General features: G+C 44.4%; 2 protein-coding genes and 1 non-coding gene across 8 annotated transcripts in view; 2 read left to right on the top strand and 1 right to left on the bottom strand.

Annotated features, from left to right (window-relative positions):
• The window catches only part of C1H10orf90 (chromosome 1 C10orf90 homolog), a 256,198-nt gene extending 34,436 nt beyond the window's left edge, over positions 1 to 221,762 (top strand). For 2 of the 6 annotated variants that reach the window (XM_036196872.1, XM_036196856.1), the window contains exons 2-9: positions 130,611 to 130,702; positions 140,419 to 141,535; positions 186,086 to 186,373; positions 189,340 to 189,524; positions 191,374 to 191,551; positions 212,029 to 212,092; positions 215,933 to 216,032; positions 216,116 to 216,572. In XM_036196872.1, the coding sequence (XP_036052765.1) occupies positions 140,446 to 141,535; positions 186,086 to 186,373; positions 189,340 to 189,524; positions 191,374 to 191,551; positions 212,029 to 212,092; positions 215,933 to 216,032; positions 216,116 to 216,154 (1,944 nt within the window). In that variant the 5' untranslated portion in view covers positions 130,611 to 130,702; positions 140,419 to 140,445 and the 3' untranslated portion in view covers positions 216,155 to 216,572. Of the gene's footprint in view, positions 1 to 11,621; positions 11,686 to 99,584; positions 99,709 to 99,733; positions 99,751 to 100,667; positions 100,700 to 130,610; positions 130,703 to 140,418; positions 141,536 to 186,085; positions 186,374 to 189,339; positions 189,525 to 191,373; positions 191,552 to 212,028; positions 212,093 to 215,932; positions 216,033 to 216,115; positions 216,573 to 221,120 lie in introns of those variants that run through there. The other 4 variants (XM_036196865.1, XM_036196838.1, XM_036196846.1 and 1 more) reach the window with 4 other exon arrangements.
• A 35,468-nt stretch (positions 221,763 to 257,230) lies between these two features.
• On the top strand, positions 257,231 to 573,016 carry Adam12 (ADAM metallopeptidase domain 12). Its single transcript, XM_036197894.1, has 23 exons — positions 257,231 to 257,433; positions 306,410 to 306,507; positions 336,180 to 336,253; positions 454,079 to 454,157; positions 470,839 to 470,915; positions 484,621 to 484,807; positions 491,419 to 491,484; positions 492,562 to 492,633; positions 499,031 to 499,200; positions 501,992 to 502,076; positions 506,161 to 506,309; positions 530,486 to 530,663; positions 536,465 to 536,554; positions 538,124 to 538,319; positions 547,822 to 547,930; positions 548,036 to 548,234; positions 551,293 to 551,370; positions 554,969 to 555,077; positions 557,273 to 557,408; positions 558,030 to 558,138; positions 560,469 to 560,642; positions 570,472 to 570,602; positions 572,871 to 573,016. The coding sequence occupies exons 1-23, from the start codon at positions 257,259 to 257,261 to the stop codon at positions 572,923 to 572,925; spliced, it is 2,796 nt and encodes a 931-aa protein (XP_036053787.1). The 5' UTR covers positions 257,231 to 257,258; the 3' UTR covers positions 572,926 to 573,016.
• Positions 567,345 to 567,411, bottom strand: Trnat-agu. Its single transcript has one exon. It is a non-coding gene; the product is annotated as a tRNA-Thr (tRNA).
• Positions 573,017 to 576,716: the final 3,700 nt, after the last annotated feature.

The following is a 576,716-nucleotide window of genomic DNA, read 5'->3' as shown; positions in this document are numbered from 1 at the left end:
AGAGGATGATGCCTGGACATCTGTGATGCTGGAATGAATGTGGTTAAACAACCCCATGATCCTTTGCTCTTAGGAGCCAGCCTCTATCTGAATTTCCCCCAGATCCTGAGAATTGTTTAGACCCTAATCCTTTGTCTCTCAGTGAACAGAACTCATCCTTGTGAAAGAGACCCAATGTACTTTGCATCCTCCATCAACAGAATTCATCCTTAAGCTATCTAGTCTAGAGCACTGTTTCCCAGTCAATAGAGCTCATTCTTGTAATGAAGGTCTCAGGAACTTTGCTATAGCTGGTGTTTTGCAAGAGAATTTTGATGTGGCCATCCCTGAAGCTTTGTTATGAGAATTGGGGAGACTTTCCCCAAAGTTTGACTGTGTTTAAATGTTAAGGAAATTAAATATGGGATCAGACTGTCTGGAAGTTTTGATCGAGTCTGACTGACCAAGTTCAGCTCTACTGCGTTTCCATTCTCCCCTCTTCAGGGCTTGTCTCCTTGCCAACTGTGATAGCTGCAGGTATCCCACCCCCCATACCTTGTACCAAAATATTTGTCAGAATCTTCTAAAAGGAGGAGGATTTATTTTAGCATGCAGTTTCAAAGTATAAAGGTTAATTTTCATTGTCAACTTGACTAGATTTGGGGTCATGTTGGTGACATACTTCTGGACTGTGGTCAGGAATACTTTCAGAGAGATTTAACTGAAGGGAGAGAACCCAACCTGAATGTGGGCAGCACTATGCCATGGACTGTGGTCAGGACTGAACAAAAAGGGAAAAGGGAGGAAACCAGGGAGTGCTGACCCCCCTTGTTCCCCACCTCCCTGTCAGTGTGTGCACTAAGGTATGTCTGCTGCTGGGGCTCCCCGCCTCAGTGGCCTGCCTCCCTCTGAGCTGTGAGTCAGGATAAACCTCCCTCTTCTAAATTGTTTCTTATGAGGTATTTATCCCCAGCAGTGAGGAGGCTAGCTGGTATAGTGTTGAAGTCTTTGGTGCCATGGATGATGAGCCTGCCCCAGGAACTATCAGAGTGGGAGAACCACGTGGCAGAGGCCTCACTTCATAGTAGACAGGAATCAGGAAGAGCAACAGAATGGGGCCTGAGACAAGATACAGCCTCTAATACACCTCGAATGACCCACTTCCTCCAGCCAAGCCCTACCTCCTAAAGTTTCTAGACTCTCCTAAAATAGTGCCACCAGCTGGGACCAAGTCTTCAATACCTCAACACTTTTGGGGGCAGACTTCATATGTATACCATGCCAGTGAGTAAGCCTCTATGGGGCTGTTTGGCCGTTTGTGTCATTGGAACACTCTTGATACCTGGCTAAGTCTGCAGTGAGTCAGGAGGTATGGCCTCAGAGTAGTGGGCATTGTTCTAGTGAAGGCTCCATCTCAGCCCCTGCCATCCATATCCTCTACCCAAAGAGTTTGGGATGGTTAGATAGAAGCCCTACCTCTCTCTCTCTCTCCTCAGAGCCTAAAGCTGTCCTCCCTGTTCCAGATTCCTCAATCTGTGAGAAAGCCCACCAAAAGCCAGGCCCTCCCTGGAGCTACTCAAGACCATGTGGACAGGTTACTTAAGGCCTGGTAGCCATATTTGCCATATGACTCTTCCCCTGCCTGCCTTTCCAAGCATTACGCAGGATGGCTTTGCTCTGCTCATTAAACCTGGATTTATTAATTCAGCTTGATTGGCTTATTACATTGACAGTGGAGGAATCCAGCAACCAGGGATTTAAAACTTATCAGGCATGTGGACACATGGAAGTCTAGACATGACCTGCTCATCTTGCATTCACTGCGAGTCTATCCAACTCCAGAGTACCACAGGCTTCTGGGACTCTGACCCTGAGGGATTCCTTATGTCAAGATCACCATTCCATTTACCCACAAGCCAGCTCCACATCCCATCAGACTTTGCTCCTGAGTTGAAAATTTAAAAATAAATTTATTGAAATTTTCAATATAGTAATACTAAAAGCAGAGACCTACAAGAGAAAAAAATGAATAAACTAGACTTAATAAAAATTAAAGGTATCTGGGTCAAAGGGTGCTAGCAACCACAGAATGGATGCACCTTGAGGATATTATGCTAAGTCAAGGAAGTTAGTATTGGTGGACTCCAGCTTCACAAGACAGCTGGCAGAGTCAAATTCACACAAACATAAAGAAGAGCAGGGGCTCAGAGGGACTGGTGGAGAATGTGCAGAACTATCTAACAGTTACAGAGCTTCCTTCTGGGGAAGACAACGTTCTGGACTGATGGTGGTTGTATTAGTTACTTTACTGTTTCTGTTACAAAACCCCAACCAAAGGGAGCTTAGAGAAGAGAATTTATTTCAGCTTACAGTCCTGGGAGGAGACCACGGGAAACTATGGCATGGTGGCAGGTACAGGCAGCTAGCTGATGATGTGTCATTGGTACAGGAAGCAGAGGGGGAGGGGAAGTGGTCTGAAGCCATAAACCCTCAATAACCCCTGCTCCTGCATTGGTGACATACTTCCTCCAGCCAGGCTCCACCTCCTAAAGGCGCAGGTCTTCAAATACATGAGCCTCTGGGGGATATTTCCTATTCAACCACAACAGTGATGATGGCTGAATGACATAACAGAGGTGCTTGACGACCTTTGAAAATGGTTGCAAGGGGACTGGGGAACTGATTTAGTTGGTAGAGTGCTTGCTTGACTGTGTAGCTCGGGGACCTGAGTTCAGATCTCCAGTACCCATATAAAACCGTAAACCCTACTAGTTCTTTGAGAGGGCACAAACAGGCATATCCCTGAAGATCACTGGCTAGCCAAGCTTGCCAAATTGATGAGCTCCAAGTTCAGTGAGAGAGCCTGCCTCAAAACATATTATGGAAGATGATTTGGAAGGCACTTAATTTGACCTCTGGCTTCCTTAGGCATATGCGCACATGTACAACCTCCCCCACATGTACACCCACACGTACATTGGCACACACATGAAAAAATACACACATATACCTGTGTGTGTACACATGTTGCAATGGTGAATTTTATACTATGTATCTTTTACTACCATAAGAAGTCATTTGAAATGGCAGCATTAAGCCAAATGTGGGGCTTCCGTGTACAGACACTTGGGTAAACACAGGTCCCACACTCACAAAGCTGGCCTTGCACTTACTTGTGCTTGAGGTCCATGAACTCTAGGCACACATCTTAGTCTTCACTTGTAGGTTTTTCCAGTGGATGGTAAGATACCCAAGGGCGACCTACTGACCTGGTTTATTTCTTGTAAGACATGCTGGTTGAATCAATCTCTAAGCTAAATCAGAGCGTATTCAGGATATGCTTTTATAAAAAGCTCACCCTTATTAAAAATAAAATTTCCATATCTCAATATTCATGTATTTTAAAAAGCACATAGTTCATTTTGTTTGGGCAGATGCAGACAGTGGTGTAACCAGTACCAAATCATGATCTGAGACATTTCCACTGACCTGAAGGTTCCTCCTGCCTTGTGCTCTCAGAGCTTAGCATCCACCCGCACCAGGTACCTGGCAGCCACTTGCTTGCTTTCTAAAAATGACCAACAGCAGAAACCCTGTAGTCTACAGTGTTTTATGCCATGACAAATGTTACTTTTGTGTTTGTGTGTGGTATGCATATGTACATGTTTGTATATGCATATGCACGTAGAAGATATGTGTTTCTTGTAAACAGAGATTGGCACTCTGATGTCCAGTCATTCTTAACCTTACTTTTAGGTGTGTATGTGTGTGTGTATGTGTGTGCATGCCTGCCCACATGTGTCACAGCATACATATGAAGGGTAGAGGGCAGCTTTTAGGAGTCAATTCTCTCCTCCTATCATCTGGAGCTTGAACTCAGGTCAGCTACTTGGTGGCAAGCACCATTAGCTGCTGAACCAGCTTGCCAGCCCTCTACTTTGTTTTTTGAGATACAGTCTTTCACTGAACCTGGAACTCCTTGATTCATCCAGACTCTCTGAACAACCAGCTCCAAGATCCTCCTGTACCCACTACCTCAGCTCTGGGATTATGAGGACATGCTGTTGGGGAATATTATTTTAAGGTGTGTTACTTTTGTTTATGCTGCATTTGTTTAACTTGGTGAAGCTGTGTTACTGTGCCTGTCTAAAACACCTGATGGGCTAATAAAGAACTGAACGGCCAATAGTGAGGCAGGAGAGAGAGATAGGTGGGGCCAGCAGGCAGAGAGAATATATAGAAGGAGAAATCTGGGAGGAAGAAAGGAGTCAGAGAAGGAGGAGGATTCCAAGGGCCAGCCACCCAGCTACACAGCAAGCCATGGAGTTAAGAGTAAGATTTACAAAAGTAAGAGAATGGGAAAAACCCAGACGCATAAGGGTGGTGGGATAATTTAAGATAAGAAATAAGCTAAGCTAAGGGTGGACTTTTATAATTAAGAATAAGACTCTGTGTGCTTTGGGAGCTAGGTGACAGGCCTCCCAAAGAGCAAAAACAACAACAGCATGCTATTGCACACAGCTTTTGATGTGAGTCCTGGGGACCCCAAATAAGGTCCTTATGCTCATGTGGCAGGCACTTTACCCAATGACTCACCTCCCCAGCCCCAAGTATGTTCATTTTATCATCACCATGATCAAATGCTGGGCAAAAACAGTACACGAGAGAAAAGATTTGTTTAACTCAGGGTTCAGAAGTCTCAGTTGATTATGGAGAGGGCATGGCAGAACAGAGACTCACATCAGGACACCCAGAAAGCAGAGTAGGGTGATGATCAGAAGACAAGAGTGGGGTACAGCCCTCAAGGGCATAGCCCCTGTGACTTACTTCCTCCAATCAACTCCCCACCACCTGACAATCTAGTGACAGCTTGAATCCATCAATGAATTAAACTGTTCAGTAGGTCAGAGCCCTCATCATTTAATCATCTCTGGAAATGCTGTCCTAGACACACCCAGAAGTGTGCTTTACAATCTCCCAAGAGTTTCTCCATCAAGTCAAGTCAACAGTCAAGATTAACAGTCACTCCAAGTTTCTAGGGCAACTTCTCATCATCATAATCAAATCAATCATTCTCTCCTGAGACAGCAGAAGGCTGGATGTGTGGGCCCGGATACAGGCAAGTTTGTCTTTTAGCATGGCCAAGTTTAATGCTGAAATTGCCATGGACTGTAGCTCTCTCCATCAGTTGCTTCAAAGAGCTAATCATTACATTGTGGGGGCCCTTTTGACAGTTGCTTCAGATATAAGGTGTTTTTATCATGATGCCTTCAAGGAATGTTGCTGTGGGGCTGCAATATGGTCACATGCAGAAGGGGTTCAAGAGAGAGTTCGGTGAAACTCAAGAATACTTCACTGTTGACCACACTACTGCTGACAATTTTAGAAACAACGATATTAAGAATGCCACTTTCTTGTTGCGAAGATGGGGTTATGGTAGACCCTTTCTTCTAGGGTTGCCATGGAAACCACATAATACCTCAGAAGCATTTAGCACTGCTCAGTTCATGGTAAACCCTCAAGAGCACAGCTGTGATCATTTTCTTGTGATAAAGCCATTAAGGACCGAATTGTGCTCTCCTCCAACAAGTAGAAGGTATAAGTGTCTCTCCCCTTAATTCTTAAAAAGTGTGAAAGTCAGGTATAAAAAGGCTCTCTTTAGATTGCTTTCTGTAGATTTAGTTTTTACATATACAAAACAAAAACCAACAAACATCACTCAAGCAGCTTCTAGCTTAAAATGTCAATCTCTTCCTCTTAGGCTGGAGGAGGAGTTCCATGCAGGCAGGTCAGTGAAGGGCCTGAAATTGCCCTGATCTTGCTCAGTGTTTTTGATTTTGTCTTTGTTGCCTTGAATAAAGAAAAACATAAACTGCTGAGTTATTACCAGTCATAGATTGGAGAAGACTATTGAAATCTCAGAATTTTCTGGGGTGTTCCAAAGTCAGAGTGACTTTGCTGTTCTTGATTCTCAAGTAGTTCACTCTGGGGGGTAGGGGGAGGGCCAGTCGCTGGGGAAAGCAGGAAGTGGCACTAAATGATCACTGGGAAAAAAGTTTCCTCTTGGTACAAGAAACAGATTCAGCTCCTTACAGTCATCACCTCATGGGAAGTAAGGGGAAAAGAAGAAGAATAGCAAACGTAATAGAACGTGCTGGAAGGAATACGTAAGGAATCAGGGGATGACATCTTCTGAAATAGAGAACAGTTTAGTAAAATTTGACCTTGTAGCAGGGTCATCAGCATGCCTGCTCTTTGGAATGATTCTACCCACCATGCCTGGTATTCATATAGGAATTTCCCATGAACGGCTCTGTTCTTGGCTGCTGTCACATCTACCTGCTGAAGGCAGCTGACACTGCCCTGGTGGGAAGATGAAGAACAGGGTATTCTCTGTAGACCACTTCTCATTAGGCAGCTGGGGAAGAGACAGATGTCCTTCACGTACCTCCAAGAGGAGGGGTGGTGGAGATTATACCCTGATTTGATGCATTCTCAAACCAGAGCCCCACTAGCTTCTGCTTTCACAAAGGAGAATGCAGGAAAAAGCAAGGAGAGACTGAACCACACCATCTTCCTTCAGATCCTAACAAGGGAACAATCCTCCATTTGCAATCAGATAAGGGGAATTATCTTCGGTAATAAAAGTCAATTGAGAATCTAAATGAAAAAATCTAATGCTTTTCATGCTGATTTATTTTAGATTAGAAAAAGTTAAACCAGAAGTAAACACAAAGAGACGGAATATAGAGAGGGAGGCATGATAGAGAGAAAGCGCAGACTTGAGCTATTATAGGTACGGGGTTGCATTAACCAGAAAATACACTGTCTGACATTAATTACTGTTGCTGAAAAGAGTTCAGAAGATTGAAAACAAATATGTACCACTGGCAAAGATCAATCATGCATCTGACTGGTGGAGGAAAGTGTGCTCTGTTCTAATAGAGCCCTTGCTAAACAGTGGTCCAAGGCAACCCAGCCACCCCACCCCACGTACTGCCTGCCCCCTAGTGGAACTTTCTGTATTTTCAGGAAAAGGTATTTTTTGTGTTGGAAAGACATGGTTATTTCTTTGGACTCCAACAACGTCTGTCATTATCCTAAAGATAAGATCCAACCCTAAACCTCTTGGTCTTAGGTTCCTTGGGCTACAAGTAGACTTGGGATATTCTTTCCTTTGCTCGGTTGACTAATCACCACTGGCAACTTGACTGGATTTAGAATCATTGTAGACAGCCCATAGATGTGTCTATAAATGGGTGTTTCCAGAAGAGCTTAAGAGAGTAGAGAAGACCCACACTGAATGTGGATAGCACCATCTCTTGGGCTGGGGATCCTGGTGAAGGAATCAAGGAAAGTGGGTGCAAGACCAGTATTATCCCTGTCTGCTTCCTGGCTACAGATGTAATATGATCAGCTGCCTCATGCACCTGCTGCCCTGTTGTCCTCATCATGATGGACTGTATCCCCTTGAACTCTGAGCCAAAATAAGCCCTCCATTCCCTTAAGTTGACTACTGTGAATTTTGTTACAGCAATAAGAAAAATACCTAAGACACTTACATGTGTCTAGAGAGGCAGCATTAAGGAACTGAGCATAGCCAGTTGGGTTGCATCTAGACTGGAAATTCCCAACTGTTTTTCCCTACTCTCTTCTTTGCTGGGGTGTGAGGTTCAATGTCTGGTTTGCTGACTTGATGTTTTCCAAGCTCAGGAATTGTCTCCAAGGGTGTTAGGCAGATGCATGTGCACACATGTCACACGCTTGTGGACATTGCATTCTAGGCACAGGAAGAGAAGCTGGAGTCCTTGAGTGCAGACAGAGGTGCAGTGAGTGTGTGAACTAGGCTGGGGCTGCTTCTGGCTTGGTGCTTAGTAGGTCCACAATCACCCACTCTCTGAAGACCTATTTGGGTGCCATCTCCAGTAGGAAGCACAGCAAATGACAGAGAATCCAAGAAAGCAAAGGCATTATATTAATTTCGTATATTTTTTTAATTGTTTGGAATATTCTCCCCAGTGAGGGCTATTACTTGTATAGCAGTCATAGTGAATATCTGCAGTGCAGTTATGGTGGATCACGAGTGTTTCTGCTCTCACCGCACAGCTGTTCGTTCATCCAGCCATTGTTCTGTTTGTATTTGGAGGATAAACTATGGACCTGGGGCTATTGTGGATTTTGCAGTGTGGCTGTGAACAAAGAACTGATCAATTAGGGGTTACTTTTCATGGGAATGAAATGGAGCACCCACTGATCAATACACTGTGTATCTTACATAGTTAAAACAGCTGAGGAGTGTTGTCTGTAACAAAAGCAGCCATCAGGGGCAGCTCACAGGTGATGACTACCCTGAAGTTCAGATCCTATCTCTATGCAGCACTGAGTTTGTTAAAAACAAAAACAACTGTCCTTTAATAAGATGCATTCAGATTAGCTTAGCATTTGAGATCACTTGTGACATGCTGTAATAGACAGATGAGGTAAAAATGTACCCAGGATCACAGGCAATGTCATAATGGTGGCAGATGTTTGGGTTTCATTGTACACATGTGCTGTGACCTACAAAGCTGTTCTCTGATGCTGGCTAATTCAGATACTTCTGACATTTTGATATTATGAACTACTCTATTCAGAAAAAGCTCATGAAAATGAATGGCCTTTACTACGCTTTTAATCTATTGGAAAAAAAAAACCTGGAAGCTGGGGAGACAGAGCTAGGATTGCTTTATGGAAATGTCACAGGTGATGGAGGAGAGAGGGTAGGACGCTGCATAGGTTTTCATCAAGGCTATGGAAGACATGGTTATGGGATGGTGAGATGCTTAGGAAAGGTAGCCAATAGGAGCAGCTGGTAGGAGCCATCCAGGAGAGTTGGCGGCATGGGCCACTGGAGAGCAGAACAAGAGGAACTCTGGGATGTGGGCCAGAGTCTTAATGAATACTGACAAACTGAAGAGTGAGTGGGGAATCACTGGAGTGGATGGCACCCTCAGGTGGGTTTGTGGAGAGTAGAAAGTCAGGGAGGAGAATGTCTGGGAGGTAGGGGGGCATTGTTCATTTAAGAGTCAGGGGCAGATGGGGATGTTGAGGAAGGTGTGGCCAGACATCCTGATGGGGGAGGTCTCTAAGGAGTCAAGCCAATGGATCCTAGAGTACTGTGCACCATGCTCCTGGGAAAGAAGGCTCTGTTTTGGTTTACTCACACACTCATTCATTCCTTTACCTCCCCCCAACCAGTTCTAATTGAGGGCTCTAATGTGTCCAGCCATATATTTGGAGCTAGGGATTTGTTGGCAAGCAGGGTACAATGTATTTTATTCTCACAGGCACTACAGTTGAGAAACAGACAGCTGGAGCCCCATGCTTTCCACTGTATTTAGAAAGGAAGGCATGTGTTCTGAAGGTGAAGAATGGTAGGTGAGGGTGTACAAAGCATGATTCTGACCTGGTTTTGAAGGTCATGTCAGGAGAAACTCATAAGGGTGGGTCATGTGAGGGAAGTTCCATAGGAAGGCCTGGAAAGCATGTTAAACGAATTCCTAAGTACATGAAAAGACCCTGTGGTGGGTATAAGCGTGTGCAGTCAGGGGGATGGAGAAGCTCACTGAGTGTGACCTGGGGATGGACCGAGACTACCAGGGGCAGACACACAGGGCCCTCTTAACACTTTGTCTTCATCACAGTGAAGGGGCTGTTCTTCTGTATAAAGGGGTGGCTGTGAAAGACCTACAGAGAGTGGAGCCAAAGCTAGAACTTTCCAGAACATTGTGAGTGGGTCAGGCTGACCAAAGGAGTTCCAGAGTCTCCTGTCTCTGGGAATCCTTAGATCCTTAGTGGTGAGAGCTGCTTTGGAGAAGCAGGGCGTTTACAGAGGAGCCTAGACTCTTAGTGACTCATCTCCTGGGATATCTGGGGTCCAACAGACAGAAGTCATCCTCAATCCAAACTGTCACACAGTGTTGGTGAGTTCACAGTGACCCTGAGGTCCTGATGGAACACACATCAGAGTAAATAAGTGAAGGTGACACCTGTGATGTTACATCCCACTACTTGATAGGTACCCTCAAAAGTGTGTACAGCAGTCTCCTTAAAACAGCCGCCGAAGACCACGGCCCAGGAGAGAAGCAGCTCTAAGCTCACACTGGGCAGGTTCCCGATTCCTCTCTCTACCTCTTGGCTGTTTGGGTTGCAGCCGCTGTTGAACTTGGCATTTAAGTTGTTTTCCAACATCACACTTGGGACAACTTTTTCCCCTTCCTGAAAATATTTCACATGTTGTCCTGTCTTTCTTGTGACATGTCCACGTTGTCCTGTGTTTCCTGTGACATGTCCACATTAAGTATGAGACTAGAACAAAGAGGAGAGTAGTGGATATGTGAGCACTGCCTGAGTCTGCTGGCCAAACGCCAACATTTGGTGATCATGGTGACAGCCATGATGGAAGTGAGGAAAGTGGCCTCAAATGATCACGGCAGTAATGGTGATGATGCATGTCTCAGCTCATGCATGAGCCATGTCCCAGCCCCATTATGAGATGTTAGTATGTGTGATTTTTTTTTTTTTTTTTTTTTTTAGCAACTTGGTGTATGGTTCCTGATCATGAACACCTTTTGCCGTGTCAAATAAAGTTGGACATACCTTTTGTAGCCTCGCTCTCATCATACCCAGGTCCAACAGTGTCACTCATAGGAACTGCTTTCACAAAGACTAGCAGAGTTTCAACCATTTGCCTCTGAAGGGGAAAATCCGTGTGATAATGTGCTTACAGACAATAGAACTCTTTCATGGATATTAATCTTATTTTCATTGGACTTTACAAGCTAATTCTTGAAATTTAATTGCTCAGTTAGTCGATTTACCAATTTTTATTGAATGTCCAGGTTTAGCATCCACCCAACACTGGGAGGTTGTTTTTTGATCTACTAACAAAATCCACCTGGAATCAATGTTAGCTGATTTCAACACCTTTCCCCCTCTCTCCCCTTCCTCCCTCCCTCTCTCCTTCTTCTGTCTCTCTCCTCCTTCCCTCTTGGACATTTTGAAATAATCAGAAACCTGTGCTTTACTTCATTGGCAGTACTAATTTGATGGAGATCTGCTCATCACACTCTCTGGTTCTTTCTCAGGAAAACAGACAGATCCCAGGGATGTTTCTAGTTTTAAAAATAATTTATGCTCTCTCTTGGACTCTCTCACCCTGCCCCATGTGTGATGTATACGTGTGTGTGTGTGTGTGTGTGTGTGTGTGTGTGTGTGTGTGTGTGTACAAGCATGCACATGCCACAGTGCATTTGGAGGTCAGAGGACAGCCTTGGGTATCAGTCCTCACTTCCTATCTTGCTTGGGATAGGGTCCTTTTGTCGTTCACTGCTGTGTGTGCTACGCTACCTGGTCCAGGGGTTCTTGGAATTTTCCTGTCCTCCATCTTTCCAGAGAAGTCCTGGGGATGATCAATGCTCTCATCCCGTGCTCAGTTGAACATGTATTGTGGGGATCTGACTCTGGTTGTCAGGCTTACACAGCAGTTGCTTTTCCCACTGAGCAGCCTTCCCAACCCTTGGAATTACACTATTGATCAGAAAACAAAAAACAACAACAACAACAAAAAACAGAGAACTGGAAAAGTTTCTGTTGTTTTCCAGATGAACAGTCAACTTTTCTCATCCCCCAATGATGACTCTGCCTGGGAAACTCTTTCAAAAGCAGGTAAAGACTGAGCCTTTCAGACCCTCCCCCCTCCCCTGCCCTTATCTCCCCTCCTCTCTCTTCCTCTGTCTTATTAATAATGAATTGTTATTTGGAGTCCATTTTTTTCCCTCCAAATATGAGGTGCTTAGCAAAGTGGTTGATTGGAATGTCTAGCCTTCAGATGTTCAGGCCGGCAATCTCTGAGAAACCCACAAAGCAGTGATCACCCCAAGTGGCATCTCGGGAACCTATGGTGACCACAGGGCACCGTAGCTGAGTGTACAGAGCCAGGCCAGTGCAGACTCAGCTTCTACCAGGACTGAGCAACAGGGCAAATGGGCAACAATCTCAGAATGTGCTAGGTGTGGCTTAAATGTAGGAATGATAACTGTATGGCTATAAATCATTTTTATGAGTCTTAAACTCAGAGTCCCTATATTGCAAAAAGAGGAGGTGAGACAGTTACAGTTCATAATGTTTATGAAGTTTGTTAATATAAATTATGTGAGAAGAGCTCATCCCTACTGCCTTCCTGGTAGAAATCATATGGATTTAGGTCAAATGTTTTGATGGTCCTGAATAATGAGACTACTGGGTTAGTAAAATATTCAATTCAGAGACAGAAGAAAAAACAAATTTGAAAAGAATGTTTTAATGTTGCAAATTATATTTCTGAGTCCTCATTTTAATCTTAGTTCATAAGCATGGCACACAAATAGCTTGTGTAGAAGAAATGTATGCATACATATGTATGTGCATTATATATCGTGTCTGTCTGTCTGCCTTTCTCCATACATCTCTTTTCTTTCCATTATCTGCTACTGCCTGACTGTATAAAAGATATCAGGCACCCAAACGTCTTCCCTAACCAGCATAGCCAACCCAAGACAAAAATGTTATTAGAAAGAAACCTTCATACTTAAACCTCACTGGAAGCCCCCAGAGTGTCCTTTGCCGCTTGTTCTTTAATAACGGCAGATATTTAGTTTGGGAAGATATGAAAATGTAGCCAAGAAGCTGCCCGGAGTGAGAGCATGACTCTGTTGATGGATGAATCTGCCTGGACAGCAAATGCCATCCCTGGAAGCAGAGCCGGCCATCGGCAGATCCAGGGAGTTCTGTGACATTGAGAGGAGTGATGCATTGTCGCCAGGACAGCCATGGTGGCTGTGAGCGCAATCACTGGGTGACTGAAGTGTGTGCCTATCTCAGAAATGGGTCATCTCTGGAGGAGCTAATTAGGCTTTCCGTAGAGGATGCTGCTCGAGAGCAACCAAGACTGTGATGGCTCTGAATGAGGTTTGAGCATCCAGACTGCAGAAAATGTGCCCAAGACATTCTGGGTATGTCAGTGGAAGGGGGAAACACAGCCTGAGATACCGGCTGTGCAGCCTGAGGAGTTCACCTTAGAGAGCTCTGCTTAGATAGGGCCAGGATCTTGACTTATATCAGAAAATAATTTTGCACTGAGTCAGTGTGTTAAATGCTTTTTGTCTCTGTGATAAAATACTAGGTGACCAAAAGTGACTTATATAAGAAATAATTTGTTTTGGTTTATGGTTCCGGAGGACTATAGTCTATAATGGTGGAGAAGGCCTAGGCAGCCAGAGTAGGGGACTGAGAAATCGTATCTTTAATCACAGACATGAAGCAGAGAGTGAACGGAAGAGGGATGGGTTATGAACTCTCAAAGCCCTCCCCCAGCAATGTGCTTTCTTCAGTAAGGCTCTACTTCTTAAACGTTCCATAGTGTGCTCAAAATAGCACATCTGCTGGACCAGGTCTTCAAATACATGAGCCTATGCAGGGGTGGGGGGGTGGGGGCATGTCTTATACAAACCACCACAGTCAGTATGAAGCAAAGTTGGATTTAATTAAGAAAATAAGAGTAGCCACCCAGGAGTGAGTGTGTTTTTCTCTAGAAAGAATCACCCTTAGGTGGCTTTGCAGTAGTTATACATCTGATTTTGAAGTCACAAAAATGTTTCAGGATGTAATTTGCAGTCAGGTTCAAAGTTTATAAGTTAAGTAAAGTTTAAGTAAGAATAATGAGCTGGCTTACATATTTCTCATCTGTTAAGAGTGTCCTTTGTGATGGAGGCTGTAAGCAGGAGTTCTGAGGTGAGTTGTTTAGGTGTATGGGCGAGAGATGGGACAAGAGTTGAGAATAAGCTCAAAGGTCACATATGTTGAGTTTGTGGTTTGACTACTTCACGTCAGAAGTCAGTGTGACATCTGCTCTAGATGTCCAGGAAACAGGAGCAGCTTGATGTAGTGTTTAAGGTAGGGTTACAGAATTTTTAGAAAATTTGTCTGTCTATGTATGGAGGGGCATGCTTGTGCTGGTACATGCGAATAGGTCAGGGATAACTTATAAGAGTTGATTCTCATTCTGGGGCTCAAACTCATATTGTCAGGCTTGGTGGCAAGCATACCTACTCAAGGTGCTATCTTGTTGGCTTAGGTAACTTTATTGCACAGGTTGGCTGAGGAAGCACCAGAAAAGCAGCTGAGAAGAATGTAGGAGAAAAACGGGAGCTGGGAAGTATGTAGGGCTGTGAACCATGGAGTCCACATGTGTAGGTAGGAAGAGACCAGCATTCTTGAGTGTGCTTTTCTAGTTGACACATCTCTCATGCCAATGGAAGACTTAGCCATCAATCGGATTTCACCTTATGGAAGGCCCTGACATTTCCTCATTTCTTGGGTTCCTGAGATGGGTGAGCATAAAATTTTTAGTCTCTATGGGGTTTCTCTAAAGCTCATCAATGATGGGGTAGCCCCTGCTATAAGAGCTTGATCAGGGTACTGGGCCATAGGATAGCAGGTCTTGGTGCTCATTCAGGAAGACTCAAGTCATAACAGCTTGGGATCTTCATTTCTGCATTCCCATTAGCACCATGTAACTACTCATTCACTCATGTGAATTTCCATCATGTGAGGGCAGAGAGTTGAAGCCTTATGGTTAAATTGCCTTCTTGGCAAGACCTTGAGAATCTGTTGGCTTGAGTAACATTTCAGTTTCCTATGATTAATAGGATCTGAACACAAAGGGAGAAAGAATGTGGGAAAGATGACTATTTCTACCCAAATTCACATCTGCTTTTAAAATCAGAAGCTGGTGGAAAGTCCCTTCCAAAGTCCAATTCTCCATGTTCTAGAAGAGTCCCTTTGTCCCTCACTCATCACCCTGTGGCCTGGCTGCAGTCAAGGCTGCAGGTGTTAGGAAGAGGTGGTGGTGGGGAGTCAGTAGCCTAGCTGGGGCACACCTGGGAAACAGGTTAGCAGCAATGTCTGTGAAAAGAACTTGCCATGAACTTGCCTGAACTTGCCATAATGGATTCTGGTGGCTTGGGGAGGAAAGCGGGGTGAAGGTGGCATGAATTTTCTGCCTCCTGATCAATTAGGGCTGACCTTTACAACTGGCAGCTTTTAAAGGGTGGGTCTGTGATGAATGAGAAGGATCAAGTCTCTGTAGTTCTCTTAAATGAGGAGAATAATGGTTTCTCCGCCCAGCTCTCCTAAGAACAGAGTCTCACCATATTTCCAGTGATGGTTTTGGCTCCTGGCTACGAGTGGAACAGTAATCCACACTGCACACAAACTTTTGGTTCTGCTTCAGGAATACTGTCCCATTTCTCCATAACTACAATCTCATTGCAGTTCTCACCACCATCTCTCTGTCTGTGCAGGGCCCTCTAACACCACCATCTCTCTGTGTGTGCAGGGGCCCTCTTACACCACCATCTCTCTGTATGTGCAGGGGCCCTCTTACACCACCATCTCTCTGTGTGTGCAGGGCTCCTTCGTACACCCACCATCTCTCTGTCTGTGCAGGGGCTCCTCTAACACCACCATCTCTCTGTGTGTGCAGGGGCTCCTCTTACACCACCATCTCTCTCTTTGTGCGGGGCCCTCTTAGACCACCATCTCTCTGTGTGTGCAGGGGCCCTCTTACACCACCATCTCTCTCTCTGTGCGGGGCCCTCTTAGACCACCATCTCTCTGTGTGTGCAGGGGCCCTCTTACACCACCATCTCTCTGTGTGTGCAGGGGCTCCTCTGCCTCAGCTTCTCCTCTGCCTCAGCCCCTATTCAGCCTCTCCAGGGAGTTTTATTTTTTCTCCACAGTTTTGTGCAGCGTCTCCTGGTTTATCTAGTCCATTGATCATCCTGCCTTCAGTGCTGTGGGAATGGAGGCCAAGGTACCTCCCTTTCTTCCTTGCTACATCTACTGATGTATAGAAGTTATTCAATAGATTAAATGGCAGGATTGATATGAGGCAGCTTCTTGGAGCCATTTCTATGTGAGGGGATCTTATTGAACCCCAAGTCTCATAGATGAGCAGGGAGGGAACCTGATTGTGTGACAGTGGTTCAGAGTCTGGCAGGGAAAACATCTGCTTTTAGGTTTCTCCAAGATTCTTCTACACACTTGTTAAGAGGCACCTGACTGTGTGTTGGCCCACTTTGTCAACAGGGATGGGGGCTGATTTAAGGCTGCTGGGGGCTTCCTCTGTGCAGTGCCCACCTTGTTCTGGTGGGGGGAGGTGTCCCTGCTTTTCTGGCTCCCTTAGAAGAAATATCTGCTGCTGCTACCCACAGACAGCCTGAGGAGACACATGTGAGCTTATTGCACCTACTGAGGTAGGGCATTTACTAGAAAGGACACATCCCTGTCACCCAGAGCTGTGTGACAGCCCTATCTGCTGTGTCATGAAGAATCATAATGGCTGTGTCCCTTCCTGAATTCTACCTACTGGCTGCCTGAGCCTTGGTTTTCTGTTATATCACAGTCCCCTATAAATAGTACAGTTAGCAGTTCTCTCCGCCCTGTGAGAGTATCTCCCTGTAGCTTCATCTTGGCCTTTATCACCTAGTACATAATCTAATTTAAGAATAATTGGTAAAATCCTGTACTATGCAGAACCTGCTTCTGCTTCCCAGCCCCAGCTTCGTGTCAGGCAGAGCTGCAGTCAGAGGTTTTAGTGTTTTCTCTTGAACTCACCAAAGCTTGCTGCTGCTTTGGGGAGATGAAGGGATGTGGCCATGGTACCTTACCAAGAGCTGGCATGAGGCAGCCAGTCCACAAGGGCCATTGCCTTTCATTCTTACAAGGCTGGAACTTTTCTCTGCAATTTCTTTCTTTTCCTTTTGTAAAACACAACACAACACAACAAACAACAAACAAACAGTTTTTTTGTTGTCCTGAGACAAGACCTCATTGTGTAGCCCAGAACACAAGTTCTACCTTGACCCAGGTGTTGGGGAGGTGCCTCCGATCAGTCAGTGTCCTGGGTGACAGACTGCTTTCTGGGCTGTTTCTTCAGGGAAGCATCACTGACAAGCCCGAGGGCACAATATTGTGCCACTCAATATAGAGTCAAGATCTCTTAAAATTGCATGGTGAGCTGCTTCTGGCCTCAGAGTAGTTCCTACCCAGGGAAGATGAACCTGAACCATCAATAAAGCTCACAGAATAAGGGTCTCCAAGCCCCACCCAGAACCTACAGTATCTGAACCTATAGGGGCAGAGCCCACCTTCTTACCACAAAGGTCCCTGCTAAAATCCCTACTCCAAGTCTTCTAGAATATTGCAGTTAGAAGGTGAAGTGTCCCCCACAGGCTTATTGTTGTACACTTGGTTCCCAGCTGGTGGCACTGTTTGGGAAGGTTGTGGAACCTTTAGTTGGGGAAGCCTTGCTGGAAGAAGTGGGTCACTGGGAACAGGTTTGAGATTTGATAGCATAGCCTTTACTTTCTACCTTCTCTCTGCTTCCTAATTTTGGGTGGAATGTGACCAGTTGCCTCACACCCTTGCCATCATTGCCCCTGCCATGATGAACTGCATCATTTCTTAAATCATGAGCCAAATTATATCCTTCCTTCTTTAGGATTCAGTTAGCAATTTTGTCACAGCATCTAGAAAAGTGATTAGTCCATAGGGTCGTCAGCTACCACATTTTTAAGAACAAAGGGGGTAACAGTTGCTAGTCTAGTGACTACCATTGTATTGTGTAGAAGAGTCATGCAGCATAATGTTTAATAAAGGGGTGTCTTACCCATATCCTCTTCAGGTCAGAGGTGAGAGAGAATTCATTCTCTGGCATTATGGGATAGCATGACAAGACACCTGACACTGGTCAGAGAAAAATGACACAAACAATTACTGAAAGTCACATCCCCTTTCCAGAACTGTGTGTTATCGGGGTGAACCTGCACAAGGAGGTATGCCTCCAAATTCACATGGACCCTGATGGACAGACACTGCTTGTATGAGTGAAATGTTGTCAATAAGATGCAGAAAGAATGGACTTGGTTATGAACTAAAGTGGGATTTTTTTTTCTTACCCAGTTGGCCATTTAAGGAGAGAATTTTTCCCCCCATGAATAAATGCAACATTAACTTAAAGCAACACATGGAATTTAATGCATTTGAAACCCATTGTGATGTTTAATCTAACGGTCACAGTAGTATCCAGCTTGCCAGGACAAAAAGAACATTTATTGGGCAGTTGACTGTGACAGAGTCAAAGGGGGTTAAGTCACCAGTCAAGTGAGCATCAGATGAAACCCTCAGTGCTTCTACTTGTATTACATCTGGGGACTGATACCAGCATGCTGCTTTGGAGGAAAGTACCCTTCTGCCTGCAGCCCTTGCTCATGTGAGGTCCAAGTCCCTCTACCTGTGCAGGTGAATGGTGTCAAGTGGCAAATGGTGGGAAAGATGGATTATGCAGGAAGCCCTGAGTCAGGCCAAGAGAGAGCTTGTCAATGGAAGTAGCACAAAAGGCTATACTCCTTTGTAGTTGCCAAAATTCGATGACCCAGTAACATCACGTGTCCAGAGACAGACGGTATCCCCCTGTTTGAGCAAGAGATGGGGACGATCTGGCTTCCCATTAATCCATGCCATGGGTCTTTAAAAAAGCCTTGGTCTTATGTCATATACCTACCTTGGATACATAAGGAAACATTATAAAACCTTCTGGAATGTTCCTCTGACTGGTATTTGACACCCTGCCTCTGACTTCTGTATAGAGAGGAAAGCTTCCAAAAAGTATTTTAAGATTCTGCTGTGATGTTTCTGTTTTCTGAAAACTGCCTTAATCATTTGGGGTGAGCACAGATCACAGAGGGTTGACTTTCCCTAAAGCAGTGTATGTTATTTTTAAATAAAGTCTTTTTGAAAGCATGCCCTAATGTGAAGCCAATGTATGAAACAGATGGGCTTGGGCTAAAGGGGTCAGTGAGCCTTGCTTCAAGTGGGCCTTTGCCCCTAAAGAACATGGCCATCCAATGGCATGCTTTGCAAACTGCCCATTACAGCACTCCAAGGAAAGAATGGGCCATTTGAATAAGAATTGATTAGTTTTTTGAATGTGGAGATGTTCCATAGTTAACCTGGAGCCCCCAAGGACCATATAATTTATCACTGTGGGCAGTCCATTTGACCAGTCATGATCTGCATACCATTTTCTGAAGCACATGCCACTTTATAGTGTATTTTCCTGGGTACCTCAGAGCCTCAAACTAGAGCTCATATTATACAATATTACCCTCTTCATGGGTGGAGGGCTTCCCTAACAGGTGTAGAGGTGGTGGAGATGTGCTCTGGGATTTTAGCTGCAAGATGGACAGAGCCATCACTCATGATAAGACTGTGCTTTTAAAATTCTCTTCCTTTTCCAGTCTCTGAAAGCTTTGCATTAATGATATGCAGCTATGGTTTCTTCTAGAGCCGCCTTATTCATGTTGGCATGCGCCCAGCTCCCCACTCCACTCTGAATGTGGCTTTTCATGATGCTTCTTATATATGCTTAGGTTTGATTTGTTCTTCTTATGAGATTTAGGGGGTAATCTGTGGGGGTTATTAAAGGCCTAGATTTGTTTCCTGGTGTGTGTTTGGGGGTGGGAGTAGGGAAGATAGGCAGTGGGTTTTAGAAGAAGGGTGGAGTGGGTTTTAGGGTGTGTCCTTGCTTTTTAGAGATGTGAGGACCTCAGCCCCTGATGGTCAGAAGGCTTGCTGCAGCTTTGATCCTGAGTCGTCCTAATTACTGGTTTTTAAATTAGCATTTCTTGAGGTCAGTATCCTCACCAGCCAAAACAGCACACATGCTTATGGGGTTACCAGTATTATCTTCTTTTCTGAAGCATTCGGTTTGTGCTGTTTGGAGAAGGTAAGAGGTTAGGAGAGAGGTGGGAAGGAAGGGCATGGAAGGGCAGGACAACTTGCTAGATGAACTATGGGCTGGTGCCAGGTCAGTTGTTTTAACAAATGAGGAATAGGGATAGGGGCAGGTAAATCTGGAGGATTGTAGCAGGTACCAGAGACAGCTCAGGGTCCATGTGGTCTTGGAGATCCTATTGTGTCAGAGGACCCATGAGAGAGACAGGAGCCCATGCTGTGGTTCTTCTTTTTCTCTTCTCCCTCCCTCCATACTCCTCTCCCGACTCCTGGCTCCCACCATCTCTAGCTCCACATTCCCTCTGCTCCGAATCAGAGCTTAGCTCAGGCCGTCACATCAGAGATACTCATCTCTCCTTCCTCCTCTGCTCTCACTCCCAGCCCCTCAGCTCATCCACAGTGACCATATCATGCTGCTCTCATCTCCTTCACCAGCATCTTTGTGACTCAGTACCTGGTAGGGTTTGGGTTGTGTTGGTGCATTGTCTATTGCAGGAACACCGAGTGGCAGGCTGGTAGGTGCATCAGAGGGTGAAGACCTCTTATACCTTCTTGTTAAAGTGGAGCAATAGTAGTCTCTGCAAGCCAGGGACACTATGAGAATAAAATGAGGTCATCCTGGCATAGGGCCTTGTGCATAGTGCACATGTAGGTAGTGGATGGTTTTATTTATTTTTTTCTTTTTTCTTTTTCTGAGACAGGGTTTCTCTAAGTAGCTTTGGAGCCTGCCCTGGAACTTGCTCTGTAGACCAGGCTGACCTCACAGAGATCCACCTGCCTCTGCTTCCCAAGTGCTCTGGCAGTGGATGGTTTTATTATCTGTGTTTTGAAAGGAAAGAAATCTCCAACATGTCAAATGTTCTAATTTAGGATAAATCTCTAAGAAATGTTTGCAAGAAAAAAGAGAAGTTGGGGTCTGGGTAGATGGCTCAGCGATTGTGAAGTGAGGGCTTGAGTTCAGATCCTCAGAACCCACATGATTCCAGAGGTATCGGTGTATGTCTGTGAGCCTGTGTTCTCAGGATGTCTGTATTCCCACAGTGAGATGTGAGGCAGAAACAGGAGAATCCTCAGAAACTCAAAGGCCAGCTAGCCTGGGAGATGGTCTCAAATAAAGAGAAAGGTGAGGTCCAACACCTAGTGTTGTCCTCTGATCTCCACACATGCACACAAACATAGAGGTACACATCAACACACACACACACACACACACACACACACACACACACACACGCGCGCGCGCGGAGAGAGAGAGAGAGAGAGAGAGAGAGAGAGAGAGAGAGAGAGAGAGAGAGGGAGGGAGGGAGGGAGGGAGGGAGGGAGGGAGCAGGATGGAGAAGGGGGGAGAGAGGGAGAGAAAGATTAAAGGATATAAAAGCAAGGCTTGTCTATGAAGTTCATGGATGACTCCTGGGTACTGGAGACCTCTAGCATGTTTAACTTTCCCAGAAACCAGCATTCATCAAGCCCTGCTCTGCCTGGCCCCATCCCTGGACAGTGCTTTATAGTGCTGCTGGATCCTGTCTCTACTGAATACTAAGTGTGGTTATGGACTTCCTAATGGAGAGGGTTGCTGCATCCACACAGAATACAAAGTGTGGACTGCCATAGCGCTCACAAACCTATCTCTTCACAAACCTTATATCGGCATCCTCTCTCCATCAAGTTTAACTCAAAATTTAAGTGTGCAGAATTTAAAATTACTTTAAAAACTCCCCCCCTTTCAAGTCTCTGCATAAAGAATAGATCTCTTTAGATGTCCACATCTGTCAGACAGCTGGAAGGTCCATCCCCTGCTCTTACTTCCACACCTGCCATTTATCTCTTCACAGGCATTCTTGATAATTGAGATGTGTTGTGCATGAGGCCTCACTCAAGGGTGCCAAGGGCACAGTTCCTGGCCAGCTGCTTTCCCTTCATTAGGATGTGTCCATCAGACACTGCTCATGAGAAATCCTTGCCAGGGGGCATCTGCCTATGTCATCCTATTAGCCGGGGTAAGCTGGGCTTCTTGTTCCCTCACCAAAAAGATGAAGTTAGTTCATAAGAAGCTGCTGTCATAAGAGTTTTCACCCTTTACAATTAAAGCAGGAAGAGGTCAATGATGGGAGATTAATGCGGCAGTAGTCAGCCTTCATCATTGATGAGCAGTTAGGGCCCTAAATGCCACATTTGAAGGCTGTTCTGCCTTCCAGTTCTGAGGAGGAGAATGTAATTGTATAGAACACTGGCTGTGTTTGGAATTTTAATTTGTCCATTGGCAGTGTCACAAGGAGTTCATTTAAGACCCCAGATATCCTTGTGATACATGTGTAGTGTGTGTGTGTGTGTGTGTGTGTGTGTGTGTGTGTGTGTGTGTGTGTATACCCATACATGGTTTTGTAGAGACCATGTCCATGTGTACACTTGTTTGCAGAGGCCAGTGGTCAATATTAGGTGTCAACAGCTCGGGAGCTGTCCATCTTGTTTTTTCGAGACACAATCTCTCATTGGCCTAGAGCTTGCTAAGCAGTCTAGGCTGGTTAGTCAGCGAGTCCCAGGAATTCTCTCATCTCTCCCTCACTACTGCTCAGATTACAAGTGTGCACTGCCATCTCTGACATTTTTTTTTTAACCTGGGTTCTGGGTACTGAATTGTATGGCAGCTACTTTACTGTACTTTACTTTACTCTCTCTCTAGCTCAAGATCCCAGATGCTTGCAGAAGGGCCATCCACAAGTGTCTTTGAGGCCAAGGTGGGCCACAGGGCAGAGCAAATGGCTACCTACACAGCCAGGGTAGGGACACAAAGGAGCACAGTGTTTAGAAAAAAACAGAATAGCTCATAGCCCAGCCCCTTGTGATGACACAGGCGACCAGATAACCTCTGCCAACAAGGAAGTCAAGGATGCCTGGCAGGGTAAACAGGTGAACCTGGCCTCTAAGAAGCTGTAGGAACAGGTGGACAGTGTGACTGCAGTGATGACAGCTGCCACCAGAATTGTCCATTAAGCAAAGCAGATTCAAATTACTTATTCAAATTGCTCTGACTGCTAAAAAGCTAAACCAATGGAATGCATCTAATTGCTTGATGCTTACCCCTAGCAAGGTTGTCACTATACCCTGGGCTCTGCTTAGTTTTCCATTCACAACCAAAATACACAGAGAGGCTTCAGCAGGAGTCCTAGAAATCTTCACAAATAAAGAACCCACAAAAAATAATCAATGCAGCATACAGTCTCCTAATTCTACCCACCCACCTATCCATCCATCCATCCATCCACCTACCCGCCTCTCCACTCATCCATCCATCCACACATCCATCCAACATCTAATAGGTACCAACTTTGGGTAGGGTCTTGAAAATACATAAGTAAACAAGACATACACTTTGGCATTTTGCATTTCCTACCATTAATGGGCATCTGGAGGTCTCAGGGATATCAAAGGCAAAGTGATCTTCAAGGAAATTTGCTTGTTAGCTTTGATTGATAAGAAGTCCCTAAGCCACAGAGTAGATGAGTGCTCCTCTAGGAATGAGAACCAGGACTGGAGATGAGGATTCCTCACTGCCAGATGAAGGGATTTCCACCAGTCACATTGAGTGAACTATCTTCATGGTAGGAACAGACTTATACCCTCTAGATTGGATGTCATTCCATGAGTTTTCCCAAAACATACATATTGTTTCTGACAAAGACAATGAGTCAGGGAACACTAGTTCATTACCTTGCTAAAATGAACCAGGTATATTCACTCTGACATGAAATGGGTGGTGCCCAGCAAGAGAAATGAAAGCGCACACCCTTGCCTGTTGACCTCAAATTCTCTACCTTGAACTGCTGAGAGATCAGAATGAACTTGGGAGTGATTTTTTTCCCCTAACAGTTGATCTCTCTGGATCTAAGCATCAACTTTAAAATAATCAATCAATTAAGCAAGCAAGCAAGCAAATAAACAAAATCAAATTACTCTGGAGCAAGTTCTGGGCTAGAGGCATGAATTATGGAGACAAGAAGAAGCTGCTCTCTTTCAGGGCTGCCCTTTGGTCCCCATGCTCGGCAAGTCAATGTCATCGCATTACTGTCCATCAAGGCGGACCATAGAAAAGGTCTTCCAGCCACCAACTGGACATGCCATAGTGGGACCACACCTTAGGATTTTAAACCACTTCTTATGCCCATTATTCTTTTTAGAAAAATCCTCATTCCTATATGGCCCTGCCAGGCTTCTGAGCCTCCGTTAGATGTAGTGGAATGGCCATTATTGTAGCACCCAGGCAGCTGTGGGATGGAACTGCACTTGCAGACATAAGAATTAAGAAGTTTTGACAGCCCCAAGGACAGGTACACTTTCACTTACAAATCAAGGTTATGTGCTCATGGTGAAGCACTTTTAAAGTCAACCCGTTTCTTTAATTGCCAGTATCAGCCTCCCTGGGAAGCCTGCAGCAATTGCACCAATATAGTTCAGGTTATTGATCCCTGCGATGCAGGGCTTCTGCTCCAGGCACACTGCAGCACTTTCAACAGATCAGCACAATAGTTCAGAGATCAATCATTATTTCTCCCTACCGGTCCATTTTAATTGTGAAATCAAAGGTGTGGTAATCGCTTCTTAAGTTGGGAGAATACATGTGAAATCAAGGGAAGATGTATCCTCATGGTAACAAGCCTTTCACATATAAGGCAAGCTGTAAGTTTTCCTGAACTGATGCCAAGTGTACAGCACCCTTGAGCCTAGTGGAGGTTGGGAGCCTACAGTTTTCCATCTAGATGACCAGTTTTCCTCCCTCTGTGTCAGGAAGACAGGGGGTCTAGGAGACATGGTCCCCACAAGAGAATAAGTAGGTACACAAGGTGAAAAGGAACAGTCTGGTTCTAGAATTTGCCTCCTATGAGGTTTGAACAGTGTTGCTGAGGCCGAGGCCACCTTCCATGAGAAGCTAGCCTCAATGGACAGAGGTCTCTGAGCCTCCCCATATCTTGGGAAGAGACTTAATACTCTCTAACAGCTCTCTATTAAGAAACAAAGAGGTTGGATTTTGAATCTCAAGAGAATTCCCATGTTGCCACCCACTCACTCCATTTTGAGGCTTTGATATCTTTTAGAAAATGTCAACTTGAGGTCAGCCAACCAAATTTCTCCTAGGCATTTTGGAATCAATCAGATACAAGAAAGGACTTTATCTTCTTACTCTCTCCTGGAACTAGTTTCTCAAAGGATGTTCAGCTGGATACTAGTTAAGCAGGGTGCTGAATTCTAGTTATATTTTATTAAAACATCATTGGTTCTGAGCTGTTTCCTTTGCTGGGTCCCCAGTGTACTGATGGGCCCATTTACTCAAGTTCTGTAAGCCATTGTGGTGGCCTTTGCATGATGCCTGTTTTGTCATGGGAACTGTGGGGAAGTGCAGCTCTGGCTTCATGGCTGCTGGGACATGTGCGGAACAGTGCTTGTGATGGAAGGAAATGAGCAAACATCTTCTTAGGTAGATCCTCTGAGCATCCATGAGCAAAGCTTGTGGAGAATTCTGTGTTTCTTCCAGGCACTCCTTTCAGGACCCCTCAGATCCTCACCTTGGCTTCCTCTTGTTGAGGTTAAGCAGTAATGAGCAGCCAGCACTTGGAGGGCAAGGTCAAAGATGATCTTTTCCAGTCTCTGGCTGCTCAGAACACATTGCCATTTCTCACAAGTGTGCAAGATTCTTCCTGAGGATTCCTTGACCCACGGCTCACTGCCCTTTTGGGAAAATATCTGGATGCCTGTTTCCTCTTGTGGAAGCTGAAGGAGCCCTTGACCAGATAATTCTGCTAATCTTTCCTTTTCCTGCTGTGCATATGGAATGGGTTCATTAACCACTGGATGTCCTTTCCTGGGCCTTTGACCCTGAAATGATCAGCATAAGGAGGGTCTAAACCACAGAAGGCTGTTTGGCACCATCTTCTTATCCTGCCAGTCTGCTTGGCAGTGAAGTCATAACTAACTGAGCTGTGTGGTTCCCTGGAGCCCACTTAGCTCCTGCCAGGTGCCAAATCTGTTTTCAGTCTTCTTAGAAATTCTATGAGCTCTGTAAATCCCACTGGCATAGGTTAGCCAGAGGCAGATTCTGATGAGGCCTCTTAATAGAAAACAAGACAAAAAAGAGACCAGGTTGTATTATCTTGTAATCATCCTGCAGGGCTGGTACTTGCTAATATGCAGTGGAACGCCTGGTGAAATTTCAGAGTATTCCTGTTGAGCTGATTGGCCAAGTTCCCCATCTCTTTGTAGTATGAGGATAGACCCCTCTCAGGTATGATGATGGGGTGATCATTCAAAAGACATTTAATAAACACCCACCATGTCCTAGATTCCATCCTGGGATTGGAAATATAACTTTAAATTAAAGACTCAGCCACATAAAGCTGTTGTTCTATTTGGGGGTGGGGCAGGTAAGTGTTGATGTAAATTGTCAAGGTGGGGAGGGGAGGCGGACTCTACAGAGTCCATGTGTATGGGTAGAATGAAACAGGGACACACTCCCTCTTTAGGTGGTCAGGGGAGGCCTCTTGGATAGAGGGCTATTATGAGAATTTAGAGACCAAGAAAGTAGAAATTTAGGGAAGGCATATAGGGCCAGATCCATGCAGCCTAAAGATCAAGGCTAGCCTAAAGTTGGTGAGCAAGGGCAGAGTAGGCACAGCAATGTGGAGGTTGGGAGATCAAGACCATCAGGATCCAGGAAAGGGCCAAGCAGAAGGGAGCATGAAGTCTACAGTGACATTTGTTGCAAGCTCTTTTAGCAAATCTTCAGGTGGCTGACAGGCAGGCGTGGTCTGAGCTTTGAGGGAGTGGTGCTTCATCCTGCTTCCACATAGAACACTAGGAAATCAAATTATGTTGTTAATACTGCATGTCAAACCTTCTAATATTGGTACTTAATTTGTGTAATGAGGGGTATGTGTGAAAATATGTGCTTGCACATGTAAATGAAATAATTTCATATCAAGCAGATATCTGAGGGGTTATTGAAGTTTCTTTGCATGGTGAGAGAGAGAGAGAGAGAGAGAGAGAGAGAGAGAGAGAGAGAGAGAGAGTGTGTGTGTGTGTGTGTGTTTTAATATTACAGCATACAGCATGTTGGCGCTGGCAAAAATTGGGGGGTTTTGACTGTAATGGGTGTGGCCAACCCTGATGAAATCTCTCCTTGATATTTATTCAGGTTTCCAGGAAATGGTGAAGGCAGAAGGATGGAAAGAGACAGTGAGGGTTGAAGTCTCTGGGAAGGATGGAAGGGAACAGGGTTTCTTGTCCTCAGCACCGCTGACCTGGGGAACAGAACTTTGTGGTGGTTGGCTGTCCTGGGAGCCATGTGTTAGTTACATGGCTGGCTTCTGTCCCCTGAAGCCAGTAGTGCCTCTGTCCTCCAATTATGAAAGACAAACTTGTCTCTAGACTCCCACAGATGACCCTGGAGAAGGCACATCACTGGCTGAGAACTGCCATGTGGCAGGGAGAGGAACCTAGCCACTGAGTAAGGGGTTTTAGAAGTGGAAACCTGGGGCTGGGTCTCCTTTCTGATAGGATTGCACTAGCTGAGCTGCAGAGATGAGGAGCCTGGAATGTATTTCAGGAATTTTCATCCACTCACATGGCTTGGGTTAATAAAGTCTCAGAGGCTAGAGTTGACTTAGATGAGATTTAAGGTGAAAGGGTGGAAGCCAGTAGAAGAGTATGCCAGGAACACCTCCTTGAGTACAAATGATGGAGGCAAGGTCTAGGTGGAAATGAGGGAGGAACACTTCAGTTTGCCCATGGGAGGACTAGGCTAGCAGGATGTAAGCTAATCTGGAGTTAAAGGTTGTAGGGGTGAGTCAGAAAGAGGTGGGGATGGATTAGAATGGTTGAAAAGGTAGAGAATGCCATACCTTCAGTATTGAAGAAAGGAGAGGTAACTGCCTGCCTTTTATAGCAGAGTGTAATACATCCCACCTGTGTGTGTGTGTCTGTGTGTGTATGTGTGTGTTGTCAACCTGACACATCTGGAAAGAGGGAGCTCAATTGAGGAAATGCTTCTATCAGATTGGCCTTTAGCCATGTCTGTGGAGGCATTTTCTTGCTTGTTATTTGACTTAGGAAGGGTTCAGCCCACTGTGGGGGTGTCATTCCCTAGCAGGTGGACCTGGAGCGTATAAGAGAGGTGACTGAACATGATTCTGGGAGCAAGCCAATAAGCAGTGTTCCTCCACGGTTACTGCTTTAAGCATCTACCTTGATTTCCTTTTTGTGTCCCTTGATAATGATCTACAAAGTGTAAGATGAAGTAAACCCTTTCCTCCCCCAAGTTACTTTTTTGGTCATGGTGTTTATCATAGCAACAGAAAGCAAACTAGAACAGTACTGAGAGTTAAGGTCAATTCAAGAGAATTCTATCTAAAGCTTCCATATTTATATGTAGTAAGCATATGGGGTATTTGTTTTAAAACAGCCCAACTCTTTATCTTAGGCCCACCTGGAACTCGTTATGTAGCTTAGACTGGCCTTGAAATCATGCAGTCTTCCCATTCCAGCCTCGCAAGTGCTGTGATAGTCATGAGCTATCACACCTACTGGGATTTTTATTAATATCAAAAATAAGTGGGATATTATTTTGGAACAATATCTGTAGAAATTTCTAAATATATTTAGAAAAAAATCTGTAAGATTGTTGAATTAAAAATGAACAAATTAGGGAGTCTTATTTATAACAAATGCCACTGAAAATAAATATGCCATATGTCATAATTATCACAACAAGCAATCAGTGTTCATCAGTTGTCCATGAACAGACACAAAAGGAGACAATGTATGGAAAACACTGGGAACAGGCAGGCTGCATTCACTCTATAAATGTTGATTAAGCACATGTTGTGTGCTAGTTGCATGTCACCAGCAGTGACAGGAAGATAATCTGGGTTGTCCTTGACCTGAAGGATGCCAAAATTCTAAATAAAGACAAACAGCTATGAGTTTTGTCCAAGAGGTGCCCTGCAGTCAATAAGAAAAGCAACAAGAAATCATTCTATCAGGCACAAATGAAGAGGAGACACAATCGAAAAACACATCAAAAAATCATTAATCTCATTAAAATGTAAATTAATTCACAATTAATATAGCAAAACAGAGGGGCTGGAAAGATGATTTAGTCAGTAATGCCCTTGATCTGTAAGTATGAAAACCTCAGTTTGAATTCCCAGCACCCATGTAAGCAGCTGTGTATAATGGTGTATGCCTAGAATCCCAGTGCTGGGAAGGTAGAGAGAGGAGGATCCTGGGAGCTTGTGGACTAGCCAGCTAAATCAGCAAACTTCAGCTTCAGGGAGAGATCCTGTCTGAAAAAAAAAGTCAGGTGAAGAGCCTAAAGAATGATATCTGGAAACTTGTGTCTCATGTGCATACACCCACCCACCTCTCTCCTTTTCTCTCAATCTCCCCCTTCCCTTCCCCTCCCCAGCTCATCCCCTCTTTCTCTCTCTTCCTGAACGGAATATTACCACTGGTCATCTAAACTGGTAAACAGTCACCAGGAAGATAAAACACACAGTAGAGGGTAAACAACCATTTTTGTTGCTACATTAAATCTGTTCTACAAAGAGCCTGAAGCAACCTAAAGTATGAGAGTAATGAAAGGATTACATAAACTTTCATAACTTACTCCATCAGTTATTTTATTTCATTTTTAATAGAAATTATGGGGTTGCCAAAAACCATAAAGCTATGAAAAATTAGAAAGCAAAAACTGACTGTGCAGAATAAAAACCAGGGTGAGGCACAGATAGTTTACATTTAGTGAGTTAATTAGGAAGAGAGGCCATAGCTCCCTTCCATCCACTGAAATTTAGAAGAGGGATTGATTTCCTTCCTTCCTTCCTTCCTTCCTTCCTTCCTTCCTTCCTTCCTTCCTTCCTTCCTTCCCTCCTTCTCCTTCTCTCTCTCTCTCCTTTTCTCTCTCTCTCTCTTCTCTTTCTTTCTTGTTTTGGTTTATTTTTGTTTCTATAATTTTTAAAAATAATTTTCTCTCATTTTATTGTTTTTTCCTTTTATTTATCTTTCTCAAATACAATATATCCCAACCACAGCCTCCCCTCTCCCCACTCCTTCCAGTCCCTCCTCCTGGAGTTAGATCAGCACCATTTGTTGAAGATGCTTTCCTTTATCCATAGGTGTGTGGTTTTATGTCTGCGTATTTGATTCAATTCCATTGATTAACATGTGTATTTTTATGTCAGTATCATGTGTTTTTTTATTATGATAGTTCTGTAGTACAGCTTGAAATCAGGGATGACGATGCCTTTGGAAGTTCTTTTATTCCAGGTTGCTTCAGCTATCCTTTTTTTTTTTTTTTTTTTTAAATGAAATTGAGTATTGTCTTTTTCAAGGTCTGTAAAAAATTTGTTTTGGAATTTTTATGGGCATTGCATTGAATATGTAGATTACTTTTGGTAAAATGGCCATTTTTACTATGTTAATTCTACTGACCCATGAGCATGGGAGATCTTTTTGCCTTCTGATATCAATTCAGTTTTTTTCTTCAAAAACTTTAACTTTTTGTCATAGATGTCTTTCACTTGCTTGGTTAGACTTACCTCAAGATAATTTACATTTTTTTGTGGCTAGTGTGAGGGTTATTGTTTCCCTGATTTCTTCCTCAGTCCATTTGTCATTTGTATATGGGAGAGCTACTGATTTTTTTTTTTTTTGAGTTAATCTTGTATCCAGCCACAGCACTGAAATTGTTTATTGGCTGTAGGAGGTCCCTAGTAGAATTTTTTGGGTTGCTTATGTATTGTCTTAGGGTTTCTACTGCTGTGAAGAGACACCATGACCATGGCAACTCTTATAAAGGAAAATATTTAGTTTGGATTGGCTTATAGTTACAGAGGTTTAGTCCATTATTATCATGGTGGGACATGGCAGCATGTGGACAGACATGGTGCTGGAGAAGGAGTTGAGAATTCTACATCTTGATCCACAGGCAGCAGAAGAAGAGAATATGACATTGGGCATGGCCTGAGCATAAATGAGACCTCAAAGCCTTCCTACATAGTGACACACTTCTTCCAACAACACTACACCTTCTTCAACAAGGCCACACTTCCTAAGAGTGCCACTCCCTATGGTCCAAGCATTCAAACCTGTAAGGCCATGGGGGCCATACCTGTTCCAACTACCACATGCACTACCATATCATCTACAAATAATAATACTTTGACTTCTTTCTCTCTAATTTGTATCCTCTTGATACCTTCAGTTGTCTTATTGCTCTATCTAATACTTAAGTAACTATATTGAATAGACCTGGAAAGAGAGGACATCCTTGTCTTATTTCCGATTTTAGTAGAATTACATTGTTTCTCACCAGTTAATTTGATGTTGGCTATAGGCTTGCTGTAAAATTACTTTATTATGTTTAGGTATGTCCTTTGCATCCTTAATCTCTTTAGGACTTTTATCATGAAGGGGAATTGAATTTTGTCAAAGGCTTTTTCACCATCTAGTGAGATGATTATGAGGTTTTTTTTCTTTCGGTTTGTTTATATGGTAAGTTTACATTGACTGACTTTCATATGTTGAACCGTCCCTGCATCTCTGGGATAAAGCCTATGTCAGCATGGTGTATGATCTTTTTGATATGTTCTTGGATTCAGTTTTTCTTGAATATTTTTGCATGTATGTTCATAAGGGAAGTTGGTCTGTAATTCTCTTTCTTTCTTGAATCTTTGTGTGGTTTGGGTATCAGGGTGACTGTGACCTGAAAATTAATTTGCAATTTTCCTTCTATTTCTATTTTGTGGAATAATTTGAGGAGTATTGGCATTAAATCTTTGAAAGTCTGGTAGAATTCTATGCTAAAACAATCGGGTCCTGGGCTTTTTTATTTGAGAAACTTTTAATGACCACTTCGATTTCCTTAGGGGTTTATTTAGGTTGTTTATCTGATCTTGATTTAACTTTGGTAAATGATACCTATCAAGAAAATTATCCATTTCTTTTAGATTTTCCAATTTTGTGGAGTATAGGTTTTTAAAATGTGCCTGATGATTCTTTGAATTTCCTTGGTGTCTGTTATGGCCCTCTTTTCATTTCTGATTTTATTAATTTGGATATTTTCTCTCTGCCTTTTAGTTAGTTTGAATAAGGTTTGTCTAACTTGTTGATTTTCTCAAAGAGCCATCTCTTGGTTCCATTGATTCTTTATAGTGTTCTATTTCTAATTATTGATTTTAACTCTCAGTTTGATTATTTCCTGCTGGCTATTCCTCTTGGGTATGTTTGCTTATTTTTGTTCTACAGCTTTCAGGTGTGCTGTTAACTTGCTGGTATGAGATCTCTTCATTTTTTTTTTTTCAATGTAGGCATTTAGTGCTATGAACTTTCCTCTTAGCACTGCTTTCATTGTGTCCCATAGGTTTGAGTATGTTGTGCCTTCATTTTCATTTAATTCTAGGAGGTCTTTAATTTCTTTCTTTATTTCTGTCTTGACCTAGTAGTCATTCAGGAGAGAGTTGTTCAATTTCCATGAGTGTGTAGGCTTTCTGTTATTTCTGTTGTTGTTGAAATTCAGCTTTATTCCATGGTAGTTTCATAGGATGCAGGGGGTGATTTCAATTTTCTGATATCTATTGAAACTTACTTTGCGACTGAGTATGTCATCAATTTTGGAGTAAGTTCCATGAGGTGCTGAGAAGAAGGTATATTCTTTTGTGTTTGTGTGAAATGTTCTGTAAATATCTGTTCAGTCTTTTTAATTCACAACATGTTAGCTCCAGTATTTCTATGTTTAGTTTTTGTCTAGATTACCTGTCCATTGATGGGAGTGGGATATTAAGTCTCTCACTGTTAATTTGTGAGGGTTGATTAGGGATAGGGTGGGTGGGCACTGAGAGACGGAGGAGGGCAGTCCTTGGGTGGGTGGCCTACCAGGAGTTCTGACAGCCAGCATGGCCTCTGGTTGAGCAGGAGGCTATGATTCTGTAAGTTTTTATATCAAGAAAACTGCAAACAAATGGTTAACTCTCCATCTAATTTTTAAAATTATTAATTAATTTTATTTTTTAGCAGCTCCTTCCTCCCCAACAGTAAAACCGATCTTGAATCTACTAACTTTTCTTTCCTCTTCTCCAACAAGAAGGATCCTTGGTATTGTCATCTCTTCCTTCTCCTCCCCTCCCCCTCCTCCTCTTTCTTTTCCTCTCCCTCCCATCGTTTCCTCCTTCTCCTGGCTTCTGAGAGGGAAAATAGAAGGTCAGACTTCTAAGGGAGAGGGAAAAGATGCTGAAGAAATAACATTCAAGATGTGCAAATAAGTTGTTGAATTAATTTGAAGTTCTTTTTTGTGTATTCTTTTGACTAGGAGAGTGAGGTAGTAACTCTCATGAGAGATATTTAATGCAGAATTACACCATTAACTTAAGGCAATGGAGAGAGTGTGGGGCTGATGCAGTAACAGAAGAGCAAGCCCAGAGTAGGCCACAGTGTGGTCCCCTGAAGTACCACAAGAAAGTACCACAATGGGGAAGATAGTCCTGAGCTCTTGGATATTTACCCAGGATTCTTTTCTTTGTGGTTTGCTTACCCTAGCTGAAGAACTATTGGCAGTTGATGGCTGCTGGGGAAGGAGGCCCATTTTTCTGTGGCAGCGTGGCTACTGGTAGGTTCCCCACACTCAGGTGAATGCCCCCCTCCAGGTGCATGCAGATAGCACTAATGTACTCAGTGAGTGATTAAAAGAGAAGAGGACATGGACATTATGACAGTAGGGAGTATTGTGGGGGGTCAGAGTAGAGTGAGAGGGGGTGGGGAATATAGGTTGGATTTGATCCAGATGTATTGTATACATGAATGAAATAGCCAAAATGAATGAATACTCTAAAAAATAATTAGACTTAGAAGATCACATGGTAAATGAGAGTATTACAATTCTGGAGGAAAAGGTATCTTGACTTATTAGGAAGTCAGATTATATACCTGGAGTCGCGATCGGACAGCTCAGCTCTTGAGGGAAAGGTGTCCTGACTTGTTGGGAGGCCAGGCTATACCTAGAGCTGCAATAGGACAGCTCTGGAGGGAGAGGTATCCTGAATTGTTGTGAAGCCAGGTGATACCTGAAGCTGGGGTGCAGTAGGGAATGGTCTCCTCACAGGATATAGCAATCTTGCTGCTCTCCTGGAGAACTTTGCTGGGCTTTGCCCCTACTCTTAAGGGGGCCTTCCCAGAAGAGCTCCACTTCTCTCTGGCCCAAGATGTTGCTTCTCTTTTTTTCTGCTCAGCATTGCTTAACCCTCGCTAAGGGGATGCCTCAGCAAGGTTTTTCTGCTCGGTCCGTAAGGGGCATCTCAGCAAGGTGGTTCTTCTCTGTGTTGTTGAATCAAGATCTTCACCCAGGACTCTTTTGAGAAAGAGATTTGGGAAGGAGGAGTCCAGGAGAGTGGGTACCTCTGCCAGGGTAGGAATGCACAGCCAACAACTGAACAGGCAGAGGGGCTTATATAGGACTTCTTAGGGGCAGAGTTTCTCCAGAGAGATTTTCTGCTCAGGGATTGGTTAGTTTTCTTGGTCCGGGCAGAGATGGCTCAGATTTCGGGGCCAAACTGTGCTTCTTTCACTGGCCCTTTTTAGCTTTATGGCTTTAGTTTACCAGGACATATTTCTTCCACTGGCTCTGATTCTAGGGACAAAGTGTGTTTCTTTGGCTCTGGTTTCAGGGTCAGAGAGTGTTTCTTAGGTTCTGGGTTCAGTGCTAAAGTATTTCTTTCACTGGCTCTGATTTTAAGGCCAGGGTGGGTTTCTTTGGTTGGCTCCTTTCCCCTACAGTAAATATATATTTTTTTAATAATTGGGGAAAATGTAAAACAACCACAAATGAAAAATTATAGAGTTGAATTATTTTAAGATTAAATTAAAATTGAGAGCTCTTGCTCACCAAAATATACTATGTAAGAAAAAGAAATCAGGCCAGTGAAATGGTGTAGCTTTGGATAAAGGTACTTATCACCAGGCCTGATGACCTGAGTTTGAGCCCCAGAACTCACACAGTGGAAGAGAATCCAGTTGCTATCTGATTTCCATACATGACTTGTGTCATGTGTCCCTTCTTCCATAAAATAAATAAATGCAACAAAGTTTTTAAAAATAGTAAGCATCATGTAATTTATTCAACCAGTTGTTGTGTTTCATTTATATATTTTATTTAATTATATTTCATTTATATAATTTATGATATATATGAGTGGTATATCAAATATAGTTATATATAATTGAATATGTAAAATATATGCACAGACAATACAAGTGAATTATAGCCAATATGCATAATGTATAAGAAATTTCTAAAAATCATCATGAAAAATAATGCAGTTTTCACTTATTTATTATAATATTTTAAAGACTAGTTCTTGCACTATAGCCAAGTCTGGCCCGGAACATACTAAACACCTGAGGCTGGCCTTAAACTCATGTTGAGTCTCCTGTCTAGGTCCTGGGATTCCGGGTGTTAGCTACCACACCCTGCTATTGGGAAGTTTTAAGAAAGGTCAAAGCTTTAAACAGGTTCTTCACTGGGGAGGACAGACAATGAGCAAGAAGCAAATGAAAATGTTCTCACAGCCATTCATTCATCCTGGGGAGAGCACAGCATGGGCAACACATAGACACATCATTGAGTGTTGATGCTTGTGTGGGGGCAGTTCTGCTTGTTCATTGCTTGAGAGGGTTGGAAAAGGCGGGGCTCCTTGGGAAACTATGGAGTGGTCAGTACTGGAACTGAACACATAAGGCCCTGTCATTGGGTGACTGAACCCCTCCTTGTAGTCCAGGCAGCAGCAGTAGTTCTCTCCTGGGGGACAGGTGTGAGAACTCTAAGACAGTGGCACTTAGAACAGGTGTGAATGGAAAAGTCCAAGAGGGAAACCTGCAGGTCTGACCAGGAACTGGGTACCGCTGCACACTCCTGAAGGCTGCAGAATGCCAAGAGACACTGTCCACTTCACTTATGTCTAGCCCAGAGGAGTCAAATGAGGCCAAGGCTGGTTCTGAGTGATGTGGGAGTGGTTAGTTTGGCAGTGAGCCTAAAGCACACCGGCATGAAGGTGGCTCAGTCTCTCTTTTTCAATCAGTGTAGTGACTGCCCAGATGTGTTCCCTTCGTGAAAATTGCCGAGTTACACACTTGAGATCCATTCCCACTTTGGGCTGTATAAGTCTTGTACCAGTAAAAAGGAATAGGGGTTGTTGATGTACCGGAGGAAATGTGATGGGTAGCATTAAGCAAATACAAGATTTTATTTCAAATCGGGAAAGAGAGGCTTGCTTACATTCAAGAACAAGGAGGCTCAGGCAAGTGCAAATTAAAATACTAGACGATGTGGCTGAGTGAGAGGAAGAATTTCTTGGGCTCATAACAATGTTTTCTGGGGAGGTAGGGGGTGCTCTCTGACCTGGACTTGTCAGTAAGAAGAGTCAATGGCCAGTTGCCAATAGTTTGGCATCTTCACACTGATGTCAGGGGCAAAGCCAGAGAAAAATAGTCTATCTCATTGTTATGCATTTTGTCACACTTACACACCTCTGCAATTGAGATGCATCCCATGGTGCATAGCCCTTTACAATTAATGATAGTGTCTTTCTTAGGCCCCCCAAAAATATAATAATGGCGCATCAATCTAAGATTGCAAGATTGAAAGGCACCTTCAAATTGATGAAATATGGTAATGGAATTACATCTAGCTGTAAGATTCTCTTCCAAGCATCACAGTGAAGGGAGGCTTATTCCCCTGGGAAAGCACTCCCTGTCCTTATGGACGGCTGTTCCACAAGAGGGTCAGAGGGCCCTCGTCCATTATGGGCACTCAATAAATATTAAGCATCAACCCATGGCCCACAGCCAGCTGTGAATAAAAATTGGCATATGTTAGCATTTATTGCTCATGGATTCCCTGAGTGATGATCTCAACTCTCTCTCTCTCTCTCTCTCTCTCTCTCTCTCTCTCTCTCTCTCTCTCTCTCTCTCACACACACACACACACACACACACACACACACACACACACACACACACACACACCCTACCTATGCTAAAAAATGGCAAATCCCAAGGAAGATGCTTTTTGGTACAGAGATGAATTGTGTGATGGGGAAGTCAGTCAGTCTGCTACATCTTCTCTGAGGGAGGTGGCCAGACAGAGGCAAGAGCACAGGGTTTTATATCAGAACTCCTTGTCCTAGCCAAGACCTTGGAAGTCATTGCAGCAAATGAGGCAGAGTGTTGGAATGCTTTTCCTACAGACAGCTGAGCGCTCGCGCTCTCTCTCTCTCTCTCTCTCTCTCTCTCTCTCTCTCTCTCTCTCTCTCTCTCTCTCTGGTGTGTGTGTGTGTGTGTGTGTGTGTGTGTGTGTGTGTGTATGTGTATGTCCAAAGACTGAATATTCAGCCATGATACAGACACCTGCTAAGTAAACTGGCTCTGGCTTACAGTGGTCTAACCCCAAGTCAGTAATTCCAAGTGGGGATCCAGAGCATCTCTTCAGGGTGTGTTAAGCCCACAGAGGTATCTTGCCATGAGATACCCATGTTTGCCAATTTGCAAATAGAACCTTCTCACTGGTGCCCTGGGGAAAGGGTTGCAAAGCAATCACTAGTCTTATGTTCTAGGCCTGGATATCAAATTAGAGCATACATTTTCTTAGTTGGTTAGAAACTACTTGGGGGAAACCAAACAAAGTAGGAAGAAAGGTAGCCCAACATCCACACAGAAGTCTGCAGTATTTAATTAGGCACAGTGTTTTTATTTTCTGTTTCTTTGGGTTATAAGAAAGAGGGAGATGTTTCTCAGGGAAGGGATTGAAGAATTTGGTTTCTGAGAGCCGTTTAGTACAAGTGCAAATTGGGAGGTCAGTCTTTTATTAACATTGCTTTCAAGTCGGACTAAATGGGTGTGGATAGAAAGGAGATGTGTGTGGTATAGAAGAGAGGTCACATAGCACTTTCCAGGTCCTGTGTTGCTGGGGCACTGAAGGTCATAGGATCAGGAAGAAGGGCCTGCTATTATTTGTCTGTCTCCCTGAGATTCAGTTAGAAGGAGACAGGCAAAGAGCAGGGATCAAAAGGTTTTGCTCTTGAAGTGGCCTGAGTTGCCCCAAGCTCAGCTTCAATCCTGAGCAGCTATTAATTAAAGAGATGAATTGTTAAGATCAGAAAGATGAGGCACGCATACCCCACAGCCCTGCATCTGACCCCCAGAGTAAAGTTGGACAGAGAGTCACTCTTTCCCCCACTGAGAATATTTCTGAAGCTGCCAGGTGATCCTGTCACATGATCCACTTGGTATCTTTGTCCATGCAGGTGGTCAAATCATCCTGAGACTTAGCTCGTGGGCAGGCACCTCCTACAGGAACAGATGCTCACTAGATGCCAGGCTTTCTAGGAGATGCGGGGGAGTAGGTGAGAGCATGCTTGAGTGACTAATGGGTGTACTTATCCTCTACCTCCTGCCTACATGGTCATGAAACTCTTCAGGAGAATCCCCCAAAATATTTCCCTGGGATGGTGAGAGCCCACTTAGCCACTATTGGATCGGAAAAGTCTACTGCAGAAATGGGCCATGGCTGGCAGTAAATGCTAGATATTTGGCTCAAAAGCCATTGGCTTAACTGTGGGACCAGCAGATTTGGATGCTTGTCTTTGCCGTCAACAGATAAAACACTTGGATGCTGGAAAGACAGCCTGCTCAGATAGGAGCAGCAGACAGTGCAGGCCACCGGCTTTAGCAGGGCAGGCTGCATAGCATATTGCGGGCCAGAAGTTCAGGAGAAATAATACTCATTTGTGCCCCAATATTGATAACCCAATATCCAGGTAATCTCAGGGAACACTCTTCTGGTCAATAGGACCAATCAGTCAGAAGTCCCCTGCCATGGATATGGAGATATTGGACACCAATAATGATGGTGGGCTGATGAGAAGGCCCTGGTACCTGGCCAAATTGGGCCCAAATGGAAATTGCCTGGGGATCCTATGAGTTAAGCAGTGAGGTACCATGGGATGTTGGCAGAGTACAATCTCGAGCAATTTGGGTTTTCCTTTGTCCCTCTACTCCCACAATGCCTTTCCCCCTATTTTATGGCACGTATTGAGACAATCTGGGCACAGATTTTTTTCTCTTTCCCAGTGGGGTAGAGATCACAGCTCTGGATAGACGCTGTTCTCTGCCATGCTTTATACATCCCAGGATCTGAAAAGAGACATTTGCCAAATAGCTGCAAGAAAACTTGAGGGAATAAAATACAGGGATTCGATTAGAACATACAAGGGAATTAAAAGTATGAACTAAATCTTAAATTGTATATTTTTATAACCTTGCTTTTAAAGGCATCATGCTATAAAATCTTATTAATCAGTATAACTCAGCTTGAGGCATCATCTGTAAGTGTTCTGAACACTATCTCATTCAGAGGGGATATGCTTTCCAATTTGTGGTACCCAGGACCTCACATCTGTAGCAACATCTGGAACTGTAGAACTGTCCTCCAATGTGTTGAACCCTTGTGGCTGCACTGTTGAATGTTCCTCCCATGACCCCAGATCAGTTGTGTGGATTGCTTTAGTCAAAGGGACATTAGCAAATGAGCATTAAGGGAGCAGCTGGGAGGTGGGGTTCCTCACTTCTAGTTTCTGGGAAACTTTGTGTCTCCCTGGGACAGAGCTTGAGCCTGTTGCCTGCTGGGTGCAAGGATGTGGAGAGAAATTCACTGCACCAGGTAGGGCCCAGACACTTCAGGAAGGCCATTCTGGATTGTACAGATTCAGCCAAAGCAAGAACTAAAGGGGCACCCTGTGAATACACAAGCCTCGAGGAGTGATGAGGGTGTCACCTCTGGGTGTGGAATTTTGTTATACAGGAGTTTTGTCCACCTCTTGTAAGGTAGACACACAGCTGAGTCTGATAGTCAACATCAAGCAGGGTATTCAGCTGCTGCCCTTCCCAGATAAAGTCAGACACTGTCAAACATGGAGATGTGATACATAGGAGCTGAGAATCGGAGTCAATGCCAGACCTCTTAACAATAGTTCTCACCTGTAGACCATGATGCCTCTGGCAAACCTCTGTCTCCAAGAATGTTTGCATTATGATTAACAACAGTAGCAAAATTACAGTTATGAAAATAATTTTATGGTGGGGGGCATCACCACAACACAAGGAACTGTATTAAAGGCTCACGGCATTAGGAAGGTTGAGAACAGTTGTATTAGAAGGAAAGAGGCCTTTGGGGGTCACCATGCAGTGATTCTCCTAGTCAGTACCACTCCTCAAGTCTGGTGGGTCTTTCTTGTGTTGAAAGTTTGAGCTTAGTGTATAAAACCATAATGGATATTGGCCCTGGCCAGCAGCCTGCACCAAGGATGCAGTGGGGGTTCCTCATCTAGCTTCCCCATGCCCTCCTCAGTCGGTAGAAAGGGCAGAGGTGAGCTCATCCTGCTTGACTCCCAGCTTGAGCAGAAAGAGGTACAAGATGTGTGGGCTTTCTTATGCCTTTCTTTCAAGTTCCTGGGACATGGTCTTGACCTTGAGGCATCCTTTGAAGGTGCTAACTATATTTTAAAAGTGCTTTTGATGGTGTCAGACTGCCTTGATTTCTGTCTTATCCTGGTGACCTTGGGTGACTTGTTCAGTGTTGGTGGCTTTCTCTGTAAGGCAAGGATGAAATTCTAGCCTTGCCTCCTTGGAAGTGGGCAGAGTGAGTGTAGGGGCTTTCTGTTGTGATCTCACCCCACACTCTTCTCCTGGCTCTTCAGTCACTTTTGAATCTGCATTGTAACCAGTGTCACTGATATTTCCTCACATTCTTTTACCTCACTGGGATCCTCCCAACCAATTAGAGGAGGTTAAAAGGCTCATGAAGAAAGGAGTCTGGCCTTAATTTCCTTAGTGTCCTTTGTGATTGAGGTAGTCAGGCTGCCGACATCTCTCAGTTGAGCAGTGAGGATCGGGCTGGGTTCCTAGATGTTCTGTTCAGGTGGGAAACATTGAGACTTTGGCTCCCATGATCCCTGAAGCACTCATCCAATGGGAAGAGTTCCGTCTAGTAAATACTTGGTGCTGTGACTTTGATTTCTCCTGGTGACGAGGGGACTGGCTGCCAATTGAACTCCAGATCTATCAATAACACACTTATGCATTAACTTAAAGGAAGCAGAGTTTGATTTTTCAAGTTTCTTTATGCTTTTTGTTGTTGTTGCTTTGTCTGAGATTTTGTGACACTGGAATTAAATGGTCACTTGCAGCTTTGGTCTTTGGTCGTCCTTGAGTTTGTGACAAATGATGAAACTGAATTCTTGAGACAGGTCTAATGACCACTGATATCTCACACACAGGTACTAAGAGCCCTTGCTTTCATTTCAAGGTGTAAATGAATGAACTCTGAATAATAATCATCAATGGTGTGTAAAATTCTGAATTTGGTATGCTGCATGGCTTCCAGGGCTAGAATCCAAGGCCGCTGACTCCACTTCTGTATGTGACACACATTGCCTCTGCAAGGGCACACTTTCTCTCATAAATGGCTCTGTTAACATTTCCAACATGCTGGAAGTGGAAATGTTAATTGACTGCTAATTATTAATAACACTTTATGCAGCGGATTCTTTTTTTAGAAATGTGCCAATGCTGGAGCCTTGAATTCACAGAAGAACCTTAGGAAAAAGATCGCTGGAAATGTTTAATATTCCTCATTCCAGATACCAAGCCTTGGGTAGTCAGACTTGAGGGATGAGGAGAATACTTAAAAGCTATACTGATTAGAAAATAGCATGGTCTAACTTTTTACATTTCTACATAAAACTCACTGAACTCACTTTTATCTGTCATCTCCAAGAATGCTGAGCTTCACTGGGTGATTGGCAAATTGTGGGCTGAGTAACTTAAGTGAAGGGGTCTAGAGACAGAGCCATTCACACAGGCTAGTGCCGTGTGGTGTAGCTGAAGTTTTCTTGTGTCCTGGCCAGGCCTGTGGTCAGGACAAATCTCTCTCACTCACCAGTCCCACAGCCGCTTGGACCCACGTAAACACACAGAGGCATATATTAATTAAAACTTTTAGGCCATTAGCTCAGGCCTACCACTGACTAGCTCTTACATTTAAACTCAGCCCACTTTTGTTAATCTACATGTCACCAAGTTTTCTGTGGCTTTACCTGTGTGCCATCACATGCTGCTACCTGGACGTATGGCTGGCATCTCCCAACTCACCCTTCCTCTTCCCAGAATTCTCCTTGTCTGCTTATCCCACCTATACTTCCTGCCTGTCTACTGGCCAATCAACATTTTATTTATCAACCAATCAGAGCAACATAGATTCATAGCATATAGAACATCCCACAGTAGTATGGTGCCTGTTGTCTGCCTCCTTTGATTCTGCCTAGTAGAACACTCTAATAGCTGAAGATGTGTTATGCCCTCATGGTCCAATATGGAAAACATCAGTCACACATAACTCTCAGAATGTAAAAGGTTACCATTACAATGGAAGAAAGGCATGTGTAGCAGTATATGGTCCTCCATACTGGACAGAGCAGCCCCAGAACATTTAAGGGTCCTTTGTGTAATTTGTCTGGATTTGAAGGTACTGCTTCATCCTTCGTGACAAGCGTGGACTCTGAATGGTCAGGTGCTGGGGAAGCAACTCCAGAACAAACCCTCCGCATGTGGCTGTATATGTGGGGTGTGGTTGGACAGCTAACTAAAGCCATTTTCAGTGAAAACCCCTTCTCTCTGGAATGTTTAAGAGGAAACATAACTGTGTCATAGAAAATAGAGGCGATAATATGTGTGGGAAGGGCGTGAAGGAATTAGAGTCTTCACTTCCCTCCCTCAGGTGGGGAGGAAAACTGGAAAATAATGTGGAAGTTTCAAAGACTGTGATGGCCACCACATGATCCAGAACTTCTCTTCAAGAGAACTGAAAATGGAAGTCCACATGAAGCTTGGACACGTGTCCAGAGCAGTGGTTTTCATAGTAGCTTGAAAATGGAAACAATTCAAATCTGTGGATGGGGGAAAACGACAGGAAATGGGAGTGATTTCCAATGGATATGTGGTATCTTTTAGAGTTGTGAAAAAATTCAAAATCAAGAGGTAAGCTTGGAATCACTCTGTGGGTAGTCTAAAAAGCATCAGGGTACACAATTACAGTGGGCGAATTATACTGTATATTCATTATGGATGCATCAAGTTGCTAGGTTAAAATAGTATGTGAGCAAGTATAAAACAGCAACAAAGAGTCTGGAAGAAAACAGAGTGCAGGGTCTGCCCTGCACCTCTAGTTGTAAGGATTTGGGGGTAATGATTTCAGGGCCTTAGGGGAGTGCTCCTCATTGCTCCTTTGCTGTATGTCTACATTTCATTTGTTAACTCTGGGTGAGTGGAGATTTGATCACAAGCCATGGATTGAAATAATGACTAGAGGAGGTAATTAATTCCCATTCTAAAGAGTTCTGGAGCCTTTCATTTAGCGTGTGAGAGAATCCCAATGAAATCCATTCTTCATTCATTCATTCATGCAGTATTTAACAAGTGAATACTAGGTGCTGGGAGTTCTCCCTGGCCCTGGGGGACAGCAGAAAGAAGAACAGGGAGCATGCTGTCCTCCCTGAGGGCCTCCATGTCTAAGGGAGTCCTTGGTCAGAATCATGGGGAAAACAAAGAACACGTTCCTGATGGGTTATTATGTATTTCAGAATAGGACGTTTTGTAAGCTATGGGCAGGCAAAAGACAGAGTACAGGACTCCTGTCCATTGCCTCTGATGCTGCTGACAGTTGTAGAGGGTGGAGTGTGGATGGTGGGAGGCTGGGAGGAGTGGAAGAGCCACCTGTGAGACCTCAACTAAGGACAGAGAAGGGCAGCAAGGAAGAATCGAGAAGTAATAATCTCAACTCTCTCTCTCTTGCAACCTATCTGGGATTCCCTTTGGGGGGGGGGCACAACGGAAGCTGGAAGCAAGTGAGCCTAGGAACATGGTCCCTGTGAATCAGCATATCTGGGCTGTGTGAGCAAGAAAGCTGGACAGGGTTTGGAGAGATGGGAGGGAAGGAGAGGCAGGTAGAACTTAAGAAATTTGAGCACCAGGTATAAAGACAGACTTTCATAGACACTTGTCTCCAGGACCCGTGGAGCAGCAATTTGATGGCATATTCTGCCCAGAGGTTCCTGAGAAGGCTCCACATACAGAGCCCCTATGATGGGAGGGGTTTGCAGTCAGAGCTTGGGGGTACACATCCTGCTGTAACCTGGTAGCACTTAGACGCAAATCCCAGTACCCTTTTCTAGCAGCTCCTGTGCCCCTCATCTCTCTAGGCACAGGCCAGTCTCTTTGCTCTGGCCAAGTCATGTGGGCTGCCCAGACTATCATGTGTAGCCTCCTGCTTGATGCCTGCCCCTTCTGTCCAAGCACATGCTGCCTTCTGTAGGCACACTTACTCATACTGCCTTAGTACAACACAGCCTGCTACCCACATAGACCTTCCGCTGTCACACATAGCCACCTTATGTGGTGGAGGTGGCTCTCTCTGGCAAAATGAGAAACTGTGAGTTGGGATGTGTGTTGCTTTATCTGTGGGGGCCTCCCCAGCACATGGGACACTTCCAACAATGAGGTGCCTTATAAATAAGTCCCAGGTAAGTAACAAGAGCTGACATCATTGATCACTTACCATGGTCCAAGTGCCATATCACATGTGATTGACATGTTATCTCCTTATGACTCCATTTTCAACATTAAGAAACTAAAGCAGATGAAGGTTCAATCTCTGGTCTAAGGCCACACTGCCTGTAAGTGGCAGAGGCAGGAAATGTTAAGCCAGTCATTTTCTAGGTTTTGGGTTAGGATTTCTACACTGTGTGTATGTGTCTACTTTGTATGTATACATGTGTATATGTATATGTGGCATATGTCTATTGTATTTGCATGTGCATATATGCATGCCTCTAGGTACATTCATGTGGAGTCCAGAGGGAGACACTGGGTGTCTTGCTCTATCATACTCTGCCTTGTGTCTCTCACTGAACCTGGAGCTATGCTGGCAGCCAGAAAGCCCCAGAAATCCTTCTATCTCTGCCCCCACTAATGCTGGGATTATTACCATGTGCCTTCCTATGTGGGTCCTGGGAATTTGAACATGGGTCATCAATGCTTCTACAGCAAGTGCTCTTTCCCACTGAGCCACCTCCTTTGAGCTTTGGTTCATGTAGTCTATATCTGTCTGCTTTCTGAACCAGAAATTACAACCAAGAGCAATTAAAATACAAATGTCTCAGTTTACTTGAAGTATACACTTCTTACTGCTTCTAATAAGTGAAGACAAATCTATTTGTGATGACACAAAAACATTTTGATTTTTAAAAAACTATTTTTTAAGATGAAGATTGTAAAAACCCTGGTATTGGTTTGTGTTCTCACACTGTCTTTAAATGTCCAGGTTGATAGAAAACAACCAGATTCACATAGCAGCTTCTGTTTGAGTTTCCTTTGCTTATTTTATTTTTTAGGTTTTTATGTGTGCAGTGTATGTGTATGTTCATGGATATGAGTGCATGCATGTGTGCAGATGCATGATGAGGTAAGGTTGATGTTGTGTCTTCCTCCATTGCTTTCCACCTCATCTTTTGAGGCAGAGTCTCTCACTGAGTCTTGACTTTCATTGGTTTGGCTAAGCTGGCTTGCCAGTGAGCTCCAGAGACATACATGTCTCCATCCTGTAGCACTGAGACATTTAAGACTGTAAGAACACAGAACAATGCCGGGCTTCTTATAATCTTTGTCTTAAAAAATATAGTTTTTTTAAATTAATATGGTTTTGTCTCATCATACACAGACATATGTCACCACATCCAGAGATTGAGTTTTTCTATGTGGGGTCTGGGGATCTGAACTCAGGTTCTCTATCATGTGCTACAGGCACATATTGACTGGGGCATTTTCCTTGCCCCTTGTTTGTGCTTCTGCATGCGCTTGCTGCAATCCGATGTCTAGATTGTATAAGATGAAGAAAACCAGATGTCTTTCTAGGTTGTAGCTGTGGGGGCATAGTGTGAGAGTTTTTGTCAGATGGCAGTGGGAGTTCTCCTTTCATACTACATCTCAAATTGGGCAAAAGGTAGTCTCTTTTTGGAAGTGTGTGTGTGTGTGTGTGTGTGTGTGTGTGTGTGTGTGTGTTAAAATAAACTTATCACCTTAAGAAGTATTAAGTGTATAGTAAATGTGGAGACCATGTATGATGTTGGGCAGTTATCACAACCACCCATTTCTGGATGCCTTTTTACCTTGTAAAATAAATATTTTCTCTGTTAAACACCCCACTGTCACCACTGCAGTCCTTGACCACCATTCCACTTCCTGTCTCTGTGCTGCCACTTCCTGTCTCTATGCTGCCTCCAAGTGGAACCCCTAGTCATTGTCATTTTGCAGCTGGCTTATTTGACTTCCCACGATGTGATGAATGGCATTTGATAACTATGGATCCATGATGATGAATCTTTCTCACTTTTTCATTTTAAAATTCACTGGTAGATTGCACACTCTGAATGCATCTTTTATGTATGGGTCTAAGTACGAGTTTATGATGTCCTGCACTGGTGAATCAGAACACATACAGTTACATGGATCTTCAACACAGTGGCACATTTTATTTTACAAAACAAAACTGAGTTCATTAATATCAGTAAATTCACCCCCAAACTTCTAATTATTGAGAATCTGTCAGGCTTGATGCGGCATAAGCAAGCTTTCAAAATTCAAAGTTGACTTGAAAGTTCAAATTTGAGTGTTGACAACTAGGATTTTCAGCTGTTTTCTTGAAAATGACAGGCTCACTTTGTTTTCGGAAAAAAAAAAAAAACATCTGAGAAATCATGGTTTGTCAGCCGTTCTTTCAAGTTAAAATGATGTTTTAACTATGTTTCATGCAAACAGTGGCAAGTCAGGTTTGCGTCCGCAACCACCGACAGCTGTGCAGATGATTTTCATAAAGATATAGATGTGCAGTGGATAGCAAAGCATTCCAGCCTGTCACATGGAATGGTGACGTGATAGGCACTCCAGGGCACCTGTGTCATCAAATTAGGAATTTTCCTTGCTTCATCAGGAATGTTGGTGGGGCAAGTTGGCATTTAGATTTTGTTTTGCCTTGTGAATATATGATTGTGAAGAATACAAAGGCCACCATGGAATTTGATGCCTCGGTCTTACCCATTATTACTATACACCCCTCAATGCAAAAAAAAATCTTGGTAATATTAAGCAATTAACACCATATGGAATTTAAGGATGGTACTCCTTAATTTATGGGTACTATAGCTCCAATGTATCCCACAACACCAATGGGTCAGAAACTCATTGTTCAGTACCACAAGGCTGAGAAATGGGGGGCTTGATTGACTTAGTGTTGCTATGGGGGAGTGGGTTGTTTACTATAGGAATCCATGGGGACAATGAGGTTACCTCCTCTTCTCCTGTGACCTTGTGATTTACAGTCCTCCTTCCCTCCTCCATGGGCAGATGCAGAGTGGGAGCTCTGTGGGCTGGATAAAGCTAAGTGCACTTCCCAGTCTGCATCACTTTGAGAGCTATATTTTGTGAGCATGTGCGTACATGTGTGTATGTATATGCACATGTGGCAGCCACAGGTCAGTGCCATGTATCTTCCTCAGTTTCTTATGATTTAGAGACAGGGTTTCTTAGTACTTGCTGATCCAGCTAGATTGGCTGGCCAGTGAACCCTGGGGACTCAACTGTCAATACTTCCTCACTGCCCAGCTGATAGGAACATGCCAACATGCCATGCTTTTAAAATGTGGGTTCCAGGAATCAAACCCAGGTCTTCATGCTTGTGTGGTAAACATTTTACTGACTGAACCAGCTTCCCAGCCCAAATTTCTTCTTTTCTTTCCTTTTCTTCTATTTTCTCTTCCTTCCTTCCTTTCTTTTTTCCCCTTTTCTTTCTCTAAATTATCCAGTTGGTTGTGTTCTGTAATAACATTTCTGAGCTAGAGGAAGACAGAAATTTGGGACAGAGAAGTGGAGTTGTTCTTATAACCAACACCTGGTAATGTGGATGTGGCTTTGCATCTGGGTTATGGAGAAAGCTGGGAGAATTTGGAGGAGCAGTCTAGAAAAGCCCAGACCACATGAATGGTGACTCCAGGGTGATTCTGATGAGGGCGCCAAAGAAGAGGAGAAAAGTTGGCATGCATACTGCAAATATTGTGGATGTAATTTTGGAAATGTGGACAGAAAGGCAGCTTAGAGGTCTAAAATGGAAGTGAGGGTCAAGGAATTGGAAAGGGAAGAAAGGCCATGTTTTTTGCAGGGTTGCAAAGAACCCTGCAGAACTGGGTCACTTTCTGGGCCTTTGCAGAAGGAAGAATTTAAGAGTGATGAGCTGGGAGACCTGGTAGATGGGGCCCCAGGAAGATGAAGAGTATCATGGAGCTGTGTGCTGTATACAATAAGAGGCCTGCAGGAAAAAAAAACTTCTGGTGGGACATTCAGCAAAAAGTGGAGCAGAACAGAAAGACTTGGCAAAAGTGAAGCCTGATCACAGAGTGTAAAGAGGGGCCAGGATGTGGCTCAGAAGGTAGAGTGCTTGCCTAGCATGCACAAAGTCCTGGGTCCAGTCCCCAGCACTGCATAAATGGGCATGATGGTGTACACCTGTAATCCCAATACTGTGGAGGTAGAGGCAGGAAGACCAGAGTTCAAGGCCATCCTTGGCTAACATAGCAAGTTTGAGGCTATCCTAGGATATATAATCCAGCCTGTCTCAAACAAAACTAAAGGAAAACTGAAAAGAAAAGGAGTTCCAAGCTATGCTCGGAACAAGCAAGGGGAGGAGTTGTGACCACTTGCTAAGGCTTTTAGTAGAGTTAGAAGAGGGTAAGACAGTGGTTTTGAAGATGTTTCAGAGAACTCTTACCACATTTGCAGGAGACAGATCTGGATTACCATGAACAGACTGTCCAGGGTTGCCTCTCATAGGTCTCTGCTGCTCCTTGCATCCCAGTGTAGTCCACTGTCACTGTCCTCTGTCACTGTCCTAACCATGCTTTAGCAGACCCAGGCATCACTCACCACATTGCTCCAGGAAGTACAAACTGTAAGTCTTGGTGGTATCTGTGTTAGGTTTATTCTGAATATTTGTAGGATGCAGGATCTATTGGGGAGCATTGAAAGCAATCAGTCCATCACATGTCACAACCAATGTGTAGCACACCTAGCAGCAGTGGGAACTATGGTAAGGGACTGCAATTGTTATCTCCCACAAGCATTTAAAAGAAGAATCATTTATCCTACTGGTAATAGCCTACAAGGGTGACATTATTCATCTTATTAATATCATTTTGTGTTCTGGATGACATAATCATTTTCTTTCTTCAGAATCTCAATCCAGTCACCTACCAGCACTTTCCTTTCTTGGCCACTTTGTCATGTAATGTGGGTGAATGCTTGAGTCTCTGGAATACAGTGGGACAGTGCTCACATGCTAGTCTCTATTGTGAGTGTAAGATCACTAACTTTACTCTCAATGATGAGCATGCTTTCAGATCATTGGTGTAGTTTTCAAATTTACAGATTATTCTTTAGCTTGAGAAATCTTTTCCCTTCTTTAAACTGCATTTGAATTCATCCACCCACCCACCCATCTATCCATTATCTGTCCATCCATCCACCCTCCATCCAACCAGCCAGCCAGCCAGCCAGCCAGCCTCTGTTCATCCATCCATCCATCCATCATCTATCCAACCTTCCTCCATCTATCATCCATCCATCCATCCATCCATCCATCCTCCATCCATCCTCTATCCTTCCATCCATCCTCTATCCATCCATCTACCTGTCTATCCATTCATCCATCCATCATCTGTCCATCCATCCATCCACCCATCTGTCCATCCATCATCCATTTATCCATCCACCATCTGTCTATCATCATCATCCATCCATCCTCCATCTGTCCATCCATCCATCCATTCATCCATCCATCCATCTATCCATTTATTCTGTTAGTTGGTTGGTTAGTTATTTTGGTTTTGTGGGTTTTTTGTTTGTTTGTTGTTGTTTTTAATCGATATCCTTTTGGAGTACTGGATGCTTCTCTACTTTGGGGCTTATGAACTTCTTAATTTTATGCTCTGGTGTTTTCCTCAAGTCTGGGTGAACATGGGAGGAAGCAATGCCACTCCCTCTCTAAGCACATATGTCCTTAAGGACCTGTAGGAGACCTTGGAAGCCACCTATGGTAGTTTTAATGAGAATGGCACCCATAGACCCCTATGTTTGAATACTTGGTCCCCAGTTGGTGGAACTGTCTGAGAATGATTAGGAAGTATAACCTTGTTAGAGGAGGTGCATCACTGGGGGTGGACTTTAAGGTTTCAAAATCCCACGCCACTCCCAGTTAGCTTTCTATTTGCCTTGTGCTTGTGGACGAGATGTGAAGTTTCAGCTGCTGCTCCAGCTTGCCTGTTTGCCGCCATGCTTCCTGCCATGATGGCACAGACCCTAACCTCCCAAAACTGTGGACTCCCTATAAACTCGTTCTTCTTTAAGTTGTCTTGGTTATGGTTTCTCTTCACAACAATAGAAAGCAACTAAAACACCATCCTTCTCCTGAGTGCAGAAGCTTCAACCATCACTTACCATCTTCTTTGTGTCCTCACTGGACCACTATACAGATTCTTCCTGCCCAGGGCCTGACAGATAACCAAGGGACATCTATTCTCCAGTGTCCTCTGTAGCTGGCCATGGAGGTGACAGCATCTCATTTGTGGCCTACAGGGCTTTGGGCCATCACACAAACCCGGGATTTGTGTCTTTCAAAGGAGAGCCCTGGACTTAGTGCTTGGAAGAAGAGAGTGTCAGACTTTAAGAACCCTGTTCTGGCTTCCCCCAACCTTGGGCTTGTCATGCCAATGTGTATGTCCCTTGTAGAGTGTTAACTTCAATTGTCAACTTGATTGGACTGGGGCATGCTTAGGAGATGAGCATTTCACACCATTGGGTGTTACCAAAGAGAGAAACCGAGAGTTGACATCCTGCCCTGAGTGTGGATGGTGCTATCAACAGTTGGATGGTATAAAATGGGAGAAAGGAGAAACAGTATCGGCACTCTCTCTTTCTGTTTCCTGGCTACCATGATGAGCTGCTCTCCTCCACCCTCTCCTACCACCATGGACAGAAACCTCTGGAGCCATGAGCTAGATGAAATCTTTCTGTTTCTAAGTTTGTACAAGACATTCTGTAACAGCAATATGAAAGGCAGCACAGAGGGTGTGTACAATTATTCACATATATGACTTTTGGTCCAGATTCTGGATGTCTTTAAAGTAGTATGAAGCTATTTCACCATGAAGTACTTTTGCTATCCTTTTGACAGGGTTAAAAGTAGCCACTGGAGAAGCAGCTGAGTTGCTGCACAGGGTACTGGATTTCATCTCAGTACCACATAAAGTAGGTGTGACATCACACACCTGCTATCTTAGAATCTTCCCACACTGGGAAGGTGGGGACAGGAGGATCAGAAGTTCAAAGCCACCTTTAGCTATACCTTTAGCAACTTTGAGACTGGCCTAAGATATAGAAAACTCTTTCAAAAAAACATTAAGTCATAAATTAGCAAAGACATGAAGTCATCTTTAGTGAAAATCAATTTCTAGTAATGTGTGTGAGTACTGTACCTTCCATCAGTAGTGTTGGCTGTTTTCTGAGCTCTCCTGGTGCTCCGGTTCAGGAGGGTGTACTTTAGTGAAATGCCCACCTCTTATGCAGAAATTCTGTGACCAAATCCAAAGATCCATTAATAGAAAACTATGCATGCCACTCATGACCCATTATGGAAATGTGCCTGATCTACCTAAGTAAGCTGTCAGCTTTCATTAATGAAGATCTGCTTGGGTGTGGAGATCCCTGGTTGGTGGAGCTTTTGGGAAAGTGTGGGTAACCTGCTGCCTCTGCAAGATCCCTGAACCCTTGGGATGTTGAGAGGCACTTAAAGGGAGAAGCAAGCCCTGCCCTCATGGTCATTGCCAGCTGTGGAGGGGAAGATCATCTCCCATGCATGCATTCTGGCTGTTATGCAGTATCTCTCATCTGCAGTGACAGACTGAGGAGCAGCCTGAAGGAGGACCCCCTGATGTGGCAATCTGCATTCTTCTTTGAAAAAGCAAACATATATGGATGGGTTCATAAGTTTCTCTCTCATTTAAAGATTAACACTGACAAAGGAAACAAGAATGAAGCCATCCAACAACATGAGTAAATGAATCAGCTAACTCACTGGAAGCCGTTTCCCTTCTGGGTTCTTCACTGTGGGAACATGGCTGAGGAGTGAACAGCTCTTAGCTGAGGTCCAGGGATGTGGGGGCCTGATGCTTTCCATGGTCCAGTTTCAATGAGGGGTTGAAGGTCAGTTGGGTAGAAGGACAGACTTGGATAATCACAGCGGACTGGTGAAGAAGGCCACATGGCTTCTTCCCACCTGTGTTCCTGGATGGAGCCCAGCCTTGACCTGGGACAGGTCCCACCATGGTGCGTGGACATACAGTCCTTGTGAGGGTCCAAGTGTGGAGAGCACTGGGTCTCTTTTTTCCAGCTGACAGCTGACAGCTGACAGAAGGGTTACTCTATGCCAATGACTGCTGGCCAGCCTGGGTATATCTAGTTGACCTTCTGTCATCTCCAACATCAAGCTCCTTCCCTTCAGAACTTGCCTGCTGCTGAACTCAGCCCTAGGGGCACACAGCCAATGTTTCTGTCATTTCCCAAGGTTTGTGTTGACTGAACCACACCCAGCTGATGACCTTGAGGGTATCTCCCCCTTGATAGTGTCTGTGAACCTAGACCTCCTTACATAGATAGCAAGAGGGCTATGTGACCCTCAGAAGGCTTGGTGAAGGGAGGGCCACTGCACACTGGATGTCAGCCCTAGGACAACAGCCGCTCTCTCAGCAGCTGTGTATCAAGATGGATGCTCATGGTTAAGGGAGAAACTTACAGGCAGAGCTCCAAGCACCCTGTTGTTCTCAGAGCCCAGGAGAAGGTGGTATGGACTCCAGCACATGCTTCTCATATGACATGGCTCTTCAGAATAGTTGGTAGTGAGAGGGTACCCTCATCCAGGATTGAGGTCCTGAATCTCTTTGGAAGGCCAGCTGTACTCCCGAGAGTGGAAAGTGGTTTGAGAGAGGATGCTCACAGAACCACACAGATGGCAGTTGAAGTCTCCTGGCTTTGCATCCTGAAAGGCACTTGCTGGTGTTTCATCCCGGGGAGCATGCACAGCGAGACAGCTACAGAAGAGCAAGAGGCCAGGCTATAGAACATGACACGGTCCTCATGGGAGACTGCTCACACCACAGGTCCCCTTCCATCTTAATCCAGATAATTTGCCCACAGTAGCCAGAGTAAAATTCTTGTGGGGGCAAGACAGGCATTTCTGTTTTAGAATTTAAAAAGTCTGACGGATTACATTCTCCCTTTCTCTTCCCAGTGTCTCCCAGGGACCACAAAGGTTGTGTTCAGAAATGACAATAAACACATAGATCCTCCTACATGAAGAAAAAAAAAAGCCAGATACTTCCCTGCCATGTGACATTCCCTCTTTTTCCCTCTAATGAAAGAGTTAGTATGTGTTACATAAGGAGAGGGAAGAGCACTTTAATTAATATTAACAACCGGAAGGGGATTAGTGTCCAAATCCCCCATTACCAGTTAGTCTAATCCACCTAATTGTCTGTGCAGCTACTGGTGAAGCTCTTGGAAGCCAGCTGGCTAAGCTTAGGGACCAGCAGATGGAGGCATGCCACACTCACCTCTCAGGAGTGCCTGCGTCACCCCTGCTTCTTGTTTGTCCCCACAGTGGTCTGCTCCTCCACCCATTCAACAGCTCTGCAAGCATCTCCAGCTCTGCAGAGCACCGATGGGCCTAGCCTGGCTGTCTCCGAGGAGCATGATGAGATCTGCTTCCTGCACAGGTGACCACCCTTCCACCACAGAAAGATCCCAGATTGGGGGAAATTATAGGCAGGATTAAGTTGAAGCTACAGTTGAAGAAAGGTCTTCAAGTTACTGGGCTGGGGAGATGGCTGTACTGGTAAAGTGCATGCTGCACAAGTTCGATCCTCAGAACCAACATGAAAACACCACCTGTGCCAGCCCACACTCAAGAACCAAACATTAGGTAAGTGGAGGCAACTGAGGCCTTGGGGCACCAGGCTAACAACCGGTGTTGTTGCAGATTCAGTAAAAGAAGGCAGACAGCATTCCTGAGGATAATACTGGAGGCTGTCCTCTGACCACACCCATGTTCACACACATGCATGCATACCACACATGCTTGTACCCTTTCCCTGCATATAAGCAAGGATTTTTTAAAAAGATGTGTCTCAAGTTTCTAAGTAATTGTCAACAAAGTACCAATAAGAAGTTAGCCAGCATGGATGTATGACAGTTACCTTGGGAAACAGAGCCAAGATGGCTGAGAAATTCCAAGAACCAGCAGATCAATGAGAAAGGAAGAGGAAATAGAGGGAGGAGTGGAGGGAAAGGGGAAGGAAGGAGGAAAAAAAGGAAGGGAGGAGGGGACAGAAGGAGAGAGAGAGGGCAGGTTTGACTACTCCAGTACCTACTTCCTCTTCCCCAGGCTAATGCCAAGGACAGGGTCACATCCCAGTGACCTCAATAATTTCACCTCATTTTGACATCCTGTTTAAATCCGCTTAGACATGCCACTGCCAAATAAGCACATCTACAACTTGGTTCATGGTTTCCTCAGAAAGTCCAGTTCACACGGCAAGTCCAAGTGAAACAGTGTGCGCACAGTGATGTCATTGTAGGGCTGGGGGGAGACGACACAGAGAATGTGTGAGATACAGGAAGAGAGCGGGCTGAAGGTGTAACACCAGACCAGTGTGATGGATGCTTAAACAACTCCTTTGGTGGAGTGGCTGGAAGACAAGATGGACTTTGTTCTAAATGCCTCTTTTCAGTGGATTTGGTGTTCAAAGATACTAGTTGCCATGTGGCTAGACTGTCGGGTACACACACACACACACACACACACACACACACACACACACACACACACACACACACACGCAGGGAGAGACATCTTGTTGGGGGACATTTGTTCTTTCTGTCCCTCTTCCAAGAAGAGCACAGCAGATGTAATTATGGACCTGTTTACTACACACTGACAGGAGGACCGAAGATTTCCTCAGCAAGTGCTCTCATTTGAGACTAACGCTACTGAGAAAGGGTGGGTGTGATGAGAACTTCGCATCACATGGATAGGAGCATCTGACTGCTTGTGGACCTTGTGGACCAGGACCACAAGGATGTGCTGAGAGATCTTTGGTAGCAGAGAGAGGTAAGGAACATTTACAAGAAGGGGAGGTTGTGTGATGACACTCAACTGCATTAGGTACTACACATGGAGCTGGGACAGAACACATGACAAAGGGCAATTTAAGGAAGGGATGGTTCATTCTGGTCCATTGTGGTGGCGAAATCATGGTGGCTGAAATGTGAGGCAGCTGGCAACGTGACATCCACATCAGGAGGCAGAGAGAGGTAGACGCTGCATTCAGCTTTTTATTCAGTCCAGAGCCCCAGCCCATGAGATGGTGCCCCCCACATTTAGGGTGAGTCTTCCCTCATAGGCATGCCCAGAAGTTTGCATTCTAAGTGATTCTGGATCTGTCAAGTTGACCACCAATACTAACAGCTGTTGCCCTTCATTTTTGTTGAGATGCTTACTAGAACTCTGTGTGTGTGTGTGTGTGTGTGTGTGTGTGTGTGTGTGTGTGTGTGCGCGCGCGCGCAATTCAATGGAAATGGAGCCTCTGGGTGCCCATGAGGCATCTGAATAGGTTCCTCATGATACCTTGGACAGAAGGGTAGGAATACATGGCTGGGTGGGTTCTTGGCTGAGAGAGTTGTAATTGGGTGCTGTTCATGTTGAGTTGATTTTCTGGCATAGACAAAGAATTAAACATGGAGAATGACAGAAAGACCAACCCATAGAGAAAGGGGAAGTAACAGCTTTCTACTTCTTAACTTCCTCTTAAGGCTTCTTTTAACTTCCTCTCCAGCCTCCATGCCCTCGGGTCTATCCTTATTCAGGCATACTGCATGGCCTCTCACCTCCAGGTTCAGGAACACACCATTCTTCTGCCCACAAGATATGGCTATTCATTTTCATTGTAGAGTAGTATTTTATTACATGGATGTACCACTGTGGTGATTGTAAGTTCCATACTTTCTCATATAACTCCTTAAGTGCACAACATTTGGGGATAAAGTGGTAGGTGGATGGGTAGGGGTGGATCCCTAGAAGTAGATGTATTAGGTTGTGTGATAATATATGTTTGACCTTATAACAAACTCCCAAACTGCTTTTTAGAGCAACTCATGTCTCACTTTATACTGCCAACAGCAATGTAAGGAAGTTTGACTGTCTATACCCTCATCTACACTTGATATTGTTGTACACTATTTATTAGTAGATACTATTAGTTTGGCTCCTTTCAGACAGTGACTAATGAAATTTCCCTGTGGGAGCCTTGTGACCCTCTCATAAGTTGCCTGTCACTGCTTAGCACCATCTCATTTCTTATTTCCTAGTTATTTGTCCTCTCATTAAGTTACAAGAAATCTTTATATAATGTGAACACATTTTTTTTTTTTTTTGCCTAATCTGTGTATCTCCTTCTGGTTTGGGGCTTTCTCTTTATTTTCTTACCGATCATTTGAGGTACAGAAGCACATAATTCAGTGTGGTTAGTATTTTTGGCATTCTGGTAAACAACATCTCTGCCTTCCCTGAGGCATAAAGATTTCCCCCTAGATGGCATTTTATAAATTGTGTGGTTGACAGCTTTTACATTCAAGTCTATAATCTATTTCAAGTTAAATTTTGTATATGGTGTGAGGTAAGGGTTAGGTTCATTTACCCCACTCCTGTCCTGAACTGTGTATGAAAAGTAAGAGGCACCACGTTTAGGAATCATGATGACAGCTATATGTTTGGAGGTAGGGTGGGGACTGTGTTAGTCTGAAACCTCCCAGGTGCTCCCCAACCTTCAACTGTGCCCTTTCACTTTTATGTGTAGTTTGAGGGGTCACCTGTATAGTTCCATTTGAACCAGTGGGTCTCACATTTATTAATACAGACAGCTATCCAATCCCTAAGATGAGATCCAGGGCTGCAGGAAAACTGAAGCTTGCTCAATTGCACCCACACCAGACCTGGAGGCAAGGGCCAGGCCTTCTCCACACCAAACTGATCCTGCTTCAGGTACCCTATTTTGCCTCGCATTGGGAGACTCTGGAGGTACCCCCAATCTCTCCACTGTGCAGCACAGCCTTTAGCAGTTTAAATACTGAAACCAGGAAGCTTGTAAGCTAAATAATTTAGACCCTCTTTGCTGCTGCTGTCAATTGCAGGGGAGATAGTGATGGGACTGTCAGGAGGTGGCAGCCATCCAAAGGCTGCACAAGCACATTCTGGATCTCCAGAGAAGAACCCAATCTACCAGGTCCTGTGGAGCAGAGGTCAGCGTCACGGGTATCAATTAAAGATTTTTTTCCCCTACGTTCTGCAATGTGGTGTGACAGTCTAAGGATCTGCTTATGTTTCCAGAGTCTCTGCATTTCTGCTACCTGTGAGGGCTCACAAAGAAGGCCAAATTCCACCATTCCACTGTCAAGAAGAAGGCCAGAGAGTCTGGACACCTTAGTGAGGCTTTCAGGTGGCCATTTCAATGATGGCACCACCTCCTGCATCATTTAAACCTGAAAAGTTTAGCTCCAGGTGAAAGGACGTGTACTCATTAATCTTGCACAGCTATGATTAACAAGCCCAAGAGAACAACGTAAAAGGAAGAAAATTTATTTCAGCCCATGATTGCAAAGGGTTTGGTTCATAGTCCCTTGGCCCCATGTACTAGCAGAACATCATGGTGATGGGAGTCTGTGGTGTGAGGAGCGTCTTTGCTTCTGCATTTGTACCCTCAAGGACCTGCTCTCAGAGACTTGCTTCCCATGTTCTAGAGTTTCCAGAACCTCTCAGCTTGGCATCACCAGCTGGAAAGCAAAACTGGCCTCTGACCCAGCTCTTCTATGAGCTCGACTAGGGGACATTCAGTCTTCCTGGATGCCACTTCCTGTGGGACAGAATTCTAACATCATTTAATATAGAAGCCATTTGCATTTATTATTTTGTGTGTAGGCTATTCAAGTGTACATGCATATATATGTGCAGGTCCATGTGTGTACTTGTGTGTGGAGGCCAAAGGTCAATGTCAAGTGTCCTTCTCAGTTACTTTCCACTTAGTTTTGGACAGTCTATTTATGAGCCTGGAGACCACTGATTTAGCTAGACTGGCTTGCCAGCTGGTCCCAGGGATCCTCCTGTTTTCACTTCCCTAGCTCTGGGATTTAGGTGCCTGGCTTTTTGATATAAGTTCTGGCGATCCAAATTTAGGTCTTCATGCCCATGTGACATGTGACAAGTACTTTCCCTACTGAGCCATCTCTCCAGCCTTCAAACCTGTCTTCCAAGTGGAACTTTATGAGCCTGTGAGGGGAATTTTACATTCAAACCATCGAGGTGCACACACAAGACATGCATCTTCTCTCAATGTGCTCAGAGCATCACCCAAGCATGATAGTTGAAATCTTCCTTCAGAAATCACTTCTAAAAACAACGACTTTACAACATTTCGACTCCTTCCCAGCTCCATCATCCGCACCAGGGTACCAGGCCTCCTTCTCATGGGCCAGAGTCCTGACCTTCAGAATAGTGTTCTCAGGAAGCTGGTCACACCTCTCTGCCTCCATCTTCATCTCTGCAGGCCCTTCCCTGTTTCAGGGAGGAAATGGTCCAGATGCTCATTCTTCCTGTAAGACTCTCACATAGCTTTCGGAACCCTGTTTGCCCTATTCCCTTTGTCAAGGAACCTCTGGCTACCTGGATCTTGAACAGAGAAAAATTTTCTTGGAGCCTTTGCCCTGGTAGATCTGTTGTCTAGGGTGTTCTTGTTCTGAGGCTCCCAGGATTCTATCTTCAGCATCATCCAGGTGCTTGGAAGCACTGGTGAAGTTGAGAAATGTTTGTTGAAGGCTGGGGAGATGGCTCTGTTGGTAACGTATTTGCTGCAAGAGCAGAAGGGCGTGAATTTGGTCCTCCAGAAACTATGTAAAAAAAGCAGGCGCATGTGTCTAATCCCTGCACCAGGGAGGCAGAGACAAGCAGATTCCCGGTGTCTGCTGCCAGCCAGTCCTGCCAAATCAGAAATCTCCAGATCAATGAGAGAATCTGTCTTAACACAACAACAAAACAAAACAAAACAAAACAAAACAAAACAACCCAGTAAATTAAATACCTGATGAGAGACAGCTGATGTTGTCCTTTGGCCTTTGTGTATGCCTGCATATGTGTGCCCCCCTCACAGATGCAGCTAGCTGCATGCATGTGAGCACACAAAAAAATACTTGCCTATAAAGGTAGACAATGTCTCAGCCTCTCAGTCCAAGAGGACATTCAGGTTCAGCTGGCATCTTCCCAAGCCAAACTTCTTTACTATAGCTAATGCTGCTGATGCATTTCTACATTTCCTTCCAGTATTTTTCGTGTGTGTGTGTGTGTGTGTGTGTGTGTGTGTGTGTGTGTGTGTGTGTAAGTAAATGGGAAACATATATGACTTACTCTCTTTCTGCTTCTTTTTGGTTCCTCAGCAAGTGACCTCTCACCACCCTGTCTTAGAGTTGCTACTTTCACTTGGAAATGGACCACTAGCCTCTTGCCCTCAGCACAAGGATGCATGCATACTGTGCTCAGCCTATGCACTTGGCCTGGCCTTCTGTAGGTTGGTGACTGATTGGCCATGGGTGTGTGGGTGCTCTAGACCACAACCAGTGGTGTTGCCCTGGGTTGCCTCTGCTTCCTGGTGCTGACTAGAGTTCTCCTGGGCATGTCTTTACTAGAATACTAGTCCTGGGGTATAGAGAAGAGAACTCTCCTACCACTTGCCAAGTATAGTATTTGAAAATATGTAATACCAACAAAAGACTTTAAGATTGCAAGGTTGCAGAGAACACGCATGTAAGGAAACAAATTTGAAATAGCATACCTCTGTAGCCAGGCCTGGTGGCACAGGTCTGAAGCCCTAGCTGCTTTGGAAGCTGACTTGGGCAGCTCACAGGTACAAAGCCAGCCTGAGCTGTGGAGTGAACACAAGGCTATCGTGGACAGCTGGACAAGATCTCATCTCAAAATAAGGCAGAGAGATGGGGATCTAGCTCAGTGGATGAGTACTTGTTTAGTATGTGCAGGGCCCTGAGCTCAATTCCCAGTAAAAATGAATGAATGAATGAATGAATGAATGAATGAATCATATTTCTGAAAAAAAAAAAAAAAACAACTTAGTCTTGACAGATCTGAACCACCCTTCCCTGAGGTCCTCTGATGGCCTCTGTGAGCTGTGAGTGCATGAGGTTCTGTGGGTACACCATTTCTCATCTTGTCTCCTCTTGCTCCCCTGAAAGCACTCTAGATTTCCTCTCGGCACCTCATTCCATCCATGGCTATACAGAGGCTGCATGGCACTTTGAACTGAAGTTCATGGGGGCTTTTGTATCCTGCGGGTGCAGCACTTTAGCTTTGTGCTTTTCATAGATTTTTATGAAATGACTGAGGCCCACAGAATCATCTCACCAACTCCACAATGTGGAGTAGCAAGCACAAAAATTAATATTACAAATGATTGCTTGTCTGCAGAATACCCTGTTACATTACTGTGACAGTTGGATATGGTCAACTAGATCGAGGAAAGACCCTGGGCTTGATGGTGTACACCTTTGGGTTATTTCGAGATAGAGGAGCTCCAGACAATGGAGCCCATCTGTCTGTCTGTCTCCACACTGGAACAGAGACTATGTGATGGTCCTTTTTAATGTATGCGTCTCAGAACTTGCCTGGCTTGGCCCTTGGTCCCTGGGGTCAGATCCTGAGGTCCACTGAGAAGCAGTCCTTCTGAGATGGGTCGGGTGAGCACATAGTTCGCAGGTGAACAGTGTCCTCATTACAGCCCCGCTTTGTACTCCTTCAGCTGTTGCTCCGCCTCTTTGAGGAAAGAGAAGAATGTAAATGGCCACTCTGAAGGTGCTGGGCAGCAATTATAGATGTGGCCTCTCATCTGTTACTGTGTGAATGGCATGAGACAAAGAGAGGTGTCACCCGCAGCTGCACCAAACCTCCAGGTGCTTCACACAATGGCATCATGCCGCCTCAGAATGAGGCTACATTTCTTTCACATTGCAGACTTGGGGATCCCTAGCCCCAGCCCCACAGACACTGTGTTACTTAATGAAGGCCAGGGTGTCATGGGCTGCAGCTTCAGGGAGCGTCAGCATGTAGCATCCTTATAGCTTAAGCCTTAAGACAGCTTCCACGAATCTCTTTAGGCCCAAACAGGCTTACTGTTGCTGTGTGTGTGTGTGTGTGTGTGTGTGTGTGTGTGTGTGTGTGTGTGTATCTGCCTATCTCTGTCTGTGTGTCTATGTATGTATGTATGTATGTCTGTGTACAGTCACCCATTCCTGTGTGTGTAGGTCAGATGTAGATGCTGGAATGTCTTCCACTATTTTTGAGACAGGGTCTCTCATTGTATTTGGGCTAACCACTAGATTTGCTGGCCAACAAACCTCTCAGGATCTTCCTGTCTCTGCCCCTCACTGTTAGGATTATAGACATAAAGCCTCACCTGGCACTTTGTGGGTGCTGGGGGTTTGGTGGGGGCCCTCATGCTTGCACAGCCAGCACTTTCCCCACTGAGTCATCTTCCCATCCCATCGTCATGGTTTTCATCCTCCCTTGCTCTGTGATGGATGTTTCCATGATGTAAACATCCTGACACAGCCACTCCTAGAATAATGAGGATTGCATATTTAAAAATGTAGCAGAGACCTTTAAAGTTGTGGAATTAGGACACGGCGTGAAACTACTGAAACGGAATGAGCCATTCATATTTTGTGTAGCTGAAAAAAAAATTGCCTGGGTTCTGATGACAATGCGCTTCTCTGCTTTGTGATCACTGGCTCTGTTGGGGGCAGATGTGTCCTGAACTTTAGCAAACATCAGAATCACTGGGTTCTGGATGCACTCAGGGATGTCTGATGTGTAAGTCTGGGCAAGGGAGGAGTCAGTAGAGAACCGACATTTTCTGCCCAGCTCCTGGGTCATGCTGCTGCAGCTGAGACTGGGACCAGGTGGCCCTCAAGGAACAGACAACAGCTTATGGCACAAGTGCCCCAGCTTGGCACTGCAAGCATGCTGTTCTGCCCACGGCTTGCCTCTCCTGTATGGTCTGTATGTCGTCAGTTCCTTGCTTTGTTTAATCCCTCTGTTCCTTGCACTTGACCCATACACGTTGCACCTGACCCAGCATTTCTCCCCCTCTCTTTCTGCCCACGCCCCTTTCCAATTTTGTTCCAAGACCAAATCCTACCTTCAAGGGTCCAAAAATTATTCTGATCTTTGCCCTCCTCAGTCTTGCCCTAGTAGCTGGGATTTCTGTCACTTGTGTTATGAAATATCAGAGAAGAGGGATAAAATGTCCCCGCACCCATAATGGATGTCTGCCCTGGATGGGGACATCTAGACTAGCATTGCTTGGTATTTTCTATGTGCTGTTGGGTGTGTCTATAACTTGCACATGGCTCTGCTTTTCTTCCTGGTCCCCAATCCAGGTGGAGATGCTCACTGGGCAGGTGGGACAGCTTACAAGATCAGTACACTGGCCATTTTTTGTTGTTGTTGTTCAGTTTTTTGTTTTGTTGTTTTTTTTTTTTCCTCTTGGAGTAGAGCCCTGACTTCTATGCAGTTCTGATTATCATTTCAGTGAGACTTTTGGGACGAGAAAATCGGGCAGCTTGGACTGCTTGTCTTGAGAAAATGTCCCTGGTGGCCCTTCAGCACTGGAAGAGCTGGCAAAACTGAACAGAGAAACTGCAGCCAGTCGTGGTGAGCTGGGACGCATAGGTAGCTTTGGAGGGTGGCCCCTCCCATCCCAGGCCCTGTCAGGGCATGCCTCCCTCCAAATGATAAGAGAAACTGCCTACCACGCTGAGCTTCGGTCTGAGCAGAGAATGCCTGGGATGGTTATTTGAACAGAGATGATAACAATTGCCCTCATAAATATGAAACAGAATGCAATTTAAGAATATAAATCCAGAACTTTTAAAGCTGAAATATTACATTGGATAAGGATCTTCTAGACAACTGAGAATCTGTTTCCAATATAAAATCCCAGGTAGAAAGTGATGATGTTTGAGGATGGGAGGCTTTTGAGCCCTGCGTTAGAATTCATAATGATTTTTCTCTTGGAATGTTTTAGAGATAAAAGAAAATTACCTTGAGATTGAGTGGGCCACTTGTGAGTTTTTCTCAAGCTACAGGCTTTGGATACAGGTACACAGACTCATAGACACAAGGGTTCTGAACTTCATCTTAGCAGGCTGGTCTAGCATTCCTATGTCTAAGGAACAGTTATTATCTAGAGGTAGCTTTGCCCCCCCCCCCCCCGGGTGTGTGTGTGTGTGTGTTCTACTGGCATCCAGTGACAGAGACATTACCAAACAAAAGACAAGACAGACTTCACAGCTGAGGCATAGCCAGCTCCAAGGCTGAGACTGTCTTGTAGAGTGATGTTGAACCATTGTGGGGAACAGTCCTTGTTCTGTGACTTTGTGATACCACCCATCTCTTCCTATCCCTGATGAGTGGTGTACACTCTCCTGTTAAGGAGTCCTTTTGTTCCAAGGATTACTGCTGAACCCTTCAGGTGATTGGAATCAGCATGGGAGATGGCTCGCATTTCTAGATTACACCATTTTTATGGTATTTCAAAACCAGGAAAGAAGTCTAATCACAAGGAGAAAATGAAGAAATGCAAATGGGAAGATGGGCTTTTTCTCACTTGTTTCCATAGTTACATCATCACCTAAAAACTCCACTTCTTAACCTCAGTATTTAAAACAGGACTTGGAGGTACCAGTCCCTGCTTGCTGGTCTCCAAGATCATGGCAGATGCTCCCAGCAGATGTAGTTATGCATATCCACATGCCTTGTTTTATATACCTTTGTGCGGGTTTCATGAGGGGCCCTTAAGTTTCATGTGCACTGTGGAGAATCCTAAAGGAAACTGAAAGAGATGGACCAGGGGAGTAGCGCAAAGAAGGTCACTGAACACTTCAAATCAAACATGCAGATATTGTTGAGAGGCCCCGGGGGAGCAGGAGAAACAGTTGTGTTCTCTCTAGGTGCCCTTACCACATGTCACACTGAAGTGTGGCATTGGTCACAGTTCTTAGTTTCAGAACGAAGAGTCTGATGCTGTTGGTCCTTCACTGGAGGCCATTGGAGCAGTCTATAGGCTCATTCTAGGAACTGCTCCTGACTAGAGCACCACTGCAGAATGGCCAGGTAAAGGTGCTGCCTCTGTTACTAGGTACATGCTGTTTCTACCACAGTTAGAAAGCTATTGTCTGTCTCCTCTTGCCACCTCAATGCTGCAAGCAGATGGTGATTACACAGTTGCCAGCTTCAGAATAGCATCACCCTTCTATGACCAGGATGCTGCCACTGTGAAGTTTCGAGGTAGTCTTTATGTTTCCTTCTATAGCTTGCTCTGAGTCAGTCCTCAGGGTATATTTAATTTTTTTTGTTGTTGTTCTCATACCCTACATGTAGGGGACTTCTTCAAAGCATGAAGAAGTGTTTTATTTTTATTATTTTTTAACACATAGCCACTCATGATACCTGTGTACTGTGTCCGTGTTTAATGCTAGCTAATGAGATACTGGTTAGCTTGTGTCTGTGGAGGAGATGACCAGCCTGTGAGAAGGCAAAAGCAGAGCTTAGTCCTAAGGAAGGAGAAGTCTGGCAGCCTGGATCACCTGGTGGTGGAGTCCCACAGAAGGGTTAGGGCCTGAGAACAAACATTCTCAACTTATGGGTCAAGACCCTTTTGCATGTCAGATTTTTACATTATGATTCATAACAGTAGAAAAATTACAGTTATGAAGTAGCAGCACAATAAATTTATGATTGGGGGTCGCCATAACATGAGGAACTCTATTAAAGGGTCACAGCACTAGGAAGGTTGAAAACTACTGTCTTAGGGGCCATTAGGAATCTTCAGTGTGTCCAGGAGTGAGAGCATGGTCAGATGGTATATAAGCCACACTGCTAGGAATCTGCCTAACAGCCATGGCCTGACTTTCCCAATAGAGGATATAACTAAAGATGACCAGAGGGTCCAGCTGCCTAGCCCCCTCTTCCCAACATACATGTGCTGGTCAAGCAAACTCTCCAGCTGGGATTCCTGCTCTCCTTTTGATTCCCTTTCTGGGTCCACTGAGTTCCTCAGAAGAAAGACCCTGTATGAACATTCCTGGTGTCCCTCACTGTGAAGAGAATCACTGTGAAGAGAATCACTGTGAGAACTCTATCTAGCCCAGGCCTTGGCTAGCAAGCAATAGAAGACACAGTGTGTTTCCCCAGTTTTCTAGTCTGCACAGCAGTGGGTCTAAATGGGTTGTGGTTGAGACAAGCTATGCCTACACTCTCTGGTTAGACACCTGGAGTTTTGCCTTGTAAGGTAAATTAGTGCCTCCTGTTACAGATGTAAACGTCAATCATAATGCTGGAAAAGCAGGACCAAGAACAGGGAAGAACACCAACAATGTCACCAGCAGCTAGTCAGGGGGCAGAGGGGCATGTGTAGAGGGCAGAGGGAGGATGGGAATCTGTTCAGGAAAACATAGGCACATGCAGAGACACAGGCTCACAAAATCCTCTTATACTTGCATACACACAGATGCATGTATGCACACTTGTACAGGTATGTGCATGAGAATTCACAAATATTCTTTGATCATATATTCTCTGTCATGCACATGCATGCATGCACACTTGAACATGTGTGTGCATGAGAATCCGTAAATATTCATTGATCATACATTCTTTGGTACACAGTGCAGACACAGAGTGCACACACGTTTCTTGTTTATGTTACTGAGGAACATATAACACAGTTCTTGTCTTAGTGGAATTCCCTCACCACCACCCCCATTGTTGGTTTTTTGGTGTTTTTGTTTTTGTTTTTTTTGTTTTTGTTTGTTTTGTTTTTTTTTTAACTTTGGGAGCCTGCCACCTAGCTCCCAAATACATACACAGAGACTTATTTTTACTTATGAATGCCCAGCTTTAGCTTGGCTTATTTCTGGCCAACTTTTCTAACTTAAATTATCCCATTTCTCTTTTACTAGGTTGTGACTTTAGGCTTTTTACCTTTCTTTATTCTCTATCTTTCTTTCCTCATTACTCCATGGCTGGCTGGATGGCCCCTTGGCATCCTCCTCTCCTCTTTTTCTTGCTCACCTCCTCTTTCTTTTTGAGCCTAGATTTCTCCTCCCATTTATTCTCCCTGCCTGGCAGCCCCACCCAATCCTCTCCTGCCTAGCTATTTTGGCCATTTAGCTCTTTATTAGCCCAATCAGATGTTTTAGGCAGGCAAAGTAACAGCTTCACAAAGTTAAACAAATGCAACATAAAAAAATGTAATACATCTTTGCATCGTTAAACAAATATTCCACAGTATAAATGAATGTAACACATCTTAAACTAATATTCTACAACAACTCACCATGGTCAGATAAACCAATCCAAATTAACTTTTGGAAAAAAATGGATTTAATGGATAAGCTCACAGGACCCCAGAATGAGTTGAATAGCCAAGTAAGAAGAGAGAAGGCCAGGGAATCTTAGGATCATGGCAGGGGGAGCCTGTGCCTTCTTTCTCCTGGGGGTTTGTCTCTGCTGTGCCCATATCTCTTGTATGACAGCTTTCACACTGACCATGAAATAAACTCCTTCAAATTGATCAGATTTCTGCCCCTAGCAAATCCCCCCACAGCCCAGGAAGAGAGCAAGCTGATAGAGTAGCAGGTGCACAGCTTTTACTGTGAGCCAAGGTCATTCCCAAGCAGCATGATGAGAGCATGAGCCAGGAGTCCTGGGCTTGTGTCCCATCCATTTTGTAGAAGAGATTGGCGGTCTTGAATGAGCTCTTTAATCCCTCACTTTTCCCACCTATACGGTGCAGATGATAATCCCTGCGTTATGGGGTCACCAGAAGAATAAAAAACACTGACAGCAATGCCTGACTTTCATCACTTCACCAACATTTATTTATAGGTAAGATAATTTGAAGTATAATGTAAATACTTAGTGGTGCCCATTTCAGAGATTGCTCCTGGGAAATCTTGTTAGGTTTTTTTTTCCTTTTCCTTTTTGTATTATCTGTAGCCAGGAATACTATGAACACTAAACTCTTAAAGGTTTCAAAGGATCTTTGATATGAACAGAGTTCATTGAAATTTGCTCAGTGTAAAATTGCATCAAGAAATACAGATTTGCAAAACACTTCCAAAATGAAATCTCACAGAAACACCTGTCTGCAAGCGGTTGATAAGTCTGACCTAGTGTGACCTAGTGGCTGCTGTGTCACTGAGAAAGGATATGGAGTGTGCTGTTTCACCTGGGGCAGGTGGTTCAAACTACCTCTGCATAGAACAGAGCTGGCACATCTTAACTGAAGTGTGCTATTTATGTGGTACAGTGTACTTATCCTACAAGTACAGTTTCATGAATCTTCAGTGACAACAACTCTGTGACTATGACCCAGACATTCTTGAGGCTTCTCCCCCTTCTCTTCTCCCCTCTTCTCCTCTCTTCTCTTCTCTTCTCTCCCCTTCTTCCCTCTCCTCTCCTCCCCACTCCCTTCCCTCCTCTCTCCTTTCCTGTCCCCTCCCCTCCTTCCCCCTCCCCTCCCTCCCTCCTTCCTTTCCTCTCCATGTACTCTAATATAGCCCTTCCTGTTGAACTGTTCTGTGTCCTATGTCACTGGGATTGAGGACATTGGGTTCTCTTCATTAGGCACCATGACTTAGAGATGCTTATACTGTTGTAGTTCATTGTACTGGCCACCTAGCTCATCTCTGTGATAAAATACCAGACAAAAGCAGCTGGGAAAAGAAAGGTCTACTTTGGCTCACAGTTTGAGGACACAGTCTACCACAGTGGAGAAATGGTAGCAGAAACCGACTGGTCACATTGTATCCCTAGTCAGAAAGTAGAGAGAGCACTGATGCTGAGTGGACTCTGGTCTTTATGCAGCCCAGGCCCCCACCCCTGGCATGGTGTTAGCCATAGGTAGTGTAAGTCTTCTCACCTTAATTAATCCAATATGGAAACTTCCTCACTGACATGTTCAGAGGTTTGACCCACAGACAATTCTAGATCTTGTCAGGTTGACAATATTAACCATCATATTCAGTGTGCTTCTTGCTAAGTGTGATTTACTTGTGTGGAACATATGGTTTATTGGCGTTGTGTGTTGTTGCTGAACATTTGAATGCTTTCCAGTTTGAGGTTATACTCAGTGGAGCCACTGTGGACATTCTCCTACAGAGCAGATAAGCAGGAGTGACTTTCTGGGACAGAGGGAACCACACAGTTTGATAAACTGACTTGGCTGGCATACCAGCTCACCAGCACACCACTGAATGTCTGCATCTCTGTCAGCCCTTGGCATTTCCCCACTACTTTCGTATTAGCCATTCTGATGGTTCGTGGTGGCTCCTCCTGGGGTTTAAATTATCCTTTCCCTGGTGATTAACAAGGATCAGCACATTCCCTTTTATTAGCCATTAGGATATTCTCTTTTGAGAGAACTATGTTCAGCTTCGTTTAAAAAAAGATAGCTTGAGCCAGATATGAACTATATGATTATAATCTCAGTGCCCAGGAGGTAGAAATAGGAGAATCAAAAGTTCAAAACCAACCTCAGCTACGTAACAAATTTGAGGTCTGCCTGGAGTACATTTTTATTTCTAAAAATAAAAATTAGTTATTAATCTTTTTCTTATTAACACATAGATGCTATCCATATATTCAGGTTACAAATTCTTTGCTGACTCTATGCATTGAAAATACTTTTCACATAGTATGGATTGTATTTTCATTTTTCTCAATGATATCTTATTATTTGGAGTTCTTAGTTTGTAAACATACAATTTACTAATTTTTTGCTGATAAAATATGAAGGAAAAATAAAGGAAAGGCAGGGAATATGGAAGGAAGGACAGAAGGAGGAATAAATAAAAATTCTCATTGCTTAACAATAACATGTTTATGTTGCAGAAGACATCTTACCCTCACTCTTGCCTTGAACTCAGAGAGAAGTTTTTCATTGTCTTACTGTCCAAAATGAAATTTGTTCTGGAAGCCACAATTATATTCCCTGCAATAAACCCCACTTCACATAGAATATTTTTAAAAAAATCTATCATTCCTTTGGACTTACTAATCTGTTTAATTTGTTTTCAATTTTTAAAGATTTATTTTATTCTCAGTTATGTGTGTATGTGTATGTCTGTGTGGGGTATGTGCACATGAGTGCAGGTGCCCAAAGAGTCCAGAAGAGGGCATTGGATCCCCTGGAGCTGGAGTTACAGGTGGTTGTGAGCATAATGCAGGTTCCAGGAAGTAAACTCGGTCCTCTGCGAGAGCAGCAATCACTTTGAACCCCTGGGCCACCCTCCCAGCCTCTACTTGTTTCTATTTTAAGGGTGCTTCAAGCATTAATGAAATTTGCCTTTTATCTAACACAGGAGTTGGTGACATGTGCCTTTAATCCCAGCATTCAGAAGGCAGAGGCAGGTGGTGGATCTCTGAGTTCATGGCAAGCCTGCCCTATAGAGCAAGTTCTAGTCAACAGCCAGGGATGCTACACAGAGAAACACTATCTTGGGGGAAAAACACAACAACAAAGGCAAAACAAACAACAAACAAAACCTTCTGAATTTTGAAGCATGATCCTAACCAGTCCTATTAAATAAAAACCCTGAGTCAGATATTAGGGTGAAAGCTGAAAGATCTGAGAAACAGAGCAGCAGCAGCAGCCACCAGAGACTTCTTATCTCTATGAAATGTCAGAACTCAGACCGAATAGGGAGCTGAGATCCTGTCCTGCCTCAATTTCCCTAGTGCTGGCATTGAAGGTGTGTGCCACCACTGCCTGGCCTCCCTGGCTAACTAGTGGCTAGCTCTGCCCTCAGATCTCCAGACAAGCTTTAATTGTCAAACACAAACAAAATATCATACAACAGAATTTGGAGTCTTGCTTTGGAATTATTTTCTTATGAAGATTATAAAAATATACCCCTGGTGGTTCTTCTATTGTGTTAATTCTTGATCTCTAAGTCTTGGTTATTACTGTTTAATTAGGAACAAAGAAAAGAACACAGTTTTGCTACCCCAGAGTGAATTTCAATAAATCACCAATACAACTGAAGGGCTGGCTCTCCCAGCAGAGCTGGGCTGGGTTCATTTTCTTCTCCTCACCCATTCTGTCTGCATGAGGAGGAATTTTAACAAGCATTCAAAATACATCCATTTATTAAATTAAAAATATGAGTTTAGAGACTTTGGAACCCGAACTAATGTCAAGCATAGGAATGTCTGACTTCATGTCTAGGAGCAGCAGATGGGGAACCATTGGAACTTCTGGTCTGTCCATAGGTTCCATGCAGGGCAAGTTGCTCTCTGTCTCCCCATATAGGCAGGGCATTTGCACAATGCGGAGAGAGGCTCATCAAAAAGCACACTAAGAATTCAAGGCTACAGAGATACTGTAGGGAAAAGATGCTGTGTTAGGACATCCCTCAGAAGATGGATCACTGGTGTGCATTTGACTTTCCTTTGTAAGTACTAGGGCCCTGGCTGCCTGTACCATTGCCACAGTATGGTTTGTGTTTGGTGGCTAGAGGCCAGAGGTGGCTGGTTTGCTTTGGTGCAGTCAGTCCTAGGTTCCTGGGACATGCTGTCTCTCTCATAGTGAGTTGCTGAGGAGTTAAAGAGGGTCAGCCCAGGTGGGGGTCTTCCTAGGTCCTTCTTCCCAGATCACTCTGGCTATGCCCTGGGGGAGCACTTTTCCTTTGAAGCTGGAAAGAGAAATGGATGCCTTAGTTAAGTAATTTGAATGGAATGCTAATGAAGAGAGGTGAGAAGCCTCTCATTCATTATTCATATATTGCCTCCAGCCCCAGCCTCCTCCCAGGCATGGGACATCCCAGCAGCTTCCTGGACGCAGAACAGCAGGTGACTGTGGGTCCCTAGCACCTGCAGTTTCTGCTGCTGGACCAGCCTAGCTGCCTAGGTTCCAAACTAAGCTGTCCTAGGTAAGTGGAACCCCTGGCTCAGAGCCTGCCTTCCCTGGACCTGGTGGTTCTCACCTACTCCCTGCTTTGGAAGTAGATCATGGAGCTCCTTGGTGAGTAAGAAGGTAGCATTCTTATCTTTGAAAAGCAACTGCTCGCAGCCTTCAGGAAGGACTCTGCAGGGCAGTGGCTGAATGCTCCCGGTTCTGGCTGGCTCCTTCTTTCTGCTTGTGACTTGTCCAGGAGCAACGGGTGCCAAAGCCAACATTTATTTCCTTGGCAATCTTCTGCTGGTGAGTGCATGTATTTTAGCAGAAGCGGAGAAAGCTGTGTGCCAAGGATGGGGTGTGCAGAAGGAAGGAATCAGAATGCATTGGAGGTCACCCCACTGTAGAGGGCCGCACTGAGAAATTGTCTTCTAGAAGAGTCTATGAGGACTCAAATAGTTTCACTCGGTTTTTTGTTTTTGTTGTTTTTTGTTGTTGTTGTTGTTGTTGTTTTTTGTTTTTGCCTTCTTTTTAAATGAGATCACATTCATTTGAAAGACTCAGAGAAAGACAAGGAAGTTAATGTAGCACTGGGGGGAAAAGCAGCCAAGGGTACTGACAGGGCTCTGCTGAGGACCCAGACAAGGGACGGAATTACCGGATTTGCTTCTCCCAGGACCCTGGCATCTTTCTTGTCTCACTTCTTTGCAGCAAAATAGCTTCGGTGAGTCTGTAAGACACGATACCCTTGAGAGTGATTTGCAAGAGCTCAAAAACCGGTCCTGGGATTTCCCTGAGATAAATCTCATGAATATTAGTGCGCCATACCCGTCTTCTGAAATTTGCTAAGAACCTTAGATAGTCTCTAAATTTTCCTAATTAAGTTTTAAAGTCACTTCTTTTATTGCTTAAAAATCACTAAGTGCTACATCATGGTACCATGAAATAAAGCCGTACTAACTGGGTAATAATGTATTAACTTCTTGGGGTCCATTTAAATGCATTCATGTCCTGACACTTAAAGAAACTGGCTCAGGATGCTGAAGGAAAGCAGGACAGTACCCAAGGTTCAGTGTGAGCCATGCGGTAGAGCCAGGGATCTCTCGCTGATTGATAATGAAGTGCCTGCCCTAAGGGGTTCCAGGGACTGCGGGCATCCAGTGTGCCGGGCAGGAGAATTAAAAAGAAGAACGATAACACAGCGTCAACTAGATCTTCTATAAAGTGGGAGAATATGATTCATATGGAGTGAGGCCAGGAGGGTACCACCAGCCCTCCTGGTGAGTTCCCAGCTTTATTTAATTTTTAAAGAGATATTTCTTTTAGATGCACACAGCTGCCTCTGGTTCTGAAGATTATAATAAATCATTGACTATAGCCACCCATGCAATGTGCTGGGTCCCCAGCTAAAAAGAAGCATCATGTTGTTTTTCTCCCTGCTCTTCTATTTTACTTTATTTTTAAAAGAAATCTTGGAGGTGATATATCCTTAATTTTCCCCCCTCCCTGCAATGTTGAGGATAGAACATGGACCTTACAGATGCTTATTGGTGGTGTCCCCATGCTTGCTTTCTCTCTGGCTCAGAGAGGCTTCAGGAGTGGTAGGGTTTGTTCTAAATTGATTTCCTCTTGCTAAGGGTTGGTTTTAATGAGGCTAAGCACAAGAACCGCTTTCAGTGTGGTTTTGGTTGGCAGAGATCTTCCGGCACTCATTACCATATGGCTGTGTAGCTGCCCAGCAGGTTTTTCTGTGAGATCAGGTGACACACCTCTGTGAACTTCTCTTTCTTGTCATTTTCTCAGGATACACCCTTCTGTTTGTTCATGCCATCCCCTGATTCTTGAGTTTTACTTCAACACATCTTTAAAACTGTTTTGATCAGATGCCTCCTTGATTTGTGCTTTACCCTATTGTTCTGGGACCTTTGCTTAGCTCAGACCAGTTCAGGGTATCCTCCTGTAAGAGTTGGGTACCAGCTGAGCACATGCTCAGTACAAAGTCTGGCACAGGCTTGGGATGAGCTGTGCCTGGCAGGTCATGAGGAACAGTCTCTCTTGGCTGCTTTCCTTTGGGATGGCCGATTAGGAGGTTTGAGTTGTGGTGGAGGAAGCTGGCATCATGTGGGACCCCAACAGGAGATGCCCCTTTGGTCTCCTTGACTTTAAGCCCCAGAAAGCCACAAACCTGTGCCTAATCAACACAACTGTCTTTTGGCTATCTCTTTCCCCAGTAGTCATGCTTGGAATTAGAGGAGGTGTCCTTGTCCCCTACAGTTGCCAGGCTCTGTGTGTGTGTGTGTGTGTGTGTGTGTGTGTGTGTGTGTGTGTGTGTGAGAGAGAGAGAGAGAGAGAGAGACAGACAGACAGACAGACAGACAGACAGACATAGAGATGTGGGTACAGGTGAGCCCTCAAGTATTATTCCTCAGAAGCCATCTACCTTGGTTTTCTGGACAGGATCTCTCATTGGTACCTTGGACTTGACCGTACAGTTAGATTGGTTGGTTGACAGATCCATAGATCTGCTTGTCTCCATCTCCCCAGCTCTCATTCCTGACTTTGTACATGGGTGCTGCAGCGCAAATCCAGGTCGTCTTCCTTACACATCAAGAGCTTCATAGTGTGAGCCATCTCTCCTGCTGCCAGGCCTTCTTCACGCCCTTCTTGCAAAGCCCGAGTGAGTGAAATACCATCACCCTGCCATGCACCTATCATACTCAAGCCACTCATGCCCCAGGCAATCCCCACCCATCCACCCACCCATCCACCCACCCATCCACCCACCATAGCTCTGTCCCCTCCTTTTCCTCTATGCCCAGCCTCTCACTTGTTCAACTTCCTCATCTTAACCTTTCATCCCTATGTACTTTCTCATCTCTTACCTGGGTAGACGGACTTGTCTCTTGTTGTGAAATAAGCCACTAAGAAGAGCTAAATCCCTTGTTTTCCCAACTCTCAGTTTCCAAATACTCCTGTTCCTCTCTGTTTCTGGTCCTTTTTTCCTCTAGCGGTAGAGTTCTAAGAACCTGACGGCCTGGTGTACACGCCCTTTAATTGGTGGCCAAGCCTGTGAGCATGGTGGGATGCTAGCTATTGTGATAGTCATTGGTCAGAGTGAGCTTAATCAGAAGGTGCCTCATCTGGTGGGCCTAGCCTAGCTGGCTGAACCCTGGGAAGGTCCAGAGACCCTTAATGTGAGGGATTCTGTGTGCTGTCAGTGAAGATGGAGGAGTCATATGGTGAGGACTTGAGAGGGCCCCCCAGCACAGACAGCAGCACTGACCCACAGTAAGGAAACAAAGGCCCTCAATCTTATATTCAAAAGGAATTTAATGCTTCCTATTAACTCTCTGAATGAGCCTCTAAGCCTTGGAGTCTAAGGGGCCTCAAACTGCAGATGAAAGGCATCTCTAGCTGACAGCTTTTCCAGCTTTGCAGAACCTTGAGGTTGAGTCTTGTCTTCTGCCCTTAAGAACAGAGCAATCATCAGTTATTATGAGCTTAGGTTAAGGTGGCGGTTGGCTGTGACGTAGTAGCAGAGAATGGTGTAGGCTACAAGTATGCATTCTCTTGCTAGAGAGATTGGCAGCAAATGGATTGATGTGTGGATTTTAATGCATATAAATTCAAGCTTGGTCTGGAGTCTTACTCCTAAACTTATCATTGAGTCAACACAAAGGGGTCTTGATTTTAATATTTAAGTGTGTGCCTCAGGGAAGGTGAGGTGAGCAAAGGGTGCTAAGCAGACATACTGCTCAGGAGCAAGGAGGAGGTTGCTATGGTTTCAATCAGCCACTGTCTCCAGACTGCTGAAGGAAACCTCTTTCCTTTCTGTCAGAGGCAAGCACTAGGAAAGTACATGGTCCCAGGGACACAGAAGTTCACTAAAGTAGAGTTAAAGGTAAGGGTTGGTGGTAGTGTGTAGAACCTGTGTGTTCTGCTCACCAATGATCCCTTTTCTTGTGGCACGGGGTGGGGGGGTCCATGTTGTTTTAGAGAGACAACTGGAACATGGGCTCTCATTTCCAACTCTATCACTTGACATTTGTGTGGTATGGTGAAAATTTGTCAAGCTTGGTGAGCATGGCTGTCATATATCATGATTTTTCTCATTCCTTATTTTGGTTTACTACTGACACATTCTGTGACCTTAAAAAGTCATTTGGAGGACTACAGTTTCTTTGTAAACAAGGAAGGAAGCATTTACCCCATATGGACAGGGTTGCAACAGTGAACCTGGGATACAAATGCGAATAACACTTTACTCTGCCCAGACAAGATTATGGCTCCTGAAGGTTAAGTTGTCGGCTCCTTGACTATTGTCATGCACAGAGGCTGGCATTCTGAAGAGCTTTGTCCCTTTGGATATTTCATGATAGAGTACCCTTGTTGACTTTTAGGAGTCACCATAAGGATCCAGGTCAACGTTATCCCCCCAAGAGTGGCTTGCTGTGCTCACCCAAGTGTGGTGAGAAGCTGCCTATGAGGATCACCAAGCTTACTGAAACCAAATGCTCAGCCAGGAAAGAAGAGCACCATGACACTTTGCCTTACACTTTTCCAAATATCTTTAGAGCCTACAGCCCGTGGAGGCCTTGGGTCAGATGCTCTGCTCTGTCCCCACAGCCCATTGAGCAAGTAGCTGTCTGGGAGATGGTTCTTAAGCAGAGCATGTTGGAGACTTTTGTGATGAACTGGTGGCCCAGGGAGATGTGGAGACTCCTGGCATCTAGTAGGTAGAGCCTAGGGGTGGTGTTAAAGTTCTAATTTCAGCTGCACAGAGAATGCACTGGGACCCTATGTCCACAGGACTGAGTTTGGGAGACCTGTCACCTGGTTGGTCCCTGGGAAGTGTCAGTTAAAGAATAAACAGTGTTTTCCTTTGGCCTTAGCAGCCAACCTCTCTTGTCTAAGGACCAAATAAGCAAAGCCTAGATGCAGGATGCCCTGAGCTATGTTCCATCTGTGTGGAGCTCACAGATTGCTCAGCAGCATCCCAGCAGGGTGTTCACTCATCACAGTCACTGATTCGGACTGGGCTCCATGCCATGTGCTGGCCAACATGTTTCCATGTGGATAATCACATGTAATCCCCATGGCGGCATCTAAGGAGGCAACTGCAATTGTGTTGGGGAGAGAAAAATGGCTTCCTTCTGCCCTTCTGGGTTCTTTGGCTGGGCTACAAATTGAATTGGCAAAAGACAGATGAGCAAGTGAAAAACCAGTTTTAATTACATGCATACACATGGGAGTCAGATGACCGCAGTGTCTCTAAGCCTCAGGAGGGCATGGAGCTCTGTGCTTCTCGGGGGTTGATGGAAACAAGCTGTGAGGAAGAAGAAGGAAGGTGCATGGTGAAGCAACATCTGCTGATCACAGTTACCCCCAAAACATCTCCTCTCTGGTATCTAGACTTTTGCTACTGCAGAGAGTCCTCAGGTTTTCTTTACAGATGAAAATTTTTTTTTGCACCAAAGAGTCAGCCTTTCAAAGTCATGCCTGAGCTTGTGCTTGAGATTTTTGTAACTTGAGATTTCCTAAAGTTTCTTTTGGGGTGGTATGTTCTGGTCCCCCACAGCTGTGTTTTGAGAGGAATCTGTCCTGAGACCCAATACCTCTCTCTGTGTTACAGGTAGAAGAATAGTTTCATGTGCCCGGACTCTCAGTCCAGTACACATCTGGGCTTATATTTGGCCATTAACATGCCCTGGGGAGACTTAGTAAAGCCACAGCAGGGCTCCCCTCACTGTTTCACTCTGACCTTGTAGCAGAAGCTGGAGCCTTGGGCCTTTCTGTCACATGTCAGTAAGCACCTTAGGGTAGTTGCTCTGTCTTGGGATACTTGTGTTTCCTGTGTTATATGCTCTCCACTGTGGCCAGTGGCCAGATGCCAACCTGATGCCTTTGAGCACAGACGTGGGAAGCTTCTAAAAGCTGGGCTGCTGGGCCCTGGCAGGCTTCACTGTGTGATGGGAGCACCTCTCAGGTGGGCCATGGGCACTCAGTGTTTGTTGTAACAGTGCCATCTCTAACACTGCAGACAATGTCCATGGACACTGACTGGCTTCATAATCTAGTAGTTCTATCCCAGGAAAGGGATAGAACCACTGAATGTTTTATACACATGGCTCTGTGCGCATTGAAGGCAAGGCAATCTGCACACCAGAAAGAACACTTTGTGCTACTGTGGAGAGCATAATAGCCTTGAACAGAACTAGACACTTCTCTCTGGTGTGTCTGAGACTATCATATCTCAGGCTTTATACAGACAGCAGCTTTCTGTCACTGCTTTGGGAGCTAGGAGGCTCTATTCCCCACAGATCCTAGGGTCTTAGTAGAGGACAACTATACATGGCATTAGTTATGAGTGAAATGTTGACCCTTACACAGGGTCCCAGACTGTGGACTTTACTTACACACTGTCTATGAGTGTGTGTGTGGGGGGGGGCAGGGCAGGGTGGGCAAAGTTGGCCAGGAAAACCCATGAGGATCTAAGAAACTGCCAGATGCTAGTGTGAGTAGGCAGACAGAGGAGGGATGCTGGCTAGCCCATCAGGGTTCCTCTAGGTGATGCCCACAAAATTCCATGGATCAATGCTGGCCATCAGTTGCTGAACAGATAACTTCCTCTGAGCAGCCTGGCCTGCTGGGCCAGAGGCAGCAGAAGTAGTCAGCACCTCTCCCAGAGGGTGGCCTGACCATCTCTTCAGCTGCCAAGTATGAGTATTGGAGTAGAGGCTGTGTCAGGCAATGGGACTGCTTGTTTGTTGATCAGTAGAACCTCTCCAGCTCAGCTCCCAGTGCTGGGGATTCTTTCTCACTCAACTTTCAAATTTGCACCTCTGCTTTCTGCATGGAGCACTTCTAACAGCAGGTGTTGATGGGTGCTTAGCAGGCCACCTGAAGTGGGGGAAGGAGGGCAGAGCTGGCTGGCTCCAGCACCCACACATCTGTGCCTACTGCTCTTCTGGCCTCCCTTCCCGCCTTTGGCTCTGTATGGACCATGGATGCTGCTTTTCTGAGGGCCCCTTGTTTAAACCACAGCTGTGGTTCCATGAGGTGACATCCTTGGTCACATCCAAGCCTCACTGGGCTGCTGACATATTGTGGCTCCCCTGGCACAGAGAACAAAATATCCCTTCCTCATTGCCAGCCAGGCTACCAAAATTCCACATTTCCACAACCCGATTCTGGGAGCGAATTTCAATGAATTTGCCTGAAACTTGTGCAGCAGTGATAAAATGTAATTGAGTGCAATTTCACTCCCACACCCGCCTCTGAGCTGCAGAACCCCAGCCAGCTCTCTGGTAGGCAATTTCATCACCATGGAGTTGCTATGTCCTAAGGTATGTGAGCCTTGTGCAGGCTTGAATGAAATGTGAGGTGAATTTTCATCAGGACATTACAAGAGGAGGCAGGCAGCACTGCCATTAAGATTAATTAGAGGGTAGGAGCCCTCAGTAGGGAGCGGCGACTGTCCTATGCGCTTCTCACAGATGTGTTCTCCCAGACCATCCCTGGATTATTTTTCCAGCTGTTCTGGTACTTTACAGTGCACATGTAGATTTTTTTTTTGTTGTTGTTTTGTTTTGTTTTTTGTTTTTTTGAGACAAGGTTTCTCTGTGTAGCTTTGCGCCTTTCCTGGGAACTCGCTTTGGAGACCAGGCTGGCCTTGAACTCACAGAGATCCTCCTGCCTCTGCCTCCTGAGTGCTGGGATTAAAGGCATCAGATCCCCTGGAATAGGAGTTACAGACAGGTGTGAGCCATTGTGTGGGTACTGAGAATTGAAACCAGGTCCTCTGCAAGAGCTACAGTTGCTCTTTTTTTTTTTTTTTTTTTAAGATTGATTTATTATGTATACAATGTTCTGCCTGTGTGTATGCCTGCAGGCCAGAAGAGGGCACCAGACCTCATTATTGATGGTTGTGAGCCACCGTGTAGTTGCTGGGAATTGAACTCAGGACCTCTGGAAGAACAGCCAGTGCTCTTAACCTCTGAGCCATCTCTCCAGCTGCTCCTTCTCCTCTTCTTCCTCTTCCTCCTCCTCCTCCTCCTCCTCCTCCTCCTCCTCCTCCTCCTCTTCTTCTTCTTCTTCTTCTTCTTCTTCTTCTTCTTCTTCTTCTTCTTCTTTAAAATCCACTCTGTTCTTTACTTTATCAGAAAGGTTGAAAAGCGATTTCTGGTCCACCATGAACACATCTTTGCCCAAGGCCAGGCAAAAGTCCATGACAGGAAGTGGGGACTCCATATTGCTTTTGTCTGGTATTTCCCATGTGAGCTGAGTTTATCCCAGGTGGCTTGAGGGATGTCTGAGACCTGTCTATACAGTTCTAGGAAATCAAACTACTGCCTGATGTGTGGGACCTCTAGGGTAAGAATGTCTTCTACATGTTTTGGAGAAGAAAGAGAAACCTAAACTTATGTGGCCTATGAAAATTAGATCAAATTTACATCTCAATGTAGAGTAATACAATTGAGAGGAATTCAACCATGGCTACTCAATTATGTGTCCTACAGATTCATAGCTACTTATTTATATATTGCTAATGAGCCACACCCACCTACTTGCATACTACCCACACTCTTGCATACTACCTACTTACTTGTATAATACCCACCAGCTATATTCACAATTTACATACTGTCCTAAAGCCACACCCATTATTTACATACCACCCCAACCATGTTCACCTGTTTACATACTGCTCACAAGCCACACCTACTTATTTATATATTGTCCTATCCCCTTCCCTGTCACTTTGGAAAAGTTGAATCCTTGCTATGGAAACAATATTACCCACAATGGCAGTGGGGTTTCTTCTCTGACCTTTTGAGACAGTATTTACTTCCAGTTCCTAATAGAGAAGCACAACTGTCTCTATGGGGGGGGGAGGGCTTTGATTCCTTGGCCAGTCCAGAAAAGCCTTCTATTCACTGCAAAGGTATGTTTTTTAGTGATGATTGTAAATTAGATCCCTCTGGTTTGCGATTTGTACCCTCCAGGGGCATTGATGGCCCCTGGGAGTCAGGCGGGACCAGGGAGCAAGGTTTGCTATGAGAGAAAGCCTCATGGCTGTGGGCCTCCACGCTGAGTGTGGTGGCAGCTTATTATTTTCTATTTGTTACTGTGCTTTGAATGTTTAGCAAAGTGAAAAGATAGTTTGCCAATGAGGTAAAGCGGAAAATTAATTTCAGTTTCCACCATTCCAAGTAAAATACTGCAATCAGTACGTCTTCACCTTTAGTGGAATCTTCCCCATGTAAAAATCAGGAAAGGCACAGTTATTTTATTTTAAAAATAGTATTTTCTGGGCAGTGGGAACCATATAGCAAAAAGGGAAATATTCTCTTTGCTATCTGGCTTGGCCCTAAGAACAAACTGAAGATGGGAAACCATGGGGTGAGTATACAGGGATATAGGGCACCGACTTTGAAGAGCAAATAGTGCACATTGAAAACCTGAATCTTCATACAGTGCAGCCTCTACAGCTGGCAGGCATGGGGGGAAATAAGAAAAGGACTCAGACTTAATTAAAACATTTTTTTTTTCAGTTCTGGCAATTGAATTCAGGGCCTTGCTTATGCTAGGCAAGTGCTCTCTGCCACTGAGCCATCCCCAGGCAGGCCCAGGACTCTAAAAGGCCAAATGCTGTGCAGTTCTCCAAGGTGCCTCTTTATATTCCCTATTATAAATAATGAGCTGTAGCTTGCTCCTGAGGGTCTGATTCTAGTAGAATTCCCACCAAGCATCATGAGCTTGACTAACGTTAGCAAGTACTTAGAAATACATCTCTGATACTCTTACTGAGAAGACCAGCTCTGGGTAAAGGCATATAAAATGTCCTGAGTTAGCCTGCTAGGGTGGATCTACCTAAAATTTACTCCTCATTATAGTGATATTGGTCTATAGCACCTACAGGGATGTTTTGGGGTGTGAGGAGGAATGGCAAGGATGGATCTTGGCCAACCTCACTGATGAGTCCTCATTCATAAGTGACTATACTTGTTGCCATGAGAGCAGGCTGCTGAGAGGCAAGACAACCTCTCATGATTTTGCTAGCAAAATGGGTCTGCTCCCTTCATCCTCTGTCAAGAGTTGAAGCATCATCATGCCCTTACCTACACCATACCCTGGGATGACCCAACCTCAGACCATGAGCACAAGTCAGCCTCTTTTCTTCACATATTTCTTAGACGCTGATATTCTGTGACAACAGAGAGCAGATCAAAAGAGTATCCCCTAAGGACAAGGAAAGTTTCTTGGTTATTTGGTTTGGATTTTTTCTTTTTTTGTATTTTTTTTTAAATTTTCTGTTGGTGGTGTTTTTGTGCATGGTATATGCATATATGCCCATGTGTGTATGAGTATACTTACGCATGTGTGGAGGCCAGAGGCTGACATTAGATGTCTTCCTCAATCTCTTCTCTGCCTATTAAAAAACAAAACAAATAACAATGAAAACAGGATCTCTCACTGAACTTGGATCTTGCTGCTTTGGCTAGACTTGTTGGCCAGTGAGGCACCAGACTCACTTGTCTGCATCCCCTACTGGTAGGGTTCCAGATACATGTCACCATGCCTGGGTTTTACATGGGCACTGGGGATCTGAACTCATGCTTCCATAGAACATACTTTTCCTGCCGAGGCATCTCCCCAGCCCATGGTCTGGTTTTTAAGAGGCACAGCAGAGATGCTCTGGTTCCATCTTAGATAATTTTATCCACACAAACTAGTAGCAGCAATTGTGAGAGGCTCTGACTGTCCCTGGGGCAGCAGGCAGGAGAGGAAGGTTAGGGAGGGTAAGCATGCCCCCGCAACCATGCTGAAGTAGTGGCTTTTCCAGCTGCTTTGAGACCTGTGCTCAGTGGCAGCTTGAGCAGCACAGTAAGAGGCATGGTGTGAGCACTTGACCTTTGGTTGACTGAGAAGTGATGGATGGGGAAGAGTGAATGCCATCTACAGAAAGGAAACCAAGTGGCTGTAGAAGTGAGAAGCTATCCCTGTTGAAATACCAGAGGCTGAAAGATTCTGTAACAGAGAGCGTCATTGTCCTCAGGTGCCCACTGGTAAGCTCGAGAAGCTCCAGTGGGTAGTTCCAAACCCACAATCAGACAGATGGCCTTGGTAGGTTACAAAATAAAACATGAAGACACCAGCAGGGGGAAGGGGATTGTGGGGAGGGGGTTTGGCGGGGTGGGAGTGCAGAGAAATTCAAATGCATTTTATACCTGTCTGGAAGTGTTAAGGAAGAAGGTTTAACAAACAAAAGGAAGCTTGCTGGGATCTGATGGGACAAACCTCTTGGGGATCCTGTGAGGAGGCTGGTTCTAATGAGGATTCAGGAAATATGGGAGATGTCATCAATGCCTATCTTAAAAATTCCAGAAAGCACTTAGTCAGGAGTGACCTTGCCAGTGTGAGCAATGGGAAAGTGAGGCAGTGAACTGTGGGGAGACAGTGGCTATACACAACTCTTATAAAGTGTTATCCTCTGAGCCAAACTGCTGCCATGACCATCTGTCTACTTTTGAGGGTCTATCATGATGGGGCCTGTAGGCTGTTGACATTCCCTACTAGGAGTGGGTGGGTAGGGCCATTGGACCCTTTCCAGCATCTGGCCACTCCTCTTAGCCTTTGCATGTAGTTCTACCCTAATCTACCCTCCTGGCCTCTGTGATGGGTTAGAGAACAGACTAGGGGGAGGAGCTCCAGCTATGGAGCCATGGGGAAGCCATCAGCCACACTGGGACAGACTTTCCAGGATGGCATTTTGGAGTCACCCACACTCCTGTCAATAACTCCTCACTCCTGCTCTGTAAAGAAAACCAATAAACTCATTGATCTCCAGGGAGAGCTGTGGTGGAACTGAACTTTGGTTTGTCCTTAGCATCTTGGTGTGGGGGTGGAGGTGGGGGTGAGGGTGAGGGAGGCAGTTACATATTCCCCAGGGAAGGTTTTTTTTTTTTTTTTTTTTTTTTTTTTTTTTTTCTACAATAGCCCATCCAGTGTACCAGAGAATGCTGGCCAACTGGGCCAGTGAGATTTTTTTTTTTCTTCAAGAAAAGCAGATGCAGAGATCCACAACCAAGTACTGGGTCAAACTCTGGAAGTCCAGTTGAAGGGAGGGAAGAGGGATTCTATGTGCAAGGGGCATCAAGACCATGATGGGGAAATCCACAGAGACAACTGAACCAAGGTCATAGGAACTCATGAACTTCAGACTTCAGACCTACACCTTGGAACCTGTATGGGACCAGACTAGACCTTTTGCATAAGACAGACAGTTGAGTTGTATAGCTGAGTCTGTTTGAGGGGCCCCTGGCAGTGTGATCAGGATCTATTCCTGGTGTGTGAGCTGGCTTTCTGGATCCCATTACCTATGGCGGGACACTTTGCTCACCCTTGATGCAGCAGGGAGGGGCTTGGTCCTGCCTCAACTAAATGTACCAGGCTTGGCTGTCCCCCCATGAGAGGCATTATCCTTTTGGAGGAGGGGATGAGGGTGGGTTGGGAAGTTAGGTGGGAGTGAGGGGAGTGGGAGGAGGAATGAAAAAAGGATCTGTGGTTGATATATAAAATGAATTTTAAAAATTTTAAATTAAAAAAAATTTCTATATAAATTACTAAGTATTGATATTCTATCTCAAAGGGATGAACTTCAGTGATGTGGAAAAGCCATGTATTCCAAGTTCCATTTTCTTAGTAATTCACATAATGAGATCAAGACCCTTCAGAATCTCTGGTGGCACATTGCCCTCATATTCTCCAGGTGGCCTCATGTGGTTCACACACATTTCTTCATCACTGCCAGGGGTAAAATGAACTGGGTTCTGGGGACATGGGATATATGAGCACAGCTGTTCCTGGGGACATGGAGTATATGAGCACAGCTGGGTTCTGGGGACATGGGGTAAATGAGCACAGCTGGGTTCTGGGGACATGGGGTAAATGAGCACAGCTGGGTCCTGGGGACATGGGGTATATGAGCACAGCTGGGTCCTGGGGACATGGGGTATATGAGCACAGCTGGGTCCTGGGGACATGGGGTATATGAGCACAGCTGGGTCCTGGGGACATGGGGTATATGAGCACAGCTGGGTCCTGGGGACATGGGGTATATGAGCACAGCTGGGTCCTGGGGACATGGGGTATATGAACACAGCTGGGTTCTGGGGACATGGGGTAAATGAACACAGCTGGGTCATGGGGTATATGAATAGCCCTTTCCATTGGTTGTTCATCTTGTGGGAAGAATACATCAGGTGAACACCAGCTCATGGGCAGATGGCATGCAAAAGATACACATGATGCTGAGGGTCATGCAGCAGGCCCCTCCCCCTGGTTCAGGTAGGGTATTACTTTTATCAATGTTATCAAATACCAGACAAAGTGATTTAAAGATTTATATTGTTTCAGAGTTGGAGGGGATTGTCAATTATTATAGAAGAAAGGCATGATGGCAGGCAGGTCTATGGTATCAGGATATATGACTGGGATCCCTCACATCTTGGTGGAACAGGAAGCAGAGAAAAGGAGAATGCCAGCATTCATGTAGCTTTCTCCTTTTCCCTTTTAATTCAGTCCAGGACCACAGTCAATGGAAAGTACCACATACATTCAGGATGAATCTTCCCTCCTTAGTCTTCTCTAAAAACACCCTTAAAGATAGATCCAAGGGTGTGTCTCCTAGGTGATTCTGAATCCATTGGACTTCACAATGAAGATTAGCTATTGTCTTAGAGTTTATATTACTGTGAAGGAACACCATGACTACAGCAACTCTTATAAAGGAAAACATTTAATCGGGGTGGCTAATAGTTCAGAGGTTTAGTCCATTATTATCATGGCGGAAAGCATGGCAGCATGCAGGCAGACATGGTGCTGGAGAAGGAACTGAGTGTTCTATACTTGACTCACAGGCAATAGGAAGTAGTCTGAGACACTGGGCATGGCTTGAGCATATAGGAGACCTCAAAGCCTGCGTCCACAATGACACACTTCCTCCAAGGTCATACCTTCTCCAACAAAGCCACACATTATAATAGCCCTTGGGGGGGGGCATTTTCTTTCAAACCACCACAGCTATCTTGTATGGAAAAGGTTCACAAAATGCCTTCTAAGGATACTTGGAGGATCTTGAAGGGTCAGTAGCCATCACTGGCTGAGCTGGGGAGGGAGAGAAGGATGGGAAAGAACATATAGAAGAATTGTGTGGGGCCTGAACATGTGACCAGGGTGTAGGGTTTCACAGCTCTTTGGGGCAGAAGTCTCAGGGGATATACCTGCCCAGGTAGGCAGAGATAGTATCACAATGTATCTTACATGACATGTTTTGGGGATTGTATTTCACCTTGAAGGCAGTGAGAGACACAGGAGGATTTTAAGTGTGTAGAGGTGCTGATAAGGTTCATGTTTCTGACTTAGAAAGATGTTCTCCCATTGAGACTGGAGGTTGGTAAAGTAGGAAATACAAGTGCAAGGCCATGTTAGCCTGGCCTGGGATATTTGTAGTTGAGATGAATGAAGATGGACTTGAGCCACAAGAAGGCAAGGAGACAGCTGGTAGGTGCATTCCTACAGTTCAGTGAAGAGGGGTGGACTTCTGATGTTAGCACGAGGGTGAGGAGGGATGCCAGAGGCCTGGAGACAGCTGAGAGGGGTGCTGATATGACCTGTTAGTCTTAGGCTGGCACAGGATGGAGGAAATGAAAGATTCTGGGTTTCTTGGTTTGACACAGGGATTTGCTGTGTACTTCAGGCTGTCCTCAGACTCATGACTCTTCTGCCTCAGTCTCCTGAGTGCTGGGATTACACGTATGAGCCACTTTACCTAGTCATGTTTTTGTTTTGTTTTCTTGCAGTGCTGGGGATTGAACCTAGGATCTGTGTGTACTAGGTAGGATGTTACCACTGAGCTATAGCCCAGACCCTCCTAAGATTCTTTAAAACAACAACAACAACAAACAAAACTTATTTATGTATGTATATATGTTAGGAGGTCAGAGGGTAACTCTCAGGAGTGGGTTCTCTCTTCCCACCATATGGGTCTGGGGGATTGAATTTAGGTTTATCAGGAGTGGCAGCAATCACCTTTATCCACAGAGACATCTCACCAGACCCCTCCCAAGTTTCAACACTAGGAGGAGTGGAGGGTGGAGAGGCAGCTTGTGTGCATGATGGCCTTCTTCCCCAAGCACCTGTCTTATATAGCCAATTTGGAAAACTGGAAAAAGAGAAAAAGAGAGAGAAAAAAAGGAACAGAAAGAGATTTCCTGAGTGGTGGAAAGGAATCCACTACAGCACCAAGTGTTAGCCTGGGTGAATCTCAGAACACTGAGGGAAGTCTAACAGGATTTAATAGAATAACACTATCACTAGTCATTAATAGCAGGCAAGGTGATGCCTGGTATTGCTAAGAGTGTCACACATGGTAGGACCATGGGAAGCATAAACATGAATTCAGGATGGGGTTCGCTGGGGGAGGATATAACTGGGGAAAGAATGAGGTGGTAATACTTTGGTAACATCTTTTTCTCAGTCTGGGGGGGGGGTGCCTCTACACTTTCCTATGCATTATACTCCCATATGTCTTAAATATTGCATGATTTTATTTTATTTTTTACTGACGATCCCATCTAGGGCCTCCTGCATGCCAGGCAAGCCTTCCATCCTTAACACTCCTTTTTGCTTTTTCTTATGAGACAGGATCTTGCTAAATTGCCCAGGTTAATCTTGACTTTATTTTGTAGCACAGACAGGCTTTGAACTCTCCATCTCCTCTCTGCCTCAGCCTTCTGAGTTGCCAGAATTATAGGTCTCCATCACCAACCCCGGTTCATTTTCAAAGCTGTCATAACAGTTTTACCACCTGAGATGATCATTTGAACATATTTCCTAGAAGCAGCCCTATTGTCTCTGTAGAGCCCCCATAGAGGCCCCAGGTGTAATAGCACTGCCTTCTACTTGGGTTCAGAGCTGTAGGTCTCCCTCAGGTTATTTGGGGGTCACAGTGAGGTGCATGGAGATGCTCATGAGCTCTCACCCTCTCTGTTCCTTCTTTTCAGATCTCCAAGGAATAGATTGAGTTCCCATTAGTGACTGAGACTCCTGACGGCAAACCTCTGGCAATGAACTTGAAGAACATCCCACCCCTAAAGGGTTATTTGTTCTCTTTCCCAGAAGCCTGGTCCTCCAGCTAGCAATAGGCTGGTGGCGTGTTATGGCTCTGCTCTGCTGGAGTTCCACAGACTGGCTCATAAATTGAATTTCATTTTCAGAACTGGGATGAAATGAGGAAATAATTTCACATTCTATACATTTATTGAAATTATATCAAAATAAGCAATGAAGGAAAATTTCTCTTGGTAATATAATTTCAAGGATCATTTCTTGAGTTTGCAGCTAGCAAAGCATCCACAAATGTCCAGCTTTGATAAGCATGGGGAGGAACGTCTGTCTGGGCTCTATTTTGAACGTAAAGGGGATAGACAGCATCACATAATGGTTCCCTTTGTGGAATCTCACCTCAGAGTTACCCTGCCCACCCCCTTTTAAGTTAGTGTGTGTGTGTGTGTGTGTGTGTGTGTGTGTGTGTGTGTGTGTGTGTGTGTGAGAGAGAGAGAGAGAGAGAGAGAGAGAGAGAGAGAGAGAGAGAGAGAGAGAATGTGTGTGAGTGCGCCCATGCACCCATGCCTGCACTCATGTGTGCACCATTGCACATATTTGGAGGTCAGAGGACAACCTGTAGGAGTTTCTTTTCTCCTTCTATGATGACAACCTGGGGCCCTGGGGCTTAAACTCAGGTCCTCAAGCTTGGCAGCAGCTGCCTTTACCCATTGAGCTGGCTAGGCCACTCTTACCCCTTAGCTTTCTTTTAAACAACATACACAACAAGTAAATCCACTCTTCCAGTTCTCCACTTCTTTATCTTCCCTCCCTCTCTTTGTTTCTTCTTCATTTGTTTGTTTTGCTTTTTGCGACAGCCCAGGTTGGCCTTGAACTCACAGCACTCCTCTTCCCTCAGCCCCCAGTGCCGGAATTACGGCATGTGTCACTGTGCCTGGCTTCCCAGTTCATTTTTCTGTCCTGGATCTGGTGCTCAGATCCCACTACACTTGGGGTTTCCTATACCCTTCCTGCTCTCTCTGCTCTCCCAAGCTCCATCCATTCATTTTGTAAACAGGCCAAGTCAACCCCAAGTCCAGTTGTGATTTAGTGAGAGATGCAGCCCTGAGGAGTCAGGTGGGACCCACTCCCTTGCTGTTCCAGCCTTCCCTGTTTAATTGGTTCTAAGGTGAAATCCTTCTGGTAAGACACATGTGGCACGTATCAGCGGAAGCTGCTCCTTTTGTGGGCATCGCACTCAGATTGCCGTTCCTGGAGTCATGAGATGTTCAGGGGAGGCTTTCAAACATGCTAAACATTCTCAAGGGAGGCGAGTGCCTACGTTGTCCCAGGCTCTCAATTATCTGCCATTTTCATGCCTTCCTTCCAGTTTGGTGCTGGCCTGACTGTGCCACACATTCTGTGGACCATCTAATGCAGGTATCATCAGTGGGAGAAGTCGTTTGAAATAAAGGAGTCTTTGGCTTTCACACACGTTTTCTGAGACAAAAGGGAAAGCAGAAGTTATTTTTAGCTTAGAAAGTATTGTGTTGTCTCTGCAGTGTTCCTGGGGAAAATTGGTAGTGGGGAATGTGCTAAAAGAGGAATCCATCATTGTGATGACAAAATTAACAGAAATGATAGATCGCTAACTTTCCCTGTGATCACTGCATGCCTTGCATAGCCCTTAATGGATTTCTGTTATGTCTAATGAGATATAGCAATGTGTGTGATGTGTTTGCAAATGTGTATATACACGCATGTACACACCCCATAGCAACCACCAAGTTCACACAGTGATCTCGGCCCCTTCATGTCCTTTCCTGGGCTATATTACTCACCAAGGCCACCCTGTTCTTTTTTTCTTTGACACTACATTACCCTTTTCCCTTGAACTTGATGGAACCAAAATAATGTAACATGTACTCTGGCATCTGAATTTGTTTACTTTACACAATGTCCAAGGTTTAATTTTGTCATAGTATGGTTCCATGTTCTAGTGTTCTTTTTCATGAGATATAATATTCTATTGCAGAGTCTTTATCTGTCTAATACAGTCTATATCTATATCTGATTCTTATCCCTCTATCTATCTATCTATCTATCTATCTATCATGTATCTATCTAAATCCATCCATCCATCTGTCCACCACCCCCTGCTATTTCTCTCTTCTACAGTTGGTCAATATTTGGCTTATTTCCACAGTTTGGATGTGATGAACAAAGCTACCACAAGCATCCCTGCTTGCATCTTCTGTAGACATGTTAATCCACTTCTCTTGGATACATGCCTACAAGTGAGATGGCTGATTCTAGGGTAGGCACAGGGGCTTGCTGTGTGGATAAGGTCTGGCTGTTTCCCAAAGTGGCTGTCTTACTTCTCAGTGGCAGCACTGGAGAGCTGGAGTTGCCCTCATCCTCTCTAAAACTGGACACTGTCCAATACTTTAATCTGAGCTCTTCTGCTCTGTTTCTTTGCTCTAGTTACACAGGTGACTGGCAGTGCTCAGCATCTGTTCCTCTGTTTGCTAGATATCTCTCTGACACCTTCAGCCACAGCTTTAACGCTGTGTCCTTTGCTTATTTATTCACAAGCATTCTTAAGATATTCATGGCTAGAGATATATGTATTATGGATACCCTTTCTTCATCTATGGCTTGAATTTTCCTTTCTTAATGGTGTCTTGTGATGAAAATGGTTTTGATTTTTTCCGAAGTCCAATTTATCTTTTAAAGTCCAAGGTTTCTTTTGTATTCTTTGAAAGAAATCTATACTAGCCCCAAAGTGATGACAGTATTCTCCTTTGTTTTCTTCCGGAAGTATTAGCATCTGACCTTTCTTCTGCAGGTCTATCACATATCTGGAATTGATTTGTGTTGATGATGTGGGGCAAGGTCAAGGTTTCTTCCCACCTTCCAGGCAGATGTCCATTTGACCCACAACAATTGATTGAAAATATCTCCTCCTATTCAGTGCACTTTGATGTATACTAAGACTCTTATGTGTTTTGTTATTTAATTCTCACAGCAACTTTAAAACATAGGTATTAGTTCTGGCAAGATGATTCAGGGGGTAAAGGCATTTGCTGCTGGGTCTGATGATTTGATCAATCCCTGAGACACAGAAATGGAAAAAGAGAACTGACTCCTGAAAGTTTTTCTCTGGCTTCCACGTGTGCACCACGGCTTGTGTGTGTGCCCCTGCAAATGAATGAATGAGTGAACAAATAATTTAATTAAAATATAGACACTGAAATTATCTCTGGCATATGCACAAGGAAAGAGAGGCTTAGAGAGACTGAGGAAGGTATCCTGGTGGTGTCATAGGGAGCTTCAAGTCTCCCTCCTTCATTCCTAGTCTCTGTTCAGAGACACTGCTGCCATGCTTCTTGTCAAGCTGTGAGTAGTGTGACCAGCAGAGAGGAAAAGGCGAATGGACGGCATCTTCAGACCTCAGGGCAATGGGATGGCTTTGCACTCCCAAGAATTGACTTAGCTGCTTTGGCTCCCTCTGGCCTCAGATCAAACCAGACCCAGTCTCAGTCCCCCTCCCCCACATCCCCCTCTCCATTCCTTCTCCCTCTCCCCCTCCCTCTCTCCCTCCCTCTCTCCCTCCCTCCCTCCCTCTATCTTTCTTTCCTAGTTTTGAGAGAGAAGAGAGAGAGATCACTTATGTGTGTGTGCCCCAAAGAAGAGCCATCACTGGGTCTAACAGCTTAGCAGGTGTAACTGGGCTCCACCTCTACAGAGAGATGCTAGGATGATTTCCTAGAGTTCCTCTGCTGCCAGCAAGATGCTCCTGCCTGATCATGCTCATTTCTGCTGTGGTGGTTGCTCAAAAGTGGTGGTCATAAGGAGATGTCAGGCCATCATGGAGAAAAGACAAATGTGAGTCCCAGTATCGCTACACCAAGTAAACCTGATTACCTGGGCAAACTCTCCACAAATCTAATGAATATTTGAGTATCAGATGTGTGGTTCTAGGCACTGGAAAAAATAGCAGTGTGATAAAGAGATGGAGGCCATTGCAGTCAAGGATCTCCCAGACAAAGGAACATCTCTAAGAATTCTTCCAAGCAGGCAGACCTGAAGCTATACATACAAGTAACATTATATGAGCTGAACAGGTTATATTTAGGGATATGTATATACCTATATGTGTGCAAAGAGGCCATGGATCAGGAGATCAGGAAGGGTGTATAGGAGAGTTTGGAGGAAAGGAAGGGATACATGTAGTTATATGATACTCTCAAAATCAAAATCAACCAACTTTAAAAACCCACTTTCCTTGCCCCAGAGGTCTCCACTACCAAGGACAGTGACAACTTAGTTCATCTCAACTCTAGTCACAGGTAGTCTTTGAGACCTTTAGCTACTTCTAGTGAATTAACTCTGCTCTAACTCTAGGCTGGAAAGCAAAACAGGGCAGCTGGAAGTGCCTTGGAAAGGGCCTGTGTCTTCCTTGCTCTAGCAAACGAACTCAGATATCAGCATTGCTATCTCTGGTTGTAGCAACACATGGAAACATAGCTAGCTGTCTTCCTTCCTATTCTGCAGACCTTTTCAAGTTCATATGCAGCAAGACTATGTGGCTCTCCTTAGTAATAAGAAAGTCAGGTTTACTCCTGTGTGGTGATTAATTTTAACCCTTAACTCCCCACAATCTGGAATCACCTGGAAGAGATTCCACCTCAATGAAGTATTGCCTAGATCAGGTTGGCCTGATGGAGAATGTCTTTGGGAATAGTCTTGATTGACTTAACTTACATGGGCAGACCCAGACTGAAAATGAGCATGCCCTGGTTTGGGAGGCCTGGACTATGTAAAAGCAGAGACACTAGCTGAGAACTAAGCTTGCCCACATTTAGTCTCTCTGTTCTTGGCTGGAGGGTGTGACTTGACTTCCTGCAATAGTGGACTCTAATCTGGAATCATAAGACAAATTAACCCTTTTCTCCCTGAAGCTGCTTTCCATCGGGGTGTTTTATTACAGCCATAGAAAGAAAGTTAGGATATCCTGTAACTGCTCCCTACTGAGCCTTTCTTTTTGAGACATATAAATGATGTCAAGTGCAGTTGGTAGCTTCAGACATGAACTTGGAATAATTGTACTAGGTGTCAGAATCATATGCTTTCTTTGGTTTACTGAGATACAATCGATTTCATTTAACAGAGTCATTTTCATTCTATTTACTAATTTTTAGTTTTTCAGCCTGAAAACCTGTTTTTGCTCTTATATTCCCCATATGATACTTTATACCAGGAGCTCAGTCCAGCACACATTTCTGAGACAGCTAGCATGTAAAAGACTGTCCCTAGAGGAAAAACAGGTGAACAGAGCCTAGTACATTGCTTAAGGAACTCCCAATCCTGTACTAAGGAACTTAAGTCCCGTCATCCATGGTATACCAAGTGAAGTGGACAGAGTCCACATGGAGGTGGTGGTGACAGTTACTTGTTACTGAGATTTGTTATTCTTCAGGCCCCCATGCACGTTTTGCAAACATTCTCTCTAACCTTGGGATTTTTTTTAAAAGTAGATTTATTTATTCCTCTTTTGCAAGGGATAATAGCATACTCTATATTTTACATCTGGTATATAAAGAGCAAAAGACTTAAGCCCCCAAACACCCAGGCCTAAGGCTGACTCACATTCCATTTTCCAACCTCCCCCAATGCCTTGAGGAGAAAGCAAAGGCGAAGGGCACATTGATTCTGGTTGAAGGATGGTAGTTGTGTTGGAACTGGTTTTAATTAAACTGCTAAAACATTGAAGACCAGTGTAGGCTTGCTGCAATTTTAAGAACTGATGCACAAAGGCCCCCTGTACTGTTTATCCTACTTACTACCGCTCCCTTGCCACGATCCTAATGTCTTACAGAGAGACAGTTCTGTTTCACAACCTGCATAGGCCACGGGTATAGTCAGGGCAGAAGATTCCCCTCTGAGCTAGCACCCCCTGCTGTTGACCTTATAAATCCATGCAGTGCAGACCCGACCCCCCCCCCCACTTCTCTTGTTCCTATGTCCCTAATCCCAGACAAGCACCCATCTGTTTCCCATGTAAAGAACGTTAGGAGGGTGAAATCACACAGCCCATAGCCTCTGGGAGCGGCTTCTGCACCCAGCATTGTTCTTCAGGAATTCATCTGGCGTGTGCTGTTGTTAGTTCCTGTTTGCTGCAGGGTGGGTTCCACAGCTGGATGCGCTACTGTCTGTCTGTTCACTCACTGCAAGATGTCTGGTTTGCTTCCAGCTTTCTGCCTTTGCGAATTATGGTGCTGTAAACACTGAGACACAGGCCTTTTGTGTACTCGTGTCTTTATTTCTGTGAGAGAAGTATCCAGGTTTATAGTTTTCAACACACACACACACACACACACACACACACACACACAAAACACAACACACACGCTTTATATATTTTGTTAGAGTTAGACTGGAGTATTATATTATTTTGAGCAACTGTAAATACTATTGAAAAAATTGGGGCCTTGAGTTCTTTCCAGTATATCAAAATAGAATTAGTTTATATATTTTTTACCTTACAACATTACTGAATTCTCTCATTAGTTCTGAAATCAGGGATGGATCTCTCTCTCGCTCTCACTCTCGCTCTCGAGATATATATATATATATCCTTTTCCCTCCCTTCTTTCCTCTCTCCCCTCTCTCTCTGTATATGTATGTGCCTTAACCACCCATCCATCCATCCATCCATCCATCCTCCCTCCCTCCCTCCCTCCTGTGCTGGGGACCAAAACAAGGACTTACATGCATGTATCCCCATCACTAAGTCACATCCTTAGCCCTATTTATTTTTCAATTTGCATTGTTAGTTTTCTTACCCCATTACATTGGTGAGAAATTCTCATATTATCTTGACTAAGAATGGTAGAAAGAAGGCACACTTTTTTCCTCATCAGGAAATGTTCAGTCTTTCATGAGGCATAATGTTTTTTTTAAGCATTTTGTAGATTTTTCTGATAATAGTGTTTTTACAAGGGGGAATTCAATTTGTGAATTGGATGAATTTAGACAGTGAGGTTATTTTTTAGCCTCAACTACAGTAGGTTACACAGAGTTTTTAATGTTGACCAATAGCTTGTATTTCTGTTATAAGCCCCACTTGGTCACAAATGTCCTTTAAAATATTATTTATTCCATTTGCTAACAATTTCTGAAGAGACTTTTTGCTGTATTCACCAGAGATTTTATTGTAGCATTCTGTCTTATGCATCTTTCTGGGTTGGATATTTCAGGGTAATAACAGTAGATTAATAAAACGGGAAAGATGTGTTCTACCATTTTGATGGAATTGTGTAGAATTGATGTTAAGATTTTTTTTTTTTATTGACAGAGTTCTTTAATGAGATCATCTAGGCATGGAGCTATTTGTTAAAAAGAGTTTTAAATTATGAGCTTTAAGATTCCTTGGCTATCTCTCAGGCTAGTCAATTATGTATTTGACATCAAATGAGTTGTGGTCATCTGTTTCTCAAAGGAGTTGGTCATTATGTCTTGGTTTGTCAAGGCTTTGTATGTAGAGTTTGTGATATTCTCTAGTTGTCTTTTGGCATCTGTTGGGTCTTTCAGTATACTGCAAGTTTGTAGAATTGACTATAGTAATCTCTAATTGTCTTTCTAGTCTGTTGGGTCTGTGAGTATTCTCTATGCTTGTTCTTGATTTTGACACTCTGTTCCTTTTGCTCCCCTAATTTTTTTAGAATCTTATCAATATTAATGATACATTAAAAATTACCAGTGGTTAAGCATACTTAATCACTAAGTCATCTTGCCACCCCTATCTTTAAATTTTCATTCAAGTCAGTTACTTTAACATCAAAATACCAGCTGTTTTTAAAATAAAAATGAATTTCTTACAGGCAGCAAATAGTTGGATTTTGTAGTTCATTCTGCCAAATTCTGACTTCTAATTTGTGTATTTAGACCATTTATATTAATTATAATTATTTATTTATAAGGGCTTAAGTCAAGTATCTCTTTTATTCTCTCTGTTTTTAATCTCTTGGAGTTATTTTAAAAATTTATTTTAAAATGTGTTTGTGTGTCTCCATGTATGTGTGAGAAGGGGGTATACACATGTGAGTACAGGTGCCAGCAGAGACCAGAAGTGTAGGATCCCTTAGAGTTGGAGTCACAGGCAGTTGTGAGACATCTGTCATGGGTGTTGGGAACCACATTCAGGTCCTTGGAATGGCAGCAAGTACTCTTAGCCACTGAGCCATCTCGCCAACCCTATTTTTAATCAAGTCAGTTACTTTAACATTTTAAAGCAATTCCAATATACCCTTTGTGTTTTTTAATGACTTTATATAGCTTTATAAATGGCTATTCTTGGTGTCAGTATACACATACTGATACCATCATTTTACAGTTTGGGTAAAACATAGACACTTTACTTAACTCTACTTCCCCTTGTCTATAATATACTAGTTTTAAACACTTCTCCATACATTTAGACCACATCAAGCAGCACCGTTATTTTTTTCCTCATCAAATGTAATCACAGAAGTCAAGCAGAGAAAGCAGCCATTGCCTTCAGTCCGACTGACACCAGTGAGCTGTGTGCTCCCTTCCTTCCGGGTGTGCTGGCAGAACTCTTGCCCTTGCTTGTCCCTCCACTGCCTTTCTCTTAGGTCACAAATTCTTTTAGTTTCTTTTGCTTACAAGAGTATCTTGATGCCACTTCCATTTCTGAGTGATATCATCATTGAGTTTAAGAGTCTGGATTTGACAGTTCTTTGGAAAACTCAATGTTACCTTTTGGTCGCCAGAACTTTTGGACAGAAATCTACTACATAAAAGTGAATTTCCCCCATAGGTGAGACACATTTTCACCTTCTGCCTTAAGATCTTATTTTTGCCTTCTTTACCTTTCACACATTTAGCCATGGTGCATTTGCTGTGTTTTTTAAATTTTTCTTTTGCTTTATTATCATTGGATTTACCCCAAATTTTAATACTGTAGATTTATGTCTCATGTGACATGTAAGATGTTTCCAGCCTGTATTTCTTGAAGTACACTACCCCTGCCCCTCATCTTCTGGTGTGTGTGCTAGAGCTGTGATTAGAATCTTGTAGGTTCTTGAGCCATTGTTCAATTTTGCTTTTGATTTCCCGCCCCCGCTTTGTGTTGTTCAGTTTGGGAAATTCCAATTGCTCTGTCTCCTAGGTTACTGACTCCTCTGCCGCCTCCCCTCTGAGATTCCGGTTCCATTATTGTATCTTTTGATTCTAATGTTTTCCCATTTACTTCAAGTGAGCTTGGTACTGATTGTCGTAATGTTTTTTATCGTGGCAACTTTAACAAAATTTTCAGATCATTCTCATGTATCTTTCATGTTGACTGGCATCCATTGACTGTCTTTTCCTTTTTCCCCCTTAGTTTGAGATTGGTTCTTGTAATGACAACTGAGCTTTTCAGTTAAAATCTGGGCATTTGCATTTTAGCATGAAATGCTAAGTCTTATTTACCAGCACCCCCCACTTTCTGAAACTGACTTCTTCTGACAGTGTTTTTGCCTGTGAAAAGTGGGGTGCTACCTTGTGTCTGTTGGGTGCAAATAGAACTACGAACTTTCCACTTGGGGTCTGTTGTTCCTAACAAGGCTCTTCTTGATGGCTGGGCACTAGAAGTGATCAGACATCTGACTTCCATTAGACCTTCTCTGACCCTCCCCTGGCTGAAGTAGTTTGTTGCTGTAGCTCATGTTTCCACTAACACTGTAGTGAGGTGGCCTTGTTACTTCCAGCAGCTGGGAAGGCTTTAAGTCTCCATTGGGCCCCATGGGGCACCACCACAGAGGGGAGTGGAAGGGTACCTCATTCTTGCCTCGTGACAATGGATGTCCAAGCATTCTTCACCCACACATGATGTGCACACATTGCTGGCAAGGATGAAGATTCTAGTTCTCTGCTTGGCTTGGCTTTCCACTATACCATGCTGTTAGAGGTGTGAGCATGAGACAGCTTCATCCTCCAGGGTAGTAGAGCTGCACTTGTCCTTTCAAAGCTTCCTGCCTAGTTAGTGTGAATCTCTTTTGATCACTGGGCTACAGAGCAGGCTTTGGGGGGCTTTAAAACTAATCTTCACCCTTCAGCATTTTCAGGCTACTGTTTGTGCAGCTCCGGGTCTGAGTTACAGGAGACATAAGGTAAAACCAGGGAGTTTATCACTGTGTCATTCCATGGGTCCTGAGGTCTCTGGCTTGTTTACTTTCTTTTCTCCTTTCTGAGTCTCCCTGTGCATATAGTTATATCATGCAATACATTGGTTATATTTAGTAGGGGAATACAAAGTATGCCTTTCCATCTTGAGGGGCTCAAAGCAATGACTTGAAGTCATTGGAGCTATCTTGGTCCATTAAAAACATGTCTTTTAAGTCTCTGATTTTTCTTTCTTTGTTGTATTTGCTAAATACACTTTTTGAAACATGTTTTCTTATTCAAGGGAACTGGAGCCCAACACATACAGCCCAGTGAGTTTTCACAAATGAGCATAGATGTGTGGCACAGTTTGGATGTGAAATGACCCTTACAGGCACATGTGTTGGGATATTTGGTCTCCATGTTTTGGCACTGTTTTGGAAGCTGGATTCTGGCTGGAGGAAGTGGGTGTCTGGAATGACAGGCCTTGAGGCTCATAACTCGGCCCCTCTCCTGTTCCACCTGTGTTTCTTGATCAACCCAGCAGTGAGCAAGCAGCCTCACACCCCTGCTTCCACAGCCATGAGCTGCTCCTGCCATCATGTCTTCCTTTTCATGATGGCTGTTTTCTCAGACCATGGGCCAGAACAAAGCTTTCTTCACTTAAGTTGAGGGTTTGGTCACAGGAACAAGACAGAGAACCAATGAACATTTGCAACCCAGGCATTGGACTTCCCCAGACCACTCCATCCTAAGGCAATCACTACCCTTTCCTGTAGATGTAATTCTAAACGATCTTATTAAATAAGAAACACAGAGCCAAATAAAGAGTTAAAAGACCAGAGATGGAGCAGCAGCCAGGAGCTAAGACCATCTTGCTTCCCCTGAGAGAGAGAGATTTTCTTCCTGTTTCCTGTCTTTATTGACTTTCTGTTTTGCCTTCTCATTGGTTCTAAACCCAATCACAGGCACTTCTTCATCACAGACCTCCAGGTCTCTATGGTTGGTACTGGGATTAAAGGCATGTGTCACCATGCTGGCTATGTCCTTGAACACACAGAGATTTTGCCTGCCATGGGATTGGATTAAGGGCGTGTGCCACCACTACCAGACTTCTGCTTAATGGCTTGCTCTTAGCTCTGATCCCCAGGCAACTTTATTAACATACAAATAAAATCACATTTCAGCACAAATAAAACATCACCATATTTTCCTCCTGCCTTCCACCTTGGAAGGGAGAGGAAGGGGCATCCTATGTTGAGTGCTGCACAATGACGTTGGGGCATCCTCACATTTCATTTTAGGATTTCAAAGAATGGATTTGCCAATGAGAGAAATGGAGAGAGGTCAGTATTCCAATAAGGTGAGAATTTTACTTAAGTGTTGTGTGAGCATCTGCCTCCAAGCTCCACAACTGTCTTGGGATCTTGGACAATGGATAGAGTTGAGCCTGAAATAGCTATAGCCTGATTGGTCAGAATAAGCAAATAATTGCAAAAGTTTCTTTATCATGACTCTGAAAAGTGAGGCTTTGTGTTTTCATGCTCCAAGGATACTTTCCTTAACAGAACAAGGAGAATGATAAGAATTAACTGCGATTATAGAGATTTGCTGATCAAGGCTGGTGGAGAAAGAATCAGAGGGGCTTGAGAGACTAGGGACACAGAGCTGAAGTGTCAGGAGTCCTTGAGGCATGAGTGGGGTGTTAGGCACAGCCTCCTAGGCAAGGCATCCTTTATTTTTTTTTGTAAGGACAATGTGCATAGATCAGCGTTTATTTCTTTTAGAAATGATGGTCATGTTTAAAAACCCTGTGCCCACACCAGGGGTAGGAAATTCATCTTAGGAGTTGACTTTAGCATTCTTTGCCCAACATCTGGACTGATCAAGAAGGAGGGACTGATGGGTAAAAATTACCAGATGTGCATAGGTCTCCACCTGCATGGTGAAGAGCAATACATCTGGCATGGTCACCGTGCCACTGGGATGGAATGGGGTTTCCCAGTAACCCTCCCAGGTGTGAATTTTGCAATTATTCACTCTCCTCACTTAGGGAAAATCGATGCTTTCCTGGCATTGCCCGTCGGCTTTAGAGTTCCTTCCTGACCGACACTATTATTCTTTATTTCACTTCAGATCATCTTTCCGAGTGCTCCACTCACCAAGTAGAGATGCTGGGTGTCACACATTCCGCTGTCTGTTTTAGCAGAAAGGAAGACAACTCCCTAGCATGAAGCCTGGCTGGAGAACATGTGCTGTGGTCTGTTTCTGATATATTTTCAAGGGTTGACTCTCATCTTGGGTGGGTAGACTGGGACCACTTTGGGGTAGGGAGAATGGGTAGGTGTTAGAGGTAGGGAAGCCATCTCCCATGGCAGCATGGGCTGGTCATGACTCAAAGTCATAGCTGATGGTTTTCCCAAGACACACACATACATGAAATGCCACATAAGTCACCACTGGGCCCATCCTGGGCCAAAAGTATTTAATTGACCTTAAAGACTTGACATTTATTATCGATTTGTTGAAAATATTTTAAAAATTGAAGATTTCTCAAAATATTCAGACTGAGAATTTCTTTTAATTTTTGATTTGGATGTATTTATTTTATGTGTATGAGTATTATACCTGCATGTATGTATACATATGTGTGTGTGTCTATATGTCACATATGGTGATACATATGTATGTATGTATTACATATGGTACCTAGTGCCTGTGGAAGTCAGAATTGGGTACTGGATCCCCTGGAACTGGATTTACAGATGGTAGTGAGTCAAAATATTGGTGCTGGGAACAGAACCCAGGTCTTCTGTGGGAACAAGTGCTCTTAACCACTGTGTAATCTCCCCAGACCCAAGATAATTTCTCTTTAAAAACCAGAAGATTTGAAAACCCCAGACTTATGCTGAACTGATCTGAGTCAGCTGAACTGCATAGGGCCATTCCTAGGCAAGGGCCTGTCCAGTTAGCCATACCCCAGCTCTCTGCCTTTCATATCTGTGGCATCTCCTTACAGCAACTTGTCTTCTTGTGACCCTGGTCCCTGGTCTGTGTAAGACAACAGCCTGGAAGCCCTAGTTGGAAGCATGTTGAGTCCTTCAAGGAAGGTCAAGTTGGTATCAGCTTTCAGGGTGTCCTTTCTACTTTTTATTTGAGAAAGGATTTTTCCTGAAAGTAATGGCATTGCTAATGAAAATTGATTTTTCTTTCCAACAGTTTATTTTCCAGGGAACAAACACGGTAAACTGGTAAGCATATGTGTTAATGGAGATAGCAGGGGTGTGTAGAAGATGAATCTGATCTCTGTGGTGGGGAGGGGAACATATTAGCTTTCAGTCTCAGTGGTGAGCTCCTGACTTGGTCTCAAGGGATGGCTTGATTTGTGGCTTCTGTAAGGTTAGGGTGGTAGTGAGAAAGTGGGCCCATCCTTACCTTGCTTTTCTACCCATGGTACCCATGCCCACAGCTGCACAGCCCTCCTCACTTTGAACTACAGGAAAATTTCAATTAGCTACTTCTTTCCAAATGTCAACCATTGAGTGCCTAGTAACATCCCATATTTGCAGGTGCTTAAGACACACCAGCGCTGATGTTAAGTACTTTATCTGAAAGGACTCACTACACCCTCTCAATAACCCATTGAGGCAGGTATGTCAATCATCCTGCTTTTCAGATGATAGAACAGAGCTGGAGAGATGCTTGGCTATATCTGTCAACAGCCAGAGCTAGGAGGTTTGAAGAGTTACAGACTAGACCTTCTGAAAGGTCTGGGCAGTGTAGCACTTGAGTGGTTTGACTTTATTATATCCACTTTGTGGAGCCACACACTGTACATCATAGTGTAAATTAATATATGTGTACATTTTTATTGCTTGTGCAATTGTTGGCACAAATCATGTCTCTGAAATTTATGGGTGGTGTAAAAAGTGTTCAAGGGCAATTAGAGACCAATTGGTTATTTAGTTTCTTTTCTGGGACTCTCAGCAGAACCAACAACACACATTGCTGGATTTTTTTTTAACTGTTTCACTTTGTAAACAAATAAAATATTTGTGGGCATATATAGCTAAGATTTGTGTGGAATTATGTCTTCCAAGTGAAGATGATGGACACAAGGAATATGCATTTCAAATATTTATTTTAATTTTATGTCTATGTGTTTTGTCTACTTGTACATATGTCCACCACATGAGTGTAGCCATAAGTTTTCTCAGGTCCTGCATCCCTCCAGTTCTGCCTGGCCCCTGAAGTCTTTCAGTCACTTATAAAATAATCACCAGAGGCTTAATATTAATTATCAACTGTATGGCCTATGGCAGGCCTCTTGCTAGCTAGCTCTTTCATCTTATATTAACCCATTTCTATTAATCTATGTATTGCCACATGGCCATGGCATTGCTGGTCTGCTGGTATGTTGCTCCTTGGTAGCAGGCTAGCGTTTCCTCTATCTCTGCCTTTCTTCTTCCTCTCTCTTGGATTTCCTGCCTGGCTATAAACTGACTCACCATAGGCCACAGCAGCTTCTTTATTAACCAATCATAGCGACACATATTCACAACATACAGAAAGACATCAGACAGCACTTCCCCTTTTCTGTCTAATCAAAATGGAAGGTTTTAATTTTAACATAGTAAAATTACATATAATAGAACAGTTATCAAGCAAGAATTACAGTTAGAATATCTAGTCTATTTGTATTTGACAAAATTAAAGAAAATACTCTATCATCTATCTTATTTCCATGAGTCTAAATTTTCATATCTAATTTACCTTTCTTCATAACTAAAGATAACTATAACTATCTAGTCTTCAACTCCATCAAAGACCCCAGAAGGATATACCATTACCTAAGTAAACAGGAAGTGCTTTGTAAGCAACTTCCAAAATTCTGGAAATGACAGAGACATCTGACTGCCTGGACAGTCACCCAAAGTTCCTCTGCAGCATTGAGGCATCCATCTTTGGCCCTTAGGTCTAGAGTCTCTAAGTCACTTTTCCCTGGGTCCTGAAGAATGTCTGGCAGTCTCCTCTGTGAAGCAGGAACCTGAAGGAGCATCTCACCTTATTTTGGCAAATTTAGTGGTCATTTTCCTATATATCCAGTTTATACAACAGATTATCAAGAGGTCTAGATAAGAGCAGTTTCTTGCCCAAATGGCTAACTTTTGCCATAAAGAAAGCAAACTCTATATGGAATTTCTTTGATGCCCATCATCTTCTTTGAAGTAAATCTGTGCTGCCAGGAGCAGACATGTCTCACTGTCCAGAAAGTCTAAGCTTTTAAAATATTTTAAATGCCATATTCTGTAGGTCTTTGAAGTGTTTGAAGATTACCTATGTAACTGAAATATCTATGTATCTATAGAAAACTTAACTAGCATGACTGTAAGTTTGACCATCATAGAAGACTAATTATTAACTTAACTATATATTACAATTTCAAATGAGTTGTACAAACATAATACCTTAAACAAGAGTAGAAATATACATATAGTATAACAAAATTAACTTTAAATTTGTATCAATAAACTAAAATCCATAGCAATGTAAACAAGTTGTAGCTCTTTAAAAGTAGATTCAATAATCTACCCTTTTATTCTCTCATATCTATATCCTACATTTCTATATCATATCTCCCTTTCTTCTTTTAGAAAGAGATTGACTATGACCAATAACAATTTATAACCAAACACCTGCTATATAAGGCATGAGGAAACAGGAACTCATGCTCTTTAGACTGAGGATTTCCTGGAGGTAAGCTAGTGGCAGCAGCAGGTCAACTGAGACCCTCAGGGGTAAGGACTAAAAGGCTTTCAGTCTGCGGATTCATGAAAACAGGATCAGTTGAGGTGTTGGCAAGGTGAGGTTGGCTGTGGCTTGTTCTGTTTCTCTGATCTTTCAGCTTTCACCCCTAAATCTGGCTCCATTTTTTTTATTTATAAAACCTTTTAAGATTTGTGTTACAACGTGGGTGCCTAATGCCTATGGAGATCAGAGAGGGGATCAGATCCCCTGGAACTGGAGTAATAGGTGCTTGGGAGCTGCCATGTGGGAGCTTGGAATCATACCTAGGTCTCTATAAGAGCAACAAGTATTAACTGCTGAGCTATCTCTCCTGTCCCAGGAAAATGCATTTCAGATTTCAATAATCATTGTGGAATTTCACTCCCTACAATGCTCTGCTGTTCACATCTGAGCAGACAGCCCACATCTCAATTAGGGATTCCATAGGAGCATATGTGTATGAGTGTAAATGTATATGTGGAGTGGGTGCATGTACACACTTGTGCTTATATGAAGGCACACGTGTTATGAGTGGGCATACTGTGTCTGGGGGATATTTGATTATATATACACACTTGTGCTCTGTGTATGCATGTGAGTGGTATAAGTGTGCATAGTTGAGTATGGTATATGTATATGTGTTTGTGTATAAGTGCTTGTGTGTGTAAATGAGTATTTAGCATGTTGTGGTTATGGAAGGTGTGAGGCTATGTGTTTGCTAATTAAAGGAAAGAGAACATCTCGTCATTCCTTTGTACAATGAGGTAAGGTCCACTCAGCATCATCTTAAGTAGTTTGTTGTACAGTGTTGTGCAACTGCTACTTCTATCTAGATTCAGAAGATTCTCATTACCTCCAAAGACAGCCTTCCATTAGCATGTAGTCATCCCTCTCCATCAGGCCCTGAGAACGATGAACCCACTCTTCTCTGGGAATTCACCTAGGCTGGGTGTACTGTATCAGGGAATGCTGTCATCCGACGTACCAAGTTTGGCAGCATTCTCTAGCATCCTGTTTTTTGGGTTTATCCATAGTAGCACGTAGTACTTCATTCCCTTTTGTGCTTAAATAATATTCTCTTGCGTGCAGGCACAGCAGTTTCTTCACCGTCATTGTTCACAGACTGAGGTTTGGTTCCACCTTTAAACTGCTGTGCACAGCGCTGGTGGGAATGCTTTTGTGACTGTCACCAAGAATCTGGCCACTCTGAGTTTAACTCTTTAGGGAGGTGCCAAACTGCCACAGTCTTTACACCCCCTTACCATCCTGTCTACAACACACGGGGTTGCCATTTCCCCACAGCCTGCCAGCACTTGCTACTTTCTGTCTTAGTAAACAGCCTGACAGGAGTGAAATAGTGTCTCATTGTGTTTGTTTTTATACTCTAGTCACCCAGGCTGGCCCTTTGAACTCATAGTGATCCCTCTGCCTCCATCTCCTAGTGCTCAGATTATGCTACCGCACCTAGTTTCACTATGGTTTTCATTTTTTGTTGAAGATTTTTGTCAGTAAATGTCTACCGAGTTTCCCTTCCTGTGTCTAAGTTGACTTGCTAACCATTTTATTGTTGAGTTAGGAGAGATCTTTACACCTCACACCCTCCATGACCACAACATGATGCTATCAGATACAGGATTTGTGATACCTCCAACCTGGAGATTGTCCTTTTCTCTCCTGATGTCCTCTGATACAGAAGCTTCACTCTGTCACATCCCTCTACTGTTTTGTAGATTGCTAATTGCTTCTCAGCCTTCAGTATTATATTGCAGGTCCTCATTCACTTTTCTTTCTTTCTTTCTTTCTTTCTTTCTTTCTTTCTTTCTTTCTTTCTTTCTTTCTTTTTTTTGGTTTTTCAAGACAGGGTTTCTCTGTATAGCTTTGTGCCTTTCCTGGATCTCGCTCTGTAGACCAGGCTGGCCTCAAACTCACAAAGATCTGCCTGCCTCTGCCTCCCGAGTGCTGGGACTAAAGGCATGCACTACCACCGCCCAGCCCTCATTCACTTTTCTAAGGTGTTTATTCTAATAGGCTCATGAGAGTTACTTTTATGCTTTAGATTTTAATATTCTATTCCAGTCTATTGCTCAGTTTATAATTTCACATGTATGCCATTTGTTATATAAAACTGACTCATTACTTCATGGTCCAATTATTAATCTTCTATAACCTCTTGAAGCTCCAATATCATCCAGTAATATTTGGGTGTTAACTCAGTGTGCTCTTCTGGGCTGAGGTGCAGTCTGAGGCAGAGCAGCAGCTTAGTGTTCTCAAAGCACTGAGGTTAGTTTCCAGTTCTACAGACAAGCCGATAAACAAATACTTCTATCATTCTAAATTCTTTTTTGCATCTTTATTTTTTTTTTGTATTTTTAAATATTTAAAATGTAACACTGAGTGTGGCTTCAAATATAGATGGCAAGGGGCTGGAGAGATAGCTCAGTGGTTAAGAGAACAAGCTGCTCTTGCAGAGGGCCCAGGTTTGATTCCCAGCACCCAGCACCCACATGGCAGCACACAAGCACCTATAATTCCATTTCCAGGGGATCTGACTCCCTCTTTTAGGCATGCATGTGGTGCACAGACATGCATGCAGACAAAACACTCATATACATAAAATAAAAATGAAAGATAAGTAAATGTAGACTGTGGCATGATCTTATTCCTAAACACATTACTGCTTCCTTTGCTTCTCTGCTCCTTGGCTTGAGATCTCTTGGTCATAAACTAAATTCTTAAAAATGCTCTCAACTGAGATTCCCTGGTCCATCCATCTCTGCCTGGGCTGAGACCACATCCTTTTTCTTGACTTCACTCTGAAGTACTCTCTCTGTACGTCTTTGAAATAACCCTGACTCTTTCAGTGTGTTTTCTTTCCTACATACCTTCACAAATTAGATTGTCAATTCATGGGCTAAATATGGAATCATATAAGTTAATCTGGGCAGGATGGATTTACATCCTCTTTGCATCCAGGAATATGCCATACTTCCAATGTTTAGGTTTTCTTTCATTTTTCTCTGGGATGGTTTTACCACACTTTAAATGCAGGCTGTGCGTATTTCATTTTCGATGTGTTTCCAGATATGCTTGCGTTTTGTTGCTAGTGTTAATTTGTTTTCTCCTAGTGTTTTCTTGTTGAATACTGCTGTTCTTCATGGGTAACTGTCCTTTGACTCTGGCTCAATGGCTCCCACTCTCTTTTTAATTAATTAATTATTTTTTAAATTTATGCATGTGTGTCTATATTCCCACAGATGTGTAGGGGCCTGTAGAGGCCAGAACAGGGCATCAGATCATCTGAATTTGGAGTTAGAGACAGGCATGAGTTGCCTGAGTTGGGAATTGAACTTGGGTCCTGTGAAAGAGCTACAAGCTCCCTTAGCTGCTGAGCATCTTTCCAGGCCACCTCCCATTCTCTGGTCTCACTGCTCATGGGTCCTATGGTCTTGCTTCCCAGCTTCTGATGTCTTGTTTGGCTTTTCATAACTTGCCACATTGAGCCTCACAATTTGCAATGAGTCCTCCCAATCCATAACTCATATAACACATTTAATAGGTACCTGCTGGAAAAAGTAATTCACAGACTTTTAAAATATGTTGCTTTTAGAAATTTTGCTCATTTAATAGAAATTACCAAAACCCATTACATTTATTTTTCAATTTTTTTCCCATTTTTCTCAGATGTTAATGTTTGGTCATTTTGTTGGTGTTATAGTGATGGGATGGATTTACTTCTACACTGTTTAGAGTGTATGAGTAGAAGAGGAGAAAATGCAAGATAAGTGCATTTATTCCTATCCTCTTGAATTTTAAATAAAAGCAGTAGCTGGAGGTGACTGCTTTGAATGAACCCTTTGTCCTGTCATAAAGTATGACTGGAGAGGCTCCCATGATCAGTTAAGAATCCTTACCTGGTATACACCCACACACCCCCAATACCCCCCCCCACAGAGAGAGAGAGAGAGAGAGAGAGAGAGAGAGAGAGAGAGAGAGAGAGAGAGAGAGCGAGCGATTTCAGCCTCTCTGCTGCAGAACAACACCCCGGCAGGGATGTGTTATTCCATTCATGGCAGGCCTGTTTTCCCTTCTAAATACACTAATCCTAACTACGATGGGCTTCTAAGTATTCTGATGTGAAAAGAACTTCCAAGAACCCCCACAAACCATCATGGTGCAAAGGGCCCTGAGAACTGTTCTGTTCAGTGTCGGGACTGTGGGGGCCTCTTCGAGCCTCCTACTCCCTGGAGCCCTGGAGGTTTAATCAACTTCAAAGCTAATTTAGCTCCAGGCTCAGCTTTCTGTAGCAAGAGTCTCTTGCCATCAGCAAAGACCAGTTCCTGGCAGCAGCTCAGCTGGCAAGATGCCTCCCACCATCATATTAAATATTTCATAATGCTTTGGCTTTGGGGTTTCCCTGCCTAGGTAGCAGATGGCCTTGCTTTTAGTTACTTTCAGGGGAAACCCCTTCAAGTCTAGTACAAGAAGAGGTCAAAGGCAAGGGTCACAGTATGGGCTTCCAGATAGGGCTTCTTTTGTTCCACCCCTTTACTTGGGGGCTGGAGGAGCTGCAGCCATTTATTTGCTTCTGTGAGCCACAGCTTCCTGAAATGTCAAATAGTTAGTCAAGAAAAGGCGACAAGGACCTATGATCACAGGTACCAAGTGCACACTTCTCAGAGATGCTGGGACAAAATGCACAACAGTGAAGAGGCTGAGACAGACAGAAAAAACTCTCAGACACAGACAAACTCATGCCTGTAACTTTCCAGATAGCCAAGATCAAGGTAATAGCAAGGTTGCTTTGATTCCTTCCAACATCCAGGAATCTGCCTCAGGCCTCTGTTAGGATTCTAGTGGCTTCTAAGTAATCCTTGGGATCCCTTGTCTGGTAGAAACATCACCTCATCTCTACTTGTATCATTTTGTTTATGAAACAGTCTTATGTAGCTGGTCCCAAGCTCATCAAATAGGAAGAATAACTTTTTAATAAGCCAAAACTTGCTGATCACCCTGCATCTGTTTTCTGAGTGCTGGGATTATGGGTATGTGCCACTATGCTTGGATTTTGCAGTGCCAGGGATCAAACTAAGGGCTTCGTGCTAGGCAGTCACTCTACCAACTGAGCTGCACCTCCTGCCCCTTCTGCTGGCATCTCCACTTGACATTTTCCCTGTACATTTCTGCCTCCAGTTTTCCACTTTTCCACACTAGTCAGATTAGGTTAGGAACCACCCTGCCCCAAGACCTCATTTGAACTTGATTATGTCTTTAAGACATAGTCTGCACACATAGGATCACAATCTGAGGTGCTGGAACTAGTATTTGAACACCAGGGTTTTGAGGGCACACAGTTCAACCCACAACAACATTCAATACACATGATGAATGTCAATTTTTTTCAGGAAGACTCCACAGCCTGGGGAACCAAGTCCGTATGAAAGAGTGCAATGTGTGCTGAGGAGAAATCAAAGAACCATAGACAGGAAGGAGCTAACAGTCATCAAGCCAAACTGTAGGGAAACTTGAAAGCAGTGGGAACCTGGGGCTCTATATCTTGCGGGAGAATGATCTGTGAAGCTGGGATCAGAGGCCTCTGGGCTCCTTGTGCACCACAGGGTTGACATCTAAGGATGCTCCAGTTGCTCTATCTGTGGGAGATGTCCCATTTTTGTGGGCCAGGTAACCCATGGAGTCGGGGCTGAGGGGATTTCCAGGTTTCTAAGCAACAGCATTTACCTTCCCTGGGAAGTGCCCTGTCCCCCTGTCCAAACATCTCTCTTTAGGTAAAGGCTACCTTGGGACCAATGATGACAGTTTATAACTTCTTTTCCACATGTGCTATCGGCTACAGGAAGCCCTCCTGTTGGACGGGACTGGCTGACACTTCTGTGCCAGACCTTGGCTGTTTTCCTCATTAAATTGTGTTAGAACATCTGGGAGACTTGACTCAGGGTCCTCAGAAGAAGTGGCCCTTGAGGATCTGTGTGCTGCACAGCGTAGGTGTGATATCAAGCCACTTTCCTTCTTTACTTTCAAATTCTATGTGCAAGTGATAAAAAAGCAATTACCTCTTATCTGAGTTGGGAAAGAAGATAAGCGCTGACCTCGCTTTCAGGCCTCTGGATTTTTACTTTCCTGTGTTTGTTAAATCTCAGTGTACCTGTGGTCCTAGGCCTGGCCAAGGGAATGGTAGAACTGCCCAATCCAACCCTAGGTGGCCATATGTTTTGGGAGAGACACAAAGCTCTTGTGAGCAATGACCCCTAAGCCTTCGAGCCTGGCTGAGTCCCTCACCTGTGGGATTTTCAGGGGACATTCTTTTTTCAATCAGAGTCAGACAGGGTTGTGGATGACTTAAGAGCATCAGGTTAGTGAACACACAGCTGCAGCTTCATCCCTGGTCTTCAGTTGGGAGGACAGGATGAAGGTGCTTTATTTCAGTGAAACTGGCATAGCTTGGAGATGCTATGTGCACATATTTGGAAACCTTGGGTTTAGCTTGAATTCCTCTCCTCCAGCTGCCCTGAGTCTCAGCTTCCTTTTTTTTTCTTCATTTAATTGAGTTTAATTCATGCTTTGTTTGCTTTCCTTTCTTTTTAAGACAGAGTTTCACTATGTAGCATGAGCTGGACTGGAACTCAATACCTAGAGAAGGCTAGTTTCTCCCAGCCTTACCTCCTCAGTGCTGGGATTGAAAGTTTGTACCATTATACCAGATCTTTTAGGTTGTGTGCTTTTTGTTTGTTTGTTTTGAGATAGTCTCATGTAGTGCACATTAACTTCTATAGCTGCTATGTAGCCGAGGATAGCCTTGAACTCCTGCTCCTCCTGGCCCTAGCCATCCCTAGTACCTTTTCTTTAAAATGAGGTCCTACAGAAATAAGGACTACAGAGATGATAGTGCAGGTCAGCTCCTTCACAGTGCTTGCACACTCAGGGAAGCAGGACACCCTGACCTTCCCCTGAGATCTTAGCAGCACCAAGACCAGGGCTGAGACTGAGTGTGGCTAGCCAGTGGGTACTTTTCTATGCTGTGTGGTATGAGCAAGACCCCTTCCCCATCTACCTGTGCCTACAACTGGAGGAAGGATGTTTGTATTCAAGAATAGAAGAGATTGTTTCCAGATTGAGGAGGGCCCCTGCACAGTGCTCACCGCAGAGCTCTCTGGGAAATGGGTAACATGCACAGCTTAGGTACTGCTATTAGCTGTGGTACTCCTGTGACCCCATGGTCCTGCACAGAACTGGAGCAGACTGCAGGTATAAGCCAAGGTTCTGCACCACTGTAACATCCTCAGGGACCCACAGTGCCTGGCTCAGCTTGTTTCTGGGTAAGAGTAGCCACAGGCAAGGATCTGAGCACTCTTGCCTCTTGTGGCAGGTGTTCCGGGACAGCCCTGGTTTTCCAGGCTTTATGGTTCACTGATATTCATGCTGTGTTCTCTAACGAGGAGGTTCAGGAGGGAAAGGCCTGCAGGCTAAGGCTGATGAAAATGTGCTGCTGCTGCCTAGTTAGGAGATAGCTATGATTTCTCCATGTTGACTTCCAACTGGAAAATCCAAGAGAAAGAAAACTAAACATTTCTTTTAGAATTTCATATATATATATGAATTTTAAACTTCTAGAACTACAAACCTACATAAACTCTTTCATCTATAAGTTGCCTCAGTCATGGTGTAGAAGTAATTAACACATCATCTATGCTAGGGTGTTGCATTTTGAAACTATGGTTACTTTGGAGCCACCCACACTTCTGTAAGTAACCCCTCACCCATTCTTTATAAGCAAGTCCAATAAACTAATTGGACTTGAGTGCATCATTTCTTTAGTCCAGTGGTTCTCAACTTTTCTGATGCTGTGACCCTTTAGTATAGGTCCTCATGTTGTGGTGGCCCCCCAACCATAAAATTATTTTCATTGCTACTTCATAATTGTAATTCTGCTACTGTTATGAATCATGATGCAGATGGTCTTAGGCAAGCCTGGTAAAAAGGTCATTCAATCCCCAAAGGGTCATGGCTCATAGGTTGAGTACCCATGCTTTAGTGTTTCCTTGATGCCCCATCTGTGCTGACATCTCCCCAGGAAAACAAGGCAAAACAAAGCAAGAGGCCTCCATAAGCCTCAAGCTGGCAAAGACTAGTCATTCCACAAGAGGGGAGAGGGATGGAGAAACAGCAGGTTCATGCCTCTCGCAGTGGGCTCCAGCATGCCTTCTCCATCTCCTTTATGCAGCTTCTGCTGCAAGCTTGTTCCAGTACTCACAGGGTCTGGGTCTCATAGGAAAGATGCTATCTGAACACTCTGGACTGAGTCCTTCACTGGAGACCCATAGCTTGTCATTCAGCCCAGCTCAGCAAACATTTAATTAGCTCTTATCCCTGTTGGCAGCTGCTGCTCCTTAGCTTCTGCAATGTGGCAGGCACTTGTGCTAAAAACTTTCCAGGCAGTAATCAACTCCAGAAAGGGAATGGGAGTCGTTTTCTCATTTACAGAAGAAGAGGAACATTGACAGGGCCAGGATGCTGAAGTCATAGCTGGTGGCAGGCCTTCCAGTGTTGAACCCAATTCCTGGTAGTCTTACCTCTTCAAGCCCGGGACCAGTGACTCCTGCCAAAGGGAGGGGGCTGCAGTGCATCCAGAGAGGCAACTATGTAGCCACTGCAGTGTGACATGGGGACAGAAACATGGAACAACTGAAATATTGGATGTTGGGGCAAAAGCTCCTTGGAAGACCCTGACCAGATCCTTAAGTGGTAGGATAGATTTCTCTGAGTTGACTTATGTCTATGGACTTAGAGAAGCTGTCATTTTGGCCTTCAGTGTGCAGGGCTAAAGTTCGTAGCCTGACTAGGAGGAGATTAAGTACCATGTCTATGAAGCAAAGTGTGAGCCCTAGACTTCCACAGCTGGGAGTTGGGGGAGGTTAACATGACAGAAGCATGTGCTTCATGTTCACTCAGAGGAAGCTGAGTCCAGACTTCACTGATGGGGAATTGAATTGGGGTGACTCTTCTTTGAACAGGTCCAGGGAAGTACCCATGCTAAATCCAAGAGAGAGGGGCTAAGGTTGCTTTCAGTGAGGTTTCTCAAGCCAAGAGCCGGGATGTGGAAAGGGATAAAGATGCAGTTGGAATTGCTACCAATTGAGGGAGGGCAGCCTCAGCTCCTAGCTTCTATGCCCTCAGGGAAAATCGTGTTTACAATGAAAATGCAAAGACTGAGCACTGAAGGTTGTCTGAGTTTGGCTTCTATTTCTGTGATAAATACCACGAACAAAAGCAAAGTGGGAAGAAATGGTTTATTTGACTTATGGGATAGATAGCCCATCATCAAGGGAAGAAACCAAGGCAGAAACTAAAGGCAGGAACCTGGAGGCAGGAACTGAAGCAAAGACCATGGGAGAATGCTGCTTAATGGCTCTATTCCATAGCTTGCTCAGTTTGCTTTCTTATATACCCATAACCACCTTCCCAGTGCTGACACTCTTCACAGTGGACTAGGTAGACCCTTCTGCATCAACTGTCAACCAAGAAAATGCATCACACACTTGCCTACAGTCCAATAGGATGGGGCATCTACTCAATTGAGATTCCCACTTCTCAGATCATTCTAGCTTGTGTCAAGTTGACAAAAAACCAAGTAACACGAAGGTCATGATAAAGTAATCCATCATATGGAGACAGAAATTTAGCCACAGGTCAAGTTAGGGAATGAGACGCCTGAGGGAATAGATATGGAAGGAGCCAGACATAGTCCAGAATCCTGCAAGCACATTTGAGAAGGGTTGGCAGCCCATCCTTCCTCCATAACCAAGTTGTAAAGGACCCAGTAGTTTGATGCCCTGGGTGAGATGGCCAGAGTTTGTATGTCACTCCCAGCTGCCTAGCAATATCCAGAGAAAGGGAACTTGTTGCCAAGGCAGGGAAGACAAGCAGATGTTTGGTAACTCCATTTTACATTGAGCTAGTTGTGCTTTTGTTAATACTTTGAATGGCCTTGTCAACTAAATATCCTGGATATCCATCCTTTGTTAGAATTATAGATTGCAATTTCATTCCTGTCTGTAGCAGCCTTTTCGTTTTTATTATATCTCCTTGTGAACAGAAGATTTAGCTTTACTGAAGTTCAATTTATACTTTCCCGCCCTATTTTATTGCTGTTTCCTGTATCTTGTATAAGACAGCTTCACTAACTCCTGATTCACAAAATGTTTTGCCATGTTGTATACTTTTTTTTTTTTTTTTTTTTTGGTTTTTCGAGATAGGGTTTCTCTGTGTAGTTTTGGTGCCTTTCCTGGAACTTGCTTTGGAGACCAGGCTGGCCTTGAACTCACAAGAGATCTGCCTGGCTCTGCCTCCTGAGTGCTGGAATTACAGGCATGCGCCACCACCGCCCGGCCTGCCATGTTGTATTCTAAAAGATATTGGTCTGTGGTTTGTCCCAGATTAATATCTGTGAAGTGTGAGAGGAAAGGGTTCAGGTGAGCCTTTCCCCAGTGAACTGTATGCCTGTAAGGAAGTTTACTTGGTCAGGATGAATCAGTTCTGTGTAAGGATTGTTGGATTATCTTTGCAAATCTCATAGGATTTTTGTGTCTGTGTCAGGATTCCTACTTTGAGAACTATTGATATTCTGGCCAACTAATCCCTTGTTGTAGCTGTCTGCTTTGTGTATCATATGATGGTTAGGGGCATTCTTGACCTTAGCCAATAGCATCTCCCTCCACAGTGGTAACAACTGAAAATGATGGTATTTTTTTTAAAAAAAGAAAAGAAAAGAAACCAAAATGTTTCTTGACAAGAGAATTTATAAATAAATTGTGAGATATTTAGTTAGCTTCCAGATAGTGAATAAACTTGAGATACAAACAAGGGTATAGATTTAAAAAAAGAAAATCAAAATAATAACAAATCAATGAAATATAAAAAAATTACAAGAAATACTAAAGGCTAGTTCTTCAAAACGTATCAATAGAACTTTATCAGAAAAAAAGGTTTTAAAACACACCAAGAGCCTCTGTCAAGGATGAGAAGGGAAGCACCACTACAGAGCTTACAGATGCTGCCTATCTTTTGAGTTGATTAAGGACCATGTCTCCTTTGAGAAAGATCTGTTTTGATTTCATCACTTTCCCCATTAGCTTTCCCCAGATTTTTTTCAGGAGATTTTAAAAATTAATTTTGATGCTAAACTTTCATATGTTACATGAGTTTCAATATTGTTTTTCTAACCTATGACTTAGCCTCTCCCTACATGGGATTGCTTAGTGGTGAGAAATTATTCAGAATAGTTGGCTTTATCCAACTTTTATTTAATAGCATTTTCTTTGAGAACTTTCTAAAGACATCCTTTCCTACCCAGGGTGACAAAAGTATTAACTATCCTATATAATTTATATATATATATATATATATATATTGAGCTAGGCTTTCATGTAGCTAAGGATGGCCAGAAACTTGCCACATAGCCAAGGATGATCTTGAACTTCTGATCTTCCCACTCTACCTCCCTAGCGTTGAGGTGTCAGGCATATGTCACCATTTCTGGTTTTGAAAAAATGTTTACTTTCACATTTTTTAGTTTATTATCAGTAGTTGATTGGTGGGTTTGGTAAGCAATAGGGATGCTATTTAAGTTTTCAAAATAATATGGATTGTTCTGTCATTATTTACTGCCATTTACTTTGTTTTTATTGCTAATATCTACTGATATGCTATGCTTGCTCATTATTTTCTACATTTCCACATGTCTCAGGTTATCTTTTGTGTTTTTTGTTCTTTTCTGCCAGTTCAGTGTTGTTTTTTCTCCAGTATGCTGTATTTCCCCTCACTCTTATAGAATTTATCATTCGATAGGACAACTCCTTGGCCATTTCTCATCCATTTTTCTGTAAATGCAGCCTTATTGGTTCCTTGACTATCCAGGTGTGGCATGTCCCCTATGCCACACTCCCATCCTCTCACACATATGGAGATTACAGTCATCAGACTGCAGAGAAACCCTCAGGGACCCTAAAAATCGGCTGCAGCTCATGTTGAAAGGCTGTCCCAATGGAATGTTCTGGAAGGCCCTGTCATCCAAGTACCTGGTTATGTCAGAATTGCTGGGCAGGTAAGGGAAAATGGGGAAGATTCAGAGGCTTGCAAAGTTCTCAGGGGTGGCATTAAGTGGAACTGGCATTGGTCTATGGGACGTGCTTTCTATCATGGCTTTCCAACTTCTGAGCAAAGCAATCTGGCCTTGAGCCCCCATTGGCTACCAGTCCTAGGGGCACTGTTTGTGTGGCCAGGTTTTCTTCTTCCTTTAGTAGCTCCACCTAGCCCTGCTGCACATATCCCAAGCCACCACCTAGCCCTGCTGCAAGTTCCAAGACCCTACCCTACCATCCTCTGTGTCCAAGCCCCTACTTAGTTCTGCTGTGCATCCAAAGCAGCTTGAGCCTTTTTTCCTGGCCCTTTGCTCCTTATATAACCTCTTCATTTGATTTTGTGTCCTATCATTTTATGCCTCTAAATCACTCCTAGCTTGGAAAGTGTTTCAGGACTCCTTTGTATAGATATCTAGAGATGCTAAACACTCCCCAACTCCTGTGCATGTGTGAGTGAGTGAGTGAGTGAGTGTGTGTGTGTGTGTGTGTGTGTGTGTGTGTGTGTGTGAGAGAGAGAGAGAGAGAGAGAGAGAGAGAGAGAGTGAGTGAGCTTTTTACATAGTGGACCTACAGCCAGTGGCTTGCTTCTTGGTCCTCTTCCCTTTCAGGCTCAGAGAGGAAGGCAAGGCTATACCTGGAGCTGACAGAGAGCTACAATTACTGAAACTAATACTTGAGCTCTCACTAAAGTTCAAGTTCATTAGTGAAACTCCCTTTGTCTTGTCCTCTGCTTTCTGATGAACTGGTACTTACTTTGCAATCAAGAGTAAAAACTTTGAATTATAATAATAACTAGCCTCATTAACTCTTTTGAGAATGTTAGAGCTCACATAAGCTCCAGAAGGGCAGAGATTTTTCCGTCTGCTGTGTCCATCACTGTGACCTCAGTACCCAGGCTGACACCCCATCATGGTGGATGCTGCAGTAATGCTTACTGTGCAGGTAAAGAAATGAAATTCAACTGATGCTTCCACCAGCAGGCAGTATGCTGAGGGCCTCCTCTCCTGGCACTCACAATAATCCAGTAAAATAGAAAGCACAATGCCTCCTTTGTAGATAGGGAAACTGAGGCACAGGGAAGGAAGGTGACTTGTCTCGGTTGAAAACTTCAGAAGCTGTGCAGGATGCAAGCCCACATCTATGGTATTTCCTTAGCCTCATTTACAATACCAGCCCCTGTATGTGGAGTTATCCTGTCCCGACTGCCAGCCCCAAAATAACCACAAAGAGGCTTGATATTAATTACAAATGCTCAACCAATATCTCTGGCTTGTTACTAACTAGCTCTTACAACTTAATCCATTTCTATGAATCTATGTCCTGCCCCAGGCTCATGGCTTTTACCTTTATCCCATTTTGTGGGTCCAACTTGTTCTGCATTTAGCTAGCAACTCCAGACTCCACCCTTCTTCTTCCTAGCATTCTCCTAGTCTGGCTTTCCAACTAAACCTTATTCTGTTCAGCTATTGACCAGTCAGCTTATGTGATTAAACCAATCACAGCGACATACATTCAGACAGTGTAAAGAAACACTTCACAGCAAGCCCCATCTTTGACTAGGCAGGTAGAGAGTCTGGGAGCCACTGCTGTCATTTCTGTTCCCAGGAATACATGGGAGGGGTATTAAGCACATGAGAAGATACTCAGTGTTGTTAGCCATGAAAGAAATGCAACCATGATGAGCTATCAGTTCACATGCATTTGGGTAGCTATAAGGAAAAATATGACAATAATAGGTGTTGGCAAAGATGGAGAAACAACAATAGCAGAAACAAAAAAATGGAACATGCCTATGCTATCACCCATGACAGAGATGATCCAGTCACTTTGGAAAGCAATTAGTTTGGCAATTGTTCAAAATGTAAACACAGAGTTACAATATACCTTGGCTTTTCAGTATATATGGGCACACAGCTGCATAAAAATCTGTACACAAATGTTCACAATAGTCTGGATCAGCCTAAATGCCCATCAGCTGATGAATGGATATCAGCTCACATGCAGCCTCTCCATTTAACAGAGTATTACTCAGCTATGAAAATGAATAAGGTTCCACTGTGTGGTACAACATGAGGCAACTGTATAAATGAGGCTAAGTGAAAGAAGCCAAACAAGAAAGTCACATATCCCATTGTCCCATTAAATGGAGCGTCCAGGATAGGCTAACCAGAGAGCTAAAGCAGGTTAGTGTGTAATAAGGGCTGGGGTGATGGGGCTAATGGGTCTGGGGCTTCTTTGGGAGGTGATAGAGGTATCCTGGAGACACTAAACTGTGCTTGTCCTGTTCAAGATGGAAGCTTTAAGGGACCTAAGTTGTACTCAGTAAAACTGTTGTTTTAAACATACAGAGGAGAAGGCATAGCTCAGCTCAGCAGGAAGCAGCATGGTTAGAGAAAAAACCAGAATGGCGAAGATCCAGGCCTTTGTTTCTAGTTTAATTTCTTTTTCTATGATAAAATATCCTGAGCAAAAGCAACTTAGGGGAGGAAAGGATTTGTTTGGTTTAATTCCAGGTTACAGTCAATCATGTTGGGAAAGTCGGGGTAGAAACTCAAAGCTGCAGCTAGTCATGTCATATCTATGGTCAGGGGCATCGGGAATGAAGCCACCATGCTGTCAACTCGCTGCTGCTTTCATCTAGCTTTCTACTGTCCTGTAGAGTTCAGGACTCTCTGCCTAGAGAATGATGCCACCCAAAATGGGCTAGGTCTGCATCAACTAGCAATCAAGACCAAGACCATCCTCCACAGACATGCCCACAAGCCAACTTGGTCTAGGTAATTTCTCATTAAGGCTTCCCAGATGATTCTGGATCATGTCAAGTTGACTCTTAAAGCTAATAGACATGATGTCATTGACTGAGTGACATCATCAAGCTTGACTGAGTGAGACTGATTCTGCTGCTTCCTGCCTGAGGCTTTTGGGGGAAGCCCTGCCTATCTCGGGGCCATCATTTCCTTCTTTGGTGTTGAGGTAGGAGTGGCAAGGAGGACATCTCTGGAGGCTTTGAATTCTCATGTGCTTCTCACCTCCAGGGGCATTTTCTGTGATCCTTGTCCTAGCATGAGGTTTATTTTAAGCAACAGGGCCAGGTAGAGAGGATAGGGACCACTGAGAGCTTTGGCTGCTTTCAACTGTGACAAAAAGCCTGAGAACTCAAGGGGCAAGCCTTCCAGGTAAGAGCAACCTCATTCTAATTGTTCAGCATGGCTGATAGGCTATTAGAGAGTCCTGCAGAGGCTTCTTCGCCTTCTAAGCAGGGATCCAGCTAATGGCAGGAGTGTGGGCAGGTCTCTCCAAGCCTGGGCTTTTCCTCTCATGTTGGGCTCTCAGATCCAGGTCAGTGATAGTGCCTCTCCCCACTCCCCACCCCAGCCACTTGATGTGCTGTGTGCAGCTAATGGCTCTTCTAATGACAGATTTACCACGTGGGGCTTTCAGACACAGCACCAGCCTCATTTGTCCAGCTCTTGGAGGAGCTTGTAATCATCTCAGTGGGCTCTGGGAACCAGGCTTGCTGCTCTGGCCAATTCAGCCAAACAGACTAACAACAAGAAGCCACTAGTCCCATACCCAAGTGTCACATTGCTCCACCCTGACATCTTATGAGAATATTTTTGCATCTTATTTCTCTAATGAACCTGAGTTGACAGGTTACTCTGATGTCCCTGGAGTGCATACTTGGCAACTGGGCTTAGGCCATCTCTGGTACTCTTTTGAAGAGATTTCAAGACTGTCCAATTTTCTGTCCCCATATTTGGTCATCCTCTAGCTTTGAACCCTTGCTCATCCTCTAAAAAACTACATGCCTATGCCTAATGATCTGGGCAACTGGGCTCCCATTATAGGCTGGATGTCACTTCAGCTAAAGCTGGGGAGGAGGCTTCCTCTACTTGGTCACCATTGTCCCCACTTTTTGCAGCTACCAACCTGAACAACCATTTACCCTGAAATCAAATGGCTGAATGACTCCAATATGGTATAATAATGATTTGTGTTTGGCAAGTTTGATGAAGAAGAAAGTGTAGAATGAGAAGCCCAAAGAATATGAGACCAGTTTCTTCTTACTGAAAGGACAAAGTTCAAGTGGAGACTGCTGCCCTCTCCCACACGCCTTGGCTCACATGTCCTCAACACTTCATGTCCCAGGCATGGTAGGACAGGAATCCATGAGAGAACAGGGCATTCATTGCTCTGCAGTCCAAGCAGAGATGGGGCATTGAGCCTGCAAGAGATGCCAACCTGCTTAGGCTACAGATGAATGGGGTCTGGAACCTAGCGTCCTTGCTGCCCACCTGCACTCTTCCCAGATGATCATGCTGTGCCCACATAGAGCTAGAGGAAAAAAGACAAGAGTCTCTCCTTCCATCTTCTTCCATCAAGTCTTCCTATGATATGAGTCATGACTCTCTACTTAGGTTCCCGAGGAATGGCAGGATGTTTAGTACCCACACCTGGGCCCTGATTTCCCTAATTGGGCTACCCACTAACTCTGTAAATTATGCAGGAAAAGAGAAGTCTCTCCTTCCTTTTCATCTCCAAATCCATTTTGAAGAAATGTGGGTCACATGATACTAATTGCCTATGTTCAGTTGCAGCCATCGGTCACCATTGATCAGGACCTTAACCATGATCCCACCTCCCATTTCCCCCTCACTCCAAGCAAGCAGTAGCCAAGGAGGAAAAGATAACTCTTTAAAAATGGTGGCTTTCATGTGCTTGCTAATATGGTCTATGTATCTGCCCCTCTCCTCTACAGGTTTTCCAAGTAAATACTGTAGTGCTGGGGTGAAAGACCTGAGTTCAACCCCCAAGAACCAACTTTAAAAAGCTGGGCACATTTGTACATGAAGTCATCCCAATGCTGGGGAAGCAAAGGCAGGCAATTCCCTTGAGCTGGCTGGCCAGCCAGCCTACCTTCTAGAGTGAGTCATAGGCCAAGAACACTGTCAGAAACTAAAGCTGGTTAAAGTCTGAGGAATGATGCTCAAGATAGCCCCCTGGTCTCCACGTATGAAAGAACTGCAGTCTACCTAAGAGAATATCACATAAGATCAAGACAGAACCACAGAATGAAAGGCAAAGCAGAAGCTGCAAGAAAGAATGAGAAGCCAAGACCTAGATATTTGCGCATCCACTGTATTCAGCATCCCAAGTGCTAGCAAATAGATGAATAGATAGGCAGATTGCCGTCTATCTGTACAATAGGATGCTACTTGGCATTCAAAGACACAGGGAATTCCAACACATATATAATCCTGAGGATGAGGATGTTACATTATGTGAAACATACCAGTCAATGGTGTTGCTTATATGTTCAACTCAGATGTAGCTCCTAATGCTGGGGACTCATAAAGGCAGGAGGCTAGGTGCCAGGAGCTGGAGGAGTGTCAACAGAGAGTTGGTATTGTGTAAGGATGGCTTCAGTTCTACAAGATGGGGAGTTCTAGGAGGTGGATGGTCTAACTGTGGTGGAGCAACATGACTACTCTTAGTGCCACCAAATCTCATGCTTTAAAATGGAAAAGACGGGAAATGTTACATTGTGTATGTTTACAATAGATTTTTGCACCCTTAAGAGGCAAAGATCTCCATGTCACCTCCCCCTCCCCATTAGGCTATGGACTCTTCAGGGACAGGGACTTCTGAGTGCTATGTGTCTATGTTCTTCTGGTACTGTACTATACCAAGGCTGGGGGTGGTGGTGCTGAGGCTGTGCATGTGAGCAAGCCTCACTGTGAATGTGGAATTTGTAAATTCTATCATGTTGGGTGGCCTTCACAGTTGAGGATAGTACCCTTGCGCTGTCCCCCTAGAGGAGACTCACATTCCTGCCACTTAGCAACAGAGCCACTGCATCAGATTTCCAAGAAACTGTGCCTCACACTCTGGGGGTCTTGCTCAATCAGATTCCCTGACGACTGAAAAAATCCACAGGCTTTGTTTTATTCCATAATTGACAAATTATATGTACGGTGCCTAGCCAACATCTGCCATTGTGACCTGATGGTGACACACCTCGGGTTCAGCCAGTGACATTCACATTGCCCAACTGCTTACAAAGGCACCGCTCATCTGGATAATGACCACGCTGTGGATGCCTCATCCCAGAGCATAAAGCTGTCACGATCCCAAATGGTCCATTTCATTGAAGGTTCTGAATTATGCAGCTGGCCAGATCTCCCCTTTGACCTTCGCCATTGCATCTCATGCTTGAGTAGTGATTCGTGTGTGCCAGGGCCATCTCAGCCCAGGGTTTTCAGTCCGGTAACTTCTGTAGTGTTACTAACTTCTATCACAGTTTAAACGGTATATCCCTATGGGGTTGACCACAATCATCCCCCTTACCTGTGGTTTCACTTTTATGGTTTGTTTCCTGTAACCAACCATAGTCTGAGAGTATCAAGTGCAAACTACAAAAGGAAACCACTCATGTTTCAGAAGTGGGATTGCGTGTGCTGAGGAGATGGCTTGTGGGTAAAGTGGCCACAGCATAAGCATGAGGACCTGAGTTTGTTCCCCAGAATATATATTTGAAAAAAAGAAAAAAAGAAAGGAAAGAAAAGGAAAGAAAAGAGGAGAAAAAGAGGGGGAAGGAGAGGGAGGGGAAGGAGAGGGAGGGGAAGGAGAGGGAGGGGAAGGAGAGGGAGGGGAAGGAGAGGGAGGGGAAGGAGAGGGAGGGGAAGGAGAGGGAGGGGAAGGAGAGGGAGGGGAAGGAGAGGGAGGGGAAGGAGAGGGAGGGGAAGGAGAGGGAGGGGAAGGAGAGGGAGGGGAAGGAGAGGGAGAATCCAAAGTTAGGGCTAGAGAGATGACTCGGTAGATTGAGCTCTTATTGAGCAGTGTAAGGACTGGAGTTCAGATCCTAGCACCCAGGTAACAAGCTGGGCATTGTCCCATACGTCTGTAACCCTAGCACTAAGGAGGTTAGAGGTAGGAGGATCGCTGGGGCTTGCCGGCTGCCAGTCTAGCTGGAAAATGACAAGATCCAGGTTCAACTAGAGACCCTACCTCAAAAGAATAAGGTAGGCAGGCAGTGGTGGTGCACACCTTTCAATCTCAGCACTTGGGAGGCAGAGGCAGACAGATGTCTGTGAGTTTAAGGCCAGCCTGGTCTACAGGGGGAGTTCCAGGACAGCCAGGGTTGTTACACAGAGAAATCCCCTGTCTGCAAAAAAAAAAAGAAAAAAAAAAAAAGAATAGGGTAGAGAGTGATAGAGAACCCTCCTTTGGGCTCTGACAACACACATAAGCATGTGTTCCAATACACACATGGGCATATAACACACACACACACACACACACACACACACACACATACACACACACAATCCCAGCATGATGATGCATATTTGTAATCCCAACACTGAAAAGGCAGAAACAGGCAGATCCATGGGGATTATTGGCTGGTCAACCTAGCCTATTTGGTGAGTTCTAGGCCAATGAAAGACCCTTGTCTCAAAAAAAAAAAAAAAAAAGCCAAAACAACAACAACAAAAAAAACCAGTATAAATGGCACCCAAGGATTGATAATAGAGACTGTCTTCTAGCGTCCACCTACACACACACACACACACACACACCAAAGTTTTAGTACAGCATATTATTGTGATTGTTCATGCTTTGTCATTGGTTACTGTTGCCAATCTAGTATTCTCTCTGATTTTTCAATTTCATTTGTCATAGGTCACTTAGTACAGGAAAGGCATAGTATGTAGATAATTGATACCATCTGCAATGCTAAGACTCTAGTTGTGTCTTGGACTACTCCCCTTGATAGAAAAGGGGGAATAACTGTAGAAGCCACTTCAAATTGAGTCACATCTAAATCACAAGATAATTTTCTTCACATCTTAGGGTCAAAGATAGTTTATTTGATTGTATAAAAGCCAACCATAATAGCTATTACAGTAGATGGAATGTCATACTCCTGAACTTGAGCTAGACTAGCTTATAACAAACTATCAATAAGTAGATTAAATTGTTTAACATTGTGATGTTAGCTGAGTGTATTTAGTCTTAAGGAACTTTAAAATAATTTATTTTTATTTTGTAAAATTATGTGTATCTATACAAGTCTGTGTACATGTGAGTGCAGGTCTCCACAGAATCCAGAAGAGGGTGTTAGATACCCTGGAGCTAGATTTACCAGTGGTTGTGATACCCCTGGTGTGGGTGCTAAGAACTCAGCTTTGTTCATCTGCAAGAGTGGTCCATGCTCTTAACCTCTGAGACATCTCTGCAGACCTCCTGAGGAACTTTCACACTGACCAACTCATTGCTTTAGTAAGTAACTGACATTGTCACAGTAAATGAAACACAAGAAAGTAGAGGCAGGTTGGGAAGAAATCTTCTGGCTCTAGATGGTACTTAAAGGTTTTTTTCTAAGGTCTAACTGTTCCCAGTAGGAAGCTTTTAAGCAATTCTCATGAAATTCATTGTACGTGTCAAATGAGTCTCAGATGTTAAACCCAAATTAGTGGTGACAAGACATGGCCTTGGAGTAGCTATACAGCACCTCGTTGCTAGGTAAACATTCCAATGATTTCATCAGCCAGACCAGGGTGGAATGTTGGAAGCCTGACTCATTCTGAGAGTAGCAACAGATACAAACTGTGGCTATGTTCCTTGATTTGGCAAAGCACATCTTCATCATTAGATAGTCTATGAAACGAAGTAAGATGGCTTTTAAACATCAGTGGGACATGATCAAGCTGTCTAGGGAAGGTATGTTCTGGTTTTTCCCCTTCACAGATACCAGAGTATAAATGTTATGTTTGTCTGAGGTATACCTTGGTGTTTTCAACTGACCAGACATCATTGAAACCAAGCTCCAGGAAGAGATGAGATGTTAGCTGGAGTCAGACTGATTATCAGGCACAGGAGGATGTGTGCCTGATACACATTTGTCTGGCATGTGTCAAGCCTAATCCTTGACGGGTTAAGCATACCCTTATTGAAAAGCAGAGTCTCTGAAGATATGGCCGTATTAAGGGGAAATCACACTGAATTAGAGTAGTCCCTAGACCTAGTGTCTTTACAGGGGCAAAAAGGTTTAGAGAAAGATGGCTGTGGGAAGATAGAGGCAGAGGTCTGAGCCAGGGGGCTACAAGTCAAGAAAATGAAGGGATTCCAGCAACATCCAGAGTCTGGGAGTCACAGGAAGGACCATTCCCAGCAGCCATCAGTGGAAGCAGAGCTTTCTTCAGTTTACTACAGACACCTCAGTTTCCAGCCTCAGGGCTATAAGAGAATAAATTATTGTTGCTGTGAGCCTTACAGTTTATGGCAATCTGTTATGCCATTTATGGACAACCTATATAGACTCCCACACAGCCTTGGATGTGCAGATAGGAGCATGTCAGAGAGTCCTTCTGAGAGGAGGCTAGGAGTTATGCCAAGGAAAAGCTGGGAGGCAGTACATGTAATCAAGTTGTGGGACAGTACAAGGCTGTACATAAGTTCATGATACCCATATCCAGGGTGTGAAGTAGTCTTATTTCAAGGGTTCCTGTCCTGGTTCTCTTGAGCCTCTGGGTGCCCATACATGTGCACTCCAATGTCATATTTTCTAAGCCATGGAGCCTCTGTATTAAGTCATTGCTGGGGGTGTTCAGGGGTTTTAGCCAAGCTCACCAGGAGCTTTGGTTGGTGGCCACTGGTTCAGGGGTCAGCTTGCCAAGACCAGGGAACACAGAAAAAAAAATATACTGGTGTCATGGAGACAAGCCTTTTCATAAGACCAGCTTTGCCTTTGTGGGGGTGAGAGACAGCAGGGATGCAAAAGGTAATGCTTCTATTTGTACTGTAGGTAGATGTGGGTATGGCCACTCACCAAGAACGTAGGCAAAGGGATGGAGTGGTGAACTCTAGGGAGGTTAATTGACAGCCCTTTGGGAAAGGCTGAATCAGGGATGACTTGGAGCAGCTGAATTTAAAGGTGGTGTTTATGAAGGAGATCTGGATCCCCTGACTAGATTGTTCTGCAGAGGTGAATAGAAGGCATCAAGGAGAGAGCCCAGAAAAGTAGACAAAAGGCCACATTGTTCTAGAAGTCTTAAATGGAAACCTCTAGAAGTTTAACTGAGGTTAAATCCCACAGAGACAGTGAAATCTAAATCTTCAAAGTGACTTTTTCTCTATGGAATATGTTTTAAAACAGTGAAAGGAGACAGAGTAAGCCGTGACTCCTGTCAGATTAGCAATGCTCTTTCCACCAGGAAAGGGAGAGAGGGGTCTGAGTGTGCCCTGCCTCTGACACCGTGGCTGGGATGTGAAAGGAAGTGCACTCAGGCACACACCCAGGACCCGTACACTCCCCTGTTTGCATGTGGCATTGATGGATTGATTCATTAAGTTATACACAATGGCTCTTGTCAGCTGTTTGTAGGGACACCTCAAGTGGTGTTGGACAATGTGTGGGAATTTATTATTCTATATGTACATCCTGTGAGTCATCAGAGTGTGGCTAGCTCTTGTCTCTATTCTTCACCTTGCTCCACTTTCCCCTTTCCCTTTGCCTCCTGCATGGTTGTGCAGCTTTCTCCCTACCAGTTCCCATTTTCTTTATGTTTCCATCCTCCTATGATAATCTTCATCGTCATCTTGACCTAATTCAGAACCACCTAGGAGGCACACCTTTGGATGTGTCTGTGAGAGTGTTTCCAGAGAGATTTAACTGAGGTGGGAAGACCCCCTCAACATGGGCAGCACCACCCATGGCCTGGGGTTCTAGACTCAATAAAAAGAGACAAAGGAGAAAGTCAGCTGAGCCACCAGCATTAATCTCTGTTTTCCGACAGAGGACAGCACACCTCAGTGTGGCCAGCCCTTCCCCAGCTGGGATCCCTCTCACTGATGCATCATGATAGACTATAACTTATGACCATGAGCCAGAACAAACCTTCCTTAAGTTCCTTCTGTCATTATTTTGCCACAGCAATAAGGAAGGTCACTAATGCGTGCCGTACCTGGCAAGGCCACTTCTTGTATCCTAAACTTTCCTTGTCCTCAACTGGAAGAGCTTCTTGTGGCATTTTGAGGCCCATGAAAACAAATCCATGGCATTGCCTTGATGTCCTTTGGAGGGGAGGGCATCCCTCCCACCTCTACTGCTCAGCCCAGGGCCTCACTTTTTGGCAGGATGGCTTAGTTTGTTGGTATTGGCTCAGCCTGCTGTGGCCTCTTGGAGAGAGATCAAGTGGTAGAACAGCTTTGGGTATGTGGCTCAGGCTGAGTTGAGATACAAATGTGATTCTTCCAACAGATTCAGGAGAGATCACCTCCTGGCATATGCTAGTGAGTCAGTGAGTAGACAAACTGCCTGGTCATAAAGGACCAGACCACTGAATACCATGCATCAACAAAGATGACTGTAGATCATTAGATGATTTGAACTAGCTGCATCATAAATATCAGCTGGCTGATGGTTGCTGTAGGTTTATACTAATTGAAGCCTCGTTTTATCCCCATGCACAGAGGTGGGGCACAGATCTTGCAAGTCACAGGGTCATTTTTAAATCAAAACATCATGGTTCCCTTCTGGGTCATCAGACTTATCATCTATAAAGGATATTGTTAGTCTAAAACCATGTTATACTTGAGCTACTTCAAGTGTGCTGAAAGACTGGCTGAAGCATGGATGGAAGTCTAAGCTGTCCAATAGGATCCTCATTTTGTGGATCCAGGGGTACTACCCCCAGAACAGATGTTTCTTATCAATTCCTCTAAATCTGGCCCTGTTGCTGGAGGGGCACACTTGGAGAGACTGCTTTGGGATAGAATTGAGGGAGGGTTAGTCATCATAGCTTTCTCCCCAAAGTACGGAGACAGAGCTTGAGGGCACTCAAGAATAGATAGAGCATTCTCTAAGAGATGATCCACAGGCAAGTGAAGGGCACTCAGCAGGAAGGGACCTGAGTGAAGGTGTTGTCCATGGTCAAGTTTGGCCTTTTGTCAATGTTCTGTCTTGGCCTCTTATATCATAATCACAGTAGTTATGGTCCATTGTGAAGAATTATGCTCAGGGAAGAAGGGCGGTCTGCATTATTGACAGCAAGTTCCTAACAGCAAAGGGAGGGAGTAGCAGTCCAGCAAAGGGATGGAGTAGTAATCCAACAAAGGGATGGAGTAGCAGTCTAGCAAAGGGATGAAGCAGTGCTTCAGCAAAGGGATGGAGTAGTAATCCAACAAAGGGATGGAGTAGTAATCCAGCAAAGGGATGGAGTAGTAATCCAGCAAAGGGATGGAGTAGCAGTCCAGCAGAGGGATGGAGTAGCAGTCCAGCAGAGGGATGGAGTAGCAGTCCACCAGAGGGATGGAGTAGCAGTCCAGCAGAGGGATGGAGTAGCAGTCCAGCAGAGGGATGGAGTAGCAGTCCAGCAGAGGGTGGAGTAGCAGTCCAGCAAAGAGGACTATGAGGGCTCAGCAGCATCAGCCCCCTATTCTGACTTTGTAGCTAGAGAAAACAGAAGCAGTGAGGCAATAAAAGTTGTGTGCAGTCACATGACTACAATTGATACCTCAGCTGTGAGTCTTGAGACACAAAGCCTCACTGGGCATGAATCCTTCAGTTCCACAACCTAGGCCATTCTTTTCACCTAAGGCCATTTCTCTATGAGTCACTTTACTGTCTTTGTAGATTGCCTCATACACTGTATTAATGTCATAGTCACATGTTTCATAGGCTTTTGGTTCTTTTCCATAGTGTGTCATTGTGTTTTTCTGTGTTGTTACATAGACTTAGTATGCATATTTGAAGGTTCTCCAATCTCTCTACCTGAATATCCCCAATTATTGTGATACAGGAAATATGATACCCCAGAATGTGTCCATGTTCTGATCCATCCTTGAGATGAAGACATTACCTTGGATTGTCCAGGTGGGCTCACTCTAGTCCAGGAAACCTTGTTCAAGGGAAGCTGTAGGACAGAGTCAAGAAGGGGCAGCAGCCAGCAGAGAGGCTGGAGGGAGGTGGGCTCAGGTTAAGGAATATGGACAGTGTGTAGCTGCAAGAAAAGTCAAAGACAGTAATCCCCACCACCCAGCATCCTCAGAAAGCAATGCTGGGCTGCTCATTTGATTTTAGCCCAGTGTTGGGCTTGACTTCCACAACTGTAGAGGATTCATGCGTCTTGTGGCCATTTTTTTTTTTTTTTACAGCAGGCATAGGAAGCTCATACTTAATCACTCATGCTTCCTAATCCCAGCAGCTCTCCCTTTCCCCCACTAGAAACGTGCTTATTATGATATGATATTATGTTCTGCACATTGCACTGAAATCAACTTAGTTCTGTCATTCAAATGTTCTTAGTAACCCTGTGAAGTAGCCACCTCCATATTCTCCATCACACAGGGAGGAACCAGAGTATGCCAAGCAATGTGCTCAAAGCTATCTGTGTACCCAGAGCTGGGACTCAAGCCCTGGGACTCTGTGGTCCAATTTTAGTGGCTGCCTGACCACTGGTACTACCACATTAGTGATGCTGGACTTTGGCAAGAACTGCCTCGACCTGGGCTGTAACAATGGCACCCTCTGCCATTTATGGCATATCTACCTGATACTCCATCCTCACCCAAGTGCTTTGATGAGGATCTCCCAGAGCAGTGAGGGCAGGGCCCGTGTTTCTGTAGGAGATACCATTGTCTGCATTTATGGGCAAAGGCAGGGTCCACAGCTGATTCACTGAGGGTCAGCTAGGGATAAACCAGAGAAGATGATAACCCATCTGGTTTTCAAGACTGTGCTGATTCAAAAGTCCTCACTCCCATGCCCCATTACACAAGCAGGCCAGGTGACTTCTGTCTTTGTCGCTGTCAGGTCATCATTAAGCATCACCATTGCAAAGGAACACCAGGCCCTTCAGATCTGATAGTAGTGATTCACAGAAAGTAATCAGTGCATGTCACCTTGAATGACCCTCTGTCATTCAGTGACAGTCATAGATGGAGTCACAGCCCAAGTCAGAATGTGATGGAAGTTCATTGTCACTCAAAGACAGGATGTAATGGAGGTAGGATTTGGGTGGGTTAGAGGTGACCCTTGAAAACCCCCAGAGTCAAATCCTGGCCCCTTCACAAATCTGCCAAACTTGGCAGTACTGTGTGGTATATGATTTTCTCCAAAACATGCTTTAACCTTTATCTAAACAAGCAGGGAATTCTTTTTGTGGTACTGGAGATGGAGTCCTCATCCCCACCCTAATTCTACCATATTTTAGAATTCTGACATAGCTTATTAAGCTTAGAGAGCCTGTTTTTGACATTTTTAATCTCTAGGACCAGCATCATCATCCATTGTAGTGTTTTGAAAAGTCACGTTCTAAAGAATGTGGTTTAGAGAGACAAAGTTTTGCCCCTTGTCTGAAGAGACTAGATCTCTGGCTGTTCTTGCACAGGCTCCTCCAGCCAGCATTTCCTATGTCTGACTCACATTTCTGTAGGAACATCTTGGCAATATTACTGTGAGAGATCTCAGGGTCGGTTGCTGTCACTGTGGACCCTCAGCTAAACTTGTCTCAGTTCTGCCTCAGGACCCAGGTTAGCTTTAAGAAGCTCTTTGCTTCCATCCAAAGATGCTTTTCCCAAAAGCACCTCTGCTTGGAGCTCCAGGAGTCAGGCAGGGCAGGTTCCATCCATCAGGAAGCTTAAGCCAAGAGAAGTTTTGTTCATGTATCTATCCTTATCTACCTTCAGGCCTTACCACAGCCTCAGTTGTCTTGACTGCAAAACCCCCTTATGTCATCCTCAAAATAGCTTCACACTCTCTAAAGCAGCTAGACAGTCAGTGCCTGGTCACCCACTGTCCCTCTAGTTATGGTTGCATTGAGAAACTGGCCAAAGTCAGTCTTGTATTTATGCCTTGATGCTAGAGGAGGCAGGAAATATAGAAATGTGGTTTTCTCTCTTTCTGACTGTAAACTTGAGACAATGGAAACATGATTAGAGCCACATCTGGCCAACCACTTACTGAATCTGAAGAACAGAAACAACTGTATGGGGAAGGATTTTTGTACCCGAATCAATAATAATGAGCCCTGAGAGCAGAAGTGACTGGACCAGTGAAGGGAGGACTCAGGTTTTGTTGAGGCTTGTAACATGCTGGAGCTGCTATGGGCTGCTGGCTTGTGTGAGTGGGGGACATTAAATTTCATAGTAAAATTGAAGTTGTGCATTCTATTTTATCCTTCGGCGTACTAAAGTGGCCGTGTCATCTCCTTTTGTCTAGGATTACTGGACACGCGCTATAGTACAAACGATCAAATCGCCCTTAAAAATCTCCAGTCTGATGTTACAGAGAGGAAGTTGGACTTCACCAAGGTAACAACATATGTTTGTGACTTCCAGACTGGTCAGCAAAAGGTGTTGGACTATAAAACATGATTGCTGGCCTGCTAGAGATAGGTTTGTGGTTTGTTTTCTTTAATCAAATGCTGAGTTAATGAATCCTGAAAAATCCAACCACACATGATTAAGAATTTCACAGGAAACTATAGAATGTATATGTACATTTTAAAGTAACTCTTCTGTAGTCTTCTACAGTTTGTAAGTCTGCAGCATCAGAGGAGAGTATGACAGTCTACCTCAATTTGAAAGTAGGAGAGGGGATCCAGACTATCATGCCGCGCAGCCTCCTGAAGGTCAGGAGGAAGTACTTTGAAATATAACAAGCTAGTACAGATGTTTTAACTGAAAAAAAAAAAAGTCAGTAGTGTGAAAAGAAACAAAAATTAGAAGTCATGTTTGCATAAGGAAGCGATTCAAACCAGAGGGTGAAGAACTCTGCACACAGTGGTTGACATCAATATGCCAGGGTCTTTACAACTAGTTGTTTGATGCTTCTGTTGGCCCACAATGGGAGTCCTGATGTTGAACCCTTTGTCTGGAAGCCAAAATGAAGCTTCTCTGTAGAGCTATGCAACTCACACATGCAAATCTTGAAGCACCTAAGCTGGGGACCCCAGAACTCTCATTTCCTCCTTCTCTTTGGAGGTCTGCCCCACAGGAGAGCTTACCTGCTGTGTCTTATAAATATTTTCTTGTAACAGAGTTAAATGGTAAACATGTCTGTTTTTTTTAAATGCGTGTTTTATTTAACTCTGCATTTAGTTAAGATCTACAGCTCATCTAGGGGTCCCTGGCCCCAATCTCCCAAGATAAAGGGTGCTATTCCAGTCTGGTTTCTGTTGCTGTAACAAAACCAACTTGGGAAGGAGCGAGTTTATTTGGCTTACAGTCCTCCATCATCAAGAGGAGCCAGGGTGGGAGTTCAAGGCAGGAACTGACTCAGAGACATGGAGGAGTGCTACTTACTGGCTTGCTCCCCTGCTTTGCTCAGCCTGCTTTCTTACACAGCTCAGGCCCACCTGCCTAGGGATACACTGCTCATAGTAGGCTGGGCCCTCCCACATCAATCATTGATCAAGAAAATGCCTCTCAGATACACTCAAAGGCCAATATGATGGGGGCATTTCCTCAGTTGAGATTCCCACTTCTCACATGACTCTGATATGTGTCATTAACAAAAACTAAACAACGTAGATGCTATTTTGGCCCCCAAGATGTGAGATGTAGTTGTTGGCATTCAAAGCCTGTTCTAGAAGGGCACACCATGTTCACTGTGACAAAACTTCATCATGCCTTGATGTGCTTGATTTGTTCCCTAGTAACAGAGCAAGCACACAGGGGTAGAAACAGGTAGAGGTAAGCAGGAGGAGCTGTGGTCACTGGAAACAGAGGCTGGGGAAGGAAGAGTTGAGTCTGGGAAGGATGGGGACACTGCTGAGATGGAGTAATACTTGTAAAATAAAGAATTTAGGGCTAGAGATATAGCACAGTTCTAGAACTTTTGCATAGCACACCCATGGCCCTGGGTTCCATTCTTAGCACTGCAGAAAAGAAGAATATGTTCATGTTCAAGCTAACCATAATTCCCTTCTACTCTCCACACTGAGCTGGAAAATTCCAGTACTGTCCTATTGATGTCAACACTAGCCAGTGTTTGGTTGTTAATTATGATGCAAATCTTTGGGGCCATGTGGCCAAATCCCTGTATTCTCTCTCTCTGTGTGTCTGTGTCTGTCTGTCTGTCATTCTCTCTCTCTCTCTCTCTCTCTCTCTCTCTCTCTCTCTCTCTCTCACACACACACACACACACACACACACACACACACACACACACACACGGGAGGAAGAGAGAGAGAGAGAGAGAGAGAGAGAGAGAGAGAGAGAGAGAGAGAGAGAGAGAGAGAGAGAGAGAACCAGTTGTTCTCTGTGGCTGAGTCATGTCCTGGAAGTCACACCTTCTCAACATCTGCTTTGAAATTGCCTGGATCATCTAATAATGTGACTTTCTAATTTTCCTCCTAACCAAGAACTTGGAAAGTTTGTCATGTGTGTGTCATAAGGCCACCGCCAAGTGATGAAACACACTCCAGCAGATTCTCCTGCCTGGGTTAGTGCCCTAACTCTCAGCCTCTCTCACGAGCTTGTACAAGACTGATCACTTCCCTTCCAAAACACATCAAGGATAGAGCCATGATGGGAAGCCATACCTCTTCTGCAAAGTGGTTATTTAAGAGTAAAGCACAGTCACTTCTTCTCAAAAGTACATATGAATTCAAGTTTTCCTTATACTAAAATTAGTGACAATATCAGGTAGAAACATAGGAAATTAGGGACTGGGAGATGATTCAGTTATTAATATATATGGTTCCCAAACATAGGGACTTGAGTTTGGATCCCCAACATCTACACAAAAGCCAGGCATGCTGGTGTGCACCTACAACCCCAGCACAAGGAGTGGAGCAGGAGCTGCTAGAATTTACTATCCAGTCAGTTTAGCCAAATTGCTGACCTCCAGGATAAGTAGGAGACCCCCTTCCCAGGGAGCACAGAGAAAGACAACCTGGTTCAATCTCTGCCCCCCCCACATACGCACACGCACACACATGCATGCATGCACGCACGCATACTGGTGCATCTGCACACATACAAATGCACAAACGCAGGGAAGAAACTTACAAAAACACAGAAATGTATGCAAAAGAAAATATTGATTGCATATCCTTTCCTTATTTTCCCCGTGTTTAAAAAATCTGCATTAAAAATGCAGATCGATTTTCATGGATTTCTTCTGTCATGCACTACTCCAACATTCCTGTGTCATTTAAGGGGTTTATAATTTTTATTTTTAATTTCTTCAGACTATAAGAAGCAATTACACATACCGTGAATTACTAACTGCTTCCCCCTATTTAAAGCATTGATTCTTGTTGGGTTCCAGTGGCCGTGAGGAGGAGGGAGTGGGGACTTATATTTAATGGGAACAGAATTTTAGTTTTATGAGATGAGTTCTGGGGATGGATGGTGAGGGCAGCCCAGCGTTATAGGATGCATTTGACAGCAGGGAAACATACACTTAGAATGCCTAAGATGGTAACTCTTGTATCTGTTAACCATAATAAAAACATGATTCTAACCAGCGTTTTACTGCTGTGTTACTCACCTGAATCCTCTAGTCTTTACTGACTGCACAGAAAGACAATGGCTTTGTGATGAGGAGCAAACAAAGCTTCCATTTCCCATTTGTTTTGAAGCCCCGAGTCCCCATTGCTTCTCTGCAGAGCAAATGCAAGTCTGAATTGCCCTTGTATCCAGGACACAGTAGTGCTAGGTTGATAGATTACTCAGCAATGATGCTTCCAGGTCTGCTCTATGAGGGTAAGCAGGTATGCAGTGGGTGAAGGCAACAGTGGCAGAGGGTATCTGTGAGGAGATAGATTTGAATCTGAAAAATATAGTCATAGGTTGCAGAGCTATACTGGCAAAGGAAAGAACTGTCTCACCCAGGGGGAAATAGACATATTTTAAAGGTACAGATCAGACTGCATGCTTCTCCTTCAGAGATAGAAATTGCTGCAGGAAGGAAAGTCATTTTCACCTCAGTGACTCAGGGTAGGATTGCTCTGAGTATCTGCCACTTATCTCCCTCTTATTTCAATTTAGGAAACGATGCCCTTCTTAGTCATATGCCTTAAGGCATAAATAAAAAGCAAACACAGTCGATAAGCAGCATGAAAACAGTTACCAGCTCTACAAAATCACACTGGAAACATTTAATTTAAATCAATACCTTAAAACATTTAAAAGAAATCAATAGCAGCATCTATGAGCAAGAGATTACAAAAATTATCTTGGAAGATTCTGGTCTCAGCAGATGGTCTACTGCCAAAGCCAGACTCAAACCCAGCCTGGCTGTCACTCACCTTGAACACATATCACTTTCAATCTCCGGTGGTTCTCTTCATCCTTTCAAATCCAGTCTTACATCTTTTAACTTTATTTTACATGAAAGATATCTCTTTTCAAAGCCACCTTTAGTTAACCTTTAGTTAAAAGGCAGAGGGAGTGTCACCCCAAAATAGCTTGATTAGAAACAATCTGCGCTTTTACAATTTGTCCCCCTCTCCTGTGTTTGGGGGGGGGGGCTGCACTCATCTGTGCATGTAGAGGCCAGAGGTTGGCATCAGTGTCTTCCTTGATTGGTTTCTATCTCATTTTTGGAGATAAGGTCTTCATCATGTTGCCTGGACTAGTTGGCCAACAAGCCCCAGGGATTCTCTTGGTTCTGCTTCCCTAGCGTTGTGGTTACAGCTGCATGCCATCACATCCTGCTTTTCCTGTGGGTGCTGGAGATCCAAACTCAAGTTCCCATGCCTGTGCGGAAGCACTTCATCAACCAAGCCGTGTCCCCAGCTCCTGGTTGCATATTCTATTTGATTATCTGCAGGTCTCAGTGAGAAGGTGAGGTTTGATAAATGAAACTTACCTTACAGAAGTATTATATATGCTGAAGGATGAAAAGCCCTCATTTTCTTTTTAATTTCTCTAATTTTATTTTGGGGATCTTTGGTTAATAGTCTAATGATTTTCCTGATCATTTAGATACTGCCTCCAGGCTGTTAATTCCAAGAGACCGCAAAGGTTTCTGTTACTCAACGTTCACCTAGCATGTAGTATTAATAGATGTTCAGCCGGGTGGTGGTGGCGCATGCCTTTAATCCCAGCACTCAGGAGGCAGAGGCAGGCGGATCTCTGTGAGTTCGAGGCCAGCCTGAACTACCAAGTGAATTCCAGGAAAGGCACAAAGTTACACAGAGAAACCCTATCTTGAAACACCACTCCCCCCAAAAAAAAAACAAAAAAATAGATGTTCAATAAATATTTATCATCTGAATCATTAAGCATACAGTTTGCCTATAACTGTAATGTTACAAACAACACCGAAAAGCAGTTACAGGCAGGAATAAATTGGATGAGATGCTTCTCTTGGTTTGATCACATCAATTATCTACTAATTTCTGCTGAGTCATGGGAATTTATACAAATGCTTATAGTAAGTGTTAATTGTCAATTTGACAAAACCTAGTATCACCCGGGAGATGGGACAGCAAACCTTTGGGGGATTCTCTTAAGTCAGCTGATGTGGGAGAAGTCATTTTAATTGTGGGTAACACCGTCTCATGGATTGGATCCTGGGCCTCTTTACCTTGGACATGGTGTGATGAGCTACTTCTAGATGCTGGACTGTACCTTGAACTTTGAGCTAAATACACCCACCCTCCCTCCCTCCCTCCCTCCCTCCCTCCCTCTCTCCCACCCTCTTCCCACCCTCCAACCCTCCCTCCCTCCCTCCCACCCTCTCACCCTCCTCCCTCCCTCCCTCCCTCCCACCCTCCTCCCTCCCTCCCTCCCTCCCTCTCACCCTCCCTTCCTCCCTCCCTCTCACCCTCCTCCCTCCCTCCCTCCCTCCCACCCTCTCACCCTCCTCCCTCCCTCCCTCCCTCCCTCTCACCCTCCCTTCCTCCCTCCCTCTCACCCTCCTCCCTCCCTCCCTCCCTTCCACCCTCTCACCCTCCTCCCTCCCTCCCTCCCTCCCACCCTCCTCCCTCCCTCCCTCCCTCCCTCTCACCCTCCCTCCCTCCCTCCCTCTCACCCTCCTCCCTCCCTCCCTCCCTCTCACCCTCCTCCCTCCCTCACATTACTTTTGTCCTGGTATTTTATTACAGCAACTGAAAAGAAACCAAAGTGAGGCTTATGATTTGAGAGACATGTCACACTGTCATCTCCTTTTGTCCTTCACACCTTCTCTGTGAAAAAGAGAAGGCAGACAGTTTTTCCTCAGCATGGCGCTGGCCAGTGTGTATTCACCCAGGAACAGTGTCTTTCCGAATAACACAAGAGCTTGAGAAATAAGTTCAGACTTCTCATTAGCGCTCTCTCCTTTTTCTTTTGATGAAGTCAAAATCACAGCCACACTTTCCAGGCCTCAGGTGGTAAAAAGGCAGCTGGCTTTTTATCCAGGCTCTCCTGGGCCTCTAGATCCTTTTGGAATGATGCCCAAGGCCTGTGGCCCCAAGGAAGCCCTCAGCAAGTATGTCTTGAGCTCTGCCTGGAGGAACCAGACTGCCATTGCCAGTATCAGGGCCTTTTCTGTGGAGCTTCAAGCGGAACTGGAAATTCTTTATTCCTAGCAATACAGTTATGCTAATTCTTAAGCCTAGACTCTTGCAGGATCCTGAGCCCACAATGGGGGACTTTGACACGTGATTCCAGTACCAGGGAGGGTGCATCTTAACAGACTCCATTTCAATCTTCTTCTTACATTACAGCTGTACAAATCAAGGCTTCTCTGAGGTCTGAGGCCTCTGAGAACTATGACTCAGGATGGGTCCCAGGTCACCTAAGTCAGCTCAGCCTCTTTCCTCCATTTCCACACACTCTCAAGGGCCACCTAGGAAGGAGCTGAGAGATTCTAGACCTCACCCCTACAGGTCCTGATTCAACTTATGCCTGGAGATCGAGGTGTTCAGGGATCTCTGCTCCCACCCCATGAGATTTTCGAGGACAGGTTGTCCAAACTTGAGGAAGCACTGCCCTGCAGAATAAGAGCAGTACAGCAGGTTCCAAGCTGGGTTTTGTTTTTCCCTCCAGAGATCAATGTCAAAGGAATTCCCACTGGGTATGATTACACCCATCGTGGGGTGCACAGGAACAATTATTATCAGAACTAAATTTAACTAGGATGGGAGGGACTGTGTGCTGTCAAATGGGTGCCAGGTGCACTGTCATTTTCTTGTATGCAAATCACAGACATGAGCGTGCTGCAGGGAGAAAGGTAAAGTAGGGGGATGCCATAGAAGCAAAGGATGCCTGGGAAGTGCCATAGAAACACAGGATGCCTGGAGGGTGCCACAGGAGCACAGGATGCTCACTGGAGACACAGAAGCCTGAAAAGCACTGACATACACCTGCCTCCAACTGGCTCTAGCCTCCTAGAATCTGCTGGTTTGTCTAAGGTAGATGCATGGGCTTCTGGGCTTCACTGGGTCATTGTTTTGTACCATAGTATCAAAGGTGCTAAGGAGGCATCTCCACTCACACCTGGAGACTCCACTGGGTTGACCTTGAGCTGTGAAATGACCTTGAATTGGAAGGTGGCAACAAGGCTGGAAAGGAAGCTTGAAGTTCTGTCCTTATCCAGGATGTAAAAAAAGACTTTTCAATTGTTTTTAAACACTGAAGGAAGTTTAAAATGGACTCCCCATTTCTTCCCCCATCTCCTGTTATCTTTTGAAATGTGCAGCTTCTCACATATCTTTAAAAAGTGAAAAAGGGCATGGAAACTGAGGAAGCCCGACATGGCACATGCCTTTAATCCCAGCACTTGAATGGCAGAGGCAGGCCGAACTCTGAGTTCAAGGCCAGCCTGGTCTACATACAGTGCTGCTTACTGGCTTGCTCCCCATATCTTGCTCAGCCTATTTTCTGATCACACCCAGTAACACCAGGTTGCACCTCCCACAGTAGACTAGGTTCTCCCATATCAATCATCAATCAAGAAAATGGATACTATAGACTTGCTTATAGGCCCATCTTTTTTAATTTAAATAACATTTTTAAAATTTATTTTACATATTGACCACAGTTTCCCCTCCCTCCTCTCCTGTTCCCTCCCCACTTCCCATCTCCCCTCTTCCCCATCCACTCCTCCTCTGTCTCCATTCAGAAAGGGGCAGGCCTCCCATGGACTTGTGGAGGCAGGACCAAGCCCCTCCCCTTGTGTCACGGCTGGGCGAGGTTCAGCATGGGGCACAGTTCCACCTACAGGCCCACGTTATGGAGGCATTTTTTTTTTAACTGAGAATCCCTTTTCCCGAATGACTCTAGCTTGTGTCGTCATTGTGTTATGTGCAGAGTCCCATGTCCAGATAGAGGAAAACACTTAGTTATTTAAATAAATGAACATTAAACATGCAACAAAGAAAACACAAGTATTTCCCTGGTTCCCTTACATCTTGGGAAAGGCAAAGCCCAGGCTTTCATGGTACCTAGGCCCACTCCTTGTGAATGCATTTCCTCAAGATGACAGCAGGCCAGCTGTGACCCTGTTCATGATCACTACCTCACCTACATCAGAATCACTGGGGTATGGGGGCTAAAATCCCCTGTACTCCACCATCAGAATCTCAGGCTTGGGGAACCTGTGCTCACAATATTCTAGGTGATCCTCAGATATTCTGGAGTTTGAGATCTGCTGGCTTGAGTGCTGAGCACCCCAGTGATGCCTTTTGGCTTCCAAGGCTATAGCTTTTACCATTATCTCAGGGTCTGTGCGATTCGGTACACACGTTCATTTTAGACACATAAAAAACGGGGCATGGCTCTGTGTGCACTAAATACTGGGCTGTGGTCAGCCTTCTCTAGCACTCAACACACAGGCATGAAGACACAGCAAGAGCACAGGGATTCTCCTCCTTGATGTTAAGCTGGTTAGACACGGTGCAGAAAAGCACAGTGCCTTATTCTGTGCACAGCAGTGATTTACATAAGGACAGAGGAACTGCTAATTAGGAAGCATGGAATGCCTTGATCATTTACAAAAGATCCTCACAGAATAGCATCGAGCTACAGCTATACTTTGTATACTGGCATACATCCATCTTGGTACGCCCCATCCTGGAAAGAGAAGCCAAACTGATTGGCTAGCCTGGGAAACTAAATTTGGGCATCTTATTTCCCCCGTCTTGCTCTCTGAGCATGGACTCCTGTGAGGCCACGCAAGCAGAAAGTAACTGGTCATTCTAGTGGCCAAGGTGGAAGACAGTGAGAAGAAACTAGGGAGGCTACTCCTTGTTGCCACATTTACTGACACTGCCATTGGAGTGCTGACCCATGGCCTATCACTTCCCCAACTCCAGTTCTTAGCCACCTTGATAATTTTGCCTCCCTTCCCTATTGAGGCTGTAAGATTTTTTTTTTTTTGAGGTTCTGGGGTCTGGCAGAAGTGACTATCATAGTTGGAGGGTCTCTACTAATGGAGCACAAGGCTAGTAAACTAAGACTGACACCCCACTGAGTGAGTCCTTCCTTCTCCTGATTAGGCTAATGTGTCTAGAACACTACTTTCTCACTAACATACCTAGATTTCCATCTCTTCAGAATGCTCAGATTTGGTATCAAGAGGTGTAGACTGAAGTTTCTTGTCCCACTGGACCCCACGGTCCTGCAGCCATTTATAAAACAATCACTCAGAGGCTTATATTAATTACAAACTGTATGGCCTGTGGCTTCAGCTTCTTGCTAGCTGGCTCTTTCATCTTCAATTAACTCACTCCTATTAATCTATGTGTTGCCACGTGGCCGTGGTGTTACTGGTCTGCTGGCAACTTGTTGCTCCTTTGGTGGCAGCAGACGTCTCTCTCAACTCTGCCCTTCTTCTCTCTGTATCTCTGCTTGGATTTCCCACCTGGCTGTAAGCTTTCTTGCCAAAGGCCAAAACAGCTTTATTTATTATCCAATGGGAGCCACACATACTCGCAGCATACAGAAAGACATCCCACAGCAAGAGTGTCTTGAAGGCTTCACTGAGAAGTCAAAGTGTGCCTTCCCCAGCAATCTCATGACCCATGAGAGTTCATTGACTATTCCTGTGAACTACTGGAATAATTCAGATTTTTCTGTCTATTTTCTAGGAGACATTGGCATCACAAAACACAAAAATGATATCACCTATCATCATTTCCCAGCTGATTGATGAGAAGAAACGGATGGAAAATGGAGCCGTGTTGCCTCTGCCACAAGCAACTGTTCAGCCTCAGCTGTGTCCCACGAAGCCAGCTTCGGCCAGGCGCAGTGGCGTGAACATGCACAGGCCTTTTGCTCCAGACAGATTGGGAATTCTGACTCCATCAGATGAGCAAGGACTGGAGATAGAACCACTGTCCACAGGAGACAACCTAGGCAGAGGCCCCCACAGAGGGTTCTCATCAATCACCATTACTGCCAGACGTGTGGGCCCTCCAGCCAACTCCTTGGTATGGGACACTGTTAGGGACCCACTGTGTCCCAATTGCAGGGCCAAGGATGCTCTACTCCAAGACACCCCAGCTCTGGCCAGTGGTGTCCATCTATGTCAGCACAATGGATCCTTCACCTGTACAGAGTTCCCTAGCAATGGCTCCATAGAAGGGCTAAAGGTTCCCCAGGCTCACACAAGGCTGTGTGCAAGGCAGGAGTACTGGGTCACCCACATGGATGACAAAGGGGACAGTTTTTCTTCAGACAGTTCACCATCAAGAAAAGTCCCACTGGTGTTCAGTTCCTGTGTCCACCTCCGGGTGTCTCAGCAGTGTCCCAGTGCCATTTACTATTTGGACAAGCCTCTTTCAGTCCCTCTTGAACAACCTCAAATCGCTAGCCCCAAAATGCACAGGTCTGTCCTGTCTCTCAGCCTCCGCTGTAGTTCCCACGGGTTAACAGCAGATGGAGTAGACAGCACAGCTAATGGAGAGCCAATCAGCAGAGCCCTGCCACAGGAGCTCTTGGAGGGAAAGCAGGATCTTCTAGGTCCACAATGGGGCCAGCCCCAGGAGGGTCACTGGAAGGAGAGCCCAGCATTGGTGCCGGCACATTTTGGGAGTGGCACATGCCCTCAGACTGGGTCCCCTCCCCTGGAAAATGTCAAATTTGCAGATGTGGGAAAGAACCAGATCCCAAGAAGAAAGGAGAAAGAGGACCATGCAGCATGTCCCACCAGCAACCATGCCAACCAACTCTCCATCCATATTCCTGGCTGGAGTTACAGGGCAGGTGAGTAGATGTCCACTTGCTGGAGGTGTCCAGTATCAGTGTTCAGCTAAGGGAGTGCTGTTGAATTTCTTCTGTACAACTCATCCCAGGAGACCTTTCACATTAAGCATTTGGTCATCTCTGCCTCAAGTCAACAACTCATAAGTTCATGCTGATGTCTAATTAGGAAGATGTTTTCAGATGAAACATTTATAGATAATGAGAGACCTTCACTCAATTTCCCTATCCCAACAAAATTGTGCCAGACTACACATGCAACCCATAGCAAACAGTGGCTCCCACAGCAGCTGGAATAGAGTGTGCTCACATCACATTCCAGAGCAGGGGGAGTAGAATAGAATGCCACCCACACCCAGATTTTTTTTAAAAGCTCTTTAGGGGTTCAACATCTGAATATTGAGGGTTTGTCTAGAATTCTAAGATTTTCACTTTTAAATCGTATCATTGATAAATGTGTTAGCATCGACATGTAAAAACTACACCTGAGTTCTATAATGGAATGAAGCATGTGGGCGTGTGTGTGTGTGTGTGTGTGTGTGTGTGTGTGTGTGTGTGTTGGGGTGGGTGGGTAATTACAGCATGTTTTCTAATGGGAATGTTGAAATGTTCCTTTCCAACCAGCAGCAAAAGGAATCATGTGTCCTGGGTTGTGTCTAGAGGATGCTGGCTGGGATTTGTTACTATTTCTGCTATTTCAGGGCCAGACAGAATTTCCCAGGTGGGCTTCCCTGAGACCCTTTGGCTTTCAGGAGAGGAAGTGAGTCTGTCTTGGAGAGAGGGAAGCGGCACAGACTTCTCTGTCTCTAAGTAAACTTCTATTTTCAGTTGTACTTTCTGTGAAAGTGGCTGGTTTATGAGTCATGGACTTTCCACTTGAGGAAAATATTTAAAAGAAATAATAGTAAAACTGAAAAATGCAACATATGCATAATAATTTTATAGTATGAATTTTTTGTCCATTAAGTGTTTATTAATTAATAAAAACGACCATGAAACACTTAAAACTATAATGCATGTGGAAATGTTAAATGATGTAATTAATTTTAACAAGTGTAGATATATTGGATGCTGAGAGAGAACTTTAAAGTAAGTTCAGTACAGCTTCTGGGTTGATTAAACGATGGAAATGCCTGAATCAACAGACTCATTGCATGCAGGAAGATGTAAGCAGCCAGTCCGCGTTACAAAGATAAACCCCACTTTAGTATTTAAGGCAACTGCTCAAGCTGAGCACTTCATCTTCCTTATTGATGATGATTCCAGAAATAGAGAAACTGCATTCTGTGGTGAGCACGACTTGATGCTCTGTCTCATGGTATAGAATAATCACTTGGATTTTTAGAAAATTTCACCAAAGGCTCTTTAAAAATAACCAGGGCCAGATCACAAACACCCATTTCAGAACAGAGTGGCTTTCCTATGGCTTGTAAAGAGACTGGCTGTTCCTGTAAAGGGCTTTCTTAGGTGGGTTAGAAGAAGTTAGCTCTGCCTCCTGTGGGGCTGACATCCATCAGAATCGTAATGTATTATAGAGACTCACATTTAGAACCTGACTCCAAATCTCATCCTGTCATTTGAAGAAAGCCACAGAGGCTCAGGGAACCCTGAGCACATTCTCTTATTTTCTAGCTCAGTGAATGTGGACAGTGACACCACCGCTCTGAGCTTATAGTGTTCACTCAGTAATTAGCGTTCTTGAACATCTTCAAGCTTAACTTTATTTCCCATTCTCTATCAGCTGCCAAAGGAATTTTTGAAGGGAAGTAATACCATGTGAGTCTCAGCAGTTTCTACCTTAATATACAACACCACAGAAAACATCAAGGATTGAGGAGATGGGCAAAGAAATAATTCCTAACCCTCAGGCCCAAAGGAAAGCTGAGACCCATGTGACTTTTAGAAAGCTATGATCCTTAAAATAGGGGCTAGTTTAGTGTTTGGGACATGTGCCTCCAGTGTGCATGAATGCGCAGATATGTGTGTACACACACATACACATACTTACTTGGTTTTCATACACTCACTCATATAGCTACACTAATTTTCAGTGGGCTATATTTCTTGTTGAATAATGAGAACGCGTGCTACAGAATTCTTGCCTGAAGTTTATAAGACTAGCTGCAATCCACTAGTTCTAATGATTCTAGTCTATCCTGATACAGGGTACACCACCATCCCAGGGTGCACTTGCAAACTCAGCCGCTAACCTCACAGAGCCTGTTAGCCTTAATGCAAAGTACTCTCAGACCGTGGCAATGCTCATTAAGACTCAGAAGACCTGTGCATCTTCCTGTCTGTAACTGGAACTGTATCTGAGGCATTCTTGATGGCTTCCTGTGGCTACACACACAATTAATGGGCATCATCCTTCTTAGTGTCCGAAGCCAACTCCTTTCATCTAAACTCTTCAAGCAGGAACCCCCTCTGAGCTCACTTTGCTGACATTCAGCTGCCTTTGTAGATGCTGCATGGGAGAGTCCATAGACAGAGTAAAGATAGTTTTGACTGTAGTCATTAGGTTACTGGATAGCAAGTTCTACAGATGGTACTCTTGAGTAAGCCTTGAAGATATGCATGCACTCAGGAAGACTCCTAAAATGAGGGGAGATGAGTTACATGCAACCACTTCATGAAAACCATGTAGTCCTGTCCCCTGGGACAAAACACCTCAGCAGACACATGGACACCTGCTTCTCCTTGGGACTGAGGTTAAGAATCGGTTCTCTTTTTGCATACCTCCTTAGTCCTTGATGCTTTCTCTTCACTGTTAGTGAGCATCCTGCTGGCACCATAGAGGTAAACATGATAGAAATCTCTGGCCCTGTAGTGAGGTAAACTTGCATCATTGTTACCATCCTTGTTCTAATCTACATCATGAATAGTCATGGTATGTGTTGTAAGAATCCTCAGTGCCAGACCTTGGGTTATATCCACTACTTTATATCATCTAAACAATTCTGTAGGGAAACCACCAGTTAAGTCTACTTTTAGAGAAGACAAATAAGGCTTGAAGGTTAAATGACTTACCTAAGTCCATGTATCCATTAAGTACCAAAGTTATGTCCATGGCTTCTGTTGCATCCTTGCCAATAACAACCCTTGGCAGAGTAGTCAGGGCATTGGTGGTGCCTAGTAGTGGACCTTCTCCACTGTCACCATAGAAGGTGGTATTTGAAGACTGATTAGGAGCATATCCTTGGGTAATGTCCAGTGGGCTACAAATGGGGTTCTAATGAGATATAATAAGTTGTGTTGTTGATTTGGCTAAAGCTCATCAGCTCAGAGATCTTTTCCTATCTGAAATCTGGGTCTCTGTGCCATCTATGGGTATTTTTATATTGATCTGAATGGTTCTGACATCACTGTGTGTGAGATTGATCCACTCTTGATTATGATATACTGTGTTACCTAGTTTCTTTTGTACTGTGGTTCAGTTCTGATGCTCTCTTCCTTCCTGAGACATCCAAGTAAATAGAGAGCAAGATATGATGTTAGATGATATTGGAGAAAAGACTAAGGAATGTTCTGCCCACACCTTCTTGCCTAGGTTCCTGCTTTGTGGTGGGCCTTTCTGACTGGTGGGCCCTTGGCGAGTGCACGTGTAGTTCTCAACCTGTGGATCGTGACCTCTTGGAGGTTGCATATTGGACATTTACATTATAATTCATAACAGTAGCAAAAATATAGCTATGAAGTAGCAATGAAATAATTTTATGGTTGGAGATCACTGCAATATGAAGAATGGTATGAAAGGGTCACAGCATTAGGAAGGTTGAGAACCTCTTCTCTAAAGGAATTAGTTTGCACGGCTGGAAAGAAGAAGCCCCTGCCACCACATGGATACCAAGTCTGCTTGTATTATCAGGCATGAGATGTGTGTAGTAAGCTAGCTTCATTTCATTTACACACCAGGCTTACCTGAAAGAAAGATGGCCTCCTGGACTCAGCTCTCTCACCCCAGAGGACTTATTTATAGAAGGCTCAGAAAGCTTGGGAGGAAACTTTATTTGGCAAATGTGTTTCCTCCCTCTGATGATCTAGAGTTACTGAAGCAATCTTCTGTTCTTCCTTTCCTCTTCCCCTCCCCTCCCTCTTCTTTTTCTCTTTATTCCTCTCTCCCTTCTTTTTTTCCTTTCTCCCTATCTTGTCTCTTGCCCTTTCTCTTTTCCCTTCTCTCTCCTCTCTTCCTTTTCTCTCTCTTCTTCTCCTCTCCTTCTACTTCCCTTGCCTCCTCTTATAAAGGAACATGTTCATCTTCACAGACCCTCTGATTTGTATGGCATTTACTCAGCTCTGCTGTTCTGGTGGGAAAGCACTGTGATGCATTGACTGATTTGGCTGTTGCCAATAAAGCTTTATTTGCAAAGGCAAATGGTATGCCGGACTTAGCCTGCCTGTAATGTTCTGATTTCTGATGTAGAACTACTTGCCCATATTGCATCCTGTGTTTTGGGAACTCAGACTCTGAGGGGGAGATCGATAGGGAGTGCTTGTGACAATGACCTGAATTGAAGGAAGAAGGAGAAGACTTGAGCAGATAGGGAAGGCACTTGGTAGACAGACACAACAAGGCCATAGTCACCTCAGGGTTGGGAATGACTCCTCAGTGTTGCTCTGAGCTGGAGCAAGAGGGCTGGGCCTTTGTATCCCAGGGAGTAGATGTGACCTTGAATGAGAAGATTTTGTGTAGTGGCTAGTTCGAAGGTGGACTGGTGAGAGATGTCTTCCCCAAGTATGCCATGCCGTGCACATCAGAGATGGCCACTCTGCCATTTTTCACTGTGCCTCCATCACCTGAAGTCAGGTGTCTTCCTAGGCTCCTTCTAGGACAGGACTGTGGGTGGGCCATGGACTGTCATCTTCTCACCATAGAAAGACAGCAGTGAAATAGTCTCTCCAGTTGATCTCTGCTCATTAACTCAACTGTGAGAATGGCCCCAGAGCCATGTTTGTTTTAAATTTTGTATACATTTTAAATTAAAATATAATTACTTCACTTTCCCTACTTCCTTTTCCTCCAAAGTCTCCTTCTTCCAACTACTTCCATGCCACACCTTCCACTCTCAAATTGATAACCTCTTCTTCCCTGAGTATTGCTACACACACACACACACACACACACACACACACACACACACACCACAAAAACATGACAATATCACTAAGACATGCTAGCTAGGAAGGGGCAAAGTCTCAAGTCCCATAGGGTCATACCCCTGGTCAAGGAATTAAAAGCAGTTGCTGACTGCTGAGAGAGGAAGAGCTAGCCTCTGCAAGGGATGAAGAGATATCCCTTTTGGTTGTCCAGTATAAAGTGGTAGGTCCTGAAACTGTATATATACAAACAACACAAAATGGACTCAGCAGAGGCATGTTTTGAAGGTGAGCCAGCAAGGACTGTCAGCTGTAGAGACTGGGATACCATATATACTCCTCTGGATTTCCTGAGGCTGCTCCTGTCAGCAGCACTTCCCCATGAGATTGCAACTAACACTATAGCCACAACCTATCCATCTGATAAGATAGGTGCATGGTCATGACCAGGTAAACAGTCTTAGGTTGGTATTTTCTTACCTTTTCTGATGCAAGAATTGGGGAAAGTGAGTTTTTGTTTGCTTTATTAACCACAACATGAGCCAAGAGCTGTTTTAGTGTGCATATGAATGCACAAAGAAACGGGAACCCCATCTCACTCAACGGTTTGAGGAGAGCAGGTGTCAGCAGTGACTCAGCCCAATCCCACAGCCATTGGTGCTCATTTATCCAGTGTTCCCCAGCTACTTCACACACAGTGACAGAGCTGAGAGTCAGAAGAGAGAAACTTGGCAGCCCACAAGCCAAAATACCTGTCACCCGGGCCTTTTGACAAAGTATGTCACCCCTGCTCAAGGATAATCTTTTTAGAAACTTATATCATTTGCCAGCAAGGTCCTTGTCATTTTAGTGGGAGAGGTCAATCAGATGGTCGCTTAGACTCTTCTTTCCTTGTCCATTAATTCATTGGGGGAGGGACTACAGCTGGGGTTTTCTGTCATGGTAGCCATCAGAAAAGCTGTATTTTCAGGGTAAGTCTCAGAAGCTGAGGGAGTGATGGCCAAGCAACGGGAGCTGTGCTTTTGTCTCTCACCCCCTCACACCGTTGACTCTAGGGCTGCCGTCTGTCTTCTGGCCAAAGTCTGTCCCATTCCCTCTTGCTCTGTTCCTGTTTCCTAAACTATTTATCATGGCAGCTATCCCAGATGCCCCTTTTTATTATTGACTGCAACAAAGTCTGTCACTGTGGCCAGTCACTACTGTTACTAACGACTGGGGCATCTGTTCAGTTCTAGCACCTTCTGGTACCTCCATACCAGAGTTCCGCTTGGACAGCCCATTCTCATTCCTGACTTACTGTGTTAGCACTGATTCTAGGCACTGGGCTGCTCCCTGATTCCATGGTACTGAAATAAAACTGAGGTGCGTAGGTTACAGTCTTTTAATGTGACCTCTTTGCTCATTGGAGGTCTGCACACTCTGAAAAGGCAGGAACCTTGTGAGTCATTGTTTCCACCCTGCAGCCCACCATGGGGCTCAGAGTAGATAGATATTCAGGATCTGGGTGCTAGGTGGAGGGCAAGATACTCTGATGAGCCAACAAAGCAACTGATGTGACATCAGGGCCACTTAAATGCCTCATGTCTCCTTCCTTGTACCACCTCTCCTCACACCTGAACCTAACAACCTCTCAGCAGGAAAGGAAGGGAGTCATGTAAGATTCACCACCAAAAGGTAGGTTGTAAAAACTACAGAATCCCCAGTTGATCTCCAAACTGTTTCCCCTGAGAAGTCAGTCAGAATAGTCAAATATTATCATGAGACAAGTTTGTCATCTTTCAGATGGTTAAATGAATATTGAGAAAGAGGAAACATTGAGCAATGTTGCACAAAGATGTGGAAGGTTTTCAATTTTGTTTGTTTCATTACTGGTAAGTCTAAATAAGGCAGGGCCTTCTCTTCCAGGATGGTAAATACTCTTCTCAGATGATTCCATCATCTACAAGGACCCAAATTTGCCCCACTCTAAAAGACAAGACCCATCTCTGCCCACTTTGTTTTATGAGTACCACCCTCCATTATATGAATGGGCTATGTCTCTACAATGTCAAGGAGAAAGTCATTACTAATGCTCCATTTGTTCAGGTTTGCCAGGGATTCATAAAGAGAAATGGATTCAAGGACTGAAGACTGACCAGATAATGGTCTGAATTTTTAAATTAGGAAACAGTAGAGCAGCTGTCTAGACAGGAATGAGTCACAGTGATGGTGAGGGCCACAAGCAGAGGTACCGTGGACTTTGGATACATTGCATTTCAGTCCATTGAGTTAGTTGTTCACTACCTCCTCCAGGTGGTTCATGTGCATCGAGCTACTCACATGAATGAATTCATAGTGGGACTCAGTACTGTTTTCAGTGTGGTCTGAACTGTTTGCTGGAAATTAATTCAAACACAGTTCTGGGAGGAAAAAGTGATATACTGATGAGTTACGTAAGGGAAAGTGTTTTAGGTACAGATAAGCTGGAAAATTAAAAAATCGAAAACATGAGAAATAAATAACATATTTTAGTCTTTTGTCTTACTGAAGTTCTTCTTCTTTCACAATAACCTTAGAGCAAATCTGAGCCCTTTGGATGAGATGTGATCTTCTCTGGTGTTGATAGCCAACTTTGGAGAGCAGGGGACAGGTGAGGATGATAGAACAGACTCAAATCGTTTTAAACTCTGCCGCTTTCAGAAGAGTTTGCTGTCAAATGTGGAAACAGTTTTCATATTGTTTCCAGTACTCCATTTTTGGCCCACTAGAGCACAGCCACATGGAGGTATCTGTGTTGGTAAAGGCCCTGGTCCACGGCTGGCGCCCTTTAGTGTGTGGTTTGAGGCTGTCTTTGGAGAGTATAGCAAATTGTTCTTACCCAGGAAGGACATCACATAGGAACATGCCACCCAACACTGATCCTATGTAAGAACTATTGCTTCCAAACTAGTGTTGTCTTGTTTGAGCCATTTGGGGAGATGAGTATATCTCTTTTATGTGTCTTGACTCTTAGGGGCTCTCACAGACTCTTCAAGGCTGAGGTGTCCTCAAGGGAAGGCATGTGTAGCAGCAGTGTTCTTTTTGCAATAGACACACACAGCCCTTGTCACCACCATTGGGATTAGACTTTGCCACCTAAAGTGCCTACCTGCCCTTACCCACTCTGATTACTGTGACACATGACCTGTGGGAATGTCCCTAGGTATAACCACTGGAGGAACTTATATATTATCTTCTAGGAGGTTGTCTATGGAATTAGAAATTGAACACAAAAGCTATAGCAATTAGTCTTTTTGTAACCATTTTCCCTCAGGGTTGTAATGTTTGTATGTAATGACTGCATCCTTGAATCTCCTATGGACTTGGGTTCATCATTTGGTTGGTTGGTTGGTTGGCTGGCTGGTTGGTTTTGGTGTTCCTGAGACAGAACCTCATTATGTAGCCCTAGCTATCCTGGAAGGAACTCGGCTGTGACCCTTCTGCCTCTGTCTCTCCAAGTGCTAGGATTACAGATATGTGCCACCAAACCCAGCTTCCCTGTGCTCCTATGTGTGCACAGAAGCATATAGTAAGTGTGTGGCCATCATTTATTCCTGACATTATTCATGTGGACCCCACAAGGAAGAGGAAGTCCTCAGTACTCTCTGCTTCTCAGTGCTGGGTATCTTTTGGGCAACTCAGGTTTTCTCAGAGCCTTAGACAGTGCCACAACTGAAGTTGCTAAAATTTATAATGTTGCTAAAAATCCAGAGCCAACTCTGAAATCCAGCTCTTGCAAATATGTAGAAACTCATGACGATGGCTTTTGCACGAATTGTGCTCTCCTGGCTCTGCCCTATCTTTTGCATGTATTAACACATGGGTTGAATGAGATAGAGGTTATGTAGTTTTATTTAAAATATGTTCACTCCTCACTCCAAGGATCAAACAGGCAGTTAAATAAAGTGAAGTCGTGTTTTTGTTGGCTCTGGAATGTTCTGGAGTTGAAGATGATAGAGGCTCATTGTATTTTTGACTAGACAGACCATGCTTAGATGTTTTTGCTCAGATGGCCCATGAACACAGTGAACATGTGATTTTCTCTGGCACTCGTGGGTCAACATGAATGCTCTTGGGCATATAAGACCAAGTGAATCACTTCAGTGCAGGAATTACAGCCCATGGAGCTGTGAATTGTAGAGCAGCAGAGACTGGCCATGGAATTTGGAGAGGTGGCCTACCAATGCATGGAATGTCACAGTGTGTAGTGCATTTGGAGGTCACTGAATGTGAGAGAGACATTATCTTGACCTGATTTTCTGTGTCCAAGCCCACTTTGAGCATCTTTAAAACTTGCTTGAGTTGTGGCTCTATTGGTTTCTTCCTGGTTTAGTGTTCTGTGAAAATGATGCTTAAAAAAAAGTTTAGATGAATCAGCTCTCCTCTTATTTTCTTTCACCATTTTATTTCTTATTGAAAAATATAAAACATGCATTGTAAAAATTAAAATTGAAGTAAAAATAGAAACATGAAAGTTAACCTTAACCCTGCTACTCAGTAAGTCTTCACACAGGTCACATGAATTCTCTTGTTAATGCACCAAATGTTTCTTTTTCCTCAATGAAGTGTTTTCTTTTCTAACAAAAAGAAGATCATACACATGCATTGTCCACTTGTGTTGTGCATGATTATTAAATGCCTAATTATTGCAAAGCCTTCTACCATATGAGTTTATTTAACCTTGAAAACCAAAAATCTTATTGTTAAACATACTGCTTTTATTAAAAAAATTTTAGAACAATTTTAGATAAATGTCCTTAGAAAGTAATATGAACATTTCATGTGGTTTTCTTAGCAAGCTTTCTAGGACTTTGGTGAGAAATTAGACATACTTATAAGGTTCATGAGCATGGATTCCCAAATGGACAGCACTGTACTTCTCCACAAGAACTCAACTTCACTAAGCATCCTCAAGCAGTATCCATCGCCATTATAGCACTCTCCACACATTTTAAATGAGTGGAAATGGCGTTCATGATGAAAGTTTGTAGCTGTTAAAACTTCCAATTTTTAAATAATCTCAGATGAGCAAAGAGTCACAAGAGAGCAAGAGAGGTTCCCAAGTAGCCTTAGCAAGCTTCTAACTCTTCTGGCCTCCTCATCATCACTTCTAGGCAGTACACATGGCTAGCAGTGGCTCCACCTAGATACTGGGGCATTTGTAGCTGTCATGTAGCAGTTTTAGGAGCTTTCCTGGTCTCCCATCATAAATGCTAGCAGCGTTTCTCCCTGATCCAGTGAGGGGTGCAGTCCCAAAATGTCTCCAGACATTGCCCAGTGAAACTGCCTCCTGTGGAGAATCACAGATCTAAACTGAGGCCTCAAGGCTGGTCCCATCAATAGTAATAGCTAAGTGGCAAGTGATGCTTGGGTTCCCGGAGTCCTCACTAACATCCCTTTTCTGTTCCAGGATTTCTCCCAGGGTGCCATCTCGCCTTTAGTCATCATGCCTGCTTCTGGTAACTTTCCACATTCGGATTCATTGTTGCCTTAACCACTGACCTTTTATCTTTCCCCAACAGGCTTAGAAAGGTTACCTGGCCTACATTCTTCTCTTTATTTAAATCTGTATTCCTTCCACATGAACTTCCTGTGTGATGTAAGACAGAAATCTATTTTTCCTCGAGGCTGTATGCCACTTATCCTTGGGGACCATTGATGAGAAAACTGTTGTTTCAGAACTGGTCGGCAGTACCAGCCCTGTATGGAATTCTTGTTTATTCAAGGAGTTCCCTGGCTTACACAGGTGTTTCCTTGTAGGAATTTCATGCAACATCAATAGTGTGTGAGTCACAGAAGCTCCCATCCATGTATGGGAAAGATGAGGGAATCCTTTTAGTTATTCTTAGTGTGCCCTAGTGGCATGGACAGATCTAGTCACTGGAGGAGTCAGCCAAAGTGCTAGCGGACCTGGTCCAATGTTAATTTGATACTTTATGGAAGCCCTCCCAATCTTATTCTGTTCTCTTTTATACACTGTTTTGAGACATCGTTTACTTACAGACATATTATGTATATGTCTAGGTAGGTAGACTGATAAAGAAAAAAGATAAAAGATTATAAGATAAACAGTATGTTTAAAAGCATATAAAATGGGTAAGTAAAATTATGAGTGTGGAACAAGAGAATATAAAAATATTCAGACTGATTTCAGAAGCTAAAACATCCTTCTAGAAATGAGAAACACATTAATTGAAACATTCTTTAAAAGTCACCAAACTTTGGATACAGTTAAAAGCAATGACACAAAGATACTAAAATTTTCTGTCACCTCCAAATCATATGATCTTTGATAGTCAGTGTCTTACCGCCCTCAGCCCTGTGCTTCAATGTTCATGTCCATATTAAAGGAAGCAAATCTTTGGTCTTCCATTATATAAGGTCTGGTTTCTTTGCATTTTTCCTTAATGTCCCTCACCAGTGTTTTATAATTTTTCAATGTAGATAAAATAGATCCTTCATTTATTCATATTTGAATGCTACTACTAATTATATTAATTTTTTTGTTTTTTGAGACATGGTTTCTCTGTGTAGCTTTGCGCCTTTTCCTGGAACTCACTTGGTAGTCCAGGCTGGCCTCGAACTCACAGAGATCCACCTGGCTCTGCCTCCCGAGTGCTGGGATTAAAGGCGTGCACCACCACCATTTTTTAAACAATCAATTTCTCAATACATACGTAATTGATTTCTATAGAATGATCTTTAATGCTAAGTATCTCTTAAAAGCTCTTATCACATACAGAATTGTCCATATCCTTCTATTAAATACATTTGCTCTTTGATAGTTTCATACATGTGGACCTAGCTGTAAATAAGACATTTGTTCTACTCCTCTGAAGCCCAGGCAATGTTGCAAAATGGGGAGTGGAAAGAATATAGGAGATGGGAGATGGGGAGATGGGAGAAGGCTATAGAATGTCAACTCTATGCATGACTTTGTTTTTCTTGTCTTATTTTACTAGGCACCATTGCCAGTAGCAAGTAAAGAGAGGTACTGAGAGGCAGCAACCTTGTCTTATTCCTTGTTAAGTGTAAGGACTTTTAAAATGTAGATTCCATATATATAAAAGACTGTTTGTATTTCCCCCTTTACTGTGAGAAATTTTACTAGTTTTTGAGTGAGCAGTTCCATGGCATTAAGTAAGTTAATGATGTTTGGCAACTGTCACCACACCCATCTCATGAATTCTGTCCATCTTATAAGTAAAAACTCTGTCTCCATTAAACCTGACACTCCATTCCCTGGTAGCCAGAATCTACCTTCTGCCTCTGAATGAACTACTCTGGGGACCTTGGGTAAGTGGAACTATGCATCATCTGTCCTTTTGCAAATGATTTAATTTACCTTCACACAATACCTTCAGGTTTTATCCACAGTGTAACATCTGTCAGTCTCCTTTGTTGAGGCAGAATAGCATCTCCATGCATGAATATGCCCTACTGTGTTCCATATCCATATTGTGATAGATACTTGGATTATGTTTTCCTTTAGTCTATTTTGATTAATGCTTTTGTGTACATGAGCATACAAATATTGCTTTGATGCCCTGCTTTCACTGTTTGGAGGTATGTACCAAGAAGTGAAATTGCTGAATTATATATATGTCAATCCTATTTGTAAGTTTTGAAGAATTGCCATACTGTTTCCATGGCAACTGCACTACTTGACATTACTACTGGCAATGTACAAAGGTCCTCACTTCTGTACACCCTCACCCATACTTGCTCTGTGTTTACTCTAAATATTCATCCTAATTAGTATGGAGTGCTAGCTCATTGTGGTTTTGATTTACAGTTCCTAATGGTTCTCTAGTGGTTGAATATTTTGTGTGTGTATGTTTGTTGACCATTTGTAGACCTTTGGAGAAATGCCTATTCAAGCCTCTTCTCTGATTTTTATTCAGTCTATTTTTTTTATTCCTACTACTAATTTGATGAGAACTCTTATTTTGCCTGGACATTTGAGTATTGACAAGTTCTTTTACATCCTTATTTGCATAACAATAGGACTTTTCTTCTTTATTTTATGAACCTGGGGAACTACATTGATTTTCATGCTAACTTGGGATTGCTACTTGGATCATGATATATTACATAATAAAAATAATATTGCTAAATTCCATTTGCTAATATTTGGGGATATATTTTTGTGAGACACCAGTGTGTTTGCTTATGAGGTACTTCTGGCTTAAGTATCATGGAAACACCAGCTTTTAGAAAATGAATTGGAAGCTATTGTCTCCTTCTCTGGCTCTGAGTGTTAGATTGAACTCACTAGAGAAGCTCTTTTGGCCTGAACTGCAGTTTGAGGGAAGGTTTTCATTACAAATTCAGGTTGTTGTTTTTTCACTTGCATTGTGTCTTAGGTTTCTACTAATGTGATAAAATATTATGACCCAAAGCAACTTGGAGAGGGAAAGGTTTATTTCATCTTACAGCTTAAGCCCATCATCCAAGGAAGTCAAGGCAAAAATTCAAGGCAGGAATTGGAGCAGAATCCATGGAGGGACACTGCTTATTGACTTGCTCCTTATGGCTTGCTCAGCCTATCTTCTTCTAGCACCAAAGACCACCAGCCCAGGCAAAGATGGATCCACCACAGTGAGCTGGGCCCTCCCGTATCAATCATCAATCAAGAAAATATACACAGTCTTGCCTTGAAAATCAGGTGGGGGCATTTTCTCAATTGAGATCTTCTCTTCCCAAATGACTCTAGCCTATGTTGGGTTGACATAAAAGCTAGCCACCTATACATTGTCATTAACCAGGGGTTTTACTTCTTAAGCCTATTTTGGGAATTTGTGTCTTGAGAGAATCTGCCATTTCATCCAAGTCATTTGTGTAATTCACATAAAGCTGTTCACAGTGTTCTCTGGTATGCTTGGTCTCCAGCAATGTCCTTGGTTCATCTCACATAATAGCGGTTTATCTTTCCTTTCTATCAATCTACTGAAACATTTTCTATTCTATTGTTTTTATTTCCCCCCAGATCCATGTTTTTATTCTATTGATATTTTCTATTTGCCAGTTTTCTACTTGGTTGAGCGTCTCTGATCCAAAATCTAAAATTGCCACAGTCTAAATATATTTGAACATTGATATAACACAAGAGGAAAATCCCTAACTGTGGAATCTTTGTGTGAAAAATTATTCAAAATTGTGTTTTAAATTACCTTTGAGCTATGTATCTAGCGTGTGTGTGAAAGATAGGTGAATCTCCTGTTTTGACTTGGGTCTTATCTCCCCAATTGTCTAAATATGTATTTGCAAATATTTTAGAATCCCAACTCCTTGAAATGATGTATCTTTATCATATTTGATGTTCAAAGTATTTCTGCATAGGCTTTCTTGAATATCACTTTATTGTAATTGTGTCTTTACAATGAGATATAGAGTAAGACTGTGTCCAGTATTTTTCTCTCAAAACATTGTAAGTCATTCCAAAATATTTAAGCAAAAAAAGAGAGCATTCACAATTTTTAAATTATTGATTTATGTTCATATCTGTCACAATATTTAAGTTTTCTAGGTTTCTCAACTCCATCTTTTTATCTCTTTCATGGCCATACAAAAATGATTGTTTTTTCTCATTCTGCTTTTTGTCTCTATTAGTTGAAGACTGTTATCTTTATTTTCTACTATTTTAGTGACCATGTGGATATTGTATCATACGAGTATAACAAAGTCAAAAGTTAATGGGTATTTTTACTCATCTTCCCAACAACATGGCATCCTGGGATAGTCTACTTCCATCCAGACTATGCTGTATAGCTCTTGCCCATCAGGTCTATCTGCTTTGGTTCAGATGCTAACAGACTGACCATTACTTCTATGCAATGTCTGCCTGTGCCCTGTTTACCATTGTCTCTGCTTCCTTTCCATTGTACATGTCAGATCCATTTTCACCTTCCTAAAGCATGCATGGGCGAACTTTGATGTCAAACTGCTTCAGACCAGCATGAGGCTAAGGGAAGATGTAGATCCTAAGATGCGTATAATCCATAATATTTAAAGACTTGATGAGGGCTCCCACCCTGTGCCAACAGCGATTTTCTGCTCAATACTTGGAGAGTTTATTCTTCATGTGTTTGCCTTTATCTGTTGCTGTGGAAAAGATAGCTGTGATATAACTATCATAACTTTTGTGCTTTTCCTCTGGGCTACATTGAAGAGGTTTCTGTGCTTTATTACACTTCACAGTCAATTTAAATATATCTTCTTTTTTTAAATTTCTTTAATTTTTTAAATTGAAAGTATATTCTTCTCTCATACAAAAAACACAGTTTTCCCTTCCTCCAATCATCCTAGCTCTTCTCCCACCTCTTCTCTTCCCCAGATCCACTTCCTCTTCAGAAAAGAGCAGGTCTTCAAGAGATGACAGCCAAACAGGACAAAACAAGATACATTAAGACAAGGCAAAAGCCTTCATATTGAGGCTGGACAAGGCAACCCAATAGGAGGAAAAGAGTCTCAAGAGCAGGAAAAGGAATCAGAGACACATCCACTCCCACTGTTAGGAGTCCTATAAAAACACCAGGCTAACAGTCATAACACAAAGAGGACCTGGTACAGACCTATGCAGGCCTGTGCTTGTCAATTCTGTCTCTGTGAGCCCATGTGAGCCCTGCTTAGTTGATTCTGTGGGCCATGTTCTCCTGGTGTCCTCCATCCCCTCTGACTCCTACAGTCTTTCCTCCCCATTTTAGTTAATGTTCCTGATTTGTTTCATGGACCTGATAGTTATTGTATTTGTTGTAAAGATTTCTCAGATGTTTATTTCCTCTGTTGCTTCTTCTCAGGTTCTACTTAGATATGTTTTCTGTGGACTACCATGCTGTTTTCTCCTAACCTATCTTTTGCATTGTCTACTTCTGACTCGCCGTGTTCAGTAAAGTTACAGTTTCCTATTTTATTCAACTATTTCACTGTGAGCTGTTTCCAAAGTTGTGTGAGTTTTAAAATTTCACTTCATGTGCTTTTCATTTCTAGGACTTTTAGTTCTTTTGAAATCAACCTGGCTATTTTCATAGACTCTTGTTCCTTACTCATGACTTTAATGATCTTTTTTATATGCCTTTAAATATGTTGTCTATATTTTATCCTGCATGTTATTATTAATATCTAAGACATATGTGAATCCAAGTCAGCAGTCCATATTACACACAGACACAGACACACACACATACACACACACACATACACACACACACACACACACACACACACACACACACACTCTATAATTATAAGTTCATGTTCATTGGAAATTCCTGGGATAAGGATGATTTCCTTCAGAGGGAACCCTCATGTTCCCTTCATGGTGCTTATTTTCTGTGAACTCTTTAGCTTGTTCATACCAAGCAGGCTATGTGGGTTCTGGCCCCTGCCTGACAGGAAGCAGCTTGTGCTTATGAATGTCAATAACACTTTATGCAGAGATTGCTTGAGTTTCCAGGCCCTGGGTTTTAGCTCCTCCCTCTATTTGGCCTTAAACTCCAGGCTAAAGTTAAAGCTGTAAGTAGCCGCACCTAGGTTTATTCTCCAGGTTTTTTGTTTTGTTTTTGTTTTTGACCTTTGCAGAGTTTTCTTGAAAGCTGAGCACTATATTTAAAATATGTATTTATGCATATTTCCAAGGTTCTAGTTTCTTCATAGCATTTGAGTCTTGCAGTACCCATTCTACCACATTGCAAAAAATAATACGTTTTTTAATGTACTTTTTTCACTAGAATTTTGTGACAATGGCCATCTGTTTCTTTAAAAGTTAAAATAAAAATTTAAATCTGGAGATGGCAAGATGGCCCAGTGGTAAGGTGCTTGCCTCACCAGCATAAAGGCCTAGATTTAGATCCCCCAGCACCCACAAAACAGCTGGATGTGATGGCTGTAACCTTGGAGCTGGGAGGATGACACAGGTGCACCTGGAAGCTCACTGTTCAACCAGTCTAGCCAAAATGATGGACTCCACAATAGGCAGAGAAGCAGTCAACAAAGACATCTTGAGTCAACCTCTGACCCCACATAGTCACCTATGTGAGTGACTGCACCCACACATATGCATACCCCCACATACGTGCCAAACCTGTGGTGGGTATTGTGTTCCCTGAAATATTGTGTGTTCCCTGAAATAAACATATCTGGGGTCAGAGAACAGACAGCCACTAGAACAGAGCCAGAAATGGTGGCTAGAAAATGGGAAGAGTAAGCCATAACAGAAGTTGGGCGGTGGTGGTACACACCTTTAATCCCAGCACTTGGGAGGCAGAGCTAGCCAGATCTCTGAGTTCAAGGCCACTTTAGAAACAGCTAAGCCTTTAATCCCAGGGAGTGGGGGCAGAAAGAAAAAGGTATATAAGGTGTGACGACCAGGAACTAAGGAGGAAAAAGCATGTAGTTAGTTAAGCATTTGGTTAGTTAAGCGGTCAGGCTTTGGAGCAACACAGTTCAGCTGAGAGCCTTTGGGATGAGGACACAGAAGCTTCCAGTCTGAGGAAACAAGACCAGCTGAGGGACTGGCGAGGTGAGGAAACTGTGGCTTGTTCTGTGTCTCTGATCTTCCAGCAATCACCCCAATAACTAGCCTCGGGTTTGAGTTTCATTAACAAGTACCTTTAAGATTCATGCTATACAAACCCACACACCTCCCCACACAAATCTACTCTAGATAAATGTGTCTTTGTATCAATATTAATTATTTTATGCATGAACATGGTATGCCTCTTCATTTATATATATTGACTGGAATGGTATATCTTAATCTGTTCATGCTGCTACAGTGAGTAGGAAAGACAACAGAGACTTACTACCTACAGTTCTTGAGACTGGCCCTGTGAGATCAAGGGCTACAAGGTTGGGTTCTGGTGAGGGCTCCTTTCTGGTTACAGACTTTTATTTCTTATTGTAGCCTCATATCACAGGGACTTTGTAGTTGGAGATCTTCTCTCTATGTGTAACCAAGCCCCCGTGGTCCCACAACCCACATATAAAATAATCACTCAGATGCTTATATTATTTATAAACTGTATGGCCGTAGCAGGATTCTTGTTATCTATTTCTTCTATCTTAAATTAACCCATTTCTATTAATCTATAACTTGCCAGGTGGCTCGTGGCTTACCAGTACCTTACATCTTTCTTGTCATGGCAGCGGCTCGCAGTGTCTCTCTTCCCCAGCCTTCACTTCCCAGAATTCTCTTCTCTGCTTGTCCCGCCTATACTTCCTGCCTGGCTACTGGCCAATCAGTATTTTATTTATACAGAGCTATATCCACATCACTTCCCCTTTTCTTTTCTTTTCTTTTTTTTTAAAGTAAGGTTAACTTTCATGTAGTAAAATTACAGATAACAAAACAATTATCAAGCAAGAATTACAGTTACAATATCTAGTCTATAATATCTAGTCTATTAGTATTTGGCAAAATTAAAGAAGATATATTATCTCGCCTATATTTGTGAGTCTAAGGTTTAATATCTAACTTATCTTTTATCATAACTAAGGTAAATTATACCTATCTAGTCTTCAACTACATCAAAGACCTCAGAAGGATATAATATTACCTGAAAAACAGGAGAAGGACACAAGCAACTTTTGGAAGTCTTGCGACAATAGACAGAGACAGCCTGGACAATCATCCAATGTTCTTTTGTAAAGTTGGGGCATCTGTCTTTAGCCCACAGGGCTAGTTTCTCAGTCATTTCTCTCCATGTCCTATAGGATGTCTGGCAGTTTCCTCTGCTAAGCAGGTACCTGAAGGACCATTTCACCAAGCAAAGTTCAGTGGTCACCTTCCTATGGGTCCTGCATGTCCAGTTGATCAAGCAGTCCAGGCAAGAACAGGATCTTGCCCAAATGGCTATTTTGTCAAGGTGAAGATAAACTCTATATGAAGTATCTTTGATGCCCATCCTCTTCTCTGAAGTAAATCAGTGATGCCATGAGCAGACATGTCTCACTGTCCAGAAAGTCTAAATTTTTAAAAATATTTTAAATGTCATATTCTGTAGGTCTTTGAAGTGCTTGAAGATTACCTATCTATCTGAAATATATCTATGTATACCTAGAAAACTTAACTAATATGCTACATACAAGTTTGACTATCATAGATGACTAATTATTAATCTATTTTTAATTATCCATTACAATTTTAAATGAACTATACAAACATAATACCTTAAACAAGAGTAGAAATATAAATACAATATAACAAAATTAACTTTAAGTTTATATCAATAGATTAAAATCTATACCAATGTAAAACATTTTAAACAAGTTCTTTAAAAGTAAGTTCATTAATCTACCCTTTCATCCTATTATATCATATCCCCTTTTTTTCTTTAGAAAGAGACCACATTTATAATCAACCTGATTTAAATAAAAATATTGGTTTTTCTCTGTTCCACACCAGAGGGCTCTTCTGATTTGGGACATAAGAATCTCTTAACCTTGTTTTTTTTAGCAATATGTCTGGGTTTAGAGAAGGAGTGAGCCAATTCCATCTCCAAAGCCAGCTTGATCTATTTGGGAATTTGGGCGTAGTTTTTCTTACTACTTCCTGCTGGAGGGGGGCGCTGTATCTTATGGGGACATAAAGAAAATTTTAGGATTATGGTGTAGTCCATGAGGGTAAACCTCTGAGCCAGTTGCCTTGAAACCATTTTGGATGTTGGATCATCTGGGCCATGGTGTCATTGGAGACCTTTCAGGTGGTCTTGGCTGATCAAACCTGATGTATCTTAATCTGGAACAAATCCACAGCCTCTGACTTTCTGTGGAAACAAAAGCAGAGCCTCTTTTCCAAAGCAACATATCCTTATATCCAAATTTTGAAGTCAAGGTGTCTTTAAAATATACAGATTGGCTTAACTCTGCTGCCTTTACAAGCAAATATCTCTCTTTAGTTAAAAATCCCAAAGACAACATAATCTAGATTCTTTGTGTAATATCCATCTTTATGTGGCTTATTTTTATATTATCTCTACTGTCTTTTTAAAGACTTTATTTTTAAAAATTATCTATTTGTTTATATAACTGCATATATTCCTTTTTTTCTCTCTTTCAAGCCTACGTACATTTTTATACACCTTGTAAAGCACTTAAAGTCTTTTTCCATCTGAATTTGTCTTATTGTGAATCAATTGCTTGAAGTGCAGCATTTCTAAGACTGAAACAGTGGCTGCTGGCCCCGCCCTCGTCAGCTTCCCAACATGGCAGTAGTACAGTTTACCGCCAGCTCTGGGTTTGGAGCTATGTGTATCATCAATTATCAGAAGCAGTTCTATCAAAGCAGCGCATAGCCCAGAAACTTTTTTTTTTTTTTTTAACTAGCAAAGGCTAAATTCACCATGCAGCAGAGAAGAGTGCCTCTTGTGGACTCCTCATTCCCGACACACTGCAGGTCAGATGCACATGCCAGGAACCAGCCATAGTAGCTCAAACCGGCAGGCTGCTGCTAACTTGAAAGAGACAACTAGGAAGCTGTTTTTAGCTCCATTTTAGATTTTTTTCCCTCAGGTCTTAAGTGGAAACTCTTGCCAACACATTGGGTGCCATTTGTAATTGGAGACCTTCTCTCCTGCCCCCGCCAAGCCCTGTTAGTCCGACAACCCACTTATAAAATAAACACACAGACACTTATATTATTTAAACTGCTTGGCCATTAGCTCGGGCCTACCATTGTCTAGCTCTTACTTTTATATTCAGCCCATTTCTATTAATTTATACTTTGCCACATGGCTTGTGGCTTACCAGTACCTTACATCTTTCTTGTCATGGCAACAGCTGGCAGTGTCTCTCAGCCCCAGCCTTCAGGACTTCTTCCTTTAAGGGCACTAAATACTATTCATGAAGCCTCTACCTTGTGACTTTATTATTTTTTTATTTTTGAGATTGTCCTTTAATTACAATATTTCCCCCTTCCCTTTCCTCCCTCCAAAGTTTTCTATATTCATTCCTTAAAATTCATGGCCTCTTCTTTCATCAATTGTTATTTCATACATATAAATATTTGTATATACATATATATTCCTAAATATAACTCATTCAGTCTACATACTGTTACTTGTACAAATGTTTTGGGGGCTGACTATTTTTGCCATAGAACAACCACTATATGCTCCTCCATGGGGAGGGCCACCTCTCCCACTCCCGGCTTTACTCAGTTACCTATAGTTCTTTGTGTAGGCTTGAGGCCTTGTAGGCTTTTCCCCATCCAGTTTGGCATGCTTGCTGGTATCCTTTTGGTTCAGCTTGAGTGAATTCTACCTTTTAATATTTCCAGACTGGGATTAGAGTTTCAACATGTGGATTTGGGAGAACAGACCACTACCCATGGCTGTCCTCTGTCTATCCCCAGGACTGTCCTCTGTCTATCCCCAGGACTATCCTCTGTCTATCCCCAGGACTGTCCTCTGTCTATCCCCAGGACTGTCCACTCTCTATCCCCAGGACTGTCCTCTGTCTATCCCCAGAACTGTCCACTCTCTATCCCTAGGGCTGTCCTCTGTCTCAGAGCTATTTTGCTAAGGTTGTTCGAGCTTTTCTAATGTTGAAGTTTTTATGAAGCCGGAAATCAGGGTAACGTGTTTCCATTGCTATTGAAATTTCTCTGTAACCATAGCTGGTCTATTAGCTACTTTTCCATTGCTATGATAAAATACCATGACTGAAGCAACTTATGGAAGAAGTTAATTTTGGTTTATAGTCTCAGAGGGATAAAGTCCATCATGGCCAGGGAAGCATGGTAACAGGCAGCTATGGATCCCACCACAGGTCGCTGGGAGCTGAACACCCTTAACTGCAAGCAGGCAGCACAGAGTGACCAGAAAGTAGAAGGAGACTGCAAATCCTCAAAGCCTACCCCCAATGGCATACCTTTCCAGTGTGGCTCCATTTCCCAAAGGCTTCAAAACCTCCCAAAGGGCACCACCAAGTGGAGACCAGGTGTTCAAACACACGAGCCTGTGGGGGCATTTCTCACCCAAACTTCCCAGCTGTGGAATTTTTATCTGCTGTGGCCATATAGGCTCCGTGACTATGTCCCTACTGGTAGGAATTCAGCTTGATTCCTGCCTTCTCGGCGATTAAAATAATATTCAAGTGATATCTGTGTGTGAAACTTTGGCCACATGTCCACTCACGTTCTTAAGCCACATTCCTGGCTGGAGAACTTGGGGATAAAGTGTTTGAGCATTGCTAAGACTTTTGATTTTATCTGTTGCTTTTATCGAGGCTTAGAAACATACTTCAAAGTATGGTGCCCGGACAAATTCAATCAAGGAGCAACCTCAAGGTTAATTTGGTTCCGTTACAAACCCTCAGAGGCAAGTTTGAACTTCCCAATGCTTGGTATGACATTGTAGCCATGTACTGACCTTGGACTTGTCTTCCTATAATTTCTTTGGAATTGAATATATATATTATATGCATTTATATATGGTTGAATATAATATATACATGTATTTATGTTTTGCTAATTTGATTTGAAAAGAGCATCTTTTATATAATTTCATATCATAAATAGTTGTTTATTGGCTGTGTATATTTTCTACTTTGGAAATTACCTCATGTCCCACATCCTTGCATCCACCTTACTGGTACAATTCCCCACCCCCACCCCAGAAAATGAGTCTTTAGTGTGTCAACTCTTCCATGACCCCAGAGTCCATGGTAGTTAGCCTGTACCAATTGAGTCCTTGTACAGTGACCCCTGAACAACCTTGAACTTGTATTTTACACTTTCCTTAATACACTTCCTTTTGCTTTAAGAATCTGGGTGGTTTTGATCTTTCAAAATAATGGTGTATGTATTCAGAGGAAATTGGCACAAGCGTTAAGAACCTGGGACACAAAAATAACACATTTTACAGTTCTCTTGAATATAGACTACAAATGAGTTACCTATGCTTGGTGATGCAGTTGAAAATTCGGTGGCCTCCTCCTTTCTACCCTGCACACGGGGAGAGGAAGAGCACCCCCAACTACCAGCAAACAGTTGCAACCAGAGTCACAAACAGACACCTCAGGGGGTAGAAGCTCCACACATAGTTGATGAAAATGCAGCAAACAGAACAAGTCTTTGGGTCCCCTGAGGCTTGATGGCTTTAAAACTGGGAAAAAGTAGTTTAGGATTGAGCCAGGACAGAGGTTGGGAGGGGATGTATTATACAAAGTGATGATTTCAGGCCTCACTCTGAGGCCCCTGCAGGGCAGAGGAGAGATTAAGGCATCCTCTCAGCATGAAGCTTGTGTTCACAGGGTGAATGTTAATGTCCAAGTCCCTTGTATTCCTCCATTTTTAGTCTTCCCTTACAAAAATACATCCCATGATGTCAAATCACAATCCCAAATCATGCATGTGTTTTCCAAACGGTGCTTGCAAATGAGCTCCCCACTCCCACCTCCCTTCCCCCCAGCATTGACGCAGTCCCGCACAGGAGGCCCAAGGTCCTGGATTAGCAGAGAAAGGATTGAGAAAGGATTTTTAACATGATGTAATTGTATGTGAATCGTTAATTACATTATGAAACAGCAAAGCTCCCAACCTGGAGTCTCTGCAGCTGACTTGAATTAGTTCTTCAACCAAAGAAATTAGAGTACAAGTTAGAAAACTCGCAAGGACCGAATGCCAAATGCACAGCAGAGGATTTCCCTCAGCTCCACCTGCTGAGCAGGAAATGTTTTCCATTTGGTGCTGCATGGATCCCAGCTGTGTGCCTGCTTCAGAACCTGCTCAACATGTGCCTATCTGTGTGGCTTTTAAAAAGGTTTATTTAACTTGGGGAGATAGCTCAGCCAATGACATGCATGCCTTGTGGCCAGGAGAAACTGCATGTGATCTCTAGTGCCCATGTGAAAAATAAACCAAGCATGGTGGCCTGTGCTTGTCTTCCTGGGACTAGGGAGGTAGAGACAGGCAGACGGGCAGATTTCTCAGCTTGCTGGCTAGCCAGTCTGGCTGCATCTGCAAGCCCCAGTCCTAGGGCCCAGTAAGGAACACTGTCAAAACAAAACAAAACAAAACAAAATGCCCCCAAAACACACCAAACTCCAAAAACTAACAAACATAAAACCAAAGTGGGGGCTGGAGAGATGACTCAGAAGTTAAGAGGACTTGCTGCTCTTGCTGAAGGCTAGAGTCCAGTTCCCAGCACGCACATTGGGTAGTTCAAAACTGCCTGGAACTTCAGCTGTCTAGGAATTAGTACCCTCTTTGGGTCTACATAAGAACCCAAACACAAATGTGCATGCTTAAAAAATAAGGTGATCTCTGGTTGACCTCTGGCCTCAACAGGCATGCATGCACACACATGTGCAGATACACACTACACAAATAATGAATAAAGTATTTAGCTATCATACCTTCATTCAGATATTATTCACATTCTGATCCTGTTCCTCTCTTGCGTTACATGACATCTGCCAACAACATTTTTCTAGAAAGTCTTCTTTTAGAAATGTGTGAATTTCTAAAATGTTGCATGCTGTTACATATGGTTCAGAAAGAGTACCTGATGTCACAGATGCAAGGGATTTCCCAAGCCAAGCCTGCTCTGTGACCCCATTTCTAGCAGAGGAAACTCCCCTGAAAATGTAGGTTCTTTTTTTCTGCAGTGATGGTACTGCTATGATTTATTATGTGGGGAGTAGAGGGACCAAGGATATCCTGCACTTGCAGGGAAACATGCTGGGCAGATGCAGTGGAAGATGGGCTGGAAGGCGACCCACTCCATGCAGGCAAGGCGGCAAGGCAATGGTGGACATTCATAACACAGACACTGCATCCACGTGGAGAGTTTATTATAATAGATAAAGAGGCAGAGAGACAGGGAGAGAGAGAGAGAATGGGGGGATTAAGGGGTGCACACCTCGTGGGAGTGGAAGGAGGGAGGGAGGGAGAGAGAGAGAAGAGAAAGAGAAAGAAAGGAGAGAAGAGAGAGAAGGGGCAAGGGGCAAAGTTTTTCCTTAAAAAGAGACTTTTGTGTCAGGACAGGAAATAGTGTCAAGGGGTGGGATCAGAATATTAACAGTTACTGCTCATTCATCTCAGTTCCCTTTCCTCCCTAATGTCATGCCAGGATTTGCTCTCTGGCTTGTGTAACCCACAAAGCTGACCTACCGCTTCTTTTCTGAAAATTGGACTTCCATGGCTGGGCTTCTATTTGACAGGGTGGAAGGTCATCTGGGATAGTCATGATCCCACTAAGTTTCCTACAGATCTCAGGTGAAGTAAGAAAGTCAGGAGAGTATCAGAGAACCAGGTCCACAGGATGGATGTAGAAGAAGAGATGGGCTGACTCAAGCGTGTCTTAAGATGCACATAATAGTGTGGGTTGATGAGTTCCAAGAGACTGAGCAGGAGTTAAGGGTATGCCTCGATTTGGAGGTGAATAAGTCACTGAACTAAAATGTGGGGGCTAGCACAGGTCCTACCTGATCCTTCACCATTATCTTTCTTTTCTTTTTAAATTTAAACTTTATTGTAAGAAAAAGTTGAAAACGACATCATCACACACCAAAAATTAAACAGATCTAATGAAAGGCTATAGAACTCAAAAAGCATCTATACAGTTTGGAGAAATCATTGAAACAGAAGCTTTGGGGCTTCACTAGATTTTATACTTTCACTATCTAATATAATTTTATGCACTTATGCACCACCACAAACAAAAAGCCCATGACAGAGTTAAAACTAGAAAACCAATGAACTTTTTTCTAAAGGGAGAGATGTGGAGAGTGGAAAGCAGTTATCAACACTTTGTTGGGGGGGGGGGGCAAAAGAAAGAAAGAGATTACAACTGCATTAGACTAAGGACAACGTTTTAGACAGTCTCCCCCTGTAGCCTGCACTGTCTTCAGACTCTTGATCCCTTTGCTTCAGTCTCCTGAGTGTTGAGGTTATAGGCGTGAGCTACCAAATCCATCTCAAGGAGGTACACTTTTGAAATATGTTCCCTGGGAGAAAGAGAAAGCTCAATCGTGAAGAATGAAAGGGTTAGCACATACTAAAATCAATAGACGTAAGTCTATGCCTGGGTAATGAAAAAACATTTTAACTTCAACAATAAATTGTTAAATCTTGTTAAACCTTGCACCAAGTTAGGTTACAGGCAAAGAAGTGGGGGACAAAAAACCATGCTGGTTTCAGATAGCTGCATAACACTGGAAGCCAAATACAAAGTTCCTCTATGAAAGTCAGAGGAAGACACAGTGATCACTCACAAATATAGTATTCAGACCAGCATCCTTGTTTCAAACAGCATCATTGTGTGGAACAGCAGCACAGAGACATTCCTGTTGCACAGTATCCCAGCACTGAGCACAATGAGACATGCTCTAACAAAGAGCAAGCTAGTTACTCCAAGTGCTCTTCCTTCTCAGTGTGGTACCAGGACCAGACACTCGCAATGTGTGTTGCAGGCAGACTCTACAAAGCACACACTTGGCTCTGTTGAAGATCTCACTCCCTTTTCTTCCTTTTTATTGAAAATAAACTTTTTCTCACATACCACATCCTGACTACAGTTTCCTCTCCCTCTCCTACTGTCAGTTCCCCCCCCCCCCGCCTCCCCTCCCATCTCGATCCACTCCCTTTCTGTGTCTCATTGGAAAACAAACACACTTCTAAGGGATAACAATAAAAATATAACAAAATAAAAACTATCACATCAGAGTTGGATGAGACAAACAGAAGGAAAAGAGCCCAAGAGACGGCAAGAGAATCAGACACCCATTTGTTTGCATACTCATAAAAACAATAAACTGGAAGCTATAATATGTACACAGAGGACCTGGTGCAGACCCAGACAGGCCCTGTGCATGCTGCCTCAGTCTCTGTGAGTTCATAGGAGCTTTGCTTATGTTGATTTAGAAGGCTTTGTGCTCCTAGTGTTCCCCATCCCCTTTGACTCTTAAAATTTCTGCTTCCTCTTCTATGAGGTTCTGAAAGACCTAGGGAAAGGATTTGATAGAGACATTCCATTTATGGCTGAGTGTTCAAAGATGTCTCACTCTCTGTATAATGTCTGGCTGTAGGTCTAAGTATTTGTTCCCATCTGCTGCTAGAAGCCTGTCTGATGATGGCTGAGAAGGGCACTGATCTATGAGTATAGCAGAATGTCATTAGGAGTCATAGTTTGCTACTTTTTAATTTTTGAACAATAGTATTTAGTTTTACTGTAGGCCTATCTAGTTTTACTGGAATATCTAGCCTCTGATTCTTGGTCACCCAATGGTTTTATCTTGGGGAGTAGGCCTTAAGTCAAATTAGATATTGCTTGGTTACTCCTACAAGTTTTGTGCCACCATTGCCCTAGCATACCTTGCAGGCAAGGACATCATCGTAGATCAAAGCATTTGTGGCTGACTTGGTGTTTACCTTTCTCTTTTAGTAGGGCATAGCATACCTTCCTGACCAAAGACACTAGAACATAGGGTTGAAGGTTCTGCTTGCCATCTCCATGTTCAATAAGTTGTGTAGGTGTTGTCTAGAGCCATGGGGCCTTGCCATCAGCTTTGGAGAGCAACCAATAGCCTTGGCAACAGTGTGGGTTATTTGGGGGATTTCCATGGAACTCCTTTGACCAACAACTTAATCAGATGTAACCCAATCCTGGAACTGGAAACTACATTTAGTGACAAGAGATGTCCATGTCCAGTTGGGGCTCTGTTGTGGAGGTCCACAGAGGTTTCCTAGTGAGATCTAAGCTTGCTTTACCCAGCAGGGCTGAATAAGGGGATGGCTTGACCACATGCATGGTTACCAGGTGTATATAAGGGTCTGCACTTGGCTGTGCAGTATGCTTTAATCTAGCAAGGGGGAGGTCTTTTGCCCTGCCCCTTGGCATTGTGATAAAAAGCCCTTTTGAAGAGACAGAAGGGGCCAGTGGATATTGATCCAGGTCCTCCTGAAGTTATCCTGTGTTTCTATCTATCTCAATCTCTGCTATCTTTCTATCTACAAGTTTTTCATCCCTCTCTCCTCAAGAGTACCCTGGGTAAAAGTGGGAGATGGCCTCCCACACTCTGTCTCCCCAATTATTTGGTGATTTCATTTAGATTACCTACATATATGTATATATTTTAGGAAGCTTCTACTGTATTAGGTTTCCATACTAACCTTCAAATAGCCCTTGATTTTAGCTGTCTCTCCCTATATTCCCCACTCTTGTCCCTTTCTCCTCTCCCCTTCCCCATTTGATCCTCCCATTCCATGCCCCCCTCATTCCATCCATCACTATGTATTCTTCTTCCCTTTCCTAGCGAGATCTATCTATAGCAGGAATCTTAACAGGTCTTATTAATAAAATCAAACCCAGAGCCAGGTATTGGGGTGAATGCTGGAAGATCAGAGAAGCAGAACAAGCCACAGTTATCTCACCTCGCCAATTCTTCAGACTGGATACTGTTTCCTCAGACTGGAAGCCTCTGAGTCCTCATCCAAATGGCTCTCAGCTGAACTGCTGCTCAAAGCTTAAAAGCTTAACCAGCCAAATGCTTCTAGTTTTTTCGTCTTCACGCCTTATATACCTTTCTCCTTTCTGCCATCACTCCCTGGGATTAAAGGCGTGAGTCACCATGCTTGGCTGTATCCTTGAACACACAGAGATCCAGGTAGATCTCTGCCTCTGGATGCTAGGATTAAAGACATGTGCTACCACTGCCTATTCTCTATGTTTAATATTGTGGCTATTCTGTGACCCCAGATAAGTTTATTAGCATGCACAATATTTTGGAGAACACAATACCACCACATCTATCTGTACCCCTGGTCCCTTACTTTATACCCAACCTCTGGTTCTACAGATTGTAGCATACTGTTGGCTTAACATCTAACATCTACATATAAGTGAATGCATACTATATTTGTCTTTATGAGTCTTGGTTACCTCACTTAGGACTATTTTTTTCTAGTTCCATCCATTTACCTGCAAATTTTATGATGTCATTTTTATATGGCTGAGTAATATTCTATTGTGTAAATGTACCACATTTTCTTTATACATTCATCTGTTGAGAGACATCTAGGTTGTTTCCAATTTCTGGCTATTACAAATAGAGCAGCAATGAGCATAGTTAAACAAGTTGTCTCTGTGGTAGGATGAAGCATCCTTTGGGTATATGCCCAAGAGTGGTAGAGCTGGATCTTGAGGTAGATCAATTCCCATCTTCCTGAGGGACCACCACACTGAATTCCATAGTGGCCATAAGTTTGCGCTCCACCAGCAATGAATGAGAGTTCCCCTTACTCCACACCCTAACTAGCATGTGTTGCCATTTGTTTTATTGATCTTAGCCTTTCTGATGAGTACAAGATTAAATTGCTAAGAGTTTTCATTTGCATTTCTCTGATGGCTAAGGATATTGAACATTTCTTTAAGTGTTTGTCAGTTATTTGACTTTCCTCTTTGAGAACTCTCTGTTTAGATCTGTACCCCATTTTCTAATTGGGTCATTTGTTTTCTTGATATTTAGGTTTTTGAGTTCTTTATATATTTTGGGTACTAGCTATCAGATGAATAGTTGATAAAAAAATCTTTTCCCATTCTGTAGGCTGCCACTTTGTCTGAATGACAGTATCATTTGTCATGCAAAAGCTTTTCAATTTCATGAAGTCTCATGTATTGTTTGTCTTAGTTCCTGCACTATCAGTATTCTGTTCAGAAAATCTTCTCCTGTGCCAATGAGTTCAAGGCTATTCCGCACTTTCTTTTCTATCAGATTCAATGCTTCTGGTTTTATGTTGAAGTCTTTGACCTGCTTGGACTTGGGTTTTGTGCAGGGTGATAAGTCTGGATCTATTGAGATTCTTCTGCATGCAGATGCCCAGTTTGAACAGCACCATTTGTTGAAGACGCTGGCTTTTTTTCCAGTGTGTGTTTCTGGCTTTTTTTAAAATATAAAAAGTCAGTTGTCCATGGGTGTTTAGACTTATGTCTGGGTCTTCGGTTTAATTCTATTGATCAAAATGTCTATTTTTGTGTCAATACTATGCTGTCTTTGTTACCAGAGCTTTGTAGTACAAATTGAAATCAGTGGTGGTGGCACTCCCAGTAATTTTTTATGGTTCAGGATTGTCTTAGCTATGCTGGGTTTTTTTGTGTTTCCATATGAAGCTAGAAATTGTCCTTTCAAGGTTTTTGAAAAATCGTGTTGGAATTTTGATGGCAATTGCATTGAATCTGTAGATTGCTTTTGGTAGGATGGCAATTTTTACTATGTTAATCCTAACGATCCATGAACATGGGAGATCTTTCCATTTTCTGATAATTTCTTCAATTTCTTTCTTCAGTGACCTGAAGTTTCTATAATACAAGTCTCTCACTTGCTTGGTTAGAGTTACCTCCATGATATTTTTTATTATTTGAAGCTATTGTAAAAGGTATTGTTTCCCTGATTTCTTTTTACTTAGTTTGTCATTTGTACATAGGAGGACTACTGATTTTTATGAGTTCATTTTGTATCCGGCTACTTTGCTGAAAATGTTTATCAGCTATAGGAGTTTCCAGGTAGAATTTTTAGTGTCAATTATATATACTACTATGTCATCTGGAAATAAAGATATTTTTACTTCATCCTTTCCAATGTTAACCTCTTGATCTCTGCGGCGAGCTCCTCGACCAGCGAGGAAGAACAACCACCATTCGAGGATTCTTCTCAGATCACACTTTATTGGAGCGCCTCTTGATTAAGGGAGAGCGGGAGGTGAGGGGCCCCAAGAACCAAAAGGCAGCTGCTTATATAGGGAACCAAGCGAACGGGTCAATCTGTGATTGGATCCCGCCAGAATGCAAGCACGGGGAGCCACGGGATAGGGATAGGCTGAGGACATAAGGCCAAATTACCATATACACGCATGTGCAAGCCTCGAGGTGCGCAGCCCAGCAAGCACAGCCAAATATGGAGTTGTTTACAGCAAAGCTGTCAGGAAGTCGGCGCCATCTTAGAATGGCAGCTCCCTACAGATCTCCTTCTGTTGTCTTATTGCTCTAGCTAAGATTCCAAGTATTACATTGAATAGGTATGGAAGAATGGGCAACTTTATCATGTTCCTTATTTTAATGGAATTGTTTTGAGTTTCCCTCCATTTAAGTTGATGTTGGCTATGGACTTGCCTTTCTTATGTTGAGGAGTGTCCCTTGTATCCCTAGTCTCTCTAGGACTTTTATCATGAAGGGATGATGGACTTTGTCAAAGGGCTTTTCTGCAGCTAATGAGATAATCATGTGGTTTTTGTCTTTGAGTTTGTTTATATGGTGGATTACATTTATGGATTTACATATGTTGAATCATCCCTGCTTCTATGGGATGAAGCTTACTTGATCATGGTGGATGATCTTTTTGATGCCTTCACCATTTTTAAGCAGATGAGATGTTGAACAGACTACTCTGTACTCTCTAGTCACTGGGGACAACCTCCATAGGCAAGCAGAGACAAGGTATGCCTGAGGTTTCCCACATTGTGCTTGGGAAATTCAACTACTTGCAAATTCAAACAAGGAAAGGACCCCAAAGAATGACATGGACAATTAGAGAGTAAGAAACAATAGAATACCAACAAGCTTGTCACATGAAAAGCTTATCACACAGTAGAAAACAGGACTGACCAGAAATTTATTTGATTTATTTCATGTTATTTTTAGGAATATTTAGGAAAATTAGTTTAACTAGCTGATATTAAAATTATGGGGTAATGTAGTTTTTTAAAGGACAAATATTTTTATGCCTGCAATTATATTTCAGAACAAAAGGTATCACAAAGGAGTAAATCTCGTGAAGAGAAAAGTCATCTGGGGGTTAGACCAGGTTTACCTACTCATTTTAAGTAGAATATTCTAGTTTTTAGGCAGGAAAATGGAAGTGTCATTTTGGAATGAATCTAGGAAAAATATAATTTATTCATATAAACTTGAAAAGACTTACTATGACTATTCTTAAAATAATAGTTTTTAACCCCTATTATATATTTTTCTGTTTATGATATTTTAAAAACATTTCAATTGAAATATATTCTGATCATATTCTTCCCCTCCCCTAAGTCCTTTGAGATCCTCTCCCCATCCCCCCTCCCAACACACTCAACTTTAAGTTATTTCTCAAAAAAAAAATTAAGAAAAATCCAATAGAACAAAACCTACCCAAATCAAGAAAACAAAATAAAATACCCAAACAACAACAAAAAAACCAAAAATACTCAAACAGAAAACAAACAAAACAACCAAACTGCAACCAAATAAAAGTGTGCATACACACACGCACACACACACCACACCCACCCACACACACACACACACACACACACACACACACACCAAAAATCTGTGGAGTTCATTATTTATTGGTCAGCTACTCCTGAACATAAGCTCTGTTGTGGAGTAGTTGATATTTCTAGCGTCACTCCATTGGAGAAAACTGATTTCCTTCTTGTAGCACATGTAAATGGCAGCTCCATTGTTAACCTTTACCCTAGTGGCTAGGTTTTCATTCATTCATTTACTTTAAAAAATATAACAAAATAAAATAAAATAAGATAAAACAAAAGCTATCACATAAAAGTTGGACAGGACAAATCAACAGAAGGAAAAGAACCCAAGAGAAGGCACAAGAATCAGAGACCCAGTGGTCCACACACTCAGGAATCCCATAAAAATAACTAACCTGGAAGCCATATTGTGAGTATAGAAGACATGGTACAGACTGGTGCAGGCCCTGTGCATGCTGCCTAAGTCTCTGTGAGTCTGTCTGAGCTTTGTTCGTGTTGATTTAGAGGGTTTTGTTCTCTTGGTGTCTCCCATCTCCTCTAGTTCTTACACTCTTTCCTCCTCCTGTTCCGAAGGGTTCCCTGAGCTCTGAAGGGAGAGATTTGTTGGAGACATCTTATTTAGGGCTAAATGCAGGAGTTCATTTTAAGCCTTGCTTTTCTGTGACATTTTGGGTGTGGCAAATGGTGGCATTAGTATTTCATTAGCACTTAATTAGCCTTTGATTGGCATTTTGTTACAGTGTTTTTCTTGACTGTGCATCCTTATATTTTAAGTGTGTTTTTCTCATATCTGACTAACATTTCCCTTTTGTTCTTGCTGTTACAAGTGAGTAACAGAGTCATTAAGAAAATACAATTCCCCTTTTTAGAAATTTTCTGTGCAGTACACTTCTCTGGAACATAGCTCATTGTCTGAGCCAACATGCAGGAATCATTCCTTGTCAACATACCAGGCAGTGCATGCCAGTATCCCAGTCATTCAAGAAAAATGGGGTGTGTATGTCAGGTGGTTTAGGTTCGAGTGTGTGAGAACACTTGGTCCCCAGATGGTCATACTGTTTGGGAAGAGTATGTAGTGGTTAGGAGGTGAGGACTAGCTGAAGGATGTGGGTCCTCTTGGGGATAGGCCTTGAGGTTCATAGCCCTGCTTCCCTATCCTGTCCCTGCTTTCAGATGTGCTCAAAATGAGCAAGCAGTCACGCCCACTGCTATGCCTTCCCACAATGATAGACTCGACCTTCAAACTATGGGCCAAGTCCTTTCTCCTGTAAGTTGCGTCTGACCAGGAATTCAGACACAGCAATGAGAAAAGCAACTTGTAATACACTGGCACTTATGCACACTTTACACATTGTCCCACCTGTAACCTGCACAGACCTGTAACCACTTTGGCATCACTACCAGGAAGGGACTAGATCTCATTAGTTCCTTTCTGTTTGTGGTTTTACAATCCCAAATAAAAACAGTACATATGTTTTCCTTCTCTGCAGTGTATTTTTAGAATATCTGGAAGATGAAATGGCTTTGCTTCAGCCACATGACTGCCATTAGCACTAATGGGAGAAAGGCATCTTCATGGACAAAAAGTCTAATCCCCAAGTGTATAAATAGCAACAGGCTATGGCCAGAGGGCAGCCTTGACATGGTGAGCATCACATGCTGTGTTTTTGCGTGGGTAGCCCTGTTGAAGTCAGCCTTCCACAGGAGGTGGGTTGGATCAAAGCTTGGGATTTCAGAGGTCCTTTCCTTGACTCAGCATTCAGCCCCCACATCTGGACAAAAAGGCCCAAAAGTGCCTGTTAGGAATCTTGTGCCCTTTGGTTGAACTTTGCCTCTCAGTATGTTCTCCCCCAATTCTAGACAAAACTGTGGGACCCTACATTTACTCTAGTGCCTGAACTTTGCTGAGCAATTAGTACAATAGGCAATTCAATTCTGACTGTGTGTCTGAGCCCCAGCTCTGTAGGAGGCACATGAGGAGGGCCATTCCCACACATAGGTCTAACACTTCCCTCAGTATATGTAGCCCTGTGATCCAAGGGTCCAAATGTCTTATGCAGTTAGATATGAACTGTTGAATTGCTCTATCATAACTCCTGGAGGGGTGTAGAAAGAAAGTTGGCCCCCAATCTCACTATACACCCTATAGTCCCTTTTCCCAGCTGAGTGTAAGTATTTGACTAAAGTGTTCATGGCTCTTCATCTTTGAGGTGAGGGAGTTAATTGTGGTCACTGAAAGGAAACTGTCTCCACAGAAGGGAAGAGCCAGAGGCTCTTGTTCTCATTTTAGATATGACTTTGCATTTCAAGTATACTTAGGGGTCTCAGGTAGTTCCACCCATCTCTCACTTATTTCTAGTGATTTGGATGTAGTGGTGCATCTGTCATGTCCAAAGGATAAGACCGAAGCCAAGGGGTCTGGGGGTGCTGTACAGATGGACTCCCTCCCACAGAACAGCGTGCGGTTTGCCTTACTGTCATGCGGGTGCTATTCCAGAAACAAAGACAGACATATTTGTGTGATGCTGCAATGTCGGAATTCATTAAACAATGACACTGGTATTCATTAATGATTTCCTTTAATAGCTGGCCATTGGCAACTAAAGACTCTTCTATTCCAGTCCTAATTATTAATATTACTCTTAACTAACAATATCTCTCAGATTAAAAGTCACACTTCACACAGTAAGGTGTGTGAGTGTGTGTGTGTGTGTGTGTGTGTGTTCGTAGTTTATAGAACTGTTAGAAAATGATTAAAGAACTTGGAGCTGGCTGGGTGGGTGGTTTTTTCATAGACACATAGTTGATGGGTGGTAGAACCCAGGTGAGAATGGATACTAGCTCTCTGCTGCTGTATTCCAAGTTCTTTCTCTCACTTTCTATGTTTGTGAAATGAAGTATGTTGCAAACTCAGCCACCCTGAGAGATTTGGGGTCACAGTATCTGAGGGTTTGCAGGTAGGTGTGTGGGAAGGCTGAATGTGGTTAGGCAGATGGCTTCTCTTTGCTCACTAGCATATTGTCTGAAACACTGAGCTCCCTGGGACTTCCTGGGTGTTTTAGTAACTACTACTTTACCTGCATGTTTATGTCATATCTGGTAGCTCATATGACAGAGAGAGTCATTTTTGTAGTTTCTGGGAAGTGACTTTATGTGAAAACCTGCTCTGTTCAGGACTTTCCTGAATCTTTTGCCAATGAGCATTTAAAAACAAAACAAAACAAAACACTAAGTTTTAACCAGCAGAAATGGGACAAGAAAGTCCAAAGATATTCCTTATATCCCAGCTATGTTACCCAGATATTCATATGTATATTAATAATGACCACTTAAATATGTTTTTCATAAATCAGTGAGTGTGTGCCCTGAGGACCTACGACCTAAAAACTCACTTTTTAAAGGGGGCCTGTGCTTATTCCACATTGAGACCTCAGACTCCTTTGAAATGTGTCAGGAGGGGTAATAAAGATGACTGTGAGTACTGCAGCAACAGGGGGGACCCAGGTGTAGAACATGGGAAATGGTATCCTCAGAGAAACTCTGGGCTAAATGTTGCCCTGGGGTTTAAAGGCCCAAGGAAAACCAATGAGCTGTCCTCCTTCCTCAGAGACATGATCTTGCCTGAGTAGTCAGTCACACCAATATAAGAAGGCCAGGTGGAGGAGCACAGCCCATGTCCCATGGAGCACAGTAGCATGTTATAGGGGAAGAAATTTGCTCTCTAGACTGCATGTGGCTCACTGCTGGTAGAGCAAGTTTATCTGAGACAACAGGAGCAGTGTGTAGGGGCTGAGCATTTAAAAATACCCGGACCTCATCTCTCAGCTATCATTAGCCAGCATTGAGGATGAAAGTTGTGGTGATCTTTTGCCCTTCTTCAGACTTGTATATTAAGCATTGTTTGGGGCTGTGGATGAGGCACTTTTTAGTGATTTTCCCTGTGTGTATATGTAAAATTTTCACAAAGGAAGTCTTCCCTTTCTAGGGCATACTGGAGATACTTTCACAGTAGCTTGCCTCCTTCTGTACACATTTTGTTTGTTTACACCTTTTTTTAAACTAATTGCATAAACCTCTAAGATTGTGTGATGTGCTAGGAGAAGCAGTAGCTTTTAAGAACCAGTTAAAAGCATTCTAGTTTTCCCAGCCTAAGTGGTCTCCTGAGTGAAGCATAGACTGTTCCATTTCCTGCAGAACCTTCTTAGTGGAGAGAAATAAATAATAATTCTCCACAATATTGGAGGAATCAGAAAGCAGAGCTTTGGTGAGATACCACCTGTTCATGTCATTGGACATGATGGTCCTTTGTGGGAAGAGGTGGGAATGTCAGGATATTAAGCATCCAAGTCTGAAAGTCACAGGGGAGGAAGGCAGAGGGATCCAGTCAGCCTTGCTCAGTCCATCTCCTTCTGGGCCTTGACTTTTCCTGGTTACTATTTTCACATGTCATGTGGTTCTCTATGGAGGCCTTTGGGAACTTCTCCAATTCTGAATGTCAAAAATAGCCTTCAAAATGCAGGCCAATCTTATGAGAGGCTGCGTGCCGGGAACATGCTTCCAGCTGGGTTGGGTTGATGTGCTTGAGACATGTGACCCATGTGATAGAACTAGAAAGCTGTGGGGACACTGGTCAGGAAACTCTCTGGCTGTTCTGGGAGCAATTCTATTTGCCCCAAGCAAGACTAAGAAGCCCAGAGCCATTTCCATGGAAACCTCCAACCTTGGAATCTGCTTTCTTTTCTGATATGGGGTCTTCACGAGTATTTTTTCCCTTCCTGATTGGGGGAAGGAGTGGCAGAGGAGTAGAGGGAAAGCATGGTAAGCAGATGTCTCTTTTTTGTCTCTTTCCTGGCTCCAGCTCTCCAGACTGCCACAAGTAACAAGTTCTTAGCGGAAAACTGTCCTAGGTGGTAGAGTCTGTCATCAAAGCCATCAAAGCATTATAAAATCCTTTGTTTTATATCTCATGGGTTTAAGCTCCATCTTGGTCATGTATGTTTAGCATTTCAAGTCATGATTTTAGTCCTTTTTATTCTCTTCATGACTCAGCACAAAGCTGAGCAGCTTCTGGCTAAGCCCTATGATCTTGAGGTCAGATTGAAGGTCCTCGTCCTCCAGCTCATAGCCGAGTTCTCTTTTTGTCCTCACTACTGTTAAGTCTGCACCACATGCATTCATTTGCCCATTTGCTTCCTGTTTTCACAAAAGTAGGAAATGGAGGATGTGTTCAAATTATTGCCAGAAAACAGCATCCAAACAAGAGCCTTGGCTTTGCTCCAGGGGCCTGTGTTCGTCAGTGACATGTGGACTTTCAAAAGCAACACGGAGCTATCACTGTGACTATTGTTCTAAACACTAGGAGATTGATGGTAGCGATATCCAGATCTTGCTGTGTGTGGACCAGCCTTAAGCCTGGAACTCTATAGTGTCTCCAGCATGACAGTGAGAGAAATTAAGGGAAAGGCCACATCCCAAGGCCCAGGAAACAGGCCCTACCTGCCCCAGACAGCCACAGTAGGCAGTTTGTCAGAGAAGCTCAGAATGTCAGTTTTTACAACTTCTAAAAATAGTTGTAGAGGTAGAATCCAGGGCTTCAGCTACTCAAGACAACAGCTCTGCTTCTGAGCCACACTCTCAACCTGCTATTTTAACTTTTAAATACTTTTCTAAATTTTAGATTTTTGACAGCATTTGTGGATTTTATTTTATTTTATTTTATTTTATTTTTTTAGCTTAGGAAAAGCTAGTTTAATGGAAAGAGATTTTAGTGAGAAATGAAAGTATCTCTTCAGATGTGACCAGGTTCTGAGAAATGATGAAAATGTCTGTTTCCTACTTGCTTCTGGGTCTGAGGAGTCGTGCTTCGGGATAAGGATTGTGGAAAGATAGGTGCTCTAGTGACAGCAGCTGAGGGGATCACAGGATCTGATCTAATAGCTGACAAGCCTAAGTGTCTCGATGGTGCTTGCAATGCAATAAAATGTTCTTGTTGCCGAGAGTGGGTGTGCACACAAATGTGTGAATGTGAATTGCAACTTTTGCCTCCTTCTGTACACATTTTGTTTGTTTATACTTTTTTTTTTTAACTAATCTCATAAACCTCTAAGATTGTGTGACATGCTAGGAGAAGCAGCATCCTTTCTGGTCACTTTCTGGGGAGAAATATGCATTATTGGTTTTGCTGCTATTATGTGTATGAGTCTTATAATAAATGAGAATTGCACACACTGTTCTCCACATGGTGTGAAACTTAACCTTTGAATAATATAAGTGAACATATCAGGTTTTCCCCCCTCTTCCTTTCAATGTAGAGTACTTCTCATTCCCGGACTTTCACATGTGTGTCCAAACACCACAGTGAAATCTCCACAGCATCTCTCCCTGACCTGCCACCCACCCTGGCTTCCACAGGGAGTGGGCTCTTTCTGCAGTCACCAGTGAGTACAAATACTTTTTATTAGCCCGACTTTCCTGGTCATTGGTCTCTTCTCCCTTTATCTACTCCTTCAGAAACAAAAGCTGCTGATATCTGCATGAGTAGAAGAAAGCTGCTCTCTGTCTAGGGAAGAGCTAGCATCTCCAGGAAGCCTAGTTCCTGCAGGGAAGGACTCTAACGTGCTTCACCTCTGCATGCCCCTCAACCTGTGCCTCACCCCTCCTCTCTTTCATGTGGTTGTGTATACATAAGTATAAGCACGTTTGCATGTGCAGTGTACTTGTACATGTGTAGGACCTAGAAGTTAATATGGGTGCCTTCTTCAGCTGCTCTCCAGTTTACTTACTGAGGAGGGTCTCTCACTGAGCCCAGATCTTCTCAATTCAGTCTACTTAGCTATCCAGCTTGCTGCAGGGATCTGCCATCTTTTCCTCCCCAATGTTAGAATTTCAGGCCGGCTGCAGTACCCCACCAGCATTTACATGGGTTCTGGAGAGCCTAATTCTTGTCTTCACACTTCCATGGTGAGTACTTTATCCACTGAGCCACCCCAGCTTTCCCTCTTTCTTTTTTGTTGATTTTTTTCTCCCCAATTGTAGCAACTCTGCTTCTACTTCATGGATCTCCTTGAGAGTCTTGTAGGTGACATAGGACTCCCCTGCCTCTCAGGCAGGAGGGAGCTGTTTACTCCATTTCCTCTCTGCCTCCTTGCACTTTTCCTTCCCTCCCTCTTCATTGGGATGTCATACAGGCTCTGTAGAGACCAAGTAGAGATACACTGAAGCAATTATTGTCTGATTTTAAACAGAAGTCTGCTCTGGGCGGGTGTGCAGCACTACCTCTGAGAGGCCCATTTCCACACAAGGAGACCCTTCAACCTGCAGCCAAAGGATGAAGCCTGGGGCAGACAAAAGGAGAGGGAATCCTCCACTAGCCATGCCCATGGAAAGACTGAGTTTGTGTTTTATTTTCCCCTTGTGTCTTGCATTGTAATTGGAGGCGTGAAGGAAAAGAATAAAGCAAACCTACCTGCGGGGGAAATTGGCCTCTTAGGAAGCCACCATCCTTTCTGTATTTTTCTGCCTCCTTGGAGGCCTTAGCATGCCTTGTGCAGAAGCCTGCCCATCCCCGCTCCTCTATAGCAGCCTCCTCTCATGCCAAGAGAGGGGACTACAAAGTCCCACTGGGCAAGCTGGAGTCCTCTCTGCAGGGTCTGCATCTGTATTTCTAGTGAGTGTCTATCTGGCCGAGTACCCACTCTAACCAGGTTCACTTACCTAGTTCCCAGTTAGATGCTGTGGTTATGGGGTTTACTGAACCAGACCTCTTCAGTGAATGCATACATAGAGGTGTAAAGGTATCAGTAATAGAGAGTCAAGGGTAGTCTGGGACCACTTGGAGTAACAGCACAGAGCATTAGGACCTTCAGGACATCCTGAGACATGTCCCCTGCAGTTGAGTTTAGAAACTGATGTTTGTGCTAACAGTCCAGAGACATCATCACAAGCTTCAGCTATTGTATTTCTAAGATGAAGGCGGTTGAACAATGGTCTGGCTTTTGAAAGAGTTCATGACCACTGGATGCAAATGTGGAGGAAACTCATAGGCTAGACTTAAACAGGCCTGCTTCATTCATGGGAGTCTCTTTGGTAGATTAAGAATCTATATAGCCTGTTTTAAGGAGGTGGGAAGCTGTGCTCTGAGCCCCAAATATAATGTCTACCAGGATGAATGTTCTAGAGAGCTGAAACCTCTTCTCCAGTCTCTCAGCATCCTAACATACTTTAATCTAGTTCATGGATCAATGACCGTCTGCGTGTGAGACCTGACCTGCATGTGGACCATTCCTGCTGCTGTCCCTTATGGGCTCTTGTGTCCACTTTTGCTGGATTTCATGCTCTGCCTTTGACATTTGGCTGACAGCATCCTAGTGTTGTGTGGGTCTTTGTAAGCAGCTGCTAAGGACTTTGTTGCTGTCTGCCCCTCAGTCATTACAGCTCCAATATCTGTGTACCTCCTGAATATTGGGAAAGGAATAGAAAAGTGATTTTCCCTATCAAGTCAGTGTGCATGGTGGTTATATTGTGGCCACTGAAGGTTAAGTAGCTAGAGAAATGCCTATCTTGTTCTCCTGTTGTACTAAGAGCCTGTGTAAGCTGGTAATGACCTAGCCTAGCCCACATATGCCCCTTCTCAGCTGAGCTGGATGCTGTGTTGCTGGGTCTTCCTATCCTGTTTATTTATATTTATCCCATTTATTTGTCCTCTCCTCCTGTTGAGGGCCCTAGTTCAAGGTTCCCTGATCTACCTGTCTTCAGTTCTGCTGCTAAACATGGGTAGGTCAGGAGCGAGAATTGTGGAGTAGCACACTCTGCCAACCCCACAACCACTAGCTGGTGTGTCTGACCACACAGCAGCCCTACCTGGTCTCACTGGGGTTAGTCCTGTATGTTTAGGACATGATTTGCTGCTAACTTGCCCAGAACTTCTGGCCATGCCACTCTGCTGAACTCTCTTCTGGAAGCTTTTGCATAATTGACACAGTGATATGACAGTGGCTTGGTGTACGGTGTACAGAATTTTGGTATGAAGAACATGCAAGTACAGTGTGATTGATGAAGGTATAAGTGGATGCTCTATGATGGCCCAATGTTCTTCCCAGCCAAGGATAAAGCATCTGCTGGGCAGAATCTTCTGTTGGTGTCTGTTTGCTTTCTGGTACCAAGCTCAATTCTTAGGCAGGCAAGTTTGCTGGAAAATTGAGCCTCAGTGTATCAAGCAATACTATGATAGGAATCTGATGGTGTTCCTGTTTGAAAGAAATGTCTAGTGCCAAAGCCTCTCCATGTACAGCCTCAGGAAGAAGACAAAAGTCACAAGATCTGGCATAGATGCTGCTTTTTCAGGTTTCTCTTACGACAGCAGAGCCTGCAGTAGTCAGGTACCAACTTGAGAGAGTCATGGTGTGGGTGTAAAATGTCCCAGACAGACTCCTGTGTTAGAACAGTTGGTCCCAGGGGAGCGGGGGAGGTGGCTGTTTGGGAAGATTGTGGAAGCTTTAGAACACAATGCTTGCTAGCATACACAGGGTCATAGAGATTCGGCTTAAGGGTTAAAGGTTGCTTGGCCTTTGGCTGGAGTTCTCTCTGCTCCTGGTCAGAGGAAGTATGAGGAAGGTGATTCACAAGCTTCTATGGTCTAACCCCAAACCAGCCTCAACATGATGCCTTCCCACTATGAGGGGATGTAGCCCCTCAAACCACAAAGCAAAATAAACATTGTTTCTGTTAGGTATTTAGTTGACAACAATGAAAAAATGAAACAAGGTATGATTGAAGAGCCTGAAGTCCAATCTCGCCAGTGTATGGAACAAAACGGCTATTAATACTGCCTGCCTGTCCATGCAGGACCATGTCATGGGTTCATTCTTCCTTGTATAGTAGACACTTGAGAAAACAGAGTGTGAATTGCCTAACTTTCATTATTCCAGTGGTACCCATTCTTCCCTTTCCCAACGCATAAATATTTAGGGGACCTTCTCACTGGCATGACTTTCAAGGCCGCGTTTCAGAATTCACAAAAGAGACACTATCAGCAGGGTACCCATAGAATTCACAAGAGATACATGGTCAATAAGTTACCCAACAAAGAAGTTGTATTCTACTCCCTGGAATTGTTTTAACCCTTTCAAGTCACAAATGAAACATTTAACTCTCACTGATTGCATTAGAACATCTAGACAGATAACAGCAAGAAAAAAGAGGGGCTGCTGGGAAAAGGCAGATACTAGATGGGTGGAAATAATGACCTATTATACTCCATAAATCTATAAGTAAATACATTGATTCAAATGTGGATGATCTTTGTTAACAGGCAGACAGAGATTGTATCCCTGATAATTAGTTGGTTTTTGTACATTTTTCTGAGTCTCTAATGAAAGGAACCCACATCGGAAGGTTGATTGTTATAAGCCATTTTCTGCTTACAGTATTTTATAATTAAACATAAATGGTGATTTTTGGAGTAAAGGTTTATAAACATGTTTCTATACAATTCAGCAAAATACAGCTTTATTGTATGTGGGGATGTCTGAACTCCAAAAACAAGATCTAGTGGCTACCACACATTCAGCACTTTGGCCTAGGACTAGTAGAAACATTTTCTGTGTTTTCTTTAAGAAGCATAGAGAACACAGATGCGCTGCCAACATGACTCCTCTGGGCTGAACCCTAAATTCATAAAGGTGATTTTAGGGGGCCCTATGCCCTAATATTGCTGCTTTTCACACTGGGCTGCATGGCCTAGCTTTATCTACAATCAGCTGTTTTCAGATACACCTGGGAAAAGCAAGCTACAGAAACTGGGACATTGTTGACAGGTCACCGGTGACATCCTCAGAGCAGTGTCATGGGTCCGTTCTTTCTTGTATAGGACACTCCTGAGAAAACAGAATTGTGACTCTCCTAACTTGGATTACTCTAGTGGTATCCACTATTTTTCCCTTTCCCAGCACATAAACATTTAAGGGCCCATTTCATTTACAGTGGTTGCTCCTACCTCCAATGGAACTTTTCCTTTAGTGACATCAGTGTGGGGTGATAGTAACTCAAGAACAGTCATGACTTTATTTAAAACAGGCATGCATCTAAGTCTCATTGAACATTGTGAAAGAAAGTTTAGGTTTTTTTTTTTATATCAAAGCCTATTAGACATCAGAGGAAGTATCTCTTCCATTCCCACTCCTGGCCTTCATTGTCCTTTTCCTCATATCTCTCCAGAGGTATCCTATGCAAAGAAGCATTTGCTCTGAATGTCCCTCATTTTGCTTTAACAATACAATTGCAAGATGAGTGCATGTTTGTTCAACACCTTTCTCTCTAAGCTTCTGCAGAACATAGGTGCATACAGCTCTTTCCCTGGTCCCTGATGGGTGGACATAGGTAATCTGGGGAACTGGACTTCACACTGTAGAAACAGCATGTGCCACATATCTATAGATCCATCTCTTCCTCAGAGCTCAACAGAGGCATGATGTTCTGCTTGCTGCCTCTGCACCTGCTGTAACACATGGCTTGACATCAGTTTCTGTGATAATAGGAATAACCCAATGCTTAGTGTGTATCAGATGCTCTATGCATTATTATTTTCTTATCTGTTTGAATATTTGCTATGTCCATAAATAATGTTATTGGGTATACTAAACATAACGGAATACATTCTATAACATATATCCTAGTTCCATATTTGTTATGTAAGACCCAGTGAGAGAATGAATGAGTATTACTTAGTATTTGCTCATTCCATCATCACCTCACCTAGATTCTACAGATGAGGCTGTGAGTTTAAGTGGTAGAGCTGGGATTTGAACTCAGGTACCGTGGGTCAAGTCCAAGTTCAAGATGCTCCATTCCCTATTCAGATGAACATGATAAGAAAGGTAATAAGACTTCCAAAAGGCACCACTGGGCAGAGTCCCTTTGCAACTAAATGTATGTGACAGTGTATAGAAATGAGGCCAAATTCACAGTAACCATGTATACAAACAGAACTTCTAACCTGCAGTTCAGAGTCAAGTATGCTGACCACATGTTGAGAGTTTGCTAGCATATAGCTGTACCAACTACCCAATGTTCCCTGAAGCCTGGCTATAGCCCACTAGCCAGAAGATTAATAGTGCAGTACATTGGGCAAATGAGAGGCAGCTAAATCAGTCATTTTGAGTCACCTCTCATTTTATTTTTAATAGAAACAAAAGTATTTTCTGGAAACAGCAAGGAGCAGCAAAGAGAAGCACAAGTGACCCTTCCTGCTTCCCTGGTGGGACAGAAGCTCATTAAACACTTCCCTCCTGACGGGGACAGTCCACCCAGCAATGATGGTCAGTCTAGCATCTTTTCTGAGCCCCAAGAGAGACGGCACCCATACTTCCTGACACCCAGAGTCCCTTTGTCTGGGTTTCTTTGCCCTTTACAAGCTGCATGTGCCTCTCTGCAGGAGGATGGTACAGTTCAGATAGAAAAAGAGCTCCCCAAAGGTAAGGAGTGAGGGTGGTGGTCTCAGGGCTCCTTCTTGATCCACATAAATAAAATAGCTCAGTGTCTTTCTGGGATGGTTCATGCAAGCTGGTCTCATGGAGGAGTTGGCGGGAGGGAGCTGGGAAGAAGGAGCAGGACTAACAAGTAGACATAGTAGATAAGTCAGACCCCACAAGCTGATAGAAGGCAGCTCTACACAGATCATGAGGCCCCAGACCTGCCACACCCCATGCCAGTGCCAGCTAAGGCCCAGAAGGCTGCCCAGGGACACAGCAGACTCTGTGGCTGAGCTTTGGAAGGTCTGGGGAGCTGGTGCAGCTGCTCTGAAGGTAGCGTGTTCCTCCCCATGGCTGCCCAGGCCCCAGTAACTGGATGACAGGGATTATAGCTAAGGGGTACAGCCTTGATACATAGCTAACACTTAACATGAGCAACTTGGGCCCGATGGTGTACACAGTCAAAGGCCCCATCTCCATTTCCCACAGAGGAAATAACCAAGTTGGACGTAGGCATCATATCCCTGTAGGTCAGGCTACTGACCACTCTTAAATACTGAAGTGAACAATTCTGTATGAAAAGACAGAAGAATGTGACATAGAATGGGCGCTGGTGCCTAGTCATACGGGCTGAAGTCAATACTCTCTGCAGTGCAGAAGGCACAGTGTAACTGTTATGTGTGTGCTGAGTAATGTGGAGCCTGAAGATGGCCCACACTCAGAGATGATCTGGCAGAGGTGTCTCTGTCCAAAATGATTCCAAGCTGGAACTTGAGAGGTCAGTGTCATTAGAGGTTTAAAATGAGACCAGAGAAGAAGACACACTGAGGATGAAGGGAAAGGCACACAAAGCAAGGAGCTCCAGGGAGGCCTGGGCTGGTTTGGATAATAGGGAGGGGTCCAGGAGACCAACACCAGAACCAGGAGCTTCTGATTCTTCAAGGTCCCCAGGGTGGATATTGGAAGAGCCTCTACACACACTGCAAGAGTCTAGGCTACAGGCAGGGCCAAGACTTTGAAAGAATCTCAGTGGGATGTATGCTCCAGGTGACTATCCCATAAACAGTATGTGGACAGATGGGAGAGGGGCTAGGCTGGGGCTGAGATCCAGTCAGGGAATAGAGAGGGAGTCTCTAAGGTGGGAGGAGCCACAGGGATGGAGACATTGTGGATTTGGGAACAGATGCCATGAGCAGTGAGGAGGCAACATTCCAGGACTAGCCCCAGAGTTATTGTTTTTACATACGGATGAAGAAGGAAAAGGATGTGAAGACCCTGGTTTCTCCATCACAGGGAGACATGGGAACAGTGTAGTAGAGAAGGGGGTTAATTTGGGAAGAGAGGGTGCTGGCTAGTGGCTAGACCTGAGCTAATCTGAGCTACTGATAAGGCCTACGAACATGGGACAGTGAGGGAATCCTCTAGAAGGAAGAAGAGAACATGCTTGAAGGCTAAGTAGTGTGGGATTGGCAGAGAATCACATGACATGGGCTAGAGTAAGAGCCAAGATAGGCTGAGTCATCTGGGGGCCGAAGCAGGTTGGAAAGCTGAGTAGAAAAAGGATCCAACCAGAGAGATTATAGCTATAAACAATGAAATGACGGCGGGGCACTGTGGATACATGGGAAATAAGTATTGGATGGTACAGTGAGGTTAAGATGTGATCCTTTCAATGGCTGTGGAGCCTGCCTGGGACTGGACTAGGTCCTGTGCATGGCAAGACAGTTGTGTAGTTTGATCTGCTTTGGGGAGCTCCTGCGGTAGGATCAGAATTCATCCCTGGTGTATGAGCAGGATTTTTGGAGCCCACTACCTATGATGGGACACCTTGTGCAGCCTTGAGGCAGGAAGAAGGGCTTGGACTTGCCTTTACTGGATGTGCCTCCCCATAAGAGGCCTTGCCTTCTTGTGGGGGGCAGTGGGGGGTGGTCTGGGAGGGGGAGGCTAGGGGGTGGGAGGAGTAAAGAGGGGGATCTTTGATTGATGTGTAAAATGAATGAAAAATTTTCTTAATAAAAAAAAGAAAGAAAAAAGACATGATCCTAAAACCAGTCTTATGACTATGCTGCAGAATTTAGGTAGCAGGGATCCATCCTGTCTTAGGAAAGGAAGGAGGGCCCCTGATAGTCAGGACTCAGCTGGAGGTGGGGATTTACCAGGAAACAGAACCAAAAGCATTTATTGGAGATCAGAGGCCATTTGGGGCAAGAAGATGCTTGGCCTAGGACAAAGGGGGAGTTAGGTGAGGCTGGGGCTGAGAAGATGCAGCAGAGAGTACAGGTCAGAGGGGAAGGGTGGGCTAAGGGTGATGATGGATGGTCCTATCCTTGCATTCAAGACCAAGGCGTAGTCAGGAGGTAGCCTGGAACAGTTGCTAATTCTATTCTACTAACCCCAGAGATGGCCTCACCTGGGGTGCTAAGGGTCAACTCATATTCTGACCCTTTCCACAAAAGGAAACGAAAATGGCCCCAGGAAAGGGTCCCACCAGCTTTGAGAAACCCTCTGATTACTTAGGTGAAGTCAGTGGTGGACTCTGGAAAATTAAGGGGAGGGATACATAATTGAACACCATCCCTGGTCATTATATCATTAGTGTGGCAAACACAAGACAGATTAATATGCTGTCTTGAAACAAGCGAACTGTAATAATTACACAGGACATACTTAATATGAAATCCAGACTAGAAAAGTCTCCTTTCATTTCAAGCCAGGCATTCTGAACAATCTAAGGAACACCTCCGTGGCCTAACTAGACAGTCATGGACTCGGGCTGACTGCCACAGTGACTAGGGCAGCCGTGAAGGTCTGTGATGAGGCTGCATCTCATGAGCTTAACAAGGTCCATTAATAACTAGACTGGCATTTCTATTTTCTAAATTGTCTTGGATGTCTTCCTCTTGTGTCTGGGAGCTGGGTAGGAGAGCCACTGGGCACCCTCTAAATGGATTGTAAATCTGCTTTCCTAGATTACACATGCTGCGACTTGGTTGTAAAACTAAAGGAATACAAGAAGCATGAGGACCACGTTGCCACCCCCGAGCCCTCACCAGCAACACCTTCTCCAACAGCGGCAGAGGGACCACAGAGCTCTGACCCATTGGAAGATAGTTCTGAGCCTCGGCATCCGCTGGCAAGCTCCATGACCTTGCAGGTAAAGCCTCCTCCTCATCCTGCTTGACCCTATCCCAGGGGAGGATTTTCCTGGGGAGTGTGGCTTTCACCTGACCTCAGTGCTGCCTATGACTGCTGGTGTCCCTGTCTCAGACCCTTCCCTAACCTTTTCTAACATCTCTGCTACTGTTTGCTTCCTGGAGATGATGACACATGACTTCCCCAGGTAAGAATGAGGACTATTGGTACTATCAACCATGACTATAGCAATGAAAAGGTGCCCAGAGGTCACTTGGAGAAAATTGCTGATGCTAGCATTCTGCAGAGTCAGATGCACTTTTGGGGAAGGCACTTGCTATGGGGTACACCTCTCCCTGAATATAAAGAAAGCTCCATTGGCTCACCGCTGCAGCCCTGGGCCTTGATGAGCCTGCAAAAAGCATCCAGGGTGTGCCCCAAATCCTGAACCTCTAAGATGTCCTCAGATGAGTGAACAGTAAAGCAGCAGCCACACTTGGGCCAGCAGAGTATTCTCAGGGGCTTTGTCTCAGCCTTGACCCTTCTCTGAAGCTTCTGCACATTTAGTGACTGGTGAGTCAGTTACTTGGTAGCTGATGGCTTGCATTGCCAAAGAGACTCTTTTATCAGCGCGGCTGCCAGAGGCACATCATACACAACACACGTAGAACTCACCGATGTGTTCCTTTCTGAGCCCCCAGTAGGCAGGGATGGAAATAGGACCAAGGAGCACTTCCACCCTGGCAGCATACCCAACAAATCTGTGCTGAGCACACGCTTTAGGCAGACCCAGGACAGTGCCTGTGAGAGAGATGAAGTTCTTGGGATGTGGCATGTGTCTTCTCTACAGCTTAGCATAAAGTTAGCCATGTGGGACTCATTCTTGCACAAGGCCATCTGTGAAGTACCATGGTACTCTGGTTAACCTTGAAGACCCAGTAGGACCTACTGGGAGTAGCTGCTGCTGGCACACTTTCTAATAGAACACTTTGGGCGGAGGCATTCAAGGACTAGGAAGCTGGGACAACAAAATGGTAGCAGGGAATAAGTGTGGAACTTATCCTACTGAGCATCAACACATTATCTACTAAGCTATCTTGGGCCTCATTGCTTACATCTGTCCAATAGGAATAAAGACAACTGACTTCCAGAATCTATGTGGGGATTCACAAAGAGGATGGGTACAAGTAACTTCCCCAGTGTCTGCCATGGCAGCGCTACACATGCTGCTTTGTGCAAGGAGATCAGAGAGATAAGACCACTGTGGAGATATAGGAGATTCTGATCTGTCCGGTGAAGCTCACAGAACCACTCAGTATAACAAAGACTTCTACCTCTTTCTACCCAGGAGAAGCAGTTCCCTTAAGCCACAGATAAGACTTCTGAAAAGTTCCATTTTCCATGCTAGGAGGATGACGCCTGTGCTTCTTAAGACTCCACCCCCAGCAGAAATGAGTGTGCAGATTTCTAGCACCTGCTTTCTAGCCCCACCCATGTCTCTTAGAATGTCGAATTTCAGAGCCCTCAGATTTGAGTTCCTTGCCAGTGAGTGACTTGGCAGCGTGAATCCACAAATGGACAGATGTTGGCCATTTGTACTCAATGGCTTCAATGCTAGCTATTGCTTGGTCCTACTGCAGTGGGTTCTGTGTTGCTGCCTGGAACTGACCTCCAGCAGCTTGTCATCGATGTACCCATACCATCTTTACACAGGGTCACAGGGTAGGAGATGATGACACGGATTTACCCCGTGGCTTTTGCCTGCTGAGTGTTGTATTCTTGATTAGCTCCCATTGAGTAAATCAGGTGGATGTGTTGTTCCCTGGTCTCCCTTCTCTTAAAAAATGAAATCTGTCCTTTGTCCCAATTAGGAAGCACTGGAAGTCCATAGACCTCAGTTCATCTCACGCTCACAAGAACGGCTACAAAAGCTTAAGCACATGGTACAGCAAAGGAAAGCCCAGCAAAAGGAAAACCCGGGGCAGAAGCAGAGCCCCCTTCCTATTCGTGCCCACAAGAAGCAGTTCACCGTTCCCCATCCTCTTAGTGGTAAGCTATGGGTAGCTCAGGAGGGCTGATAGAGTGGGGACAGGTATCTGCAGCCCAAATGATGATCTCAAATGATGCTACTGGCATGCACAAACCTCAGCATCCTGAAGCCTTCTCTGGGAGCCAGCTCATTTTGAGAGGTTACATATGGGCATGCAACTCAGCAGAAATAGCTTGGGACACAGATTCACCATTCTGGCTGGGAAAGGAGCCACATCACTGTAGGAGCCAGGACAAGAAGTTCAAATTCTTGGCTTCTAACAGATGCTTGCAAGTGATCTCCTTTGCCCTTTATAGATTGCAAAACAGACCTCAGGGTGAGAAGTTGACTCCAGCTTGTCTGCATCAACATTTGTCATCTTGAGACCTCTTCCTGCTATGAGCTCAGAGGAAGGATGGCCAGCTTGCCCAGCACTGTGAGGCCAGGGTCAAGTCAACCCTGAGAAGCAGGGCACTCTCGTAGGAAGAGTTAGCTGAAACCTTTTCTGGACCCAGCACTGTATGGGGGGCCAGGAACATCACTGTGAGCAAGACTGACCTCAGTCTTCTTCATGGACCTCATAAACAGGCCCTTGAACTAGCAAGAATAACAAGAGATGAAGGCAAGGACCAGAATATCAGAGCACTTATGTAGGGCTTGCCAACCCAAATCTTAAAATCTGCAGGCTTGGAGAAGCCTCTAGTTTATTGCTGTGAATACAGGAATGAGGAGGTCTCCTTAGGAAAAATGTTTTGGTCCTCAGGAGATAAAATCGTAAGTATGATTCTAATAAAAGTCCTCTGGGAGAAATAACCGTATTCAGTAAACTGCAGCTTAGCGAGCTTCCCAAGATCTCAGGAGGAAGGGGATGCAAGAGACAGAGAAGAGAACCTCTGTAATAGGTTCCTATTAGACTGTTCTGTGGGACATTTAGGAGAGCCATTTGGGGACCAAAGCAAGGCCACACTTGAATGCTTTGTTGTTATGCGAGGGATCTGGCAACTTACCCCATCCCATGACACATTCCAGGATGTCGAGAAAGGAAGACAGCTAGAGGGGTGTGCAAAGGCTGGCCTGTTGCATGCTGTGTGTCTAGCTAGTGTATCAAGCTAGGTGCAGACACAGGCTTGGTCCAGGAGTGTTCTCTGGGGGCACTGTTCAGTCTCTAGCTCAACAAAGAGCCCCTGTTTCAGGCACAGATGTCTCAAGGTACTGTGAAGACCGAGTGGCAGCCACAGTGGGAGTATCCCCTTGGCATCTTCACTCACACAAGATACTAAAGATTTTACTTGGTCTAAATGTTAGGCTACCAACACACATGTCAACAGATAAGCACAATAAGCATACACACACAGGATGACATTGGAGGATCTCCATTTCTAGCCTTCAGCTTGTACAGGAAGCAGCAGAGACGCGTGGCTGTGGGGAGCTTATTCAATATGGTGATGTATTTGTTCACTTTATTTACACCACTACAACAAATACCTGAGACAAATCAACTTGCAAGGAGAAAAGGGTTGATTTTGGCTCAGTTTTTGATGTTTCAGTAAGATTGGTTAGCACCATTGCCTTTTAGCTTATGGCAAAGCAGCACATCATGGCGAGATGGGCAAAGTGGAGCAAAGGTGTGCTCATCTCACAGCAATGGGAAGCAAAGGAGAGAAGAGACCAGGATCCCACAGTTTCCTTCAAGGGCATACTTCCAATGACCTGAAAATGCCTACTTTACCCCATCTCTTAAAGTCTCTACTCCCTTCCTATAGCTCCAAGCTGGGGGCTGAGCCTTTCACACATAGAAAGATACTACAGATCCAAACCATAGCGATTACATATCTGTATTGCTTTCTTGCTGTGCTGTAAGATATTGCCACATACACGCTGGCTTAAAATCATGAACGTTGAACCAGGTGGTGGTGGTGGTGGCGGTGGCGGCGGCAGCGCACGCCTTTAATCCCAGCACTCAGGAGGCAGAGGCAGCTGGATCTCTGTGAATTCCAGGCCAGCCTGGTCTACAGAGTGAGTTCTAGGACAGGCACCAAAACTACACAGAGAAATCCTCTCTCGGGGGGAAATATAATAATAATGAACGTACATTCTCTCAAAGATCTGGAGACCAGGGGTCAAAATCAAGGCACCTACAGGGTCAGTCCGGTCTAGAAGCTCAGAGCAAAGCATGCCATATCCTCTCTCCCAGCTCTGGTGGCTTCTGGCCATCGCTGGTGCTCCTTGTTTCATGAATGGCCTCCTGCAGTCTCTGCTTTGTCTTTGTATAACCTTCTGCCTATGTCTGTGTACTTTTGAATCCAATTTCCTCCTCTCATACTGAGCTACATCCACCCATCCAGTGTGACCACATAGTAACTTGATTATGTCTACAAGGACCAGATTTCCAACGGCAAGGTCAAAAGAAAGTCACAGTCACAGTTTTAGGAATTTAGACTTGAATGTATCTTTTTGTGTATGTGTGCGTGTATATGCGTGCGCGCATGTGTGTGTGTGTGTGTGTGTGTGTGTGTGTGTGTGTTGGGGGAGTGTACAATTCCTCTTGCAACATCAGTCAACTTTGATGTTTTGCCCAAAACAAATACCCTTATAAGTTCATGTGCCTCCAAATGAACATTTTAAAACTGTATATAATAAAAGGGGCCCAGTCTGGATGCATAGTATTAAATAACCAAGTCACCTTTTTTATTCCCCAAATTCCAAGACAGTCCTGGCCACCAGAACACTCTTGGGGGGACTTGACCAGCACGGATTTTATGGCCATTCCAACTGTCCCTGTGGTATGGACGTGTTGAGGAGAGCTTTATTTCTGTGTTTGTTTGTGTTAGGTCAGTTGGATCAGACAAGTTCTGAAACCAGAGCCTTGTATAAGCTCGGGCTAGTGAGAGGGAACATTTAAGGCCCCATTAAACAAGTCTACAGTACGCATCTTGTCTTCAGCCTGTCTGCTGGCAAGATGATAAAAGCAAAATGCAGATGTTTCCTTACATGCTAAATTAGTTCATAAATCATGTGTGCGAATGAGTGCCGGCTGCAGCGTTGAGACGTCTGATAGAAGGGAGGCTCAGGTTTGCTTTTCCATGCTGGGGTAGCTGCCCCTGATCAGAAGCAGTCTTGGCTCAGGGACAGACCTGAGTGCTTCAGGTGGGAGCTCTGGCACCTGACGAGGCTGAGAGAGGCCTTGGATTTGCAGGAGCAATGATGAAAGGGACCAGGGGCCAGCTGTTTCATGTTGCCTGCTAAGTTTTAAGCAGCCTCAGAGGCTTAGGAACAGATTGCGGCATGTGCGTATGCGCACATATGCATACATATGTGGGTGTAAGTGCTAATTAGGGCTAAGGGTCTCTGTTTGAAGGGCAGGGAAAGTTTTATAAGCATTTGGGGGTGATGGAGGGCTCATGAAGTAGCTTTATAAATTCCTGGCTGCAGTCCCCAGCTCCTGATGGGGAGCTTCCCATTGCATGGAGGTGAATGGAAATTAAGCAGGTGGGTTCTGGTGCAGGGTGGGTGGGGAGAAAAGCGCAGAAGTGAGAAGTGGCTGGAGGTTCTCCGTGTAACTATGGAGATGGGGTTAAGGGAGATGGGAGGGCCAAGAATCAGCTCAAGGAAAAGTGACTGCAAGGAGCTAAAAGGTATAGCTACTAAGTTTGTCTTGTGCAGGGGTCAGAAGATGGGGCAGCTTGCTGTGTAGAGTAGCTAAGGGCCAGAAGCAGTAAGGGCAGAGGCTAGGGAAGGTCCTGGGATATAAGATAGGTAGAAAAGGTTCTTGGGTGGAGGAAAAGCTGAGATGATAATACTCTAGCCTCTGGGCTTCTGTCTTCTCCCAGGTCAGCACTGTCGATTCACTAGTCACTTGGAACTGTAGGTGACACTTCTCCATCAACTCTGTGCAGGATCGTACATGGATTGAGCCATGTGCAGGATCATAGGTAGACAGAGCCTTGTGCAAATGCCAACTGTAACCTGATAGTCGAGTGTTTCAGAATTAGCTGTTGTCTCTTCCTTTCAAAGGAGCCCAAAGCAGAGTAGCCTGATTGTATATAGGAAGCATATACAATCAAGTACAGCCATGTGGGCACCTGCATTTGGCAGGGTTTGTACCTGGAGGAGGTGGGTGGTGACCCTTGCCATTCTCTATCGACACATTCAGGACTTCACCCTGTTCTCACTGAAGCTCCCCACACTTGGCCATGACCGTCTTCCACTGGAGTCTTAGACCCTCCCCAGGTCACATCCCCATCATGTCTAGACCCCCCCCCCATCCTATCTCTGCCACCCCCTCCCTAGTTGATCTCATTTTCCATCTTCCCTTAACTCCTGAATGATGACACAATGCTGGATGGAAGCATGCCTGCCCCTTCTCTCTGCAGCATGGCACCCTGCCTGAGCTCATGTCCAGCCTCTTTAAACTCTTACCCCTAAAATCTCCCCCTTGACACATAAGCTGGTGTATGGAGGCTTTTGCTTCTCAACTGAGCTCTTTTTAAAAGATGAGCTACTAAGGCTACCTCAGTGCTACAGACTCAGCCTGACAGGGCCTCACACAGCCAGCCTGCATGGCCTGACTACTTCCTCAGCCCATTGCTCATCATCTTCCTGTCATGGCCTTCTTCTGTGGCTCTTCCAATTTTGGTTATTTATCTGACCTTTAGGCATGCAGAAAAACTACCAGGAGCATCAGCTTTCACAGGCCCCTCTTTCCTCTACTCCCCCATTGCTGTTTGGTTCTTAACACTTATAAATCTCCTACCTCCATGTCTTCTTCACTTTGGACTATCCTCTGTTAGTGTGCTGGGGGAATGTCCCCCAACCAGAAAGAAGCATGGGTGGCCACATGGCACACCAGACTCCCTGCTGCATCTCATGAATCAGACAGATTTAATCTGAAGTTCATTATCCACACTCCCCAAGGTGAGCCAAGCCTTTCAAATCACGGGCCAGCAGAGGGACGGAATTCTCTAGAAGGTACTTGCAAATTTCCTTTCCCAGAAGACTGTTGACAGTTCTTGGCTGCTTTGCATTCTCAGAGCATCCAGGGGGAGATGTGACTCAGTAGATAAGCCACAGCAGCAGATGTGATCGCCAGAGCTCCTGCAGCCAGCCTAGTGGGGCCACGGCATCATCACTTCTGCCCCCATCTGATCCCATGAATGCTTTCCCATAAAATATTGAAAGAAATATTTGTGGTCAGCTCTCCCAATATTAACCTCAGAGGAATTTTAAAATGTGCTTATCAGAGAAAAGTAAATTTTCCTTTATCAGCTCACAGGAAAAACAGGAAGCATGAGCTACTTGAATACTCCTGACTCAGAGCCTTCCATAGGCAGACCAGACACTGCGATGGGGAGCCCTACTGCGTTGCTTTGTATTTTTAAGAAGTTTGTGTCTTTTTAAGAAGGGTAGAAAGAAAAGGCCAACTTTCAGCTATTGATTAGAATTAGATTTACAGGAGGAGGTCATTTCCAATCAGAAAAAAGTAGGAGCTCCGGTCTGCAGATGGTGGGAAAATAGCTTTATAAGCAATTTGCCCAATGGCCTGGGTTTTGTTTTCCAAATGACTCCCTTTGTCTCCACAAGACAGTTAAGTAATAGACTGTGTGGAAACTCTAAGGAATTCATTGATGAAGTTTGTCAATGTTCCATAAGCCTCCATTTGCTATGTTTCTGAAAACAAGCTAGAGACCCCGAGAACTGCAGCAAACACTTGGATGAAGTTACTATTTGACTAGCAAAGGCCACAGTGGCTCAGCAGCGGAGTGTGTGGCTTGTGTTCTTGGGTCTAAACTTGTCATTGAAGAGCGCATTTTCTTTTATCTTTACTCCAGTTTTGTTGACAAAAATCATATAAACTTGTGCTATGCACTGCCCCTTCATAAAGGAGTGGACAGCAAAATAATTAGATGGTTATAACAGACCCAGCCAGCACCAGCCTACTTATTTTTTTGTGCTGAGGACCTTTAAGATCTCTAGGTCGAATGGTTCCTGATAATCTCTGCTCACCTCAACATAAAGCAGGTCTTGAGAACATTTCTTTCTTTTGAATAACCCAAACTCTGTCCCCTGGACCGGCCTCTCCTCCCAGCTCCTGCAACCTCCAGGCTAGACTGTGCTTTGTGAGTGCCCTTGTGAAATCCTGCCATGTTTGTCTTTCTCCAGCCTGTTTTCTTTCATTTATAACAAGGGTCATCCGTTTTGCAATGACTATTTCTCTTTTAAAAAACCAAAAAATAAATAAAAAATAAAGCTGAAACATTAAATCCTCATAAAAATAAAAACTAAAAATAAAGCCTAAGCTATATCCCCTTCCAACCCAGCATCCTTTTCATCAGAGTCCTCTGCTCATTATATAGTGTTGTTATAAACACCATTATATATTGTTAGATAAATTATATGTGATTTATATCATTATATATTGTTATAAAAATGCAGCAATGTACACAGGAGTGCCAATGTCTTTTCAACATACTGCTTTGGCTTCCTTCGAAATGCAAGGAAATAGTCCCCGGCAGTGTGAGTGCCTCACCTTTAGACAGTTCTTTTTCATTTCTAAGGAGTCAGTTCCTACCAGCAGTGTGTATGGGTCCCTCTTCTTCATTCCTCTCCAATAGTTCCTGTATTTTTTCCCATTGCAACTATCCTAACAGATTCAGTAATATCTGAATCTCGGATACTCCGTTTGTATTTCCATGGATATTGTGAACATTTTTTCCATACATCTAATGACCACTTGAAAAATGGCTGTTGGGGTCTTTTATACGCTTTAATAGTCAAGTTCTTTTCTTGATGTTGTTAGAGTATTTTCCTCATATATTTTAGAAATTAACTTTTTATCAGATGTATGGTTTACAAATACCTTCTCCTGTCTTATTGGCTATCTCTTCATGTGGTTGATTTTTTTTTTTTTTTTGGATGCACAGTATTTTAATTAGACTCCTCTAACTAAGCTTTTGTTTCTTGTGTTCTGAGAGCCATAATTCAAAAATGCATTGTCTGGAACAGTGTTGTGGAGGCTTTTCCAAATGTTTTCTTAAAGTGGTTTTATTCTTCAAGGTCCTACCTTTAAGTCTCTAGTCCATTTTGGATTGATGCTGTGAGATAAGGGTCTAGTTTTATTCTTCTGCATACCCCAACACCATTGATTGAAGAGACTGTCCTTTGCCTACTGTGTATTTCCAGTGATGTTGTCAGAGATCAGTTGAACATAATATGTGGAGTCATTTCTGGGGTCTCTCTTCTGTTCTGCAGTCTATCTGTCCGTTCTATGCCAGAGTCATGCTCTTTTCATTACTATTGCTTATTGGTAGATAGTAAAGTCTGGTGGCATGGTGCCTTTAGTGTGTCCCTTTACTTGAGATGCCTTTGTCTAGTCAGACATTTTGTGAATTCATGTGGATTTTAGTATTTTTCCTGTTTTTGTGAAAAGAATGTCATTTTGGGAATTGCATAAGCATTGCAATGGATGTGTAGATCATTTTGAGTAGTAAGGGTATTTCAACAATGTTTTTTCAAATTCTTGACAGGGGTATATTTCCCCTTATTAATGTCCTTTCCAATTCATTCCTCAGCATTTTATAGTACAAATGTTTCCTAGCTTACTTAAATTTATTCCTATTTTCATTTTTGGTGAAGCTATTAGTATGGGAAGCTCCTTGATTGCTTTTCCATCTATTTCATTGATAGCATATGGAAACAATGATTATGTATGTGCTGAATCTGGTTCTTACTCCAGAAGTTTTAGCTGCTGTCTTTAGGCATTCCTCCATAACAAGATCGTGTCTTCTTCATACAAAGATAATCTCACTTCAGATGCCCGTTGTCTAATGCTACAGACAAACAGAAGTGGTAAGGGTGGGCATCCTCATCTTGTTCCCAGTCTTAGTGGGAAAACTACTACATTAGCAGCGCTCACTTGGTTTGTCATTTCTGCCTTGCATTAAGATGAAGCATATTTTCTCCTTACTTAAAATCTTGATATGTTGAGTTTTGTTTTGTTTTTTATTATTACAAGATGTTGAGATTTGTCAAATAATGGTTTTTCTCTTTGGTTCTATTAATAGTCACACACACACACACACACACACACACACACACACACACACACACTCCCCAGGGAAAAATCATACTTGACTTTAAAGGTGAACAGACCTTTAAATCACTGAGAGATAATAAATTCAGCTTACTTATTATTCATCAAAGATTTTTACAACTAAGTCCATCACAGAATATTGACCTCTACTATATTTGTCTAGATTGGATACTAAGGTAACATAGCCACTTAAAATTAATTGAAAGTTTTCTCTCTTCAGTTGTCTGCAAGTGCCTAGGAAGACCTCTATTGGAGCTCACTGAGCTCTTTGGTAGAAGTCAACAATGAAGCCTCCAGGCTTCTTCTTGGTGGGATTTCTTTTTTAAAGTTTCTTCTTAAGTGTCTTCATTTGCTATTAGCCTGTCCTGACTTTCCCTTTCTTCTAGACTTGTTCTTGGTAGATTTTATCTTCTTGAGAATTTATGCCCTCCTTCAAGATTATCCAATTTGTAGATATAATTATACACAGCTGTCTTTTATGGTCCTTTGTACTTCTGTGGTATCAGTTGCAATGTCTCCCCTAATTTCTGATTTTATTCCTTTGAGTGTTTTCTTTCTTCATCTAAAGCTTTATCAGTTTTCTTTATCTTTTCAAACCCAATTCATATTTTTCAAATTAATATTCTGTGTGTGTGTCTATGTGTGCACACCAGCCTTTGCATGCATGTGGGAGTAAGATGACAACTTTTGGGAATCCATTCTCTTTCCTACCTTTACATGGGTTCTAGCAATGGAACTCAGGTCATCTGAATTTCTGGCAAGCACCCTTACCTGCTGAGTGATCACATCAGCCCTTAAAACCAACTCTTAACTATCTTAATCCTTTGTGTTTTTCCAACATTTCACCCATTTCTGCTTTGATTGTTGTCAATTCCTCCTCCTCCTAACTTCGGCTTTGGTCTGTTCTTCTTTATCTCATTCCTTTAGTATAATGTTACATCTTTTGAAATCTTCATGCATGTAGGCATATGAACTTTCCTCCTGGGGTTGCTTCTGCCAAATCCTGTGTGTATTGTTCTGCTCTTCCACTTCCATCTTGTGATCTTTATTTCTCCTTTGCTTTCTTCTTTGGGTCATTGGTTGTGATAATGCATCTTGTCTAATCTCCATGTATTTGTGAACTTTCCCATAACTGATTTTCACTTTATACTATGATGGCTGTAGAATTTCAGTCTTAGGCATGCCTGTGGCTGAATATATGATCTGTCCCAAAACATGTATGATATACTCTTAGAAAAGAATGCCTATATTGATGTTTGGGGGTAGAATGTTCTATGTATGTCTGTTAGGTCCATTTGATTTAAAGGGTAGCTAAAGTTGAATGGTTGGATGTTTCTGCATTGATTTTTCTGTCCCCTGACAGAACCCATTATTGAAAGTAAGATCTCATATAGTCCCCAGGATTACATGACTCTCTTATTTAGCTTCAGGCCTGTTGCTTACTTGGTGCATTTAGATATTCCTATGTTGAGTACATATGTATGCTTGTATGTGCACATGCATGAGCGTGCATGTATATGTATTTTATACTCCTCATGACTTGCCTCTTGATCTTTAGTAGTATTTCTCCATATCACATCATTAACCTACATCATTGCATAAACCATCTTGTCTCTCTCCCTGTGTTTGACTTGGTCTGTTTGTCCTGATCTAAACATAGCCTCTCCTGGTCCCTTTGTGTTCCCCTTGACATGAAGCATGTTTCCTATTGATATCCTTCTAGTTTATGTACTATTAAAGCTTAAGCAAGTTCTCATATGCAGCACACATGTCTGTTTTGTTTTGTGTTTAGTTATTTATATTTATATCTATTTTTATTTCTATTCTCTTGAGAGAAGGCCTTGCTTGCTATTGCTATAGCCCAGACTGACACTGAGCTAGAAATGCTCCAGATTCTATTATCCAAGTACTAAGATCACAGACCTGTGCACTACACCTGACTGTTTTTAATCTGTGCATTCAGTCTGTGACTTTTCCCTCCATATTTTATGTATGTTTTATCTGTATATATGCATGTTATCACATACATGCAGTGCCTGCAAAAGCCAGAAGAGGGAGTCAGATCCCCTTGGACTAGAGTTATAGATCATTATGAGCTGCCATGTGGGTGCTAGAAATTGAAACCTGGTTCTCTAGAAACACAGTCAGAGCTCTTAACCACTGAGCTGTCTCTCCAGCCCCCACTCTGACATTTGGTAGAGAATTTAATTCATGTGCACTCCAGATAATTGTTGAAAAGTAAGAACTTCCTACTGACATTTTTTACTTCCTTTTTTATTTTTATAGCTGCTTGGTGTTTTTCCTCCCTTGATGTCTTTGTCTGTGTTGATGGTTTTATAGTGGTGGATTTGATCCTTCTTTCTCTGTCTACTTCCAAGACTCTGTGTTTGGTTTTTTGACCTTTTGTTGTGCGTGTTGGTGTAGTCTTCTCTGAGAGGATCTGATTGGAAGCATTTGAGATCCCTGCACTTAGGTGTTTATATCTTTACCCAGACTTTTAACTTTGTTTCTTTACACAAAATCTCTGCCCCTTTCTCTTTTCTTCTTTGAATCTTATAATACAATATTTTAGGTTTCTTAATGATATCTCCTAAAGCATGGAGATTTTCTCTATTCTCTTTTTTTTTCTATGACTAGATATTTTCAAATAATCTGTTTTTGAGTTCAGATTCTTCTGCTTGATCAGTCTGACTATTGACAACCTATTACATTTTTTTCATTTCATTTATTGTAGTCTTTAGCTTCAGAATTACAGAACTCCCCCTCTTTTCAAAAAACCCATTTCAATCTGGTAAACTTTTGTTTATTGTGTTCATTTGTTGTTTTCCTTATTTCATCAAACTGTTTCTTTGTGTACTCTTATAATATGATGAGCTTCCTTCAGAGATTTTGAATTCTTTTTCCGGGAATTTGTAGATCTGTCTCTTTGGTGTTGGCTGCTGTACAACGGTTGTAGTCTTTAGAAGTGTGTGTTTCCTTGAATTTTCATGTTTCTTGCTTTGTATTGATGTCTGCACATGTAAGCAGTAACTTCTTCCAAGCTTTATAGGCTGGTTCTTCAGGGTTAAGGGTAATCAGTTCTGTGGATGGGTGTAGGTGAACTAATCAATTGGGTGACTGTGCCACTTCTGGATCCAGTGACAGCACAGTGAAGTAAGTCCGTGTAGCTGTTAGTTGAGGTTGGTCATACCTGAGATTCCTGGTGTTCATAATAACAGCAAGGACTGTTAGGGTCTTCTTGGTCTGTCTTTCTCCTACTGAGGAAGCCATAGACAAGGAGCCTCTTTTGTCACTTGGTCTGACTTTCAGGAGTGATGGCAATAATATTATTCATGATTCTGTACAGTTGCCATGGATTCAGGGTCTGAAACACAAGGACTTTTGGAGGAACCAAGGACCAGAACCTGCATATTTTCCAGAAAATGTGAAGTATGCCAAATTGTATAAAATAAAATAATTATTATATAACAATTATTATTATTATTATTATTATTATTATTATTATTATTATTAGCAGCAGCAGCAACAGCAGCAGCAAAGCTAGGTGTTGCTGTGCAGCTCTAGTTGACCTGGTATTTAGTATGTAGCTTAGGCTGTCCTTGAATTCATAACAGTCCTCCTGCTCCAACTTCTTCAGTGCTGGGATTATAGGTGTGTGTCTCTAGGCCTAGCCAGATTTTCTTTTATCGAAGACAATGAAATCCTACCCAATGAGCACTGATAATTTTGGAAAATATAAATTAGTTAAACTTAATGGTTACTCAACTGTAGCTGGCTTTTCTTTTTTCTCAGTGTCTTCTAGTCCAGTGCTACCTACAGTTCCAGAAGAGGACCTAGGTCTCTTAGAGTTATTTTGAAAATGTGTGTGCTTTTCATAGTGTTTTCTCTCAGACCTTCATAATGCCTAAGGTTGTTAAAGACCTTTACTGCCAAGCAGCAGTGGTGCACACCTTTAATCCCAGCCCTTGGGAGGCAGAGGCAGGTGATCTCTGTGAGTTCGAGGCCAGCCTGATCTACAGAGCAAGATCCAGGACAGGCACCAAAAAAATAAAAAATAAAAGGACCCTTACAAGTCCTGCACTAAGGATAAGTGTTTAAATCCATTTTTATCTTATTAACCTTTAACTGTACCAAAAGGTCACTTTAGAAATATTGTGCTGGGATTTTGTTTGTTTGTTTATACTCATTACACTTATTAAAGAAGCCCAACTAGAGCTGTGATTTTCCCATTTTTCCTTGGGAATTCAGGACTGTGAGGCAGTGCTCTCATGGTCTGCCTGTGATGCTTTGATCCAGCAATGCCTAGAAGTGATGACTAGAGCCCTGGGGACTGTCTGGGCAGCAGACAGTCCAGGGCCTATTTCTATCTGTGAATGGCTTTGCCTTACTGGAAGATTGCCTCACTATAGTCCCTGCCCAGAGCTGTGGCCATGCTGGCTCCCGAGCTATCTGTGATAGTGACCAGCATGAAGTCTTCTGGAAAAAGAAGAGCCTGTCATGGACCCTTGGAAAGTGCCTCAAAGATGCTAGGGTATCAAATCAGCACAGAAATGAGAGAAGCCTGCCAGACAGCAGAATTTGAGCTGACAACATGACCAGAAGATGGACTGGATGGTAGAGACCTGACATGCATGGGCTGCTTTCCCGTTCACCTGGGGGCCCTGGGAGTGGGGCCTGATGCTGTGTTGTCATGACATGGAGAGGTCTGTGAATACACAAACACAGCTTCTAGATTCAGCAAATGGAAATATCTAATGCTGGAATATCAGTTACTTTTCTCACTCTGGTGTTCAAATACCCGAAAAAAAGAAACTTCAGGAAGCACAGGTTCCTCAGTTTAAGGGTGCAGCCATTATGGTAGGGAACACATGGCAGCAGAGCTGAGGGTGGCTGGTCACATTGCATCTGTAGCTGGGCCAATATTAACTCTTACACCAAGTCAGAGTGGCGTTTCAGATCAACCACAGATAACTCCTTGCATAACTAGGTTTCATGTAGCATCTAAGATGTCCTCTGTATTTTAAGGGCTTTGTTATTCATCGTGAGTACAGATTTGACTGGGCACCCCTGTCTGGCACTCCTGTCTCGAGAACTTGGCTTTCTCCTTCCCCTTCACACTACCTTCTGTCACAGTAACAGGGATCCTCAAATACAGGTGTCTTAGTTTTCTGTCAACTTGACACAGGCATTACTTAGCTATGATTCAGACAAAAGAATCGCACTGTGTACTTCATAAAAGCATAATATTTAATTTACGGGTGTTTATATTATCTTTGTGTAGGATTTCCTGTCTTGTTGAGTTAGATCATCATGGATCAGGGGTCATTAAATTTCAAGGTCCAGTGAAGCTGACCATCTTCCAGGTGGAGTTCCTTCTACTTCCTAGACATTGTGGGAGCTCCTAGGATGCAGCAGGCATATAACTTTCTTTGGAAGTGGCTAGGGGCCCTTTGGGGTTCACTTTGGGGCTTCTGGTCTCAAGGTAGGGATCTGGTTTAGCTTGGCAGCCTCTGTTGCTGTCAACACTAATGAATGGAATTTCTATAACTATGGCTTATGGGCCATTTGTCCTATGTAATCTTTAAGAAGATTACAGACTAACCTACAGGCTATCTTTCTTTGGTAGTCCCTCTGCATTTCATAGGGAACTAATGAAGATTGTTTGATCCCTTGATCCCTTGCTGGGCCAGGCAATAAGTATTAGTGTGGGGCATCTTATGTCTTCTGATTAGAGGAATGGAGTATGGATAGGGAAGAGAGGGGTTACTGACCTGGGCATTGGGGATGAACAGAAAAAGGACTCTCCTTGTCTTTGGGGGTTTATATGCCACTTGGGGAAAAGGAGGAGGTAGACAGCTGTAATTCAAGTCTAGAATCCTGTAGGAAAGGGCCTCTACGGAGACAGGAAAAGGATGAGAAAGACAGGGGTCCCAGAACTACAGCAGGATGTCTACAAAGCACATCAAGAGCCATTTGTCTGCAAAAATGGTTTTCATCGATGATGTTCATGATGTGTGGCATCACAGCCCTGTCACTGCCCACTGCAGCAAGGTTCCTGGCTGCCACAATTTCAGTGGCCCCCTTTCATTCACCCTTCCCACAGGATACTTTACAACTCAATCCTCACTCCCTACCACCTGATCTTCTCATGTGACTCCGGAGATGGTGGCCCTGCTCTCAGCTTGAGGGTGACTCTCAGAAGAGAGAATGCTTTCTACAACCCACTGCAACCTCTATGCCATTTTATCTCTCACGGCATTTGTTTTCTGGAGACCTGTTTGGGATTTTTCATTTCTTCCTTTAGTCCAGAACGAACAGAGAGTGCTGCTGCCCTTTGCAACTCTTGCATGTGTTTGCATGATAGTGGGCACGCAGCCTCATCTTCATGATACACCAGCCTCTTTGGGGCTTCCACTTATGCCCCATGCTCCTATATCAAGTGGTTCACCAGCTGTCATCAGGGACAGGATTCCACATGAACAGGATGGGACTTTAGAGAGGTGTGATTAATTCCTAAAGTTCTCTTTAGACCAAGATAGATCACCCCACTATTGCCTACTTCAGATGAATTAGTAGTTCCTGAGGTAGACAGGCATGAAGAGTGTGATAGAACTGAACTGAATCTCAGAAACCATGGTGTGATGGCTCTAGCCAGGTGCTTATTGGAGATCACTCAATGAGCCACCCTGTGGTCTTAGAATATATACAAAGAGAAATATCCTAGAACACATTTCCACTCTCCCCAGAAAGGCCAGTCTTTAATGCTTTTACAGAAGACTTTAAGATGTGCAGGTCAGGCATCTGCTCCCCAGGGAAGCTTATTGGCTCTGCTGTGTTCCAATAGGCCTGACTTGGTTTGATTGTTTCTAAGAAGTAAATGTCTAAAACATTCTTTCATGAGCCCAGGTGACCAAGGAAAGGCTCCTGGGAATTCATTGTCAGAACAGGTTTTGTAGGGTTGATTATCACATAAACAGCTGAAGAAGGGAGGGGAGGCTTTACCATCCTATGGGAACTGTAAGGGTTTGCAGGATGGCAAGAGCCTCAGCTCCCCCCACCAGCAACCAGCTGTGCTACCCTCATGGTGGTCCCAGCTGCTTCTTGGTGACATGACACTGTCCCCATATATACTCTCACACGTAATTGGTGTAGTTATAATAAATATCTGCCCATGTTTATCCACATGAATAGGATTTGGGGACTTGAGTTTTACAAAAACTGCCTCAGAAAAAGGGGTTTGATACCTAGTTGCCTATAGACTTTGAAACAGACGAGAGCTTAGGGAAGCCTGGCCTTGACAAATGAAGTAAAAAAGAGGGCCTAGTGGTAGCAGTGTGTGGTGTAGGTGTGGTGTGTGTGTGTGTGTGTGTGTGTGTGTGTGTGTGTGTGTGTGGTGTGCAAGGTGTTTGGTGTGTGTGGTGTGTGGTGTGTGTGTGTGTGTGTGTGTGTGTGTGTGTGTGTGTGTATGTGTGGTGTGTGCAAGGTGTTTGGTGTGTGTGGTGTGTTTTCCAACATGTGGCTTACCTTATTGAAGAAGAGTCCCCTCTATTTGAGTGAAAAGAGAGTAAGTATAATTGTGATCTCTTCCCTCCAAAGCAGTCAGAATATATGAGGCTCTAAGAAAATTCATAAATGATCCAGAAGGAGGTTGGAAATGATTCTCACCAGTGCCTTCGTTTTATAAGAGCAGAATTTCTGAAAGCAGGAATGAGCAGCTGGGATTTTACCATGTCTTTGAGCAAAGCACATGCATACAGGATGGGCTTCTTACCACTGGGACTAAACAGCTGATGAATCAACATAAGGGAGGAAGGGTTTCTTCTGGCCCTCAGTTGGAGGATGCAGGCCATCATGGTTGGGGAAGGCATGTCAGCAGAAGCAGCTAACAGCTGTGGCAGTAAGAATTCGAGGTGGTTTGCTTTTATCTGGGTGGATCAGGAGGTAGAGACCCAACAGGAAGTGAAGCCAGGCTATAGAAACTTCCAGGCCAGGCCCCTAGCATCCCACTTCCTCCAGCAAGGCCCTACCTCCAAAAGTGCTACCAAATGTTCAAACTCATGAGTCCATGGGGGACATGTACCATAGTATATCCCATGAAATGACTCCCTCATGAGTCATATCCTTAAAGAGCTATAAAAGGAAGAGTGTGTGGGAAAATGAATTTGGGATTGATCTCATGAGAAATGGAAGAACACTTGTTTATAGTTCTCAGAAAACAGAGTCCATAGCCACAAGTTGGTGGCAGTGTATTGCAGTCAAGAGTTAAGTGTATAGCACTAGGCTAATGGGGGCTGAAACTCAGTCCTGCCTCTTACTCATTTACTGTGAACCTGGCAGGTAAAATTTACTCTTTGAAACTAATGGATACTAGCTCTAAAATACAGAATATCACAAACATGTCCCAGGGTTGGGAGGAAGAGTGAAATCATGGAAGGAAGCTTCTACAAGTGCAGGCAGAATCATTGTGACCACTCAGATGCCCAACATCCCCACCTCTACCTGGTCACTTCCCCTCACAAACTGTCAAAGGCAATTTGAGATACTTGGTCATATTACTGCAACCAAGAATCACCAGTGAAGAGAGTCTCAGTGAGGGACTGATCTAGACCAGGTTGGTGTGTGTGTGTGTAGTACATGTGTATGTGTATGTATGTGTGTGTGTGGTGTGTGTAGTGTGTATGTGTATGTATGTGGTGTGTGTGTGTGTAGTACATGTGTATGTGGGGTGTGTGTATGTGGTATGTGTGTGTGTGCGTTTATGTATATGTCATGTGTGGTATGTCATGTGTGGTATGTATGTGTGGTGTGTATGTGGTGTGTGTGTGACGTGTGTGGTGTGTGTGGGTGTTCATGGTGTGTGTGTGTGTAGGATTGTCTTAATTATCTTAACTGATGTGAAAAAAAAAAAACCCAGCCTGAAAGTGGGTGACACCATCCCTGGGTTTGGGGCCCTGGAGTCTGTAAGAGCAGGGAAATCTAGTTGAGCAGTAAGCGATCATGCCTTTATTCTTTCTCTGTGGATATGACTAGCTGCCTCAGGTTCTTGCCTTGACTTCCCTGAAATGATGGACTATAACCCTTCTCCTGTATGGTTTTTTGGTTGGTTTGGTTTTGTCAGGACATTTTTATGACGGTAACAGTTGTGAAACTGAAACGCTGCTCCAGGCAGGCGGAGTCTTCTACTCTAGTGACGTTGGAGCCACTCAGAACACATTTGCTGCATTTTATTCACGCCCTCTCGGGAGGCATACCCTTTGCCTTCTACCTCTCCCTGTTCTCCTGGCCAGGAGGCCCCCATCATTTATCCCACGTATCAGAAGTGCTTGGTGATATTAAGCAAATTCAAAATCCATAGCAACCACCTCACCCAGGGTGGCCTTGAGCCTTCTTGGATACAGAACTGCTTGTTTTGTACCCATCAAGAACTGCCAGGTCCAGGATTTGAACTCTCGCTCTCACACAGCAAGCTTCAGTTCAGAAAGCGAGCCATGGAAGTGTTGGGTAGCTCATGTTTCCTCCAGAAGTAGACCAACATTTAATTGTGGTATTGGGTGCTCTGAAGAAACAGACCAGGGAGAAAATGAACACCTGATTTCCAGAATAGACCACATACAGTCGATTGGGGATTATGAAAAGTTGTATTCCCCCATCCTCCAGGGTACAGTGCATCTGTCTATACTGGCTCCACCCTGGCCTCCATTAGCTCCTAAAGAATGCTAATCCAAAACTGGGTGTGAGATTTTGTGTTAAGGCTTCTTCTCCCTCTCCGAGGGAAGTCTCCAAATATGCACACATTTGCTTGCCCAAGATCCAGACAGACTTAACTGGTACTCCATTCATTCTGGAAAATTCCAGGAGCCCTGTCTGGGGTGGAGGCTCGGGTGGGGCACCAGGAAGAGCTGTGGCTCATTGCATCATGTGAAGATGTTTTCTCTCCTCTCACAGCCTCCACCTTTCTGAACAGTGGGGACTTTCCCCCTTAACTGGAAATGCTGGTGTCTCTCTCTTCTGTTTCTCCCTGGACTCTTGTCTTTGAAGTTCGTAAAAATGCCATATTCTTTTCTTTAGTGGCTGGTAGGACAGGGTATAAGCTTGTCCACAGAGGCATTCTCCACACTATGCCTCGGTGACTGTTTTATTGTCCAGAGGGGAGGACATTCTTTAGGAGTACTGTCTCCCTGTACTTTCATGGAAACCTGTATGCTTATGCTGAGTGAAGGCAGTCAGCTGCTTGTCTAGACTTTCCAGAAAGGATGACAGCTGCTCAGACATTCTCCCTTGTGGCAAGCACCCTAGGGGAACTAATCGGACCAGAGCCTTGGCTAAACTAAAGCTGAGAGATGTGAGGGTATTCCAAAGTCACTGCAAAAGGGCCTTTTCAGTTACAGTAAACAGTATAAACTATTTTTTAAATATTCCATTTTAAAGAGATTATACATGTATGTATACATGTGTTATATATATGTGTGTGTGTATATATATGTATGTATGTATATGTGTGTATATATATGTGTGTGTGTATATATGTGTGTGTGTGTATATATGTGTGTGTGTATATATGTGTGTGTGTATATATATGTGTGTGTATATGTATGTGTGTGTGTGTGTGTGTGTGTGTGTGTATGCATTGTTTTACTTGCATTTCTATTGCTGTGATAAAATACCCTGACAAAAAGCAACTTAAAGGAAAAGGTGGTTTATTTCACCTTACAGTTCGTCACTATGGGAAAAATCAAAGCAGGAACTTCAAACAGCGGCTCATATCATAGTTACAGCCAAGAGCATAGGGAAATGAACACATGCATATCTACTTGCTTGCCTGTCCATGCTCAGCTCAATTTCTCTACTCCCATACAATTCAGAACTCCCTGCTTAGGGAATGGTGCCACCCACAGTGGGCTGGGTGTTACCACATCAGTTAACATAGTTAACACAGCCTACCACAGAGAAGCCCAAAGGGCAGCCTGATATAAACAGTCCCTCACTGGGGATCTATTTTCCAGGTGATATTAAGTTTTGTCAAGTTGACAATTGAAACTGTTACATGCACTTAAATTAAAAAGGAAATTCAGTCTCATGATCTTTGCCTACTCTAGTGTACATTTTTAATCCAAGGACACTAGTATATGTGACTTTGATCTTGTCCCATGACTTTTCCAGGCCTTGGAGTGGGATTAAGAGGGCCTGCTTAGGGAGGAGGGGCTTGGACCTACCTAAGCTGACTCTGCTGGCTCCCCATGGGAGACCTTGCCTTGGAGGAGGTGGGAATGGGGGAAGTGTTGGGGGGGGGGGGCTGGGGAGTGGGAGGACGGAGGAATCCATGGTTGTTATGTAGAATGGATAAAAAATCTCTTAATAAAAAGGGGGGCTACTTATTGCAGAGACATTCTCCAAGTCTCCTTGATGTAGGACTGCAGGCAGGGGCCAGACCTTTTGCTCTCAGAATGGGGATGATCGGGACGTTTCCCTGTCCTTAGAAACCTCAGAGACATAGTGCAGGGATTTTCCTTTGAACAGATGGCCTGGCACTTGTCACTTCCCCCACCAAGACATGACATTTTTTGCTATAAATAAATAAATGAATGAATGAATGAATGAATGAATAAATAAATAAATGTTTTTTAAAAGTATTTGGTGGGGCAGCTGTTTATGCAATAGTTCAGGTGCTGTGACAAAAAAAAAGTCCTGTCAAAAGCCAAGTAAGGGAGGAAAGGGCTTCTCTTAGTCTTATAATTCCAAGTTTGGGTCCATTGTTGGGGGGAAAGTAAAGTCAAGAGCAGACAGAGAATAAGTTCAGGGATCTACTTGTGTATGTAGCACTTAGCTACCTTTTTCTGTTTTTTAAAAATTTATTTTTATTTTATACATATGAGTGTTTGTCTACATGTGTACACTACATGCATGCCTAGTGCCCCTGGAGGCCAGAAGGAAGTGTCAGATTCCTTGAAACTGGAGTTACAAATTGTTGTGAGCCACCCTGGAGTTCCGGGAACTGAATATGAATCCTCTGCAAGAACAGCCAGTGCTCTTAGCATGTTCAGGGTCCAGCCAAGAAATGGTACCAGCCATCTTCAGTGTGGGCCTTCCTACTTCAATTAACAATCAAGAGGCCCCTCACAGATATGTCCACAGGCCAGCCCGATCTAGGTCCTCATGAAGACTCCCTTCCCCAGTGATTCAAGCATGCCAAGTTGACAATTCAAACATGCTGACATTTTGCTTCTGCCCTGTTTAACACTTGCTGAGACCAGCTGTTGGTTGGACAGTTGGAAACCTACAGTGTTTGTCACAGGCTATGGCTTGGAGGAGGAAACACTCAGGAGAATATTCTGGATCTACCTCAGGGTCACTCCATACATTGTACTATTCTGTAACTCCTGGAATTAATCCTCTTTCTATTTCTTCCAGATAACTTGTTCAAACCCAAAGAAAGATGCATTTCAGAGAAGGAGATGCATATGAGATCTAAAAGGTACTTGGCTTGTGGGAGGTGTGGAAAGAGCTGGGGAGGGAGGCTTGAAGGGCCCAGACGCTGTCCCTTGGGCCACGGCTTCCAGACCCACATTTAAGGGCTGAGGTCTTGGCTGCCGATCTGAAAACCTGGCTGAGGTGAGCAAAGTTGCTGAACTGTGTGTCGGAATGTTTATGCTGCTCTTGGATCAACCTTAGGAAAGTGGTGGGTCTTGGATTCGGCAGTGGGCCCATAATTGGTCCCTGAGTGATCAGCAGATTCTGAACTGGAACTCTTTCGATGTATTTACCTTGTAGCTCTGGGCAGGAGCCATGTGCGGCTGCACCTTTGAAAGTAATTTTATGAGGAGGAGAGAACCCGTTTCTCTGGAGGGCCTTGACTGAGACGGTCCTGAGGAAAAGCTTCCAAACTGGAAGCCAGCAGAGCATAGAAGCCAGAGGGGCCTCAGAGGGGCCACAAACCAGCTTTTCTGGCATGTCTGTCTCTGGCAATCTTGGCAGGGGCCACCAAGGTACTCCTTGCTCTGCCTGGCTAGTCACTATCCAAGACTCCCACTAACTCTTACCACCCTGGGGCACACAAAGGCTACTATTCTTTTTGGGACCTGGCCTCTTAACCAGGACACAACAACTCAGCAGGGTTGGCCATGTTCACACACATAAAATGTCATTAAGCTGTAATAAAGTGCCTAGCCCTGGGAGAGATTATAGTAATTAAATCAAATTGATAGTGCACTCAGAGACACCACCAAAATAGGAAGAATAATTTTGCCCCCACTCCAGACCCTAAATTTCTGCTTTTATCGTGATTATGTTGTTTCCATGATAATTAAGTAACTTTGGTTACCTACAGGGAACCTCTTTGAAAGTAAGAAAATAAGAATTGGGGGCATACTATTAATGATATGACTCCCAACATTCTAACTGGGGCTTACAAAGGATCTCTACATTTGAAGACTTGCTGTTTCATAAATGAAAAGTTGTATATACCTTGCAACAAAAGCATTCTCTTCAATTTAGTGAAAAAACAGAAGAAAAGAAAAAAGAAAAAGAAAAACCTTTCCTTATTGGTCCCCAAACCTAAAACTGCTATTACAAACCCTTGCCTTCCAAGCAATTTAAATAATGGACTTTCCAAGCAGCATTGGTAGACAGAGTTCTGTTCTGGCATGTCTCTGAGGAAGAAACTGATGTTTGAGAAGGACCAGTAAGCTAGGTGATGCTGTGTCTACAGCCTTCAATGGCCCTTGACTGGACTCAGATGGACCAAGCAATTAGATCTCTTTGCTAGATGGAATATGCCAGGCTGAGCTCTGACTCTGCTCCCCACAGTCACCTGAAACTGCTCTTTCTTCCTGTTCCTTGTCATGCATTATGTTGGTTGTATTTTCATTTAACTCAAGCAGTAGAGTAAAGCTGAAGTTCACTCAAGACCACTTAGCCAGCAGCCCTACACTCAGTCCCAGGCCTCTCTTCTCAGTCCCAGGCCTCTCTGCTAAGATGCCCGTAGTCTGTCTCCTGTCTCTTTCCCTTCAAAGCCTCCCATCTGTACCTTTTAAGCAGACATATGGTCTTTAACCATACACAGTGTTGTACTGTGCCTGCCTTTCCTTCTATAGCTTACGATTTCCTGGTGTCATCTGTGAGCTTTCCCAAGATACAGACTTCAATCCCCCCGGGTTTTGGCTGTCTGTGCAGTGTATTTTGTGGGGGCATACCATTAAAAATCAGGGAATCTCACTTGAGGAAATAGTTCAGGGCCAGAGGTGAGACACAACAGCTTTGTTTCCACTTCCCAGTTGAGATGGATGGACGGCTCAAGGAGAGGTGGTCTCTGGAGTGAGGAGCTGCCCTCTTGAGGACTTTGGGACCAGCTCCCCTGTGATCTTCTCTCCTGCTCCTAGTTCCAATCCCTCCTGAGTGCAGCAAAGGCATATTTCTTTATTCACATGTTTACTCAACCCTCACTAATACTCATGACGTGCCAGGCACCGTCAAAACACGGCCCCTGCAGGACTTTGTAAGTAGCATGTGCTAGTCTGGGCACATGCTTTACAGTGAGTAAGAAGCGTTCAGCTTGAGATCCCAATGCCAGCCCACCATTAGCCAGCTAAGGGGATGTACCAAAACCTCTTGATCTTAGAGGGACTCACCTTCCTTGTTGTATGACAGTGGGACCTTACGTACCTCTTCCAGCTATTATGAGGATTGCATGTGTTTAGTCACATCTGGTGACTAACTCGATACTGAGTAACCGGATGTCACCTGCCGAAATTGTCATCGTCCTTTTATACTTTGCACTCATGCTTCTAAGTGCAGAACATCTTAGCTCTGTTCCATCTGACTTTCATACATAAGAGAAAACGAGAAAGAGATGTTTGAATTGGGGGCCTTGTATAGCAAGCATAGTAATCTGCAAGCTCAGGATGCAGTGAGTCCACTGGAGAAAAATCAGGTGGCATCAGTAGCTGAACAGTTTGTGTTGGGGAGGGAGCAATCTTCTAGATAAGGGCCCCTTTGGCCCTGCTGGTAACTCAGATGTTGATGATTTACATGGGGACAAGGACAAAATATTTGAGTCTGGAATGTGTTTAGAATCAGCTTAATCAGACACACCCCAGGCTAAGAGGCAACAAACATGTCTTGTTTTGTTTTTGTTTTAATTTGTTTCTAGTATATGATTCTTGCTACTGTCATGCATCTGCTTTTCCTCATCAAATCACAGGAAGTCAAAAATTGGGTGGCCACAAAGGGGATATGCGGGGCATGTTGACACTCAGAATCGCAAACCAGTACATTAAACGTCCCTCCTTTTACAAATGAACCAGTATCACTGCAAATACAGGATGAGAAGTGACTTCCACATAAATACCTGGCCTCTCCAGCTTGCCTGCTACACTGCCCAGGAAGCGTCATTGAGACACTGTCCCCAGAGTGTCTATGTCCTGGGACCTCAGAGAAGTTCTTTTTTTTAAAAAGGGCCCACTTTATGGATTTAATATATAATAAATGATATTTAATATATTTATAATTACATTATATTTGATAATGTTTTAATATATTTAATAAATGTATTTGTATCTCTTTATTTGTTTATTTTTTGTTTTTTTGAGACAGGGTTTCTCTGTGTAGCTTTGCGCCTTTCCTGGATTTCGCTCTGTAGACCAGGCTGGCCTCAAACTCACAAAGATCTGCCTGCCTCTGGCTCCTGAGTGCTGGGATTAAAGGTGTGTGCCACCACCGCCCGGCCTGTATCTTTTTATTTTTTTTTAATCTTTTATTCTTTTTTTAACAAAATAAAATATAATAAGAAAAACCAAAGCCATTACATTGAAGTGTTGAACAAGGCAAACCAAAGAAGTAAAAGGGCCCCAAGAGAAGGCACTAGAATCAGAAACTTACTCATTCCTAGAGTCAGGAATCTCATAAAAATACTGAACTGAAAGCTATAACGTATATTCAGAGGGCCTGTGCTAGCTGCTTGCTGCTTCAGTTTCTGTGAGTTCCTATGAGCTTTGCTCGGTTGACTTAGAGGACCTTGTTCTCCTGGTGTCCTCCGTCCCCTCTGGCTCTTACACTCTTTCTGCCTCCTCTTCCATGATGCCTCTGTGCTCTGAGGAGAGGGGAGTTCTTCAGAGGGCCCTTACCATGTGAAGATCCTACCTGTGGGTTCCTTCCAGGCTGCTGACCAGCCAGGCTGCTGACCAGCCAGGCTGCTGACCAGCCAGGCTGCTGACCAGCCAGGCTGCTGACCAGCCAGGCTGCTGACCAGCCAGGCTGCTCCCACCCCCATCCCAGTACCTGCCGTCTTGTTCCTCATCATGTCTTCTTTCTGTTTCAGAATCTATAATAACTTGCCAGAAGTTAAAAAGAAAAAAGAAGAGCAAAAGAAAAGAGTGATCTTACAGAGTAACAGACTCCGAGCAGAAGTCTTCAAAAAGGTAGCTGCCTGGGGCGTGGGTGTGATGTGGGTGGTGCACAGAGAGATGGGAACTTGACATCTTTGTTTCCCTGGCTCCTCCAGCAATTACTGGACCAGCTCCTTCAGAGGAATGCGGTCTGATCCCAGGTGGCCCTGCTAGCCACCGCCTGGATCTAGGAAGACTTTCGATGACGCTGGATGAACCATTAAACTTAACACTATCTTCGCACGTGAAAAACACATTTACTTTACTTTTGATTTTTTTTGTTTTTTTGTTGTTTTTTTTTTGTTGTTGTTTTTACTTTCTAAATGACCCAAACAAACAAAAGCAACAGTCCTGGAGTCAATAACTCAGCAGTCTGTTGCTGGGTGGGACTTCCATCCCTAGGAACCTACTAGATTTTGTCTCTTTTTTTGTTTTTCTTTTTTTGGCTTGTGAATTTTGCCCATTGCTTCTGAAGTTTTCAGTATATCATTTCCAACCAAGAGGGAAAAGTTTATATATTCAAGTGTGCTTGTTTGTTTTGTGTGTGTGTGTGTTGTTGTTGTTTGGTTGGTTTTTTGTTATTGTTGTTTTTTGTTTTGTTTTGTTTTTTTTCTGGGGGGGAAGCATGTTTGGGTTTTGTTTTTTGTTTTTTTTTTTTGTTTTTTGTTGTTTTCAAATTTTTGAGAAGCCAAACTCTATCATATTTTAACTCCCAATCCCAATGGCTGCCAGTTCTGAAATCCAAAGTCTGGGTTAAAGTCTGTTTAGCATACACATCTTGGAGTAGCAGAGGCTGACTTTGAAATGGACAGATGAAGAGGTAGCCAAGTAAAGACAAAGAGTAGAGAGAGCCTCTCTTCCACCCCACCCCACAGCGCCCACCTTTGTCAGCCAAAGAGCTTGTTTCAGTGGAAGCTTGAGAATGGCTGGGTGAGGATGTCAGTGTTTTCAGAGAGAGTGCGTGCGCACGCGCGCGCGCGCGCACACACACACACACACACACACACACACACACACCACAAACATCAGAAGTTATCTTAATCAAATGGCCTAGTGATACCCATTCTTATTTTTTCTTTCAAGTATTCTTCATAAAGATGTATTTGTGGAGTTAAGAACAAATTAGTTTTTGCAACAAAAATGGAAATAAATACATTTATTTGAAATTCAAGTATTTCTCTGCCATGTATTATGCTCAGTGTGATGATTCCTGCTACAACACTAGGGTGACATCATGTCTCCTTCTCCTCTACCTCTGGCCACAATAAAAGTCCTTGTGCTTCTGGATTCAGAGCAAGGAATGCTGCCTCTCGGGAGCTGGTGCAAGAGCTACAGGGATGACTGCCCGACATATGCTATATGCGTGTTCACATGTTCAGGTGCTGGTGTGTGGTGGTACGTGTGTATTTACTTGAAGAGGCCAGAGGACAAGCTTAGGTATCAGAGTTCAAGTCCCTATATTTAAAAAACAAACCAAAAAAAACCCACCTCATTGGCCTGGAGCTAGCCAAATAGGCTTGGGTGACTGTCCACTGAGCCCCAAAGATCCATCTGACCCAGCCTCACCAGCACTGGATTACAGGCATTACGGCCAATGGTGGTACACCCCTTTAATCCCAGCACTGGGGCGGCAGAGGCAGGCAGGTCTCTTAGTTTAAAGCCAGAGCGGTCTACATTGCAAGTCCAAGACAGCCAGGACTACACAGAGAGATCCTGTCTTAAAAACAAACAAACAAACAAACAAAAAAGCCCCAACCAACAAAAACCATAGGCTATGGGGATCCACCTCAATTTGGTGTGCTTTCCCATGCCATGGGTGAGTCATCTCCATTGACAAGAGTCTTCCCATCTGCTTCATGCCTGCCCTGCTTAGAGGAAGCAACATGACAGAACCATTGGATCAGAGGCTGTGGTACCACTGCTGTTCCTGGTCTGTAGCCTTGGGTAGAGATGCCAGCCAGTCAGCATCTAACCAGCAGAGAAACCACAGTTATCTGGAATGCTTAGACTGACTTATTAACCATATAGAGCACTGTCTAGTAAGAAGTGGAGGTAGCTCTGAAGAGCCCAAGTAGCCACAGAAATCCAGGGAGCTGCTCTGGAAGGGCTCAGGTAGGTGTCATCTCCGTAGATGACAGAAAATTGTTTGTACTGCCACACCTGTAGAACTTGATGAAAATCCACCCTCTGAGGCCTGCCAGAACCCTGCCCTGGCAGTGTGCAAGGTTGAGCCCCTCTGCTGGAGCCGTGGTCCGGAGTTGGGGGTGGGAGGGTGGGGTATGCATGCTTTGCAAGGCCTGGCCCAGCAGCCTGCTGAGCTGTATCTCTCCCGCGCCCCCTACTGACAAAGTTTAGCATTTTCCAGCAGTCTAAGGGAAACTATACAAAAGGCTACACTATCCATTTTAGCTGAGCAGACAAAAAAAAGGTGGATTTGGAGGTGAAAGGGAGAATACAATGAAGACCTGGCACAGTTGGTTGTTTAGCATTGCCTCAGTTTCCTTAAATTGCCAGATGCAAGTAAATATAGTGCCTTCTTCATGCTGTTGCTATGGAAACAACGTGAATGTGAGTGGAGTGTGTGGAAGGATGTCTGGCCCAAAGCAAATACACCATGAGTGTTTCCTGGCATGCACAGAGGTGGGATGAGACATACATGGGCCATGAATTGGTTGAGAGCTTGGCAGTGAGATGCTTTAAAAGGCCATTGAATGCTTGGCTTTGCTGTGGCTGGTCAGTCCTGTAGGCAGGAAGTTTCATTATAAAGTTTGGTTGGGGGCTGGGGAGGTGACTTCTTAGGTAGAGGCTTTCCCTAGGCTAGTAAGCTGATTTTGATCCCGGGGACCCACAGAGTAGAAGGGAGAGCTAACTCTCACAGATTGTCCTCTGGACCTCCTTATGTGTACCATGGCGTGTGCATAAAACACATAAAAACAATGTGAACTAATAAGTAAATAAATGCAAAATGTTTGGGAAAGTCAAGTTTGGAGTTGATTTTAGTTTTAGTTTTTTGAGTACAATTTTATATAGCCCAGGCTAATTCTGAACTCTCTATGTAGCAGAGGCTGGCCTTAAACTTCTGGTTGTTCTGTATCCACTTCCCAAGCTCCGGGCTTCTTGTAAACTCACTCATGCCCTCCATGTTCCCCTGACTTTGGGAACCATTTCAAAGCAGCTCAGCAAAGGAGTGCTTGCTTTTTTTGTACTCTTAGGGCCACTTCAGGTGTTCCAGTGAATGCCTGTGTACCGCTTAATCACTTTGTGAAAAATACACATTTTAAGTCAAATCTATGATAGTTAAGGACAGTCTTTCTTGTATGAAGATCCTGCGACATCTGTCCTTACTTTTCTTTAGTATCTCCAGAGCAGTTCCAAAGCTTTTCCCCATGCATTCAAATTCAGGGCCCAGCTGTTTCCAGACTGTTTGATGATACTTAAGGAGGGGAGTCTGTGTCAGCTAACATTTTAAAGAAAGAATGCTAGACAGAACCACATTTTGCAAGAGTTTATGAAACACTCACCTTCAGTGCAAACCTGCTGCTAAGACTTGGAATGTAAAGAAGGAAGAGTCAACCATAGATTGAAAACACTAAAGAGTGTTTTCAAGGATAGTTCTTCACTAAGGTGCCAGGGAGGGAAACTAGGTAGGCATATGGGGTCTGATGTGGGGACCAGACCACTTCCTCTGGACCAGCTGTCTCAGCACAAGGCAGAACATCAAAATTTGGTTTCCTGTTGCACTTAACTAGTGTAGAAATTCTTTTAATGCTGATGAATGAATTTGACACAGTGTGAGTTTCTCTTCCATCATGAAGTAATAACAGAAATATATAAATGTTATGACCAGCATGGAAATCAAGGCTTACAGAATTAAAGCTGCCATTCTTTCCCTTCTCTCAGGAATGGGCTACCATTTGCTGACTAATTTTATTAAACTCAGGCCTCAAGAAAGACTCTGGAAGATTTGGACATTCTAACTAGACTTTGCCATAGTAGCTTCAGTAAGCAAACTCTTCTCTGACCGTGGTTTATTTGAATCTGAAGATAGTTTGGGTCCAGCACAGAGACAACCTTTCAGAGATGCGGCAGGCAGAGGGATGAGGGTATTCTAAGGAAAGACTCCTGAGTCAGAACCAGGCAACATTTCAAATCTGTGGAGATGTCCAGGTGGTAAGGGAACTGGGCTGTCTCCTGGTGGTCCCCATGACTTCCTGTGGAAAGAGCAAATCCCACTGGGGTTATGCATCCTGTCTGCCAGCTGGTAATGGAATAATGGGAAAACAATTGTCTTGGCTCTTCAGCCAGTGCCTGTTGCCAACCCAACTTCCTGGAAGTTGTAAGCTCCCTGGGTGAGTCAGCAAATGCTTGCTCAGAGGAATGAGACTCTTTGAAAGTATTATTTGTGAGGCAGCCAATTATGAAAGAATAGTGGAGATTTCTCTGTCTCACATAGTCCCTGCTTTTCAACACTTACTGATCTCAGAGTGTATTGGATGACCCACAGTCTGAGTATGAGGCACAGTGGATGCAGGGTGACAAGAGAGAGGAGGAGGGGGCAGGATGTGTCTGCTCAGGGAGGGTGATCTAATCATCGGTACATGAGAGTTCTGAGTCAAGCAACTAAGAATGTGGTAGAAAAATGACTGCTGTGGGTTGATGGGAATGCACTTATGGGCATGCTCAACACAAAGGAAGTGATCTGCTAAGTGATTAAAATGTGTCCATCAGCAGATCATTCCACATGATAGGGTTCCTTGAATTTGTACTTTCATCAAAATTGCCCACAAATGTGTAGTAGCTCTGTAGAAACCTTTGAAATCTGCCATCATGGGTAGAAGCAGCTCGTTCCTGGAACTGAATCACTTTGGGAGTTCCTCTAGGTCTCTTTCTTGTCTTGCCCCATGCTATTGGGACATTGCTGGCTCATGCTTCCAGAGCAGACTATCCAACAGGTCCTTGAGAGTCTGTGGAGTGCCCCACCCCCACACCCTGTGGCTTGTTTTAGAGGGACAGGTCCCTCCATCAAGGCAGAATCTTAGTCACATGGACAGTACCAATGACAACTTTGCAAGTCTATTCAAGAGTCCAGGGCTTTTCTTCAATTTGTATCTGTTGTTTCAGTTGAAGATTTGCTCTGAGGTCCTCATCTGGAGTGTGCACAGAGGAAAGGAGAGGAAGAGGAAAGTCTCCAATTTTGTTCTCTTCTCTGGAAAGGTTCCTGGACACGTCTTGAATGGCACCTGCCTGGCCATGGTGCAGCCAGAAAGGTGACTTCAAGTAGTAGCCTTCCTCCCAGATCTAAGCACCTCATGACCTGGGAAGGGACCTGGGATAGGACCTGGGACCTGGGAGGGGAGCTGAGAAGGAACCTGGGAAGAGGAGACAACTTACTCAGAGCATCTCGAAAGAATGAAGCATTATTAAAACAAACAGAAACCTTTTAAAATTCTTAAGAAAGGGGGTAAGAAGGTGACTCAGTAAGCTGCTTAACACGCAAGTGTAGGGATCTGAGCGCTGCCCCTAGAACCCACGTAATAAAGTTGAGCCCAGCAGTACACATCTGCAATCCCAGTGCTGGGGAGGAAGAGACAGGAAGATCTCTGAGGCTCACTGACTAGACAGTCTAGATAAGACAGTGAGCTCCAGGCTTGGTGAGAGACCCTGCCTCAAAAACTATGGTGGGGAACAATTGAAGATGTTCATTGTCACCCCCTGGCTTCACACATGTCACACCCATGTATACAGAAACATGTACACATCACACACACACACACACACACACACACACACACACACACACACACCATCTGAAAATAAGAGGGAAAATGTGTTGACTATTCATGGTTGTGAACTTAACTATATATGTCTGGAATTAACTAAAACCCAAATAACTAGGCACACCTGTGAGAGTTTTTTTTTTTTTTTTTAATTAAATCTTTTGCATTTGAACTAGAAAGACCCACTTCCAATCTGGATCTTTGAGGTGGGAAGATCCATCTTGAATTCAGATCTTTTGAGGTGGGAAGATCTACCTTTAATCTGGGCCACAACTTCTGCCGGCATCCTGTGTAAGGACATGGAAGATGGAAGCTTGCTCTCTTTCTATGTGCTTGCTCTCACTCTTGCTAGCAAGTTGATTCCTTCATTGGCATTAGAGCCTACATCTTTGGGATTCTGGACTGTGCTGAAGATCAGCCGAGACAGCCAGCATCATGGACTGAACAACTGCTAGGTTCTTGGCCCTTCCATTGGTAGACAGTCATTGTTGAACTAGCTGGACCACAACCTGTAAGCCATTCCAATAAATCCCCTTTATATATAAAAATACAAAATATAATATAATAGTACAATATGACATACATAGAACTATACACAGTTATATATGAGATATGTGTGTTGTATATATAATATATATTCATTCTATAAATCCTGCTCCTCTCAAGAATTCTAATACAGAAAAGATCTGTCTGAATAGGGAAGAGGGATGAATCCCTAAAAATCATTTTGTTGAACAGCCCCAAGAGCAAATTACATAGAGGTAAATGTACGTCAAAGACCTCAGGGTATTCCCCCTCTGTCTGAGCATTGTACCTCCCTGGCTTGCCTGAAGTGGTAGGGCAGCTGCAGAGGACATCAATGAAACCATACCACTGTGACCCGTGCTGATCCTGCAGGACAGGTGGTGGCTGGCTGTGGGCCAACCTGCCCCAAGGGGACAGTATGAACACACCCACTGCTGTGGATTCATTCAGACCTCCACCTTTGTGCCTTCACCATGGCAGCTTCTCTGGACGTAATATGGTTACACAGACACCAAAGGGATAAATGATAACAGAGTCCATGTGGTCTAGCCTGTGCTTCACATGACAAACCTCTCAGTATACATGAGAGTTTTGTTTCTGTTTAAAAATATACCTGAAGGCTACTTAGGCCTGATTTAATTATTGTATGCTGACATAATTACAGCTGTAATGCCAGCCTTGCTCTCGGCTAACATGTTTGTTAAAATGACAAAGTAACTTAGAATGTTTTTGAAGGGATTTGGGGGGGAGGGGTAAAGGCTGTGACATTTCATTAGCAAGGCTGAACCTGACTATGATGAATAAATATTTTTGCATGTATTAAACTGGAGTGTGTAGCTGTCGGTATGTCTAAGGTGGTGGAGTGGATATAGTGGGTGGCGGGTGTGTGTGTGTGACAAGATTTGCTTTGGGTTTGAGCACTCCAAACTTGCCTCTCAATTAGCCCTGGAGAGGAATTTCCTCTCCTGCCACCACTGCTAGCTATGACATGGCTTTCAACTGGTTGACAGTGAGACTTGCTAAACCTAGCACAGAACCATAACAGAAAACTACTATCCCAGGGTACCTGCCACATGGCTTTTTAACAAGAACAGACAACTGCTACCCCAGGGTACCCACCACATGGCTTTTTAACCATAACAGCTTGAGAAAGCATTTTGTTGAAGGCTAACCACACACCACTCCCCAGCCCTGTTCTATCCATGTTCCTGTTTGGTTACAGCTACTGTTAATACATACAAATAAATGATAGCTACTTTCTTGACTCTCTTAGAAACTTCCATACTATTGCAGAGCGAAGAGACCCATAAGTGAGTTCAGCATCTCATTCCTTGGGAATCAAGGAGTTCTGTTTCATTCAAAGATTCTATCTGTTCAAGGTGAGCAGCTTGCCCAGGCTCACATTTGTTTTTGGGGTTTTTTTTTTTTGTTTGTTTGTTATTTTTTTTAATGTTCTACTTCTGCCCCCTTTCCTTGCCAAGATGGTGCTCACTTACAGGATGGGTCCACAGGAGATGGATGAATAAGTCAGAGCTCCAGGTCTGTTTACAGGATCCCTAGATAGCTGTGGACCTACTGTGGACTAAAAGCTCACATTCATGTTTGTACTGTGAAGCCTCAGTCCCCAGTGTGGCCCCGAGTGGTGATGGGCTTCTTAGGAAATAAGCAGGGTTAGAGGAAGTTCTAAGGGTAGCCCTTATCCAATAGGATTAGTGACCTATAAAAAGAGACGTGGCTGGGCGGTAGTGGCACATGCCTTTAATCCCAACACTTGGGAGGCAGAGGCAGGCAGATCTCTCTGGGTTCGAGGCCAGCCTGGACTACAGAGTGAGTCCCAGGAAAGGCGCAAAGCTACACAGAGAAACTCTGTCTTGAAAAACCAAAGAGAGAGAGAGAGAGAGAGAGATGAGAGAGTGCATGTTCTCTTTGAGATGGCTCAGATCCTGCATTAGCACACACACACAAATGATGGCAGCCTGCAGTCCAGGAGAGAAGACCTCAGATCATAACCTAACTGCTTTGTACCTTGATTTTGGATTTGGCCTTCAGAACTGTGGGACATTTTTTGTTGTTTTAGGTGCCTGGTGGATGATATTGTAGTATAGCAGCCTGAGCAGACTCCTTAGGACCCTCACTTGTCCTCTGCAGTTACAGTGACCTCATCCATTCTGATAACATATGCCACCCAGGTCTAGAGCAGGCAAAGTCCTAAAGCTGAGGCTGCTGGTTCTTCTTGTTGGTGATATTCTATGTTGATATTTGCGGGGACCCTGTTCATATCATTTAGAGGTATGGGCTGTCTCCCATAGACACCCTCAGCCTTGGAGGTCTACATTGTAGCCCTGGGCTACAGAAAGCCCTTTGTTCACATTGACACCTGCTAGAGAACCTAATCAAAGCCCATTCCTGTCCAATCTATTGGAGGAGGATTTTACCTCAGCTTACATCCTGGATTCCCTCTCTTCTTGGCATAAAGTCCCATAGCCAAGATATTTAAACATTGCTCTTCTCTTAGTTAGAGTTGTTATTGCTGTGATAAAATACCATGACCAAAGCAACTTGGGGAGGAAAGGGTTTATTTGGCTTATATTTCTACATCATAGTTCATAGGGAATCAGGACAGGAACTCAAGCAACTCTTTGCCCTTAAAGCAGATTCTGTGATTTCTCCCATTAATCTGCCATCATAATTTTCCTTCTTACAGTGATGTGTAAGGGACCACAGAATATGGAAGAATGAAGTAGGCTCATCATGACATGGAAATTATGCAATAGTACAATGTTTCAACCAGACTAAAGAAGCCAGGTGAAGGGTTACACTGTGTTTCTCTCCAGACATTAGCACTTATAGGTGCCAAAGTACCCTCACTTCCATGTCACCAGTCATCAGGGCTTTCTTCCTCATGTCTCATTCTATCTGAGAAGGCCAACATTGCTCAGGTTCTCTACTCAAAGTCAAAGGTAGAGGAACAAACAACACACTTTAAAAATTCTGAACAGAAATTGCCTAGTTTGAATCCCATTGGGAGATGAGGGAGGCTTCTTAGACATATGTATCCATCAATGCCATTCAGATGCCCCAGGTTCATTTTCCACAGAAGATGCCTTGGCATTGGCTGTGTGAAAAGTCATGAATAGAGAGGACAGTGGGAGAAAAAGGAGGAGAAGAGCCATGAGCAATAACTGAGTCCAGAGAGCAGAAGGAGATTTCCAAACTCTGAGCCATCCAGGCTATGTTAGTGAAAGAATTTTCAACACAAGGTTTCATCAACTGTAGGTCACATGGGCACACTATATTGTGAAGACTCAATGTTCATAGCTTTCTCTTTCTTCCATAGAATACTTGCTTTCCTCTAAATACATATATTATTAATAGACCATCAAATATTCACTTCACCTAAAATGAAATATTCATGCCATAATCTATGAAACACACACACACACACATTGGTTTTTTCCAGGCACTTCATTGAAAATATTATGCTGCCTTTTTCTTGCCTGTGGGAAGAGACAATTCTACAGATGTATTCAATTCTACAATTCAGCAATCTGTAATGATCAGAGAAGTTCACAACCACAGTCAAGAGTCGATGATTCTGTTCAGAAAGCCAGGTTCTAATAAAAGAAATTGTTCCTGAAAGTTGAGAAAGCACACAGGCCTGGTGCATGCTTTTAGAATATATGATCTGCTTTGTCTTTTTCTCTTACATGTCTCAAGTCTGGGGGCTGCAGTGAGGCCCACCATGAAAAATGTTCTTGTGATCAGCACTCATGCCTGAGCACATAAGACAATCTGCTTGATACCAGTTTCCTGCTAGACCAACTCTTTGTACACAAGCATTGTATTATCAGTTGCAGGGATGTCAGAAGCCGTCAACATTCAAAGGGTGCAACCTAGTTTAAATCTTGGAATGTGTTCAAGGAAGATACTGATGCAGTCTTGATCTGGTCTTGTCATAAGACTCCCAGGCTCTGGAGAAAACACATCTCCACTTACAGCTGGGGGACATTGTCCCAGGATGAATAGCTCCCATATGGGGTTGAATTCAATTAGCCAGCTCCTCCAAGAGGCACTAAAGTACTATTTAAGATATTTCCAGAATTCTCCTTGTCAGCTTTGCAAATGATTCTCGAGTCATTGAGGCCATAAAGCATTTCCATTACCCTTCATATGAGTCAATAGCAAGTCCTATGGGTTGAATGCTTGCTTGATGCCCTGTGCTAGGTTTACTTAGGCACACCTGAGCAGGGAATACAGCATAAACTAGGAAGTGGTTCATAGACAATGCCTAAACCACAAGAATACAGAAGGAGCTGTCCCAACCTCCACCCCAGGTTCAAGGAACACCAAAGAATAGATGGTAGAAAGAATGGGAGAGCCAGAAGACAGGGAGGAGAGCTGTGAAATGTTGTCTTCTGGACATTGCATGGCCATTGTGTTCATGAACTCACTGAATCTCTGGTTACCTGTACCAACCAAGATCAAGTCAATGAGGTTGGCCAACACTCCAGCAGGCAGTATTAATTGGCCTGAGTGAGTTAAAAAAAAAATATAGAAGGCAAAAACCATTCTTACAAAAGCAGTATTTTGACAAACAGCTATACTAGAAGGGAAGGAGAGACATGCAGGGTGGGCGGAGAGAAAGAAAAAGGAAGGAAGGAATGAAGGGAGAAAAGGATGGAGGGAGGGAGGGAGGGAAGGGAAAGAGGGAGTGAGAGAGGACAAGTGGATGAACTTAGATCTGATAACATAAAATGAACACCAGCTTGCTTCAGTCTGGAGGTGTCAGCACCTCAAATTCCTGTGGTGGTATTGTGTTCTTCAAAATATTGTGTGTTCCCCGAAATAAAATTATCTGGGGTCAGAGAGCAGGACAGCCACAATATTAAACATGAGGATAGGCAGTGGTAGCACACGCCTTTAATCCCAGCACTCGGGAGGCAGAGCCAGGTGGATCTCTATGAGTTCAAGGCCACATTAGAAGCAGTCAGGCATGGTGACACTCGCCTTTAATTCCAGAAATAAATCCTTTTATCCTAGGGAGTGATGGCAGAAAGTAGAAAGATATATAAGGCGTGAAGACCAGAAACTAGAAGCATTTGGCTGGTTAAGCATTAAGGCTTTGGAGCAGCACAGTTCAGCTGATGGCTGAGATAAAGACACAGAAGCATGCAGTCTGAGGAAACAAGACCAGCTGAGGAACTGGCGGGGTAAGGAAACTGTGGCTTGTTCTGTCCCTCTGATCTTCTAGCATTCACCCCAATAACTGGCCTCAGATTTGATTTTATTAATAAAAACTTCTAACAATTCTGATACAAATTCCTAAGTGTAATAGTGAACAAGCACCGCAAACTCCTAACCACTGAGCTATCCCTCCAGCCCCAAGGTCCACTTCCTAACACGTCAGAGGACTCGCAGTTTGCATCTCCAGCCCCAGGGGATGTGAAGTCCTCTTCTGACTTCCAAGAGCACCAGCACACATGTGGTGCATATAAATGGACGTAGGCACTCACCTGCACCTAAATAAAAATAAGAAGTATTTTTAAAAGAGGCGGCACCTTTAAGAGACCATTCAGTCTTGAGGCAGCATTCTCATGAACAGGATTAATAGCCTGATGAAAGAGGTCAGAGGAATCATTAGTTTGTCCCACTACAGGACAACAGTAAGGGCTAGCCTTACTTCATCTGTGAACCTCCCCAGACACCCGATCTTCTGGGGCCTTGAAGAACTTTCTAGACTAATGAACTGTGATAAATTCATTTTTTTAATAAATTACCTCATCTGAACTCATTCTTAAGGGGAAGAATGGACTGACAGATACACTGCTAAATATCAAAAGTCATAAACAGAATTAAAAAGTCATATGGAAAAAATGGGACAAATATTTGAAATTATATGTCACAGTATATTTATTGAGTTCTCTAGAGGAACAGAACTGATAAAATGAATACACACACATACACACATATACATACATACATACCAACATACATACATACATGACTTACTAGGGTCCCTTACAGGCTGTGGTCCAGCTAATCTAATAATGGTTCTACCAACAACTAGTCAAGAATCCAGTAGTTGTTCAGTCCATGAGGCTGGTCTTCAGTACATACTGAATTAGGCTCTAACACCTGCAAAGCAATGGACTTGCTAGTGAGACCAAGCAGGCAAAAAGCAAAGCATTCTTCTTCCATGTCCTTTATATAGGATGCTGGCAGACAATGTGGCCCAGATCTGCCCACTTCACAAGATCTATATTTATGATTTCATTAAGAAAAACCCTCACAGGTGTACCCAACTGCTTGAGTTTTAATTAATTCCAGATGTAGTCAAGTTGACAACCAAGGATAACCACCATTCAGGGTTAACTCTTTTTCAAAAGCTTAATATAGCTCTAGTTTAAAAAAAAAAAAAATCGCAATAGAAAAACAGCCAAAGGACCTGAACAGGCCCTTCACAGAAGAAGAAGAAAAAAAAAATGACAAATACACAAAAGTACTAGAAAATACACAAAACTGGTGAATTTTGTAAATTAAAATAAGGAAATATATAAACCTACAAAAGCAATGCTCTCTCTACTTTGTATTGTGAGGGTGTGCGTGTGTGTGTGCGTGTGTGTGTGTGTGTGTGTGTGTGTGTGTGTGTGTGTGTGTGTGTACAAGCATGCACATGCCACAGTGCATTTGGAGGCCAGAGTCAAACTCAGGTGTCATTCCTCAGGTGCCATCCACCTCATTTTTTTGAGCCAGTCTGATCATCCTGGAGTTCGTTGATTCAGCTGGGCTGGCTGTCCAGGGAGCCCCAGGGACCTGTCTTTCTCTGCCTTCCTAGGCCTGGTCTGGCCTGACACACAGGTGACTCATGCACCACCATGCCCAGCTTTTTCCTATGAGTTCTGGGGCTCGAGCTCAGGTCCTCATGCTGCAAGGCATGCTGTTTCATAGGCTCTGTCTTCCTCCTAGCTCTCTATCCCTCACTTCTCTGACCCACACTCACCCTGGAGGGAAGCTGGCTTAGCATGTTGGACAAGGGTATACTGCAGTGAATCCCAGACTGCCAGAAGCTGAATAAAGCATAAGAACTCTGAGCAGGACAGAGAAGTCGATGGTGAAGGGACGTAGACAGAGGGAACGGTTGCAGAGAGGAGGCATGCAGATGGTAATCCAGAGGCTCTCCAGAACCAGCACTACTATGAGCCAGGCTGTTTCTGGAAACTGTGAAGAACACCACAGGAAGCCAGCAGGGTGGAAGCCAAGCCTAGTGTCTGTGGTCTGTGTTTTGGGCCTTTCACACTTGGCTGAATGGTAACTCACAACTCCCAGGAAGGGGACCCATCAAGATGTGACTGAAGATGTGTGTTCAAGGACATGTAAGGAAATGTTATTTTTATCTGTGAAAAATTAGAAACAACTTAAAAGTTCCACAGGAAGGAGATTGTTTATATCCATTGGATTGTGGACAAAGGTCACAGCAATGTGTTTATATTAGGCTGATGTTGCAAAGCCATCGGCTGAGAATGCTAAATAGACTCTTGGTTGGTAGGAAATGATGTGTTTTATGCAAAACCATGGAAATAAGGACTGTAGAGATGGCTTAGTGGTTAACGGCATGGATTGGTCTTTCAGAGGACCCATGTTTGATTCCCAGCACTCATGTGACAGCTCACAGCCATCTTGAATTCTAGTTCCAGGGGACCTGATGCTCTCTTCTGCTTTCTGTATACACCAGGCACATACTTGGTGCGGACAGAATACTGAGATACATAGAATTTTTAAAATCTTTTTAAAAATGGATGTGTTTGTTGTGTGATATTTTGTGTTCTGATAAATAAAGCTTGTCTGGAGATCAGAGGGTGGAGCTAGCCACTAGTTAACATTAGGGGCCAGGTGGTGGTGGCTCATGCCTTTGATCCCAGCACTCAGGAGGTGGAGACAGGAATATAAGGCAGGTGGAGACAGGTTCTCAGGTCCCCATTTGGTCTGGGGATCGGGAGAGATAAGAAGTCACTAGTGGCTGCTCCTTTACTTCTCTGATCTTTCAGGTTATTACCCTGATATTTGACTCCTGGTTTTTATTGATAAGACTAATTAGGATCACACTTTGTGTATTATTTTTTATTTTCATCAAATACCCCATTTGTAGGTTTCCAAGAATAAGTTCAGTTGGTAATGTCTGTTAGGTCCAGTATTTCTCTGTTTTTGTCTAGATGACCTGTCTTTTGGTGAGAGTGGAGTATCAAAGTCTCCTACTATCAGTGCATGGTGGTCAATCTGTGATTTAAGCTGTAGTAGTGTTTCTTTTACAAACCTGGGTGCCCCTTGTGTTTGGGACATAGATGTTAAGAATTGAAATGTCTTCTTGGCAGGTTTTTCCTTTGATGAGCATGTAGTGTCATTTCCTCTCTTTTGATTAGTTTTTGTTTGAAGTTTATTTTGTTAGATATTAAAATGGCTACACCAGCTTGCTTTTTAGGTCCATTTGCTTGGTATCTTTTTCCAACCCTTTACCCTGAGGTGACATCTGTCCTTGATGTTGTGGTGTATTTCTTGGATGCAGCAGAAGGATGGATCCTGTTTTTGTACCCATTCTGTGAGTCTGTGTCTTTTGATTGGGGACTGAGACCATATCATTGGTATTGAGAGAAATCAATGGCCAATGATGGTTGACTCCTATTATTTTGTTTGGTGGTGGTAGTTTGGTGCTGCTGATGATGGTAGGTGTGTGTGTGTGTGTGTGTGTGTGTGTGTGTGTGTGTGTGTGTGTGTGTATGTGTGTGTATGCACATGTCCCCTTCTTTTGATTTTGCTGGTCTGAGATCATTTATTCTCCGTGTTCTCATGAGTTGGAGTTTTCTTTCTAGTATCTTCTGTAGGGCTGGATTTGTAGATACATATTGTTTAAATTTGGCTTTATCATGGCATATCTTATTTTCTCCATTTATGGTGACTGAACATTTTCTTTGGTATAGTAGTCTGGGCTGGCATCTGTGGTCACTTCAAGTCTTTGGGACATCTGTCTAGGCCCTTCTGGCTTTTAGAGTCTCCATTGAAAACTCGGAATTCTAAAAGGCCTTTATACATTATTTGCCCTTTTCCTCTCGCAACTTTTAAAATTCTTTCTTTGTTCTGTATGTTTAGTGTTTTGATTATTATGTATAAGGGGACTTTCTTTTCTGGTCTAAACTCTTTGGTGTTCTGTAAGCTTCTTGCACCTTTATAGGCATCTCCTTCTTTAGTTTAGGAAAATTTTCTTCTATGATTTTGTTAAAAATATTTTCTATACCTCTGAACTGGGATTCTTCTCCTTCCTTTATTCCTATTATTCTTAGGTCTTGGGTTTGGTCTTTGTATAATGTTCCAGATTTCCTGGATGTTTTGTGTCAGGGGTTTTTTTAGATTTAACACTTTCTGGACTGATTTATCTATTTCTTCTATCATAGCTTCAACACCTGAGATTCTCTCTTCTACTTCTTATGTTATTTTGGTGAAGCTTGCCTCTCTTGTTCCTGTTCAAATTCCTAAATTTTTTGTTTCCAGAATTCCCTTGGTTCATTTTCTGTGCTGAATCTATTTCCATTTTCAGGTTGTGAACAGTTTTATTCATTTCCCTCCACTGTTGGTGTTTTCTTGGACTTCTTTAAGAGATTTATTCATTTCCTCCAGCTGCTTATTTGTGTTTTCCTGGATTTCTTTAAGGTATTTATTCACTTCCTCTTTAAGGACCTCAATCCTCTTCATGTAGCTGGTTTTAGGGTCTTTTTCTTGTGCTTCAGCTATGTTGGACTATTCAGGGTCTGCTGTAGTAGGACATCTGGGGATGGAGAACAAGGCCCTCTGAATCAACTAAGCAAGGTGCACATGAGCTTACAGAGACTAAGCAGCAAGCACAGGACCTTCGTGGGTCTGCACCAGGTTTATTATAGCTCTTAGCTTAATATTTGCATGGGACTCCTGTCTGTGAGAATGAGTGGGTCTCTGACTCTTGTGTCTGCTCTTGGGACTCTTTTCTTCCTGTTTGGTTGCCATGTCCAATTTTAATATGATAATTTTTGCTTCATCTTACTATATTTCATTTTGTCATGTTTGGTTGTTATTTCTCAGAAGCCTGTTCTTTTGTAATGAAACAGAGAGTGAATCCAGGTGGGAGGGGAGGTAGGGAGGAACTGAGAGGAGTAGAGGGAGAGGAAACTATAATCAAGATAACATTGTATGAGAAAAGAATCTAGTTTTAAGAAAAGGAAAAAAAGGACAGAATAATTTCACCAATTGTTAATATTTTGCTACATGTACTTTATCATTCATTGTCTACACACACATAGTTCATCTTATATGACTATGTAAAAAATTATATATATATATATATATATATATATATATATATATATATACATATATATGCACCATTTTAATATATACACCTGAAATATAGCACATTTAATTCTATGAAATATATAATGCATATTTACATATATTTGTGTCTTTTTTGGATTTATTATTATTTTTAATTATGTGTCTGCGTGGGACTTTGTGAATGTGAATGGAAGTGCCCAAGAAGGCCAGGAGAGGGTCTCAAATTCTCTGACGCTGAAGTTACAACTTGTAAGCCTCCAGACATGGGTGCTGCAAATGGAACTCAGTCCTCCGAAAGAATAATACATGATCTTAACAGATGAGCCATCTCTCCAGACCCCACATTTACATAGGAACAGCATGATCATTATGTGATATTCTGTGTATTATATAAATTATATACATTACATTTCTTAACTATTTGGGAATAATCTGCAGAAATTACATCCTCCAACCCTTGAGACCTTCACAAGGTATTTTTATCCTCTCTCCCTCTTTGTGCTTTTTCAAACTGTCTACCTTCAAAATTAGATACAAATAACAATTTATGTTAGTCAGAGAAGTAAACCCCACTGCTAAATCTCTCAACATTTTACAGTAACATTGAAATTACTAGCTAGATAATGAGATGATACAACCCTTTCGGAACCAATTTAAGAGTACATATGTAACATTTACATTTTTACACCTGTTTTGTACTCATAACCATATTTTCAGACCTGTAGTCTGAAAACTATTCTAATTTTAAAAGGGCATTATGTGTAAAATGTGCTCACGGGGTAGTTTAAGACAGAAAGTCCTGACTAAGGCAAATGGCTTAAGGAAGAGCTGGAAGGCTATAACAACCATCACCCCTCTTTAGAGGACCATGTCTACCTGCACTCCTGAAGAGCTCCTCAGAGTCAAATCGGGTGGGCTTCGAGGATGTGTGGAGGGAGCCATCCTACCATGGCTTAGTGGAGCTTGAGTTAGACTCTGAGTCTAACTCAGAGTCAATTTTTTTAAATGAGGTTCACCTTTCCTGTTGGTAAGCTCTGGCACCACCAAAACCCTTAAGCTCTAAGCATCGTAGCCTGGGGCCCACTAGCAGGGACAGTGAGCACAGAGTAAGGTAGCCTCAGGAAGGGAACTAAAAGCTGAGTAGAGACATGGCTTCTCTCCCACACACTGTGGCCAGTGACTGACTTTCCTCCTTTCAAGCCCTTGTGCAGTCCTGAAGGAACCTTGGATTCATATTCCTTGAAGCTGTCACAAAGACCAATTTGCTCTGAGAAAAATCTATCAGCCACCTGAGCTAAGCCTGGGGTTAAGGGCTCCAGGGGGAAGCTCATGGGCCATCATACCTGGAGCATGAAAGACATAGTGCAAGCCAGTTGACAGTAGGCGGAGCCACCAGCACTCTGATCATGACAACCATCCAGAAAGATCGCTTTCCAGCATGAGTGGCCATTGGCCTTAAAAATCAGCCATGGCTTCACTGTCCATCAGCTCGAAGCCCATGTCATCTTCAATGATTGCTTTCAAGCTTCTTTTCAAAGTTGTCTTATTGGCATTCAGGATTAGCCGCCTTCGTGGGCAGAGGTATGGGGAACAATGGTCACCCTGAGTCATGAGCATAGGGCCACAGGTGGATGCTGGGTGGGTTCAGAAGTTGTGTATACAAGAGTGTTTCCTGTTACAGCAATAAATGACCTTAAAAGGGTGTTGTGCCAGTCAGCTTTCTTCCCTGGGTGCACGTGGGGGCCAGGCTGTCATTCCTGAACAGATGGAGCCAATGGCCACAAGGCACAGTTAACCCAGTCACATAGTTCTGGGGTGGTGGTGGTGGGGTAGTCCAAGATGTGAAGCTGGTTGCTTTTAATCTTAGGAGGGAAAAAGGTTCATATAACCATAGCTGCTGTGTGAAAAGAAAAGCAGGGAGACTCTCACTGCCAAGTGCAGAATCATAGAAGTAGAATGGCCCTGAGGATGCCCCGCTCCCTAACTTCAGATGTGGAAGATTTAGAAAAGGCACATCTTACCAGGATTTGCAAGGCATCCCTGTGTATTGAGTCCTGGTGTCAGCCTGCTGAGGTGAGCCCCCAGACGGCAAAGAGACAAGCTCCCCGGGAATGAACCTCCAAATGCACTTATTAACTTTCAAATCCGTTTCACTTGTACCAAATGAGATCTTCCAGGAAGTGACATTTTAGAGACTCCAGTCGTGCGGGAATAACAAAGACAACCATTATATTGGAAAGAGCAGCTGTGCTTTGATGTCTTAAAGGGCAGCAGACAGAGTGTCCAGGTGGAATTAGGGTTGGATTAGAAGGTGCGGATCAGGCTAGGGGCTGAGAGAAAGACCTCTCCAGTTTCAGGCTAGGGTCTGGAGACACTGTGGCCCCAGAGAAAGCCAGGCACACAGTCGGCCTCCCAGTTGCTCAATATGGCTCATTCCCCATGCTGGAGTCAAAAGTATGAATTATCTTATTATTTCTGGATGTGAAGTCCTGGAATAAATGTGAGCAGAGAGAGCTCATGTTGTCCCTATCTGCTGCATGGGAAAGAGCTAAAAAGGATGGACTCCAGGGATGAACTGTGGCCATCCTGGAAGGGAGGGCCTCAGTGGGACTGCCCAGAGAGCTGGCAGAGGGGCATTTGTGTTAGCTGGGTCCCAGGGGATGAAAACAAAACCCCGGTCCAACTGTCTGCTGCCCATTGAAGCAGCTGCTGAGAATTTAAAGTTTTTAAAGAAAACCCGGAGCACAAAGCCCCCTGTGGCTTGGAATCCGTTGTGTGCAGTTGGCATGTGGATTTCTTCGGCCTGTCTTGGAAGCCTTGCTCATGAGTTGGTGATAATGAAATGTGCATTTTTTTTTTTTTTTTTTTTTTTTTTTTGGTGTCAGCCAATTTTCCTATGTGGCAGGTGGTTGTAGAAGGTTAGAGTAGTCTCCATATTTCCATGGAGGCATCAAGGTACCAACTACAGAAACCATTGTCCTTACTCTGCACTTTTTTGGTATTGGAAGCTGCTGGTTCTTGTCTGGTGTGATAGTTGGCCATGCCTCACAGAGAGAAGTTCTTGGTCATTTGTCAAGATGGAATCCACTGAAGGAAACTGCCAGAACCAGATAAGAGGACAACTTTTTGAAAGCTACTGTCCCATTCCTTCTGGAAGGTGAGCTTGTCCTGCCCGCCTCTTGCTCTGTTGGGGAGCAGCCAGAGAAGGCGAAAGTTCTACAGCCAGTGTTCCTTTGCTCATGCCTCCTCCTGCCAGAACAGCCAGGGTAGTATCCACAAGGCTGAACACCCACCATCTCTTCTAGCACTTGCTTCCTGGCCCTTGCTACTCAGTTCACAGACCCCATGTGACCTTCATGTAAGTATTTCTACCATCTGATGAAAATTCTCTTCTTTCAGGGACATGAAAAACAATCTATTGGCTCAGCAAGCTGTTCAGGTCTGTTCTATAAAAGCAAGAAGAAATCAGTGATCTAAAAAAAAATCCAAGGCTGGGCATGGTGACTCCTGACAATAATCTCAGCACCTGGAAGGCTGAGGAAGATTAGCTCATACTCAAGGCCAGCCTGGTTCACCTCATGAGACAAATCTGTCTCTAAACAACAACAATAATAGTAAACAGATATTTTTTTAAAATTCCAGTCCCTCTAAAGCACCTAAATGAAGTTTGCTTTTCAAATATGAACTACCGTGTGAGAACAGGTATTTAGGTGGGATTTTGGTTATGTCTTCAGGCCATTTTTAAAAGTTTTATTCTGAACCTTGATCTCATTGTTTTCTGCAACAGCTTACAGATTGTCACAGTGGAAAACTACACCAATTGAAAACAGTGTAGTGCTGTGGCTCAGAAGCCTGGTCTGGCCTCCTTGGATGAGAATTCTGGTGTCCGGAGAAGCAGGGCTACATTTCCATCTGAAGCGTAGGTGTCGACCCACATGGGCCATAGTTGGGCTGTGGTCCTCTTGGTCTCTAGCTCCTCGCCAGTGTCAACTGAAGGACATTTTTGCCTTCTATTAGTCACTTTCAGCCATTGGCCCATGGCCCCTTCTCTCTATGGAAGGCCAACAATGTGGTACCAGGTCCTTCTGACACTGACACTCTACCCTGCCTTGGTTTCCCAAATTTGCCTGACTCCTCTGCCTTCCTTTTTTTCTATTTTAAGGTTAATCTTCAATTTGACAAGACTTGGGGTCACTGTGGAAACAAACTCGGGGCATGTCTGTGGCATAGCTATGGGAAGTGTCTAGATTAGATTGAGTAGGGAAGACCCACAGTTCACGTGGGCAGCACCATCCAGTGTACTGGGGTCCCAGACAAAATAAAAAGAAGAAAGGAAACTAAGCACCAGCATTCATATCTCTCTCTCTCTCTCTCTCTATCTATCTATCTATCTCTCTCTCTCTCTCTCTCCTTCCTGACGATGGATGTTTTGTGCCCAGCTGTGCCACATGTGAACTGCCCAACTGTGTCATGTCTTTCCTCACCATGATGGACTGCACTCCCAAATTGTAAGAAAATAAACCCTCCTGTGGTAGTTTGAATGTAATTGCCCCCCCCCCATAATCTCACAGCGAGTGGCACTATTAGGAGGTGTGGCTTTGTTGGAGTAGGTATGGCCTTGATGGAGGAAGTGTGTCACTGTGGGGGCAGGCTTTGAGGTTTCCTATGCTCAGGATACTGCCCAGTGTCTCAGTTGACTTCCTGTTGCCTGCAAGATGTAGGAGTCTCAGCTACTACTCCACATCTGCCTGCATGCTGCCATGCTCACCATCATGATGATAATGGACTGAACCTCTGAAACTGTAAGTGAGCCACCCCACTTAAATGTTTTTCTATGTAAGAGTTGCTGTGGTCATGGTGTCTCTTCACAGCTATAGGAACCTTAAGGTTCCTATAACTAAGACACCTCCCTTCCTTCTTTTCTCTCATCCTTAAGGCAATTTTGTCAGGGATTTTGTTGCAACAACAAAACAGATTTCTAACATGCAGACCCAACTCCGCTTGCGGCAAGCACTCAGGTCTTTTTGTTGTTGTTGTTGTTTTGTTGTTTTTATTTTTTGAGACAGATGTGACTGTCCTCGAACTCGCTTTGTAGACCAGGCTAGGCTTGAACTCACAGAGATTCATCTGCCTCTGCCTCCCAAGTGCTCGGATTAAAGGTGTGTGCCACCACCACCCGGCTAAGCACTCAGGTCTTAATACATTTTAAAATGCTATTGAAAGATGAACCGGGTTTAGTAAGGGTAAAAAGTCTCTGCCACCTTTTAGTCCATAAGGGTTAATTCCACAGCCAGTCTTGGCACGTCACATCTCCTTTTGTTAGAGACTCTGGCCTCTTGCAATTCTTTACCACGATTCCAGATCTGTTGGCAAGAATGTGTTCTAGTTTTATTCTTCAAAATGAACTTCCTCTTTCTGATTTCAAATGTCATGCATGCTGTTCTGCATAACTACCTCTTCCCACCTTTGCCAGTGCTCTGTGGGTAAGTGGTGGCACCCCCCACAAGGAGGTAGTGTTTCCCTCTCTACCCACCCTTCCTGGTTTGCCATGGAAGAATTACCTCTGGGTGGCGGGTGTGAAAAACTGTGGTGCAGTCACCTTAAGGCTCACTCTCTTTTCCTGCTTACTTGGATTCCAGGGACCACCAGGGGCTAAGGCTGGGCTGGCCCGGAAAGAATATAAGAACTGTACACACTCATCCCAGATCAAGTCCTTAGACCAGTCGACCTGTCATTTACCAGAAAGGTGAATGTGGTCTCACTCCTGACCCAGCCTGGCTGTCAGCTAACCACAAGACCTACCAAGTCACCACAGACCCAAAGTGCAGCCCCAATGACCCACTCAATCCTAAAAAGGTTGTCTCTTGAATTTCTGTTTGGTTTGGTTTGGTTTGGTTTGGTTTTGTTGTTGTTGTTGTTGTTGTTGTTGTTGTTGTTATTGTTTTGTTTTGTTTTTGTTTTTAGAGACAGGGTTTCTCTGTGTTACAGCCCTGGCTGTCCTGGAATTTGCTTTGTAGGTCAGGCTGGCCTTGAACTCCCATAGATCCACCTGCTTCTGCCTCCTGAGTGCTAGGATTAAAGGCCTGCACCACCAGGCCTGGCTGATATCTCTCATTTTAAGTCATTCAGTTTCTGAGTTGCTTAGTACACAGCAAAAACTAACCAAAATGTATTTTAAGAAAACTTTGTCACTGTAGAAAATTTTAATATGAAACAAAAGTTGCCCAAAATTCTGTCAACCCAAAATAACCAGTGTGACTGTTTTCTGTATTTTCTATGATTTTTATAGTCAGTTATTTATACAGCTGGAGGGAGAAAAGGAAGGGGAGAGAGAGAGACAGAGAGAGAGAGAGAGAGACAGAGAGAGAGAGAGAGAGAGAGAGAGAGAGAGACAGAGGGGGGGGGGAAATCTACACAAACTTCTGTCCTGTTTTGTTTAAATCTTGCTTCCTTTCCTTCTATGATTAGCCTGGCTTCATGTCACTATTTCAGGAGAGTGTGGCTTTCCTTGACTTGGTTACATCTTTCAAATATTTCCTTGATTTCCCTAATAGTTACTTTATTAAATAATGTCACCTGTACAGACTTCTTCATCCACGTCTGTACTTATGAATTCAGGCACTGTCCATTGGCTTACAAGGATTTATAATAAACAAGTGAGCCTTTATTGGCTATCTTATGTTGCCCAAACTTTGCTAAGTAATTGACATGGGCTTCAGCTTTGGGTGGTCTAGTTTGGCCTTGGAAACAGGAAGCTGCCTGTGCTAGCCCAGGCTTCCTGCAAATGCAAGCTTTCCTTTGCTTCAGGACAGGAAGGGGCTGAGCAGACAGGAAGAACTGCTCAGCAATATTGCTCCTGAATGGAACCCAGCCTAGACCTGTGTTTCCTTCTGGTGTTTCTGACCTGCTCCCTTCACACTGTGCTTATGGTAGGTTGTGGATGTGGCTGGGCAGGAGTGAGGCAGGCTCCTGTATCCATCATCTTTTTTCCGAGGGCTAGAGCCTCTGAAATGACAAACAGGAATTCTGATGCTCCCTCCCAGTTCTCTAAACTACAGCACTCGGGAACTTATGTCCAGCTCTTCCAAGCACTCCATTTTCAGTTGCCCAAGCTAGGACTGTCCTTTAGCCCCAAACCAGACACCTGTTACTCTACTCACTTCCATCCCAGCTGTCTCTCTACTCTGTTGTGTATAGACACTGCCTGATGTCAAGGACTCGCTGGAGTTATGGGTAAAGCCTCCGAGCTCCTTTGCTGGCCCTCCTCCTGCCTTTCTCAACCTGTCTCTCTGCAGAAGATGCCCAGGAATCTGTCCAGATAACATGAACCCTCTCCAGCAGCTGGAAGATACAAAGGACTGTCCACACAGGAGTTTCTTTTGTTGGTGGTGTCCGGGTATAGAGTAAACATGAGCATTCAGATTCCCACAGTAATCAGCCATTCCAGCCCTAGCCCCATTAAGAACTATCTTCCCTGAAATTCCAGAAAGCCATCTGGAAATAAGGCAGGCTGCCTGGGGTCATGAGTCAGTGCACAGCTCACTATCAGAGGCCTGACCGTTAGACCCTTCCAAGGTTTCCTGGTATATGTATACACACACACACACACACACACACACACACACACACACACACACAGCTGGGAGGAGATGGAGCTGGGAGCCAGGCTGCTGGGAATGAGGGACAGAAGCCAGGAATGTTTTTCAGTAGCCTGCATATGATTAACATAGGGACAACGGAAAGGAAAGGTAAAGGGTCTAGGAGCCAGTATAGAAAATGCATCAAAGAGCCAGACCAGTGCAGTAAAATGCACTAATAATGTAACTGTACTCCCACAGGCTGATATGACTTGGAGATGCCCCAATGAGGGAATGGGGAGATGGCTCAGTAGATAAAAACCTTACCACACGAGGACCTGAGTTCAGATCCCTAACACCCATATAAAGCTAGAAGTAGTAATTTGTGTCTATGACCCCAGCATTCCCATACCAAGATGGGAGGCAGAGGCAAGAATCCCTGGAAGCTGGTGGGTGAGCTAGGCTGATGGTTGCAGCAAGTAAGATTGTCTCAGATAAAGCAGAAAGTGAGATCTGACACTCAAGTTTGTCCTGACATCCACTCTTGCACCATGACTCATGTGCACCTGCATTCATACACATACACATACACGCACATGCAGAGAGAGAGAGAGAGAAAAAGAGAGAGGGGGGGGGGGATTTAAGAGCCTGGTAATATTGAAATTATATTGGTCTTACTTCCCTAGGTATGTTCCTCTAGCACTAGATGTCTTTTTTTATTATTATTTATTTTGCATTCTGTAGCAGCCTCTGCATCAAGAAACACCCATAAATTGCCCATAAGCCAGGCTGTAGATGTCTGTCCACCAGCATAATCATTTTACAGAAGTTTAATAAAGCCTGAAAGAAGGGCTTTTCAGTTTAATTGCTGGTGGTTATAGTTATCAACATAGATACCCTGGTTATTCTAACCTAGCAGTGGATTCTCAATTCCCCATTACATAGATGTCAATCTTTCTGTATACATGTCTATTAGAGAAATCCCAAATAGCTTCTCGGGGATGATTGTCCTCTTGGCTTGTGCACTTGGACTAGGAGGTCACTGCTGGGAAATCCTAAGGGCAGAGGCAAAGCTGGGCAGGCACAGCATGTTTATCCATCAAGCCCTCACTGGGGGATGCTGTTGGTCTTGGCAACTGTTGAAAAACAAACGAAGTACTATTTGCTGTGATCATAGCAAAATGGTGGGCAGAGGGGAAGAAAAATCAAAACAGACCAGCATTGGCTCGGTCTGAGCCCAGGTGCCACACAGGGATGCTCCTGGCAGCAAGCTGGCTTCTTGGTATGTTTCCTAGCCTCTGAGAGGGTCTCAGAATTTCAGGCAACTCGCCTATGTGTTACAGTTATGGAAATGGGTTTACATGAGCCAGAGGATTTTGTCACTGATAAAATGTATACCAAGTCCTACCAGGTTAGCTGGTTTTAAGCTATTAAAAACATTGAATATTGACTGATCATTCATCTTATCAAACAATGCTTGAGTCAGGCCCGGTAGCAAACACAGGAATTAAAGGATGAATGATACTGGCCCTGTCCTGGAGAGATTTGGACTGTAAGAGAACACACAGGAAGCACATGCTTCTTCTAGGAGTGATAAGAACTATAGCTGAGCTAAGGAAATAAGGCCAGGGAAGCTGGGGGAGGGAGGACAAGTCCGTAGAACTCAGGGCATCCTCAAGTTTTCATGACAGGAGTATCAGGATGGCTAAAACAATGCCAGCCATCACTGCCCCCTGTGAGTAGGAAGCTCCCAAGACTTTGCACTGGTGGGGCAACAGCTGGTACAACCAAACAAGAGATGCTTTGGTGGAGAAATGATAAAGACAAATGAAGGCCAACCCTCACAACCAACAGACTTTCTCTCAGGTTTGTGCTCAAGCTGAGTGTGGACCCAGGTGCTTAGGAAATAGTCAGCAGATTGTTTATTGCTATTGATTCTTTATTTATCTTTATGTGGGTCAAGAATGGAAGCAACCCAAGTGTCCACACAGCATTGGATGGATTAATATATTGAGGGTAGAGTCACACAATAGAACACTATGAATCAATTAAAAAGAATAAGCTTGTCTCATGCATAATAAATAGCATGCCACTCTCACACAGAGTCATAAGAGGCCACCTGGTGTGATGCCATTTGGATCTATGTGACAGTAGTTAGAGTAGTGGCTAATGATAGGGAGGTCTACTAATTACTTCTCTGTTGTCATGATAAATGCTGGGACCAAGGCCACTTTATAGAAGTAATATTTTATTCTGGCTTATGGTTCCAGTGGGCCGAGTCCATCATGGCAGGAAGGCACGGCAGCAAGTGGAAGGTATGGAGGCAGGGGCAGGAAACTGAGAGCTCATATTCTCAACTTCAAGCATGAGCCAGAAAGTGAAAGCTAGAAGAGGCACAAGGATTTTCATCTTAAAACACACACCCAGTGTACCAGCTAAGCCTCCTCAAACTGCATCACACTCTTGTGACCAAATGTTCAAAAGCCTGAGACTATGAAGGATCTTTCTCATTCAAAACACCACAGAAGGTTTGCAGTTAGGACAAGGGATGGCAGAACAGGAAAGGTTTTTGCCTTGTGATCTTGGTAATTCCCTAGGCAGCTATGCCTGGATCACATGTAATCCTTCTGGAGCTGTATAGTTATCATGAGTATACCTATTGTTGGCTATTATAGATCACTAAAAATATCTTAAAGTAAAAAGCCAACTAACAACAGAACATTATCACTCATTCTTTAAAATGCTTGAAAGAGCTTCAAGCCTGCAGAAGTTGTAAACAATATGCTAGATTAAAGGGTGTGTGTGTGTTTTCTGGTACAGGGACTGGAACCTAAGGCCTCATATATACTAAGTTAGTTTTCTGCCACTGATTAATACCCCTAGCCTACTTTTAATAATGTTTTATTCTTTTTTCAAAAAGATTTATTTTTTATATGTGTGTGTGTGTGTGCACGGGTGCAGGTGCCTCCAGAGATCAGAAGAGGGCACAAGATCCTCCAGATATGGAGTTACAAGTGGTTGCTAGCCTCTGCATTTGAGTTCTGGGAACCCAACTTCAGTCTTCTGAAAGAGCACTCTATGCTCTTAATCACTGAGCCATCTGTCCATCCCTAAAGTTTTATTCTTACATCCCTAGCAAGGTTAGGATGAGGAGAACCCAGAACCAGACAGAGACTAAGGTGGCAGTGGGCCTTTTAGCGCTTTGGCCCTGAGACTTGCCTCCCTAGACTTCGCCAGACCTCGCCGTGTGCCTCTTCACATCAGTAATAATGGTGCTAATAGCAACTGAAGTCATCTTGTTTACTCTCCTCATAGAGAAATTTGACAACAGCCAAAGCAAACACTCTGTATTTTCCACAGTAATACAATCTAAACATGAGAATCCATTTCACTTTTTATGGGAGTTATTTTTTGTCATTTGTAATTACTGCATAATTTTCAAGCATACAGAAAAGTAAAGGAAACATAATATCTGCTCCAATCAATGCCAATCTAGCACTTGTTAACTGTTTGCTATATTATTCTCAATTAGGGTTTTTTTTTCACCATGTTCTGAAAACACTGAAATGCTAAGAAAAGAGAGAGGTGTAAGAAACTCCCCTCACACCCACCACCTGCCTCTGTCATTATGAGGTCACACCCACTCTGATTTCAGCTGTAGCCCACCCCCTACCCCTAGATTCTTTAGAAACAAGTATCACTTTGATACCATTTTCACACAGAAGTGTTTATGCTGCTAAAAGGCCCCTTAAAACCTAACAGGGTCCAGGAACATGTCTTTAAAAATTAACAATTTCTTAATATCAAATAGTACGTCAGTATTCAGCCTTCTCCATTTCCCTCATGAAAGATTTTTACAAGTCAGGCATGCCAGAAGCCCAGTAAGGTTTGTACTCTGCAAATTGTTAGTTTAGAAAATTTCTTCTGCTTCTCTAGGTCCCTTCTCTTGTGCATATCACACCTCTCTCTTTTTGGATATTTCAAGATTCTCCGAATAAGATGGTAAAATAATTCAGAAAAACAATATAGCACGTATAACAAGAAATTTTAACAACTATCACCTTGAATTGATAGGTAAGTGCCCAATTTTCACTTTACTTTTTGGCATGCTTAAAAATGATGCTATAATTAAAAGTGGGGAAAAAACACTTCTTTGGAAAAATGAAATAGGAATAGGTTTTTATTCTTTAAAATATAAGGATCCCTTGTCACTCACTCATTTAGACATAACAGGTTTCTGGTACTGTACTCAGTTTTAAGTGCAAAAGTATTAAATTGAGCTAGGGCTACAGCTTTGAGGTAGAGCCCTTGTCTAGCATGCCAGAAACCCAGAGACAACCCTCAGTACTGGTGGTGGCAAAGGAGAAGAACTGGAATGTCCTGGAGCTCATGTGCTAGCTCAGAACCTTAAAAAACAAAAACAAAAACAAAAACCAACCAACCAATCAAACAAACAAACAAAAACACCTGGCATGCTCACTTAAACAGCACCTCGGGGCCTGGCCCCAGACTCTGAGTCAGTAGGACTGGGATGGCCCGAGAACTGCATGTCTAACAAGGTCCCAAGTGATACTGGCCTTGTAGCCCCACTGTGGGAAACACTGCCCTTACTTCCCACAGTGCACTATTAACCAGCATATCCCTTGAGGTGTCTTTGAGTGTGGCTCTTTGCTGCGTTTGTCTTCAGTGCTCTGTGTTTTCATCAGGAGACAGGACCTTGGGTCAGCAGTGTGTGAGGCTGTATCAGCCTCACATGCAGGGAAACTAATGCCGAGAGTTAACGACCTCTTCTAGGTCACACTGGTCAAGCCAGGTTTGAACCTGGGTGACTTTGCTTGGATGTGTGGTTTCATGTGGGCTTGCAAACTGGAAGTCCTCTCCTTCTGCTGTCCTCTGCTGTCTGGCCTCCTTCTGGAAAGGGAGTCTATTTTAGCACCAACTATTTGCATACCCCGAGGTAGGGCTCACACAGGAGAGCCAGTATAAATGTTTCCTCTGTCGCTTTAACCCCATGTCTCCCCTGTCCCTTAACCCCATTTCAAAATAATGACTTGGTTCCCTGGTGTCCTGACCATCCAAAGGGATGTTTGTTTGGGTTCTCACTGTCCTAATGGATTCATGAATGTGTATTATTCACTCTGTGTGTTTCCAAACCTAAGTCATCATTGCGCTAATTGTTCACTCTTGCCTAATGGGAGCTTAGTCATGTCATGTTAGCTCCTGGATCTTTTGTTTGTTTGTTTGTTTTGTTTTGTTTTTTGAGGCAGGGTTTCTCTGTATAACAGTCCTGGTTATCCTGGAACTTGCTTTGTAGACCAGACTGGCCTCGAACTCTCAGAGATCCGACTGCCTCTGCCTCCCAAGTGCTGGGATTAAAGGCGTGCGCCACCACTGCCTGGTTTAGCTCCTGGATCTTTATGACCCGACTCTCATGACCTTTGATGGCCTTTTTTTCCTTCTGGTATGACAGGATGTTGTAGGGTTTCTGTATAGGTTGGTATTTGCTAAAGGAACAGAAATGATAGAATGTACACACACACACACACACACACACACACACACACACACACACACAAGGATTTATTAAGACTAACTTACAGGTTGCAGTCTGGGTAATTCAACAACAGTTGTCCCACCCTGGAGAGACCACAAATCCTATAGTCATTCAGTTCCCATGGCTGAATGTCTCTGCAGTCCCAATCCAGCACTGGTGTCCTGGAGCATTTTTGGAGAGCTGTTGATCTTCAGTCTATGTTGGAATCTGGAAGAAGTTGAATCTGCTATCACTGAGGGAGCCCACAGCAACAGGAAAGATGAACTTGCCTGCAAGAGTGAGGACAAGCAGGCAAAAACAGTTCTTCCCCTCCTCTGTGCCCCTTTGTCTGGGCTGCCACCTGAAGAGGCACCCAGTTTTAGAGAGGAGCTTCCTGCTTCAGATAATCTAACCAGGAAAATCCCCCACAGGAGGGACCTCAGGGGCTAGGGTGTTCGTTGATTCCAGACATAGAATGAGCAGGCTCTTCCAGGAGCTGTGACAGCATGTAAGGAGAAGTGGTATACAGAGACCACAGTGTAGGCTCTAGAAGCATTTACTATTGAGGGCTTGTCTGGTGCCTCTAGAACCTTCAGTGCATATCGCTGAAAACTTGTTTAATATTTCTAGACTAAGATATGTTGAGTTGATGTATATGAATGCTCTCTGCTGAAATGGATGTTTTTCTAGATTTTATCAGTCTTAAATCTCAGAACACCAAGCCTATAGACAGCAACATGCCAGTTAAAATGTACTCAGATATTTTTTTCTTTCATAATTCTTCTTTTTTGTTCTTTGGATACCTTCCTAAAGAGACAACAATCAAGCCAGGTGGTGGTGGTGGTGGCGGTGGTGGTGGCGCATGCCTTTAATCCCAGCACTCGGGAGGCAGAGCCAGGCAGATCTCTGTGAGTTCGAGGCCAGCCTGGACTACAGATCGAGTTCCAGGAAAGGCTCAAAGCTACACAGAGAAACCCTGTCTTGAAATCCCTCCCCTCCCCCCCCAAAAAGACACAAACAAACTCATGTTTCGAAGTCTTAGGGGCCAGTGGGATAGTTATTCCCTCTTTAAACTTATACAGCAAATCAATCAATAGCCAAGTTTATTTATTTCATTTTGCCTTTGACTTCTGGGGGCTGATTTTATAAAAATGTTTATATTTACTTTGCAATTCTGTAAAAATACATTTGTATTGAAGGGAGAGTGATGGCTCAGCTGTTAAGACTGTTCTCTCCTGAGGACTGAAGTTTGATTCCCAGCACCCACATTAGAGTCGGTAACTCTAATTCCAGGGGCTCCAATGCCCCCTTCTGGTCTCTATGGCATTCCACACACATAATGCACTCATGTACACGTAGACACACACTCATAAATAAGTTTTGAAAGAAAAAAACAGTTTGGGGTTCAAACACTAAACGTACATAAAACGTACTTAGAGAAGCTTGACCCCCCCTCCCCTTCCTCTCGGTCCCTCACTTATAAAAACTAAGCCTAGCTTATCCTTCATTTGAAAAGCAACACTATAATAGTGCAATTCTATGCCCATGTCCATGTACTCAAATCATAACTTATTGGATAAACAATAGCATATACCACATACCACATACTTTTCTCTTCCTGGCTTTTGAGACTATTTAATAAGGAGTTTTTATTCTGGATTGCAATTCCATACTTGGCTTTTCTTGACTAATAAAATACAAAGGGAGAAAACCTTACCACACATTTATTAGCACACATGCACTGCTCGTGTCTATGCCTATTCATGTGTATATGGGTATGTGTGTTTGCATGTACATGTGTGTGGAAGCCAGAAGACAACCTCAGGTGTCATTTCTCAGGAACCAACTATCATTTTTCTGCTTCTGTTATTTTGAGACAGAGTCTCTCTCACTAGCCTGGAATTTGCCAAGTAGTTTAGACTGGCTGGTCAGTGAACCTCAGGGATCCTTTTGTCTCTGCTTCCCTGGTGTTGGGTTTATAAGGAGATCTCACAGGATGATCCAGAATTCAAGTACAAGTCTCAGCAGAACATGTGGGTAATGGGGATGGAACTCAGGCCTTCATTCTTACAAGACCAGCACTTTACAGACTGAGCCAAGTCCTCAGTCCCTAGCACTTTGAAATAAGCATGTTCATCCTAAAGTACTGGTGGGTAACTGGGAAACATTGGTCCACTATCTGTCTAGCCTGCAATGAGTAATACATGATGTGAATCTTGATTTCAGTTGTCTAGACACTCAGGACTACTGTTTTTCCTTTTCTTTTCCCATCTATCCCTTAGAATGACTTTAGAATTAAGAAAAGTCATGTAAAGGAGCTGGATGTGATGGCTCATGTCTGTAATCCTGGCATTTAGAAAGCTGAGACAGGAGGATTGCTATAAGTTCACAGACCGTCTGGAGCACAGAGTGAGAGCCAATCTCAAAACCAAAAACAAAGCAAATGAGGTCACAGAGATACACGGGAAGCTCTGAATCTCCTTCACCTGGTTTTTCCTGTTGTCTATACCTAAAGTAACACGGCACAGTTGTTAAAAGGCAAGAAACAAACATTAATACATTATTATTAAATAGACTTCAGATTTTAATTCTGTTTCCTATTTTTCACCAATGCCCTGTTCTGGGATCTAATCAGGAATATGACATTGCCTTCTGTGATTTTCCATTCTAAGTTCATCAGTGTTAAAAAGCACTTCTGGCCAGGCAGCATGGCACACGACTTTAATCCCAGCACTCGGGAGGCAGAGCCAGGCAGATCTCTGTGAGTTTGAGGCCAGCCTGGTCTACAGAGCGAGTTGCAGAAAAAAAGCACTTCTGTTTTTTAAGAGGTAAGAGAAAGAAAAGGAGAACAGGTAGTGAGCCCTCGTGGAATGAGCCAGGGTTCAAGTATAATTCTCAGTAGACCACACTTTTACTGGAGGTCATCTGGCTGGGGGAAGAAAGCTTCTAGAGGAAAGGGACTAAGGAAATGCTCAGCCAGTAAAGTACTTGCTACATAATTACAAGGACCCAAGTCATTTCTGGATAACTACTCAGCACCTGAAAGCTGGGCATGGTGGCATGTGCCTGTAATCTCAGACTGGAGAGGCAGAGATAGGGGGGATCTTTAGGATTCGCAGAGTCCAGGTCCCAATGGGGGACCCCATTTCAATAAACCAAACAAGGTGGATGAAGCCCAGGGAAGAACAACACTTAAAATTGTCCTCAAGTCTCCACAGGCATGAACACACACACACACACACACACACTCACTCACTCACTCACTCACTCACTCAGGTCTACACACACACACACACACACACACACACACACACACATACACTCAGGTCTACATACACACACATACTCAGGTCTCCATACACATGTACACACACACACATACACTCAGGTCTACATACACACACAAATTCAGGTCTCCATACACATGTACACACATACACACACACACACACACACACACACACAGAGAGAGAGAGAGAGAGAGAGAGAGAGAGAGAGAGAGAGAGAGAGAGAGAGTCAGACAGACAGACTCCAGAATGAAGTATATCTGGGTTTGAGACCTACTTTCAGATTTTATTTACTGGTTGTGGGTCTGGGATACCTTGGTACTACCAAGTCTTAAGTTTTTCATCTGTAACATTGGAACCATGTCTCTGCCTCACAGGGCAATAGAGATGTTTATAAATAACATATGTGAAGTGTTTGGGCCATGATAAATACTCATTAAATGGTAATTGCCATTATCATAGCATTATTGCGGGATAGGCCTTTAACTAGCACTCGGGAACTGGATGTCTGGCCATTTGCTGTCCAGAACATAAATCTCTCTTGTAAAACAGATATGTAATTTTCAGTCCACCAGCTGAGTATGGGATAACAGTTCAGACAGGCAGCCTCTGGCTGAAGTGTCCCTAAGCAGAGAGTCATTTGCAACTGAGCCTAAGAAATACACAGGAGCTGCCTGGCTTCTGTTTGTAGAGGGGGTTCTCTACCAACATTATCCTGCAGGAACATTTTAGAAAATAAATGATAATAAGCCTCTCTCCCTCTCTCTCTTTCCCCATTCCCTTTCTCTTCGTGTGTGTGTGTGTGTGTGTGTGTGTGTGTGTGTGTGTGTGTGTGCTCACAAGGATATATGCATAATTTTGACACCAAATGCTCTTTGTGTAACATTAGTACAGGCTTTTTTTTCCTGGTGTGTTTGTCCAGGGATGCTCCCGGTTTCCTCCTCCTCTTCTTCCATCCCCCTCTTCTCTTCCTCTCTTTCTTCCTTTCTTTTTCTTTTCTCCTTGTTCTTTTTTTTCCCTCTAAGACATGAGAGTTTTCTGTCACTCTCAAAAATAGTACTTAAAAGTAGGTCAGGGAAAAGGACACAAAATTAGGTCAACTTCCATAAAATGGAGAAGGCGCAAGTGGGGTTCAGCTACATTGACTTCCTGCTTAGACTCCAGAGGTCTGTCTGTCCTGAGAAGGGCCAAAGGGTGAAGTGGTGGGGCAGGTGACACCAGGCGCTCTGTGTACCAATCGAGTCACACACACTTTCTTTCCCAAGAGTGGAGATCTACCAGGTAAGACCAAGTGGCTGAAAGAAGTAACCCTAATGGCAAAGAGGAAGCCTGCTTCTGCTGGGGATGAGTAAGCATCCCCTTCTCCACTCCAGACAGGTGAGTAAGTGAGTGGTTTTGACTCGCAAAACCACACTGTTGGATCATGCTGTCGGTATTTCAGGACAGTGGAACTGGACATGGACTCCCACTCTCACCCTGGCCCCACCTAGAGTGATACCACAGCCTCGTTCCTGGTGATGGAAAAGTGCCCAAATGGCTTAAGACACAGGGATGGCGGTTACCTTACGTTAACAGTCTTCTTTAATGACGCCACGGCTTCCTGACCACTACAGATTATTTTTCCATAAGGCACACAAGACTGTCTACATCACATCCCTAAGAGACACAGGATTTTCCCGATGCTGAAGGATTCTGATTTCTCAACACTAGATTTTGTAAGGTTTCTTGGCATCCTACCAGGTGGAATGGCCCCTCTAATATATGAGACTATGTTGAAAAAAAAAATCAAATTTGATTTTGTCTCTGAGGCTCTGCCATGTGACTTTCTGAGTTATTACCAACACACATTTCTGGTTTCAAATTATTCTGACTCAGGCTCTCTCATCTAATTTTTCCATTGTTGGCAACATCCTCAAGTAACCACAAGCTTATCCATTGTCTGATTACTAGAACAAAACACAGTTTGAGGTTGTTTGGATCCCTCATTCTGTTAAAAAAAAATGGTACCAGAAGTAATACAGAGTTAGTTAAAAATCAGGGGGTTTAGAATATAAAACATGCACAGATTGCCACTCTGTAGAAATTGGGTCTGACTTGATTTGGGATAGTAATGGGCCTTAACTAGAATAATTAAGAAGGCTATTGGGACAGTGACTTGGGAGAGATGAAATATTGTCCACTTACCTTCTTGGACCTCAGCAATGGATACACTTCCAGAAAACCACCCCTGTTGAATTTGGATCAGAAAACTATTAGAGAAGAGCATTTGTAAAGATCTACAAGGAAACATGGCAACACAGTGGCTCGCATACGCACTCAACCAGAAATTGCTGTCCTCCTCTGTGTCAGCTCTGGTCAAGGTGTGGTCCTATCAGATAGTGATCCAGACACACACATCCTTGTCTTGTATGGCAGATAGGTGTGCACAGTCATGATGACCATGGTTAGTGGTCAGCCTCGGATGAGTAGTGCTACAATAGAACAGGAGACAGGAAAAGGAAGTCTTCATTTGCCCAGAGTGTAGGATGTTACAGAAGAGCTGGTTCTGCCTGGGGCCTGTAACGTGGCCTTGGAAGGACACATGGGAAACCATAGCATGGTAGATTTTTTTTTTGAAGATGTAAGTGGGATTAAAGGCTGTGGTAGGGTGGGGAAGAAACTAGTCTGGGTGTGTGCTAATCCCAGAGAATCTGTGTGCTGTATGAAGGAGACCTGAGCTAATTCTGAAGTCAGTAAGGGCCCTGAAAACCTGTCAGCTCTTCACTGGCATTGGAAGTGGGAGGGCCATGGTAAAGGGTCCTGCTGCATCTGGAGTTAATGGAGATGATCGTTTCAAGATCCTAGACTGGAGTGTTAGAGGAAGAACAGCTGACCCAGCCCCTATAACCTCTGGATGTCTTGTTTGTCTGAGGCAAGGTCTCCCACTGGAGCACACACAGGCTGGCCGCAAACCCTTTGCAGTCTCCCATCTTAGCCTCCTGAATGCTGGTATTACGGGCAAAACTCCCCATGCTGGGCATCTGGGTATCTTTTCTGCCTGGGTTTATGGGAATGATAATGGGAGGAAGGGGCCCCAGATAAGCATGTCCAGCAGGATGCAGAATAGAGAGAAATGAAGCTCAGACTTGGGATCCAGGAAATGGGCTGAAATACCTTTTGTGAAGTCCAGGCTCGTGTGTGTGTGTGTGTGTGTGTGTGTGTGTGTGTGTGTGTGTGTGTGTGCGTGCGTGCGTGCACCACAAGCAAGGGCATGCAGGGGACAGTCTGGGGGCCATCCAGAGAAGCAGTGTCCCCAGAACTGCCCATTGTGCTTCCCACTTCCAAAGTGGAAACTAAGCTCCACAGAGCAGTTAGTGGGCTTTGCTGCAAAGATCCCAGCACACAACAAGGCAACTTTAGGTCTCCATGGGCCTTGCATGGACCCTTCTCGGACCTCTGGGACCACATTTGGCTGCGTGTTTGAGAGAAATCAGGACTCTGGAACAGACCCAGAGGACAGCAACAAACCTGACTGTGGAGTGGGAGAACGGGACTCAGGAGGCATGTTAAAGAAATTGGGGTGATTTGCCTAACAGTAAGGGTGGGGTAGGAACTGAAGTCAGGCATGGAATAAGAGGCCTATCCAGTTTTTGTCTCATTTCAAGAGCAGGGAATAAGAAGCAATCATTCCAATTGCCACCAGATAGATCAGGTAAGGAAGGACTTTCATCACAGGTAGGAAGCTTGGCCTTACTATAAAGGAGATCCTGCCTCTTCCCCTGGGAGGAAACCTGCTGGAGACCAGACATGGAGACCCTGACTTATTCCCCAAATACTTTTGATTTTTCCTTAGTCCCAATAAACTCCAGCCCCCCTGGCTTTTGGGGAGCCCATGTTATCTTTTGAGGAACATATGAACTCATATTCAGTTCTCAAGAACAAGGGAGATACCCTTGGAGGAGATGCAGTCAGAAGTCCTGGAAGCTAGAAACAAATCCAGGCATGGGTATTTGCATCAGGAAACGAGTGATTTTTATTGTGGTGTAACAGGTTACTTACCTCCCCTTCCCTGCCATCAAAGAATTTGATGGTTCAAAACAAAGCTCACTATCTCATGGGCATCCTGTGGGTCAGGAATTTGAAGGCAGCTTAGCTGAGGCTCTACTTTGGGTCTTCTCCTGAGGTTGCAGTCAAATGCTATCCTGAGCTATTGTTGCCTGAAAGCATGATAGAAACTGAATGAGCACACCAACCACACTCAGATCCTGGTTCCTGACTGCAGTCTTCCTCCATGGTGCTGCTTGTGTGTCTGCGAGATGGGTCTGGATTCCTTTAGGCTGAGTGACTTGAGTCAAGACAGACTCAGGACTCACACACTTCAGCAGAGCATGTCACCAAGGCCAAGGGGCTTCTTGGCTCACCCTGAATAAAGGAATGAGTATCAAAACATTTGGATCATTCTTGTGAACACATCTCTTTTGTGGATATCCTGTTTGCCTTTCTACTGGTGTATTTGGGGGAGAGTGGGAGATTCAAGGCTTTCTCAGCAACCAACATCCATTCCACTAGGTGACTCTATGTGAGGAATTCCAGCTGGCAGGTGGCACATAAATACAGATGGTGTACCCTTCCCTTCTGAGCATCTGTAAGTGCCTCTCCACCTTCTACTTAAGTATTGAATCTGTATGGTAATGGACTTGGTGATGGGAGGTGGCAGCGGGGGGGGGGGGGGGGGGGGGAGAGTTGCATCTGCCTGGAAGAGACTCCCTGGGGACAGGATTCTGTGGGGGTAAAGACATCTGAGACAAGAAGCAAAGGAAAAAATGGATGGTGTTTGCTACAGGCTGAGAGGAGCAGGAATTTCAGTCTAAGAGATGGAATTAACAAGATTTCCAAGAATCTCAATCTGGGGCCATTGTGTTTGTTTACTTTTGCAGCAAGCCTCAGGAACTGTGCTGGGAGAGAGAAAAGCTGTTTTGTGAGCTGTCTCAAGTTCCATCAATAGGTCAAGCTGCCCACACTGGAGAGGCTGCCTGTAAAATCTCAGCCGAGGAAAATTTGCCTTCGTGTTTCCTCTCCTGGTACTCAATGGGAATTGAGCTAAGTGCAAGCTTGGGTAGGAACTAAGTGCCCCCTGTTCATTGTGAATGCCCGGGCTGTTAGACAAAAATAGCACACAGGAAACAGTATTGCAAAGGTCAATTCTTCTAGAAAGGAAGGGACAACACGCCATCTATCTGAAATTTTAATGAGCAGATCCTGGCCTCTGACCCCACACCATTACCTAACAATCCAGTATTGAATGCCATGTCGGCCTCCATTTCCTGTGAATGAGGCGGCAGAATTCCCATCCGAAGGCAGACCATCTGCCGGACGCCAGCTTCGCTCTCTGCCTAGCTGGCTGCGGTTGATGTACGTGTAGTTTTTATGGATGGAGTGGCAGCCAGGCCCACACTTCACAGCCATGGTGAATCAAAAGGCTGGGAAGGCAGGACTTGTGGCTAGAATTTTCTATTTCCTTTTCTACAGTGGCTGTTGGGTTTCATTCAGTCAAACACCAAAGATAGTCTTGGGGCACATTTGGCCTCTTGGAGACAGCTTTGCAACTTCCACACTTAAAAGAATAAGCTTATTATTATTATTATTTCTTACAGTGAAGAGCAACTGCAGAGTACTAAACAGCAAAAAGAAATGGATATTGAGTGCACAAAGCCCCCCAGCACACATGAATAAACCATTTCTGTGATCAGTGGTTTGGGCTAACAGCTGCGTCCATCCTAAAGCCATTATGTCAAACACCTTTTGCTTGGTGTTTCTGATCTAGAGAACAGCAGTCTTGGAATTACATAAACTCGTCCTTCTGGATCTTTCTCAGCAGAACCCCAATGTAAAAGGCCAAGGGACAGATGTCTTTCTTAAGCACCCTGGGGAGCAGTTGGGTGGGGAGTCTTTGCATCAGACCCTTTGTTCAATACCTCCTAAGAGGGAAGGTTGGAACTCAGGGTCAAAGACACAGGTTGCACCTAAGACAGGTCTGAAGCTGGGTTCTGCACTGTGTGGCAGTGGGAAGGCCACTTGGTGCTTCAGTGTGCTGTGGTTTCTTCATCTGTACACTAAAGTGATATGATGTAGGTGACACCCTCTATCACAGATCTTGTGAAGACCTTATGTCATACATAACAATGCAGTAATGTAGTTATCATGTGGGCTATCGTGCTCACACTGCCCAATCATGATGGTTTACTGGATTATACTCTTAAGACTGAAAAGCCAGCTAGGCATGGCTTTAGCCCCAGCACTTGGAAGGCAGAGGTAGCAGATGCTGGTGAGTGTGATCTATATAGTGAGTTCTAGGACAGCCACGGGGCTATATAAAGAGACATTCTCAACAGAACAAAAAGTAGAAAAGGCTTTGGAGGTAAGAGGCATTTCACTACGGCTTAATTTCCTAAGTCCCTAATGTAACATTGTTCATTCTGATTAAATGAGTGAACAAGGACATACATACAAGGCTGGCTAGGAGCAAGGCTGATTTCAAACCGTGCCTGTTCCCAGGCCTTGTTTCCAACTTGAGTAGGAAACCTCTCACTCTTTAAGGTCCTGTGTGCTATGGTGAGGTGAGAGAATGCTGCAGACAGGACCGCTGCTGGCGGCAGGCAGCAGGTGAGTAAAGCTACTTTCCGGGGAGATGGTAAGGAACCCAGCCTTCTCCAACCCCATTCCTCTGATACTGGGAACCTGTTCCAGAACAGGAGAGGTTGTAAGATCAGAACAGAATCTCTATGGCTGGCTTGAGTCTCAGCTACAGTATAATCTTGCTGGAGCTTTGAAAACCGCCAGGTTCTGTGTTGGCTAGCCTGGATCAGGGCAACATCCCCCTGAACCTTTACAGTTCTAAGTCTCCATGTTCAGAACCAGAGCAGCCATCGTTCTCCAGATGTCTTGCTACTTCTGTTGCCTGGCCCCTACTGCTTCTCACCTAGTTCTCAGGAGGAAAACTGTGAGGCAGAAAGGAGGGGGAGGCACAGCTACAGCCTGACTTGAGATGAGAGAGACCATTCAACCCTTTGTTGGAACTTGCCTAGCTGTGCTGTGGAGGAGCAGCTCATTCTGAAGATGTAAGGGGTTGCCTGGCAATTGACATTTTCTCTCTCCTGACCAGCCTTGCCCAATCTCTCTCTCTCTCTCTCTCTCTCTCTCTCTCTCTCTCTCTCTCTCTCTCTCTCTCTCTCTCCCCTATTTTTTAAAGGCAGACTCTCACTTTGTAGCCCAGGCTGACCCAGAACTCACGGTGTTAGCTTTAAACTTGCAGTAACCCTCCTGCCTCAGGCCCCCAAATGTTAAGATTAAGGGAGCGAATCATTAAGCGTGGTTGGAATCTGTACGTCTAACCAGCCCCATAAGATCAGTAAAGTTGGAAAGTATCTGGACCTTTTCCTGGGTCTAGACGACCGAAAGAAAACTTCAATCTATCAGCGTCAAAAACAGCAGTGCATCGAAAGCGCGGTGCCTAACTGCCTGGTGCTGTAAATTCAATCTTATTCCTCAGATGTGAGGTGCGGGTTTGGGGCCTTGGAAGCCAGCAGCCAGAGCCTGCCTGGCTATGCACCATATCCCAGACCTGTTCCTCGCGTCCCGCCGTTCCCGGCTAGCCAGCAGCTAGGAGCCCAGTCATCCTTTCCAGCCTCAGTCTGGAAAGCTGGACCCCGCCGCCGCGTGTGCTCTTGGCTGCCTGAGCCCGGGCCCCACGGCCACATCATCCTGAGTCTGGGAAGTGTGAGTTCCCGCGCCGTCGTCGCCTCAGAACCCGATCTACGCCGGCGGCCGGCACTCAGTGTCCGGGGGGCATCCTGCATCCAGCCGCCCCCGGGAGTGGGCGGGACCCGGGCGGGCGGGGACCCCGGAGCGGTCTCTAGGACCCGCGGGACGCCGCAGGCGGGCGGGGTGCGGGGGAGACGCTAATTTGTTCCGTGGTAATGAGAACGGCGACTGCTGGCCGCGGATCCATTGCACAGGCCCGCCCTCAGATCGCTGGTCCCCGGCGCCAACTCGGACAGGCTGCTCATTTATTGCAACGGTCAAGGGCGGCTCGTGCCAGAGTAGCGCGCGCGCGCACGCACACACACGGGGAGGGGAGAAAGTTTTTTTTTGAAAAATGAAAGGCTAGACTCTCTGCTCTGCGGCCCGGGCGCTGCGCGAGGGGGTCGCGGCAGACTCAGGGCAGTAGGATGTCCCGCGGCTCTGCGCCCGCGTGGGATGCTGCAGCGCTGGCTGCTGGGCCCCCGAAGCAGCTGCACGCCAGGCCGGCGACAATGGCAGAGCGCCCGCCGCGGCGCGCGCCCCCCGTCCGCGCCCTCCTGCTGGCCCTGGCCGGGGCCCTGCTGGCGCCCCATGCAGCCCGAGGTAAGTCACCCGTGCAGGCGGCTGCCCGCGCGTCCCTTCCCCGCCACCTCGAGCCAATCTGGGGTCTCCGCGTGCCACAGCTGCGGGGAGAGGAACCGCACCGGGGCGCATCTGCGGAACCCCCCGGGGATCGCGCTCCCAGCGTCTCGACACCCGTCCTCTGCCAGGTGCCCACTCTGGGGGTTGGGGATGTGTGTGTGTGTGGAGAAGACACTTGGCTCTGGGCCTTGAAGCAGCTAATGTCTGGATGAAAAGGCACAGCTTCCCCTCTTGGAGTGACATTTGCTCCTAAAGCTCTCTCAGTGTCTTGACAGTTACACGTGTCGCCTGAGAGGGTGTGCGTAGGGTCGTTTTACTGATCCAGTGGGTTGGCAAGTTCCTGCATCCAGCTTCGGAGTCAATCCCCCACGAGGTTTCCTTTCCACCACCGCCTTGACATAGCTGGGGGACGCACGATGGCCACTCAGATGCCCACCCCGCCCCCTCCACACACAGGTGTACCTGCAGCACTCTTTACTTCTTTGTTTTAATTGACTTTTCTGCCTATGTCATCCCTTACCGATCTCCCGCTGCACTCCTTAATTGTCAGTAGTGATCAAACTTTTACAGAACACTTTTCCCATCTCACTCATCGTTGCTGATAAATAATTGCTTACATCAAGACCTCGTGTAGAGCGAGAACCCACTTCGGAGTTAAAGGAAAGTGCATACATTAAAGGCATTTTCACAGACTTGTATTTTCCTGAGTTGAATCTTCTTAAAGCCCGGGGCACCTGTGGATTCTGTTTGTATAATGAGAACTCACAGCAGGTGCCTTTTTAAAATTCGGGAGCTTCCCTGGCCACCATCGCTGCTGGCTCTTCTGCCGCTAGGGGCGCTGTTCACCAATGAATAATTCGCCTTGGCCTCCGACTCGTTTTTCTGTGATTCTATGTAACAGGCATTTAGTTTTCAGCAACTAGCCCTCCATCGTTCAGGATTTCCAACACGAAACGTTTTATTTCTCAGTTTTCACCGTTAATTCTCTACCTCATCATGTCTGTCATAATGTGACCAAACCCTAGCTCCCATAAATATCTACACAGCAATATAGACCAACCTGGCAAATTGGTGATTCAATTAAAAGATTACACACATCAAGGTAGTATCTATGAAAAAGGCAACAACACTGAAGACTGTTCAGAGAACTCTCTGGGACCTGCGGATGAAAACGCAGTCAAAGGTGGTTTTGGAAGAGTTTTGTACAAACTGGTTCCTTTGAAGGTTTTATAGCAGATGTACTTTAGAAACATGTAAACTAAGTTTCAAAGTATGCCTGAGGTGGTCCTGAACTTGGCACATGTTTCACACACATAAACAGAAGTCCGAGCACAGCTGATATTTTTTAGAGACAAATGTTTATTAAATAAAGCTAATAGTGGGGGAATTATTTGGGGGGGGTATATTTATTACTTCATAGCTGCAGTTTTAGTAGACAGAGCCCTGCCTTGGGATAAAGACAGTTTCAGCAAGGCATTCAGGCCAACACACATTTAGTGGCTTAAGTATTGTGGTTTAATATTCCAAGTTTAAGGCATGTTTACACTTAGAGTCTCAGGATCAAATCTCAGTCCATGCCCCAAACTGTGTCACTGAAGATGTTTAAAATGCAAACACATGAAGCATTTATTCATGTTGGCAGAAGAGAGGAATCATTACTTGTTGAGGGCTGAGCATATCCTGAATTTGACCGTCGCTGCCTTCATTACCCCAAGCCCCAGCACAGCTCAGCCCAAACATGTCCAAAACAGAGTCCTGGATCCCAAGCCCTCCACTCCCAGCAATTCTCCCCACTGCAGTAGTACTATCGCTGCCTTCTCCAGATGCCCCATGCTGACACATCACCCCTGAGTCTCCTGTCACACATAAGCCACCAACTGCGAGGGTGTATTCCCATATCCCCATCTCCTTTCCCTTTAGTTCACCTTTCCATCCAGGCTGCCATCATCACCCCATCCCTCTCTAGATGCTTACTTGCCTCAGTGGCTTTGAGTTGTAGGCTTGATGTTCCTCTTGTCCTCACCTTGGGTGTGCTCTCCAACACTGTCACCAACCTTAGTCCAGTCCATCCTGAATCAGACTATGTGAGTTTCCTCTCCTTGGTGACATCTTTCCTTGAACCTTCATGTTCCTTGTGTGTTCGTATATGTGTATGAGAGTTTATGTGTGGGGTACATGTAGAGGACAGAAGACAGTCTCCACTGTCAGTCCTCAGGTTCCACTCACTTTTTTTTTTAACAGTGTCTCTCACTGGCTGGAATGCATCAAATAGTGGTGACTGGTTGACCAGTAAGCCCTAGAGATCTAGCCATCACTGCCTCATAGCCATGGGATTGCAAGTGTGCATCATCAAGCCAAACTTTTTGTGTAAATTTTGGGACTTGAACTCAGGTCCTCATGGTTGCACAGCTAGTAATTTCCAGCTAGTAATTCCCCAATTGAGCTATCTCCCCAGCCCCGTGAACTGGTTATTCTTTAGGAACATGATTCAGCAATTTCTCCAGGGCTAGCCTTAACCAAGAGCCTGGGAAGTGCTCTCACATCCTTCCCATATTGCCTCACTTCTTTTCTGCACACATAACTTTTTCTCCCTTCCTTAAAATAAAATAAAAAAAAATGTGATGCACTTGTTCCAGAAACTTCTGAGGACGAGTATTTGGGTGTTACACATTTTGAAAAAAAAAATTTATGTGTATGGATATTTTGCTTGCATGTATGTCTGCTCTGTGAATGCTTTGTGTGGTGTCTGCAGAGACCAGAAGAGGGCACCAGATCCTCTAGAAGTGGAGTCTACTGATGTTTGTGAGCTGCATTGTAGGTGCTGGGAATTGAACCTGAGTCCTCTAGAAGAGCAGCCAGGGCTCTTAACTGCTGAGCCATCTCTCCAGCCCAAGATAGTTCTTTGATAACTGTGAAGGCTGCTTTTAGTTGCAAATAACAGAAACCGTGATTGTGGGGTACTTTTTGTTGTTGTTGTTGTTGTTGTTGTTGTTTTTGTTTGTTTGTTTTTTGTTTTTTTAAACAGGGAAAGCCACTATGAAGTGAATAGTACAGGTGTGATTTTACAGGTGTTGCAGGCCAGGGCTACAATCAGGGGCACTGCACATTCTTTGTATCTGCTGTTCTTAGATGTTACTGCTGTACTTAAACTTACTGCCTTTTGGTCTCATCCTGGCTGCATACCTGCATTGTTCTCATACCTGCATTCTAGGCAGCAATAGAGAAAAAAAGGCAAAGGGGAAAGACTACAATCCCCCCTTTTCAGGAAAATAATATTTTTATAAGCCTTTTAGCAGATGCACAGACCTCACTCGCAGTTTATGACCCAGGATGTTGTCAGTTGCACAGAACTCTGGAAACAAGGATATGTGTGCTGTGCACACCAGCACTTCTAAAAAGCCAGAGTTCTACTAGAAAGATTGTGCCCTTCATAAACACACACACACACACACACACACACACACACACACACACACACGTGTGTGTGTTTATATGTATAAAATCATTGCCACACTTGACATACAAACATTTTCTTCCTTCCACTGATATTTGGCTCTATTTGGCTTCTATTCCTTCCTGGTGGAAACAAATTTAATTTTTAAAAGAGAAATGAGGCTAAATAATCTAAAGAAGCTGAACACATTTCTTCCCCATAGAGATGTGTTCGTTTTCTCTCTCTCTCTCTCTCAACACACATGCATACACACATAAATATACATTTGTGTGTATGAATATGATACAGTATATATTATGTATATGTGTGTATGCATGTATCTATATAGACATGCAAGATATGGCCAACATTCCAGGCTTTTTCTTTGTGTGTGTTCTCCATTTCATCCTCGATTGCTGGTTTGGTAGAAGTCATATGTCCTATTCAATAAGGAATTTCTTTTTTTGTCTCGATGCCCACTCCTGCTTGAGAACATGAGAGGTTGGAGATTTAGCTCAGTGGTAGAGTGCTTGCCTAGCAAGCGCAAGGCCCTGGGTTCGGATCCTCAGCTTCAAAAAAAAAAAAAAAAAAAAAAAAGAGAGAGAGAGAACATGAGAAGTTAATAGCATTCTCATTGTTCATATTTTAAATATATTTCTTTTACTATCTTTTCTTTCTAACTGTAATTTTTACATTTTGCGTGGTGTGCTTTAGTGATTTTTATTTTTTATTCTTATTAGCTCTGAAAACGCCATTGGTTGGTAGACACTCTTTGTTCACCTCAGGGTCACTGTGAATTTTGGGATTCTTCCCTTCCCCTTTTGGAAGACTCTCCAACTTTCTCCAAACATCTGATCTTTGGTTCACTCTTGCCATTTGTAACAGGATTATGAGCTGATTGGAAGTTCCATATGCTTCCAGAGATGGGTTTATCAATGGGGAAGGAGGCTACATTTTATTGGGAGACCTCTATATAGCATTGGTTCTGGCATAAGTGTTGTTTTCCTTGGGGCTGATCAGTTTCTTGTTTTTTGTTTTTTAAAAACAAAAACGATCCCCCTGTCTCCTGCTGGAGGTTTTGGCCTGGCCCCAAGGCCTTGGAGTGCAGCAGGGCAGGGTTGAAGAGGACACCACATTCTCACGTCACCCGTGTTTCTGTTTAATGTTTCTGTCGTTAATTCAGTACTTGTGACCTCTCCTCTCCAGGATCTGGCTGAGGTGGGGATGGGAGTGCTCCTGAGCTCAGAAGCTCTTGTGCTGCTGTGTCTCCTGTGTGCATCCTTGTGTCCTGGGATTGGGGAGGCAGACAGCCACCATGCCAGCTTTGTAAGAGACTCAGAGCTTTGAATTCTCATTTTTCAGGCCCATGAGAGGTGCACAGGCCCCCTTCCAGGGCTTTGCATGTCCTTCTTGCCTCTAATGGCTTTCCTGTTCTCTAGGGAGGTTGTGCTTGCTCAGTCTCCCTCTCTCCCTCCTTCCCCAGCCTCTTCCTTTCCCTCTGGAGTGGTGATAATAATGTGCATTAGTTACTTTTCCATTGCTATGATAAAACACTATGACCAAAGCAACTTATAGAAAAAAATCATGTATCAGGGCTTCTGGTCGCAGAGGGTTAGTCTAATGGAGAAGCAAAGGCGCCAGGCATGGTGGCGTGATCAGGAAGCTGGAGGCTCATATCTTAAACTGCAAAAAGGAAGCAGAGACAGCAAACTAGAAAAAGTGGGAGTCTTTAAACTCTCAAATCCCACCCCCCAGTAACATGCACCTACCAGCAAGGCCACACCTCCTTAGCCTGCAGAACAGCTCCATCAACTGGGGGCCAAATGCCCAGGACTATGGGGGGCGTGTTTCATTCAAACCACCACAGGGCAGGACCCACAGAGCACACTCTTATCCCCGAGCTGGGCCCAGAGCTGCATATCTTCTTACTCTTGCTGTTCTTCATGTCTTATGGTTGTTGTTGCTGTTAGGATAAGCGCTGTTTTAGTGTAGTTTAAAGGGGCAACACCCGCACCTCTGCCATCCCCAGCTAGAAGGCAGCCATGCCTTTATTAGCACAGTTGACATTCTCTTCCCCACACTGTTATTTGGTTCCTTCTCTTCCTTCCTCGTGGAAACAAACATTAAATCCATTTTAAAATGTTTTAAAACTTTCCTTTCAAAAATCTACAAAAACTCAAAGTCAACATATACCTAATTAGACAAATGTTGCAGCTGTGGAAATTGCACACAAAAATATTTTCAAGGACGGAAGCACCGTCATTTAAAGAAGCTAAGTAGATTTCTTCCTTCCCTAGATGGTGCTGTGATGAGCTCATGACAGTTGCAAAAATAAATAAATAAATAAATAAATAAATAATTATAGGAGTGTATTCTAGGAGATTTTAAAACCTCTGTTGTTCCCACTATGTCTCTGATTTCCAAAGATAGGTTTGGTAAGTATTTTTGAATATGTGTTTGGAGGCACATGGGTAGCCCAACAACCCTCAGCCCTGCACCCCACACAACCCCAAAACCCTCAGCTTGCACCCCACATGCCCCTACAATTCTCAGCCTGCACCCACATGGCCCCACAACCCTCAGCCTGCACCCCACACAACCCCACAACCCAAGCCTGTACCCCATATGACCCTACATCCCTCAGCCTGCACCCACATGGCCCCACAACCTCAGCCTGTACCCTACATGGTCTCATAACCCTCAGCTTGCACCCCACATGACCCCACAGCCCTCAGCCTGTACCCCAAATGACCACACAACCCTCAGCCTGCACCCCACATGACTTCACAGCCCTCAGCCTGCATTCACATGGCCCTACAACCCTCAGCCTGCACCCCACATGATTTCACAGCCCTCAGCCTGCACCCAAAATGGCCATACAACCTCCAGCCTGTACCCCCACATGACCCCACAGCCCTCAGCCTGCATCCACATGGCCCTACAACCCTCAGCCTATACCCCACATGGCCTCACAACCCTCAGCTTGTACCCCACATGAACCCACAGCCCTCAGCCTGTACCCCAAATGGCCACACAACCCTTAGCCTGCACCCCACATGACCCCATATCCCTCAGCCTGCACCCCCATGACCCCACATCCCTCAGCCTGCACCCCACATGGTCCCACTACCCTCAGCCTACCCCATATGACCCTACAACTCTCAGCCTGCACCCCACATGACCCCACAGCCTGCACCCCACATGGCCCCATTATCTTCAACCTGTACCCCATATGACCCCTCAACTCTCAGCCTGTACCTCACATAGTCCCACAACCCTCAGCCTGCACCCCACACAGCCCCTCTACACTCAGCCTGCACCCCACACAGCAGGGTTAAACAATTCTGTATTTCAGGACTGAGAAGTGAGGTGGACGTAGTCTAGATAGAAAGTTTTGTATTCCACGTAGCTGTTTCACTCTAGATGTGCAGTTAGTATTTTACCAACCTAGAATTTTTATACTAGCATGTCGATATCAAAAAACCACTGAGGGCACTGGAGCTAGGCACTGTGCCAAGATCTCAGGCAGCACCAGGGAGAGAACCCTGAAGCTTGTCCTGTTCCTGCCCTCTTCCCACAGCAGAGGACACTGGGGCTTCAGAGGGTGCCTGGAGATGACAGATGCAAGGCTATTTCCATGCTATCTCAGAAGGAAAAGTAGGCCATACCCCAGCCATGGTAAACATCCTGTAATCTGTGTACTCTATCTTTGGCATAATACAATGCTCATAGCAGTAAGATGGAAATCCATCTGATTTTCAACAGAATTGGTAATGCAGGTCAGAGACGCTGCTTTCCAATTCAAATGTGTGCTCGAGTCTGGGGCTTTGGACAGACCACTGTTTCAACCTTTCTTCTTCCTGCAAGTCATTTTTCATCCTGTTTCCTTGGACTTTATTTAATGCCCAATATACCTTGCCTTCAACTGACAGATGAGGAGGAGAAGCTGAATAAGTCAGCCTCATATTGATATTTTTTTTTATCCTTTAAGCTTTTATGTCATCCCAAGGCTATACATTAAGAGCCCAGCTTCCTGGCAACTGTTTTAAAAATTGTGCAGCCTCCTTGGGTACTTGGACCTTCTGCTTGCTTCCTGCAGATGCTTTGACCTCCATAGTAGCCCTTTAGATGGCCCCCTATAGATGCTGGTGTCCCTGTGAATGCCTCCCTGAGCAGGGCATGCTAAGCACCGTTCAGCATTTGAACCCCAAACTGTCTTACGTCGCCTGACATCCAAGCCAGGAGAGGATGTAACCATTCTGTGTGTATGTGTCTGTCTGTCTGTTTGTCTGTCTGTCTGTGTATGCTCACTTGAACTTGAATGTGATCTGAGAACCTGATTTTACTTGTTTGGTTTATTTCGAATCCTTAATATCCAGGTAATATTATTGGAGCTTGTGAATCAGGAACAACGAGCTAGGTTGACCTTTGACCCTTGGGGCCTGTCCCTCCAGCCCTGTATCTGACAGTTAGAACTCATATCAAAGGCTCTGCCTCTCTCCAGACTGCTGGAGTCTAAGTGTTCAAACACATGAACTCTGTCCCTGCTTATGGGGACAGACAGGAGTGCTTCACATTCAAACCATAGCACCAAGTAAACATTTCAAGCTAAAATAATTTTTCAGTTAACTTCAACATAATTTAGTATAGTAAGAAAAAGATGATTGAGAAAGAAAGTTGAGCAAAGGACCCAGAGTAAGTAACACATCTGTATTCTTACTCACTGGATTTTATTATACATGATTCAGAACGTCTAAACCTTAAGGGTCTAAAATGTGTGTAGCCACATACCCTTTTCCCACCCAGCTGACCTTCTTCCTTTCTGAGTAGCTGGTGGGTCTTAAGTATACATTTCTCCAGTCAGTCCCTGATGTTGCTTTTGCATTTAAATGTTAGACTAATGGTTCCTTACTGCAGATGACATTTGCAGCCTTCGGGGTTTTGTTTTGCTTTATTTTTGAAGCATCAACATGATTTTAAGCTTTATTCACACTGGCATTTGTACTTGACTCACTCTTTTTAATTGAACGGGTAGGCTCTGTAAATTCTGCTCTCCTCTGTTGACAAATACCTGCTTCCCCCAGCTTTTTCCATCTCAGTGGTGGATGCTCAGCCTGTCTCTTTCTGTGTGAGCTCTGGGGGACCTATTATGAGGGAATTGCTGAGTTGTACAGTACGTTCATTTTCCACTTTAATATACTTTGTTAAATTGCTTTTCAAATTGGCTCCACAAAGGGAATAAATTCCTACTTGGAGAGTTTTGATTACACAAAATTAGGCATATTTGCTATTTTTCTAGCTTTTACATTTTGACAAGCTAGATGTGATATATTTTCATCTTTGAACTGACATTTTTATGACTATAAGATGTTCTCAGACTAGTTTTGTTTGTACATTTTCTCTGACTAGCTTATTGTTATTTAATTTTTTCCAGTCTTCCATACTGTTTATCTTTCTTCATTCATACTACACAGCAAGTACAGTTACAGAAATTTTAAGAAATGGCCTGAAAACAAAAATAAAGCAAAAATTATGCACAATTTTTGTACCCCCTAAAACAATCACCAATATTTTATGTGTTTTTATTGCAGAACATGAGAATTGGAGTCATAGTGTAGACATTATTTTGTAGCTTGCTTCATTTCTTCCTTTTTCTTTTTTGGAGTGGGGGGTGACTAATAAGTTATTACTGAGGTTACTAATAGGAGTACAGGGCTACTTACAAGAGCAGGGAAAACTCAAAACTGCAGCCACATCATGAAAACCCCACCTACCCCAACAGTAGAGAGCTGTAGCTCCATACCTGCAGTGTTACTGTGCCCCAATCTCTTCTCAGAGCTAAGTTTCCTACCCAGGACTCAGCTCTCTGGACCTCAGGCACCTCTCCCAGTTGTCTACTCCTACTGCAAAGCTGAGGAGGGGCCTCGGAGAGTCTTCTAAGTTTCTACTTTCTCAGACTTGTGACCTCTTGTTTACTTCTTGAGTCTCAGGAGCCCAGTCCCTCCTGGAGGATGTTGCTAGGCAATGTTCAGCCCCTTCTACAGCACTTAGCATCCTTGCTTTCTCTTTTAAAAATAGTATTGTTATTAATTCTTTGAGAATTTCATATATGTTTTGATCATATTTGTTCCCTTCTCCCAATTCCCCCAGATCCTCCCCAACTTAACCAACTTTGAACAACCTTCCTCCTTCCTCTTCCTTCCTCCTCTGTTCTTCTCCCTCCTGTCTCCTCTCTCCTCCTCTTCAACTCAGGAAGTCCAATTTGTGTTACTAACTACTCTTAAATGTAGGGCATGCTCTAGTCAACCTACCAGGAATCTTAACCTTTTTTCTGATGCCCCCTCCACAGTATTCTCTGAGACTTGGAGGGGTGATATAGATGTCTATGGCTAAGAATTGGACCACCATGCCATAGTAACAGTCACTTGGTCTCAAGAGCTTTAACAGTGTTTCTGAGTACGCTATCCATTGCAAAAAGAAGTTTCTTTTTATGACTGGTCGAGGCTGAGAGCAACACTAATCTATCTGTGATGGGAGCTGGGAAAACCATTCATTTATCTGTGGTGTGTGTATATGTGTGTGTGTACATGTGTGTGTATGTATGTATGTGTGTGTATGCATGTGTGTGTATGTGTATGAGTTTTCCCTGCATATATGTCTATGCACCATTTGCATGCCTGGAAACCAGAAGAGAGTATCAGATGCCCTGGGGCTGGAGCTATAGATGGTTGTGAGCCACCTTGCCGGTACTGGGGATCTAATCAGGTCCTCTAGAAGAGCAGCCATTACTCTGAACCTCTGAGCCATCTCTCTAGCTCTCATTTATCTGTTTTTTAAACATGACTTTAAAAATGTGTGTGTATGTGAATGTGTGTGTGTGTGTGTGATATGTGTTGAAGGCTCATGTGTGATATGGCACACATATGGAGGTCAAAGGGCAACTTTCTGTAGTCAATTCTTTTTCCCATGGTGGGATCAGAGGATCAAACTCAGGTTGTCAGGCTTATAGGGCAGTGCCTTTACCTACTGAGCCATCTTGCTAGCCCTCTTGGTGGTTTGGTTTGGTTTGGTTTTAAGTTTGGTTTATGAATGTTTCCTTCTTTTATGAACTCCAAAATAAATTTGATAATTTCTCCTAAAGGTTAACTTTGGCTATTGACTTATAACTGAAATGTATTTTCTGTTTATTAGATGAGATCAGTGTCTATTTTTGTGCACATCTAAATAACCCATGATCATAATAACAGTTACTGGAATCTGCTTCCCATTCTGGTCAACACAGGTCTGAGAGCTTCCTTCCATGATCTCCAGGGAGGTTGTAAGTGCTCAGGTTGGCAGTATGTCTTGTTGCAGTGACATCTTGGAAGAAGGACTTGAGGATGAGAGGTTCAGAAGTACAGAGATCCTATGCTGACGTCAGCCAGCTAGGGTCACCCTGAAAATCCCACATCACAGAAAACCTCTCAGAGCTGGGAGGACCAAGATGGCTGGAACCCCAAACATCAAATTGTTTTCTTTCTTTCTTTTTATTTTTATTTTTTGGTTTTTTGAGACAGGATTTCTCTGTGTAGTTTTGGTGCCTGTCCTGGATCTTGCTCTGTAGACCAGGCTGGCCTCAAACTCACAGAGATCTGCCTGGCTCTGCCTCCTTAGTGCTGGGATTAAAGACATGTGCTACCACCGCCCAGTTATTTTCTATATTCCTGAGAATTTCATGCATGTATACAATACAGTACCATCATACTCCTCCCATTTTCTCCTCCAACTCCCCTCCAATATATCTCCCTTTCAACTTGATATCTCTTTTCTCTCTTGATAATCCACTGAGTTCAGTTGGTGCTGCCCAACTGCATGTGGGTGTGGGACCAGCCATTGGAGCATGGGAATCCTATCAGTGGCCACATCCTGGAAAAAGAATGACCCTCAATCCCCCAGAAGCTGCAAACTTCCAGTAGCTCCTCAGTTGGAGGTAGGGGCTGGGGGTCTTCTACCTCATCTGCTCTGGGACTTTGCCCAGCTTGGTCTTGCGCAAGTAACCACAGCTGCTGAGAGCCTGTGAGTGCACTAGCTGTGTCTGGTCCAGAGGACAGCATTTCACAGCCTCCCTCCACGTCCTCCAGCTCTTAATTTCTTTCTGCTTCCCCTTCCATTCAGACACATTTTATAATCTCTTTCTTCCTTGGTCATCTGCTCTATAGTGTCTACTTGTGCATTTGCCCAGAGGATGCCAGGAGAGAATGTAAAGGGCCCTGTCCATACTCAGCTCTTTGAAGACTTAATCTCCCCCATTCTTCCTTTCCTTTCAAAATGTCTGGATTGTTTATGAAGTCCCATTCCTTTGTGCGAATATTAGAATCTTCCTGGAGGGTTTGCATAATGTCCCATGCGGAGTTCTCAGCTAATTTGGCAGAGAATGAGTGTTCTCATGACCTCAAGGCTGCTGCCATAGACATAGGCATTTCTAGTTACTCATTCTGAATAATGACATTCAGGATGGTTTGGATGACTTTCTCCCCAGAGTCCTTGCATAGCTCTGCGGGAGTTCTATCTAGATACTCCAAGCACTTTTAGCTGTTACTTTAGATCTTTAACTTTTGTTTGGGTTGTTTTAAAGATCTATTTTTAGTTTTGTTGTTTATATATCTGTGAAAGTGTCTGCCCCTTGAGTGCAGGGTACCCACAGAGGGCAGACCATTGGATCCACAGAGCAGGAGCTGTGATCTGCATCTTTAGGACGAGCAGCCATCACTCTTCCATGCTGAGCTATCTCTCTAGGTCTTCAGTGTGGAAAACAATAACTACACAGAAGTAGACTTCTGGTAGTACCCTTATGTCTATTACTCAGTTTCTACACATACCAGCTCTGTCTATTCTTGCTTTACATATGGATGTACTTTTTTTCGGTTCTAAGTGATGCTTCTTTTAACTTATTGGTGGGTATCAATTTTGAACTCCGTGACCTTGCATACTGTTTATCAACACTAGTAGAACATGTCTTCAGTAGGAATCCTGTGAGAATGATCACAGTTTTCCATGTTATACTCCTCCCCAGCACCACCACTGCAGTCTGAATAGAAGCAACACACTTGCACCATTCTCCACCCCACTTCTATTGTGATGGGAACAGCTCTAGCTTTCGCCCTTTTATGTGCCCTTTTCCTTCTCTCCCACTCCCGACTGTACGGCCAAAGGACTGTCTACACCTACAGATCCATGAGTTTAGAGGCTCTAAGTTCCATTCTGCTCACACACTTTGACTAGAACTATCTGGATTTTCACATTTGTACTTCACTAGCAGAGTCCGGAGAGAACCTTTGCCCCATCTCAGCCACACAGGCTAAGTGTGGGCTGACGCTTCCCACTACACTTCTGAGCTTTCATGATCACTGTTGTTTGCTAATTCAGTTCTGCTCTTTTGAAACATATTGATTGTTACGATTGGTCCCCATTGTTAACACAGGGTTTGGAATCTTCTAGGACAGAGGTTTTTCAACCTGTGAGTTGCCACCAGGGGTCACATATCAGATATTTACATTATGATTCATAACAAGAGCAAAATGACAGTTATAAAGTAGCAATGAAAATAATTTTGTGGTTGGGGGTCACCACAACATGAGGAACTGTATTAAAGGGTCGCAGCAGTAGGAAAGTTGAGAACCACTGTTCTGGGAGAACCACCTATGAGTGAGGGTGTTTCCAGAGAGGGTTAATTGGGGAGAAAAGACTCACTGAAGTGGCTGGTACCATCCCACAGGCTGGGGACCATGGTTGAATAGAAGAGAGAAAAGCAGAAAGCCAGCTGAGCACCAGGATTCACCCCTCTCTGCTTCCTGGGGTGTGAGTGGCATCAGCTGCATACCCTTGCAACTTCCGGCTGTCCCCACCGACTCGCCTTCTCTAACATGACAAACTGAACGCTCAAACGGTGAGCCAAAGTAGCCACCCCTCCCCTAAGTTGCCTTTGTCATGGCAACAAGAGTAACTAATGCGTTGGTCAAACATGGCTGGGGGTTGGGGGAGCTGTAGAGATGCCCCGGTCCCTAAGAGCACTTGCTGTTCAGGCAGAACACCCAGGATTAATTCCCAGAACCCATGTCAGGCAGCTCACAACCACCAAAGACTCCAGTTCTAGGGGATCTGATGCCATCTTCTGGCCTTCAAAGGCACCTGGTGTATTCATACTGGTGTATTCATACATTCAGACACATGAACACTCTCTCTCTCTCTCTCTCTCTCTCTCTCTCTCTCTCTCTCTCTCTCTCTCAATAAGTCTTTAAAGTAAAAACAATGCAGTGGGGCCATACTGGACTCTGGTCTGGTTTTGTCAGCCTGGATGTAGTCTGGCTCATCTCATACAGTCCAGCTCTCATCCACATCCTACCTGCAGACCTCCCTGCTGCTGGGCTCAGCTTACTCCTTGTTAAAGGTGTCTTCCACTGAAGGTTTCTGATGAACAAACTGGATTTGCTTTCCGCAGATGAAACTCTTTGATGGGTTTAGCTCTGTGTAGAATTCTAAATGGACAATTGTTTTTCCTAAGCAGATAGAGACCTGGTGTAGCCCAGCCTTCCCCGAGATGGCTCAGGTCTCTTTGGGGTAATGGTTACCTAAATCTGTCTTTTTCTCTAGATAAAGGAGTTCTTTGTTGTTGTCCATGTATTGTATGTGCACCTACACATTTCTATAGTTTTATTGCCATTTAATATGAATTTATTTTTGTGTATATCTGACATAGAATAATTTTTATGTCAGTAACACCCCCACCCCACCCCACCTCCATCTCTTCTTCCTCCTCTTCCCACTCTATTCCTCTCTTTTCTTCTGCCTATGTCTCCTCCTTCTTTGTCTTCTTGTGGTACTGGGGATTGAACCTAGGGCCTTAACCATACAAATGCAGCCACTTAACTGCACCCCAAGCCATCTTTGTTTTACTACAAATTCTGAGACCAAGTCTTATTAAGTTGTTCAACCTGGCCTTGAACTCATTCCATAGCCTGGGCAGGGATTGAACTTGCGACACCCCCCCCCCACCCCCCCCCCCACCCCGCTTCAACTGCCCAGGTAGATGGGATTATGACCTATACCACCAGACCTGGCTTTCCTGTGCTTCTTGAATCCAGTCGTTATGAAGATGATTAACCATTGCCCCTGTCCTTTATGACTTCCTTTGAAGCTCTTACTTAGCCTTGGGCCTTGTTAGTCAGTGACCCTTTTCATGGCTTCCGCTTCTGCCTTGATCTTTCATTGCCTCCTTTTCAAGTCATGTCTCCAAGACTATCTCATCTCACCAATTCTCCTTTTAGCTGTGTCTAAGTTACTGCTTAAGCTATCTATTGATTCTCTTTACATTTCCCACTTGGCTTTAAATGTCCATTTGTAAAAGTTTTGTTTTGTTCTCCAAACTTGCTAGATACTTTTTAAAGTGATATCCTTTAGTTGCCGTTCATTGGAGTTTCCTTAAAAGGCAATTGTTTTCTCGTCTTTGGGTAAATTATATTGTCATCCCTTCCAGATCATTCCATTATCTCAAGAGCTTAGAGTGAAAATTTTATTTTTCTTTCTTTTTTTTTTTTCCGTTTTTTTTTGTTTGTTTGTTTTTTCAATACAGAGTTTCTCTGTGTAGCTTTGCGCCTTTCCTGGAACTCACTCTGTAGCCCAGGCTGGCCTTGAACTCACAGAGATCCGCCTGGCTCTGCCTCCCTAGTGCTGGGATTAAAGGTGTGCGTCACCACCGCCTGGATTATTTTTCTTTATTATCATAGATCACCTCTTCCAGAATCTTCTGCTTTCCCTTTCCCACCTGCCTCCTCCATGGGAGCTCTGTGCACTTTGGGCCATGGTATCAATTCAAAAACTTTTCTGTAGAGCATAAACTGTTCATGCATGACAGGTGCTTGGGAGTTCACTTCTCTAAATCCATTCTTGTAGACCATTCTCCAGCTTGGAACATTCACACCACATGTTTATTGTAAGCCTGCTGTCCACACACAAGTGGTAAAGGCTTGAAGTTCTGAGTCCCTAATGTAAGCTAGTGTGCAGTGAAACCACAGAACTAGACCACTCTGTGGGTAGAAAAACGGTTTACTGGGTGCGGGAGTGTCAAACTGCTGTGGCTGTCTCCCCAGGACAGGAAAAACTGGGAAAGCCTTGCCAGTTTTAAGGGAGGCTCATGAGCTAGAACGTCTTGGGAGTTAGAGTAGTTGGGAAGTGGGGTACAGGCCAGAACAGCCGTGGGAACTGGTAAGAGGACTTTGATCTGTCACAGACTTGTCTGTGTTGATCAGAAACTAGATGCTCATTGGTGGAGGTAGCTGGCTCCAGGGTGGAGGGTGTGTGGCTAAGGATACCAATCTTGATCCCCACCAACAGAAACCTGCCTTATGAGATTTCCAAGCCACGCTGACTTTAGGTAGCAATCCTTCTATTTACCTGCTCAGAGGGCAGCCTGAGCTGAGCCATTCAAGAGCTGCCATGTCAGCAGCAGTGGTATTTTTGGAGCCTGCTTTGGACCTAACATTTAATAATTATCAGATTTTAGGACAAAAATAAGTGACTGGAAAGGTCACAGATTCCTTGAGAAACTCTTGGTGTTTTTATAACCCTGACAATTTGAGAATGGTGGCCCTGAAAGCATCTGTTTAGATTTTTTTTTTTTTAAATGGGGAGATTGTGGTGCCAGGGATGGGAACAAGGACCTCGCATGCTAAGCAAACAGGTACCCTGCCATAGAGCCTTAACCCAGGTCCAGGTTTTATTCAAGGGACTTAGCTGTCATTCTAAGCTATGTCAAGTCATATGTCTGAAAACCCCTGGAGTTAGGCCAGCATCCACTGGACCTCCTGGCTTCTGAGGTATTGGAATATCAGAATGTCTTTGCTGGGAATTCCTTTAATTCCTTCTAATGAACTTCCCTTTCTTTTAAGTAGAGTCACATGGGTCCTCCAGTGTGGGTGTCCCATTTAGCATCTGTCTGGGTTTCAATGGCAAGTTCTCAATAGAGTCATGGTGTTTTCAGCGCCAGAAGGCCCCTTGTGAGTCAACACGTTTCCTTCCTGCATACTGTGATCCAAGAGTTGGGCTGGGAGCTGGGGGATATACAGTGGTGTGAAAACCAGACACAGGCTCTCACCTCATGGCATGCAGAGTGCATGAATCCTAGGGATGTGCTGAAAAGAAACTGAACCCACTCCAGGGGCACTGGGTCTCAGCTTCCAGTACTCAGAATATTCATCAGAGAATCAGGCAGCTGCTCTCCTGCTGGCAGGTCGGTCTTTGCCTTGGCAGCTGCAGGGGTGGATGTGCTAATGATGGGGCCAGGCTAAGCTGTGGGTGAGACCATCAGCTGTTCCCATCCTCCTCTGGCAGAGGCAGAAGGAGAACAGCTGGGGAACCAGGCAGACACGCACTCCGGAAGTGTCCTCTCTGCCAGCAGAGGCGTCAACAGGATTCCCCCTCTTGCCTGCACCTTCTGGGAGCACACACTAGATTTTTCCATGTTCACTGATTTTGATAAGGGGTGCAGGGGAGGGGAGGTGGTTGGTTATATGATGGAGCAAGTTGATGGCAGACACTCACCTGAATATCCTTGCAACTTTTGGAATGGGTTCTGTGATTCCACAAAAATGCATTTCTCCACTCATTTATCTAGGGGGCAGGAGCCAATTGCCTAAATGACACCAACATTTGATGACTCATTAAGTTGATTCCATAAGCTTTATGCCATGTCTTCACAGGGAACTCACATCCCTTGAGCTCCATTAATTCATGGGAACTTCATGTCCTCTCTTATTGTCCTCTGCTAGTTTGACCTCACAAATTTCACAGTCCCCTTGCCTGTTTCTCACCTCTGCCCACCTTTAGAACAAGCTTTTCATTTTGCTTTCTCCTCGGCATAGCTGGGGGCCAAGCCATTGGTTACAGAGGGTCAACTAAGACAGCAATTTGCTAAGAGGGTGGGAGGAGGGATAGAATGAGAAATAGTTGAAAAACCAAGCTCAGGCTGTTGTATTCAGAGATAGATGCCCCTTCCTAAAGATACCTGCATCTCCCAGGAACATCAGTGACCTAAAATAAGGTCCTGACTTTCACCTGTCTCCTCTGATGTCATACATGGATAGATGCAGTGAGTCAAGGGTGCTGGGAATTCTCCCACCACAGTTATGAAAATGATAGGTGGCCCGGATGGAGAGCCAGAATCGGGACTTAGGTAAGTGACCTCTTTATAACTGTGTGACCCCAAGGAACCTAGTAAATCTTTACCTTAGATTCTTTGCCACTAAGGAATGAAAGTGTAGTTATCTGCCTGGGCTGTGGTAGCTCTGAGTTAGAAAATGTAGGCATTTGATATAGAGTATACTGGGAAGCATCAGGATCAGGAGGGGACGTTAGCTCACAGAACCTAAAACTTGTACCTTCTGAGGCATAGAGGGTAACTTAAGCCACTGAATGAGCCTCAGAAGGTACAAGTCCTAGGTTCTGTGAGGTAATATCCCATCCTGATCCTGATGGATGGTCATCAGAGTTGTTCCCAAAATACAAGATGGGAGTATCAAAGTTCAGGGGTGTTTTCCTTTCCTCTGATTTTTGATCTCATGTTCCAGTCTTTGGAATTAGGGACATCTCTCTGCAACCCAGGAATATAGTGTCAGTTCATCCTGGTCTCTCCACATAGCACTGGCTGTCATAGAATGCACTATGTAGATCAGGTTGGCCTCAAACTTACAGAGATTTGCCTAGCTCTACCTCCTGAGTGCTAGGCTTAAAGGTGCATCCCATCTTGTTGACCTATAGCAGAAATATTTATTTCCTCCTTTGCCACCATGGGGATATCATGGGCCGGGCAAAAGGAATACTGAGATAGGAGAACATGACAGACTAAGGCAGGGCCATGGGTTTTCTAAGCCTTCAGCTCCCCATGGGCCCTTGAGAAAGGGCTCTGAAAGGCAGATGAAGGGTAGAATGGGGAGGGAAATTGAGTTGTAAATATTCATCAGGGTTTTGGGTAGGTGTTGATATGAGTTACTGTTGAGATAAGGGTCTTTTATGCTTTTGTGAATGAAACAGCACACAGCCTCCAAGCTCTCCTGCCCATTACCAGTCAGAACCCACGACACTGCTAGTGTAGCCCATTTGTAGCATTGAAACTTTATTCTACAAATTGAAAAAAAATTCAGATATTCTAGAATTTGAAGGAAATATTCAGCCCCAAGACCAAGTGTTGGCATTCCTTCCCCATACAGAGCAGCAGTAAGTGGGGGACAGTCCCCTGTTGCTGAGGTGGTTTTTGTCTGGTCATGTCTTCCATCATGAGTTCTAGCCACCTAGGAATTGACAAGTGGCTCTTCAAACACATCTCCTCAGTCTTAGTCCAACACTTTTGACTCCACCTCAGAGCTCCTTTTTAGAAACAAAACAAAAGATTCTGTACCTACCGAACAATCTTTCCTAGAGTTGACGGTCCTTACCTTGTAGCAGAGAATTAAAGTCTTGCTTGTGTGGTTCAATGAGCCAGCCCTGCTCAGATAGTTTGGCCTCATTATCACTTCATTCATCCTCCTCATTACCACCCCGCCCCAGGGAGGCAGGAGCCACGATCAACTCTCTTCCCACTGGAAAGACATGGCTGGAAGTTTAAGACCCACAGTGTCTTGGACCTGGGAGGAAACGCAGCTGCCACTGTGCACATGAATCCCGGTACTAAGAAAAAAGGACAGAGTAGGACTTGGGCTGATCACAACAATTATGGTGGCACTGGCAGTGCCCCTAACATTCAGCAGGCACTGGCCTAAACCCTTTGAAGGAAGTAGCTTGTTAAAATGAGACCACATTTCAGGGAAATGTGTGACCGTCATGGCATCCATCATGAGGATGGAGGAGCAAAGGTGCAGAGAACTTGGGATCTGACTTAACTGTTAACTGGCAAAGTCAAGTGCAATCGTTGATTTCAGAGCCCACTGGGCTGACAGGGGAGGAGCCACAATCTTCACACACCCGTTTAGACTCCAGCTTTTTCCAGCTCTCACTTCTGATGATCCTGGGGTGCCCATGGAGGAGACAGCTGCTCTGCTTTCTGAAGAACACTTAAGTTTTAGTTTTCACTCTGATTTGGACTTGTCCTGTCAATCCTGACCTCAAGCCTCCACTTTTAGGACCCAATGCATCTAACTCTTTGGTTTTTGGGTGTTTTTTTTGTTTTTTTTTTGTTTTTTTTTTTTTTTGTTTGTTTGTTTGTTTGTTTTTTGTTTTTTTTTTTTTTGTTTTTTGAGACAGGGTTTCTCTGTGTAGCTTTGCACCTTTTTCTGGAACTCACTTGGTAGTCCAGGCTGGCCTCGAACTCACAGAGATCCGCCTGGCTCTGCCTCCCGAGTGCTAGGATTAAAGGTGTGCGCCACTACCGCCCCCGGCTGAACTTTTTGTTTCTATACCAATGAATCATGTAAGTTTATCGGCTCAACTCTGTTTTCACTACAGAGAAATTTATCATGTGACAGGTTCAATTACCGACTCTCCTATTCTTTCTCACAAGTAAAATGCAAGACTCAGCCTGACAACTTTCAGCCATGACAGAGATATTGTTGATACAAATTTTAACATACATACATGGGAATTCCACTTATTTCACATCAGCACCTGCTTAGGATCTCCAAGTGTTCATGGGATAGAGATCTAGCTGTGACTTGCTTGGTACTCTGATGTGGCTTCTCTTGAAGGCATCAGTTAATGTATCTCCAGAGTTGGATCTCATCAGAAGTATTCATTGGAAAGGATCTGTTTCCAAATTTTATACCAGCATGCAGAATTCAGTTTTTTAATATCTGGGAGGTGACACTTCCCAGAAGTCCATCTCATTTCCCAAACAGGTTGTCTACAACTGTTGGGAAACAACAGAGGATAGGGGGTAGACGGGTGCTGCTCACACATTTATGCACATCCAGGGAGATCTATATTTGAATTCCTCATATTTTATTAAGGATTTAGAAGTGATGTAATCTAATCATGATGTGATGACCAAAATCTGTGAGTTAGAATGATAAGACCAATCTAGTCCATCCTTAAGGCAATGGGCAGCTATACAAAGAGGCAACAGGAAGCCAGATCTTTAAGGTCTTAGGCTGTCTAGCACAATGAGTCAGCTAGACAAAGAGTTACTATTGAACCTATCTTTGACAGACAGAAGCTTCTGTTCTCAGAGATATCAAGATGGGAAATAACATCCTGTCTCTAGGGCAGTTTCCTTCCCGCATTTAGGTTCCCCAACTGCCCTAAGTCCTGTGTTACTTCTGCGTCTCCCTTTCCTCTGTCCCCGGTCCATTCTCTCTCACTCCAACACTGTCTTACCCCAAACACCATCTCAAATGTATTAGGCAGGTTCTCTAGAGGAACAGAACTGGTAGAACACATACATATTATAAGGGGGTTTACTAGATGGGCTTACAAATGATTGGGGCTGGATAGTCCAATAGTGGCCATCTGTACACCGGAGAGGCTGGGAGCCTGGCAGCTTCCCAGTCCACAAAGTAATCCCAATCTGGTGTTGGAAGATTCCTGAGGATTGCTAGAGACAAGCCAGTGCCCTAAGACACTGGAGTCTGGTATCAGTACAGAGTGGCAGCGGTAGCAGAGATGGATGCTCTCACCAGGAAGAAGCGAGGGCAGACACGCAAGTTGACTTCTGGGAACTTTGTCCCCTCTTGTCCCTGGTGCCTGATACAGCTTGCCAACTCCAGCGGTTTGGTGACTGAGTAGCCCCCCTACTGTGCTTTTTTGTTTCTTTTCAACAAATGTGGGTCAACTAAAGAGCTACTCTTTCCTAAATTTTTGCCTTTATCTAACCATTCATGTGAACGGATAAGCACATTTGACAATTTACAAAACAACCCATGTGTCCTAATGTTTGGTATGGAAGATGTAGTATTTCTAGTATCAGTGATCCAAAGGAAACAGCTCTAGGGAATACTATGATGCTCCAACCACTGGGTAAACATAAAATAGCAGTAGGTCAGAGGATGTCTCTACCAGCTCAGCCTGTGCCTCTCACTGCCCCAGGAAGGAAGCAGATGAGGAAGTGTGGTGAGAAGTTCTACTCTGGAACTTAGGTTTGGGTTTCCTGTAGTTGTTATTTAGTGACCCAGTGGTGATAAACTTAACCGTGTTTTCCCTTTTTCCCATTTTATCCCCTCTCTGAGCTTTTGGAGTAACTTTGGTTCAAATCAGTAAAAATTCAATTGAGAAGGCAAAATACTCTTTCTAAACCAAGTGCAACTTCAGCAACCCAAAATTCAATGGAGAACTCCACCAGGCTAATTTGCAAATCTTGAGTTTTACCTTACTTCCCTTCCATGTTCCTTGGCTGTCCTTTTCTTCTTTACAGCCATGTTGGACGACTTGACTTCAGTGGCGTCAGGAAACTGTTTTTGTATATAAGTTTGGAAACTTAGCATGAAACATGGTTGTTGTTAAACTCTAAGTAATTTTACAAGAGCATGTCCTAAGGTGATACACCATTTATTTGTATAATTCTCTCAGTGTTTACCATATGTCCTTTGTAGAAATATGAAAATAAGCAGAGATTATGGAATATGGAAGTGGGTTATCAAAGGAACAGTGAGCTTAGTGTCTTTGGAGAGTTTTAATGTACACAACAATTGGGTGGCCTAATTAGTTTTAGGCCTGGGAATATGATCTTCAAGATCTATTTAGTTTCTGCAAATTAGCACATTCATTTCTTTCCTGTTATTTACACACACACACACACACACACGCACACACACACACACACGCATCAGGACACATACACATGCACTCACACATCCACATTTATGCACATCCAGGGAGATCTATATTTGAATTCCTCATATTTTATTAAGGATTTTATATCTATGTTCATATGACTTTCATTGCTATATTCTTTCCTGGTTTGGATAGAAAGGTTAGACTGGCCTCTCAACAAGACTTGTGAAGGTTTCACCTCCTCTTGTATTTTGTGAAAAAGTTACAGTAAGCTATTGTTATTTCTCTTTAACATCTGCTGGGATCCATTCCTGTAATAATCTGGGGCTGGTGTGTGTGTGTGTGTGTGTGTGTGTGTGTGTGTGTGTGTGTGAGAGAGAGAGAGAGAATGTGTGTATCTGAGTGTGTGTGAGTGTGAATGTGTGAGTGAATGAATTTGTATATAAGTGTGTGTTTATGAGTGTGTGAATGTGTGTGTGATTATAAGTGAGTGTGTATAAGTGTGAGTAAATGAGTGTGTGTATGAATGTATGTGTGTAAATGTATATGAATGAGTTGTTTAAGAGTATGTGAGTGTGTGTATGTGAATGAGTGTGTGTGAGTGTACATAAGTGAGTGTGTAAGTATATGAGTGAATGTGTGTGAATGAGTGTGTGTGTGGGTATAAGTGAATATGTGTGTGAATGAGTGTGTATGAATATGAGTGTGTGAGTGAATTAGTATGTGTATGTGAGAGAGAGACAGAGAGAGAGAGAGAGAGAGAGAGTGTGTGTGTGTGTGTGTGTGTGTGTGTGTGTGTGTGAGTGTGTGTACATGTCCAGATTTGAAGCCAACTTTCAGGAGTCTGTTCCTGTCTTCCACTTGCTGAGGCAGGCTCCCTTTTGTGGTTTGTGCCATGGAACATGGGTAGCTGACTCCCAAACTTCCAGGAGGTTGCCTGGCTCTGCTTTCCACCTCCCAGCAAGAGTACTGGATTACAGATGTGTGCTGCTGTGTCTAGCTTTTTGTGGGGTTTATGGTGATTGACCTTAGGCATCAGTCTTGCATGACTCCTGCTTTTACCTGCTGAGATCTCCATGGCTCTTAAAAAGGATATGTTTAAATTAACACATATTTGAGAATTTTAAAAAATGTCTTTTGTTTCTATGTCATGTGCTTACAGAGGATGCATTTCTGTTGTGATCTTTACATTTCTTGGACTGTGCTTACACTTGAGTTGATTGTGCAGATTAGTGAATATGCTACAAGCATTTGAAAGCAATGTGCATTCTACAGCTGCTTGGAGGATAGTATCCTATACTGGCAATGTCTTGGAAGAGTTTACTTGTCTTTATTTCACTATTTCTATCAATTATTAAAAGAAAAATAAACCCTAGGTTGAAGTTGTGAATTTGCTTCTCTTTGGAAATTCTTTAAGGTTGTACACACATAAGTATGAAATTTCCTCTGTGTCTGGCAATGATTCCTCTATTATTTTTATTATTGTATTACTGAATATGTCTCTGTGGGGCTATGTACCTGTGAGAATAGTCTCCATGAAGGTCAGAAGAAGGCTGTTACATCCCCCTGGAGTTATGAGTGTATCTGTGTGGGGTGTTGGACATGTGCCTGTGTAGGAATATGTTCAAGACAGTGCAGTACCCATGGAGACTAGGAGAGGGTGTTGGATCCTCTTGAGTTGGACGTGCATAGGCAGTTGGGGGCAGTACAGTTGGTGGGAGCTGAACTCAAGAACTGTGGAAGAGCAACAAGTACTCGTAACCACTGAGCCGTCTCTCCAAACCTGAAAGTGATTCTTGTCTGAAGTCTACCCTGCTATATATGCAGCCTCCTATGCCAGCTGTGTGTCTGTGACGCATGGAGTACCATTATTCTTTCTACATTTAAGGATCACTCCTTCCCATCCAGAAAGGCTCACATGTATTTTGTGTATGTGGGGTGTGTATGGGTGTGTGTGTGTGTGTGTGTGTGTGTGTTTGGTAAATTTTTAGAAAACATCATATAGTTGGCTTTTTCTTTTAATCCTTTGAGTGTCTTTGATTTTTAAATGGAATATTAATTCAATTATATTTAATCTGATTATTCATAGTTGAGTGGGGCTTTTAGTGTTTTTTTTCTTTTCTTTGTTTTTTTTTTTTTTTTTTTGGTTTTTCAAGACAGGGTCTCTCTGTGTAGCTTTGTGCCTTTCCTGGATCTTGCTCTGTGGACCAGGCTTGGCCTTGAACTCACATAGATCCACCTGCCTCTGCCTCCTGAGTGCTGGGATTACAGGCATGCGGCACCACTCCCTGGCCCCATAACTGTAACTTTGTTACTGTTATGAATCATAATATAAATACCTGATATGTCTCTCTCTCTCATGGCTAAAGTTCTTGCTCTATAGGAATCTGTGTTCAGATCCCAAGCCCTCATGTAAACAGTGGGCTTGCTGGCACCTAGCATCCATATAAACAGGAAAGCTTGGTAGCGTGTGCTTATAATCTCTGTGCTGGGAAGGCCAAGACAGGAGCATCTCAAGGTCTTGCTAATCAGTCAGTCTAGCTAGTTGGCAAGCTCCTGATGCAGTGAGAGATCCTGACACACACACAAAAAATAAGATGGAGGGCCAGAGAGACAGCTCAGTGGCAGAGGAGCTTGTGTACAGGCCTGATGACCCAAGTCATATTTGGATCCCACTAAGTGGCAGGAGAGGACAGACTCCTGAGAGTTGCCCTCTGACCTCCACACAGGCATAAACCTGCAGTAGATTCAGGGATTCTATATGTTACCCAGAGCTTTCTCCCAAAGTTGTTCTTGATATATACACCACTGTTTCTTCTTTGTAGGATTGAGGGGTGAAGGATAAAAGAATATTTGACTAATGGGTGTTTGTGCACACACACACACACACACACACACACACACACACACACACACACACACACACACAAAAACCCATGAAGTCAGCAAGTGAAGAAGTTGAGATTTTTCTTTATGTGCTAATGTAGTTGGACTGTTCTATTTTTAAAAAAATCAATTTGAGATTCTTGAGTTTTGAATTGCCACTTCTTGTTTCTTGGTCACTTTGTTACTGAGAGATTTGTCTTCCTGCAATTGATTTATTAAGGGCTATTTACATATTGTGGTACTACCCTTCTATAAGCCATAATTTTATATGAATAGCATTATCATCCATCTCCCACTATGCATTTTAGGGGGCTTTTCATCCCTGGTTGTTTTTCTTTCCTTGTCATTATAAATGGTATCCAATTTTCAATTTTATTTTAGTTATGGCATTTTCTCGTATTGATTTACACACACATTTGGGGACTGGTATGTCTATTAAAATCTTGTGTTTCTTTTCAGAAGATATTCAGCTGACTTGCCTGGGTTTCCTAGGTAACTAATCGTACCACCTATAAATAATTCCCCTTTTCTAACATTTATTTCTCAGAGTTCTTTTTTATTGCTTTATTACAGTGATTCAAAGATAAACCAGAGATTTACAAATATATGCAAATAGCAGCCATCCTTCTGCTTCAGTCTGTAATGTGAAGACTCCCAGTGCCTCACCATAGATTGGAGAACTGACTGCTGGCTTGAGGATCAAGTCCATTATTTCAGGAAGGCATCTATTTCTAGTTCTCAGGGTGGACTTCTAGAAATAATCAATATTGAATATTGAATTATATGAACTGAGTTTTGGACACCAAAGCTAAATCTCTTTCTCTCCCCTCTTCTTTTGGCTTATTGATGATTATATCAGAGAATTCTTACATTTAGGGGGACATATCCAACTCCTGTCATGATATAATATATTTGAATTTGTCACACACTTGAGTTAAAGGTAAAGAGGTTTTACATCTCTCTCTCACTCTCTGTGTATGTGTGTCTGTCTGTCTGTCTCCCTTCAACTCCTCTCTCCCCCACACACCCTCCTTCTCAAATCCATGGCCTCTTTTTCTTTAATTATCATTGATACACACACACACACACACACACACACACACACACACACACACACAAATAAGTATATAAAGACAACCTGCAGAATGGTATGCATACAGCTGACCACTTGGGACTGTGTAATCTAGCAGGGGTCTTGTCCTTGGGGAAGAACAGTTCTCCTTTCAATGGCCATTCATTGTCTGCAGCTCATTATCTAGAGTGAGGTCTTGTGATAGTTCTCCCATCTGTGTTGGCATATCAACTAGTTTTGTCATTGTTTGAGTTTTGTTTAGGTGATACTATTTTTGAGATTTCATGGGCACAGCTTCCCCCTCATATATAAAAGACACAATCTTGCAGCAGACTTCCTGGGCTTCTAGCTCTTAGAATCTTTCTGATCCCTCTTTGGTGGAGTTCCATGAGCCTTATGTGTATGGGTTGTGGTTGCATCAGCTGGGCCCGAGAACCCCACAATCAGTTGGTCTCTGCATTTTAACCCCTTGTGGCTTTTCTGTTATTATCTCTGTCTGCAGTAATAGGAAAATTGTTTGATGAAGTGTGAGATCTGCACTTATCTGTGGGTGGAAGGATAAATAATTAGAATGTAGCTAGCTTTTACTTAAAGCATTTTGGGTTCATTTTTAATATATTTTATGTGAAAATTATTTTTTCATTTTTATAAAACTTTTTTACTTATATATTCTGTGTAGGTGCATGCCCTGTCTGCATGTATGCCTGCACTCTAGAAGAGAGCATTGGATCCCATTATAGGTGGTTGTAAACTACCATGTAGTTGCTGGGAATTGAACTCAGTACCTCTGGAAGAGCAGCCAATGTTCTTTACTCTCTCCAGCCCTCTTTTTCATTTTTTAAGACAACGCTTCACTACTTAGTCCTAGTGAGCCTCAAACTCATAGAGATCTGTCTGCCTCTGCCTCCCAAGTGCTAGGATAAAGTTGTGTGCCACCACATACCACAATGATCTATAAATTCCTTAAACATATCTGTAAAAAAAATCTTCTATTTTGAAGTGTTTTTCTTTTTGCTGTGAGGAGTTGTATTTAAAAGTTGACATAGGAACTCTTATGACGCAGATACAAGCTACTCTAAACCCCTATGATCATATGTAATAAATATGTGGAGAACTTCCACCTGCCTTTTGTGACACTCCTCTAAAACAACATGAGCATTCATTTAGAATTTTATTGATTGAAATCTGAGCATTAGTTAAAAAATTAGCAGTATTTTTACAACATCTTGTCCTGGTCAAGCCTGTGACATTCTCTGAAAGATTTCCATTTTCATCTCTATTTTTTTTTTTCCCTTCTGAAGCCTCCTCCTACAGAACTTCAGTTTTAAGTAGCCAATTTGTTCTCCAGGTATTTTCCAAGGCTGACAGAGGGTGAAAAGAAGGAGGTGAAAGGGGATGTGCTCACATACAGAATATGGTTGATAAAAATGTTCTTATATAACACAGTATCATGTGTGATGAACATTCTTTAAATTAATTTAATCTTCAGCTATCATTCCAAAGTCATTTGCATCATAACTGCCTATAATATGTATGGAAAAGGAGTGATGGAATTTTAGAAATCTGGCAGGAACTGGAAACCCACAGGATCCTGTGATCACCAGTGTTCACTATGTGTCTACTGAGTACCAGATCCCATGTGTTTTCCTGCTGAGCCCTACCTTATTCTTTCTCTACACATATCGTTAGTTCTTAGAAAGTTGATACTTGTAAAGGGCAGAGGCCAATTATCTTAAACTGGCATCATCAAAAGATATTGTCTTGAAGCTTTTTCATCATAAAAATTACTTCTCTTTGGGTCCCCAAAAATCCCCGTGACAATCCATAAATCTATGTCATTTTTCCTATGAGGAAGGATAGGCTAAGAAAGTGTGATGGTTGGTGTTCATCACCAACTTAGCATGGTGTAGAATCACTTAGAAGACATGTCCCCAGGGACTAGTAAAGGATTATCTAGATGAGATTAACTGAGTTGGAAAGACTCACATAAAGAAGAATAGCACCTTGCACTGGGCTTGTGGACTGTACTGCATAAAAGTGGGGAGGCATTAGCTGAGCCAAGAGCATCATTTAGTTACGCTCTGCTTCCTAACTGCTGATGCCATGTGACTGACTGCTTCAAGCTCCTGCTGCCTTGACTTTCTGCCATGATGGAAATCAGGTCAGACGCTCAAGCAGGAACTTGAAACAAGAAACCATGAAGGAACACTGCTTGCTGGCTTGCCCCTATACCCATGATTAGCTAGCTTTCTTATACAGCCGAGGATCACCTACCCAGGGAATGATGCTGCCTATCATGGGCTGACACCTCCCACATTAACTAACAATCAAGGCAATCCTCATAGACAGCCCAAAGACCAATATGATCTATGTAATTCTGAGACTCCCTTCTCAGGATACTCTAAATTATTCCAAGTTGACAGTTAAAGCTAATCAGGGCATAGACTTAGACACAATCTTGCAGGTCACACATCTTGGAATATGAAGCCCACACTTTTTATGGGAGAGTACTTGATTGGTTATAGAAAAGAATATTCTTTTCTTTTTAGGGGCTTAGGAAGGTTCATTATGAAGCCTTCTAAAAGGTGCCAGAAGAGGCTGGGCCTGGGTTCCATTAGCTTTGCTTGTTTACAGAGAATGGCCAGTTCCACTAGAGTTGTAAATCTGTTTCCTGGTGCTTGCAATCCTTGTCACTGGGGAAAACTCCCTGATCTCTGCCCTCTCAAACCTTTCCCCTGATTCCTTTCTCCAGGCTATGGGGCTATGACAGACATGGTCCCTAGGCATTCTGCCATCTTTGTCTGACACTGTTGGCTTCCCACTTGGACTCTGAACTCTTTCATTACTGACCTTGTGACTTTTGATTGTCATTGAGCAGGACCAGATGCTCAATGCAAGCTGTTAGGTTTCAAAATGATCTCATGAGCACCAAGTTAGTGTCCTGCTCATCACCACATACAAGTTCATTGTTCTGGAATCTCTGGCCTATTTGATAGGCAGAAGATACTTCAGTGCTCCATGCATGGAAGAAGATGTGGTCCAGCATGGTGGACAGAAGCTGCTCTAATCACAGTGAGAAAAACCCACAGCAAAAGCATCCTCTGTACTTCGTGTTTAGGGTAGTGGCCAAAGGCCATTAGCTCAGTCGCCAGGTTGTCTGGTCTACAATATGACTTGCACCCAAACCATCTGATAGGAACTCATTATGAATACAAGCACCTGGACCCTGGCCTGAATCAGCATCACAAGTCTGTCATGCTGATGAGAGCTTGTTATCTAGCTCCTTAAGTAATTAAACATACATGAGCAGCAGCAAGCCATGGACTGAGCAGTCCATGTAGTACCCAGAATCCCAGTGTGACCTGAGGACAATTTTCATGCATTTTTTGGTAGGCATGTATCACCTGTGCTAGCATTAGATATTTTTTCTTCCATTGATCTTAATATCCCTTTTGCATAAATTTAAGAAGGAAATGGTTCTTATGTGTTGGAAACAGAAGGCCAGATCTCTTGACATAAATGCTAGAAAAATAAATCAGAGGAAAGCTAAAAAATGTTACTAAATGCTGGCCAGATTATTGTGTCTACAGTGTCCTGATCCAGAGCCCTTTGTGAGGAAGAGTGGGTGGCCAGCATCTGGGGAGATCTTCGGCATGGTATGCCAAATAGACTCTGTCCTAACTAGAAGGCTATCAGGGAACTGAAAGGAAGTAACTTGTTCCTTTCCTTGACCTTAGGGTTTGGGTTCTGTACTGCTTAAGAGCATCTTACAGCCAAATAGCCAGGTGGGTCTGGCACTCTAAGGCAAGCTGACAAGACTGAGTCCCAGGATTTTTCAGATATGTTCCAAGGTTGACTCACTGAGATCAAAGAATAGGATTAGAGTCTGCCATTGATGAGAGCATCATCATGACCCAATGCTTGGGTTGAATCTAAAGGCTGGAGGGACCTCAACGCTAGACTCTAGAATATGCAGGAAGCTGGCCTAGACATATGGAGGCTTGGTACCCTTGTCAGAGGTGAGGATGCTGGGAAAACAATGCTGACACAAATATATCATCCTGCCAAGGAGCATTGACATTGTGTTCCCAGATGCTGGATTGCTTGCCCAGATAGAGGTAATTTTTCAGATATGGCACATAACAGGCTGAGAACCCCTTCCATCTCTTGAACAATTGACATCCATTTGACACATTTATTCAGCATGCGATAGATCCAAGGTGCTATGTCCAAGAGCTCAGAGGGCAGAAAGCCAGTTTCTCTTAGCACCCTATGGCCAGGTCACAGTAGTATGCCAGTGCATTGACCACATGGTGGGAAAGAGAACTTTAGTGTTTAAAGAAGCGGAACAAGGCTCTTGTATAAGCCTCATATGGGGATCAGTCATGCTATGAGGATGCTTGATGACATCCACTGAGACAGAGAACTTGCCTGTCTGTGAAAATGGGGCAGGAAGAGGCAGTATTGATGATCTCCATTGAGGCTAGGAGAGGTCAAAGCTAGCATGTGCCAGTCATGACCAGACTCCATCTGGTGAGATAGATGGTAGGAAAGCCAACACTATAGGTGAGTCAGAGACAGAGCACAGGGCCAGCATCCCAGGTTACTGGCCCCTCCCCCTTGGGCTGAGCAGGAAGGCTCTGGAGCCCTAGGTGGCTGTTCTTGGGGCTCTCTGCCAGCCCCTGGCTCCTGTGAAGTCCTTACCACCACTCTTCCTCCAAGCCCACTTATCTATGCAGCAGCTGATGTGACAACAGGACAGGGTGGGGAGTGTGGACAGATGGGAGACCTGAGACCTGCATAGCAGAGGGGACATTGAGAGGGAGGGAGGGGACAGCTCAAAGGGTGGGACTTGGTGACCACAGCAGCTCTGATCAGAGGTAACAGGAGCAAGGAAGATGGAAGGCTTGGGTTCTCCCCTCCACTGTGTGTGTGTGTGTGTCTGTGTGCCTGTGTATGTCTCTCTGTGTGTGTCTCTGTGTATGTGTCTGTCTGTGTGTCTGTGTGTGTCTCTGTGTATCTGTGTGTGTGTCTGTATCTGTGTGTCTGTGTGTGTGTGTGTGTCTATGTGTATCTGTGTCTGTCTGTGTGTGTATCTGTGCCTGTCTGTCTGTCTGCATGTCTTTGCACTAGTGCTCACAACACAGAAGGCAGAGATCTGCCTCAGATGCTATCTATGCCTCAGGAGCCATGCACCTCGTCTTTTGAGACAGGGCCTCCCAACGGCCTGGAATTTGCCTAGTAGGATGAAGGTCCAGTGAAGCCCCGAGATCTGCCTGCTTCCACTTCCACAGCACCAGGGTTACAAGTGTACACCTCTATACCCAACTTTTTTCCCCTATGTGAGTCCCGGGATTTGAACTCAGGTCCTCATGCTTGTAAGGCAAGCACTTTAATGATGGAGCCATCTCCCCAGCCCTGATGGTCTGGATTTGAGCTAACTGCCAGTGGTGTGAGCTCCAGCAAGGGCTGATTTCCTGTGGCTCACTGCTCTGCTCAGTGTAGAACAAATGAACAGATCCTACTTAGACAGTATCTTTGCCCACCTGTGTGAGATGATCTATATAGGTACATCAATACAACATTGCTTTTTACAACACCACCAACACATCCAGACCGCCAGAAAAAGTCCCGAGGAGATGAGTTCAGAGGGATACTCCAGCAAGAACTTTTCCAATCAGTGGTGACAATGTCAGATATATTGCGTCTCCTTGTGAGGAATGTCAGGTGACTGCTGTTGTCCTTTGGGCTAAATCCCTCTCTGCTCACTTTAAGGAGGGCTGCCTTCTAGCCTTGGCGGATCCTAGGAAATGTGTGGGACTCAAGATGAGTGTTTTCTCCATGTGGCTCTTATTTATGCTGATATAGTCAAGTTGAAGAATATAAATCACATGATTTCCACAGAAATCAATGTGACAGTGTCTTTGCTCCCCACCCCGTGGTTCTCATGAGCAGGAATCTTGAGGACGCACTGTAAAAGGGGAATTACAGTGTGTGCCAGTGTACAGACCCTGCTTGCTTTTAGCTGTTTCAGTTTTTCCATTTTCTTCTTGAGAACAGGGAGGGGATTGAAATATTTACAAGAACATCGTTGGCCAGCCAGTGGCAAATATCGCCTGCTGTCTAATAAACTGGGCCTGTGTCTACACGCTATCCTGTAGTAGTAGGAAAAATGAGAAAGAAACAGAAAATCTGCAAATACGTGGCTTTTTGATGCTGAAGGAGAAATAACTACATTTGGGTACTTTGGATTTTCATCTAGAAATGCCTTATAGGAACAATCTATATCAGGCAACCTCACAGCTTATGTTTATGCACAGAGAATCTCACTTGGTACAGCCTATAGGTTTGACATACATTTTTTCTGGATGGTGGAGACACTCAGAGTTGGGGGGGGGGGGAGGAAGGCACTTCTGAAGTTTACTAACATGTGAGTGCCACCCTTGATAATGGTGATCTAAATTCATGTTTTTCCAGGAGCGCTTCCCCTTTGAATAAGGAGTTATGCAAATATTTGGCTTATGATGGATGCATTTGGATTCTCGTCCCAAACTTTATAACAATTGCATACTGAAACAGGCAACTCTGGCAGGAGCCCCCTCATAAACAGAGCCTTCTTTAACATATTTTAAAAGCAAATAATTTCAGTCTTGCGGTCGGCTGTAGACATCATCTGTGCTTTAGCCAGGATATTACTTGAGAACTGCAAAGCTTGCTAGGTATGACATCCGTATATAAACCATGTGTTAGAAAGATATAAATTCAGTTTTGAAATATTTGTTAGACGGCTCTTGGCTTTCAGTCTGTGCCAAACATGTGTTCTGGTGACAGATGGAGTCGTGTGAGCCCTGAATGAAACACTTGGGTGTGTGTAGACTGTGTCTTCCAGCAGTTGGGTAGGAAAGCCTCTGATTGCAAAGAGTAGTGTTCCTCACTGAGCATAATGCCATACCCCCACACCTCAAATATATGTCACCAGGTCATTTGCTCTTGGATTCCATGTCATAGAAAAGGTGTCTCTCTGCACTGTGAATTGATGGAAGCTGACGCTATTTGAGGCAGTCTCATGTTAACTTTACATTTTAAAATTAGAACATTTTCCTGAGTATAGGTTTCTGCCTTGTGGGCCTGCGAACTGTTCAAGGAAGTCCAGCTCAAGGGTTGTGGGCCATAACAGAGGGTGTCATGGAAACAGCAAACGTGGGCACATATATATCCATATGCATGGATAAAATGGATCAATGAAGCGTAAGGTGCACAGGCTGGGCTAATGCTAAAAATTCATCGTTGTTTTTCCAAAGTTCAGGTTTAACTGGGCCCCCATGTTTTTAATTCTCTAAATCTGGTGACGAGACTTGGATCTATGTTCACTGTTCACTCACAAACAGAATGACTGTCACAGCACCCTCCTCAGAGATGAGGAACTAGAGAGATTGGAAATATTGGAAATGTCTGTGTGACAGAGGCAGAAGAAATCAGTCCAGCTGTCTTGTAGACCACAAGGAACATTCTATTAGAACAGAGCTTGAAGGCAGATGGGGCACTGCTGTTACCCTCTGCCTGGTCTCTGCTCTCAATACATACCCATTGCCCTCTTATAGGCAGAGAGGAGACATAAGGGGGCAGTATAGAGAAGGAGTCCCTTCACAAGGCATCTCTCCATCTAAGAAGCCTTATTCCTCCTCCTCAGGCCCCTGACATTAGCATTCTCCCTGTGGAAGTTTTGGTGATGTCTCCACTGTGGTAGGGATGTCCATCTGCTCAGAGTATGTTTGCCCTCTAGTCTCCTCTAATAAATGTTCTGCTCTCCACTGGCAGGAGTGGGTAGGACTCGAGGAAGGAACTCATAGGGATGAGGGGGTGCTCAGAAGAGATCTCTCCTTACTTCTTCCTGCAGTGCTAACTTTAAAACTTTTAAAATTACTATTATTTATTGGTGAAATTATTAAGGCCACTCCACGTGGTTATAAGGGAGGTTTATTTTGTGGGGTAACTTACAAATGAAGGGGTAGGTTGCAGGGTCTGGCAAAGGTATATCACAGTCCGGCGGTGTTCTCTGGAGAACTCTGCTCCGTCTACCTCCAGCGTCCAGGGTCCCCGAACCAAGAGAGCGACCTCCTCTTGATCCTCGGTCTTCTGCTCCCTTCTCTGCCGCGCCTTGTGGGCGTGATCATTACTGAAGCCTCAATGGGGGTTGGAACTTCCAGGCCAATGCTGAGATGGCTATCCACTACATCTCCCCCTTTTGTCTAAATAAGAAAGTTCTAACCTAATACAAGACTATATACAAAGAGATGGTTATCAAATATTGTCCAGGAGTAATGAGGGATAATGACTTAGATAAGTTGGAATTACAATAAGTGCAAACAATATCAAGCAAAAAACACATATTAAAATCCAGGGAAGTCTAGGGCATGGGTAGGTGGCATGTTACAAGGATCATTCCAAAAGGTGTACTATCCTAAAGAACCTGAGTCTAATACTTAATATATTCTATCTAAGATATTATATATGTATATATCCTAAGTTGTAACTATAACTGTTAATCTCCAACCTCATCAAAGACCTGAGAAGGAATATAATAATACCTGAGAAATGGGAGAAGGACGCAAGCAACTTTCGGGAGTCTTGCAAGAGTAGACAGAGACAGCTAGCAGCCTGGACAGTCACCTAATGTTTCTCAGTATCATTGGTGCATTCAAATTGGCTACAGGCCTAGAGTATCTGACAGACCATTTTCAGAAGCAGGAATTCTGAAAGACCATCTTACCCTGTCTTGGCAAAGTATGGTGGTCGCTTTCCTTGTGTCCCACTTGTCCAGAAAGGACAGCATTTGTACTGTCAGCAGTTGAGGCAAGGGCAGTTCTTTGCCCAGTAGGCCATTTTGTGCCAAGAAGACAAACTTCCAAATGGAAATGTCTTAGAAGCCCAACATTCTCTTGGGATCAAATTGGTGCTGCCAGGAGCAATTGTGTCTCACGTCAACAGAATTCTAAATTATTTAAATGCCATATTCTCTAGGTCCATGAAGTGTTTGAAGATTACCTGTCCATCTGACCTATGTGTTTATAAATCTGGATAACCTAACTAACATAATGCTGGGATGGCTATCCACTACAATTATTGTTGTTGTTGTTGTGTTTGGGAGAGAGAGGGGGGAGATGAACAAACACAACACTGTCATGATGTGTATATGGAGGTCAGGGGAGTCTGGCAGTCAGTTCTCTCTTTCCCTCTTTACGTGGGTTCTGGGCATCAAACCAAGGTTATCAGGCTTTTCTGGCAAGTTCCTTTACCTGCTGATCCATCTTTCAGTCCCAGTGTTAACTTTTTAAACACTGATTTTACTTTATTTGTATGTGCAAGTATGTTTATGTATTCATGTGTGTGCAGCTGCAAGTGCACATATTTGGGGGGCTCAGTGAGGATATGTGCACATATATAGAGAGGTCAGAAGTCAGTGTTGGGTATCCATTCTTCAGAATCCATTCGCCTTTTCGAACAAGGTCTCTCACTGATATCTGGGGCACAATGACTGGGCCAAACCCAGCAAAGGAAGTACCTCTAGCCACACAAGATCCTTCCAGCTCCATCCCAGCACAAGTGAAGGATAGCCATGGAAGATTTTACCTTCTTTTGTGGTTCCAATGGTGTATCCTAATAATAATAAGCACTCATTTTTTCTATCATTTTTGCTCATGGAAATATATGATGTGGTCAGAGGCTAAGAGAAGAAAAGAGTGAGTGAGCTTGAGGTATTGACAGCTACCCTGTCCCAGGGAAGGGAGCCAGGCTGGCATATCAGTGCACATGTATGGAGAATGGAGGATGCATTTGGAGCAACCAGTGCATTATTACTGTGGACTTTAAACCAAGGCATTCATTCCCGATTCTTTGGTCTCTGTGATCTGACCAGACACCTGTAGCTAGCCTAGCATGGGGCTGACACTGTCTTCTTTGGCAATAGATCAGAATAAGACTGGATATTAAGATAGGAGGAAAAATCCTCAAAAGCTTAAAAGTTTTAAAGCTTCTAAATTGAGCAATTTGCACTTTAAAAACTAAAGCAAAGCAAGGATTTGGAGATACCTGCTGTTTAATTTTAAAACTGAGAACATGACCATGTCAGTCAACACTATTAAATGTTCCTAGGTCAACCCGTATGCCTAACAGATACTTGCCAGGTTGAATGCATTAGAAGTTTTCTGAACTCAGGACTTGAATTCTCTGTTGTAATAGTTTGAGTTGTTCTATTTGTCTGTCTAAATTAGGGTTTCAAAGTTAACAGTCAGAGCTAAAAGCTAGAAAACCAAAATCACTTGACACCCATGTCCAGACTGCCTCATCTTTATCCATGATCATCAGGACATGTGTGCCCTAACCCAGTCACCCTTACTGTTTCAAGCCCCTGCCCCCACCCTGCATTTGGTTTCCCTACCCATTCCCAAGTCACCCCAAGCAAACCAGGGGCGTCTTTATAAGTAACTTTCACAGGTGGCAGGGGAGAGAGGAAGTATCTCTTCCACTCCCTTTTCCAATTCAAAAGCTTTTTCCCCACAGGAATGTATGGGATGTGGCTCTAAAACTATTATTTATGTTGAAACCCAGAGCCCATTTTTCTCATTAAGAAAAGGAAGTATTCTAAACAGTGTCAAAAGACTCAACTGCATCATGAGTTAATAAGCATTTGAGGGCTGGCTGGCCTTCAGGAACTCAAGGAGTCTATAGAACATGAACTTGAAATGCCTGTAAATGAACCCATTCTCTCTGACTTTTGGAGTACTCGCTGGAGCTTAGCCCTCCCTTGGCCAGCATAGCAGGTGGACCTTTGTGAACAGAGAAAGCAAGATCTGGCTCCTGTGATGATGGTTTCTATTACGGCCCCTTACTTGCCTGCTCTGATCTTAATTTGGCTCCTCAAGGAAGCCTTCCTGCTGGGTACATAATGAGCCAAATGTTTTAGATGAGGACTGTGGCGGCACAGCACTTCTTCCTCATTAAAAATAAGTAAATTGGAATTTGGGCTCATAAATAAGGCTCATGTGGATTGTGTCCTGTGCACCATCCTGCAAAGGAGTAAACACTGCCATCACCTGTCAGAGTGGTGAAGTGGAGAGTGTCAAACTCTGGACCCCGAACCCCTCATCCCATATCTACAACATCACCGTCAACAACCCAGCCATGAACAGTTTGAATTTGTTCCATATTGTTGCCCGTCTATACCTGGGAATAGAGCAGGGGGCTTGACAGTGAAAACCTCTACCCTTGGGTCTGCCTCGTTGTAACGAAATGTGAGGCAGGAGAGACTGGCCAAAGGCTAAATAGATAAAGTAAGTTTGTATCATGATAAGAGAATGAAGAAATCAAACAGGATGAAGAGCGAAAGAGAAACAGATTGAGAGGAAGTGTGCCTCAGCAGTGCAGCCACTCTGTGGAGTATCATTTGAGCTGAGACTTGAAAAAGGTTTGGGGAGGGGTCCCATGAAGGTCTGAGAATAGAGACTTCTCCACAAAGGGAAGGAGACATGCAGTGGCCCTGAAGGAAGACCTGGTGGGCATCAGAAGGGTCCGAGATGGTGGTCAAGGTCGTGACAACAGAATGAGCAAGGTGGAGCCTGATGGAGGTGAACTCTCCAACCTGCTGCCCTCGGCGAGGGGTGGAATTTCATGTTTATTCAGTGTTTTCTAGCCGGTGTGGTCAGCATAGCAGTTACTCTACTGATTGTCATCAGTACGCTTTCACTGTTTTTATAATCTGTGCTCAACACTGCATTTGTATCCCAGGAGGAGTTGGCATCTATTTTTCTCCAAGCTTCAGACACTTTGTTGCTAGGTGGAAAATGTTTCTAGTGTGAGTCAGCTTTGCACCACTTCTGTGGAGACACTCAAAATTCAAACTCTACCTGGAAGGCCTGCCATGACCTGGACTTTCCCTCCTTCCTGTGCTCACCCCATTTTAACCACACTGATTGCCTTTCTGTTCCAAGAACACAATTATCTCCTACTGCCTATTCTTCTGCAAAGAGACTCTGCCAGGCATTTTTTTCTCTTATTCAATATCTTCCTCTTTTAAGATTAGAGGGAGAGCCTGGATGCGCTGAGAGCAAGTTCTAGGCATTGCCAGCTGCTCTGTCACAGTCCTTAGTGCTGGGCTCTCATATATCAGGGTTAGCATCACAGAGAACTAGAGTCCATTTAGACCAGTGAATGCTTCATTTGGTGAATTTTAAACCAGGCAATGGCAGCGTTTAGTTAAGAAGTACTAGAGGTTTTAGAAATCAAAAAGAGAACAAGAGCCAAATACTCAACTGTTATTTTTGACTCAGTAAAACAAAGAGTGTGTCAAAGAGGTCACCCACTCAGATAGCTTAGGAAGAAGTGGTGGATGGTGGTGGTGTTTACCTGCCTAACAGATGGAGATAAAAACCTCCTTATTTTTAAGTATGATGGACAGGAGGCAGGGATGCTGAGAAGACTGAAGTCTGCATGCTCAAGAGATAGTTTGGGTGAGATGGATGGATGGGAAGAATACTGATTTGGAAGGCATCAACTTCAGAAGTATGAGTTCTCCATGGAGCAGTAGGATCGTCAGGAGAAGGAGGCAGGCTAGAGGAGATGGCTCGGTTGGTAGCCACATGAGGTGGTTTGAATGAGTGTCCCTCACAGACTCATTATTTGAACACTCGGCCCCCAGTTGGTGGCGCTGTTTGTGGAACCTTTAGGAGATATATCCTTGTTGAAAGAAGTACATAAGTTGAAGCATTTTGAGCCTCTCCCCACTTTCTGCTCCCTCTCCCTGCTCCCTGTGTGCAGATGAAATATGCTCACCCAGCTTCTGGCCACTCTTGTTACCATGAGCTCTTTCTTCTACAACTTGCCTTGGTCATAGTGGGCTTTTTTTTTTTTTTTTTTTTTTTTTGAGACAGGGTTTCTCTGTGTAGCTTTGGAGCCTTTCTTAGAACTCATTCTGTAGCCCAAGCTGGCCTCGAACTCACAGAGATCTACCTGCCTCTGCCTCCTAAATTGCTGGGATTAAAAGCATGAGCCACCAATGCCTGGCTGGTCATAGTGTTTTATCACAGCAACTACTACAGCACACAAGCAATGAGGACCTGGTTTCAATACCTAGCACCTACATCAAAAAGCCAGGGTGAAAGCACACTTGTAATCCCAGCACTGGAGAGGCCTACAACCTTAGTCAGATCCCTGTGGCTCTTCAACAGTCAGGCTCACTGATTCACTGAGCCCCAGGCCAATAAAAGATCCTATGTCAAAAAGCAAGATGACCCCCAAGGAATGACATCCACAGTTAACCTAAGGTCTCCATACACATTTTCATATATGCACATGCATCTTCCTGCACAATCATGCACACATGTGTGTACACACACATATTCTAATCATATTTTTAAGAGTAGAAGGCAAGATGTAGTCAGAGAAGAAAGAAATACAGCATCATCAAGTTTTCCTGAATCAGGTATGGGTTTGGCAAAGGTGGTGTAAGATGCCAGGTGATGGAACAAGGATGTTAAGGCACACCCTTAGATGGACCAGGGATGTTGGGGAGCACTCTTAGTTAGAGGGATGGTGTTATAGACCACTCTTAGATGGAGCAAGAATGTTAGGATACCCTCTTAGTTGGAAGGAGGATGTTATAGACCACTCTTAGATGAAGCAAGGATGTAAGGGAGCACTCTTAGTTGGAGGAAGGATGTTAGAGAGCATCCTCAGATGGAGTCACGATGTTAAGGAGCACTCTTAGATGGAGATAGAGCTTCTTGTAGCTACACAGGATCTTTGTCATTGCTGCTTAATCTGTTTAATGGAGCATCTTAGCCTGTGGGTCTCGACCCCTTGGGGGATTGAACAATCCTTTCACAGGAGTATCCTAAGACCATCAGAAAATACAGATATCTGCATTATGATTCATAACAGCAGCAAAATTGCAGTATGAAGTAGCAAAGAAAATGATTTTATGGTTGGAGGTCACCACAACATGAGGAACTGTATTAAAGGGTCACAGCATTAGGAAGGCTGAGAACTTCTAATTTAATGCCTTACACTGGAGTGTACTAGATTCTATGCATGCCTACTCATATCCTTTTGCTATTAGTGTCCAAAAATCATTTCTGGGCTATAAATGTTGATGCTTAGTTCCATTTCTCTCTGTGTGTTATTTCTTATAAACTAAGTTTGGAAGACATCCCTTGTTCTATCCTGACTCCAGACTCCCCAAAAACTGTTACAAGTGAACAGCTTCTCTCTAGGGAAAAAGTGATAATGGCATTTGAAATACCATTTAGCAGTTAACTCTGATATTCATTACTGGGCAAATATGAAAAATCCTGTACAACCCTCTAGTCTCACAGTTTGTCAAATGGGGCTTGTATGAGCCTCCACTGCTCAGCCAAAGCTGGAAAGTTAGAAGTTAATGGTGTAAATTGTCTTCCTCCTCACACATAGGGGACCTATATGGTGTGGCAAGCTCCATTCATGATTAGTGGAGGCAATGTGGGTTCAGGGCATGAAACCTTTATGGGAAGCCATAACTAGCTTTCTCTGAATTTCAACTTGACATCCAAAGCACCTATACAGAACTGTAATTGCTCCACAGAACTTGATTGCTCTTGTATCTAAATGGGCCCTCTCTTCTTCATGCCTGAGGCTGTGCCTGGTGGTGCCAGGAGAATTGTGGGGCTTGTCATCAAGAGCCCAAATGATAGATGTTTTTCCATTTACTTTTTTCTCCATAATAAAAATAATATGTGCTGATTACAGAAAAAATAAGATCTATACAAACATAAAGAAGAGAAGCATAATGAATTCGTAGTTCTCCTGGCTCAAAGAAAACCAACATGAGCATTTGGGTTGGCTTCCATCCAAACACTGATCTGAAAAAGTGATCTGCCAAACTGAAGGGCATCCAGGTCCCCTGCCATCATGACCTCCCTCACTCTATCTTCTTGCCAATCCTCTGTGGTGGATGATGGTCTTCAGCCTCAAGTGACTCATAAAGGATTTGAACCTCAAGGATTTCAGATGACTTCCCCAAGATCATATATGTGTGGCTGGCATCTCTTCTGGTTTGGTCAATACTGGAGTTTGAACAGAAGGTCCTTTACATACTAGACAAGCATTCAGTCATTGAGCTACATCCCCAGGCCAAAGATGCATCCTTTGACTCCAAATCATACAGATATTTCTCAGTCACTTGTGCCTAAGTTCTGTATCAGCATCCTTTTGTCAATATATCATGTGATAATCACACCATTCAGCTCTTAAACCAAGGAGCAATTCTTCCTTCTTTATGCAGGTTAAATAAAAGCCATCAAAACTTGGCCTTTGGTTCAGCCTCTTGTCTTTTGTTCTCTAGAGTGCCCTGGAGTACCTGGAAAGGGCTTCCAGTTGCCATGTCTGTGCTCAACTGCAGTCCCAGCATCCTTTCTTACTTCTGAATACCTGTCAGTGTCACAGGAGAAATGACCAGCACATATTACACATCTCTGGCTAGGATCCGGAGACCCAGTGATGTCTGCCTGTGTCCAAGCCTTTGTATACTGAGCTCCTCCAGAATGATACAATTATTCCTGCAAGATTCAGATTAAATTGTAAAAATTTTTATGAATGGACTCTATTTGATAACAGTTTTGAGAGTCATAGAAACATTAAGAAGCTAATACAACTGCCTCCCAGTTGCCCCTCATTCCATTCCCTGCACTTCCATCTAACATTAGTGTCCTATGCATATTTGTTATAATTCACACACAAGGATAATAATACCATCACAATGTTAAATTAGGTTCAACCTTATTCATGTTCCCTTGGCTTTTACCCAGTGTGCCTTTCTTGTCCCTCAGTCCCATATCAGGAACCCACATTGCATTTAGCTGACACTTATTTACCAGGGGCTTTTTCTGGCTGAGGTAATATCTCAGATTGTCCTGGTGTTTTCTGACACCTGACAATTTTGAAGTTTTTTGGTCAGAACATTGTGATGCACCTTTTGGGAGATGTATCTTATGATGAAACTGAGTTATATAGGGTGTGTGTGTGTGTGTGTGTGTGTGTGTGTGTGTGTGTACACGTGCACGCGCTTGCATGTGCGCACTCTTGTTTGTATATGTTTGTGTGGGTTCATGTGTATGGATGGAAGCCAGAGGTCAACCTCAAGAATCATTTCTCAAGATCCATCCACTTTGGTGTTTTATTTTACTTATTTATGTTCATTGTTTGTCGATGTGTGCTTTACCAACATGTATGTACATCATGAGTGTACAGTGCCTTTGGAGATCAATAGAGGGGGGTCATAACTCCTGGAAATGAAGTTCAGATGACTGAACTGCTGTGTGGGTGCTGGGAATAAAACCCGGGTATATGCAAGAGAAGCAAGTCCTCTTGATGGCTGTCCCATCTCTCTGGCCTCCACCTTGTTTATTTGAGACAGGGCCTCTCAATGGTCTGGTTAAGGTAGACTGCCTGGCCAGTGACCCCAGGGATTCTCCTTTTTTAGCACTGCCCCAATGCTGAGATTACAAACAGTTGACCACCTCCAGCTTTTTTACACTAGTTCTGGGGATCGAACTCAGGTCCTTTTGCTTGCATGGCAAGTACTTTACCTGCTGAGCTTTCTCTCCATCCCAAAGTACAGGCTTTGAGAAGGAAGATGGCTCATGCAATATGCCATCTCTATCATGTCACATCAAGGGCATCTTCCACCCACATGGTGCATCCCTGCTGATGGTGGCCTTGATCATTGGGCAGAGGCAGAGCCTGTCAGTTTTCTCCACTGCTAAGCTGTGCTTTTCAGCCTCCTCTGCCTTTGACTCCTTTGAGGGTCTTTGAGCTGCGTTATTTTTAAATTGAACTGCTAATTTTCATGTAGAGAAGTACAAATGGGAGGAAAGGGTCATGCTATTTTATGGTTGTGTTTGAAGATGTAAGTCTGAACAAAGAGCATCTTGGTGTTAATGGGCACATCAGCACCCCACGACCCTGAAACAGGGAACCCCTGGATGTTTTCTGCCTGACTTGATGTAGGCCTTTGGTCTTCAGGGCTCATAAAATGCTAAATGAGTTTCTAAGGCTTTGACCTTTGCTTCTTTTCAACTCAAGGTGGCTTCTTCAACTTTTTCTTCATTAGACTTTCTGAAGCTCATCACAATTTTATTTTGGAATCTCCACTGTGTCTCCTTCCTTACGTGTCTGTGGGTATTGGTGGGAATTTTCCTTTGAAGAACTCTGGGGGTGATACTCAGCTTTCTCTTGTCTTAACATTCTTGCCAGTTTGTCATCTCACTGTCCCACTAGGTGGCCTGGTCAGATAGATACCCACTGGCAACTGAACCTTGACATTTTCAAATTACTTATTTGAATTTCTGATGTGCACAGCAGTAGTTACAAAAACATATGACAAGAGCCTCAACACTCAGGTTCTTACATCCTAGACTGAGCCCACACATTATGGTTTGTGAAGACCCTCTCCTGCAAGGCCTCATTTGTGCTTGCTTAATCCTGTGAGATCCTACGAGAGAATGGTGCCATGAGAATGGCATCCCTTCAAGGGTGGCAATGAGGAAAGGTGGTACATGAAGCAAGATTCAGGAGCAGAGCCTGCTCAGCGCTCCACGAGAGTGTGTGCTACAGCTGTGTAATCAGTCCCTGTCTCTGGGAAACTGAAATCTTAGATAGTCACCAGGATGCTGTGGTCTTGGTGTGGCATGCCACAGTGTTCCCCTTTGTAAGCTAGGCAAAGGAGGGATTGGGCCAAGCCAGAACAAGCATGGCTCAAGCAGAAGCCATGTTCTGGGTGACTTTGGTTGGTGGCAGCTGGGTCATTTTAGGGGAATGTCTTCTTTGTCATCTCTTCTGTAACATTCAAAGCCATCATTGAATGGATTATTTTCTGAGGAAATGGGTCCATAGCGTCTTTCTTGACCGCCCTTAATCAGGTGAAAATGACAGCCACTGATTGATGTGTACACAAGCAGAGTACACATGCACACACACACACACACACACACACACACACACACACATGATGAGAGTTCATTCTTGAAGATGATTTCTATTAGAAGTCAAAGTATCTACTGTACTTTTTTCCTTGATGAGGCTGATATACAGACTCTTTATACACATAGCAAATGGCATGTCAGGTTTTCCCAGGAGCAAAGAAGCTGGAAGCTTCTCTCCAATGAGAGCTGCTTACATTTTTTCTTTAGATAACAGTGAGTTTTGTCGATGCCCAAATACAGATTATGAAAAACAAACTGTATACAAACTGTGCATTTTATAAGGTCATATTTTCTGAATGTATGCATCATTCAAGACCTCCTTTTATGGTTTGTCAACAAGATAGCTGCATAAAATACATCCTGATATCTCACAGCTGTGTGTAATTCATTCTGTCTACCCATGCTGCACAAATAAAAATTTTATTTGTATCATCTAAAAGAAATACTAGTGCATAAATACATAAGCAAAGCTCATAAGAAACAGCCTCCTGACCACAGATCCCATGGAGGGGATATTGTGCAACCAATTAAAAAGCCCAGAGATGGCTCCATTATTCCTGTACACAGATAATAAACACTGTGCTCAGCAAATAGTGCAGTTATGCAACTTCTCTGGAGCCTTGAAAAATGTCTCACAAGCATTGGCCCAGTCTGCCTTCAGATTCTCCTAGGAATATCTAGAAATAAAGTCTCTTTGTGGAGAACTCTGGAGCCAAAAGAGAGCCTTACTTTGGATTTGGAGTCTGGAAAAATGTAGGTGAAAGGGGAGAGTGTCTAATGTTTGGCACATTTGGCCTGCAGGAAATCAAATCGCTGTCATACTCTGTCACCTAGAATGTGGAGGAACTGACCCTGAAGACTGAGAAGGTTCTTTACATTGGGTTTCTTGGGCCTCAGCATGATCAAATCCAAGTCCACAGGCCTTCCTTATGCTCCCAAAGTTAAGGCATCTTTCCTGGGAGAGCATATGGTAATGGCTTGATTAGGGGACCATGCACCATCTCCTTCTGCCTAAGACAGCAAGTGGGCTGTAGAACATGCAAAGACCTTGCCTCAAGCATTAGAAATCTGCAGGAAAGTATGCTAGGCATTTTTCTACTGAAGCTGAATGTATGCAGAAACATTCCATCTTCTTCTCACTGGGGTTGATTGGGGGAGGGGGAATAGGTGATACTGGTGTTAGACCTCTTCCTATGCCCAGTATCAGGCCCTAGGACAACTTGTTTTACTCTCAGCCAGTTTAACAAATTGACTTGTGTTGCTAGTTTTACTCAAAGCTGACAGGGGTAGCCTCTAATTCAACTGGTGCATTTATGTGGCAGGGACACTAACATGCCTGTGCCCACCTTCATGACAGTAGTTCCTGACTTCAAAGGACACCACAGTGGCCGCTTGGCATGATTTTCAGTGGTGCCGGTAGTTCACAACTGCTGGTATGTTCAAATGGCCTTTACCCAATTCAAGTACCCTACAAGCTCTCTCATAAGCATCTTGAGCACTGTGGAATGAATTTGCAGGAGCTGCCTCATTGGATCAGAACCCACTATGATGTGTGACTCTCATAAGTCCCAGGAAAAGCACCCAAGTGTCAGTGAAGTCCTGAGAGCAGTGCCTTAGGGATGAGCTGTAGCTGAGCTGCTCTTGGTGTGATCATCCTCCAGGCTGGCCACACTTGTCACACAAAGAGGATAACACTCACTCTTCTTGGCCAATGTGATCATCCTTCCTGGGGCTCCACTGGGTCTGGAGAGTTCCCATCTGCAGGTCTCAGCTCATGCACTCCACAAAGCCAACAGTATTCCAAAAGTTTTCTCCCAACTTTTCCCCCAAGGGTCTCGCCTCCAGCCACTCTCCTCTCACTGTTTTCTGTGCTGTTGTCTTTTTCTTGAGGCAATGTTGAATCTGCAGGAGAGGTTCAAGGATGATGCAGAGGATGGAGGATGCAGAGGATGGAGGATGCAGAGCCTCCTCCCTCAGTCTTCTTTCATTGCACATTTAATGCTCTCTGAACCAGTCTTACAGTCTGAGTACCTCTTCGGGCTGCTTGCTTGGGACTGACTGGAAGTTATTTCAGAAACTTTTGTCTAGATTCTAGAATATTGTATGCATATGCATAAATAGATATTTTGGAAATGGGACTCATGTAAAAACACAAAAATTCACTTATATTTCTATAAAACAACTTTCTACTATGTATGTGTTTCTATGTGCATGTGTGAATAGAGGCTAGAGGTCAACATTGGGTCTCTTCCTCTGTTTCTTTACACATTATTAATAGTATTATTGTTGTTGTTGTTCAGACATTATTATTCTCTTGCTGAACTCAAAACTCATGAATTGGCTAGACTGGCTGGCCAGTGAGCTCCAGAGATCCATATGTGTCTGCCTGCCTCACACACCTAATACTGGGGTCATAGATGCACACCACCATACCTTGCTTTCATATGGATACTGGTAATCTGAACTTAGATACTCAATTTTGCATGGCAGGCATTTTATAGGCTGAACCATCTCCCAATGCCCATTTATGTTTCACATACTATTTAAACACACTATATACTTTATCACATTCACTATTAGAGTACCTGAATTGTGACTGTGACCATCTCAAGGAGCCAGGCATAGAATTTTACAATGATGGTAGCATTTCAAGTTCAAGAATAATTGTATTGGGGTTGGTTTCAGAGTTTGGGTTTTCAGATTAAGGATGTTCAGCTCATGTCCTTTGTGTTGTCTCTGTGCAAAGTCTATCCATCATAGAACAGTTCCCTCTGTGTCCATATGTTAGATGCAGGGTTGGCACTGCTGAGTCTTCTAGGGTGGAGTATATCTCCCATAGTGCAGATAGGAAACACTAGCCTCTGGTAACAATAGGATATGCTGACCTAACTAGACAGAATGGGCTTTCTGAATGGAAGCATCAAGTCTAGAGCACCCACAAGCAAGCCCAAAGCAGAGCTTACTCAGTGAGTGAGTAAGAAAAGACGTAGGGCAACAATGGGACCAGGAACCCATGGTGGCAAAACCCTTGATGCCCAACCTGTGAGCCCTCTGGAGGCCACCAGATGAAGACATGGGGCTCCAGGTTGTCAGCATGACCCACTGCAGCAAAGTGGACAGTTGATTCCTTTCTCTCTAGCTAGTGCTCTCCTGAAGCATCCAGATGTTATCTAACACCCTCAGATTCCTCTGAGGATTTGTGTCATCTGAACACTGTACTAGTTACTTTCCTTGCTGTGACCACATACTTAAGCAAATGCAGCTTAAGGAAGGAAGTACGTATCTGAGCTTACGTTCAAGGGAAGGAAGGTGTATCAGCAGGAATCTGAGGTTGCTGGTCACATTGCATCCACAGTGAGGAAGCAAAAGTTGAATGTTGGTGCTCAGCTTACTTCCTCTTTTTTACTGGGACTCCAGCCATAGCAAGGAGCCACCGACTTTAGGGTCATCCCACATCAGTTAAACCCATTATAAACTCTCTCACACATGCCCAGAAGCTTCTCTCATAGGTGATTATACTATCTCTGGCTAGAAGTAATGAATATTCATCATCACAAGTGCTTTGGCCCTCCTTCCCTCCTTCCCTGACCTGTGCCCATGATTCTTTTCTCCCTTTCCCAACATGGGTGAGGGACCCAGTTTATTCCTCTGACTCTGGCCGTGTTCATGACTTTTCACCCCTTGTTGCTCAACAACCAGGCATTTAGAATGCTTGAGACCAGCTTTGAGAATGTTCTGGAAAGGCTACACGAGACAGTTAATGTTCCAGTAGTAATCCTTTTGTAACCTGACTATAACTGCAGACTTCCACATCAAGAATGATAAAACGGTGTGGATTTAGAAGTATTAGGGGAATTGTAAAATGTCTAGGATTAAAATTTCAATACCGTTTGTGCCCCATAAATATGAAGTCTTTAGTAACTTGAAACTGTGCTATTATGACTCAGGTCTGCAAATCATGGATTCTGGCTAAAGAAATGGGAATAACACGTGGGGGAATCTGGTCCCATCCCTCACCTCCAGGCCCATGCTGTGGGCCCACCAAATAGCAAGGGTGTGACCTCATAGGCGAACAAGTCCAGAGAAATCACCATGCTGGTTATGAAATGATACACCCTCCAGAAGAGAAAAAATGTTATTCTTTCCATTGGGTTTGCTTATGGAAATGGGGCCGAATTGAACCTGTGGCCTGTTAGGCTCCACAGACAAGACCCCAAGAAACAAGGATGTAGGATAGCTTTTTGAATGACTTTATTGAAAAAAATAAAAATAAATCAGTCTAGTCAGTCTGAACTGGCAAATTAATTTTATCTATAGAATCACTTAACAAAGCATATAAAATTAGACTTCCTAAGTGTCCAGAAGGGACTTGGCCTTGTGTCTAACTGATTCACCGAGACTTAAGTAAATGACTTTAGCCTTAACACAGCTAAAGCCTTGGGACATTTAATACCGAGCTGATCTTAAGTATAGCACTAATTTATCATTTTAAAAAGTCACTGCATGCGCGCTTCAGTGGCTAATTGAAGGACTGAATTATATACTTTGCCTGAACTAATAATCCAACATGGATTACCAGACTGGAAGGAAAAAAAATTCAGTTTGTCATCTTTAAGGTACAATATTTTAATGTTGAGATTGACAGAACTCATTCGTTTTTAATGCTTGCGATGAGTTGATGGATTCTAGCGTTTCCCTGGACTCACTCAACTTCCACATCTTTTCACTGCGTCATTTTTGTTATAAGCTTCTGATGCCAAATTCCTCCACTAGAATGAAAACCCAGCTGCTTCTCTTTTGATTCAGGGGTGAATTTATGGGACCAGAATGGAGCTTATGAAGTGGCCAAAGCCTCCATTCTCAGCAAGGACCCTGGGATCCCAGGACAGAGCTTCCCAGCAAAGGTCAGCTGTCTGTGTTCGTTTGTTTGTTTGTTTATTTCAATTTGTTCCTTTTCACCCTCAGCTTTGAGACGGCAGAAGTTTCAAAACCCTGTTGACCAAACTGATAGTCTGCTCATGTTTTGTCTTTACAAATTCAGCACAAACTTTGTTCCTTTGAAACAAAAGCTCCATCTTACAGGAGAGAAACTGAGTTCAGCTCTGGTGGTCCAGCTCTAATAAGAGACTCAGCAATGTTAGCGTCTCCAAACACTGATTTGAGGATGCGGTGTAAAGATGACTCATTAGTGAAGAACCCTGCTGCTCTTGCAGAGTATCTGGGTTCAGTTCCTAGCACTCATATTAGGCGGCTCACAATCATCCGTGATTCCAGTTGTTTGGGTCTGACATTTTCTTCTGGGCTTCATGGACACCAGTCATGCAAATGGTGTACATACATACACACAAGAAAACATTCATATGCATACAACAGTACATTCATACAATAGTAATCTTTAAAAATTTATCTGAGGGGTGCTGATAATGTAGCTTAGTGGTGGGGCATTTATCTAGCCTGCATGAAGCCCTGGATTCAATTCCAAAGCCTGAAAAATAATATTCCTATCAAACACCAAAGACTGCATTACCAGACACATAATTTCTGTATTCAATTTATTTGAATGACAACTATTTTTTTGTATTCATGTTGATCTAATAAACACTTTCCCCCAATTGATTATTAATAGAAATGCTTTCAAACAACTTAAAAAAATTCACCCTGAGTCTTAATACACTCTAAACTGTGTTTACTTTTGACATGTTTGATTTGCACCTTCTGTGATGTATCATAGATAATTGGAATTTTGCCAATTAATACTTGGATGCATTTCATCTGCCAAGCAGACATGACTTTTTAAAATTTCAAACTATGTAGTGACAGAGTGATCTTTGGAGAGATCAGTCTGATGGCTTTGTCCTGGTGTTCTGTGCAAGTATTTTTAGATCATTTTTTCATGATAGAAAACACATTTTTTAAAAGACCAGTCAAGACTGTAGAAATCCCACGTAGCTTTCCAGAATGGTCACCAGGCCCCTCTGTGTGGGGACAGATGGGATGATTTATACCCTCCATTTATGTCCTGGAGAGCCTGCATTTGAAACTGTTTTAGGAGAGGTTAGTGGTTTGGCCTAAGGAGCCAAATGCCCAATCTGAATCAGGGGGAAAATCTATTTTAAAGAGGTGGTCCCAAATTGTGTATGCTGGAGGAAAAGGAAGCATGGCAGTACTGATGCTGTTTCCTAGGAGAAAAACTTAATAGTAAAGAAACTCCCATCATGCTTTTTATCAGTCATATTAGGATACGATGGATGCAGAAAAAGAGAAATATACTACTTAACAAAGAATATATGTATACTAAAATAGTTATAGGCTCTGGGTTGGCGAGATGGCTCAGAGGGTAAAGGTGCTTGCTCCCAAGCTTGGTGATCTGAGCTCAATCTGCAGGACCCACATGGTGGAAAGATAAATTCTTTCAAGTTGTCTTTTTACCTCTACACACATGCACATACACACACAGAGAGGCACACACATAGGTGCACACACAAGACATACACACACACAGGCACACGTGTATGTACACACATACAATAAGTTTCTGGATGATAGAGAACACAATAGAGAGTTTTCCTGGGGGTAGATTTGCCAGAATCAGTGTTTCCATTGAATTTTAGATCAACAGTGAAGGTTTTGTTGTTTGTTTGTTTTTTAAGTATAAATAAATTCTATGTAATGTTTGGGACATATTTGTCCTAAAAAGGTCTTCATGTCCCAATGTGGTTCAACAGAAGTGTAGGTCTGCCTAGGTATCCTGTGTTTTAAGTACCAGCACTGCATGGGGGAACCAGTGCGACAAGCCATCTAGTTGATGGCTCACCACCAGTGTCAGCCAGTTCTGTTTTGCACTGGCTTCTGGCCTTGGCTTCATCTTTCCTGTCCATTGACCATCTGGCAAGTACTATGAGGCATATATGAGGAGAAAGTAGTACCATCACTGCTGACCAAGCTTCTGTATTATGAGGTGGTCTTGTACCACCAGAAAACGAGGATGCATCATTACTGTTTGGACTCGTTCCTAACTCCTGTGGGACCCCACTCCAGAAGTGGAACCATATGGGAGATGTGCTAAAGTAGATTGCATTCAAGTGACTCCATAGTACTGGCAGTACTTAAGAGAATAGGGACAAAGGTGATTTGGTGACTGCCAGCTTGCTTCGTGTTTTGATGCCACAGCTCTCCCCCCCCCCCCATCTCAACACACAACGGTGACATTAGCATTATGGGACCATAATTGCAACATATGTTCATGTGAGTAAATGGCAAAACCTTCCATGAATGAAGTGCATGGTCTATTAATGCAGTACCCTTGGAATTGTCCATTTGATCTGGTTAGTGTCTGCGATTGTGTGTTTGCCCCTTTTATCATTAGCAGTCAAGGTCTAACCTCAAAACTACATCAACACAGTGACTCTCCCAGTCTTCTCCCAGTAAAGTATTTGTAAAGCCTAGATATGCCCATGGTATTTCAGAAATAGACTTCCACTTTCCTTGCCCCCACTTTCTTTGACTTGGCTGATTTTTAAAAGTACACCTCATGCCCTAGACATTGGACATGTGGTCAACAAAGGAGGCAGCATGTCTTTGCCCCCTGCACCTTCCATTCCAGTGTGGGACACATAAATAAAAAAAAAATCATGTTGTCACTCAGAAGAAAACTACACTCTTTTCTAGGGATCCATGGGGAGACACCTTGTGGTAGAAACACCAGCAAAGGCTTTTATAAGATAAAGAAGATTTCTACCTTTTCCATTGAGTTCCACAGAGCTAGGGTGTGAACAGTTGATATTCAAGGAAAAGGAAGAAGCTGAATTTATAACCAGCACACTGTGCATGCTGGGCATACACCATCTCACACTTGGGTCACCAGTGGTGAGAAAGTTGGAGCATCATCCAGAAAAGGAGAGAGGAAGTGGTGAGGACTGGGCAGACTGGGGGAATTGTCAGAGAGGGGCAGAGATGTCTTGCAGAGACTCCCTGTGTCTGGGCTATGGCTATGTAGGAGGAGGAGCTGCTGCCACCATGGACATCCTCAAGGAGGAAGGGTCTCCGTTTGATATGGTTTCCCCACATCATGAATTTGCCACGTTCGCTGGCTCTCAGTTTGTGTGTGTACTAGAGCTTCCTGGAAGTGTATTATCAGTTATCTTTCCCTTTTGCCTTAGGTCCCAGGCATGCTCCTGTTGAATATTGCCCTTATATTCCTCCGTGGTGTAGCCAGTGGTACATTGCCCCCACTTAAGCAGATAGTGCCCCCATCCATGCTCATGCAGGCACCTCTAAGTAAGTGTGGTGGATCACACACACAAAGGGGCATGAAAGTAGGAAGACTTGGAAGGAAGACAAGGTTCGGTATGAGAGGAAAGGAGACAGAACAGTGGTTCTCTACTTGGGGGGGGGGGTGATGATCCCTTTGATGGTTGCACTACCTTTTCACAGGGGTTACATATCAGATATATTGCATATTAGATATTTACATTACAATTTATAACAATAGCAAAGTTACAGTTATGAAGTAGCAACAAAATAATTTTAGGGTTGGGTCACCACAACATGAGGAACTGTATAAAAAGGTCGCAGCATTAGGAAGGTTGAAAACCACTACAAGAGAAGGTAATGAGGGATCTTCAACCAAAGAACCAAACATTTATAACAATATAGAAAAATACACTTTAAATGCCTTTGGAGGATTTGTTTTGTTTTGTTTTTCCAGACAGGGTTTCTCTGTGTTGTTTTGGTGCCTGTTCTGGATCTTGCTCTGTAGACCAGGATGGCCTCGAACTCACAGAGATCTTCCTGGCTCTGCTTCCTGAGTGCTGGGATTAAAGGCATTCACTACTGCCACCTTGGTTTAGAAGTTCAAAGACACATTGAGACCATGTGTAGTGCTAAAGTGTTGGTCAATGAGACCAGTGACTAAGACAGAGGTGCAGTTGGGGACACCCTCCTTGTCCCCATCTTTCTTGTCATGAGCTGTCACTGATGACAATGATTTGAAAGAGTGGAAGGAGAGAAAAGGACTTGGCCTCGCTGGAGTTAGGGATCATCCAGCCTTCTGTTGGTGAGCTGGTTGGCATTGCCTATGACATGGCATTATCTCGTCACTCTCCCTCCTCTTGGAAGAATGAAATAGAACAATGACTTTCAAAGGACTATGGGGCTGGGTCATTACTGTGCAAATGTAAAGTAATACTGGGAGTTTAAAGTGTCTTTGGGGACCCATCTCCAATTTCATGTCTTGGAAAAGTCAAGCTGAGAACCAGGGAAGACATGTCACATTGATTGAGCGTGAGATGGTCTCGGTGGAACTCAGCCTTTGAATGCTCCAGGAAATGTCCAATTTCCAGCTTTCTCACATCACAAGGAAATTATGGAAATTGTACGTGAAATGAAAAATAAGAGGCCAAAGGATTAGAAGGGGAGCCCAGAGCTTCCTTAGCAGATGGTAGGTCTCAAATATCAAGCTTCAACTCATTACAATGGTAGAGGCAGATTCTGCTCTAACAGATGCACTTACCACTTTCCAAGCCCAGAAAACTGGGTCCAGCTCTTTTGTCAAGTGGCTGCTCCCAACTGTCCCTTCAAAACCATTTTCTGAGGAGGGTGGCTCATGTCCTCTGGCCCTCCCTCTCCTGTGCCCTCCTCCTCTTGTGGGTAGCAGTTTCTAATACTTCATCAGAAGCACCTTTCCAAAGTTGTATGTGGCCTCGACAGCCAGTGTCTGCCTCTCTCCTCCCTGTTTGTCTCAACCCTGACTTACTCTCATGTAAAAGCCTTCTTTTGGACCTCAAAAGCCCGTTCTTTCTTGGTTGTTCTCATGCTGAATATTTATTATTACTGTCATTGTTATGATTATCTGTGGGCGGGACATGAGTTGGAAGGTCTAAGGACAACTTTGGAAAACTAGTTTTCTCCTTTCACCATGGGATCTGAGATACAAGGACAAGTGTGGCTCTTCTGCTCTGTGGAAGGAAAACTTTATCATGGACTGGGACAAGCTGGAATAAATACTCAGTGGCGTGTGATTTTTCAAGGTTAACTTCTTTCAGAATGAGCTGAGAATTACTGAGATGTTGCAATGGTAGCACAAAGCATGCCTTTGAAGCCCATGCTCAGTTTCCCCTGCCATTCACATTTATGTTGATGTGATAGGTTTGTAACAATTAATGAGAGTGTGTGTGTCTATATCCTTCCTCAGCCTGGAAGCTTTTATTGGGAGAGAGATTGAGGTCACTTAAAAGAACATGAAAATTCTAAAAAGGACCCGGGAGTGGGGGAGACTCTAAAATTCTACTTTCAGCTAAAGAGCTTATTTCCCCAAAAGTGATTTGAGGCACATCCATGTGACTCTGGTAATTTCACATCACATGAAGGAGGAGGGCCCATCACCTGTGCTCTCCAAAGTCACAACACACAACCAGTGAGGGTGATTCTTCACAGTTGCTCAGTCAACAGTTGTGAGGGCAACATAGGTGTTTGGGGGCAACCAAAATTTCAAGGTCACTTTTTTGAAAGTGTTCTAGTCTTCCTTTTAAAAGTGAGACACGTTTTCAAATCTACCACAAGAATGTCCACAGGAAAGTCTGTCAAGTTGTGTTAAAAGTAATGGCTAGATTGGGACTAGAGCTGGCCTAAAATGTCTGAGGCCCTGCAATTTGGCCCCCAGTACCAGGAAGAATAAAACCCAGCACAGAGGACTAGTGAGTCAGGGTAGAAGACTCATGTATTCATTACTTTTTGTCACTCTGACAAAATGCCATGACCAAAAGTGACGGATGGGAAGAGTTTATTTTGGCTTTGATTCCAGTGAGAGAATTCATAATAGTGAAGGAGGCCTAACAGTAGGAGCAGGACACTGAGAGATGACATCCTCAACCACACAGAGAAAACAGAGAGAACTGAAATTGCAGTGAGGCTATAAATCCTCAAAACACACCCCCAAGGTTGTTCTGCCTCCAGCAAGACTTACACCTCCTAAAGTTTCCCTAACATCCTCAAATAGCGCCACCATCTGCAGACCAAGCATTCAAACAACTGAGCTTGTGGGGGACATTATTTGTCCAAACCACAAGGCCCACATGCAAAGACTTTGTTTTACATTGATTTCATGTGCTGCTGCTGCCCTGACTTTTTGATATGTCCCCATGAACATCTATCATGAGTTCTTGATGGTATATCTCGATGCTTTCTACTATGTTGTCATGATTGTGTGAATAAAGCGGAAAAACTAAATTATTTAAAATTAAAAATGTATCCCTCTCTAACAAGGGAAAATGACTACAAAGAAGTTAGAATTTTCTGGGTTATATAGAGATTTTTAGGGCCACATGTATTGAAATATCTAAGAGTTTCCATCACTACCTTAAGTTTTGCCTTTTGGAGGCAGTCTTCATTGAGCATGCACCTTGGATTCCACACGCAAAAAGAAATGCATCTTTCCCAAGATGACATGTATTTACAGAACCTGCTCATTGGAGATTTGGGGCAGTAAGAAGTTGGTCATGGCACAGTGCACCTAATGATTCCTCTTGGTAGATTTACGAATGTAAGTGTTCATATCAGGACAGTTTTAGATTTACCAAAGATGCAGATAAATTGCACAGTTTCTGTATGTCTCATGCTCAGTTCCTTATTGTTCACATCTGATATTGCTGCACTTAGAACAGCTATTAAACCATATCAATAGATCTTTCTTGACTGACTCCAACCTTATTCAGCCTTCCTTAGTCCCCCCCCCCCAATATTATTTCCTCCAAGAAGCCTATTCTGGATCCTTCCATTAGCTGCATTTCCCCAAGACTTCCCTTGTTGGTGGTCATTTCATGCCTTTGCTTGTTTGGGATAACCTTGACAGTCTCTAGGATGTCAGAGGATTTGTAATCTAGACTGTGCCTCAACTGGGATTGTCTGATGCTTTTCTCTGGGTAGGACAGGGCTTTGCAGAGAAGAACATGGAGGGAAAGTCTCACTCTCCCTACATCATATCAGATCCACACTTCAGAATGACACAGTGCTAGTGGTGTTGACCATTGTCTCTTCAGCCTTCCTCAATATCAAGTCCTTTCTTTTCCCATTACCCAGTACTATTAAATCACCACACACCTGCTTCTAAGGAGGGGGAGAGATGCTGCTGCCTTTCCTTGAGGGACAAGTAGGTACTTACATAGCCTTAATGTTTTATGCTTCTGAGATTTTTTTGATTTTCCCTATTTTTCTCTATATTTGACCATTTGTTTATGATAATATGGATTTCATAGATATGTATTAGATTGTGATACAGTGTTCTGGCTTATCTTGTTGTTCAATTTAATCCTGCTTTGACCATTGAAATTTCCTTTAATGGGTTCCTGTGTCCTAGTGACATATATATATATATATATATATAGTGTGTGTGTGTGTGTGTGTGTGTGTGTGTGTGTGTGTGTCCATACATACATGTTCTTTGCAGATTTTAAAATAGAAAATCCCAAATGCTAGTTCACAGCTGAGGCATACCACTTGTAGAAATGGTGTGAGAGCGTCTGGTTTTGTTTTGCTATACCTGTAGAGGTCTGTTTCTGGCCATCAGTTCTTGAAACCCAAACACAACCATTAAGTTTTTCTCCTGAACAAGCTGTTTGTCAAAGTTACCTTCTAGTTCTCAGCATTTGACCTGGTTTTGGCACTTGGCATTCCTCGTGCTGACCCGGGCCTCAGCACTGCCTTTCTGCTAATTACTTGAAATTAATTTGACCTTTTTCTAAAAGAGGCACGCAGGAAGACTTTATTGAGCTGGCATAATCAATTTCTCATCATTTCTCCTCAGCAGAGCCTCTCAGGGTCTTCCTTTTGCTTGACCCACTAATTTCCCCAGCACATAATTTAAAAGTTTGGTCATGAACTCAAAACACAGCCAGTGAGAACCAGAGCTAAGGAGGCCAGGGCTGTGGGTCATGGCAGTGAGGATTACTTGTCTCCATGGGAACAATTCCTGGCTCAGTTCCTTGACCTTACCTAACAGTTTTTCTCCCTGGGAGAACTACTCAGCATCTACTCCCCACATATGGTCCCAATGACAAACAAAAATTCAAGTTTTCTCCCTGGAGAACTACTCAACATATATCCTCCGCCCCTCAACCCTCACCAATAAAATCCCAATGATAAACCATTTGATTCTTTCAATGCCTGTATCTGTCATCAGGCAAATGTGTTTGAAAGATGAGACCTGTAAGAGTTTCTTTATGTTTTGTAACCGATAACACCACCTCAGGCATGTCCATGGACAACCATGCAAACCGAATGTCATACAATCCAGGGTATGACAGAGAGTAGGAAGCATTTGAACTCCAGAGTCAAATGGTACAAAAGCAGCTCAGCTTCTGTGGGGGTTGCCCCTGCCTAGCAACCAGGTTCCAGTCAGTGGAGTTCTGCTATAAAAAACTTTTAAAGAGAAAACATGCCAATTGAAGATGATCCAGTGTTTTTTTTCCAGAGTTCTTCTAGTATGTTCAATTAATTGGCATTTCAAAACTTCTGTGCTGCTTGCTCAGACAGGAACTCTGAGACTAACAGCTCCTCCCACAGTGCAAAAAATATGAAAGGACTAAAGGCCATCCTGGGAAGATAATGCTGTCACAACGCCTTTAAAATCCAGCACCTTCCTTTGTAGTTCAAAACAGGACTGCTGGGGCCTATCATTTGGGGCCCTGCAGATTCAGCTGATAGGATGTGTTTGCTTGCCAGTTCAATGGTTGGCTTTAGTGTTCTTTGATGCCTTGAGAACTGTAAGTAGACTGGGTATGAATGCATCAGCTCTCTGGGAACTGCAGTCTAGCAGGCCCCGCCTACCAGTATGTATGTCTTCATGCATGGGGGCACCGATAGTGCCTGCCCATACTGTTGTCTTCACAGCTTAGTTGCTTGAGAAGTTAGGACCCTTGGTTCTCTAGACCCCTAGCCTTACTTGTAGTCTTAAAGGAGGTGAGAGGGGCAGTGTTTTGAGGTCTGCCTTCATGGAGTCCTAGAGGTTGCATTTTCTTAGCCCGCCGTTTCATTGGCAGGTGCTGAGCCTAGTCTGGTTCAGTCTGGAAGCTTCTAAAGGGAAACACTCGGACTGGGAACACACTCTGGACATCCTGGAGTTTCCAGGACCAAATGCATAGTGTGTTTTGCTTTTCAGGGCACATCTGTCAGTTGCCCAGATGGGGTTAAGAGCAGCTGACTGTTGGGATGAACAGGAAGGAAACCCGCAGACACAGAGGAAACATCAAATGCTAGTGATAGACGGGAACCAGAGGCAAGCCTTTGGCCCTAGCAGGCATGATGAGGAAAGGGCTGGCAGACAAAGCTGGCAGAACAGGAAATGAGTTGGAGAAACTTTAAAGTTGTCTTCCTATAAAATAAACGTCCAGAAGTGGTAAAAATGCATGCCTTGAGTTAAGTCCACATGCTTTAAGACAACACGTATACTTTTTTTTTTTTTTCAGGGAAACCTTACCCATTACAAAGGCCCATATTTTCAAATTTCCCAAATGTCAGCTCACATGGAATTGGCCTATTATGCTCATTAACCTCAGAGGCAGCTCCTTGCAAGAAATTCCTAGAGCTATGATAACAAATTCATTTAGCTGTTTTATTTGAAGCGGCTAAGACTGGAGCAGGGCCTCAGCATTGCCCTGCTCTCTGTTTCTGGTTTGAATGAGAAGGACATTCAATTATACATCCCCATTTCTCTGCAGCCAGAGGCAGCCACAGAGGCCTGCTCTCCCTTCCTCAGCCAGTGAGGGCAATAGCAGGCTCCGTGAACTGTGCTTGCTGTAGCTCTCTGCTTGTTCATTATTTTTATTTTTGTGTTGTCTATGTGTGTGTTCATGTGTATGTGGGTATATGTATGTGTGTACAGGTGAGTATTCAAGTGTGTGTATGTGTTCATGTGTATGGGAGTATATGTAAGTGTATACAGGTGAGTATTTCTGTGTGTGTGTGTGTGTGTGTGTGTGTGTGTGTGTGTGTATGTGTGTGTATGTGTGTGTATGTGTGGTGTGTGTGTGTTGTGTGTGTGTGTGTGTGTGTGTGTGTGTGTGTGTGTGTTCATGTGGAGGCAAGAGAATAAGTTTAGGTGTCATTTCTCAGTCACGAGCAACATTTTTTGTTGTTATTGTGTTATTGTAGAGACAGGGTCTCTCTCTGGCTTGGAGCTTGCCAACAGGGGTAGGGTGGCTGGCCAGTGAGCTGCAGGGATTGTCCTGTCTCTGTCTCCCCAGCACTGTGACTGTAAATGTATGCCACCATACTTGACATTTTTTTTGCATGGGTTCTGGGGATCAAACTCAGTTGCTAACACTTCCAAGGTAGTGCTCTACCCACTGAGCTATCTCTCCAGCCCTCTGTTTATTCTTCTAAGTAATTGTCATTCCTACTATAGATAAGATACTCTCAGCACTTGAGTTCTAAGTGAGTGAGGCATTTTCAGATGAAGCATGGTCTTGGGTACCATGCTGTGGAGTTGGAATTCCATTTAGAAGGCAATTGAATGCCACTGAAGGTTTAAGAGTAGGCACATGACATTTAGGAACTATATTTTTGAGGAGGTTTGAAGAGAGCATCATTGGAAGTACAATGGACACTTAGATAAGTCTTTTTCCTTGAAAATACCCATTATGTCTCTGCCAGTTGATGCAGTTATATCTTATTTATGAATGGATCTTGGTCCCCAAAATGTGTCCCCAATGAGAAACAGATCGCGAACCCAGGGCCTCATGAGTTAGTGTTTTACTCAGCAGCTGGGTGTGTCCTGTAGCTCTAAGGCTTACCCTACTCTACTCCCTCTGCTTGGAACCCCCCTTGGATCCACCTCAAGCTATATCCTGCCCCTACAAACCCCAGTGCCTGCTGCTTGCCCTCTCCTGGGCAACATGTCTCTTTTCCAACTTCTCTCCCCACATTCTTTATATTCTGTTCCCTCATTCTCTCTGTGTTCTCCCTCTGCCTTTCAACCACAATCCTAAAACGCTTCCACAAAGTTGGTGGTCTCCTCTCCTCTCCTTTTCTGTTTCTCACCTCATACTTTGCCTTTGGTCCAGAAGAGCTCTGGATTCTGTCCCCTGAATGAATCAGTTTCTAACCTTGCCTATGAGCCTGTTTATCATCACCCCATTCATCACACGATAGAAAAGACCCTTCAAATCTTGGCCCAGACCTCTCCTTCCCTTCCCCACTATCTCACTGAAGCAGATGGCTGCTCAGTTCCTAGTTCATGGCTCTGATTGCTCTTTCTTTGATCTCCCACACTCTGCCTTACCTTTCTTTAGCCTGTCTGTATCCTGGTAAAATGTCTGCTTTCTCAAAAGAACTTTCCATTCCAAGAGGAAGGAGACATGTGTTCTTCATTCCTTAGTCTTCCTCAGAGCCCATCTTATTAAAGCTAGTGTGATACAGGCTTCCTTCCTCCACATGTACACAAGCATAAGGAGTAATTGTCTCTTCTCAAATATGTTCTTTTTCCATCTCAGCCTCAGTTACACTTCTGAATGTATTCGGAAAATATGGATAGAACATAAGTTTTCTTGGAAAATACAAGATGTCCAGAGAAATTTGAATTTCAGAGAAACAGTATTTTTAGTACAAATGTGGTATGTGTGATGAGGGCTCAGGACTCTTTGAGAGAGTGTCCAAGGGGACTCAGCACTCAGGGATCACTAAGTATCAAGCTCAGAGGAAGTGTCCTGGGGCTTCCTTTGATCACTAATGAAGACTATTATCCCTATGCACCACCACCCCCCATTTTCTCCTTTGCTGTGATCCATGACATCACCTTACAAAGTTGATGCTCATAAATCCTCAGGATGCATATTTTTATATCTTGTCACAGTCACATCAGATGTGAGATGGTATGAAGAGTTTTCCTAGTGTATGCTACTCTGTATTAATAGATTTTCTCCTTTTATTTCTGAGGAAGATACTTCCCTCTTCCCACTGGCAATGATAGTAGCACCCTAAGTGGTGATTTACAGTGAAAGACAGTATAAGGGTGTCTTGGCATGGATGCCCTGTGCTCTGGATTGTTGCTTTCATACCTGTCTACTTCTCTCTCCTACACAAGCAGACACATGTAAGATAAAGGAACCAACCTTTTAAAATAAAGTGGAGAAATAAAGATATTTAGTGATCAAATAAAGGGATTAAGTTTACTCTCCAATAGGTTCAACTATGAAAAGAATGTTTCCAGGTGAACAAAAGCAATTCCAGATGGATACACAGGACAACAGGAAAAGCATGAGGAAGCCAGTATGCTGGCAAATAGAATCCTATTGATACATTAAAACAGCAGTAACAAGAGCTTAGGGGTTTGCTTTAAAACAACAATAACAAGATGCTTAGAGGTTTGCAACATATGGAAATGAGATATATGAGCCCTGGGAAGGAAAAAAAAGGCGGTTAAACTGTTGTAATTGTGTTGCTTGTTGAAGGCAGTAAAGATGCTAGCATAAGACCACTGTAATGTCTCCCATGCTTATTTTAGTCTCTCATATAAGCACCAAGTGGATAATGTAAGCATATATATGAAACTATTACAAAAGTATGATAAATAATACCTTTAAAAAAAAAAAGAAAAGAAAAAAGGAAATGTCTTGGCTTTAATCCCAGCACTCAAGGAAGAAGCAGGCAGATCTCTTTGAGTTTTTGTCCAGCTTGGCCTATACAGTGAGAGCCTGTCTTTAAAGAAAGAAAGAAACAAAGGAAGAATAAAGTCCTAATAGACAAAAAAAAAAAAAAAGCAAAATGTAGACTGAGTCCCAAATCTGCCAATCACTTCAGTGAAATTTCATGAACTACTTTAAAGCAAAAACTTTGGGGATGAAATTAAGACACCAAATTTCCTGTGTGTGATTTATAAGACATGTACTTTATATATCAAAATATAGATGAAAAACATGTGAAATATGTCAATAGCTAAAGAAATTTCTATAGAAAACAGTGAAAGGGTGGATAGATATGCATATAGACATACATATATATGGGTGTATATATAGGTAGGTAGAAAGATAGATGCTAACTTTAAGATCTGATCAATTCTCTCTTAGTTATGGTTTCTATTGCTGTGAAGAGACAGCATGACCATGGCAACTATTATAAATGAAAGCGTTTAATTGGTGCTGTTTTACAGTTTCAGAGGTTTAGTCCATTATCTTCATTGCAGGGAGTGTGGCAGCATGCAGGCAGACATGAGAGCTGAGAGTTCTACATCTGGATCCAAACGCAGCAGCAGGAAGAAAGAGAGAGAGAGCCACTGGGCCTGGCTTGAGCTTCTGAAACCTCAAAGCCCAACCCCAGTGACACACTTCCTCCAAGAAGGCCATACCTACCCCAACAAATCCACATCTCCTAATCCCTCTCAAATAATGCCACCCTCTAATGACCAAGGATTCAAATACATGAGCCTATGGGGGTCCTCCCTATCCAGACCACCATGAGATGTCTAACATTATTAATTGTAACAGGTTCAATATAACAACTTTGATTGGAAAAAAATAAGGGTAATCCATAATAAAAACAGACCAGTTAACCTGGTCATAATTCTATTCACAATACTCTTTAATCTCAAGTGTTTTATAAAAAACACTTTTTAAAAAAGTCTTTATAAAACTTCCATTGTGGAACTAAAAGGAGGGACAAACTAAACAGGCTCTTAGTGGAGATTTTTGTTAGATAATACCTTCACATATAATGATGATGATGATGATGATGATGATGATGATGATACTACTTTAGATTTGGTGTACCATGTTAATGAGCACAAGTAACTGTAGCTATCATTCTTCTATGTTCCAAGTGGGAGCATCACTTTGGGAAACAATTTGGAAATTTCTTAGAAAGCTCAACACATATTTGCTATGTGCAACTGAGTATTTTCCTAAGCAAAATGAACATGTCTAATGCATCATGAAAAAATAGACGAATGATGTCATGGCAGCTTCATCATTGGAGGAAGTATGGCTGAGGAAGTCTTCTGAATTTCCAAAATAGCCCTTTCACTTACAGATTACTGTTAACTCTAATCACTATGGTGAGGGAATTTTAGAGTACTTTCAGCCTGGAATCCTTGCCAATGGTCCATGTGATAGGTCACTGTAACAGTGGTCTCACAGTCAGGAAATGTGAACTATTTGTCACAAATTGAGAAATCAAGCCACCATGGTTGTTCTTAAAGCTGGTTAGCAGTGACACCAACATTGAAACACATCTTTTCTTCCTTGTCCTCTGGCCTTGCAAAGCAAGGTTGTGCTCAAAGCACAATACCTTCTAATGTAAGGCTTTTTGATGGCCCAGAACAGCCTTCCTTGAGAAATGGCCCCTTTGCACACTATTAGAGCACACTCTTTCCTGTCTTCTTTTTCATTGGATCTCAGCAACTATTTAGCTATTCCTACCGATCATGCAGGACTAACTTAGCAGGAGAAAAATGGCCACTAAGCCCGGAAGAGCTGTGCAGGTCTGTCTGTGCTTTGCCTGTGAGATGACAGCTGCAAGGACACAGCTGTTGTTACCTTAGTGACACACACAGCTCAGCAGAAGCAACTATAGCAAACACTGAAGGATGGTGACCTCTAATGACAAATGGGGATGTCCCAACCTACTTGTGTAAAGAAATTTCTGCTTACTGAAACAGACGGAGCTCACACTGCATGTAGAGAAACACTAACTTCAGAGGCAGGGGCAGGGCTGAGTTGGGAAGAATATTTATCTAACATCCTGAAGCCCTGGGTTCAATTCCTAGTACCCCATAAACCAGACATTGAGCTGTGTGCCTATAATCCTAGCACTCAGAAAGTAGAGTCAGTAGGGCCAGAAGTTCAAGACCACCCTCAGCTATGTGATAAGTTCAAGGCCAGCCTGGGCTATATAAGACTCTGTTTCAGAAACAGCAACATAAACATTAATCTTTCATTTGTTATGACAATTAACACATCAGACATCAAAAGGATTGCATTAGCCCTGTGTCTTAATTCCCCAGGATGGGTGTGCTGACAAGCATCCAGACTCCTGCTGTGTCCCATTCTTAGTTTACAGTCTTCTCTCCTTCCCATCCAGACCAATCCCCATCCATGCTGTTTTATTCCCCTCTGGAAGTCACCTCTTTTCCGGCAGCATTATCTCTGTGCCCAAGTAGTAGAAATTAGATGTAAGGAGGAGTTTACTGTGATAAGAGCACAAGTGTAGTGGGTAGCCATCCCAGCCTTGGCCTGGAAGTCCCAAGCCCCATTGAGGCTTCGGTAATGGTCACGCCCACAAGGCGGGACTGAGGGAGGATACTGAAGACCCAGGATAGGCTTCTCTTGGTTCCTGGACTCTGGACGCTGGAGCTGGAGGTAGACTGAGCAGAGTTCTCCAGAGAACACCGCCGGACTGCGCCATACCTTTCCCAGACCCTGCAACCTATCCCTTCATTTGTAAGCTACCCCACAAAATAAACTTCCCTTTTAACTACGTGGAGTGGCCTTAATAATTTCACCAATACACAAGTGCACATGGTTTGGCCTCACTGTGTGAGGATGCAGTCTGTGACAGTCTAGGAGCCCAGCCCTTTTCTTTCTAAATGTTGTTTTCCAGCAGTGGGCTATGATTCAGGGTATTGAAGTGTCATTTTTGAGAACAACTGAGTATAAATCATCTTCTCTGATGTTTATGGAGATCACTTCAGGCTCTTAGTCCCTTCCTTCCATTCCACCCTTCTGTACCTCACACCCCTCCTACTCATTATCTAAGCATCCTCGCCCTAAGCAAGGGGTGAATTCTTTCCATCCCTCCATGTTCTTTCTTCTCATGACCATTTGTTTTGCTGAAACCCATTTATCATATTCAAAATATCATAAAAGACCAATTATTTTCTTTAAAAAAAATGCTGATTCTCTGCTTTCAGTTCAAACTCCTTGAGCTCACTCACAAAAGGAAGAGACCAAGACTGCATCTGTGGTTGCCACAGGGGTGAAAGAAGCAAGGTCTAAAGGCTGAGGGGTTCGTTGTAGAGTTTGGCACTAAGATGTAATGAACAGCATGGACTGGTCAGAGCATAGTGGGGGTGAGAGTCGAGTTTAAAGAACAATAAGAGAATTAAGCCAAATGATTATTTGACTTAAGCATTGGAGTTGGACAGCCCCAGGAATCCCTGTGGAGAACACACTAAAGATTGTTGTTTCTCCAGAGAATGTTGAAACTTTAGATAAGCTCAGGATGTTTTTGTACATGATTTGGAACTGAGAATTTCTCTTAAGTGGCTCAAGCTGTCCCATGGTCATGGTGCATGCTACTCATACGTGTTCCTTTTGTTTGAGAAGGATTAAGTGATTAGACACCTGTCACAGAGAACAAACTCTGATTCTAGGAGGCAGAGGGTTAACTGTGTCTTCAAGTCAGAGGGAACACAGAGGATCTTGCAAGCAACGATATATGCATCTTGGTGGGAGGAGAGTGGGCAATATGGTGTTCGTCTTCTGGTATTTCTCAGGGGACTCATAATGCTCCATGTCTTCCCTTGGCTCAGAATTAAGAACAACCTTGATGACTGTCCTCGAGGCTCTTGCCAACTCGTCACACCCTGTAAGTTGTGATCTCATATAAACATACCCCTTCCTCTAAGAAATCCACCACCCAGCTCCACTAACCATCATTCTGCCATTCAGGTTCCTCATCCTACCTCCTAGTATTTTTTACATGTAACTCAGAAACCCATAGATTTTCATTCCCTCCCACTGACACACCCCACTGTCCCTTTCTATGAGACCTGAAGACAAATCTCTTTCAGATCAAGTGCATCTCCTATCATTAACGTAAGAACATTCAACCTGACATGTGTTGGATGCCTTTACAGCTTGGCATGTTCCTTCCCCACTCAAAGGTGGTCTTCCAAACTGCATAACACATCTGTTTGCATATGTAAATAAAATAGCAAGAATGGAAGCTGTGAAAGCTTGAGTACACTTAGCACTCACTGAGTTATAGACCATCTGGTTGAATACAGCTATTTAAGAAGGGAACTGAAGCTGGAGTTCACCCAATATGGCACCATTAACATTTGGGCTGGATCATTCTTTGTAAATAGCAGGTAGGGCCTGTGCTGGCTTTGTAGGATATCCAGTGTGATGATAGTTAGCTTTAATTATAAACTTGATGCAAGCTAGAATCACTTTGGGAGAGAGTCTTAGTGAAGGATTGTTTACATTGGGTTGGCCTGTGGTGATGGCTGTGGGGGATTGTCTTCATTAAATTAATTGATATAAGAAGAACCAGTCCACTATAGGCAACACTATCCCATAGGCAGGGAGTCCAGAACCGTGCAAAAGTGGAGAGAGCAGTTCCTGTTAGAGGCACAGAGTTTTAAGAACCCAGCCCAGCCTGAGGCATGGGTGGGCTGGGGAGGTGGGATGAGCATCAACAGTACCATTTCTTAGCTGCTCACCTATCCAGGTTCTGGATAGCTTCTCGGCTACCTCCTCCAAGATGTACAGATGCCTTCAGCAGAATGATCATGTCCACATTCTGGGCTCAACATTAGCTTTTTTCTCAAGCTGAATCATAGTCCTATAGACTTTTATTACTGTATAAATTCTCCATTGCTTTCAAACATCATTTTAAAATACCCTCCCATCTTCTCCAGCTGTTTTCAAGGTGAGAAGGGGGAGGGTCCAAATAGCCAATAGTCATGATCATCCTCCAACCATCTGTTCAAAGCAATGAGCATACCTTACTTTCCTGTTTGTTTTAGTAACCATCCCCTGCATGTGTTCCACAGGATAACATACAAGTGTGTTCTAACAGTTCACCATGAATGAAGCCAAGCATCTTGCAGCTCCTATCTCTCTGCATGCTCCGGGTTATATCCCCTAGGTGAATTCTTAAGAGTGGAATTGTTGACTCAAAGCCGTGTGCATGTCTAAGGAATATGATAACAGTTTCCAGATTGCCTTGTGGAAGACTGGGCCAGTTCACACTTCTACCAGCTGTGCATGGAAATTCCTGTTTCTTGGCTTCCCACCAACACTGGCATTTTATACTTTAATAAATCTGGTATGGCCCTGGGCAGCTACCAGGTTGGCTACAGTATTAAGAGCTCTCAATAGTTTGACCCTGTGGGTCACAAGTCATAGGATAAATCTGTAGGCCAAGTGACAAGGTCTGTGGGTCAATAGAAAGCCTGTGCACAGATCTAGTTGGGGACATCTGAGACAATAGCAGTTCCTAAGAAACAGCGGATCACAGCGGCTAAGCCAGTGCTCTCCAGGACTGAATTATAGACCCAGAGGACACAGGTCAGAGGGGAAAGGGTTTTCCTGAACTCTGCATTGGGTGGCTCATGTCAAAACTCATCTAAGTGTTGCTACATTGTAAGGAGAACCATACATAATCTGACTGGCTTCTTGAGGCAGTGTAGACTGGTGGTCAGACAGTCACAGACCTCAATGAAAGCAGCTGAAGGGATGAAACAGAGGCCGCACAGATGGGTGTGGGGAAGGATCACTTTTCTTATTAACTACATATTAAAAGAAATTAAAATAAGATACAAGGCATTGTACACCAAACAAAAATGTTTTCAACTTGAACTTGGTTCCCAGCAATTCCCATACAGGGGGAGGGGCATGTCTGTTCTCCAGGTCCAGCCCTTTAAGACCTCAGCTGCTAGAAATTGATGGGTCAAGGAAAGAAAGTGTGAAGGTACAGAATTTATCTGTGTGTGTGTGTGTGTATGCATGCATGGATGTTTGCAAGTACATGCATGCATTCATTTATGTGTGTTTGCCAGCACACAAGTGTATATGAATATATGTATGTATACATGTGCATGTAAGCAAATGCACACACATGTGTGTGCATATATATGTGTGTATATAAGTGTCTAGGTGTGTATGGATATGTATGTATATGTGTATGTGTATGTATGTATGTGAATCCGTTCATGTGTATGCACATGCATACATTTATATGTGCATATATGTGTATATGCATGGGTATGCATGTGAATGTATACTGTGCATATATATGTATGTGTTTACACATGCACATGTATGGTATGCTTGCATGTGTGTATATGTGTGTTTGTATGCTTAGATATATGTGTGCATAACTGAATATGTGTGTGCATGCATGAATTTGTGTGTGTCTTTGCTGTTCAACACTTCACCACCACACATCTTTATTCATCTCCTGCCCACGCTATGTCCATTATTTGTTTCCTTTGTTTTGTCTTGGTTTTCTTTATTAGCAGAATCTTTCTAGGGTAGGTAAAGAATTTCAACCCTGTGCAGGTGGAATGGCGTCAGGGAGGTGTAGGTTCCTGCTGAGAAGGTGGGAGTCCTGTGCACCTTCCACAGTGTTCCCAGTTTCTTATTCAAGTAACTTCAGCCAACAGTTAAGGCATGGTTCTTAGGAATGATTCCTCTCAATCCTGCCAGGAGAAAAGAAATAAGTACATGGTTTTGTGCATTTTGTGATAAGGTACTGTGGCTTTTTGCAAAGGAAAACTGGAACCTGGATTCTATGTAAGAATAGGAGTGTTGTTATCAGACAAAACAGGGCAGGGCCAGGACAAACGTCCACTGTGAGTCCCTGAGAGTGCTGCTGTGTGCCAGTATTCACCTAACAGTGACATGAGTGGTGTCCTTTAACCACTCAGCTCGTGAACCATGTCCATGATGAGGAAGTGGAGCTTTGATCAACCAACAATGACAATATCCCTCTGGCAGTCGGTGATGGAGCTTGAGTTTGGTCCTAGTTAGTCTGGGGATAGGAAGAGTTTGCTGTGAAAGGATGAGCTCTGGTTTCCGGTGAAGCTGTTGGTGTATTTTCTGTACCACTTTACCCTCAAGGAACTGGCAGGAGGGTCTTGGATTTGAACTAGATGGCTGAGTAGCAGGTTTTGTGCCTCCTGTCCCAGCACAGACTGTAGGCGAGGCCCTTCCTCAGACACCAGGGAAGCATACACACACGCTTTTGCTTATACAGAAAATCTCCAAGTAAGCCATCTGGAAACACTGATTCTTACAAAGAAAAGTTTTTTGTTTTTGTTTTTTAACAGACATTCTATCTCTAGGAAATAATGGAATTTTGGTTTTCATTGGTTACACACCTTTTTGGTTCGTTATAAAGTATGCAGTTGCACGCTCAGTCTACCCGTCAGCTGACTTGTCCTCTCTTTTTCCTGTTCTCAACTCAACGCTGTTTAGTTTTGTCATCCAGTTAAACTGGCTATCTAATATATGGGTTTTTGTGAGGTCATTCATAGGAATGGAGCCACTTCCCTTCTCTCCAGAGGCTGGGGAGAGAATCCTGAACATGCTGACCTTCCTCCCAAAGCAAAGACATGTGCAGCCATGGCTGTGATCTCTGTCTCCCACCCACCCCCACCCAGCTTGTATCATGTTGGTCCATGTCCTAGAGTCCTCACAGTGACCTCATCACTGCTGCCTCATTTCCACTCTCGTGGTCCATATTCAGATTGGTCCCTCCAGGAAGGCTCCAAACAGACTAAGGTCTTGGAAAGCACTAAGTGTATTCAAGCCTCACCCCCCCCCCCAGGCTTGTCTTTCTATTTTGTTCTGAAGATTATCCATGTTAATGGTGAATTTAAATATCTAATTTGTCAGTGCAGTACCAGCAACCATGTAACTAATAAAGCCATATTTCTAGTCTAAGATATTCTGATGATTCTGAACTTTGTAGCCAAGATCAAGATTGGTATCAGGGTAAACCATGCACTTAGCATGGTGTAGAGATTTATCATGGGAACATTTGATGAAGAAATGAAGGGATATTTTGTAATGGATTGATGGCGAAAGTCCCCAAAGCCTTGGGTCTGAGGAGGTAAGAGTTTTAAATACTGAAGCATTGTGGTTGCTACTGAAAATGCCATAGGACTGGGCTTTTGGGACACTTGTCCAGCCCGGGAGAGGAAGGGTGCCTAAAGACCTGAGGGAGAGGGCCTTCTGCAGAAAGAACAAAGTCCTCATATGTAACTGGCCTTTGAGGGTACATCAGTGTTCTAAGAGGAAGAGTTGAATCCCACTTTTCATTTAGTGACAGAGGTTATGGAAGGGCTTCTCTGTCCCAGGACTTAGCTGGGGTGGAGCTAGAACACTCTGCCAATAAAGAAGACTGGAAGGTTGTCCAGCCTAGGGAAATGAGAGACCACGTGGCGATCTCATACCTAGAAGGGCTGAACCCTGTACTCTTCCCGAATCTTAATCCTCAGAGCTGAGCCTGGGACTACATCCACTCCCCACACCTATCCAGTTCTCCCAATTCCAGAGGTTGTCCTCTGCCAGCATCAGCCTGCACCCTCTCTCCTCATCTTCTGGTTCCTTTTCCCTCCCTATTCAGAAGTTCAAATACTCAAGAAATAGCACGATAGGCAAGCAAAGGGCAAAGCTGGTGGCAGCCATACTGCTGCATGTCTGAGCATCGTGACATATGAGTTCTCTTCACAAGGTCTGTATGAAGCTTGGAGTGTGGGTTTCCATGGCGCAGTTGGAATGGGTTTACAAAACCTTAGCAATTAGCCGTAATCCTGTTTGTAATAGAAGTTGTTTGCACTTAGCTTTGCTGAGTCCACAGCCACTTGGCAGTGCCACTGTGATCGATAGCGGTTCTCTTGAAAGGGCTTCTTATATTCTGCTAATGTTTATTTGAAAGCAATTGCAGTGATGCTTGGTAAATGGCTCTCGGTCAACACAAGAGAGGTACATTCTCTCTAGAAGACAGCTTGCGTGCAAACAAACTAGCAACTTAAGCTATTAACTTCCTCTGAGTGACAGTTTTGAAATGGTGTTGCTGAGGGGAAAACAAAGCAGAGTGTGAATGTTTCCAGACATCAAATTAGTTAGATAAATGAACTTTGAATAGGAAACCAAGCTTTCTGGTTAATACACACAATGCATGCTGTGTTTTTTGTAAGGCCATTCCAGAAGGCAATTCTGTGCTAGATTATATTTTTAATACCATGATTGTATTTGCACACCATTTAGGAAGGATTACCTTTAAGCTATTTCAAACCAAGGTGAAATTTAGTGATGGATGTTGTTCTGTATCCACACAAGGTTTTTATTCACTTCTGTCTGCTTCGGTGATGGCGTTCTCATACAGATTACTTAAAATCGTCTTCCCATGTGGAAGAAAGGAGAAAGATAACTTGTTTCCAGCCATCAATCCAAGATTGGCCTGAAGCCTGACTCATAAATAGACCCTCAATTAATAAACATATAACATCGCTTTATGAAAATTTAAAGAAAAACAATTTACGATAGCCATTTAGAACTGAATATAAAAAGCTTGTAAAAAGAGCTTCATCTGGATAAACTGAAATAAATAATATGTGAACTGGTGTCTGTCGGCTGTCTCGCCGGGAAGTCGCAGTTCCGTTTGCTGTTGGGTTTCTATGGGGAAGGCACATTCCCACTTCATCAAGCAGGATGGTTTATAAATAGGCATTTTACCCCTCAGATCCTACTGGAATCTTCTTCACGATGTCAGTTTTGAATGCTTCTGTATAAAGTGGCCTTGACTTAGGTGGTTTAAAACAGTGTCTGTTTCTTATCTCCCAGTTCACTGGTCGCAAGTCCAGTGAATGGGGTGAGGCTTGACTCCAGATCCCAACAAGATAAAGAAGGCAGCTCAGCTAGCCTGCATCTTAGGAGATACAAAGGCAGGATCCATTTCTGCTCCTTAGAGGGGTGGCAGAATCTGTTCTTTGTGGCTTAGAGACAAAGTCTGTAATTTTTTTCTCCATCTTCAAAGTGAGCAAGGCCAGGCTGGGGAGACGGTACAATCTGTAAATTATTCTGGAAGCGTGAGTTTGCTTTTTGGTTCCTGTGGGGAGGCACAGCAGCGGAGCTGGAGGCAGCTGGAAATGTTGCATCCACTGTCATGGGGCAGGGAGCCATGAAAGCTTGTGCTCAGCTCACTTGCTCCTTTTATACAGTCCTAGACCCTAACCCAGGGAAGAGAGCTACCCACTGTGGGTCCTTGCCATCTCAATGAACCTTATGTAACCCCACACAGGCATGTGTAGTACATACTTCTAATTTCAGTGCTGGGGAGGCAAAACCAAGTGGGTCCAGTGCTGAGAAGGCAAAACCAAGTGGGTCCTTGGGCTTGCTGGCTAGCTAGCCTGACCTAATCAGTTAGCTCTAGGCCAACAAAGAGATACTGTCTCAAAAAACAAGGTGGATGGTGGCACCTTGGGAATTACACCAAGGTTCACTTCCACCCTCCACAGGCATAGTTTCACAAATACCTGCACATACTTAACTCACACTTGAATGCACATACTTGAATGCACACACATACTGCTTTTAAAGATCCTTGTGAATCAACTAAACAACCCAAGATAACCTCTCCACCTCAAGGTCCTTTCTCCTAATCACCTTCACAGTCCTGTTCACACCCGAGCTGAGTTATTCCTGGTTCCTTGGAATGATATGTGAACAAGGAAAGCATGTTATCTTCATTCTTCTAGTGAGGAAACTAAGTCTTTATGGCGTTAACAACTGATCTATGGACATCTACCTGGAGCCCCTCCCTCTGTGTCTCTTCTTAAATGGAAACATCATGCTTTTCAAGAGAGCATGAACTAGTTCTTGGTTCTGTTACTGTAGTTTTGTGGTTGGAGATGAGGGAGTTGTTCTGTGATCTTAATAACTTTCCATCAGGTGGACTCCTGGAAGGCAGGCAGATGCTCAGCTACCTTCCTCTGGGCTTTTGGAGGAAGTTTGAGGTTCCTAAGCCAGAACAGGATCCTGACACCAAGCCAGGCCTTCTGCATGTGATGATACTTCTCATGAAGGACCCTCATTTACAGAGGTACCAAGAGGCCGGTACTTCCTGTGTGCCTCCAGGTGCTTTGCCTGTGGGCTTGGGTTGCAGGGGTACCTTAGGCCCATCAGGGAATAGCTGATGAAAATTTCCCAACTCAGACATTGTCCTCTCATGTTCCTGAGTCATGGGCAGGTGGCTACTTGGGAGATTAAGTCTGTCTCCCCCTACCTCCTAAAGGGATGCCTAAAGGCAAGAGCAAGGGCAAGGATAGACAGGGCCGAGGACCTGCTGTCATTGCTGGGAAGCTACCAGCTAGACCCAGTCAGAGGCAAACTTCAGCAGGCGGATGATAGATAGCTCACAGTCCCATCCCCTGGCTACCTGTCACTAAGGTACCTGGTCCCCCCGACGATCATGTCATTAAAGTGTATAGCAACAAAGTCATTACCTCACCACACAGTCTTATATATAGGCTACCATGTCACCATAACATCCCCAAGCCATCATGTCACCACCCAGTCTTGTTACTAGTTATCATGTCTCCATGAAGTCCAAAATCTAAAAGCATTAGGAGACAGGCCTCTGGGGACAGGAATTTTATGAAATGCCCCTGCCAATCTCTCTCTAGCAGTGTCCCATTAAAAAATAAATGAAAACACAAATTTATATATATATATATATATATATGTACTAGAAGAGGCAGGGCCAGACAGAGAGCACACAGGCTTGCTAAGGTGATCATGACCAGGCCAATGGCCTACAAGCCACACAGAGAGAAACTAGGGAGGACATTTTAACATTAGACTCTAGAACACTGCCTAAATCTGTAAAAATCTCAATTATTAGTTACAAATGTAAGTGTTCATTAATTCCATAATCAGAGACTTCCATAATCAGTGGATCAAGAACTGGGCCAGGGTGGGCATGTCAAGGGGAACTAAAGCCCTACCTGGGCCAGAGGAGGGTAGGATTTTACTTTGTCTGACATATACATAACATACACATACATGCATAGGCATACACATACACATACACATACACATACACATACACATATACATACACTCTCCAGAGGAAGAAGTGAGCTTAAAAGCTGTAGATCGTCTTAGGCCACAAAATGAAGTGAGAGGGATTTCCCAGTATAATTAATGAACCCAGTATGAGATAAAAGATAAAAAAAAAAAAAACACCTCATTTCATGTGTGTGTGTGTGTGTGTGTGTGTGTGTGTGTGTGTGTGTCTGTGTGTGTGTCTGTGTGTGTCTGTGTCTGTGTCTGTGTTCTAACTCAGGGCCTTATACATGCTAGACAAGTACTCTACCCCTGAGCAGCAATCTCAGGCCCTTACATGTCCACCAAAAGCAGTTTTTACTATGGAGAGTTTGTGCTCTGTTCACAGCTGGACACATGGCTTGCTAACACCAATTTTCCACTGCAAAATTAAAGATCACCAATGCATGGTTAAAAATCACTTATGTAATAACGAATAGGCCTGAGCCAGGTCCTCTAGTGATGATGCTATGGAGCCTTAAGTCCTCACTGTGCTGTTTCATTCAGTTTTGTCTTCTCCACATTCTGCGGTGTGCACATCTTGCAGGCTGTAGAGCTAACGTGCTAATATTAAAGTGGTAATCAAGATGCCTCTAAATATTCATAGCAATAAATGCCTCCCTTGTGCCCCATGAATGCCAAGGCTGCAGTCTGAAGCATTTATTTAGTGCTGGAGAGGGACTTGGTTATTTCTGAGTTCCCTTGAATGCAGTATTTTAATATTGTTGTTATGCCTGAAAACTGAGATCCCCCTTCCCTCAACCTTCTAGCATGGATGGTTCAGATGCGTGGCTTTGCCTCTCTGAATGAGTCCCTTGGAAAGGATGACCTCAAGGCTGTGAGGTGAATGGACATGGCTATTGAGGATGATTCTCTGTTCCTTCTAAGCCTGTGCTAAGCCACTGCCACGTGGCCTCAGCTTGAAGGCCAGGGTCAGATTTTTCTAAGTCATTGAAAATTGTGTGTGTGTATGTGTGTGTGGTGAATGTATGGTGTATGTGCACTGTGAGAGGGAGGAAGGAAGGAATAGTAACTTTTATCTGTGAATTACTGATCTTTTGTTTTCCAGTAGAAAATTGGTATTAGCAAGCAGGTGTCCAGAGCACACACTACATGGTAAAATCTGCCACTGACAGATATGTAAAGGGCTGGGGATGTGGCTCAGGGGTAGGAAGCATGAGTTGGAATTTCATGGAAAGCAATATCACATGTTTTAAAAGCCAAAAATTCTCTGCCTATCACTAATGGTGGGGATATAAACTAAAGCTGCAGGCTGTGAATGGGTCTTGCCTCTAAGCCAGAGGACCTGAGTTCAAGACCTAGAATCTGTGTGATGGAAGGTGAGAACCAGTTCTGGTATGCTGTCCTCTGACCTCCACATGTGTGTCCCAACAAACAAATAAATGTAAAAATTTTAAAACAAATAAAGCCTAACAAGATGCACTTCTATATTTAACATTTTTTCTTTCCTGACTTAAAAAAAAAATGGTCAGATTGCCATAAAGAAATGGAGTATCAGAAACATGTATCCAGTAACTGAGGGCATATGATTCATTAACAGATTAGAAACAGTGTACAAATCCTCAGTGAAGGCAGACAGACAGATCTCAGCACACATAGAACCTATTCAGTTTCGAGCATGACACAGATGTGTAAAGTCATGCACATAGAGGTGATCAAAAAAATAAATAAATAAAGTCAGCAGCTATTTAAACATGATTGTGGACCCAGCAATTGTTCACACAATAGAATATTGTAAATCTATGAGCGTGAACAACGCACGGAGCAAACAAACCCTATACATAAGAATCTACAGATCCAAGATGAAGCAAAACTAGATGAGTCATAGAAGAATGGGTCAAGTATGAGGCTAATGCTCAAAACTTGGCAAAACTGGGCATTAATTAGTGATTAATAGGGTTGGAAGAATGGTTACCTCTGGTGAGGAATGAGTGGGATGTAAGTAGGAAGAAGGGATATTGTAGACTGAATCACATCCCTGGCCCTGCCAGATCTATGTACTGAAGTCCTAACTCCTAACCATGCAATGTGGAACATCTGGAGGCCTTTTAGAGTCTGCCTGGATAAAACTGAGGTCATAGGGTACAATAATGACCTTTCCATCACTGTGGCCAAAATACCTCACAGAATATAGTAAGAAAAGATCATTTTTGGCTCACATTTTCAGTCATCATGGCAGGGAATGAGCACTGTGGCAGCCCAGCTTATGGAGGTAGAAACACACTGGCAGAGGTTACTCACCACTAGAAGGACCAGGAAGCAGAAAGTGAAGCCAGAACCAGGAGCTAGGAATGGCCTTCAAGAGCCTGTACTCAGTGACCCACCTCCACCAGGGGGCCCCACTTCCTAGGTGCCAAAACATCCCAGTAGCGCCATTGATGGGGAATCACACATTGAAAACATGAGCCTGTGAAGGACACTTCAGATTCAATCTGTAATATATGGGGAGGTCCTAATCTAGCAAGGCAGGTGTTTTCATAAGAAAAGATTGGGGCACAAACATGCAAAAGACAGCATGGGCCTACTATGAATAGTACCAGCCTGTGTAGGTAGACCTGGTCTTTATATGATAAAAGTAACTGAGCAAGCCAGGAAAAATAATCTAGTCAGAAGCACTTCTCCATGGTCTCTGCTTCAGTTCCTGCCTTGGCTTCCCTCAATGATGGACTGTAACTGTAAGACAAATAAGCCCCTCCTTCCCAGGTTTCCTTTGGTAACAGTGTTTATCATAGCACCAGAAAAGCAAACTAGTAAACAGGCTTTCTACAATTCTGGGAATAGTCTATATTCTCATTTGCATGGTAGGTACCCTATGATTATTTTATTATTTTAAAAAAGTGCATTGGTGTACTTTACATATTTGTTTAGAGGTACTTTCCTCGGTTTAAAAGATAAAATTATAGTTACTGCCTAAATATCTTTGGCATATTGATTAGCATTTGATTGATTGGTTCAGCGAATATAGTTCTTTGCACATCCAACAAAGGATGTGGCTCCATTAGATGATCAATCAATATATCATCTTAAGAAAAAAGAATGCTGGGATTTATGGTCTCCAGTCAATAACAATTAGGAAAATGGATGTAAGCATGCTTTTAAACTAAAATGTCCAGGGAGTGAGTGGATTGGAATGAAAGTATCTCTCTCTTCTCTTCCTCTACTGGATTTTTTTTTTTTTTTTGTACCAACCAAACCTTTCCTAATATGCTATGGTGGTTTGAACTGGTTGTCAGCTTGATAAGACAAGACACTTGTCACCTTGGAGACAAGTGTCTGGGCATATCTGTGACAGATTGTCTAGGTGGGGTTCTCAGAGGTAGGAAGCTCCACCCTAACTGTGGGCAGCACCCTCTGCAGGACTGGGCTGCATCCACTGATGTGTGGGTAAATGAGTTAGGGGAGAGAAGGCTGGAGAACGAGAGGAAGAGACGCCTACAGAGCTATTTCCCTGGCGTGGATGAGTCTCTTCCTTCACTCCCCACCTATTATTTGCCCAGCACCCCTGGACATAATAATGAAGCACAAACCAACATGCTGATTACAGTAGTATGAGGCCCCCTCTTTTTATGGGGGGAAAGGCCAGAGCAGCGGGAGATTGGTGGTGAGGTCATACTTCTTCTAATAGCCGACTTTTAGGCTGATTCCAGTAGGCAGGAAAAGCATCTCAGGTAGAGAAGGCAGCGTGTGCAAATTCTCAGAGCAGCAAGACAGGTGCAACGGGGAACTAGAGCCAGGTAAGGAGCGGGGAGGACAGTGTGGGTATGTGTTGAAGCAAGTGAAGGTCTGCCGGGAGAGGACATGGGGAACCATAGGCCGGTATCTTCTCAGTGCCGGTACCTTCTCAGTGTGGTAGGAAGAGGTACAATTGAGGCTGGAGTTTTCAGTCTCCTCCCACTGTTGGAGAATGGACAAGAGGAAAGGAATGGCAGGCCCCAGGAGAACTGGATTAGAAGAGTTTACAGGAGGAAGGCACATGTTGAGGAGGGCTGCCTGTGGGAAGGATGGGAGGGGGCCTTGGCAACAGGAGAGGTGCTTTAGAGAGCATCTCTATGGAACTGTTTGTACATTCAGTAGAGGGGGCGGGAGAGAGCCAGGGAGCCTGGGGGATGGCTTCAGATTTTTCTACCATGAGCAAGTAAGGAATAGTGGTGCCCTGGGTGCAGTTGGGGAAGATCAAGGAAAGGGTGGATGGGGTGGGCAGGGTTATGATCAGAGGGAAGGGTCCAAAGGAGGAATAGCCAAATGAAAATAAAGGCCACATCAGGGCCAGGAGTCCCATATTCCAATTCTGTCACTCTGCTCCTCGGTACTTGGAGTCAAAGAAAGTCCCCAAGAAGAAAATCAATAAAAATCAATCAATCTCTCTCTCTCTCTCTCTCTCTCTCTCTCTCTCTCTCTCTCTCTCCTCTCCTCTCCCTCTCCCTCTCTCTCTCCCTCTCCCTCTCTCCCTCTCTCTCTCTCTCTCTCTCTCTCTCTCTCTCTCTCTCTCTCTCTCTCTCTCCCCCTCTCCCTCTCCCTCTCCCTCTCCCTCCCTCTCTCCCTCCTCCCTCTCTCTCCCTCCCTCCCTCTCTCCCTCTCTCCCCTTCCCTCTTCCCCTCCCCCTCCCCTCCCAATAATCTCAACAGCCCTCCTTCCTCTCCACTGACTATGGCTACACTGATGTAGAACATCAGGATATTGGCAAGGCAAAGCCATTGCACTCTAGCTAAGCCTTCCTGCTTATCTTTCAGGATCACCCAGATGTGCTGACTGTGCGGCTGCAGCTGGAGAGCCGAGAACTGATCCTAAGTCTGGAAAGGAATGAGTAAGTCCACTTCATTCTTGTTCACAAAGCAACAGGAGAAGGTTGGGACACTGTTCGCTGACAACTCTTCTATAATTGCGTCACCATCAGAACATGTTTGACCTCACAAGCTTCTTCCGGACAGTTTTGGCTCTTTAAGGGAAAAATTATAAATTTCCAAAAACAGTGTGCTATTTTTTGTTTTGCTTGCTGTTTTGAGAGCATGGGTATCATCATCATCATCATCATCATTATTATTATTATTATTATTATTATTATTATTATTATTATTATTATTATGGCTTCTCAGGAGAAACGGTGTCTACTGAGAACTCCTATTCAAGACTCCTTTACCCCTACCCCATCCCTGCCCTCCCACAAGTACCACAGTTACAAAGGGCTTTTCTTATCTATTTAATTCTTTCTTCCAGTGAGCAGTCTGTGTTTAAAAGAATAACTCTATTTGCCAGGTCCCACCTGGCTTAAAGCAGGAGAGCTTTAAGCTTCCTCCTTGCAGGAGAGCTAGCTTCTCTGCCTTGCTCTTCAGTGAGATGTAGGGGGCTGACAGAGAGAGGAGGGAAGACAGGACATAGTCACAGAGACCTGAGCCAGTCTTTGTGTGAACAGATCAGGCTGTTCATCATAACAGCTTGAGATTGTGCCTAAGAAAATCAGATGGAAGAGACTGTCCTGACAGTTGGCATCTTAGGCCATGAAGTACTTTAAGTCAGTCCATGTAAAATGACACAGCCTGCTCCCTGGGATCTGCAACCTGCCACTTTGTGTTTCTTCTTACATGTCTACCCTTCACCACCGAGTGGATCAAAGGCCTGGAAAACAGTGAATATATGATATGTTTTAGCTTCTCTTGTCTCCAATGACTTGAAAATAGAGATGTGGGCACATGGATTGAATACTCAGGGTTCTGAGCAGAAAATTATATTGCTTTTATGTAACCTGTCTTCAGAAAGTAAATATTTTAAAGAAATTTCTAGACATTGTAATTAATTAGGGTGCATGTATGTGTGCACACAGGCACGTAAGTGCTTTCATGCGCACCTGTGCACATTGATGTGTATTTATATGTGTAAGCCAGAGGCTAACTTCCTCAATCACTCTCTCCATTGTGCTTTTTGAGACAGGATCTCTCACTGAATGTGGAGCTAAACAACTAAGTTTTCCCTGGGAAAGCCTCTAGGGTCCTCTTGTCTTTGTTTCCCAGTGCTAGGATTGTAGATGTTGGCTTTTGTGTGGTTGCTGGGGATCCGAATTTAAGTCATCATATTTATGTAGCAAGAACTATAACCACTGAGCAGTCGCCTCAGCCCCTCTACTTCTGTTCTTGTAAGAGTGTTGTGGGAAATTCACTTTTTCTCATTGCTGCATGTATATGACTTAGAGAATATCTCCATCAGGATAACTAGGGGATGTGGTTAGAAGGTGAACTGTCCTCCTGTGTTTGAACACTCAGTTCTTAAATAGCACTGGTTTGGAAGGTTGTGAAACCTTTAAAAGGTGGGTCTTCTCTGGGGAAGGTAGGTCACTAGGGGGCAGCCCCTGAGACTCTATAGCCTGGCTCACTTGTCCACTCTCTGTTCTTGATAGTGGGTGCACTGTGACCTTCTGCCTCACCCCCCTGCCAACATGCCTTCTCCACCATGATGGACTGTGCTCTCCAGCTGTCAATCAAGTAAACCTTCCCTGAAGATGCTTCTTGTCAAATATTTGGTCACAGCAATGAGGACAAAAACTAGTATTCTAGATACTGTCTGAAAGACACAGAAAAACAAACAAAAATCTCATAAGGACATCTGTGGGGTCATGTGTCCTCTATGGGTTGTTATGATTGTCAGTGGGGTTTAGAAATGTCTGCATGGCAGGTGCTCTGGGTATCTAGCTGTTGGAGGAACATGTTGTCTAGCACAAGGGAGGCTGTGACCCTGAGTTTGCATATGGTCTTAGAGTTACAGGTAAGAGAGTGGAAAGACCTTGTGAAATCCTTTCTGTCTTTAGTGCACAGAGTCTGTTCCAGAACAGGAAAGAGAATACTGCAGAGGGGCTGAAACCTAGAGCGTCTAAACCAACACACAAACCTGGGTGACGGGGCAAGTGCAAAGGTGGATTTTTGTCTTATAAACATGGTTTTGCTGTGGTGGTCCCTAGCTGACACCACAGTCTTTGTACAATCCTATTATACTGCTACTTCACTTAGCATCATTATTGAAATGCCCTTCCATGTAAAATGCTGTCTTGGTCCCATCTGGTTCTCTGGGTTTGGAAAGTGGCTTAACCGCTCTGCTCATGGCTCCCTCTGGAAGTGATTCCCCCACTGTTACTGCAGATAGCATAATGCAGGCTGACAACCAGATGAGGGATAATTTGTGTGGAAAATCATCTCAAAGTTGTCCTAATTTATTCCTGTCCAATCCTTTAGGCCTTTCCTAAGATAACCTCAGAATTAGAAAAGCTAGAAAGGTGAATTTCTGTCTTCTCTACTTCTTTCTTTCTTCCTAATCTCTTTGTCAGCCTGTGTTTTTAAAGTGTGAGGATTATGGTGCTGGAGAGGTGGCTCAGAGGTTAAGGGCCCTTGGGGCAGGACCTGGGTTCTGCTACCAGCACCCATGTGGCAGCTCCCTATTGTCTGTAACTGCAATTCCAGGGGATTTAGTACCCTCTTCCAGCCTCCATGGGCTCTGAACTCCCAAGGTACACAGACATGAATGCAGACCAAACACCCATACAGATAAAATAAAAATAAATCTATTTTTTAAAAAAAGTATATAGATTACCTGCACATGGTGGTGCATATTGTAATCTCAGCACTTAGGAGGCTGAAGCAGGAGATTCCCATAAGTTCAAGACCAGTATGGGCTGTATAGGGAATTTTTAGGCCAGTCCTGGCCAAAGGGGGGGCCTTAATTTTAAAAATATAATAATAAATTTAAATTTAAAATGCATGGCGAGGACATACTCTATGCCTCTGGACACTGTAGCTTTGGTACACTGATTGCTGGGTGCAGCAATTTTATTTTTGCAGTGCTAGTAACCAAACCAGGGCCTTGTGTGTGCTAAGAAAACATTCTCCACTCAGCTCCATCCCAGTCCCCACCTGTGCCAACTTTAAAGATCACCTTCAGTTAAAACTAATGCTTTCATAATTAGAACGTTCAGATGTTACTCTCTTAATGATGTTTTTGCCCAAATATTCAGTGTGACATTTTTGGAAGAAGGTTACAAGTCTATTAAAAATGCAGCAATGAAGACCCCAAAATGTACAGTTTTGTGAGTAGGGTAAAAATGTTGTGATACTTCTCATGCTGTCAGACACAAAAGGTAATTAATCATACACCTTATAATTAAATTTTAATTTCCATAGCCTTTGGCCCAGGAAATCCAATTTAGAACGTTCAGTCAAATGAAGCTGTAAGAAATAAGAACAGGTCATTTAAATATTTAACACTCAGGACACTAGAGGGCCTGACCAATCAGATGGCCAGCCAGTTACAGCCTAGGAATTAGCCCCAGGTTCAAAGCCCGTTCACTGCTGAGTCTGTCCCTGAAAATTATATTGGCAGGAGATGATTAAAATAATGAAGAACTTTACTGTTGAAAAAAAGAATCCATGATGTCTCAATGTAAATATCGCGTTAGGAAATAGTGTACATGGTATTCTGTTTTTTATTTTTAAATGACATGCATGCCACATAGCTCTGGATACAAAGATTATAAAAGATGGCTTTATAGTTTTACAATAAGAAAATACCACATTATAAATTAGAAAAGAACTTCATTTTAAAACTGTCAAAACTTAGGAATGTTTAAAAAGAGGAAAGACGACATGTGTCCCCATCATGAAGGACATACAGTGCAGAACCATTTTTTTAAAGACCTTTGAATGTCCCCTAGCAACTCCCAGAAAGCCTACATATTGAGCACCAAACCCCTGGATACTCTGAAATCTGTTATGATTAAAAAGGTTCTCGGCAATTAAAACTGAACTAGGGTGGCCTTGGCCCCTTCATTCACAAGAGCTATCATCTAAAGCTGATGCTGGCAGCGTCCTCTCGTTATCCTTCTCAAATTCCTCCATGGTAAGACAGTTTTTACCTGGCAGAGCTGGATTCTTATTAAATACTCATTTCAAGGAATCTATTTGATTTGCCTTCTAGCATCCCTAATTTGTGCAGGGATCTGCTGGTGGCTTAAAATACGTGTTTGTGTAGCCATAATTGAATGTTTAAAGAAACATTAAGTTTCCCCAAGCAGCATCTGTCAGGATGTTGCTGTCTGCCTATGGGACGGCAGGGACCAGGTTTTAGCTGCTCTAACTCCCCCACATCCCTGTGGATTCCCAGCCATTCCTCAGTTTTTCAGAAACTATGTCTTTGATCAAAATGCTTTATGGGACATGCTGGCCAGCTTAGACATCCATTTTATTTTCCAACTTTGTATTTTTTAAATTGAGAGCGCTAGACCCCATTCAGCACATCTCTCAGCCCCAGGGAGCCTTCAGTTTGCAAGCCCTGCTCCACCACTGATCAAAGTTGGTTGCTGTGGGAAATCCAAGGGAAACTAAATTTATACTTGGGGACTCTCTGAGTGCAAAGAATGTCACAATTGATTTTCATTCTGTCTGGAACAATTCCAGACATCTCTACAGAGCAATCTTAATTAGTACTTTGCTCCAGAACCATAGCAGAAAGGGTGTTTAAACATTGTTCCATGGTGGGCATAAATATTGAGGAGGATGTTTGTTTTAATCTTTGAGATTATAATATAATAACATTTCCCCCTTCTGTTTCCTTTCTCAGACCTCCCCATATACTCCTCCCTGCTCTCCTTCAAGTCATGCCCCCTTTTTCATTGATTGTTACTGTGTGTGTCCCTAAATACTTGTTCAATCCATATATTGTAACTTGTGTGTATGTTTTCAGGGCTCACTGTTTGGCACTGAACAATCATTTGGTGTGCTCTTCCCTGGAGACCACCTCTCCCATTCTCAGCTTTCCTCAGTTGTCTATAGCTTTTTGAGTGTGTAGCACTGAGGTCTAGTAGGTCTCATTCGTTTTAGCATGTCCATTGGTGTTGTCCTTGCTCAGCTCACATATATCAGCTATGTTGGGGAGATTTTATATGTGTAGGATGTTACTAGGAGACTCAGTCTCACAGCAAACTCTCTGATCATGTGACTTTTACAGCTTTTTCACTCCTTCCACAATATTCTCTGAGCCTGAGCTGTGGGAGTTGTTTTGAAGGTATATCCATTGAGACTGGGCTCTACAACTCTGCATTTTGATTGGTTGTGGTTTTCTGTAGTGGTCTCTTTCCATTGCAAAACAGAAGTTTCCTTGATGTGAGATAAAGACTGCAATGATCTGTGTATATAAGGACAAATGTTTATAGATTGCTGTTAGGGATTATGCTGCCTTAGTAAAATAGTGGTTATAGATTCTTCTCCAATATTCATGACTTCACCAGGACTTGGAAACCTAGTTAGCTAGGTTTCCAAGACCAAGCATGGTTTTCCTCTTGTTCAGTGGATCTTAAGTCCAATTAGAGAGCTATTGGTGACCACCAAGGTATGTGTGGCACTGCTTTTTGTTTATAGGTGTTGTTATAGACTACTTCATAGGTGTCATAGATGGGTAGGACTGTTGGTTGCTTACCCCCTTTGGAAACTGGCATGATGCCTTCTGTTATGAAAACTAATCCTCAGGGGAGGAGCATTCAGGTCAGTTCCTACTCAGGGGTCTCTGAACCCTGTTTCTGAAGTACATGGTGTCTTTAGTAATAAGGACTTACCTTCCACCACTGAGAGACCACCAGAGGCAATAGCAGTAGGCTGTATGTTTGGGGAGTCTCTTGTACAGCCATGACCAATAACTCAAAAGAGGGCTCCTCATGTCTGTTATTGATTTTTTTCTTAGATTTTCTTTGGCTCTTGGAAGAAGTACCACCAGCCCAGATGAGAAAGGTTCATTAAAACAATATATATACATATATACACATATATATATATATATATATATATATATATATAATAGATAGATAGATAGATAGATAGATAGATATTCGTACATAGAACTATGCTTATTTTTAGGTAAATAGTTAATAGTATGATTCCTTGTGGCTTTTTCAGACATCTTTATAAGGGCATTTATTCTAGATCATTCCTCAGGCTATGCCAAACAAAAGAGAGAAGTGTGGCTGGGGTAGAGATAGCATTTGGCAGTTTAAAACTTGGAAAAGTGATCATGTAGAAGGTGTTAGCCCATCATTCATGCTGACCTGGATTATGCTAGACAGCTGGAGAAGCTGCTGCTGGTTGCCTTAGGGCAATGTGTGCATTCAGCCTCACCCTGGCCCATGGTTTTGGCAGTTACTGCTATGAAGACATAAGGGGGTACCCAAACTGCATCTCCTGGCAGCACAAAGCTGAGGGGATCAGTGTTCCTGACACGGCAGGATCTGGATTACAAAGATTTCTACACTTTGGATCAATGGACCAAAACTAACAAGATGAGAGTAAATGGAGAGTAATGTAAAGTCCTGTGCTTGAGTTAACAGTAAAGCTAAAAGAAAAACAAACAAACAAAATCCTGTAAGTTCAGAAACATTGGCCAGTAATCTCGTGAATGAGACTGCTGACTCAACGGGGTTCTTTAAGAAAACAGCGCTGGTAAGGGTGACTTCCATGGAGCATTCCTACCAAGCAGGAATGACCTAAGGTCAGAGGGAGGGTCTTGTTGACCCGCCACCATCTTCCACAGTCTGTTGTGACAGACACCAAGTAAACCCTTGTAATACTAGTGAATAATCAGACTGCAGAAATCAGACATGAATCACTAGAAGGTTCAGGACATGTTCTGCAGGGTATCGGGGACAATTCCAAGAGAGGAGTTTTGAAATCCAACTGTTGTTTCTACAGCAAGCTTTTTAAGGTCTCCTCGTTTCTTGGTCTGCAGAATGGCGTCAAGATCTGTGAACAGCCAGTGTTGAAATATGAGTGCTCATGTTATCTCCGATGCTCAGCTGTAAATGGTTTCAGTATGGTTTCTCTGTCACTCCTATGGTACTTGGTATTTTATGAGACTACACCACTGGCTTCATTGTGTGCTCCACTCTACCCTTTGTAAATGAATGAAAATGGGTTAAACCCATTCTCTTCCTGAAGGCTGGGTAATGGTCACACATCTCAGTTCTGACCAGACCTGGATTAGCAGGAGTCATCCTTTGGGTTCTTGTTGAAGAAAGGATTTTAATTTCATCATCTTGATATTCTCAACAACTTCAGTTGCAAATTCTTTGTGTGTGGTTTCTTCTCCCCTTCTTCTCAGAGAAACCCAACCCACCTGTAGCACCATGAACCCTGATTTCCTTGTTGATTCTAAGTGCTGGCTAAATGAAGAAAAAAACTCTCAGAAACTCAGCTGCCCAGATTTATGGCTCCACTTCTCTGCTTCCCTTATCCTGTTCACAAATCCTCCTCAGCATTTTGTTAATTCATTCTTGATATGTATTCATTCATTTACTTCCCTCATCATTTACTAACAAATACCTGGTTAACATCTGACATGACAATGGGCACTGGTGATAGAACAATGAAGAAGGTAAAAGCTTTGTCTCTCTTATAGACAAGCCAAAGAGCCCAACACTAGCCAAGGAAGGAAGGTATAGGATACCAGCCTGGCCTTGAGAAGAAAGAAGATCTATAAATGAATGTCATTCAAGGTGGATGTGAGTAGGCATCATTCAAGTTGTATGTGAATAGCCATGAACAGGTAAAGTGGGCAGATGGTAGAGGATTCAAGAGAGAAGGAGAGGCCATACAAAGGTCCAGAGTAATGAGGAAGGGAAATTCCAGAAACAAGTATGTCATTGTGCTCATGAGCAAGATGGGACAGGAAGAGGCAGCATAGCCAAGGTGTGAAGGGTCTTCTGCCCATGTGAGGACCTCGAAATTTCTCACAATGGTTGGACAGATGAAAGACAAGCCTGTGAGCAGGGCAGTGACATGATATGGCTCAGCTAATTCTAGATGCATGGGAAGATGGTACTGGAAGATATAAAGAGTGGGCATGGCTGCTGTTGTTATCCAGGGGGAGGGAATGAGCCAAATGAGTGTCCACAGACAAAAGAAGGTACTTGGAAAACATTTCTGAATGTTTTCATGAATGAATTCATGTGGAATGGACTGACCTTGAGGAACACTTGAACAGTTAAAGTGATGGGACAGAATATTCCAGTGATGGATGACTCTGACACAAGAAGTGCTGCTCTGCTCAGATTAAAGAGCCCTAAAAACACACTGAGGGGGTTACCTTGGAGCAGTGATCAGAGGCAGAAAGATGTGGATAATGGCTGGCATAGTCTTATAAGATAAGCGGGCTACACGGAACCTGGTGCTGAGGTGACCCATGGAGGGTGATGGTGAGCTGAACAAGCTTTTCCTTTGGAATTTGTGGATTTATGCAGCTGACCTCAGTGCAGAGTAGCATAAACCTAAAGTGGGTAGATTCCAAGGGGTAGAGGTGGGGGGGGGAGGAAGGTATCATAACCAAAGATAATGCCCACCCCATTCAGCTTCCATGCCAGCACCGACAACAGGTAGGGCTTCTTGGCATGCAGGCTCCCTCCAACACCTCTTCCACATTCCTCCTAGTCTGCATCCATCTGTACCCCTCTTCTAGAAGCTCTGGCAGTTCCTCCTCCCCAAATGAAACCTGGGAGATTGTTTCTAGGCCACCAGTGTTGGCATCATTTGGGAGCTTTCTAGGAAAGTGAATATCTACCTCCACCTTTCTGTAGGGTATGGAGATCTGTAATTTTAATTCGTTTCCTAAGTTCAAATATTCATACTTCAGTCAGAGAGCACTAGCCATTGATGGCTATTTAATGAGGATTAATCTAAATAAAAATAAAATACCAGGGTTGGGTTTGGTTTTTTTTTTTTTTTTTTTTTTTTGGCATTTTAGCCCTAGGATAAGTGTTTGGTGGCCACTTAGAAAATGTCCACTATAAGGTACTTCTGGTCTGAGGTTCCTGATATTATAGCTGACACATTTTCTAGTCACCCTGGTGAACGTTGTCTTCTATGAGGTGTGACCACATCTGTTTAGTTCAACACACCCTGTGGCTCAGAGAATCAGGAGGCTCTGGGAGACCACTGAAATACACTGGAATGGATGGGTGGAGGTCTAGGAGACAGTCCTGTGAGCATAAGAGTCTGCTGTGAATTGACCCAAGCTACACCATTTTCAGCCATCTTCTAACTAGACCAAACTCATAAGATTTTGGTAACAGTAGCTCAGCCTTAACATTTAAGAGCATTTTAATTGAGCTAAATTTTATTTCCTAATACGAGCTAAATTCCTTTGAGTATCTCTTCTCATTTGAAGTTGTACAGACACTGGAAAAGGTCAGAATACCATTTTAGAATGTTTTGTTCACTCATCTGACTTAACATGTAAGTGTCTACATAAGTTAAGATCAACAGTGTCTCTTCTTGTTGCAACCTGGGAGTGTAGCATCCTTAATCAGGTTGCATAAGACATGAGGACCTGCCAAGGATGCTTGAGGATGAAGTAGAGAAGCAGATTTCCATATCCATTTTCCTCACTTCAGTTGCTCAGCTCTTGGACCACATACAGAATGAAGGAGGATGAAGGTTTGCCAATGAGAATCCTGCAGTGCAGATCCCTATTTCTGAAGCTGTATCCCAAACAAATGATAATGACAGTCTTGTCTTTTATAGGTGATCTCTGGCCACTGAGGGTACCCAGTGCTCTCTGTGGATATCATTGTACTGTCTCTGTCCCTTAAGCATGGCTAGGTTGTTGTACAGGGGCTGCGTGAGCTGGCTTGCTTATGACAAGCATCTTCTTGACTTTTTCCTGGTTGTCATTTCCACTACAGAACAACCATGGCACTTCTGTTCATGTGTGTCACTAAGATTCATCAGTCATTTAAGACAGCAAAATCAGTGTGCAGGAGATCTTGAAACTTTAGTACAACTTTACTAAGTTTGTGGACACTGATTCAGCAGGTTCTCAGGCTGCCACAGGAGAGCACAAGTGTAAGTGACTCTGTTCAGAAATGTTGATTTCAAAGTCATCCTGAATGGACAACCTAGAGTGTGAGTTCACTAATATGAATGCCCTGGTTTCTTCTCTATTGATGTGACAAAACACCCTGGCCAAAAGCAACTTAGGGAATAAAGGATTTATTTTAGGTTACACTTCCAGATCATAGTGAATGAAAGGCAAGAACTTGAGGCAGGTTGCATCTCATCCACAACTACATCAACTTCAGCCTTCTTCTCCTCCTCCTCTTGGTATTCTTCTCTTTCTCTTCTTTTCTTTTCTTTTCTTTTCTTTCTTTCTTTCTTCCTTCCTTCATTTCTCTCTCTTTCTTTTTTCTCTCTTTCTTTTCTTTCTTTCTCTTTCTTTCTTTCTTTCTTTCTTTCTTTCTTTCTTTCTTTCTTTCTTTCTTTCTTTCTTTCTTTGTCTTTCTCCTTTCTTCTTTTTTTTTTTCCAGACAGGGTTTCTCTGTGCAGCCCTAGCTGTCTTGTCCCTAGCTCTGCAGACCCAGGTGGCCTTGAACTCAGAGATCTGCCCTCCTCTGCCTCCTGAGTGCTGGGATTAAAGGCATGCGCCACCACACGCAGCTCCAACTATCTCCTTACTAGACCAGTTCCTGTAGAGTTTACTAGCATTCTCTCAGCGTTAACATTTAAGCTCATTTTAATTGGGTCAACTTTTGTTTAAGAGAGAGAAGGGATATACACGTTCTGCCTGGTTGCTATTCCACACAGCATTGCCTCTGAACAAAGAACTCATTTCACAAAGAAGTGCGGAAGGAACCATGGAGGGCGCCTCTTGCTGGCTAATGCCTCTTGTTAGCTAGTGCTCTTATACAATTCAGGATCGCCTAGTAGGGAATGGCGCTGCCCACATCAACTAACAATCAAGACAAATCCCCTGTAGACAAACTCACAGCCCAATTTTATCTAGGCAGTTCTATAAGACAAATTGCTAAACAGTCTTATTAATAAAAAACCTGGAGCCAGACATTGAGGTGAAAGCTGAAAGATCAGAGAAGCAGAAAGAAGCCAGCCACATTCTTACCGCTAAGAAATCCTCAGCCCAGGGGTTGGGGATTTAGCTCAGTGGTAGAGCATTTGCCTAGCAAGCACAAGGCCCTGGGTTCGATCCTCAGCTCCTGTATACTCATGCCTATATACCTTTGTGTGCCCTGCCATCTTACTTCCTCTTTCCACCAAGCTCTATCATTTCCTGTCTGTCTGTCCAGACCTCCAAACCTCTATGGTTAACTAGTACTGGGATTAAAGATGTGTGCCACCATGTCTGGTTCTGTTCCCAGTGTGGCCATAAACACACAGAGATCTACATGGATCTCTGCCTCCTGAATGCTAGGAATAGAGGTGTGTGCTACCACTGCCTGGCCTCTATGTTTAATAAAGTAGCTGGCTTTTTCCTCTGATCCCCAGATAAGCTTTACTGGGATGCACAAATAAAATATCACCACATAGTTCATCTATTGAGATTCTATTCCCAGAGAATCTTAGCTCATATCTAGTTCACAATTAAAATTAACCAGAACAGTGAAGTATGTAAGATATGCAAATTCATGGAGCTGAAATTGGACGAGGACTCTCAGGGGCTGTGAAGAAAGGAAAGCTGGTGTTTAGTGGGAACTGAGCTTGGGGTGGGGGGAATGGAGAATGTCCTACAAATAGATGGTAGTGATGGCTCCAACATTGTGGATCTGTCTCTTGCCACCAGATTACACACTCCAAAATGGTTAAAACTGCATACACACACATATATAATAAAAATTATGAAATGTAAATTTATAATATATATTATATTATGTATTTCACCACTATTTAAACACCAAGAATCTGTGCTCCTGGTATGTTTTTATCATCAAACAGAAGGCCTACTTCCAATGCTCCTTCCTGAACATATGTAATACAGAATTTATGGAGTCTTTCTCTTTTAATTCTAGGAAGATCATTCATCTTGGTGAAGCCCCTGTCCCAATCGGCAAATAAAGATGTAATTAAGCTGTAACTCACCAGGGCTGATCTGATATCCAGATCTCTCTTTAGTTTCTGAGAGAGTCTTTCTATGTAAACCAAGATGGCCTCTAACTTGTGCTCCTCAACACTGTATCATGACACCCAGTTCTAGCTCTTCCTAGTGGTACTTCTAATTCCCAATGTAGGAAAGGCCTGTGATGCTAGTGTTTGGATTTGGCTACACAAGCATCTCAAGGGAGGAAGGGTTTACTTTTAATCACACTTTGAGATACAGCCCATCATGGAGAAGTCAAGGCAGCAGGAGCTTGAAGCAGCTGTTCATGTGCCATTCACCATCAGAAGCAGAGAATAACGAACTCATTCCCCAGCTCAGCTCACCTTCTCCACTTTACACAGCCCAGGATCCTCTGCCCGGGGAATGGCCCTACCAGTGACTGAGACAAGTCTCCTCATGTCATTCGAATGGAGTCAAGATGATCTCTCACAGGTCATTTCCTAGATTCTGTTAAGTTGGAAAAATAACACCAGCTATCACACTAGGGTTTAGGGACAAGCCATAGTTTCCAGGTTGTTGGAAGTCTCACCTGAAGCTTTCCTGCCTGCCCCAAAGTCCCGGTCCTGGCCTGTGGCCTGTCTCCCCACCTTCTTGGTTCCATCCTTTCTTCTCATCACCCCATCCACATCAGACTGCTCTGTCCAGGGTTCTGCCTCCTTCACCCTACCTTGCTCAACCTCATTTGACCCCAGTTTTCACCTCAAACTGGCATCAGGAATGGGAGAGTGATAGGTTTCCTGTGGGCTGTGGGTTAGATAGAGTGAGTCAGCAGGATCCAGGCTGCCTGTTGGCTGGCTTGGGAGCTGATTATGTAAATAAGATTTAAGAATTAGTTCCCACCAGCTGATAATCCTTGTACAATAATGAATACTTTTCTGTCTGACTTTCTATCTACACACATCCCATCATCTCACCCAAAGATTTTTATATAGAGAACAGTGAAAAATAATGGGGTTTGTTTATTTGTTGGTTGGTTGGTTGGTTGGTTGGTTGGTTGGTTGGTTTGAAGACAGGGTTTCTCTGTGAAGCCCTGGCTGTCCTGGAACTCACTGTGTAGACCAGGTTATCCTCAAAATCACAGAGATCTGTCTGCCTCTGCTTCCCAAGTGCTGGGATTAAAGACACTAACACCCTGCAAAATAATGATTTTTATCAGACCTAAAAATTAATAATGATGCTATGCTATCAACTCTCCAGGCAGAATTAACACTTTGCCAATAGCATATTCCCTTCCTTCCTCCCTCCCCTGAGCTTGGATTCAGAATCACCATGGAAGCATGCCTTTGGGCATGAGGGTGAATGAGTCCAGAAAAGTTGGACTGAGCAGGGTAGACCCACTCTGAGTGTGAGTACCACCACTCCCGCCCAGGTTAGAGTCCTAGAATGGAAACAGAGAAAGCAACATGAGAAAGCCATCTTCTTTATCTGCTTTCTGAAGCTGATACACCATGACCAATCGCCCTCCAATCTAGCCACCCTGCCTCTGTCACCATGATGGAGCAGGCCGTTTAAACTGTGAGCCAAGTCAAACCCACCCTCCTTTCAATTACTCTTGTTGAGTATCTTGTCGCTGCCAATGACAAAAGTGACTGATGCCGGAGTGTGCATTTGTGTCAGTAGAACAGGTAGAATGTTAGGAGCTTAGTTAGAAATAGATTTAAAAAACATTAAAACTTTACTATAGGGGATATAGAAGTGTATTTAAACTTTCTTTAAATTTTGGATCCAGTTCATTGTCTTACCAAAGAAGGTAATGATTGTAACTTGATCCCATCACCTCTTCTGTACTAGTTACTTGGCTATTACTGTGAAGAGAGATGCCATGCCCAAGGTAACTAAGGGAGAGCTTTTTTTTGGGGGGGGGGCGGATCTTGCTTATAGTTTCAGAAAGTGAGTCCATGACCAAAAATCAGTAGGCAGCATAGTCACAGATGGACAGGCAGGCAGAGCAGCAAGCATGGTGCTGGAGCTAAGCATTTTCATTCTGCTCTACAAGCAGGAGGCAGAGAGAGAGAGAGAAACTGGGCCTGGCACTGACTTTTTAACCCCAAAGCCCACCCCCCAGTGACACACCTCCTCCAACAAGGCCACACCTCCTAATCCTTCCCAAACAGTTCCACCAACTGGGAACTGAACATTCAAAAATGTGAGCCTGTGGGGACCATTCTCACTCACACCACCTCACCTTCCATTCCATGAGCACCTCATTCAAAAGCTTTGTGCTTTAACACCAGACCATAAAGTATATCTTTATAGTTAAAAAAGTTAGTCATTTCTTCAGATGGCTGCTTTCTCCACAACTATTTTGCATCTGAAATCCATAGCCCTAGGAACTCTGAGTGCCAGAATACATTCTCATCTCTCTGGGAGGAACATGGGGTTTGGCCACATAAGCAGACACATGCTGATAACCCAGAGAGAATCAAGGAGACTATATCGTGTTTAAGCATGGAAACTAGTTAACTGATTCCTGTGTGAGCCCACCTTTACCTTAAGTTGTCTTTTAGAGAACCAGGGAACCCTGGGCTTCAAGCTTGCTTCCCCTAGAGACAGGAGGATTGTGGGATACGTCCTTAGAGCCAGACTAGTCTATTTCCTTGGAAGAGTTAAACATAATTTTCAGCCTAGGAAATGACATGCTCTAGGAACAATCCTGGCCAGCAGCTATACAAGTGGAATGCCCAGGTTTTGGGGAAGATTCAGGGTAGGAAGCACCCAAACAAGACAGGATCCCTCAACCTGAGGCACAGGTGGCATTGGGCAGAGACTGGAGGGCCTGCATGGTCCACTCAGTGATGAAACATTGGCCCCTTTGGAGGCTGTTGAATAAAACAAGGTGCTTATGGACATAGGACTTGGGTACCTCTAGGATGCTTGTTCTGTTCCTAAAGCAGGTAACTGAGGTATGGTGTGACTTCAGGGTTTGTTTTTCACATTCTCTCATGTGTATCCTATGAGTCACAAAAACTCCAGTTTGGGGTAGCAAAAAAAAAAAAAAAATTCACAAAGGCCAATTCTATTGTCTTTGGGAATATCCATCTTTTCCTCCCCACTGACCTTCACAGATAGGAATCCAGATTGACATGCAGAGGACATTGCTGTTGGACAGAGTTTAAGTAAAATGGATTCTTTTGCTGCCAAAGACAAGAGTGGGCTGAATACTTCTGATGGGTTGACATCTTTTCTTCTATAAACTTTGGCAAGGAAAGTTTTAAAAGGAAATTGTGAAAATAAACACAAATACTATCTAAAGAGTGGTAATTCATAGAATATATTTGTAACTCTAATACTTACATGGACATACACAAATATAATCTATATGTACCATGTATTATATAACATGGTATTATATTGCAGTATAATATGTTATATATATATATATATATATATATATATATATATATATATATATATAAACTGTTTTACTGTGCATATAAGGTAATGGTTCATTTTCTAAGGTGATCCAGTAACCAATAATTTATACCTAGAAATATCAAGTTCATTCTACATCTCCAATGACTTTGATGGGGGTCGAGATAAGGTCTTACTGTATAGTCTAGGCTGGCTTTGAACTAATGGTGATCTTGTTTCAGCCTCCTAGGTGCTAGAATAACAGGTGTGAGACACTACTCCTAGTTTTCCATGACTGTAACAGTTCTAATTGGTAAATGAACCTGAGAGAGCAGGGCCTAAAAGTGAAGTGGCTAAAGTCTTATGCAATAGCCAACTTTATTCAGGGCATCAGGCCATTTATACTGTGAGGGTTAGGAAGAATCACACGAGTAAGGTGTTCCATCATAAGGACAAGCCACATGTGGCAAAAACATATTTTTCCGTAGAGGCACATTAATAACAACTGAAGTCAACTCGCTCCTATCTGCATAGAGGAGCACAGAAAACATTCCAAGAGCAGTTCTGTGTTTTGAAGAAAATGAGGTCACAAGACTCTTGTCTTGTTTTCTTGGAGTGTTCTCACAAGCACTTGGAATCCCCCTCACATGACTCCATTCTTGGACTGTGTTCCCACACATGACTTTTCAAAAAGTTCTCTATGTGTTGGGGAAATAGCTGAGTCAGCAAAGTGCTTGCACAAGCATGAGAATCTGAGTCTGATCCCCAGAACCCAGAGGTTAAAGGAGGCCCAGTGGTACATGCTTGCAATCACATAATTTGGGAGGTAAAGATAGGCCAATCTCTGAGGCTCACTGGCCAGCCAGCCTTCCACTTGGTGAGCTCCAGGCAACCAAGAAATTCTTTCTCAAAAACAAACAAAAAACATGGATAGAGCCTGGGAAATGACACTGGTGGCTTGTCCAGTGACCTCTACACACACACACATACACACACGCACATACACACGCACACACACATGCATAAGCACACGCATGCACACGTGCACACACACACACATACTTGCAAACATGTATACATGTATCAAACTAATTAGTGATACAAATTTTACTTACATTCTTTAAAAAAAAGACAAGGTTTTACTTAGAAACAGGTATTATAACTTCTTAGAAGCTGAGATAACCTGAAATCGATTCTTTCCACATTTAGAGGCTGAGTAGTAAAACATTATCAGTCCTTTCTAAAAAGAATAAGGTCTTCAATCCCTGGCATCTCCAAACAGCCACTGGCATGGGGCTGGAGAAGTGACCCAGCAGTGAAGAGCAATTGTATCTCTTGCACCCACAGGGCAGTTCACAACCATGTGTAACTCCAGTCCCAGCACTGACGTCCTGACTTCTCTTCTTGAGGGACTATAACTGTGAGCTGGAATAAGCCCTTTCCTCCCCAAAGTGCTTTCGGTCATGGTGTTAATCACAGCAATAGAAACCTAACCAAGACATATGTGGAACACAGAATATTAATAAATGATGCAATGGAATTTCCATACTATGTGTATATCTCTATCAATTTAAGTATAGACATAAATAGGGGAGATATTTTTGGCATCTTCTTACCATGAACTCAGGAAATCACCATGGGGCTGTGCCCTTGGGTTTGGAGGATACTGTAGACACTGTTCTTCTAGTTTGGGGGCAGAAAGGAGGTGGGACCATGGATTTTTCAGGGTGCAGCTGTGGACAAGGGGGCTCCTGAGTACAAGTGTGGTGGCAGCTGTAAAAGCAGAACCTTGGAAAACCACAGGTCTCTTCATGGTCATTATTAGAGCAGTTTTTCCCACCCTGGTGACTATGCCCGAAGGCCTTTGCAATATCATTATTAACTATCTTTCCACTCCCACATTATATTAACTATCTTTCTGAAGGCCTTTGCAATGTCATTATTAACTATCTTTCCACCCCACACACATTATATTAACTGTCTTTCCCCACCTCATCCCTATCCTTTTGAAGCTCCCAGAGTCATTGAGGGGGCCTCCCTTCTCCCCGTTCACTCTATCCTTTCATTGGCATAATCTTTGCTCTCTGAACTGGGCTATTGCGGGTCAAAGATACGGGTCCCCAGAATTGCAGGGCTCACCTAGTGGAGGTCTCCTGCAGTGTGAGCCCACAAAGACCAGACTCTGTTCTGGCTCCTGGTTATGAGCCCAGTGTTCAGGTCAGATCTGAGCACGCCGTGGAGCTGAGTTAGAGGCGTAAATACAGGAACCTCAACCATCCTTGCATCTTGGTGTCCCTTGTATAGAAGGGAATTGAAGAGCACAGGCTAACCTGCCCCAGTTCACCCAAAGTGAAGGTGAAAAATGAAGCCAGGGGCTCCTGGTTTGAAACCCGGAGTTGCTGTTTGCTAACACTCCGAAGCTGGGATTCTGCTACACAGTCTGAGGCCTGGCCTTTCTCCTTTCTTTCACAAGCTCTTGGCCTGAGTTACAGTAGCTATCTGTTAGTCCATGCGGCCTGCAAACGTCTCAGCTGAGATGCTCAAAAAAGATTCCTAGAAAGAGAAGCCAGTTTTTTACTTTTTCTTGGACTTCAGTTTTGGGGGTTTTTGTTTGTTGTTTGTTTTTCTGGGAGTATCCTCCATCCGATCTGCAGAGGCAGCAGGGTGAGAACCACTGTGATGGATCCAGGCTGCTAATGAGAAGCATGGCCTCCTCCTGGAGGAGGTGGGAGAACAGACCCCTCCCAGCAGGTGGGAAACACTCTGTCTGGTGCCAACTTCCTGCCTGCACCTGTTCTCACTTCCACATGCACCCCACCCACACTCACTGGCCAGGGTTCCAAGTAATGTTGGCCACCTTGGTTCAGAGGCCCCCTAGACCAGTTTTAGACTGGCTGGGTATCTTGGTCACCTTGTTGCCAGACTGTGATATTAAGAGACAGCCACATGAGACAGGTGCTCTGCAGGGGACCCCCTGATGATGAGAGGTTTTCCATGCATTGGAGGCAGAGATTGTTGGTCATTTGTGAATGCAAAGTCAGGTACCACTAACACCCCATTATCTGTTGGGATTTAAATGTAAGTGTTTCTGGAAACCTGTACCCTTTGCTTTTTAAAACTGAATACTGTGACCACTGATGTCTATCAATACTGCAAGAACTTCTGTGGTGTCTCCAGTTCTCTCTGGCATAAACAGACTGAATTTTGAAGGTGACTGTGTGTCATGAGGGTAGAAGGAGCTGGACTGAAAGCAGGCATGGTCCAAACTCTGGAGACACTCCAAGGTTGTCACCAACCTTCAGCTCCTTAGGATAAAAAGTGCCAACATCTCACATCCCAGGCAAGCCCAAGCTTGCTTCTACCTACTGATAAGACCCCCTCTAACTTCTGGCAGGAGGAGAAATTTGCCACAGCCACCACCCATTACTAGCCTAAGGGCCCATCAGCTAATGAGGCCACTTTAAAGGACCTGTGGAATTAGGCATAAGCTAGTACAGGATCTTAGGATACTGATGTCCCAAACTAGCCAAGGTACTCAATGTGTGCCTCCTCCCGATGCCACCAGGAGCGCTTAATGAGAGCGGTAACACCAGAACCCATGAATCTGCATCTTGGGGAGCCCTTGTCAAAGTGGAAAATGTGTGTCTAATTACAGTTTTCTGTTGTTGGCACATTTTTGAGGCTTATACTAGAAGTCTCTTGACAGAGATCCTTCCAGAAAAGAGAGAGTACTCCAAGAGATGGCAATGTGTCAAGTAGCTTGAAGGGGGCCTGGGAACATGACTGCCGAACAGCTGAGGACCTTTCCCCCTAGAGAGTGTGGCTGCTGTGAATGCTGCATGGAAATCCCAGGACAATGTGGACTGCAGTCCTGTAGGAAGCCAGGAAAGCCTGAGACCAGTGCCACATAGCAGAGCCATGCAGGGTGACCTCTGTTACCTTGTTCACAGAGAGGGCAAGAGGAAAGAGTAGCATCCCTGGGGCAGGGCTACATGCCCATTTTGAGAAGGTGCCTGAGTTGAAGCTGTTGCTAAGAAACACAGCCACCCAGGATGGAGCCCAGGATGCACTCAGCAGCACTTCTGTTTGCTTTTCCCTCTCATCAACTCTGTGCAATGCATGTGACAACTGTCCCTGGTCTTCAGAGGACACAGGACTCTTGGATGACTTAAGGCCAGCTCAAGCAATTGATAAGTGATAGCACTGAATCCAAACCCTAACCAAGTCCAGCTCTTGACCCATCCTGGGGGTGAAAGCCTGTGTAAAGAAGGCAGGGGGAAGGGCTAGGGGTCGGCAGGACTGCCTAGGAGAGACCTGGGCAAGGGCCAGGGCTGGGTTGAGGAGCTTAGCCAAAGCATAGCATGGGGCAGATGAGCTGGTGCAGGCTCAAGAGCCAACTCCCACCCCTCTACCCTGTCTCTAAGGGCAGGATGGGAGCTCTCAAGAGAAGTGAAGAATGCTCAGTCCTTCCAGAGGCTTCTCTCCCAGAGCCTGTACAAGCTCAGACCAGACAGGAACCCTGTCTTATCGTTGTTTATCCCAGGCCCTCTGCTCTTCACAGTACCCTGCCCTGAAGGAGCCCCCACAACATCAGTGGAATGGTGTGTGTGGAGAAGAACTTGTCATTCCCACCCCCAAGGGATGTTATCAGCCCAAGCGAATCCAAGAGCTATCAGAGGACCTGTCTTGGGGCAGGCATTTCTCTATCCTGCCCCACTCTGCAGTACAAGAAGCAGATGCCTCATTGTAATCTCCCAAGCAGGCTCACTCATGGACAGCAAGCCATTAGCTCTTTTTTTTTTTTTTTTTTTTTTTTTAACACAAAGAGAAATCTGGTGATTTCTTGATGGCTGAGTTCATTTGGTTCCAGCAGCCACCCCCATCCCCCGGGAAGAAGAGAAATGATAAGCTAGTATAGATTAAGCTGAAAGGAACGAGTCCCCATGAGGACAGAGGACACATTGGCAAGCAGATGAAAACCCTTTGATAAAGACCAGTTGTGTAAGCATGGTCTAATGCTGAGGAAACTGTGCTGACTTAAAGCATAATGTATGTATCACCCCCACACCCTCCTTTTCTCTTCTGTGCTTAAAAAAAAAAAGTTGACAAAACAACATTTCCTGTGAGGGGGTTCCCAGGGAAAGGTTGGGGAGGGGGCTTGAAGCATGCTTGTGTTCAAGCAGCACGTGTGCACGGTTGTTCTGTGAAGTTCTTCCTCAATGGTAGCAAAATTGTGAATTTCAGTCCTCAGCGGGGATGTCCTGTCTCACAAAAGCAACTATGACAGAGCCTTGCTTGTGAGGCCTGCTGACCCATGTCTCAGCATGGATAAAGTTGTCCCAGAGAGATGTCCCGGAGAAGGGATGTGATGTTGCAGGAGGCAGAACATCCCAGGCTGAGGCATAGGATCAGCTCATGGGCACCCTGCTCAGAGTCATTGTTGCTCAGCCACTTTACAGTCCAGGTCCTGTAATGGGTAATTTTAGATGGCACCTTGACTGGACTAAGGGATTCCCATGGAACAGTAAAGCATTGTGCCCAAGTGTCTCTATGAATCTGCTGAAGGTGATTGGATACCACCCAGTCAGCTGAGGGGCAGGTAAGGACTAAAGGTAAGCTCACTTACTCTCATGAACTTGGGACACTCATCTTCTGCTCTTGGGCACCAGATGTCTAGGCTTTCTGGCCTTCATCCTGGACCTGAGCACCATGACCAGCTTTCCTGGTTCTTTATATGTGGGTGGCAGACAGAAAGGCTTCTCAGACTTAAAGATTATGTGAGCTGAGCACACATAAAAAGGTTGTGGCACACACCTTTAGTCCCAGCACTCCAGGAGGCAGAGGCAGGTTGATCTCTGAGTTCATGGCCAGATTAGTCTAAAGAATGAATTCCAGGACATCAAGGGCTACACAGAAAAAAAAGATTTTGTGATTCTTATAACATAGCTCCTCCCATCTCTTCATCTATCCTTCTTTTCGTCTATCCATCCATCTACCCATCTACCCACCCATCCATCCACCTACCCACCCATTCATCTACCCACCCATCCACCCATCCACCCACCCACCCATCCACCCACCCACCCACCCACCCACCCATCCACGCACCACCCACCCACCCATCCACCCACCCATCCACCCACCCACCCACCCATCCACCCAACCATCCACACACCCATCCTTGCTAATGTCTGAAGAACCCTGGCTGATTCAGTGACCTTGATTGGTTTCTACCTCCTATAAAGAGAGAAAATAACCACCTCAGGGCTGACCTGGGCATGAGTTCCTTTGCAGAAATAGACTCTGCCAAATTAATCTACAGAAGTTATAGGAAGGCTCTAGAACAGCCATTAGAACTAAAGAAAAGCACAAAGCAACCCATCTCAGAAGGCCAGGGACCAGACCACTTGGGCATCTTGTGAAAACACTCAGCAGACAAGCTTGTCAGGTCTGGTGAGGGCCACTCTGATGAGCATCACCTTGTAATAGTCCAGAGAGATGCATCTGGCCATGTCCTGTCTTCTTGACAAGAGAAGAATGAACAATCTTGTCTTTAGTCAGAGGCAAAGGCCAGCAACAGGAAGCAAGAATGTTTGGGGACTGATTGGCGCTGTGTGTAAAATTCTTAGCACCACAGTTTAGCATATCATACAGGCTAAGAACCAGCACTTGGGCATTAGCAACTATAAATTGGAGTGGTTGAAAGCTGATCAATAATATAAACTGGATACAAACAAAACACAGAAATGATGGTAGTTCAGGTGGGAATCCTAAATAAGATCACAGGATTGGGTTGTATTAGGGTATCCAGCACTCTGACTGTACTGGTGTGTCTTGGAAGTTAAGGAAATCTTCCTAATGGAGAAAACTGAACCATAGAATAAGGTGGTTTGTTTTTTTTTTTTAAATGAGATATCTCCTTTTAAATTGCATTATTTATTTGTGTGTTTGTGTGCACATGTACGAGTGTGTATGCATGTGTGACACAGCATGTGTGTGGAGATTAGAGAACAACTCTCAGGAATTTTCTGTCCTTCAACCACATAAGAGTCTGAGGGGGCGAACCAGTCACTAGGTTTGGTGGCAAGCCCTTTACCTTGCTGAGCCATCTCACCTCTCCCCAGCCAGAGTCATCTCTTGACAACTGCATGTTAATCTACAATTCTGACAATGAAACTTCAGTTAGTACCAAAATACTGATGATAGCTTCATCTAAGCAAGGTATTTTTGCCCTATAGGAGCCAACCATTCTAACCTTTCATTCTAAAAATTTTTAAAAAAGGAAGGAAAGAAAGAGTTAGAAAAATGCTAAGTATAAAAGCTTTGAAGAATTGAAAATTCTTTTGATACATTTTTGAGAAAACCTTGCTATAACAAAAAAGAGCAAAGCTAGCTTGAACTCCCTCCATGAAGATGTTTATATTATTGAACATTTGATTAGTTTGAACATATGCCGCGCGCGCGCGCGCACACACACACACACACACACACACACACACACACACACACACAACTCACACACACACTCACCCCTTATCCTTGCTGGTCTCCATTCAACACATGGGAAGAGGGTCAGTCTGCTTCATTCCCAGTGGTTTATTCTAGGGAGAGCTGTTTGTTCTCACTCTTATCTCTTAAATGTTGGTTTACTTAAGTGAAGGTGGGCCTCAGTGAGCCGCATCTCCCAAGGACGTCCCATAGGCCTCTGGAGTCCAGTCCAAGAGCCCCTGTTTATACAATCTGGGGTTGTTCTGCAGGAAACTACAGCATCAAAAGGCTATAAAGAGCCTGGTGGAAGGCAGACTCGAGCCACACGTTGGGTTTTGCTCGTTCATTTTCTCTTCTGTTTCTTCTCCCTGATATGTGAGGGTAGCCAGCCAGAATGAATTAAGAGGCAGTTCTGCCCTGAACAGACTCCTGGCCTGAGAGTGGACCATGAGTTCTGTTCCATCGATGACCAGTCAGACAGCAAGCGGGTGTAGTGAAGGGCTGTGGACTCGCAAGTGCTTGAGCAAACGAAGCCATGAATTTGAAGTTGCACTTGGAGCCCCTGGGGTTTACCTGTGTCAAAGGCAAAGGCAGTTTGACAGCACAGCTTTTTCAGGCTCTCCAAGAGGTGAGGGAGCCCTCTGTTTGCCCTCGCAGACCCAAGTGCTCCATCCATCCAATACTGACTCCCACTCAGACCATCCTGTTTCCATTCTAGAGCAGAACAGGAAATGTTTGTATTGGATCCTCTTGGCTTGTGAGTATGGCTTGATTTTAGGAGGTGAATTAATTACAGAGTAAAAATATATCATCCAGAACTAAGTGGCACCAAGAGGATAAGTACATTTTAACCTGAGGAGACAAGACTAAGGAGAAACCCAAGCAGTGTGGTCTTGGGAAGATTACTGGATTTCTTGTACCTCAATTTCTCCAAATGTAACAGGGATAGTTGGGTGTCCCATGAAAGGTCCTAGAATTGAAGTAGGTGGAAACTTGCAAAGCACTTAGGGTGAGGACATGGTATCAATGGGTAGTTATTAAAGGTATGGTCTCTGCCTCAGAGACACTAAATGGAGCTGGAGAGACGGCTTAGTCAAATGTTTGCTTTGCAAGCATGAGGATCCCTAAACTCCACGTTTTTAAGAAAACAGCAAGGTGGTAGTTATTTGTAATCCCAAGGCTGGGAAAGAAGCAGCAAGTTGATCCCTGGGGCCTTCTGTCTAAAAGGAAGGAAGACAGTAACTGAGAAATGACAGCTGTGGCTGTTCTCTGGATTCTATATGCACGTGTACTCATGCAAAAACATGCATGTGTATGTGCAAATGAGAGGAAATTTACTAAATGTCATTGAGTGGTAGTAAGCCTATCAGTGGGCAGAAAAGCCTTCTGATTGGCCACACTTGTGAATGGAAGCAACAGCCAGGAAAACCAAGGGAGGGATCAGCCATCACAGTACTCACACATGAGATGAGCTGTCTCAGGAGAGGTGAGGCCTGCACCGGAGGGGACCCAAAAGAGGGGACCCTGTGCCCATGTAGCACATGAGTGTTACAGCAGGCTCAGGACACCAGCGACAGTGTATTAGCTATTTTCCTTGTTTTTATGATAAAATAGCAGACAAAAGCCATTGGAAGAAGGAAGGCTGATTTTGGCTCACAGTTGAGGATCCAGTTTATCATGGCAGCAGGCACAGGAGCATCTGGTAGCCTGTCATCCTCAGTCAGAAAGCAGAGGGAGGTGAATGCTGGTGTTCTGATCCATTTCTCTTTACATTTAGTCTAAGACTTTAGCCAATGGTACTAGCCACATTTAGGGTGGGTCTTCCCAACTCCATTAACCCAACATAGAAAATCCCTGGAAGAGACGGTCTTCAAGGTGATTCTAGAGCCTGTCCCATTGACAATTGGCATAAACCATTACAGACAGAGGTAGACATTTCCTCTGTGCTGGGTCTTATACTAAATGCTCTCAGGTTGGCAGTGTCCACAGATAACTTTATGGGTTTTTATTCACCCCCATACTCAGTTGCCCTTTTTGTAGACAGGTTTGTAGTACACAAGATTCATCCTGGAATGTATGAATGATGGTTTCATCTGTTAGACTTCCATCTCTGTGCCAAATGCCTGACATTAACTGTCTAACATGGGAAGAATTAGTGTTGGACCTTGATTTCAGAGGTGTCAGTCAGTGGCAGGCTGACTCCATTTTTATGAGCTGAGATTGTAATGTATGGGGCATCATGGTGACAGAGCATGCTCACCTCATTGTAGCCAAGAGTCTGAGACAAAGAGAGGCCAGTTCAAAAACTGCCCAGTTATCTACTTCCCACTTTCAATAATCCACCAAGTATGATCTCTCAGTAGATTACTCCATTAACAGAGTCAGAGCCCTCACAATCCAGTCACTTTCAAGTCTTTATCCCATGATCCTCTGGGCCCATCTTAATATCCAAAATGGAACAATGACCTTTGTTTTTCTGATAAGCCAGTTTTATGGTTTGAATGTGAAATAATCCCACAGGTGCACATGTCGGAACACTTGGTCCCCATCTGGCATGCTTTTGGGAAACTTGTGGAACCGTTAGGAGGTGGAGCCTCACTGAAGAATGGGGCCCTTGAGAGAGGCCCTGGAGATTTCATAACACGGTCCCACTTCTGCTCATTCTGTTCTTGACTCTGCCCCCTACCCAACCCTCTCTCGCCACCAGGCCCTCCCCTCCCACTGCCAAGTCTTCCCCTCCCCAGTGGAATAACCAATCACCTTGCACAGTTGTCCAGAATAAGCCCTTCCCTCCTTGAGTTTCTTGGCATTTCCTCTCTGACAGCAAGGGGGGAAGTAGCCAAGGAGCATGAAGTCTCTGTCAGAGCTTTGCTCTCTTCCTCCTCACATTTGGGTGAGGATGTGGAAGCCTAGGGACAGGGAGCATGCTGCCCAGGTACCTTACAAACACTGCCACCCACAAGTGTAGGGGAGAGAACTTAAAGCTTCCTCTGATGCTCTCTCTGGAAGTTCTCCACCAGGCCTACTACCAGCTCTCAGCCTGCAGACACCCTTCCACGCCCTGAGCTCAAAAAGCATCTCCCAGAGTCATCACTCCTGAGCTGTAAGATTCCAAGAGACATAGCTTTGTACTCCTGGTATTTTAGTCTCCCCTCCACCTCCCACCCCTGCAACCCCACAACTGCAGCCACCGTGCATTGAGTGCATTATTCCCTCACGGTCACCATGCAGGCTCCGGAGGTGATTTTAGAGTCACATGGTCATTACTCATGACTGACATTTTTATTAGTACTGAAAACGAGATAACAGCAAGGATTTCCTAGTTGGTGACTTACTCTCAAGATTGGCACCCAGCCCCCTCTTAAGTGATCCTCTTTGTTCCCTGGCTGCTATGGAATGCCAGCAATTCCTCCTCCTGACATGGGGCTGAAAAAGCACAAGATTCTCAGGACTGAGTCCGGTGTTAGGAATACCCTCGTGTCACCCATGGCAGGCTCTCTCCTAAACATCTAATAGCAGTTGTGGAGCGGTGGAGGTTTCTACACAATCACCACTTCTTAGATACATGAGTGAATTTGGTCAGTGGGTCATGATACTGGGAAATGTCTTTTTCTTCACTTGATTTGCTGACTTTGCACTTGAGTGGACTCGACACCACTTTGTCTAGGAAAGGCAGAGAGAAGAGTTAATATTAAACACCAGCATTTTATACAGTAATATAGCCAAGCTCACTCCAAGAGCAGCAATGTGTACGTAAAGCACAAACTTGATTCTCTGTAAGCCCCCTCGCCCGCTGGCTTAGTGTGTTACTGAAGTTGATTTGAGTTAGGAGCCTTAAGGCTGTCACTGAAAAAGCCTTTCTTATGAAACACCTTCAGATCTTTTAAAGGAGGATAATTGGAGTTATTTTCCAGCAAGAAGTGGTTTTATGCAATTTCAAAACCATTTTCATGTAAATGTCAAGTGACATCTCTTCTTAGCCATAGAGGAATAGGAGTGTAAGCACGTAACCAAGCGGGTGCCTGAGTATTGGCAGTTTACCCTCATGGTTCAGGCCGTTCTTTTTGAGACTAGAAATGAAATCAGAGGTGCTTTACAACAGGTTTGAAATAAAGTGGGGAAGCAAGCCGTTACCCGGAAGGTCACATCAGCAGAGGAGCACCTCTGAAGATGTCCTGCCATGGCGCTTCCGGCTGAGCCGTTCCTTCACTCTCCTTTCCGCCCTCCTTTCCTGTGGCCCTTTTCTTTCAGAACACCAGGCTTTGCGTCTCCCATGACTTTCTTTGTCTATACTGTTTTCCCATCCTTTACTAGGTATTCCTTACTACCTTTACACGTGAAATATACCTTGATTTCTCCAGTCTTTAAAACAAAACAAAACAAAACAAAAAACCCAAAAAAACAACTACGTTTGCGCTTGTATTCATCCACCCAACCTATCTCCCTTCAAGTGTAGAATTTTCTCCTTCATCTTATAGCCAAGCTACATACACACATAAGCTCTGGTGTTCTGTGTCCCCAAACCATTCTTTTGCCCATCCTGTACCTCCTCTCCACACCCCTCTCTTTCAGAGATCTCACAAGAAAAGGACCTGTCTGGGGAGGCCCAGGGCTTCCTCCTCGGGCACTGCCTTCTTGACCTCTGGTTCCAGTTCCATCCTCCTCCTGAAGAGACCCTATTCTGACTTCCAAGAGGACCTCTTTCCCAGTGTCCTTAACCTATACAGAGGCAGAATGTCTATACCGGCTTCTCTCTCTCCTTCCTCTAGAGTGTGGGTGAATAGCTAGGGATCTGGTTCTCAGCCTTTCTGTCTAGATTCTGTAGGTGTTCTCTGAGGTCTGTCTCCCACTGCTGTAGACTCCATAGGGAACTAGCTCTGCCCTGCATTGCCTAGTTTCCAGAGATGGCCTGTCATTTTCCAAATCCAGCCTTGCTAGCCCCAGCTCCAGGCCTCTGTGGGTGGTTGTTATTCCCATCCGTTCACTTTTCCTTCTTCTTGGGCAAACAGAAACTTCTTCCACTGTCTACATTTGATTTGAGTTCCCATATTTCTTCTTTTAGGCTGTCTTCAGTATGCCATTATTTTTTCCAGTTTTTTTCTCCAGGTTCATGTGGATATACGCATGGGTTGTTTCAATAGTCAACTCGATAGTTTTCCAGAAATTTCTGGCCACCAATTTGTCTTACAAAGATGCTAGAGCACTCTCCAGACTCATCCATTTCTCCATCTTCCTTGCCACTACCAATTTGGTGCTCTTTCCAAAATACGCTGGAGGGAGGGTATAACAGTGTTATACTCACTACTCACCCTTGGTGGCTCCTCATTGCTGGGAGCCATATTAGGCACTTTTCCCATTCTGTGATAAAATCTCTGACCAAAGCTTTCTAAGGGAGAAAGATTTTATTTCAGGTCACACAAGATCACAAGCACACAGCCTATCATAACAAAGTCATGACAGCAGGAGCTTGAGATATCTGATTACATTTTGTCCACAATTGGGAAGCAGAGAATAAAATGGATGCCCATGCTCAGCACTCTAAGACACAGGCCTAGGGAATTGTGCCACCATCCTTTAGGGTGGGACTTTCTACCTCAATTAGCCCAATCAAGGCATGCCCAGAGGCTAACCTGATCTAAATGACTCTTCCTAGGTGTGCCTGAAGACGTGTCTCCTAGGTGATGTCTAGTCCTGTCTAGTTCACAGTCAAGGCTAACTGTCACCAGGGGGGATGTCCTAGTGTTTCAAGGTGTCTCCCTGGTCTCTTTGTGTCTCATTTCTACCTTCATCACCTTCCATCCTGTATGGCAGGCTTTCCCACTCCCCATCGCATACTGCTGACTTCTCCAACCAACCACCCCTCATCTTAAGATAGCCCTTGATGCTGACACCTCCACGTCCCCACTCCTGCTGCTTGCTCCCTGTCTAGGTGCCATCTGCATTAGTAATGGGATTTTTATCACCATGACCAAAGTCCTCAGAAAAAGATTAAAGGAGGAAAGATTTACTTCCAACCCATGGTTTCAGGAACTTTAGTCCATAGTCTGCTGGATCTGTTGCTTTGGGGCCTATGGTGAGGCAGCTCAACATAGCAGAGGAGTGGGACAACTTGCTTACCTCATGGCAACCAGGAATCAAAGAGATGAACAGGATCCAGGGTCAAAATAAATTCGGCAGTGGCACACTGCCAGTGAATGCTATGAGGTCATGTCTTCTGTAGTTCCAATATGTCTAAGTCAGTGGTTCTCAAGCTGTAGGCCATGATCCCTTTGGGGAGATCACATATTAGCTATACAGCATTATCAGATATTTATGATGCATAAAGGTAGCAAAATTACAGTTATGAAGTAGCAATGAAATAATGTTCTGGTTGGGAGTCACCACAACATGAGGAACTAACTATATTAAAGGGCTGCAGCATTAAGAAGGTTAAGAACCACTGTGCTAAGTAGTCTGTTCAGATCTTGACTCTAGCGGTGGGTGGACTGAAACATTAATTAGGACAGAGTCCTTCTGTTCTGAAAACCCCTGGAAATACCCTCACAGACATGCTCAGAGGCTAGTCTGTTAATCTTGGTATCTCTCAATCCAGTCAAGAGGAAAATCAAGATTAAACATCATCCATTCAGTCAAATGGACAATCAAGATTAAACATCCATCCTTGCCTTGGCTTGCTCAATTGCCATCGACTCACTTTCAAATGTACAACCTGAGATCATCCTCGCCAGAGATTTTCCTGTTGATTCTAAATCTTCTGTCCCATCCCAATTCAAGTGGAGTTTTCCCCTTCTCCCAGCCCATGCAGCTTCATCATAGTGTGAGCCTTTCATTTTCCCTATTACTGGGACAGTGTGTACTAATGATGTACAAGCTGCTTGTTATCTCTTTATGGGGTCCCCAATACCAGACATGCACAATAACAGACACCAGGAAACAATGCTTAGATTGGATTCGATTTTAACTCAAACTGACCTGCTAAAGGAGCAGGATTAGGTCTCTGTTGGTTGGCTACAACGGTACAACCTTCCTATTGCCTCAACCATGATTCCCTAACACCCACTTAGCCAAAGATTTCTAGAAACTTCCCAGGCCTGTTCTTCCACTTCTCAGAGTTATCCTTCCCCTTCCTCACCATCTCTTTTCAGCAGGCTGTGTTTATTACCACCAATATAGGCAGTATAATGAAGAGTCAAGGCTTTATGTATGCTTCCCAGCTGTCTTTTTACTAGTGGTCTTATCTCCCAATGTGTTGTTCAAGCCAGATGAAGGTACAATGTGTGCTATGGACTTCTCATCACTACTACAGTGCTGGACTGGAATCATGCACAGTGCTGAGCATCAGAGATTACATAGATTGTTTACATATCTTAGCCTTCATTTCCAAGAACTCAAGACAATCTGACCCACTGTTTTATGGCTGAACCTTTATGTTTGAATCATAGAATGGTCAAAACATGAGTAGGCAGTCTGGAAATGACTAGAATTTAAATAACAGGAACCGTCTGTCACCAGCCCTCCACTATATCTGAATAGCACTATGAATCTTTGCAAGGCTGGTTGATGTAAGATTGTAAGATTTAAGAAGCTTTTTTAAGTCAGTCACTAGAATCAAATTTGTTTTCCTGCAGCAACGTCTTTACCATCCTAGAGCAATCAAATGCCCTTTTACCTCCAAACAGCAGGCTGCAAGCTAAACTTAGGACAGAAGAAGTCAGCAGCATCTGCCATCTCCAAAATGTGTCTGAAAAATGGTGCATGTTTTATCATGAATATTTTCATTTTCAAATAGCCAGCATTAATGATTGAGGATTTAGCTCAGGTAAGAGTGCTGGCCTAGTATTCACAAAGTCTTGGTTCAAATATCTAGCACTTCATAAAAACAGATGTGGTAGTACATGCCTGTAATCCCAGGACTGAGGAAGTAGAGGCAAGAGGATCTGGAGTTCAAGGTCATCATTGGCTACAGGGAGATCAAGGACACCTTAGACTACAAGAGACCATGTCTCAAAGCAAAAACAAAAAGAAAAAAATGAAAATAAAAACACAGAATTTTAAGAATGTCCTATTTATTCCCCAAATGAAGTCAATCTGAATTGCTCAGTCTACCCCACCTCCCCACCACACACACACACACTAGAAGTTGCTATCATTGAGTCCACACTGAGGTTAACATTAGTTCCTACTTCCCAGGGTGCTAAGAGAAGTGTGCAAGATGTGTGAGCAGAGTTAGCACAAAGTAAGAATCAGTCCGTGCCCAATCAGGTATACACTACATGCTCACTATTACTCATTTCATTTGCCTGCTGCAGAATCATTCAAGAACTAAGCGGAAGAGACCTAGGAAGGATTAGGGGGGGGGGGGGGATGGGAGGGTGTTGACATCAAGGTGAGATTCTCAAGACCCCCTACAGTAGGGATAGCTTGAATGCTGCTGAGTGACACCATGCTGCTGGCCTGCTCCCTGCAGTGTCCTGTAGCCATCACAGCTGCTCTGGGCATACAGATGTGATGAGCTTGTCTGGAGGGGGAAAGGGAAGGGATGAAGTCATGGGATTATACAGGAGTGGAAGGGGATCTCCCCCAAGGGTTGCCTGTGCATCTCTCTACACAGCCTTGGTTGGTTCCATCCCCAGCACTGGGAGCTTTCACACGGAGGAAAAAGGAGCATTCCATGAGGTCTTGACAGTCTACTGCATTTTGTGATGGTAAAAAACAGACATTCACACGGCACCATTGGATCCTATTTCTTACTCTGTCAAAGTCCACAGTTCAAAAAATTATATGTCTACCTATTTCTGCCCCAGCATAGAGATTTTGACATCCTGAGGAGCCTGGGTTTCCAGCTATGGCTTTGTTCGTTATTTGTGTGTAAATTCCATACCTGGTCTCAAATAAAGCAAACTCACTCTTCATTAAGCAGGTTCGCACAGCTTGGTTCAGAGGCTTTGCTGGGACCCACCGTGGACAGGCAAGGAGACTTGCCTCCCAAACTGCTGTGTTTGCAGGATCTCACGGAGGGGAAGCAAGCCCCCACTCCCCTGCTCTGCCAGAACTGCTTACATTGTGCTTAATTTTGCCTCATTTTGCCTTGATTTTGAAAGTCTTTGGGGAATTTCGATGGAAAGCGAGCAAGAACATTTAGTGTTTGCTGCTGACCCAGAAATACAACTCGCTCTTCTGCTTTAAAAAAAAAAAAAAAAAAAAAAAAAAAAAAAACCCTAGGAGTCAAAGCCAGAGTTTACAAAGTAGGTAAGGAGGGGGTTCTTAAAAACATCAAGGACATTTTAGAATATGTTTTTACAACTTGACAAAGTCTGTGGAGAAAACAAGGTTTAAAACTAAAGTGTTATGAACAGATGCCAATTGGAAATAAATCACAAACGAAGATAAATCGACTCTGAGCATATCATGTGGAACAATGGGAAAATATTATCAGAATTGTAAAAATATGATTTGCATGCATCTTTCCCCCAAACATAGCTTTGCAAGCCTAAATTGAAACAAGCAGAGACCAACTTGTGTAATGAAGTAAAATCAGCCTGAGATTCCAAACGTGTGTGTCAGGAGACACTGGTTGGATTGGGAAAACAGAAACAAATAAACTTTTGATTTCCCTCACTCTTTCTTTTCCATGGGCAATTCCAAAGGGTGTTTATAAATCAATTAGCTGCTAAGACCCTGGAGAGTGTAACAATAAGATAGTAAGGTCTCCCTACTAATATCTTCTGCCTTTCTTGGACACACACACACACACACACACACACACACACACACACACACATCTTCTCCAGTATTCTAGCAATGGCCATGCAAGCATTTTCCATGTAAGTGTTCTGCCCCCACTTTATAGATGGGTACACTATGCAGACACTAAATTTGCCTTCAGGCTACACAGCTCTTGTGTCTCAGAGACACCATTCAAACTGCATTCACACAGGAGTTAAGGTGATGCCTACTTTAAGGTGACTTCTTGAAGCTTCTCTAGCCAGTGTTGAGCATGGGTAATACCCTGACATAGCTTTAGCATCCCTTCAAAATAACTCCCCTGAATATTGGCATCATTCAGGGGAGGGGGAAGAGCTTGAGCCTAAGACAGATTCCATCAGTCTCACTGCAAGTCACGTGGTCTAAGAGACCAAAGGAAAGTGTTTGCTCAATGATGTTTTTTATCAGAACTCAGCCTGGTTAGGATCTTTCTGACTGAAGTATAATTGATATCACATAAAAAGAACTATTTTAAAGTGTACCATCTCAGTGGGTTTTGGTATAGTTATAGTGTGTTATAACTACCACTGCAACCCAATTCACTAATATTTCTTTATACCTCCTCCTCCCCAAAACCAAAAAGAAACCCAACCTGTAAACATTGCTTTCTAGTCCCTATTTCCATCCCTCCAAAGCCCTGTTAAGTCCTCATCAGCCTGTCACTATGGATTTGCCTAGTTTATTTTTATTTATTTTAGTGTGTGATGTATGCATGTATGTACAAGACATGTATATGAGGGCCTAGATCAACGTTAGTTGCTAGGATTGCAGGCACACATGGTTGTGTCTAGCTTTTTAGTTGTGTGCTAGTGACCTGAGTTCAGGCCTTATACTTGCACACACTCTTTCCACACTGAGCCATCCCCTCACCAGCCTGCATTTGTCTATTTATTGACAGTTCCTATGTATGGAATCATACAGTGTGAGTCCCTTTGTATCTTGCTTCTCTCACTGAGCATGTCTGTTCAAGGTCATCCATGTTATAGCACATGTCAGAATTCCATAGCTAGCATCATGAGTTTTTGTTTTTGTTTTTTATCCCTGAATGATATGGATTGTAGTCAGGTTTCTCTAGTCCAGCCTGGCCCCATGGGCCCATGTTCCTCTGGTCCTGCCCTGCCCTGCAGTCCCTTAGCCACTTATAAAATAATCATTCAGAGGCTTAATATTAATTACAAACTGTATGGCCTATGGCAGGCTTCTTGCTAGCTAGCTCCTATAACTTAACCAATTTCTATTCATTCAAAAGTTGCCACATGGCCATGGCATTACCACTCTGCTGGTATTTTGCTGCTCCTGCTGGTGTCTCTCTCTCCATTCCTTTCTTTTCTCTGTATATCTCTTAGATTTCCTACCAGCCTCTAAGCTGCCTTGAGCTAAGGCCAATGCAGCTTTATTTATCAACCAATCAGAGCAACACAAATTCACAGCATACAGAAAGACATCTCACAACAATGGATACTGTTTTGTTTATGCATTTATGAGTTACTGGACAATATTCTGAGGCCACTCTTGATTATAAGGAGTTTGGTGAGCCTGAGTAAGTAAAACTGTAAGGCTTAGTACCTCACTTGGTACCCAGTGGTCATATAGTGGCATTGACAGCAGTGAGGGAAGCTCCCTAGGGGCTCTGTGTAGCTTTCAGACTACCACAGATGTTCCTGGCATGATCTCCATGCCTGTGCTCCCTGCTGTCAGCCTGCATCCTCAACCTCTAGCAGGCCCTTTGCTCATAGGTCTCTGGCTACTGTTCTTTCTTAAATATGTAGTCTTTGCCGAAGGCACTCATGTGTTCTGTTATCTGCCTGGAAAATTCTACTTCCCCATAGTTGTGGGCTCCTTCTCACCTGCTAGATCTCAGCCTAAATACTGAGAGAGCACAACTGACAAACTGTCTGAACCAGGTGCAGCCAATCCCTTGCTCTCTCTCTCAGGACGCCCCTTGTTTTCCATTACACACATTTCATAGTTTACAATTTCATCCCGTGTGTTTATGAGATAGTCACTGTTCTCCTCTGGTTCTCTCAATAGCTATAGCAGGCTGTCCCACCACTCAGACCCAGTACCCCAGCACATTTGGAGCCCATCACCATCCACAGTGCTACCTTTGTAGTCCTGGCCAGGCCAGACTTCCTGAGAAGAAGGACAGTGGGCCACCAAATGCTGCTTTGAATCAATAGTGTTGGTGGCACCCAGTAACTTCTTAGATGTGTCCAAGTTTTCCAGATTTGGAGGTCAACATTTTGATGTTACCAAGCACTCCAAGGGATTTGCTGCTGGCTAAAAGTGGAAGAACAGGGATGTAGGAAGTATCCCTAATTCTGCTCTTACCTACCTCTGGTACTAGACCTTCCCTGCTAGGTTGAGTCCTTAGATCTAAAACATGGGACAGAGAGGACAGGAGAGGCTCCCGAGTGACAGAACGATAACAGAAACTAAGAGTCACCTAGACCTAGAATAGATTACGCAAGTTTCACCAGTTGAGAAAACAGAATGGCTGTTGATCCAGAAAACCCATATCTGGGTGTATATCCAAAGGAGATGAAATCAGACTCTCAAAAAGACATCTGCAGCCCATGTTCATTGTTGTAAACAGTGTGGAAGTGATATCAAACCAAGTATCCACCAACTATGGATCGATAGAAAAATGGATCTCTGTGTGTGCATACACATTGTAACATTACTCAGCTTCAAACAAAGAAACTCTTGTTAACTAGAGGACATGGTGTTAGTATAACAAGCCAGTCAGAGAAAGAAAACAAATACTGAATGGTCCTGACTTTGTGTGGAACCCAGAGTTAGAATTCATCAGACTAGGCCTCAGAGAGCGCTGGCCTGGACTAAGTGACCCTTTGGAAAGTGATGTTTATGTACCTGATACACACACCCCTGACCCCCTTCTCTAACCCTTCCAATCCTTTCCTCCTCTTCTTTGGTGAGTCCCCTTTAGTCCCACATCTGTCAGGTCTGAGTCACAGAATTCCCTGCCTCTATTTCCCACCCAGATTGTGATGTCTGATTAGTATGTCATTGTCATTGTATGTCCATAGGCGACTTCAGCTGTGAGCTGGGGGGCCTGAAGCCACCTGCCATTGCCTACTTAGCTGGTACCTGCCACATGCAACAGTTCTGTCAACATGTTCTCTCCTTGGAGTTAGTCTGTTTTTCAGGGTTACTGACTGATACTCTTCTTGCATTTTGGTTGGCATTCTCTATACAGTTAGAGGGATGCAGAAATCTATAGTGTGGAGTTTGAGCATCCAGATGGGCCAAGAGTATCAGAAATGCTTTGTGTCTGCTTCTCCTCATGTCTAGGCAAGCTAGGAGTCTTTGTTCTCTCCCACATTGATCTTTATTTTCTCCACTGCACCCAAGTTGCCATTTGGCATGGAGGAGGCACCCAATAAGTAATAGAGGAGGCATATTACTCAACTACAAATGGAATAATCAATTTGTCACGTGAGTCTGTGTTTGGATACTAGATCATGTGACTCCCAGGCAAATGTCTATAAAGATGACAGGCACTACCAGGTGTTATCTGAGTTTGTTTGTTTGAGCATGAATTTCTAAGCAAAAACAAAAAATTAGTACACTTCTTTGACTGCATAAAAATGACCTTCAGTTTTTATTGATATGCAATGCTTATCATGAAGTGCTATATTACTGTGTAATATTATAAATGGAACTGTGCTGTTCATACAAGATGTGGAAAACACAGAGAAGCATGAAAGAAATGATCCAGAGCCTCACCCCATTTGGGCATCTTCCTTCCTGTTGCTTTTCTATGACAAATCAATCTTTCCTCAGTGTAGGGTCTGGGCACACCAGCCAGCTCCTGCACTCTGCCTATTCGTGACTATCTCCAGGAAGGAAAACTGTAGCTCCTACTTAAAATAAAAAAGAGATTTATTTATTTTGTTGTTATTTATAAGTTTGTCTCTGTCTCTCTTTCTCTGTATGTCTCTGTCTTTCTCTCCCTACACCCCTCTAGTAGGAGGGGTGGTATCCACAGAGGCCAGAGAGAACATTTGCTCCCCTACAGCTGGAGTTACAGGCAGTTGTGATCACTTGATGCAGGTGCTGGGAACTGAACCTGGGTCCTCTACAAGAGCATTGTTGCTCTTAACTACCAAACTATCTCTCCAGCCTAGCTACAAGTTTCTCTATAGTAACGTAGGTGCATACCTACTTCCCTAGCACACAGACATGAATGGTGACCAATTGCCCCTTTCTGAATTACTTCTTGTTCTGTTTCCTGTTATGGGGGCTCCTGGGATAGAGAGGTGTGGATCAGAAGGGTTGTCAAATACCAAGTCAGATATGTGGGTGCAGCTGTCTCTTGCCTTGTCATTTGTTACTATAAATCAAAGTCACCTTATTACAATGCAAGTAGGTAATTTCCAACACATAGGGGACTTGTTAAGCTATGCCAGGACAGGGCTCCCCTCATTTAGTCCATAAGTGTTCAATGGCCAATAAGTACTCCTCCCTACTCCTTGAATGTTGAGGTGCCTGGGAGAGAGGAATAAATAGGCTCTACGACTCCTCTTCTATGTGTCTGTCTTCTATGTCTCCAGGTCCTTCTTCCTTCACAGTTGGCATAAGCCCATCAAAAGTTCATTAAAGCCAGCCTGAAAAACACCATCCTCTTCTTCAAACAAGTACCAATTGCCTTAATCCTGCAGCACCCCCTGGACCTGTGTACTTTGTCTCCTCCACCCTATCTCCTCCATACCTGCTGTCACCCTATGACAGTAGTGTGGAGCACAGCACTTTGTTTTTCCCTCCTTAGCCTTTCATACCTGATTCCTTGAGTGAGTCTTCCAGCCCTCTGATGTACTCACAAGGCCAACAGCCATGTTAAATTAATACAGAAAAAAGAGGAAACATGGGCATGGTGGGAACTTTGGCTTGACTTCCTCAGCTTTTTGTAGATGGTGATTTCTAGGCAAAAGGATGAATGTAAAGCCCTCCTGAGAACCATAAGAAAGGACTCCTATGTGTGAGCATTTCATTTAGTAGGCAGTGTAAAAACTGCACTCTCAGAGTGTAAAAATACCCAACTGGAAACAGAATTCTCAGTGATTTGGTTTCATTCTAGGCCATAGACGTATGAGTAGGATGTTTTCTATTTAAGGATTTCAAAAACATATGCTTAAAAAAATGGCTAAATATCTTAGGGTTTCATTAAAATGAAATCCTTCTATCCGAGGGATGTTCAAAGTTCCCTCTTGACAATCTGTTTTGCTTCTGTTTCGTTAGCTGCTGGTGCTTAGTTTTGTGCAGAGTGATTTCTTGGAATCAAGCATTTAACAGTTGAATAGAAAAAAAATCATCTTAAGGTATGCTTTAATGAGGCAAAAATCCCTCATGTTGCAAGTGTTAAGCTTTGGCTAATACCAGCTATTGGCTGGCATGAAGCAGGCATTCCTGGGACTTGGTGAACTTTCAAACAATATTGGTTTGCCTTTGGCAGCAGCATGTGGTTTTTATTGAGAACCTGGGCAGTTCTGGGGGCACAGGGACTCCCACCTACTCAGATGTCATACAGCCTTCTTTCCACTTTCCAAGTCAGAGCCCAGAATGCCTATGACAGTCTCCATTCTACTTTGAGGTCCTTCCCTCAAGCCACAGACTTGGGATCCCATGCCCATATGCTCTGTCAGTCCTTCCCCAGGGACCCACAAACTTTGGAGGAGTGTGAAGGAAACTGTTCTGGAAAGAAGTGGGGATTGCCAATACCTGCTTTCTTCTCATCCCCTTCCTGCTGCTAGCTCTACCAGCCCCCTGGAAGCATTGTGATACTTGGTTTCTGTCACTTGGTTTTTCCTGGCTGTGTGGTGGTGTCAGGATGGTTCAGCAGATCCCTGAGAAGGAAGAAAACAGACAAAGGTGTTGGGCACTCTTTCTTCACCAGCCATGTTTTCCTCTGACTCAGTGCCTTCCTGCGCCCTCTCTTATTATACAAGTTAGTGCTTCTCAAGCTCAGATCTTAGAGTCCCTGGGGATGTGACTAACATGCACATTGTGAACCAGTGGTCCAGATGGAGCTAGAGAATCCCTGTTTCTAAGAGCTTCTGTGTAGGATGCATGCTGCTGGCCCATGCTCTGAATAGTAAAGGGCACTCTGTGTGGAGAGTATGTGACCTGAAAGTCAGAGGGACAATCCATGAGGTTAGCAGAGCAAAGTGCTTAGTAAAGTTCTTGAAGATGTTGAAGACAATTGCAATGCTGATGATAGAGGCAATGGTGGTGATGATGGTGATGACGGAGACAAGAAAGATAGTGATGGAGACAGGGGAGGAGATGATGATAGTGACGATAATGACGATGACGATGACGATGACGATGATGATGATGATGATGATGATGCAAGCAATAGTGATGATAGAGATTATGGTAATGATGATGATGGCAGTAGCAGTGGTAGTGGTTATAATGGTGGTAGCAGTATGGTAACAATAACAATGAGGGTGATGATAATAGATAATGATGAGATGATGAAGATAAGGACGGAAATTATGGAAACAATGTCGGTAGGTAGTGATGATGATGGTGGAAGCAGCGATGGTGGTCTTGGTTACAATGACGATGGTGATGATGGTGGCAGTGGTGATAATGGTTTTGGTGACAGTAATTATGATAGTAGAGGGTGTAGTGGGTAGCCATCCCAGCATTGGCCAGGAAGTTCCAACCCCCATTGAGGCTTCAGTAATGGTCACGCCTACAAGGCAGGGCGGAGGAGGAAGTGTAAGACCCAGGATCAGGAGGAGGTCTCTCTCTTGGTTCTGGGACGCTGGACGCAGGAGGGAGACTGAGCAGAGTTCTCCAGAGAACACCGCCGGACTGCGCCATACCTTTGCCAGACCCTACAACCTATCCCTTCATTTGTAAGTTACCCCACAAAATAAACCTCCCTTTTAACTACGTGGAGTGGCCTTAATAATTTCACCAATAAGAGGGTAGTGATAGTTGTAGTCATTACAGGAATTGTGATTATGGTGGTGATGGTGATGGTGATAGTGGGCATAGTGACAGCAATTATGATGGCAGTGGTGATGGTGAGTATCTTTTGTGATAGGGAGGACCATTTGTCCTCATAGAAAGGTCATTGTTGACACAGCTGTGAAATAAGAGTTGCAGAGGATAAGCAGAGGAGCAGAGCAGATAGAGATCCATTTCTGGGCTGTGTGCAGTCCCTCCCCACGGGAGCTTCAAACAGTTCTCTCATCAGCCCCTTCCCTAGAAACCAATTGGATTAGTCTTTATTGTCTGTCTGTCTGTATGACTCTGTCCTGGCACATGGCAAAGAGCCCAGATCCTGGCAATCCCTCAGCAAGTGTGGGCTTCCTTCCTCTCCTAAGAAGTTACAACACACCAAGCCACTCAGCATTCTTCTCCTCTAACCTGCACAAAGCCTTCACCAGGGGTGTGGTTATTAGTCTCTATTTAGATTAACAGAAAGTCATCTTGCCCAAGGTTGGTTAGGGCACAGCCAGGAACTCAGCCACTGTACTTCACAGACCAAAGCCTTTACTCCATGTCGTCCTAGTCCTGGACTGATAATATAGGGGTCTGTTGATGGTGCAGCTACCTAAAGAGTAAGAGACCCTTACCCTTGGCTGAGTGGGCTGTAGAAAGGACAACCCTGCCAGGGAAGCTCTGTGATCATTGTGCCCTCTGTGCCCACCTTGTTCTCTTGTTCTTGTTGCTGCCTCTCAACTCTCTCTCCACAGTCCTGCCTTCACCCAGGAGAGCTTCCCTGGGCAGACATTGGGGTGAAATAGCAGCCCTGGCCTGAGAATGGCCTTGTTTCCTCGTGAAGCTGTCATCTTTAAACCATCTGTGACATGTGCAGAGAACATGCTCCTCACTTGCCTGGGCCGTCTGTGCCAGGATTTTCAGCTCCACAGCTGTCTCCTGCAAGATGTCTCTCTCTCTGATGTCTTCCAGGAGCGCCTGGGCTGAACCCCAGGTGCCCATTCCATGTTACTGGATAAACTCTGCTCAACATCCATTGACATTCTGCAAGGCTGCATCTTTGTTCCATGTGGCCGGCGGGCAGAGATTCTTGTGCAGCTCCTGGTGGAGCAGTGATGAAATGCTAGCTGTACCATCCACATCCTGCACAGTTCCAGGGAGGTCAGAGAGCAGCAATGTTCCCAGCTATGTGTTTGAAGGCTTCGACTCATTTTGTGATAATATGTGCTGAAAGAATAGATGGCATCCAGCTGCAGGCAGGACCGGGCAACTCTGCATACCCTTGTCTCCCTTACTGTCCATCCTCCACACATGCTGGCTAACATCCCATGTGTTACACACTCAACCATGCTCCCTCCAGCTATGCCAGGAGGTCTGACTTCCCACTGAGGCTCGAAAGCAAACCAATATTCCAAAGGATCAGGCGAGGTTATACAAGACCACAGATAGTCTTGTCCTGATCTCACACTAACTTGCAGTGTGACATTATGGAACTCTCTTTACCTTTCTCTGTTCATTTATTCATCTGTAAATTGAAGAATTAACTAGAAAACTTGAACATTCATTCAAGTTTGAAACTAGGACTGCCAAATCATAGTCCCCCATGCAGTCAACATTTTCCTCTTTTTTTTTTTTTATTTCTCCTCCCCCGCCCACACCATGCTCTGTGATGTACAGGATGGGACAGGTAACACATACAGGACTCTTTAACAAATGAGGTACGATATCATCCACCTTTCCCAGTGGGGTATGGGCAAGTGGGAGCAGGACATAATGGTCAGGGGTGATATCACCTCAGGGAAGTGTTCACAGCACAGCTACTGGGAGACTTCTCTAAGAAGCCATGGATGGTGAGCCCTGGCGCCTGTGCCCTCTTCTGGAGCCATTGACGTTTTAAGCAATAACTGTTCATCTGAACCTGTCTCATCAGTGTGGAGAGGCAGCTGACAGTGTCACCAAAGGTCAGTGCTTCTGGGTGCAGAACACCCTTGTAATTGCTCTCTCCCTTCCAGCTGTGGACCTGCCTGTGGTCCCCCAAGGCTGGCGGAAGCCTGAGGAGGCGTACATCTTATCATGTTGCTTCCTGCCCACTTGTGGCTGCTGGCAGTTTAGCGGTGTTAGCTAGCTGCCGTGTTAGCTGTGATACTGTGTTATTGCGGTGATGGTGATATTGTGTTATTGCGTTGATGGCACCGTGGGTGCCTAGAGCCAGAGAGAGATAGGGAAGGCAGGAAGCTGAGGAGCTCTGGGGAGTCCATGCTGTAATTCAGGAAAGTCAAAAAACTGAAGGCTGCAATTTTGTGGGAGAATGGAAAGGAACCTCATAACTTAGGGTGTGGTGGGGCACTATGTCCCCCAGCCTTTCTGAGAGTAAAGAGGGCTGTTTCCACTCTCCCCACTGCTTCTTCTCCCATCTGGGCACCCACTTTTTGGATCACTGGGAAGAAGAGGAGGAGGAAGATGCCCAAGGCAGGCTTCCCCCCAGGCTTTTCCACACCAGAGTTCTATGTGTTACAGAGACCCTTGGCAGTCCCACCAGAGACTTACTAGATGATGTTCTTCCTCATAAGCCCCCAAAGGTCTGGGTGTTTGGAGCCCCATGGCCTTAGTTGGAGTGTGGGTCAGTGAGACACTGTGAGAACATGGTGTTAGATTGTAATTCAGGCCCTCTATGATTTTCCTGGCCTTGGTCTGGCACCTGGCTTCGCTGAAGTTGGTATGCTTGTCTATAAAATTGAGCCCTATCCCCAAGGAATGCTGTAAGAACTCTAGCTGCTGAGGCATGGGGATAGAAACATCAACATTGGCCTCACACAGGCATGTGCCTGGCACCCTAGTGGTCATAGCCTCATCCAATAGCAGCTGTCTCCAATATACAGGAGTGTCCATCTCTCCAAAGAGGTTAGGATCTTGATGCTGAGTCCTGGCCATTTGAACTAGAGTAGTTTGGAAGTGCCCTCTAATATTCCACACGTGCCCACCCTTGACCTGGCACCAGCACTTTTCTGTACCATCAAGTTCCAGGAAAAACCATGTCACCAAGTTAATGGCCTTTCGCACTCTAAGTGGATACAAAGTCCTCCTGATGGCCCCCTCAGCATTCTTTCACAAATCTCATCAGTGGCCTTTTAAGAGCTGTGTGTGGTGGAGATGGAGAGATGGCTCAGTGGTTAAAAGCACTTGCTGTTTTATCAGAAAATGACCCAAGTTCAATTCCCAGTACCCTCACTGGGTGGCTCACAACCACCTGTAACTCTAGCTCAAGGAGATCGGATGTTTTCCTTTGACACCCATGGGCAGGCAAACACATGGCATATGCGTACATACACATATACACACAAATAAAAAGTAATATGTGGTGTATTGTGTGTATATATTCATGTGTGTGCACATGATGTATGTGCAGGTGCACTTACAGATGTGTGCACTTGAGTGTAGAGGCCAGTTTGTCATCATGGTTTTCTGAACCACTCTCCACTTTATCTTCTGAGACAGGGTTCCTCACTGAACCCAGAGCTTCTGAAGAGGTTAGACTGGCTGGGCCATGAGCTCCAGGGATCATCCTGTCTATCTCCACAGAGGGATTATCAATGTGTACCACCATGCCCAGCTTTTTACACAAGTACTGAAGATCTCAACTCAGGCAGCTCTCATGCTTACAGAGCAAGCATTTGACTGACAGAACCATCTCCCATGTCCCCCACATTTGATATAGATACTTCATAGGTTCTCAGCTCACCCAACCAAGGTCATTCCAAGTGGAAGGCTGTTCATCACTTTACTGCCTGTGATGCGTACAGCAAAGGCTGACACCAAGACAAGCGCCATTGAGAAACAGCATCCGGTCCCAACTAGTACTTCTGTTCAGGCTTTCCCTTAGGAGAAAGTGACAGGCAGTAGCTGAAAGGAAAGAAAATGCCTCTTTGGAATCAAATTTGAACCTTTGTCAGTACACTGTTCTTTAGCCTTAGCAAGAGAGCAAGAATTGTGAGATTAAACTGCACCCAGTTATCTAGAGCCCTGCTTATTATAAGCACAATGCCCCCCATTGCATCCTATTTGGAAGCATTTGTGAAAACTTACAAACCATAAATCCAGAGGGAAATGATGGGAACAAATGCAGGGTATTTTCTGTTTGAATAAAGCAAAAACATTTGTGGCGGTGGAGTTGGAAGAATGCTGTGCTTTCTAAAGCTCCGAGGAGCCCGGAGACAGTTAGTCAGGATGATGAACCCGCTGACAAAGGCACTTTCCCTCAGCCCATGTGAAAGGAAAGGAGATCTCCTACAGTTAAGTCCCATTTCTAAAGGATTGGGGTGCATATTGAGTGACAACTGAGATATATGGAAATATAGAAAGGAGTAGGTAATGGGGGTACACACAAGCCCTGACTGCCCTGATGCCAGGAAAGTATGAAATTGCAGGTGCACAGCCCCACCCTCCATCACCAACTTTTCCTGAATACCAGTGTTCCGTTGTCTTCCTTACACTTAGAAAAATAGCCAGAAATGCTGGTACACAGCCCCCCCCATGAAACCTTTGGGGGACTCCATGAGTTGGCATGGCCATCAGATCCACTAAAGAATACTTGGTGAGTTCTGCCAGCTACCCAATGTGTCAGGTTACATGGCTTCTGGAAAGCAGGCTGGGCTGTTTTTGTTGGGTGGGAAGAGATAGTCCTGTGGTTGCTTCCTACTGGGATCAGTCTCTGCTCTGTCCTCTTCCAGCACAGTCCCTGGGGTGGGCACTGGTCTTGTCACCCCCTGACAGAGCAGCAGAGAAACAGCTAGGAATGGAGTTATGCCCCATGAACCTGCCAACTCATTCCATGTAAGATCCCCAAAGCCCATTGCCACAAGCAGAATATATTCGTATGAGGGAGAGTTCTGTGCTATAGAGATATTCAGATCTGGCCTCTTTCCAAATGTGAGTTCTCTGTAAAGCCTGAAATGTGTCCATGAGCCCCTGTGAATCAGATCTCTTCCTGTCTCCAGAGAGTATCAGCACTCACGTTCCATGTGGCACTGTTCCTGGAATGTGTGAGCAGTCACCCTGCTCAAAGGGCAGTACTGCATTGCCAAGGAACTCAGAAGACAGCCATCTGTGGTAGGGACTTCTGATGGACTTCTGGCCCTGGATAAGATGGTTTCTTGGGATATCTGATTCTAAGGGTCTATGACAGTCAGTGACTCACATGAATGTTACCTCAAGAAGTTGTAAGATGCTGCCAATTTTGACCAGACAGCTTGGACTGTAAGGTAGCCTTTTAACACAGTACCTGCCAAGCTGCCTTGCTCTGTGGGAAGAATGAAGATGATCTAGTCTCCTGGGAGAAGCAGGATTCCAGCTCCCTTGATTCTAGACATACCTTCCGCTCCTACCCTTTCTGTGTTGGATACAAACAGAGGGTAGGAACCACTGGCCAAGTTCCCTTTTCTTCCCTGAGAAAGGAAAGGCATAGGGAGTTTGTTTAAAGCAGGTTAACTTGGTCCACATGTAAGGACATTACAAAATGAGTAGGTAACTGATGCATGTGAAAACCATCCATGACCCCACACTTTTGAGCAGCCTTCTCTTCTGTACATCTCCCTGGATTTCTTGGACATGTGGATGTTCCATCATGATGTCATCATGACTCTGCGTCCTTCTCTTTACAAATGTATTGTCTGAAGTTCAAATGTTTCTGCATGGTGCTCTAAATCCTACTTCTTCAGTGCCTGATAGAGTCCATCAGGTAATGCTGCATGCTGGAGCCCTTCCTCCATTGCTTGGGCATCTGGGTAGGCCTTGTGTTTAGAAGATAAACTATACAGAAATGAGCATTTTGGTACTCAAGCCCCATAGGACCACTCCATGTTTCCTTGAGGGAGAATCACAAGGAACTTGGGAACATTTATGCTCTCCATGTTTTGACAAACTGCTTTCCAAGGGGTTGTGTGAGCATTCAAGTGGCCCAGTGACATAGAGAAGTTTCATCTCATTCCCTCATGGGGAGGATTTGAAGCATGGTTTGCAAGCTTCTAAGTTTATCTGGCTTGCTGGAGATGCACAGTGTTCTTCCCCACAGTACTGACCACAGTCAGAGAGTAAAGCCTTTTCTGAGAAACAGCAGGTGCCTGAGAAGGACTTGGGCATGGATGCTGCCACTCTGGAGTCTGGGTGGAGCACTTCTCTGGCACAAGCAAGCTGTGGATGAGGCTTCAGAGCTATCTCACAAGCAGGGAACTGGTAACTTTGGAATAGATAATCATCATCCCAGAAGGGTAGCCAGGCATAGCAGATATTCATATGAGCTGCTCGTGTGAGCTTAAATTTCAAATAGAGACAAATTTTTGTAATTATGTCCCAAATAGTCTAAGAAACATACTAGAGACCATTGTGTATTATTTATCTGAACTTCAAGTTTAGTCAAGTACTCTAAGTTTTACCCAGCAGCTCCCTACAAGCATAGCAAACATGTCATAATGTCCCCATTTAGGATGAGCACTGAGAGGCTATCAATTAGACCCCTCACTCCCTAACATCTTTCCTCAGCTAGTACAAAGCCTTATAACATAGCCTTCCAAGTGTTCACTTGACTTTGGTTCCAGAAACATCAAGGATACAGCATCTATCAATATTCATGTCCTTGATACCGAAAGACTTAGTGCGTGCCTGTAACTTAGAGATAGATGTAAGTTATCTGTGGATTCTGACACCTAATACAACACAAATGTTTTGTAAATAGTTCCAGAGTATATTGCTTAAAGGTTTTATTATTGTTGTTATCAATTATATATTACATAACATATAAATATATAAATTACATGTTGATATAATATAAAATATAAATATACATTGTATTTATTTATAATATACATGATTATATTTATATGTTTTTACCTATTATATGTGTAATTATATATATGGGGGGATATGTGCACATGGGTAGAGTTGCCTGCAGAGATAATGCATCCCCTGGAGCTGGAGTTAGAGGTGGTTATGAGTGGGGTACTGGGAACTGAATTCAGTTTCTCTAAAAGAGCAGTGTGTACTGCTGACCTATCTCTCCACCCTTAGACTGCATTGCTTATGGCATAAAAACAAGAAGAAAGTTGGGCCAGTGAAATGGCTCTGTGAGGAAAGGCATTTGCTGCCAAGCCTGACACCAGGAGCTTGATCCTGGGAACCACATAGCAAAAGGAAAGAACTGACTCCCACAAGTTGTCCTCTGCTCACCATGTGCATGTGTGCATACACAAAAATAAACATATAGATAAATGCATTTTTAACATGTACATTTTTATTACAAGTGCAGTGTGCCTGACTGACCCCACGGGTGTGAGGCTTACAGGCACAGAGGGCTATGCCTGTATTTACCTGAGAGAGGGCTGCACAATGCTTGCCTCCCAGCAGCCACTCAGTGAAGATTTGGTGACACCTCTGCTCCCATGAAAAGGAAAGCTCAGATCTTGAGACAGTAAACAAAGCTCTAGCCACGTTCTTATTCATTTAAGATCAGTTGTGTTCACCCCCCTTCGCCACTCCTCCCAGACCCCCACCCCTTCCCTACCCACTCAACTTTGTGTCCTATGTCATGTAATGTACCAAGTCAAATTTGTGCTGCGCATATACTCCTAGATATGTGACTCTCTACTGGACTACAGTCAACCCACCAGGGGACATACCCTTAAAGAAAACTGATTCTTCTCTCCCAGGAGCTATCAGTTGCCAATAGTTACTCAGCCAAGGGTAGGACTTCATGCCCTCCTCCTTCCTTCCATGCTGGGATTCTGTCTAGCTTGAGTCTGCAAGTCTTGTGCATTCCGTCACAACACTTTGAGTTCATGTGTGCACCTGCCCTTCTGTGTCCAGAAGACACTATTTCCTTGCAGAAGTTCACCACCTCTGGCTTTCACATGCCTTCTGCCTCATCTACAGCAGTGGTCCCTGAGCCTTGGGAGAAGGGGGTGTGATGTAGCTGTCCCATTTAGGGCTGAGAGTTCTGCAGTCTCTTATTCTTTGTACCTTGGCCCGTTGTGGGTCTCTGTGTTAATCAACATTTACTTCAAATAGAGATTTCAACTCTCATCTGGCTAGATTTTATATGGGGCTAAGTCTGGCTCCATCCGAAGAACGGAAATACCCTAGCTAGTGAGCAGGCATGTGCCATCCATCCTCCAAGGAAATCCATGTGTCCTTGGGCTTAGTCTCTGCAGAAGTTTGGAGTCATCCTCATTGATTTAGTGAGGTGCTGTTTATTACCCTGAAAAGTCCCAGAATTGTTCAGCTACTATCCAGCTGTTCCTCCTGCTTTCTAACTGGTAGGGGCCTAAGTCTGATAAATAAGTTCCAGGTCAGTTTCTGTAAGTGATCCAATTCCTATCATCCTTATAAGCATAATTCTTTTTCATTTGCTCAGAGTTATCTGATAATAACAACAGGAAAGAGAGTCTATTAAAAAATTTATCCAGATGAAAATAATGGATGTGCCTGTCATGTTGATGGGTCTGTTGGTACCCCAGGAGACTGGCTGGCTTGTGACTGCAGCACATCTAGATTCATGCTGTACAATTGCCTAAGCCTAAGGTTGTTAAGTTTTAGGGTCTCCACCGGCTTCTCAAAATTGTTATAATGTCGTAGTAGCACAATTAGATTTATGGACATTCTTTTTCCTCCATAAAATGTGCTTGCTTTATAGTGCTGCCCATCTCTAAAGTGAAGAGGAAGTTAAAGGTCACTGAAAGAGATAAACATGTGTCCAGATTAGCAAATGTGTCCTGCCTGGCTGTGATGAGAAAGAGATGAGGGTTGAAGGGATGTGGCTGCTATAGGACAGGTCATTCAGAGCTAAGCCCCCCCCCCCCAAATCAGGTGACCAGGACATTCCTGCAAGGCATTAAAGACAACTAGCTCAACTTCTGGTCCCAAAGGTCACACATGGTCAAATACGACATCTGGAGTCATCAATCTCTCAGAGGCTTATAGCAACAGATTAAGGTGTGTTTTTATTCTTTCCCACTCGAGAGCACACTTCAAGCTGGAGCCATGTAGACTGTGTGACTAGCATCCTCAGGCCTGGCTGAATACCCACTGTTTCCACATCTCACCTTCCTTACCTGTAAATTGGGGTAACCCTACCTTGCAGGAACAGGAGGACCAGGCACGCAGCTAGGTATAAAGCAGATGAGCAACTGATTAGATGCTCTTATCTGTTGCAGGGGTCTAACCTACTTGCTTTTATTCTTAATCTTCAAAAATCTGTTCAGATGTCACTTCAGAAAATGTCTTTCTCTCCAAAAACCCTGTAAGAAATGGCATGGTGGTACACTTGGTCTCTGAAGGGCTCATTTCTGGGTTTGTTTTATGTCAATCACACTGGCTAAGGAGCTAGCCTTTGAACAGAGATGGCACAGAGCAGACACCAATCCTGTGCTCTGGGGATGGACCGTAAGTGAGGCAGCCTCTGTTGCCCAATAGTCTTCCTGAAACGCTCCACATGGACCCATTTCTTGGCTCTTTCAGAATGGGAACATTTTCTCCCTTAATCTTCCCGTCTCATAGGTTGAGAGGGGATGTGAGGCTCCCAGGTACTCACAACATAACTCTAATTAACTCAGAGCCCACTTTGAAAAGTAAATGCTTTTCAACCCATTCTAAGCCCTACCCCTTCTCCTATTTCCTAGCTCTGTGACCTTGACCCAAGCCTCTACTTCCTCATCTGTAAAATAGGGACAAAAATACTTTCCCTGGTGGGTGACATAGAGCCAATCAAATGATACGGTTGACTCTCCTTTCTGTCTAGACTTGCCCGAGATGGTACAGTCTATAGTATTTCCAGGATGAGCATTATAACAGTGTTCCTGTTTACTCTCAAAAGCACACCAGTGTCTGTGATGTTACCCTAAGTATATAGAATATAGATATCAAATATTAATACTAGCTTTTGATGATAATTAATGATCCTACTGTAATCTCATTGCTATTCCTATCAGATCAATGATACTGAATACCAAAAAGCACCAAAAGTTTTTTTCCTATTATAAATATAAAGTATTGTAATTTTCATGATTTTTAAAAAGTGTGACCTCCAGGGGCTGCAGAGATGCCTAGTGATTAAGAAAGCACAGTGCTCTTGCAAAGAGGACTTCTGGCATTGGGCAGCTCCAGGGGATCTGGCACCCTCTTCTAGACTCCACGGACATCTACTCTCATGTGCACAGACATATCACACATAATTAAAAATAAAATAAATCTTTTTTTAAAGTGTGAACTTTAGATGATGCTTCCACTCTTTGGCAATAGCTTCATGGATTTAAAGGTATTTAAAATAGCTCATATTTTCTATTACTAATTTGTCATTTTTTTTTCCTATTACAAAACAATGATTTATACAGATGAGAGCACATGACACATCCAAGTGTCACATTTCATGTGTCAGCTTCATAGACTTGGGGTATTTGTGTTTGTTCTTTGTAGGAGCCCATGGGACCAGTGATTATTCTTCTTGCTTCTGAGAGTAAAGTTTGGTTCCTTTTTTTTGTAGGTCACTTATACATAGGCCACTCATCTGGGAATCAAAGCATAACCTTGCCTAGTTGTTACAAAGTGAAACCGTCTTCACTGGTGTTCTCAGCTGTAAAATGTGCTTACCCACGGTCACCCTTTGCGTAAAACTTCCCTAGGTGCCATGATTTGTTTTCTGGGAGCCTTGACTCTTGGACAGAATATGGAATATTAGTACAAGAAGAAACAGAAACCCACTTCTGTCATGTAGAATTTTCAAGAGGCACCAAGGGCTGAAGATTGGATGTACATCTGAAGGGAGGCACTGACAGCACCCTGAGTATCTCCAGGCTCATCTTTCAAAACCTGGAATTTTCTATTTTGCTCTAAGACAGCATCCTTTGGCCTTCTTCTGGGGTCACCCTAGCAGCCTGTCTGAGTTAAACACAAGAAAGAGGCTACCTCCCTGATCCACTGAGCCTTCTGGCTTTTGATACATGTCCAGCATTCCCAGTGGTCAAAAACAAGGGCATCATTAATAAAAAGACAGGTCTGCAGTAACATTGGAGGCGGTCTGACACATTTCAGAATGGTGGGAACAGATTTATAGCCTCAGAGTACCCTCCTGGAGTTACTCGGGCCTAACAGCTCCATGAGACTGGAACAAAAGGTCTATCCTGAGGGCGATGTATGGAGAAGGCACTGATGGAATACATCTTGTTAGAGGCGAAATTGTTAGAGGTGAAATTGAGAGCTTTTGAGCTTACAGCTTTCTTATCAGTTGGGAACCAAATGGTGGCACCCCACCCTTACACTGCCTCTCCCAACTGACCTACACCTGCCTAGGACTTGCTTTTCCTTAAATCCAGAGGGATGTTCATGATGCAGAGAAGGCTGGAGTTTATCCTTCCCAAGCACTGTCTTCCCCACCTTCAGAGAGGAGGCTTCCAAGTCCTGGGGCCGAGCAAGGACTGAGACCCTTAAGAGGAACGAGGCAGGGAAAGTCTGAAATGCAACAGGTAGCAGCAGAGACATCTCAGACACTGCAGGCAGAATCAGCAGTTGAAGAATGATATTTATTGGGGGTGAGGAGACACACACGCAGCAGACACACAGAGAAAAAGACCTTCTGCAAAGCAGGGGCGAGGGGACTTGGGAAGCTAGAAAGTCCAGTCTCTTCTCAAGGGCTGGCTTTTTGTTTGGTTTGTTTTGGTCTCTGAAGAGTCTTCCTCCCCAAATTTTGGGTTGGTTGGTTTAAAGGACGATAGATGGGATAGCTGATTGGCCAACAACTCTTGTATAGCATGTTGTAACCATGTTTGGGACGTTTTTAGCCATTCCCTCCCCCAGGGAGCCTAATGGAAGAGAAAAAAGCCACACATGGCTTTGGTTTAAAGCTGCCAGACTTTTGACTCAGGTCAGGAGAGTGAGGAAGAAGCTGGCCATCTTGGAACTTAGCTAACTTTATTACTAAGCCCATGACCCCTCTCTTCGTCTGTCTATCCACCAGGGAGTCTATCTAATTCTTAGTCCCTCACTTGCAATCCCTCAAACAAGTTTTATTTTATGCATGCACATATGTATTGTGTATTCATATGTGTGGAGGTACACATGTGTGTAAGTATGTGTGTATGTGTGTGTATATGTATGTGTGCACAGATATGCTCATGTGTATATAGAGACTAGAGAAATCCTAGAGTGTTGTCCTCAGTAATTCTATCTACCTCCTTTGAGATGAGAACTCTGACTGGCCTGGAGCTCACCAATTAGAGTGGGCTGACGGGCCAGCAAGCCTAGGAACGTCCTGTTTCTCCCTTCAGCACTGGGAATACAGGTATAGCCACCACAGCCATTTTGTTTGTTTGTTTGTTTGTTTTGTTTTTCAGTGTGGGCTCTGGCAATCCATCTCTGATCCTCATTGCTTATGAAGCAAGCACTTTGCCAACTGAGTTATCCTCCTAGCCCACTCAAGCTATTTTAAAAGCAGCAAGCTGTAAGCAAATCATTTTAACACTGCATGCAAAGCAAGCACATGAAATAACTAGCCAAGGTCCCAGGGCAGCTGACTTGGGGATGCGGTTATGGCTGTCTCCTTTGGGTGGGGTCACATCTAAGACAATAACACAGATCTCCCCAGAATGTATAAACATAAGGGCTTTGCGAGAAGGTGAGGCCACCTTGTGAGCTCTCACATGTCACAATGTTATGTTCTCAGGCACCGTGACACTCGGCCAACACACCTGACTTTTTATGCCATTCACATACATGAGTTGTGCCATAGTGAATCATAAGCGGTCTGCTGCCACTGGTGCTCTGTTTTTGAAAAATCACCCTATTTTCATCATGGATTCGAAGCTCTCTTTGAAGTTGAGTCCTCTCTTTACTCAAGTTCCACCTCTAGCATTCTGGTGGATGTACCTTCTCTTCTGCTGAGCCCTTCAACTCTGTTCCTTTCCTTCATTCACCTAGAATGCATTGTTTCTCCAAATTGGCAGACACTTGGTGGTCCCATCATGTGATGTGATTCAAAGGACCCTGATCTGAGCAGGAAGCTTCTCCAAGCAAGGTTCTGAACAGTCTCTCTGATGCCTAAACCCCAGGGTGATGGAAAGAGAACAGGAAAGATAAATGGAGCCAAGAAGAGTGACACACCTCCTCTACTCTCCTGCATATGTTATCACCCCTGTGTAGCCCAGGGAGGACCAGAAAAGTACCCCACTTCAGGTCCTACAGCTAAAAAACTACCAGTAGCAGAGCTGGATTGGTGCCAAGTGTCCTAGGCCTACAGCCAAATGCCACATGGTCACTAAGAGAGCTGTGAGTGTAAGCAGAAGGTCCAGGGTGCAGTTTAAATTGGCCTGATGGTGTGTGCCCTGAAACAAGGCCCAAGAGTATGGACCATGTGCCAAGGAGATTGGGAGTTCAGAAAAGTCAAAGAAAAATCTTTCTGATAGAGGCAGGTGACAGTCAACAAGACACAGAGATTAAGGGACGGGGAGACCAGTAGAACTGATCCCTAAGTCAGGCAGCCATCAGGCTTAAGAGCTAATGGCTGTTGGTGGGACCCAGGGTTGCAGAGTTGGCTTTTCCAGTACCAGAAGTGATTTGTCATGGAGCCATCTGCCCAGGGCAGGGAGGAGGAGTTCGGAATGCAACCCCAAGTTCAGATAAGTCGCTATGGACCCACAGGTGTTCAATTTCAAAACATTTGCTTTTGCCAGGGACCCTATCTTTTAATTTTGGAAAAATTTGTTTGTTGTTGTTGTTGTTGTTGTTTTACATTATCAAAGGCACATAGAACCCCAGAGACTTCCATAAAAAGATGGAAAGGCCAGAGTTGGCTCTGTGGGGAAAGGCATGCAGTCCTAAGGCTGACAACCTGAGAACCTGAGTTTAATACCTGAGCCCCACATGGTGGGAGGAGAGAACTGACTCCCATGATACCTTCTCCATGTGTGCATGGACATGCGCGCGCGCGCGCACGCGCGCACACACACACACACACACACACACACACACACACACACCATGAACACAAAAAAGTAAACTTTAAAACAATTTTTAGGGACTGGTGAGGTGGCTCAGAGGTTAAAAGCAGTGGCTGCTCTTCCAGAGGTCCTGAGTTCAATTCCCAGCAACCACATGGTGGCTCACAACCATCTGTAATGAGATCTGGTGCCCTCTTCTGGCCTGTAGGCAATATTCTGGAAGAATCTTGTATACATAATAAATAAATAAATCTTTTTAAAAAAACAATTTTTAAAGACGTGGTAAATGAATGAATTAGTTGTCTGACCCCAAAAACTTCTCTCAAATACAGCAAGTCCCCAGGATCCCCCATCCTTTCTGGGAACATATGAACATGTTTGTGCTCTGATGCTAATGGTCATGGTAGCAGCAAAAATAGTAACATGTTTGTGTTATGCTTGCTTATGTTGGGAACCACTCTAAAGTTCTATAAACTGGGTAGGATTTCAGGGATAGGATCATGTCCTGTCCCATGACAGCACCTCATGGCAACCTAGAGGCAGGAGATTTTACCTGTCCCCATTCTCCAGGCAGAGAAACAGGAGCAGGTGATGGAGGCATGGAGCTCAATGGGCAGAATGGCAGACAACAGCCATTCACCACAGCAAGTAGTCACTCACCAGCTCTAGGCTTCTACCTGACTGTTGGAGTGACCATGCAGGATGCCATGTGCAGAACAGGCCCTAATCATGGAGTTGGCTTCTTATTGGTTAACATGCCAGTTGTTTCCAGTCTTTGCAAAGGGGTCCTTAGATCACATGATAAAATTGGGCTTTCCTTTCCACTGTGGCATTAAGAATAGTGGTGAAGCCTTGTTAAGCCCAAGATGCACATTGGTCCAGAAACCTTGAGTTTTAAAAAAGGAACCTTTTCCCCCCTGCCTGTAGTATATCCATGCAGAGGCAAGGCGGCAGGTGGCCCCAGCTGTAAGGGGTCCATGAGGTGAGAGCTCATTCTAGGGTGTCAGCAGGGAGCTTACAGGAGTGCATCGGAGAAGCCTGCCTTGTGCTCTGCTTCAGTCAGAATGCTTTGTGCTTGGCCGGGAGCTTTTCAAAATATGGATTATTAATCACAACAATAATTAGCTGTAGTCACATGGAGATGTAAGGATAAGAATAAATATCTAGTTTTAAACTGGTGGGTAATTTAAGCCTGTTCATATTTTTACACCCAGCAATTATTCCAAAACAGCCCTAGAGAAACCGTTGGCGTGTTTCAGTGGGTGGCTTATTCATTTCAATGAGTTGGAAAATTCTAGCATATCATGCCATGAAATTGTGTATGACACAAATGCTGAATTGATTATTAGCTTTCTATTTTTTTTCCTGGCCTGTGCAGACACTTGCTTTAGAATCAGTAATGTTTGGAGTTTGGGGTTTGAGACAGCTTCATGGGTTCCTGAGACAGCTCAGGATGGTATAGAACTCATAGCCATCCTCCAGCCTTGGCATCCCACATAAAATTAGCAATATCAGTTCAACAAATTTCCAGCAACATTACCTGGGCATCACCTCTGAAATATGAAGTGTGAAACTGGGTAAAATGAAATGTTTTCTTTTCAAAGCATGTTCACACCACTCTCTCCAAGACTGTAGGTCAGGTGAAAACAAATAACCTCTAGTGTTTTATTGCTTATAAAAATACTGCTAGACACAATGATTTTTTTTTTTTTTTTTTACACATGGTCTTGCCTTGAACTCATTCTATAGCTGAGGATGATCTTAAACTTTTTTTTTTTTTTTTTTTTTTTTTTTTGGTTTTTCAAGACAGAGTTTCTCTGTGTAGCTTTGCGCCTTTCCTGGAACTCACTTGGTAGCCCAGACTGGCCTTGAACTCACAGAGATTCGCCTGCCTCTGCCTCCCAAGTGCTGGGATTAAAGGCATGTGCTATTACTCCTGGTGAATAGGATTATGGGTATCAAATCCAGGGCTTCATGCATGCTAAGCAAGTACTCTAACAACTGAGCAACACCCTCAACACTATTTTTATATTGAATAGTTCTGAATTTAGTTCCTCTACAAAATAATGGACATTTTCCTCCAAGTGTTTATTAAGAATGTGTCACCTGCTCCACAGTGTGCTGGCTACTGCTTAGGGGGATTGCTGAGCCAAATACAAATCCTATAGAGCTTTGTAGGCTTTGAAGAATGGGGGTGAGGCTAAAGATGCTGCTGCAAAAAGATCAGGGCTGGAGAGATGGCTCAGAGGATAAGAACACTGGCTGCTCTTCCAGAGTACAGCAGTTCAATTCTCAGCACCCACGTGGCAACTCACAACTTATGCAAATCCAGTTTCAGGGGAACTCATGCCCTTTTCTGACTTCCATGGGCACCAAAGACACATTATATACACAAATACTCACATATATATGCAGGCAAAATACCCATACATATAAAATAAATGAAATATTTTTAAAACTTGAAAAAAATCCTTCCCACAACTCTGTGACTACAGTAAAAAGCACTGACTCATACAATTAGAAGGGGAAATTTCATGGTATATGAATTATATCTCAATAATAATATAAGCACTCTCTCTGCCTGTATATATGGAATCTATCAAGAGGCTGATGGGGGGATTGAACTCGAGGTCCAAGTGCCCTTGTTTACTGTTTAGTGATGATAAGAAGGAAGAATCCTGTACCTGCGTTTACAGCAAAATTGAGAAAAACCAATACATGTGTCATCAAAGCTGCTGTCAATTAAGCTCTGAAGGATCTGAGTGCTTGTGCTGAGAAGGTGCTCCAGTCAGTCACTGAAAATGATGAAATTAGATTATCAAAGCAAGGCCGACATGATAGACCACAGAAACCCACAGGAGCCCAGCCTTCCTCCTGTACACAGGGAGAGAGCAGATTGGTCCAAACCTACTTCAAAATCAATGAGGGGAGATGGCTCAGTCAGTAATGCTTGCTATGCAAGCATGAGGAACTGAGTCTGGATCCCCAGCATTCACATGACCCCTTGTGGGGTTGGGGAACAGAAGGAACCTTGGGGCTTACTGGACAGTCAATCCCGTCAATTAGTGAGCTCTAAGTTCAGAAAGAGACCCTACTAGGGTAGACTGGGCTCTCAGTCACTTCTCAGCATTTTGGCCAGGTACAAGTCTCTGCAAACAAGCTTCACCAACTAAAGCTGAGAGAAGCACTAATCTTAGTATGAGCAAACTAAGTCTAAGACACTAAATCTCAGTATAAGCCAGAAGTCAGATTTAACAATGTGTATTTAACTAACAGTAGTAGCTCAGTAACACCATAGTACCTATGATCTCCCTACCCAAGAGCTTTTGACCAGGTTTCAGTACCAGGCATGGATTCTTTCTATGGAGAAGGCTTCAAATCCAATCAGAAAGCATTTGGTTATCCCAATAACATTCATGCCACTGTTTCACAAGTGGGCACATCTTATCTGGAAGGTTGACACTGTAACTTATGGATTTCATAACTGGGTAAGATTGTTGATGCCTGCATGTAGCACCTTCCAGACTATGAAAGCTAGTCTGCAGAGAGAAAGCTCCAAGCTCAGTTCCATTTGATTTCTCAATGTCCTGCAACCAAAGTGTGTGCTATCTTTAGCAGTAGGGGCTTATAATCTAGTTCTGGCAGGAAAGCAACCTGTATTATTTGTGTGGGGGGAGGGAGGGTCTCCAAACCAATGGACCAGAAGGAGATATGCTGGTTAGTCTTCCATCAACTTGATACAAATTAGAGTTACCCAAAAGTAGAAAACCTTCACTGAGAAAATTCCTTCATAAGATCTGGCATTAAGGCATTTTGGTTATTGGTAGCAGAGGACTCAGCCCATTGTGGGTGGTTCCATCCCTGGGCTGGAGAACCTAGGTTCTATAAGAAAGCAGGCTGACCAAGCTATGGGAAGCAAGCCAGAAAGCAGTACCCCTCCATGGCCTCTGCATCAGCTCTTGTCTCCAGGATCCTCCCCTGTTTGAGTCCCTGTCTTGACTTCAGTGCTGTAGAAGTGTAAGCTGAATCAATTCTTTCTTCCCCAACTTGCTTTTTGGTCATGGTGTTTCATCACAACAATAGAAACCCTAACTAAGACAATAGCTATCCCACACCTAGTTCTGGTTGGTGTTCTTATTTAAGAACCCATGACTTCTGGGAATAACATTATCCAACCTGATAAGGTATCTCCCTTCAAACTCTTTTTAATTGCAGTTCAATGTTATCTTATAAAATAGTAGGTTTTCATATGGCATTTTCACACATCCTTATTTTGGTTCATCTTCTCCTCCAGTCTTATCCCTGCCCTTCCATGCCCCACTCAATATCCTATTTCCCTGTCTTCTTCCTTATCACATGAACTCTATTACCATCCTCCCTGTAAGCCAGGGACATCATGGAAAAGGAGGGCTGGAGGAATGCACGGGCCAGAGAATGGGAAAGACTACTGAGAAATGCTGTCTTCTAGACATGATGCTCATGGTTGTACCCATGAATTCACAGCAGCAGTGGCTACCTGCATAGGGTCTGCACAAGACTACCTCCATCAACATTCCGTCATGAATGAGAGAGTGGGCTCAACAGGTCCACCCCTCTCCCTGAGGAGCTATAAGTGGCTTAGGGTTGCTGGAGAAGGGGGCAGTCATAGTACTCAGTGCAGTAGTCACTTGTAGGTTGCGCTTGCTCAAGTAAATCACCCCACACTCAGGTTCATGTAGACAGTCCTCATTAAGTGCAGAGGGGCACAGGCATGAGAAGACAAGACATGAAAATATGGAGGTGATGACATATTGGGGAAAAGGAGCTTGGGAGGGGTATTATGAAAGCAGTGTGTGTGTGTGTGTGTGTGTGTGTGTGTGTGTGTGTGTGTGTGTGTGTGTGTGTGTGTGTGTGTGTGTGTGTGTGTGTGTGTGTGTGTGTGTAATTGTGAAAGAATAAATAAATATAAAGAATATAGAATGGCTGGAAAATGGTTCAGTGGATAAGAAAAGTAAATTATGTTTGAAAATGCTTAATGAAACATAACACTTTGTATGCATGTGTGTGTGTGTGTGTGTGTGTGTGTGTGTGTACATGTACATACACTTGTGTATTTGCATCTGTCTGGATGCACATGAATGTGGAGATTCAGCATTGATTTCCTTGATCATTGACACAGGATCTCTCACTGAAGCCAGAGCTCATGATTCAGGCTAGTCTAGCTAGCCAGCTCACCCAGCATGCCTTGCATCTGCATCTCTGTTGGGATTGCAGGTAGTTGTCATGCCTCCAGGGCACTAAGTTGGATCTAGGGATCCTGAAGATAAAGTAAGGCAAGCACTTTATCCACTGAGCCATTTCCCCAGTCCCTCCAAAATATACTTCTAAATATCTCTTCCTGGAGTCCTGTGTCTCACAACCTGCATGCCTTGTCACCAGATGTTTCTTCTGCCACCCTTCTGAGGAGCTGTGGGCAGAACGCAGCTGGTGTAGGCAGGTGACTGTGATACTGTGTTCTCAACACCTCACGCTCCATAGCTTGTCCAGTCCCACTGTTGTGTGTGTCACAGTTACGATGTGATATGGCCTCTTGTTACAGTTATTCGAGTGGATTATAGCACAGTTTTTTAATGACAACAGGACACCAGGATTTGTTTTCTCACAGTCATGTGTTTAGAAAGTCTAAAGAACAATCCTTAAGGCCAGAAAAGAGTGATACTAACTATATAGGTCAATTTTTATGCATTTTAATCTATTTGAAACAATTTACAGGTCCAGCAGATTTTATAGAGATGTCATGAAAATGTATACCTAAAGGTACCCTACAATAAAGATTGCAAAAGCTGTACTTCTCACCTGTCTTTATCAAGGTGTGACCCATCTACACTTTCTGTACATATTCTTGAGAAGCAAGCAAAGGATGAATAATGTACCTCTAGGTTGATAGGATATTGGTTCTCTGCCCAAATTCCCCACAGTGACTTGATGGCCTTCTTCCTGCCCCCTGGAATTCTGGTTTTCATTGTTCTCTCCCCAGTTGCAATTTTGACAGCAGTATAATGAATAATAAAAAAGTTCCATTAAGTCTTGAAAAGAAATGTTCTGTCACTGGGTGATTCTCAGAGAATATTCCTGTGACAAGAAGTAGGTGCACAATGGGAAAGAAAGCTCTGTTTGCAGAGATGAGAGATGTGATCACTAAGAAAGATAAGGAAGGCAAGAGGAGCAGGAAAAATTAACTTCCCTTTCCCCCCACTCCCTTGCAACCTACAGACCAGGAGTTCCTGTAGGGGCAAATCAAGGAAGGGTGGGGGTGCTATGGGGCCCTTTGTGGCCTTTTCCCGCCATAAGTGGACCTTTCAACCGAGTGTCTTAGATGGTTCTGGTTTGGCTGTCTCCCCGTGCTGAGAGCCATGATTTTCTACTGCCCATTGTTTGTTGTGTCAATTTGGTCTCCAAGAAAAATATCCACTTGCTCAAATGGTTAATCATCTAGTGTCGAATAGTCAAGAGAAAATTTAATTCCATTTATTTCTCTTTACTTTAACTCTATGAAGAACTTCTGGTATGGCATGTCTGTCCTACACTTTGGACATTTGTCTTTGAATGTCATTGCATCTGAGCTTCAAGAACACCTATCCAACCAAGACCACATGCTTGTGATGTTCACCCAGTTGCCTCAGCCTCAGCATCACCAAAGGTATAGCCTATGCCATGGGCTGCCTTGCCCACCACAGGATGGTAGCAACATCCCCGGCCTCTGCTCACAGTCCATCCATTTGTGAAATCAAAAAAAAAAAAAAAAAAAAAAAAAAAAAAGTGTCTCCAGATAATGCCAGCATCCTCCAGGGCACAAAAATCAAATGCAGTTTAAAAGCACTGGTCTGAAAAAAACACGAGGAATGTTGAGAGGCAGCATCTCCAAATCCCCCCACGATCTCTTTCTCTTTTGTCAGCCAACTGACAGAAGTATAAAGTTCTTCAGAACAGCATGAGTCTCTTATCAAGGAACACTATATATAAAATGCAACTCTATGAATAATAACCAGTAACATACATTATCAGGAAAAAAAATCTAATCTGTTAAAATCTGTTCTCTTAGAACACTAGCTGTCTGCTGTTTCCTGCTTCTTGTTATTCACGTTAAAGCATGTAAGAGTGCTTGTGTTTTCATAATCTTATCAACAATTAATTATGGAATTTAATCTCTGATTCCTAAGGGATGGTGATAAGGGGATGAGTGAAGCAGGAATCTGGGAGAATACCACTGTCTAACAGTTTAAATAAATAGCAGTCGCTATTATCCTTCTTGGTATCAGTAAGTAATCTACAGTAACATAAACTCCAAAAATGTTTTGAAATGTCAGCCATGAGAGTAGTTGTACTGCAGGAAGCAGCTGCTGAATTGAGTTTGGAGGGGGGGGGGGAGAGGACAAGGCACTGACACCCTATCAAAACCAAAGGGAAGAACAGGCACACAGACACACACTGAAGCCTTTTGAGAATTTTATCTTAAATGAGTGATGACTTTGATATAGTTTCACATGAAATATCAGACCTTGGTTATCACATTCTTCTTCTAGGACTGAAGAGGTGGCTCAGTCCTTAAAGTAAAGGCTGCTCTTGCAGAAGACCCCAGTTCATCCTCGGCATTCATGGCCAAGTAGCTCCCAGCTACCTTTAACCTAAGCCACAGGGGATCCTAGTTCCAACCTCCACAGACACTGCACATACAGTTATACTGCATACAAATGTGTGTGTGTTTCTAAATGCATAAATACAGTCTGCTCTCATTGTATAGGTATTGAACATGTGATTGGATCTCACATTTGGAATTGGATAACCTGATCAGTGTGCTCTTCCCCAGGGAAGACTATTTCTCATGCTCTCAGCATTCCTTAGCTGCCTGTCGTTCTTTGTCTAGGATTGAGACTTCCTGAACTTTCACCCCTCCACTTTGCCATGTCTATTGGTGTCGGCGTTGTTCAGATCATGTTTAAGCAGCCGTGTTGGTGGGACTTCTCGGGTGTAGCGTTTTTTGACAATTCTACAAGACACACTGTCACATCAGAGTCTGTTGCTCTGGGGCTTAGACTCCTTTCACCCTCTTCTGCAGTAATCCCTGAGCCTTCAGTACAAGAGCTGCATTGTGGGTGTTTCAGTGGTATCTGCATTTTGATTGGCTGTGGTTTTCTCTAATGGTATCCTTCTGTTGCAAAGAGAACTTCCATTGATGACGTGGGAGAACTGAGCTGATCTGTGGGCATGAGAACAAATATTTAGAATGTAGTTAGAGATTATACTGGCTTAGTAACTTGGTGGTTGCAGATTCTCCTACAAGACCCATGACTTTACTAGCCCTGGGTAGCTAGCTAGGTATCTGGTGTCGGGCACGATTTCCCTCTTGTTAAGTGGAACTAAGTCCAATTAGAGAGCCAGGGTATGTGTGCCATTACTGCACTCTTAGGTTTCATTGTTTCTTATGAAGTCACAAGGACATCAACTCTGCTAACGTGTTTGGAAACGGGGAGTAAGTCATGCATTCTGCCAGTGAAGAAGCATGAAGCCCTTTCCCGTTCTTGTGTTCTTTCCCCCCATTTACAGACCACATAATGTCCATCTAAGGGATTTCCAGTCTGTGTTCTTCACCCTTTATTTCCTGTCTGCAGGGAATTGCAGTCAGGGGAAAAAACAAACCCCCCTGTTGAAGCACTTAGAAGTCAGGGCATGGCTCTCACATGCTTTTTTCTTTGACTGTTGCTATCTAGCAGATGACCTGATAATTATCTGGTGTTTAGTCTTAGCAGACACACATAAATGTCCTGTAATGGAGAAGGATCCCCTCCTGACAGCAGGCCGGCAGTGTGGTGAATCACACTTGATTTGCATGCACGTGTCTTGGAAAGAGGAGACTGTGCGTCTCCTTACGCATGTGATGTTATGATTTACACAATTCCACAGCTGAGTGTGAAGGAGTCAACTTTTCCTTTAATGTTTATGTTTGAAAACGTTTTCAAAAATGGATTAATGTGTGTCTAGGCTAGGCAAGAGAGTGTCTCTTTGCACATAACTTAATGGGATGCTGCTTTTGTGAGATTTAGGGTCTTGAGTCTCTGGGGGTCAGCATTTCTGGTGTATTAGCCAACACTTTTTAAAGAGGTAGGAAAGAAGTTAATGTCCTTGTATAAGTTTTATGGGCAAGTGCAGAGTGAAGGTGCGTTCTTATAGTCCATTTCTTCCTAGTAACAAAAGCTTAACAGCCACAGGCAACAGAGATCACAACAGTTGGCTTTATTTGAGCTTAGTTCAGACACCATTTGTTTAGATGCTTCTGGGAAAAGATAGACATTTCCCCAGACACATGAGATGTTTGTGGGAGAGCTGCAATGCTGTTTTCTCACCAAGATTTTTAGACTATGATGTGTGTATGTTTTAATGTGGGTGAGTATATGTACCAGCATACATTAGCAGAATTGACTCAGACACCAGGGATGTTTTGTCTGAAACTCCACTCATCTGGTGTCCAGAGCACCTCAAGTGTTAGAAGATACTAACTCAAAGACAATACAAAGGAAACCTGCCACTGACACTGGTCAGCTGTTCTCAAACAATTGTAGAAGGCCTGACCCAGCACTACTAAATGTGGCTATGAAGGGGGAAGTGTCACAAAATGTTTCAATTCTGCAGCAAGCTGTCTCAGCCTAGCCCTCGGCTTTCCTTCTATAAAATGTGATAAGGAGCTCTTCCGAGGCAGACTGCCTTCTACACCTGTGCAGGGGAAACCAGTCTGCCTTGGAAGAATACTCTATAAGAAAGATCAATACTATGTGATATATACTGATCTCTTCTGAGCTTTAAGAAATGGTGATGTGCCGGGCAGTGGTAGCGCATGCCTTTAATCCCAGCACTCAGTAGGCAGAGCCAGGCGGATCTTTGTGAGTTCAAGGCCAGCCTGGCCTACAGAGCAAGATCCAGGACAGGTACCAAAACTACATGGAGAAACCCTGTCTCAAAACAAAACAAAACATCAACAAAGAAATGGTTGCAGGTCTATAGGTTTACTGTTCTCTTGCAATTCAGCTTCACATATATCACTAACACTTTTGTCATCCTCTGAAGTGGTTGCTGTGATTCAACAAATTAAACTTTAGGGAAATGAACTTAACTAACATTCCTAGCTTGTTCTTTTTCTACACGGTGTGAGTTCTTACAGTCAGGAGTCTCATAAAAATACTAAGCAAATAGCTATAATATATGAGCAGAGGACCTGGAGCTTGCTGCTCCAGTCTCTGTGAGCTCATATGCACCTTGCTTAGTTGATTCAGGGGGCCTTGTTCTCCTGGTCTCTTCCATCCCCTCTGGCTCTTACATTCTTTCTGTCTCCTCTTCCATGGGATTCCCTGAGCTCTGAGGGAGGGAGCTCCAATTTAGACTCTCTCTTTGTATTATGTCTGGCTGTGGATCTCTGCATTTTGTTCCCATCTGCTGCCAGAGGAAACATCTCTGATGATGACTGGATAAGGCAATTATCCATGAGTATAGCAGAATATCATTAGGAATCACTTTATTGAATTTTTTTTATATTGATAGTGTTCGGTTTTACCCTAGGTCTTTGGGCTATCTATTCTCTGGTTCATGGTTACCCAAGCAGTGTTCAGGTATGGGTTTCTTCTCATAGAGTAGGACAAATCAGACACTGGCTGGCTACTCCCACATTTGCCACCATTGCCCTAGCATATGTGTGACTGCTAAGTGTGAGAAAGAGTGGGTCTCTGACTCTTGTGCCTGCTCTTGGGACTCTTTTCCTCCTGTTGGGTTGCTGTGTCTAGCTTCAATATGATAGTTTTTGTTATCTCTTAGAAGCCTATGTTTTTCTAATGAGATACAGAAAGGGAGTCAGGACAGGGGAGGTGGGGAGAATCTAGGAGGAGTAGATGTAGAGGAAACTATAATCGGGATATATTGTATGGGAAAAAAATCTATGTTAAATAAAAGAAAAAATTGAAAAAATAAACAAAAACCAAAGTATATAATCATGTTTAAAATGTGAATTCTTTTTGGTGCTACTTGAAGAAAAGGTAAAGAAGTCTTGCTTGTAACCAAGAAACAAGAAAGCCTTGCTTCAAGTATGGCCAGACCAGGGTTTTGGGATACCATGGGAGCCCCTTCACTCTGGTTGTCTATGATGGTCCAAAAGACCTTAAACAGCTCCGACTTATCTACCATCACCTGGAAGCCTGGCTAATGCTGACACATTTGCCATAACTTGCAAGGACAAGAAGAAAGGGCTTCCAAATGACTTGTCACTGAGCTAGCTCTGTGACTAGGGAACCAGAATCTCTTGGGCCTAATTTGCTCTCAGGCATCATTTCTGTGGTAGAAGATATGATCAAACTTATCTAATCCACAAAAAGAAGTGTCACTAGCAAAAAGGAAAAGAGAGACAGGTACAATCATGGCGTAAGTATAAAAATGGAATCTTGTTAATAGGCCATCTTCAAGGACAGTCAACAAGCATGTGTTTAAAATCTGCAGGACAAGAAGGTTTTTTTTTTCCCTTAAAGAACCTACAAGTCAGAAGTGTGAGAAATAACTTCCATCCTTGGGGGCTTGTGTCCCCAGGAATCACTTAGCAAATGTCATTGAGCCTCTGTGATTACTTGACATTTCTAGATGTGTACTTAAGCATGCCAAGCACCGTAGTGGGTACTAGGTGTACAGTAGTCAGCAAAACAGACCCAGGTCCTGTCTGTCCTTGAGTTGGACTCCTTGAGGGACAGGGTTTAGCATGTCCACAGACTTTGTGAGCCCTCCAGCTCTCCAGCTCTGTCTAGTGGTTTTAGGCTTCAAAATGTGCTCCTAAAGTGCAGTCCATGGCCAACAGCACCTGTCACCTGGGGACTTGCTACCACCAAAGATCAGGCTGTAATACCTCTTAGCTACTGACTCCAGTCCTGCATTTCTACAGAGGCCTCAGGAGGTTCGTGGGCATGTCCTGACTTAGGAAGCTTCACTCTAGTCCAATGCTCAACAAGCGAACTCCTCTGAGCTATGGCCACTTGTTGCTGTGAATAAAGTTTTATTGAAACAAAGTCATGTCTGTGTGTTCACACACTGTCTATAACTGCTTTGACTCCACAGCAGCAGTTTGGAAATTATGACTGTGAACCTAGAAAAGCATAAAATATTTGCTATGTGTCCCTTAATTAAATAATAATTTTCAGATCTATCCAATTTCCTGGAAGTAGTTTGATTTCATTTTTCTTCCCACATCTGAATAAAATACTATGATGTACATATACCACATTTTCATTATATACTCACTTGTTGGTGAACATCTAGGGTGATTTGTTTCTTTACCATTTTGACTAGTGAATGTGACGTGGATGTTCATACATCTCTGTGGTCCTTTGAGAATGTGCCTGGGAGAGGCATAGCTAGGCCATGTGGTAGTTCAATTTTTAGTTTTTCAAGAATCCTCCATACTGATTTCCCTAATAGATGCTCCAGTCTGAACTCCCACCAGTGGCAGATATGGGCACTGTCTTTCCCCAAACCCTCCCTGTCATTTATTATTTGGTTTTCGTTGTTGTTGTTTGTTTATTGATGACGGCCATTCTAACCTAGGTGAGACAAAAAATCTAAAAGCAGTTTTAATTTACAGCCATTTCCCTTGTAGCTTGGGGTGCTAGACACATTTTCCTGTATGTTTTCTTCTGAGCACGGTCTCTTCCATTTATTAGCCTAGTAATTATTTTGAAGGGTCTATTTGGGGGGGGCACTAAGTTTGGCAATTCTCTGTGTATTCTATATATTATCCCCACTAATTCTCATCGAGTCTAGGGACAAAACTTGCTTCCTAGGATGGTGATGCGGGGGCAGAGGGAGTTACTGTTTCCTCTTCCAGAAGGTAAGCAACACACTTCATGAGGGCACCAAGCAGCCACACACGTCCCACTTGGAAGGGCCCTGTGGCTGCTTTAACGCTCTGCCCTCTTCTCAAACCCCTAATGCTTTAGGAAGAGAGAGGTGCCATATTAACATCTGTGCCATGAGTTCCGTGGCTAATCCTGTTAGGAAGGGAGCCCTTACCTGAATGTAGTGAGTGCTAAGTTGCATGATGCACAGGGAACCACAGGAACTCCCCCAAGGGAAGTTCCCCCAAGATGACTGTTGACTAAGATTTGAGAGATGAGAAGGCATCTCCAGAGGACCTCTACCTATGAAGACAAGACATGAAGCAAGCCTTTGTGTTCCAAGTGACTAGCAGAGTACTCAACCCAGGTAGTTTTGCCAACCTGAAGTCACCCCTATAAATAGTGAGACACAACATGGCTAACCTAGGCTAATTCAGGAGCTGATATCACGTGGGCTCTGGAGAGGCTCCCCAGTGATTCTGTCTGGTTTTCTTCTCTCAGTCACAGCCACTGGCTCCACTTTCAAGTAGCATACTAATGTGCAATATCTGCACATTCAGTATCTTTATTTTTTTAAAGAAAGAAGTTATATTTCCTCTCTTGCCTTGCTCAATTATTTAGGAAAGAAAATCTTTTTCCAGAAAGTTCCCTGGCATATCCATTCACCAGGGTTGGACTGTAAGGACAGAGTCTGCTATGTTCCACTTCCATGGCAGAGGGTGGCACTTCCATGTGGAATAAGGGAGGGGATGGTGGCTGGAGCTTTGTGGCCACACTATCCTCACTGGCAGCCTTGTATAGACTGCTGCTACAGTGGAGAATTTATTACAGAAGTTCTTTAGCTCTTGGGTGGACTTCTGAGGGAACAGAAGACATCAGAAATGACTAGAAATGGAACACACACACACACACACACACACACACACACACACACACACAATCTGAATCCCTCCACTTTTCCAAGAATGGACCTACCTTAGACAGTAAGGTCCTTCCAAAACAGCGAGACTTCCTAAGGAAAGCTGGGGCAATGGTGTGGTCTCTATGGGTCACACCCTCTTACTGCCCACAGTTATGAAACATCTTTAAAAAAAGAATAGTGCTGCCCAGAAGTTTCTGAGGAATTTGTGGGAATGGGAAGGAAAGTTTTACCTCAAAAGATATTTAGACAGATCCTGTCAAATAAGGAAAGGATGCTTGGGGTAGGTTTGTAAGACAAGACTTCCCATCTGAAGAGGGACAGCTCTTGAGAGAAGTGGTATTGGTTACTTTGATAGGGTTTACTCCTCAATCATATTTTTTTCTCACTGACTTCTGTGTTTTTTCGTGTTTACATTTCTATATTTGTTCAAAAAGGACGTCTGAAATCTGTAAAACATAATTTTTCTTGGCCAAAGCACCTACATTCCATAGGAATTCCACCCTACTCGCTTTTATGAAATAAAGTTAAAACGTCTGTTGCAGTATTTACCTTAAATATTATTTTTGTTACAATTGAACTGAGGTATTTTTCTCCCTCAAACTATAATCCTTCTGAATATTAGACTTTGGTAGAGAGATATATGACATATTAGTATGCTTACCAAATAAAGAATGCTCTCTTGTTCTTTTTTAGAAATCACCAATATGATGCTCATAGGTGAAGTAAAATCCATACTCTTGTTCGGTTATAAGGTGAAAAAACTTGAATTTTGGAATGGAAATTCTACAGGGATTTTTACCTCAATAGGCCTCATCTCTTCCACTGGCATCAGGTTCTCTTCCATTGATCAACAGGGTCCATTTCTGGATGCCTTAACGTTTGTGAAAAAATGGCATCTTCAGAGGAAGCCCACAAGAGCTACCCAGTTTCTTCTCTACTCTACCTTCTCTGCCAATGGAAAGGAAGGAAAATGTCTCAAGCAGAGACATGGTCTTCCATGTACTGGTTTGTGGGCCAGCTCTCAACTTGACCCTTAATAGAAGTTCAAGGCAGAATTCTGCAAAGCTGGAGTAATTGGGGACCTTGTACCACCTGAAACCACTTGAGTCCTGTGACAGCAATGGAGAGACGTCCATTGTAGCAAAGTGCATCTCATGCCTCCTGACCCCAAGAAGATTGCATGCTGTGAGCGGCTTGTGTTTTCCCTTGATGGCTTTTGCTTTAGGCTAGAAACTGCCATTTTACTTTCATCATTATCTCAGATCTGTAATTTGGAGAAAAAGTTTTAAAAATATCTCTTCTCCACTGTGGCAATTATTCTCACTGGGAAGGGAACTTTATTTTTCTTCTGGTTGGACAAGGAAGGGGAGGGAAGCGTGAAGAAAAACTAGAGCACTCTGGGGTTTCCAGGCCCTCAGATTATGGGGTGGGGCATCTCAAAGTGAAAAACAAGGAACATTTCTATACTCTGTAATGTCATTGGGTAGTCATTCAGCACAGGCAAAATTAGAGTTCCGGGAACTTCAGATGCACTAGAAGAGACAGAAGGGGCAATAATGGGAAAAGCCTGAATCTGGAATCAATTCACTAGAAACAAATTAACCAACAGTTATGGTGTGCCTTGTTTATGTTTCTAGAGATCTTGAATTGAAGAAAAGCTTTCCACAGGTACTGACAGTTTAGCCCATGCAGAGGGCTAGGAGCACATTCCCTCCATGGGCTTGGGTCTCTAGCCACTGAAAGAATGTTCCATCCAAACTGTTTGCAAAGTTTTGATTTTCCAACCTCGTGTGTCTCCAGAATGCACAGAAGATGAAGTCTGGGGTTCCTGGCCTCTTGGGCTCCCATCCTGTGGACTGGAGCTCCACTTTCCCACTGAATGAATTCTCTCATTACAGATATGGATACCATCCATTCTTTGCCAAAATGCCCTCCACCCAGTTCCTTGTTCAGAGTGCCAGGTCTCGGAGTGTAGCCGTTCTTTCCATCAAAAGACCCCTTCCCGGTGCCACTTGACCTTGCTCTCCTCCCCATCTTGCTTTCTTGTGAGTCCTGCCGCTCTGCTCAGAGGACAGTTTCCCAACTCTGTCCACTGTCACTGACATTTTCTCTGGTGTGCTGGTTAACTGCCAACTTGACACAACCCAAAATCAACTGGGCTAAGAGTCTCAACTGAGGAATTATTTAGCCCGGGTCGGGCTGTGGGTATGTCTGTTGGGGGTTAGCTTCAGTGTTCAACAAGGTGGGAAGATCAATTCTCACTGAAGACTGTGTTCTGGGCTGGACCTTGTGTATAAGCATGAAGGAACTGAGCACTAAGCAGAGATGCAAACATACAGGTAGCATGCACGCCTTCCTTTCTCTCCAATGGTGACTCTAGATATGATGTGACTAGCTGCTTTGAGTTCCTGCCTCAGCTTCTCCTCAGTGATGGACTGCAGCCTAGAATTGTTCCTGCTCTGTGTAGCTTTGTGTCAGCATACTTTGTCATAACAACAGAAATCTAAGAAGAGCACCTGTTTCAGACATCCAAGTCCTCATACTGCTCTCCGTTAGGTCCGTGTCATGCTTAGTCATTTCCTGGATCTGGCATATCAGTATACTGAACATTGGAGATGCTTCAGACTGCTGGACTTGGGGCTGGAGAGGTGAGCCAGTAGATAAAATGATTGCTAGGCCACATAGGAAAGACAGGCAGATGCTCATAATTCCAGCACTGGATGCTGTGGGGAGTGGAGTGTGGCAGAGACAGGTAAACCACTGGAGCTCACTGTCCAGCCTGGCTAGCCTGGCCAACCAGTTCCAGATAAAAGGGAGAGACTTTCTCAAAAATCAAAGTATCGAGTGACTGAAGAAGATACCCAAGGTTTACTCTGGTCTCTACATACACACATACACAGGAACATGTGTGGACACACACAGAGTGAGGGACAGAAAAAACACAAATGAGCACATACTTAACTCTCTCACAATTCTGAAAGCTACAAGTCCACCGTCAAGAGCTTGGGATTTTTAGCAGGGCCAGGTGTGGTGATATTTTGTTTGTGCTCTAACAAATAAAGCTTGCCCAGAGATCAGAGTATGGAACTAGCCACTAGAGGCCAGGTGGTGGTGGCTCATACCTTTGATCCCAGCACTTGGGAGGCACACACTGTTAACACCAGCACTTGGGAGGAGGAAACAGGAAGTGATGTGGATAGGCAGAAAGAGGAAGTGATAAGGCAGAGTGGAGACAGGAGCTCGGCCCCTTTCAGTGTGAGGATTCCAAGAGGTAAGAAGTTTCACAGTGGCCGCCTTCTCTGCTTCTCTGGTCTTTCAGCTTTCACCCTGATATCTGACTCCGGGTGTTTATTATTAAAACCAACTAAAATTCACATTGTACCAGATCCCCCACTGAAGACACTAAGGTGGAACCTCTCTGTCTTATTTCAGCTGCTGATGGCGTCTGGCATTCTGAGTGTTTCTCGGCTTATATATCATCACTCTGCCTCCATTGTCCAGTACCCTTCATCCCTGGGTCTCTTCTGTGACTTCACATGGCTTTCTTTCCTGGGTGTCTATGTCAAGGAAGGTTGGGCCTTCCCCCAGTATGAGCCCATCTTAGTTCAACTACATCTATAAAGACCATGTGTCCAAAGAAAGCCACCGTCATAGACCCAAAGAGGTAGAAGGTGAATTTTCCTTTGTGAAAATCATAACATTTCTCATAAAACCCACCACTGTGGGGATCTCTCAGATACAAGGCACACATGTGAGCACGCGCGCGCATGCACACACACACACACACATGCACACACACACACACACACACACTTTAATGCCCAAAGGCCTTGTCCATAAAAGCAATGCTAACATCTTGAGCTTAGTAACCATTGTCTTACTTAGCTGACTATATACCTTTCCAATATGGCCTCCTTTCATTGCCCACATAAAAGCCCCCTACTGTCCAGGCTGATCTCCATACAGTTTTAAATCCCATGAACATTTTAAACATCTGCATCTATACCCTAGGCATCTCTGTTGCCTTGAGTTAATAATCCTCTGCCTCTAAGAACTAGCAACTCTCCAAGTCCCACCTCAAAGATACTTGCTAGGATCCCTTTCTCTAGGATCTGGAAGGCTCCAGCCTACTGAGATCCTTTTCTCCTTTGACATCTAAACACGTAAAGCATCATTGTGCATGGAGTCACCCTTGCTATAAGAGTTGACATGCTGGAAAGCATATCTGATTCTCTATTCAGGCCTTACTAAGCATTATCTTTTGGTAATTTTGACTTATTTATTATTTTAAATGTATGGGTGTTTTGTCTGCATTTATGTCTAGCAATTACTTGTATGCAGTGCCCAAGAAGGGCATTGGCTCTCCTGGGACTAGAGTTACAGACAATTATGAGCTGCCTTGTGGGTGCTAGGAATCAAATGCTGTTCCTCTGGAAAAGCAGCCAGGTACACTTAACTGCTAAGTCACCTTTCCAGCCCCTGCACACATTGTCTTATTTCCCCTAGCAGTCCTGCCATGTAGTGATGTTCTATGTAGGCATTATGAACTTGGGTACTATGACTGTGAGAAGCAAATATCTTGTCTAAGATCTCCCAGCTAGATTAAGGGAACAAGGGCTTACTCTGATTGTTGGAACTCAAGAATTCAGGTTCTTTGTTGCTTTTTGGTTTGTTTGTCTACCTTTTTTGAGATTTTATCATTTTCTTATGTGTATAGGTGTTTTATTTGCATATATGTCTGTGCACATGCATTTCTGGTACCCTCAAGGCCAGAAGAGGATGTTGGCTTCCTTGTTACTAGAGTTACAACAATTGTGAACCACCATGTGGGTACTGGGAATTGAACCCAGGTCTTCTGGAAAAATGGCCAGTACTCTTCTCCAGCCCCCTTTTAAAGAATCTTCTTTTAATTGAGAGAGAGAGAGAGAGAGAGAGAGAGAGAGAGAGAGAGAGAGAGAAGGAGGAGGAGGAGGAGGAGGAGGAGGAGGAGAAGGAGGAGGAGGAGGAGAGGAGGAGAGGAGAGGGAGAAGGACACATGCATGCTACACAGCATAGGTAGAAATCAGAGTCAACTTAACTTGTGGGAGTCAGCTTTTGACCTCTATCATGTGGGTCCTGTGGATAAATCTGAGCTTTAGCCCTCCTTCTCTCAGTGGTATGAAGTTTTTAAGTTGGGGGACCACCAACCCTGAGTGTACTCATTCTCACTATCTGCGTCCAATCACTTTTCCTTACACTCAGAATCTTCCAGATAACAGTGCATACCAAACCTCTGTCTGGTTAGTCTAAGAGGCTTTGACCTGCTAAGGAAGTGACTTTATAAGCAAGTGTGAGTATTCTACTCCATCACTCCCCTTCTTCTTATGGCCCAATGGGAACCAAAGTTCATCATAGAAAGGTCAGCCTCCTTTACCTCTAGAGAAAAATATATCCCCAGACCTCCTCCTCCAGCCTTCCTGCCTCAAACTTTGATATCAGATATGTGGCCATAAAATGGGACATATTTTTGATATATTGGGAAAATCATTTCTTTCTCTCTTGAAAAAATGTACTCTTCTTTAACCACAGCTGGGAGTTTTGAATGTGAATAAATTGCCAGGAATTTGGCAGTAACTGTATATTCATAAATACACATGAAATTTGGTGAGGTTTAAAGAAAACGAGAATTGAAAGAGCATATTGTCAGGTTGAAGCCCAGTCGTACCTTGAGACAGGACTGAGTTTGTTTTCAATGGGTTGCTCATTTGCTTTGCGAGGATGGATGCCAGGTAGTGACCCCACGATGAAAGCCAGGCAGACACCCAGTACCCACAGCCTGCAGTAGGAGATCTCTGTCTTCAGACCCAGAAATAGAAGTGATCAGATTCATATTCATCCAGGGCCTGTTGCTTGCCCTGGGCCCGCCATCAGCCTCCACAAAGAAGTTGCCAGATCTTTTTGCCTCAAGAGCCAGTGACCACCCCACCCCCCAGAACATCTGGCCTCTTCTGGTAGCTCCTTTCGGGGGTGAGGAACAGCTCTGGCATGTGGAAGAGAGAGGAAACTGACTGGGTCACCTCTGCCCTTCTCCTGGCATATAAATTCTGTCATCTGACACTTAATTAGTCGACTCTCCGGATAGCTTGACTTCTTCTTTGCCATAGTTGAAATTTAATCTTTGCAAAGTGTCTATGGATATGGGAGATCACATGGTACCTGGGAGCAGTGCCTTGCCTTTCCATTCTGTACTTGCAGACTCATGAGTGGGACCTACCAGGAGGGGCAAAGAGCCATCTGAGGAGGTCTGCTTGTCAAGGCCATCATCCTGACTCAGATGGCTTGTATCTCATTACTTCTCATCATGAGATGAATGCTCATTTTGTTCTTTGTTTTTAGGATTAGAGGGGATTTTAGGATTACACACACACACACACACACACACACACACACACACACACACACACACGGATGCAAGTGCAAAAACCTATGCACATGCAGAGGCCAAAAGAGGAGATCAGATCCCTTGTTATGTGGGTGATAGGATCCCAACTCTGGTGATTACATGACAAGTGCTCTTATCAACTGGGCCATCTCTCCAGCCCCAGCTGGAGAGTAAGCATTCTGAGTAAGCATTCATGCAAAAGTGATGAAGCCCATGTCATATAGTGAACCCCTTCACCTTTTCCTGGTCCGTGCTTTGGAGATCACTTTATACATGATGTTGACTCAGAGCTTTCAAAATGTCCATGCACCTCTGCAGCACTCGGGCCCATGAAGGTGTCCTGCTCCCACCCCCATGCTCTTCCTACCTCCCCAGGTGCCTACCTATGCCACTGGCCACATGCTTCCTTCTACTTCACGCCTTTTCCCACCAGCCTTCAAAGGAGTGGCAGGGTGTTCTTGTCCTCGCTAGTGCCAGTGTGCTACTTGACATCTCCCTCTCTGGACACTGCCAGATCTAAGGCCTCTAATCATCCTTTCTTTATCTCAAGAGAGCCTCATTAGCTTCTGATGTCCCCACCACACTTCATCCCACTCTGTGCCCCTGTCCCCAGACATTATCCTCTTTGCTCTGGTCCTGTGAACTATCCTCTGTGTATCAGTCCAAGGCCGTTCCATCGCTGTACCCAGGGCCCACACTGGAACATTGTTCCAACTGTCCTCTGCTCACATTCATGATCTCTAGCAGCCTTAGGTTCAGGCTCTGTCCTAGGCCACTTTTAGCTGCACAGTGCTGCTCTCAAGTTCCTGAGTGTCACAAGTGAGCCTGCCTGCCCTTCATATGCACCCAACTGTCACTCCAGTTCACAGTCACTCCCCAGTTAGTCTCCAGCCCCTCCCGTGCTACCTTCTTTTCCTGTCATCCTTCCTTCTCATTTTCTTCCAGAACAGCTTAGTTGTGCACCGATGACATGGAAGTTGCTAAACCCAGATGTCTAAGCTGGGTCCTGACCTCCCTTGACTACACTTCAGAAACACTCATCCTATGGCTTCCTGATTTTACCCCACCCCAACCCCATTGATGATTGTCTAGAATCCCACCAGCCTCCGTTTCCTGTCATGACTCTAATGTGGAGTGCTCTGGGGCTCAGCTTCCACACACTCTCCCTCAGCAGCCTCATCCCTCTCACCCCTAAATCTGCAAGTTGGATGAGGGGGTTCTCAGGCTCCCAATCCTGTGAGCTCTGGATGCTTCCATCTCCATAACAGAAAGTCATCCCCACTCCATCAGTGAATCCCACGGCTCATCTTTTACATCTTCAGGACCTACTCTGTCCACACCCCTGGCAAACATGCCTTCCCTGATCTCAGACAACATCATCTTCTGTCCTGTAGCAGCACCTCCTCCTTCCTTCCCCAAGACACCATCATCCACTTGTGTGGATCATCAAGAGTCTCTCATGAGCAATGAAGGTATGGGGCAGTCTCTGTGGGGTGTGGGCCTGCTCTCACCAGTCTCTGTGCGAACTCTCCAGTACCTTTGTTGCTCAGAGCTCACACTTGTTCCTTTGGTCTCTAGTCATATATCACTTTGTTGGAGAAGGTTCACGAAGTAGCAGCTCTCCCACAGCACCTCTGCTGCCCATCACCCTTGCTCCTTTCTTTTACTGTGTTCTTTGTCTTAATTCTTTCCAAAGTATCATGGGTACTGCATGGTGACAGCAATCTCATTTTTTTCACTACCCTATCTCTACACCTAGAACCGTGCATAAGTGGGTAGTAAAAACATACTTACTTTATAAACAAACTGTATGTTTAGAGGTGAGGAGTATGTGTGTGGTGTATGGCACAATATGCAGAGGGCAGAAGAAGGTATCAGGTGTCCTCCATCACTCTCTGCCTTCTTTCTCCGAGGCAAGGTCTCCCACTGAATCTGGAGCTAAGGTTTTTCAGCTAGGCTGGCAGCCAGAGATCACCAATGATCCTCCTATCTCCATCTTGCTCTGTATGGGGGTCAGGGTGGGGGCTGGAGGTGTGGAGGGAGTGGATTGCAGGTGTGCAAAGACCATGCCCACTTTTGTCAGTGATGGGATCCAAACTCTGTTCTTCAGTGCTTGCACAGCAAGTGTGCTAATCCATCCAGCTATCTCTCCATACTAAACGTATAATTTTTAAGTGAATGTGCAAATGCCCCAGCTCCTTAACTGTTTGTTGAGCATTCATGATATGTAGGTCCTTTTTATAGTGAGGCAGGGTCTTTGTGCCACACCCAAAACCCTTTCCTGGGCTCACCTCTGCTCCTGAGATGTTCTATAAAACCATCTCCTAAATGTATGTTCCATCTCTGAGAATTTCTCCAGTTCCCCTCTGACATCTTAGGTTCTGCTTTAAGTTCCTGGCTCCAATGTGTTTCCTTCTCCCCATCAAGGGCAAATCACAGCTGTTCCTCAAGGACCTCCACTCCCATGTCCTCTGCACTTCCTCATGTTGCACAGACTCCTAACTGAACAGATGAAACCCTCTGCTTCTGCCCCCCCCTCCCCACCGCTCAGACTTATGACCCACTTCCCCATGTCTGTTGTGCATGTCCAGTGTATTTCAGCTGTCTGAGTTGAGTTGCTCTCCACACCATTCTGCCAGCCTGAGTTCTTACTCTGAATCTCCCCATGCCCACCCATTCTCACATGATGCTTCCATTGAAAAGGGCTCAGAGGGCCATGTTGCTCAGTAAATGTACATGCACTCCTTGACCAAATGGAAGTCATTTATATCAAAGAAGAGAGTCTAGAAAGTTAAAAACATGACTCTCACATAAGTGTGTAATGTAAGCATTTATCAAAGGTTTATATATCACAATAATTAGGAGCTCAGCCAGGCTGAGACTGACTGAAAAAAATGGTAAGAGTGCTGACTTACACAAAACTGGTAAATGTCCTTCAGGCCAATGAAACTGAAACATCAGGGTTTATCATCTCCAGCCAACAGAATCGCTTGCAGTTTATCAGTCTTCTACAAGTTAGCCTTTAATTGTGCTGAATGGGGTCAGTAACCAAAAGCAAATAGTAAATCAAACCCAATAGCACCCCTAGGATGAGAGTCTACAAAGGGCAGGCACCATGTATCTTAGCCTGGCTGCCTCTGTCACAGTGACTCTGTTCTGCCCATGTAGCACAAAAGCTGAGTCAGACAGCACATGAATGGCTGTGTTCTATTAGCCTGTATTTACAGCAATCAGGCGTCCACTGACCCTGCTCCACTCAGCCCAGTGAGCCCTAGGCAAGCTTGTCAGAAGGCACACTGGCTGGCTTTAAAAGCATGCATGAATCATGACAAGCTTCTAACCCTAGCCTCGAGTTTTACTTAATTTGTGCTTAACAGTTTTGTGGCTCTTTGAAGTATCAGTTCCCAAGAGCTTAAAACATAAGTAAAGTAGTAAAAGAAGAAAAGGTATTCTATATCTATATTTACAAGTAATATATAATTAGTGTAGATTTTAAAAATGTATTTCTATTGACAAATTAAAAATTATAGACATATTAATTTTGTGCATATTGTTTTCTAGTGTGTATGCATAGTTGAATGGCTATATGAGCCCCTTAATGCCGTACCCGTGAGAGTGTGTGTGTGTTGAAACCCTTGGGATCTCTTGGCAATTTTCAAAAATGCCATACTTTGTTGTTAACCATCATCATGTTCTACTGCTGTGGGAAGTCTTTCTGTATGACTATGTGTTGCTCTGATTGGTTGATAAATAAAGCCATTTGGCCTATGGCAAGTCAGGTTATAGCTAGGCAGAAAATTGAAGAGAGAGACAGGAAGAAGAAAGAGTAGGGAGAGAGATGCCAGCACAAACCAGGAGAAGCCAGATGCAAAAATACCAGTAAGCCATGGCCATGTTGCAACTTATAGATTAATAGAAATGGGTTAAATTCTAAGAGCTAGCTAGCAAGAACCCTGCCATAGGCCATGCAATTGGTAATTAATATTAAGCCTCTGAGTGATTGTTTTATAATTGGCTGTGGGACCTTGGAGCTGGACAAGACTGGAGAAACCTTTGGGCTACATTTGGTGCCCAACAGGAGGGAGGTGACTCAGCAATTAAGAGCACTGACTGATGTTCCAGAGGAACCAGGTTTTATTCCTAGATTGTCCAGAGGTTCAATTCCTAGGTCGTCTGGAGTCTGATCATGCCAGGATAGATAGATAGATAGATAGATAGATAGATAGATAGATAGATAGGAAGGAAGGAAGGAAGGAAGGAAGGAAGGAAGGAAGGAAGGAAGGAAGGAAGGAAAAGGGACCATATGACCCCTCTCTCCTCTCCTTATAAGAGGTCACATATTAGCTGGGCAGTGGTGGTGCATGCCTTTAATCCCAGCACTCGGGAGGCAGAGGCAGGTGGAACTTTGTGAGGCCAGCCTGGGCTACAGAGCAACATCCAGGAAAGGCACAAAGCTACACAGAGAAACCACAGGAAGCACCACGTCCTTTGGGCCATATAGCTCAAGGTCATAGGCAGAGCAAAAACCACTACACCACTACATTCTACATTGAACATCTTGGTCTGTTTCTATATCTAACTGAACTTCTGTGTTCTTTGGTCAAGACCTCCTCAACCCATCTTCCCAGCCCTTGGTAACCACTTATGGATTGCTTTTGATGCTAGGAGTTTGACTGTCTTAGATCTCACTAGTAAGTGTGAACAATCCTTAAGACTGACACACAACTGGTGCAGATTTTTAATCCTGCCTCAGCTTTAGATTCTTCCTCATTGCCATAGACATTCAAAGACTGCTTCCTGACATGATTGGAGTGAAGGGGTGCTTATGAGTCTGCTTTCCTTGTTTGGACATGTGATGCCCTGAATATGTTCAAACCTTAAACAAGTGCCTAAGTGTATCCTTGGAGTCCATACAGATGCTGAAATGGAGAGCCCAAACCAGGGCGTCACATTTCTACTCTGGAATTTGAGGTGAACCATCTTGTTTTAACATTGTCTACAAGGCTGAATTAATATTGCTTGTGGGGATCCAGGGACTTAGGACTCATTTTTTGTTTCATTTGTCAATTTGATTGGAAGAAGTAATAGGAGCTGATTTTAGAGTTTGTTTTGTGTTTGCATGAAACACTTCAATGTATCCATTTAAACCACGGTAGAGACACAGTAATGGTCTGCCTTCTAAGTGTTTGTGATTATACCCATCAACAAAAGATACTTCTGGGCCGGAGAGATGGCTCAGAGGTTAAGAGCACTGACTGCTCTTCCAGAGGTCCTGAGTTCAATTCCCAGCACCCATATGGTGGCTCACAACCATCTGTAATGAGATTTGGTGCCCTCTTCTGTATACATAATGAATAAATAAATCTTTTTTTAAAAAAATGCTACTTCTAGCCTTAGTCTTGGCTTCTCTTTGCAAGCCATAAATGCAGAGATGAGTGGCTACTTGAGGTGCCAAGAATAAGTCATGACAGTGTTCAGTCCTAAACAGGGCATTTATACCACCTTCACCTCTAAAGCTCAGGAATCACTGTGGAAGAGGGGAGCAGAAAGAATAAAAGAGCTGGAGAGCAGGAAGAAGAGCCTTGAGATGCTGTCTTCTGAGAGCATGGTACAGACGATGCAGTCATGACACCACAGCTACTGTGGCTGCCTGCACTGGGCCTGCACAAGACAGGGTCTGTCCACGGTCAGTCATGGATGGCTTTGGAAGCGACTCATGGCTCCCTACTCCTCCCTGCTGAACTCTTGGTAACTAGTGGATTCTGGAGGAGTGGTCATTGTCTTCCAGAGTGTACCCCTGGGTAAGCCCAGCAGGCTCCAAAGCACAGCTTGAAACCAGTGTTCACACAGCAGATCCTGTTAAACTTGGTTGGTCTCGAAAGATTCCAAAGATGTGAATGTGAGAAAGGGACATGTATGGAGGAGAAAGCTAATAGTGATCGGGAGAGTAGAGAGGATGGGGATGTGGCATGCAGAATGCACTTCATGCGTGTATGAAGCTGTCAAAGGACACATCTAATAAAATGTTTTGAAAGAAAAATTAAATCACAATAAAATGAAAGTAATACAAGTTAACACAGGGCCATGGGTTAAGAGTGCCTCTGAGAATTGGAGAATTGTTCTCCACGTGTGAGATTTGCATCCTTAGGCAGGTGTTGGCCAGTCCCTGGCTCAGCTTCCCAGCAGACAGCAAGGCAGACCCTCCCTTTCCATCCTTGCCTCTGACTTGTCTCCCAAAAGCTGAAAGTGTCCCTCTCCAATCTCCACATAGATAGCTGCCAGGAAGCTTTTTGTTTTCTTCTCCCCCAAGCTTTCAAGCTTCTTATTAGGTGTCCATGACTTCTGGCAAAGTCCCAGAGTGCCAAGGACATTAGATCATTTAAAACTGGGTCACTCCAAGGCTAGCTGTAGCATTGCCTCACTTAGCATATTGCATCCAGAGTCTCTTTGCTTTTATTAGCTTCTCTTGATAAGCACCTGGGGTGTTCATGGACCAATGTTCCTTGCTTCATGAATGTAGGTTGTCCAGGAAAAGATGTGCTGATCCCAAGTATCTTGGAACACCGAGCTGCAGCAACCCTCACTCTGTTTCCAAATATACCCTCTAACGTGACTTCCCACCTTTGGGCTTCCTCACAGGGTGAAAGCTGTGTCTTGTCCTTGCTTTGTCTCTTAGAAGATGCTTCATGCTTCCTGGCATTATCACCAATTATTTTTTCAGGTGCTAGTTTTATTTTCAGTGCATGAGAAATGAATCCTAAGGGGCACTTCTCAAATGGACCTTACTAGTTCCGGCACTCAAATAGATCCCCCTCTATTACCATCAGAGAAAGATGTACATGAAATGAATACAGTTACCACACCCGCTTACCTGTACTGTGTTTCCTGTGATCACATGCTTAGTCATATTCATGGCATATATTGAGTATTTATTTGTTTACATTCGAGTGTTTTATCTGTATTTCAGTTGTGAGGTAGAGTCCTGGTATATAGCCCGGGCTGGCCTGGAACTTGGGTTCCTCTTACCTCAGACTCTCAAATGCTGGGATTACAGATGTGTGTCATCATGCATGCCCAGCTATTTCCTTGTTAAAAAAAATATTAAACAATATCCCATTACATTATTTCTTTAACCAGTGTGCTACTCTCTCCCCTCAAAGGTTGGATGAATGGCTCTGCCTTTGTGCAGAATTGCCTGCACAATAGTTCTAGACCCATCATGATGCAGCTTCTCCCAGAGGAACATCGGTTACATGCTGAAATGAGCCTTTGGCATATTTCATAGAACGCCATGGACTTCTGTACTTTAATGGGATCTTTCTATATACTCCATGTCTTAGTTAGGGTTTCTATTGCTGTGATGAAACACCATGACCAAAAAGCAAGATAGGGAGGAAAGGGTTTATCTGGCTTACACTTCATCATTGAAGGAAATCAGGACAGGAAATCCAACAGTGCAGGGACCCAGAGGCAGGAGCTGATGCAGAGGTCGTGGAGGAATGGTGCTTACTGGCTTGCTTTCTTATAGAACCCAGGTTCACCAGCCCAGGGATGTCACCACCCACAAGGGGCTGGGCCCTTCCCTATCAATCGCTAATTATGAAATTGCCTTACATCTGGATCTTATGGTGGCATCTTCTCCATTGAGGGTCCCTCCTTTCAGAGAACTCTAGCTTGTGCATCAAGTAGACATAAGATAGCCAGCATACCCCATGACTGCTCCAGAAGCCTTGTGATCAAGTCATCACAGAGGGCATGTTCTCAACGAGGATCCCATGTACTGAAATGCCAAGTGGAGAATTGGAGATTAACGAGTAAATGTCATGGTGGAGATAGACAACCGGGTAGTAGATTCTCAAAGCCTGTTTCTCTCCGAATTCTCATCCTTTTGCCTGTAGTAATATGGTCATAGGCTGGAACACCGCTCACCTGAAGTGTATCAACTCTTCCAATGCCTTAAAGTCAATGATGGCAGAAAAATACATGTCAATGCTGTGAAATCTCTGGCATCCAGTGTCTTATTGGTGCTTGGCTGGGTTTTGTTAAATGAATGAATTAGGTGAGATGTAGATGAAGACATACCCCAAGTCTCTCAACCACAAAAAGGACTAAGCGAATGCTGATGGTGTCTCAGCAGTGGGGAAGGCAGGTCTCCATTCTTGGTGCCTGTCTGGAGTGGTACCTGTCATTTAGAGGAGTAAGGTCACAGATACATTTGGGGTATGGTGCTGTTGGTAAACATCTTGTAAACAATGACAAAGACCCGAAACACTCTGAGAACAGTGACAAGAGGTGCCTCAAGGGTGTTGGATCTGCAATGCCATCTCCAGGAAGGCTCTGCAGGAAATTAGAGTTAACAAAATAGAGCAAGATTAGAGACTTTTGAGATCGGACATGGAGAAGGGCTTGACCAAACACAGGAAATACATGTAGGGTTTGAAAGCATGTCCCTACCTATACACAGACCCAGTGCCAGCAGGTATAAGCTGTGGCCTGGGACAGGGAACCTCTATCAGCTTTAAAGTGGGACTGAAATCCCATCTACTCATATCTCACTGTGTGTTGCGTTCACACCACAATGCATGCTTTAACACATGCCTGGTGCACTGTCAACACGAAAATAACAGTTGTGACGGTCTGCAGTAGAGCAGAGCTACTGTTGCTGTGAGGGTTACTGCGTGGGTTGCTAGAAAAGGCCAGGCTTTGGGGGTTGACATCAGCCTTGGAGGCTTTTGTGCTCTTGCTCCAACTTGTCCTTCCTGCCTCAGTTGTAACCCTACTGTGTGACAGATGCCTCATGCTGAGGGAACACCCCAGTCCTTGAACAGCAAGTCCTCTTGCCTTCTTTCTTTCTCCCCACACGCTGTCCCCATGGTCAGCACCCTGCTGCTCGCTTTTCTAGACTTGCTGAGGCTCTCCCCTTCATTGTCATCCTTCCCTGTGCCCTCTGGCTGGGGGACAGGGGGAAATGACTGTTAATTCCTTGAGTAGGTCCACAGCTCCTTCCTCCGCCATCAACACGTGTGTCTGCGTGTGTGTGTGTGTGTGTGTGTGTGTGTGTGTGTGTGTGTGTGTGTGTATGATGTATGTGCTATATATGTGCATTCATGTAAGTGTGTGTGTGTTTATGTGTATGGCATGAATGCATCTGTGCACGCTGCATTCATGTGTTGGTGAGTATGGACATATGCTTGCCATGACATCCATGTGGCAGCAGAAGGTAACCTTGGGTATGAGTCCTTGCCTTCCACCTTCTTTGAAACAGAATCTATTTGGTGTTCACTGCTGCATAATTCAAACTAGTTGACCTGCAAGCTTCCAGAGAGCCCCATCTCTGCCTTCTATCTCACCCCAAGAATACTGTATTCCAGGTGTGTAGCACCCCAACTAGCTTTATATGGACTCTAGACACCCAAACTCAGGTCAGTGTTTTCACAGCAAGCTCTCGACCCAGAGCCATCTCTCCAGGCTTCTCATTACATTTGCTTGCATCTCCCTGTTCTAGGCTGAAGGCCTCTTAAAGGAGTATCTAGGAAACAGAGCTCACAGTGCTCACAGTGGCATGTGGAGACGAATGGAGGGTGGGTGGATGATAGAGAGATGCATTTATCGGTGGTGAATGAATGATGAATGGATTGAGGAGTGGCTGGTTGATGGATGGCTACCTGGATAGATAGATGATGGATATATACATGCATGCATTCATGCATGCATGAGCAACAGATGAATAGGTAATGAATGGACAATGGATGGATGATAGATGGATGGATGATGGATGGATGATAGACGAATAAATTATCCCAAAGATAAGAGGAAAATGGTCAAGCTGAAGAATATTCCTTGACCAATGAAGATCTCTGAGACACAAGCTAGAAAATTGTGTTTTAACCTTAGATGGTAATGCTAGGCCTGTATGGGTGCCTTTCAGACACCTAACAGAATACCTGATATACCATAATAACTCTGGGTGACAGGCAGACACAGTGACCTACAGAGTACTCACTCAGTGAGTTTGGATGGGGAGTGTCCACACACATTGTATCTGAGCAATAATATGAGACTGTACTGGGTCCTGAAGACCCCTTTAATTTTAACTTAGCCAAGAATTGTAGGATGTACTGGTACATGCTGGGTATCATGGAGTTCCATGGAAACATGGTCCATGGGTATACTGGTAGTTATTAATTGACTTGACCCAAGTCTAGGAAGAGAAATTTTTTAATAATATTTTTTTCCAACCTGATTACAGCTTCCCTCCCTCCTTCCTCTCCTCCCAGTCCCTCCCCTAACCTCTGCTATCTGCCTCCCATCCACTCCTCCTTTCTCTTCAGAAAAGGGCAGGCCTCCCATATATATCAGTCAGCCATGGCATATCAAGTTGCAATAAGACTAGGCACCCCTCTCCTATTAAGGCTTGATTAGGCAACCCAGTAAGAGGGAAGAGTCCCAAAAACAGGTAACAGAGTCAGAGACAGCCCCTGCTCCCATTGTTAGGATTCCCACAAGAAGACCAAGCTATAAAACTGTAACATACAGCAGACTGCCTAGGTCAGTCCTATGCAAGCTCTCTGGTTGGTGGTTTAGTCTCTGTGAGCCCCTATGAGTCCAGGTTAGCTGATTCTGTGGGGTTGTTGTTGTTGTGGTTGTTGTTGTTGTTGTTGTTGTTGTTGTTGTTTTATTTTGTTTTGTTTTTGTGGTGTCCTTGACTCCTCTGGCTCCTACAATCCTTCCTCCCCTTCTTTAACAGGATTCCCCAAGCTCCACCTAATGTTTGGCTGTGGGTTTCTGCTAAGTTAGTGGGTGAAGCCTTTCTGATGACAATTAGGCTAAGCAAAAATCTATGAGTCCAGCAGAATATCATTAGGAATCATTTCATGGACCTTTTTTCTTCTGCCAGTCATGTTTGGTTCTATCCTGGTTATCTGGGCTGTCCTGCCTCTGAGTCCTGGCCCTCCAGGTACTGTCAGGGCTTCCTCTTATGGTGTGGATCTCAAACTGGAGAAGTTATTGGTTAGCTACTCCCATAATTTCTGTGCTGCCTTTGCCCCAACACATCTTGTAGGCAAGGCAAATTATAGGTCAATGGTTATGTGGCTGGGTTGTGGTCCCAACCTCTCCAGTAGAAGTCTAGCCTGGTTACTGGAGATGGCCCATTCAGGCTCTGTATCCTCCATTGGGAGGAGTCTTAGCTGGGGTAGATTCCTGGGAGTTTCCAGTGCACTAGGTTTCTAGCTCATCCCAGAAATGCCTGCTGATTCTGGTTGATCTTAATTAAGAAAATGCCTCCATAAGATTGGTTTGTAGGGAACTCTATAGGGTATTGTCTTGATTAACGATTGATTGGGAGGGCCCAGCCTACTGTATGTAGTGGCATCCCTTGGCAGGTGGTACTGAGTAGAACAAGAAACCTGACTGAGAAAGCCATGAGGAGCAAGTCGGAAAAGAGCATTCCTCCATGGTCTGTGCTTCAGCTCCTGCCTCCAGGCTCCTGCCTTGAGTTCCTGCCCTGACTTCCTTCATGATGAACTGTAAGCTGTATGAGTAAATAACTCCTGTCCTCCCTAGACTGTTTTGGTCATAATGCTTATCACAGAGATAAAAAGCAAACAAGGATAGAAATAAAATAATAAAGACCAGGTCAAGACCATTCTCCCCAAATGGACAATTACTCAGAAACTATTCATTGTAGTATCTATATTTTAAGAAGTATAAAACTTATATAAAATTAGACAAAGAATATAAAAATCTGTGCATCAGGATGCACAGATTTCTTCACATAAATATCACTTAAACATTAGAATCATGGAAGGAAGAAATCATATGTTACCCATTGGATGAGCACAGGCAGGGAAGTGCCAGTGGTACCCAAGGAAGACTGTATAGTCTGAAATCCAAGATCGGGGATTGATTTAGTCATTTCAGCTCACTGTATGGCTAGGAAAGTATGTTTCCTCACTGTGCCTCAGTCCTCCCCACCTCTAGAATAAAAACAGGTTTTCCAGGGCTTGTTTGGAGGGCAAAGAAAAACAATAAGGACAAATGCATTGCACCCTCTCAAGAATGTGAACCAGTTGGCTTACTTAATGAGAAAGTTATCTTATGTCTCTGCCCTGGTCATTCTGCTTCTTTGACGCTCCATCTCTACCAGTGGTCTACTCTACTGTCTACCATCTGACACTGGACCCTATCTCCACAGCCCTTGTCCTTTACAATGCCTATTTTTCCTAGTCTCTGCAATTCCTGCATATTCAGCAACCACCCAGCCCCACATACAACAAATGGTCTTTCCTAGTTCCCTACACATCATCCCTCCTGGAACCACAAACCTGAACAAAAGAATAAATGTTTGCTACAAACAAAAGAATAGTTTGTTGCTACAAACATAAGACTCGGACTTATCCTTCAGTGTAGAGTCACAGGGAGGCATTCCATCTGGTGCAAGCTCACCTCTCTATGGAGGACACTGCCAGCCTGGCATGGAGCTGACCTGGCGTGGAGCTGACCAAAGGCTTCAAATGGGAGAGCTCCACATGGCTGCTCTGCAGTAAGACTCTCGCTGCCTCTTCCATACTGTAACCAATACCCTCCGAGGTGACACTTGCTAAGTACGTTAATAGGCTCTTGCTGTCCTTTGGGGGTGGCAGCATGAAGGACCTTGGCAGCTGAGTAGTGTGGAGTGTCCAGTTGGAAAAGAGCAGCTTTTTTGTGCAGACATGCCTGGCGCCTGCTCGACATCAGTCTTGTGGGATCCCAGGAGCACAAAGCAGAACAGCACATCGCTCAGCTCTTCAGCTTGAGTCAGCCAGTGTAGAAGGAGCCTTCCAGGTAGAGGTCAGTGGATCCCAGTGACAAAGCAAGTCTAGGCAGCCCTTTATCTAAACTGTCATTGAACTTCCAAATGACATGAGATGTGGACAGGCAGTAGTTTGTCCTCCGGTTAGTTGTTGAATACCTTTGACACCATTCCCACAGGGGTTCCTTCATAATTGGCCTATGAGTCTTGCTCTCCATGGAGACGGCTGCTTCAAGAGACAGCGAAGAAGCAAATAAAGTTATCAGTTACACCGAGTGAGCTGCCAGCGCATCCCCACCCACTGTCGGGCCTGTTCTTTCTCACTCAGATAGATCACTGTGCTTCTCTAACTGTCCTTGTGGATGATTCTGGCCGTTTCACAATGCTTGATGCTATCCCCTGAAGGGGCTCCTGATTGCCTTGTTGTGTTTGGAGGATCCTCTTGCTATGGTTTAGAGCCCACATGAAGCACGTGACAGCTACAGTGGGCCCAAGCTGATTTTAAGGTTAGGGAAACTTGACCTGTGGCTATGCTTTCTTTGTAGAATTGTTGCTCATCTACAAAAAGAGAAAAACAGATGCTAACAAAAACTCGGCGTCTCAGTGTGCTGCCTGGTCTCACCAATCCAGGGTAGAGTCATTTTGGAAGACAGAGCCTCCGTTGAGAAAATATTCCCACCGGATCGGCTTGTGTTCAAGCCTACAGGACATTTTCTTGATTGATAATTGATGTAGAAAGGCTCAGCATACTGTGAGTGGTGCCACCCCTGGGCAGGTGGTCCTGAGTACTACAAGAAAGCAGGCTGAGCAAGCTCTGGTGAGCAAGCCAGTGAGCAGCACTCCTCCATTGTCTGCTGCCTCCAGGTTCTTGCCCTGACTTCCCTCGGTGATGGATTATAACTACAGGACCCAATAGACCCTTTCCTCCCCAAATTGCTTTAGCTCATGTGTTTTATTACAGCAATAGACACCTTGACTAAGACACCCAGCAACCTTGTCTAATGCAAGAGGGAGTGTTATTATGCTGAAATAGAAAGATGTCACCCGCCTCTGTAAGGCTACCAATGGTCATTTCACTGGGATGTTGGGACACAACCTGGATTTTAAACTGAAATTCAGTAATAGTGAGTCTGATAATAAGTTAAACCCCTTTCATTGTGTGAGATCATTCAAAAATAAAAAACATCTTCAAAACATAAAAAAATATATACAGGAGCAGAAGTGGTGTAAGTTTATAACTTTTTATCTTGTAACTTGCACATATTGTTCAGGTACTTCAGAGTGAGACCCAGATCTAAACACGAGATCACTGAGCTAACACGAAGCAACTTTATACGGTACATTTACAGCCTGTGCATGTTGACTGGGAGGTCGGGTGTTTGAGTTTCTCCCTGTGTTATCATTTCAGTAGTACTTGGGGACTCAGATTTTTGGACCAATTTGATCTTAATATTAGGGATGCTTGATCTACAGTGATGTCTCTTTATAGAACCAAGGACTGTTTTATGACCTAGAGGAGAAAAGAGCAGCATCTCTACAGTGATCCTTACCCACAAGTGTGAGGAGGATTGGGTTTCATCTTACAAAATCGTGACCCTTGAGTGAGACGGTCCAGGAAAGAGATAAGACCCAGAAAGAAAAATATATCAGAATCCAGGTCTAGAAAAAGAGTTCTGTCAGTAAGGCTTGCCTCGCAAACCTAACAATGCGAGTTTGATCCCCAGAACTCACGTTTAAAAAAAATCAAAGCATTTGGTGGCTGGAGAAATGGCTCAGTGGTTAAAAATACTGGCTACCCTTCCAGAGGACCTGGGTTCAAATCCCACCACACACATGGCGGCTCACAACCATCTGTAATTCCAGTCCCAGGGATTCTGACACCTTCTTCCTGCTTCCACAGGCATTGCACATACACATGGTACACAGACATACATGCAGACAAAACACCCATAAACATAAAATAAAACATGCTTGTAATCCCAGTGCTGCGAGGAAGATACGGGAGGATCCCTGGGACCCACTGGCCAGTTAGTTCAGTCTGCTTGGGAAATTTTAAGCCAGTGAGAGATGAGTCCTCAGAATAATAAGGTGGAAGGTACCTGAGGAATGACACTGGAAATGGACCTCTGGCCTATACATGCATTGTGTCTACATACATGAGGGGAGGAGGGACAAGCCCATCCTTTCATTATATGAGTCCACTTAGTGCAATAGGAAATCGGGGTAGTCCTGACTGTGGCACTTGCCTCAGTCCTACAGAAGTCTCCGTTGTGGGCTGATGCCCAACTCTCCCCACATAGGAGGATGTTGTTTAATGAAGTTTAGCTTTTTTATCCTCACGTGGCTGTCAGATGCAAAGAGGATAGAGAACGCCTCCTCGCCTCCTCGCCTCCTCGGACTCTGGCCTCCCCAGGTGACTTTACTCTCCACTGTTGTGATGGCCTTGTTTCCCTGGCAGCACAGTTGTCAACAGATGAGGCTGGGAAACAAGAGGCAGCCCTGAGAAGTGGAGGTCCACAGGTGGCCATGGAGCTTTGCAAAGACCCAAGCACAAAGCTTTCAATAAAACCATGAGCTAGGAGGCTGAGCTCCCTACAGCACCCCCTACCTCCCATCCAGAACGTGTCATTTGTGATTTGTGAAATGGGATCCAGATCATTCCCAGTTAACCACTGGGACACTTAAGTCTAAATGAATGAAAGTTAGAAGACCAACCTAATAACAAGTGTTCAAGTGTGAAACCTGATCCAGCTTAATAAGCTTTACACCATCTTAAAAATATGAGGCAACTTCTGTGCAGTGTTTAAGAGAATTAAGCCTGTGACAGGTCAGTGTGTTCACCTGGAGGTGGCCAGTTTAAGAACATCAAAGTGTGTGGGGACTGTGTATGTGCAGGTATATGTGTACAGAGGCCAGGTATCACTTAGGCGCTTTTCCATCACTGAGCTGGGGCTTACTTAATAGTCTAGACTCACTGGCCAGTGAGCCCTAGGAGTCCATTTATCTCCATGATGGGATTAGAGGCATGTGCCGCCATGCCTGGCTTTTTACATGGTGGGGTGTAAAGGGGGTCAAGCTCAGATCTTTAGCATATCAACCAGCTTCCCATCCCCAGAAGACCAAGTCTGAGGCCATGACAGTGCAGCTTTGCAGTTTCATTTCTGTGTGGTCATTCAATCCCGACGTGCTTTGGAATAAAACTGGGAAGACCCAAGAGCAGATAGAAGAGAAGCTGGGATAGATTCTTGCAAGGAGCTGAGGTGTGCACCTTCCATGACATGGCCCTGTTTCTGGTACAGAGCCGCTAGGAATCGATCCAGATTCCTTGGCTCATGAGTCTTGATGCTAATAGAAATTTCATGCTCTTTTTGAAGAAAACCAAGCAAAATATAAGGACAGTAATGAAGTAAAGAAAGAATATCAAATATACAATCATTTATTAAGTGTGGATTTAGGAAACCTTGTGGTGCCAAGTTTTTGAGTGTTAGTCACAGAACTCCGTAATAGATTCTTCTACAGTTACATGGAAATTGCCATAACATCCCTGTGTTTGGATTTCAAAACATTCTCTCATGTGTTCATTTTTCCAGCAGTCCATCCATTCATGACTTATGCTGAGGGCTTGTTGTATGGCTCTGGGAAAAAACTGTTGTGGGATGCCTGCCACTATGCTGGGGGAGGGAGGGAGGGAGATGAACCCCACCTTTCTCTGTCTCCATCAGGCTCTCAGCACTCAGGATAATGTGTGGGAACAGGAGAGACATCCAAGAAACGTTTGAGTGAGTCGAGAGAAATAGACATTTGAAAGTAGAAGCATGGGATCTATTTAACTGGAAGGGATAAGCCTGAGTTACTACAGCTGTCTTAAGAAGACTCAAACTTTCCTGCCTGCCCCACACATCTCTGTTTCACCTCTGCTTCCCTTTTCTCAAACGAATGTGCAGATGGCAAGGCAGAAAATGAAGTGTGCCTGTCTAGACTAAGTCATCTCAAGGTGTTTGGAGGTACAAAGCATTGATTAAACACCATCGCTGACAAGACTTGGATGATGGAAGCATTTTCTGGTAGACTGGCCCTTCCTAAGATTTTGTCCATCTATGATATTCTGAGATACCAAATGTGGAGTGACCCATTGTCTTATTTAGGGTTTCTATTGCTGTTAAGAGACACCATGACCATGGCAACTCTTACAAGGAAAACATTTCATTGAGGGGGCTCACTCATAGCTTCAGAGTATAGTCCATTATTCTCATGATGGGGAGCATGGTGGAATGCAGGCAGATGTGGTAGTAGCTGAGAGTCCTACATTTTGTAGGCAACAGGAAGTCGACTGAGACACTGGGCAGTATCCTGAGCACAGGAAACCACAAAGCCTACCCCCACACTAACACACTTCCTAACAAGGCCATACCCACTTCAACAAAGCCACACCTCTTAATAGTGGCACTCCCTATGAGATTATGGGGGCCAATTACCATCAAACTACCACACCCATACAGAGGGAATACCACCATTGAGCTTACCTCCACTGATCCCAAAGGCATTTGTTTCTGCTCTGCCATGGTCAGCCTTGACCTTGCATGATCTTGCTTAGTTTTTCTATTGTGTGCTAAGTCTCACAATTCCAGTGACATTTCAAACCTCCCCCAAAGCAGAATCTGCTCTTTTTATTCCTTTTATATCTTTTCTACCTATGCAAACATGCTTTGAAAGATCAGGGATTCCATAAATTGTCATGAAGTAAGTGAATGTATTTGGGACGTGCATAGGGAATGTTGTTGAATAAATCGAGGTCCTATGTGCAGAAAATCCTTCCTATACCAAAATGTGTCTTTTCATCTTGTGGACATTTTTTATCACTTGTCTGTTGTGTCTTCAACACTGAAGATAGATGAATGTTCTTTGCTATCATAGACTCTCAGTTTCAGACTTATACCCCAGCCTTGCTCTTTCTACCCATGCCTTTGGTATTGAATTAGGAATATTCTTGGCAATAAGAAACTTGACAGTTACCTTGCACATCCCCAGACCACCATTTCCTATGTATGCCATCCACCCTATATGACCTAGGTCGTATTTCCAGCACCTGGTGACATTGTATTTCAGTTTTTAGTAGCTCTCCTAATCCTGTGCTATAAATAACTTCATTTCAAGTTGTGCTTTGTTTTGACTTATGTGTATATGCAAGTCTCTGTGTGTGAATGTGCAAGTGAGTTCAGGTGACCATCGAGAGGCCAGAGGCCTTACATCTCCCTGGAGTTTGATCTCCAGCCAGTTGTGAGCCGCTCGACATGGGTGCTGGTAGCTAAACTCCAGTCCCCTGCAAAAGCGGCTAGTGTCCTTCACTGGTGAGCCATCTTTCCAACCCCCTAAATTACTTCTAAAGGACTACATATACTCTGCCACGACCTGAGAGAAAGGTGCTGTGTAGAGCAGACTGATGGGCACTGACCATGCCATGCAATTAAAAGCAACAGAAAATGGCTGAATCCCCCATTCCGTGGAAGCCTCAGCCGCTTCTAAGTCAGGAGAGGCTCCTGTACCTACTCGTTAGCGCAGATAAACTGCAGTTGGAGGCCTGTTCCGACTGCCCAACACTGGCTCACGGTCTGAGGAGCAATGTAATGCCAATTAGGCAAGTCCAATTTCAGCCAAATAAAAATGGGAATGAAAAGCCCGCCATCTGTCTCCTTCATGGCTCTCTCTTCTAAGTCTGCTTTTCTTTGATTTGCTCGTCTCCTTTGTTTTTGTTGTTGTTGCTGAAGATTTACAACATTTCTAACACTCTTTATCGCTGGTGTGTATGTTCACGCACAGGACGTGGGGGAGGAAAATCCAATCCACAATGTGGAGGTCAGAGGAGAGCTGGCTGGAGTTAGTTCTCTCCTTCCATGTGACCCAGGTTTCAGGGTTTGACCTTGGGTTACACACTGAGTGCCTTCACTAGCTTTGACCATTGCCTGACCCCGTTGGCCTTTTCCCACCTGAATACTTGATAGTTAGCACACATATAATTCATGTTTCTGGAAGGAACAGCTAGATGGATGGTTGGATGGCTGATTGGAGGAGAACTGGGGAAAGGCATGGGTAGGGGGGCGGATAGATGTATGGATGTTTGGATGGGTAGGTGAGTGGGTAGATGGGTGATTGGATGGCTAGAAAGATAAGTAAGTAGAGTATAGAATGGGTGAGAGTGGGTGGATGCTGAGAAGAGTGAATGAGCCAACAAATTTCCAAATATTACTATACTCACCTATGCTATATCAATTACTACAACGAATTGAGTAGGATGTGGGTGGCATGTCATACGTCAGTGTCTCTGCTGGAATTATTTCAAAAAATTAAGGACCGTGGTCAAGAGTCCTGTGTAGCACAGTCTGTATTTTGTAGCTGCCTTTAATCATCCTTATATTACTAAGCTCATGTGCTTCTTCCTATTCCAGAATGTTTTTGGTGTATTGTTGAATAATTCAAGAGTATTTAGTGTAATTGCCACAATGATGACCCGCACTGTGGAAATACAGAGCCACATGGGGAACTGAAACACAGAAAAGTAATAAACTCACTCTTCATTAGCTTGCTTTTTAAGAAACTTCTTTGTGCATGATAAGGCTGTATAATTGAGTAGGGAATGAGTCAACAACCTCAAATGTAAACTTACAAATATCTATAAGAAGAAAATAAGGCTTTTTTGGTCTTAAATCCTTTTGGAAAAGTACTGCACAGACCCTAGAACTCAGCTTTTATTGGGGGAGGGATTGATAGATATTATATTATCAAGCTTACATTTTTGTATTTTGGTTTCCCATATTTTTCTCTTTAATACCTCAGTGCTTTATGTTTGTTCTCTCATGAGGGTAGAGGTTGGTGTTAAATGCCACTCATCCGTGAAAACACATGCACATGTGACATATACAGCAGACACAAATGCATATCCATGAGCAAACACATGCACATATATACATGCATGCACATATATACATGCATGCACATGCACATACATGTACACAGACACCTGTACACACATGTGCATACACGCATACACATGTACCTGTACCTCTCACTACTAAACCATTGTAGCAGTTATCTTACACTAACATTGTGGATCCTGGCAAGGAAAGAGTCACACTTGAGGCCCTCCTTTCAGCCATCAGACTATCACTTTCTTTCACTTACACAAGAAGTGTCCTAAGAGGCATGCAGAAATGGACCTGGAGCAAAAGACTCTGCCAAATCCAATGAGGGGGGTCTTAACACCCACAAAACTCCTGAGACACTTGGCTCTTTCAAAAATGGGAGATCTTTAAGACCTCATTTTCCTCAACCTAGATTTGAGTAAACAATTGTCTCCTTAGCAAGAGACCAGAGAGCGTGGAGGCAAACTGAGGCCCACGCCCTCTTCCACCCAGAAAAAGAGCCATCTGTTAACATACAGCTAAATTCCCCTCTTCTGGCTTTTGTCTCAGGATACTCTATTAATTGCAGTGTACACACACACACACACACACACACACACACACACACACACACACACACACTTTGGAATGTAGGGAGACTAAGGTAGTGGGTTTATGAACCTAAGAACCCAGCAACACAGAAACTGGTTCCTGAGGTCAGCTGCAGATGTCCTTCCTGGTTCAGGGCTTGGCTCTTGGGTATGTAACAAGATGAAAACATTTGGGAAGATTTTTCTAGCTACAATCCTTATATAGCATAGACCTTAAGCCCTGCAGCCACAGAGGTCAGGTTTAAACTACACTCCAGCCACTTATGAGAAGGATGGCCTTAAAACATTCTTCATCTTTCTAAACATCAGTCTTCATGTGTCAGTTATGGCACTGACAGTGCCTGGTGATTGTGGAAGGGATTTAAAAATTATTTAATGGAGTGCCAAATCCAAAGCAACCATCCCAGATCATGTGTTATTTCTGATCATATCATCTGTATTGTATCAGTATGATTTAGATGTATAATGTATAGACCTTGAAAATAAAGACCTAAAGAATAGTTCTCTTTGAAGAAAAACTTTTGTACACATTTCCAAAAATCAAAGCAGAACTTTCCTTTGAGAGATCTATTTCCATTATTTTCAATTATATGTATATATGTATGTATGTTTCTGTACATGAGTGCAGGTGTCTGTGAAGACCAGAAAAGGGCACCAGATCCCTGGAACTGGAGTCCCAGGTAGTTATGAGCCTCTCAATGTAGGTGCAGGGAACCCAATCTGTGTCCTCTGGAAAAATAGTGCATACTCTTAATCACCGAGGTATTTCACCAGCTCTTGGCTGAACTTCCTTCTGCAGACAGGAAGGCAGACAGGAAGACTTAGGAGAAAAACTGCATTGATTACTTGTCTGTTCATGTGACAAGATAAACATCATGTCCAAAAGAAAGAGTCTATTTGATTTAAAGTTCCAGAGGATAGAGTCCATCATGGTGGGAAGGCATGGCAGCCAGCAAGAGATATGGTGGCAGGAACAGGAAGCTGGGAGATCACATCAGGAAGCAGAGAGAGTAAACAGAAAGTAGGGCAAGACTATATACTCTCAAAGCCCACCCCAACGACATATTTACTCCAGCAGGGTCACACCCCCTAACCTTCTTCCAGTGCCACCAACTGGGAACCAAGTGTTCAAATGCCTGAAACTATGGGGGACATCTCTTAGTCAAATCACCACCGATGCTCACACACCATTATCACATTTAGGAAGTCTTACTTAAGTACCCACACATCTCCAGTCTACCTGTCTGGCTGCACTCCTCCATGCTTCCTCTACCAAGCCTGGCATGCCATCCATCAGCCACTGTCCAGAATCTAGGATACTTTATTTACGTTTGCTTTCATGCTGGTTGCCCTCCAAAACTGGAGGACTTTGGTGACATAGACCATGCTCCAATTCATCTCTTTCCTCAGTACCCAGTGTGGCATGTAGAAGCACTCAGTGTTTACTGTTATAATGAACAAGCTGACCCATTCCCTGCATGATGTTGAATGTAGGCTGGGGATTTAGCTCAGTGGTAAAGCACTTGCCTAGCAAGCTCAAGGCCCTGGGTTCGGTCCTCAGCTCTGACAAAAAAAAAAAAAAAAAAAAAAAGACTTCAGACAATGATGTTGAATGTAGTCAACATACAGAAGAAATGTCTAGGACTCTATAGCATCTTGCTACACAAGAAGGGTGCAACTCATGTCTCTACCAAAGTCAAAACAGTTTAAATTGCTCCAGCTCTCTCTAGAACTGCCATTTTTCTTTCGATTCTGAAGTCCGCCATCCCACCCTTGGTAGGAATGCGAAATTTATTTTGACTCCAACCAACTAGGCCAACTCATTTTGAGTTCAATGTGTAAAGAAAGTTCTATGATGTAGCTGTATTTGTGGAACGACTTGTCCACAAAAATGTGAAAGAAGCCAGAATGGAAAGATGGGCACTAAGTACCTGGGTGCCAAAGTAGAGAGACATCAAGAAAAGGGGGGGCGGGCTACAGCGCTCACTGCGTTCTTAGCCAGACTTACAACAGCTCTGGCAGGAATATTGGAAGAGTTCCCCTGCAGGCCACTCATGTTCGGAAAATAAATGCCACTGTTGCATTGATCAGGACTGCTCAAGTGGGCCCTGTCAGCTTCCTGTCACAGTCTGCAATTTTCATGCAATGGAAATGGGTCATCTTGTGTATCACAGGCTCCACCTTTCAAAGTGTCTCCCCAGGGAACCTCCTCTGTTGATAGACTTGTTTTACTCTTACTTAAAGCCTGTCATTGTTTTCTGCTCCTTTCAATGTCACAGATGATACGGTTGCTTCCATAAGCACACTGAGAAATGCATTCTTTTTATGTATCCATCTTTATAGGAAAGAGACACTGACAAACTGTATGTCTTCAGTTGCCAGTTACAGAGCACTCTTAAAGAGGTTTCTCAATAATAATCATTATATTCTCACCTCTCAGAGAGGCCTGAGAGAAACCAAAGGGTAGTCTTTTAGATTTTTCAAGCACATGAGATTGATTTGAATTTAGATGTAAAATTGTTTAATTTTATAAAAATGTGGATTAAGGGGCCAGAGAGATGGCTCAGCAGTTCAGAGTACTTGCTGCTCTTGCAGAGGACCCAGGTTTGGTTTCCAGCACCCACACAGCAGTTCATAATCACCTACAACTCCAGTTTATTGGATCCAATTCCAGGGGGCCCAAAGCCCTCTTGTGGCCTCCTCCATGAGCACTGCACACACATGTTCACAGACATACAAGCAAGCAAAAAACAAAAGTAAACAAACAAACAAAACCCTCAAAACCTCACAGAAATAACATGCACAAATAAACATGGATTAGTAACAGGACCATATCATAAACCAAGTTCCTCTGGTAAATACATTTCCCTTGATGCTTTGAGAGCTTATTTATTCTCTGCACAATAAAACATTTCTGTAGAAAAAATAATGAGTGGTGTTTTTGAAGCAGGGTCTGACTATGAAGACCAGGCTGGCCTCCCTCCAATTCTGCCTCCCTCATGCTGGGGTCACAGGCATGCACCACCACACCTGGCCCTCACGTTATTTTTGAAATGACTTTATCTGATGTCGCCAGTAAGATAGTAACACTGCCATTTTCATGACCGTAACAGCCATAAATAAAGCACAAATGCTTGCCCAGTTCTGGCAAGATTTTCTTTAGTACCAATTAAAGAGTCTGAACTGTTGTTCAGAGGGAGGTTAATGAGTTACACCAACAAACACAGGAGGAAGAGCTTCCTATGGAGTGAAGCTGACATGAGATGTGGCAGACTTGAGGGGCACATCCCTTCACTCCAGATAGCCCCACCCAAGCACAAGCTTGGCTTCCTTTTTTTTTTTTTTCTAAAGCCATGGCCTTGAAGACCATTGGTAGCTGCTAACTTTTCTCTCTTAGTTGTAGTACAATCAAATGTGGACACACTCCTGACTTTATCACTATCTTTCGTTGTTTGCTTATTTGCTGAGTGGTATCTCAGCTCTGCCCTGGGCTCCCTTCCCACATTCTCAAACAACAACAACAAAAGTTGTCTACTTTTGTGTTTTAAAGAACTAATTCAAAAGAGTGAGTTACAGTCCCTGATTACAGTCCCCAGTCTTCAGTAGGCTCTGGAGGGGACATGGTTAGTCCCAGTGCACTCCTGTGTTTTTTTAGTTTTTAGCTGTGTGATTTGAAATGAACCAGATGATCTGCACAACTCAGTCATGCCTTCCTCTGACCTCTATAGAACAGTCAGAGTCATGGCCCTCAGGAGAACATGTAAGTGTTTAATGAGACGATGCTTCTAAAAGACAAGCACCCTTCGTTACATGAAGGAGGGGCTCAGCAAATGATGGCCACTGTCCTTAGTCCTGCATTCTAATTGTCATTGCTGTACAGTATGTATTCTCCTATGCTCTGGCCCCCTGCTTATTTCTTCTTATATTTACAATCTGATGCTGCCTGCTAGGTAAAGCAATTCTTTATGCTGCCCAGTCTATTCTCAAACCCAGCTTCTCCTCCCAGAAATGCTCTCATGAACTTCAACACACAATGCTTCCAGCAGCATACAGCCATGACTGAACGTTAAGTGCAGTACAACAAAGACACACCTCTCCCTCACTGCACTTTACCATACTCAGTATCTTAAGCAAGATGTTAATAATAATAATAATAATAATAATAATAATAATAATAATAATAAAATAGATGACATGGGGTGGGCCAAAGTGCTGGCTGTGTTCACATGAAACACTGGACATGACCATACCTGAAGCTGTAGCCCCAGCACTGTGGAGGATGGAGACAGAAATGGCTGGAACTTTGGCTTCCAGCCCTGAAAAGCCCTTTCTATAGAACAGGATATTTCATCTACATAGAAAGAAAAACGTCCTCCATTGACCTCTGTTCTGACACACAATTCTGATGGTACACATTTTTAAATGACTCCACTGTGGCTCTCTACAAATGGGATGGTGCATTCTTTAATGAAGGGTCCCTTTCCTGCAAGAGCAGGAGGCACCTTGAGGATTTCTCTCTCTGAATCTCCTCCCAGGGCTCAGCAGTAAGCCTTGACAGTAGACAGTCCCTTCTCGTCCTACTGAAGTGATACCCAACCCCTTAACATGAGAGTCTATCCTGTTGGGGACAGTAGGAGATTTTCTTCAAAGCCCTTCTGAATTGAAATTTTATCCCCATTTACTGTTCTAAGGTCATTACTTTTAGGCCAGGAGAAGATGGTCCTATTTTAACTCATGCTTCCTTTACGACTAAAAGACTCGCGTTGCTCTGTTGGGACACGTGATGCGGAATGTCCTTAACTCAGCTTGCAGAACCCACTGGATGACTCAGAACCCTCTGGAATCGCAGCATCCTGCCGTTTCTGGTTTGGTATTCTCTCTACTCTTCATATGTCTTCAATTTCATCTGGTGTCTTTATTTAAAATGACAGTAAACTCTATTTTATATCATTTAAATGAATTCCCTAAGAGGCCTGGTGATAATTAATCCCACCCTGAAGTAGAACAGAGCCAGAAGTTTGACTCATAGCTTTGGGCAGAGATCACCATTTACCTCTCTCACTGGAGGCAAAGGCCAACGGGGCTGGGGAGGACCTGGCATGCCTGGGAGTCCAGGAAGCTTCTGCAGTTGGATTCTTTCCTCCTTTTCTTTTTCTGTTTTCCTTTTTCCTTGCTGAGCTGGGGATTGAACTGGGGGGCTCCATGCATGCTCAGCAACCATTGAGATACAGCCTTAAACTCTGTTTTGTTTTTAAAATTTAGACAGGCTCTTCCTAGATTTGCCCAGGCTGGCCTTGAATTTACTCTATAATCAAGGGTGGCTGGCCATAAACTCTTGATACTCCTGTCTCAGATTCCCAAGTAGCTGCACTGCTACACCCAGCTGATTTTATTTGGGGTATAGGGGTAGGGGAGAAGAAGTGTGTATGTGAGTGTGTATATGTATATATAGGTATGTGTACCTGTGGGGGTCAGGGTTCAACCTCTACCACACTCTACCTTATTTTTAGAAACAGGATCTCTTACAGAACCTGTTCGCTGCTTTAGCTGGCTAACTAAAACATCCCAGGATCCACCCCTACCCCCTCACATTGAGATGACAGACATACCCCACCAGGCTGGGCTTTTGCATGGGTGCTGAACTCAGTCTCCATGAGTATATGGCAAGCACTCCACACACTGAGCCATCTCTTCAGGCCCCCTGCTGGTGTTCTTTTCCTTGGAGTAATCTGCAGCTGTGTGTGCTTGAGGTCTTAACTGAACTAACTCAATACATGGTCTGTTTTTTTATGAGCCTCTCAGTTCTCCAACCTGGGACTATGGTGACCTAACCCCTTGTGGAAGCCATCTGTGGTTACAGGGGACAGGACAGACATCTGATGATGCCAAGTTGCTGAGTGCTCATACACCAAGTGCCAGTTTTCATGTCCCGGCTTTGTCCACAGGGTGTGACTATCATGTCCATCTCTTGAGTTTCCATACCAGTCAGGCTCCATCGTATGAAACATGGCCCCATGAAGGGAAGTGTAGAAGGACTCCCTCCCTGTCCACCAACAGCTTGTAGAGTAGAGTGGCTGGTGGCTAGGCTGGTTTCGCAAAACACCATGGAATGTGGTGTTCTTCTGTGTGATTAGATGGCGAGAGTGACCCCTCTATCTAGCCCCCACCACCCTACGATCACATTACATGAAAATCCCATCTCTTCCCTCTCACTCCATTTCAATGAGATAACTAGGTTAAGCTCAGAACTCCATGTCCCACCCTCAAGTATTTGGACAGGAGAAACTCTGGGGGTACTTACAGACAGTTTCCAAAGCAAGCCCTGTCCACAGAAAGAGGAAAACACACTCTGTGCTGCACTCCTGGCAGCCCTCCCTGCTCTCTTAGAAAACATATGTTTAAAATAAAACCCCTTAGAAATCTCTTCTTGGTGTTCCAATAGTTGGCCTGTTTTGGTTTTTGTTTTGTGAGTCATTATTGTTGTTGCGACTAAATAATAATAATATTTTGTGGAGTTGCCCTGGGAGAAGACAGGCCCCAGATTAGGGGAACTGAAGCTCTCTGCACCTGGCTGTGTGGCCCTTGGGCTTCTGAGCGCTGTCAACATCTCTCTGCTCTCCACTGTGAGTCCACCTCCTCCTGTGTGTGCTCTTCTGTTTGCCTTGGCTGTGGATCACTGTGAGGCTATTGTTTTGTTTGCAGGACTACGCCCCTGAGGTGGTCTTGGATATCCCTGGCTGGGCTTCCCGCTAGGTCCCCATACTTCTGAACAAGAATGCTTTAAGCAGCCTCAGGGGTCAACCTCACTCCTGCTCAGAGGCGGGGAGTGGTGAGACCCAGGTCTGCTTTAGCCTGAAGAAAAAAGATCCCACTGGGCTCCTGTCAGTCCCATCCACAGCCCTTTCTCAGCAGCTGCCTTCCCTGCCACCTGTTTCCTTCTGTGGGCTCTGCATTTTGCTGTAGAGATTTTAGGGGGAGTCAAAGGCCCAAGGCAGAGGAGAAAGCAATACAGAAATCTTGGGCTGCCCTAGGAAGTCACTGCCCAGCCACCTGAATGGAAGGCCTAGGTGCTCCCATGAAGGTACAAAACACCCTGGGGCCGTTTAGGATGGTCTTTTCCCACCTATTAGGTATGGTCCTTTTCCTCCCTGGGTCCCAGAGACATTTCACAAGATCCGAGAAGCACAGGGCCATGTTCCACAACATCATGAGCATTCAGACTCTCATTAACTATGGGCTGGTAGCAGCCACATAGATGGGAAGAATTCCCGGGCTCCTTGGAGGCCAGCTCTGGAAGTGTGTGTCTGCCAGGCATGAGCCACACAGCAGCCAGGCAGCAGCACCTATGTAATAGCTACGTCTCTCTTTCCAAGTAGCAAACAGTCTAAATCCCCTCGACTAGCACCCACTGATGCCACATTACAGAGGGGGATCAGCCCCCCGCCTTGTAGAAGTGACCACAATTCCATCAGTGAGGAACTAGGGGAATATAGTATCCCTCAGATGGGAGGCCATCTGGGAAGTTATTTGAGGTGAGAACACACAACCTCAGAGGAGGTACAAGGAATGCCAGGCAGCATCAAATTATTTTAGTTTCAAAAAGTGAACATATTTAAAAAAAAAAAAAAAAACCTGCTATTTTCAGGGAAAAAAAGGAGGGGCATGAACGCATGCGTGCGCACACACACACACACACACACACACACACACACACACACACACACCAAATAAAAAAATCTTTAAAGTTGCTCTGAGTCTGCTACATGACACACAGACCAGAGTGGATGGTTAAAGGGCTGACCCCAGGTGACACCACGTTGTCGTTAGTAACAGATCTACTCGAAAGGAATGCCAGCCAAGGATCTGAGGGCAGAGGGTCATGATGTGAGTCACTTACTGCTTAATGGTTTAGAAAAAATATGTATGTTGCAACCAACATACACACGAGACAGAGAACAGAGACAGCGTGGAGATGTATGAGCTGTCTTGTCTTCTGAGACTGAGTCTCTCACTGGCAGCCTGACTTGGCCAACAATCCTGAAATCTGCCTATTTCTGTCTCTCCAGTGCTGAGATTCCAAGCAGAGGCCACCACACTCTGATTTTTTTTTCTTTTTAGATGAGTTCTAGGGGCAGATCTCGGTCCTCATGCTTGCAAGGCAAGGACTTTATCTGCAGAACCATCTCCGAAGCCTAACGTGATCCCACACAGCCACAGCACCCCTGTCACACCCAACAGAATGAGCACACATTCCACAGGCTCATCCAGATTTGGATGCTCAGGTAGAACAGGGTTCTGTCCTGCAGGGGGCTGAAATGTGATTCTTTAGTTTTGGAAACACCCAGATTTCTGGGAAAAAGAACGAGCTTTGGTGGTGTTTTATCCACTTTCTGTGTTGACTTGGCTCCCCCATCTCTGAGTGTGGAGAAAGGCCCTTGGTCATAGTTGTGTCCTGGCCTTGGGAAGTGCTGATTGATTCAATAAGCTTTCAGGTGATTGGAGTATTCCTTTCAGGGAACTATGGCTAGTCACTGAGGCAGATGATTATAAATGACATTTTTTAGTCATTAAACTATGCCTCCCTCCCTGCTCAGCATACTTAGCTCTTTTTCCCCCAGACACATGGAAAGCATTCAGCTTTTAATGAAGAACGGCTTTCTGGAGCATGTGTTTAGTGGTCCACATGATGTCATCTCAACTCCCAACTTCGCATGCAAGATGGTTGTGTGAAAATGAAACCACGAATCTCCTCTGAATATGAGTTCCTGGGTTCTTCAGAGGAAGTTTTCTTCTATTTTCCTTTATTGAAGGGAGGGAAAAAAAGGAAAGGGAAGAAACCTCTGAATTTTCCAGTGCTGGGAAGAAAAAAAAATTGGAAGCATGTTTTTGTTGTTTGTTGTTTGTTTGTTTGTTTGTTTGTCTGTTTCTGGCCAACATCCATCCAGAGAAGCAAATTTTTGTTCTAGGGTGGGTATACTGAGTAAGCATATTTCCCCCTGTACCCAGGACATCTTGGGGATGTGGCACTGGAAAAGTTAAAACCAAAAGAAAATTCAGAGCTAGGGAGGTAGCTCGTGGGTCAAGTGCTTGCGGCATAACCATAAGGACCCAAGTTCAGATCTCCATGTCCCATGTAACCATGTGGCATGGCTACACATTGTCTGTAATGCTAGCACTGGTGGGGTAGACCAGGGCATTATGGTCTAGCTAGCAGAAACTGTGAGCTCCAGATTCAGCAGGAGACCCTGTTTTAAAACAGTAGGGGGGAGGGGATAAGGAAGGCATCTGGATACTGGCCTCTGGCCTCCACACACCTGCCCAGGCACACACATGTGTACACACATACATAAATAGAAAATTCTAGCTCTGGACCTGGTTCCACATACTTTGTCATTGCTTCAATGGCCAGATTTTTATAAAAAGTGCTCCAAGCATTAGAATGCCAGTACAGCATGGGGCTCCAGAGACTTCGTGAATGTAATAGATTACTGCATCAGTCAAATATGGACCCACTCGTCACCCTTCCATGGCTTTTAACTAATTTTACAGTTTGAGGCCATGTTGCTTATTACAGATTTCAATTTCTCATGAATCAAGAAAACATTCTGTCATGTATGGAGTTGTTTAACTGACTCCACACAGTCATTCATATTGCCCTTGCCTACAAATAATGAGAGGAACATAAAATATTTCACCTACCATTTTGACTACACTCCTTAAGTTCTTGTAGAAAATTAGCCATTAGGATTAGTTGAATACTCATGTAACCTACAGGACTGGGAATGAGTGAGGAATGGAGTCACAGGGGAAAGTGTCCCCTTTTCTCTGGAGAGCCCATATAGAGGAGGGAGGTAATTCAAAGGGCCCACTGTGGGTATATTAGTTGCGGGGGGGTCTTTATCCTGGAAGGAGAGCCTGTTCTCACTGGCCTGGCTTTTGATGGCTCTTCCCCTGGGCTCTGCACCACATGAGACCTAAATGCAAAGCCCTGTTCAAGACTGAAAAGAGAAGAGGCTGGGAGATGAATTCAGAGAGGAAAGTACACTGGACTTGAGGATTACAAGTTCTCCCTGTAGCTTCTCTAATGATTTATTTATCTTTATTTTATGTGCATTGGTGTTTGACCTGCATGTATGTCTGTGTGAGCGTGTTGGATCCTCTGGAACTGGAATTACAGACAGTTGTGAGCTACCATGTAGGTACTGGGAATTGAACCTGGGTCCTCTGGAAGAGCAGCCAGGGTCCCTGTAGCTTCTTTAAAACACAGAAGACAGAACATCCCCCTACAGGAAGAGTGAATCCAGCAACTAGAACTCAGGTGGGATTTATTGTTTTGTTCTCCAGTTTTATATTTTACAACCATCCATGGTCTCAGAGACACGTTCTTTTCTTTTTTAAGTTCTCTTGCAGGCAGCAGTACATGTGACTAGTGCCAGGCACCCTGGCTTTCCTAGGATGTCCCAACTCAGTCCCAGAATCTGAGCAGGGAAGCATGTGTGCCCCACTAATGAGGGCTGCTACACTCAGGTTCATAGTCAGGGGCCCCCTTTCAGGAAGAGAGGAAACTATCTGTTCAAAATGCAGAGGCATTTCTTGGTGGCTCCTGCCAGAGCTCCTGAGCAGTTCTGTGGGCTGATTTAGAAATCTCCAGGATGTAGGGGTCTTTTTCTGTCTTGTATCAGTCTCTGGCAGCGATAGCATGGAAATTTGCAGGGCAGAACTCTCTTTGAGCAAGCAGAAAGGAACAAATTTGATCTAACACACATTCTGCAAGCTTGGTTCAATGTAGGTCAGTGTCTAAGAGAGCCCAGCTGGCCAGCCTGCACGTCTGCCTGGGAGCTGGCCGGCTGGCTTCCACCCAGGCCAAGAAACTCCCCCTCAGCCCTGAGCACCAATTAATAAAAGCTCCTCTTCATGCAGTGCGGGTGAGGAGAGCAGGGGGGCTGAACTGCATCCAGATTGCTGGGAAAATGCTTACCCAATCGGCAGACCTGAGTTTTCTCCAAGGGTAGCTGGTATGTGGAAGGAACACGTATACCAGACACACTCATTCTGGAGTGCAAGGCTGTGGGTCCAGGATTAAAGGGTGTTTGAGCTCCATGCCAGCCAGTTACATGAGGAGAGTCTATCTCCAAACCAACCAACCAACAAACCAACCAACAAAGAAACAAACAAGCAATAGAAGTATTTTGGTTTGATGGTTCCTGACAATTTGCTAAATGTTTTGTTAATGCTAGCAATTTAGAAACAATTCACCTAAGATGCATTTTAAATTAGATAGATAGATAGACAGACAGACAGACAGACAGACAGGTTTAGTATATATTTGTTCTACTGTGTAAAATGAATACCAAATAGATTCTAGGTAATAGAATTATTTATTTGTTTGTTTGTTTGTTTATTCATTTATTTACTTTGTTTTTGTTTTTTGAGACAGGGTTTCTCTGTGTAGCTTTGCGCCTTTCCTGGATCTCGCTCTGTAGACTGGGCTGGCCTCGAACTCACAGAGATCCGCCTGGCTCTGCCTCCCAAGTGCTGGGATTAAAGACATGTGCCACCACCGCCCGGCTGTAGATGGTAGAATTTTTAAGGGTCAGAGTATCTTACCTCCTCAGGATTTGTGTTGCTGTTGGAAGTTTTTGACTTTAGAGTAGAGCTAACTCCTACTACCTCCTCAAAGCAGAAATGTAGTAACAGTACTATCACGATTGATATTATCTGTGACTGTCTTTGATGTATTTTTCTCATTCTTAATTTGTGTGTGTGTGTGTGTGTGTGTGTGTGTGTGTGTGTGTGAGAGAGAGAGAGAGAGAGAGAGGTATATGTACATGCTTGTGTGGCTGCACATGTATGTGTGTGCACATGTATGTAGAGGCCCAATATCACTGTCTTTATCCATCACTCTCCACTTCATTTTCTAGGACAGTGCCTCTCACTGAACCTGGAGCTCACTGACAGACTAGGCCAGCTGGCCAATGAGCTTCAGGAATCTACCTGTCTCCACCTCCCACCTCCAATGCTGGGGTTAGAGGCATGCTGTAATATCCAGCTTTTGCATGGATGCTGAGGATTCACGATCTCATGTTTGTGTGTCAGGCACTTTCCCCACTGAGCCCTCTTCCCATCTACTAGGCTTTGCACATGAGATGTCCCCCACAGGCTATATTAAAGTTCAGCTCCACAGTTGCTTGTGTGCATTGAGAGATTTTAGAGGCTTAAGGAGGTGAGGCCTAGTTGGAGGAAGTAGATCAATGTATCACCCACTTTGAAGATAGATTTGTCTTCACATCTAAGTTGTTAGCCCTTGGAACTGTTTCTTCCCAAACATCCTTCAGCTACTCACAGAAACCCTTTGGTAACTGAAAGCTGGCCTCATAAGTGACTAGAGATGACCAGGGATGTCAGAGTGACCCCACCCATCTATGACATCACTAGGCAGGCTGAGCAGGCACATCCCTCAGCTCTAACCCTCCTGCACGCTAGATGTGGTTATTCAGTTGGAGAAATTGTTCCTTGAGACGACCATCCAAGCCTTGTGTTGGGTGGACAGGGAGGGAAACACTTTTCTCCACTTACAAGTAGATGTGCCTGAGGGCTGGGAGTAAGATGTCTTAGCATCTAACCCCTGAGTAGCTGTGTGACTTTGGACAGACATCCTAACATCTCTAAGATTGCTCCTGTGCCTGTGAAAGTTGTCAAATACTGCCCTTGCCACATTCCTGTAAAGAATTAAAGAACCTCGGGATATAGCGTGTCCCATCCCATCAACTGCGTTCATGTGCAGAGAGTAGAGGTTCCTGAATGTCCCTTACAGAACAGAGTACTATGCACAATTACGAATGAAATAAAAGTTCAGTTGCAGGGCTGAAGAGATGGCTCCGTGCTTAAGAGTGGCTGCTCCTTCAGAGCAGCAGAGTTTGGTTCCCAGCACCCACTTTGGGTGGGTTACAATGTTGCAACACCAGCTCCTCTCCTGGGAATTCAAGGCCCTCTTCTGGCCTCCATGTGCACTTTCACACATGTGGACATATGACACACACACACACACACACACACACACACACACACACTCATAAATACAAATATTTTTAATTAAAAAATTAATTTTAAAAAACAAGTTGACTTGTCTTTTGGAGTCCACCCAGTTGGTTATTTCAGACACTGCCTAGGTTATCTGAAATGCATAGCTTATTGCTTATATCAGTATTAGACAGGCTTGATTTTTCACTTACATGACTGAACTTACAGCAGTTCTTTCTGCATAGAGTACTGATAGCTCTTTCTGACCCGACACAAATGACCCCGCCTGACCCAGTGTCCTTTAGACTCAAACTCCTCCTCTCTCTTTCAGCTTCGACCCATAGCAAGGAGTAAACACAAACTAGAAATCCTTCATAATTCCTTTCAAAGGCAACCTCACCACATTAAGCATAAATTGTTCATTTACAGGGAGAGGGGCAGAAAGACTAAAGGAAATTGGAAGTAAAATTTGCATAGCAATAAAAAAAAAATGGGCTTTGAAATCAAACTGCAGGCACAGTACCAGCTGTGTAGCCCCGGACAAGTTGTGAGCCCTTCTGTACCTCTGGTTTCTCATCTCAAAACTAGTGCCTATCTACCAAGGGTGTTGTGAACATGAAATCTGAACATGTGAGGTGGGGGGGAGGGGTGTAAGTCAAAGGTTAGAACACTGGCCTGGAATACGTGAAACCTTAGGTTCAATCCCCCAACACTGCTTAAACCAAGCATTATGGCATATGCCTGTAGTCTCCCTGTATTCAGGAGGTAGAAAGATGTGGATCTGAAGTTCCAGATTGTCCTCAATGACGAAGCTAGCTTGAAGCAAGTCTGGGATACAAAGATCTGATCTTGAAAAACATATAAATTTGAAAATGCAGATAAAGAGCTCAGGCTAATGCTGCCTACTGCTGCTGCTGCTGCTGCTGCTGCTGCTGCTGCTGCTGCTGCTGGTGATGGTTATGGTGGAGGTGATGGTGGTGATGATGGTGATGATGGTGATGGTGGAGGTGATGGTGGTGATGATGGTGATGGTGGTGATATGATAGTGGTGATGGTGATGGTGGAGGTGGTTATTTCTTCTTTAAAGGGAAATTCTGAAGCCTCAGAAAAGCTGCTGTTTGCTCAGGTCAACAGAGCATTGGAAGCAGGCATTCTATCTCTGAGCTTGTGATACATTCCCAGAGAAGTGGTCATGGGGCTTTACTTATCTGTGAAAATAGTTGATTGCATTTCCAACTTTTCTTTTATATCTGCAGCCCACCTCACCTTCCAACTGTATTACTTAAACTTGAGCATTCTCACATAATAAAGACAGCCCACATTCAAGACTTTCAAAACACATGTGATCATTTAAAACAACAGATAGTTGCCCAAGGATTTAAGGCTTTCAGTGGAAAGCAAAAGATTAGAAAGAGGGCAGCATCATTTTTCACCTACTTTTATGTTTTGTCTGGACAGATGGTTGACAAATGAATCCTGTGACACTAATACTGGTTGTCAGCTTGGTGGAACCTAAAAGCATATGGGAGACAAGTTTCTGGGCATGTTTGTGAGACACTATCTACATGAGATTAGCTTCCAGGCATGCCACTACCTTTAGGGTATCTAGGTTAGGTAAACTGAGGTGGAAAGGCCTGCACTAACCATGAACGGCACCATTCCCTGACTGGAGCCCCAGACAGGAGAAGCAGGAGGAAGCCAGCTGAAAATCAGCATCTGCTTCTCTGCTTCCTGACTGTGGGTGCAACTTGCCCAGCTGTCCCATGTTATTCCATCCCACTGTGCCCGCCATGATGTATATTCTCAAACTATGGACCAAAGCAAAACCTTTCTCCCTAGAAACTTCGGGATATTTTATCACAGCAACAGGAAAAGTGACTACAGCAAGTCCTGTGACTTTAAAGAGACTTCTGCTGAGGTGACACATCAGTGGCAGGAGAGTAGCTAAACTCAAGAGACCCATCCCCAAAGACGGCCATGGCATATTACAGAGGAGATCTCTTTGATCCAGAAGTCTGCACATTTGTGACTTATAAATGGAGGCAGTATATTAAGAAATTATTTGGCAGAAAACTTAATTATCCCCTACAGTTTCCAGAATACTCTATCAACAGTTTTATTTATAATAATTTCTAGAAACTAAATGAGAAAGATCTGGGCAAAGAAAACTTATTATTATTACTATTACTATTTCAGAAAAAAAGCACAACATGTTTGGATACTTTGAGCATTTTGTAAATGAAGAATAACAAAGAGAATTAAAGTACCATATTGTTCTTATAAATGTACAGTGCTAAATATTTAGAACCCCAAAATGCTGAAACTATTACCAAAAATAACCTGGATTTTGTGACTAAATTGAACTGAATACAGAAAGGCATCCTAAGCCTCTTTGTTCATATGCTCACTCCAGTGTACCAGATACACTTCTTGGACATGGTTGACTGACAGTTGCGCTTTTTTCAGACCTTCAGAACCATGGGGTGACCCTGCCTCCTAGGAAGGCTGTGTGGACCAAAGGTTAGGAGGGGATAGTCTTCAGAACCCAACAGTCCAGTCCATCTCCCTGAACTCTGCTATGTGGCTTTGTACACATAATCCTTCTGACTGTTTCCTGTTTCTTATAGGCAGGGCTAAGTAGTCCTTATCCCCCAGGGTCTCTGTCAAGAAAACAGATGTGACAGGAGACAGAAGGACAGTGACAACACCTATGACTGCAACAAGTCACAAGGAGGTGTCAGTGGACAGCGGTAATGCTCTCCTTTCCCTCCCCCAAACGAGGAACCCAGAATTCCTGTCTGCCAGGTAGTATATGTAGTTGTACATGTGCAGTGTGTATGTATGCACTTGTGCATATGGGTGCTCCCGCACTTGTGTGCACATCTGTATTAAGGCCAGAGGTGGACACTGGGTGTCTTTCACTATCACTTTCCACCTTCAGCTTAGAAACAGGGACTCTCATTGAGCCTAGAGCCCACTGATTGGCTAGACTGACAGCTAGTAAGCTGGGAGTGGAGGGAATCTGCCTATCTCCATCTACCCTTCACTGCCAATGCTAGGGTTACAGATAGCTACAACCGTATCCAGCTATTCCATGAGTGCCGAAAATCCTAGATTAGGCCTTTATGCTTGCCTGGTAGGCACTTCACCACCAAGGCATCTCCTAGTTCCTCTCTCTTACCCTGTACTCCCACACACTGGTTTTCTAGTACACTCTCCCCTCCACAGACATCACGTTAGTAAGTTGGTGATTCTAGACAGTCTAGAGTTTTTGTTACAAACCAGAAAACATCCTTCAAAGTCCATGGGGTCCAGGAGGGTGTTTGCTGCTCTGCTTCTTCCTATTTACTCAAATTTACTTGGCTTTAATTTAGGACTAGATAATATTAGATAAAAGATGGCCATCCTAGAAAGTAGGCAAACACAGATCCTAGTTTTTAATTATGATTTTGATTGTGTGCTGTGTTGTTAAAGCTTTAGATCCTTGCTCTCTCATTTCAGGCATCTTAGCTGTGTTTCCAACATTCTGGCAGGAAAAGACCATGACCCACATTTCTATGTGAATGACTTTGTAATTTGTGATGGAGTAAATCAGCAGAAAATGGGTTCAGGCCAGAGGCTCTGCCTGAGTATGAAATGGGTCTCCAGGACAAAGCTACTGAAGTTTACACACATAGGATTCAGTTGCAGAGTCTCCATGGTACCCACTGGTAATTGGCAGGCAAGAGCTGTCTTGTGACACTTCTGTATGACAGTGTCATACAGGGTAATTAGACCTACAAGCCCTATGTACACTCTTCAAAGAAATAATAGAGGGGAAAGTTGACATGTCATCTATGAATTCTTATAGCCCAAGTAATTGATGCCTCGCTGCCATTTCTCTGCTTCCCTGGACTGGACACTGTTAATGCAACTCTTGATTGTACATATTGTATATACTTATTGTGCATCATTTTTCTTATATTGGTTATAACCTTCTTTTATCATTTTAGACAAAAAGGGGGAAATGCAGTGTTATATTGTGTACCCTAATAAATTTATCTGAGGATCAAAGGACAGAGACAGCCACTAGATTAGACCTAGAGGCCAGACAGTGATGGCACACACACTTAAACCTATCACATGGGAGACAGAGATCTAACTGGATCTCTGTGAGTTCAAGGCCACACTGGGAACAGAGTCAGGCAGTGGTAGCACACAGGCCTTTAATCCCAGGACTTGAGAGCTCATGCCTTTGCTTGGAAAGCACACACACCTTTAATCCCAGGAAGTGATGGGAGGGCACAGAAAGGTATATAAGGCCTGAGGAAACAGGAAAAAAAAAAGGTGGCAGTTCAAGTGAGATCCTCAGGGGTGAGGACTCAGAGGCTTTCAGTCTGAGGATTCATAGAAACAGGATCAGCTGAGGAGTTGGCAAGGTAAGGTTGGCTATGGCTTGTTCTGCTTCTCTGATCTTTTAGCTTTCACCCCAATATCTGGCTCTGGTTTTTTTTTTTTTTATTAATAAGACCTTTTAAAAAGTTTTGAAATTGATACCAAGAAGTCAAGAGTTTATCTAAATGACCTGCAGGCATCATCATCATCATCATCATCATCATCATCATCATCATCATTGTTATTATTGTGTAAATATGATTACATATGAGTCTGCTTGTAGGTATATGCACATGAGTACAGGCACCCTTGGAGGCCACAAGTGTCAGGTTCCCTGGGGTTAGAGTTACAGGTGGTTATAAAATGCCTGACATGGGTGCTGGGAACTGAACTCAGGTCCTCTGGAAGGGAAGTTGGTACCCTTAACTATTGGGGCATTTCTCCAGCCCCATACTTTTAGAATCTTAAAACAGTGAGGTCATGCATGTGACTGTCCCCATGCCATATCCCCACCTAGGATTGGTGGAAACCATTTAAGCCCCAATCCATTTATGGGTCTAATCAGTTTGGATCAAGTAGCTTTCATGTGACAATGTTTGTCATCTGTGTTTCGTCCTCACCACATGCCAGGCACTGGGCTAGTCTGGGAGGGATGTCATTTCAGTTCTGTGTCCCAGTGCAGTGTGGGAGAAACAAGCAAACGAAAATTGGCATAGACAAGGTAAAGTCCTGGGGCCAAATCCTGGTAGAACACAAGAGGAAAGTTCACTCCAGGGTCGGGGTAAGAGAGGGGTTCCCAGAGACCAAAATGAGTAGGCAAAGCACATGTCCCTTTAATGGAATTCATCTCACTCAAACTATATAACTGAATTACTTAATGGTAAATGCAGGGAAGTGTAATTTCAATATTGATCCAAAAAAATCCATTTGGAGGTCATTTGTGTTTTGGTTCAATCTCCAAACATTTTCAGAAATGCGTATTTTATAAGAACTGTACTTACATCATAATGTTTTGCTGAGAATTCTAAATGACCATTTTCAGCCATGTGTGTCCAAAGGTTTTGAAATCAGAAAATACAGTGTTCAAGTGGAAAGAGTGGGGTTCTGATTGTCCCCTACCACACTGCATGATATCTCCACTCCAAGCCACACGCCCCCAAGTCACATACACAATCAGCAGCTAAAGGGGCACATCCAAGAAAAGGTCCTTCAGCATCCCATACTCAGTGTGTATAAACTAAGCTCACTAGCGCCTGTCCCATCCTAGGTGGCCTCCTGATACCCCACCCCTAGCCATTATTAGTACCTGTACTGGCCTCTCCTGAGTGTGACTCCTGGATATTATAGTGCTGGCCTAGTCCTTTGTATACTCACACTGGCCTCCTCTGCAGCCTTTCTGTTTCCTTCCTTCCCGTCAAAATCTTTTCCATATCACTGTCAGAGTGGAGGAGTATCCCAAAGCTGCCATCAGCCCAGGTCACCACTGTGTGTCATGGCTTCTGTTGTAGGGAAGAAACTGCATGCTCCACCACATTCACTAAGCCCAGACTCCCAGCCTGTTGTCTCTGTATTCTGTGCCTTTCAGTATGTGGCCTCTCCAGCTGGAATGTCCTCTGTATCTGCTTTTCTCCACATTTGTTCAAAGCTAGCTGGTTCTTTCCCATCACCTTTCCCAATCCTCCTGGGTATACCACCTGGGGCTAGCTGCAGGCTTGGATATAGTTCCCTGACCCCAGGCAGAGCTCTAGGTGTGTCTCATACAGCTGTGGCCACTCTGAATCTATTCTTCCCAGATGAAAAAGCCCATGCTCTGCCTTACCTCCAGGATCCAGCACAATAATTAGCAGCTACATGAGAGCATTATGTAGGTATCACTAATAACAGCAAAGCAAATGGGAACCAGCAACATCCGCTCCTGGCATGGTTAAGATGCATTTCATTGTCTGGTGTCAAGGGGAAGAGAATGCCTTGTTAGGTCAGCTAATCTAATAAGCAGAGGAAAGGAATGTTCTCATGAAATTATGCATCCATCTTATGCTCCCATTTGCTGATGGAGAGCCATCTAATTTGATTTTTCTCTTTGGATAGAAGTACAAGATCGTTGCTATCATATTTCCAATACACCCATTGTCCATCTGCCCCTCTTGATTTTCTCCAGGGGTCTTTGACTTCCAGCCACTTTTAAATTAGATATACATTGTAGAACACTCCAATCTAGCATCAAATGTACTGGGGAGGGAAGTGGGATGTGATTCACCCTGGAGGGAGAGGGTCCTGCACGTAAAGGGATGGAGCTGCTGTGCTGTCCTCAGATTGACTCTTGCATGTGTGCATTTATCCCTTATTCTGCTCAGGACACATTTCCCCACTGTTTCATATGGTCCCTGCCGCATGTGCTCAGCAGATATCACTGGACCAGCTTGGAAAGTCTGGTGGCACCACAGGCACAAGAGCACTAACTGTGGAGCTCAGTAGTTAAAAGCATTTGTTGTTTTTGCAGAAGACCAGGGTTCAGTTCCTAGCACCCACATGTTGCCTTACAACCATCCATCCCTCCACTTCCAGGGAATTTGATGGCATCTTCTGACATCTGCAGGCATGCATGTGATGCACAGACATACATGCAAGAAAACCATTCATACACATAAAATAAAAATAAATAGCCTTTTTTTAAGTACAAACTTAAGTGCTACCTGAACTCCCCTGTATCTCTGGGTTTGGGAAGGTTTTTTTGGTGGTGGTGGTGGTGGTGGTGGTGGTTTTATTTTGTTTTTAAATTGAGATAAAAAAACAACAACAACAACAGTGTCTAGCGCTAGAGCTGAGTTTGGTAACATCATGTCTGTTCTCTCAGAAACTGAACCAGGATCTGGAGTTCAAAGCTAGGCTGGATCTCTATCAAGAGACAGAAAACAAATAAATGAACAAAAATAATAGCAGACACCCCCTCCAGCTGGCTACTACAAAGGTTTGAGTGAGGTGCCACCGGCAAAACAGAAGCCTGACTCAAAGGAAGTGTTCAACAGATGGAGAGCACTACAGAGATCCACAACTCATCAAAATGCAGAGTTGTGGAGCCCAGTCCAATGGCCATGTCTACAAAACACTCCCAGACCTCAGGCTCCTGTAACCGTGGGAGGACAGAGTGTACAATCCAGAAGGGAGCAGGGAGTTTGCCATGAGATTGTGTCTCCTAGTGACGTCAGAAGCTCTACCCATGAAGTCTCACCAACATGACTGCTCAACATGAGCTGAGCAAGGATGACACCAATGAGCACACCAAAGCAGAGGTGTGGGGAGAGAGAAAGAGAAAGGTGGCCGCAACCCTATACAGATAACTGTGGGTGACTGAGGAAAGCTAGGAGCAGAAGAGGTGGTCCTCCCCTGGGAAGAGCACCCTAAATGGTTGTCCAATGCCAAACAACCAGCCCTGGTACATACAAGTAACATTATATGGAATGAACAGGTTATATTTAGAATATGTATACATATACATATACATATACATGTACATGTACATGTACATATACACATACACATACACATACACATACATATACATATACATATACATATACATATACATATATGAATGCAATAACAACTAGTGAGAAACAGAGACCATGAATTTGAAGGAGAGTGAGGGTGAGTATATAGGAAGGTTTGGGGGAAGGAAAGAGAGACGTTATAATTAAATTATAATCTCAAAATATTTTTAAAAAGGAAGTGCTCAGCAAAATTTTACTAGCTTGGGAAGGAGAAGGCTGTGTGCTGTGTGGGCAGTGTGCACCATTGGGAACACAATGGTGAATGAGCATCCCCTATGGCTTACATTCTGGAGAGCAAAGAGAGGCAAAGTGTAAACACATAAAATAAACCAAAGAGGAATGCTATACAGGAAACCAAAGGGCTCTGCAGTGGGGAATAGTGAAGGGACTGCTTCAGATTCCACATCAGAGGAGGGCCCCCTGGGAAGACAGCATTTACACTAAGAAGGGTGAGAAGAAGTCAGCCACTGACTAAGAACATTCCAGACTCAGGATATGGCAAATGCAAAAGGCCTCAGTGGAATGTTCTAGAACCATCCAGGGATGAGTGTCGGCCAGAGGAAGTATGAACCAGAGTATGGAGTCCGGAGTGCCACAGCTGCCTTGGCCGCCCACCCCAGGGCCTGCTCAGAGCCACGCGACTGGAAGAAGCAGACAGTGGTGACACTTCAGAACTCTCTGGAGCCCCAGGTGTGAATGTGGCTGTATTCTCTGTGATCTGAAAGACACTTCAGGGGCAATTAAAACTCCAAAATGCCTCTCATGAAGGCTTCCTGGTGCCCCATCCACCTGCCCTGCCTGCTCCCATTTGCTCTGCTCTGGACATGCCAGCAAGGCTACGATGCCCCTGGGAATGGGCCTGCCCAGGAGGCCTGGGCAGCTGGAAAGAAATGAGAGCTTTGGAGTGGGCTATTGAGACCCTGCTGTCACCAGAGAAGTCCTCTCAAATGTGTTGTTTAGTACTCTGGAGGCAAACAAATCTCTAGGAGCTCAGGAGACGCTATGTGTGGTTGTCAACTGGCTGTGGTTTAGATTTTGGTGCGCCCGTCTGAAATACTCATGAGTGAGTACATCATAGCTCAGACCCACGGCAATGGCCTAGCTGACTTAAAATAGGCATGCATGTTTCCTGAAAGTACTGATATCCATGTAAAACAGGGGTATTGCCCTCCGTTCTGAACTTGGCTGGAAGAACATTAAGGCAGAGTTGGGAAAAAGCCCTCCTCTCCTCTATTACATATCCAGCATCCCCACCTCCCCAAGTTGAGGAACTTACCGGGATGGATGCTGGCTGCAAACTCAGACAGAAGCAGCTGAAGCCAGAGGGACTTACTGGAGAGAAGAGATGCTACAGCACCCAGGCACTTGGACACCCCTCCTCTTTCCTTCATCACTGCAGGATAACAGGTTTGTCTACTTCCAGCATCCCCTCCAAGTGGAGGCCAGGCTGGAGGTAGCTCTGCAGCTACACCCTGAGTCTAGAAGTCCCACTGCCCCACCCCCATACCACCCTGGAGAACTGGTGGTATGAAGAGCAACAAGGCCATCCCCTCCACTGCACCTCCCGTGACTCAAAATTTGAAACCACTCTGGACTCCACTGCCCCAACAGATGACATCAGATTCTGTTTATGCCCTTTCTTGCCCTGTACAACCTGGCTTCCTGATTCCAGATCTTCAGGTAGCCTGTTGTGACTATCCTCTGCCTGGGAGTGCCTCCACCCCTGCCCACTCCTATGTGCTTCATTGCCTCACTGTGGTGTCCAGCTCCTGCTGCAAGGCCTTCTTGATGCTCTACCTCCTGCACGTTGGTTCACTGGAGTACAGCTCTCCTACTCTGAGACAGTCCCCTCTGTCACCTACCAGGCTGGTCTATTTGTCTTTGTGACCCAGCAATGAAAAACAGTACATAATAGGTACATAGGAAACCTTTCCTGCATTGCATGGAGCAGGATGAAATAGGGCACATAATCTCAGGCTGCAAAATTGTTGAAAACCTCTCTAGACTGTGCTCTGGCCTCAGTGAAGACCTGACGACTTTTGTAGTTTTAGTTGGGACACAAGGGCCTCTCCTGAATTTAGTGTATCTTGGAAATTCGGAATTTCAGTATGTCTAAATCATGTTTTTGTTCACACCTACATCACTTTTAACATTTCATCATCGTTTTAACCTCTCCTGAGACGTTTCTATATTGATAGCTAGGTTCTCTCACCTGTAAGGAAAACAGCTATGGATCCAAAACTGGTTTCCCAGAAGTGACTTTGCTACTGCTTCAAGTTTGTGGAGAAATGTGATATCTGGGGGTGGGTTTTCCCAACTTGGAAATCTGTCTGTACAACAGTATTAAAAGGTGGGATGTGGTGGGGTGGGTGGGTAATGGTGTGGGGAAGGTATGGTATGTGTGGGTGTATGGTGGGGGGAGGTCCATCCAGGTACATTGTGAATGCTACACTGTGCACCTGAGAGGAATGGGGTCAGAGGAGTGAAGGCACCACACGGGCAGCTCTTCAAAACGTGTGTTGCAGACTGTCCCCTACTTGGATCCCCCCAAAACCTGCCTGGAAACCTGAACAGGTGAAGCCCACTGGGAGCCTCACTGGGTTATTTCATTCTCACCCCTGAGATGCTCATAGCAGTGAATCCATGTGGCACCACACTCATCTTTTTATGTCCCTTCTGTTTCCACAGGGGACTCATCGCCAATGGCTTCATGGAGACCCATTATCTGCAAGATGGTACTGACGTCTCCTTCACTCGAAATTACACGGTAATTCCCGCATGTTTGGGCCAACAGGGCCCTGCACATGGAATTGGTGTTGATACCTGATAGCTATTTTTGTTTTTTTCTAAGCTAGTCACATCCCCAGATTCTTCATTTAGGCTCCAAGAATCCCTCAAATTTCAGTTCTCAGGAAGCTGAGGCAGGAGGATCACTGAGGTTAGCGTCTAGTATGGGCTACAGAGTGAATTCCAAGACAGCCTGGGCTATAAAATGAGACCTTCCCCCAAATAAAACCAAAAACAGCTTTTTTAGAAAGCCTTTTAGCCAGACATGGTGACAGTGACTTTTAACCCTGTGGTGGTATTGTGTTCCCCAAAATATTGTGTGTGCTAATAAACTTATCTGGGGTCAGAGACAGAACAACCACAATATTAAACATAGAGGTTAGGCAGTGGTAATACATACCTTTAATCCTAGCATTCCAGAGGCAGAAATCTACCTGGATCTCTGTGTGTTCAAGGATACAGCCAAACATGGTGACTCACGCCTTTAATCCCAAAGTGAGCCTTTAATCCAAAGGAGTGATGGTAGAAAACAGAAAGGTATATAAGGCGTGAAGACCAGAAACTAGAAGCATTTAGCTAGTTAAGCTTTTAAGCTTTGGAGCAGCAGTTCAGCTGAGATCCATTTGGATGATGACTCAAAAGCTTCCAGTCTGAGGAAACGGGACCAGCTGAGGAACTAGCAAGGTAAGGTAGCTGTGGCTTGTTCTGCTTCTCTGGTCTTCCAGCATTCACCCCAATAACTGGCTCAGGTTTGATTTTATTAATAAGAACTTTTAAAATTCATGCTACATAACCCCAGCACTTTGGTATGCAGATGCACATGAATCTCTGTGAGTTCAAGACTAGCCTGGTCTATATATCCAGAGCTACATAGTGTGTCTATGCCTAAATGAGAAATTGGAAGAGAAGGAGGAGGAAAGGAAAGAAGAAGAGGAGAAGAGGGAGGAAAAGGAGGAGGAGGAGTAGAAGGAGGAGGAGGGGGAGGAGGACGGGGAGAAGGGGGGGAGGAGGAAGAGGAGGAAGAGGAGGAGGAGGTTATTTTTATTCATCAGAAAGCTTGACCAGGGTTGGAGGTGGATTAGAAAGCCGTCCTGAAAGGCAGAGTTTTGCTGTGTTACACTTTGCAGCTCTATAAAGAAACGTAAAGGGAAAGTGACTTGCTGAACCCACCTTAGAGGAGTGCATAACATGTCCTTCTGCTGAGCTGCCACAATATGACATTTATCACCTCTTTGTCAGCTTTTTACTGCTTGAACTTTTGAGAGAGAGAGAGAGAGAGAGAGAGAGAGAGAGAGAGAGAGAGAGAGCGAGCGAGAGCGCACATGTGGCAGTCAGGGGACAATCTGGGGTAATTGGTTCCGTTCTATCATTTGGGTCCTGGGAATTGAACTCAGGCCATCAGACTTGGCAGAAAGCATCTCTACCCACTGAGCCATCTCAGGAGACTGATGATACTTGAGCTCTTATATGTATCTTTGACCTATGTTCCTTGTGTGCCCCTCTGGCACAGCCTTGTGTCTAAATTCCATGAGATCCCAAGAGGAGAGGACAAAGACAATGTCCTGTGAGGGGAGAATAGGTTACTATGTATAAAGAACTATGTGCATCTGAGTTTGTTTTTCAAAAGCAAGCTAGTGGAGTATCTCTTACCCTTAGGAGGAACCATCCATTCTCAGTGTGAGGCCTCCGGCATGCTCCTCATACCAACTTTGGGACTTGGCACTTAGGACTGGATGCTCCATGATCTGGGAACATAGTTCTACCACAGCTCTCCCAACCCTGAGAAAACATATAGAAATCCAAAACAAGACATAAGCACCTCCAATTTATTGTTAAAAGAAAAAATTCAAGCTTAAAGGTGATTCAGAAAAATCAGTCCAAGGGACATTAGCTGGGTAGTGGCTCCTACCTGTAAGCCAAGCACTTGGGACACAAGAGAATGACAGCAACTGTAAGGCCAGCCTGGGCTATATAGTGAGTTCCAGGCTAGCACAGGATATAGTGAGACCCTCTCTAAAATTAACAAAGTGGTATGTGGGAGTGGGAATGGCTAGAGCTTTGGCTCATGTGACCCCAAAGACTACTCAGGAGAGAGAGAGAGGATGAGTGTGTGTGTGTGTGTGTGTGTGTGTGTGTGTGTGTGTGTGTGTGTGTGTGGAGAGAAATCTTTCAATTCATGGCACATGGCAGATAATTCTTTACTGCTTCCTTAGGGTTGGGAGAGTTCTGCTGTCTTCTGCACAAGAAGAAGCTGTCCAGGGAAGCCGACTCTTAGGAGATTCTAATCACAGACATCCAATTCTCTCTTCTCTGCTATAGCACCCTACATTTATACTCATTTTCATTCTCATTTATATCCAGTCTCTCTCTCTCTCTCTCTCTCTCTCTCTCTCTCTCTCTCTCTCTCTCTCACACACACACACACACACACACACACACACACACACACGAAAGAAAAGAAAGATTGGACCCCATGCAGCCTTTCACATGTGTTATATGCACTGGAGATGTGTTGGCCCCTATCCAGATTCTGAATATAATCGTAAGGCTGGAAATTCCCAGTCAAGACATTGACCTCAAAGCTACTCCCAAACCAGGGAAGTCTGCCTGAGCCCAGGCTGGAGCCCAGGCTGCAGTGTTTCATAGGGAAGTTTCTACAGCCCAGATGTATGAGATGCCCATGCAAAGAGAAGAGAGGGTAAAATGCTCCCCAAGGCAAAAATCACAAGCCAGGCAGTGAACATCGGCACTGCTGTGGAGCACCCCTGGACCGTAGAAGGCGAGAGAGAAAAAGTTAGCCCTTCCCAAAAACACAGATGGAAGAAAAGCCAGAAGAGAAAAAGCAAAGAACAAAAGAGACCTAAGGGAAATTGCAGTGAGATTCATTTTCTGACGTAGGGAAGAAGCAGTGATCAGAGTGTCGTGGTGGGTTCCCAGGTGGAAGAAAGATAGGAATCTTGACAAAAATCTACCAGTCCCTAGAGAAGAACAGAAATATTCCAGGGTGACTTACAGAGAACCTGCAGAATGTCAAAGAGGATGTCTTAAAACGGCCTCAGACAGAGGAGTTTGTACATAAGGACAACTGAACCATCAGCAGATTTCTCATCAGTAGCAGTGGAGTAAAAACTGGGGAGAGAAGGGTAGTAACTGCCACCCTGGACTCCGTGCTGAAATGACTTTACAGAGCTAAGAACGCAACACGATGCTGATACAATGACGGGAGAGTTTACTACTCCTAGAAGAGCTCGGCGAGAAGGATGATGAATGCAAGGGTAGGATGTCAGAGGCAACAGCAAGCAAAACGATTGCACCAAGTCAACCTACTTAAAATAACAGTTGTAACAGGAGTGGCTGTTTGGGTGTTCTCAGACAAGACAGAGAAGTAGACTTGAAACAGTCTAAGTTTGTCTTGCACTAAAAATAATAGGCGTGCTGATTAACTTGGATAAACAAAATATGAGGCACCTGGCCGTTTTCAGAATAAACATCTAAAGAACAGAAAAACTGAATGGATGCTTCCAAATAAGAGACTATGCATGGAAATCTTATTTCAACCCAGTACAGGGCAGAATTAAGGGAAAAAGAAAGAGGGTAAAGAAAAGAAATAAGATCAAAATAACACATGGATCTCACTATACTGTGTGTAAATAGGCTGAATAAACTTGTCAAGACCTGTACCCCCATATATAAAAATGGAAAGAAAGCTTCTGAATGGGTAGATAAAGCTTAATCAATTAATCAATCAATAAGTAAAGCTGCTGCAGTTGTACTGACATCAGACAAGCTAGTGAAATGGAAAGATAGGGAGGGAGGGAGGGATGGAGGGAGAGAGGGATCAGTGACCAAGTGGTCATTATATAAAGATAAAAGGAACGGGTGGTGAGATCCTGTGGGGATAGCTCAGTTGAGTAAAGGCCTTTGTGGCCAAGACTAATGACTTCATTTTGATCCATAGAAGCCACTTGGCAGGAGTTGAGACCTGATTCCCTTGGTCTGACCTCTGACCTCTACATGCATGTGGTACATGCATGCACACATACATCATACACATACCACATGTGCACACACACAGAAATATTAAAAAGCAAAAGGCTACTGGGAAAGCATGCAACTGCTTATATTAGCAGGGCACTCTCAAAATATATAAAAAAAATTTTTTTTCGAAAAGACTATAACTTTTAAACCTACAGATTTGCCTACAGTTAATGCTTAAGCCCAAACTCCAAATCACAGGGTTTCTTAAAAATCCAAAAAAATCTATCCAAAATAGCCAAAACACTTCTTTTTACTTCTTAGTTTGGTCATTTAAAAACAACCCCCACAAACCAATAACCTTAGACTTCACAGTTTCTCCTCAAGAGAAAATTCTCTGAAATGAAGTTGACAGGACTCAATTCATCAAGCAAGACACTGAACATCTCCTTGATCACACATAGCCCAGGAGATTTGGAAAATGAGCAGAAACTAATGAAAAGGAACATACAAGAAAATACTGAGAAAGGGACCAGTTTAACCAAAACCTGTCCATTTGAAAAAAAAATTATAAATCATTAACAAAATGAATGAGAGAAAACATTGAAGATATACCTTTTATACAGAGAATATTTCAATCACAGTAAAGCTGTGAACAATACTGACCTTTATCTTTAAAATGCAGATTCTTGGGAGCTGGAGAGGTGGCTCAGTGGCTAAGACTGGTTGTTGCCTTTGCATAGGAACCAGCTTCTATTCCTGTTACCCATACAATGGCTAACAACCATCTGTGATTCTAGTTCCAGGGGGCTCTGACGCCCCCTTCTGGCCTCTGCAGGTATTGCATGCATGGTGTGCACAGACTCACCTACCAGCAAAATACCCACTAACAAAAAAATTTACAAGAATGAAAATACAAATTATTAGCATTAGTTAAGGTAAAAGAAAATTTCAAATATATGCAGAAATCAAATAAAGAATGGTACTATTATGGCTGGTCATAATGGCACATGTCAGTAATCCCAGCATTTAGGAGGTGGTGGCAGGAGGGGAGGGTTCTAGGCCAGCCTAGGCCACATAGAATCCAGCCTGGGGTACATGAGACCATGTCTCAAAACAACCAAAGCAAAATTATAGTGTTTTTAAAGTCTAGCCACAAAAGTTGCATCAGGCACAAATGATTTTGACAAGGGAATTATCCCTATAAATGACAAATGGTCCTGAGAATATTAGACAATTTGGACAAGAAGTGTTACCAAAATATAAAAAAGGCACTTGTGAAGTGGGTCTCATAGGCTAGTGTTGATTAGAAACACTGCTGTAAATGTCCTAACTAAGTTATCTCTACCTAGCACACAGTTTCCAAGCTCCTTTTGAGGAATGCATGATTGGCTGAATGTTTATAACTCTAACAGTATTGTTTATTACATCAGTAGCTTCAGATTAAGAGTACTATATTTCTCATCTTTTGTAATCTCCACTCTTTCTATTAATAAGGTTGTAATAGCTTGAATGGATGGGAATGTTTCTGATAGTCCTCACTGCTCCAATAGAACCTTCCATGGCCTCTTGTATGTAGCATTTCAAGAAATGACTCATCTGATCAACACAGTGTCTTCATCCACAAGTCATTAATCCTCCCATTCATTGGCTTGGGGTTGAATTCTAATGAATAAAATACATTCATCAACACATAAGCACTACTGGTTGCTATATTAGTTTAACCAGCAGAATGAGATTAAAGCATGCTAGCAAGTTTTATTTACCAGCTTTACCTCCACAAATTAGACTAAAAAGTTGGGGCATTTAAAAATAAAAAACAAATTCAAATGAGACTTTGAATATATTCATTACAATAAAGGGTATGTACAGATTACTATTTAACATTAACTTTGGAAGTCTGGTTCAATAAGGGAGGGATATTTGATATGTCTTCACAAATGGGTAAAGACAAGCAGGGATGTGTGAACCCTTTAATAATAAAGAGTTGTGGACCAGGGCATTGAAAGTTTGGGAGTCACAGAAGATGCTCATTATGGTCCAGGTCTGTGCCTTCCAAAGGGACACGGGGACCAAGTGAGAAATACTGGTAGATAGAAAACAAGACCTGCTCAGGGTAGGGAGTTGCTGTTGATGAAGTTTTCTTGGTAGAAACTGGCATGTAATGGCAAAAAGAACAGATAATGGAGGATCCAGAAGATATCTGGAAAGGGCTTTCCTTTCCACTTGGTCACAGACAGACAATGGGGTCCTCCCTGCCACCACAAGGAGCAGTTACTGGTGAGAAAGAAGAGGCAGAGAGAGCAACAAGCCTCAAGTTTATCTGTGTTGGATCTGAATGGGGCAGGAGGCACAGCAGTCAGTAGATAGTTGAGCATAGTTTTGTACAACAGGAAAAAGATCAGAGGCAGGACCTGAGGGCTAGCCTCAAATAGAAGCCCGGTGCTTGAGTTTGCAGCAAGCTAGCTAAGTCTACCATCTATATGTCAGTCTGTCTGTCCATCTTATTTAAAATATGTTTCAGACATACCACCTAAGCTATTTCCACAATATAAACTGTTATCCCAAAAGAGAAATAGCAAAGAAGGAGCCTATAAAGGCTGTGCCTCCAACCTCACAATGATAGAGGATGCTCTTCTAATGTACTGTTCTAGAATATGTAGGATGTGTATCCAGTTATAGCCTTATGCTCTGTTTCCATCTCCCTTATTAATCCCACACACACAGAGACATGCACACTAGGAAGGAGTGATATGTAAGAGTAAGAAAAATGTACAAATTTGAGATCATGTACTAGAGGGTCCAACATCTGCCAGTTCCTATTTGGATTTGGATCACAAAGCTAAAGGCTACAAATCCAGACCTCGTAGAAAATGGCTGGGATGGAAGGCCCCAGAACTTTAATAGTCACTACCTCTATGGGGCTCTGTGCTTCTCTGTGTTTTTGTTGGTGTGTTTTCTCCTTTCCTTCTCACTTTCCCAGGTGATAGGGTGGAAAGGTCCTTCCCCAGGATGAGTCCAAAGGCTGGAAAGGGATGACTGTGTAGAAATTCCTAGACGCTTCACTTCTGACCAGACCAGTGCCCTTCCAAAATAGACTGCCTCTTTCAAAAGCTGATGCCACAGTCAGTTTAATCTTCAACTGACTGGATGACTCTCCCTTTAGTAGGTGAAGCAACTAAAAGCGGGTGACCCCTTTCTCTCAGGCCTCTAGAAACAACAGTGCTTTCGTTTTCCTAACTAGAAAAGAAGGCTATCTCCCTTCTCGCCCATGGGTCGCCTTCCCCATTTCTGTTATGCACTCGTTACATCTCTCAATACCATGACCAAAGGCCTGACAAGAGACAAGAAACATTGTCTTGGCTCATGGTTTGCAGATACAGTCCACCATGGCCCAAAGCCAACAGCACCAGGAATGTGATGGGAGCCTGTGACTAAAACCCTTCATCTCTATACATCTTTGCAGAACAGGAAGCAGAGGGAGAGATCCTGCAGAAGTGTCCTTGCCCCAACCCCAACCCCAACCCTGCCCTGCCCCGCCCCGCCCCGCCATAGCCTCTAAGACTATGACTAGCGACTCACTTCCTCCAATTGGGCTCCACCTCCTAAAGGTTCCACAGCCTTCTGTTGGGGTGGCAGGGGTGGCGGGGGAAGCATCACCAGCTGGGGCACCAAATGTTCAAGCATGTGTCGGGAGGGGTCCATTCAAGTGGTAGTGCTCCGATCATGCCAGCCAAAGCATGTTATGCCCATGCTATGGCCAAGACACAAAGCCAAAGAGCTGGTTCCCTGTATAGAGCCCCAGCCTGTCCGCTGGGCCTTATACGGTCATTGGTGAGGAGTCAGATGCAGCCTGAGGAGTTTACAGTTGTTGACTCAGATGGGAAAACAAAGGGAAATTCGCTGACTCGTCTCCTTGCCCCTTATAATCAGCCCCCAGTGGGTCAGCCTGAATTGAAACTTGTATGTGGAGGGAGAACCACTTGGCTGGAGTGCTTATGTTGTTTTTAATATAACAACAATTAGGGTAAGCTGCTTGACTCGGAGCAGTGGCTGAGTTTAACTCTGGAATCAATCTCCGATGTCTCCTCTCCACGATGAAGTATTTGACTTTGTTCTTTGCTGGCTACATCTAAGGAATGATTATCTTTTATACTGTCACTTCTAATAAGGCCTGTGGGTGACCATAGGCATGCCATGTGGGCTATTCGCATTCCCTCAGAAGCCCTGGGGAGACTCAAGTAGCCAGCCAGGGCTCCCAGTGCCTGCAGTGTTTGGTAGAAATGCGTCTGTCTGTTGCACACATGTTGACTGACCAACTACTGGAGCCACACACTGTGCCCACCACTGAGAATATAGCAGGGATTAAATACAGGTGAGGAGACCCACAGGAAAGAAAGGAGACAGGCATGGGTCCAACCATATCTGTGCATAATATACTGAAGGAAAAGCCAACAGGGCCTGATCTGGTCTGAGGGCTCATGGGAGGCAGTAAGGAGGAAAGAGCATGTGGACCAAAGTTTAAAGCTGGAGGAGGCATATACCCAGGGCACTGTCACAGAGTTTACCCAGGGATGGGACATGTGCAAAAGGTTGTAATGGTCAGAGTGACTTGGAGACCAAAGTTGTTATAGAAGAATGTTAGAAGCCATTGAAATGTCCCTTTGAGGGTGTCATGGGCATGTTGGGGGCTCTGAGGGAATGAGAAGGGCTATGGCTGGACAAGGTAAGTGGTCCTTCTGGATGAGTTGCAAGTCAGGTAGATAGTTTCTGCTGTAAAGGCCAAGTATATAGAGATGGAGAGAAAGCAGGATGTCCAAACATTCATAGGAGGTCTACTCAAAAGAGATCCATGTATCAACTGTGTTCTCAGTGGGGGGAAAACTGTAGAAGTCTTTGCTGAGAAACATCGGGTAGGACCAGCCAACGTTAGCTTAGGATGGACCATCAAGGAAGTGGTGGAATGCAGTATCTCAATCAAAAGCACTGTTTGGAAGGCATCCTATCCATTTCCCTGGCAGCTGCTTCCTGTGAAACATGAGTGGCATCTTCAACATTTGATTTGGTTTAGTGTATTGGGCCAATGGGACATGGGGAATCATCCACAATCCACTGTAGCTAGAGGACATCTGAGAAGCAAGGATGATACTCTAAGGGAGAAAAAAGTCAGAGAATGTCCACAGGCCCTACATGCACCAGAGTGAACAAACACATCATCCCATTATAGAGACAATCGGGTGTACATCATCTTCTACACCCTGCACTCCATACGGGGCTATCTTCCAACAGTTCTGGTTGCCCTTATCTCTGGCAGCTGCCTGTTCTCTCCCCAGTGGAAGTCTTTAGCACTAACATATCCCCCAGTTTTGTCAACAAAGTGCAACCCCAGAAATGAAGAATGCAGAGTGAGGCAGCAGAAGCATCTCTAGAGGAACCTGAGTATGTGGCTGTGAGGCCCATCCTAGCCTAGCTCCAGGATGGAAGAGGACACAGCCCTTTCCTAAGGAAATATACAGGCTGACCACAAGCAACAAAATATGCCCAGGACAAGGACATTGTATGCTTACCAGTGGAGCTGCCAAGGCCATATACAGGCTGTGGTGGCCTTCCTACTCTGAAGATATCAGCATTAGTGGGAACTCTTGGAGATGGGCCTTCAGGCACAGTAGCTGTAGGCCTTAGGAGAGCAGCTCTGGCGTCACTCTGACTGGGTCCAAATCCCAGCTTGGCTGGAGTGCTTCACCAAACATGCAGTGTGCAGGTGAAGCACAGACATCAAGCCTACACGTAGTCAGGTATAGCTGGAGAGCTTCTCTCCAAGCCCCCACAGTCCCACAACCCATGTATAAAATAATCACTCAGACGCTTATATTACTTATAAACTGTATGGCCCTGGCAGGCTTCTTGTTATCTATTTCTTCTATCTTAAATTAACCCATTTCTATTAATCTATAACTTGTCATGTGGCTCGTGGCTTACCTGTACCTTACATCTCGCTTGTCATGGCGGTGGCTGGCAGCTCTCTCTACCTCTGCCTTTCACTTTCCAGACTTCTCTTCTCTGTTTGTCCCACCTATACTTCCTGCCTGGCTACTGGCCAATCAGTGTTTTATTTTAACCAATCAGAGCAACACATTTGACATACTTGAACATCCCACAGCATTCAGGCCTTTTGGAAAATCTACCAGCCATTATGGTGAGAGTCACTTATAACAGTCCTTTGCCATGCTGTGCCCTGGCACCCTCTGAAATTCTTAGATTTTGTGGTGGTTTGAAAGAAAATGGTCCCCAAAGGGAGTGGCACTAATGGGAACTGTGGCCTTGTTGGAAGAAGTGTGCCACTATGAAGGCTGACTTTGAGGTCTCATAGATGCTCAAGCCATACCCAGTGAGTCAGACCACTTCCTGTTGCTGTTGATCAAAATGTAGGACTCTCAGTTCCAGCACCATGTCTGCCTGCTCTCTACCATGCTTCCCACCATGATAACAGACTAAACCTCTGAAACTATAAACCATCCCAATGAAATGTTTTCCTTTATAAGAGCTGCCATGATCACGGTGTCTCTTCACAACAACAGAAGCCATAACTAAGACAGATCTTTATGGATAGATGAGAGAGCAGGCTGCAGCTGGAGTAGGTACACGAATGCTTCCGTAACTGGACTCTTGAGGCTTGTGAGTGTCCATCAAAAACTGCTATCCCTGAAGGTCTTCTACTCTGCCTGCCCCCATACCCCATTCCCTCCCAGTAGCTACACAAAACCCCTCACCACTTCTAAGAAGATATGGAGCTGGACCTTAGAGAGGAATGAGAGTGTGTAAGTCAAGGGTGCTCCTTTCTCTCTAGCAGGTCAGTTTCTCTCACCTGCCTCCATTTATTTATCCCACAAAAACACACTGAGCATGGGAAAACCATTGATGGGAAAATGCGTACAGCATAGTTGACTTAAGTACATGCTTATTTTGGTATTCATGAAAATGACTTACATCTTATAGAATACTTCCCCATGCTATGTTTCTTGGACCTAAAGCCCTAAGCAATAAGATCCATCCCATTTTATGAATTAAACACAGAGACTTGCAAGTCTGAACCCAAGACTTGCATCCCAGGTTGATCTGCGTGGCATCACAAGCAGACCCACAGTTTCTGGACTTGACTTATCTGGAGGTTGCAAAGAACACATGTGTGACTCCCTAGTCCTCTTGTGTAGATTCCAGCCCAGCCGGGTAATTGCAGTGACCCCTGAGGTTAGGTCACCAAGCATGGTTCTTTCAGAGCTGGGGAGCAGAAATAGCCCTGGGAGGATGGGTGTGCCCCACTGTCTTCTCAACAGTCCCATCCTGTGCCCACACACTCAGGGCTAAGCATGGGACGGACAGCTCTGCCAACACACAGGCTGCAAAGCCACCATTCCCTTTGCTGGAGGCATGTGCTCTTGTAGGAGTTTGATGTTCTGTATGAGAGAATAAAATCCTGACCTGATGAAATGTGGACTGACGTGAATGCATGCACACACACACACTCATACATATATTCATATTCTCATTCATTCTCTTTCTCTCTCTCTCTCTCTCTCTCTCTCTCTCTCTCTCTCTCTCTCTCTCTCTCTTTCTCTCTCTCTCATCTCTCTCTTATCTGCAGATTTTTCTCTACCTTTGGAAATGACTCCTTTCTTCTATGATCCCATGAGTGATGTCATGCTGAGGCCCTGCAGCAAAGTGTGGAGCGTAAGCTCCCATTGTAGGGGGAGATTTATTCTCAAAAGTTGAAGCTTGGGAGGGGGCAGGGCATACGTCTCTAGCAGTGAAGCATAGTAGGAAGCCTGCCTGGAGTGGAGAAGCCTGGGTTTGAGTTCCTGCCCTGCCATCAGCCACTCTGTGACCATTAATGACAACTTCACAATCATGACCTCAGTTTCCACATCCTTTGGGCAAGTAGTTAGCTAGAAAAGTAAGATTGGACTTAAATGGCCCCAAGCTTCCTTCCAGCTAAAAACATCTTGCCTTTAAGCATTGAATCAAAGGGATTCACCACGTTGCCTATGGCAGGGGTTGGCCCAAGCCCTTGGGAGCACATTGAAAACACCATTCTCTCAACATGCCCTCACAGACTCTGTCTGCTAGAAATCCTTTTAAATTGCAAGGTCGGGGCCCCTTTTGTTACCACTTCAGCATATAAAATCCCTTTCTTTCTAGTCCATGGAGAGATGGTAGCAGGGGTTTGATTTGACTTCCTGCAGGGCATGGAGTTGAGGGCTACCAATTTTCAGGTTCAAGAGTTGTTACTCCAGCTTCCTGTTACCCACCATTAGGTTTGATTGATAGTATTAAACAGAAGGAAAACGGTATTTTACTGGAGTGGGGAAATGCATTCGGTTAAATAATAAGTATATAAAATGCACAGTTAGAACTTTTGTGACAGGAGAGATGTAATTTTGTGGTTGTGCATGTTCAGGACTCTCTTCCACATGAGGTTTTGTTGGGAGAAGTAGAATGCATTGGATCAGCAGAACAAAGTAAAGTTGATGGTCATAGGAGGGCATGGGCTCATTCAGAACCATCTTTAGATTGGGAGGCCATGCAGTTTGGTGCTTTGGGGGCAATCAGAGAGAAGAGAGGGCTGAGGTCTGAGAAAGGCCGTACAGAGACAGTAGCCACAGATACCCAACAAGGGCCACTGTGGTAATACAGACGCAGGGCTCCCTAGATGGGATACAGATTTCTGAACACTGGCTGCTTGTTGTGTTCCCAGCTGTGTGCCACATCCAGAATCTCTGGGCCAATCTCATAAGCCCAGAAGATCTGATTGGTTCCTGCATATGAGATCATTACATAGGGACCACCTGACCTCAGACACCGGCACACATTGGCCTGTGGACCAGAGTGGGTTTTGCTGGTCTCTGATCATGGTACTACCTGTAAGGACCCCTTTGCCTCTGACCCTACCTTAGGAGTCAGAATCCAGTTTCCCAACCAATAATGTGCTACATTGAGGGACCAACTGTGTCTTTCTGAGTCATGAAATTATCCAGATGGTGACTCACAGCATCATCAAAATGAAATCATGTTCATTTGCATGTGGTGAGTCATGTTGAAAAAAAAAAAAAAAAACCTAAATTTCAGGAAATTGGAATTGTCTGGGAGAATCTGGTAACCGTGGTTTGCAGTTGAAGAGATTAATGCCTGTTAGGAGTGAGCAAGGGATTCTGGGAGCTGTCTAACTCAGGTACACTGAGAAGTAAGTTGTGAACTCCTGTGACAACTAGGATGCATTGGGTTTTTGACTTCAAGGAATGGTTTATGAACGCTAAACCCACTCCCCCTGCTCCATAAAAGCAATATTTCAAGTTATTGGACTGGAAATTAATTTGATACTAATTTGTTCTCGGCTCATGCTTTAATGGGCTTGTATTCCTGTATATTTAATTAGAACGTACACTTGGTAAATAATCCATTAACAACAGAGCCTCGAACGAGTTTCAAATTTCCAAAGTTGGTAATTATTGTCACCACTTGACTTTCCATCCCCTCTCCCCAAAGAAGGGAAACTCTGAGATGGATCTCAGAGGTCAGTGATCCTGGTCACCCGGGCATCCTAGACTCCAAGACCAGCTACTATCCCTTCCTATGGAGAGTCGCCTTCTGCTTTGACATGTCTGCAGGTCATAGAATCCCCCACCCCACCCTGTATCTCCTGGCTTGAGAAGGGACCAAGGTCCCCTGATGCCGAGATAATTCAGTCCAGTTACATGCACCCCCCATGATGAGCAAATTTTTACATGACTCCCGTGAGAGTTACAAAGAGAGGGGCGGGGGAAGGAGAGAGGGGGAATGGGAGAAGGGGAGGAGAAAAGGAGAGGTGGGGGTGGGAGGGGGGAGGCAGGCAGAGCCATTCAAAATCTACCCAGGGAGGCACACTGTCTCTCCTCCTTGATATTCTATTAGATATCCGATGTGGCTGGCTGAGCAGCTCCAGTCCCTTTCAGCCCCCCCAGGTTTCTTGGACTAAGCCACTGCTTATTGAAGGGGACAAGGAGACGTGGAGGAGAGACAGGTTACCAGGCACTCCACACACCTGTGTCTGAATTTCCTTCCCTCCTCCCTGGCTGTGAGCTCCCTCCATTACCCACTGCCTCTGCAGTTTTCCATCTTCAGGTAATTCCTTCTCCAGTCCTGGCCTCAGGACACCAGCTGTCCATACTGCAGTGTGTGCAGTGAAATGCTCTTAGGCAGGAAAAAGCAGGGTTCATGATGGAACCTGGAAAGCATGATGCCGGATGCAAGAAGCCAGGCACAAGGCCATGGATCTCAGGCTTCTATTTCCATGAAATGGACAGAGCAAGCAAATCCACAGAGACAGAAAGGAGACTAGTGGTTGCCAGGGGTGGTAGGGAGGGACTGCTGGGCTCCAAGTGTCTCTGTGGGGTCATTAAAATGCTCTGGGATTAGATAGCGGTGATCATTGTGCATCTTTATGGATTTCAGTGATGGAGGACTTCAGGTACTCCCTGTACTCTAAACAGAATATCATAAAGTGCTGACATGGTGTGCTTTAAAATAGTGAGATGTGTGGTATGGGAATTAAATCTTGACTTTAAAAGAGAAATAGCTCTGCAGGATATCCAATTGTCATGTAAAGCAATTGTAATTAAAAGAGTAGTCTTGGCTTAGGAACGGACAGTTGAGCATTCCTCAGTGGACTATAAAACAGAGAAGAGCCATGGCCATACCCTGAGTATTCCCATATCCTCTGGTTTGGATGTCTCATAGGCTTGAGCACTCAGTCCCCAACTGGTGGCACTGTTTGGGGAGGTTGTAGAACCTTTAGACATAGGGCCTTGCTGGTAGAGGTGGGTCACTGGGGTTGGATTACTCTCTGCTTCCTTGAGGTCACATGAGAGCAAGCAGCCACCTGATGCCAAGAACTCCACCATGCATGCTTTCTTTACCACGATGGACTGGGAGCCAAAAGAAATCCTTTCTCCATGAAGTTGTTTCTGTCAGGCCACAGAAACAAGAAAGGTCACGGACGCAGCACATGGCAGAGTGCCAGTGAGAAAACTGATGAGCTGTGGTGGATGACACCTGCCCTTGGTGTAGGGGAAGGTGTACACGCCCTGTACTTCTAGAACGGAAATAAATCCTGGGTAGAGTAAAGAGCCCATCTCAAGACGATGTAAACAGAAGAAATAAAAAGCATGTACCCTCAACGTCAAAGAAAGCTGCCTTTAATAATACAGAAAATTGTGGGGGTAGGATACATGAAAGAGATTTGAATTTATAAAGCCAGAAACTCTGGATAATAATGGTCAGTTAGAAGACTTTTCTTACACAATTATGGGATTAAACTATTACTATCCTGAATATGTGTGTGTGTGTGTGTGTGTGTGACTCTAAAATCAGTAAAAAAGATTCAAATAAAACCATGTCTCCCTGCAGCCTCCCCAGCTCCCTCCATCCTTTGCCTTTCAGATGACCAAGAATTTTACTTTCTTACATTGTTGAGATGATCTTAGCCAATTCCTCATGATGTCATGGCTTTCTCTTTGTCACTTAAACTCATCTGGTCTTTTTTGTTTGTTTTTCAGTGTGTGTGTGTGTGTGTGTGTGTGTGTGTGTGTGTGTACACATGTATGTGAGTTTATGTGTACCATATGCATTTAGGAGCCCATGGAAACTGGAAAGAGGTATCAGACTGGATCCCCTAAGACCGAATTGCATATGGTTATGAGGCACCAAACCAGTTCTAGGAGCCAAACCTGGGTCCTCAACAAGAACAGCAAATGCTCTAAGCCACTGCCTTTTTTCTTAGCAAAGTAGAGATGGTTTTTGTGAATGACTGTCATCACCAAGAGTAAGGTACCTGTGAGCTGACATGGGTATGGTGGAGGCAGGCTGAAACCTGACCGTCACTTAGAAGAGGTGGTCTCTTTCCTGCAAAGGGCCAGCATGCTGCTAGCATCATGAATGCCTGGATGAGGAGTCCTGAGTGTGAGCAGACATTCCTTGCCAATCAGCTGCTTAATTGGAGCTATGACCCAGCCTTTTTTTCAATAGCATAATTACCTCAAATCTGGACAGAGCTCTGTCTTCCCAGGAGGCATCTGTGCTGTGGTTGCTTTTTGGAATGTTAAAAGTATCCTACAGGGATTTTTTTTTCTTCTTCTGAGACCTCCCTCAGTGACCTTCCTGCTGAGCTGAAAGTGGGTGATTCTGGAGATGGCTTCTTTCAGTCTTCAGTAGCCCCCATCTGCTCTGCTGTTTTCCTAAGCCATTGATTCAGGCCTGGTTTTATTGCATTTCACAGTGTGCTTAAATACCCCATCCACTTCCTCATCCCATTACCAGAGACATTTACATGAGGGTAAACCAAGGGTGTCAGTGTGATCTGTTCTGCTGCTGTGTTTTGTACAACTGTGGACATTAGTGCTTTCCCAGGGGGCAACAGGTGAGAGTGGAGGCCAGTCAGGCACGTCACACCCCGACTGATAATCTCTAAGCAGGTCTGCTACTCTAACCGTAGACCCTGGGAAGGTACATTGGGCTTAGCAGTAAACATTAAGACGACCTGTGTAATATGGTATAACATGGTCCTATAGCTAAAGCAAGGAGAGGGGACTGGAGGAATTTGGGTTATTCTAAGTGGGAGGAAGATGTGTGGCCTGATTTCCCCCTCTCCCTTTCAGGATCACTGTTACTACCACGGACACGTGCAAGGGGATGCCGCTTCAGTGGTCAGCCTCAGCACCTGTTCTGGGCTCAGGTAAGTGGACATGACCATGGAGATTCTGATTTAACCAACCATACACCACCCTGTCTCTCTGCCCTCACTGGAAGACCCTGAGAGCAGACACTGTGGCCTCACAGCACAGGGGCTCCTCAACCTGGGCAAGAGGGAGGAGGCCTGTGTCATTACTTGCGACAGCACAGCTGGCCCAGGATCTTAGCGTCTCCTTCATTTCCCCTCTTTAAATTCTGTTCTTAGGTTGGGGCAGAGGGATGGGAGCCTGAGAACCAGAGGACTAGCTAAGTTTAGGTATCCAAGCATGGCCTGAGGCTGGGGTTATGGCTCAGTGGTAAAAATGCCGAGCTACACAAAGCCACAGATCCAGTCTCCAGCACAGCCAGAAAATGGAAGAACATGGGCATGGCCGATCTTTTGTGTTCATGGCCCTGCTGCTTAAAACTTCTAAGTGCTAAAAGATAGGACATCGCTTATTAACATTGTAGCTGCTGGCTTAATCAAAACAGATTTAAAGGCTCCCTTCTCACTGGGAAAGAATAGAAATAATTTAATATTGACCGAGTGGAGTTGACTTCAGGCCTATCTGAGGGGTTTCACTGATGAGCTATGGATAAATGTAGAGAATGACAATGACCTTTTGAGACCCTGAGATTACCTACTCTCGGCCCTGTCCTTCCAAGTCCCAGCCAGTCACTACCAGTGGACTCTTATGTGCTCTGTGGAGAAGTTACTTGTCCAATGAATTTCCACTCTTGCCTTTTTTTGCTTCACTACATCTGTGTATTGAGTTGTGAACTATCAGCTTGTATCCTCACAAGTCCTAAGTGGCTGGGGCCAGGGCACTAGAGAGGAGCTTCAGGGGAGAGAGGAGAGAGAAGGACTTCGAAAATGTACCAGTTTACATGACAGGGTGGGGCTGTGCTTTGTGTGTCTGAAGTAACAGCCACTTCTGTGAGGGTTTGGGGAGAATGAGACCCCCACATACATCACAACATACAGAAACACAAGAGTGCAGCATAGCTTCACACACACAAGTGACATAATACATACGATACACTCGCAATCAGCAGCCTACCCCCCCCACACACACACCACAAATGATGTAACAAACACACACAGGCAATAAACATAACATAGCCTCAACATTCACACACACACACACACACACACACACACACACACACACACACACACACGCACACATGCATGCACACACGCATGCATGCAGCGGGGGGGGGGGGGGGGGGGGTCCGGAGACCACCCATTCTCATTCTGCTGCCTCCTCTCCTTCCACACAGTGTTCTCTTTGGTTCACATAGGGTTGGTCTGTTCCTTCACCTACTACATAAAGTTCTATTTTACACGTGCGTCTCACTTTTCCCACTTGTGCACACAAGGGTGTGAGTTTTGGTGGTTTCTGCATTTTCTCAGTTTTAGGCAGTGATGTTCTCAGCACCAACTGGCTGTTATGTGAGGGCTGGAGAGGGCATGGCTGGCATGTGCCAGGAGGGCACGAGCTCTTTCCCTGGGACTAGTCACTTTCCTGACCCTTAATTTTTTCCAAAGAGCTGCCTCGACTGTCATGGTGATCCACAGAGAATGGGGGACCACTTCTTCACAGCCTCCCCAATGGCTAGCACATCTCATTTTCTTCTGAGTGTTTGTCTCTGGATATCCAGGACTGTGTCCACAGATGCTCCCCTCCTTTACAACTGTCTGTGCACTCCAGATAGAGAAGGCATCCATGGACCTGAGAAGAGCTTCCACCGCTGTCCAGCGGAGTGAACCAGTGCCTGTATTGGGGTTACTTATAGACACATGGGCAGCTACATCACAGAGAAATCCCTTGTGCAACTTATAGATAGCTACTACAGAAGAGTTACCTCACCATGGCCCTGTCTTGTTTTGATTAGCTATTTTATTCTTCCTCTGCCTCTGCCTCTGCCTCTGCCCTCTGCCTCTGCCCTGTTCCTGCCCTCTGCCTTCTGCCCTCTGCCCCTGCCCTCTGCCCCTGCCCTCTGCCTCTGCCCTGCCCCTGCCCTCTGCCCTCTGCCCCTGCCCTCTGCCCTCTGCCCCTGCCTTCTGCCCTCTGCCCCTGCCCTCTGCCCTCTGCCTCTCTGCCTCTGCCCTCTGCCTTTTGCCCTCTGCCCTCTGCCCCTGCCCTCTGCCCTCTGCCCTCTGCCTCTCTGCCTCTCTGCCTCTGCCCTCTGCCTTTTGCCCTCTGCCCTCTGCCTCTGCCCTCTGCCCTGTTCCTGCCCTCTGCCTCTGCCCTCTGCCCTCTGCCCCTGCCTTCTGCCCTCTGCCCCTGCCTTCTGCCCTCTGCCCCTGCCCTCTGCCCTCTGCCCTCTGCCTCTCTGCCTCTGCCCTCTGCCTTTTGCCCTCTGCCCCTGCCCTCTGCCCTCTGCCCTCTGCCCCTGCCCTCTGCCCTCTGCCTCTCTGCCTCTGCCCTCTGCCTTTTGCCCTCTGCCCTCTGCCTCTGCCCTCTGCCCTGTTCCTGCCCTCTGCCTCTGCCCTCTGCCCTGCCCCTGCCCCTGCCCCTGCCCTCTGCCTCTGCCCTGTTCCTGCCTTCTGCCCTCTGCCCCTGCCCTCTGCCTTTTGCCCTCTGCCCTCTGCCCTATGCCTCTGTCTCTGCCTCCCAAGTGCTAGGATTAAAGGGGTGTGCCACCACCCCCCAACTGCTATTTTATTTCTTGAGACAAGATCTCATATAGTACAGGCTGGCCTAGAACTCACTGGGTAGCCAAGGCTTGCTTGAACTTGTGATCCACCTGCCACAGGCTGTCCAGTGCTGGGACTACAAGCGCTTGCCACACCTGGCTTCTGCTGTCTACCTTCAGGCCTTGCGAGTCCCTTGAGCCTTCTCCTTTCTCTCTGAGGGAAAACTGATGGCCATTATCATACTCAACCCAGAGGAAACAAATGTACAGCACACCCTAAGGAGGCAAGCTGCCCCGGGTACCCCCATGCCAGTCAGCCACCACATACTTCATCCTTCCTGGGCTGCCTACTAAATGTCTATTTCCACGCACTACCTGACTGCTACAGACTCCTACAAAACTACAGGTCATCCCCATAGAGCAAAGTCACCGAGACACAGCAGTGTCTGCATCAGCACCCAGCTCCCGTCCCCGCTCCTGAAAAACATTCCTTTCCCTAGCCACAGACTCCAGAACGGCAGCTGAGGAATGCTGTGCACTCACTGACTGTGCCCCTGAAACCCACCCCACCCCCAGATCTCCTTGCCACTCTAACACAGGTCACTCATTAGCAGAGAAATCACAGACCCATGCTGTCAACTTTGTCTTTCAAGCCGAGAAGCAGAACGTTGTATCCAATCTACAGCTCTCGGACAGAAGAATCGATCGGGGCTGGAAATAAAGAAAAAGTGTATTTATCCATCGTAGCACCAGCATGATAGACATTAGGAAAGAGAATGGGGATAAAGTTTCTGCTAAGTACACTGTGTTTTGGAGACACAAGGGCATGAAAGTACCTGGGAGTGTCATCAATTCACAGAGAGAAGTGGTTGTGTAAGTGTGGCCTGTACCAGTCTGTCCGGAACGATGGGCACACTCTCATGCCCAATTCTGATCATCTCATAGTTGTTCCTCTTGTACAATTTAGACCTAGAAACCACATGTGCACATGTCTACATGTGTATGTGTATGTATGTATGTGTGTGTCTGTGTGTGTGTGTGTGCTGTGGTCTATTCATGGGTGTGGGTGGACATGAGGAGGTCAGAGGTGGGCATTGGGTGTCCTCTGTTGCTCTCTGCCCTGTTTTTTGGAGCAAGGTCTCTCACTGAGCCTGGAGCTCACCAATTCAGCTGGGGCTAACTGGTCAGTGAGGCCTCAGGATCTGCCTGTCTCCACCTCCCCAGTGCTAGGGTACAGATGTGCACTGCCGCATCCAGCTTCTCCTCGGTACAGCATCTGAACTTGGGTCTTCATATTTGTATGACGTGCATTTTACTCACTGAAGACTTCCCCAGCCCTGGACCAGCATTCTTTTTTTTAGCTCCATGTCCTCTTCCCCAAGGGAGCTGCTTGTCATGCTGACATCATCCCTGCTTCCCCGATGCCTGGGCTTAGTTGGCCTTTGCAAAGTCAACTCCCCCATCAAGGCCAAATCAAAGGGATACCTCTCCATGAAACCTCCATCCAGTCTAGCTCTACCCTGAACATATGCTCACTTATGTCCTACAGTTCCTACAGCACCACTGGACCTCTGTAAATACCTGTCTACACGCTGTGTGTTCATTCTCTTCTCTGGCTCTTCTTGTCCTGTGGTAAGAGCCTTCAGTGTGGGAAACATTCCTGATATACCCTATGTACCCCTTGGCCATAGACTGGAGCTTTTAGCAGAGGGCTGCAGATGTGAAAGGCAGCACAAAATGATTTTAGAAATTCAACTCAATAAAGTATCAAGGGCTAGAGGTGTAGCCCCCCGGTAGGTCTCTTGCTGAGCATCCATGGGGCCCTGGGTTTGATTCCCAACACCACCAAAAAAAACTAACAAAATTAAAATATCAGGATAGGAGGTTTTCTTGTGCCTATTGAATAAGTATGTAAATTATTGTGCTCCTGAAAGTTTTGTCTTGATTTTAATTGTATTATATATATATAAAATCACCAAATTTTACATGCTAAATGCCGAAGGGGTTTCTTTCCTCACGCTCTTTGAAAATAGTCTTCAGTGTGCTTCCCACTAAGGAGAGTTGGTCAGTGTCATTCCTGGAACATAGGGCAGCCACTGTCATTACTTTTCTCACTGCTGTGACAATATAACTGGCCAAAGCCACCTAGGGGAGGAAGGGCTAGCCTGGGTTCGCAGTTTGGGACTGAAAGCCATCATGGTGGGAGAGGCTGAATAGCCCTAGCCATGACAGCAGGGACATGAGCAGCTGGTCACACTGCATCCAGACTCAGGTCGCAGAGAGAGATGAAGGCATGGCATCATCTTGCCTCCTCTTTTGTTCTTCACATTCAGCCTGGCCCCCAGCCTGTGCAGCGGTGCCACCCACACTGAGGGTCACCTTTTCTCAGTTAAACCTCCCTGGAAACACCTTCAGGTGTAACTCCTCTCCCATTAGAAATCCAGTCCAGGTGACCATGAAGACTAACCCATCATCATAACCACCATCATCAAAACAATCATTTGCAATTGGGAATCAAGACAAACACACCCTTCATAGGATAACTGCTATGTGGATACAATATTATTGTTTATCATGTGACAATTGGAACTGACATATCTGGGGAAATCTGAGCATGCATCTCAGCTCAGCCTCTCTTCCTGCCGCCGGTGGCCTCTGCTGATCTCTGGCACCCCTTTTCTTGTCCCCATGACATCCCACAGTTTCTGCCTCCATCTCCACTTCTTCCCTGTGTGTTTCCTTGTGTCTCTTGCAAAGACAGGTCCTCAGAGTTAGGCCCCACTCTGAGAACAAGGTCATTTTAAGAGAGAGGTTTGAATTACATCTTCAAAGACTCTTAAGTGTGATCCATTCAGCAGTACTAGAGGTTAGCCTTTACAACATCTCTGTTCACTAGTGAAAAAGGCCTATGCCATCTGCTTTACAGGACTTCTATAAACACTAGAGAGGGCAATGCATTCAAGAGCCTGGAGATCCAAAATGCCTGAGGAGTGGGAGGGCTGGAGAGATGACCCAGTGGTTGAGAGCACTTATTGCTCTTGCAGACAATCCAGGTTTGGTTCCCAGCACCTACACGGTGGTTAACAACCGTCTGTAACTCCAGTTCCAGGGGATCTGGCTCCCTCTTCTGGTTTTGTGGGCACTGCATGCAGATATACATGCAGGCAAACTATCCAAACACATAAAACAAAAAATAAATATATTTTTAAATACCTGGGACCAGCAGTGTTTCTGATCTGCCCACATTTAGGATTTGGGGCTTTCTGACTGAGGATCCTCAACATGTAAATAGCTATTTTTAAATGTTTTGTAATAGTTTCATCTTCAACATCTTTTGTCATGCATCTCACACCCATGGCATAGTACATTTGAAACGGCAGCCACAGGCTGGCTGTCTTTGTGCCTAACCTCAGTACTTGGCACGTGGTTGTGGCAGTCATGGTAATGAGCACTCGCTTTGCTTGTGCATGAGATATTTGCATTGTGAAAATAAGCCTATGCTGATATTGCTAATATTAGCTAATATTGCTGCCATCACAGCTTATCAAACATACATGAGAAAGGATATTACTTTTACCCATGAGCTCTTCCAGAAAAAGGGATTGAAATGAAATTTCATGCCAGCTGCCTTTCGGTCTTATGATTGACAGCATGATACAAAGACCAAAAGTCCTTCCTCAGGAAATGCTATTGGCAGCATAGCACTGAACTTGGAGGGATAGTCTGTATTTTCTCACTGTTGTCTTACGGGGGGGAAGGTCAGGATCCATGTACCATGTTCCTGCTTGTCCAAGACTAATAAGTAAATGATAAAAATAACAACATTAAATTGTATTATTGCCAGATGGACCCTTGCTTCAGGGACTAAAGTCTGAATTTTCAGTATAAAACCTTAAACTTGGGGGAATATAGATCTGATGTGTTTTCCCAATGAAACCTAACAAAGCCAACTTAGCAGTCTGATAAATTCCTCTTCATGTCCATTCAAGAGGAAAATAATAATGCTTTGATTATTTCCATTGTTATGGGGGCTTCATTTGTTTGTTTTATTTTGTTCTGTTTCTGACAGGGTCTCATGTAGCCAAATGCTAGCTTCAAACTGCTCTGTAACCTAGGATTCCCTAAAGCCCAGCTTCACCTTCCATCTCCCAAGAGCAAGGATTGCCCAAGCTGATGTGGTGCTAAGTAGGGAACAAGCCGCCGTGTGCATGCTCGACAAGCATGTCACCGCCTGAGCATCATCCCCAGCCCTACTTGGAATCTTAAGGAAAGGCTGTTGATTTTCCCTGCAGCCACTCATCTCTCTGGTCTGTCTTTTTCTCCTTCCACTTCACTCCTTTGGTTCCTGTTCTGAGAGCCTCCTCCTCCTTAAGCACTGCCGATAGCCATGGGGAAGGGTGTGCTGGAAAACACGAGCCTCAGATACACAGGTCAGGGATGGATCCCCAGATCTTCCTTGAGCTACCTGGGACCTTAGACACGGGGAGTGATGACTAGAGCTTCAGCTGCATGAAGATCACCACAGGAATGGGTATAAGGAGGCTAGATTCCAAGGAGACACCCACAGTCTCTCTCCTTCCCAAACACTGGCACATTGTCTTGATTTGGGCCCTTCCTCCCTGCCTGCCAGAGAGGGTAGAATCCCACCTTCAAAATCTGCTAGCCTCAAATTCTCTGCTCTGAGATTCTTCCAACTTGAAGTGTATAATCAAACATTTATGACATCCAACTTAAAACAAATTGCCTCCCTTATCTAACTTGGGGCCAGAGAGAGCTGTGAGAACATCACATTTCTACATCTCAAAACCTCGAGTGCTTGAATTTTGGACTGTTCTTTCCAGAGCTCTTTACAGCTAAATGATTAATTATACCCAGGATAGTCCAAAGCAATTATTTAATTATGCTGCATTGCAGGCTGCCAACTGTGCGGAGCAAAGGGGAGGCCTTCACCCCCGTTTCTCAACATCTGGCCTTTGGATGACTTAAAAGATAAAAGGAGATATGAGAACATTTTTATGACCAAGTAACAATTTCTAGAACTTTCCACTAAGTAGAAAAAAAACTCTCAGTGATTAGCTTCTTTCTCGTGATTAGAGCGTGGTGCCATGTTTCACTGTCCCCAGCTGACTTGATGGGTAAGAATTGAAAACAGCAGATAGCGTAGAGTATAGTGCAAAGTGGCTGTATTTTCCCTTAGAGTATTTCTTTCTACTTTGTCTTTTTTGTTTATTTTGTTTTTTAAGTTATTTTTTCTTAATTTGGGCTTCCTAAAGTCAATACTAATGAACAAAAATTCCGGCCACCCACTATAAACTTAGAAATGTCAGTTTTATTTCATGAGGCAGTTCAGTATAGGAGATGCAGGCTGCCCCTCATATTTGTAGCTTGGAGGTATGCCTGGGCATGTTCACAGATACTGTCTGGGGTTGGGGTGTGGAGGTGAGAAGCTATCTACACGGTCCTTTCTGTCATAGGGTATGAATGTAGCCCAGACTTCTTCAGTTACTTCCAAACTGTGTTGGCTCCTTTGCTCTAAACAGTTAGGCATGATGACTTTTGCTAATGCCCTCCACAGCTCTCACTGGCTTCTAACTGCTCCATGCCTGGGTGCTGTCCTCTCACTCAGGGGGGTGGATATCCTAGCAGTGACCTGTGCCTCCCACTACCTGTGAAACCTCAGCAGAGTTGGGGGAAGAAGCGCTGATCCATCTTGAGTTAGTTACTGCATATTTCATGCTCAGCCCAAAGAGATACCTAATCACTCCGCCCTCTTCTTCCATAGCATTTGAGTATGGAAATGTGGTCAGAAAGAACAGTTGTGATCTGAGGAGACATCTCAGTTCATAAAGCGTTTGCTTTGCAGGCGTGAGAACCTGAGTGTGTTCTCAGAACCCATGTAAAATCCATGTGTAGCTGTGTAAGCCTGACATCCCAGTGCTGGAGAGGTGGAGACAGAAGCATCCCTGGAGCTTGCTGGACAGCTAGCCTAACCAAATCAGCAAACTCCGGGGTCATTGAGAAACCTTGTCCCCAAAACCTAAGGTAGAACTGAAGCAAACAGATGATGCCATTTAATTCCCAGGCTTCTTCATTAATATTTGCCCAGCTGGTGTGTCACGGTAACAGTGAGATGCTGAAGTTACCCACTGCTACTGTGTTGGAGTTAATCTGTGACTTTAGATCTAGAAGTATTTGTTTTATGAAATGGGATGAGCCTGCATTTGGGACATACATATTTAGAATTATGTTTTCTCTTGATGGACGGTTCTCTTGGTCAGCATGAAGTGACGTTCTTTATCTCCTCTGACAAGAACTGGCTTCAGTCTATCTTGTCAGATATTAGGATACCAACACCTGCTTCTCCTTAGTTCTGTCTGCTTGGGATACTTTTTTCCATCAATTCACCCTGAGGTAATGTTTATTTTTAGCTATCAGGTACACTTCTTGGAGGCAGAATTCTGTAATCTGGTCTTCTAGTCTATAGCTCTTAATGGGATCATTGAGATTATCCATATACAGTGTTATTACTGACTGATATATATATCCTGCCATTCATGTGGGTTTTACAGTGTTTGAGGGTCTCTTAGTACTCTTTTGTTTAATTTCTTTTTAGTATGGTTTGGTTTTTTCCTCCTCTAGCCTCTTGAGTGTGTTTATCTTTCTCTTTAGTCCCAAGGATCCCCCGCAGTGTTCTCTGGAGGAGTGGGTTCACGGTCATGAATTCCTCTAGCCTGCCTTGATCATGGAAAATTTTCTTTCACCTTCAGTTATGGTAGATAGTTTTGCAGGTTATATTAAGCTGGGCTGGCAGTTGTGATCATTCAGATTTTGAAATACTTTGTCCCTAAGCCCTTTGTGCTTTGAAGGTTTTGATTGAAAAGGCAGTGATTGTTCTGCTGGCCTTGTCTTTCCTGTGGCTTGGTCCTTCTCTTTGGAAGCTTCTGGTGTACTTCCCTTGTTCTGTATGTTTTGTTTTAAAGTGTGATATGCACAGGAAGCCTCTTCTCCAGTCTTGTCCCTTTGATGTCCTGTGTCCTTCTTGGATCTGGGGTGGCTTCTCTCCCTAGATTTGGAGATTTTCTTCTGTGGTTATTTTCTCCTGTGAAATAGTTTCTTGCTTGAAATTCCTCTTCTCCTTCTGTGTCCATGATTTGTCATATTTACCATTTTGTGATGTGTTCCCAAGTTCTTGCATGTTCCATCCATCCATTTTTTAAATCCATCATTGACCCTGATGGACTGCCCCACTTGCTCTGTTTCGTCTTTACACCTGGCTATTCCATTGTGATTGATTCTGTTGGTGAGGCTTTAGACTCAGCTTTTCAGTTCATCTGCTGTGTTTCCTTTGTCCATCTTCATTTCAGTGGAGTTTTCTTCAGTATCTCTTTACTGTCTACTTCCGTATCGTGAATTGACTCCCTTATTTAGTCAACTGTCTGTGCTCTCTTGGAAAATACTTGTGTCCTCCACAAATTGTTTGAACATATTTGTAATCCTTCCTTCGAATGTTGGGACTAGAATTTTGTCTGAGTCCTTTCCATCAGGAGCTGTGACTATAGAGTGGCTGCTTTGGAAGAAGACCCACAGTCCTGACATTTCATGTGACTTCTGCCTTTGTACTTGGATCAGCCCAGGTGAGGTTAGAAGGTTAGTTAGGGTTTTTGTTCTTCTTTTAGGTACCTCTCTTCTTTCCGTGGAGGGGTTTATAGGTCAAAAGAGTCAGGGCGTGGTAAAGTCATGGTGGGCAAGCTCTCTCTCCATCAGATGGGCATTACAGACACTAGGATCTATCTCCAGTCCATCCCTGTGGGTTGATACTGCAGGAATAGTCACTAGTCAGCTGTTAACCTACTCTGACAGTAGAGTAGCAGGTAGCTACCAAACATATCCTTGTTAAATACTAATTGTTGGAGAGAGTAAAAGCCCAGACAGTACCATCTATACTAATGCATCAGTTATTGTGGGTGTGAGTGGAAGAAAAAGAGAAATGAGAAATCACAGTGAGTGGTTAGTGATTAGTACTAGATGAGAACTAGAGACAAAGAACATGCAGAAGAGTAGGAATACATAGAGAATACATACGTAGAGGAAGAGTAGATAGAATAGTAGAGGCAGGTTGGGAGAAAGGAAGGGAGATTTAAGGGTAGGCAACAGAATGGTATAAAGATATATACTCTGATATCATAAACCAGGCTCTAGGCTTTAGGAGATGTAGAAATAGGAGGAAAGGAATAGGGAAAGAAGAAAGTATTTGGTATAATCAGTGGGGATGCAGCTGGTCTACTAGGCTGACTGGGGTATTATAGAGAAAAGGAATAGCTATGGGAGGCTGAGAGCTCTGTGGAGACAGGAGAGGATGCAGTCAGTGGCCTGGATGTTGCTTTTTGTCTTGCTCAGCACATCCACTGCATTGCCTTTTGTGTTCTGCTCCAAGCTGGACTCCATATTGATTTTTGGCAGCCCTGTTCTTCTCCTGTGAGTTCCTAGCTCCACCTCTGCATGGAGTTTTCTTAATCAGCTATCTGGCTCTGTTCTTTGAGCTGGGGATAGCTGCCTGGCTTGATTCACAGGGCCTCAGCAGGGGTGGCTCTGCAGTGCCCAGAGCCTTGTCTAGAGCTTGTACATGGCTCCCACTGTTTCACTGTTCCCACTGGGACATTAATGGGGTCCTGGTGGTGATCTCTGAGACCCAGTCGATAAAATCTCTTAACACAGCTTTTGTAAGTTTTCTAGACAAGGCCTTTAGCCTGGTTTGCTGGAGTTTGCTGGAATCTGCATCTGTGGCAGCAGCAAAGGTTCAAAGGCATAGGAAGTTTGTTATAGCTTTGACCAGGTGGATCCTGGGGGCTGATGAGGGAGTGGTGTGATACCCCTGTTCTCTTTGTCTTCCTAACTATAATCAATCATTTGCTTTGGCTTCTAAACCTCTGTCTTACCCAGAGGTCTTTTGACCATGTATTTTAAAACTCTAAGCCTTTATTTCTAAGCCTAACTGTTGGCTCACAGGGTTCTGTTAGGTCATTGTCATTCCCAGAAGGGTGTTTATCTTACAAATGCTGCATTTAATATCAGGGAGCAGCAGATGGCCAGCATTCCTGTGGGTAGGATACATTCACGCAGTATAAGACTTGCCTAGAATTGTCAGTCTTTGAAATAACCCTTGAATAGCAACCTGATGTGTGGATCTGTCCTTATCCAATGAAGAGATATGCCACCATTTAAGCAGTAACTTGAATATCTATGGAGCTGAACATTCTCACCAAATGGTGTAACAATCATGACAGGAAGTTACTGTTATCCACCGTGTGCTGGTAGAGAAACCAAGTTTGGGACACTCGGGAGACTAAACAAGCTTATATAGGTAGGAAGTGTCAGCGCTGCAGCTTGAACTGGAGCTGCTGGACACCAGATGGCCCTTGTCCAGCCACAGGACAGGGCGGCTCTCTCAGTGTTCCTCAGTTTTCTCATGGGCTCCCCATTTTATGTGTAAGAAAGAAGACTGGAGTTCAGATCCTCAGGACCCACGTAAATGCCTAATGGACATAGCAGCTATGATTCCAGCCTTGGAAGGTGTACAGATGTGACGTCTGGAGAAAGCTGTCTAGTGTGACTGGTCACAGGTGATCCCTGAGATTGGTTGAGAGACCCTGCCTCAAAAAATAAGGTGTAAAGTGATCAAAGAAGATTCCTAAAATCCACCTTCGGCCTCCACATGAGTACATACACACACACACTACACACACACACACACACACACACACACACACACACACACAAATATACACCAGCATGCACACACACTCAGATGCAAATACACACAAAAAAGATTTAAAAAAAAAGAGTTCCCCAATGGACTTAAGGCTACCTCCTAACACACACACCCAAGGATTAGCTCAGATATTTTGTGTGCTATATTAGTTACTTTTCTTGTTATGAGAAAATACCTAACAAGAAGCCATCTAAGGGAGGCAAGGTTTGCTTTGACTTATAATTCCAGGGGATACAGTCAGTATGATGGGAGACCATGGCAGCAGGAGCTCTCAGCTTCTGGCCACATTATACCTTAGACAGGAAGTAGAGAAAGAATGGACAGGAAGTAGGGCTGGGCTATAAAACCTCAAGTCTCACCCACCTGACCCACTCCTTCCCACAAGGTTCTGCCTCCGAAAGGTTCCCAAACAGTGCCCTCCACCAGGGACCAAGTGTTACAACATGAGCCTGAGGAGGACATGTCATAGTCTGTCCACAGCAGCTTCTAAGATGGGTACATTGATGCGTTCATCTCCCACAGATTAAATAAGAAAAAATATAAAAACATTATAAATCTTCCCCCATTTTTATATCTGAATCCCTTCAAGGATTTAGAAAATGGGTTTGACCAGGACAAATTATTTCAGAACAGAAATTGTCTTTTCAAAGAGAAGGGAAAGTTTGCTGTCTGAACTGTGTCTGTTCATTCAAATTGACTTTTTGTCACATGGGGTCTTTCTGCCAGACTTTCTTTCACAGTAGTAGATCTTTGAGATGGGGAGGGAAAAAAATAAAACCAGGCCCAAACCAGGCATAATGCAGTCTGTTCTTTACCATAAAAATATCTGAAACAAGTAAAATCCCCAAACTTGGTTTTCAAACAATTTTCAAAAAGAATAACACAAACACAAAGTATAGAAATGGCTTCTCCTCCTAAAGCTTGAAAATATAAATAAACCAGGATTTCCCTTTTTATTTTCTATCTCATTTAGATCTCTCCTTTGGGTGCTAGGCAGATGGTTCAGTGGCCAAGAGCATTCAAGGGGATCAGAACTTGGTTCCCAGCACTCATGTTGGGTGTCTCACAAACACCTATAACTCCAGCTCCAGGGGCCAGCACTGTCTTCTGGCCTCCTCAGGTCCCCACACACGTGTAGTGTACACACACACACACACACACACACACACACACACACACACACACCCCAACACAGAAATAAGTCAAAGTAAAAATAAATCTTTTTTAAAACAATCTATCTTCATCATAAATAAGGAATAGTCCTTTAAAATTAATGTTTGTATTACCTTTTCAACAGGGGACTTATCGTGTTTGAAAATAAAACCTTTATCTTAGAACCGATGAAAAACGCCACCGACAGATACAAACTCATCCCAGCTGAGACCATGAAGAACATCCAGGGGTTGTGTGGGTCACATCATAACCAGTCCAGCCTCACCATGGAAGATGTCTCCCCTGAACCCTCTCAAATGTGGTCAAGAAGGGTAAGAGGGCATCCCAAGTTCATGTTTCTTGAGCTGAGGGCTGAAGGAAGAGACTGTCAGGGCTGGGAGGTCTGAAGCAACCTTGCTGCTGGATGCAGTGTGGATGGAGTGAGCCCCATTCCTCAGGAGGCAGGGGATGCCCTGGGAAGAGTATGGCCACAAACTCAAACCCCTCCCTCTTCCCTGCAAATGTCAGCATCAGATTCATTAACATGTGATAAGTAAGGTCTCATCATCAGGATCAGGGGATGGCAAAGCCACCACCGTGGGCATAGCCAGCAGGGGGAAGCCAGGATGGGACAGCCTGATAGCTGGTAAAGCAGACATGAGTTCCCCACCCCTTCCCATTCTCCACCTTGAATTTCATCACCCATGGCTATTCCACAGTTTGGGATCTCAGAACTAGCTATAGAAAATGGACCATTCTTGAGCCACCTGCCTGTGCAGAAGGCGCGGAGTCTTCTCCCGTGATTTTATTGAAGTCCCGTTTATCCATAGGCCACACTGTCACTGTTTGTCGTTCCCGCCCAGGCCTTTCTGACCTTCTGCCATGACTCTCTTTCTGCTGCAGCCCTGGAGTTGTTCACAGAGTCTTTGCTACAAACTGACTCCCCTCACCAACATTTCCCATAATGCCCTGGAAAAACTCGGCCCTATGGTACCTGCTCATTGTCATTCACATGGGCTGTACGGGCCACAATGGAGCTTTGTTGGCAAGGAGCAAAGGGTCTTCTCCACCACTAGTATAACCAGAGATGAAATTATCAACCTTTTCCTGGCTGTTTCATTTCTGTTTTATTTGGGGTACGGGTGTGTTATGTGTGTTTCCTATTCTTCACTTGAGAAGAAATATTTAAAAATCAAATGTATGGTATCCCCCGTGTTAACATTTTATTGGCAAGGACAGCAAGAGTGACATGTTCTTCATATCCCTCAACATATGTCGTCTTTCCCAGCTAACAGTCATCTAACTCTGAGCCAACAGCACACCTAACAATCGACATTCCGTGAAGATTTCTCTGGGTGCGTTTTAACCCATGCTTGCTTGCCTGCTTGCTTGCTTCCCTCCTTTTTGCTTTCTAGCAGTCCTAGAGATTGAACTCGGCCCCATGTGTGCTAGACCCCCTAGCCTCTGAGTTTAAACAAAAAGGAGTTATGTGCCACGTACGTGCCCCTTTCTTAGCATTCTCTTTATACCTGTGCAGGGTGTCTGTTCCCCAAAACTGCTCTAAGCCACCCAGTTCTGGACCTTTCCTTGTCCATCCAGATTTTCTGTCATGAGCTCCAAACCCTTCCCCCGACGATGGTTCCCAAGATTGTCCCTGTATAATGCTCAAAACATTTGTTTGTCTGCCTCCTCATAGGAAGAAGAGCTCTCCCTTGACATGCCATTGCTCACCTTGGCATTGATGCTTAAGGACTGGGGACGGGAGCCTATCTGAATTCCAGGATCTTAAAGCTACCCAGAAATGCCAGGGGTGGTGGTGCATCCCTATAATCCTAGTACTTTGAAGGGTAGAAGTAGGGATGAAGAGTTCAAGGGCATTCTCATCACAGAGCCAGTTCATGGGATCATATTTCAGAATAACAAAATGAGGCTAAGGAAATAGCTCATAGCTCAGTCAGCACAGTGCATGTGTGCATACCCCAGTTTGATCCCTAGGACCTATACTAATACATTTTTTAAAAGCCAGACACGCTGATGCTCTTTTGCAATCCCAGCTCTGGGAAGGTGCAGACAAGAGGATCTCTGGGGCTCCCTGGCCAGCCAGTCTAGACTGTTTGGCAAGTTCAGTGAAAATTTCTGTCTCAAACAAAGCAAAACAAACAAAAACACAACTAACCAACCAATCTGTGAACGATGTCCTGAGGAAGAATGCTTGAAGCTACCTTCTGGCCTCCACACACCTGCTCACACAAGCACGTGCCCCTACACACACTCACACACACACACACACACACACACACACACACACACACACACACACACACACACACACACACACACCAGGAGGGAAGGGAAAGGAGAGACAGAAAGAAAGAGATGGGGGAAAGAAAGGAGGGGGGAAGGAGCGAGGAGGGGAAGGAGGGAGGGGAGAGAGAGACAGAATGTCCCCAGCAGCAGCAGGAGCAGCAGGAGCAGCAGCAGCTCAGCTCCGGAAGGGTCCCTCTTGCAATCCTCTCCTGCCCCACCTCTCTTGAGTGACACACTTAAGAACTGGAATCAGAGACAGCCTCTCTAGCCCCTCTCATGTTTATTTCACTCTTCAAACATGCCTGCCTTTGAGTCCAGCCCCCAGCTAAGATGCAACTGAGCCAAGCTTCACCCATCATAAACAAGTAGAACATTTGCATTTTGTTTTCCAGGCTCTTGGCTTTGAGTACCTGGTTGAATGCCTGTTACCCACATTGCATGATTTATAACTTGACAGTTTAAATGATGCTCAAATGTGCTCCCCTTTCATTTAGAAGTACAAACTTGGGCTGTGCTTGCTGACCGTATTTTAATTCCCTGAGCACACACAGCTCTCTAGAACCATGATTGGCACCATCATCTCCAGTCACATTGATGTGGAGAGAAATGAGAAAGCCAGCCTAATGATGCTGTGTGCTAATGTGGGGACGTAAATGAACCTTTAAATAGAGAAGGGAAGGCATGGATGCTGATGCCATTCCCACAATTCCCACTGGTGTTCTAAAAGTTCCTGGGATGATGGCCTTGCACAAGGGAAAGAGTTTACCCTAAACTGTGAGCAGATAATAAAGACAGTACAAAAAATAATTTTCAAATAAGCAGAATACTTGGGGGTCCCTGGCACGTAGAAGGTCATTTTGGAGAGCTCTGTGGTGAATGAGCAGAGCACAGATTCGAGGTGCATGCCCATCACTTGCCTCACTATGTTGCCTTTTATTCTACACTTTAAAAAAAAAATCAATGTAACTGCAGCTAATTAATCTTGTTTATGCGGCACACCAAGCACAATTGCTCTTCTCCAGTGGTTTTCTGACCCCCCTAAATGTTAACTATCTCGGCTTCTCTGTAGATGTTTGCATTTTTCTTCACGGAGCACCAGGAATCCATCTGATTGAGGCAGTCACACTGGCTAGCATATAAAAAAGCTGAGCTGTTTGTCACTTTTACAAGGCTCTATGTTAGATTGTAGTGAGAGCTGCTTCTGGAAGGCAGGAGTGTCATAGTTTTCTCTCTAGGGATTTTTAAGTCCAGCCTAATGTGTGTTGGTACGTGGCTCACCTGCCTGGACTCCATCCCTCTCCATGTGCCTGCAAGAGAGGAAATGGGGAGCTTGAGATGTAGCTCAGTTTATAAGGCGCTCACCTCACACACATGTGGCTTCAAATGCTGTCCTTGGCATCACATAAACTGCATACCGGTGGTGCATGCTTGTGATCCCAGCACTCTAGAGGTGGAGGCAGGAAGATCAGGGGTTCAAGATCAGCCTCAGCTCCATAGTAAGTTAGAGGCCAGCCTAGGCTACATAAGATCACATCTCAAAGCAAACAAAAAGAATAGGAAGGGATTTTAGCAGCCACCTTAGTAAGCTTTGTGAGAGAGACAGGCTAAATCTGCTAATAAGAAAATCAAACCATACATCCTAATAGCAGAGAAAAGAATTGCTTCATGAAGGCAGTGAGTGGCCTTGGTCTTTTCCATCCCTATATCTCCAGTACCTAACCCATCATGTGGCACACAGCAAGCTCCCAGAGGACACTCAGGGATGAGCAAATGTTCGCCAATGATCTGGCCATAAGAAGACAGGCTTGCTGTGGAAACCCATTGGCACCCTTGGTCTCCCCTTGTTTTCCTTACTTGAGTTAAACTCGCTGTGCCAGACATCACAGCAAGCTCTTCAGAGGATACTTAGCCTCTGGGCTCTTGGCTGGGTTGACTCACAGTGGTCTAGGAACTAGTTCCTTCCTGAGTACCTTGTCTCCATCTCTGTCCCTACCTTGGAGCTGAAATTGTTGGTCCATTCTCGGAGACTCAGGTTCCTACCTGAGAACAGCTTTTGTTCACAGTCCTGCAGAATGAAAATTCAGTCAAACAAGCAGTTTCCAGTGTTGCTGCCCATATCACAAATTTCAAATATGTATTTTTAAAACTGGACAGCCTAGATAGGTAGCGATCACATGGAGGTAATTTAAGCCTCTCCTTCAGGGAGTCAGCCACTCCCCTGTGGCTTTTCATTATGATGTGGTTAAACTTCTCTCTGAGCTTGCAATTCTCTGAATTCATGAGAAAATGTGGATTTCTCCAAAAACTGCAGAGACAGGAAAAATGTATTCGTGTGTTTGTTTTCATTATCTGGGGTTGTGTGTTTTCTAAATGATGGTCTAAGGCCAGTTGGAAATGTCCTCTGGTCCTAGATTTCACCCTCTGCAGTCTGAAAAGTGTAAATGCCTAAGCAACCAGCCCTTTTTGGATGAGGTTTTTTTTTTTGTGAGAGATTAATTTATTTCTTCATTTCCACAGCCATGTTTTTGTCTGCATAATTAGCTGAATGTGTTTATGGTTGAACAGAGTATTGTAGGGGGGAGAGAAAGGAGAGAGAAAGAAATTGATTCCTGGGAGCTGGGGAGATGGCTTAACAGTGAAGAGCATTCTGTTCTGGGTTCAGGTCCCCCAGCACCCATGTGTAGAGCCAGGTGCAGCAAGCATGTACCTCTCACCCCAGCACTGGTAGAGGAGTGGGGACTCTTGGGTCCCAAGGACTCACTGGCAGACCAACCTAACCGAAATGATGAACTCCCAGTTTACTGAGAGACCAAGTCTCAAAATCTCAAGGTGGAAAGGGAAGACAACAACCTCTGGCCTCCACATGCATACACACACACACATACACACACACACACACACACACACACACACACACACACACACACACACACACGAACACATAAGCGTACATATAGGCATACATCCAGGGGATGGAGGGGGTAGAAAAAAGCCAAGGAGATTTCTACTTCTTTGACCCCTCAGGAAGGAAGAAGCACATTTCCAGAAGGGTCTCATTTTGAGCACACACAGGGACTGACTTTTTGGCTTTCAGAGTTCCTAGTTAGCACCGTGAAGCCTGCCTCTACATACAGTTACCAAGCCCAACGGTTTCTCCTTGCAGCGCTGTAGAAGCGTGAGAAATTATACCTTTCATGGTACTTCATTTTCCTTCCTCCATGAGGTTTCCAGATTTCTTCAGGGACACCTAAATTCATGAATCAGCACAGCTGGGCAGCAAGCAGGAACACCACTATAATACAAACATTTTTCTTGTAAAAATCTGTTTGGAAGATTCTGGCCTGGTGGAGATTTGTTTTATGAAAGATGTTTCCCTCCGGATTATGTGACTGGAAACCTGATTCAAAGCATGCCTTCATCCCTTTTGCTTTTGTCTGGACAAGTGGTTGTAACAGTGAGTGTTCAGCTCAAGCCCTGTATGAGACTTAAGTCATAAACCAGCAATTTCAGCCGGGAGGACCAGAGAGGAGATCAACCCCCACTTCCTCCAACTGTGTGTTATTGCAGAAGCAGAAGGCTTTGCTTTTCTGTTTTCAGTGTTTGATTTTGGAGACCACCCTCCATGAATTAGTTTATTTCCCCTAGAAAAATGCCTTTGGGAACCTCCCAGTAATTTACAGAAGAGTGTAAATGCTTTCTGAGGAAGCTTGATTAAAATGTAACCTGTCTCAGAGGCCGTCTCTTTTGCATCTGTATCCTCACTGCTGAGTGTCCATATTCCTGTACCCAGATAGACAGATACTTCTCAGCCAGCCCACTCCTGCCAATCCTAACCCTCAATGTCATACTTTTAAAAATACGGTTTCTTCCTGGTCTCTCTGACACTCCTTTGTATTTTGTCTGGATGCTGTACCACCACCACCACCTCCACCACCACCACCACCACCCCACCACCACCACCACCACCACCACCACCACCACCACCACCCCACCCCGTTGACTCTCTGCCTTTCAGTCCAGTCTTCCACTGCTTCAAACTAGATGTTTAAATGGTTGGCCACAAGCATCCGTTCCCCAGAAAGAACTCGGCATTTTCCCAGAGGGATCACACATTTCTCTACACAGTGTCCTCTCCTCCGCTTCCCTCAAATCATGGAGCAGATATAGGTGGTCATAAGAGAACAAGGGACACAGCGGCAGGCCAGACTCCAGTGTTTCTTCAGTCATCCTCCCATCCTCATGGAATCTGTGGCAGCAAGCCTTTGGCTGGCTCTGGTTCTAGAATGGTCTTTGGCCTTGTTTAGGTGCTCCTTTTGTTTAAAAAATGACCTTGACTTCTTTTGAACCCACCATCAGTGATGCAGTGAGAATGTTATACTCCTTTTTAGTACTTCCCACGTGAAAGTAGAAATGGGATCACCCATGTTGAGGCTTCACAAAAAGATCACTGGGGCTAGGAGTGGATTTCTGGGTGGTACGCGCAGCCACAAAGTCCAGAGAGGAAGAGTTTCCCCCCAAATATTATTGTTGTTGTCTTGTTTGCTTTTATTTTTATTTTTATTTTTTTAGAGATATGCACAATGTTCTGGAAGCCCCAGTGAAGTATTAAAGCAAACTAAACTCTCTCTTTTGGCAGCATAAAAGAGAGACCCTTAAGATGACCAAGTACGTGGAGCTGGTTATTGTGGCCGACAACCGAGAGGTAAGCACCCGTGAACCATCTCAGTACAGCTGGTTTCAAAAGGACATAAGAGATGGTGCTTAGCCAGTTAGGACTAACCTTACCTCCATTGCCAAGGTGTTCTTAGAAACCTTGGAGATGAGCATACCGTTTGTGCTTTTCCAATCTGAGGAAGCATAGACTATTTAATATGTATCTAGTATAATAAAATAATCGCAAAGTGTACCTGCCCCCCCCCAACAAAACCCCACAGTGTTTCTCTGTAGCTAAGCTCTCTAAGTAAGGAGAATTATCTAGGGGAAGTGATGGATGGCTTTAAATTACATTCTGACATTTTGGGAAAACTTAGGTGTGCCTTGATCTGAATTAATGAATAAATGAATGAATGAATGCTAGACATGGTAGAGAAATCCTTCCCTCGTGTGATATAGCTTTACACTTGATTTTTTTTCTTTCACTTCATTTTAAATTAATTTTCTTTAGATTATCTTCCCTGTGGTTTCTTACCATCCTATTAACATATTATAAATTGGTGACATTTTTCTCCTAAACTCATTCAACATATGTGAGTGAAACCAGCTTGATGATTTCTCAGAAAACTCTTCCCATTCTGGAAGGTCCACTTAGAGGAGAGAATGGGGAATTTGTTAACTTTTTTTCCATTTTCCTTCTTGGTCATGTTGCCATGAGCTTTTCTTGCTTCTCATATTTAATGTTTAAAAACAAATCTAAAGGAAATTTCTCAGGAAGTGAAAATCAAGATGATGGTATGAAAAGTGACCTTGGACAGCCCTTCCCGTTGTCCATTTTCTCATTGCCAAAACATGTCCCTGCCTCCATCATTTATGAGGCTGGAAGAGCTGCAGAAGTTACTGTATGAGTCTTTGGCTTGAATGAGCTGTAGGGAATTGCAGGGACTCCCCAGCTGGGGAAACTATCTGGCGTGATATCAGCTCCTTGCATTGTAAATGTGGACACCCCACACACAGAGAGTACAGGGTGCCCCCAAAGCCCAAGACTTCACATCTTGGTACCTGGGAAGAGGAATCCTGATTGATATTCTTATCACTATTAATGCTGGCATTTCAAATTGTTTAGTTTCAGAGGCAAGGAAAAGATCTGGAGAAAGTTAAGCAGCGACTAATAGAGATTGCTAATCATGTTGACAAGGTAAGTTCCTTTACAGGTAATTAAATCCCTCAAATCATATCAATGTCTGGAAATGAGGTTGAGAGAGTTAAAAGTTCTTCCTCTGACTGAACAGAGAGACCAACATCTGCCTCTGGGTCCTGTGCTGGTCCTCTGAGTATCCAGTCCTCTGAGCAGGTGCTTTCCAGGCCCTGGGCAGCTTTTAGGAGATTCCAGCCCTAGCTGGTCCGGACTATGGAGGCCTTGGAGACTCAGCTACCTCTAGGATCATGTCTTGCTGGGAAGTGTTCTAACCAAAGAGAATTCTGAACAATGCATTAGACGGAATCCCAGGAGGATGCACTGAACCTTTGAGAATGTGGTAGCTGGGCCTCTTCTTTGCTCTCCAGTATGAAGTTCACAATGCACCAATGTGGACTAGAAGGTGGGTTCTGTCAGAACCCAGAAGCTGACTTCTGGCTCAGTCACCATGTTTGATTTCTTTTTTGTCAGTGTGCCAGATACCTGTAAGAAAAACTGTAGAGGAGGGAATGTTTACTTCACCTTCTGGCTTTGGGAGTTTCAGGCTGAGGTCTGCTGACTCCAAGGCTCTGGACTATCATGGCAGAAAGGACATGGTGGAACAGGGTTGTTCAACACGTGGTAACCAGGCAGCAGAGAGAGGCAAGGAGTGGTCCCCAAGTGTATCTTTTCAGGACATACCCATGTAATCCTTAAAGTAGGTCCCACCTCCTGGTAATAGCACCTTAGTATTACTCCATCCAGGCAGTAATCATTTGATTAGGTCAGAGTCTTCATGACCCAATCACATCTCAGTGGTCAATAGGAACCAAAGTCATTTTCAGAAGCATTTTAGAGAACGATTCCTCTGGGAACAGCCGCTGTTGGAAGTCCCTCATTGAGAACAAGGGAGACCCTACCACTACTTTCACAAGATGATTTCTGGGGGAAGAGTCTCTAAGAATCTGGTTCCTTCTAGAACCTGCTGGAAAGGAAATGGAGGTTCTGACTATCTAAAGCACCCTTCTCCCAATGATAATCCCATAGGATAGAATCTGGACTGTTTGAGGTTGATGGCTCTCATCTAAAACAGGGCTTCTCAATGGCTTACACATCAGTGCTAGTGGGTCGGGGCTTCCAAAGACTTTTCTGACTTCTGGTTTGCTGGCAAAGATGAGTGTTTTCAGATGTCCCCTGGAGAGTCTCACAGTCTATGTGACTGGCAGCTCCAGGGCCCAAAGCCAGGAACTCACCTGATACAGGGCTACAATGTAGATGCCACTAGTGGAGAGACAGGGCAAAGCTGAGCTTCTCAGTAGTCACACATCTCCTGCCTCTAACAATCTTGTGAAGGGGGGTCCTGGATGTAGCTGAGCAACCAGGCTTCTCCAACAAAGCTGCCCTTCCTTCACATGGGGCAGTTTGGAAGGGGCTCCTCACTGCATCTTTCGTTTCAAGCAAATCCTGTTCAGTTCAATTTAAATTCAACCTTTTCAGAAAGAGGAAGGCAAAAGTCTTTGCATAAATTCGTCTTCATCCTGCAAGTTCGTGTAGAACACAGGGTCCTGAATTCTGTGCATCAGTCAGATATAATCCCTCTGGGGTTTGCAGACCCATAGCAGGTAGACGAATAAACCCTTCATCCTGAGCCCCAGCAACAGCCCTGCAACGATGCTGTGAACAGAGCTCTCTGGGGTTACAGAGACCTACTCACTTCCTCAGCGGATAGGGACAAGGGTCGTTGCAGTTGGGACAAGTGATCTTGTAAGGTGGAGGGTGGGTGAGGGGAGCACTTAGAGCAGGGAGGGTCTTGGTCTGCTCCCAACACTCACAGATACAGAAAGTGGTTCCTTGTGGTTACAGAGCATGAGCACATGCAGATGTGTGCATGTGTTTGTGCTTGCACACATCCACGTTCACAAGTGCTCGACTGCATGTGTGCATGCGTGGCAGTGTCTGTGTGTGAACGTGGCACACACGGCTAGGGTGGGAACTGATAAATTGGGATTTAGACTGCCCAAGGTCCTGATTCTTTCTTCAGGCCCCTTTTCATCAGGCCCTTGAGGCAGGCTGAACTCTGGAGCAACATACTTTAAAAAAAAAAAAAAAAATGTTTCAGTGGTAACTCCTCACACATTACTGTGCATCCTAAAGTCAAGGAATAAAGGAGAATCCTGTTTAGGGGACCCATCCTTTTGGAAAGGAGGGTGAAGCATGGATCCTGGGAAGTATGTCAAGCATAGCACAGGAAAGCTGGGTCACAGGCCTGGGGCTATAGGCTCAGTGGGCAAAGCTCTCATCTTCTGTACATGAAGCAAAGGCCCATCCCTGGCACCCCGTAAACTGGGCGTGGTGAACCTTGCCTGTGAGTCTAGCTTTTGGAAGGTAGAGGCAGTCGATCTGAAGTCCAGGGTTACCCTCACCTACATAGCAAGTTGGAGGCTAGCACAAGCTCTCTGAGACCTGTCCATAAAGAGAAAAACAGGATCACAATTGGCTGGGGCATTAGAATTCCCGGCCGCATTCTGTTTGTTCACGGGACTACTCTTTTAAAAACTTCTTCCTGAATCTCAGCCTTCCTAATCTGATCTGGTTGACTGAGGTGGAGCTCAGCACAGATCCGTGCATCCTTCTCCTTAAAATAGGTGAGGTAAGATGGAGACCCAGTGACAGAGAGTGAAAGGGCAAGCCAGCACTAACCTCAGCCAGGCAGCTGGTCATCTAAAAGCCCTCCCACTCCCCCAAGGTGTGAAAGAGCACATCCTGGGCCTCAGAAGTAACAGGAAATGATAGGCTACATTAACATCCAACTAGAAATGGCTGAAACTCCATTTTAAGAAGTCGTGTATCTGGCTCTCTGCCTTTATCTCTCTTTATATATTATTTTAGGTTATATCTTGCTTCGGTTCACAAAACTGAAAACGAGCAATTAGGGGTTTGTTAATGGCTTGTGGTAGTCATTAAAGAACAGCAGGCCCCTAGAAGTCCTGGTGGGCTCGGTCAAGTGTGCCAGCCTGGACTAAGGGAGAACAGAGCCAGTTCACTGAGCACACAGACAGATTTAGCTGTGCTATTCCTGCCCACCTCTCAACAGCTCCTAGAGACCCTGGAGAGAGAACTCGGGCTCCTTGGGTAACTCTGTATCCACAGCTGTTGGCTGATGGCTCCAGGCAACATCAGACTTCCCAGTTTCAGTTTTGCAACTATACTCATGGGAGAATCTCAGCCCAGAACTCATTGACTTGTCTCAGTGACCACTTCCTCATTTGCTGACATCTTGGCTCGGTTAGGCATTCTAAATTAATAACTGTTTAGCTGTACTAGTTTGGAAAAAAAAAAGAGAAAACCCCAGACTGGGAGACAGAGAAGTGGCTCAGAGACAAAGGTGAGGTTCTAAAAAGGGTCAGAAAGTCCCAGATGACAGAAACAGAATGTGTGCCTGATGGTCATGCTTCTAGAAAACACTGTGAAGCATTGTTCCTGGGTCCTGGTTACACTGTTGGGAGCAGCAGAGTGAGCCTGGGGACTGGGGGTTTGCATCTTGACTCCTCACTCCAGCCCAGCCTTCTTAAGCTGTGACTTCAGTAGCCCTCCTCTGATGACTCTGAATTTCTTCAGCTTTCCTGTGACCACACGCTTTTTCTCTCCTGGGACCTTAGGGAATTCTACCTCCCTCATTTCTTATCCACTCCTTCCAGAAAACTTTGGCTCCTCCAACACAGCATTCCTTGGACTTCCTGTTGATGCTATTGCTCACTGGGATAGGATATCAATTAACCAGATTCATGGTAGCATGCACCATGCCTAAAGCCTTGTGGTGACCTCTGAGCAGCTGAGCTAGGGTGAGGCCATCCTAATCTTTATTTTCTCCGCTTGTGCCATGCTCTTGCCCACAGCAAGAATTGATAGCAGACATTTGTAGCTGTTGTGTAAATAGGAGAATCACTCATCTGTGTCTCTGACTGTGTTCTGGGATCTCTGAGCCAGGCAGGCAACTGCCAAGCTCTATCTGTCCTACGTAGGCCCATGAGCTTTTCTCAAAGTCTGCAGTCATGGTATTCACATGTGGGTGGCAGTTTTAATGGTTCAAACCATGACATCAGAGTCAGCCTTTCTGTGTGCCAGTCCAGCCATGCAGTCATGATCTTGAATAATGTAGCTGGCCCCTCCAAGCCTCAGTGTCTTGACTCTAAAATGGGAGCAATAACAGTTCCTAACATAGGGTCACTTTGTGGACTAAGCCTGGACTTAGAAAGTACCTTGGCATAGAGTCAGGGCTGTACTTGTGCTTATTACACTTCACTGACAAGACCCAAGATGACCTGTAGATAAACCAAGGAAGAACATCCAGAGAAGGTAGTCAAAGGATGGTGAATAGTGGCTTGCAATAGGCGTAGTGCACATGGAAATTAACCAACAGTACCAACCTTAGAGAACCAACTAAGTCTGAAATCTGGGCTAAAATGTGGTTTGAGAGGGCTTACAGAGAAATACAAACTCTCCATTGGTTTGAAAACCTCCCTGCTTGGTATGCTACTGCGTTAGCGCTGAGAAAGATGACAGATTAGTCCTGGGCAGACATTAGTTCCTGCTTCCACTCAATACTTCTAGGAGGCAAACAGTGTCCGTTTCTCAGAAGACAACCCTCAAGACCACTCAGGATATCTGGCCCTAAAGAAATCTCTTAGAGAGCTGGTATAAACATCAGCGTTGAATATTTGTTTTCCAGTTACTGTGGCCTTTGCATATGATACAGTATGGAACATCATCTTGAGGAGTGCCCCTGGCATGAGCAAGCATCATTCAGAACGATCCTGGAATGGTCTTTCCTGGATAACCTGGGCTAGAAGTCTGCAAACAGGCACAAGTCGTGCGCTGGCTTGATTAAAAACACACCATGGGACAACATTTTGCTTATGTAATTGTCTCATTAATGTATTAATTTCATATGGTTTTCTGTTATCTGTTTAACCCCGACTTGGCCCACTGCAATCAGTGTAGCCCATGACATCATTTGTGCCCCAGCTGAGTTCTTTGGGTTCTGCTGCTGACCCAGCACTCACCATGTGACTCTGGGGATCAGCAAGGGAAAGGATGGGCTGCCTCATGTGGGGATTGAGAATCTGGGGTCAGAGGCTCAGCCTTAGGGAGCTCCTTGTGCCTCAGCTCTCTGCATTGGAATGATGCTTAACTATCACATACAGAGCTGCTGGGGTTCCTGGTCCTTGCTGGCCAGATGTTTCTAGAAACTTAGAGGCTCTGCTTCCCTATGGAGCTGGTTGTAATGTCTTTCTCCTGTGTGTCCAGGGTCTCAGAAGGTGGGGACTTTCTTGTTACATGAGGACTTGTATGTCACCGGCATCAAAAGATTAATAGGCCACAAGGCGACTCGTGTCACCTTGGTTGTGACCACAGAGTTGCCTCCCTGTGAATTTGCTGTTAAGTATAGAGCAAGGGTGAATTTTACAGGGCTCCTCCCAGCCTCATTTTCTTGACTAGAAATGGGAATAATAACAGTTCTTAGCTCTATAGTTGCTTTGGGTCCTGACCTGTGGGCCTAGAAAAAACGTCATCAACAACCCTGAGATGGACCGATGTGTATGCCATGTTGACTAGCCACTCATACTGCCCATGAGACAAGCCATCCTTTGGAAACTAGAAGAGTTGCCCCCCTGATCTCCTATGGACTGGGGGCTTTGGTTGAAGTCATTACTGCCTATATGTAGGGATGAAAGAGAAGACTCGCTGTGGGTCTGCTCAAAGCTTTCTCGGGTTCCTGTGAGAAGAACACTATATGACAGATCTTCCCATCTTACCAGTGCTGAGATAACTTCTTGGTATGGTGAGAAAAATGTGGTCATGAAGTTACTGAAGGTTTTTGTCTTGCTTCTGTTATTCTGAAAGGCACTAAACTTCCTAACTTGATAGGTACCAGAAGATGATGGCATCAGCCAAAACTGAGTCTTTGCTGAGAAATTCAGATTCATCTTCAGTATCTCATAGGCAGAACACTATACTTAAAACGAAAAAAATCTTACTCTTGGCAGAAGTGACTGAATGATCTTCATCCACTTATTGTTTTTTTCCTGCAGTAGATATTAACTGACAGCATATTAAATGGTAGATTGCACCCACATTTGAATCAGAGCAAGTCACTTGAAAGGTACCCTCCCATACATCTATGAGCAGACAGGAGAAATGACTGATAACTTTAGCATCAAATTGGTCAGCATTAGAAAGTCCAGCTAACATTTTACTTTGCAGCAGGCACTACTTAAATTCTGTTGCCATGGGAACCAAGATGCATAGAGAGGGGTTTTCCTGACTTATGGCAATGCACTTCAAACAGTGAAATCAGTTCCAAGTTTCTTTTTAAGTTTCTGATCATGTGATCCTCCAAGGATGCCCATTTTCCTAGTTTTACAGACCCCTGAACATCCGGATCGTGCTGGTAGGGGTGGAAGTGTGGAGTGACATGGATAAATGCTCTATAAGCCAGGACCCCTTCACCAGTCTCCATGAATTTCTGGACTGGAGGAAGATAAAGCTTCTACCTCGCAAATCCCACGACAATGCTCAGCTTATCAGGTGAGAGGTACTGTCCTCCTCTATTCCAGATGCAGTGCCATCTGCACATACTTCCTGTGGGTACCCAGAGCCACATCTGTCTACACAGCATACTGGCTCCTCCAAAGGGCTTCCTAACCTGCATCAGGGGTCAAGCACATCCCCACCTGGCATCATAGACCCAATGGGCAAGTCTCCTGTCCCTCTGCAGGACTCTCATTTCTGGTTTGGTTTGGTTTGGTTTGGTTTGGTTTGGTTTGGTTTGGTTTGGTTTGGTTTGGTTGTTTTCCATAACTGAGCATTTTCCTCTGTGCTAATTTTTCTGGTCTTAGTCTTAATAAGATGGCCTCAAACAGCAGCCTATCATTAATGGAAAAAAAAATCTATGTTTTTACACAATCTGAGAGCAAGGCATATGAGTGAAGATTGTCAGGTACCCGGAGAAACACGAGGGCCTTCCTCCTCTGGTAGAGAAGTTCTCTCTGACTTTCTAGGTCAGGAAGTGACATCCAGACCTTATATTCTTCTCTTAATCAGTATCCACAGGGCACCGGCTAGGACCCAGATAGGTAATTTGGATGTAAGAGTGGCCAGTATTAAATGTTCTTGCTCTGGCGAGTCTGTCTGCTGAGAGAGCGAGAGAGAAAAAAAACCAGAAGAATAGAAAGCATTAGATTAGCAACTAATGTGGAGATGTGAAATGAAGTGGGGTGGGGTGACTGTCCAGCAACACATGGTGAGTGACTCCAGACACCTCTGCATTTAAAAGAAGAGAATGCCCCTATATTCGCCTGAATCCATAGGAAACAGATGTTTTCTGAAATGGCACGTGTTTATTTCAATCTTTAAGCTCTTTATGCTATTATTCTTTTGTTCTCCTGTAACTTAAGTGGAACTTTCAGACACGATGGTTTCTGTTCGTTGGTCCATCAGATCTAGCTTGTTGAACATTTATGAGAAGGGGACAAGATGGTTCTGCCCTGTGTTCACTTTAGGAAATGCCTCCATCCACTCCCAGTCAGTCTGTGTTCCCTGATCGTTCACTCTGGCCATTTCATCAGGGTCCCTGTGGTTATCTTCGGTTGCTTCCCATTTTCTGCACTGACCAATCCTGCACTATTAAAAGTCCATCTCATGTACTTTAAGTCAGAGTGTTTTGTTTTTATTTTTTTCCACTAGAGGAATCTGTCCAACCTAAACATCTGGAAATAAATTAACATCTTCTTTAACCTTCTTATTTACTCAGATGTATAGTTGTAACCACTCAGACGGTCTGTATATGTGAGCAGCTGCAAATACAATGGTCGTGAATATGAGTGTGTAGCTGGCCCTTTACATCTGAGGGTTCCACACCTGTGGATCCAACCAACCTCAAACCAGAAATGTTCAGAGAAAAGGCTCTGTTTTTATTAAGCATGTACTGACTTTTATCCCTGTCGTCCCTGAATAATTCAGTATAATGACTGACAGGGCACTTACATTGCATTAAGGACAAATGATTAAGAGATTGATTATATGGATACATTGGTTCTTTTGCAAATACAGTGCCATTTTATGCAAGGAATTGTGTATCTGTGAGTTGTGGTCCCCTCAGAGGATCTAGGTTTAATCCCCATAGATAACAAGGGATGGCTCTAGTGTAATAGAGAGATAATTGATAAAAGAAGGACATTTTTTAAAAGGAAGGAAAGAAAAAGGAAAGTAAAGAAGAAAAAAGAAACAGAAGTAGAGAAGGAACAATGCTATTTATATACTTGCTACCTCTCGCTAATACTTACTGTGAAGATATCTAACTTTAATTTTTATTTTATTTTATTTCATGTATGAGTGTTTATCTGCATATATGTCTATGTACTGTATGTGCCTGACACCCACAGAGGCCAAAAGAGAAAGCTGGATCCCCTAGGACTGGAGTTACTGACAGTAATGAGTTGTTATCTGGGTGCTGGGAATGGAGTCCAGGTCCTTTGGAAGAGCAGCCAGCTCTTAACCATGGAGCCATCTCTCAGGCCTCATATTAGACATTTCAAACTCTCACTACATTGTCTTCGTTGGTACACAGCCAGCATAACATGACTAAGTCACTTGATTGCTTTATGGGAGTCCAACAAACACAGTGTTAAAGTTTGAATGCATGAGCCTGGGATTAACACACTTGCCTGAAACAGTCCTTTGGTGTGATTTTAGATTCATGATCAGGTTGAGATTCCAGATAGGAAGACGCCTACATAGAAGCCACCAAGTTCCCTTCTAGAAACTGTTGCTGCTGCCAAGGCTTTGTGGGCGCTTACTCACTGTACTGGCTCTAGCAGAGTGATCACCTTTGCCGAAGTCAGTCTCAAAAGCCATATGGGCAGAACGCTTTGAAGGATTTCGTGTCTGGCGATGATGAGTTACACAGGAAAGCAAGCTCCAGCTACAACAGAAAATCTCCCAAGCTGTCTCCTGTTTCCTTTAGCAAACAGTGATTCCCAATGACTTCCCAGCCTTTCCTATCAGCAGGCATTGTTTCAAAGGAACAGCTCCCTCCAGTCCATCAGGAAGCAGGCAGGCTGCAACTTAGAAACACAAAGTGATGCCTGGCCACTGTCAGAGTCTGGACAACAAAACTCTACAAGAATTATGAGACCATCTTGCAACTGGAAAAGTAAAGTGTAATGAAAAAAGATAAAAGTCACAAATAAATACCCCTTCCTGGGGCTGTTTGCATCATTGAACATTCTGTGGCAGGCCTGCCTAACAAGATTTGAAATGTTTGGAAAGGCATCCCTAATGCATGAGATTAAAGACAGTCCTTTCTTTTGTTTTCCAGTGGGGTTTATTTCCAAGGAACCACCATTGGCATGGCACCCATCATGAGCATGTGCACTGCAGAGCAGTCTGGAGGGGTTGTCATGGTAAGCCAAAGATGCCCAGGAAATGTCTTCCCTGTTTCATTTCCCCTTGTCCCCAGGAAATCCCTACTCTTGTCAGGCCTCATGAAATTAGCTCCTTTCCAGTGATGCTTGCTAAATGTACCTCTGTCCTTACCCCACTTATATTTATGATTTATTTTCCCACACATGGGGGACGCAGCTGCTATCCAGGGAAGGCAGGCATATCTCAAGTGGGACTGTTGGTCAAAGTATTTCAATCCAGGAATGATTCCTGGTGTTGGGATGAGCCAGGGTGTGGGGCTTGCCTTCCATGTTCAGTTTTTTGGGGACAGACTGTGGTCTCACCAAATGTTGCCGCTCAAGTGATTTTTTTGATGGTTCTGCCTCTGCGCCCAACAGTCAGAAGTTTGAGGTTTTCACTGCCTACCATTGCAAATGCTTTCCATACCTTCTGGCCAGAGCACAGTTTGTCTTTATCATAACCTTATTCTTGGAAGGCAGAGGCCTAGGTTTATTGCTTTACAGGGGTAACTTTGTCATGTATGGTCTATATATGTTTGTAAAAGGAAATACAATGAGAAGCATGTTTGAGATGTCTTATGAGTTTAGTGGAAGGAACTTAAACTGTCTGCCCACACTGGCCCTCCTGAAAGTTCTAGAAAGGTTTCTCATACCAGACTGTCCCTTGAGAATCTAGTGTCCACCATGGCATGGCCTCTCAGACAGGGAGTATCCTCAGAGCCATCCTTCCATCTCCATTAAACAAATACACTGTTGCCCTCTGGAGAAGCCATGCTTTCTCCCCAGGGCCCTTCATATAGAGCAGCTGTGGGTGTTCAGTTGTAGCAAAGGGTGGAAACAGTTACATTCTGCTGAGTGTTATTTTCTCTGCATACTGCCTAATCTAATCTTCCTAGTGATGGTACATAAACATTTCCCTCGCGTCTGGGAGCGGTGGTAGGTAATTTATGCAAGCACGCACTGCGTGGGTAGCCTATGTGGAGGGCCTGCACCCCCTCCTTGGCTTGCTAGCTTGAAGCATCTCCTCTCAAGTTTCCTTGGGACAAGGAAGCCCTGCCGGTGATCTCCACCGTGGAAGTCACTGGAAAGCCTAGCTAGGTTTTGCTGGTGCCGGGTTAATTTCAAGTCAGATCGCAGCTATGTTTTCATAGAACAGATTGTAAAGTTTTAAGAGAGAGTACTTTTCAGTTTCATGGTTCCATGGTTAGCTGCTACTGACTGTGCCACTTAAAACTGGCACAAATACGTTTAGAAACCAAAATGGAGTTCTTCATGAGCACAGTGGGTCCTGCCCCTGCACGGGGCTGAAGCAACCCATGTCCCACAAGACAGGGAGAAGGGACTCCTCAGCTCATAGTCTTTGCTCTGTTTCTACAGAAACAAGTACTAAGATTCCCTCTTTAAAATTGTACAGTGGGAAAAATAACTGTTTGTTTTAAGTATGTGAAAGAAAGATGAGAATAGATGCAGTGTCAGGCCGTGAGAGTCAAGTAAGGCTTGAAGTGAATCATCAAGGGGCTGACTGAACGGCTCAGCAATCCAGAGTTCACAGTACCGCTCTTCTGGAGGACCTGGCCTTGGTTGCTGGTACCCAAGACAGGCGGCTCCTGACTGCCTGCAACTCCAGCTCCGAGGGACCCAGTATCCTTTCCAGGGCTTCATGGCCACTGCACTCACATGGACAAACCCACACACAGACACAGTCATGTACACACATAATTAAAAATAAATAAAATGTTTAAAGAAATTGTTTCCACCAATGATGGCTGATATTATTGTCTTTACACACACCCTTTTTACCCCACGGAGAAATATCAAATAAGGTGGAAATGCCATCATACCGTAGCTTTAACTTCTGTAGGATTCATGAGGCAACAAAACAGCATCCTGCCCAGACCTAAAACATCTGCACTAGCTTTTGGTGGCTACAGCCTGAAGTTGGAGTCCTGCGGATTAAGTGTAATTGTCACTATGCCCAATGACCCTCAAATATAGAGTAAGGAAGTGGTTGACAAAAAGGGAGGAACCCTTATAGAGCTAAAAATAGGACTTCTAAGACCATTTCTCCACTTCTTCACGATAAAGTCAACTCTCAGTTTTAGTAATTTAAAGCCATGACTTTGTATCTAACTAACCAAAAAACAAAACAAAATAAAACCAACAAACAAAAACCTCTTGATTCGGACATGCTATCAGACACACAAAAATAAATGTTCTTCCTCATTGTAAGCAGGTATAAAGGGATTACCAGTAATCCTTAAGATAGATTCTATATAATCACTTATGCTTGATATAAAGTAACTCAAACAATCAAAAACAAAACTGATGTTCCACAGAACAGAAAAACTAGCAGTTGAGTATTCTTGAGGAACAAGTTCTTTGAATTTTGTGCCAAAGTGTGCTAACTAAATTCCACCTTCCATGTGTTATAGCACCGACATTCTCTCCACCAATGCACGTTATTAAGAATTATTTCCTAAAACATGTCTACAGTACTTCCTACAACAGGAAACAGTGAAATGTAAATGAAGTCATTTATCAGGAATTTCATCTAAGAACAACTAGCTTCCTAGACCTGTTACTGTGTGTGAGACAATGGTCTAGTGAGAAAGCCCTGCCCTTGATGATACCACCAGTAAATCCATCCACTCTCACAGAAACACACCTTTACCTCATGAAGACTGGAAATAAGAATTTTTCTAAAAAAATTAAAATAAAAAAAAATTATCCTATCCTCTTCTAGATATGTTTTGAAAAACCTGTTATCTCTTTCTGGGTAGCACAAACCAAAATTCAAGCCAGATACTGATTTGCACCAGGGTCCAAACACCTTTTCCAAAACACCATTCACTGGCAGAATTTCTATAAATCACACATGCTAATTAACCAGATTTAGGTTAAGTTAAGTAGCTGTATTTTCAGTTATTTCTAAATGTCTACTTGGGATATGAGCCAAGCTATCCAAGGATTCCAGTAAGCTGGAAGTGGTCAGCAATGCTTGCTGCGGGCCAAAGGTTAACGTGAACCCCAGCTGTTACATCAGAGAATGGGGGCTTCTCTTTGTCCAAGGTCAGCTTAAAGGGCCAGCAAGAGTGAGCCATAACTAAATTATAATCTTAATTCAGTCAGCCTTCCAATGAATTGTGTTCCATGACCAGCTGTTACTGTGGGTTGTCAAGAACTTTTCCAGAATCTGCCCCTACCAGGCAGAAAGGAAGAAAGAGGGTTAAGTGTGGTGGTATTGTGTTCCCCAAAATATCGTGTACCCTAATAAACTTATCTGGGGTCAGAGAACAGAACAGCCACTAGATACAGAGGCTAGAAAATGGTGGCACTCATGCCTTTAATCCTAGAATTCCAGAGGCAGGAATCGGTCTGGATCTCTGTGAGTTTAAGGCCACACTGGAAACAGCCAGGCATGGTGACTCATGCCTTTAATCCCAGGAAAGTAATGGCAGGAGGCAGAAAGGTATTTAAGGCGTGAGGACGAGGAACTATAGCCTGGTTAAGCTTTCAGGCTTTCGAGAAGCAGTTCAGCTGAGATCCATTGGGATGAGGACTCAGAGGCTTCCAGTCTGAGGAAACAGGATCAGCTGAGGAACTGGCAAGGTGAGGTGGCTGTGGCTTGTTCTACTTCTCTGATCTTCCAGCATTCACCCCAGTACCTGGCTCCAGGTTTGTTTTTATTAATAAGACCTGTTAAGATTCATGCTACAGTTAAGTCTAGCTGTTCAGGGATGATTTGAAAGCATCCTACACTCAGCATCGTCTTGATCAGGTAGCCTTTTCTTTCTATCTTCAGGAATACTTTTTTGTCTGATGTTTTCCAAAGGGGAGATTGGCAAAGAATTCTCAGGTTTTCATGAGACAGCCTTCACCGGAAGAACCCCCAAATGGGCTTAAGGAAATAGGCCAAATTACTTCCCATGTTCAGAATTAATAGCAAGGCTCTGAATTGGGCCTTATGGGGGATTCAGATAAACCAAGTGTTAATGATGGGAAAATGCCAATGGGGTGAGAAGATGGGTGAGAAAAGGCCAAGCAGATGTGAACTGTAAATCTGTGCTCTTGTATTTCCTTTGAGGACCATTCAGACAGCCCCCTTGGTGCTGCCGTGACCTTGGCACATGAGCTGGGCCACAATTTTGGAATGAACCATGACACACTGGAGAGGGGCTGCAGCTGCAGATTGGCTGCAGAGAAAGGAGGATGCATCATGAACCCTTCCACCGGGTAAGTACCAGGCTCCAGTGGCCCGAGAGTGAGTCGTGCACAGCTGGAACTGTGTGCTGAGAAACGTCTTAGAAAAAGAGGAAATGCTCCCCTCCCCTGGTTCTCTGATTGAAGTATCCACAGAAGTTTCCTGAAAGAAATTCATGCACAAGTAGCAAGAGTGGACTGTGTGTTCTGGCGAGTCCTGGGCAAGCCAGCTTTAATGCCACATAGCACAAGGGCTGGCCTCTTCCCTGGGATGTGGTGAGGATGGATGCTATTATTTAGAAATTGAAAATTATCCTACAATCTCAGCACATGTTTCTGATTTAAGCATTCAGCTTCAGCTGACATCGGCTGGATGAGCCAGGCTTCTGAGGGCCTTGAGAATTCACCCTGCAAATTGAAATGGGCCATGTGTCCTAGAGGATCACATCCTGGAGCATGCTAGGTAGAAGGTGCCTTTAACTCCAGTTGGATGGAGATGAGGGTTGGTTACCATAGCCATGTTGACAGACCACTTAACCAGACCTCAGGGGTTTGAGTGAAATGACTTCACTGCTTTCAAAGATGAGGTGATCCCATTTCATTCAGTGACTTTCTGAACCCCAAGACTTGGTCCCAACAGAAAAAAATAGAAGCTAATCCCACCATTGAAATCCTTGAGTGAGGTGGACACAGATGCTACCTGGGGAGATTCAAGCAGATATCCAGCCGGGGTGGGGGGGGGGCACACGCCTTTAATTCAGCACTCAGGAGGCATAGCCAGGAGGATCTCTGTGAGTTCGAGGCCAGCCTGGTCTACAGAGCAAGATCCAGGACAGGTACCAAAACTACACAGAGAAACTCTGTCTTGAAAAAAACAAACAAAAGATGCAGATATCTTCTGACAACTCTAAGAGCCTGTCCCAGACTGGAGTGGTGAGCTGATTTAGGCAAATTCAGAAAGGAAAGGCCACACTGGGTACGGTGTCCTGTCCTTAGGTTAAAATCCAAGATCATGTAGACACTTGTATGATAAAGCATCCCCAGCCAAGCCTGCTGTCTAAGTTTGTTGGATTATGACATTGGTGGTAAAAGGTGTTGACCAAATGACCCAGGACCTGGGGCTGTGAAGCCTTGCTGGCGAGGAGAAATCATGGTGTGAAAGAAAATAGCTTTCCTGTGAGCTTCAACGTCCCCGGAGAGGGCAGGATTGTTGAAGAATGTGGTCTTGCCTTTGCAAATGGCACCCAGAGGGGCTCCTACCAAATGGTGTTTAGGACACCAGCACTGGCTGGGCTAAACCACACAGCCCACTTCAAAGCATTGCCACCTCATGTGAGCCACTGCTCAGGTGCCCTTCACAGCAAGTTCCTGCTGCCTCAAGGCACCTTCACTGGCACTGCAGGGGCCACCTTTCGTTCATGATTCTGCCTTAAATATAATTCAGTAGAGTCACCTAGGCCTTGTTTAATGGTAACAGGACTGTTGTTGGTGTTTTTCACTCTTTGGGCTCTCTTGGAGGGCCCACCACCCAGCTCCCAAATAATACACGGAGGTTTATTCTTACTTATGAATGCCCGGCCTTAGCTTGGCTTGTTTTTTGCCAACTTTTCTTAACTTAAATTATCTCATCTACCTTTTGCCTCTGGGCTTTTTCCTTTCTCTTACTTCTGTATATCTTGCTTTCACTCTTACTAGGTGACTGGCTATGTAGCTGTGTGGCTGGTCCCTAGCGTCCTCCTCTCCTTGTTCTCTTGCTCACTCTTCTTTTTCTCTTTCTATTTATTCTCCCTGCCTGCCAGCCCCACCTTTCCTTTCTCCTGCCTTACTATTGACTCTTCAGCTCTTTATCAGACCAATCAGGTGTTTCGGACAGGCAAAGTAACACAGCTTCACAGAGTTAAACCATTATAACATAAAAGAATGCAACACATCTTTGCATCATTAAAACAAATATTCCACAGCATAAACAAATGTAACACATCTTAAAATAATATTCTACAACACAGAACTAAAGTTAAGATAGTCTAAAGTAACACTATCAGAGAGCTCTAGGCATGGCCCACCCTTGGCTCCCAGGCTATATGCAACCTAAAATAGAGATGAATTTGACTCTGCACAAAAGTGTACACCCACTTAAAACATGATGAGATACTTCTTTTGCAATTTTATTTTTACAACTCAATTGTGCAGTTCTCAAGTGTGAACTTTACAGATGACATCATGTCACAATGTCGAAAGGTTGACTCTGCCTGCCAGAGACTAATCAATGGTATTCTCTGAAAGGGAGACTGGCCACACTAAAACATAATGTTCTCTGTATACAAATCCTAACAGAGGGGAAGAACCAGCTGGACATTTAGGGCAAGGAGCCACTGCTTAGCATGTGAGGTTGGTCTGAGGCCTGCATGCACCTCCTGTCTCACAACCCAGAGGGCCTAGATAGGGCCAGCCTCCCTGAGGAGCATGACCAGTGCTCCAGGTTGAACTGGTGGGAGTGTTGGCCTGCAGCAGGGTGGTCTCTGTGTCTTCTTAAACTCATCCAGAGGACAGAGGAAATGCTCGGTATGCTTGGTTCCGCTGATTATCCCATGGACACTAATACATCTACCCACACACCTCCAGAAAGGGTCCCCACTGACCAACTGTGCTGCCAACTGACATAGCCAGTGCTGTTTCATTTTTGATAAGAAAAAATAGAAGAGTAAAAATCCATTTAGAGACCACTGGTGGGTTGGATTGGAGAAATCATGCCATCCCAGTTCTGACCTGATTGTTCTTATGGCCCAATGGTTCTCATGCCCACAAGCAGAAAAGCGAAGCCCTGGGCCTTTGTAAACCTTGTTAGCAAAATACATCAGTCCATCTGTACGTCTTCCCTGTGTCCCAGTCGGCCACCCACCCACTCATCCTCTTGAATAGGAAGCACTGTTCGAGGAGTTCTCACTGAGGAAGACCCCATAGCCCCAAAGATCATAGACGCTACAGGCATGCTCTCGAGTACTCTTGGGGTTTTGCGGGAGGTCTTTCTTGCTGGCAGGTGTCCACGGCAAGGCTGAACAGTACAGGCCAAATTACCCTAGAGATATCTGAACACCTCAGGTAGAAATGATATGGTTAAGAGCTCAGCAAAACATTTTGAAGGCTTCCCATACACACCAGGGGCCTGCTAATCGCCTTTATTTGATTTATTCCTTATTAGCAATGTCAGAGTTTTCTCTTTTGCTGAGCTTGTGTTTTGTGTAAATCTTTTTCTATTTGGTTCTCATTTATGATCCCACATCCCTGTCCAGAGAGTGGTGTTTTTAATTTTCTCAGATGGAAAGCAACTTCCTAAGCAAGTGGGTGAATTAATCACAAAAGCCCATAGTGAGGGGAAAGCCGAAGGGCCCAAACAATCCCCTATCATCCATCACCTATGGTGGAATTTCCCAGGCTGCTCCAGCATTATCTCATAGTGGTGGTTCCCTTGCCTCATGGAGTCCCTGGGAGAGGAGGGGGAGTAGATTAAATGAGATCATTTGCCTCTGTAAATTATAAATCACTCCCAAAGACAAAGGAGTATTAGTGTCATTTAGTTCACAGAGACAGCAAACACAGACGTTGGAACTTTTTCAGAATTCCCACTGAGCTGTAGGAAGGACTTGTGGTTCCTGTGTTACTGGGGCTGATTTTAAACTGATCCAAACACTGACCTTCCTCTCACTTCTTCTTCTTCCCTGCTGATTGACCCACGGGCGGCTAGTGTCAAAAATGTTGGTTAATTAAGTCTGAGCCTGAAGGAGACTCAGGAAGAGATAGATTAATAACAGATTTGATAGTAAGAGCTCAGAATCACAAAGAAATAAATACCAGAAATGGAATAAAGAGTGTGTCCTGCCAGGCAGTGGTAGCGCACACCTTTAATGCCAGCACTCGGGAGGCAGAGGCAGACAGATCTCTGTGAGTTCAAGTCCAGCCTGGGCTACCAAGTGAGTTCCAGGAAAAGCGCAAAGCTACACAGAGAAACCCTGCACACGGCAGCACTAGCTAGGGGGAGTTTCCCTATGGCTTGTCTCATTAGGAGCCTGTGAGTGCCTTGTGTTTTATGTCTTTGGAGACTTAGCATCTAAGACCTGCCTTGGAAATTACTCTTTGGCATGTGTGGTGTCTAGGGGATTGTGTAGGAGTTAAACATAGCAGCATCCATCCAGTAAGGAGCTCTTTACAGCTCTTGGTCTTCTGGGGTTGAGTGTGCCGCATTCATAGGAATAAGGATATAGGAGTGGTGAGAACACATTTGGAGTTAGCATGACAGTAAACATAGTTTGCTACATAGAGGAAAGTTAAGATTTATGTTCAAAAATAGAGTCACTGTTTCCTCTAATTTTTACCAAAAAAAATTATTATTGAGAGCTGGGCACTTAGGCTGTCTGGGAGGAATGCATTGGAATCGGCCACACATTATGCTCTTTGATGGATGTTGAGTATACACCCATAGCAGGACAGACTCATATCTGTGTGGTTCCCATTATGATCCCACATTCCTGTCCTGAGAGTGGTGTTTTTAATTTTCTCAGATGGAAAGCAACTTCCTAAGCAAGTGGGTGAATTAATCACCAAAGCCCATAGTGAGGGGGATTTGTATTATAATGGTAAAAAGAGGTGAGAAAATCAGCCAACCAAACCCCTGCAAGCTGGAGTCCCACAGCTGGTCAAAGTGCTGAGAACAAGCAACTATTCGATGTTCAGCTATAAATGAGACATTGACAGCGGCCCCTCCTAAACTCAGGGGCCGCTGATGAGGAGGAAGCAGAAGGAATTGAAAGAGCAGGAGGATGCTGGGGAATGGTAAAGAATGCTGATACCACGGTTTGACTCTTGAAGCTACTGTGGCTATGATTACCTGCACAAAATCTGCACAAGATAGGGCCCAACCACAGTCCTGTACATGGCGTGAGGAGGGGCTCATAGGGCCCCACACCTCCCTAAAGATGGAGGATGAAGTCGATGAAGGAAGAAAAGCCATTTTTCTTGGTGGTATATCTTCTGATAAGATGTCCTTGATATAAACAAACTTTCACCCATGCTCCCATAAGCTACACTAGTGAAGCTCACCAGGTCACTAAAACAACAGCAAAAAGAAAAGGTGGAAGTACAATAGGGGCTAGTTGCGGGGGGGGGGGGGGGGGGGGACAGTGGAAGTGTGAGAGGTAAAAGATGAAGGGGATAAATATGATTAAAATATGTGCACATATGAAAATGTCATTTGGAACCTATTATTTCTCATTAATGCATGCTGATTATAAACAACCAAATGGGCTGGAGAGATGGCTCAGTCAGTAATGTACTTGATGCACAAACATTGGGGACCTGAGTTCAGATCCCAGCACCCACTTATAAAGCTGAGCATTGTAATCCTAGTGTGTGGTTTGTGAGTTCAGGTCCCCAGCACACACATACGGAGCTAAGCACAGTGTTAGGTAGTCTCAGTGACAGTAAGACTCCTGGGCCTTTCTAACCTGCTAGTCTAGCCAATCAGCAAGCTCGGGGTCAGTGAAAGATATTGTAAAGTAAGTTGGAGAATGTTTGAGGAAAACACCCAGTGTTGACCTCTGACCTTACCACACACATGCATATATACTCATACATGCATACACTCACATACGCACATGCCCACAGATGGCAGGATCCTTGATTTCAGAGAACTGGTATTCATTGTAGTGGAGAAACGGGCAAGGCATCTGGAGGTGGCAAGTTGAAAATGGCAGAGTCCTGATGGAAGATTCTGTAGGTATGGGAGGGTCTCTTCACTGAGCATCCTCTTCACTCTGTCCAAGCTGGCCTGGGTACTACAGCATCCATCTGTAGGCACTTGTATGTCCCTCTAAGACAGTGGCTCTCAACCTTCATAACAATGAAGGGACCCTTTAATACAGTTCCTCATGTTGTGGTGACTCCCCCCCCCACCATAAAATTATTTCTTTGCTACTTCATAACTATAATTTGTTACTACTATGAACTATAATGTAAACATCTGATGTATGGGATAGCTGAAAGGTGACCTCTGCGGGGCTCCAGACCCCTAGGCTGAGAACCGCTACTCTAAGAGATAAAGAGAAATCTTCAAACTCAAACGTGGTACCACATTTCAGATTATCATAGGAGTGACCAATAATGTAATTCCTTATGAACAGGGAGCCAGAGTTGGAAGGGGCTGAGCTGAGAATGCATCTGGGAGCAAAGGCCAGGCTGAGCCTTCAAGAGATTGAGCAGAAATGAGGCTGTCCTCTGCCGGGCACCTCCAGCTCGTCTCACGCTAAAATGGAATTTCTCTTTGAAAGGATTTGTCTGAAAATGCATGTCAAGGGGGCAGAATGAAGAGTGGTTTCCTGTGAATGCTCCCAGAGGCTGATAAGATGTACCAGAGCCTGAGAGTCATCAACACAGAATACACACACAATCCAAATCTACTCCCTTCTGAACTCTGAGCAGCTGTGTAAGATCTTGGAACACTCTGGACATGGAGGGATTTGCAAAGATGGAATTGAAGGAACTTATTGCTCTGAATCATCTCATTTGAGGATGTCAAGTTGGGGGTGGTGGCTGGTTTCAGGGTTTATTTGTTGTTGTTGTTTTCTCAGTGAAAAGTTTAACAAAATCTTCATTGTTTTTCTCAAAGTGTTGGGATAAATGATGGAAATCTTTATCCAGGAAAAGGAAAAAGGAAAAACCTTAATGACAAAAGGGTGCAGGGGCCTCTGGGAAGATGAAATATGACTGTTTAAAATCAATTTAATTATCCAGCCAGCATCCTTGAGTCAGCTACATCCTGACTGTAGTTTAGGGGATAATGGCCTGGCAGGAATATAAACAGGTCAAGAAGACCTCATTAGCAAATAGCACACCAGCTCTTGCTTACTACTGGGTAAGTAGATGCAGCTTATTGGAAAATAAAGAGGTTTATCTGCAGTTAATTCAGAGTTCGAATACTATAAGATCTGGGCCCAGGGTATGGCAGAATTGTTCTCTTCTCTTGGGCTGGACACTTTATAAGCATTGCTCCTTGAGTATCCAGTCCAGGGGAAATGGCACAGGAAGTGTGCCACCTACCTCAGTGGAGGGCACTTGTGCTGTCCTGGGCCAGTGAAGAAGACACAAGTGTGTCCATTTTAAAAGTAGGGGAACCGGCACTCAAAAGTCCAACAGCCATCAAGTTTCCAATCATCCCAGCAGAAGCCCAGGGATCTAAAGCTGAGTCACCTCCTAGTATGTTTGCCCCACAAAAGTAGCCTTGGCCATATTTGGACTTCATGTCAGGACAAAGGCCTTCTCAGGACAAAGCAGTTGTTCCCATGCAACTTCTGGGAGGCAGGAGACAGCCCCATTTTAAAACTGGTTAAGTCTGCAAGGCTCCTTCAAATTACATCACTACAGCAGAGAGTTATCTCTGGTCTTGGGTCATGGCCTCTTTAATCCAGCATTTTATCTGTGAAGACATTACAGCTGACATTCTCCCTGACCCCATTCTCCCCCCCCCCCATACATGTACCCCGTATGGCTTCCTCCTCTTCCTAGAATGTGGTACAAAGGCTTTTACATGAAGGCACATGGGCCTCTCTGTAACTGTGCTATCTGGAAAGAGCCATGTTATGCCATGTAAGGTCAGATATTTGTTTTATCTTTGCTGAATCCCCAGCACCTAGAACAGCATCCAGCATATACTAGAACCAATAAGTATTTCCTGAATGAAAGGGTGGGTGGGTAGATGTATTGATGAATGGATTGATGGGTGGGTAGATGTATTGGTGAATGGATTGGTGGGTGGGTAGTAAGCATCTAGATGGATTGGGGGTAGGTACATGGATATAGATAGGTGGGTAGATAAATGAATGCATGAGTAGGGAGGTAGTAAGTGGATAGATGTGGGGGTAGATGGGTGAGTAGATAGATGAAGAGGTGAGTGGATAGGTGGGTGGATGAGTGGCTGGATAGGTGGATGGGTTGATGAGGAAAGGATGGCTGGGTTGGCAATTGGTGGATGGTTGGGTGGATAGGAGAATGAATGGATAGTTGGATTGATGGGTAGGTTGGTGGATGGGTGATGGATGGATGGGATAGATAATGATTGGATGAATAGATGAACAGATAAGTAACAATTAAAACACAATCATTTGTTTCATCTTTTAATGACTAAATCTCCAGGGAAAAACTGTAAGATCATCATCATTTTATGAAGCCTAGCATTTCTACAAACTCTGTTTTCCTTTTTTATATGCACCATGTGTAGTTAGAGTTTTCCTGCCTGGCCCACAGTCAGGACAAATCTCTCTCACCCGCCAGGGCCATAGACACTCAGAACCAACCAAGTAAACACACAGAAACTTACATTGTTTATAAACTGTATGGCCGTGGCAGGCTTCTTGTTATCTGCTTTTTTTAATCTTAAATTAACCCATTTCTATTAATCTATACTTTGCCACGTGGCATGTGGCTTACCAGTACCTTATCTCTTTCTTGTCATGGCAGTGCTGGCAGTATCTCCCCACCCCAGCCTTCACTTCCCAGAATTCTCCTCTTCCTTGTCCCACCTACCCTATCCTTCCTGCCTGGCTACTGGCCAATCAGCACTTTATTTATTTTAACCAATCAGAGCAACACATTTGACATACAGAACATCCCACAGCACTTCCCCTTTTCTTTTCTTTTCTTTTTTTTAAAAAAAGCAAGGTTTTAACTTTTATATAGTAAAATTACAGACAACAAAACTCTAACTACAACCCTGTCTTTATACAGTGGGATTACAATAGCTTACAAGAATAGACTCATTATAATCAATAGACAAACTTAAAAACAAACTCAAAGCAAGAGCTGAGTAAACACACAGGGTGAGGAGGCCAAGCCTGTTGCTAATTTCATGCACTCCATGGAGAGCAAGATGATGAGAGCAATTTGCTTTGTAAAATGTAGGGTCTTCCCAGTGTGGCTTTTCCTGGAGGCATGTCAAAAAACATGTACAGTCTTATAGTTCTCGAACGTAAGAAGAAACACCCACATCATACAGCTCTCCACTCTACCAAGAACTCTGGCATCTTTCTCATGTCCTTGCCACAGCCCTAAGAATAGACACACTCAGTGCCATCCTACAGATATGAGCAGACTGCAGGTCGGGGAGGACACAGGCCCTGCCTGGTCAGGCTCCGTTTCTGGTTGCCAGCCCAAGTTCCTGGCTCCAGGCCCACTCCTTCGCGCTCACCAGGTGCCAGGGAGCTTTGGGGCCTCCAGCTCGTGGGACTTGGGAAAGAGAGCTCCTCTCACCCGTTCCTGTATTCCCTGGTGGTAAACCCTGCAGGAGCTGCCCAGGGGGACCAGGACAGGAAGTATGCTGACTTCTGCCCTAGCTGGGGTTCAGAGTTCTCTATTGTGACTCTTTTACCCAGCAGGTGTGATGAGAGACACCTTCCTCGTTATAAGCAAGGGTTGTGCAAGTGTGTCTGGTCCAGCCGCAGAAAGGGGCCTGTTACCTGAGGCACAGAAATCATCCCTCATTAAGCACAGCACCTGTTTATATCTGTCAGCACCCAGCCTTGGAAAGCCCCACAAGCCTCAGCCTTTCCCTCAGCGTAGCCAAACACTGAGAAGCTCATCTGACCCAGGGCCTCTGCAGAACCAAGAGCAGAGGTCCCTTGGATCTGAACACCGAGGCCCTGCCTGTGGGACCTCAGCTCTCAGGATTTGCTTCTGGAGGAAACATCTACTCAGTGCAGAAGTGAGAAACCCATAGTGGTAGCATCCAGAAGCCACCCATGCATGTCTCAGCTCACCACAGCACATTTACTGTCTCTTTATTCAAATTTCTGAGGGATTGGATTCGCACTTTAATTAGTTTCCAGTAGGAGGAGCAGAGGTCAAAGTTCACATGTTTAGCCCATGAACAATAATGTTCTGCAGATGGATCCATTCAGTGTCACAGGTGCTTTCTGTTAACCACAGCAGTGTCCTACTGAGGTGAGGACATTCTGGAGCCTTCACCAAGCCCATGTCTTCCCTAGCCTTCTGTAGCCCATCTGGCAGGCCTACTGGGTCAGCATCCGTTCAGATGCAGTCACTGCTGTTCTTACAAGAATAAATAGATGTCTGTTATCTTCACTGAGGTCCAATCCATCCTCTGAACCAGGGTCCTTCGCATCCAGCTCATTCACCATTGAGTGACAGAAAGGACTCAGCCCATGTCTCCTCCTGCCCCAGAGTTATCAGCCCAGAGTAACCAGGCTGTCCTATGGAAAGCTAATTAGGGACCGAATAACTCACAACTTGGTTCAGATGTGTGCATGCATGTTCACCTACACTTGAGTTCAGGTGTACTGACCCTTGCTTTTTGTCACACCAAAGACCTTGAGGCATTTTGGAATTGGAAAGGACCTCAGGACTCACCTTAGTTTCTCCCTGGCTCCTAAGAGCCCCAAGACACTGAGGTTACTGCTACTTTCTCTAAACATACCTGCATGTCATCCCCACTCTCACCTCTATAGGCCCCTTGTGCCAGGTCCCATCTGAGGTTGCCTCCTGGCCTGTGCCTGGGGTTGGGGAAGGAAGCTCCTGACAACCCTGCTAGGCCTAGAGAATGAGGATGGCGGGCTTCTGTTCAGAAACCCCAAGTTTAGTCCCAGCTGTGCATCACTGTGGTCCTGCTAAGGCACCTCACCTCTCTGAACTCCAGTTTCCTCAGCTGAAAAGCCACAGTGATGAAATTTGACTCAGGGGGTATCAGTGAGGGGATTTACTAAGCAAAGGATGAGTGCTGTCAGCATTTCCTTTTTTTTTCTTTTTTTTAGACAGAGTTTCTCTGTGTAGTTTTGGTGCCTGTCCTGGATCTTGCTCTGTAGACTAGGCTGGCTTTGAACTCACAGAGATCTGCCTGGCTCTGCCTCCTGAGTGCTGGGATTAAAGGTGTATTCCACCGCCACCTTGCTACTGTCAGCATTCCTAAGCCCCTTAAGAATGAGGAGGCAGAAAGACAGGCCCTGAACCCTGAACTGTGGTGGTCCCCATAAAATGCATGGCAGTCCTGTCAGACTGCTGAATGAAGGCAAGGCTAATCACCCAGAGGTGCCAATGTTGCTAGTCAGCCTGACTCTGGGGTCCACTTGGTTTCACATATGTTCTGTACCTAGAGATGAGGGGTTTTATACAGAGGCACAGCTGCAAAAGACTTGAAGGCTTTTCTGATGATGACCCTGGAATCTGGGGTTTAAAAGCTGGCAAAGTTCACCCCAGCTGTAGCCCTTGTACTTTGTCACTGTGGGAGGATATGACCTTGACCTGGGAAGAGAAGTTGGAGTAATGGCAAAGCTGGTACTCCTATGGGGACAACATAGGACATGCTCCACATTGCAAAGAACTTGGTTGTTTCTTAAAAATATGTCATACTACACATCATTTGAATATAATCCATAATAAGCTCATACCTGGAAAAAAAATAGGAGGCCTTGGGGACCATGATCCTAGAAAATGAGCCTTAGGGGAAATGTGGGAAAACACCAGGGAATTGAAAACATGGTGTGGCAGGTAGCAACCTTCTGAAAAGCATGTTAATGTGGCTAGTTTATGGATGGATGATGTGGTAGTTTGAATGTAATTGGCTCCCATAAGCTCATAGATAGTGGCACCATTAGGAGGTGTGGCTTTATAGGAGTAGATGTCACTTGTTGGAGGAAGTGTGCCACTGTGAAGGCAGGCTCTGAGGTCTCATATATGCTCAAGTCACTCCCAGTGTTTCAGTACACTCCCTGTTGCCTGCTGATCAAGACATAGGACTCAGGCTGGAGAGATGGCTTAGAGGTTAAGAGCACTGGCTGTTCTTCCAGAGGTCCTGAGTTCAATTCCCAGCAACTACATGGTAGCTCACAACCATCTGTAATGAGATCTGGTGCCCTCTTCTGGTATGCAGGCAGAATACTGTATACATAATAAATAAATCTTAAAAAAAAAAAAAAAAAAGACATAGGACTCTTAGCTTCAGCACCATATCTGCCTGAATGCTACTATGTCCCACCATGATGATAATGGATTAAACCTCTGAAACTGTAAGCTACTCCATTAAATGTTTTCCTTTATAAGAGTTGCCATGATCATGGTGTGTCTTCATAGCAATAGAAACACTAAGACAGATGGTTGGTTGGTTGATTGGTTTGTTGATTGGTTTGTTGGTTGGATGGATGGATGGATGGATGGATGGATGGATGATTAGATGGGTGTTGGTTGGATGGATGGATGGATGGATGGATGGATGGATGGATGGTGGTTTCATGGATGGATGGTGGTTAGATGATTGGTATGCTCCTGAGTCCTGTTCCCATTTGCCCTTCAGAACCCAGGAATCTTTTTGCTGCCAGGTATAGTATAAAATTCCCAAGGATGGTGTGTAGCCCTTCTTCATTTGTCTTTGCAGTTTTACTACATTGCTGCATTCTGGCTACAGTTATGATGGATTGTGCACCATCTCTGAAATGTTTCTAAGCCCTAAGAATGAGCAAAGCAGTCACAGACATCTTCCCCCAAGATGACTTAGCATCTCAGGACACTGTGAGGTTACCCCAAAATTTTGCAGGATTTGGTTGAAGCTCCATTGTCCTCATTCTTAGAGTGGGAGGTGACGATGACCACTTCAGATGTAAAACTGAGGCCCAAGGTAGCACGACAGACAGGTATCTAGACATCCTCATCCTGGTTTTCTTCCTCCCCACCTCCTCCATGCCACACCCCTAGATAAAGAACACACCAGATCTACTCTGCTGTGGCTTCCCATCTCAGTCTACAAATGAGAAGTCAGTGGGAAGCTCTCAGCAACCTGTTTTCCAAGAGCTGTTGTGTATCCCTGTATGGTAATGTCATTTCTCCTCTGTGGACATGTGATTTTGGAGTTTGATTGTAGTTGTTGCTGGGTTTTTGGTTTGGGGGCTTGTGATTGATAGATAGATAGATAGATAGATAGATAGATAGATAGATAGATAGATAGATATAGAGATATAAAGTATTTCCTGAGGAAGACTTTTTTTGCCACTCTCAGCAGTCCTTAGTTGCCTGTTCTTTATCTAGAGTTGGGTCCTCTTAAGATTCCTTCTTCCATGTTAGTATGTTGATTGGTATCATCCTTGTTCAGGTCTTATTTAGGCAGCCATATTATTGAGGTATCATGGGTATAGCTTCCCTGTCAGTTCCAGGAGACACACACTCTCAGATGGTAATTCTGGTCCATTTGGCTCTTACAGTCTTTCTGCCTTATCTTCTGAAATGTTCCCTGACCTTTGGGTGCAGGAATTGTGTTGTAAATGTGTCAAATGTGCCTGGGAACCCCATGGTCACTTACGCTCCGATTTTGGCCTGTTGCAGTTTCTGTAATGGTCCCCATTTGTTGCAAAGAGAAATGTATTTGATGAGGAGTGAGAGCTGCACTTAATCTGTGGGTATAAGGACAAGGATTTAGAATGCAGTTAGGAATTGCATGCTAGTCTAGTAAAGTGGCAGTTGTGGGTTCTCCTCCAAGGTCTATGATGACACTATCCCCAGATAGATGGCTAGGTTTCCAGTACCAGTACTGCTCTTGTTGTGCAGGCCTTAAGTATAATTAGAGAGCCGTTACCACCAATGGCAGTGAGCACCACCATTGCAGCCTTGGGTTAGCATGCTGGTCATCATTGTAGTTCATAGGCATCACCGCTGAGTAGGCCACTGGTTGCCTCCCTCCCTTGCAAGTTGCATGGTTCCTTCTACTACTATGAAAACTTGTCTTTAGGAAAGAGGCTTTCAAGTCAGATCTAGCTTGGGTCCTCTGGGTCTTGTGTCCAAAATGAGATTTGGGGTCTGATGTACCTGGTGTCATCAATAACAGGAACTTACCTTCAACCTCTGGGAGGCAATGAAGGGCAACAGCAAAAGCCCACATTGTTTGGGGAGTCTCCTGGACTTCTCAAACCAACAACTCAATAGGGAGGTTTATTGTTGGGTTTGTTTGTTTGTTTGTTTGTTTGTTTGTTATTACTCTTATTCTTTGGCTCGTTGGGAGCCCGCCACCCAACTCTCAAATCCACAGAGTCTTATTCTTTCTTATAAATGTCTGGCCTTAGCTTGGATTGTTTCTAGCCAGCTTTTCTTAACTACCTTTTGCCTCTGGGCTTTTACCTTTCTCTATTCTATATACCTTTCTTCTTACTCCATGGTTTGCTGTGTAGCTGAGTGGCTGGCTCCTGGTGTCCTTTCTCCTTCTTTTCTTGTTCCTTGATCTTTCTTCCCAGATTTCTCCTTTTTATTCTCTCTGCCTGCCATCCCTGCCTATCCTTCCTTCCACCTAGCTACTGGCTGTTCAGCTCTGTATTAGACTAATCAGGTGTTTTAGAAAGGGAAAGCAACACAGCTTCACAGAGCTAAACAAATGCAACATATAAGGATGGAGCACATCTTTGCACCATTAAACAAATATTCCACAGCATAAACAAATGTGGCGCATCTTTAACTAATATTCTACAACAGATGTTCTTATGCTTGGTATTAAGGGCTTTTTTTAGTCTATGGCTATTAGAAGGAGCTTTGTCAGCCTAAGTGGGATAACTTCATTTAAACTATATATGTGCCTGTATATACATGGACTTATATGTATGTAATCTTAGGTAAGTAATAATATGATTCCTCTACAGAGTTTTCAGACATCCCCAGTGTTATTTTACCCTCCTCCCTTGAGTTAAAATACTCCCAATTTTACCCACTTCCATTTTCAAATCTCTCATAACCTGTTAGTCCCCTCTCTCTTACTTACCCCATGACCCCCTCTTATCTCCCGGTTTCTGCCATCACCACATGTTGTATACTCACATCTCAAGACTTGGAGTTAGGAGCCATAGATGAGGGAAAGCATGTGACATTTGTCTCCCTGGGTCTGGGTTAATTCACCCAGTAAGGTCTTTCATTGTCTCATCCATTTATCTGCAAAGTTCATGATTTCATCTTTTTTCTTATAGCTGAATAGTATCCCAGAGTGTGTATGTACCGCATTTTCATTCTCCAAATGCCAAACAAAAAGAAGGCCATTTTGTTTGTTTCCATGTCCTATTGTGAGTAGGGCAGCAATGAACATGGCTGAGCAAGTATCTGTGAAGTAGGATGTCGAGTCCTTCGGGAATATGCCGTGGAGTGGTATAGCTGGGTCATATGGTAGATTTGTTTTAGCTTTTTGAGAACTCGCCACACTGATTTCCAGAGGTGCTGAACAAGTTGGCAGTCCCATCAACAGTAAGTGGGGGATCTCCCCTCTCCCCACATTCTCTTCAGCATTTATTGTTTGTTGTTTTTATTGGCCTTTGCCATTCTGATGAGGGTGAGATGAATCTCAAAGTGGTTTTGATTTGTATCCCCTAATTCCTACCGGCGACGAACAGTTTTAAGATGTTTCTTTTTTTTTTTTCTTTTTGAGAACTTTTTTGAGAACTCTTTGTTCATATCTGTAGCCCATTTTATAAGTGGGTTTGGGGATGGGGGTCAAGTCTTTGTTTTCTGAATATATTCTAGATATAAATCCAGATGTATTGCTGACAAAGATGCACTCCCATTCTGTAGGCTGCTTCTTTACTTGATTAATTGTTTCTTTACTTTTGCAAAAGCTTTTTAGGTTTTTTTTAGGTCCCACTTGTTAATTGCTGACCTTAATTCTTAGGCAAATGGAGTCCTATTTTTCTTCTCGTGTGTGTTTTTTTTTTCCAGTCAATTTAAAGAAATAAATGTGGATGGCTTCCCACTCCATTTCCCCAGAACTGACTTTCTCCACCACAGAACTGTGTAGTGTCTAAGCTATACTTATCCAGGGCCAGTGATAGTCCCTTCCTCTTCCTTCCTCACTTCTGAAGCTCTGAGCTGAAGTAATGAACTGAGAGACTGGACCAAATTATCAGGGAGGAAAACAGAGCCACAGGAAACCATGAGACCTGCAGCCCCTAAATCCAGCCTCTTCCCAGCGGCTTGGCCTGAAGGTCTAATTTTCACTGGAAAAAAAAAAAATGGTTGTTGCCTAGTGGTTCCCAGAGAGCTTTCATGAGGTAGATAACTCCTGACTTCTGTCAGGGTTGATAAATTGGCTTAGTGTGAGTCACCCCAAGAATACAGCCATAAAATGGACAATAGGCTCCAACAAGAAAAGGCTTTTCTGACTGCAGATTTCTCAAAGTAGAAGTTGTTCCTAATCGTGTGTTACTTGGCAGTTTGGAGACAGCTGGATATTAAGCTGTGACTGTCTGTGTGGTGGGAAGCCCAAAGTGGCTTCCTCTTTTTTAAAGGTAGTGGCATTTTATCTTCCTACAGATCATCCACCTTTCCACTTCATTCTCCTTTTATGTCTAACCTTGCATTCAGTGTGGTAAGCATGCCCCAAGTGTCCCTGGTAGTTAAATATTAGAGAAAAAGGCAAATGTGTCTAACAAAAGAGGTCATATCTGAGCAGGAACCACAGCAGGGTGACTGTGGTGTCGGAGATAAATTCTCTGCCCTGATCTGAAAGCAGCTCTCCTTTCTGGGTTTCAGGTACAATTATTTTAAAGTGTTCTTGTGCCCAGGGACAGAGCATGGGAAATGGCTTCTTTTCTGAGCAATTCTCCACTTTTATTGCTTTGCCCAAGTCTGTCACTGCTATATGTCAGTTCAATTAGCTGCTGACCTGGCGTATTGGAAGATAATTTATTAAATGCATTAAATGGTGTGCTGTGATGAGCTTGCCAAGGGCTGTGGAAGAAACAAACTTATGTGCTTAAATACATACCATGGGCTGAGCAAGATCTTCGGTGTCACAAAAAGCTACAGAACCTAATGTGGTACTCTGTTCATGGAGCTCAGGGAATAAGGCAACCGAGAAAGAAAGCAAAATTACAGGTGAGAGGAAGGCAGAATTAGGATGCTGGCCTTGAAGCAAGCAGAAGGGAACATCTCTCTGCTCGCTGACACCACCTTGCACCTAATTTCACCACCACCTTGATCCTGTTTTCACCACCTTGTACCTAATTTGTATACAAAGCAAAGACCCATGTTCCTGTAGTTCTTTTTGTTTTATTTTTGAGATAGAGTCTTTCTATGTAGTGCTGACTGTCCTGGAACTCACTCTGTAGGCCAGGCTGGCCTTGGACTCACAGAGATCCACCTGCCTCTGCCTCCCAAGTGCTAGGGTTAAAGGTGTGCTTAACTACACCAATGTTGCTGCAGTTCTTAATATTTATAAACACACTCTTGATTTGGGTTTGTCTTAAGGAGACAGGCAGATGCTTAGGGATGTTTGAGTCCATGCCCAAAACCAAGGAAGGTTTTCCCAATGCTGTACAGTGTTTCTCAGAAAATGGCACCATGGTATCTAGCAGAATGGTATTGAAGCAGAGTGTGTGAAAGGGGCACTCTGAGGAACCTACACTGTGTTCCTGTGATGACATAAGTAGGTGCAGGTAGCTCCATTCAGTATCCTCAAGACATGAATCTCCAACTTAGGTGAAGAGCTTTCAAGCTTAAACAGGCATCCCTTGGGTCATCTATTGATAGCCAGATATAGGGCTATCTTACCATGGAACAACCTTTGAGCCCTAGAAAGGGATGTTGGGCTGATGCTGCTACAGTGTGGATGTGCCTTGAAGCACTACGCTAGGGAAAGAACCAGCTGCAGGAGGGGACATAACATGTGCTTCTTCCTCCATGCAGTGAACAGAAGTGACTACTTAATAGCCACAGGTGTGAGTGGCGGTTCTAGTTTGATTTTCTGTTGCTGTGATAAAACACTCTTGACCCAAAACAATTTGGGGAAGGAAAGGATTTGTTTTATCTCACACTTAGAGATAACAGTCAACATTTGAGAGAAGTCAAGGTGGGAGCCACAAAGGAGCACTGATTCCAGGCTCATGATCAGCGCCCTTTCTCATAAAACTCAGCCCATCTGCCTAGGGATGGTGCTGCCCATGATGGGCTGAGCCCTCCCACATGAATCATAATCAAAATAATCTCTCGCAAACATGGTCGCAGGCCAGTGTGATCTGGGCAAACTCCCTCAGATGACTCTAGGCCATGTCAAGTTGACAGTTGAAGATGACTAGGGCAGTAATAAAGAGAATGTTCCAGAAGTACAAGGTGATGCATGTGAGCTAAGAATCACTGGATGGCAAATTTAAAAATTACTTAAAAGGTGGACTTCGTGTGTTGTGAATTTTGTATCAAGTTAAGCTGTTCTCCTGGAAGGACACAGATGCTGGGATCCTCCTTCGTCACTCCCACTCTGTGGATCTGGACAGGGTCTGGGAATCACATCCCTAACAGGATGTTGACACTGCTGCTCCTAAACCACACTCTGAGAAGCACTGACCTAGGCACATGTTGGGGTATAGGCAGGTTAGTCCCTAGCCTCCAAGTCTGGGCATCAAGTATGTGCCGATCACTTGCCGCAGTTTGGCTGTTCATCACAGGTAATCCAATGCTGAGTTAGGTAACCAAGGAAATAGGGTAGTTTTTAACCACTAGAATTGAAAGACTTGTTCAAACCCAGTGTCTGCCAGCCCCTAACTGGAAATGCATCCCTTCGCAAGTGACAATAATAGTCTCCTGAGGTTGTTTTGAATGAATGGATAGACCAAAATCTAACTCAGTGACTAACTAGTCTTGAGAATTTATAATCTTGTGGTGGGAATACTGACAGAGAAAAAGAATGATCAGTTGACAGAATTAACCTGTAGTCCCCACATATGTGGCACAAATAACCGTGTACCCTAATTCTAGGACCATTTCCTGGGAATCCTACAGAATTTAGAGAAATGGTTGGAAAGATGGAGGAGGCATTGACTTGACAAGACTTACTCCTGAAAACACTGGGCAGTACTCAGGCCAGATCTGAAATGTCATCTCCTTAGCTTAGAGCATAATGGACACTTGCAAACTACTTCTCAAATGGGCGAACAAGTAACTGGGACTTGTGACGATAACGACCAGATCAGCTGTTCTGCCATCACAGAGAGCCCCAGGGCAGCAGACTAGGAAGCAGTGATGCATGTGGCCTTGCTGAGCATGCTCAGCATCGCTTCCCTGGTGTGGCTTCACTGGAGTGCTGGTATCCATCAGTGGTCACACCACAGGCCCTGCTGTGGATGCTGATGCCAGAGAGAGCAGATTCTTAGCCGAACACAGGGTTCATTGGCACGTTGTTCATCCTAATAATCAAGGGACTCATGACTCCATGGTCCAGCTGTCTTGTTTATGTGCTCTGGCCACTAAGCACCCAATGGCCCTTTGAGGAGGAAAAAGTATTCTGATATGTGTAGATCAGAATAGTATTGTAATGAGAATAGTCTCATGTTTGGGTTCTATTCAATTTCCCTTCTCTTTCGAGACCTGAAATAATTTCAGATTATTAAACTTTGTGCAGGGAGTGGAGGTTGGGGCCCATTAGCTTTAAGTTTTGATGCTTTCTTGGCACTGAACATAGTTCACTGAGCACCTTGGTGGCTTAGGACAAATGTAGTTTGCTGAAAGTTGGGGGGAAGGAAAGTGTCTCCGTGGAGACTGTGTTGATTATAATGTCATCCTATAAGTGTCTCTTGGGGGAGGTACTCCTCGGCATGCTAGACAGCAGGCCTGCTTCCTCACAAAGTCACAAAACCTGGGTTTCTGGCAGGCTGGTCCATATATCCTTGCTGCCTGAAGAGATGAGAGAATGCATTTGTAAAACAGACTGGCAAAGCGCCATGGGTAAGGACACTCTGGTGTCTTCTCACTGTAGCAGGACTTTGTCCTTGGGTATAAATGACAAGGACTAGCTGGGGGATCTTTTCTGGAGGAGGGGCTGTTTCTCAATGAGTATGCCTGCTTTTTTACTGATGAGTATTCCACCAAGAGTAACTTCTGCCCACGCCCATCGTGAGCTCTTCCCAGATTGTGTCCACACTCTTTTCATCTTGCCCATTGGAGGGGCTCCCTTGCTCCCTTCACAGTGAGTTCTCCTTGGGGGAAATACCGTCTACCATCTCTGTTCGCTCGGTGTGCATCTCTGGTACTCATTCTCCTCAGTGTCTTCCTTCCTAATGGGCATCTTTGTTCCCTTATCTCCTCACCTCTCTGCCCACCAGAGAGAACCTCCAGGAACCTCTGTGTGTATTTTATGCACGTCCCTGCCCTAAAGTCTGTAGCAAGCCTGATACCTCCTCAGTGTGGAATATTTTCAGAATCACGGCATGATAGGGTCATATTGCTTTTCCTATTCTAAATGCCCAGAGAAGGTTCAAGAATAATCTATCAGAATGAAATAGTCAGTGGTCCCTTCCATGAGGAATCACAAAAAGACGAATCAGTAAAAATTGTCTCCAGGCAGAAAATGTCCCTCATCCCCATCACTGTTTGTCATCCGAAGAGCTATCATAGGTGAGGGTGTTATCAGGGCTATAAATCAAGTGGTTAGAGCATTTGCCTGGCATGCCTGGTTACCATCCAGTACCAAAGGAAAGGACTGTGGGCGCTGAAGAAGGCCCAGAAGACCCCAGATTGGGGGAGGAGGAGCTGAAGGCTATGGCCAGAAGTCCCTGGGAGTTTTATCAAGCAAGACTATAAAGGTCAGCATGCTTTGGGGTAAGGGCAAGCTCTGTGATGTATGTGAGTGACCCTCAGGGTCAGCAACTTTATTAAAACCTTACCTGGTATCTCAGGAGGACAGCAATGTTTTGTGGTTCCAACAGTGGCATCCTAAGGAACTGATGCCTGCAAGTCAGATGACAGCCTTGAGTCCTCACCTACCACCTTGTTTGAAACAGGCTCTCTACTGAGCACATCAGGCTACCTGGCCCACAGGCTCCTGGGGCTTCTCTTGTCTCTGCCTCCCTTCTTCTCATGGGAGTAGAGAGACTATAGACACACACTACTGCTTAACACAGCTCTGGGGATCTGACCTGAGGTCCTCACATTTGCATTGTGAGCGCTTTACCCACTGAGTCATCCCCCGGACTCTGTCTGCTCTCCATCATCAAACCTTCCCTCAACTTACCCTGGAGTCTTTTCTAATTAACTTGGGCACTTTCCAGAGACTGGTCTCTTCTGGAGGGAGCTTGTCACAGCATGTCACCCCAGCACCTAGCTGCCTGTGTCTGAGAATGAGCTTCAGGCCCCCAGGATCCTCACAGAGCGGTGCTCCCAAACAGAAGAGACAGCCTGCCCCAGTCCTTGGCCAAGCCAGCTTCTCTGCAGAGGAGAACTGTCCTCAGTGCCTGTGTAATGTCTCTTCCACACCCAGCCTTTCTAAATTGAAATTGTAACACTCCATCGTTCACTGGAGCCTTTCTGCATTATTTTGATACCAGCCGTAGTCTATCTGCCAAGGGAACTTTGTTACAGCCCTGCTCATCAGTCTCAACTTATCTTTTCATCCGGCCGAGCAAGACTCAGCTTCATTTGTTTATTTGTGGTTTGAATTATACTCCAGTTAACCTGAGAGTGAGGGCTGAGGGACAGGGGAGTGGTGTCATCAGCTTGGCTGCATGAACCCTCAGGACCCGGAAATATTGCCAAACTAAGTCATGATGTAGCAGTTACTCTGCCATATTTAGGGAGATGTAGCTGCTTGTGTTGGCCTGGCCAGTTGATTGAGATCCAATAAGAATGTCATCCTGTAACTGTCTCCATGGGGAGGTACGCCTGGGCATGCTGGACAGTAGTAGGTTTGCTTCCTCGCTAAGTCATAAAACTTTCAGGATTTCTGGCAGGCCTGTCCTTGCCTTCAATTCCTCAAGAGATCAGAAAATGCATATATGAGAGAATGGGATGCTCTGTGTCGGGCAACTATATTAGTCTGTTTTCTGTTGCTATCACAAAATGTTTGGTGGTGCATAATATATGAGGAAAAGAGGATTATTCAGCTATAGTTTAGAGCTTGCTCAGAGGCATGGTACCAACATCTGTGCCACCCTATGGGGGCCTCGTGGCGAAAGATATCACAGTGTCAAAAGGCATTCAAGAGGAAGCAGTCCTGTGGCAAGACAGGAAGCAAGAATGACTCCAAAGCCAAGTTTGTTCTTTCTTTCTTTCTTTCTAAGATTTATTTATTTATTATGTATACAGCATTTATGACTGCAGGCCAGAAGAGGGCACCAGATCTCATTACAGATGGTTGTGAGCCACCATGTGATTGCTGGGAATTGAACTCAGGACCTCTGGAGGACCAGTCAGTGCTCTTAACCTCTGAGCCATCTCTCCAGCCCCTAAGCTTGTCCTTTTGATGTCTCATTCTGGTGGGAACTAGTCAGGGTCTCTCAGGAGCTACATCCTTTCTGGTAGTAGCACCCCACCTTCCAAGAGGCCCACCTGTGCAAGGCTTCTCACCACCCAGAAACAGCTCACTGGAACCACTCTTCCAGAATATGGCCCCTGGGGGCCACTAAACCATACCCATAACACTGGCTTGTAGATGTAACCAGCTTGTTAAATAAGAAACACAGAACCAATTGCAGAGCTGAAAACCACGAGGTCAGAGCAAGAGCGGAAAACCTTACCCTTCACTGCTTCTGCTGTTCTTCCTCTCCGCAAGAGAGCTACTTCTGTGCGTCCTGTCTATTTATAGACTTTCTGTTCTGTTTTCTCATTGGTTGTAAACCCAGCCATATGACCTCCTCGTCACTGCCTGTTTGTACAGACCTCCAGGTCTTCTATGGTTGGTATTGAGATTAAAGGTGTGTGTCTTCCATGCTGGCTGTGTCCTTGAACACACAGAGATCCTCCTAGCTCTGCCTCCCAAGTGCTTGGATTAAAGGCGTGCACCACTACCGCCCAGCTTCTGCTCTGGCTTGCTCTGACCTCAAGGCAACTTTATTAACATACAAATAAAATCATATTTCAATACAAATAAAATATCACTATACTGGCTGCTGAAGGAAAAAGTTCTTAGTTCTCTGCAGCTCACAGAAGTGTGTTTCCATCCCAGAGGATATTCAGGGACTCTAAGTTTTCTCTTCCTGGGAGTCAGGACCAGGTACCACCTGTGGCTCTTCCTGGTCATTTGAGAGAAAGGGAAAGGAAGTCTTAAGGGAGGGATAGTCAGTTCAACACCGCAGACCCAACATCACTTCTGCTCACAGACCGTTGCCAAGAATTAGTCACAAGATCCACTCAGGTGCCAAGTGCCTGGACAGCACCTCTAGACCCCAGAAAGGGACCAGCACTCTGTGACTGACCGCACCACACCCTTTGTAACCCTGGAATTTATAGGCAAGGCAATATTGTCCTGGGTTTCTGGACCACCTCCATTTGCTTAGAGCTGTGCCAGAGAAAGACCATGGCTTGCTCTTTGTAGGTATGAATGCCAATATCAACCTGCTGTACAGTAGGACAGACCATGTATTCCCTGGACCCATATAGATCCAATAAGCACCATCATGTGTACAATTTCCCTCTTTGCCCATACCAATAAAGACATTAATATGTTGTTATAAGTTCTGGGCCCTAAGACTTCATTTCCTATAGCATCACCTCGGTGGTGGTTTGAATGAGAACGGCCTCCATAGACCCATTAAGTTTCCCTGCTTGGTCCCCAGTTGGTGGAACTATTTGGGAAGGATTAGGAGGTGTGGCCTTATTGGAAGAAGGGTGTCACTGGGGGTGGGCTTTGAGGTTTCAAAACACGCTTGCCATTCTCAGTCTACCTCTGTTTTTCTATCTCTCTCTGTCTCTCTGTATCTCTCTCAGTGTCTCTGTCTCTCTCTATCTCTCCCTCTCTCCTCCTTCCCTCTCTCTGCCTCCAGCTTGTGGATCCAGATGTGAGCTCTCAGCTATGCTGGCCATCACACCTTTGCTCCACCATCATGGACTCTACCCCTCTGAAACCATAAGCCCAATTAAATGATTTCTGTTATAGGTTGCATTGGTCATGGTGTTTTGTCCCAGCAATAGAAAAATAAATAATTCAACATTGCTGAAGAACTGTTGATAGCACTGTGATGTGACTGTCTAAAGCTATTGCTGTGATACTGTCAAAACATCACTTCCTTTTGACAAAGCCCTTTCCTCACCATGTGGGAACGAATGCCGGGACTATCTGACGGTGCCTCATTTGACTGTGTCTAAGCAAACTCTGTTCGTTGAAATGTCCATGAGCAGCTGTACATTCCTGCCAGAAGGCATCCTGGGCCATAGCACGTGAAGACGGAGAAGGGTACTGGGACCTGTGACTCACTGGGGCCTTTCCTTCTCAGGTTCCCATTCCCCATGGTGTTCAGCAGCTGTAGCAGGAAGGATCTGGAGGCTAGCCTGGAGAAGGGAATGGGGATGTGCCTCTTCAACCTACCAGAGGTCAAGCAGGCCTTTGGAGGCCGGAAGTGTGGAAATGGCTATGTGGAAGAGGGAGAACAGTGTGACTGCGGGGAACCAGAGGTAAGGGGACACTCTCTGTGGTATCTACTGCCGCCTCTGACTGAGAGGAGGGGGAGCTTGGGCGAGCTCAGGCAGCAAAATGGACCTGCTAAAAACTGGTGATAGGCAACAGACATGGCTCACTTGGTCAAGAGCTTGCCATGCAACCAGGAGAACCTGAGTTCCTGAAAACCTACATGGAAAAGCTGGGTATGATGGTATGTGCCTGCAATCCCAGCACTGGAGAGGCAGACAGATGCAGATCCTGGAAACATACTAGCCAGTCAACCTCATCTAATTGTTGAGCCCTAGAAGTCCCAGTGAGAGCCCTTATCCCAAAAAAACAAAGGTGGACAGAACCTGAGGAATGATACTTGACGTTGACCTCTGACCTACACATACACAGGGGAGGAGGGGGAAGATAACGAGTTGGTAGTGAGGATGCTGCTGTAATAGAGATTCTCTGGAGAAGTCCCATATGGCTACCTTGCACAAGCTCCCCACAGTGGGTGGCTTCCTGGAGTGTTAGCCAAATACAGGGTTGGCTGTATCACTAGGTTTTAACAGGGGAGTGCCTTCTCTTCTATTGAAGGGTGCTCCATTCTTAGGGTGATGAGGATGAGAACAATAAAACGCTTTTAGCTCAGAGTTTCTTGGAAAGCAAAGCCCCGGGAGTCTAACTTCCAAGGGCTCCTAAGTCCCCATGCCTTTCTCTTTGTAAAGCCTGCTGTGAAAGGGGAATATGGATAAGCAGCGCTGTGCAGAGCACTTTCTGTCTAGCTGAGATTGTTCTGCAGCCTCCCCTGTGTGCACAGCTGAGGCTCCAGAGGATCCAGCCATTCAGCTTGTTAGTTTTCAGAAGCAACAAGAAAAAGCAGCTAGCATTTGCATCCAGCACCACGCTTACTGAACTCTGCTTTCTAGCTGATTTCTGGAAGTTTCTTGTTTATATAGGCCCAAGATGAAGCTGATCAACATAAAACATGCAAGTCACTTTCCACTCCCTAAACAGTCTTGCGAAAGAACGACAAAGAGAACGCTGCCACCTCCCAGCCCCTACACACAAATGGGAGGAGATTGTATTCAGAGTAAATCAAAGCCAAGTGTTTTAGAGCAGGTAGGCTGGGGCTCCTTCTGTGAAAACACATGCAAGCCAGAATGCAAGACAGGTCTGAGACACAGGCTTAGCCTGGTCCATAGGTGAGCTTCACAAGCTCTCAAGAAGCCAGCATCTCAGAGGGCTCCTTTGGAAGGAGGTGCCCAGGAAACAAGGAAAACTGGAGCAGGAAGCGAACGCAGCCGGTATAGTCCTGTGCTCATCACAGGACTAATAGAATCTATGTCCCAGCCTGTCTCCAAGTCCCAGAGAAGACTCAGTGACAACAGGAATGGTTCTGAGAGAGAGAAGGCAGAGCACTGGGGCGCAGGGGGAATCAGATGGAGTGAGGAGAGAAAGAAGTAGTTTTTGTGTCCTTGACCAACTCAGAACTTATCCGTGATAATGGCCTTGTCCACAGCAGTGGTTAATTTTGCTCACGGTGAGCAGGGAGTAGTTGCTGGCTAGGAACAAGTCCTAATTATAGTGTTACAGAATGGCTTCAGGATTAGCAGAGGGAAAAGTGAAGCCATCATGGGAGAGTGTGCACAAAGGAGAAAAGTCCCTCGGAGGCCTTGCTAATTGCTTAAAGAAACAACCCAATTAGTTTAAATTACCCACATTTCTCAGGAGAGGCCATGTTGACTTAAGATGGTTTGTCTTTGATCTGAATGCCTTATAATTATTTATTAATGCAAATAAACCTAATAGTCCTTCATGGAATCATGAACGCTGAGATTTGGAATGACTCCATTGGCAGTCATTCACCCCCTCTGCCTCCATGACCATCTAACACTGTCAGTGTGCCCACAGCTGTCATCACTGCCACATCCGTCACCATCATCATCCTATCCACACCACCATCCTCACACTGCCATCCCTGCCACTAATTGCCATCTCCACAACTGCCATCATTACCTCCAACATACCTGCATCACCACAACACTCACCGAGGCTGCCACAACAGTGTCCCTAACAACATCGTCACTGTTGCTGTCATTACATCCTGACCATCAGCATCAGCATCCTCAGCATTATCAGCACCAGCACTGCATCGGCATCATCGGCATCACCACTAGCCCTGCCGTCACCACCGGCACCAACATAGAAGCAGCTCCCTGAGTTCCTATTGCTATCTACTTGTGTCCTGTTCCTCCATTTTCACATATGAATCCTACAGCATGGAGAGGTGCTTGATCTCTCTCCAGGGACTTCATTACACTGCGGGCCGGTGTTAATGGTGACAAATTCCTCATTAGATGGAGCCCAATTCTGTTTGCATGTAGTTCCCATCTTGGTATTTCCATGGTTAGGATCCTCTTTTTTCATAAAGAGGTTTCTTGATATTTTAAGAAAACTCCCTTCTCCTCATCTAAAGCTTTCCTCCCAAGGAATCTGTTAACATCACAGTGACCCTTTTGCCTTGCTTGCTAGTGCCATTTTAATGGACTTTTTATGTTTTCAGTCTAGGTTCAGATGTCAGTTGTGCCTGGCCATGGGTTCTAGCTTCCTTCTCTGGCTGTGCTAAAACCCTCTGACCAAAGTAACTTAGGGGAGAAAAGACTTTCCTTGGGTTACATTTCCAGGTCACAGTCCATCATTGGAGGAAGTCAGGATAGGAATTCAAGCAAGAACTTGAAGCAGAAGCCATGAAGGAGCACTCCTTATGGGCTCACTCTTAAGTCTGGGCTCATATAGCTTCCTTTTTCAGCCCAGAACCACCTGCCCAGGGATTGGCACTATCCACAGTGAGCTGGGCCATCCTAACTCATTTAACAGTCAAGACAACCCACCTACCCCCCAAACACACACAGACATGCCCAGTCTGTTCTGGGAATCCCTTTGTTGACACTCCCTTCTCAGATGACTCTATGCTGTGTCAAGCTTACAAGGACACCAAACTTCTTTGCCCAAGACTTTCATTCAAACCATTACCTGGGATCTTTTTTCTGGTCCCCTGTGCTCAGGTCCTGCAGACACTCCTCCTGATGTTAATCACACCAAACCATACATCCCCTGGTCCAAATGGGACTCATATGTCACACCAGGGAAGCAGGGGATGGCAGGTCACTATGATGTACCCCAGCTCAAGGTGACTAAAAATCAACATCTACTTCCCTCGGCCCGAGAAAGAACGGTCCTTATACAAGGTTCTTTAATGGCTTCATTATTCTTTCTTGGAGACGTGACATTCATTGGCTCTGTTGCTTCTCTGCTGACTCCTAAAATAGTAAATGCATCAATAGACAAGGAATCAGTCTCTTCTGTGAAATACGGTAATACAGAAATAGATTTGGGGTAATTAGGAGTTTGTCTCCTGTGAAATACGGTAGTAGAGAAAAAGATTTGAGGTAGTTAAAAAGTGTTTTTACCTTCTGGTAGAAGGCATTAAGGATTCCCTGACAACCCACTCACCCTTCCAACTAACAAGGCTGGGAAACGCTGCCCCATCTCATTTAAAGTCAAGAGGCTACCAGTCCCTCACATGTCTTTTAAACTTCATTGTCTTTCTCTTGTGATTGATCCCCTTTGAAGTCATCCCACTTGGCTACGTTCCCTTTGAGGTTGCTGCTTATATTTCTGGTGATTTGAGGGGAGGCAGGAGGAGTCCTTGCAAGTGTTTTAGACCCAGATAACAGATGGCTGCAAGGACGTCTCTGACTCAGCTAATACAACATTAGAGAAGTCACTGAGATGACAGCAAGCCAAACAGCACTGCTGTACGTTCAATGGCACTGGTCCAGGATGCAATTAATGGGATCCTTAAGGGGGGGGAAAGCTTCTAGATTTGTATAGAGTTGTAAGCCCGTAAGCTAAAACCCCTCACTGTCATGAAAGCTGCCGCGGTGACTTCTGGTTGGCAGTTTTATCTTACTGTATACATTACATGTCCCGGATGTTTATAAAGTCCTCAAACAGATTTAAAAGTTAACAACTTTGGAAGTATGCATGGTAGGAGCAAACGTAAACACTGCATGAGAAATCCATTCATGGAGCTCCATAGTGGATGCTGAACAGGTATCTAGGGATGTCCTAAATCTTCCCCAGTCACTGGCAGATTAATTGTGTCTATAAGACTGATTTAAAAAAATCATTCACAGGAGATAGTTTTCAGGAGTAACCTATTATACTATTAAATATGGATGCGGTTAGCCTCATGCCGGCTGGCCAAGTGTAAGTTCTTCAGAATACATCAAAAATGAAAGAATGTTGAGGACTTTGGCAGCATTAAGTGTTCTGTGACATTTTCCTCTAAATCGCACAAATTTCCAAACTACCAGGAGGTTCCAAAGCTCATGGGCTTCAGAGATTTGCTACACGAATGGGTGCAGGCCTTCTTCTACAGCAGGCGAAGGGTGCTGGCCCTGTCTCTCTTTGTCAGAAAGCCATGTGCTCACATGGTGCGCTGTCTGCTGAAGGAGTTGAATTTCTTCTTCACTTTTCTTTCAGACAGGATGATACAGCTCCATTTTTATATATTTAGATCCTTTGAGAATAAGCATGCTCAGGCCAGGTATGACAACATGAGCCTATAATCCCCACAATAAGGAGGTAGAGATGGGAGAATCACCCACCAAGGGTTGAGGGCCGGCCTGTCTACAAAGGAAGTGCCATGCCAGCCAGGCCCACATAGAGAGACTGTAGCTCCCAAAACAGGAAAGAAGGCTGAGGATATAGCCCAGTTGGTAGAGTGCATCCATGAGTCCTTGGGTTTTATAAATAGTATAAGAGAAAGGGGAAGAGGAAAGGAGAGAGAGGAAAGGAAGGGAGGAAGAAAAAGAGAGGGGCCAAAAAGAAAGGAAGGAAGGAAGGAAGGAAGGAAGGAAGGAAGGAAGGAAGGAAGGAAGGAAGGAAGGGGAAGGGAGGGAGGGAGAAGGAAAGGGGGGAAAGATAATAAAATGAGAACTCCTAGCCCCAACATCCTTCAGCCCCATTCTGATGTCCAGTTCCTAGGCCAAGGAACTTAGCTTTGCTAAACATGGGTTTCTTCCTCACCCACCTGGCCACCCCACAGGGAACTGGCCTGAATTTTTTCCTTTCAGTGCATCTGTGTACTTCAAATCAAAAGTAGAGCCCCCCTCCTGTTTTTTTTAGTACACCAAACAAGCGCTGTACCACTGAGCTGTACTCCAGTCTATCAGAAGAATTCGTTCTTGAAGAGTAAATAAAGGTCACATCCATGCATGGTGTTTTGTTTTGTTTTGTGTTTTGAGACAGCATTTCTCCGTGTAGCCCTGGCTGTCCTGGAACTCACTCTGTAGACCAGGCTAGCCTCGAACTCACAGAGATCTGCCTGCCTCTGCCTCCCAAATGCTGGGATTAAAGGCCTGTGCCACCACTGCCTAGCCCATGCATGTATTTTTAAATAAGCAACTTCCAAGTCCTTCAGTGATTCCGGCACAGCTCAGTACAGCATGCCCTGCAGGGAGGACTCCCCGGAAGTACCATTGTGCTGCTGACCTGAAGAGCTCCCCCTGCCCTGGCCCTCCTCCCACAAGGGCACTTGAGTGCTCCTGGCTTCTCTTAACACCACTAGACTCCATGGTTCACAGACACTTACTTACCAGACACTTTGCTCTTGTGCCAAGGAAAGCAGTTCTGGAGCAGGTTTTCAGCTCCAAATCTGGGCTGCCTTATCCTTGGCTGTCATGTAGGGTGTGACATTTACATCCTGAGAGTCACCACTCCCTACGACCCTGCAAATGGATCCCATTCCCCTCCTCAGGAATGTACCAATCGCTGCTGTAACGCCACCACCTGTACTCTGAAGCCAGATGCTGTGTGTGCACATGGGCAGTGCTGTGAAGACTGCCAGGTGAGTTCTGCTTGGCCTCACGAGGCTGACTGGTTCCAGTGGCTCCAGTCTGATACAAGTAAAGCAGTATGGTGGGCTGATTTCCCCAAGCTCATCCCGGGAAGCTGCCCTTTTCACCACTCGATACCATCTAGTTGTTCTTAGAATCTTCTGATCTGGTAAAATGCACATTTGAATTGCTAATTCTTGTGATAAATGGTCTGTGGGCTACAAACTAGTAGGACTGAGAAACCCACGCTCAACCTTAATATTCCACTTATGCTGGTGGCGGTCCTAACTCCACAAGAAGAACAACGGGAGGAGAAGCCATCCCTACCCCGTCACTCAGCCTCATGCAGGGCCATCTGCCTGATACCAATGTCTGGTGGGTAGCAGAGAAGGCTGGTGGTTCCTAGAATGCCTGTGCCAACAGAAAGTGCAGGCCACCCTGAGCTGCCAGAGTGACCGCTGCCTGGCTTGTTGGGTATTCTGCATTGGCATTTCCACCCTTCATCCTGTTTATTCAGAATGCACGTCTAACAGGGGGGAGGCCTGAGCATTAGTGGCTTCTAGGATAGACTTTTATGCCATGATATTTAAGCAATTGATCTTGGCACAAAGATCACAGGAAACTCTGTTATCCACCCCACCCAAGCACATAGTTTAGAAGTATGTTATAATGTGTGTGTGTGTGTGTGTGTGTGTGTGTGTGTGTGTGTGTGTGTGTGCTTCTGATGTTGTAAGAAGTACCTGGTAGCCAAGTACCCAGTTTCTAGTGCTGGAGAGTGCCAGGAAGGGGATGAGAGAAGGTGAGAGCAACTGAGCCTTCCCTGAAAAAGGCTCAAGAAGGTCACAAGGAGGGAGGGACATGTAGGGATACCCAACTGTCATCCACTTTTGTAGCTTTCACGTGATCCCTTCCAAACTTCAGACCTTCTAGGAGTTGGTAGGTGATTTACCTTGTTGCCTTTGGGAGTATGCAGGCCAACCAAGCCCTGGACAAGCTCCCTTGGACCTTAATTTCTTCAGCCTGAGAGGTGAGCTGCTGGTCACCTCACTGCTGGCTGTTACTGCTGCCACCTCCTGGTCCTTCTCCTCGTCCTCCCTACCCTTCCTGCCACCACCAACCTCCAGTTTCCCCCCCCCCCATAAAGTGACAAGGAGGGCTCTGCGTCTCTAATGGATGACAGCATAGCACTACTATTGAGAGTCCGAGCTTGCTGTTTGGCTACCTTGCCCGAAGATGCCTAAGGGTAAGGATAAGGCATGTGATGGTGTCAGCAACCTGAGAAAAGTCCACCTCTTCCACAAGGGCATCCACAAGAGCCAGCTTGTCTACTCCTTGGAGAACATAGTGTTTTCTGCAGTTCCCATATGAGCTATTCATGGCTGCCCACCCAGCCATATAGCACAAATGTGAACGGTACAAAACCACTTAAGGACAGGGCTCTGCCACCAAAGGGGGATGGGGTTGAAGTCCCCACCTGTTTGCCTGTAGTAGGTGGCCTGTTGTGTTCTGCCCCAGGAGAGCTTCTGAGAGCTGTGTGCTCTTGCTGGGTCCATGTGCCATGAGCTACCTTGTCATTTCAGCTGAAGCCTCCAGGAACTGCATGCAGGGCCTCCAGCAACTCCTGTGACCTCCCAGAATTCTGCACAGGGACAGCGCCTCACTGCCCAGCCAATGTGTACCTACATGACGGGCACCCCTGCCAGGGCGTGGATGGTTACTGCTACAACGGCATCTGTCAGACCCATGAGCAGCAGTGTGTCACACTCTGGGGACCAGGTATGTGGCCTCCCCCAGTTCCGTGAGGGATACTGGAGACATGTGCTCTATGTACTCGAGTCTGTCCTTGCTCCTGGGGGGATTCCTCCATGCATGCCCATTCTGCTGTGCCATGAAGCTCACACTCTGAGACGGGAAGTCTGCTTCTTCAGGAGGCATGGCTGGGATTTAAGCCTGGTCACTGTGACCCAGCATCTGGGTGACACTCCCACCGTGCACAGTCACCCCCACGAGCAGATGAGACCTTGATCTAAAGTCCCATTAAGGTTCTAAAAAGCAGAATAAAGTTCAGGGCCCTGTGCCTATATCTCCTCCAAGACTCCACTCTGAAGTCAGACCCAGGATCTCATAGGGCAGCCTAGACACTGGAGTCTTCCTACTTAAGAGCCTCACTACCCCAGGCCTCACTACCAGGGGGTCTCACTACCCCAGCCTTACTACCAAGGAGTCTCACCACCCAGGGCCCTCCCTGCCCTTATTACAAGGAGATCTTGCCACTCTGGGGAGGGCCTTTTACCTAGAAACCATTCTGGATCTACTCCATTTACAGCTCCTGGGATCCTGGCTAGGAATCTCACTGGGGATGTTTTCTGAGTGTGTTACAGTTTTCTTTCCATTGTTCTTGGCTGAGTCCTTACTTAAGGCTCAGAGATGACCTCAGACCTGGCCAGAGGCCCCAGCGCCAGTAAGGCCACATGGTCAGTCATACTCAGACCTCGAGCTCAGCCAGCTCTGGGAGAAACCAGAGACTTTCCTCAAGATTCCACTTTCCAGAGGGATTAAGGGGAGTCAACCAGGGCAGAAAATGATGACCAAACACAGAAGCCTGGTTTTAACTGCTGTGTGGGTACAATGGCCAAGCCTGAAGAGTTCTCAGTGCCCAGCGAAGACACCCCTCACTTAGAGCTTTCTGGGGAAGAAGAAAGTGTGGGCTGGTGGCTCCCATAAGTGGATGTACCCTAGACAGGTAGAATAAAGAGTCTGGAAACTCCCGGCCCTTCACTCTTCCTCTTTCAGGTCTCTGTCCTGGCCCTCTCACCTGATATCCATGAGATCATCAAGACAAAGGTAGAGGTACCACCATTACAGAGACACGCACTAGGAAGACACTCATTATACACATGTCAAATGGCCCGTAGGACTCTGAATGGACTAGAGAGTTTAGACAACTTTTAGCCAAGCAGGGTCACTTTAGGACAGGGGCAAGTGCAGCAGGCCCCAGACATCTCTAGTGGCCCTTACACTCTCCCAGCCCTTCTACAGGCAGGAAGCTGCCATCTAAAGTTACAGTGGCTATTCTGCCGCTCCCTTTATGAGAGCTGTCCTTGGCCAGCACACCCAGCCCTTGGAGCTTTTTAGTGCCCAGCTGTACTATGAGACAGCCCAGCTCCAGAGTGAGCTCAGCTGGAATAGCACAGTATTCCCCAAGCCATTGTGCTGTGTAACTCTGTGGGCTGTCATGGTGACCAAGCAGGTATTTATCAGTGGGAAATAAAAAAAAGAAGGGGAGACAGACAGACAGATCAATATTGAAACCACCAATGTGGCTGGGAGATGGCTCAGTCAATACAGTACTGACCAGGCAAGCATGAGGACCTGAGTCCTGATCCGTTTTTATATACATCTAAATAAAAAGCTGAGCATGGCGGCCCAAGCATGCAGTCCCAGCACTGGGGACATAGAGACAGAGGATTCCCTGGAGCTTGCTCTAGCCAGCCTACCCAGTCATTGAGTCCCTGTATGAAAAAGAACCTGTCTCGAAAATAAGGTAGAGATGTGACAGAGGAAGACAGCCAGCAGTGACCTCTGGCATCACATGTAAGGGTTCCTGCAAGGGGCAGGCCTGGGGAGTGGGAATGCAGGCAGAGAGACAGACATGTTCAAACTAGACATGCAGAAGTCAGTCTGACTGACAGATGAGAAAAGCAAGAGCATCCGCCTTCTTGAATGCTCCCCATCATGCTAGTTGAAGCTGACAGCTTTATGATCTGCATACCTTCCTGAAGAGGGGGCATCCCCTAAGGGCCCCCCTACTTAAGCGCTTCTCTCTCCTGCCCCCCTTCTCACTGGTGGCTGGGAAGGCCTTGGCACAGGTGCAGTGGGATTGTCTGGAGTGGTTCTTTGCACAGGGCACTGAGGAAATCAGAGTGGCCAGGTCTGGGGAACCACCTCAGGCAGTGACTCCCTGGATTTCAATGTGCCCCCACCAGACCTTTCTCAACACAGATCATAAAAGAACACCCTCAGCAGAGAGGAGACACAGAAGGCCTCCAGCTGGCTGAGGCCATGGCTTCTTGGCCATCCCTTGCAGTACACCACGGCCCTTTCCCTCCATATCGGTGGGACTGCATAGCTTTCCCATCAATGACGCTACATGAGTTCCCTGTGGCCATGGTTTTAGTGGCTGGTGACAGGAAAAGTCACAACTTACAGTTCTGGAGATCAGAGTCTGCAGATCCAGGTGCTGGCAGGGCATAGCACATCCAGAAACTTTGGTGGAGAATGTGGTCTTGCTGACTTTTTTTGGCTTTCAGAGGTTGCCTGTGTTCTTGACTCTCAGCTCCTCCTCATTCAAGGCCCACAGCACAGCGGTTGTCTGTCTGTCTTCTCTGACCTCTGCTTCTGTAGTCTTCTGACCCTGCCCCTCCTGTTTACCTTGAAAGTACAAAGATGATTATATTAGGCTCACCCAGGTCTCCATCTCCACAACTCCCCATCTCAAGATCTCTACATTAATCATGTCTGCAAAGTCCCTTTTGTCATGTAAGGTAATACACTGACAGGGTCCAGACCTGAGAGGATAGACTGGTGCTGAACTCTGATACTGAAGCACTCGACATTCCTTCAGAAAACCCCTGGCCCTTCTTGTAGCTCAGCTGCAGAGTGGAATTAGGAGCTTACCTACCCCGTGTGTGTAACATCCTCTAATGTATCCCATACCCTGCTCTGTGAAGTAGAGTGCATGAAGGATAGCCCTGATGCTCAGCACCTGGTAAATCTAAACTCAATCAATGCAATGTGTGTTCTCAAGAGATGCTCAAGTCTTAGGGGTTTGTAGAAAGGGCTCTGAGAGCACAGGACAGTAGGCACTATGTGGTGGAGACAGGAGAGACCAGGGTAGAGAGCAGCCAGGTTGAAGGAGTCTGAGAGAAACTGCCCTGCAGTGATCACCTGAAAGAGGTAATATTTCCAGCACCCAGGATTGGGTAGAGGGCACACAGGAGTGGCAGGGCCAAGGCAGGAAGTGCAGAGAGTTCTCTTTGTATAGAGCTGTGACTTGGACAGCAGCAGAGATCCTCATCTGTCATTCATTCTCTCACTTGTTAAGTATTTGCTGACATCATGCTGGATAGGAGATGCTGACTCAAGAGTCCGCTTGTGCCAGAGGAATGCACTTCCCAGTCCCTGCATGCTTTGCTCAGGATGTGCCTCCCTCTGTCCCATCCTCCCCACCACTACCACTAAGCCCTTAACCTGCCCTGGGTGGGATATGGCCCTGGGGGCAGAGGTGACTTCCTGGGCTGGAGCCCTGGCCAGCCAGATGTGCTGGACCGAGAACATTATAGTGCTGAAGCGGTTGGTTCAAATGAACTTTCCGTGATCCAGGAAGGAAGCCTTTGTCCAGGATGTATTTGCAGTGTCTCATCTTCCCACTCAGCAAGAAGAGCCTAGATCTAGACCATGTTATGCAAGGGTCATCGAAGCCCTCCAAGGAAGGGGGTCACTCAGAGCTCTAAAACTCCTTGAGTCGTTGCTGGGGTGGTTGTACCATTCATACCCAGTGACCTGGCCAAGTTGTTAAAGTCACATCAAATTGTCCAGTGACATCCAGGCTATCCGTTACTCATGCCTCAGAGCTGGCTACCCAAAGCTGACTGGATGAAGCTCTTCCTTCCAGCTAACTATTCCCTTTTGAGATGAGCTTTTCTCAGTCCAGCATTAGATTTCAAGAAAATACTCCTGCTTCCAAGGCTCCCTATAAATAAAGCCATAGAAAATTCAAAACATGTGCCTGCAACTCCTAAGTTGCAGTGTGACAAACTTTCAGAATACCTTCTGTGGGGTTTGTTCATTTACTTGTTTTTTTATATTATTATTACTATTATTATTATTATTGAAGATCTCCCTGCTATCTGAGGCAGTTTTCTTTTCCTACCTGATTTTCTACCACAGCTCATGGTTTGTGTGTGCAAGTTGAGGCCAGAAGTTGTCATTCTCAATTGTTTTCTGAGACAGTCTCTCTCAAGAACCCACACGCGGATGTGGCCAGTCTGGAATCCTCCCGTCTCTACTTTCCATCGCTGGGAGGATCACAGGCATGTTCTGCAGGCCCAGTTTTTTTTCACATGGGTGCTGGAGATCTGAACTCAGGTCCCCATGCTTGCACAGCAAACACTTCTCCCACTGAGCTGCCTGTCTCCCTAGCTCGATGTCTCAAGACTTTAGATGTTGGTATCCCAGACATAAATGTTGTCTGCAGTTCCAGTGGGATTGAGTTTCTTCTCCTGGGTCAGTCCTAATATTCAGGACGATTCTCCGTTGACATGGCATGACCTTTACTCCTGCTCAAATACAGCTGGGGTTTTTTCCTCAGGCTGCGGATTTACTTTCAGCAAGGGTGCTTTGCCAGAACCACTATCCGAGTGATGGAGACCATTATTTGACTATTAACATCATAGGTATGTTACCCAATCATCGCACACCAAAAGTCACTGCCTTCCCTTGGAGGGGTCCCCAAACATGTTGTTATTATGGACCTTATCACTCACCAGATTCTACTGTCCTCTGGTTTATGCCATGTTATGGGCTGGTAAATATCCAGCGTTTATCTACAAGGCTGGTTTAAATGAGCTTGGTTTTCTTGAAATCTACTCAAGGCTTTGTATGGACTGATGGTTACGGAGGGGAAGAAAAGGTATTTTGCCAAGAGGCATATTGTTAGGGAAGCAGGAAAACCTTGTCCCGTCATGTAAGAAGGAAATGACAGCATCTGTTCACTTGAACTTCATTTCCTGATAAAGGCGAAGGCCAATTTGGAGAGAATGGAAGGGTAGATGCCACCGGCTTTTGTCAATGCCTTTGTCTGTGGGTTTAAGTGACTAAGAGTTTACACAGAGAGTTTGCTGACTGGGCTGAAGTGTGTTTGCAGATGAAGATCATCTCAAGGAGAGAGAGAGGCTCAGAATGAGTAAACCTGGGGCTTCCTTCAAGATGCTGTCATCTCCACTTCCTTTTCAAAGGACATCATGACTTTGAGAACTTCCAGACTCAGTTACAAGTGTGAGCCACAGCGCTCCCTCGAAGCCAAAGCTGGTGATTAAAATGCAGAGCAGTGTCAAGACTCCCTCCAAAAGGCTGTTTTATCTCCTGCTAGTGGCCAGGCACTGAGTGTTCCGTTATTAACAACTCAAAGGCTTTAATTGATGTAGCACTGGAGCGCTAAGAAAACTGTTGCCATTCTGTCCGAGAGATAGACATACGGTCTCTCACCTTCGTGAAGATATACAGCCCAGAATTTTTAAGTGCCACAACTCTGAGCCTGCATCTCTGCCTCTGCTATACATCTTGCAAACAAGTGGATGACCAAGACTTAGACTTTTCAAATTCTTCACCATTTTGCCTCAAAGACAAGCACCAGCTGGCAGCTTACATTCAAAAGCCAGGCCAAACACTAGCATGTCACTATCCTCATGGACTCAGTGAGAGGCTGAGAGTGTCAAATCAGAAGACCATCTGTGATTTGGGTTCCTTTTTATCCCTTTCTCTTGATGACGGGTCCTTTGAATGTCAAAATGCGTCCCATTTAGAATCCCCTCTTCCCCCCCCACCCGTGCTTCTGAGTTTTTAGACTTGGCCTTCATCTCTGCGAGAATGGCAGTTTATCTTGCCCCAAAGCAAAACCTCTACCTTCATGCAACTTACACAGGGCAGCACAGCAGCATTTCATTTGATGCCAGGGAGCCCATGAAAATCCACAGCTGCAGAACAGAACACTGGGGAGATGTGTCCACAGCCCTGGGTGCTTCATTTGCAGAGCACAAATGGCTGCCTCTGGGAGTGTTGGAGATGGGAGGCTGGCCCAATGGCCTTATGCTCATTTCTTCATGAATACCCTGCTATTTTCAGTCAGCAGGCAATATATATGGTAAATACAAGGAAGATTCATGAGAAAAGAGGAAAAAGAGCAAGGATCATGCCCAGCCAGCTCCATGGGAAGGGAGAAACAGAAGAAGATCCTGAGGGACCCAGCAGCCCTAGATCCATAAAACACTAGACCCTCTTGACCCTCTCATGTGACCTGTGAGATAGATTGCTCTGGCCGGAAGGAAGTCTTAATGTCCATCCCTCCAGCATTGCATGCAAAAGTCAGCTGTCCCTGACCATGTAAACTGGGCTTCCTGTAAGAAAAATACTGTTCCTGGAAGCAGGCATATAGTGGACATACTGGGCACAGCTATCAAACAGTCTCCCATCTTCTACACGGCAACTCATTATTAATAAAGCAGATTTGCTCCAAATCATCAGGGGAAAGCCCACTTCACTGGCTCTCCTAGATAAGGGGGTTAGTTACTCCATGGAAGGGTGTGGCTGGTGAGCTACATGGTGGGGGGGGGGGGCTGCCGTGGACATGACAGTACTAAGAAGTGCCCATGAGCATTAGCTGGGAGAATATTGGTCCCAGACAGCACCCCAGATCCCTTCATGTATCATCCTACAGCCTGAAGTTGGAGGTGGTCAGATGAGGCATGAGAATTGGACTAGGTTTTGACTGTCTGCATCATTATAAGTTTGATTCAAGTTAATCTTTGGCCTTGAAATATCTGTTTCTTGCAAGGGGTATCTCCTCACACCCCTAAGACTATCTACAGTAGAGAACATTAAGCAATTAGATGAGGACCAGCATTTCACACAGAACTCTGTTCATCCCCTCCTGCCTTCCTGAACCTCCCCCATCATCCAGTTAAAAGAGCAGCTCTAGGGTATTGATGGGAACTTCCAGTCCGTGACTGCTGGAGGATGGAGAAGGTAAAACACCATGTTGTGCTCTCCATAGACAGGGACACAGAAAGGATACAGGGTATACTATAGACCTCATCTGTGCCCCGGTCAGGTGGCTCCATCCTGTCTCCCAGTTACAGTGGTAGAGGAAGGTGTGGCCTCGCTCCCTTCCACGTGTCAGCTCCTTTGCCTCATCACAAGTCATTGCTAAGGTCAATGACAGCGACCTGTCCTGGCTGTGCCTGTGTCAGCAAACTGTGACCTGGAGTCTCCTGCTCCTTCAATACTTCCTGGTAGAGACACAAAGTTAACCCCAGAACCCTCTATTGTTCAAGCTACTGTGGAGAAAATGTTATTGGCCAAATTCCATGTAACGTGTTATCTTAGAAACTGACATCTCCTCACAAGTTGGTTTGTGGGGGTGGCATATTTGTGTGTTTACATACATGATTTTGTGCATGTGGGAAAGATATCTAGTGTCATCCCCAATCTTTATTTTCTAAAAGGACCTCTCACTAAACCTGGAATTCACCAACTCAGCTAGATTGACTGGCTGGCTGGCTCTAGGAATCCTCTTGTCTCTGCCTCCTCAGCACTGAGATCATTGGCGCATGCCTGGCTTTGTAAAGGGATGTCGGGGATCTGAACTCAGGTCCTGAAAAGCACTTTAACAACCCCAGCCATCTCTCCAGCCCTTCTATAAAAGTCATCATTGAGGGATTATTTTTCCTTTTCTTGGATGAGGAGAGTCAACAAAAAGCTTAAAACTACCTGGCGCCTCTCTGCAGTGTCTTCCAGTTGGTGGGAAAGTCCTCTGGACATGCACAGACACTATGGGGGTGTCACCCTGATGGTCAGTATCAGAGGGAAGCGGGGAGCAGCCACGTCATGATCCATCAAGCTATGCTTCAGAAAAGGGCTGGTGGACACAGAATCAAGTGGAGAGGAGAGTCCATATGGTAGAAAAGGAAAGTGTGGCTGCAGACACCCAGTGATCTTTTTCTGTAACATTAGTTCTGATTGGGGCTGGTGCACCTTAGATGGGAGTTCCAGTTGTCCTGTCTGAAAATGCTTACTAGGAATAAAGAAAGGGGATGTCCCAGGTGTGGTGGTGCGCGCCTTTAATCTCAGCACTTGGGAGGTAGAGGCAGGTGGGTCTCTGTGAGTTCAAAGGTAGCCTGGTCTACAGAGTGAGTTCCAGGACATCCAGACCTATATAGTGAGACCCTGTCTCAAAACAAACCACCAAAGAGGAAGCGGAAGGTCTGGAGTGGGGTGGCTAGTCCAGAGGTCGAGGGCAGACATGGCACATCTCACATGGAAAGAAGGTGGCCGTGGCGAGGTGTGTGCTTTTGCTATTGAATGAGGTGGCTGGTCTGCTGGCCGCTGATAAGGGACCAGCACAGGTTGAAGAACAATGAGCATCACTGCGGAGAAGGAAGGGAGCCCTGGCCATGGACCAGGTCTGATTAGACTCTAGATTGCCTTGTCACCTTCGAATGCCAACAGAGACTCCCTGGAGTTGGGAGCAGAGAAGGACACAGGGTAGGTCTGGACTTTGGGAAGTCACCACCTAGTCATTGAAAGTGCTGTGAAAGGAAATGTCCAAACCAGATCTGGAAGGGAAGTCAAGCCAAGACCACATGGTCAGACATAGTTTTGTCTGCCCTATTCTCCTGACTTCCTTACTGTTACCAACAGATACCCTTATGGCTGACATATAAGAGCCCTCCAAAGCTTTGGCCCTGAAGCCCTCAATCATAGGTTCTCTTTCCCTGACAAGAGGTGGTTTTAAAAATGGCCACTTCCTGGCTTCTCTAGCTCCTGTTACCACACTCCCCCCACCACACACACCATGGCATACACATCCTGCTGTGCACAGAGACTATTGGGTCTGACAAGGGTCTGTCTCTGAGAACGATCCCTGCAGAAATGACCATTCACTGAAGACAGTGCTTACTCCTGGGGCTTTCTAGGGCTAAAAACAAGATTTCTGCATCCCTCTTATTCTTCCTCCTCTCTCTCTCCCCTATCCCCCCCCCCCACCAAACCCCCCACCCCCACACATTAGCCATCACTCCTCCTCGGAGCCTGCCTAGCTTGTCTTTTTTTCCCCGGAATTGTGTGGGATGCTGCTACAGAGAGTAGCTTCCCCTTGTCTTGCAGCCAGCCAGCCAGCCAACTCCTTCCTGCTCCTGACCAGATCCAATTGCACAGTCCAGCCTAACCTCTTGAGAGTCTGCACATGCCTTGGGTCCCGAATCTTAAGCCTACAATGCAACACAGAAAAATGAGTGGGCGTTCCCTGAGCCGGGCCAGGAAAGGATGCCAGCTGTGGGTCCTCTAGCTTTGCACCAGCCAACTCCTGAGCCTGCCAGATGCCGTGTGCCGTGTGCCACTTCTCTAGACACGGGATACCCCTCCCCTTAACTCCAAAGCCCAGTGCTGTCCAGAGAAACCCAGAAGCATTCATGAGGAAGGTGCCACTGTGCTTCTGTTCCAGGTGCTAAACCAGCCCCTGGCATCTGCTTTGAGAGAGTCAACTCTGCAGGAGATCCTTATGGCAACTGTGGCAAAGACTCCAAGAGTGCCTTCGTCAAGTGTGAGATGAGGTATGAGGCCACACACCCTGCCACAGTGGCACTGAGCCTGTCCACATGGCAGAGGCCAATCCACATCGTGCCCTCTTCTGAACTTGTGTATTCTTACCCTTCCAGAGATGCCAAGTGTGGAAAAATCCAGTGTCAAGGTGGTGCCAGCCGACCAGTCATTGGTACCAATGCAGTTTCCATAGAAACAAATATCCCACAGCAGGAAGGAGGTCGGATTCTGTGCCGGGGGACCCATGTGTACTTGGGCGATGACATGCCAGACCCAGGGCTTGTGCTTTCAGGAACCAAGTGTGCGGAAGGAAAAGTAAGAACCCAGTTCTCACTTGCATCCTAACTTAAGTCTGGAACACAGCCTGGAAGAGCCTGCTTAGGAACTGGGGGCTGAGGCCAGCTGATTTTCCTAAATCTTCTCAGAAGATAGACTCTGGAATCCTCAGTCAATCTGAGGTCCCAGTCTGACCACTGAGACACGGATGGGGGGACATGGGCTTGTTTTTTCCCTTTAGCATGAGATATTTTTTTCACCCTGGGCTTCAGGGGGGGCTTCCTGCCATGATGGAACCTCAGAAAGAAACACAGCAGTGGACAGTGGAGTGTCTTGCTTTGGGGAAGTGCTAAAGCTGTTGGGGACTGTTCTCACCTGGGCAGAATGGAAAGTCAGCTGCATCTTCAGAGACTATAGAAAAAGGAGGAGGATCGCAGGAGAGGGGAGCAGCTAAGAGATGGATGGGGAAGGAGCAGCACAGGAGAGGAGAGCAGCTGAGAGATGGATGGGGAAGGAGCAGCACAGGAGAGGAGAGCAGCTAAGAGATGGATGAGGAAGGAGGAGCACAGGAGAAGGGAGCAGCTGAGAGATGGATGGGGAAGGAGGAACACAGGGGAAGGGAGCAGCTAAGAGATGGATGAGGAAGGAGGAGCACAGGAGAAGGGAGCAGCTGAGAGATGGATGAGGAAGGAGGAGCACAGGAGAAGGGAGCAGCTGAGAGACAATGGACTGGGATACTTTGGAAGAATGAGGAGGAGGAAGGCTGGGATGTTTTGAGAATTAAAAATAAGACCAGAAATTTTAAAGAAAGATGCTAGGATTTTTGTGATCTGCCACACTGGTTCATATATGGGCATGTGTGCAGATACGAGTGTGGGTGGATTACATGTGTATGTGTATGCTTGTGTATAGTGTGTGTGTACGTGGGTGAGCATGTGAGTCTAAAGGTGTGCAAGGTGTGTGTGTGCACGTGTGTGCACCAAGGGCGGTCTTAACTCCTTAGCCATCTTTTTTCTTCCTGTTTCTCTTCTTTTTGATACAGGTCCCATGCTCGCACAGCACAGACTTTACAGACTGAGCTCTCTCCCAGGCCGTTTTGTTTTTGTTTGTCTTTTCATCAAATTTTCCATCAGATTAAATGATAGCAAGTTAATTAAATGTTTCAAGAAAACATGATAAATCTTCTCACATTTTCAGAACCCATATTTCCCATGGTCATGAAATCATTCTCAAAGGTCATAGTGAAGAAAGGACAGAACCCAGGGTTTCCCTCACAAAATCCTGGAGGCAGAAATGTCCTCTAAATACAGCCCCACATGCCCTGAGCCACAGACGCTCTTCTTTTTTAAGATTATTTTTTATGTGTATGAGTGTTTTGCTTACATGCATGTCTATGCATCATGTACATGCCTGGTGCCCACAGAAGCCAAAAGAAGGCATCAGATCCCTAGGGCTAGAGTTATAGACAGTTATAAACAGCCACATGGGTGCTGGGAATCAAACCTGGGTTCTCCGGAAGAACAGCTGGTGCTCCTAACTGCTAAGCCATCGTCTCTCCAGCCCTAGACACTTTCTTTGAGGAAGATTCCACACCCTTCTGATCCCCCAGGCACATTAGCTTCTGTTCAGGTCTTGACATTACAACACCCATTTTATAAACTATGGTCTGAGAAGCCTGGGCTGCTGTAGCCAAACACACTGGAATCCCAGGGACGATGCTGAATGTGAACCTTACCAATGAGATTGTGACTACACAAGGCACTCCTGGCAGAATGGTTCTGTGTTCAGTGTCCTTCCTTGAAGCTTCTTTTTCCTTGCATGTATATGTGTGTATGTTCACGTGTGTGAGGATACACGTGTGTGCACATCCATGTGGACACGAGCCTTGTATATGGATCCTCCTGAGCTGTCTTTTCTTTTCTTTCTTTTTTTTTTTTTTTTTTAACAACCTCTCACCTGCCTGGAACTTGCCAAGTAGACCAGACTGGCTGGACAATGAGCCCCAAGGATCCTCCTGTTTGCCCGTCCCCAGCTATGAGGTCACAAGCACACACCACCATACCCTGCTGTTTACGCCAGTTCTGGGTTCTAACTCAAGCCCTCCTGGTTGCAAGGGCAAGCCCCTGGGGTTTATCCAGGAACACTGAGCCTCTCTTCTCCCCCTCTGACTCCTACTACTGTTTTCTCTGAAGGGCACTCACTCTGCCCTCTGTGAACTCTTAGTGGGAGATGGCCTCCTGCCCACAGGAAGGTTCTGCTTGGTGACTCTGCTCTGTCTTCTAAACCTTGAACTCTTCTTCCTTTCTCTCCATGAACCTGTAAAGATGCAGGAGAGAAAGGTGCTGAGCACTGCTGAAAAAGGCAGCCACTTCCAAGCAACCGAGGCCATGCAGCAATTAGGAGCCTCTGCAGTGAGTAGATAAACAGGACCCTGGGGAGCATTCCTGTGGATGCTTTGTGTCACTAGTGACCCGCAAAGCCCTAAACAAAACTCATGAGAAAATCAGTTATAATTTCTCATTTCCACTAAAACCATCATAAATGCCATTAAACAGAAAAGAACTCAATCAATACTGTTCACGTTGAACCAAGTGTCCAGTCAGACCCCAGCAGCCTTGTCTGAGGCAAACAATGCAAGTTGTTATGCTCCACCCATGCTCACTACAATGAGAGCCTTCCCCAAGTTCTCCTTACTTTTTCTTTCATGTTATGTATGGAGGGTGTGCAAACATGAGGACATGTTTGTCCTCAACCTATGGAAGCCAGAGGCCAACCTCTGGTCTCATTTATTTTGTGACATCCACCTTGTTTTTTGAGACAGGGTCTCTCACAGGAACCCAGGGCTGCTAGGTTAGGATGGCTGGCCAGCAAGCTCCAGAGATCCACCTTTCTCCAACACACATGACCATGCTTGGGTTTTTTTTGTTTTTGTTTTTGTTCTTACATGGACTCTGGGGATTGAACTCGGGACCTTAGGTTTACACAACAAATACATCACCAACAGAGCCATCTCATAAGTCCTGCTTTCTCTTTTTCATGTGCCTGTGTAAGGGAGGGGAGCAGAGGTACTGAGGCGTGTACTGTGTGTCTCCTACAGATCTGCCTCAATCGTCGGTGTCAGAATATCAGCGTCTTCGGGGTTCACAAGTGTGCAATGCAGTGCCATGGCCGAGGGGTAAGTAGGATTAGTCTCCTTCACTCAGCCAGCACACAGCAAGCTAATAGCTTTTCATTTTTCTGATCTATTTATTTTATGTGCAGGAGTGTTTTGCCTGTGTGTGTGTGTGTGTGTGTGTGTGTGTGTGTGCTCATATCCACAGAGGCCAAAGAGTGGGTCAGATTTCCTAGAACTAGAGTTACAGATGATTGTGAGTCACCATGTAGATGCTAGGAACTGAACCCAGGTCCTCTATAAGAGCATCAAGTGCTCTTAACCACTGAGCCACCTCTCCAGCCCCTACTATCCATAGCTTCTTAAAAACCACAATAGTCGGTGAGTGCCTCCTCAACATTTTCTTCCAAAGGCGTTAACTGTCTCTGACCTTTACGTAGCAGGAGAAATGTCACTTTCATTTAACAAAGAAAATCAGATTGAGAGGTAATTATCTTTTGAATTAACATTCTGTGATATAAAGAAAGAATTTTGTCATCTTCAAAGTAATTTCGAAGCTAACCTTGCTTCATGAAGGGCTCACATTAGCATTTCAAGCAGGGCTCTCCCTCTTGCTCCCAACAGCCCAAATATGTCTCAACCAAGATACTTGCAAAAAGGATTAAAATGAGGACATCAGATCTACCAGCCATGTGCTCTTGAATGTCCTTGCCATGGGTTTTGACTACCATGTTGCTGAGTTCTGAGATGCTTTAGGGAAGAAACGTACTCTAATTGTTTAAAATGTAATTTATTTTCCCTGAAGCAGTTAATTTTTTCCCAATGGGATTATATTAATCTTGATTAGTTGTGCCAGTGGCTCATTTGTTCTCCTGAAGCTTTTTCTACAGAAACCATGCTTTAAATTGTAGTTTTTAGACTATCTAGACACTTGGGATTATGGAGGCCTTTGCAAAATCACCGCCATGCTGTAACCATGATAGATTGCTGGGCTGCCTCAGACAGACGAGTTGATATTGTGTTCAGCTGACTCAGTATCAAATGGAATCTCTTCTTGACTTCACTGGATTATAGATTTCTTTCTAATGGCGATAGATGAACAAACAAGCCTGGCCCTTTTGTTTCAGTGATGAGGTCAAGGCCAATGTAGTAGTGAGAGTGTGTCCATAGTAACTTTACTGGCTCAGACAAAGTAGGATAGAAGTATCTATGGGTACATGTTGGCAAGCCAAGGCCCGTATTTTTTGGAATAGTTAGCTATGACTTAGTTTGATAATTAATCTTACTTGTGAACTTTGTGAAATCTAGAGTCACCTAGAAGATGGACCTCTGGGCATGCCTGAGCAAGATTATCTTGACTAGATTGAGGTGGAAAGACCTGCCCGCTATGGGTAGTATCATTCCCTGGGCTGGGATCCTGGACTATTATAAAGAGGAGAAAGCGAGCTGAGCACAGAATTCATAGCTCTCCAATTCTTGACTATGAATGTGATGTGACCACTTGTTTCAGCTCCTATCACCAGGACTACCATAGTGGACTTGGGACTGTGAGTCAAATAAACTCTTTTCTTTAAGTTTATTTTTCCCAGGGTATGTTATCACAACAGCAGAAAAGAAACTAAGACATCTAGTAACAAGTCGCATGGCCCCAACCCCTCTATGATGAGACCAGGCTCAGCACCAGTACCTCCAAGTGGGGAATCTGGACTGCAGTTGCTTGCCTCAAGCTAAGACCACACGGGGCAGGGAGTGAGTCTCATGGGCGGTTTGCCAGCCTCAGCATTTCTGCCATGTATGCAGGATGTACCACAGACACTAGAGAGCTGTCCTGTCCCACTTGCTCTTGACCAGCCCAGGTTACTGTGGATACATAACCCTGCCGTGTGAGCCTTGGCCTCATCACTAAAGCAAAAGAACTGGGTTAATCCATCCATCCCTTACAACCATTAGAAAGAAATCTGTAACCCACTGGTCAGAGGTACACTACAAAAGACAGAGCCCTGATTAACAGGAGTGTCCTAGGAAGTGCATCCTTGCTTCTCATACCCTTGTTGACTGTTGGTCTCACAGAGAAGCAACTGGACCAGAGATCGGATCCTTTACAGGTGCTGAGTAGAGCAGGGAGATATCACAGGCAAGACACAGGCTGCAAATGTTTTGTTATGCCTTCAAATATTCAGGCGTATATTTGACCCCAATGGGGTTTTTTGTTTTGTTTTGTTTTGCTTTGCTTTGGTGGGTTTTTTTGTTTGTCTTTTACTTTATTTTTGTTTTTACAAGACAAGGTTTCTCTCTGTATCCCTGGCTGTCCTGGAACACACTCTGTAGACCAGGCTGGCCTTGAACTCACAGAGATCTGCCTGCCTCTGCCTCTCAAGTGCTGGGATTAAAGGTGTGCACCATCACTACCCAGAGGCTCTAGTCTTTTTATGCAGGGCCCTCAAGTTGGTTTGCTAGTTCCACTGATGTCCATACAACAAGCCACCCAGAAATAAATCACCTGTGATTTAGTGTTTACATGGAAGGGAAGTAGATACCAGACAGCCGTCTGGCTTACAGTCCTTGATCTGGGCAGCTCACCCCAGTCACCCTACCACTGTCCTGCCCTCCTACTCTGTCAGGTGGCCTTTATCCAGTGCTCCCACAGCTTAGCCTACTTTTCATAAAACCAGACATACAGTCTGCTGCAGCTGGAGATGTAGCTCAGTTGGTAGAGTGTTTATTTACCTAACATGCATAAAGCTCTGTGTTCAGTCTCAAGTACCTCATAAAGTGGGCGTGGTGTGGCACACCTATAATCTCGGCACTCAAAAGGTGGAGGCAGGATTCGAAATTCAAAGCCATTCTTGCCCACATAATTAGTTCAAGGCTAACCTGGGATGAATAAGACCCTGTCTCAAAAAATTTTTAAAAAGAAAGAAAATCTTCTATTCTTCACTCTCAAAATCAATTGGTTTATGTCCAGTCTGGTGAGTTATGTAAACTTCAACAGTGAATCCAAGCAGAAGAACCACTGTGAGTGACAAGTAGATGCAGAGATTCCTGGTGGTCCTACTGGAACTCTGCTCTCCCATTAGAGTGCATTACCCAGGAACAACAGGGGCAAAAGCACCCTCTCCTGCCATCTGCTTCACAAGGAAGAGTTCTGTTGTCTTTGCCGAGCATGTATTGTGACAGGGAGCCAAGTAATGGGGCTGAAAGAAAGAACAGGCATGTATTTGGGGATAAGAGCAGACTCACAGGAATGTTGGCAGACCCCTGCGTACTTCCATGGACATCAGAAAATAAGAGACCCAACCTAGGCCTCTTCCCCACCCCAGACTGCTGAGGTCTTCTCTGAACCTCCTGAGGAGACAGGTTTATGCCACAGTGGTCTGATTCTGGGTCCCTAAGTGGGTTCCTCCATACCACAGAGAAGGGCAGAGACGAGAAAGGGGGAGCTGGCTCGGCAGCAGCTCCTGAGCACAGGCAGCTTGTACTGCTCTCCCCTCCTCAGGCTTAAGTTCACTGGTGAGGTGCTGTCTGGGGCATTTACTGAGTCTCTTGGTCTTGGCATTTACTAAGTCTGCGTGTGTTGCTGAGGGGATCTAGCAGAGTACCCTTGTCTTGTGTGTCCTAACCCTGCCCCTTCTGGATGTTTTTCTCCACTTCTACCCCAAAGGTGTGTAACAACAGGAAGAACTGCCACTGTGAGGCCCACTGGGCCCCTCCCTTCTGTGACAAGTTTGGCTTTGGAGGAAGCACAGACAGTGGTCCCATCAGGCAAGCAGGTGAGTGGGGCTCCCGCACCACTGGGAGCGGATGCTGAGCTGCTGGAGGCTGTGGCCACTGGGCAGGCTTCCCCACAGTGAGGACTCTGGGTGCCTCTGTCCCAGCCTGAAGCTCTCAGGTGCTAAATTGCTCTCCCCTGGCCTTTCCTTTGGCCCTGGATCCCCCTCAGTGCAGCTGAGGCATTGCATTGGCTATTCTCTGTCCCTGGGACACTTTTCTCAGCTTAGGCAATGTCCACGGTGAACTGCCAAGTGTGCAAGTGTGTATGAATGTCACTGTCATATCAAAGGACTTTGTAAAGGGTAGTTTTGTGTGCTGCCACCCCAGTGCATTTTAAATCTCTGAGGCGCGCGCGCACACACACGTGCGCACACACACACACACACACACACACACACACACACACACACACAGAGGGAGGGTGGTGGAGGGGAGACAAGCAAGAACAACAGAAATATGACAGCTACCTCTTAATAAAGAGAATAGTTACCACCAGAGGTGGCTCAGTTGGTAAAATGATTGCCACTTGAGTGTGGATCCACAGAACCCACATATGAAGTTGAACATGGTAGTGCATGCTTGGAGGAAGTGGGGAACAGAGGTAAGAAGACCTCTGGTAGGGCTAAGGTTGGAGCTTAGTCAACAGGGTGCTTACGTAGGATGAATGCAGCCCTAGCTCAGAGGTTCTCAACCTGAGGGTCATGACCCTTTGGGTTTGAATGACCTTTTTATGGGGGTCACCTAAGAACATCTGCAGATCAGATATTTATATTATGATACATAGCAGTAGCAAAATTGTAGTTCTGAAGCAATGAAAATCATTTTATGGTTGGGGGTCACCACAACATGAGGAACTATATTAAGGGGGTGCAGTATTATGAAGGTTGAGAACAACTGGCTAAATTTAATCCCCAGGAGGACACACCTGTCATCCTAGCAGTGGGGAGGTGGAGGCAGGAGGATCAGAAGTTCAAGGCTATCCTAGGCTACCTAGCAAACTCCAAGTCATCCTGGGCTCTATGAGACCCTGTCTCAGAAAAGAGATCTATGAAGTAGAGAAACTTCAAACACAGAGACCTGGCTGTGCCAAGGCTTGGGGTCAGGGTCGGACAGGACAGATGGCAGTCACTGAGAGCAGCTCCCAGGCTACAGATTGGACAGTGCAGTCATGATACTACCTGGGACACTGGCTTGGACAGTTCAGTAGATGGCTGTTTATGGCAACAGGCAAGCCTGAGGTGCCTAGGTACCACTTAGGGCCTGGCAGAACTTTGACTGGATCACTTTAAGACTGAGAGTAGCCTGATGGCTTACGTGTCTTCCTTCCCACATGTGCTAAATAAAAAGACATCAGATAACAAAAGGAGAAAAATTGTTTTCAATCTCGAACTAGCTTCAAATTTGCTATGTAGCCAAGGATAGCCTAGAGCTTCTAATCCTCCTGCCTCCACCTCCCAAATACTAGGGTCATAGGCATGTATACCACATCTGATTTGTGGGGCTCTGGGGATCAAACCCAGAGCCCCCTGCATATACTCTAACAACTGAGCTACAGGCCCAGCCTCAGTCCCACAGGTTAAATTTCACAAAGAATTTGCACAGCATTCTCCCAACAATAAGGAGCTTGCCCCCAAAGGCAGTATTAAGCCCCTAACAGACTGAAACCAAATCCAGGAGTAACTTCCTTTTTTCTTTTTTCACTCTCTAATTTGAGATGCCTCAAAATGAAGTCTGATTCAAGAATAAATGAATGAATGAAGAATAAAAGTAAATTCAGACTGAAGTGTGAAAGGAGCCTAGAATCAAGGACATGTCGGAGAGGTCACAGATGACCTTTTGGGAGCCCCCAATCCTGATAGGATGATCCCCTGGTACTCCGTGTAGCTCCATGGTTTACTGTGCTATGGTTGTGCCTAGGGAACTCTGTGTGGTCCAGCCAGGGTCCTATCTACCAAACCATGTCCCTGCGTTAGCAAGTTCCACAGCTGTCACAGATGAATAATGGTGGCATAGACCAGAGCTCAGACTCGACCTTTGAAGAGAGACTAATTTATTAGGACATCATTCAGGGATTTACATGCTCTGGTTCTGTTTGTTCCTTTAGAGCTTGCTTGGCCATAAATGTCACAGTGCGATGTCTTCCGTATTTTATTGGACCGGCCTCCTCCCCTGAGCCAAATGTGTTTTGTTTCAGATAACCAGGGCTTGACTGTAGGAATCCTGGTGAGCATCCTGTGTCTGCTCGCTGCTGGATTTGTGGTGTATCTCAAAAGGAAGACCCTGATGCGGCTGCTGTTCACACATAAGAAAACCACCATAGAAAAGCTGAGGTATGTCATCTCCTCAAGGAATGGCGGCTGAAAGAATGTTGAACCAGCTCCTTCTCGCTGCATCATCCTCAGCAAGGGAGGGAGGCAGATTTTCTGGATAGAAACACTGGGTCTCTGGGTCTGTTTGGTTTTGCTTCTGTAAATGTCTGCCAGGCCAGCTGTCTCTCTGACTCCCCATTCAAACTATGCGCCATCCATTACGTAAATAAGCAGGATGTTGGTGAATTCCACAGACGGGTCTTCTCTCATCTTTGCATTAGTATATTTTTTTATAAGGCGTGCGGACACTGGAATGTGTTCCTCAGATGGCAGAGCTTCGGGCCCAAATGTGTTTGGAGACACTATTGCTGAAATGCCAGCATCATGCAAAACATCTCCTATGTGCCCAAAGCTAAGTTTCTATGATTTCCAGTTAAATAATTTGACAGAACAGTGGCTGGAGAGTGGAGGTCAGTATTCATTTTTTCAACTCATAAGCATGTTAGATCATTTTTCCCCTGCATGCTTGTCCATGACATTTAAAAAAAAATAGAGTAACAGTCTAAGAATCAGGAACAGGATATGAGGAGCTACAGCAAGAAAGACAAGCCCTTGCTTAGCAACTGTTGGGTTGCCTTGCAGGTGTGTGCACCCTTCCCGGACACCCAGTAGCTCTCACCTTGGCCAGGCTCACCCCACCATCGGAAAAGGCCTGCTGATTAGCCGGCCACCACATTCCAACACCCCCAAGGTAGGTCACAACAAGGGCTTAGTGTGCTGTAAAGGTATGAGTTTTACAGAGCAAGGTTGCGTGGGAAAAGGGGGCTCCATCATGCCTGTAAAATGCTTAGCACCTTTGGTTCAACCATACCCCACTGCCACTACAATGTTCAGAGCCCAGAGGTAGGCCCTTGTGATCCCTAAAAGATTCTGATAAGACAATAAATGTCCCCACATAGTGGAGTATGTGGATATTACAAACCATAATCAATCTCTGTAGTGACCTAGACCGGCCGTTTCTCAGCAGCCACACTGGGAACGCAGCCAGAGCAGACTCCTGGTTCAGGGCCACCAGCTATGTCTAGGTGAGATTTCTGGCCTGTGTCTAAGTTCTGCTGAGCCTCAGCTCTGCCCAGAACTATAGAATCCATGCCCACTCCATTCTTTTAAAAAAAAAGTTTTATCCTTACGCTTAGGTATCCAATGGTTCGTTTCCCCATGTCTCAGTGTTTTGCTTGTCCACAAGAATTCTTAAATATTGAACTCCATTATGGTTTGAATGAGTTCATCACTGACCCATATGTGGCACACTTGATCTCTGGGTGGTGGTGCCATTTGGTGAGATGGGGGAGCCTTGGGGAAGTCGATCCCAAGGCAATAAAAGGGGGTTTGAAGGCTGTACTGGTCCTCTGTCACTCCCTCTCTCCGTTTCCTGTCCATCAGATGGTCCTGGACACACTTCTGTTGTGCTGTTCTACCTCAGGGCACAGAGCCAGGCAGCCATGGGCTGGACCTCTGAAGCTATTAGCCTTACTGAACCTGCTTCCAGGCTGCTCACACCAAGCACTCTGTCATAGCAATACCATGTCTGACGGATGCAAACACGAACAAATGATAACAGAGAACAAGAGAGATGCCAAGAAATGAGGAGTTACTGAAAAGAATATTGTCACCAGTTCAGCAGGCCATGCGTTATTTTACTTCTTTCAATCTAAAAAGTAGAGGTTGGGCCTCTGAAAGGGAAACCATCACTCCCAGTAAATGTGCCTCCCTTCATCCCCAGACCGGGAACTACCATCTAGAAAGGTGTGTTTTAGGGAGAGCCAAGAGCAAGAGCTAAAACCTAGAGACAACCCAAAGGTCTATCAACAAGTGAGAGGATTAACAGTGGCATATTACACGGTGGTTACTACTCAGCAAGAAGACAGTCAGCCACCGACTCACGTAACATCGGGGGTAAAGCTCAAAGCAGCCATTCCAAGCCAGAGAAGCCAGTCAGAAAAGGAGCACATAGTCTGTGGTGCCACTTACATACAACTTTAAAACATCAAAACTCATTTAGAATGACACAAAGAGGGTGCCAAGGTCTAGAGGGAATGAGGGGAGGGGAGGCAGAAGTGACAAGGAAGCTCTTCTGGTGACAGACACATTGTTGGGGTTACCACACTACCTCCATGGGTATGGACATCGGGCAAGTCAGGCACAGTGGGACACGCCTGTAATCCCCGTACATGAAAAGCATCTTCGGTTCAAATCACAAAAACACAGATGCAAAACAAACAGTTGGGTTAAGGAAAAGCACCGTTGTGCGCATTAAATGCATGCAATTGATTGGGCATTAATCCTACATCAATAAAATTATTTATAAAGAGAAAGAGTGTGAAGTACCAGGTCACGCTGCACCTGCTCTGGTCCTCCTTCAAAATGCAAGGGAAGTTTGTTCGGAGATGAGCACCCTGCTGCTGGAGCTGGTAGTTAGTTCTCACATTACCCTGAGCCTTGTGCACAGTGAGCTCACACCGTCTTCATAATGTCCCTTGAGATCAAGTCTGTGTCTTCATACTTGGTACTTCAAGTCCCTTTCATCTATTTGTTACTTAAGACAGCTTGAAGACTGATTGATCAAGGTGGAATCTTCTATATAGCAAACACTAGCTTCAAACTCTCAATCCTCCTGCCTCAGCCTTCCAAGTGCTACTGCCAACAGTTTGGCTTTTAATGTTTGTTCTATTAATCTGTATAAAAACACATCTTGCCAGGCAGTGGTGGTGTATGCCTTTAACCTCAGCACTCTGGAGGCAGAGGCAGGTAGATCTCTGTGAGTTCGAGGCCAGCCTGGGCTACAGAGCAAGTTCCAGGAAAGAGAAAACTATTTCAAACAAACAAACAAACAAAAACCCACATCTCTCCATTCCAGATTTAGGGGTGCTTCCTTTAGAATTCTGAGGTATAAATAAATAAATGCAGTCCTTCGTATGGACACCCTGGCCTTTGCCCTCCCACTGGTCACAGACTGGTTAACAGGAACACTCCTCAGGAACTGAACCCCATCAGGGCTGACTCTCTGCTTTGACCATGCAGGACAGACGGTTGCTGCAATGCCAGAACATCGACATCAGCAGGCCCCTCAACACTCGAGCCATCCCTCAGCCTCAGTCACCTCAGAGAGTGCTCCCACCTCTCCACCAGGCCCCACGTGCACCCAGTGGGCCTGCCAGGCCCCTGCCTGCCAATCCTGCACTCAGGCAGGCCCAGGTATGCCTCCCGGACTGACTGGGTGGGATGTAGTTCAAATCCAGGCTCTGCTACTTGCTACGGTGTAAACTTGGGCAAACTGTTTAACATAGTGACTGCACAACATGGAATTCAGTTCATCATATGGTTAATGGAGATAACTCACATACAGTAAGTTTTCTCCAGTCCTGACCAGCCCAGCAGTCCTGTGGCCGCTTATAGAATAATCATTCAGGAACTTATATTAATTACCAATTGTATGGCCTACAGCAGGCTTTTTGCTAGCTAGCTCTTATAACTTAACCCATTTCTATTAATCTATAAGTTGCCACATGGTCGTGGCATTGCCGGTCTGCTGGCATCTTGCTGCTCCTGTGGCAGTGGCTGTCATCTCTCTAGACCCTGCCTTTCTCTTTTCTGTCTCTCTCCTTAGGATTTCCCACCTGCCTCTAAGCAGCCTTGCCATAGGCCAAAACAGCTTACTTATTAACCAATGGGAACAACATATATTCATAGCATACAGGAAGACATCCACCCCCAGCACAGTGCCTATAGTAATTTTTAAAAATATTCAGAATTGTTTCCATGCCTGCGTAATTTAGCATCTAAGCCAGGACTTAAAACATTTTCTAGTGTGAGTGCTTTTTACTTGCGGAATTTTTGTAGGACTCTGGGTATATAGGTAAGGAATGATGGAAAAATATCGAAAGTCTGCATTTCCTGTAATTAAGCCTTTGTTTCTGGGGAAGCAGAAAACCTCCTATGTACAGTAGAAGCATGACAATTCCAATCAGTCTTCAGTCTGAGATGAGGCGTCCTTGGCAGTGTTTGTCAGTGGTACATGATATGATAGTTTGCACTGTATGTTCAGAACCAAGACTGCAGTGAAGTCATGGGATGCGACATGGGTGAGCGCTGCCAGACCACCACAGATTCAGTACACGTTTGGCTTTGAATTGGCTTTTGGTTGCTGTATGTTGAGTTAATGACTCACAGCTGAAGAAGCTGGGATTTCAACCATAATATTTTGAGAATGGTAATAGGTACTGTTGGCAACTTGCATAATGAAACAGAATCATTTTTAAATGCTATTGTTATATGTACCTATGGTGTTGTTTTTATATATTTATAATCACATCTTTAACATAATTGAGGGTATTCTCTATGCACATAGCTTTACAGCCTATGTTTCTGCTTTAAAGTTGTTCCTATAGGCCTTAGCATTGCAGAGCCTGTAAAATGTTCTCTGTAACAGCAGCATGCTTCTTGCATGTGGAATAGTTTGTGAAGTACCTGTAAGTTAGTGGGTATGTTTGATAGCCATGGGTTTTGCTTTATAAACAGTTCTTATTTGGAAGATCTAGACAGGTACGTTTTGGAGTTCCTTTAGGGAAGATTCAAGTGAAATACCAAATTGAAAACACAAATCTCTAAGTGGCTGGACAAAGTTAAATGTTTGGTTAGAGTATTACATATATTTAGGTTCTGATATTGATAACAGCAAGGTCATGATGACAAAGAGTAGTATTTCAAAGCTTTGCTTATTTGATAGATAAAATGGGACATCTCCATTTTCTTTCTGTCTATTAGTTTAATCAGTTCCTGAGAAGGGGTGCTGAAGTGGCCAAGGATAAATGTGCCTGAGCCCATCAGTTTTTGGTTGTTGTTGTTTTTTTCCGCTTTAACATTTCTTAGCATTTGAGGTTTATTTATCTAGGACGTTGTCTCTTCTGTGTAGTGGGTAGCTGTTCCAGCTTTGACCTGGAAGTACTACTCCCAGTGAGGTTTCCAGTAACTATCACACCTACACCATACTGGTAGGATTTGCTGAAGGAGGCAGAGGCAGGAAAATGTGGTAAGTGTGGAAAGCATGCCACAGCAGCCACAGAGGAGGCCGAGGGTGGAAGCCACCCAGGCCTTTGGAGTTTGCCCCATGTGACAGCCAGATATTGGTGGAAAATATTAAGGCAACTCCATGTAGTTATTGAGGTTTATTTGGGGGCTCTACTTACAACAAATAAAGGGATAGGTTACAGGATCTGGGAGAGGTGAAGTACAGTCCAGCAGTGTTCTCTGGAGAACTCTGCTTGGTCTACCATCCAACATCCAGGATTACCAGGAACCCAGAGAGCTGGCACATTTGGATCTTGGGTCTTAAGGACTCTCATCTTGGCCCTGTCTCAGGGGCAGGCCATAGGTAGGTGTGATAGTTACTGGAAACTCCACTGGGGGTAGTATTTCCAGGTCAAAGCTGGAGCAGCTACCCACTACACTTCCGAGTTTTGAAATTTGGGGCTGGATGTTAGGTGGGATTTCCTTGCTTTTTTTGTGGGAGGCTCAGCAGCACTGACCTCTTTCAGTCAGCAATAATGAAAACATGATTACAAGCGTTATTGTTATCTCCTGAGGGTCAAAATTTGCCTTGATGGGAAAAAGCACCTCTCTGAAAATCAACCCCTCTTTGTACTAGCATTTTCTTGCTTCAGGAGAAATGTAGAATCCCCAGCTTTTAGATCTCATTGACCTCATTTTTAAATAAGAAATGATTTAAAATCATGGCCTTTGAAGTTAGAAAAAATGCCTCAGAGGTTAAGAACACTTACTGCTTTTGTAGAGGACCTGGGTTCAATTTCCAGAACCCACATGGCTTCTGCAGGCTTGCATGTGACATGCACACACTTGGACACATGTATGTATGTAAAATATTTTAAGTGGTCTTTATGGGCATCAAGAGTCACTTCAGATGGAATTTTTGCTTCCAGCAAAACAGACTTTTTAAAACCAATGAGGAGCTGGTTATATGTGCTCATATATTGACCCTTCCTGATGTTCTACATCCCATCATTTCCTTTCTGACTGAAGATTTCACTGTTCTTTTAAGCAAGCCTATTGTTGGCTTACTACTAACATTCCTTCATCTAGGGATGTCTTTTTTATTCATGAAGGATATTTTTGCTGGGTATAGAATTTTATATTGACTTGGCGGCAAGGTCCTCCCATTTCATCTGGACTCCACCAAGAGCCAGGCAGTGGTGACACACACCTTTAATCCCAACACTTGGGAGGTAGAGGCAGGCAGATCTCTGTGAGTTCGAGGCCAGCATGGTCTACAGAGTGAGTTCCAGGACAGGGTCCAAAGCTACACAGAGAAACCCTGTCTCGAAAAAAACCAAAAAAAAAAAAAAAAAAAGAAAGAAAGAAAAGAAACCCACCAAGAGTTCTTTCCACAATCTCTGTTCCATGAAAGTGTCACTGATCTTTTTTTTTTTTTTTTTTTGAGGGGGAGGGTCTCGAGTTGAGCTGGACTAAAATCATATATGGTCAAAATATTTGGGTTTTTTTTTTGACATCATTCTTCCCAGGCTTATCACCACAGAGGGAAGGCTTTCTTGAGTTTTTTTTTTTTTTAATTTTTTATTTTTGGAGCCATTTAGTAATTTCCAGATTGTATAGACTTACACATCTTCTTCTTGTTCCTTTTATACATCCTGGCTGGGGCTCTGGTGTGCACCCATGTGTACACAGAAGGGCCCACTACTGAGTAGTTCCTTGAGTCCAGAGTTCACCAGGTAGTCTTTTTCTTTAATTCTCAATTACTGTCAATTGCTTGATGATCTTTTTGTTGCAAGTATCAAAAGGGATAATGTAAGCTATGTTTATTGTATCTTGTCACAACCTAATTTCCTTTTTCTTTTATTGCCAATAATACTCAAACTAGTTCATATCTAGCAGCTCTTTGCAGGGAGGTGGGGGGAGCTTTCAGCTAATTTCTGTTCTAAAAACTTGTATCCTGGCCAGTTTCAAGCTATCAACATGTCGCTGCACAGGGAGTCCAGAACTGACCATCATGAGCTCGTCATATCCATAAGCTCCAGGGCACTGCCTTAGCAGTGCGCTCTGTGAATTAGCAGTGCTGTTCATAGCTCCTTCTTAACTTCACTGTTGAGAGTCGTCTTTGCTGATGTAAATGGAAGTTTCTTTTTCAAAGGAATTTCTGTCCTTTACTATAACTCTATCTTGACTTCTGGCATATCAGGAACTCTGGTTTTGAATATCGAATCAAAGTAGCTTTCCTTTTGTGAATCTCTCATCTCTTTATGCTCACAACACTCTCTTCCCACTTACTACCAGTTAGGATCCTTAGATGGTGTTGTCTTCAGTTGGTTTGGGACTGCTGACAGTTCTCTCTTCCGTTCGTTTTTTTCTGGCCTGCCTTGGTTTTATCTTGCTGTAGGGCAACAGGCACATCCCAAACGTATCTGGGCTGTGGACTTGCTTGAGAATCTGACAGCAGCTGTGAACTCCAGGATCTGCACCAGTGCTCAGTGCCTTGCACACATACCTCGGGTACTCCCAGAGCCTGTAAACATCCACCCAGTGGACCCTCTCGTGTTGAGCTTCTTAGTCCTTTTCAGCAACACCACCTCTGTACAGTGCCAAACTGGGACTAATAGGCCACATGATCCAAGAGGAGTTGTGCACAGTGGTTTACGCCCACGGTTGTCAGTGCCCACAGAAGTGGCTCCTCCAAAGCAGCCACCCCAAAAGCCGCCTTTTTGTGACCCTAAGGAAATTGTCCCCTTTAGCCACAAGTCACTGAAAACTCCATATTCTCACTCTGAGCTGTGTCTGGAGCCTTTCGGAGACACGAGACACAAATAACTGCATGATTTCCCTCTCGTCAAAACATAGGGACCTGGAATCCGTTCCATGCAGGTGTGGGCAGTATCTGGAGGTGACTCTTGCTTGGCAGCAAGAATTGGATCCACTGACACTTTACAGTTCCCTGGGTATCATCCCACATGACATGACACAGATGTGCCTGCATGGCTAACCCTGCAGTGCTTATCCAAATTTATCACAGAAACACTCCAGGGGTTGGGTACCATCATGAGAGTTACATTGGTTAACCTTACATTTGACGGGTAAGCGTTGTCTTTCTAGAAAACATCTCATCCTTCATAAACTCAACTCATTCTCTTGTCTACAAATGTGCCTCTTGGAATGTGGGCTTCTCATCCTATGCTCAGTCCTTGGATTGTACCTTCTTGTACATGCTATGTGCACACATGTGGCAATCAGAACAGCCTTCAAGGACTAGTTGTCTTTCCACCTTGCTGAGGCATGTGGTTTTGACAGTAGGGAGAGTCTCTGTCTTCATCTTTTCATAGGTGTGCTACGGTTACATATGTGCACTAACTCCTCAGGATTTTTTATGTGAGTCCTAGGAATTCAACTCGGGTCCTTACACTTGAGTGGCCATCGCTTTACCTACTGAGTCATGTCTGTAGCTTTACAGTGTACCCAGTGTCACTCCTGGAGGAAAGAGACCAGAGACAAGGCCCATGGCAGGGAGAATCCCTGGTCTCCCGAGACACCCCAGCTGAAACCCATTGTTCAGACAAGTCTCATTTATTGGGTTAATTGCATCACTTACAGTTTAAATTAAAATATACTCCATGTCCCAGAAAAGAAATACATTTCTCAGCTCACAGAAAATTGTGTCTCAAGGAGACAGGGCTAAGTCGTGGCAGATCTCTAGTTTCCTACTGTCAGACTTGATGGGATTGGGTCCTCCAGGGGTCTGAGTGTTGTCTTCACCAGTGGCCATTCTCCTAATAAGCTGAACCTCACCTGCATGCCACTGGCCCAGCACTTACCTAAATTTGCTTTGCTAAACATCTGTCCCATAGAATGATGCCTGCTGATGTGTGGGCACACTTGATTTAAGGATCCATTTTACTTTACTTCCTAGCATTTTCCAGGAAATTAAGGTATTTAAAGTCTTCTCAGCAAATCATAGAAGTGAACTAAGGGCTAAGAGTATTTAGAGAAGTAGTTAGAGAAACAGGGACTTTTAAAAACTGAACCCATCATTTGGAGATTTATTTTTACTGCATCATGCTCCTTTCTTGAAAATGCTGCCATGTCCAAGAGAGTTATCAGTCCTGTTTTATGCACCATGTACCCACACTGCAGAAATTTCAGCCAAACAGAAATAGCAGGATTCACTTCCATAGTTATATTTACCACCAAATTGTGTGTGTATACTCAAGTGTGCATGTTGTTTTGGTACAATGTGCCTGTGGTTGTGCTTTGAATGGTTATAAAATCATTCAAACACACACTTACTGAGCACTGAGTACATGGCAGGTGCCACAGAGCTGAGTGTTTGGCAGGTGTTTCTGTCCCCTGGGAGCTGAGAGAAGCTGCTACCTTAAACTCCAGTTTATGGAGGTAACAGAACACAGTTAAGGCTGCATATTCCATGAACAAGGAAGTAAATGTACTGTTTTACTTAGGGTTTCTATTGCTGTGAAGAGACATCAGGACCACGGCAACTCTTATAAAGAAAAAACATTTAATTGGGGTGGCAGCTTACATCTTCAGAGGTTTAGTCCATTAATCATCATGGTGGGACATGGCAGCATGCAGTCAGACATGGTGCTGGAGAAGGAGCTGAGGGTGAGTTCCGCAGGGAACAGGAAGTGGTCTGAGTGTCACATGGAGTGAAACTGGAGCTAAAGGAGACCTCTAAGCCCACACCTACAATGACACACTTCCTCCGACAAGACCACATCTCCTAATAATGCCCATTGCCTATGAATGTATGGGGTCAATTACCTTTAAACTACCACAGAGGAAAGTCAAGGGCTCAAACCCACCTGCTTCACCTGCAGCACTGGGATGCACTCCGCTGTTGGTGGATAATAGTGTGCATTTTTTTTAAGCTGGGGATCGAACCCAGGGCCTTGTGCTTACTAGGCAAGCACTCTACCACTGAGCTAAATCCCCAACCCAATAGTGTGCATTTTTGTTTAAACAGTTCCTAACCTGATGCCTCTCTTTACACAGCACCAGAGCTTTGCTGCAGAGAGGTTGAGAAGAGAATGTCATCTCATTAAACCATGGCATCTAGTTTCCACCCAAAGGTCCTGAGTTGATTTCTGGGTTACTCACTGTAGACAGGAATCCAGACTCAGGTTTTCTTAAGGAGCCAGATGCTTCGAGCTTCAGTCAGTCTCCTCCTTCCTTCTCATTGCATTGTGTTTTGATTCAATAACATCTTACTCTTATAGCTATCCAATTTGTTTGTTTGTTTGTTTAGGGACAATTGGAAGATTCATTTTATCTAATCATTGGAGAAAGGGAGGCCACAGTGGCAGTACCTGCCATGTTTCTGGCTAAGGAAGACCCACTAGTATGGCAGCTTTGGTCAGTTTCATGGTGCCTACATCACTGTGGTGGTAATAGTTACAATCTCGTCTATGGTCATAATTTCCACAATATTTTTAGCCAGAGACAGACACACTCAGTACAATGAAATGTGTTAATGTCACACTAGGACCTTGGTGGTAACTCTGGCTTTCTGTGGTGATGGGCTCCAGTCTTCCTGCACAGAACCCTCCGATAGCAGGACGTATTTACTAATGTAGATTATGTGCAAGCTGGTAACAGGATGGTGGTCAAGGCAACGGGGTTACATTTTGATTTTTGCATGTTTGCTTTCAAAGTTGAGAGAACGTCACAAAGCATTGCTATTGCTAGAACACAGGTGGGAAGTAGAGGTCCAGGATCCCATGTGACGGGCAGAGTGGTACTTTTCTCCAGGGCCTAAGGGAAAAGGAATGTTTGGATTTTGTTGAAAATACAAACTAAAGAAAAATGTACCCGTATTGCACCCCCTGGAGCTCTTTCTTAGCTACTACAGAGGGAGCTGCATTTTACAAAGGCCCGACACCTCACAAGTAACCATCTAGACTAGACCATGTCCTGACCGTGGCAAAGGGGGATAGATGGGGTCCTTTGCTGTCCCCAGAGCTCAAGAACTTTCAGCATCTTGGCTGTTTGGAGTTTTATCACAGGGATGAACACACCATTTGTCCTCAAAGCTGAGAGCCATCTCAGAGAAAGTGATAAATAACGAGACTGTGAGCACAAATTGAGACTATCTCAGGCAAGCCATAATTATCTGAGTTTCCATGATAAATCCAAATGTGCTAACACAGACTGCAACATACACATCGTCTTTTCTTCCACACACCAATAAAACCCTGCTGTTACCTTTCCTGCAGATACTGGAAACTTAAGTCATATTTAGCAGCAAAATTAGTATTGCTTTGTAAGGAATGATTCCATAACCTGAATCTCCTCGTGTTGTATGCTTTCATTTTTATATTATACACGGACATTGTGCTCATAGTTTCCTGTTCTGTGTTAAGAAATGGAGTTTCATTTGTGTGTGGCCTCATTACCCAGGGTTTGTTGCTAGGGTGAAATCGCTGTCAATCAGAGGTGTCAAACGGCAGCAGCTCTTATCCATGGATGAACGCATGCCAGGCCCTGGGCTAAGAGCTTTACTGTGTCAGTCCTTGTAACAACCCTGAGGGAGGGTTGTTATCTCTGCACATGCCCAAAGCTCAGGGCCTGAGTGTGCACAGCCGGTGTGGTCCTTACACCTACCCAGGGTGTGTGTTTGTATTCCAGAGTCTTCTCATGTTTCCTCTGATGAAATCTGATAGAGATGTGTCACCTGTATGTCTGGCCCCTGTTCAGTGCCTCTCTCCGAACCCAATCTGTCTAATGTTCATTCTTGGCACATCTCCCACACAGCTGTGGTTTACTGACTTCTGTAGTAGCCCCATCATTTTGCAGGGAGCTGTTAGATGGGGAATCTGGTGTTGTATCCTCTGAGCTGCAGTCTGTGGCTCAGGAGATGTGACTTTAGGACGAGCACTGTGAAAACATCACAAGCACTTGAAGTAATGTTTGGGTCCTGCTGGACCCATGGTCTACCAAGTCCTGAGACAGTGCAGGTTTTGTGTGACTTTTCAGGTGTGTTTTGCTGGGTAGCCTCCATGGCTGGAACTAGAGGTGTGGCCCACCATGATAGTCATGAAAGTGCATCGGCTCGTTTAATTACCAGGGCATCCTGTAGGAGCTTCTAACTCTGTTGCCTGCAATGATGAGGCCAAGAATGGAAAATGTCATGCTGACCAGACCTACCCTGGGCCTCAGGAGAGTGTGTATATAGCACTTGCTGACTGGCCCTCTCCAGGGGCAGAGAGGAAAGTACTCCGGGAGGTGGTTCAAGAGTTCTTATGTTTCCATTGAGCATTTAAAGCTGCCACATGAATAACTGCTGGAATAATTACTATCTATGTGCTGGGAACATCTTACATGTTCTTTTATTTAAGCCTCCTAACAGGGCTATGAAATAGATTACTCCATTTTCCAGAGAGGTAGACTTGAGTGAGTCCCAGGTCAGTGGCCTTGGGGTGTAACTCAGTGTAGACTAACCGTCAAGTCCTCACTGTGACCCCTTGGCCAGCAGCACGTCACCCTGTAGTGGCCTTAGAGATCTTTAACCTCAAAAGTTTCTCATGGCTCCTTTCCACAAGTAGTTGGGCTACTTTGTACAACACGCTGCACTATCTGTTTCGGATCCTCACCCCCTGACCTCAGGAGAAGGTCGGCTCTCTTCTTGATCCTGTACATCCACAGTTTAGCCAGCCCTTTGTAAACTGGAGATTGTCTGAAGGCATGGGTAGATTTATATCCATCCTTTGGGGTACTGGTAGAGAACTCTACCCTCCACTGTACCCCTTAAGACCCGTGGAGTCAGAGGACCCACATGTGAGTGTACCTGTGTGATTCTTTTAAATGGTACAGAAAATTCCACATGAAGGCTAAAGACAGGCCCTACTTTGTATTGTAGGAGGGTTGTGCATCAGAGATGAAACCAGGGCTGGGTAGCAGTGTACACTGCCTTCCAGAAGACTGCTGGGTCCCAGGGTCCAGTTCTGGCCACAGAGTTAAGGAGTCACATGTGATCTGTTGTCTGTTGCAGGGCAGCCACAAGCCCAGCCCTCCTCAGAAGCCTCTGCCTGCTGATCCATTGAGCAGGACATCTCGGCTCACGGGTGCCTTCTTGAGGACTCCAGGGCAGCAGGAGCCTGGGCTCCGCCCAGCCCCAAACAGGTGAGTTATTTTCTAATGGTGTAGGGTAGCTGAAGGAACCATACTAGAAGGCAGGTATCAAGGGTTAAGCCATGTTTCTTACTTGCCTCCAGCATGGGAAGGATGGGAGATATGTGTAAAAGTAACCAGGAAGCAGTTGATGCAGACTATCCCTATGCAAACCTAAACATCACCCTGGGGCTCTCAGCAATGGCTCAATTATTTGAGAGATCATAGCAAGATGACCCAGGAAAGATAAGATACTGCTGAAGGACCAGCCTAGGCTCTGCAGGCACTAAGGAGGCAGGCACTAAGGAAAATGGTGTATCTGTATGAAGGCAGGATCTCCATCACCAAGACCTTCTCTGCCTCCTCCAGGGGCTGAGACACTAGTGCAGGTTGAAAGATTATGGAGAAATGAAGTCTAAGCAGCTGCTCACTAGGGTCTCCTGGGGTTTCTCCCCAGCTGAGTGACCTGTGCAGGCTTGCTCTGGTTGTGGTCATCTCCACCGTCCCCCACAGGAGATGAGGCAAATGCAGCCCAAATTCTACTTACACAGGGAAAGAGAACCCACAGCTGGACTGAAGCTGGCTCATGCCTTTGCAACCTAGCCAATATTAAATAGTAAAGTATATCAAGTTGCATTTAAAACAAGCAGATACTTGGTGCTGAGCTTGCTCACATCAGGTGTTTCTATGGCATGCTGTGTGCCCTCCCATCTTCCACCTCTGCTGGTGCCACGGTGTAGCTGGGAACATTGACAACGTGGAAATTAGCAAATGCTGCAGCTCATCCTCATCCTCAGTGAAATTATTCCCATGTGGATTTTTTGTTTTTCCTCAGTTCTTGGGCTAGAACATACTCAGCTGTCCCTAGCCTCAATCTCCCTCATAGCCTAGGCTGACCTGAGCCTCCTCGTCCTTCACCCTCCTTTGTGATGGGAAAGAGCCACCATGCCTAGCTTGCAGACTGTTAAACTCACAATCCACTATTCTGACTCACACGCCCTTTAGCAGGCCACGAGCTCTCTAAGCAGCAGAGAACCAAAGGTTCTGACTGTTGGCCAGGCTGCATGCTTAGTAACTCCCATCTCTGCAGGGGAAGACACACGTCAGTGATTCATTACGACTCTTGGGAAGAATGTTGGCCTAAGAAAGAAATGGCTGCCTCGTAAATCTCAGAGATAATGCTGGTCAGAGGGTCAGGAGAACTGTCTAGTTCACCACTGTGGAAATGCAGAAAAGGTTGCATAGCATTTGAGTAACTTTTTATACTCTACTAGATAAAACTACTACATGGATATAGTAGGGCTGACAGGAGCAGGAGCGCTCAGAATGCCCCAAGCAATGCTCTGTCTAACCTCTAACTGATGGCAGCCTGGCTCTCCATCTCTTGAGCTGTGCAATGTGATCAAGTAGCCACTGGGTCATGTTGGAGCTGGTTAAAAATATAATTGAAGTAAACTAAAGTGTAAACGTGCCAGATTTTGAACACTTAACCTTGCCCCTGTCGATCCTCCCAGTACTCACTCTGGGTGACTCACAACTATCTGTAATTGTTATCATTTCCAACATCCTCCTAGCTGCTTCTAGAGTCCCTTGGCCATGCATACACTGTCAGCATTCAGGCAAAATGCCTCGTCACCCCAGGGTCTTACGTCTGTGTGCAGCGTGGCCGTGTAATCTATGCACATGCACGTGTGGTGTGGCTATCTAAGCCCTTGTACACATTCGAGAGCTTATCCTTAAAAGCAGACTCCACCCATTCCTTGCCTCCTTCAGCCATATTTCTCTCTCCAGCAGGCCTACAGCACTTGCCCCTTTCCTATCCCCCAATAAAACTCTTAAAGTAGGTTTCATTGTATCTTGTGGTCCATTCTCGCACCTAGTAAATGACAGTAACAGCTCCAGGGGGATCAGAAGCACCCACTTCTGGCCTCCACAGGCACCTGCACTTATATGCAGAGACATACAGATAAATAAAAACTAGAAATTACCTGAGCGATTCATATCCATTTTTCTGCAAATGGTGCTATTCTTGAATCAACTCATGGATGGGAGGCACCGCTTCCAGAGAGGGGAGGTGACTTATCATAAATCAGTAGAAGTTCTGCAGCGAGGTCCTTGATATGATCCGCATTCTCTCCCAAAAGCTAGCCTGGCCTCCAATCCCAGGTGGTGGGAGTGGGTGACGCACCAGTGTCTGGGAGTGTACTGTGTGTCTATAGTATGGCTTCTGAGAATGTGACTGCGGTTTTGTTTTCTCTCTCTGGCTTGCTCTTGATTCAGACCTGCTCCTAAGCATCAAGTGCCCAGATCTTCCCACAATGCCTACATCAAGTGACAAGCAAGCCCAGACTGGTCCTCAACAGTGAAGACACAAGTTTGCACTATCGTCAACTCCATCGGAGTGATTTTTTGTTTTGTTTTGTTTTGTACCAACTTTCAGAATTTTTAAAGTGTTTCAAACGCCGTTGTTTCCAGAACTGTGAGCTGCTGCCGTCGGTGCTGTGCTGTGGTGCTTTATGTCCTTGCTCAGGTACTTGTAAGTTATTAATTTATGCTAAGTGTCTATTACTGCGCAGGGCGCCGTAGCAGGCATTTGTACCATCACGGGGGTTTCTACAGAAGGCTCCTTGTGCTTTTCTTCTTCTGGCGGACTTGAAATATCCTGCTTGCTGGGATCCAAGACGAGTTGTTTACTTTCTGTTCGAGGCCTTATTGGAAAACAGCTCCCAAACTCCCCACGGCTGTGTTATAGCACCAGACACACAGCTCAGGAGACCCCAAGTGGAACCTGGAATGGGTTTTTTGTTTTTTGTTTTTGTTTTTTGGTTTTTTTTTTTTTTTTTTTTTTTTTTTTTAATCCCCATCTTGGGCTGTAGCCAGGGCCTTCAGGAAGATCTTGGGCTCTGCATACTGACAAGGCTTCAGACCCTGTGCCCTGAGGCTCTCAAGACAACTGGTAGTATCTGGTTCTGGCCAGCAGCTTTGGAGAAAACCTTAGACACAAGCAAGAAGGTTGAGGTGTGGCCACACCAGGATAGAGACTGGAACCCTAGTCCAGGCAGACATTTGACCTTGAGGGGCTGTGAACACCTTTGGAGGGCAAAGAAGTCTGTGGTGCTACACAAGCCTTTGCTCCCAGAGCCAGGAGGAGTTTCTCTCTGGGTGCCCTTTTGTAGAGTGCTGGCATGGGTGTGTTGTTTACATTGGGAACAGTGGTGTTTCTGCAGGAAAGCCACTGACCAGGCACTGCAGACCTCTGTCTCCTGCCCCCTTTAGAGCTAAGCAAATTACCACATTGTCTTGACTGTAATACAATGACCCTGTTGTGTTCTGACAGATAGAGGAGGCTTTCTATGGGACCATAAACATTTTCAGATGTGAACTGGTAACCAGAGCTAGTCGATCAACCCTGGAGATAAAAATCTCTTTTACTGCAAGGCTCGACTTATTAAAAATTAGGTAGAATCCATATGCTTGCAAAAGTAATAACCACATGGAATGCTATTCTCATTGTACAGCCTATGTCTGCTGTCCTTATTAGTCGTCATTGGACAAAGAACCCAAAGTCACCCATCTGCTCCCTTCAGGGCATCTTGTTTTCTTCAGCATAGTCTCAGTCTTTCCCACACTAGGAAGATACCTATTAGCGCATCATAAGATGTCAAAGAAATCAGTTCCCCAATGCTGAAGGCTCATGAAAGGAAGACAGCCAGGCAACCCTTCCATCTTTTACTTTTCCGATGTCTAGAAAGCCACCTTCAGGAGCAGATCTTTAAGATGCCTCAACCTAATGTTATGAAAGATACATGTTTTTCAAAAAAAATCATGTAAGGCAAAGTGCCAGAGGCCTTCACTGTGTCCTGGCAGAGTGTTGGGATGACCAGCTTTTACAATAGAAGGTAACTGAGGTTCCGTAACATCTGAATATTTTAGAATCAGGCTTCTTTGGAAGGGTCATATCAATGGCTGGCCTATGCCTTGAAGCAGATGGGAAAATATAGGCTTAGAATTTGGTTTTCTTTCCAGAGTCCAAAACTGTATTCAGCTTTGGGAAACATGGCCTTCGTGATGGTGGATAAGTAAATCCACATCACAGATGCATAAAAGAACTCTCATAGCCTGCCTCTTTTTGTGGCATGGTGACCATTTTGCTGCCGCCAGGATACATACAGAATTTTTGTAACCAATGTGACGTTGGGTAGTTGTATTAAGGCCAGACATACACAACTGGAAAAGTTACAGAGCTGTGTGAGCCCATTTTGGGTGGGAGTGAGAGGGAAGCTAGGAACCCATATTTCTTCTGTCATTTCTGTACCTTGGTTTTGGAGGACTAGGGAGAGTTTGGCTTAAAGGAAGTGAGAACTGTGATCTTCTGCCATCTCTCCAGTGGCTACCAAGGGTGCCAAGGGTGCCAATGGTGCCTTCTCAGCTGAGCTGTGCTGGCTGCTTGCTTTTCCAGAACCAGCATCCATTTCTGAATAAGAATATACTTAATCCTGATATTCCTTACAGGACAGACAGTATTATTAAAGGAATACTTCTAAGATATAGTAGTTATCAAATAAAGCATGTTTAGCAACAACCTCAATTTTAACAATACTTAGGAACCAATAACTAGCATTGAGGTGTTTTGAAAGAGAGTGGTTTTCCTCTCCCTTTCTACATCCTTCACATGACAGACAGCCAAGTGAATACTCACAATTCAACTGCAGTCTATCTTATGTTTCAGCACACTGTAGATGTGATTAGAGTTGGTTGAGTTTTGTGAGACCATCCCTGCGAAGGTCCAGGAGAGTGGTCCAGTGCCTGGACATGAGGCATGGCTGGATGTTCTCATTTCCTTCCTGTATCAAGGAATAGTTAGTGGTGATGGGACCCCACTTTCCAGGCAGGGAAACTTCGCAGGCATTCCACATAAAAGCTGGTCACCTACAGTATTCCCAAGTCTGTTTTCCCAGCACGTGGACTCGGATGAAGAACAACAGTACAGTTTTCCATTTCAAAATATGCACGCCGAGTTTGCACTCTCTGGGAGCGTTTCCAGCTTACACATGTGGAGTGACATCACAGAAACCACACAAGCAACAAATTAAACTCCACGGGAAGAAATACTCCCAACTGGTCTCTGAGGAGGCGTTTTTATGCCTTCTTAACTTTATTAGGAATTCTCAGGCTGAAGCTATGGGTCATTGTTCTCCAGCAAATCAATACAACCCATCAATGCATTCCCTAAGAACTGCCAAACCCTGATCTGTGTTTGAATGTTCTTAGGAGCCTGTGATCCCCATGGTGCTACAAAGAGGCTGGAGCTGGGCCAATGGGAAGGCCTGAGCATCCTCCTGCCTCTCAGCAGATGTTTACTGAGCACTCTGAGCCAGCGGCACCCTGACAACTAGGAGGACAATGACTGGGCAGAAGGGCGCCTGGCCACTTGCAGCTCTTTCCTCTGAGGCTTGCTTCATGTTTTAATTCTCTTAGATCAGGTCCCAGCCCAGGGACACTGTCTACAGATCCTCCCCCACCATTCTCAAATGGCCTCAGTCACACACAAATGACCCAGACTAAGAGACACCAGCAGTCCCAGAAGCTCCCCAGAACCAAGAGCGGGGTGTTTTGAGCAGTGTGGCCAAGTGAGTGAGGATACTGCAGAGGCCATTTTTTCTGTCTCTTCCACTCATACTAGAAACTAGCCCTCCACTCCTAGTTTTGCCACACAACTCCATCACACCAAGTACACAGGAAAACACAAGCACCAATCTGCCTTTCTCTCTTGCCAATCACAAATGCCTTATTCTGGCCTGACCCCAGGCCAAAGACTCTCTCATCTGAGAGAGCCAAGCTCTGCCTTTGTCACTACTTCATGCCAAAGTGGCAACTGTTACGGGGTGTGCCTACCCTTCAAAGTTCACCTACTGGACAGTACAGCCCAACCTTCTCCAGGGCCATAGTATAGAGCAACCCCCCAGCACACACCAGCCTTGAATCGATCCCACAGCATATCAACCACACTGACCTCCCTCCTAATGCCTTGCTCTGATTAGAAGGTGAAGCTGGACATAGAAAATCAAGTTAGTACTGACAGTAAAAAAGCTGTGGCTGCAACCGGATCTCTTGTTTTTAAACTCT

This window comes from Onychomys torridus, chromosome 1 (genome assembly GCF_903995425.1).
Source record: "Onychomys torridus chromosome 1, mOncTor1.1, whole genome shotgun sequence".
In the NCBI taxonomy this organism is placed as follows: Eukaryota; Metazoa; Chordata; class Mammalia; order Rodentia; family Cricetidae; genus Onychomys; species Onychomys torridus.
The sequence above is the reverse complement of the archived record's forward strand: the minus strand, read 5'-3'. Positions and strand labels throughout refer to the sequence as shown.

Bases quoted from the DNA above. Each gene is read 5' to 3' on its own strand.
- Adam12 (XM_036197894.1), top strand. From the start codon at position 257,259: ATGTCCCGCGGCTCTGCGCCCGCGTGGGATGCTGCAGCGCTGGCTGCT. The intron at 336,254-454,078 runs GTAAGTCCACTT...CTGTTTCCACAG, and splicing joins CTAAGTCTGGAAAGGAATGA to GGGACTCATCGCCAATGGCT. The intron at 506,310-530,485 runs GTAAGTACCAGG...TTTCCTTCTCAG, and splicing joins ATCATGAACCCTTCCACCGG to GTTCCCATTCCCCATGGTGT.